Source organism: Ceratotherium simum, chromosome 32 (genome assembly GCF_057802395.1).
Source record: "Ceratotherium simum simum isolate JZ-2026a chromosome 32, ASM5780239v1, whole genome shotgun sequence".
Taxonomy (NCBI): Eukaryota; Metazoa; Chordata; class Mammalia; order Perissodactyla; family Rhinocerotidae; genus Ceratotherium; species Ceratotherium simum.
In genome coordinates, this window is record NC_141931.1 from 14565797 (window position 1) to 15073424 (window position 507628).

The following is a 507628-nucleotide window of genomic DNA, read 5'->3' on the forward strand; positions in this document are numbered from 1 at the left end:
CACATTATTTAAATATTTTCTTACTTTTACAGAAACAAATTTCATAGTCTGGCCAAAACCCTGCTGGTAATTTCAACCCAGTAGGAAAGTATGTTGTTTTTATTTGTTCTAGAGGGGGCTGGCAGGAAGCCTGATGGGGAAGAGCACACATGTCATATGACCACTCTTTCTTTCTTAACTTGTTCTCTTCTTTGACTTCCGTGACACCACGCTGGCCTGGTGTTCCTCCTGCCTTTTTGAACACTCTACTTCTGTCTACGGTGCCAGCTGCTCCACTACCTGCATTGGAGTTTCTCAAGCATTAGTGTTGAGTCTTCTTCTCTTCTTACTCTACACTCTCTTTGGGGGTACTAGTATCTATTTTCATAGCTCCCAGCTTTATCCCCCAAGCACAGAGCTCCCTTTGGGATCCAGAGTCATAACCAAATGCCTATTAGAAAAATTAACTTGTCTGTCTCAATCTCACTATGCTGAATTGAACTTTCATCTTCAAACCTGCTCCTTCTTCATCCTTACCCATCTGTGGTAGATTAAATATACCTCCAATTTATTTGACACTGCTCCCATCAAGAAGTGGTGCCTATGTGTCCTCCTCTTGAATCTGGGCAACCTTGATCTGAGTGGTGTTGTAAAGTTTCTGAGTCCAGACTTTAAGATGCTGACAGTTCTCATAATCTACCTCTTAGAGTACTTGCAATATATCTGGAACAGAATTTGTTACCTGGAAGTGGAATGTTGCCATAATCAAATACCAAAACATGTAGTATCAGCTTTGGGACCAGGTGGCAGGTGGAAGCTGGAAGTGTCTCAGGAGGCAATTGGTGAGGACTTGAAGGACAGTGAGGAAAATGCTGGAGAAAAGATGACCTGTATTATGTAATGGTGAAAAATATAGCAAAACTGTCACCTGCAGAATGTGGAAAATAGAGCATGTATCTAATTTCACGGTCTGACCAAAATCCTGCTGGTAATTTTAACCCAGTAGGAAAGTATGCTGTTTTTATTTGTTATTTGTGGATCTGGATAAGGAGATTTCCAGGTAGAATGTCAAAAAGGCCAACCAGTTTCAAAAGTATCATCCACATATGATAAAATATGAGAAGAGAGAAATGAGCTTAAAAAAATCCTGTTAAATTCCAACCTGAGTTTAGAGGAACTATAAAGGAGCCAGGACTTTCTGAATTCAAAAATAAACTGTTTCTCGTCCCCATTTTCATCCAGGAAAAAATTCTCACAGTAAGAGACGGCTTTAGGGCAAAGACTAAATCCAGGTCTCTACCTGGAAAACATGGTCTCAGGGCAAATGTCTCAAGAGTGTGGCTTTAAGATCCTTTGTTAAGACTTCAGAAGGATTTAAGGGTGTGCCTAGTAGAACTTCTGAGAATCAAATGACCTGTGCTTAAGAGTTATAGACACTTTAGGTTAAATAACAGGGATTTTAGATATTAAGTGTGATGTTCCACAGCAGCCTCACCAACCACCCAAGGCACTGAAGGGTCTTGGAAGGAAAGGTGGGTGTGACTTTTGTGTAATGGAATTGATTATAAATTGATAAGAAACCCACAATTTTTTTAAAGAAATGTATCAGCTAGGTATTTCGACTCCTTTCAACCTTCCATAGGAAGGAAGCAGACTGAGAAATGTACTCAACTGCACTATGGGCTATTTCTTATGGAAGAGGAAGGAGGACTCAGAATGTAGAACTAATTGCCTAGAGAACAGAGCCAATAGCTCTGCAAGGTGATTCCTAAGAAGTAGGAGTTGCCCTAATTCAGAAATTGGCAATGTGTGCTGGCATGAACTGTAAACCTGCAAAGGACTAGTGACTGCTATGTGACTGTGTTCTGCCTCTTTGGGATGGGACTATTGCAGTTATCCCATGCCTATCCCACTGTTGTATGTTTGTCTTGTAGGGTCACATGTCTTTAGACTGAGAGGAACCACACCCAACTAGCCTCATCCACATCTGAACCTGATTCCAATGATGAAGAGATCCTGGACTTTGAGTTGACACCATAATGAGATTAGACTTTTGGGGGCCTTGGGAAGAGATGAGTGTGTTTTTCACACGGGAGGAGTGTAAATCATTTGTAGCCAGAGGATAGATTTGATGGATAAATGATATCCACAAATTCTTTGACTATCTTCCCATTGCATCTGAGTAGGCTTGAAGAATAGAATATGGCAGAAGTAATCTTTGGCCAAGTTCTAGGCCCAGATTTTAAGAGACTGAAGCTTCCACTTCCTGTTCCTTGGAATACTAAGTTTTGCAACCTAGCTGCCATTTTGTAAGGAAGCCCAGGCCACATGGAGAGGCCTACGTGTAAAGAAACTGAGGTCCTTGGCCAACAAACCTGGCTTGCTCTGGCTAACAGCCAGACCAACTTGCCACCCATGTAAGGGAGCCATCTTGAAGGTAGATTGAGCTGAGCCAGCTGATGCACATGGGGCAGAAATGAGCCATCTCTTTTAAGCCTTCAAGCCCAAATTGCAAATTTGTGAGCAAAATGAATGACTGTTGTTGTCTTAAGCCACTAAATGTGGGGGTGATTTGCAATGGAGCAACAGATTACCAAAACAACATCACAATAATTGGCACCACAGTCAATCCTGTTACTCAAGACTGTAGATGTTTCCTTTGAGTCCCTAACAGGCACTTCCTCCAGGGTCTGCATGACTGTGGACAATAAACCAGAAAATTTAAAGGCTATATTTTATAATAGAAGGAGTCAGATTCAACCATGTAGTAGACATGTAACTTTGAGCAAATATTTAACATCGCTAAACTTTAGTTTCCTCATCTATAAAATGGAATAAATAATATTGCACCAGAAGCAATGCAGTAGACACTAAATGAGGTAATGTGTTAAAATGTTTAATATACTGACTGGAATATAGAGTCCTAATCAATTCATATCCAGGAGCTTAGTAAGAAAGATGCCAGCCCAAGCCCAGGAGGAGGAGATCAATCTGCTATAAAAAGCAGCTGCTCCCCACATCTGCAAACTTCATCCTTGTCTGAGTCGCAAGTCATCTTCCAGAACCCAGTGCTCTTGTGTCCCATGCTAGGCTCAGCTCACACACCCTCTTGTCTCCAGCACACCACTGGTTTTCCTGGTCTGCCCTTGGCCTTCGCACTCCTGCCTTTCCATTGCTTTCCATTGCTTGGTTAACTGTCTGATGTTTGGCCTGTCTCCTGAGCTGCACTCACTAGAAGACCAAGTGCATATAGCCCAATCCTTCCAGAACCTGCCCAACTCCCTGCACTTGACTCTGATGTGTTTAGTGCTGGATCAAAGTCACGTGACTCTCAAAATGGAGATGTGTTTGTGGATTTTCCAAAGAGATGGAAGATTTCTCTTTATGATAAGTATCTTGGCTACTTGGAATAGCTCATCAGAATTCGAGATATCTCAGTGATAGTATTCTAACTTCACAATATCTTCTAACAACTTTAAGTGCCAGCTGAATCCAGGAAATCAAAAATTAATTTAATAAAGTGAAGGAAGTTTCTTCTTACCAAAATGAAGACATCTGTGAGTTATTTCATTAATAGGCCATGGTGATATACATAAATGGATCAAGATAACCTATGGGGGAATAAAAACAACCTTGTTTGAGCCCCTATGTTCCTCTTCCAACCTCCCCATTTCTCTGCTCCCCTTTTCAGTGAAACTCTGGGACAGAATTGTCTATACACACTCTATCTACTGCCTCTCTTCTCACCCTTTTATGAACCCCCTCCAACAGGCTCACACGTCATAATTTTATCAAAAATCCTCTTGTCAAGGTCTCCAATGACCTCTCTGTTGCCAAATCCAAGGGCTAATTCCTGGTCTTCATCTTCTTTATCTTTCACTCCCTCCTTTCTTGAAAACACCTGCTTCACTTGGCATTCTCATGGCCATTCTCTCTTGACTCTCCACTAACTTCACTGGCCACTAGCCAACAGCTTCCTTTCCTGGTGTCAGAGTTCCCCAGAGCTCTGTCCTGCTCCTCTTCATTTCTCTCTTTGTAATCCCTCTCTGGGTGATCTCATCCTGTCTCATGTCTTTAAGTGACATCCACAGGCTGATAATTCCCAACTTTTTATCTCCAGCCCCAAACTCTTTCCTGAACTCCAGAATGATTTATCTTACTGCCTACTTGACACCTCGACCTGGATGTCTAATGGATGTCAGAGAACTGAAAAGACGTTCAACATCACTAATCAGTAGGGAAATGCAAATCAAAACTACAATGAGATATCACCTCTCGCCCGTTAGAATGGCTATAATTAACAAGACAAGAAATAACAAGTGTTGGAGAGGACGTGGAGAGAAGGGAACTCGCATACACTGCTGGTGGGTGTGCAAACTGGTGCAGCCACTATGGAAAACAGTATGGGATTTCTCAAAAAATTAAAAATAGAACTACCATGTGATCCAGCTATTGCACTACTGTGTATTTATCCAAAGAACATGAAATGAACAATTCAAAAAGATATATGCACACCTATGTTCATCACAGCATTATTCACAAAAACCAAGATGTGGAAGCAACCCAAGCGCCCATCAACGGATGATTGGATAAAGAAGATGTGGTATATACATACAATGGACTACTACTCAGCCATAAAAAAGACAAAATCGTGCCATTTGCGACAACATGGATGGACCTTGAGTGTATTACACTAAGCGAAATAAGCCAGAGAAAGACAAATACCATATGATTTCACTCATATGTGGAAGATAAAAAACACATGGATAAGGAGAACAGATTAGTGGTTATCAGAGGGGAAGGGGGTGGGGAGAGGGTGAAAGGGGTAAAGGGGCACATATGTACAGTGATGGATAAAAACTAGACTATTGGTGGTGAACATGATGCAGTCTATACAGAAACTGAAATATAATAAGGTACGCCTGAAATTACACAATGTTATAAGCCAATATGACCTCAATAAAATAATTTAAAAAAGAAAGCTTAGCATGTCTAAAATCAAACTCCCGAATTTCCCCTACTCCATCTTTCAAAACTAGTTTTGTTAATATTCCCCTTCTCAGTAAATGGCTGCTTCATTATGTCAGCTGCTCAAGTCAGCAATCTTGGAGGAATCTTTGATGGCCTTTTTTTCCTCTCTCATCTCACCTCCAATCCATCAGCTAATTCTATTGGATTTTCTTCAAAATAAATCTGGAATCTGACCACGTCTCAGCTCTGGTGTATCATCACTGTCTAAGCCACCAATAGCTCTTGCCTGGTTTAATGCAAATAGCTTCCAAACTGATCTGTCTGCTTCTGTCCTTGTCTTACCATAGTCTTATGTCCTTCCATGGTAGCCCTCAGCTTCCTCTCTGATTTCATTTGCTTCTACTTTTTCCTTCACTCTCACCACTCCACTTACACTGACCTCTTTGCTGTTCCTCAGTGAAACCAAGCATATTTTTGCCTCAGGGCCTTTGCACTTACTTTTCTGTTTTCCTGGAATGTTCCTTTTTCAGATTATTAACATGCCTCCTTCCCTCAGTTTACTCAGGTTTCTGCTTAAATATCATCATGTCAATAAGACCTTCACTCACCATGCAAAATAAAATAGCAAGCCTTCTGCTCTGAACTCTCAAAGTCCCTTTTCCTGTATTATTTTACTCAATAACACTATTACCTGCCATAATATTTATTTATTTTTCACCTATTCATTGTTTAGAATGGAAACTCCATGAGAACAAGGACTTGGGCTTTATTCCATGTTGTATCCCCACTTCCAAGAACAGTATCTGGCTTATGGTAGTTGTTTAATAGATCAAAATGAATGAAGAAATGAATGAATGAAGACAGACTCGGGAAAGAGTTGGGAGATTCATTTGGTCGAGAGTTGTCAGGAGCCATTCTGAGATAGTTGATGTAGGAAGAGGAGAGAGTGTTTGTTTTAAGAGAGCATCCTAGGAGATTAACCCTAAAATAGAACGTGTTATAGGAAATTGTATGCGAAACAAAAAACCCTACAACAAATAAGTAATATTGACCCATCTTTCTCTTCCTGATTTGAAATGGGGAGGAAAGTAGATGGGGAGGAGGATGCTAGCTGTTCACATCCTGAGGAACGACAGCGGACAGCAAGGGAGGGTGCAGCAGTCTTGGCCATTTATCATCTTCAGTCACCATCATCAACAACAAATCACTTCCTGCCACCCTTTGTGTCTGACCGGGAAATGGAAAACTTACAAGATATGGCCTCTGACCTTAAGGAACTCCTTATCTAATGGTGGAACCACGGTTTAATGATAACAATGTTTCAGAAACATTACTTTAACCATTTATCCTCTTGCTGATTTGGTATCCCGGTGCCCTGGGCAATAACTTAATAAATTGCTGCACTAGTACTCAGTGCTCTCTGTAATTTTTCTTAGAGCAGTTCGCTTACTTGGATGGCTTTAAAAATTTAATAGTGATCTTTGCTTTGAGCCCCATCTTCATTTTTAGTGGTGTTACCACAGGTGGCATTTTAGGGTTACCAGCTTCATAATTGGATTAACAGTTCCTTCACTGGATTAAGAGTTTTATAACTGGATTCTTGATTCCTTAAATCAAGGAGACTCCCTTGTTTCCATAATGACCTAATATGCAACCTATGTGCCAGCCAGATTCTTCTTCTTCGTCTTTTTTATTTTTCTTTTTTACTATTCCTTAGAATCAAATTAATCCTTATTTTCATTGCTATGCTTTCCTCCTTCCTTTTTCTCTCAGGCTATTCTATGCTGACCCATCCTTAAGCTGCTTTGTGTTGACAAAGCCTCTGAGACCCTTTCAGATCAACATAGAATTTTCTTTCTCACAGCACATTTTGATATTGCAGTCACTTTCACACAGTGTAACACTGACTTGTCCCCTGTTTCATGGGACTTAACTTTTGTAAGGTCCTTGAGGGTGGCACCAAATCTTATGCATCTTTCTATGACCTACAGAGCTGGGTACACTGACGAGAACACATTAGATGCTGAATAACTTTGTTCAATAAAGTATGACCAAAACAGGGTGGCCAGACATGCAAACCTTTATACCTGGCAACACTGAAGAATAAATTGGAAATGAAATAGTTTCTTTAAATCTTAGTGATTCCATTTTAGGACTTGAATGCCAGTAGTGGGCATGTGTGCAAAACAGAACGTGTGCTTCATTTTGAATGGTAGGTGGTATCAATAGAAAATATTTTCAAGAATAAAGAGTGGGACTGACAAGAGCAAGAAGATGTGAGCAGAATCTGGGCAGTAATGACTGCACTTCACAGGCAGTTAAAGTTAATTCAGCCTTTATCCTCCTCGGGGCCCAGAGCAGCACTGGGAGCACACCTCAGGCTGCATTAAGTGCTTCCCAGATCAATCGGTATTCGGGCCATGTAGCTTTCCTTGTTAATCTCCTGGGCCACCAACTGCACCCTAGACAACGAGCCTGTCATCCCTGAGGAGATTTAGGAGCAGAACCCAAAGACAACATAAATGACAACCATCAGATATTTGTGCACGAAGCCCCATTTCTCCACTTGTCTTTGGAAATCTGGTTCCCATGTAGCTTGTCTAGCATGACAGTTAAACCTCAGCCTTGCAATCTCTATAGCTTTCAAGGATGGTTATAGTTTTGTCACAGACTTGAGTCATTGAAGAAAAAAAAAAGACTTAGAAGAGACAACCCTGAAAAACAAAATACTCCAGGATGACATTAATTCAATTAGCAACTTTTTGAAAATGCCTGGAAATGAACGGAATATGGCCAGCAGAACAAAAAAAGAGAGAGTGCTACTCAGTTGCTGATCTAAGTGATGACGCTTTCCCACCCATCATGTTGGCAAGAGCAGTAAGTACTAGTATTTTTAAGTATCCTTGAAGTGAATATATCTTAAGGAAAAGAATTGAAAACACATTATCTTCAGAGGATGTAAATGGGCTTGAGTGGTTTCTGCTCAAATCATCTGCAAGTTAACGACTTGCCTCAGGGACACACGTACACACACACACACACACACCTATATTACTTCATGTCCCTCAGGCACCAAGATCAGACACACATTAGGTTACCTCAGATGACAAGGATTTAATGAAGGCTACAAAAGTTTAAAAAGGGAACAAGATATCAAAAATTAAACTTAGTTTAACTTAAGATCCCTCTGTACAAAAACAAGCTCCCTCAAAGACCAAGGTTAGAAGTCGTTGACTCCTATTTATCCTTAACCGTCATTTCTAATCACACATTCCCATCAAATTTCCTCATATTGTAATGATTTCTTAAGCAATTTCCCCGGCCCCAGTCTTTCTACATTCTGATCTATCATGTGTGAATCTTCTAGATTAATATTTCTAAAGTACTACCTTGATTATTATTGCAAAAAATTTCTGAGTGCCTATTATGTGTGGTCCTTAAACTTGACACTGAAGAGACAATAAGAGTGGGACATACATTCTGTATTTAAGGAGCTCCCTGTGTAGTGGGTAAGAGAAATGTGCCAACAGTAATTATGATAAAGTACTATAAATAGGGGCAATGATAGGTACTATGAAATGTTTGAATCTATGCCAAAAGACTTAAGCATATTATTTTATTTAAACTTTTCAATAAGCCTATGCAGCATATATTATTACTAGACTAAAAACATTATTTTAATAGTAAATATATTATTACACAGACTAGAAAACTAAGTCTCAAAGGGCTTTCGTAACAGCAAGTATGTGGCAAAACTCGAATGTGACCCTGAGTCACTTTGCAGCTATAATTATGATGCTTTCCAGCTTCTCTGTCACAAAGTGCTCCTCTGCCTTCATGGAAGGCTCCTGAGATAATAACCATTAGAAGGCTAAGGATGAGAGCCAGGATTCCAGGCTCCTCCTTCAGATCACATGCCCCTGGGATATTGTTTCTGTCACTGATTTTGGCATTCTGGAGCATTTCCCAGATATTACTTAGCTTTGGTGGTGCAGGCACCATTTTCTGTCCTCGGAGCCCCTGCATCTGTGCCCATGAATTGATGAGGACAGGAAATCTTTCAAGCTAATGCACTAGCACTTGAGCATCTATCTTTGTAAACCCGGATTTGAAGCCACTCCATTTAAATTAATTGTGGAGTTGCTAAGAAAGTAGATCTTAAAAGTTCTCATCACAAGAAAAATAAAATTGTTACTATGTGAGTTGACGGATGTTAACTAAACTTATTGCAGTAATCATGTCACAACACATGCAGATATCAAATCATTATATTGTACACATTAAACTAATACAATGTTATATGTCAATTAGATCACAATAAAACCGGAAACAAAAAGTATAAGAGAATAGCACCAAAAACAGGTCTGCTGTGGAAAATCACGACACACAGAATGTTTTGGAGGAGGAACCGCAAAGATTATGAAGGTTACATTTTACAATCAAAGAAAATGTACCAAAGAGAAGTTGCATGACTTGCCCAAGACAACAAAGCTAATAAATGACGGAACCACAATTTGAACTCATTGTATCTGGCAAATCTGGTACTAGTTGGAAATAAAGCTAGAATTGGCCAAAAAAGAAAAAAAATTATGGCATTCAGGACAGAATTTAAAAGAAAGAGGACTTGACTTTTATTTCTATTTACATGACATACACCAGAAATGTGAAAACTTCAAAATCCTACAATTCATGCATTAAAGAAAGAACCTTTAGCACTTGGAAGGGAAGGAAAGAATTTTACAACCACCAGATTGGCAAAGTTTAAAAATCTGTAATACCAAGGGAGAATCAGATTGTGAGGGACTGGGAATTCTTAGACGGTACCGGAAAGAATGTCAACATTATTAAACCACTGTCAAGAGCAAATTAGAAAGACAGTAAAACTGAAGGTGCTGGTGGCCCTGGGACCCAGGCATTCCATTTTTGGAATATGCCACAGAGAAGCCCTCATCCATGGCACAATGGATATTTGTAATAGAGAAAAATTAGAAATAAGCTAGATCACCAAAGATAGGAATATGGATACATATATTGTTATCTATCATATAAAGAAATACTGTATCGAAGGTAAATGAATGAATTAAATCTACACACATCAGTTTAGATAAATCTCAAAAACTTAATATTTAGCCAGATCAAAGCATGTTGAAATATTATATCATTTATATGAAAAAAATTCCATATCTTGTTACTGGTTACCTGCATACGTATTAAAAGTGTAAAAATATTTACTGCAATGATAAATACAAATCCAGGAGAGCAGTTACCTCTAGGGAGGGAAGGTGGAGAATGGGATTATAGTGGGATATGCAGAGAGCTTTAAAATACTTCTTAATATTTTATTGCTTAAAATAATCTGAGATAAATACGATAAAATATCAAGAATTTATAAAAGTGTCTTATGTAAGAGCCTTTGTTAAATTATCCTCTATATTACTTGCCTGTGTGTCTGAAATATTTAAAAAAAATTTTTTTTAAATTACAAAAGAAATCGACTGTGATCTTATTTTGTAACTACGAATTACAAATATCTGGATACTGAGTTACTAGAAAATATAATTTGGAAATATTATGAAAATTAGATAGTTTATCTGATTTTCTTTTTAAATTAGTGAAAAACCTTAGTGCAAACCATTTAGCTCTCATATTTGAGCTCTTCTCTGATCAACGTGAGGTGATCACTTATAAAAGCTTTAGGGAAAAAAATCTGAATTAAACAATTTAAAGCTTTTAAACTAATCCGGATTACTGGGTGACAAGGTAAATTATGCTTTATTAATCTTAACAGTATCCTACCCCATCCAATCCTACTTAAGATGCAGAAATTATTTTTCTTTGAATAATTCAACAGCTTCTTTTGATGAGTATTTTTTATATAGAAGATAAGGATACCATGATCCTTTCTAAAAAAATACATGAGCAGGAAAATGAAAAATGTTAATTGTTGTGTGCGTCCCCACACAACTCCCACATCCCGAGTGAAATCCAAGAGATTTAGATAGTTTTCTCCTCACTGAAGTGAGAAAAGCTGGTCACCATTTCCTATATAATATTAGCAATTTAAAAAATCCTACATAGATAGCAAATAACAGTTCTCCCCAAAATCTTTACTTTACCCTCCTAGTTATTATTTTTGATATTTTCATTATCCCTATGACTTGAACCAATGGACAGCAAATATATTATGCTATATATGATAGCTACAAATTATAGCCAGCATTTTTTCAAACAACATTCAACAATCAATCTGATGTGTGTGTGTTCTTTTCCTCCAGCAATATCTCTACAGGAAACATCACATATCTCCTTCAGGGTCTATAATAGCCTTCCCACTATTTCTTATTGGCTAAGATATGCAAATAAATTACTCTTACATCTTTCTAGAATTAAATGTTATTTTTATTATTTTTATTATTGCATTTGTCTGAAGATCTCATTAGAACACATCTACATAAAGCCCAATCAGGTAGGATTGTAATCTTTGTTCTTCCTGATTGGCTACAAAGACAACTACAGCCAACATTTATTGAGTATCTACAATGTTGTATTATCACATTATATATCTCTTATAACAAAAACTCTTTAAGGGATTTATTATTCCAATTTACCAAATGAACACACTGGGGGTTAGAAAGGTTAAACTTCCATTTCCAGCACTGATGGATAGCTAAACTACTTGGAAAGCTTTTAAAAGACACCAATTCCTGACATGGAGATTTGCAAGCAGGAGAATTTTTTAGGCAATGCATCTGGGAACAACCCCATCAGAAGATGGGGGAAGCAGGATCGGATGAGGGGAGAGCAAGAACTGTGACTCCATCGCAAAAGGGGTCTCTGCCGATCCCAAAGAGTCCTCCAATTGGAAGACTCTTCAAAGTTACTCCCAGTGGAGGCATGGGGCAGGAGCTTTGTCCTCTTACATGGGCCCGTCTTTGGAAGCAGGCTGCTCTGGGGAAGGCAGTCTCCTCCTGATGCACTCCCTCTCCTGAGTCCCTCTGGTAGAGGGACTCAGCTGTGAGCTGCCAGCAGCCAACACTCACAGCAGCTGGGGGAGTGTGTGCCTGGGTTCTGAAGGTGCAATCTGGGTGGCACCCCATACTGTGGTATTTCTTTTCACTTCCGTGGGTGATTGCAAAATAGTTGAACCTCTATATCCTGGCTTGCCTATCAGGCATTGCTATCGACCAGGGACCAGAGAACAGTGCCTACTTGTGCATTCATGGGTAAGAGAACTGGAGTGAAATACTGACCCCACAGCAGAATGACCTTACCTTTCTGTAGTACATCACAGTTTCCAAAAAACTGTTTCATTTTCATTATTTCATACGAGATCAAAACAACCCTCTGATGGGCTCCAGTTTTATTGGAGAGGACATTGAGACTTAAAGACTATAAGTGCCCAATTCACACATGTAGAAGGTTTTGGGCCTGATTCCTCAGCCCATTCTCAGTTCATCGGGACCCAGTTGCCTTGTGTGTTTCATTCTTGTGTCCAAAATGCCAGGATGTTAATAAAACCTCAACTTCCCTTCATCTCTAATTTGTGACAAACTTTTAAAACTTCTCTGCAAAGTACAAGCCCAGCACATCTAATGGCTTTAAATGTCGAAGAAAACAGAGATGGTGCATCACTGCATAAACGTCTGCTTTATAAGTCACCATTAATAAGGGAGCCTATTAAATTATGCATTTTAGCACAAAATAAACCGATTAGTCTTGACAACCACTACATCTTACTTACCCACATGCTGTATTGGAAACAGATGAAATGTCATAGATATGAATGAACATATCTAAAGCAAGTTTTTATGCTCAGCATCTCAAGATAAAGTGTAATAGGCCACTTTAAAGCAATGCAATATGTCAATGGGGAAAAATTGGAAAAAAAAACTCTGACCATTTGCATTTTCTTCTACCCATGCACATTTTTCTTAAAATCTGAAGAGTATGCATTGAGTTGGCACTGGGAATGTTCAGGAAATGATGTGGTTGTTGTTGGGAGAACCACAAAAAGCATGATGTTTAAGAGATTTTGTAGATAGACACAGTGCCTATTGGGCCTTCATTCTGTAAAGACAAAAAAATAACTGTATCTGAATTCTTTATAACACTGTGGCTATTTCTTTACTTTAGTAGCAGGAACACTAGTCAAGCAATAATTTTCTAGGGAAATACTGAAATGCAGCTCTGTTTTCTGAGTTAGGTCACCAGGTGTGGCTACTCTATGGCAGTGTTTTTACTTGGCAGAAGTCAAGAAAGATAGATTAATTCTAGCAGTTCTGTGCTCTACAATGAAAAGTCCTTGCTTTGGAAATTTGGCGGGGGGAGATTCAGATATAAAATGTATGGTCTTTTATTGGAAGAGGCCACTTGATTCTGCGAGAAAGGCCATGATGGGTGAGACTAGTCTGTGAGGCGGGGCCACGGGAGGTACTCTGGATCAGGACACAGGTCCTTACACAGGGAACGTAGTCTGGAGGGTTTCCAGCTGCCAACATCTGCAGCCCTGATTTCACCTGGAGGCTAAAAAGAGGGGTTTTCGGTCTTGACTAGGGCTGGGAGGAAGGGACTATTGTGAACCAAAGGTTCACAAGGGAGAGCTGAGGGCTCATGGACACCCCATTGACCTTTTCAGAAACAATAGACCAGGAACCCCCACTGTAAGAGCCAGCAAGCTCATTGGCTGTATCTGCTTCCCAGTAAAAATTAGAAAGAAAATCTTAAAACTAGAGCCCAGAGGAAGGAAGGGAGGATGTGCGGAGACTCGGTCTACTCAGTAGGCTACAGAGCAGGAATGGAAAGTATGATGAGGAAAGAAAAGCAGTGTATATGAAAGAAAAGGTGCTTCTCTGCAGAAGCACAGGATGAATAGAGGCTGAGTCCTTGTCGATTACTCATAGAAGAAAGGAAGGCTGAGTATTAGTTTGGGTCTGAGAAGAGCTCCTGGCACTGAGCAGTAGAAAATCCCATGTGCGGATCAATAACATCCAAACCTCTCTCCACCTTGTCTGCCTCCCTCCTCTTTCCCTCCCACCTCCAGGTTTGTCTCCCACGTGTCTGCTAGACCTGTTCCCCTGTATGACTCACCAAGATCTCCATCTCAGTAAACATTAGACAGACCATCCCCTCCTGCCTTAAATAGTTCTGATAATGGCGTCGCCATTTTCCTTTCTCTTCCCTCATTCACCATTCTCACTGGCGCCTCTTCATTTCCTTTCACTTGGGTTATTGAAACAACCTGTGCTAGTACTTTTTCACTGCACCCTTCTATATAATTTCCCTCCTCATAAAACTTTGAGTGACTCTCTATTGTCAATGTAACAATTCATACATGCTTGGATGGTGACCTCAAATCCTTACCAGCCGGGTCTTTATTGACACAGACTGTTCCAGCCAAGCTAGACCATACCCCTTCCTTAAAGGACAGCCCATCTAGTCTTGCTCAGTGCCTTTTCTTGTATTGTTTCCTCTTTTCTGGAAAATCATTCCATCTCTGCCTGTCCAAATGGAACCTTTCTCCAAAGCATCTCAAATATTTCATTCGCTAGAGAATCTCTCCTGAACCCCTTCCTTTTAACCCCCATGGAACTTTAAAAAGCTAAACTGACAGTTTATTAGTAGCCAAATCACAACCCCTACTTCATAGTTACGAGTATGTGCAGATCCGTAGTGAAGGCCGTTGCTTTTCCAAGACTGTGGTACTGAGGAAGCTGAATTGGAAATCATGATGCTGTTTGCGCAGGCAGGTGTGTGGTGCTGATGGCTATTTCTCCCAGGCTGGAGTGAGGCCTAATTAAACATCGCTCCCTTGCAAAAAAGAATTTTTCTTATGACCAGATGTCTTTTTCTCCCAACAGTGTCTTTCTGCTCTACACAGAAGCACAAATCTAGTCCAAAGAACTGCAAGGGGCAAAAATTATACTTTGACTGTCACTTCTCCATTTTACACCAACTTTTCTTTCTCCTCCAGTTTCTTAACAAAAGCACTTTGAAGTGAAAATAAATGGAAACAGATAAAGAGTCCTGATGTGGGGAGGTGAGATGGGGAGTGTGTACTCATAGTATTTTAGTTTAAATACTATTTAAACTAAATAGTTTCAGCTATTTATTTAAATAGGCTCAGCTATTTAAAACAAGCAAATACACAACACTAAGTTATAATGTTAATAGAATCAGTTATTTCTCTCTTTTCCATTTACAGTGGCTATATTACCTTAATAAAAAGCACATAAAAACCTTAATAAAGAGTTCCCAAACTAGATCTTCGCTTTAGGTGCTGCGGTCCAGCAGCGTTTAGCAAGCTGCAAAGAGCATGAATTCCGCAAAGAGCATGAATAAACGTTTCTGAAGGTATTTCCCTCCGGTGTTGTGACAGGTGGCCTGGCATCTTGATGAGATCATTGGCTAGGCCCACTCTAGAAATAGAACCTATGGCTAATAGTTGTAATTAGCAGTGAATCCGCGTGAAGAAACATATTGTATGCAAGACTTTATAAGAGTAGGCTTTGCTCTAGTATTTGGAAGGTTTATGCATTTTTTGGTGATTTATTGAGTATTCATATGGCTGAGTGTTCTCCTATTCAGATGCATAAAAATAGCAGGAATACCTGGCAATATTTGATAAAAGAATTACCATAGGAACCTTCGATCTTAATGTCTACAACAGAATAGCAGTAATATTTCCACCAAGGGCAGAGGGAGACATTAGAAGTACCCTGTTGTCGCTTACACTACTGACCTAAACACTAAAGCAGCATTTTTTGAACATGAGCATTTGTCAGAATAACCTGGGGAACTCTTTTAAAACGAATACTCTTACACCACATTCCCAGTGAGCTTAATGTCGCTGATCTGTGGGGGACCATTCATTAGCATCCCAGGTTATTCTGGGGCAAGTGGCATTCAGACTTCTCTTGGAGCAAACAGCTCTCAAGAGCTATGTGAAGCAGTGGTATCAATTGTAATTTTTCAAGAAAATAATCAATTACTCCATAAAATAATTACACATACAATAACAGCACAATTAACCCAAAGTCAGGTGGTAAGGAGAGAAATACTATTTATCTAGAACATTTTATTATCTGGTAGTGATATTAAACATGAATATATTCTGAATGCACCTTGTAAAGAACTGTACAACTGAATGTTATTTTTATAAATAAATTGGCTTTTGCTATTTACTGGAAACTTGTAATATAAAGAATTGGATTATTTTCAAGGGTGTTGGTATGAAGGAAGAATTTCATATTGTGAAATCCTATAAAATATTCAAATTTCATATTATGTATTTTAAGAAATGCAACTTTCCACGAGTTTTGTTGATACAAAATTTTATATCTTTTTGTTTTTCAAAAAGAAGATGAAAAGGACAAACATGTTTTGGGTGACTTTTACTGGCTAAGCTTTCATAGTTTACTGAATTCTTAGTGAAACAATATGAGATGATTATTAATTAACGTTTCATTTTTTATACCCCACTTTCTTTCAAATACTATTTAAAGCAAGATAAAAGTGAATACACTTAGATAGAAGAGATAGATCAATGTGAATTCTCTCAAATATTCTAACTTCGGAGATGAGATAAAATGAAGTTCAGAAATATTTAGATATTTATTTAGTTCATACAATATAAAGTGGCAAAAACTGAACACATGCTGAGGCTGGCTCTATAATCCATGCTCCTCCCCTGTTTTATGCAGGACTAGAACTAGTTTTGTAAGGGGAAAATATTTTGTGTGTACGTGGGTTTCTGTTAGTAATGTTTCAAATAACAGGACTATAAAATAAACAGAAGAGATTATGGGTGAGCCTTAGTCTTCATCACATTTCTGTGCGTTTCACTTACAAAAATATTAGCATTTAGATTTTCGGTTGATATTTTCCTGCTTTTTCTCAGCTTAAAGGTGATTTTTTTTCTGGAACATATGATTGAGAGCAACGCACGAATGAAAAATAGTTTTTTTTCCATTTTAACCACAGTTTTTGGCTACTTTTGTGTTTGGGTAACTGGAAGGGCCAACTTTAAGAGCTGACATGTTCCATGTGTTCAGTTTAACTTAGGAAGAGACTGTTGCATGTGCACAATGGAAATGCTAAATACCATGGTTGACAAACAATTGAAAAAAAATGATCTTTGAATGTGAACAACACGCAATGTTGTGTTGCAGAATCATTGACTTGTATGTAGCTGTGGTTTCTCTCTGACATTTCTTTGTAGAATTGGATGCTTCCTTGCAGGATAATTAAATTTCCCTTATTTGGCTTCTCCTTGATTATGTTTACAGTTTTATTAAAAATATATTAAATTACTTTCAATAGTTGATTTGTGATTTTAAACATTCAGCCAAGGAGAATTGTTATTCTCCTCTTGCCTTCGTAATTACTGTGTTCTTCTCTATTCAAGTATCCCACTTCATACTAAGTTTTTTAAAACTATAAAATGCCTTTTGTGAAAAGAATGAAGTGTTAATTACATACTAAAAAATTGAAAACAATCTAAATATCCATATGTAGGAGAAAGGTTTAATCATCACCCGATGAAATACTAAGAAAAACTTAAGTGATGTGTTAAGCTTACTTACTGTTATAGAAAAAAAGATACAATATATTATTAAATGAAAATTCCGGGAAACAAAATTATCTCAGTTTTATTCTGAAATATAGCAAGTGTATTCTGTACAGAAAGCAATATATTAAACATATTGAATGATTCTATCAGATCTAAACTTAACATTCTATTTTTGTAAGATTTTTAAACACAAAAACAAGATTTCAAATATTATTGAGGCTCTCAGTACAGTGTTCTTGAATTCATGCTCTTCTCTCAATACTCAGAGTTAATCATTAATAAGAACTCTGTGTTGGGGCTGGCCCTGTGGCTTAGCAGTGAAGTGCTCTCGCTCTGCTGCTGGCGGCCTGGGTTCAGATCCCGGGCGTGCACTGACGCAATGGTTGTCGAGCCATGCTGAGGCGGCGTCCCCCATACAGCCACTAACAGGATGTGCAACTACAACATACAACTATCTACTGGGGCTTTGGGGAGAAAAAGGGAAAAAAAAACGAGGAAGACTGGCAGTCGATGTTAACTCGGGTCCGGTCTTCCTCAGCAAAAAGAGGAAGATTGGCATGGATGTTAGCTCAGGGCTGATCCTCCTCACAAAAAAAAATAATAATAATAAAATAAATAAAATTTAAAAATAAAAGAACTCTGTGTTTATTATTCTCATCCATGGTTTCATAATTACAACACATTTTATATATGTAATCATTGCATAGTAATTTGGTGCAGCATTTTAAACTTTATGTAAATTTGATAAATGTGTATATTCTGCAACTTGATTTTACCCCCACCTAACTTTATATATTTTAGATTTACCCATGCCAATACTTATATATTTGATTTATTCAAAATAAAAAATGTGATTAATACAAGTATGATGAATTAAGCTGCTATACACATTTGCATACAGATCTTTTGTGGGTGCATGTTTTTATTTCTCTTGAGTAAATACCTGGGAACATGACTGGTGGGTTGTATAATAAGTGTATGTTAAACTTATAAGAAGCTGTCAAACTTTTTTCAAAGTGATTGTGCCATTTTGCATTCCCACCAGCAAGGCATGGGAGTTACGTTTGTTCTTCATCATGCCAACTCTTAGAATTGCCTATTTTTTTTTTTTTAAGTTTTAGCCATTGAAAAAGTGCAGCGATATATCATTATGTTTTTAATCTGTATTTCCCTAATAACTAATGATATTAAGCATCTTTTCACATGCTTATTTCCCATTTGTATATCTTTTTCACTTAAGTATCTGTTCAAATTTACTTATTTTTTAATTGAGTTGTCTTCTTATTAAATTATAAATAGTTCTTGATTTATTCTGGATACAAGTTCTCTATAAGATACATGATTTGCAAATACTTTAGTTTTTTTCAATTATTAATGAGTGCTGAATTTTATTAAATGCTTTCTCTTTATCTTTTGAGATCATCCGATGACTTTCTCCTTAATCTGTTACTATGGCAGATTATATAAACATATTTCCTAGATTTTGAACTATCCTTAAATTTCTAGCATAAATGTTAATTAGTCATGGTATTTTTAATATTTTGTTGAATTTATTCACTAATATGTTCTCTCAAATTTTTGCAACTCTATTCATAGATGATACTAACCTATGAGTATGTTTTTTTCTTGTCCTCATGCATTCTTTATATCAATGTTATTCTAGCCAGATATATGAGTTGGTTAATTTCTCTTCATAGTAATTTTCTGAAATAGATTGTATAAGAGTAGCTACCTACCTCTCACACAAACACGTCATGTCATACGTCAATTCTCTTTATTATTATTATTATTATTACTACTATTTTAGTCCTGCAGGCATATCTCTGAGTGCTAATTCTTCTTTTGCGAGTCTGGATTGGGTGCACCCTTAGCCTTCTGCATGCCTTTTCTTCAGCATTGTCATGGGAATTCTTTTCCTTCTTTTCTGCTCTCTCTCTCTCCCCCATTCTTTACTTCCTCATTTCGGCGAACATATCTTCCAAAAACCCAAAAAAGGTCCACAGGGAATACATTTTTTTGAGAACTGGCATGCCTGAAAATATCTAGTCTATACTTGCACTTGATTTATTATTTGACAGGAGATAGAATTCTGGGTTGTAAATCATTTCCTATTCATTTTGATGGTAATTTTCCATTCTCTTCTACCCTCTAGGGTAATTGTTGAGAAACTTGATGCCATTCTGATCCCTTTGGAATGTGACCCATCCTTGACCCTCTCCCCCCCCTTCTTATTCTTGCAAATCCCTGAAATGTCACAGTGATGATTTTAATATATCTGTCAACTTGTTAGACAAAACATGGTATCTCATTATTCATTGAAATCTTGGGTAAATTTCAACTGAGAGGGCAGGAGTCACCTTCTGGATTCTTTTCTACATACCGAGGCAAGAAAACCTGCAAACACTAATGTTCTTACTAAGTGGAGACATCCACCAGATGCAGGACACTAGTTAAATTAGACCCATTTGTCAAATAGATTGAATTCTGTTCACATTTACTCCATTTATCAAATGAGACGACTCCTCTCACTTAGGTGTTATTTTGCTCCCCACTTTCATTACTTCATGCCATAGAGAAACGTAGATGGTTTGGGGTGAAGGCCAGGAAAAGAAACTGTTTAGCGCAGATTCCTATTGTATTACACCAAAATATAAAACTTATTTAAGCCAAATAATGGAATGGAAAATTAGAAACTATTGCTGGCAAAATTGATATAACTCTAAAGAAATATATATTAGTTTTGAGTTTTCTCATAAATTAAAAACACGTTCTTCAAGTAAACTTAAAAATTATATTGAAGTGAAATTCATGATAGTGTACATGATTTGGTTCAGCAATTCATCTTAAATGGGATAAAGATGTCAAAATGTGAAAAAAATTGGTCCAATAAAGACGTTAAGCAGAGATCATTACAAATCCAATTACCCAAACAAGCTAGAGAAGCAAACTACAGAATTATCAACCCAGAAATACCAATGCTTTTTCCCCCACCCACACCTCACATCCACCCTCCCCGCTTCTCACCCTGGGCCGTGTGCTCAGGATGGCTGGGCTGTTTGGACTTAGCCTTCCTTGCTCTCCAGGTTATGGTTGGTTATGTCTAAGAAGAAGCACCGGCAGGAGATCAGATGGCAGGACATGAGAGAAGGGGTGACTTCTTTACTCCTCACCTCCTTGTCCCTCTACTGCTCGCTCCCAGCCTGGATGTGGTGACATTCCTCTACACACAGCTCCCAGCTCCTCTTACACAGCTGCCATTACCCCGGCTCCAGTCACATTGTTCCTTTCCCTTGCTCCTTCGGCCAGCGGGGGTGTTAATGGCTTCCTGCCCTTGTTAGACCTCAGTGCAGCACCATTCATTTTGCACTTTTGTAGTCCCCTGTTAGATTCTACTCACTTAAAGTCCTTTGAGTATGCTCAACTCTTCCTCCTGGGATGCTAACTGCTACAGCCTACTCTCTCGCCTCCTCTCCCATCACGTTGTACCCGTTATTCTACCTAAAGATACCTCAAAGCTCCCAAGCTTTAAGATGCTATTTCTTCTCATTTCTCTTTAGATCCATCTTATATTTGTCGTTTAAAACTCCCCTCCCCTTTCCTGGAGACTCGTCTGACTCTTGAATGTGACTTAGAAGTCTAGAGGTGTCTGTACATTTTTTCACGCTGTTAATACCTTTTAGAATTGTTTAGAAAACTTTTAATTTACTGTTATAGCCCTCTCCGCCCCCTCCCCGCATGGGACTGAAGTCATCTTCAGAGCAGATGACATGTCTGGGTCTTCCTTGATTCTCCAGCATTTAGAAAGAGTCTATTGGCTCAGACCAATTAATGGAGAGAGACTATAAGCACTGAAGCTGTTTGGGAGATTATTGCAGTAGGTTGAACACAGAACAAAAAAAAGATCTTGGTGAACACAAATCAAGAGAGCGAGGGGCTAGCCTGGTGGCATAACGGTTAAGTTCATGAGCACTGCAGGAGCAGCCCAGGATTCACAGGTTTGGATCCCAGGCGAGGACTTACACCCTATTTATTAAGCCATGCTGTAGCAGGTGTGCCACATATAAAGTAGAAGAAGATGGGCACGGATGTTAGCCCAGGGCCAATTTTCCTCAGCAAAAAGAGGAAGATTGGCAACAGATGTGAGCTCAGGGCCACTCTTCCTCACCAAAAAATAAAAATAAAAATAAAAAATAAGAAGAGGGAGAAGGCAAGAATCATAAGAGGTTGACAAGAATAATATGTGAATTTGGGTGCCACTGCCAGTTAGGATGTGCAGAGAGGAAAATGGCTTAGGAGGAAGTGGAAGTTAAAGACATCTTCCAGGGATGCAGGTACAGGGGTGGGGGGTGGGGGGGACTGAAGCCTGAGAGAGAGAGTGAGCTTGAATACAAAGTTGGGCATATTTTTCTTTTAGGGGTTGAAGCCAATACACTGGCTGAGATTTCCGAGGGAAATAATCTGGTTGTGTGAGAGCAAGGGATGTTGGGAAGGAGCCAATGAAGCAGAATGAGTGGAGGAAAGAGAGCCGAGTGGAAAGAGAGCACCGTGGCTCAGCGCCATGAGAAATGGATGGACGGGTCTCCTGCAAGAGGAGTTTCTGGACAAAAGCATCAAGTCAGGGTAAAGAAAAAGCCAGCAGGGCTAGTGTTATGAACTCACTGGGTATCTTGGAGGCAGAAATCAGACTCTGTGGTTTGAGGAAGGAACGAGGGAGGATATGGCAGGGAAAGGACATGCAGAGGAATTCTGAAGGATGATCACGTGAGCAGGAAGTAACCTTTAGAAATGGGTAGGAAAGAAGATGAGGAAAGTCTACCTAGATTTCTTTGAAATTGTTTCCCAAAGCATGCAGGAAATGTCATTTTCAATCTCTGTGCTCTGCCTTACAGTATTTGTCCTTACCCTCCTTTGGTGGACACATCATGAGATGATCGTTGGCAGCAGCATATGCGTTCCAGAGCACATATGTGTGTGACATTTTATTATTTTCATCATTAGCTCCAGCATATTTAAACTTTGCCTTATCGCGTTGTCTTCACCATTCTGCAGATGGCACTCTTAAGGTTTTGGTGCATCCATTTTTTGAGCTCTGATCTCTTCAGTGGGTGACCTGTCTACTCCCTTCAGGTATTTTTGCATCCCTGTGCAGTTCGTAGTTACCTCTTTTGTGTGTGTGTGTGTGTGTGTGTGAGGAAGATTAGTCCTGAGCTAACACCTGTTGCCAATCCTCTTTTTGCTGAGGAAGATTGGCCCTGGGCTAACATCCGTGCCCAACTTCTTCTACTTTATATGTGGAACGCCTGCCACAGCATGGCTTCATGAGCAGTGTGTAGGTCTGTGCCAGGGATCCAAACCGGTGAACCCTGGGCCACCAAAGTGGAGCGTGTGAACTGAACTGCTACGCCACCCACCGGCCGTCCCCGGACTTAAGTTTTTACAGAAGAAGTTTTAGCAAAACATCTAAGGCAAGTCTTAGCATTCACTGGTCCATTCAAATTTTAAGGTTTGACCATTACTTTTTTCCTCTTAGAAAACAGAAAACACCCACCAAGGAAAACATTACTAACCAGAAGAGAAACAGTCCTATTTTCTAGATTCAAAAAAGAGAGAGGGAAATGCTTATGTCTCCTAAGAAAGCTTTTTGCCAATTTAGGAACACTAGGATTTGATCACAATAGTCATAAGCTCCCAAGATTACTTTACAGGACTGAACAATCATCTCTTAATTCCCTTCAGGAAAAGTTAGAAAAAATGGATATAGATACCCATGTGGTGCTTCCTCAGAAAACAAAGTGAAGAGCAAGTTGATGAGACACAGGATAAAATAAACCCTGTGACTAGACACACGAGACAGACACAGCCCCAAAGGCCGAAAATGGGGTGCGAGTGTTATTTTGCTTAGAGAGAGGAAAGAAAACGGGATTCTAAAATACTAAAAAAAAAAAAAAAAAAAAAAAAAAAAAAAAGGTAGGAGATCATAATAACTGAATTTGAAGAGTTTGACACCTTGCAAATGGTGTGTAGAAAGAACAGAGCCAGCAGGGAATATAAGAAAAGATTTGGAGGTGTGTGGGTTTTTTCTTTTTTCTCATCTTCACATTTAAAGACCCATTCTTAGTTGGGAGCGCAGAATCATTGGTCTTCTTGCTGGGGAGATAACAATCTATATTGCACCTCGGGGTGTGCCATCCAAAGGTCACAAACCACAGAAATTCTGTTATCATAGTCCCTGACTTGGTGATAGAGATGAAGTGAAGAGCACAACATGTATTGTTAACAGAGTGAGTAGACTCCTAAATCTTGGTAGACATCATATTATATTTTTGAGATCAGAGATGCAAGTTTTAAAGTAAGATATTTTGATATTTGGATGTAGGTATATAAGTGATTATGGCTACTTTCTATTCTTCAAAATCTTAAGAGGGGTGGAAAAGCTTGAAGTGGTAGATTCTCCATAGAGTTTGCAAAACAGGAAGTTGGATTTTTACTCACTAGCAATGCTGGAACTAACGGAGAATGAGAAAGCAAACTGGAGTATTGTGAAAAAGGATTTTCCAACATATCTTTATTTGATTTCTTCTTTACTTCTAAAAAACATTTCCACTTGGCATTCTGTACTCTAGTTTTCTGATTCTGAATATTTGTGTTTTGCATGCATTCACTCCTAAACAGCGAACAGATTTGACTCATAGAATAGGAAAGATTTTTCTGCCGGAATTTATACTATATTTCTTCTCAGAGGCTGGATCTCTGAGACATCATCTCCTCTTTAAGAGAAAAAATCATACTCCTTGCTGCTAGGAAGTTTATAACTGTTTAACATTAAGCAGGGTTCATTGAAATGAGAATATAAGCTCGCTGATTAAATAAATTCACCAGGACTTTCAGAAATGATGGAAATTAATACTGGGCCAGATTTGTCCACCAGAAAATACACACATTGATATATAATGCCATTTTCTTTCCACATAAAACTTAACCACAAGACTTTGGCGGAAGCCTCTAATGTAAACCTTTACAACTAAGGCAGCATCTGAGATAAAGTGTGGATTTGCTGTTGGTGGTGGGAGTGCACAGAGATGATCTGCAGAGTCAACGTGTCCAGTGTCTTCCTTGAATTACACATCTCTGGGAGGCTATGAAAAAGGAGCTCAACTATTCCATGTGCCTATCAGGATGGTAGATTGTGCCCCTTCATTTCATTTCAGGAAATGTGGCTCAGGTATTCTTGATACCAACCAACTGTGGTAGAGATTGTTGTTTTTGTTGCTGGTATCCATTTCTACCCCCGTTTTCCTTTGGGGAACCATCCTACCATCAATCTCAGTCCGTGTGATTTGGGAATTATTGATATCAGCCTTAGCTACAGAGATGTACATGTGACTCATGCCTGGCTAATCAGAATACTCCATTCTCCCAGCCACGGTGATTAGTTCAGGGATGGGCAAGGGTCCCCAGCAGAACCAACATGATGCAATCTTTGGACAATTGCAGAGCCTGTTGAGTGAAAGATGTATCTTTTTCTATGTGCCTCGTACGTGTGGGAATGCAAGCCTAGAGCTATTGGTAGCCACTTTGTCATCATGAGGGGCAACTGACTGAGCATGGCGTCAACACATGGGAATCCAGTAGCCTAATAAGTTCTCATGAAGAACTGGAACAATTTTCAGAATAAAGTAGTAATGCTAGTATGCTTCCACAGATCTACTAATCTGGTTCTTGGGTTTTCATTGTCTCTGCGTCTGCTGCCACTATTGAGAGCTTACTCTCTTTTCCCATGCCTTGTGGCTTCTGCTTACTCCTGGACTTAATTACTGCTTTCTCTCTGTGTCTTGGCTTCTGTGCTACTCTACTGTCTAGGTCCTGTTATGTGTTTATTATATTCAACATAATCAAGTAAGAAGGTCTCATTGCGTAGTGATTCACTATCCAGTACAAAGTGCACCTGCTAGGCAAATATAAACTTTTAATATTATTTAATGTAATATATACATATATAGGTACTGTAGGGGAGGGAAAACTTCTACTCTCTGAGGTTCTGTGGCTGGGCCTGAGAATTAAACTAACATAAGATAAATTAACAGGAGAAAAGCACGTAAGTTTTATTTAATATTTTTATATGCACACAGGAGTCTTCATAAGGAAAATGAAGACCCAAAGAAGATGTTTAGGCCAAAAGCTTATATATCTTTTTAAACAAACAAGAATAAATTGTGGGGATGTGACAAGACAAAGGGGCTTGGGCTAGGGGCAATAAATTGTGGGACAGTGACTAGGAAATATATGAGGGAAACTAATGGAAGATAAGGATTATTTTAGTTATTTTTTTTGTACAGATCCTTTTTGGTGTCAACTCCCAGTTTCCAGTGACAACAATATTCTCTTCCGGGTGCAGGGAGGGCACATTTCCCATGGGAAATCTCATGACCTGCTGTTAGGTAGAAAGAGGGAGGGCAGAGAGAGCTCTTGCTGCGTCTACGGTTTCTCAAGTGCCTTCCACTCAAAATAATCGATATGCCAAAGTGACAATATTTTGAGATGGCATATTCTGAACCCCTTCAATACTTTTCTAGAAACTGTTTATTTTCGGTAATACTTTTTTATGACACATACTTTTTATAATATATACTTTTAAAATTATTTATTGAGCACCTACTATGTGCTAGGCATTGTTCTATGCACGTTAAACCATATTCACTCATTTTATTCTTGTAAAAACCCACCAGGTAAGAACTATTATTATCTTCATTTTATGGATGAGAAAACTGTAAAATTTTAATAATTCGCCTGAGGTCACATAGCTAGTAGGCAGAGGAGCAGTGTTCGGATCTCTAGACTGCGCACTATTAGCCTTTTCTCTATAATGATCCTGGCTTACTCGGCCACATCCTGTCATAGGCTGCTGGCTTCCTTCATGCTCCAACTGTGTACAAGGCTTCCTTTGCATCAGGGCCAAACTCCAGGCAGATCCCCTCTGCCCAGTGTGGCATGGTGGCCAACAGGTAGGAAAGGACTTCTGTCCTCTTGGGGTTCTTCCCCGGCATTTATGAGAAAAATATGTAACCAAGTAATTTGTTTTCTCTTTCAACAGGAATCCTTGGTTAAACAATTACTTCCTCACATAGGACTGGGGGCACATGGCAAGCTGCTTCCGTTCCCCTTTCCCCACCCCCAGGGCAGCCAGCCTACTCATATACCTCTTTCCATTTTTATCAAGTCCATTTTCTTCATAGTACTTATCACAGTGCTTACTTATGTCTATTTACCTCTGTGCTTCTCTCTCTAATGTTTATCTCCTCCACTTCCATAAGCGCAGGAAATGTAATCTATTTCATCACTGCTGGATCATCAGCAAGTTTTCGTAGTGAAAGCTGGGGCCAACTTGCTTTAACTATACTCAGTTAGTTATCTGTTTGCTAAAGTAGTTAAGTAATGCATTGCTAAAGCCCACCCTATAGATAACATCTCTGATGCTTGGGTCACCATGGTAATGGGTACCGTGCTTTAGTTTTTCAGGAACTGAGAGTCGACCCCTTGTCCAGTTCAGGCCTGTTGAGACCACCAACTCATCAACTGGGCCTGCATGGATGACTGATAAGTGACCCTTTGACATCAAGGAGCTGAAAACTCCACCTGCAGATCATAGTAATGCCACCATTTTGTGATCATGCGTCCTATGAAGAGCCATGAAGCTTGACAACACTTGTGAAGATCATCAATTACCTCGCTTCCCCCTACCTCCAATCATCTATTCCCATTTCAGACCACCCAGCCCCCTTATCCCACAAATATTCCTAATCTCCATTTTTCGAGGAGGCAGATTTGAGATTGGCTCTCTCACCACCTTACTTGGCTGCTTTGTGATTAAAATACTTTCTCTTTTCAAATTCGTTGTCTCAGTGATTGGCATAACTGTGTGGCAGGTAAAATGAATCTGGTTCGGCAACAGTAGGCCATTCATAAATATTTTTCACATGAATAAATGAGCAAAGAAATGAATGACTGAATCCCTTACCTGGATTTCTCCTTTAGGGAAGGGAAAGTCTAAAATAGGGGTGAAAGGGGCAATGCTCAAGAACCAAAACAAGTGATTTAGGAAGACAAAGAAAAGGACCATTTAGAGTGATGCATAAGCCATGGCAGCCAAAGTAAGCTGCCATTAACCATTATCTTGGTTAATATTGCATGAGATAGATGCTCTATAGACAAGGTGACCATATGTCCCAGCTTGCTTGGGACAGTCCTGGTTTGCCCCTGTTGACTGGACATCCTGTCTGGTTTAGCATTTGTCTGGGTTAACATGATTAAATCTAAGAGACTATCATTGATGACCTATCTCCCTTTCTCTGACTCCTTCCAGACGTGGGTCACTTACTCCTCCCTTTCAAGGATAACACGCCTGTTGCTTGCTGATAACACTAGGTGTGCTCAGCCTCAGTCCCCGGTCCCCTGACTCTCAGTCTCAGGTGATCATGGGAGAAGCACTCCACGTTGCCACCCCTGATGACCACTTGGTGTGACAGCCGAATGTGCCATAGACTCTGCCATTTGCTTCAACATGTACAAAGTTGCAGCTGCAATTGGGGGAATCAGAGGGAAAGAGGGAAAATTATAGGTGAGGTGGGTGTGAAATATCTGTGAGAAATAGTGCCTCTTTTCATGCTCAAAAGTATAAACTGAGTGGACATTTTATCTAGAAACCCCATTCTTTTCTATTTTTAAGCTCATTTTCCCCTTATATTTTTTGTAAACATTTGTGATACTGAATTTTTTGTCTATAAATGGCCTGTCAAACATCTGGATTCTAGGACTCCCTCGTAGATATTGAGCTTCTAGTAGGCCTGAGGTGGGACCCAGGGATCTGCCTTTTTAGCAAGATTACTCTGGGATTCTGACACAAGTGGTCTACAGAACACCCTTGGAGAAAAGCATGTGTTTCCACAGAGGACAGTACATTTCCCATGGCTAGGTGTGGAGGTAGCAAGAATCCTGGGCCTGAGTGAGGATTGAGGGAGGGGAAAGGAAGGAGCCAGAACCAGCTGTTCAGACTCCTGCTAATTCCTGCCTTGGGTTTGCAGGACCTCTGAGCAGGAAACTGACGCCATGCATCTGATCTGTGGCATATCTTATCACCAAGTGTCTCTAAATATCAACGACGTGCCCAATAGCAAGCACATCCAGTGACATTTCTTCCTGATGTTAGGCCACGACTGTTTGAGGCCCTGATGTCTAGTCTGCTTCTACCCATGTTCCTGACCGTTGGTGGACAACGGTGCTTTCTTCAAGCTGGTGTAGATCTCGCTAAACGTTTAATAGTAGAAGAGTGTTGTGTATGTATGACTTGTGTGTGTGGTGTCTACATGTAGGCACGTATGTGTTGGAAGTTGAAGAGAATAATATTGCCAAGGAAACCCAAGAATAATACTGATAAAGATTCTTTGCTTGACTAAACATTAGTCAGGCTCTAGAACCTTCTCCTATGTCCATCTGTGCACTTTCTTGTAAATTTTAGCAAGAACCCTGCTAATTCAGTTTAGTAAGAGTCTTCCATCTTCTATTTCTCATCAGCCTTGGTATCTAATTGAGTTCATCATCCTCCACCATCCCCCAGGCCTGTCTTCAGCAAAGATCCTGTAAGCTGAGATTAACCAGGATATCCCCTAACCCTCATATCTCCTCTCAATAATTCTCCATCCACTGCCCCCCACCCTGCTCCTTAGCTGTAAATCCCTACTTGCCTGGGCTATATTCGGAGTTGAGTCTGGTTCTAAACTGAGGTCTCTTTTCTCCTATTGCAATAGTCCTGAATAAAATCTTCCTTCATTGCTTTAACTTCTGTCCAGTTCTGTTTTCTCTCGGACAATACTGATATTTACACCAAGATAATATGAACAAGATGCAAATGCTTAATCTCAACAGGTGGGAAACAAAAAACTTGATCATGTATTTAAATACGCAAATATGTATTACAGATTTTCATTTAACAGGTACATTTTTCTCTGAGATCTGAGAACATCCTGTTTTTTTAAAAAATCAATCCATCTGCTGTACTTGCCACGCACAAAAGAAAATGTTCCTAGTTGGATTGATTTTCACTAGTTTAAAGGCATTGTGCTGAATTGGTTTTCAACAATAACAGCTACAAAAGTCTACTTTGTTCCTTTCCCAAAAGGCCTGTTGAGAATAGTCCTTGCACGTTGTGGTGCCTAGATGGTGCAAGAGTGAAGCAGGCCACACAGTCCTGGAGCTGGGTGTCACATCTCTCCACGTGCTCGGGCACGTGCCGTCAGCATGGTGGGCCACACGGAAACAAGACAGGCACACACCGCCAATGTTTGAGAACTCTGCAACATATTTCTGCATTAGTAGCTTCTGCAAAGCTAACCGACCAGTGGTATTTGTTAAATGTCAGTGTTTGAAAAGAACAACAAAGACAGATGTCAGTGAAATTCACAAAGTTCTGGAAGCAGTAGTGAGATGCAGCGGAAAGAGCTGTTTACTGGATCAGAGAACATTGAGATTCGGGTCCTCTCTCTGCCATTTCCTGGGTGTGTGAAAATGTCAGATCTGGGAGGGGAAAACATGAAGAGTAAAATTATGTATTCTGCTTAATTGTCTAATGTTTCAGAGTTATTTCTATAATTGAGGATGACAATAGCTATTGTATAGCGTTGTCCCAGAGGGACAAGTTAACCCCCATGATGGACCGTGTACAAAAGCAACTAATCCTAGCACAAAACTTTGGGTATGGGGGTCCCTGAGTCCCCTAGGTGGAAGGGGGTGGAGTGAGGGGAGACGAAATTTGCGCGTTGAACATGCCTAAGAACCTCCTGGGTGTGGATCTTGGGGTCTGAATTCTTGGGTGTGTATTCCTGGCTCGACTGGTTTCAAGCTGGGTAACCTTAGGCAAGAAATTGAGAAACTTTGACTCTAAATCTCAGTATCTATAAAATGGGGTGAATCATAATATTTACTTCTCAAGATTGTTGTTAGGGTTTAGAAATAGCATCTAAACAAGCTAGGCGAGCGTCTGGTATACATTAGTACTCAGCACATACTAAATGTTATTATCATGATTCCTCTCCGGGAGACAGAAGAAGAAATCAACAATATTTTATGCACTTCATTAACTACGAACTCTTCGTTTGGCATATTCTGGAATTTTCTCTTGAATTCTGAGACTTTTAGAATTATGATCTAAATGCACGCTGGTGACTCTTTGTAAACCTTCTCTTTTTAGTCCTTTGTTACGAGTGGGTTCAATGAACTTCTCTCTACAGCATATTTTCTGAAGAACATTTTGAAATGTAGTTTTCCAAGGGAAAGTTATTATGGGAGAAACAAAGAAGAGTGGGGTGGAGTTAGGCGAGGCAGGGGTTCCCATGGTAAAAGAAAGTTTTGGAAACTCTAGATTAATTAACTAAATTAATTAATTAAACATTTTTAACATTAAAATTTATAATTTAAATTAATTAAATTTTTTTTTCTAAAGAATCTTTCAGAGATCTTAGTTATTTAATAAATATTTATTTAGCCCTTCTTATGTGTCATGCACTGTTCTAAGTGCTTTATAAATATTAACATACTAATCCTTTGAGGTAGAAATAGCCTCATTTTAGCAATAAGAAAACAGAGAGGTTAAGTACACGGCCCCGGGTCTCACAGCTAAGAATGGGAAAGCTGATACTCCAGTCTCTGGACTCTGCTTTGAACCCCTTGCACATGCTAATAGGCAGTTTGAAACTCCAAGAGGGAGCCTGGTCGTCTGACTCTGTAATTCCCTATAGTTTTTTGACCGCAGAACCCACTTTTTTTGCAGAACACCTATGAGACTAGTTACGTCCATAATTCACGAATCCATTGACCTCAATAAGGGAAGGACATTTACATTTATTGAACAGCTGCTATATGCCAGGTATAGTGCTGGGGTTTCCTCCTCACAGTGATAGGTAGTCAGTACACTAGCAAAGCTTTCACCTAAATATGATGGACTGTCTCTGGATTTGATTAATAAAGCCTACATGATATGCTATAGACAGGTAGCTCATCCTAGCTGCTGGATCTTCCGGTCTCCCAGACACGACTATTTATGCTATCAGCGAGAAGGAAATAAACTAGGTGTTGGAATCGTAAACAACAATCTCAAATTAGATCACAAATCATTTCCTGAAGAGCCAAGCTCACCACTGAGCTGAAGGTATTTGCATTAATATACAGCCCAGGGTTCCGACCTTCTCCGGAGATAATTCATCTTCCTGCTCTGGCCCTGCTCAATCACCTCAGGCCTTTTTCCTCCGAAACCCTCCCACGACTTGACAAAGCAATGCTGATTGTTCTAGAAGCCACCTCCGTCTTTGTAAAGGGACTTTGTCATCTGTTAGTTGGGAATTTTAATCCGAGGCATAAAACAGGGTAAAGGCAAAAGACAGACATAAACATACCATAGTTACCAAATTCTTTAGAAAGTTAAAGAAAAAGGCACATATAGTTTAAATTTAATGGAATATTCTTTTATAGCCACCTTGGCAGCTGTAAAATATGAAGGCATCTCTGAACTGCAGTGTTTGCTTGATTTAAGATAACTTAGGCTGAACATAGAGGCAGAAAAACGGAAAATTGATCAGGACCTCTAGCCTTTCTTATTCCTCCAAACCTAAATGACAACAAAGCCATCATCATTCTCTAAGCAAGTAAGTTATTTTTATAACTAATTTGTGTTTTATATCTTCCAATTCATTCAAATGTGGTTGCTAAGGCTGATGAACAAATATGTCTCCAACTATTCCTAAATACATGGGCTAAATACATGTTTTGCTATGTATCATTTGTCTCCCTCTTCAAAACTAAAAATAACTCAGAGAGAATTTTGTTTGTACTGTTTTTATATAAAAGGAAGGAGGGTGTACTTATTTTAAATGTGATTGGATTGAACTATAATTTTTATCCAACACAAGCTGGTGCTATCATATTGGTTTTTAAGGTATCCCTAAGAGACTGGGAAAAAACAAACAAACAGATCAAGAATAGCAACAACGAGCCCTGAGGATTTAAAAACAAAACAAAACAGAAAGCTACAGTGTCCTAGAATGTTCACTTTCCTGGAAAATTTTTCCCTTTAAGAAATAGTTTGCAATGCTAACATGTCAAGAATGAGTAGAGGCAAATTTTCCATAAAGCTGTATAACTCCAGAAAAATGTTTTTATAAGGAAAAAATTAGTTGTACAAAACCATAAGGCTTTGATATTTGATACCAAACTTGGTGATCACACACATTTGGTTAAAGGAGGCTCATTCCTTCCTTTCTTTAGAAATACAAGGCCATGAACCAAGTAACTTTTTTCTGCCTATACCTTATTAGAAGAGAGGTGAACATCTGACCAAGCGATAATGTATGTATATTTTATGAATTTATCTATGTTTTTTCTTCTCACTCTATGGCCTCTTTGCTTTCCCTCCATTCACCAAGGGTTCTGCTCTATACTCATTGCCTCGTGTCAGGGAGGTGGAGAGCAGAAAATGAAAGTTAAGAAGGAAAATACTTCCCTCTCCAACTTGTTTCTTGCAGAAATCTACGTACTTAGGGATATTTAGATGATTTTCACAGTGAGGTAAAAAGGACAGAATTGCTGATTGCAGATAACCCAAGAATCTTGGCCAGAAATACTGGGAAAGCTCTTCAGCAATCTAGAAAGAAATTTCCCTTGGCCCGGTAATGGATAAAAATGGGAGATTCAGAACTTGCCAGAGTCAGGAAGACCGGGGTAAATGGCTGCGTGTTACATCCATGAAAAAGCCGACCATCCCCGAGCATACCAGTGTGGGGACCACCAACAGCCTGGCGAAATCTAACTAGACTCAAGTAGGTCAAGGGAAAAGACCATCATGAGGGACACTGGGGAGTGTCCAGGGCTATGAGGTCGTGGTCCACAGAACTGTCCCCTCACCTGACCCTAGCCTTCCCTTGAGCAGTCCTACCCATGGCCTCTGCCCAGAGGGCATGCCAGATGTCCTTCCTGTCAGAGCCAGTGATGACATCTCAACACCAGACAGCAGCTTGCTCAGTGACAGTCAAGCAATACATTCATTCATTCATCCATTTTAATTAATTCATCAAATATGTATTGAACAGTCTTGTAGGCACTGGGCAGAGAGAAAAATGAGTCCCTCCCCTCATGGCTCTTACATTCCCTTGAGGAGACCAACAATAAACAAATAAATAATATAAAACACATCAGAGAGCCTAAGTGCTATGAAGAAAAATAAAGGTTGGGGGATTAGAGAGAGAAGGGAGAGAGTTCTAAACGTGGGCTAGTCAGGGAAGGCAGCTGTGAGGAGAGGACATTGGAGCAGAGACTTGACTGCAGGGAGAGATTGTGCCAGCAGGGAAGCCTGGGGGAGGAGGAAGAGCGTTCCTGGCAGACGGGACAGCAAGTGCTGTGTAAACACCCTGAGCCTGAGCATGGTGGCCTGTGGGAGGAACGGTGAGAAGGCCAGGGCGCTGGGGGAAGAGGGCTGGCATGTGGCTAGACTGTGAAGAGAAGCCACTGGAGGGAGGAGAACATAGAGATGACATTTAATAGGCCACTGGACTGTGAATCTCGAGGACAAGAATGTCATAGGCAGTGTTCACAACATGCTTAAGTGACCAGGCAAGAGGCATGGAGTTAATCTTGAGTCCCTCCGAGCTCAGGCTGAGGCCTGCTGAGCTGAGCATGCTGCTTGAAGGCTCTCAGTGTACACTCTGTGCCTGTGTGTTTCAAAGTGAGATATTTTAAAGGTTAACTCTACGGTACAGATTATTGGGAAGACTATGTGGTAAAGTGTCCAAAAAAACTTCTGCTACTGATATTTTTAAAGTCTTTAAATTGGGAGACCCCAAAATTTAGAATTAAGGACTTCTAGTCTGATTTTTCACCTTGGAATAAATATTCCAGCCCTGTGGACACGGTTACTTCTTTCTTTATTGACTTCCTCTGTTGCTTGAATCACATAGTGGAATCAATAATCTCCTTCTGTTTCAAGGCCATTGAGCAATGGTTAATTTCTGACACACAAAATGTGGTATCCGTGTGTGCACACCTAATGTTGAGAGTCACTGACAGAATTCTTGGGGTATCAGGTGCTCACTTCCTTTCTGGTGTCTAGATTAGAGTGTAATCCCATTAAACGCTGGTTTAGAACATTGTACTCTTCCTTCATAGCTCTTATCAGTGCTGATAGCGCTTATCATACTTTTGTTCATGTATTTATGTGTATGATGATTTACACACATAAATAATTTGTTTAATAGCTGCCCCCTGCATCTAGCCTATAGGCTCGTCTAGTGCAGGGCTGGTTCTGTTTTGGTTATCATTTTATCCCTAGCATGTAGCTCAGTAATAGGCATATAGTATGTACTCAGTAAATTGATGACCATCTGTTATTAATGATTGGATGTATAAGTGCATTATGGGGAGGAAGTGATGGGAATTTAAAAACAGAGGGGAGAAGCCACAATGGCTCCCACATTATCCTTTTCAGTATGGTGATGTCATTGCTGACACAGAAATATCTCCTTCATCCAGTCTGATGCTGGTTAAAGAGCAGAGTGTGGGGACCCACAGGGAAGTGTCACTGCATCTACTTAAGTGACATCATTTTATAAGGCAAAAATACTTGTCTTGTCAAACAATCTAAACAAATTAGCAGCAGTGTTGTCCAGAGAAGTGAAATGGCCCTATGAGCTTACGGCTAGAAAAGGGTTCATATTTAGTTTAGCTGTGGAGGTGGGTCCAGGTCAGTGTACCCAGGAACTCTGATGACAAATACTCTTGAAATCATATCTGATTAATGGCAAATGTGGGAAGTAGGCCAATTCTCAGATTTGAGACTTTTAAAGTTAAATTTAGGACTCGCACATCAAAGTGAATTTCCTCTGCTCTAGTTCAAAGTAGGTATGTGTCCAGGTTTCTGATTGTGCTTTATAAATAAATAATTCTGTGAGGAGTGAAAATTTGTACCAACATCTACTCCCACCAGCAGTGAATCAATGTGTCCATTTTCTCACATCATCCCCTAAACTGGGCATCATTATTTAGTTATTATTACTATTAGTATTATTATTTACCAAATTGATAGGCATGACCCCTGCGAGGTTTCTGTTTGTGTGTTTCATGTGGAGGGTGTGCATTCTCTCATATACCTTGTTCTTTTGGACATTGTTGTAGTCAGCTTTACCGTCCCCTGCCTGCCCTCGTTGCTGTCATCCTCTGATCAACTGACAAAGCTCCCACCGCCAAACCACCACTGCCCACACACTGAAGACTTTGAGTCTCCCTTCCTCCTCAACACTACTCTGGCCTGGTGATTTCAGGCCCGGGTGACCCAGTCAATGCCCTAGTCTCTCTGTTCTTGACTTTCCGACCTTCAGTGACCCACTCATCCACCTACTCCCCCCCGCCCCACTTTGTTTTTTTTGCTGAGGAAGATTGGCCATGAGCTAACATCTGTGCTCATCTTCCTCCACTTTATATGGGACACCGCCACAGTATGGTTCTACAAGCAGTGCGTCGGTGCACGCCTGGGATTCGAACTGGCGAACCCCGGGCCGCCACAGTGGAGTGCGCGCGCTTAACCACTTGTGCCACTGGGCCGGCCCCCCTACTTCACCCCCTTGCACGACTCTACCCTGGATCCTATTGTGACCTGGCACTCGTTCACCTCGGAAAGTTAAATTCATACATTCTCCACACTATCCTTCTAGCTCTTCATCCAGTTACTCTCTTTGCATTTGTTCTTGATCTTGGGGAATATTCAGCTCCTTGCTACTCTTCTGCTTTCTTGTTATCAGTCGCCTCCTGTCTTAACTTTTACTTTTTTTCATTTTAGTTCAGCTTACATGGTTCATCACTTCAGTCAGTCTTGACTCCCTTTTCCTCTGTTCCACCCACCTGGAAAAAAAAACCCAACTCTGGAACAATTCACTTCCTACCTCCTCAGTGTCAGTATCTTGGCTCCTCATTTCTGGGGAGAAAAGCGCACAGCCGTGAATAGTGGTGCCTCTCTACCACGTGGAATCCAGTGTCAACTGAACTTCCAATGATGCCTGATAGTCCTTCCATGATTCCCTACTCTACATTCTCTCCTGTTTCCACCACAGCTATGTCAAACCTGCCCTCAATCCCCCAACTGAACCACTTCCCCTCTTAGTCTTAACATATGCTTCCACTCTCAACTTTTCCAAGGATGTAGAAGCCATCCAACGGGAAGCCCATGAGGCTCCTGCCACCAAACCAATAAACATCTCTATATTTGTCCATATTTTCTTTAATGCCTTCTCTATCACATTTCCTTCTGCCGTCTCAGGCTCAATGATCTCATCTTTCCTGAGGTTTCAAACTTTCACTGTTTCCTCACTCCATATTAATCAGTATTTAAATATGCTTATACTACCCTCATCCAAAAAAATAAATAAAAAAGAAACAATAAAAATCCTTTCCTAGACTCCACATCTTCCTCCAGATACTGTGCTATTTTGCACTTCCCTGAAATCACCAAACTGTTTACCATCGGGTCTGCACTTGCTCATTGCATTTCCTCATTTCCGGCTCACTGTTCAATCCACTAAAAACTGACTTCTGCCTTTGGCAAAACCATTAAGGCTGTTACTAAATCCAAAGGTTACTTCCTAATCTTCGTTTTTCTCAACGCATCAGCAGTTTACACTCTCCACATTTGTTTTCTGCCTTGCTCATGACTTTTTCTCAGTTCCCTTTGTGCACTCTCTTCCTCTATCCAATCTTAATAATTGATGTTCATAAAAGTTTTGCCCTGAATCCTCTTTTCTTCTCTCTCAATGGGCTTATCCACTGCAAGATTCTATTATTGTTTATTTATAACTAATTACTGCTTAATCAGTGTCACCAATACAAGTCTTTACCTTGAACTTCAGATCTTGTAACAGATTGCAAAAATGTCCACTGTTCTTTGCTTCTCCTCATATCCTTATTTTTTGCAATGAGACTTCGTTGTTCCTTCCATCAAGTAGTAGAATCTATTTTTCCTTCCCTTGAACCTGGGCTGGCTTTATGATTTGCTTTGTTGCACAGAATGTGGCAGAGGTGATGGTGTGTAATTTTCAAGCCAGATTAAAGATGGCTTGTGGACCTAAAGTTTATCTCTTGGAAGACTGTCACTGCCATGAGAACAAGCCTTGGCTAGTGAGCTGGAAGTTGAGAGAGCCTGTGGAACAGCTTACTAGGTAGCTGACCTCAGACATGCAAACAAACCAAGCCTAGTCCAGACCAGAGAAACCACCCAGCTGAGCCCAGACTAAACTGTTGACCTGCAGAATCATTAGCAAAACAAATAATTGTTTTAAACTGTGAAGTTTTGGGGTGGTTTGTTATGCAACAACAGCTAACTGCTGCAGGTCTATCAGTATTTATAAAAATAGCTAGTATTTACTGGGCACATTCTCTGTGCCTGTTTGTCTTAGTCTGTTTGGGCTGCTATAACAAAATACCACAAACTGGATGGCTTATAAACAACAGAAATTTGTTTCTCACGGTTGTGGAGGCTGGCAAGTCCAAGATCATGACACTGGCAGGTTGGGTGTCTGGTGAGGACCCATTTTCTGGTTCACAGATTGTGCCATCTAGCTGTATCCTCACATGGCAGAAGGGGTGAGGGAGCTCTCTGGGGCCTCTTTTGTAACAGCACTAATCCCATTCCTGAGGGCTCCACCCTCGTGACCTAACCACCTCCCATGGGCCCGCCCGCTAATACCATCACCTTGGGGGTTAGGATTTCAACATACGAATTTTGGATGGACACAACTATTCAGTCCATAGCACTGTTCTAAGTACTTTAAATCTATTTTAGATTTAATCCTTACACCAATATTATGAGCTAAGCACTACTATCATCAGCCGTCATTTTCTAAATGAGGAAACTGAGGCACAAAGATATTAAGCATCTTGCCCAAAGTCATGCAGCCAGTAGGACTTGGACCCAGACGGTCCGTGCTCCTGACCCTAAGTTACCTGCTGTGTACCTGTACTGTGCTACCTGCTGTATACTAGTGTCACAGGCACTCAGATAAAATGGGACTTTGCTGATATTTCCCCATATAAAAGCTTTCAGTAGTTCCCTGATTGTCAGGCTAAAAAGAGTCTAATCATCTTGAACCATCTTACATCACCCAGTTGTTTTAGCCCTGTTTTGCATGGCTCCACTCCAGCCACACTGAACTACTTGTTATCTCCTGCCTACTCTGTGGCCTTCATGATGCCGCTTTGTTTTCTATTCTGTGGTTCTCTGCTTGGGAGGCTTTCTCCGTCTGATAACCCTCAGGACACAGTCAATGCTATTTTGTCTATGAAGTTATCCCTCCTCATCTCCGCTTCAAACATTGCTCCATCGTTCTTGTTCCACACTTCTTCATTTATGGCCCTTATCATAGTTGTATTTCATAGATGTGTGCTATGCTTGTTTTCTCCTCTAGAAGGTAAGCTTACCTGGAAAAGGAGCTGTGACTTAGGGTTTTATTTGTTCTTCCCAAGTGTCTCCTCCAACCATACCAGGAACCAGCAGAGTGCCTGGCACGTCCTAGATGTGCCATCGCTTGCATTAATGAATACATTAGAATGTCAAGGAACCAATTTTCATCACAAAGGAATGAAGCTCTCAAAGAATCTGTTTCAAAAAATATAGGTTACAGAGTAAGGGATGGAAAGTTTGTATTAGTAAATTAACCCTGGTCTTCTTCAAAATAAATTTTCCAAAAATGTTTAACTCCTTCACCCTTTTACTTTATAACTAATCACCTTAGCTGCCAAAGGAGTAAGAAAGTATCTGGTAGTTCCAGGTATTTCTAAAGTCATCCTTATCTTTATAGATGAATAGTTACAATTATGAAATGACGAGAGAACGAATTCTATATAAATGAGGGAACCAGTGCTTACTTCTTTATTTTGTTGTCATTCTTAGAATCTTCCTTTGGGAAAAACTCACAAACTAAAAGTTTATATTCCATAGTAGGTAGCTGAAGCTTCTCAAATGAGGGTAGAAACTTGTAGGACAGATAATCAGTATGCACGCACACTCACACACCATCTGCAGTTTCCAAATCAGTTAATATCTTCAAATAAAATACGGTCAAGTCAATTGACTTTTTGAGCCTCTGCTTTCTCATAATGCCTACTTTATAGAATTAGAAACAATGTATATAAATTATTAGCACAGGGCCTTGCACATAGTAGGTATTCAGTGATTGGTCATTATTAGTTTTGTTATTACTATGAGAAAGGACATTATGTTTTCCTCAATTAATACAGTATCGTGAGGGCTTTCTCATGTCACTACATATACTTTTGAATCATCATTTTCCTGGGCTACAATATCCACTTTGTATTGAGCTCATAATGTTTTGAATAATTTTCCTTGTTCAAAATGCAATTTTTCTCCAGTTGTTCACTAACATAAATAACCCTTCAGGGAACATCTGTGTAAATAAAACTTTGTCTAAGGTTCTGTTTCTTTCTTTAGGGTGCATTCCTAGAAGACGAAATGCTGACTGTAAGTGTATAGACTTTGTATAGAAATTTCCTTTCTAGAATGTTAAATTGCTTTCCAGAACATTCAATCCAGTCATTTTCCCAATTGTGGTGTAAATTGGTGCAATCACTTCACTGTACTCTTGACAAGTGAAGGGTCTGTTTTCAAACTACTTCCTAATCTAATAGTCAAAATAGTATCCTATTGTCAATTTAATATGCATATTTGTTTGCCAGCAATTTCGAGCATTTCTATATCCTTGAAACACTTTGTTCACTGAGCTCCCTAGATAATCCACTCCTTTTCCTTCTGCTCTGCTGTTTGTTTCTTCTCAATCTCCTTTGCTGTTTGTTCTTCCTCAGCTCCTCGACTTCTTCATGTTGGAAGGTCCCAAGAGTCAGTCATTAAGTCACATTTTTTTCTTAATCTACATTCACGTCTTGGATGATCTCATTGGTCCCATGGCCTTAAATACCATGTTTATGTCAAACGCTCCCAAATTTTTATCTCCAGGCCAGGCATCTCTCTTGAACTTCAGACTCACGAATCCATTTTCTGTTTGACATCTTCAGTTAGATGTTTTAGAAAAATAAAATAAAAGACATTTCAAACACAAGATGTTCTCTACTGAGCTGTAACGTTTCCTTACAAACTCATTCATTTCTCAGTCTTGCTCATCTTTGGTAATGGCCATTCCGTTCTTCCTGACTCAGGCCCCAAACCGTGGACTTCTCTTTCTCTCACATCCCATATCTAACCCATTAGCAAGCTCTATTGGCTCTTCCTTCAAATATAGCCATGATCTGACCAATTCTCCAAATCTTCATTCTTTCCTTGTAATACACCTTTTTCTTTCTTTTTTTTTTTATCCTGTCTTGACCAGTTTTGAGGCCCTGGCTAGAGGCTGGTCTGTTTCCTTTCTCAAGGAGAGGATTAAGTCCACACCTCAACCACTTCCCTTACTGGGATCTCACACTCAGTGTCCACTATACATTTGCCCTCATTGCCCCAGGGCCAGGTACCAGACAATTAGGAATAGCCCCAATGCTCCAGAGCCAGCAAAATTATTCAAATCAGCCAATGCACGGGGACTCCATGGAAACCTAACCCCACCCTGCGTGGCATACTTAAACTTCCTCCTCCAGCTCCAGCTTGCTGTTAACTTGTTCCCTGTTGCAACCCTCTGTGTAACCCTGCCTGGTGGCTGTAATTAACAGAGTTCACCTTTCATTGTAACATCACTGTGTTATGTCCCACCATCACAAAACCTTCAAATCTTATAGAACATCCATTCCAGGCTCAGCGATGTTACCTCTCACCTGGATGGTTGCATCTGCCTCCTGACTGCTCTCTGTGCTTCCACCCCTGTCCCACCCAGAAGCCAGAGTAATCCTTTCCAGTTGGAAGTCATCTTGTCACTTGATTGCTCAGGGCTCTTCATTGGTTTTCATCTCACTCGGGATCACACTTGGCCTTGTTTTCTCTCTGACCTCCACCTGTGACTCTCCCTCTAATCACGCTTCACCAGCCACTCTGACATTCTTGCTGTTTCTTGAACATGCCAGGAATGTTCCCTCCGTGTGGCCTTTGTACTTGCCGTTCCCTTTGAAATAATCTCAGGTCATGACTCAACAGTCACCTTTTCTGATGACCTCTTTAAAATTAGAAATCCACTTCTCTAACATTCCTGATCTCTCTTCTCTGTTTTATTTTTCTACTTAGCATTTGTTTTCTAACTTGTTATATATAGGTATTCGTTAGATAACCCTTATATTGTCTGTCTTGCCCCATTAGAATATAAACACCTGAGGACAAGGGATTTCTGTTGTTTTCTTCCACATTTTATCTGAAAGGCAGCCCAGAGTAATGTATCTAGTCTCTGCCTCTTACCTGCTGGGTGTCTGTGGATCAGTTGCTCAATCACTAAGTTCTTCCACTTCCTCTTCTGTCACATGGTATCTTAGTCCGTTCAGACTGCTATAACAAAATACCATAGACTGGATGGCCTATAAACAACAAACATTTATTTCTCACAGTCTGGAGGCTGGGAACTCCATGATTAAGGCGCCAGCAGATTCACTGTCTGGTGAGAGCCCCTTCTTGGTTCATAGATGGCCATCTTCTCACTGTGTCCACCTATGGCAGAAGGGGCAAGGGAGCTCTCTGGGGTGTCTTTTTTAAGGGCACAAATCCCATTCATGAGAGCTCCACCCTCATGACCTAATCATCTCCCAAAGGCCCAATCTACAAATACCATCACACTGGGAATTAGGTTTCAATCTATGAATTTTAGAGCGACACAAATATTCAATCTATGGCACATGAGGATAGTTAAGAGCATCTGCCTAAGCAGGATAATAAGAGAATCCAATATTTTAATTAATATCTATAATGTGCTTAGATCAGTGCCTGGCACAATAAAAACAGTATGTAAGCAACCGTGATGTAAATATATCGCTAAATTTCCAGCACACAAAATAGTACTTGGCCCTTGGGGCTCAGCAAACATTCATTGAATGAATCTTCAAGATTAAATACATAGCAAATGAAAATCCAGCCCTTGAGTTAGAGGGTCTGCTGATGACTGTGTTTTGTTTGCTACACCCACATGAGCCTACTGTCACATTACAAAGAGACATCTGCTTTGTGTTGCTTCCTGAGCAGTGCGAGTCTTTGTGCAGGTGCATCCGTATTGTTGCAAGCAGGAGGCACGTGTCACAGAGTGGGGAGGGGAAGATTGGTAAAAGCCTCTGACTCTCCAGGGCTGGGGAACACTAAAAGAAATATGTATTTGGTCTTTGTCCCTGGTTCCTGAGAGAGCTCCTAAATCCTTTGGAATTTCTTGAGTGATAAGAGTGATAGGAGTGTCTTTTATTCTAATGAAGAGACTCTTGGTGGGCCCCTAGATAGCTTCAGGATGGGGACTGTCACCAGAAAGACCAAGGCATGATTAGAGGATTGGAACTTTCAACCTTACTCCCGATCTCCAAGGGGAGGAGAGACGCTGATTGCCAATGGCCGATGATTTGATCAATCATTCCTCTGTAATGGAATCTCCTTTAAAACTCTTAAATGATGGGGTTCAGGGAGCTTCCAGGTTGGTGAACACATCAAGGTGCTGGGAAGGTGGCACATCCTGAGAGGGCACGGAAGCTCCACGCCCCTCCCCCATACCTTGCCCAATGCATCTCTTCCATTGACTGCTCCTGAGTTGCATCCTTCATAATAAACTGGTAATTGTAATTAGACTGTTTCTCTGAGTTCTGTGAGCATTCTAGCAAATTATCAAACCCAAGGAAGGTTTCATAGGAACCGCTGATTTATAGTCAGTTGGTCAGAAGGATGGGTGGTCCAAGACTTGTGATTGGTATGTGAAGTGGGAGCAGTCTTGTAGGACTGAGCCCTTAACCTGTGGGGTCTGTGCAAACTCCAAGTAGTTAGTGTCAAAATTGAATTGAATAGTAGGACATTCAGTTGGTGTCCAGATAGTTGAAGAATTGGTTGGTGTGGGGAAAAAGCCCACACATTTGGTGTCAGAAGTGTTCAGTGGATAGAAACAGTTCAGAGGCTGGAATCTGTGACTTAGGCTATCAGAATAAAGCATGTTTGCACAAACCTAAAACATTTTACAGCTTATGAATTATATTTCAAACTACTTTGAGATATGTTGGAAATATTTTCCTCATTTTGCAAACCAGACATATAAAAATAGTTTTTAAATAACACTTGCCTGACTTTTCTGTAAAACCATAAAAAATGAATAAAGTAAAAAAAAAGCAGATATGTCTTTTTCTATAAAAAAATTCTGTAACCAAATATTCTTAATATAGCCTTGTGTTTTGGTATTTTTTATTTTTCATCACTTAGGTTTAAAGTTTCTTCATTTTCACTCTGATAAATCTCTTAGAACAAGGAAAGGCTAAGACCGACATAGACAGTGGAGAGAAATGAGATTTATAGGGAGAATGAGTAAGAAGAATATAAGGGGAGTAGCTTTTCTCCCAAGCAATTGCTAGTTTGAACTGCTTATTTCCCAAACTGTTCTTCCAGTTAATTGTTCCTCTCTACTTTTTTTGCCTTAAATTTATCTTCTTAAGGACTAAGACAGCATTTTTGCTCCCAAAATCAACGCATCTTTCATAGGCAACAATAATGATAGCATAACTAACTTTTATCGAGTATTATGGTATAACACAAGGCTAAATATTTCAGGTCATCTATTTGTCACATCAATTCTAAGAAGTAGGTACTAGTTTTTTTTTTTTTTTCACTGAGGCAGATATGCCTTGAGCTAACATCTGTGCCAATCTTCCTCTATTTTGTATGGGGATCGCAGCCACAGCATGGCTGACGAGTGGTGTAGGTCCATGCCTGGGATCTGAACCCACAAACCAGGGCCACCAAAGAGGAGTGTGCCTGACCCAACCAATATGCCATGAGGCTGGCCCCAGAAGTAGGCACTATTTTAATCTTCATTTTGAGGATGAAGAATCCGGGCTTTGAGAGGTCAGCTGTGCAATGTCACAGAGCTTATCCCCTTAATTGCTACATGGGTAGGTGTCAGATGGCCTGAAGTCTCATATTATTGGCAGAGAGAGAGACCTTGTCTCAGGAAACGGACATATGTAAACTTGAGAGTAGATGCTCCTCAGGAAGCTTTTGATATGGGGATCCTGGTTTGACGTTTATCAGAAGAGCAAGAAGCAACCACGGTTGGACCTTCCTTCCTGTGTTGGTGGTAACTGGATGTCTTCATGTCTCTGAGCCGTGACTGCCGGGTCAGTTATCAGTTGTGGTTTTATGTCAAGGAAATCAAACTGACTGCAATAAATGAACTCTCACCCCAGCGCCTCAATAAAGCTTCATATCAGAGCATAAAGTAAAAGCATAGAAAATCCATGTGGTTCCCCTCCCCCTCCACGCACACTTCCCTCTGCCACAGTTGATTGTCTTCTGTGCGACTGGGGTGTCTCCTATGGTATGGAAGCCTCATTTTCATTTTTCTCTCTAATGGCACTGCTCCTTTCTTATTTTCGCTACTACTATTTAACCCATTGAGACCTAGTCTTGTTCAAATAACACATTTCCTCAAAAAAATGACATCTAATTAAATTCCAAACGACACCATTTTACAAAAGGGATACTTCGTTTTTTGCAAGTCACTGTTTCTGTTTCTTGTGCTGTGCTCTTGCTTGTTCAGTACCTCACTTCAGATTTAAAACATTCTAGACAGAAATAAGATGCAAGCTTCCGTGGCATTTAGAATAATTTATGCATCTCATCCTCTTAGGCTCGCAGCCAAACTGTGGTGGGAGAAATTTGCTTCACATTCTATCAAGGCTTGCGCCACGATGAATCTTTTCAGAAGGAAATCTAAATTGCAATGGTAGAAAGAAATCTGGGAAGAAAAATAGCCCAGTGTTACTCTGCAACCCCAAAACATTTGTAAAGTTCACCGTCAAAACTGTCAGGAGAATATCTGGTAGAAGTTCAAAGGCTCTAAGTAAAGTTTGCTGCAAGTGCTAAGAGTAATGCTCATTAAAAAGGGGTCAGGCGCCAGCCGGCGGCATAGTGGTTAAGTTTGCCGGCTCTGCTTCAAGGGCCCAGGGTTTGCGGGTTCGGATCCCAGGCACGGACCTACGCACTGCTTATCAAGCCATGCTGTGGCTGGCGTCCCACATACAAAGTAGAGGAAAATAGGCATGGATGTTAGCCCAGGGCCAATCTTCCTCAGCAAAAAGAGGAGGATTAGCAACAGATGTTAGCTCAGGGCTAATCTTCCTCACACAAAAAAAGGGAGGGTCAATTAACATTTATCAAAAGATGTGGGCATCTGTGAAGTGTATTTTCTCTGGGAGGCCAAGTACATTTCTCTATGTTTTCAAAGTGATAGCAACTCAGAGGACATAATAAGCCCATCACTAGGTGGAGATTGGGGTTCCTACATGGCCTAGTGTTGCCAACATCATGGGACTCTCATTGGTCTTTGCTCTTTGACACATTTTTGAAACTTCCAAAAACTATAATTGCCCTACATTTGGATCAGAGAAACATATGTGTTGATGACATTTCTTAACATGCCCAGTGCCTGGATCAGGAAAATCAGCATCAGCTAAGGCAGTAGTTTCCTGTCAGTAATTCTATCTTTTCTCTATTTCTGCACGCTCGTCTGCCCTGCCTATATGCACGCTACACTCCAGGTCATGGGGTGCAGGTACGAAGTCTGGCCACCTGTAAATGGGAGGCATCAAGGAGGGTTACTAAACTGTTGGTTTCTGTTCTACCAGCTCCTTACACCTCCAAGGCACAAGCCACACTCCCGTGTAATGAGAACGCACTGGAACTGCAAGGCCGTGATATTTAAAAGCAGAGTTGGGTTCATGGGAGCCAACTGGCCGCATGACTGACATCTTCACAGTTTCCCTGATGACTAAATCAGGTGTTGATCTGCTTCCTTGGAGAGCTCTGAAATACTTCAATATCCTCTCGAGTTATCCAGAGGCAGTTTGCATTGAAATCTTCTCACTGTGGACTGCTTCAGACCTCGGAGGCTTTGCCTGTAGTTTCTGGCAATCTTGACCTTCCTCCCCACCGGATCTGAGATCTAGTTCTGCCCTTTACTGACACTTGACTGTGCCCACGGTGAAGGCTTCATCATGCCTCTGGTCCCCAGCTGAACGTGAAACCATCTGATCTTTCGGATTCCTTTCTTTAACTCAGATTTGCTGAGCTTGTAATAACCATATACTCTGAGCACTTACGAATTCATTAATTCTGAGGACAACCCAACGGGTTAAGTATTAACATCAAACAAACAAACAAAAAATCATTGGATCATTTACTTCAGGGACAACACCTTAAATTCAAAGCTCAAATAATTTAGTTAATAATTAAGTCTATAATGACCCGAAGGAAAGTCGTGATCTGTGTCATTTTCCTGTTTTATCCTCTTCATGGAGGAGGCTTAACCTCTACCTCAGGCAGTCTTGATTGTCTGGGTTACCCTGGGATTTTTAGAAGATAAGAAAGAGAGTTCTTGCTGTATATAAAGATGTGTAAACCTGGGCAGGTCCAGCTGATTTCACATGAAAATCTGTCAAATTGTGTTGTGCTGTGACTCTGGGGAGAAGGGAATGTATAATTTGCCGGAAGGGGTGGTTGCAGGAGAGTGGGGCATTTCATACATGCTGATGGGCTTGGGTTTTATTAGTGGAGGACTGAATATGTGGAGGCTAAGATCTGAGAACTAAGAAGGAGTAGAAGTCACGGAGCAGTAGGCAGACTTGAGCAGCTGTCTCCAGAGTGGTTTCCCAGCTTTCTCCCCTGCAATTCATCCATTACTTTGCCTACTGAGTGATCTTTCTAAAGTAGTTTGGATTATATGGTCCCTCTGCTTCAAAACTTTCCAGTGCATCTACCACTTTGAAGATACCTTCTGGAGTCCTATGGATGTCCTCAAGGGCTTTAACTCTCTGGCCTCAGCCTACTCTCCAGCCATCCTCTACTTGCTCCCTCTGCCCCAGCCAGTGCACTTGCTCACAGCCACCCTGTGCCTGGAATGTTGTCCTCTAGTGAAGGCCGACTCACCTGTCAAGACCGAGTTCCAGAATCGCTCACTCTATGAAAGCTCTCCTGACCACTTCCATACAGAATTAACGCTTCCCTCCTCTGTGACTTCACAGTACCATGTAAATATTTCTATCCTGGGACCTATCATCCTCAATCTGCCACATTGTTTAAATGTTTGTCTCCCCCACTATACTGTAGGCTAATGGAAAGCAAGGACCTAGTCCTTTTTGGTTTTGTAGCCCTGGAGTCACGCACACTGCATAGCGCAGGTTAGACGTTTACTAAATGTTTGTCAAAATAAACTGAGGGGGAAAAATTCCCAACTGCATGTCAGAAGGCTCTGATTTTGAAAAGAGTAGTTTGGAATAGGGGACCTGTGAGGAGGAGATCTGGTCTCCAGATTTATAAGAGGTATATTTACATCTAGTTTAAAAGTTGTATAATTGTCATAAGTATTTTCTTTCTTTAACATTTCCATTGCATTATTTAAAGACATGGCACACACTAAATGGTTTTTAAAAGCGCTGGCCTTAGTGTCTTTCTCTTGTTAGGGAAAGTTGCAAGATTTGCATTAATAATTTTTCCCTGTTGGCATCTTAAAGACAATTCACACCATTTAAAATTGCAGTTCTGAACTTACTCCACGATATCAAAGTTTAATAAGTACAGTCCAAAAGATCTATCCACAGGTAAGATTTTAAAAAGCGTTATTAAGCTGCACATGCTACTGACTGGAATTCCTGGCACCTTCGGGCACTTGCTTCTGGGCCCTGGGTTCAGGCCTGTGTGTTGTTAAAGGATAGTCCAAGAGTGGTGGATGAGGGAACGGGGAGAGAATATTTGGAATTCAAAACATCTCACTTCAGACACGCTACATAAATCAGCTGAGGCACACATCCCACAGCCCCTGAGAAATAGCTACAATTATTTCCAGTTTGGGAAAAGTGATGGAATAATAGAGAACCTTCAGTAACTCATTTGGAAAGTCATTGGAGTTCATAAACCAAGACTAGTGACAGAGGCAAGAGCTGAACTGAACACCTTGGCTTATTTCTGGACTAGGATTTAAACTGGCAGCTAAAGTCTCACCTGTCTGATCTGGAAGGACTCTGCATTGGGCTCTGTGGGTTGTCGGCAGGGACCACATCTTCAGCCACTTACACACTATGACATTCTAGGTCTTTCATTTTCTACAGTTCACTCTAGTTGGCATCAGTCCCCACAGCAGGGCAGGTTTAGAAGCAAAAGGATTTTCTATCCTGTCATTAGCCTATGGCTCTGAACACTGCACACAGATTTTCTTTCACAACAGCTAAAACATTTTGAAAACTAACGGTGAAAAGGAAACAAAAATATGTTGAAAGACAAGGGTAAAAGTATTTAAGAAATTAAAACAAAATGATCATTTATTGTTTTTAATATGTAGTCAAATATGACAGCAGTATTACACAAATTGCTCCCTTCTCCCCTTTGTAAAATCCCAAATTTGTTGACTCCAACTGAAAGTGAAAAAACATGATTTAATTCCAAAAAGAACAATCAACAGAGAGAACACAGGCAACATTTGGTCACCACCAGCTTCCAGACCTTTCAAGATAAATTGTGTCACCAGAGCAGTCGATACACTGGCTTTCTTACAAAATTATTACTAGGAAAAAAAAAAGATTTCCCACATACTGTAAGGAGAACCAGAAGAATTGCAGAAAAACTTGGTTTAAGAAGGTGTGTGAAGAAAACTTTAATGAATTATTGCAATCATCATGATTCCCAGGTAAAAGATAGATGGCAAATTAATGGACTGTAAGGAAATACATTCAAACTTAGATAATTAATCTTACAGTGAAAATAATCAAGAAGCTTACAGAAGTACGTAGCATCTGAATGACTGAATTTCAACAGCGGATTTCAGTAAAGGTCACGCCTCTTCTGCTATCAGACACCGTTAGTGCAAATTCACATACAATCATTTTTACATTTGCAGGTTCAGGTACGTCAAGCATGAGGTCATCGTGAAGTATGTGTATGTTATTCTAACACGAAAGAACGCAGCCTCGGAATGTCTCATTGACATGGCAGAGGAAAAAGGAATGATGCCCGGAGGACTGGAGTAAATTCAAAACAATCTGTTTACCAAGCCCAGTGTTAAATGAAGTTTTGGAAAACCTCTGCGAAATTAACCTTCACCTGAAAGACCTGTCCTTGATGTGACGTGCAGGGCTTGGGAAAACTGAGAAAAGAACTGGCAATGTGCTGTGCTCACCCACAGTCTTTCCTTTTGCTTGGGGGTGACTGGGTTTAGAGGGTCAGACTCTCCCCAGTGTTCTCGTTCAGCAGCACCACAGTGAGCTTTGTGATTCGGACAAAGGGTACAATTATACCAACTTCGAAATGCATTCACAAATATTCTGTGTGCTGGTGCAACTGGTATAAAACACAGACAGCCCCCTGGGTGCCCAACTTCTCTTTTCACACTTGAACATTTCAAATGACTACAAGCAGAATTACCAGAAACAGTAGTAAATTCCTGGCATTGGAAGTTCCCATGATCCCAGCTGGCATGCAAAAAAGGCTGTTTCTTTTTTTCTCCTGAAAATAATGTACTTCCCAGGCACTGTCCAAATGCCGCAAATGCGGCAAATGAGAGATTTGTTTTGACCAACCCATGAAGAGACCTTCACCTTCTCAGCTAGGGCCCCAAGATCTACTTATAATATACACAGAATGTCTGTGTCTAACCAGATTTAATTCATGTCCCTAAAATGATTTTAACATTTCTTAGCAAGGAAAGCTCTGATTTCACTTAATGGTATTTTCAGAGTAGCCTGGTGGAGGACACTTAATTTGAGTTTTTATTTCCCTGCTAAAAATATGGCAATCTGAGTATATTTTTGTTCAAACCACCTTTAAAATGGTTGCTTAGACTTGACTGCAACGTCTAGACAATAGTACTTGAACTCGAGTCCCGAGATGGTCAAACTTCACAGAGATCCAGCTGTGGGTCTACAGTCGAAAAAGCCCTCTCTTATCCTTTGGTCAGGAAAATTATTTTCATTTTTATTGTATTTTATTGCCTGTATGTGATTGGCTGTCTCATGGTCTCTGGTATAAGGGAACCAGAGAAAGTGCCTTGTAAGTCAGAGGGAGATAAATGGAAAGTCTCTTTTTGGGTCATTACTTGACCATAGGTAACTCAATTCCCTAGAGCAAGGGTCTTGATGATTTTGGGATTGGTGCCATAGGAGAGGTACAGGGGGATGATGGCTGAGTTTTAGATTAATTGGGGACATCCTTGACTTTCTCTATGTCACTTATTTCCTAGCACCACTTGCAGGATCTGTGCCCCAGTGTCTGAATGTCTGAATGACCTACATTCCCGCTGATCCTCACTGAATATTTATTTGCACACTGCTCTGAAGAAGTTGAAAACTCTGCTTGAGAGCGTATTTTGATCTTTATTTTTTCCATGAATCATCCCCATCCACTCACTATGTTTATACCCCTTCCCACATAGCAAACTTCTAAAATTAGTTTCATGCTAGGTATCTATTCAATAGGCACAAAAGATTTACAGCTGCATGATCAGTAAGTGATAATGTCAGTCATGAATGTATACTTTTTGTAACGCTAGGGAAAAGAGCGACTGTTTTTAAAAATAAACACTCTAGTGGGAATGAGAGAAATCACTGAGCTTTTTCAATTGAAATCAAAATGAATATATCACTGTCTGCCAAGTTAAATTTTTTTGCTTTATTCCATTAGGAGAGGATTTTTCTTTTTTTTACTCATTCTCAAATGTTAATCAATGTTAGAAATTAGAAAAAGATGAGTACCAGCGTATGATTTGCATTAATTTTTTTCCAGCCTTTTATTCTGGATTTAAAGTAATAGAATCTTTCAGTGTCAACTGTGATCTGGAAATTCATTTACAACAAGTTTTGAGCATTTTATTTCTCTAGACATAATTTGGTCATTCATAATAAATGTATTATTGAGAAGCCAATGATGATGCATTCTATAAACTTTTATGGAGAATTGATTCAAGAAATTATATGATCTTACTGGAATGATTATCATCTTACTTCTTTGCAATAACCATTGTGAGAGCAGTGGGCACTGGATGGTTTAAAAGTTATGTCAGGCAATAATTAGGCAGATATGTTACAATTTAAGTTGAAATTAGAAGATCTACTTAATCAAAATATTAAGTAACATCATACCGTCTGATATGACAGTGGAAGAGTAGAAGATTATATATACACTTGAGGGTCTCCTAGGTTGGAGTGTTCTGAGTTCCATCATTGTCTTATGAGAGCTCAGAGTGTGCTTGTCAATATTCCATAGCCTTAGACTTCACAATCAAGGTTTTCAACTGTGTATCCATAGTAGCCACTTGTAGTAAATAATTACAAATGCTTTCAAATCTGGGTTGGTCTTCTAGGAAAAGGAATAAAGGGAGGCTTGATATATTCAGTTGGGGGGTTGTTGTCATTTCTACAAATATTCTTTTTTTTTTTTTAAGATTTTATTTATTTATTTTTTCCCCCCAAAGCCCCAGTAGATAGTTGTGTGTCATAGCTGCACATCCTTCTAGTTGCTGTATGTGGGACTCGGGCTCAGCACGGCCGGAGAAGCAGTGCCTCAGTGCGCGCCCGGGATCCGAACCCGGGCCGCCAGCAGCTGAGCACGCACTTAACCGCCAAGCCATGGGGCCATCCCTCTACAAATATTCTTAAGGGCTTGTCTTTGTATAATTTCACCAAGTTTTCCAATTGGTGCAGAATAGACACAAGTACAAACTGATCGGATTCAGTGTTAATCATAGGAAATCACCGACCCTACAGAAAACTGACATAAGGCACATCAAATTAGTAGGAACTTCGGCTTGACAGACTTAAATATTCCAACTCTGAAATTTCCAATTTTCAATTACTTGGGACAGTCAAATTTTTTTTCCCCAAAGAGTGATAATAAAAAATCAGTATCAGAAATCGCAAGTTCATTCAGATATGCTTAAAATTAGAAGTACCAATCTCAACTTCTCTGCACATTTTGAAGGTAAAGATGAAGGAATAAGATTTGCAGATGTATGAAATGACCAAAAGAAAACTCCTCAAAGCAAAGTCTGAGATACTGAAGCTGGGTGACCCCAAGTCCCCATCCTGAAGTGAAAACCACTGCAGTGGCTATGACAGCAGCAAAGCATAATTACCGAGCAGCCTTATCTCTGGCTATGAAAAAGTCAAGTCCCAAGTTTCCAGAGATAACCAATCTTCCGATCTTCCCTCAATAAATTTGTAAAACCAAGAGATGGAGAAATAGATAAGGATGATGTTGGGTGGTGGTGGAACTAGTGACTTTCACAGTCTCTTCTCATTCAAAGAGTTTGATTCCAAGTCTTATTGTAAATAGAAATGTGTCTATAATGAAGATTAAGTGACAAGAGAAAAAAAAACGTGTTTTTTTTTCTCCTGATACATTTTGCTCACTAGCTAATCCAGTAGTTTTCCCAATCCCACCCCAGGGGACATTTGGCAATGTCTGAAGACATCTTTCGTTGTCACAACTGGGGAATGTGTGTATGTGAGTTACTGGCATATACTCAATAGAAGCCTGGAAGTTGCCAAACATTCTACAACGCATGGGACCACTCCCTCCACCCCAACAAAGAATTATGGGGCCCAAAATGTTAATAGTGCCGAGGCTGAGAAAACTAGAGACAGTCTAATAAATGACAAACAACCACACACACGTAAAGTGCAAATGTCCCTTTGATATACTAGGACTTCTGGAATACTTTATGATTTTGTTAATTCAAAAAGCCACAACAGAAATATTGGTGCAAGAAAGTGAACTATTACATCTGGTCAGAAAGAATTCAAGTGACCTGGAAAGTCCTCCTGGGTCTGCGACAACTTTGGATGAGTAACTTTTCTTCTCATAAATAAAATTAACAGATCATTTGAAACAGAGCAAACAGCACAGACGTATCATATTTCAGAAACATTCTTCAGGCAGATACTTGATATTTTCCTGTCTACGTAGAAAAGAAAATCGGAATTGGAAATTTGAATAGAGTAATATCGATCCTACCTCCTTGCAAAGTTGTGTTTGAGGATTTCACCATATTACAGTTATCAGTGGACATGCCTGATCTCTCACTATTTGTAATTATCACTATAAACCACCAGAACTCACACAGGAACTTGTTCCAGTAGGTGCTTAACAAATATCTAAGTGAACTGAGTGGCTGAATGAACTAACAAACAAAGGGATGCCTCAAAGTGCTCTGTAAAATGTAAAGTGCTCACAAACACGACGTAATATGAGTATATAATAGATGACGCCACAGACCTCATAATATTTGCTCAAAAAATCTTTTTTAGGGCAAAAATGTTCACATAGTTTAAAAAGCAAATAAAAGTTGTGATTATATATGTTGTAAGAAAATATGCTATGAAGATTATTGGTTTTCAGGTACATTTGGGAAGAAATGAAACAAAAGGAGAACAACTTTAAATGGCATTGCTAATTTAGATGGCCACGGGGGAAGGGACGTGCAAAACCAAAGAAAAACTCTGGAATAGCTAGAACTTGAAATCACTGGTTGTTATAAAAATGGCACCATTCTTACGACAGCAAAATGATAGAGGAAGCGTGGTCCAATGTTCTATATTATAGGACAGAGCAGATAGTCAACGCAGCAAATAAAGTTTGCCTTTAGATGGAGTGTGGCTTCTAAGCTGCCTGGTTGGCCTTTAGTGCTGATGAAGGGGTCTAGGCCAGGAGAACCGGAACAAAAATAACGAGTCAGGAGTTTTAAGTACAAGACCTAGTTCTGATACTGGGAAAATTACCGTCTCTCTCTGGGCCTCAGTTTTCTGATCTGTGAAATGAGAAGGTTGGATTAGATGCCTCCCATGATTCTGGCGCGTGGATGCTGATGTTCGTGGGGCGTGGTGGGGTGCAGCAGGAAAGAAAAAGCATGAGCAATCTTTTGGAATTAGTAGGGCAAGTCATAATAAAACATCTGAAAAATGCCTGAAGAAATACAAAGCAAAATAACATTTCACAGGAGGGAGAACCCTCATATCCCATAAGCACAGGATCTATTTTTAAGAATTCAAATATTAATTTCTTATCATGGAATAGAAATGTCTTGAACCAAGGCATGGATTCTAACAAAATTTTTTCCCAAATGGACAGTAGACACCAGGGGCGTTACCAAATTTATAGTCCTTCAGAATGAGGAAACAAGAATTTTTTGCCAAAAACTAATAAATTATACTAACCTGAGAATATATATTATCTGCATATTAGCATAATTGAAATTAATTTCTTTTTCTATAGTCTGCATTTACAAATTTTTACATTTAAAATTGTTTCACATATTTATAGTTTAATGTGACAGCCCCTTATATTCATGTTACCGGGGATAAAATAAATATTTGAAATTATTTGTGCTTGAGGTATTTCCTTCTAAAGAGAAGACTGCTGGTCAGCACCTGGGCTTCCCTTTGCTGTGAAGAGTAAACTGGGAAATTAGAAGACACCAGAGAGGCTAAATGACTCCACCGGAAAGAACTGAGCCAGCTGAAGCATGCACACAGGGCACGCTGGAGTGGGAGAGGAGAGACAGCTCAGAGAGATGTCGTATAGAGGAAATATTAAGAGAAAATATTAAGATGGAAAAAAGGAACTTAATCAATTTTCTATGTATTTTGAATGTATTCTCCTCTGACATTGTCTCAAGAAATGTATCGATTTGATTGTCTTTGAATGCTTTCTGGATTGATGGACTTTTCTCCCTCTGAATGCAAATTTATGCTGGTACTGGACCAACAGATGTGCTTTATATGGGTTACATGGACATAAAGTTTTAAAAGTCTGTCCATCTGTACATTTAGTCAGTCTCCATAATAATAATCTTGCAAGGAAGACAGGACAAAAATATTTTTATTTCCCCAAATTGCAAATTGAGACTCCTGGAGGTTAAAGTGATTTTCCCAAAATAAAATAGTGAAGCCTCAATGCTGGGTCAGCTGGTATTCTTTCATTACTCCATGCTGCCTCTCTGAGATCAAAAATGCTTAGAATATGCCCAAGAACTAGCAAATCTTCTCTTTTTCCTCCTCCTCCTTTTTCTTCAAGGAGAAGGAATTAGAAGGAAAGACTGCTTCTACAGGACTGTGTAACGGAATTTTCTGTGATGATGGGAATGTTGTGTGTTGTCCAATCTGGTAGCCATATGCCACATGTGGCTATTGAGCACTTGAAATGTGGCTAGTGTCACTGAAGAACTGGATTTTTATTTAATTTTAATTAACTAAATTCAAATAACCACATTTGGTTAGTGGATATAATATTGGACAGCATAGTTCTAGAAGCTTCATGTGAGAGATTAGCAAATGCCCTAGGTATCTCCAACTAAAATAATAATTGGGGGTAAATTGTATGTTATCATTTATCTTTAGTTTTCTATTTGTTAGTATATCTTGAAGTCCAAACCCTTCATAAAAAAACCCAACATTTTGGTCAGTGCTATCTGATTGGCTTAAGATATTTTTCTTGACTTTTAATACCTTTATCTAATCACTGAATATTATTTTTACAAATAATTAAGGTGAAATAACTAACTTCCTCTGTAGCACCACCTACCTGATTTCTCCAGAAGTTTGTATGTGTTCCTTTGCTGTTCTTAATTTTTAAAATTTTTGTTATTCTGTCTCTACTATGTTATAGTATATTAATTAACATACAGATGCTTCCTTTCTAATACACACCACATGTAAAATCCAAAGCATCAGCGTCCATTCGGAATTTCCAGAAACTGTGTGTTTGCTCTTCCTTTGTAGTAAATGGGCACCAAAAACAAACCAGAAGTATAAAATAGAATGAAAGTTTCTTTAAAAAAGGGATTCAGCCACCCTTTCCCCTTACCACTAAAAGACTCATATACAACAGAAACTTCTCACCACTTTTAACTCCTAGTTCTGTGAGGAGGTTTTCCCACACGCCAGCAGCAGTTTTACTTCCCAAAAGTTTTCCCTCTTCCTTGGTGCTTTCGTTCACTGAAGAATTCAGAGAGTTTTATGTTTTTCTACAGAGTTGTCAATATTTTTGAATCAAAAATGGAAAACGGAAGGGTATAAAGATAACATTACTACTTCAAAGAATTGTGTAAGGAGTTGGATATATATGCAGGATTTATACAACTGTCAAGCAACTGCTATTGGAAGCCACACCTGCCACAAAAGCTAGTGAAAGAAGCGTCATCTTATCCTAAAAGGAATCGTCTGTGTGCTCCTTATGTCTTTGTAGAATACCAGTTGCACCAGTTACATTGGCAAGTCATTTGCTTATTGCTATCTGATCAAACCTACTCCATGAGAAATAAGTTGGCATATTTCATATAAACTGAAGGTAACTACAGCAGAGAGATTGTCATCACATTCTTCAATCACCTTGCTTGTCAATTTTTTTTGCAATTATTAACTAAGTAGGTTAAATTGCCACCCTCATCGGGTACTAAAAAATGTAAAGCAAAATACATATGATGGAAAATGGCACTAGTTTACATCAGACAATTGTGACGATAAATATGATACTCGGTTAGTGGACTGATGTCATTCAATGTAGACACCGTGTACAGATGCTAAGCTGTTAGTAAAGTGCTGCGTAAGAGACGTCTCTGCTTCTTTATACCCGAATCTGCAAATGTTGGACACTGTATCCTACAAGAACCAACAGCTTCTTGGCACAGGATGTAAGTTTCATGGGTCAAGTTGTTGATGAAATTGTACTCACAGTACCCACATTTAAACTTTGGGAGCTCAGTATATAAATTAACCACTTTCCTCTTCAAGGGATGCTTTTCTTTTTTTCATTCAGGGGGAAATTTGGAAATTTGGATTGTGATTATAGGGCAAATGACAGATCCATCTAAGGAGTTTTTGCATCTGCTTCATTTAGCCAGGGAGGGAAGGGGTTGATAGGAATGAAACAGTGGCTCAAATTGGCAGGAAAATGATCGGCACTGCAATTAATTGAACCACTTTTGCTAAGTGACATAAAAATATTCTAATATTAAGGATTATTTTACAACTCTATGGAAGTATGCAGTAATGCATCTTGCATTCTTGTCTTGATGACAAAATGCACTCTTAGAGTCACAAGAGCCTGCCTTGTGTTAGTTATAAACAAAAATATATTTATATATATATTTATGTAACTACTATGTGCTTTAAAGAAAATTACTGTATGATTCAGCAGGGTTCTTTCAATCTTTTTCTCGCCAGAGATATGCTGACTTGAATGGCTTCTTAGGAATCGACAATAAAATGGGCGTATAGTACTGAAATGGCAAAAAGTAACAAAAAAAACAAAAACCCTATGTTTAGAATCCCTTAACATTTTTGCTTCAAAAACCATCAAGGAACTCTTTGTATTGTTTCCTTTTGTTTCCTTCAGCCAAGAGCAACTGTGGCTTCATAGGACTTCACAGTTGGGAAATGGAGGCAACTCTTCGTAAAACAAATCAGATGTTTTGTTCTTAGGCAGGAGAACGGAAAACCTCATCTGCCACTGCCTCTTTCCTAATCTTTAGCTAAAAGTTTGGAAATTCTGTCACAGCTCAGAGAAAGGGCATTGATTAATAAGGAAGAGGGAGGCATAGTCTGTGAGCCTCCTGTACAGATAAAAGATTCACCCTATAAAGTAATGAACTCGTTGGAACAGGTGGAGCTGGACCAGAAAAACAAAATCCTTTTGCCGCACATCTGGTGAAAAGATAGAAAATCGCTTATTCTGTGTTTGCTTTTGCTCCTGCATGAGCTATTTTTCTCAGCCATCTTGAAACATTCATCATTGCTCTTTTGAGTGAAAGCGTTCAGGCTTTGGAACACAGTTATCTTTGAGACATCAGAGAAGCAAATTTGAACCAAAGTGTAGATCCCTCGTGAACTAAAGCTTTCTTATTTTTTTTCTCGATCCCTTCGCAACCCTGCACCTAAACCAATAGCATTGTAATCTTGTCACACTTCTGATAAGTCCACAGGAGATGTTCTGAGTGAACTAGCGATGTCATTCCACTGGGGAATTCTATGTTCAGTGGTCAATGATATCTTGTATAAGTTTTAGTTTTTCTTATACCCTTCCTGGGCTGGGCTTGTCCAGAAATCTTGTCTCCTTCAGGCTACAGCAGCTTAGGGCTCCTTTGCGTGCGTGTGTGTGTGTGTGTGTGTGTTTGTTTGTCTTAAAGGTATAGGCAAAATTTTAGTCTTAACACCTGTAAGCCAGCACTGGTGCTGTTCTGTCCTAGAAATTTTAGCACTGCTCTGATACAATAAAACCTTCTTTCTCTCCCACTGGTTCAACTTCAGCATAGGCAGGATGGCCAGAACCTCTTCGAAACTTCATCGCAGGCCATCTGCTTGGGCGTCTCTAAAAGAGAAAATGAAAAAATAATGATCACCAGGGTGATGATCACATAACAAGAAAAATATATTTGCCAAATATTTTAGATTAACTTCTGAATTAAATTTAGTAACACATGAAATTATCTCATTACTGCCATGGTTGAAATTATATACCCACAAAGTCCAGTGTTTCCATCTCCATTATGGTACGATCAGCACCTCTCAGGTGACAGTCCATACCTGTCCCATAAGATTGAGAGCTTCTTAAAGGCAAGGTTTATGACTTATGCATATTTATGTCTAAAAGATTCTATAAGTGCCCAAATATAACTAGGCAAAAATGAGCCTATATCTTCTTTTTTTTTTTTTTGTGAGGAAGATCGGCCCTGAGCTAACATCTGCTAATCATCCTCTTTTTGCTGAGGAAGACTGGCCCTGGGCTAACATCCATGCCCATCTTTCTCCACTTTATATGGGACGCCGCCACAGCATGGCTTGACAAGCAGTGCGTTGGTGCGTGCCTGGGATCCGAACCGGTGAACCCTGGGCCGCCGCAGCGAAGCGCGCCCACCTAACCACTTGCGCCACCAGGCTGGCCCCAAAGTCTTCTTAATATATAGCCACTGATACTTTCTCTTCTCTAGAAGTCAATAATGATATCACTTCATTATATTTATTAATTCACTCAAAAACATAAGCCCATAAAATTATGCACAGTTCTTAGAAGTGTATTTCAAATTAGGTGCTAGACTTCCTAGTAAATAAACTAAAAGAAAAATCACTTAATATCTTAAGAAATTATTTCTTAAATCTAAGATTTCCCATATGTGACTTTTCGGGCTTAAAAATTAACAGATGTCATGCTCTGAAAACTGAATACAACATCACAGGGCGTGGACAGTCTTGAGCTTATGAACTCAATAAATGCACACGTAGACACATTTTTTTTTGCACACGTCCTAAAATACAGGTTATTTGTATTCACAAAAGGAGCACATTTCTCCCCAGCACTCCGTCCATCAAACAAACCTGTGATTTACAAATAGAAGTGCTGAAATGAATAATTAAGTTACAGTAGCAGAAGACAGTAAAATGCATTTCATGGCCAGCCACAATGATACTAGAAACTATTACTCCAGTTATCAGACTGCCTGCAATTTTGGAGTAAATAAGACAAGAAATATTAAAGGAAGTTTATTTCTATCCAAAGAATTTTATTGAGAAAAATGTTAAATATCAGTGTAGATATACCAGCTCTTGGCAGCTTTCTAGATCTGCCAATTACATTTCCCTATCAATGATTAATGGCTGTAGAAGAGTTTTCACAACAGATAGGAATGAGTATTAGCTCTACTTTCTGGAAAAATACCAATCAAGGTAATTGCATTCTGCCTATTAATAATATCATGTGCTGTCTATATAACATTATGTGGTCAGAATGCTTTATATTTATTAGCTGATTAAGTCCCATGAGGTAAGTGTAATGGAACCATCCTTATTTTCCAAAAGAAGAAGTTAAAACTAAGAGAGGGCTAAATAGCAAAATAGTGTGCCTTTGTTGGAAGTAAAAATCATCATCAATGAAATATAGTAAGCATCTCTAGGGAGATGGACACTGTAACTCATGGTCACTCCTGTTTGTGGGAAAACGCCAATATGCCACTGTGCTCGTTATTTATAACCTCCACTCTGGTTTCAGTGATTTCACACCTGGGCTTCTGAAGCCACAACTGCCCTAGTCCTTCTCTGAGTCAAGAAGAACCACTAAGTCTTTGCTCCGAATCTCCACCTTTCCAAGGCCCACGTGGCCTATGGGTCTGGCTGGCAAGTATAGCCCTGGGAACTGGCACTAATTTACAACTCAGCATGTAAAGGTATTGTGCTATAAAGTGACTCTTCACTAAAAAGTAATGCAGATCATGAGAATGTTGATGATGATGCTTGTGAAAGTTATATTTTATTAAGCTCTTAATTGTATTTCATACTTTGTACTAAGTGATTTACGTACATGATCTCATTTAATACACACAACTCAATCATTTACATTTTGCACAGACACTTAAAGCTACAAACTGGCAGAGCCAAGATTTAAAATGAGGTCTATCTACCTCCAAAGTTAACTCTCCCTAATATAGAAATTAGTTCTTAAAAATCAATGGTTTGTGTATAACTCATCCGAAATTTGTGAACATGGTTTTATTTTTATTTCAGTCTTAAAAATGTAACATTACCAGCAAATTCAGTATTCTGTTAAGAAAGCAGAAATACTAAGTTAATAATTCTCTTAGGTGAAAAGATTGCAGGATTATTGATAATGTTTATCATGTACTTTGCAAGCTTATCACAGAGGTTCTCAAAATCGAGAGTACATAAATGTTGGACAGTGAAGCTTCCTCTGTTAACACAATACTAACTTATTTTCTGAATTACACAGCCTTAAAGAAAATTTCTCTTGATATTTTTACTACTCGTTGTAGGAAAAAAATATAGAAGCACCCCAACAACATTTAAAATTACTAGAGATCTCATCACTCACACATAATTTGGTTCAATTATCAGTGTACATCACTTACATGCATTTCTAGGAGCATTAAATCATTGCACATACTGTTTTATGAACTCCTTTTGTTCCACTTAAGTACACACTGAAAAAAATTCGTGAACTATCCCTCTACAAAGTTATTTTAAATGTCTGTAGAGTATACTACTTATAACTAAATCATGACTTATATAGTCAATTTGTTTTTGAGGTTTTTTCCAATGTTTTTGACAATATAAATAGTGTCATGATGAGTATCTTTCCTGCTAACCTGATGGGAATATCTCTGATTAGTTCCTTTTATAAATTCTCAGAAGTGGAATTACTGGGTCAAAAAGAATGCACAAATTATTCACTAAACACCTAAAATGTCTAGAACAGTGGTAGATGCTGTGTTGAAGGACATATGACCAAAGAAAGGTATACAACATGGTTTCTGGTTCATACGGGAGATAAAAACCACTTCAGAAGAAAGGGATTTTCAGTGTAGGTTGGAAAGGTGAGGAAAATACATCGACGTAAGATTTGATATAGGTTTCAAATAAACATTCTAAACATGAACAAAATAGAATAGGTATAATCCAACTATAAAATTATTCAAGAAAACTATTTTGTTTGTGCAAAACAAAAAAATTTATACTTACTCCTATAGTTTTTGACTAGGTTAAAAGAAAAAACATTTTCCATAATAATACCTGAAAATTTATAATGAAATCTAACAAATACCATGTAACTGGGGTTTTAAAAATTTCATCCAATTTTACATTCTTTTATAATTCGTTGATGTCTCAATCTTACCCCTAAAAATGTTGAACAAAGAGTAATAACTTTATCAATATTCTGCTTTCTTTCTAGAATACTTTCTCATATCGTGAATCAATTATGTGATCTTAAATACATCACCTGGTTTCTCTGGGCCTTTGTTTCCTCATTTGTAAAATGATAGCTAAGGGTTTGTCCTCTAAAATTGTAGAATCTTTGTACTTGCTTGCCTGAAACAACTGACGCTGACATTGGGGAAAAAATAATGATTTAAAAAACTCCTCCGTATTGTGGTTCTTCTGATCATTGTCCCTCCTGACTTTCTCCACTAACTTTTAGGATTCCTAAGTTTAAGGGAAATCTATACAAATTAGTCCTAACTGAAATTGCTTTTCTATGCAGTTGCTCAAAGATTTCCTTATAAATGAAAATAATAAGGCAGTTCTATGACTGTAACAGAATAATTGAATACTTAGTTCTCATAGGAAAATCTTTAATGTTGGTGCTCTAATATGAGGCATCTATCCAGAGGACAAAGGGGCCTAGAAACCTGGTCATCATGTCTGGCTCTGCCATGAAGTGTGATGGGTCACAGCCCAGTATTTACACTTCTTCCTCGAGGCTCAGATATTTTCAAATCTGTGTTGGTTTTAGAATGACTAATTCAAATTGTTACAGAAACTGATAGGGGCCACAGGGTCACTTGCTAACAGAGCAGAATGGATGCTGAAAATTGAAAAATTCAAACCAGACAGTAGTGTTAATCCACTGCAGAGATTCAGGCAGAGATGCCTTAAAATATTACTGAGCGTGATGCGTGGGTGATCTTTAATTTCATTTCTGGGAATTATTTATGTGATTAATCACATTCAGAAGTAAACGTTCACACGGATATGTCGGCACTGGGGGCGCCTTGCAAGCAGGTATTCTCCCTAATTACTCCTTCGGTACTATTAATTGAACAGTCATCCAGATCTGTCTCAATGGTCTGTGGCAAGATAATTAGCTGAAATATCCACAAACAAACCTGCAGGGCACCCTCAGTTAGCAGTGTACACACACTGCAGCTGGAGACCTCTCTTCAAGCTCAGAGAGCAGAGCAGATAGTGCTTTTTGCGGATTAAATGAACCCTTGAAGGAAGGTACGAGGCATGAGTACGAGAGAAAAGGGGCTGATTTTGAAACTCAAGGCCTAGCTAGAAGACACCGGTGGTGCTTGATGGCACTTGACAAGCAGTTGTTCCGAAATTTCTGGTGTTTGGTGCTGCTTTCTTCAGTGCACAGTGGGGAAGTGGAAAGAGTCTGGGATCACGAGGCTTGGACAGCATCGCGGTCCCGTCACTTCCCAGCACAGGACTCAGGCAAAGTCACATGTTTTCTTTGTTACTCACTTTCCCCCTTTGGGAAATGAAATGAACTGGATTATTGTTTTTCAAGCTTCTTTTCTTTTCTTTTCTAATTAAAAAAAATTTTAAGCCACAAACACTTTGTTCCAATGAGATGTTACCTGGAAGCTGGAACAGGATCACAAAGAGTAGGTTTTCCTTCATTGTGATGGAGGGACCCATGTGTACCCACTCTGAGCCCTGAGGGAGCCTATGGATCCTATATCTTCTCAGCGCATGTGTTTGGCAACTATAGAACTAAATCTGCGTTTCTCAAACTTGACTGTGCATACAAATCACACAGGATCTCGTTAAGATACAGAGTCTGATTCAGTAGGTCGGGGAGGCCTGGGACTCTGCATTTCTAACAAGGGCCTGGGTGATGTTGAGGCTGCTGGTCCACACAACACACTTTGAATAGCGAAGGTGATGATTCTCTAAGGTCTCTTCAAACAGGAGCATTCTTTAAAAGTGAGAGGAAGAAAAAACACTCAACTTTGACCTTCCTTGTGTCTCCAGCAGACCTTTGTGGGAACTTAACACATGTCCAGCAGAGTCAACCTTTCCAAATTTAGCTTTGATAAAGGTTGACTGTTCAGTGGAATAGAGTTTTTCTCTTTTTCATACTTCTAAATACAAATTATTCTCTATTCTCCTTATTTTGTGTTGAATTTTTTTTTAATTTTATATTTATTTATTTTTTCCCCCAAAGCCCCAGTGGATAGTTGTATGTCATAGCTGTACATCCTTCTAGTTGCTGTATGTGGGACATGGCCTCAGCATGGCCGGAGAAGCGGTGCGTCGATGTGCGCCCGGGATCCGAACCTGGGCCACCAGCAGCGGAGCGCGCGCACTTAACCGCTAAGCCACGGGGCCGGCCCTGTGTTGAATATTATTTCAGTCTTAACAGTTATAAGTCTGGGTTGCCAGATTTAGCAAATAAAATACACAGGTCACTAGTTAAACTTGAATTTCAGGTAAATGACAAATAATTTTTTAAAACTCTACTTCATGGGCCATACTTATACTAAAAAATTACTCATTTTTTATTTGAAATTCAAATTTACCTGAGTGTCCTATATTTTATTTGGCAACCCTACCTATAGGGGAACACTACGGCTTTGGGCCCTGGCCAGACAAACTTGCAATCTAATTACAGTAAACTACTCCTGTTTGTGGCTGTGCCTCTTTGCTTCATGAATTGTAGGGCACTTTTTACTTAAAAAGAGTAACTCAAATTGATTTGTCTGTCTTCTGGGCTGGCCAAGAAATTCAGGCAATAACTCTTGTATGAAGCAAAGCCTGGGTGTTCTTTCACGCATTCTCTGCTCATCCGATTTTGGTTGTTCTTCCTCCTGTGTTAGTTGTCCCACTCTCCTGCAGTTGCCTCTTCTCCAATCTATACTTACTACTTGCCATTGGTATGTTACCTTCCTTCTAGAACTGTCGTATGGGCGATCCCCAAGAGTTAGTTAATATAACATAGTTGGTATGCGTCCAAGATGAAAATTGTCCCAAAGCATGTAGAGAACAGCTATGTACTGAGATTAACAAAACCATCATATTATTCATATGATTTTCTGAAAACTAAAGTATTCTTAAAATAAAACTGAAGTGATTCTCCACTGGCTGCTAAATGAGTACAAACTCTTTAATATGGGAAGAAATATCTTTTACATTTCATTTCAATACATTTCAAACACTTAATGTCCATTATTTTCTTTCACAGCCCAGTGGTTCTCAGACTGACTAGAAATAAAATCACCTGAGGAGATTTAAAAAAAAAGTACTGATGTTGAGGCCTCCCTCAGTCCACTGACCAGAATCTCTGGCTGGGGTCCAGGTGAGTGTATTTTTTAAAAGTTTTTCAGGTCAGTCAGATGTCCAGTGAGGGCCGAGAACCACTGCCAAACCATACTTCTCTCAGTTCTATCTCCATCCCATAGCTTCCCACTCTGTTAGCTTTTGCCTGTCATATTCCCCTAACCTGGGAGGCCACTTACTTCATCGTATTGACTTATACAAATACTATCCATTTCACATTATTTCTAAGAAAGCTTTCCAGATTCCCACCTATAGATTAGAAGTCACTTTTCACTTTCCTGTGCTGTCTCAGACATTTCTTTATATTTATCTATATTTCTCGGTGCATTTTATTTATTTATTTATTTTCTTTTTGTGAGGAAGATCCGCCCTAAGCTAACATCCATGCCAATCCTCCTCTTTTTTGCTGAGGAAGACCAGCCCTGAGGTAACATCCATTGCCAATCCTCCTCCTTTTTTCCCTTTTTGTCCCCAAAGCCCCAGTAGATAGTTGTATGTCATAGTTGCACATCCTGCTAGTTGCTGTATGTGGGACGCCACCTCAGCATGGCTGGACAAGCGGTGTGTCAGTGCGCGCCAGCAGCGGAGCACGTGCACTTAACCGCTAAGCCACAGGGCTGGCCCCATCTCGGTGCATTTTAGCACACAGCGTGGTTGCTTATGTGGTTGCATACATATAGTGTACGTATATGTCCCACTCTATGTATTTGTCCTTGGGGTCAAGTGGCATATCCTGTTCAACTCTGAAACAGCCACAGCAGTGGTGTACCGAAGATATCTGACATCTGGAGTAGATCCTTTTTGTAACATCTGCCTCCTCTATAAGACAACATTATTTTTAGTAATAATCATGAAAGGAAATGAATAATGATAACGGCCAGAAAAGAAATGCAGACAGTGAAAATCTTCCTGCTTTAAACTTCATAGATGTAACCATGCCAGTAAGAAACATTGCAAATAAAAAATAAATATTCCTGTACAAAAAGGGAAAATAGAATGAATTAATGTAATTTTGAAAAAAGGGGAAAAAAACACATGAAGGAATATTGCCAAATAAGTGAACACCACAAGGTTCAGAGAATGATTTGCACTTGGCAATAACAGAATTAAAGTAATTCAAGTTCTGTTTCTTTGTCTTTACAACCACAATGCTACCATTCTTTGTTTTGAATGTACTGTTTTAACATAGATATATGTAGTATTATCTGGTGACCCGCTGAGCCTGCACAAGTGCAAAGCACTCCAGACTCTTATGAACTTAGTCTCTAAAAGAATGCACGCAGCTGAGTCTGCTGTCAGGGGCCAAGCGTGTAACTGGGAGCTCTTTGAATTAACCTCCAGGTAGAAGGCAATGTTTACAAAAGGATAAGTAATAAAACTGTGCAAAGTTGATGTTTACATATATATTACGTTAGTAAAACTCAACAGAAACTGAATCCACTCTTTAGAATTTAGATCAGCAAAAGTTTTTAACACAATTTAGAATTTCTGGTACATAGTGATAATGAAAAGTTAAACTTAATCTAGTCAGTGTTATTATACTTTTACCATTTTCTACAAACAACATGTGCCCTTATTACCTGCACCTGGGCAGACTGCTCCCAATGCCCTGCCCTTGGTCCCCCACTGATCTACCATGTCTAGCAAAGTGCTATGCACAAGGAAACTCAAAGGGTTTGTGTTGACCTCATAGATCTTATTCTATAGTGTACGCCCCACAAGGGGCACAGCATACAGATTCTTGAGTGACAAGCTGTCTTCTTGTCTTTCTTTTTTCCTCTTTTGACTTCAGCCCATTATTGGCTACTTTGTTTCCCACAATGAGAATGATTGGAGATACTAACTATCAATGCATTCGTGTGGGGATAACTGCATTCAGTCAGCCGATAAAGTTACTATTTAAGAACCTATATGTAAAACACAGTACTGAACTTAAGGCGTTTATAGTGTGTTTAGGGAAAATAAGATATTTGCATGCAGACACCTGATCAGGAGCTAACCAATAATACAAGCTAAAAACGCACAGACAAGAGATGTGATTGCTCAGTATAAAATCAAGTATCCACTAACAGTTTTTGACAATAAATGCCATGAGTTTCGAGGAAAGAGACTTCCATTTGGGTGTGAGTCATGAGAGATGATTTCATAGACAGACTGAATATAAAGACAAAGGACAGAATGAAACTCCCCATCATTCCTCCTCACAGGAGTTATTCCAGGTCTTTAGAAAACATCAGCCACTGGTTTTGTGTGCTTTATTGTTTTCCCTCCTCTACTTTATCCCCTCCAGCAACTTGAATGACTTCAACATGCTCTTCTTCAAGATTCTTGCTGGATCATTTTGAAGATATGTACTTCCATCTGTTCTATATTGCTCATTCTACCTCATCTCAAAACAGCCATCTCCATGGCCTGGCCACGTGATGGCACTGCACAGCCTCTAAATCCTTTAGATTCTGGAGCATTGCCTCTCATTAATCTCTACAGTTCATCTAGGCTTCACTTAACTTCCAGCCAGTCTGAATTCCATGGTGGGCCACTTCAATCAACTTACTCTCTGTTTCCTTGTCTATCTGACAATAAATCCCGGATAAGTTTTCCCATCCTCATCATCAATCCTCATCTTCTATATTTCCTATTCCAGACCCTAAGCAGTCCCAATCACTGCAGAAACAGTCACATATTCAGGTTAACCCAGCACCAAAGAATCACTCTTTCAGTTGGGAAGTCAGTGATGCATTCACTTCACTGCATATAACTTCTTGTCCAATCCTTAGGATACACCCAAATTCATCCAGTCCCATGCTGCCTTCCCTCAATCTTGAATTTCATCACCCATTCTTACTGAGAAGATTAAGCCATTAAGATGCTAATCCTTTCCCCTCTCTCTTCATTGATGCCTTTATATCTACTCATCCTTTCTTCTTATCTGAAATAAAAAGATATTCTTCTTCTGTTGCGTAGTCAATTGCTTCTCCTACTCAATCCTGTCTCTGCTATGAAGTTACTTCATTCCTCCCTCCTTCCCAAGCACCTTAAAACACTCCTTTCATTCTTTACCTTATGCCTGCACTCAACATAAAAAAAAACCCTTTATTTGACTTTTCTTTGTATCTTCAGTAGTAAATCTCTCTTGAACATCTGACGGAATCTGTTGCCTTCACATTACAAAACCATTTTTTACCCCCTTCAATCCGGTGCCTGCTCCCTCCCTTGGACCTGCATTCCCCCAGGTTACAAATGATCTCACTGTCAAGTTAGGACCTTTTTTCTCTTATTCTGGGACGTCTCTAGAGCACTTTACACTGCTGCCTATCCTTCACCCTTGACCATCTCCCTCTTGCTGGCTTCCTATGATGGCATATTCTCTTGCATCTTTGTTTTTTTCCATCTTAAACTTGTCTCTGTTCCTGGTTTATAAACACTAAATGTTAACATGTTCTAAGGTTTAGTCACAAGTGCTCTAATCTCTCTCTTCCCCATAGTGTTCTTTATTCTCTCGGGTTTCAATCTCCACTATTGTAACTTCCATTATTTTCTAACCCGACTGCTTTCCCATAATCCACTCCCTTTCTTCAGTTGCTTTTTTTGGAGAGGTCCAATTGAGATTCGACCATCAGCTCAAACCCCTTGCAGGACACTTGGTTCTGTCCAAAATGCCTGTAAGACATTTGGTCCACATCAAAAGGTCCTTGATATTTGGTCCTGTCCAAAACGACCATCAGACATTTGGTCCATAAGACATTTGGTCTACACCAAAATGTCCTTGACATTTGGTCTTGCCCAAAACATCCATCAGACATTTGGTCCCTAAGACATCTGGTCTACACCACAAGGTCCTTGACATTTGGTCCTATCCAAAACATCCATCAGACATTTGGTTTACACCAAAAGATCCTTGATATCTGGTCATATTTGGTCTTATCCAAAATGTCTGTGGAGACATTGGGTCCATGCCAAAATGTCTTTGATATTTAGTCCTGTCCAAAACTATTTGGCATGGATGAAATGTGTTCATGGACATTTTGGAAGGACCAAATGTCAAGGATCTTTTAGCGTGGACCAAATGTCTTATGAACCAAATGTCTTATGGATATTTTGGACAAGACCAAATATAGAGGACCTTTTGATGTGGACCAAATGTTTTAAGGCTGTTTTGAACAGGACCAAATGTCCACTAACTGCTCAAACAAAACCTACTTAAAATCCATACCCTCACTTTTCTTCTTAAACTAACTTTGCTTTCTGATGTGGTTAATTCTGTCACTATGAAAATTGATTTCCAAGTTGCTCAGACTTTGTACTTCGGAGTTATCTTTGCTTCTTTCTTCTTCATTCACATATGCAATGCAAAGAATCAGGACACCCTCCCCACTTTTACCACTAATTAGCTGTAGGAGTTTTGGAAATTGTTTAATTTCTTGGAATCTCAGTTATCTGTAAAACAGTGATAAAATAATGCCTACATTTACGGACCTCAACGGGCAGCAGTAAGAATCAAAGATAATTAATTGAAAGCACTTTTAGACACAAAGCTTTAAGCAAACAAAAACAGCTAAATTCTATCTTCTGCCTTCATGTGGCTCGTGAACTAGCCCCATTCCATTCTTTCTATCAATATCCTAATTCAGCTCTCAGCTATCACGTCACACGTGGACTACTGATACAGCCTTCTAACTCTCCTCTGAGGGTTCTTTCACTCTTCTTCCAGCTTTCTCCAGCCTCCTTCCCCACCACCACTGTCAACTTCTACTTTTTTATTACATCATTGATTCTCACTGCCTATAGAATTAAGCCCAGATTTCATAGTTAGTTCTTCAAAGCCCATCACATTTAACCTCATCTACATTAAAGCCATTCCCAGTATTTGTCCATAGATATCAATATATAGTTGAATAAGTTGATTCATCTTGCCTTTCTTGATTTAATGCTTTTGTAAAATTATAATATACCTCTTTTCCATGTAAAATGTCATCTCCTCTTCCTCTTTGCTTAGGCACAGCATAGCACTCTTTCAAGATTCTGCTCAAACACTACCTCTCTCATGAAATTCCCCAATTAATCTCTCTCTCTTTCCTAAGAATTTTACAGTACCTGACTACACCATTTATTCAGCATTGATAATATCTTTGATGCTCATTTTATTATTATTGAATTCATACGTGGCTATTTGGCCTTTAAAGTTTTTATGTTCTATATCTCCACATATATAACAAGCTGGCAAATATGATTATACAGAGAGTGACCATATGACATTGTGCCAATGAGGACACTTTTGAGAGTGAATGAGAGAACTATTAACCCTTATATCAGACAACAGACACAAACTGGGACAGTCCTAGGCAAACTGGGACGGATGTTTACCCTAGTTATACCCCTCTGTGATATTAAGAGCATCTACCAGATTGCACCACACAAATAGGAGCTTTAGTTTTGATTGATTGATTTTCCATGATACAAGCTGAGAAGATTCTAGTCCTCTTTAGCATTAGCCTTAGTTCATAATATTATGATGATACTGCTCGATTTTTTTGAACTACATTGCCACAACTGGTTGTTTTCTACTAAAATAGAGTAATAATTTGCTATTAGACAGGCAATTTACTCTGAGGAAAAGTAATTTGCAGTGAGGGTGAAAACAGGCCAGATCACTGTTGCACAGCGACTTGGTTAAAAGACAAGATAATGCTGGTCTTGTAATAAATGTTCTAATAAAAGTCAAATGTGAGTTAGTGCTGCTCTGTACAACAGTAAGACTGGCTGTGTTCCTCAAGAGGTTGTTCTCAAAAAGTTACTTGTACCTGAAGCATCAATGTGTTTCTAAGTGGGGTCAAAGAAAAGTTGGCAAGTTAAGCTCTAATTAGCCGTGACCTTCAGAATGGTAAATAGTGAGCTATTTTCTGCCCTGAAGGGGTTGTGTGCTTGAATCCACATTTAATCACAAGACTAGGAAACAACCCAATAGAATGATTTATGCCACCAAATCCAAGAGTGGACACTTTTCATTCAATGATTTAAAATAATGCTTATCAATCAGACCAGGGCAAAAATAGACCTGTAATATTCGACTAGTATTTCATGATATATTAATTTTTGCATGTTTAAATTAAAAGTTTTAGAAAGAATTTAAAAGGCAGATAGCAAACTTTTTACCTATTTAAGGCACTACATTGAGAAAGGGATTTCCATAATGGTGCATCTTTTTTAAATTCGAGAAACTTGATCTGTTTCTTTTGGAATTTTGGATACATACTATCTCTTGTCAAATCAACTCAGAAATTGAAATAAAAAAATAATTATGATCCTAAGAAGGGGAACAATATAGCATTAGTATAGCAGGAAAATAAAAGTTAAAGAGTATGTGCTATAGAAAATCAATTGTAGAGGTATTACAGATGCATTTATAATTATGTTTTCATACAGTGTTATAATTGACTACATCAGTGTTTAATCTGTCTTACTTAGGGCCTCTAGTGATGTTCATTAATGTCCTTTACAAAGATCCATGCAATTTCCACAAAAGCTTAGCTCAGAGTGCCAGACATTCATCCTGTGATAAAGAAGTTCTGATAACCATTCTAATGATATTATGTGATCCAGGTTATAGTCCTGAAAATAACTCCAATGTTTACAAGATTTTACAAATGAAAAAAGAAATAAAAAAGCAAGATATCCGAGATAGACCAATTAGAACCTATAATAACGACTTTTTATTGCACAATCGATGGTATTATATCCAGGGCTGGATAACATGGTTTGTGAATTAGTTAGATCACTTCTTTTTCCCTTCCTCTTATCATTTGGATAATTCACCAACATCGGCTTAAGAAAAGAGGGTAGGGATGGGGGATAAATGAACCCCTGCAATAAATATAAGAAGGTAGGGATGGAAAATAAATGAATACCTCCAATAAATCTTGGTGTTTATACAATGCTTGGCTGAAATTAATGAATATTTTTAAAATCAGTACTTTTAACACTATGCAGATGCAGGCTGCTTGGGAGTCAGCATATTTGGTTTCAGTTCCTGGTTGGGTTACATAGAGGGGTTGAGAAATTGATCAAAAGCCACAAAGTTAGTAAGTTAAAAACTAGAATTTACACAAGGTCTGCACTCTTTGCATTGCACTCTTTCTGCTGCATTTTACTGGTTCCTGGCTCTGTTACTGTCAAATACTAAGGTCTTAAGCAAATCACTTCCTATCTCTTGTTATCCACGTTTGCATGTATAAAATGAGAAAGTGGACAAACACTGGTTCTTTACCTAGTATGAGCCTATAACCTCCAGTCAGCCTTAATAACTGATAAATATATACCAATAATTTTTTTAAAGGGCAATATTTTTTTTATCAATGCCATTATTTTAATTTTATGCATTTAAAACGTACTGTGAATGACTCAACTATAATAGTCCAACAAAATTTACATTAAAAATGTCTCAATGCATCAAATCTTATAACATAAATGTTGCAATTTAAAGAGTTGCTTATATTTTCAAGCATGCCAATGTTTTTTCAGGAAAATGGGGTTTTATTTCTCTTTAGGTGAGACAGACGATGCAAAAAGTTGTGAACCACTGTATTAGATTTTTTCCTTAAGTTTCCTGCTACCTTCACCTTTCTATCTTTCCTGATTCTGTTTACTGAAGTTCCACTTGGATTATTTTAGATGAGACTATTTATTCAGCAATATTTACTAAGCATTGTGTGTGTCCTTGGGGATAAAAACAATGAATGAGACAGATGTGCTGTCCCCTGGAGCTCCCACATTGTTATTAAAGTTCACCAAGAAGTCACAACGAGGAAAGTCTTTCTGATTTTGTTTTAAAGTCAGTCCCTTGAAAGAACTGATCAGTCGAATCCACCTATTAACCAGAGTTAATGGAAAAGAATTTCAAATCTCATAGTCTGTGGCTACTTATTTGTCCCACTGAAATATCATACATCATTTCATCTTAAAAATAGATAGACACTGGGGCTGGCCTGGTGGCATAGTGGTTAAGTTTACATGCTCCACTTTGGTGGTCTGGGGTTCACAGGTTTGGATCCTGGGCGTGGACCTACACACCACTCATCAAGCCATACTGTGGTGGCATCCTACATACAAATATAGAGGAAGATTGGCACAGATGTTAACTCAGGACCAATCTTCCTCACCAAAAAAAAAAAAAAAGGACACTAAATTTTCAATTATCCTAAATATATTCTGCTAAATAGATTTTAGAGTTGGTAAATAAAAATTTAAAACCCAAAATACGATTGTTTAGTTTTTTAAAAATATTTTTTATTTTGCCTTCTCCTTCTTGTACTCCTATAATTTTTTATAAACAATATTTTTCTTGTATAACTTTCTGTCATTACAAGTTGTTTTTTCCCCCAACAATCTCATTACTTTTACATTTGGATTAGTCACTATAAATATATTTATAACCTCAGCTTTCCTTTGATTTGGCTTTGCTCAACATCCTCAGTGTTTCTCAGTCCATCTGGTTCCTTTTCTTTATACCTCTCTTTCTAAACAAATTCTAATGCAATTATATTGTTTGCCAAAACACTCCCAGTCCAATGATTTTTCCCTCATTTTTCATTATTCTAATGGGTTTCTTATGTGGCTTTATATCCACTAGATGATAACTATTTTCTCTATTAAGAAGCCTTCTTTGTAAATTTTCTCAATAGATTATTAAGTTGACATGTATTTCTTGCTCACATTATAGTCCAAGACAAGTGTTCTTACAGGCAGGCAACTTCCTTCCACGCCTGGAACAGGCTTCCTCCATTTTGATCTCTCCACTCCCTCAGGACTGTGTGCATCCAGCAGGTGGAACAGGGGGGGAAGGTGTGTAAAAGGCACATCCAATTCTTAAATGTTGTGGCTTAAAAGTGGCACCTATCACTTTCTATTGGTGATTAGCAGTCATATGGGCACATTCAGATGCAAGAGAGCATGAGAAAGGTAATCTTAAGTTGTGCAATTCTTTACCAGTCACAAGCCTCTACTCTGGAATTGGGAACACGAATTACAGTGAATAGTCAGCTGTCTGTTCTACAATACTCATCTCTCTCTCTCTCTCTTTTTGTTTTTAGTGAGGAAGACTGGCCCGGGGCTAACATCTGTGTCCATCTTCCTCTATTTTTTTTTTTAAAGGACTTTATTTATTTATTTATTTATTGAGGATGATTGGCCCTGCACTAACGTCTGTTGCCAATCGTTCTCTTTTTCTTTTTTTTTCCTCTCCAGAGCCCCAGTACATAGTTGTGTATCATAGTTGTAGAGTTGTAACTCTTCTATGTGGGACCCTACCTGAGCATGGCTTGATGAGCAGTGAGTAGGTCCATGCCCAGGATCTGAACTGGCGAATAGCTAACCTCAGGCCACTGAAGCAGAATGCGAGAACTTAACCGCTATGCCACCGGGCCGGCCCTCATCTGTCTCTTTATTACTTGGAGGTCAATGAGAGATAATGTTATATTTCCTTAAGTGGAGATTCGTGGAGGAAAGCTAAATAGTTGCAACACTCCTCTTAGCTCTTCCTGAAGCTTGGGGATCTACACTCTGTAAGTCAGGGAAGCAAGTTTGCACCTGGCTGGGATGTGACTAAACTGCATCACTTCTCAGCACATGGGAGTTTCACCTTGAATGAAGTCTGCTATAGCTATGAGAATGAGTGAGAAGAAAAAAAGCACTTTGTCCATCAGCAGTAATTATAATATAAAGATACTAAATGATTGCAGATTAGAATAAAATAGGAACGGAGAAAATGCCAACTTAAATTTCTGAAAAAATTTTGAAATGTGAATATTTAAAAATTCCCTAAGGCTGCTTGGCAGAGTGTTAAGAGGGAAGGCAACAGAACAGCAGAAGTGATTTTGAGTGGCCAGAGCTTACAAGTCAAAAGCCAAAAGCTCTTGGAATCGTCTAAGTCTTAGGAGAAAGGAAGAAAAAGATGGAGATAGGAAGAAAAACACGAAAGAGTTTATTTCTAAGTGGAAAATGCCACCTATGCTTTGCTTCTCCTACCTATTTAAAGAAAGCATACATATTTAACTGTCGACTTCTCCTCCTGGTAAAATATAAGAAATTCATTTGCGTAGAGGACTATGGGAGAAAGCAAAAAATAGGACTTTGTATCTCTGGCTCTATGTTACTTTCTTCTGTTTCAAGTAACCCTTTATTGGGACAGCTTTGTTTAAGGCACTTTACATCAGTTGTTACTTTCCTGATAAAATCTTTTGTTTTCATGCTGACTTTTTACTAAAAACACCTGGAGCCTTGTTTGCCCTGCAGTGATATGAACATGAAATCTAAGGCATTGCCCAATATACCAACTTCCTTAAACAAGGAAAAGTTGGTGGGTCGTGTCCTACCCCCCACCCCCCCACCCCAGATTATTACTGCACACATAATGATATTCTCTGGAGAAAAGAACTGTATAGTCTTCCTTGTTGTGGGGGTGTGTTTTACTTTTTCACTTTGGGTTTCTCAAAAAATAAGACGTCTTCAAAAACTGTAGCATGCACAATCATACCTTCTAGTTTACTTTGCTGTTTTTGTATCTTTCTGAAACATATACAAGTTTGGGGGGCACCAGAATATCCTAGACTTACAGGGACAGAACGAACCTTAAACTCATTCTAGCTCAAGCACTTATATAATGCTTAAATACGCTCCAAGAAGTTCTTGCTAGGAGGACTTCTTGAATGCTTAAGTAACTCTGGTGATGAAGAGCTCATCACTAGAGCCTCGGAGTACCATCTCTGAGTACCTCTGATTATTAGAAAGTCTTTATATTGAGCCCATATTCGTATCTTTATAGCTTCTCCCCAGAGATCCGCATGTCTATCCCTGAGATCCATCCAGAACTTCATTCATAAGATAGCCCATTAACACTTGTGGGGAGCTATCCTGCTCCTTCTTCTATACTTTCTCTGCTAGAGCTTCTTCCCTTCATCCATTCTCAGCATGAGTCAGAAGTCTTTCATATTCTTAATCACTCTCCTCTAAACACATTTTAGGTTGATCATGTTCCTCTACAAGTACAAGGTGCAGAATGAACCATACTGCTTTTGGTGAGATGCCTTCCTGCTCCTTATGAAACATATGATACATTTTTAAATTGACAGCCGCATACTACAAATCATAAATTTTGAGATTATTTTTCACTAAAATTCGATGTTCTTTACCAATCCTCACCATACATCAAATTTTCTTCATACTAAACTTGTACATATTCAAACTTCAAGTCCAATTACAAGCTACTGATACAAATATTTCATCATACAAATACAAATATGTCAAGGTCAACAGCAAGAGAAATTTGAAAAACTAGGAAAAAAATGATATGTTACACAAATTCAGATATAAAACAAAAAAAATTGTGATATAAAATTAAGAAAAGATTAGTCCTTACTAGGACCCTAGAACTTTACGTTGCACTGAGATTTTGCATAATTAACACAAATTTATTTTCTTTTTAGAGATGAAAAACTTTTCTCCTTTTAACAAAACAAGTATCATTTCTCCCTCAAAGTCTTTGCCAAGGATAACATTTGGCACAGTCAGTGTTCACAAAAAAATCTTTTTTGAACAGATGAATGGATTTTTCATTAAAATATAAATATTGTAGTTAGCTGAAAGTAGAGAAGGTAGAAATAGAACTAATAATTCTGACTCTATATTCCTTTACTATGTGATGTAAGAAAAATTGTTTTAATTTTGAATTACAAATGATTTTGTTTATATTAAGAAAGTTTTTATAGAGGCATCACTTCAAAAAAATAGAGCAAAATAATCTTAATCTATTTGCAAATTAAAAGTACCTTTGGCTAATCACTTCAAATAGAATTACAAAGAGCATGATTACTTTTACCATTTAAAATACATTTTTTTACATTTCTATTCCCTAGATTCTAAATTTTTTTAACCTCCTAAATTCAAACTTAAAATTTTAATATTCTTACAATCACAAATCATTGTAGCATTATTTATAAACCAAAGCATGTCATAATAATCAACTTATTTAGTTTAGCTGTTTGTATTTCTGCCGGAAAAAAATTACACTGTGTGTTATTATGGGAAAAATAATCTTAAAATTGAAAACATTCATTACTATTGTGAAGTAATAATTATTGCTAAAATTAAAGTTTCTATTCTTTGTCTCCAGAACTAAAAAAACTCGTGTTTATTTTAACAAAGAACAGTTACTAAAGTCACAAGGAAGAAATTACTCAATAGTTGGTACTGTAAGAGGAATATTCTTCTTTTAAAGAGCTAACAGAAGGAACGGATCAGAATACCTAAAACATCTATCACGTACTTAAAATGACAGTTCAAGTTTACAGATGCCCAAGTGAATTGGAGCTCTGCAGGTTTTTATTTATTTATTCATTTGATTCTTTCATCCATTAAAAGCTTCCCTGTACATATTTTATATATAAAATATATATTATATACATATATAAGTATATATACATATCTAATTTATTTCATGGCCTTATGCACTATTAAAAATAATAAGTTAGGGAATGGTAATTAAGAAGGAATTAGGGCACTCAGTGAAGTATTAAATATTTTATTCAATATTTTTAATAATTCTTCCCAATGAAGGCAAGAAAATATTTCATTAAATTAGAAACACTATTTTAGTTTTAGGAACTTAAATTAAAATGTTACCCAGAAGAGTAAATTAAAGATGACATGTATAAAAGAAATTTTATTTTGGTGATTACATATATAAGGGAATTGCCATGAACTTGAACTGATGTCTCAAATACATTCAGTGATGCACATGAATAAAATTCCAGCATCTTAGAACAGAAAGTGAGAAAAAAAACCACAGACCTACAAACAGTGTCTTTTTTTGTTTAAAAGCAAACCAGCTTCATCTATTTTTCCCTACATTTTGCTATATTTCTGGAAAGCTTCCATCTCATAAAACAGCTTCTTTAACGAGGGTATCAGACCATTTCAGTTAGGGTTCCCCTAATCTTTCCTTCCTTGTAGCAGTTCATCAAAAGTGAATGCCATCTTTTGCCTCCTCTAAGAAATAAAAATAAAAAATATTTTGTTTCTATAAATCAAATTTTTTCCTTGCATTTTCTTTAAGACTGAAATAAGACTAAGAAATGCCTTAAGGGCAAAACTCAGTTATGAAAAACACGTGACTTCAAGATAAAAAATGCTTCGTGGGTCTATGAAACGATTTCTCTATTTACTATACAGGTTAGTCAACGGATCGTGTCTTCCTGACTCCCAAGTGCTATTCATTTAGCAGCTGCAAAGCAAGATGCCAAACTTTTAGTAAAACACTTTTCTCTCCCAGCAGCAGCCTTTCAATCCCTGCCTGGCTCCTTTCCTCTGGCTTCTCTCCTGGCAGCACTATTGATTGCCAGGAAAAGTTGAGGGCCACAGCTGCCTGTCTTTCTTTAATCATATTCCCCATGGGTCCTTGTTATCCACAAATATTTCTTGGGATGGGGAGCCCCTTGAGTGGCAAACCACTCAAAAGACTGTCGTGGTGCTGCTGCCATAGCACACGACCTACAGGGCCAGGATGAGGAGTCCTGAGTTCAAATCTCCACTCTGAAAAGAGGTGTCACGTGACCCAAGCAAACTGTTTCACCATCCTGGGTTTCTATTTCTACACTGGACTTAACTCCAACAAAGGTACGGAAAGGACACTTCACACATAGGTTCCGGGAACAGAGCGCTCTCCTGGTTTGGATTTATCTGGATTTTTATCTAGAGCTATGCAATTGGGGTGCCAGGGATACACAAAGTACCAGAAGAAATAAGAATCATCTTTTGGAATGTTAACTTTGGTTGAAGGTTGGGTGGAATCATTTTTTACATCAAACAAATGCGTCTATATTATAGAACACAGTCACGCACTGCTTGATGACCGAGATACATTCTGAGAAATGCATCCTTACGTGATTTTGTCATTGTGCAAACATCATAGAGTGTACTTACAGAAACCTAGATGGTATGGCTTATCACACACCTAAGCTATACGGTACTAATCTTATGGGACCCCTGTTGTATATGCAGTCTCTCATTGACTAAAATGTCGTCATGCGGTGCATGACTGTATAATACAAAATTCATACAAGTTTTTAAGATAAAACGTAAAACCCCAAGGAAATGTATTTGAGGTAGATACTTGGGAAATTCATATACTTTATTCTGGATAAATGATAGAATCCCTGGGTCGCACACTTGCTGAGGTCTCCTTTTGCTTGGACATCCTATGATTTTTTTTTTCTTGTGAGGAAGATTAGCCCTGAGCTAACATCTGTTGCCAATCCTCCTCTTTTTGCTGAGAAGACTGGCCCTGGGCTAACATCCATGCCCATCCTCCTCTACTTTATATAGGGGACGCCTGCCACAGCATGGCTTGATAAGCGGTGCGTAGGTCCGCGCCCAGGATCCAAACCTGCAAACCCCGGGCCACTGAAGCAGAGTGTGCAAACTCAACCACTACGTCACTGGGCTGGCCCCCAAGACATCCTATGATCTTGATGATAGAAAATATTGGGCATTGCCACTAAAGGTAGATATTTTTCTCCCCTGGACATAATAAGAATTTTAAAGCATGATATGACCAATGACCGGTATTTAGACATTTATGTCCAGGTTTTCTTATAAAAACCATTGTATAACACCTAAGTCAAATTGTATGCACAATTTAAGAATGGTGAGACTGTTTGTTCTTCGGGAAAGTTAACTATTTTGGAGAGCAGTCTTATTTATTTATTTTAATTTTCTTTACATTATATATCCACAGCTCTATAAAAAGTCTTAAATGACAAAATGATGATGGTGATTTTTTTTATCATCATCATCATCATCATCCTCCTCCTCATCATCATCTCACTTACTACCAAATTGCAAGTTCAGGCACAAAGATCATCACAAACTCTTAAATTCTTGGTTATTTGACTAATAATATCTTACTGCTCAAAAAAGGTAACATTTTCCTCAAGCATTTTATAGAGACTGCCTCTTTTGCAAAATGAAATGTTCAATTTGAAATTCATGCCTGACTTAAAACATGTTTATCATCTGTCTCCACCCCCTAGAATGTAAGCTCCATGAGGGCAAAGATTGTCTCTTGTCTACCTTATTTACTTCTGTATCTTGGGTACCTGGCACATCACTGGAGCTCAACAAATTTGAATAAATGAGTGAATGAATGGTCAACATATCAGACAGCTTTGTCAGCCATCTCCCTCTCAAGCTTCTAAACGCCTCCTCCTCCCTCTGCTGAAAATCACTTGGTTTTCTACTTGCAAAAAATATGGAGAGAAATAGATTTTCTTTCTAATCCCCTCTTCTCTGCAAGATTTTCTCTATAAACCAGTATCATTCAATAGAAATAGTGCAAGCCATAGTCATAATTTTAGAAGTATCTAGTAGCCACATTAAAAAAAATTTTAATAATACATTTTATTTAACCCAATATACTTAAGATATTTTCATTTCAATATGTAATTAATATAAAATTTATTAATGAGCTATTGTACAATCTTCTTTTGTACTCAAATTTCAAAAGCTGGTGTGTATTTGACATGTACCTCACTCCAGACTAGCCATGTTTCAAGTGCTCAAAAGCCACCCAGGGCTAGTGGCTACCATGTTGATAGCACAGCTCTCTACCCTGTCTTTTCTCCAATCCTCAGGGTAAGAATTATAACCTATTTAAGGGTTATACTTAAAATTCTATTGCCATTGCACTATCTTAATGTCCTCCTCAAACATGAGGTATTGTGCCTACAGTTTTTGCCATCTTCTCTATCGTCTTTAAATGAGCACTTTATACCGATTTTTTTCTGAGAATGTTTTCAATAAAACTTTACAGCATCAGCAGTAGAATGAGGTATTCTTAGTTTTTACTTTTTTATTATTAAAAAAAACCCTAATATTTTACTCATGGAATCTATTTTCCAAGGTATTGATCATTTTTATCATTAGGATCATATTTATCCATTTATCTTCATTTTTATTAATATAGAATAATCAAATCTGCACATAAATGTCTAAATACCAGCTGTTGTTTAAAATACTAAGAAGAATCAAGGGCAGTGTTCAACATGAACTTCTTTATTAAGATTGCTAGTCTAAATTATTTTATTTGTAGTTCACATAGAATCCTTTTACGGGAATGTGTTTTTCATATGACTACCACTTCATAATATTATTTTCTTGACCCTCAATTAGATTACATTTTATGTATCTTACTTGAGAAACTTAAATAGTGATATGTGATAGTATTCAATACCGCAAACATTTACCTCTGTAACCCGCATTCATGAAACAACGAAATTTATTATAAGTCACAAAATCTATGCCTAGAAATGTTCAACAAATATTAAATTTAATGTAGAACCTAAGGCATATTTAATTCTTCCAAAGAGATAATAGTTTTACCAAAATCTATTAAAAATTAAAGAACATGTGCTTATTTGAATAATTATTCTCTGCTATTTGGTTTCAAGATAATGAACCTAATTTTTAAAAAGATTTTAAAACATGTTAGTCATGTTTGTATAATATGATGGATTTGGGATAAAATCAGGAATCTTTTTGAAAATTACTGAGAAAAGCTAGACGGGTAAACACAAAATGAAAGCCATCTAGTAAAAAGTCAAAGAAAATGCTTGGTATAAGATCTGAAGAGGATGATGGAGGAATACAGAAGACAAGTTCATGAAAATAGACTATTCTGCCCAATTGCGTAAAGACTGAATGCCTTAGGAGAATGGAACTCTTGTACCTGATCCTGTATATGAAGACACAGGGTGTAAACAGTCAATTCAATTATTGTTTAATTACACAATGTATGGAGTGATTTGCTTTATCATCAAGGCCTCCAGAATCTTATCTACTTTTTTCTTGATTTTAGTCATTTTATTGCCTTACTCCATATAAGGACGTATTTCTAGATTTTAATTCCCATTTTACCCTATTTTCTTCCCGCAAACAAGAAGTTTAAAAGCTAACATCTATGGAAATACTTTGTATGAGAAAGAGTGCTTGTGTCCACAAAATGTATAATAACTGGTGTATATTTTCTGCAAGAACAAAACACACAGATAATAACCAGTCTCATTATCTTCACTCAAAACGAGCAATAGCAACAACAGCTACATAAATTGGTGTATGTCTTTGGGCAATGATTTTGGCAGTATTTCTTAAGAGCCTTTAAATTGCTTCTTTCTTTCCTTTGATTCTACTTTTGAGAATCTATTGTAAGGACATAATGTACATCCTTTGATATACATCTTCCTATATGTCTACATACAGTGCATAAAGAAAACCTCTTTACACAAAGAGAGGCAGCATGGCCTAGTGGTTAAGGCTATGGCCTCTGGAGGGCCTGGGCTCAAATTCTGACTCCACCACTGACTAAATGCATGATGTTGAGCAAGTAACTTATATTCTGTGCCTCACCTTCCTCATCTATGACATGGAGATAATCTCAGTACCTCATAGGGTCTTCATGAGGATTAAATGAGGCAATAAGCGTAAATCATTTCCTCTAATGAATATAATAAATGTTTGGTGTAACCCTTATTATGTCCATAATGGCATTAATTAAAATAGCAAAAAATGGGAAGAACCCCAATGCTCCACAGTACAAGATTGGTTCATGAACTCTGGTCTATCCACTCGAGGACAAAGTCATTAAATTTCATCACAATGTACACAGTGTCTAGCACAAGAACTAATTCCTACAAGTGTTTAATGCAGTCTGGATTTCATTGTGAAATACACATTGGGTCATATTTTAACATCACGGATATTGGGATGTGTTTTATGGTCAAGGGCATGTCACAGTGTAATGGGTAGTGTGTGATGCATCTTACATTTGATGCAGTCTGTGGCAGGCAGAATAATCCCTCCCAAAGATGTCTATGTCCTAATCACCAAAACCTGTCAACACCACCTTATATGGCAAAACAGATTTGGAGATGTGGTTAAATTAAGGACCTTGAGATGGGGATATTATCCTGGATTATCCATGTGGGCCCAAAGTAATCACAAGAGGCCTTACAAGGAGGAGGCAGGGGGTTCAGAATTAGTGGTAGAAGATGTGATAACAGAGCAGATGTTGGGATGATGAGAAGGCACCAGGAGCCAAGAAATGCAAGTAGCCTCTAGCAGCTGAAAATGGCAAGGAAATGTTTCTCCCCTGAAGCCTCCAGACGGAACCAGCTCTGCTGACACCCTGACTTTAGCCCAGTGAGACTAATTTTGGACTTCTGACCTCCAAAGCTATAAGATAATAAGTGTGTGTTGTTTTAAGCTCCTAGGTTTATAATAATTTGTTACAGCAGCAATAGGAAACTAACACACAGTCAAATTGGGTGGAATAAGGTTCTTTTTTACTTCTAGGCAATGTTAGACCCTCAGTGATTTCTGAATACCACTTGACAGCATAAGAGGCAATCGATATAAAGCTACTGAATGAATGTTCAATAGAATAATATATAGCCATCAAAATGATGTTTACAAAGAGTTCGTAATAAAATAGAAAAATGTTACTTGATTAAAAAAATCAATTTGCATTTCAGTGAAATCACTACTATACTAAATGGGCAAATATCAAATTACGCATATGAAAATTCCAGAAGAAAATAAACTCCAGAAGAAAAAAATAGTAATAGTGATTGTTTCTGCACTATATGTTTCTGCATGTTGGGACTATAAATGACTTTGCTTTTTCTTCCTTTTACATTTCTACAAATTTTCTATAATGAACAGGCAGTGCTTTCATAATGGAAAAAAGCACATCGATTTCATTTTTTAATTTTTCATTAAAAAATAATATGGAACATAAAAAGCAATTTATACAGTACTGATAAACTCAATCTTTTTATGCACCAATCACACTAATTTAATTAGTAATTCACAACTTTCACATTCATAGAGCTGGCATGTCACTAACTGTGCAGTCATTTTGGATCTGTGTTTTGAATTTGCAAACATGAGTCAGCTTTAATAATAGTAAAGTTATGATTATCATCTTCAAAAATCATCCACCAAGCAGCCATTGGGAGCTGCATGAGGACAGCATGGTGTCAGAGAGGTAGTGATTGAAGCAGAAACTGATAACTGACTCAATGGGAAGGAAAAAGGCAGAGGAAAAAAGCTGAGGAAACTGCAGAATGATTCTGCTTCACTTGCGTGTGGAAAGACGAGAGAGTTCTTGCTAGAATATGGCTCTTTGACCTTGGAGAAGTCATTCCACCACTCTGAGCCTCAGTCTCTTCCTTTATGTTATGAGGGTATAAACACATGTGTGTATATACACAAACACCCACCTCCACATTCCCCCCAACACACACAACACACACATACACACACATGCACATATAGACTCTGATTATAAAACAATGAGACCGATTCAAAGAGGCAAATGTCAAAAGAAAAACCTTTCATTATTCTAGTCTCACTCTGTATTCCTACAGGGGTTGCTGTGAACTGGTGTGAACTAGCTTCTTTGCACTGTGCGATCTGCCACTAATACCATCACCATTAGATATTTCACAGTCTCTTCTTGTTCACAATGTCAGAAAATAAACCATAGAGCGTATTAAAAGGTTTAAACACATGAGGGGTTTCAGCAGCGGCCTGTTGCCTGGTGAGCTGCTGAAGCTTTACAGCTTGTCACTTGTTAGCTCTTTGAGGAATGCATTCATGACCTCGGGAAAGTTGTCTACTTTCTTCCATGAAAATCAAGCACATTATCAAAGCTCAACAGCAGCTTGCCAACTAAATGCAGTGCCTTGGAATTTCTCAGTTATTATGATTTTAAATGAGGATGTCATTTCTGAAATACGTCATATGTGAAATTTTAGTGGAAGTCTGAAATGTCCTAGGATATTTATTATCTTTTTTAAAGAAAATATTGATAGAATATCTCTTATTTGAAAGAAGCTTAACTTATTTAATCCAAATCTTAAGGAACTTATAAGTCTGCAGGTGGAATAAATCACGTACATATTTAACTCTAATGCAAAACAGAAAAGAAAATGCCAGAGAAAGGTATGGATGTATTACTATGGATAGAATTTCAGTGGAGAAAGAAAGATTATGACCAGCTGTTCAAACAGAGAGATGGTCCAGGGAAGCTTACGGGGTACACGGCATCAAAGGATCCTAAATTTAAGAATGGAGGTGGAAGTGGAGGGCTTTCTTGGTGGAGGAAACAGAATGAGCAATGTCTTGGTGGCATGGAGAATTTGGGGTGTGTATGGAGAAGAGTAAAGAGTGAAATTTGATGGTAGTGCCAACTCCAGGTTAGGGAGCAATGAGATAAAGCTTGAAATCATAGACAAGATCCAGATTGCCAAGGACTTGAATGAAGACCCAAGGAGACTACTTTATTCTACAGACTGTAGAGAGCCAGGACTGTGAGCAATTACTTAATTGATTTGCATTCACCTCTTTCTATTACAAGGGACAGAGGTGATTTTAACTTTGTAGTTTAAATGGCATTATAATTTCTCACTCAACAAGTGAAAAAATTCTAAGCAATCTTTCCATACATCACCCAATCAATGAATTGGAAAAGATTTAAACTTCACACTTGAAACTTTGAGGGGGAATATTTCTTTTATTGCTCTAGTATTTTTCTGGTGTTGGAAGAGCAGTGGCCCCATTCAGATGTTGGAGTGAAAGCTGCACATACAGGAGGCCCAGGAAACCCAATCATCTGGGGGATAGAATGTGACTTGGTCACATCGAGTTTATCCTGTGGCCCACAGATTCCCAGTTTCAGGCTTTCTGGACACGAGAGCTTGGCTATGGCCCTTTATACACAGCCCCTGGCCCTCCACCTGATTGCTCCTGGGCACTGGCACTTAAATCCACATTCTGTACATGAAAACATAACACCAATGCAGCACGGTGCTCTCTGTGTGTTTCCATGAGTGCGTGTGTGTGTGCATTTATATATAAACATTATATAAATATACACACATTACACAAAATGGTGATGGCACACACCACTACCTTATTGTTGTAATTTGTAGTGAAAGCTATATCTTTCCTAAATAGTTTGTGAGCATTTTGAGAGCAAGCCCACCATATTGTATCATGTATCCAGCCAATATTCAATTAGTATTTATTGATTAATTGATTTAAGCTAAGTCCTTTAGCTTCCAGTACATACTGCATTTCCTTCTAGGATCAGGAGAACAGCTGGTCAACATACTTAGTATAATAGGACAAAAAAGTATGGTTTCTACCTTCCTGTAGGTGTATAAAAGGAAACATAGCTTATTTCCTTAAAAGCTCCTGAGATAAGGTAACTAAACTTACCATATGAAAACAATCTATCAATACGTGTGGGCATGTGTGCGTGTGTGTGCGTGCGTCAACTCAGCCAGCTCGCAACTGCAAAATAGAGAAATCATGTGCTAAATATTAAACACAGGCGGTGTTAGCAAATGGATACAGTTCATCAGAGAGCATGGTTTTTATGTGTTACACTTGACACTTACCTCAATAAAGAAGATGCTGGCTGCTGATGTTGGATGGTGATACATATAGACTGTCACAAGAATGGCTGCTGCTATAATGAGGACCAGGATGAGAATTCCAACAATGAGACCAGCATGAAGGGTTCCCCCTTTCTTCTCGGCTGCACTGTCATCTGTAGAAGCTGAAAGAACAGCACAGCTGTCAGGACATACATGTGTGCACACTTAAGTTTGCATTTTCATTAGATGGGATATTTATATTTTTAATAAAGTACTGTTGGATCTTCTTTACGTCCTGTGCAACTTTTCTTTTCCATAGCACCAATTTTAGAAGTTAGGTGCTCTTGATTTGGGCAATAAAAAATCCATACTATTAATGATTAAAAATACATTTATAATTGTGTTTTAATTTATAGTTCAATAAACAAAATTAAGAGCCTTTATTTTAAAAGTACTGTGGAAAATCTAAAACTCTAATTAACTATATAATAAATTTAACTGTGATTTTTCTCATTAAACCACTGGCACTGTTACCTAAGGAAAAATTGATTACTTTTTGAAAGCTCCTCTCTCACTTTCTTTTGGAAATTTTAAATTGAAGAGTATCAGACATCTTTTGGTGGGCTACACAGGCATTTTAGAAAGTCTGTGCAGGAGTTCAAAGAATAATTTTCAAAATCTGTTTTAAACTGAAATGCTCTTTAAAAGTTTAACAGATGGATGCTAAATGACCCTCAAATAGTTTTATCACTGTCTAAAGGGAACACACATCATATGAAAATATTCCAGTATGCCACAGACCAATATCATTTTCTCTAACTTTTACTGAGATGTTTTCCATTGTAATACCCATTTTCATTGATGTAGGAAATGGAGGAATTAAATTACTAAAGTAATACCTATTTCAACCCAAAGTCAATCAACCAAATAAAACTAATCTCTAAAATCTTCTCTTGTTCTAAAATTCTGTAATCTTTGATGACTACTTGGGCATTTAGAGGAGATCTTAAATTACGTGCAGCAGGTAACTGTATCTTAGTGCATAATACGATTAGTATTTTTGAATCATTAGAAAATTCTTTAACTCATAGCAATTCTAGAACAGTGATTCCTAATCCTTTCATTACCAATTTACGTCTTTGTTATTTTCACACTTTGCCTCTATGATTTAAACATTTTTTTGTCTATTAAACCTCATTTAATAAGTACTGATTTATTTCTTCTATTTTAAATTTTCGTTATAAAAAACAAACATTACTGCCTATCAGAATGTGTGGTCAATACTAATAACAGAATTCCAGATAAAGCAAAGAAACATGACCTCCTAATTCTTCCCACCCACCCTTTAAATGTTGTTGCTATTGTTTGTTTACTCTTTATTTGAGACCCATAGCTGGTATTCAGTAATCCTGCTCCAAATCTAGTAAAGCACAAAATCCTAAAGCTTTCCCTTACATAAGAGAAATTCATTAGTGAAAGACTATAAAATTTAAAAACAGTAATTCATTATATAAAAAATCATTTACAGAGAGGATTCCGGGACGATGGCAGAGAAGGAAGTATCAGGAATCTGTCTCCCCACCTAGACAACAATTGCACTGGCAGAATCTTTCTAATGTAACTGGTTTGGAACTCTGGAGTTTATTGAAGGCTTGCTACTTCCAGGAGAAGCCTTGGTCTGTAAATTGTGGATAATTTCAGCTCTTAACACAGTAGCTACCCATCCTACACCCCTCAGTCCTATGTCAGGCAGCTATGCACATGTTTCTGAAGCAGTTTGCAGGAGCCATGGTAGGCAAAAAGCACCGGGTTCTCCAAATATTGGGGATCTATGTTCCGATCACTGATTGGTGCTTCTCATCACAGAGCTGCAGAGAAAGAGGCAGGCAGCCATTGCTGTTTCACCTCCCCTTATTTTTGCAAGCCCCTCTCCCTTTGGCTCAAGTGACTGCCAAGGGATTTAAAGGTCCAGAACTCTTCTTATCCCTCCCTTCTTCATTTTTCTCTTTTTCGCCTTTTAGGAGCCAAATATCAAAGAGTAGGATATTCAAAAATGACAGCATATAGGAGGAAAATTAGAAAGTGACAGCGCATGCCCAGGGAAAGGCTCAGAAAAGACTTAAGAAGACCTTAAATTTAAAGTTCAGGCTGAACCTCAGTACAGAGACAGCCTGCAACAATCAAAAACACAAAAACAATAAGCAAAAACAGTAAGCCCTGGCATAGCAGAAGATTCTGATTTCTAGAGTTACTACGTTATCAGATTCAAATGTCCACTTTTGAAGAAAAATTCAGAAGGCAGAATGGTATGGACCATTCAAAGGAAAAAAAAAAAAACAACAGAAACTACCCCTGAAAAAGACCTGACAGCATATATCCCAGACAAAGACTTTAAAACAGCTCTCTTAAAGATGCTTAAAGAACTAAAGGAAGATGTGGAGAAAGTCAAGAAAACAATGTGTGACAAAATGAAAATATAAATAAAGAGATACAAAACCTAAAAAGAAACAAGAAAGAAATTCTGGAGAACGAAGTCAAGATGGCGGCGTAGGCAGACTCGGAACTCACCTCCTCCTGTGGACACAGCCAATTTACAACTACTCGTGGAAAAATTACCCCTGAGACAGAACTGAAAACTGGATGAGAGGAACTCCTGCAACAACGGACAATCCTAACTGAGGTGGAAGAGGCAGAGACTCCCTTCTGGAGAGGAAAAAGGCCGCCTTCACAAGCCGCCAGCTTCACGGCCGCCGGGAGCAGCGCACAGGTACGCAGCCTCCCTGGAGGCGCGGGGCCCTGAGCCGGGGAGCGCCCCCGCTGTGGGCATTTTGTGGACCCAGCACAATCGAGACCAGCGGCATAATATCTGTCTTTGTCTGCTACTAAAACATTGGGGAGTACCCCCAGAAAACCCGGTTCACAAAGAAACTAAAACCGGCTCTTAAAGGGCCCCTGCGCAAACTCACCCGTTTCAGGAAGCACCCTAAAATCACCAGAAAGAAAGGTGCACAGTGCTGTGGTGAAAAGAGACTCACCTAATAGGCCCTGAGTGCATCTCGGTGAGGGGTGAGACCTCTCCAGGGACTGGGACATTGGCGGCGGCCATTGTTGTGGCCTGGTGTGGGCGTGTTGACACAGACTCCATTGGAGTTCTCCCTGAGGCCTGCTAGCCCAGGGTCTGCCCCACCCGCTAGAGCACCGATTTAATTCAGCTCAGCCAGGGCAGGCAGCCCACCCTAGAGACTGGCCCCACCCAACAACAAGCCCTCAGGCAACGTGTGGGCCTGCATAGATTGGTGACTGGATTCTCTGCAGCCTGCCAACTGAGCCGACTTCAGTGGGGCAGGGCAAGCACAAGGAGCGGGTGGAGAGTGTGGGGCAGTGGTGGAGTGTGTGGGGCTCCCGCCGTGGAGAGACTGGGTCCGCTTCGGGAGGTCGGGGCGCGCACACGGGGCAGGACTGTGTTGACTGTGTGTGTGGACCTGTGGGTGGCAGGGCTTGTCAGCTGCAGAAGACTTGTGCTTCTCAAAGACCCACGTAGGGGGTTTGCCCTACCTTCCAAAGCCTGAAGCAATTGGAAGCTCCCGTGCCTGAGGCCAGCCCCACCCAGCTGCAATTCTCAGAGAGCTGACAAGAGACCTAAAGGCTGGAGGCTTATAGCAATTGTAAGGTCCTGAACCTAACAACCTGCCTCGCTGGGGGCCTACTCACTTAAAAGAAATACTGCAACACAAATGTGGTATTAGAATTTGCAGCCAAATGTGCTGGGGCTCCCCACACCTGATAAAGAGACTGAAGGGCCCACAACAACTACAAGCAGCTGAGCATTACAACAGCTGGCCAGGGGCATAACGGGGCCAACCTGGGCGCCTACAGGGAGAGCAAATAGGCTACAAGAGAAGGACACATGTAGCCCACATAGGGGTCACCCCTGGAACACTGAGAACTGAGGGAAGCACACGGCAGGCCTCCTAAGCCATCACTTACATAAGGTCACCTATCCAATAGCAGGAGATGTAGCTGACCTACCTAATACACAGACACAAGCACAGGGAAAGAGGCAAAATGAGGAGGCAAAGGAATACATTCCAAGTAAGGGAACAGGACAAAACCCCAGAAAAGGAACTAAGTGAAACAGAAATGAGCAACCTACCCAACAGAGATTTCAAACTAAGAGTGTTAAGGATGCTCACTGATCTGGGGAGAAGAATAGATGAACTCAGTGAGAATGTCAACAAAGAAATGGAAGATATAAAAAAGAACCATCAGAAATCAAGAATACAATACTGGAAATGAAAAATTCACTAGAGGGACTCAAAAGCAGAGTAGAGGATACAGAAGAACGGATCTGTGAGCTGGACGAAAGACTAGAAGAAATTACCTAAGCTGAACAGGTAAAAGAGAAAAGAATTAAAAAGAGTGAGGACAGTCTAAGGGACCTCTGGGACAACATCAAGCACACTAACATCCGTGTTATAGGTGTCCCGGAAGGAGAAGAGCGAGACAAAGGGGCAGAGAATCTATTTCAAGAAATAATAGATGAAAACTTCTCTAACCTAAGGAAGGAAACAGACATCCAGGTACAGGAAGCACAGAGAGCCCCAAACAAGATAAACCCAAAGAGGCCCACACCAAGACACATCATAATCAAAATGTCCAGAATTAAAGATAAAGAGAGAATCCTAAAAGCCGCAAGAGAAAGTCAAGTTACATACAAAGGAAACCCCATAAGGCTATCAGCTGACTTCTCAGCAGAAACCTTACAGGCTAGAAGAGAATGGCATGATATATTTAAAGTGCTAAAAGGGAAAAACTTACAGCCAAGAATACTCTACCCAGCAAGGTTACCATTCAAAATGGAAGGGGAGATAAAAAATTTCCCAGACAAGCAAAAATTAAAGGAGTTTGTCACCAAGAAACCAGTGCTACAAGAAATGTTAAAGGGACTGATTAAGGGGAAAAGAGAAGACCACAAATAGGAAAAATTATCTATTTCCATGATAAGAGGGTGATGGATACAAATGCACAAAAAAGAGGTTAGATATGATATCAAAAACATAAAAGGAGGGAGGAGGGGAGTTAAAGAGTAGAGCTTTCAGACAGAGGTCAAACTAAAGAGACCATCAATTCTGTATAGAAGAAGAAAGGAACAGAGAAGGACTACTAAAACACTGAGAAAAACAGAAGTTAAAAATGGCAGTAAGTACATACTTATCAATAGCTACTTTAAATGTCAATGGACTAAATGCTCCAATTAAAAGGCATAGTGTGGGTGATTGGATAAAAAAAAACAAGACCCATATATATGCTGCATACAAGAGACACATTTCAGACCTAAAGACACTCACAAACTGAAAGTGAAGGGACGGAAAAAGATACTCCATGCAAATGGCAATGAAAAGAAAGCTGGGGTAGCAGTACTCATATCAGACAAAATAGACTTTCAACCAAAAACTGTGAAAAGAGACAAAGAAGGTCATTACATAATGATCAAGGGAACAATCCAACAACAGGATATAACACTTGTAAATATCTACGCACCCAATGTAGGTGCACCTAATTATATAAAGCAATTATTAACAGACATAAAAACAGAAATAGACAGTAACACAATAATAGTAGGGGACTTTAACACTCCACTTACACCAACGGATAGATCATCCAAACAGAAGATCAATAAAGAAACATTGGCCTTAAATGATACACTAGAACAGATGGACCTAGTAGATATATACAGAGCATTCCATCCAAAAACTGAAGAATACACGTTCTTTTCAAATGCATGTGGAACATTCTCCAGGACTGATCACATATTAGGCCACAAAACAAGTCTCCATAAGCTTAAGAAGATTGAAATAATACCAAGCATCTTTTCTGACCACAAGGGTATGAAACTAGAAATCAACTATAGGAAGAACATCTGAAAAGCCACAAATACATGGAGAGTAAACAAAATGCTACTGAACAACGACTGGGTCAATGAAGAAATCAAAGAAGAAATAAAAAAATACCTGAAGACAAATGAAAATGAAAATACGACATGCCAGAATTTATGGGACACAGCAAAAGCAGTTCTAAGAGGGAAGTTTATAGCAATACAGGCCTATCTCAACAAACAAGAAAAATCTCAAATAAACAGTCTAACAATGCACCTAAAGGAACTGGAAAAAGAAGAACAAACCAAGCCCAAAATCAGTAGAAGAAGGGAAATAATAAAAATCAGAGCAGAAATAAATGAAATAGAGACCAAAAAGACAATAGAAAAAATTAATAAAACCAAGAACTGGTTCTTTGAAAAGATCAACAAAATTGGCAAACCTTTAGCTAGACTCACCAAGAAAAAAAGAGAGAAGGCACAAATAAGTAAAATCAGAAATGAAAGAGGAGAAATTACAACAGACACCTCAGAAATACAAAATATTATAAGAGAATACTATGAAAAGCTATATGCCAACCAATTCGACAATCTGGAAGAAATGGATAAATTCTTAGAATCATACAACCTTCCAAAACTGGATCAAGAAGAAGTAGACAATTTGAATAGACCAATCACCAGTAAGGAGATCGAAACGGTAATCACAAACCTCCCCAAAAATAAAAGTCCAGGACCAGACGGCTTCCCTGGTGAATTCTACCAAACATTCAAAGAAGACTTAATACCTATTCTTCTCAAACTCTTCCAAAAAACTGAGGAGGCGGGGAAGCTCCCTAACTCATTCTATGAAGCCGACATTACCCTGATACCAAAACCAGACAAGGACAACAGAAAAAAAAGAAAATTACAGGTCAATATTACTGATGAACAGCGATGCGAAAATCCTCAACAAAATACTAGCAAATCGCATACAACAATACGTTAAAAAGATTATACACCATGATCAAGTGGGATTTATTCCAGGTATGCAGGGATGGTTTAACATTCGCAAATCAATCAACATGATACACCACATTAATAAAATGAGGAATAAAAATCACATGATCATCTCAATAGATGCAGAGAAGGCATTTGACAAGATACAGCATCCATTTATGATAAAAACTCTGAATAAAATGGGTATAGAAGGAAAGTACCTCAACATAATAAAGACCATATATGAGAAACCCACAGCTAATATCATCCTCAATGGTGAAAAACTGAAAGCTATCCCTCTAAGAACAGGAACCAGACAAGGATGCCCACTGTCACCACTCCTATTTAACATAGTATTGGAAGTCCTAGCCAGAGCAATCAGGCAAGAGAAAGAAATAAAAGGGATCCAAATTGGAAAGGAAGAAGTGAAACTGTCACTATGACAACATGATTTTATATATAGAAAACCCTAAAGAATCCACCAAAAAACTTTTAGAAGTAATAAACCAATACAGTAAAGTTGCAGGATACAAAATCAACATACAAAAATCAGTTGCATTTCTATACACTAACAACGAAGTAGCAGAATGAGAAATTAAGAATACCATCCCATTTACAATTGCAACAAAAAGAATGAAATACCTAGGAATAAACTTAACCAAAGAGGTGAAAGATCTGTACATTGAAAACTATAAAACATCGCTGACAGAAATTGAAGACACAAAGAAATGGAAAGATATTCCGTGCTCTTGGATTGGAGGAATTAACATAGTTAAGATGTCCATACTTCCTAAAGCAATCTATAGATTCAATGCAATCCCTATCAAAGTTCCAACAACATTCTTCATAGAAATAGAAAATAGAATCCTAAAATTTATATGGAACAACAAAACACCCTGAATTGCTAAAAGAATCCTGAGAAAAAAGAACAAAGCTAGAGGTATCACACTCCCTGATTTCAGGTTATACTACAAAGCTATAGTAACCAAAACAGCATGGTACTGGCACAAAAACAGACACACAGATCAATGGAATAGAATCGAAAGCCCAGCAATAAACCCACACATCTATGGACAGCTAATCTTTGACAAAGGTGGCAAGAGATTGGATTGGTGGTTACCAGAGGGGAAGAAGGGAGGGAAGAGGGGGAAAGAGATGATTGGGGACATGTGTGTGGTGATGGATTGTAATCAGTATTTGGGTGGTGAACATGAAAACATGATGTAATCCATGGAGAAATAGAAGTATAGTGATGTACACCTGAAATTTATACAATGTTATAAGCCAATGTTACCACAATAAACAAAAAATTAACAAAAAAAAAAGACATACATTAGCAGAACAGATGAAAACACATGATCTAACTATATGCTGTCTACAAGACACTCACTTCTGATCCAAAGACACAAATAGAGTGAAAGTGAAAGTATGGAAAAAGATGTTCCTTGTAAATAGTAACTAAAAGAGAGCAGGGGCAGCTATACCAATATCAGACAAAATAGACATTCAACCGAAAAAGCTTACAAGAGACAAAAAAAAAAGGATATTATATATTAATAAGAGATTCAAGACAATAAGAAGATATAAAAATTATAAACATTTATGTACCTAATGACAAAATATCAAAATACATGCAGCAAAAACTGACAGAATTGAAGGGAGAAATAGTTTTATAATAATAGTTAGAGATTTTAATATCCCACTTTCAATATTGCATAGAACAACCAGAAAGATGATAAATAAGGAAACAGAAAACTTAACACAATAAGCCAAATATATCTAACAGACATATGAAACACTCTACTGAACAACAATAGCATACACGTTCTTTTCAAGTGCACACAGAAGGTTTTCTATGATAGACCATATGTTAGGCCACAAATCAAGTCTTTATGGATTTAAAAAAATAAATATCATTAAAAGTATCTTCTCCAACCACAATGAGATGAGTTAGAAATCAATAATAGAAAACTGGAAATTCACAAATTTATGAAAATTAACACACTTTTAAACAACCAATGGATCAAAGAAGAAATCAAAAGGAAAATTGTAAAATACTTAGAGATGAATGAAAACAAAAACACAACATACCAAACTTATGGAATGCAGCAAAAGCAGTGTTAAGAGGAAATTTATAGCCGTAAATACTTACATTGAAAAAACAATAATGATCTCAATCAACAACCTTACTTTACAACTTAAGGAACTAGAAAAATAAGAACAAACTAAACCCAAAGTTAGCAGAAGGAAGAAAATAAAAACTGTTAGAGCAGAGATAAACAAAATAGGGAAGAAAAAAACAATAGAGAAAATTAATGAAACCACAAATTGCTTCTTTGAAAAGATCAAAAAAATTGACAAACTTTTAGCTAGATGAGCTAAGAAACAAAGAGAAAAGACTCCAATTGCTAAAATCAGAAATGAAAATGGGACATTACTATCAATTCTATAAAAACAAAAAGGATTGTAAGAGAGTACTATGAACAATTGTATGCCAACAAATTAAATAATCTAGATGAAATGGACGAATTCCTAGAAACACAAAACTTATGAAGAGTAAAGAAGAAATAGAAAATCAGAATACACATAACCAGTAACCAAAAATTTCCTGACAAAGAAAAGCCCTGGAACTGATGGCTTCACGGGTAAATTCTTCCAAACATTTAAAGAAGAATTAATACCAATCCTTCTCAAACTTTTCCAAAAAATCGAGAAGGGACCACTTCCTAAGTTCTATGAGACTTGCATTATCCCATCCCAAAGCCAGACAAAGTTACTAAAAGAAAAGAAAACTACAAATCATTATCCCTTATGAAAACTGATGCAAAAATCTTCAACAAAATACAAGCAAACTGAAATCTGCTGATATTAAAAGTATTATATACCATGTCCAAGTGGGATTTATTCCTGGAATGTAAGGATATTTCAACACATGAAAATCAATCAATGTAATATACTACATTAACAGAATGAAGGGAGAAAACCACATGATCATCTCAATTGACATAGAAAACAAATTTGACAAAATTCAACACCTTTTCATGATAAAAAGAAAAAAAAACTCAAGAAACAAGGAAAATAAGGAAACTACCTCAACAAAATAAAAACCAAATATGAAGAACCCACAGTGAACGTCATATTCAATGGTGAAAGACTGAAAGCTTTTCCTTTAAGATTAGGAACAAAGATGCCCACTGTTGTCACTTCTATTCTACATAGTACTGGAAGTTCTAGCTATAGCAATGAAGCAAGAAAAATGAATAAAAGGCATCCAAATTAGAAAAGAAGAAGTAAATTGATCTTGGTTTGCAGATGATATGATCTTATTTGTAGAAAACCCTAAAGATTCTACACACACAAAAAAACTGTTAGAACTAATAAATGAATTCAGCACAATAGCAGGATATAAAGTCAACACACAAAAACCAATTGCATTTCTATACAGTAATATTGAGCAATCTGAAAAGGAAATTACAAAAACATTTTTGTTTACAATAGCATCGAAAAGAATAAAATACTTAGGAATTAACTTAACCAAGAAGGTGAAAAACTTACACAATGAAAACTATAAAAGATGTGAAAGAAATTAAAGAAGACATCCATAAATGGAAACACATCTCATGTTCATGAACTGGAAGACTTAGTATTGTTAAGATATCCACACTACCCAAAGTGATCCACAGATTCAACGTAATCCCTATAAAAATCCCAATGATGTTTTTTGCAGAAATAGAAATACCCACCTCAAAATTCATATGGAATATCAAGGGACTCCAAATAGCCAAAACAGTCTTGGAAAAGAAAAACAAAGCCGAGGAACTCATACTTCCTTATTTTAAAACTTACTGCAAAGCTGTAGTAATCAAAAGAGCGTGTACTGGCATAAAGACAGACTTATAGAACAATGGAATAGAATAGAGAGCCCAGAAATAAACCCTCACTTATACGGTCAAATGATTTTTGACAAGGATGCCAAGATGACTCATTGGTGAAAGGATAGTCTTTTCAATAAATGATGCTGGGAAAACTGGATATCCAGATGCAAAAGAATAAAGTTGGACTCTTACCTAATACCATAAACAAAAATTAACTCAAAATGGATCAAAGACATAAACGTAAGACCTAAAACGATAAAACTCTTAGAAGAAAACATAGGGCAAAAGCTTCACAACAGTAGATTTGGCAATGATTTCTTGGATATGACACCAAAGGCACAGGCAGGAAAAGAAAAACAGACATATTAAACTTCATGAAAATTAAAATATTTTGTGCATCGAAACACAATATCACCAGGGTAAAAAGGTAACCCACAGAACGGGAGAAAATATTTGCAAATCATATATCTGATAAGGGATTAATATCCAGAACACATAGAGAACACCTAAAACTCAATAACCAAAAGAAAATCTGATTCAAAAATCAGGGCAAAGGACTTGAATAGACATTTCTCCAAAGACATACAAATATCCAATAAGCACATGAAATGATATTCAACATCACTGATCAATAGGGAAATACAAATCAAAACCACAATGAGATACCTCCTCAAAGCCATTAGGATGGCTACTATCAAAAAAATAGAAAATAACTAGAGTTGGCAAGGATGTGGAGAAATTGGAACCCTTGTGCAGTGTTGTTGGTAACATAAAATGGTATGGCTGCTATGGAAAACAGCATGGTGTTCCTCAAAAAATTAAAAATAAAATTATCATATGATCCAGCAATTCCACTTCTGGACATATTCTTTAAATAACTGAAAGCAGGGTCTTGAAGAGATACTTGTACACCCATGGTCATAGCAGCATTATTCACAATAGCTAAAACGTGGAAGCAACCCAATGCCCATCAACAGATGAATCGATAAGCAAAATGTATAAACATACAATTGAATATTATTTAGCCTTAAAAAGATAGGAAATTCTGACATATGTTACAACGTGGATGAAACTTGAACACATTGTGCCAAGTGAAATAAGCCTGTTACAATAAGAGAAATACTGTATGATTCCACTTATGTGAGACACTTTGAGTAGTCAAAATCATAGAGACAGAAAGTAGAATGGTGGCTGCTAGGGACTGGGTGGAGGAGGGAATGAGGAATTATTGTTTAGTGGGTGTAGAGTTGCAGTTTTGCAAGATGAAAGGAGCTATGGAGATGGATGGTGGCGATGGTTGCACAACATTAAGAATGTATATAATACTGCTGAACTGTACACTTAAAAACGGTTAAGATGGTAAATTTTATGTTTATTTCACCACAATAAAAAAAATTCATTTACAATGTGCCAGGCATATTTCTACTGCTTTACAAGTATCGAATCAATGACCATAAGACGTAGGCATTATTATTATTCTCACTTTATAGATATAGGGAATACTATAGGGAAGTTATAGGCACATACCAAGACATAGGGAAACTAAGAAATGGGCTAAGACTGTAAAACTATTAAGATGGAACTGGGGCTCAAACAAGCAGTTTGGCCTCAGAGTCTGCACTCTGAATCTGTGATCAATACCCTCTCAATTAACACTGAGTACTGCTATTTCCTCTTATTTCATGTTGTGAGTTTCTCTGGCAAGGAATTCTGAAAAGAATCCGGTAATTTCAAATAAAGGGAAATTAACTTAAATACGGTTAAAGAATTAACATTGTGCCTCTAGACGGGCAGAGGCTGTATCTGTCTTGTCACTTCTCTGGGACTAGGGCTTAGGTTAGTGTCTGCCATCATATGTACTTAAATCCATATTTGGTGGAAAAGATGGAGGGAGAGAGAGGAAGGAGGAAAAAAGAAAAATTAAAGCTGTTGAAAATGTGTTGCAGATATTGGAATGACCACTTCTCCAATAAAAGTCAAATGAGGTTATAATAAATTACTTAATCTCTCTGGTCATGGGTTACTTTATCTCTCCAATGTGGTCAATAGCAGTAACTACCCCAGAAGAGTGCTGTGAGAATTAAACATTGAACACATATTAAGTGCTTAAGAGAGTATCCAGCACATAATAAGCACTTAATTAATATAGCTATTATATTATTACATTTTTTATATGAGGTAGATTGAGGCAAATTATATTGTCATATTCATGACACCATATAAACTCTGTTTTTGCCCTTGACATTTGTTACTTTTAAAAATTTGGCTTCATTCTTAAGTATGCTTGTATTATTGTGTTTTGTGCACTTGGCTTTTTTTCTTATTTTTAAAAGAGTATGACACATCACTTTCATAGGAAAATGGGACTAATTTTAAACGTTGCTTTGGAGAAAATGTGGCAAAAATATGTACTTGAGACAAGTAGGGAAGTCTTGAATGTTTCTTCAAATCCCATGTGTAATTCCATCCATCCATCCATCCATTCACCCATCCATCATTTCCTCCCTTCCTCCCTCCCTCCCTTTCTCCCTCTATCCTTTCCTCCATCTATCCAAGCAAAAGCAACCAGTTCTACTTCTGGGATTAGTAGTTTTTTATAAGCAGGATGCCAAGGTTCAGCCTCACTTTTTGTGTCTGTGCCATAGGGAAGGGAAGGACAAGGCTGTGAGTTGGCCTCAGCTGCCACTTTCCAAGTGGACCAGAGAACCAAAACCTGTTGAGGAGGCAGCAGGCAAAAGACAGCCCTTCCCAGGAAGGAAGAAGAGAGCCAAGGACTTGTTTTATTCAATAAGAGCCCTTGGAAATAAAATTATCTTTGACTTGTAGGTCATAAGTTGTCAATCTTGACAACATAAAATCATAACATGATTTACACCCTGAAACCTCACTCACTCCCTTTATTTAGGCATACATGTTTATTTCCACAATATTACTTACATATTTCAACAATGATTTAGTTATATTATGTCCTTTTTAAAACTTTCCTTTCCAGTGCTGTTGTAGACGTTAAGACACCATTTCATGTTTAACAAAATTTGTACCGTCTAGTTTGTTACTAGCCAAATAAACACTTTATAACATTCTTGGATGATGATGATTTTAATAAAATAAACAACATTCATGGATTCTCAAAATATTACTAACCAGTAGGTTAAATAAATAAATATTTAGAGGTCTATGACTGCACGTATGACTTTATGATGTGTTGTAATTAGACACTATTTAAGGAGAAATATAGCAAATTCAATTCCAAAATATTACAGAGGTATCCTTGTGTCCCAAGCCGGTGCTATTTCCAAATGCTTTGGAATGATCATCTGAATGGAGTGGCCAAAACGACACACATATTTCTGGAGAACATATTTTTTAATTTTCATATTATTTAAGCAAGTTCTCTGCATCTCTATCCTAGCTGCTTTCTCTTATTTTGTATTATGACGGATATTAAAGATTGCTGAATCTGGAGGCAAAGGGATCACTCCATTGATGTGCTTCAATTTTCAATTCTTTCTCTATTTGGTTTCCAGTTTAATATCACTGCTCAATTAAATGATACACAATTACAGCTACCTGCAAACTGAATTCAGGAGATCTTCTGTGTTGAAAATGATGAGCACGTCAAATGCAAAATTGAAATTTAAAAAGTTGTAAGCAAGCGCTAGTAATTTCCGTAATTGAAATTTAGTTCATTCACCTCAAGGGCAGGTTGCTCAAATAAATTGATTTCAATCCTTCAGAAAAGGCAATAAACAAAGATGTCAACTTTGGAAATAATCATTCGTTCCTGTGGCTTGACTGATTGTTCTCGGAAATTGGCATGTAGAAGTGGGTCAAAGAAAATTCTGAACGTGTTTCAGGTACAAGCTTCTTAAGCTCATCAGAGTCTATTAGGAGTTGGGGAAATATTCAAAAAGGAGGAATCTAGTCTGAAGGCCCAAACTCTTATTCTATTCTTAAGAATACCTTATACTTTTTCATTCATGTCCCTAAACAAACAAAAGCCAAACAACTATCCTTCTCACACACATACAGTATCACACACAGGACAACTAAAATCTTTAGCTTTTTAAGCTTTACATTATGTATTCAAATAAGAGTAATTAATGATAAAGGACAATAAGGCATCATAAAACAGAGCATCAAAGCCAAAAAAGGAAGCATATAGATATATTTGAAAAGCCTACCAAATCAAGGCCTTTTTTGTACTCTGTTGAAGACAGTTTTCAAAACATAAATGAAGCACAGAAAATCAATAGTATCAAAGATAATATACTCTCATCTGATCCACTGAGTGACCTATGAGCTCCTAGCTTTTAGTACTTTATAAAATACAGATCAATATTTAGACACAGTGAGGACTGCGAGAATTGTCAAACCTATTGAACTAACAGGCTATTTTGGGGTAAGTTTTAGCTACCATGATAGCAAAGACAAGAGATTTTCAAAAGGCGTTAAGTGCATATTAGAAAATATTCAAGATCTCATGTAAATGTGTTCAATTTGCTGCATTCCAAAAAAAGTTTACAACATTGATAAGAGGAAGGATGAAAGAAAGTAGAAAGAACATAGAAGGAAAGAAGGAAGCAAATTTGATAAATTGTTCTTCAAAGTGTAGCATGTAATTTGAAACCTCTACGTCTCCTTGCTCTTCCTATGACTGATATTTTTTCAGAATTTACAGGCATGTAGTATTGATATTCTGTATTTAGTGGTACGATTCTTCAATATCTTAAAAAGATTTTAATACACTGCTTAAATGATCTGTACCCACTATTAAATCTTGCCAATAAACTCCAAGAATGAAGTAAAATTAAAATAGAAATACTCCTTGTCTGAAATTTTATTCACTTTAGAACTAACTCTTCTCTTGGCTTTAAAATGAAACACTACAGCCCATAAATTCCACAGCGTCTTAATGTCCTTTGGGGGACCCAGAGACCCACAGGTTGGACCAAGTCTTGCAACAAATTTGTCAAAATTCATAAATCTTATTTAAAAGTTGTCAAAATATTCTTTTTAAAGCTTCAGAATCAAGTTAAAGTATGAATGCTTAAAATGTTAATGTTCCACTTTTGGATTAAAAACACACAAACACATGACTTTCCCTGTGGAATACTATCTAACCCATTTATAAGCTAAAGCATGTAACGGAAGAAAATCAAGTGATAAAATTTTTAACCGAACTGACTTTCCTTTGGAAGTTTCCCTTGTAACTGATCTCATTTTGTAGCTCATATAGTTTTCCTCTTAGCTCTTGTAACTTCCTACAGTCGTGATCATAACCTTGACTTCATTCAGAGTTTCTCCTGGTGCTTTATGTATTTTCTTATTTTTCACAATTCTCTTAGTTCTTTCCTTTTCTTAATCATGGTGCTACTATTTTGGATGCTTACCCATCTGTCAATATGATTCAGGTATTAGGAAACCTTGAAACTATTATGCATGCTATGCCCAATCCATAATTTGGATCACTGTGACAATACATTCATAATTCATATTGTGACCTCTCCATAGGAGGGATTTGGGTAAGTACTGTGAAAAGATATTAAAATGGGTGCACAAAACACAGCTGAGTGCATTATGTATGGTGAGAACAATATCTGGCAGGGGCAGCTGGCTCAGCCTCTCTTTTGTAGCCTGTTAGCCTACCACAGGGCAGCTGTGAAATTTCATTCAGGGAAACATATAAAACATTCTGGGCTAAAAGAGCTTAGGGTATGACAATCCTTTTCTAACAATAATCCATTACCTTTTATCTTAGAAAAATGAAGCTAAATAAAATTTCCATGAAATCATATTAAAAGAAATGCTTGATTCCATCAAAATGAGGGATTTGGGATAGCAGTCACCACCCAGCCTGCTGCTAGCCTCATTATGGGACTGCTGCTTTTGTGCGTGCGTATGTGTGTGCATCTAAAAGAGAGGATTTGCAGTATTTATAGCTACCATAAGACCAAAAATAAATCTTTGGAATAATCCATTATCATTTTGCATTTCTTATGTGTATGCACTGCTTTTTAAAAATAATCTACCGGAGGGGCGGAGTCAAGATGGCGGCGTAGGCAGACTCTGAACTCACCTCCTCCCGTGGACACAGCCAATTTACAACTACTCGTGGAAAAATTACCCCTGAGACAGAACTGAAAACTGGATAAGAGGAACTCCTGCAACAACGGACAATCCTAACTGGGGTAGAAGAGGCAGAGACTCCCTTCTGGAGAGGAAAAACGCCGCCGTCACAAGCCGCCAGCTTCACGGCCGCCGGGAGCAGCGCACAGGTACGCAGCCTCCCTGGAGGCGCGGGGCCCTGAGCCGGGGAGCGCCCCCGCTGTGGGCATTTTGTGGACCCAGCACAATTGAGACCAGCGGCATAATATCTGACTTTGCCTGCTACTAAAGCATTGGGGAGCACCCCCAGAAAACCCGGTTCACAAAGAAACTAAAACTGGCTGTTAAAGGGCCCGCGCATAAACTCACCCGTTCCAGAAAGCATTCTAAAATCACCAGAAAGAAAGGTGCACAGTGCTTCGGTGACAAGAGACTCACCTAATAGGCCCTGAGTGCATCTCGGTGAGGGGTGAGACCTCTCCAGGGACTGGGACATTGGCGGCGGCCATTGTTGTGGCCTGGTGTGAGCGTGCTGACACAGACGCGATTGGAGTTCTCCCTGAGACCTGCTAGCCCAGGGTCTGCTCCACCCGCTAGAGCACCGATTTAATCCAGCTCAGCCAGGGCAGGCAGCCCACCCTAGAGACTAGCCCCACCCAACAACAAGCCCTCAGGCAACGTGTGGGCCTGCATAGATTGGTGACTGGATTCTCTGCAGCCTGGCAACTGAGCTGACTTGAGCGGGGCAGGGTGTGCACAAGGAGCGGGTGGAGAGTGGGGGGCGGTGGCAGAGTGTGTGGGGCTCCCGCCGTGGAGAGACTGGGTCCACTTGGGGAGGTCGGGGCGCTCACACGGGGCAGGACTGTGTTGACTGTGTGTGTGGACCTGTGGGCAGCAGGGCTTCTCAGCCACAGAAGACTTGTACTTCTCAAAGACCCACATAGGAGGTTTGCTCCACCTTCCAAAACCTGAAACAATTGGGTGCTCCTGTGCCTGAGGGCAGCCCCACCCAGCTGCAATCCTCAGAGAGCTGACAAGAGACCTAATAGGCTAGAGGCTTACAGCAATTGTAAGGCCCTGAGCCTAACAACCTGCCACGGTGGGGGCCTACTCACTTAAAAGAAATACTGCAACACAAATGTGGTATTAGAACTTGCAGCCAACTGTGCTGGGGCTCCCCACAGCTGATAAAGAGACTGAAGGGCCCACAACAACTACAAGCAGCTGAGCATTACAACAGCTGGCCAGGAGCATAACTCAACCTCCCTGGGCGCCTACAGGGAGGGCAAACAGGCCACAGCAGAAGGATACACGTAGCCCACATAGGGGTCACCCCTGGAACATTGAGAACTGAGGGAAGCACACTGGAAGCCTCCTAAGCCATCACTTACATAAGGTCACCTATCCAAGAGCAGGAGACGTAGCTGACCTACCTAATACGTAGACACAAGCACAGGGAAAGAGGCAAAATGAAGAGGCAAAAGAATACATTCCAAGTAAGGGAACAGGACAAAACCCCAGAAAAGGAACTTAGTGAAACAGAAATGAGCAACCTACCCGACAGAGAGTTCAAACTAAGAGTGTTAAGGATGCTCACTGATCTGGGGAGAAGAATAGATGGACTCAGTGAGAATGTCAACAAAGAAATGGAAGATATAAAAAGAACCAATCAGAAATGAAGAATACAATACTGGAAATGAAAAACTCATTAGAGGGACTCAAAAGCAGAGTAGAGGATACAGAAGAACGGATCTGTGAGCTGGAAGAAAGACTAGAAGAAATTACCCAAGGTGAACAGGTAAAAGAGAAAAGAATTAAAAAGAGTGAGGACAGTCTAAGGGACCTCTGGGACAACATCAAGCGCACTAACATCCGTGTTATAGGTGTCCCGGAAGGAGAAGAGCGAGACAAGGGGGCAGAGAATCTATTTCAAGAAATAATAGATGAAAACTTCCCTAACCTAAGGAAGGAAACAGACATCCAGGTACAGGAGGCACAGAGAGCCCCAAACAAGATAAACCCAAAGAGGCCCACACCAAGACACATCATAATCAAAATGTCCAGAATTAAAGATAAAGAGAGAATCCTAAAAGCCGCAAGAGAATGTCAAGTTACATACAAAGGAAACCCCATAAGGCTATCAGCTGACTTCTCGGCAGAAACCTTACAGGCTAGAAGAGAATGGCATGATATATTTAAAGTGCTAAAAGGAAAAAACTTACAGCCAAGAATACTCTACCCAGCAAGGTTATCGTTCAAAATGGAAGGAGAGATCAAAATTTTCCCAGATAAGCAAAAACTAAAGGAGTTTGTCACCAAGAAACCAGTGTTACAAGAAATGTTAAAGGGACTGATTTAAGGGGAAAAGAGAAGACCACAAATAGGAAAAATTATCTATTTCCACGATTAGAACGTAATGGATACAAATGCACAAAAAAGAGGTTGGATATGATATCAAAAACATAAAAGGAGGGAGGAGGGTAGTTAAAGAGTACAGCTTTCAGACAGAGGTCAAACTAAAGTGACCATCAATTCTGTATAGAAGAAGTAAGGAACAGAGAAGGACTACTAAAACACTGAGGAAAAAAAAAAAAAAAGTTAAAAAATGGCAGTAAGTACATACTTATCAATAGCTACTTTAAACGTCAATGGACTAAATGCTCCAATTAAAAGGCATAGGGTGGCTGACTGGATAAAAAAACAAGACCCATATATATGCTGCATACAAGAGACACACTTCAGACCTAAAGACACTCACAAACTGAAAGTGAAGGGATGGAAAAAGATACTCCACGCAAATGGCAATGAAAAGAAAGCTGGGGTAGCAGTACTCATATCAGACAAAATAGACTTTAAAACAAAAACTGTAAAACGAGACAAAGAAGGGCATTACATAATGATCAAGGGAACAATCCAACAAGAGGATATAACACTTGTAAATATCTACGCACTCCAATGTAGGTGCACCTAAATATATAAAGCAATTATTAACAGACATAAAAACAGAAATAGACAGTAACACAATAATAGTAGGGGACTTTAACACTCCACTTACACCAACGGATAGATCATCCAAACAGAAGATCAATAAGGAAACATTGGCCTTAAACGACACACTAGAACAGATGGACCTAGTAGATATATACAGAGCATTCCATCCAAAAACCGAAGAATACACGTTCTTTTCAAATGCACATGGAACGTTCTCCAGGATTGATCACATATTAGGCCACAAAACAAGTCTCCATAAATTTAAGAAGATTGAAATAATACCAAGCATCTTTTTCTGACCCCAAAGGTATAAACCTAAAAATAAACTATAGGAAGAAAATCAGAAAAACCCCAAATACATGGAGATTAAACAAAATGCTACTGAACAACGACTGGGTTAATGAAGAAATCAAAGAAGAAATCAAAAATACCTGGAGACAAATGAAAATGAAAATACGACATGCCAGAATTTATGGGATACAGCAAAAGCGGTTCTAAGAGGGAAGTTTACAGCAATACAGGCCTATCTCAACAAACAAGAAAAATCTCAAATAAACAATCTAACAATGCACCTAAAGGAACTGGAAAAAGAAGAACAAACAAAGCCCAAAATCAGTAGAAGAAGGGAAATAATAAAAATCAGAGCAGAAATAAATGAAATAGAGACCAAAAAACAATAGAAAAAATTAATAAAACCAAGAGCTGGTTCTTTGAAAAGATCAACAAAATAGACAAACCTTTAGCTAGACTCACCAAGAAAAAAGAGAGAAGGCGCAAATAAGTAAAATCAGAAATGAAAGAGGAGAGGTTACAACAGACACCTCAGAAATACAAAAGATTATAAGAGAATACTATGAAAAACTATATGCCAACCAATTCGACAATCTGGAAGAAATGGATAAATTCTTAGAATCATACAACCTTCCAAAACTGGATCAAGAAGAAGTAGAGAATTTGAATAGACCAATCACCAGTAAGGAGATCGAAACAGTAATCAAAAACCTCCCCAAAAATAAAAGTCCGGGACCAGACGGCTTCCCTGGTGAATTCTACCAAACATTCAAAGAAGACTTAATACCTATCCTTCTCAAACTCTTCCAAAAAATTGAGGAGGGGGGGAAGCTCCTAACTCATTCTCTGAAGCTGACATTACCCTGATACCAAAACCAGACAAGGACAACACAAAAAAAGAAAATTACAGGCCAATATCACTGATGAACATCGATGCGAAAATCCTCAACAAAATACTAGCAAATCGCATACAACAATACGTTAAAAAGATTATACACCATGATCAAGTGGGATTTATTCCAGGTGTGCAGGGATGGTTTAACATTCGCAAATCAATCAACGTAATACACCACATTAATAAAATGAAGAACAAAAATCACATGATCATCTCAATAGATGCAGAGAAAGCATTTGACAAGATACAGCATCCATTTATGATAAAAACTCTGAATAAAATGGGTATAGAAGGAAAGTACCTCAACATAATAAAGACCATATATGAGAAACCCACAGCTAATATCATCCTCAATGGTGAAAAACTGAAAGCTATCCCTCTAAGAACAGGAACCAGACAAGGATGCCCACTGTCACCACTCCTATTTAACATAGTACTGGAAGTCCTAGCCAGAGCAATCAGGCAAGAGAAAGAAATAAAAGGGATCCAAATTGGAAAGGAAGAAGTGAAACTGTCACTATTTGCAGATGACATGATTTTATATATAGAAAACCCTAAAGAATCCACCAGAAAACTTTTAGAAGTAATAAACGAATATGGTAAAGTTGCAGGATACAAAATCAACATACAAAAATCAGTTGCATTTCTGTACACTAACAACGAAGTAGCAGAAAGAGAAATTAAGAATACCATCCCATTTACAATTGCAACAAAAAGAATAAAATACCTAGGAATAAACTTAACCAAAGAGGTGAAAGATCTGTACACGAAAACTATAAAACATTTCTGAAAGAAATTGAAGAAGACACAAAGAAATGGAAAGATATTCCGTGCTCTTGGATTGGAAGAATTAACATAGTTAAGATGTCCATACTTCCTAAAGCCATCTATAGATTCAATGCAATCCCTATCAAAGTTCCAACAACATTTTTCACAGAAATAGAACAAAGAATCCTAAAATTTATATGGAACAACAAAAGACCCCGAATAGCTAAAGGAATCCTGAGAAAAAAGAACAAAGCTGGAGGTATCACACTCCCTGATTTCAAAACATACTACAAAGCTATAGTAACCAAAACAGCATGGTACTGGCACAAAAACAGACACACAGATCAATGGAATAGAATCGAAAGCCCAGAAATAAACCCACACATCTATGGACAGCTAATCTTTGACAAAGGAGCCAAGAACATACAATGGGGAAAAGAAAGTCTCTTCAACAAATGGTGTTGGGAAAACTGGATAGCCATATGCAAAAAAATGAAAGTAGACTCTTACCTTACACCATACACAAAAATTAACTCCAAATGGATTAAAGACTTGAATGTAAGACCTGAAACTGTGAAAGTTCTAGAAGAAAACATAGGCAGTACACTCTTCGACATCAGTCTTAGCAACATCTTTTCAAACACCACATCTGACCGGGCAAGAGAAACAATAGAAAAAATAAACAAATGGGACTACATCAAACTAAAAAGCTTCTGCACAGCAAAGGAAACCATCAACAAAACGAAAAGACAACCTAACAATTGGGAGAAGATATTTGCAAACCATACATCTGATAAGGGATTAATCTCCAAAATATATAAAGAACTCATGCATCTCAACAACAAAAAAACTAACAACCCAATTAAAAAATGGGCAAAAGACCTGAACAGACATTTCTCCAAAGAAGATATACAGATGGCCAACAGACACATGAAAAGATGTTCAAAATCACTAACTATCAGGGAAATGCAAATCAAAACTACAATGAGATATCACCTCACGCCCGTCAGAATGGCTATAATTAACAAGACAGGAAACAACATGTGTTGGAGAGGATGTGGAGAGAAGGGAACTCTCATACACTGCTGGTGGGAGTGCAAACTGGTGCAGCCACTATGGAAAACAGTATGGAGATTCCTCAAAAAATCAACAATAGAACTACCATATGATCCAGCTATTCCACTGTTGGGTATTTATCCAAAGAACTTGAAAACACCAATTTGCAAAGGTACATGCACCCCTGTGTTCATTGCAGCCTTATTCACGATAGCCAAGACTTGGAAGCAACCTAAGTGCCCATCAAGGGACGAATGGATAAAAAAGCTGTGGTATATATACACAATGGAATACTACTCAGCCATAAGAAACGATGAAATCCAGCCATTTGTGACAACATGGATGGACATTGAGGGCATGATGCAAAGTGAAATAAGTCAGAGGGAGAAGGTCAAATACCGTATGATTTCCTTCATTAAGTAGTAGATAATAACAACAATAAACAAACACATAGGGACAGAGATTGGATTGGTGGTTACCAGAGGGGAAGGGGGGAGGGAGGAGGGTGAAAGGGATAATTGGGTACATGTGTGTGGTGATGGGTTGTAATTAGTATTTTGGTGGTGAACATGATGTAATCTATGCAGAAATAGAAGTACAATGATGTACACCTGAAATTTTTACAATGTTATAAACCAATGTTACTGCAATAAACAAAAAATTAAAAAAAAAAAAAATAAAAAAAAAATAATAAAAATAATCTACCTATGCCCATAATAGTTTTAACAAGCAAGATTTTTATAAGACCAGACTTTTAAACTTTTTCTCACATCAGCTTTCTGTACCAAGTTGTCTTGTTTCTCCATTTAAAGATTATTTTTGAAAAATAATATATCTCTACTTCTACAAAATAATCCACAGAAAAGAAACCTTAGTACCTAAATTCCCCAGCTAAACATTAAACTAAAAGGTTTCATGGAAAAGGTTTCTCTATTACTTCCATGCCAAGCCCTTGCAATGGTTAAGAAATTAAGGTTTTAAATTACAGAAAAAGTTTAAAGAGTTTTCCTAATGAGACTATTCACAGTGACTACGGAATACCAAAAAAATGTTGATAAAGTACTTTCAAGATCTGGGGGTACAGAACGGAGTGACTCTTCAAGCCATTTAATCCCATCAATTCCAGAATGAAGTCACTTACGTGAAAACAGGCCATTTATATATAAACTTCTGATTATCACAATGAATTTTTACTTCCCTATCAAATCCCTCAGGTTTTCTGAACATGGAGGAAGAATCCTCTTCAGCCTGCTCCTATCCACGTGGAAAGACAGATGTGTGTCCAAACCACTTAGCTAATATGGAACCTTAGTACCTCCATTCCTCTTAATCATGGCTGCAGCACCATATCAGTATGAGGCCTTTCTGAAATTATGCACGGAAATGGGATCTATTCTTTCCCTGAAGCTTAAGTGCGTGCTGGATGAAAGCAAGGACATTTAGTGAATAGTTTTCCCGGTAGAAAGCCCAAGAACAATCTCACATGCACCTATGTACCCACCCCTAGGAAAGCAGGCCACCGAGGTCCTTATGGATTTAACTGTCTGTCCCCAGACCCCAGCAATAGCTGGGATATGGGATATGCGAAATAGAACCTGCAGCCACTCTTTGCAAAATAACAGCCCAGCTGCTGAGGTTCAGTAAGCCATCTAAACAAAACCAACCTTTCAGTGATTATCCATAAGCAGCTTCTTTTGAAAACTGCTGAATATTAAGCCAATCTCCAGTTCTTTGGCACCTAAGTTTATGCTCAAAATTAATGAAAACCTTTGGGCTTCCTAGGAAAGCATAGATTAATTTAGCTGCTGGAGATATCAATTTGGCCTGCGTGTGTGTGCCTCAGGATTGAAATCTTAGTCTTTGATGCTCCTAACAACCACACAATCCTTTTGTTATTGTTGTGGTTTGATGTGTACAATCCCCCAGGAGGGTAGGGCTACACGTATGTGCTATGAATCTCAAGGAGACAGAATCAGAAACTGGAAAAAAAAATTGGATAGAGCCTGGAATTTCATTTTAACTGGAGTCACCAGAACTAATAAAATGTGCACGTATATCAAGAGGGGAAAGAAAAAATTGAAATCACTGAGAACCAGTTTTGCAGGGTATTTATATTTCACTGCTCAGCATCAATACTGGCAAAACATGGCTCAGATAATGCCCCTAAAAGAGATGGAATCAGCTGGCCTGCTTGGGAAGAAAGCTACCATAAAACTGTGTTTACCACACACATCTGCCCTGTAGGTCCTGGAATATCAAGTTTCCTGAAATATAAAGTTACATACTTTGAATGTGGGATAGAACATGGCTAGTCTAGGAGGTGAGAACTAGTCTCAGCTTAACCTGACAGCAGAAAAAATGGCAGACAAATGGCTACATAGTCGACGATGTGACATCTGGACCAATCCTCCCTGCAGGAGAGGACGGCTTTGGGGAGCACAGCACAGGCTCTGACGCCAGAGCATTTAGTGGTCTAGCCCAGCTACATCCTTCACAAACAATGTGACCCCAGACAAAATCATTGTTCTTCTGATGCTTCCTGTGTAAAATGGGATTATAATAGTACTTTGTTCATATGGTGCCATGAGGATTAAATGAGATAAGCATGCAAAGCCCTCAGAAGAGTGCCTGGCATATAGTGACAGCCCAATAATTGCTAGATAATTTTATCATCATTGGCAACTAAATGGGAAAGTTCTAAGAATAATTTGAAGGAAAACATGAATCAAATAATCAGAAGAATTAAATTTTATGCCTACTAATTAGAGAAGCTGGTTTACTAAGGGTAAGTCTTTTCCCTTTCTTTAGTTGAGAATTTCAAGAAGATTGGAAGAATTTATTTATGAGACTTTAAAAAAAATTATATCTAGGTTATGAGAAGCACGTCAAAATTTCTCTTCTTTCTTTTTTTTTACTGAGGTAAAATTTGCATCCTTGAAAGGCACAGATCCCAAGTGTACGATCCAATAAATTTTGATAATTGTATATAACGACGTAACCATCAGCGAAATCAAGATACAGAACATTTCCATGCCCCCAGAAAGTTCCCTTTTCGCCCTTCCAGTCAATCCTTACCACTCCCCACCCCGCCCCACCACGGGCAACCACTGTGCTGATTTCTATTATTCCAGATTAGTTTCACCTATACTGAATTTTACATAAATTGAATCATACCATACATACTTGGCAGTGCCTGGCTTCTCTTGCCTAACATAATGTTTTTAAAAGGTATTTGTGTCATTGCATGTATCAGTAGTTAGTTCTTTTTTCCTGCTAAATAGTAGCCCAATGTATGTATATACTCAATTTTTTTACTCATCTATTGTTGAACATCTGCATTGTTTTCAGTTATTGGCAATTATGAACACTGCTGCCACGAATATTTTTGTACAACATTTTTGTGGATATGTTTTCTCTTGAATAAATACATAGAAGTGGAATTTCTGGCTCAAAAGGAAGATAGATGTTTAACTTTATAAAACTGCCAAACAGTTTTCCAAAGTGGTTGTACTATACCACTCTCTGATCAGCGATGCAGAGGAGTTCCAGTGCACCACGTCCTCAACAGCATTCGTGTTATGTCTTTTTAGTTCTAGTCATTAGGATGGGTATGAAATGGTATCTCATTGAGGTTGGTTGTTTGTCTTTTGTTTGTCTTTTTATCACTAATTTGCAGGAGTTCTTGATACTTTCTGGATACTAGTCCTTCGTAACATATTTATATTATAAATATTTTCTCCTATATATGACCTGCCTTTTCATTTTCTTAACAGAGCTTTTGATGAACAAAAGTTTTCAATTTTGATTAAGTCTAATTTACCAAATTTCTGATCAGTCTTCTTAGGGGCTATTAAATTTATTAAATTTTTCCAAGAACTAATTTTTGACTGTGTTAATATTCTCTATTGTTTATCTATTTTCTATTTTATTTTTTCTACTCTTATTTTCTTCTTTCTAAGTATTTTTGGCTTATTTTACTCATTTTCTTAAACTTCTTAAATTGAAGTCATGGCTCATTAATTTTAAACCTTCTTTCTTTCTCATATCAGCATTTAGAACTATAAATTTCCTCCTTAGTACTTTTTAGCAGCATCCCACAAATTTTGGTATGTTGTATCCATTATCATTCAGTTGAAATATTTTCTAATTTTCCTCATGATTTCATCTTAGATCCCTACATTATTTAGAAGTGGATTTACTTTTCACAAATTTGGGGATTTTCTAGATATATTGTTACTGATCCTCATTTGATTCTTTTGCAGTCAGAGAACATAGTCTAAAAGACTTAAATCTTTTGAGATTTAGGACTTTTTTATGGTTCAACATAAGGTCTATCTTGGTGACCATTTCATATTTACTTGGAAAAAATCTATATACTATAGTTGGGAACAGGGGTCTATAAACATCAACCAGATCAAGGTGGTTGATAGTGTAGTTTAAATCTAAATCCTTCCTATTTTTTTGTCTAAGTTTTAAAAATTGTAATGTCTTCCTGATGAACTGACCCTCTTATCGTTTTGATATTTTCCTCTTTACCTCTGTTAATACTCTTTGTCTTTAGGTCCACTTAGTCTGATATTTATATAGCCACTCCAGCTTTCCTACGATTGTGTTTGCAGGGTGTATATTTTTCTATCATTTTACCTTAAATCATTTTATATCAGTATGTCTTCATGTTTCACGTACCTCTCTTATACACATACTTACTTGGATCTTGCTTTTTAAAAAGACAGTCTGATAATCTATGCTTTTAATTGGAGTGTTTATTCTTTTTACATTTAATATAATTATTGGTATGGCTGGATTTGGTCTGCTGTTTTGCTATTTGTTTTCTTTGTGTCCATCCATTATGTGGTCCATTTTTCTTCCTCTCTTGTCTTCTTTAGGATAAGCAAATATTTCTTAGAATTCTAATTAATTAAATTTAGCTCTACATTTTCTGCATTTTTTTCTTTAGCAGTTGCTGAGCATAATGTTAACACATGCTAAAATCACTTATGGTTGAAATTTTATCCAACAAGCTGTTAATTCATTGCTGTAACTGAAATAATAACATTTGGTCACAGTAGCTTACAGTACTGTTATGAATTAATGTTAAATAATTAACTTATTACCTTACTACCCAAGATACATTTTAAATCTTGCCTGGTATTGTTTGAGCACTGCAGAAGAAAACTAAAGCAAAAATTAGTCTTACTGGAACAGTAAGCCATTGAAAACCTACCTATTGAAAAAGATTAAACTAAAGTTACCATCTAATGGATTAAACTACTCTCTTTAAAGCTTTACGCCTTTTTAGAAATAGCATAGCTTTTCTCTCCAACAAAATTTCCTCTCTTTCTTTTTTTTTTTTGTTTAAACTGGATCACCATATTACATGAGCAATAAGCATTGGTGATTCAAGCACATGTGAAAAAATTTAGCAGGCTCCAAATACACTTTGGCATGCGTGCCCTTTATACAGTAATAGGAGGCTCTCTTTTCCATTCCCCTTGGAAATATTTTACAGGTTCTCTCAACAACTAGACACCATACTCTGACCTCTCCCACTCATTCTTACCATATTACTTTGTCTCCTACTATACTGAGAAAGAGGCAAGCTCAGAGGAAACTCCCTCAACTTCTGCCCCCACTTGGGTCCTCTCGTCCATGCTGACTGACCCACCCGTGCTTGCGGATACATCACTTCACTCTCAGTCACCTTCTCACTCCTTTTCTTCTTTATGTCTTCTTTCTCCCCAACACCTATAACACGTAAATATGCTCCTAAAATAAAACAACGTTGTCAACAACAGAAATCTCTACTTCTCTTTTCACTAAGCCTCTTGAAAAAGTAGCCTGTCCTTGTTAACTTCAATTTTCTTATTGCCCATAGACTTCTCAAATTCTGTCTGAGGATTGTTCAACTGTAGAACTGTCCAGTCAAGGTCAACAAATCTCAACGTATTACTGGATCTAATGGTCACTTTTCTGGTTTTTTTTTTTTTTTTACGTGACTGATCTGCGGCATTGACATTGTTTACTACTTCCTCCTTGATATTTCCTTTTTCTTTGGTTTCTGTGATACCAAACACGTCTGGTTTTCTTGCTGGCTCTTTGACTCTCTTTTCAGTTTTCTTCACAAAACCTCAAAAGTTGTGTTCCCCTTTTAGTCCTCTGCTTTTCATTTTTATACTATCCTTTGTAATCTCATTCACCTTCATAACTTCAACTATTATTTACATACTGATGATGCCTAAATTTAGATCTTTTGATTATATTACTTAAGTGAATTTCAGAGTTGCATAGAAAAACGTCTACTCGACATCTTCATTTGGATGTCCCACAGACGCTTAAAAGTTGATATGCTCAAAATAAATCCATTGTCTTCCCCAAAAACCTGTTCCTCTTCCTGCATCCACTATTAAACAGCACCATCATCTACCCAGATGACAAAATCCAGTCATCTCAGTCACTTTCCTATCACATAAGTCACACATCAAATCAGATATTAGTTATGTAACTTCTACTTCATTAAATACATTTCTCATGTCCATTCTCTCTTCTTTATTTCCACTGTCAACCACTACTTTAGTTTAGCTCCTCCCCATTTCTTCTATGGATTACTAGCACAGTTTCTTAACTAGTTTTCCTGGTCTCAGTCTCACTCTCTCTCCATCTGTTCCCCATAATTCCTTAAGAATGATCTACTAAATAATTAAAACTTTTTATGGCACTCCCTGTCTAAATGATGTCCGTGGCTCCCAGTGTCTTCAGGATAAAGTTTAAACTCCCTTGCCTGGCATAAAAGGCTAACTGAAGCCCCTACTTATCTTTCAACCTCACCGTCCATCACTACCTGTGTATGCCTCTACCTCAGCTAAATAAACTGTAGCAACTCTTTAGAGTTACTCAATGGATCTTGATGTTTCATGCTATCGAACCTCTGTTTTTGCTGATTCCTCTGGCAAAATGTCATTCTTCTGTCTCTTTTCTCTACAAATCCCACCTATACTTCAAAACTTGTATAAAGCATCATCTCTTCTGGGACACTTTCCCATAAGTCCAGTTTATTTAGATGCCATTTCTCTGTTCTCATAGTTTTTCCTGAGTCTATCTTTGCACTTTTCACTCATAGTTAATTATTGATTTACTTCTCTATCTCGTCCCACTAGGCCTCTTGCTTTTTCAAAGGCACAGCCTTTGTTTACCTTTGTATCTCCATCACCTACCAATGGGCTTGGCACATAGTAGTTTAAGAAATATTTCTTGAATAAATCAAATAAATCAACATTAAAGTTAATCTAATTTTTTATAATAATAACTTCACACATTTTACAGCCCCAGGAAGGGTTACAAGAAATACTGGGTAATACAAAAATTGCTCCTGGGGCCCCTCATAAATCTCAAGTTCCAAAATCCAATGGTATGTGGAAGTTCCTTTTCTCCAACAGGAGGTTCCCAAGCCCAGGTTTCTGACAAGAAAAGTGAAGATAGAAAATTTTGTAGGAGACGAGCACAGAAAGGAAGGTAGGTACAGATCAGGGAGAAGGATGCAGTAAAACATTTTGCTGATGGCAAATGGCAAATGTGTTTAGAGCTCCTTCTTGGAAGCCATGTGTGTATTTCCTGAGAGGTTCTGCTTTATCATTTTATCTGTGTTCTATCAGCAGCATAAATTCCATGACTCTTATCTACAAATCAACATAAAAGGGAAAAAGTATATTCCAACGTGATCTTTCTTTTTCTTTTCCTATGCTGGATAATAATTTTTTAAATGATTAGGTTGAACAATGAAATTTCAGTTTTTGTAGATCAAAAAGGGTAAAAAAAAAAATCAGCGATTTCATAGGTTCAACAAAATATGTAACTGTCTTTACTAAAATAAATAAATTTGCAACAGCTAAAATGGACTAATTTTCATACACTATATTAAAATGAGTTATGAGATATAACACATATAATGCTTTCGGGGCCCCCGCCTCTGCTGAGTAAGACACAATCTCTACATGTAGACAGAGGTAATTTCTTGTTGCCACCAGTTAAAATGCTGTTTTAGGAGAGTCATGAGGTATACGTGAGGACCAATAGGCAAATTCAGAGTAAGATGTGTCATTCTGATTTTGGGGACTCTGGCAGAAAGAAAGCAAGAATTCACCAACTCTTTTATACTCAAAGTGTAGTCTCTGAGCTGGTGGTGCCTGCATTATTTGAGAGCTTGTCTGAAATGCACTGCAAAGGTGAGGGCTCCACCCTAGAACTACTACAGCAGAAAATACATTTTAACAAGACTCTCTCTTCCCCCGTTGATTCTGACGCTCCTTAATATTTATGAAACATTACATCAGACCACTCATCTCAACTTGACTTTACATGGGAATCATCTGGGGATTTAAAAAATATTGGTGCCTGGGTCCCAGCTCAGAGGTTCTAACTTAATTGGTATGAACAATCTGAGCATTGGGGTTTTTTGAACTAGAATAATAAAATTAGATGAGAATAACCAGATGATTCCGATGTATAGAAAAGGTTGAAAACCACCACTCTAGACAAAATTTAGGAGAGAAATTCTTAATCCCAGGGAATATTCAAAATAACATTTTGAAGTATAAGAAATTTTCACTATTACAGCGCACATATACTTAGAGTTAGTGCTATCATGAAAAGTAGCCGAAGCAATTGATAAATCCAAATGCCAAGATACCTTCCAGTTTTAGAAACAGAAAGTGATAGATATTCAATAGCCTGTCAAGAGGAAATAACAGTTTCCCTTAGCTTACAAGACTGTGATCTATGCGAAAGAAGTAGTTGAAAAAAATAGCCAGGGAAGGTAGCTACAAAAAAGGGAAGGATATGTTACTTTGATGATTTATGTATTAAAGACAAAACATAATTCGACTGAATGATAAATGAGACTAGACACTTGATCTGTCACTACACTAGGTAATAAAAATATAACCTTAGAAGTATTCCAGTGAAAAAGTCAGAATAATGTTCTAATATTTTATCTTTGGATGAAAAGTCTTATGTTCAGAAATAGAAAACTAAACACAACAGAATCAGAATTTAGACCAGCCATTCTGTAGTAGTTCAAAGTATTTCTGTATTAGCTCTTTGAAATCAATCATTTGCAGATTTGTACCTCAGAATCAACTTAATTATGCTCTGCAAACTGCTTAATATAGCTATTTCAGCATCTTTTTGGTGGAGACACCACCTTCTGACTCAAGAACACAGCCTTTCAGAGTCCCGGTTTTGTAAAATTCATAGCAATAAGAAGAAATTAAAACAGTACCATCTGCATAATACATCAATGCTGTCTGGAGTGCTGACACTTTAAATATTAGTAGCAATTAAGCACTTATATTCAGATATTTTTTTAAAAAGAAACAACTTCATCAAAGGGAAGAACTTTCTGAAGAACCAAGAGAGAATACAGTTTTTGGTACTCTGATAAATTTCAATCAACACATTTTAAATAATCAAATCACATCACAGGATTTTGGAGCTTGAAATAATTTTAACATCAGCAGTGTGGCAGAATGGCACAATTTAATTTGCTAAATTGAGTTGAATCTGGTTGAAGACCTTATTTCTCAATGAAAAGACCTTGCCGTTGATTCAACTTGCAAACTTCTTTTCAGCTCTGGATATAATTTTATGCAGTTTGCTTCTTGAAGACATTTACATTTCTCCTTAGGTGGTGAGTACCATTTGGAAGCAACCTAATTAAACGCCAAAGAAGAAATTTAATAGTCGTACCTGCTAAAAATATATAGCTAGGTCATTCCTTAAAAATATAACTCTTCTAATAAGCTTTTGCCGGGATTTCAAAATCCAAAGAAGATGTGGCCTTAAGTGCATATAACCATTATCCACAGAAATATATATATATTTAAAGAACACATGCTAGCTACTCCTTAATGGTGAATTAAACCTGAATTTCTAGAGAAATCAAGAAGGCTGAAAGACATTTAAATTAAATGTTGAACAAAAACACGGAGTAGCCCTGTAGTTGGGAGACTACACGCCAGTGATTCAGACACTCAATCACACTGGAGAATCAATGCATTGTGATTTTCATACAAAGCGGAAAATGGAAACTAATGTGTAATTACATGGGAAAAGGAAATTTCATTTTCAAACACTAAAAGGTATAATCAGTTGTTATAGAAAAGGAAAAAGAATATAATAGGTGTAAGTAAAATATCTTGTAGTGGCATTTCCCAAGCGAAGTTTGGTCGTAAGAGACCTGTATGGTATGGGAGCAACAATATTGTGAGGGTGGCAAGGACTGGGAATCTGCATCAAGGCTAAATAGATTCACATCCCAGCTAGTAACCTAACCTTTCTGTACCTTAGCTTCCTCATTTATAAAACAGAAATAATAATAGGACCAACTCACAGGAGAGTTGTGTGAATAAAGTGAGTCAAAATATGTAGAGTATATAGAACGACGCCTGGAAAATAGTAAACACTCAATAAATGTTTCTTTTTCCTTTTCTTCTTCTCCAACTCCTGCTCCTCCTCCTCCTCCCCTTACCCGTCCTTTTCTGGTTTTCACATAAATAAGGGACAGGTATGCTATTTGTTTAGACTTACATATTACCCTAAACTTAATACTATAAACATGCAACCAGTAATATTTCAGTTGGAGATAAAATGCTATCTTTATATTGGCTTCTCTGAGTTTTGGTAGTCAGTCAATTACAATGGTTAATCAATGCTGTATCTTACTAAGGGGCCTGCACTCATTAGATGGCATTCTCTTTGTTTAGATTTTTTCATGTTCTTTTCTCCAAATTATTTAGAGAGCGTAGAATTTCCACTCAACCCTGAAGGCTAATAAAACTTCTCCAAACAACTAGCCGGCTGGAAACTTCCAGAAGCTCTCCCTAGCTAGACCTAATCTAAATATAGCAGCAAACTCAAGGTACAATCGAAGATTCATCAAGAGTGATTTAGCAGACTGTAACTCAGTTTGGCTCCTGTGAACGAGAAGCCCCGTTGTGTGCCTTTGGTGTCCAGCTGCTCAGAGGTATTTTATGCTCGCATATCAAAGATGAAGGAAAATCTCCTGGAAAGTGAATGTATAATCATGTCAGCTGTGGATTTCACTAAGAAAATCAAGTACTTCAACCCAAAGAAATGTTCCAGAAAGACTCAGAGCCACAGTAATCCAATATCTAAAGGACATGATGTATGTAAAGGCAGAGCTGGTTTCTAGCTATATATTGACTACTTTGAAAAATGTCACCCTCTTTTCCAGAAAAGGACAGATCTTTAAATTAAAATGCTTTTAAGAACAGCCAATCAAATCAAGAAACAAAATGTGTGGCATTTCTTTGTAACAATACATAGCAATTTATAAAAATTTATTAGCTTGCATTTTAAAAAAAATTTATTCTCAGTAAATGTGAGAAAACATTTAAATTAGGCATCCTTTTTCATTATTACCTCAATTTTGCAAAAGTGTTAAGCTGGAGGGGGAGAAGGAGGGCAATTCTGGATTCTATTTTCAACATGCTTAATTAACTAATGAAGTTAGATTTAAATAGGATATCCTTGTTGCATCTCCATATTTCACAAAACAAAAAGCAATGATAGCATGCAATCTTAATGAAGGTACTATAAAACGTAATGTGTGATTTCCCCTAAGTACTGTTTTGAAGTAACATTTATCTTAATACCAGTATTATCTTAATACCAGTCTGTTCTAACCGCACTTGAATGTTTTTAGGAAAAGCACTTTATAAACAACCCTAGACATGAAAAGAGTTCTAGATTATAGATATATTTGAAGTCTTATTGTGATATTTTGGAATTCTGATGGGTACTTGCTGCATATCAATGACCTAAATATTGTCTGAAACTCCAGCAGTCAACTTTTCTAGTACAAGAAAAAAGAAAAAAAGAAGTCTCCCACTTAAATCTTGGAATTTACTTAACTTGATTTCTCAGCATCATAAGGTAGTTCTAAGGCATTGCGTTAAGAAGATCTTCAAAGTTTTGTGATTCCTTGCTGCATTAAACAAAACTAAGGATTTTTCTTGGGATGATTGGTAATATTTGATAAAAGTATTTCCCAAAGTGTACTCCACAAAACATTAAGTTCATGAAATGCTACTTGTAAAAAGATTGTATGACCAAATAGTGGAGAAATGCCAGATACTAAATCTTCATTACCATCTCGAAGTTTCTTTAGAATACATGCTCTCTGAAAGCAGGGACTTTGTCTAAGCCTTGTTCACCAGCATAGCCTCAAACGTGCAACAATGCCTTGCAATTAGCAGGGATTCAGCAGGAAGAAATGAAGGAATGAACAAATGAACATTAAAAGCTTTGAACAGCTATCCAGCAAAGAAACTTCTTTCACCCAGAATATTTCATACCAATTTGATCACAGGAATCTTTTGTTTTTTCTGTTAGCATTGTAGAATATTTTAGGCATATTGTTTTTTAAAAGAAAAGACAGCATAGATAATAATATTACAAACACACATGTAACCACTACTAATAGTAAGAATTAAATGTAACAGACACAACAGAAGTTTCTTGGGGACCCTTCCTCCATTTCATTCATCTCATACTACAAACCCTCCCTCAAAATGAGGTAACCCAACATTAGGACTTATGTTTGCTGACTAAGATTCTGCTCTGAGAAATTCTGAACTAAGGGATTACTGAAGTCCCTTCAAGTGCTAAGATTTTAATTTATTTCTAGCTAGCATATATGTTGCAACTTGTCATCTATAAAACTATCCACTTATTGGATTAATACAATAACGAGTAAGAAATGAATGAAATAAAACACAACGTTACAGAAATAAGACGATGGACAATTGATGTAAAATGATATCTATGAAGAGGTTAGGCAGCTTCTTTTTCAAATGGACTGATGTAAAATTTAAAGATACATATCTATACATAGATATTAATATGTATATATATATATCTATATCTATATATAAAGTGACATAAGAAAACATAGAAGTATTTACTTGACCTGGACCGAGTAATTTAGGAACTGTTTTCTACAATTACGGAGAAAAACATCCCTAACAATATATATAATGAGTTATGACTTACAAAATTATCTGGGACTGCAAAAGCAAACTTGTGTCTAGATCAATATCCGAGTGTGCCCAAATTTACCTAATAGATGCTGCTAAGAAGAGGAGACCCCCTTCCTGAGCTGAATAAATAATTACTAATAAAAAACGTCTCTTTTATCAAGATCCAGCAATCTATGATAGAGAAACACATATGAGTTAGTATAGTTTAATAGGAAAATAAATATTTTAAAAAATTTAGTCAATATCTTTCACAGCCTAGTTTTGCTATAACCCTTCTTCCAAAAATTTTCAAATATCATTATAGATATTTCTAAATTGTCTTAGAAAAACTTTAAGTATGATGCTAACTAAATGTTTTTTGCATGTTTAACTTTTGTCCCTTGCTTCATATGAAAGATAAAAAGGCCTAGTAAAGTATATTTCCATGTTGCTCTATTTCTTAATTTTAATTATGAAGGATGTTGAATAGTCAACTTATTGAAAAAGTAGTTGAACTGAACAACACTGTGCTGTGTAGATAATCTCATATGCAATTAAACCAAGGACTAGATCAACAAAGAATAACAAGATGTGTGGATAAACTGTCACTTTATAATTAGCCATTGGTGTCATGTAGTTTTATAAGCAAATATAAAGATTAGAATTCGATTCCACTATTGAAACAATTTCATTTTTCAAGCCACTTCATTGAATTCTCCCCATGCTACATACCAAAAGGGAGTGAAAAATAACTTCACTGTATATTTAGAGGCCCACAAGTCCTTTCTCATAGTTAAATAAATAAAATAGATTAGTAACTAAAAATATTTATAAAAGAATAGTATCAATTCTTACCTCCATTATCTTTTAGATGTAATGCTATCTTGGTATCATCTGGAAGAGAAATTCAAAGTTATTATAATAGAAAAAAATTTAAAGGTGCATAAATCTCATGACCAGCAATTGTCTACTAATGACTTAACGGTAACATGAATAGATTTGAGATTTTACTAATTTCTAGTGCAATGGGATCAAGACCTAGCCTTACACAATGTAGTACTAAAATTTCTTACTGAGGTTGTAAGATCAAAACTTTAGTAAAGTATTATGTCAATATTTGTAAAGATTTGTAAAATATGTAATATGTAAAATATTAGTAAAGATTTGTCAATATTTAAAAATTTAATTTCAAAAGTTATATGCTTATTCATTGCTAACAAATATGACCAAAATCAGATATGAAAAGATCTTGTCCTTAATGAACAAAATGTAGGACACATTTTTTTCATTTCAGTGTTATATTTCATTTTAAAGAGTAGAGTTCAAATTGCAGAAATATCTTAGGCTATATAACAATCCAAAATAATATGGATTTTTTTTTTTTTTTGAGGAAGATTTTCCCTGAGCTAACATCTGTTGCCAATCTTCCTCTTTTTTTGCTTGAGGAAGATTTTCCCTGAGCTAACATCTGTGCCAGTCTTCCTCTATTTCGTATGTAGGTTGCTGTTACAGCATGGCTGCCAACAAGTGGTGTAGGTCCATGCCCAGGAACTGAACCCAGGCTACCGAAGTGGAGCATGCCAAACCTAACCATTAGGCCATGGGGCCAGCCCCTATAACATTGGTTTTAAAAGCAATAAAATGTATTTAGCAGCTGTCTTCCACCTAATTTTATCACTTTATTCCAGTTAACTTTTAATATCCAATTAAATTTCAATTAAAAGAAAAATTTGAAGTTTAATTTACTTCTTATTCAAATGAAAGCAAGGTTTATGACAATAAAAAAGACCATTTTTTTCCCCTTAGAGCTTACACTTGGCCAACTAGTCTCACGTTTCTCCCTAGAGAATAAAAAATTCGGTATTATTCGGAATAGAGGATTAACAAATTTTAGTCATATACTTCCTTCCCCTAATGAGTTGCACCCATGCATTAATGTTCTCTAATATTTTTGCCTTCCCTAGCAGAGGAAATCTTTTTCAAGAACAATTTCTCTGACATGGACATCTAGACATATGTATGTCTACAGGTTATAGCCCAACATGTTTTATTGATTGTATTCAGGCAAATAGTTAAATTGTTTATGAGTAGAATTATCTATTGTTCAGAATCCAAAATCAATGGACATTTAATATGCATTGTGCCTTTCTATCCTGTGACTAAAATGTTGAGTTCAGTTACTACAAAGTCTAGCAATATGAAGGGAAGTCTATATTTCTTTTCTAGGGAGGACAAGGGCCAGGATCACTATTAAAATGTCTTAAAAAAAGGCACAGTACATTAAAAGAATCCTAGCACATATTTTTATTCCATAATAATTTTGCCTTTTCCTCTTTAGAAATGCAATTTGCCAAAGAATAACTTTCCCTCCAGAGAGCTACTCTAACATGTCAACTCAGTGACTTTCCCCTCCTTCAGGAAAAAAGCAAGAATATCTCCAGGGCACCTTCTGTGGGTAGGCTGGTGGGCAGCTGAGATGTCGCTGCTCTTCTGGTGGTCGTTAAGACCCTGAATTGTGTCGTTGTTGTTCGTATGGTTGTGGTTGTTTGAGAAGAACTTTCCACTGGCTCCGTGTTCTCACACATTTTCTCCTTTGACTGATGAGAGAAACAAAAGGGAAAATAATTTGAGTGATCACCCATATACTTTTTAAAATTACATCGAAGAAGCTGTAATTTTAAAGCTGTAAAACACAAAAGAGCTTAAAAAGATGTAAACCCCAAATCAAGATGAGGAATAAATTATTTTTGTACAGGAATATATTTATAGATTTTACTAATTTACGAAGTATATAAAATAGACCAGAGGAGAAAAATTGGATGTAATAAAGCATTTCCATCTTTAGATATTTGGATGTCATCACTTTCTGCTGTTAGCCTTTCATATTTCTATCATGCTTATATCTTGCCCTAAATTTTCTATCAATATATTTATAAAAGACATGATGTCAAAAGGGAGAAGTTCATGCTACAGGAAAAACATGTGCATAAAGATAAGGTTTAAAGCATGTAAAGAAAGAATGCATTCCCTTCATATCAAGTTGATAATGCTAAATTCTAAAAATTTGCTAACTGTTTCATACTACTTTATTGTTTCAAAAATAATCTACCAGAGGTTGAAGGGATATCTAAAATTTTGTTTTTCTTTATGAAATATTCAAAACCACCCAAGCAGAGGATTGAACAGCACTCATGAAATCACGTAGCCTGTCTTCTCCCTCGCAGAGCTATACTGAGGACACCAGGAAAAGGTGCATGTCATTTTTTTTTTATTTATAGGCCACAAATGTAAATCCTATGACCTTCACCAGTAACAATCTCCAACATCCAAACTCTTCTGGTTTCGAAGCTTCTCTCCGCCTCTTCCTGCTTCAGTGGGCTCTATCCCTCTGGTAGGCCTTGAATAGACGGTACTAATCCCATTTTTAAAAATTGATATTAAATAAATACCTTCCTTAACCTTCTCTTGTCATTAGTGAAGTATAATGTGCCTCATTACTGGTTCAGGAAGAGTTCCTGAGACAGCTTCCTTTTTACTAATTGGATATGATACAGGTTTCTTCTCCACTTCAAGTCCCAGCATCCTAGGGGTCCATTCCATTCCCCAAACTTCAGTTCCTGCATCTTCCCAGCCCCAGTGATCTCACGATCTCCTCCTTGATTCCACTTGAGTTATCATACCCACAGCCTGGACCTTATCTGCAGTTGGAAATGCTTTAGTTCTGAAATCATAAACTCATTATCCTGTTTTCTGTCTTTCCATGAACCTGTTCACTCAAATTCTTTTTATCCTTTGACTACGTAGGAAGCCCAAGCACAATGATTTCTTCCTTTAGTCTCCTTTTTTCATCACTTCAATCTCTCTTTTCAATACCCTCAAGCATCTTGCCTTGTTTTGGTATTTTTCCACAGCACCTTTTCAGAAAATCTCCAATACTGAATGTAGTAAAAATATCTGCCTTTTCCCTGCCCGCAACAAAGCCAGGCACGACTGGAGAACAATCACACAGCCCCGACCTGGAGCTTTACAAACTTGCCCCTGCATCCTCAGCGGGGGGCCTTCCATACTGCCTGGCAAGACTGCCTTGCTTTGCTAAGCTCTCAGATTATCTTCAGTATCAATTTCAAATCCTCTCCACTCTACTTAAAACTACAATCCCGTAGAGACTCTCAATTTTACCCCATGGGCTCACCTTTAATTTCCTTGTAAAAGAGTCATCAGCAAGAATTCTTTGAATTTCTTTACAAATCAGCATTCTTGCTTGAATCTGTACTGACCCATCCTACTTTCCTTCTGTCATAATGGGTAGGGTCCATGATTTATAGCTATTCTCTCAGTCTCTACTCTGGCCCAACTCAGCCCACCTTCTCAGGTATTGTGAACTTGCTCATTTGATCCTATCCTTTCTCTTCAATGTTTTCAATCTCTAATTTTCCACTTCCTTGTTGCCATCAGCAAGTAAACATACTCAAGCATGTCCAATCTTACTTTAAAAACTCAGTCATCTGTCTTCTCCACAACGCATCCTGACATTATCCTACTCCCCTTCCCTTCAGTCATACCCCCAGAGAGGGTGGTCTGCCTTGGTCTTCTCAGACTCCCACATCCTCACTTATGGCAATCTTGTTTTTACCCAATCCAACTTTTTGAAATTTCTCATATCAGTGTTTCTAAATATCTCCTTATTTACTAATCTTCCATGGTAAGCTCTTAGTATCTCATCAGCATTTGGCACAGTTGTCCACTTTCTAATCTTGGGTTCTGTGACACACTCTCATCAATTTTCTGATACCTCTCTAACAACTCCTTCTTTATTTCCTTGTATATCTGGCTATCCTTTAAGTGCTGGTAGGCCTTATGGATCTTTCTTGACCCATCTTTTTGCTGTATGTGTTCTCATTAGCAGTTTCCACCACACTTATGATTTCAATTACCATTGTTATGTTGATTATTCATAAATCTGTATCTCCAGTCTTCATTTCTTTCTTGAATTTTAGGCCCATATATTCATCTATTTGAATTTTTCGTATGGATATCACAGACATCTCAAATTCAATAAGTCTAAAATGAAACTTGCCACATATTATTCTCCTCCCATGTTTCTATTCTCAAAAAATAGTAGCATCAAACACTCTAACGTTTAAGGGGAAAATCCTGGACTTGTTTTGCTTATGGTAGTAAAGGCACACTGAAGACTGTAAATGGTCCTCCTGCTACAATCCAAGTAGATTCTGGATCTAACACAAATTTGAAAGCATTACTAGGATTTTCAGGATGTAAAGAAAATCTCCAAAGGTGCCTTTCTTTTGTCTCCTCTACAAAACAAAACAAAGCAAAAGCTGTGTGCTATGAAGAGAGTAGGAGCAGTACACATTAAGCCAAGTAAAAAAATCAGAGTTTGTTCTAAGGGGAAAAATGTCAAAAATCAATATTGTTCTGAGGAGATCAAGCCTTGTGCCAGCAGTAGATGGAGGAGATGAATCTAAACTTCCACTCCCCATATTAAGGCAGGGTTTTGGGGGATACCATATCAAACGCTCTTGGGTGGAAAGCATCACCTATTAAGGTCCTAGGGATTCCCACGGAATAAGATCAGAGAAATACGCACTTCTAATTAAAGGGTACAGAAAGAAACACAGAAAGAAAGAGCACTCTGACGAAGTCAGCAAAGACAATGAACAACATATTTAGACTACCAGAAACTTCAGATATTGGGATCACCCAATATGGGATATACAGAAATTATGTATGAAATATTTAAAGACATGAAAAGTAAAATTTAAAAATGAACTAGTAGCATAGACTATAGAAACGACTTGGCAGATTAAATTTAATTTAATCAATTAACAGATTTAATTAATTTAATTTAATTTTAATTTTGTGTCAAATTTAAATTTTAGACATGAAAAACATATTTGTTGAAATTACTACCTCGATGGATAGGTTAAATAGCAGATTAAACAAGATGAAGGAAGAATTAACAAACTGGCAAATAGATTTAAAGAAATACCCCAGGATGTAGCACAAAGAAAAAGAAGATAGATAATACAAAAGAGAGGTTAAAAGACACAAAGAAGTGATGAGAAGGTCAAACCTATCTGCAAACGGCTCAGAAGGTGAAAATAAAGAGAATGGAGAAAGTTTGATTGAATAGTACATTTATCAAACTTGACACCAAATCAATTAGAAAACACACTTTCTTCTTGAGCACATGCAGATCATTTGTGCAAACTGTTCATGTACCATTCCATAAAAAAGTTTCAACCAGTTTTAAAGAATCAGTATCATATAGAATATGCTCTCTGACAACAATTCAATTATGTTAGAAGTCAATAACAAAAAGATAAATTTTAAGAAGTTCCATAATTTGGAAATGCAAAATAATTCACAATTCAATCTAATTCCAATAAAAATATTAACAAGATTGATTGATTGATTACAGATCTGATTTAGTCGAGTCTAAAATTTATATGAAGAATAAAAGCACCCAAATAGTCAAAACACTTTTCAAGAAGAAAAAGTAAGGAAACTTCTCCTATAGATAGCAAGATTTCTTCTAAACTATACTAATTAAGCCAGTGTGACATTGGTTAAGCTATTGACAAACTGAACATTAGAAGAGGAGAGCCCAGAAACCAACTCCCTGTCTATATGGAAACTACATAAGAGAGAGCCGACATTGCAGGAAATTGCCAAAAGGAAGGATTATTCAATAAACGGCGAAATTATCCATAAGGAGGAAAACTCCCCCAAACTGGATTACTATCTTTTATCACACATAGAAACCAACTGCAAATGGGATACAGACCTTAATATGAAAGACAAAGCTTTAAAACATTTAGAAGAGGACAATCTAGAAGTAATCGATAAATTGCTAGAAACATAACCTTCTAAGACTGAATCATGAAGAAATACAAAATCTGAATATATCCATTACTAGTAAGGAGATTGAATCAGTAGTTAAAAACTTCCCAACAAACAAAAATCCAGAACCAGACAACTTCACTGGTGAATTCTACCAAACATTCAAAGAATTAATGCCAATCCTTCTCAAACTCTTCCAAAAAATAGAACAGGAGGAAACATCCAAACTCATTTCACGAGGCCAGCATTAACTTGATATCAAAACCAGACAAGAACACCACAAAAAAGAAAATTATAGTCTAATATCCCTGATGAACATAGATGCAAAAATCCTCAACAAAATATTGCAAATCAAATTTCACAATACTTGAAAAGGATCACACACCATGGGATTTTTTTCCAGGGATGCAAAGATGGTTCAACATTCGCAAATCAATCAATGTGATACACCACATTACAGAATGAAAGATAAAAATCATATGATCATCTCAATAGATGACGAAAAAGCATTTGACAAAATTCAACATCCGTTTATGATAAAAACTCTCAACAAAGTAAATATAGAAGGAAAGATATTCTGTGCTCATGGTTGGAAGAATTAGTTGATTAGTTTAAGGTGTATGACATAATGATTCCATATTTGTATATATTGCAAAATGATCACCAAAAAAAGTCTAGTTAACATCCATCACTACACACAGTTACAAAAATTTTTTTTCTTGTAATGAGAACTTTTAGGATCTACTCTCTTAGCAACTTTCAAGTATGCAATACAGTATTATTAACTATAGTCTCCATGCTGTACATATCCTCTGACATTTATTTTATAACTGAAAGTTTGTACCTTTTTATTATCTTCACTCATTTTGCCCCCTGACCCCTGCCTCTGGCAACCAACAATCTGTTCTCTGAATCTATGAACTCATTTTTTTTGGTGTTTTTTTTTTTAGATTTCCACATGTGAGATCACACAGTATTTTTCTATCTCTGTCTGACTTATTTCACTTAGCATAATGCCCTCAAGGTCCACCCATGTTGTCACAAATGGAAAGACTTCCTTCTTTTTTATGGCTGAATAATATTCTATTGTATATATGGACCACATTTTCTGTATCCACTCATCCATCTATGGACACGTAGGTTGTTTCCATACCATAGCTGTTGTGAATAATGCTGCAATGAACATGGGAGTGCATATATCTTTTTCAGTTAGTGTTTTCATTTTCTTTGGATAAATACCCAGAAGTGGAATTGCTGGATCATATGGTGGTTCTATTTTTAATTTTTTGAGGAATCTCCATATTTCTCTTGCCTAAACTCCTTCAATTTGTCACATTTAGGGCCCTGTTTACCTCACCAATCTCATCTCTCACCACTCCTCTTCTTAGCCTCAGTCGCCCTTCCAGCATCATCTTAAATATCACCTCCTCAAGCAAACCTTCCCTTATCCTACTTAACAAGACCACATACTTGTAGTTACTGTCTTTGTCCCTGTCATTCTCTAAGTGCAGTCCTTTGTTCAGTGGTCTATCTATCCTGCTGGACACACTTCTTACACTTTTACATGATCAGTGCTTAGAACAGTACATGGAAAATGCTCATATTAGGAATGCACTTATTGAATGAATTCATCTCACAGGATCAGAAAGAAAATTTAACTCTAGTTTTAGGCACAGAAAATGGACCAGAATTGGTGACCTTGTTTACTTACCTGTAAAAGAAGGATAAAATTGCTCACCATAAGGCTAGAAATGTTGATAATTTAATTACAGAAGAAAGAGGAAACATTGAACATTAAAGAATGTACTAGACTCTGAGCGCCTTGGGAACAAGGGGTGATTTTTTTTTATCTTTGTAATTTTAGCACTGAGCACAGGCCACAGAACATGGTAAATTCTCCACCAATATATTTAGGAGGGCTTAAAATATGATGGATTCTTCTCTGTCTCCTAGGGTTCATGGTAGGCACACACTGAAGCAAGAAAATTAAATGTCTGAAGTACACCCTTGATCTTTACATACATATAGATATTCAATTTCATCATTTTTTTTACTGAGGTAACTGTGATTACATGAAAAAAACATCAACCTGAAAACACAACTATGGCTTCATCACTATATTTTCTTTCTAAATTATGTTGTTAAGGAAGTGAAATGAAATAGATGGATTAGTATATATCACTGTAATTCCCCAAATGAATGTCAAAAAGTTGATTAAAGCTGCATTGGCAATACTGTACTTAAAGTTCAAGAATATTCTCAAAGATGTATTTCTCAAGAAATTTATGAGATATCATAAATAAAAACTTAATTTAAAAAAAAGGCTCTAGCAACCATTGATCTCCTAATAGTTTTCAAAACAGCACTTTGGCATGATTTGCTTTACTGAATGAGATAACTTGCATAATTGTGCATGGCTTTTATTCAAAATTCATACCCTAAAACTTAACAAAGGGAGAAGAAACAAATACTTTTCTTTGTGAACCTAATAGGATATCTTTATGTGACCTCGAAATGACAGTGTAAATGCAACTCACTAGAAAATTTGAAACAGGTTAAAATTGCTTCTGCAATTGTATACACTCGGGTGAATCACTTTATTGCATCATTGTCTCTATAACGTTTGCCTGGGAGTTACTGTTTCCGTGTTAAACCATTTTTAACTTCTTATATCACGCCGGTTTGCAGTAATCAATCTTTTCCTCCATACCATTGGTTTTGTTCTTTGAGCGAAAAAGATGAACAATGGCTTCTAGATCTTAGAAAAGCAGCAAGTGTTTAAGAGAATTGCCCTTTGCTCATAGAAATTCAAATCCTAGTTCTACTACTATTCACTAGTCACATACCTAACTCCGGATACCCTCACTGCACCCCCCTCCCCACCATCTCCCCTCTCCCTTCCCTCTTCTCTTGATAATATGGAGGCAACAACAGCTCCCACCTCATAGGATGGGTATGAGAACAAACTGAGATAGTATTTGTAGAGTTAAACCCAATGTCTGGCACATTTTAAGGGCTCAGTAACTGATGGCTATTCTTGCTAAATTAAATACCATTTTCATTAAGTTGTAGCAACTATATATGACAGCTTGGTCCCAGGAATCTTGTCATAAAATCACATACATACCTCTTCAGGGCATCCACTGTCCACCCAGTCCTGCCGATGGCGATCAAATCCACTGGAACATCTTCAGAGAAGACCACATTGCAGTTCAGAAAAGAAAGTATGGGGTGGAGAGTGGAGGGGCAGAAATTAAAAGAAAAAGATCAGTAAGTAGTTAATTCTCGTATTTTCAGTTTAGCACAACACAAACTTTCCTCTGTAGAACTGTTCATTGGAGCAGCAGTGAAGCATTGACTGTGTTCTGAGTAACGACCCACTCCTTAGGTACTCATGCTATTAGAATCACACCTGGCAACAAATCAGTCCACTGAGGCCCACTACCCTGTGCAGAACACCTGAATCCTCATGCAAAGGTAAGTCCAATCGCTATTCTATGAAGTTGGTTTCCTTTCTCCTCATCAAAACAAATGGATACAAACAAATTTTCTGCAGGTATCATTTTTCAGGATTTTAGATCTTTTTATTTGTTTTTCTTATTATTCTTTTTTTAATTGAAGACCCGTAGTTGCACTTTACTTTATTGTGCAGTAAAGTGTTAACTCAGCAGGTTTGGGGTGTTCGAACCCTCACATTCCAAAGAAAGAACTGGCCCTTGTCCGGTTCCTGGGAGATGACCTCTAAGACGTTGGAATATCCTGCCTGATAAGGGTGTCTTTCTATATCTTTGGTCTTGGGCTATGCAAGATAGTTTACGCTAACAGTATGATTTATGGTGAATGTCTGTTTTTATTCACCTGGAGCCCTGGGCCATGCTGTATCAGTTTGACCTCTTGCAGGGGCTGGAGTCTAGAGATAAGGTCAGTCACGGGGCATTTCATACCTACATGACCGACCCTCAATAAAAACCCTGGACAGCAAGGCTTGGGTGAGCTTTCTCGGTTGGCAACACTTGGCTTGTGTTTTCACAAATTGTTGCTGGGGGACTTAAGTTCTGTGTGTACAACTCCGCAGGGAAAACACAACTGGAAGCTCGTGTCTGGTCTCTCCTGGACTCTGCCCTATGTGCCTTTCACCTTTGCTGATTTTAATCTGTATTCTTTTGCTGTAATAAATGCCAACCTTGATTATGACAGCTTTTCTGAGTTCTGTGAGTTCTTCTAGCGAATCAGTGAACCTGAGTGTGTTCTTGCACAACCTACCAACACTATGATTAGGTCATATCTAAAAGGTTTAATTCAGCAAGCCCTGGGTTAGCAAGATTTTGTTCACTCCCACTCTCTTCCTTGACTGGAATAATTTTCTGCCCTCTCTATCTATTAAGCTACAGTCCACTCATTTTTCAAGATCCCAGAATTACTACGCAGAAGAGCCCATTCTGACAAAGCTTTGTGGTTGCTGTGATCACATCTTACTTTACTATTTAATTTTTTTTATACATATAAACTTTCATGTGCTTATGTCTTATTTACCAAACTTGATTGTGAACATTTTGACGTTAGGGCCAGTGTCACATATGATCATACCTAGTATATCTGACACATAATTTCTTTTTCATATTCGAAATTTAAAATATTTTTGATAGTCTATTAAAATTAAGGATTTACATTGCCCCTGAATTTTAATATTTAGGTATATATTTATATATAATATATATGAATCCATATCAATAAATATTAACACAGATATTTACACATTTTTCAAAATAAACGAAAGTCACACAACTTCTGTCTTATATTTTCATATAGTGCTACTTTGCAACTTTTCTTCACTTAGTCCACATGATGACTTTTTCTAAGAATGCTTGCCAGAGATTATGTACCATGGCATGAATGAACATAATTTAATTCAAGTGGAATGTGAAAACAACTCTACTGTCAACAAAAAAGACCATATCTATCATTCTGCCTGGACATGATCCATTACAGCTCAGCTATTTTATGCCTCCAATCTATGTTGAATAAGCTTAAGTGTGGAATAAACATCAGTGTGTGATCTTGTATCTAAGTTTGAGAATCCCCAGTTGGTCAAGGACATCTCTGGTTACCCAAAGAGATTCCAATGTTTGGAGTCTGTTTAATTCCACATGAATTAGGTGGTTGTTCCCTCTTTTCCTTTTTTCTTTTCAAGGTTGTTTAAATACTGAAAAATATACTGGCATTCTTTTTTGTAATGGGGATATATCGATTTTCTACGGAAAATATATTTTGGTAGCCACCTAACCACAAGTAAATAAATGGAACAAACAATTTTTAAAATGCAGTTTGTCTTTACTTACTCAATTCCAGATGTATTTAAAGCCAGTGGGAAACAATAACTTTTACCATATATTATAATAATATAGTACCATATCTTAAATTTATGGGTCAACTGAAATTTATCCTAAGTAATTAGTCCTTTAAATTGTTAAATTAATCCCAAGGAAAAGTACGGAACACTGCATTTTGCTTGATTTATTAAGTAATCCCCCAGTTATATTGTGTGAAATTAGGTTTTACTGAAAATATGTGATTCAATTAGATATTTCGTTCATTTATTCACAATTCATTTTCTATTAATTGATCTGCAGTTTACTAATTGTTGGGGTGGGAAGGATTGAAAGTGGCAAAATACAAATAAGATTTGGTTTGAAAAGCTCATGCATTTTTGTAACTTACAGTGCCTTAAAAAATCAACACAACTGGATGCTGCCTTTTTAGTATTTTTGTATAACCTAGTAATCTAAATAGTATCTAAAGCAATTATAAACAAAAGTGTGTGTGTGTGTTATAAATCATTAACAAAAAACACCTTTATATTATTTCTGAATTCTAAATAAACTAAATATCACCTTTTTTTTTTTTTTTTTGTGAGGAAGTTTAGCCCTGAGCTAACATCTGATGCCAATCCTCCTCTTTTTTTTTGGCTGAGGAAGATTGGCCCTGGGCTAACATCTGTGCCCATCTTCCTCTACTTTATATGGGACACCGCCATAGCACGGCTTGACAAGCAGTACATTGGTGCACGCCCAGGATCCGAACCTGTGAACCCCAGCTGGCAAAGAGGAGCATGCGCACTTAACCGCTGCACCACTGGGCTGGCCCAGGCCCCCAAATATCACTCTTGAGAACACCTTCCTCTTTGCACTGAGCTCCTGTGTTGTTTTTTCTAAAACACAATGACGTTAACCATGTAATACTCCAGCATATTGATTTCCAGACATTTTTAACAATGCTTGCAAACAGGCTTTCCACTGGAATCACCTAGTATTCCTGTTGAAATGCAAATTCCTGAGTCTAGGTGAATAAGATTCTCTGCCAATTTGAGTCCAGCACTTTTCATTGTAAACAAGCACCCCGGGTGATTCTTACCACACTGAAATCTCAAAACTACTAACTTCCTGTGTGATATATCAACATGGCAGGCCCCTTCCCATTCCTCCCACACATCGTCTAAACCTGTTCTCATGCCTGTTGGTGCCCCTCCTTGAAAGTGCTGTGCTGTTTCATGTCTCTGCCTTTGAACATGCTATTACTTATGTCTGGAATACCTTCCTTGTCTCTAATTAGCAAACTCAATTCAACTCAAGGCTTAATCTCCTCCAAGAAGCATCTCCTCCTCCTCCCACCCAGAAGAGGTAGCAACCCTTTCTCAGTGCCCCCCAATATTAAGTGCTAGAGTCTATTATTATACCACAATTGGTTGCTTTTGAGCTTATTCTACTCACAAGACTTTGGGGAGAGCATGGTTCAAAGGGAGGTCCTCAAGTCAAACCGCTTGAGTTAGAATTTTGGCTTGGGCACAAAAACAGATAAGTGACCTTAGGCAAGTTATTTTTTCTATCTAAGTTTGTTTCCTCATCTGTAAAATGTAGTAAGGGAGGTTATATAATAATTAAAAGTAGAGTGTTTGGTACATAGTCAACAGTTAGCAAATATCAGCTGTTTTTAAAACCTAAGTAATGTCTTTGTAGTATGCATGTAGCAAGGTTTACAATTGTTGAAAATGAATAAGTGAGATTTTCATTTTATTGACAATATTTTGGAAAATGTTTAGGAATTAATTCTGTGTACCATATTAATGTGAAATGTGTTTTATACCTAAAGTCCTTTATCATCATCTTTGGGAATTAGCATTATAGAATCTTATGAGAGAAAATCCAAGTTGTTCTCAAACATGACCCAAATCTTAATTCAATATTTATAAACAGACAGAGATTATGTGGTTTTGTAAATATTCCTCAAAAGTTGATTTCGATAAAGTCTGAGCTCCTAACCGCAGTAGGTTTCTAATGTTTTTATTTTCAAGTTATTCCATTCTTCTCACTATTACCTAATTCCAAAACAAATTGATGGAGAGTTATACTTCAAATTAATTGTACTATTCTCCACTCAATTTCAATGGGATGTTGATTTCAAAGCCCCCAGGAACCATGTTAAGTGAACCTCATTAAATAAAGCAGCCTAGAAAACAAACAATATTCTCCTAGCTTGCAGCATCTATTCAATTAAGAGATTAAAGTGTAGATCTCATCAAATCTCTATCTTATCTCAGTTTTGTAGAAAGGGTTTCAGAAATACGACTTATTTTGAAAGCGTAGTATATTCAGGTGAAGGAAATAGAGTAAATGTTAAAATATATACATAAGCAGTACATAATGATTAACAATGAAACGCATGTCTTACTGCACAACTGAACACGTGTCATTTTATCAGTGAGATGAAACATCTACAAGAGAGAACTTAGAAAGAAACTTCACAGAATCTTAAGACCTAGTTAGGAATTTTCTAGATCAGTTTCTAGATCAAGAGTCAGCAAGTGTTTTCTGTAAAGGATCAGATAGTAAATATTTTAGGCTTTGCAGGCTAGACAGTTTCTCTCCTAACTACCACCTCTGCCATTGTAGCTCAAAAGCAGCCACAGACAAATGCATAAAGAAATGGCTGTGGCTGTGTTCCAATAAAACTTTATTTACAAAAACAGGAAGTGGGTCAAATTTGGCCCACTTGCTGTAGTTTGCTGACTTCTGTTCTAGATTATTATCTGAAAATTAAGATCTGTAAAATTCTGAAGACTTTAGGATAAATACCTTATCAAGGTGTCTAATGATTTAAATGGTTCTTATAGCCTTAGGTATATTTATCAGAGTGGGCTATATTAATGGAAAAATCAATTGTACATTTAGTAAATTTTCTTGCCATAGTCTGCAAAAGTGTGAAAAATGATCCTCCAGCAACAAAGAAATGGAAAGATGATTTAAAAAGAAGCAGAAGTATTTTAGATGAGAAACAAGTATAATGATAAACAGCTGTGATTATAACTAATAACATATTTTATCACAAGATAGATTGGTAATATGTAGTATGGAGCTGTAAGATATGGAAAAATAATTTTGTTTTGAAATACTGAAAAATTTTAATTGGAAAGGTAGGTCATAAAATTTACATGTTGATTATAACCATCATTATTGTCAATAAAAAAATTAGTAAAAAATCATATCTCATTTCCCATATGGGGCATGCTTGCTGTTCCTAATAGGCTTCAGGCATAAAATGGATGATTTCGCGTCTAAAAACATTTCTCCTAAAATCAAGAAACTTGAGCTTAAAGTTTTTCAGAATTTTCATGCTTGAACCATTCATTACATAGGGCTCTGAGAATGATGGGTGAATCTAAGTACACAGTAACCTATTACAGAGACAATACTGTAGGATTAATTATGAAATTTTACATCATTATAATACGCAAGGCTATGGAGTATGTTTTCTTTTAGTAAAAGCTGTTGATGTTAGTTGAACCACAGAATCATAATCCAATGCCAACAAGAATAGTTATGTGCAAAATTCAGGAACATTGCTTTGGAGATGAATGTCAGATGGAAAACTGGGGTCAAGTCATCTGATATCTGATATTCAGAACCTTATCATTTACACATGTGGCATCTTGCAGAGTGGCAGGTTTTATAAAATAAAGGCTTAATCTTTCTTTAGATTTCTAGATTCTAGAGTAGCACTAATATATGCTTAAAAGCATAACAGCATCAGGGACTTTTATCCTTCCAATTCTTTCATCTCATTAAAAATAATTCACATCTTATTCCTCTTTCCTCCTAAATTATTGGTATAAAAGATATTTCTATTACTTTTTGGTTTTGATTCCCCCTATCTTTCACTAAAAAATATTTCCAAAAAGGAAAACAATTTTTGTAATTGGCTTTTCATGTTGGAGCTCTTTCTTCCTATGAGTGTCATCTCCTGATGACTAGTCTGTTTTCAGTTTTGGGGTATGTACAGTAGGAAAGATTTGATGCTGGGACTGAAACTACAACATTTAGGCTTATCTGGAAATAAGCTAATCTTTTCAGAAATCATTCTGATTAAAAGCCACTGCTGATGTTGGCAAAATATCCTCATTTGTGCATTGTCAATGCTTTAAGGGAATGAGGGACATATAAAAGTAGACCGAAATATTCATTGAAATTGTAATGCATAAAAACAAAAAGTCAATTATACAGTGGACTATCCAGGAAACCCATATTAGGGCAGAGTACTTAGTAATATCCCAGAACTTTCAGCATGTTTTGATCAGGGAGATGCCAACTCTACCCAGATTATGAGATACTTGAGTACTTAATTTTATATGTGTATATAAAAAATTCCTTAAAATACTACTTAGAAGGGGTAAGAGAATGAAGGATTCATCTTTATGGAAATCATTAAAAGCTATTTTACTCAAAAGACTTGGACTGACTTGCTTATAATACTAATCTCACAGTAAAATTCAATTTTTATCTTTGCTCCCCATCTAACTTTTAAGTGCTGCTAGTGCATATTAAATTATGCTGGCTAAGGGAATTTTAAATGATGCAAGTTTGGCTTCATGAAAGTCAAACTTGTATTGACTTAAATAATCCTTCATTACACAGCATTATATATTCTATACTTTCACAAGTGTAAGCCCTTTGGACATTAGCTTATTAATGTTTTTTTAAACCAGCAATGGCTGAAATAGTTAAATCTGAATTCCTCAATGACTTCCAACTTTGTGCTGTTTCACCTGTATGAAGTGGATGTGAATGCATTAGCAATGTAAACTATGCAATTTCAGAAATCTTCAATTCTATCAAAAAACAGATTACTCCAACATAGTCTTTCAAACTTTTTGAAATAAACCATAGTAAGAAATACAGTTAATATCAAGTGTTTAGACATTTATATATCTGGATATGTGTGTGTGTATGTGTATAATAAAACTAAATATTTGTTGTGATGTTCCTTTTTTCTTTTTTGTTTTTCGAAACATCCACATAAAGCCTAGAGATATTTTGTATTCCATTCTACTTCATTTACAAAGTGCTGGATGCAACCTACTGGGTAATTGATAGCATGACTCTCCTGAATTGCAACCCTCAATTTGAATAATACGACCCCAATACACAGTTTAAAATTTTAATCATATTTATGCTTTAAATAGTATTGTCTGGTTTATAAAATAATCATTTTAATAGAAAATTACAGAAAAGTATAAAAACAGAAATTAAAGAAGGTGTTATCCCAATGCTAGGATATTGTTAGTTGTAAGTTCCCACCCAGTCTTTATTTAATGCATATTTATACCTATGTATTAATCAAACTGGAATCATAACGTGATAACTTGCTTTTCCACAGTTAATATTATGGTCTGGCCATTTTTCCATGTCCATACATATCCCTCAAGAGTTAATTTTTAATGACAGCAGATACTCTATTATATGGCTTTATAAAAAATTTATCCAACCTATATATGAGAATACCCATGCATTTTAACCCTTATAAAAATACACACTATCTGGAACCAGCCTGGTAGCACAGTGGTTAAGTTTGCACACTCTGCTTCGGCAGCCCAGGGTTCGCATGTTCGGATCCTGGGCACAGACTTACACACTGCTCATGAAGCCATGCTGTGGCAGGCGTCCCACATATAAAGTAGAGGAAGATGGGCATGGATGTTGGCCCAGGGCCAATCTTCCTCAGCAAAAAGAGGAGGATTGGCAACAGATGTTAGCTCAGGACTCATCTTCCTCACCAAAAAAAAAATATACACTACCATCCTTTTTGAAATTGGATGGATTAAAAATGATGTATCATGTTTTAATTAGCATTTCTATTCTATTCTATTTCTATTACAGGTGAGGTTAAACTTTTAAAATGCTTATTGACTATTGGTATTTCCACATATTTGAATCGTATACTCATTTATTTTCCCAATTTTATTCGATTGAGCTATTCTTTTTTATAGGCTTTTTATGAATTAAGAGTACTACATCTCTGTTAAATATATAATTTGTCTGTAACTTCAATTCTAATATGAGTTTTTTTTTGCCATATGGTGGTTTGTATTTTTCGATTGTGAAGTTTTTCAACCTTGTCTTTCAAGATTTCTTTCTTTGCTTTTTTGCTCAAAAAGGCCTCTACTACTTGGGCATTAAGTATTTGCAACACTCCCTTCTAGTTAGCTCATTATTTCATTCCTCACCTTCAATTCTCTAATCTAGTCTAAATTTATTTTAGTATATGATGTGAAGTAAGAACCAAATCTAAACAAACAAATATTACTCCAATAGATGGTTAAGAGTCCTAGGATCATTTGTCCAATAATAGATCTTCATCCATCCTTTGGGATTGCATGTTTCATCACACAATAAACTCATAGGCTAAGGTCTATGTTTGAAATGGTAAATTTTCCCATTGATTTCTTTGTTCCTTCTTGTACAATTTCTATAATGATTTCATTACTATAGTTTTATATCATGATTTAATACCTAGTAGTTGAAGTTTTCCATCATTGATCTTATTTTTAAATGTTTCTTGAGTAGTCTCACTCTTTTATTCTTCTCTGTAATTTTTATAATAAAGACATTCTGATGTTCCAAATAATAATGCTATTGCAAACTTGATAGAATTGATGTGGAAATAATTGTCATCTTAATATATTCTAGCTTTCCATCCATTAAAATGTTTATTCAGGTGTTCTTTCAAGTGCCTCATCAAATTTTCATTGTTTTCCTTATATGGAGCCTACATATTATTAAGTTTGTTAGTAACTATTTTATCTACTTTTCTATTGTTAAGGAGCTTAATCATTGCATTTTCTAAATGGTTATTTCTGACATGGAAAGCTATTGATTTCTGTGTAGTTATTTTGTAACTGGTTCCTTTATTTACAAATAATAACTTTCCTTCTCCTTTCCAATAGTCATGTCTCTTATTTATGTTTCTTTTCTCTGTGTATTAACCAGAATTACAGAATTCTGTTACATTATGGTAGTAAGCACATCCTTGCCTCTTCCTTATGTTAATGGGAATGTTTCTGGGGCTTCAATGTTCAGCATATTTTTTTCGTTGTTGTGAAATAATGTTTATTATTGTGTTAATATGTATCATTCTATCTCATTCTGCTAACATTTTACTTAGGAAAAAATGTTGGATTTTATCTAATATTTTTTCCATCTACCAAGATAACCAAATGATCTTCATTATTAGTGCCATTAATTGCATTAAAAGATTTCTTTAAACTAAACCATGATTGTATTCATGAAATAAATTTATTATTTGGCCATTTTTTAATTATTTTAACTCTGTTGGATTTGATTCTTAACTATTAGAGTTTTAAAATTCTACACTCATAAATAATACAAGATATCTATGAATAATCTACAGCTAACACCATATATAACGATGAAAGAGTGAATGCTTTCCTCCTAAGATCAGAAACAAGACAAAACGGCTACTTTCCCCACTTCTAATCAACATTGTCCCATACAGCTTGAAAAGGAAGGAGAAGTTAGAACCCAAGAAAGTGAAGCTTTAGGAGAACAATCAAATCATTAATTGCTTCCTGCCTTGTGTCCTTCTTGTATGAGTGCAAAGTAAAACGGGAAGTCAAGTTATAGTTTAATTAAGTGGCAAAAACAAGGCAGCCATAGCAGATTATAGAAGAATTATTGAACAGCTGAAACTCATAACAACCTTCATTAGAGATACAAAGTAATATTTGTTATGATGTTGAAAAGTTGAAAAGCTAATGATTTCACTACTACATTGACAAAGTCAGCTATAACCCAAAGGACATCTTAGGGTTAAATGTCCAGAGTAAATGGGTCAACTTTTTGAGTAGAGTGGAGATTGGAGGCTACTAAAGAGACAAGAGTTGCAGGTGTTCCTCTTTTTAAAACACCAGGATTAGTATATGTTACCAAATGAAGCCAGACACCTATTGTCATTGAGCAATCTGTCAGTACAGACAGTTTAAGAAATGATCAGCTCTAGGATTTCCAGAGGAGGGCAGCCATTGGGGCTTAGATGAGACTGAAACACAAACGACAACAAAGACTTAAGATTTTCATTGATACCCTCCCTTTGCTTTCCACAAACACGTTTTCAAATCATTTCCCTCTAACTTCCAACTGACTTAGTTTGCTTGCCTTCTGTTTTATTGAAGTCCCTTTTACCGTCCCATCTGACTCATATCTTCAAAGAGACTTAACCCAAGCTGCACTCCCAGCGAGGTGTCCCGGTGATCGGTGATTATTCTTCTCCCAAGTGCAACCTCCCATCAAGGTTATAGCCCCCAGCTTAAGGACAGGACATTTATTATCTCATGAAATTTATGCAGTTAGAGATGAATACAAAGTCTTCTGTTTACCAAAGGCTATTAACATTTAAAATCAAACTTCTTATCCCAACATTATGAAGAAAATATTTTTTCACTGATTGGTCTTAAATATGGCTTTGGTAACTAGCCAGAGTTAGGCTGAAAACATGTTTTAACAATTTATTAAGAATTTATTGCTCCTTATTTATGAAAGATTTTCAGCTCCTTTAGAAACATCGTAACTCTTCAAAGAAGATAAATGATAACCTGAGGCTGAGGTATGGTAACTGAAGGAAGACTATGATTGCAATGAAATAGATAGTTTTATTTTGTTTCTTCGAATTGTATACACAAAAATAAAATGTTGCATATTTTTTATTTTAGAAAGGGAAGATTATATTTATTGGTGATTATTTCTAAGAGTGAAATTAATCATTTTTGTAGCTTTTAGAATATATGTTTATAAAGTGAGTAATCCATTTAAAAAATAATGCTATTTTTCCACCTAACTAAATGTGCGCCTTTTGGAGTCCTTTATCTAGGCAGCATATTAGCACATCCTGAAGGATTTGGGAGCACAGTTCATTGCATCACAGTAGAAAAGAGAACTCCACCTTGCCACACTTGACTCCCTCTCCAAATTCAGGCACTAAGAGCAATGGAGTCTCTAGCCCTGAATTAATAATTAATAACTTGATTAATAATTTTCACCATGATACTAGGGCACTGCCAGGAAAAACAACAAAACAAAACATTGTCTCATTTAATATGGGTATAATGGGAAAAAGAAAGGGAAGGAAGTGGAGGTTACTGATAGTGTTTGAGCATGTAATAGTTGACATGTGTTCAATAACTGTCAATTATGTAATTCTTACCCCAATCTGCAATATTCCTCACAGTTATTCCCTTTTGACCATTGCAAAAATCTGAGGTTGTATTAAGTTAGTAGAAAGAGCATGAGCTTTAGAATTGCATACATAAAACTGGGTTCAGGCTTTGACTCTGCCATTGATTATGACCCACAGCAGGCTATTATCAGAGATTATTGGGTGGGATCTATGGCAAGTCACTATTGGAAATTCAGTTTCCGTAAAATGGAGGATTGTAAAATCTACCTTTGCTGGGTTTTGGTGAGGATTAAATGAGATAATATAGATGAAGCATTCTTTTGGTGTTGACATAATAGATACTCAATAAATGTAAGTTATTTTATACTTTTTTACCCTCCGTAGCACCTAACACAGGTCAAAAAGTGCTTATTAAAACAAAACATTTTAACCTGATCTGTAACTAAAAATCTATATAATATCCTCCAAGTCCTGACCCAGCTTCCTTAGCCACAAAAGTTAGGGTTATAAAACCAAGAGGAGAAATCTTCTCTTTTTGATGAATGGATTCTTCAGAATCTAAAAATTCCTTGCCAAGCATTCAACTTTGCTATCTTGGTAGAACAGAAATGAGAGTTGAGTCTTCAGGGAAAGAAAAAAAAAAAGAAAAAGATTCCCCCTCATGGCTGTGAGCCATTGAAGCAAACACTCAATCACAAATAAACCTACCGGACGTTTCAGGATTCCAATTTCTGACAACCTTTCTGAAAATTTCTTGACTTCAAACCAAATGTTATACCTAAATATAGCACTTTCAAATGTGTAAAATTATACAGAAGGAGCAGTGACTTTTACTTTGTTGTTGGCTCAGAAAAAGGAACATAAAGTCTTCGGGGTTTAGGTGTGCTGTGCCTCTGAAATTCTATCCTTTTGCCAATAAATTTTTATTCCATGGTGCTCAGATTAATGGCTCCTGGTCTTTCAAAGTTGTCTGTCTTCCTCAGGAACATCAATAATGCATGAATCAACTCACCTCTGTTCTGCCAAGATAGCAAAGTTGGACTCTGGCGAGGAACAAGAAATCCCTTTGATGAAACAATTGTCTCATCAAAGAAAGGTCTTTATCCTAATTAATTTTTTACTATAAAAAGTTTCAGAATTTTACTTGGAATGTTGAGATTTACAGAGACGGATGAAGATGGTATTTCTACTTTCTCAGAGAACCATAGCATGAACTATTCTTACTCCTGTTTTGAACCATAAACATTTAGGAAAGGACTATAAAGGAATACAAGACGCCATTACATTTGTTCCCATCTCTTCAGGAAGAGTAATTGATAAAACATCCCAAACAAATGAATGTCTCTCTCTCTTTCTCCCCTCTCTATTTCTCTCTCCCTCTCACATTGCGTAAGAGACAAAGTGCTTCTAATCACAGTGGATTTGAGTCTTTGCAAATGATCTGCAGAAAGAATGGGTGGATTAGGAAGGTTAGCATTTTTAACTACGAAAACCTGCATTAATCACAGATTTTCAAGGTCTGTCCAGAGTTCAGGGTTTAGTTTTGCAAAGGCCCTCCACAACTGCTATAGTGGGTGAGGAGGAGATGGGAGAGTCTGGCTCTGAACTCTCCACCATAGACTGTACCTAAGGAGATCTAATTTTATCTGTTTTGTATCTGCAGTTTCACTTTTCAAAAATGTTTCTCCTGCTTAGGAAGAAAAAGCTTGAAAACCATTTCGTTAAATCACTTGTAAACCTCACTCCATTAATTTATCTAGGCTTGTTATCATTATATTTTACAATGTAATTAAATCTTTCAGACAAGTACTATGAGCTCATTTAAAATACGATAATATAACTTTGACATGGCACTCTAAGAGGAGAAGCAACTTTTTCTCTCTGATGTCCTTAGAAAATGCAATTTCACGCATTATAATGCCAGATAATAGTACCTGAGTGAATCTTATAATAACCAGCAGAACACTGTCTCTTAAAAGATATTTGTTTAATGATTTTTTGATAATGTACTTCTATATCCTTCAAGAGATATCTTATTTGTGAGATAAATTTTCTAAAATCCAGGTTAAATTAGAATATCTTTTTATACATATGTGGTGGTCGATATTTGCTTACATTAATCAATCAAACTTGAAAATAGTCATTGTTCCATTTCATCAATCTATTGTGATCAAAGAACACTATGTTTCTTCATTCATCTCTTCAGCTCCTGGTAAACACAGCTTCATCTTCTAAATTTTCAAGAGTGATTATTCCAAGTAGAAGCAAATTGATTTTGGTGGAAATACGTCCAAGACTTCTAGAGCTTGCTAAAATGTTATACAAGATGACTTCCTTATTATTTAAAAAATGCACATTTGAGAATTTCAAAAATGCATATTTGAATATGTATATATAACTATATACATATATATTTCAGTTCAATTTGCCTCTGAAGTCTAAGTTGTAATATCAATGCTTATAAAAATAATGTATAATTTTAGTAGTGGCTTTTAACATACATAAAGCTTTGTTTTCTTTTTTTTTTTTCAAGCAATATACTATTTAATTTCTTTCTTTCCCTTCTGAAGGCTAGGTAGGTGAAGAATTACAAACAAGCAAATGTATAAAGGATAAACAATCATATTACTGTATTAATTTAGAAAATATAAAACTAGGCCTGCAGGCAATGACATCAGGAGAGAATATAATCCAGTCATATGTCGCTTAATGACGGTACATTTTTGTTATTCTCTCTACATTACGAATCTGTGAGCTCACCTGAAAGGATCTGTTTTTAAGATTGCATCAGGCGCAGGTCCTTATGGAGAGTATCAACAATGTATTAGTAAATTCATTCCACTTTAAGAAATGATTCCAGCCGTAAACACCGTTCTGCTTCCTTATTTCCTTGCTTTATTCTACATCAGATTTGTCAGGCATATAAAATATCAAATTACTAAATGCTAATTCTATTAGAGTTTTATGCAGCTCATGTGTACAAATGTTCTATGTCTTATTAAAGGCAGCAAAAAAAAAGAAGGGTTTTAAGAATTTGGGTGTGAAGCAATTTTCTGCTTCATAAAATATAGTCAGTGTCACCTTATGTTAACAGAAGCATTCTTGGATATGCAGTTTTTCCTTCAGATTTGCTTTAATGAAATTGACTTAGTATTTCAGAGCACACCCCTTTAACCCAGAGAGAAAAATATTTATAGCGAAAGCTATGTAAGCATATGTAGAACGGATATCTAGACCTGAATCTTCATGTTATTCTCTCCTTCAGCTCACAAGACCCATCAGTTCAACACCCTCAAAACTTTTCTCATTCATTTTCAAACACTATTATATTAGTTTGACCTGGTCTTTCATTTACTGTCTGTTTTCCTGGGTGACACTCAGAATTGTCTCATTTATCCCAGTGTCACTGTTCACTTCATTAAACCCCTCATAAACAAATAGTCAATGTCTTCTTCCAGAATAATTTATTGCGAATACATCTTTTACTTTTTTTCATTAATCAACATATTTGTTATACATCCTCCATTTATCTGGCAAACTTTTTCGGTAAAGGATCAGACAGTATATACTTCGGGCTTATGGGCCATGTGGTGTCTGTCACAGGAATTCCATTATGGGGAATAAGCGAACTAACCTAGAAACTCTAGCTCTGTCATAGGTTCTGAATACAGAAATGCAGTTAAAACTTAGACAGTAGCAGGGATTCCCAGGATAGTGTTAGGTAGTGTGACCACAAAAATGATGGGACAAACCACTACACTTTGAGAGAGAAACGAATGGGATACCTAAAGCAGGATCGGGCATGTGGCATTGAAGGGAGGGATCTGATTCTCACACTTCACACTCATTTCGATTTACAAATTCTGTGCTCAACTTCAGTAAGTCTTTTTAGTCAAGTTCTCTTGAATATTTATCTCCTACCATGCATGTATTCTTGTTCACTTTGTTATTTTAGACAATCTAGGTTTATGCTTGCATACTAAAATTTAAGCATCTGAAGTATTTTATGCTCATTCCTCTGAAATATGGCATCAAGGATTATTCTCTCTTTTCATAGACTGAGTGCACAGGTCTGAGAGCGACACAGAGGTCCCTTTATGCTCCATGTTCTGATATATGAGTAGAAACCTTGACACAGAAAAAAGCAATGCAGGACTAACTCTCCTATACGAAATAAGAAATTCTTCATATACCATTTTTTAAATTAATTAATTAATTTATTTATTTTTGTGAGAAAGATCAGCGCTGTGCTCACATCTGCCAATCCTCCTCTTTTTTTTTTTTTTTTTTTGCTGAGGAAGACTCGCCCTGGGCTAATATCCACGCCCATCTTCCTCCACTTTATATGGGACGCTGCCACAGCACGGCTTGCCAAGCAGTGCGTCGGTGCATGCCCGGGATCCGAACCAGCGAACCCTGGGCCACCGCAGCGGAGCGCGTGTGCTTAACTGCTTGCACCACCGGGCTGGCTCCATTCATGTACCATTTTTGCTGCATGCTGTTTTAATAGATTATTCACAAATCTTTTTTTTTCCATGAGAGCTCTACCTACGTGCTATTTTTATTACTTTTTCCAATTCATGGTTTTAATTCTTTTCATGAGAACTCTATCTTGCCAATCATGTACTTTGCAGGAATAGGACCCGAATTATTGTTAAAGGAAACTTTATATGTATCTTTTACAACAAACCATTCAAATAAGTTTTGAATGTAGGTTAGTGTAAATAAGCTAGTGAAATCTTTTATTGGGCAAGGGAGGGGCCTCCTCCCCTTTTCTGAGGGACATCTATTGCTTTGAATTCCTTGTCCAGCATATACTCACACTTGGTAAAGCTACCTGTGCTAAGATTAGGTATAGAAGCCTAATTGAGAAATTTCAACCTTAGCATTTATTTTTTCACTTTCCTCTCCAACCACCATCCTTCAAAATATTTTTATTTTAAATCCTCACTCCAGTTACTAGTTTCGTGACCTTGGCTAAGCTTCTCAACCTTCTTAAGTCTCATTTACTTAATCTATGAAAGAGGGATTCTAACACTTACCTCTCAATGGATTGCAAGGATTGAATGAGATAATAGAATTAAAAGACTTTAGTGGAAGTGAAGGCTTTCCTGTGACACCTGGCACATAGTAAATAGAGGATAAAAGGTAGCTACTATAATTATTTTAAGTATTTCCATATGTAAGATATTCTTACACTTAAAACAGCCCCCCTGTCCTTTCTTTCACAGCTCATGCAATTTAGCAGCAGCAGCAAGAATCTGGGCAAGGATCAAATAAATCTGTGTGTTAGAAGAGTGCAGAGGAGGGATGGATTAATTCTGATCAGGGCATAGGTCAATACAGAGGTCTTCTCTGGTGGTCGAAAGACATTATTTTAAGAATATAAAATCGATGTATTTTTAGGAGAGCCTATCATTAGAAATCATTGCAGCCAAAGTCATGTTTCATAGAGAGAATAGTTCCCCCTTGACTATGAATTGTCATTGAAGGGAAAATTCTAGGGCTGAGGTAAAAAAGGAAAAAGTGTCTCTATAGGAAGGAGAAAAAAAATGAGTCTCACTAATCCAGAACCAGCCAATCCATTTCAATCATACTCCAAAAAAGGAAAATTTGAATGCTGATCTTTGTTCAACCAATAAATTTTATTTTTATCCTGAAGTACCTTTTGCTTTGTCTTCTCTAATAACATATACCAGCTTGGTCAGATTGCCCTGAAGTTATATAAAGAGATACATCTTCAGAATAGTACTACCTAGATGTTCTTAGAACTAAAGAAATAACAAGATGGTTACGTGCGTTGCTGAATTACCGATTTCCTTCACTTCTCCACAAATGACAGAATTCCTATCATAAAATTTCCCTCAAAACTCTGGGCAGGGTAAGATTGTACCTCTGACTCAGAACTTGACAGAAAATAAACTCTCTGGTATTTAGAGAATTTCATAAAAATCGTAAGTAGCATGTTCATATTAAGAAATATGAAATAGTCATATTTCAACTTGTCTTGGAGATAGGTTTTAGCAGAAAGCAAAAAATCAGAAATTATCCCAATGACATTTTTATCATTTTCTTATATAGGGATTGAAAGAACTGTCTTGAGTATGAACATATTGTATTTTGAATGTCTTTCTATATTTTGACATTAGATTTCCAGCAAATCAAATAATTAAAGCATAAACTACTTTTATTAAATGTTCTCTTTTATCATAATGTCAGTCTTTTCAATATAAAACTATTAATCTAAGGTTTTCCCAATACTCATGCCAAATTTTTTCTTTTACAGAGGCCAACCATGAACTTTGTTTTTTGCTTTTAAGTTTTTATTTCACTGCCCTTTAGGGATCATATTTTTTTCCATAATAATTTAGCACCTACTGTTTTTAAATTGAACAAATTCAATTTCATTCTTGGACAATTAACTTTTAATTATTTCAAGGGGAACTCATTATTGTATTAGTGCAAGCAAGCGAAGGGAATAAAATATTTAATGTATCACTAAAATGCTCCATTTTTAGATACTCGTTGCATGTTTGCTAGACTGCATTTGTTGAAGTTTAGTTTTCTAGATTATAACCATATAAAATGCAGATACCACAGCTGGTTAACACAGAAGCAAAACTTAAAAATCACTTGAGTAATCTTGAAAAAGCAGCTATAAACAGATGTGATGCTAAATAATTCCACAGATTTCATCTCTAGTTTGCCAAATGGTGCTCACGTGGAATGTAAACACAGCGTTCACTGACTGGAAATTCAAAGACCACTCAAACAAATGCCTTGATATTTTAGGTGGGACTTGGCGGTCAGGAGACTGGGCTCCAGCACCTGCTGCCTAGAGTTTGGAAAAAAGAAAGTTGGTTTCTATTCTGAATTCATAACTATCCTTAGCGACTGGCAGATGCTAGCGACCAAAAGAAGATAGAGACCAAAACGCAAAATAGATGATAGATGGATAGATAGATAAATAGATGATAGATTGACAGAGACAAAAATATACAGTTCAACATTATCTGTTTTTGAAAAAAGAAAATTACATGCATTTTATATCCAAAAGGCTAGTAAATCCAATGCCATATTTCTAGAGGAAAGAAATGTAGACTATACATTCAGTATTGATTAAATTTCTACTCCTGAAAGATTCTTTAACGTTAGAATTTTCTGAAAGAGTATCCAAATTTTCCCAATATACTTTAACATATATATTTTCTTCCTTTCTTTTAAAAATATTTATTTGCTTGTTTATTAATTAGTTCAGTGTGGGCAACGTGCATGTGGTAAAAATTCAAACTCTACTAAAGGGAATATGATGAAATGGTAATGTTCTCTGTTTATGCCAAATTCCAATTCACTGCAGTTTCCCTAAAGGTGAACCCTGTTCTAGTATCTTACGTAACTTTAAAAAAATATTCTCTATATCAGAGTATACATCAAAATGCTTTCAGGCAATGGGTAAAGTAACATCATACCTCATTATACTGTTATACTTAATTCACACAAAAAGAATTAGTACATTTTGGTTAAAGCTAGGCTTGGAATGTTCAAAAGGAATAAAAAAATATACTTTAATTTTGTATTCTTAAAAGACTATTTTGTTTATGATATATTTCAGGACAAGGTAATTAATAGAAATGCTAAGATTATTTAAATTTGAAAGGATTATAAAGGGTCTTGCACTAAAAATGTTCAAAATACAATCCACCTCTTACAAGCATTACACATCAGAAATAATTGTCTTGGCTGTATAGTATTTCTAGAAGCTCCTTAGTTCCTTTAGAACAATGAATTTCTACTTTTGTAGCAGTAATTTAATAAAAATTCAGAAATCAAAGATATTCTAATGATTTTAAGTGGCTAACAACTTTCTAAAATCTTCTGACTTATTTATTAAATACATAAAAACTTCTTGCTTTCTTTTATCAGGACCTATTTCATTAAGTCCTAAGAGATTTTAAACAAACATCTTTATCTTCAGAACTTTTTTTCTATAATATTTCTCGATTTCAAATTAAGAATAAGTCTTTCCACACAACTTTGTCATAACCACGACAGGCTTATGGTACCCTTGGCCCATATGTGCAAGGTGGGCATTTCCACTGTGCTCTTCTCAGATCACAGGCTCCCCTTATGAGGTTTATTAAAAACTTAAATCCTTGGGCTCCACTATGGACCTACTGAATATGAATCCCTTGGTGAGCTACGGAGAAATCTGCATTTTAACAAGCTCCTGTGGCAATTCTTAACTGTACTAACGTTTGAGAACCACTGAACTTGGGGCTACTCAGATTTAAAGAATCAAATATATCTAGATGACATATGTATTTCACATTTCAAGATATAAGGTCAAAGAGCTTTATTGATTTGCCCGGGATTGGTAAGTTAATTGTTGGCTGTGCCAGTAGGTATTCAGACACCCAGTCTAATCCACCTCAGACAGCAAACCATGGCGTCCCCTCTAGTATCAGTTTTGGGAATTTTGATTCCTTTTTAAAAACTGAGGAATGCTTCCTCAGTTCTGGGCTCCTCCTGAACTTCGGCTGGCTAATACTCCCTGACACTGAAAGCCCAATAAACTTAATAAGAATACACTGAAGAGAAAGGATCTCATTTAGTCTAGACTTGGCCTAGTGTGGTCACCAATTTCAGACTCATGGGCAATTTATCCGTTGTTGCTGAGTGTATATAGTTAAAGCTTAATGTTTCTCTGATGCTTTCAATCAGAAATGCCAGCAATTCTCTTCTTCCTGTCTATCATGGCTAGGCAGTGTGACAACACTGCATTTCAATTAGTTTTTCTTCAATTAAAATAATTTTGTTGGATCTGATATTTCAGCAAGGACATACTGTCTACCAAAGACACAAAAATCGATTTTGTTAGAGTTATAAATACCTTCATATTCTGCATTTAAACCTGACATTCAATTTATATACTGAAAATGGTAATATTTTCGCCTATCAAAATCCTACTAATCAGTAATTCTAATAAGCAGATATCTGGAGGTGGTTGCAACTTGAAAGAAAGTCAGCATACTGGAACATAGATCAATAAAAGTTTATTTAAAATTCTTACAGCTTAGTGAGTTCTAAATATCCACCTGAATTTAGACGCATTTCTAAAGCGGAACTTTACCTTACCCCAATCCATTGAAATAAGCCTGAGGCTATAATTAATTCTGGATCAGGGCTCCTGGATTTCATAAATGGCTTCTATTCCATTATTAGGTCTGGACTTTACGTCTTATCACCAAAGCCAATGGGTTTCCTTATGTGAAAGGATCATGTAAATGTGTAATCTACAAGTGGCCTCAAATATGAACTTAGACCATAATGTCAAAAGGGTTATAGGCTGTGGGTTTGCCCAGGATATAAAGGTACATTTAAACAAGAGCAATTATACTAACTCTAACAACTGATTTATCTTAATTTTACAAATTTCAGACTTGGCCATGTATTCTAAGAGTATATGGCTTGTCATTCAAAAATTGTGGGTTTCAGATCCTCTCCTTTCTTTTTTTTATTATTATTTTGATGAGGTCATATTGACTTATAACATTGTGTAATTTTCAGGAGTACATTATTACATATCAGTTTCTGTATAGACTGCATTGTGTTCACCACCAATAGTCTTGTTATCCGTTACCATACATATGTGCCCCTTTACTCCTTTTGGATCCTCTCCTTTCAATCTTGAAATCTTGGACTAAATTAAGCCTTACAGTTAAACCAGACGACAGAATGCTTTATATGGCCCTCTAAGGATCACAGTGGAGTTGCACCTTACTTGAGGGCTACCTACTGAGGTGAGTAAGTAGGCAAAAATCATACTGTGTCAAAATATGCTTGGAATTCCCTTAGCACAGCCCCCTCAGGAGCCTGAAACTCTGTCTTTTAATAAAATCAGTTCTTCCTCCAATGTCAGAATGGACTGTGAGGTTTTTGGCTGACCCTAGATGAAGCTCTTGCTTGTTTTTAGGACCACGTGGTATGAAAATTACCCACTGTTTCTTTAGACACTAGAGTCACACTCAATGCTGCAAACGTGCCTGTGTTAAGAGGTCCATAGGAACAAGACTAAAGCAGAAGGGTATATTCAAGTTTCCTTGGTGCTCTCATTGAGAAGCACAAGACTACTTATTTGGGAAAGGTTGGATTGGCTGCACCATTTAAATTTGTTCTTTCTCTCTCTCTCCCCTCCTCAACTTAAGTAGTTTCATTTCTGTAAGCTAAATGAACATATGATAATATAAATACCTTCTATTTTCAAAAATTAGCTGTGTCTATATAAAAAGAGTTTTTTATCCTTAATTAAATTTAGGTTGATAATACATGTCAAATCATTAATGAATTATTAGCCAGTATTTCTGACTTTATACATTTAAAAATTTTTTTTGAAACATATTACATGTGATAATTTCTTTCTATTTCTCTTTTTGTTACTACAAAGAAATCCAATTCATTTAGTTGAAAATAACAGCCAGTGACCCAGCATGCTCAGGGAAATGAAATAGAAATAACAGGTTGAAAAAAATATAGAGCAGTCGTTCAGAAACATCTCTCCCTCATCTCATCTCGTATTTCTCCTTAAGTAAATATGTTATATTACTATTCTACATATACAAGTCTTTACCATTAGTAGGTATTTGCCTATTCTATTTATTCTTTTGATGGGTGGAATCATGGAATGTATTTATTCCCACATTTTTACCAGTACCAGTCTTACGACTTTGATTGGAGCTAGGTAAATACAAAGTGGAAAATTCTTTAAAAGTGAGGCACCACGAGACTAACTTCCCAGTGTTCAACATGCTTAATTATAAATGTTGACATTTTATACCTGGTGTCAGATTAGTTCTTTCTATAACCATTTGGTTGACACTGAAAAAGCCAATGGATGGTAACGGCCAAAGGGAACAATTAGAATTCTCAGGAAAGTGGAGATTTCTGGCCTCAATTATCTGCGTAATTCAGTCTAACCGTATTATGTTGGATTCCCATATTAAGCCAGGCCCTGTGCTGAGTGCTGTGGAAGACACTAAAATGAGTAAAACTGGGTTTTTACCCTTTAAAGAATTTATATTCTCCTAATTCTCTTTTGTTGATTCCTCCTTTTGTCTTCAACCTCATGTGGCAAAAATTCAAATCATACAAAAGAGTACATAATGAAAAGTAATACTCATTTTCATACCTGTCCCTGCTCACTATAGTTTCCTCAGAGACAAATATTGTTATCAGTCTCTTATGTATCTTTTCAGAGATATTCTCTGTCTATACAAACGTACATGTATACAAATATACTTTAAAATAATTTTATGCAATGGAAAATTAGCATCATCCTCATTATGCCATGCCATAGGCTAGTTCCCGGAATCTCTTCTATTTTCAATTTACACTCTCTCCATATCTGATCTCATTGAATCCCATGAATTTAAAACATTATCTATATGATAACGACTCTCTAATCTGAACCTCTAGCCAAAACCTCTTCCTGGAATTTCTGGCATCTTTATCGCCACCTACTCAACATTTCTACTTGAAGTCTGATAGGATTCTCAACTGAATTTGTCCCTAACTAAACTCTTTCTTTCTCCCTACTCTAGTCTCTATTTCCTCCGCCATCTTACTTAGCTCAAAAAATGAGTGCCATCATCTACCAAATTGCTCAAACAAAAACCTAGGAAGTGTCTTTGATTCATATCTTTCCCTCTTCCTTAACTTCTAATCCATTAGTAAGTAAGGTGTCTCTTTCCAAAATATACTTCACATTCATTCATCTCTCTCCATCACCATAATTATCATCCTCGTCCAAGCTACTGTCATCCCTCTTTAGGCTATATTGCACATACTTTCTACTATTCTCTTCCTTTTCATTCTTGCCCCCCTTAAACAAACAAACAAACAAACAAACAAAAGCACACAAAAAACAACTATTCTCTTTGAAGCAGCCAGAGTTGCATTTTTTAAATATAATGAAATCACATCACTCCTCTGCTTAAGTTCTTCTAAAATCTAAAGGTTTCCTGTCACCCTGAGAATAAAACCCTTGCTGGCTCACAAAGCCCCCTGTGTCTTGGTACTTTGCTACCTTTCTGACCTCCTCTGATACCATTCGCCCTTCATGGTCAACCCTCAATGCTCCCAACTCATTGCACTTCTTTCTTTTACTCATCAGATCAAGCTTGAGCCCCCTGTAGGGCCAGTGCACTTGCCAGTCCCTTTGAAACACTCTTTGCCTTCACCTTGGTGTAGCTGGTTCCCTGCCATTCAGATCTAACTTTAATTGTGACTTCCTCCAAGAAGACTTTCCTGGCCACCCAGTCCAGAGCAACTACTAGTTCTCTCAAACTTAACAGATCACTCATCATCAACTGACTATTTTGTTTACTTATTAATTAATTTATTTTCCAGCTTAATAAGCTAAACTCTAAGCTCCAGGAGAGTTTTGGCTTTGATTAATATTTGATTATTGTTCTAACTATCTCAGTGTTTAGACTAGTGCTTGCTGTTTAGACTAGAGTAGAAAGCATTCAATAAATTTTTAAGTAAATGAATGAATGAAAGAATGTTTTAAGAGCCAAAATATATTTTCAGTTAAAAAAAAAGTCTGCTTGATGATGGCTGATGAAACCAAGGTTTCTTCAAAAAGGCAAGATTGCTTAGCATGATACCAACAAGTAAACTCCTGTTATTCCTACCAATTTTGCTATATTTTCCCTTACATTGCATTGTTTCTACTTCCTGCATTTCTATTTGCTTAAAGTCTATCTCCCCATACTAAAAATGTAAGCTCTATGAGGGAAGTGATTTTTTTCTTGTTTGTTCATCACTGAATCCACAATCTAGGATAGTAACTTGAACACAGAGACACTCAAAAATTTTTATTGAATGAGTGAAGGAAAAGGTATAGTTGAAAGTGGTTGATTCAGATCCTCTCAATTTTCAGTGAAGAAACAAAAGCACTCTTACCTGCAAGCAATGGACCACCTATTCTAAGTAAACACTTTTGATCATGGGTCTTATTATACGTTCCTATGACTCAAATTCCTTTAGACCTTGGGTAAGCCATTACAAACACTCTGCCTTAGTTTTTTCTCCCTAAAAAATGAGAATTAAAGAAAGTAAACAAACCAATCAAAGTTTTCTCATCTTCTTAGAGCAAGCCCAACTTGAGAGTTTAATAATCACAACCAATTGATTATCATTCCCAGGCATAAATGAGCACAAAAGAGCAAGTAAGAAGAATGGAAGAAAAAAAATCTGAGAGGCAATTTTTGTGCTCCTTAGAATACGACTTTTCTTATTTTTATTGAATTTGTTAATAAAAGCTCTGAAGTCTGGGGAAATGCTTCTGGGCAGCAAAAGCAAAGTTTTGAAGCTCACAGGTCTTAGGAGAAATTAATAAAATGCAGTGGGGAAATTAAATCGAACAAAAGTGCAACGAGCCATAGTTAAACCAATTAATTAAGCAGGTTTTGATATGTATATAACAGGGTTGCTGAAGAATTAAAAATAAATTCAAGACTTTAAACCAATGTTTGGCATTCAACAAAACACCAAACAGTAACATGCAGAAAACGTGTAGATTTTTAGTAGTGTTCCTTGATGAATTCCTTCCTCATTCATATGCATCACTACCTTCTTTTTTCCATTAAACTTAAAAAACACTATGTTTTCAATAATACACAAAAGTCTTAGGCTTTGCCTGATTCTCTTCTGTATTCTTTTTTTTATGTCAATTTCAAAACCATATCACTTTCTCGCAACAACAATTATAAAAATATTTATTTTTCAGTGGTATATTTACTATTTCTCAAGCAGCAATGAAAATTAACTTGCTTAGTGCACCTGCAACCTGGCAGGTGTGGGGCAGAACAGGTGAGGCATCAAGACTACAGGCTGGGGAGTCACACAGATCAAGGTTCAATTCACAACTTATCATTTAAGAGCTACGAGACCCTGCACAAATAACTTAATTTCTGTAAGCCTCAACTTCCTCCACTGTAAAAATGTTGTGCGAGTTAAAAACATTTGAAAATTCCTTGGCACAATGTCTGGCAGAGAAATATCTCAATAAAATGGAAGTATTAATGGTAGAAAGCAGTTTCCAACTTGTGGGTGTCTTTTGATTGCCCATATTGCTTGTTTGGAACTTTAAACATGTATTTCCACCAATTTTTTTTTTTTTGAAAAACCATAATAAAATGGTTGGAAGAAGGTAGGTTTCTAGACTAGTGTCCCAAGTCTTAATTTACCATAACGTTATTTCAGTCGAGAATTGTCTAATAGTATTCTGGCGAGGATGGTTAACTCGTCCTTGTTTTCCCTCAACTGAAAGTCCCTCATTCGGGAAAACCCTTTGGTCCCAGACAAGTGTAACCATGATTCTTTCATTTGGAACCTAAGCATCATTCATTCATTCATTCATCCATTTTTCTGCTGCACCAGGTACATTCTTAGGTGTTGAAGATATGAGGACAAATCATCCTTAATAACCCCAGAGCCAGCAAAGGAGACAGACCAAATGAACAAGGGTCCACAAACCCTACGCTAAATGCTAATGATGGAGGTTTGCCCAAGATGCCAGGGAAACACAGGAGTTGTGTAGCTCATACAGACTTGTGGTGTAGGGAGACTTCTCAGAGGAGGTGACCACTGAACTGGAACTTGAATTAGCTATGCAGCCCAAACCAGTGCCTTCTACTGAATTCTCCTGGGCATGTTTCACGTCTCAGCTCAGTATGACTTAAATATACATATTAAAATCCCATCTACTTCGGTTGTTATCTAAACAGACTTTGAATAACTTCTGATATGCATGTCATTTTTATGGAATGTCAGCAAAATATGAATATAACTAACCACAAACCCTTGATTTTATAGTAGGTCTTTCCACTCTGGAGATACAGCTAAGTTAAAATCTACTGTTAAGAATGCTAATCGCCTGCTTGCTTTGTCATTATTTGAAATTCATTGCACAAAGGAAATTATTGGGACAACATGTTAAATTGAAAAGAAAACAGAGGCTATAACAAATACTATTGTTCTATCCACAGTAATGTAGTGGTTGCCCCAAAGTTAGCAATTTAGACACGTTTCCTAAAGCTTGTTATCAAAGAATTGCCATTCTGTTCTTTATACTTCAATAACTTTTAAAGCCTTCCTGAACATGTCTCTATCACCATATGCTGCAGCAAGATGATAAGACACAGTCTACTTATACAACAGAAAGCTCCAGTGCACTTTTACTGACTAATAGCCTGAAGACTTGGTTCTCCACTTGGAGGAAGAAGCCAATTTTTTATAGATTCTAAAGGTGAGAGGGGACATATTCCCAGACAGACTGTCAGCTTCGTGGGGGGGTAGGGACCACATCTGTACTATTCACTGCTGCTTTCCCAGCACTTGGGACATAATTGATGTACAAAACGGTTGAGTAAATAACAAAACACATTTAAAAGTCTTCACTCTAGGGCCGGCTCCGTGGCTTGGCGGTTAAGTGCGCGCGCTCTGATGCTGGCGGCCCGGGTTCGGATCCCGGGCGCGCCCCAAGGCACCACTTCTCCGTCCAGCGCGAGGCCGAGTCCCACGTACAGCAACTAGAAGGATGTGAACCTATGACATACAACTATCTGCTGGGGCTTTGGGGGGAAAAAAATGAATAAATAAAATCTTTAAAAGTCTTCACTCTAAATTTCCAACAAATGGTCATTCAGTCTCCGAAAAATTCTAGGAACTGAAAAACCCTCTTCGACGTTCATAAAAATCAGTAAACCTCTTTGACAACAGCAAGTGATACAGCTTAAGTTTCAAAGTCCATTAGTGACAACACACGCCAAACCCACACGTTCTATTTATGTAGAGGCCAGTTAGTGTCACTTTATTCCTTCGTCTCAGACTACATCGATAATCTTGACTAGTAAGAACATACATGTGATTGTGCATAAACCATCCTTGTTATAGTAAAGATATCTCATACCATGCCTTCTGAAGAATATGGACCAAAAGCATCAATTTATAGACTCATCATTCACTATCATTATCTATCTTAAGCCTTATAGAGTTTATAAATGTATGTCAGATAATAGCCTTATTGACTATGATGGTTCTTGGTAATTTTGAGCAATCAGACAAAGGAAAATACTAGAATTCCCACTTCTGAGCATTTTTTGCCTTTTGGTCCCGGTATTTTTTTACACACATACATTTGTCAATGTATATCTAATTGACACACCTGACACATTTAAAATTCAATGGAAGAGTAGAAACAATAAATCTTTCTAAATTTTAAGTTTTTCGTATCAGTTTTTACCTTTGAAGTTTACTACACCAACTGCAGTTGAAGCCAATCTGAGAGGATACACAGGAGCCACAATCATTAAACTGGAGACATGCTAGGAAACAGGAGAGAATAGAGTCATCAAGACTAACTGATAGCACGGAGAAAAAGAAAACAACATGACTCAGCCAAATAAAAAATCACCCACTCATCCTCATAGACGAGCAGGGTGAAGATACCCACGCGTGCCAAGCACAATATTATAATTATTGGTAAACAGCCTTGCAAATCATTTTTTCCACCTGGCTATGTTCACACAGTAACTTACTAGGTAATGGGGTCATTTCCACAGCTGAAATGTTGGTAATTTTTGACATTTGTAGCTCTACTCGGTGGTATTCATAAATTGTTCTTCTTCGAACATCTGTAAAAAAAAAAAACAACTTTCAACATTTCTTCCCCTAGAAAACACAGCGTTTTAATAAAGAATGTAGAATTTTATACTTTGCACCTGATGCAGTTTTAAAGTAAAGATTTAAATCTCTTCACAGAGATTGATTATTTAAAAAACCTGGAAATCATGTGCTCATGGACCAAAAAGTCTTTTTGTCAATGAAGTTGAAAATGTTGATTTAGGGTCTCAGATACCCCCCTCAGCTAGCAGGGCTCCAACCCACGGTCACCCAGAGGATACCTAAGACGTTTTCTTGATAGATTTATATATTTTGAAAAATTTTGACATATAAAATCAAGAAAGTAAGATGACACCCATTTCTCTGAAACTTAAGCTAAAGTGAGTCCTTTAGGGATGGGTAGCAATTAAAAATTTCTCACAGCCTAAATAAAGTTAGTTTTTGCAAGAATAAGAGTCTGATTGCTTTAGAGGTTTAGAATAAATTTCTCTAATAAAAGTAAAAACAAAACTTAAATTATTAAAAACAAATCAGTATTTTTTAATTAAATATATAGTATCATATCTAAGCAAGGTTAGTAATTAGCACTTAGACTGCATGCAGGAATTTATAATAACTCCTCAGCAAATCCAGCAGTGTTCCTGAGGAATAGGCTAGATGGAGAATTTGATTAGAACTTGAATAATTGAAAATCAGATAAATATAAGCAAATTTATTTTATAACAAAACAAGATGTTGATGAAATATATTTAAAATCCCTTTTAAAAAAAGACCTGAGCCTTATAAATGAGCTTGCCTGAGTTTGGTAAACGTCAAGGGAGGAGTAATGTTATTAGTATTTTATTTAGGTGTTGGAATGCTTGTAATGACAGGAGTGCATTTCCTGAATACTATCATATCCATCAGGAATCACTTGGGAAGCTATAAGTTATTTTAAAAATATCATAGTATCCAGTCTTGGGAAATCACATGTCATAGTGGTTAATCACGCACACTCTTGAACAGTTGGTCTAGCTCAAATCCCAGTGTAGCTACTCAGTATCTGTGTGACCTTGGGCCTTGGTTAGCCTCAGGTTCCCCATCTATAAAATAGAGATAATAGTACCTACATCACTGAGTTGTTTTGAGAATTAAAATAAGACAATAAGTAAAAATTGCTCAGAACAATCCCTTTCACATTGCAAGCGCTGAATAAATGTCAGATTTGATTTTTGTCTAGCTTCAGTATGGCAACCATAGATAATACTGGTTATACGCTGCATATAATGATCTAATTTCTATAGATCTAAACTCATTGAAATCACTGTAAGGCTCTGAAATCAGGCTTCTAGGAATTTGTTTCCCATCTTAGAGAAAGTTAAATTTTGACTCAAGTCAATAGAGCCAACGATGATCTCCTCTAGGACATAAAACAGGAGAGTGGTGCCCAGAAGGCAGTGAGCTGGCTTTCAGTAAAAGTGCTCAGGACTGAAGATCCCTACACATCCAGGAGAGAAGTCAAACATCTACTTAGAACCTACACATATCTTTACTTTTCTCCACTCATATCCTTTCACCCGTTTCTGATTATTCACCATGAAATCCTACTCTAGAGATAGAAGGGGGAGGGAGTGGCCCAAAATGAACTCTTTGGGGGCTAGGAGTGGTTCCAGAGTCATTCACTGAATACGGTCATGTGCCACATAAAGATGTTTCAGTCAATGACAGACCGCATATAAGATGGTGGTCCCATAAGATTAGTACCACATACCCTAGGTGTGTAGTAGGCTGTACAATCTAGATTTGTGTAAGTACACTCTACGATGTTCGCACAATGATGAAATCGCCTAACGATGAATTTCCCGGAACGTATCCCCGTTGTTAAGCAACACATGACTATTTATCTTCAGGTTTATCAGATTGGAAAACACTTTAAAATCCTAACCCAATTAATTTCTTTTTGGTGTAAGTGAAAGATGCATATATACTTTTCAAGTGTAAAATTTATCAAACATTAGAGAAAATGCTGATTTCATGTTTCTTAAGGCACACGAATCGTCGTCTTTTTTTTTTAAACTTAAAGCATATAAAAAGATTACTCAACTTCTGCCTTTGCCTAAAAGTAGAATGCATTCTTATATACTGCTTTCCCATGTATTTTGCTAAACAAATTAGTTCCCAGAAATAAATAAATAATATGGCTCTGCCATGAGATCACTGGGATGGCGGTTTTTTGAGTCTTCTTCATACTAAAGTTCCCACGGTATCTATCATATTAGTAGGTGCTTAAAATACTAGTTTTTTTCATTTCATGTTGTACTTTGAAAAGCTCAAACCACTCACATAATGACCGTGAAGCCCCCGGGAGTTAATTATTGATGATGCATTTGGGGTAAAGGGAAGGAGTGACCTTTTTTGCTATGCTGTTCTATCATCTGCTCAAACACTTCCGACTGTTGGGAGATGATTTTAACAAAATCAAAATTAATGAGAATGACTTTTGTTTGATGACCTGCCAATTAATGACAGCTTCCAAGTGGTCATTTCTGTTGTATTTCAGAGATACTCCTGTCACAAACAAGGAATTAGGAATGCTTTTACTGGCAGCTCTTGCCAATACTAGAAGCTTTCATTTGATTCCAGAAATGTATTTAGCTCATGTGTCTTCTTTAGAAAGTCAGCCAAAATAATGTTTTACCAAACATTCAGTCTTAGTAGTGGTGATACACCTTCAACTGTTTTATTACAACTTTACAAAACCAAGATCAACCATAATACACATTAGGGGTTTTTAAAAATTAGAAAAAAAAAAAGTGAAATATCTGAGCAGACTCACACAGAGAGAATAAAGTTCAGTAATCAAAATCTTAAGGTGATGATTCAAAGCGTAACTATTGAATTGCATTTTTCAGAAATCCTGAGCAATATCAGCAGGAGGGACAGAGTGATCATATGGAAACACCAGGAATCCTTTCCAATCAACATCCACTCCAGCTGAAGTCAACAGTTATAATGAGTACCCCGTGGCATGATTAACCATAATCTAGTTTATTTGCCTCTCTTGAAAGCTAACACTCACATAGAGAATGTATGAGTAATTTCCCAAATTGGCTGATTCTTACATTTATATAAATACCTTAATATTTTGTCTGAATAGTCAAGTAAATGATTTGCTAACATTTCCCTATTTATGTGTTGCAAATGCTTAATCACTGGCCCCAAATGATTCTTTCTTACTTTCTTTTCTAGTGCTAGTTGAGCTCACCATATAGCATCATTTATCAAGTACTCTTTAATGTAAATAGCATGTATGGCACAACTACAAGTTCGTTCCCAGCATGAAGACTCAGGAAAAAAAGAGACTCTTGAGAGAAAAAGTTCACTATCACAGCAGTTATAAGCATCCCACACAAAAATGCAATGCATTTGCAGAATTAGCTAGTCGCAGTTGTTAAACAAAGCATCTACAAATAGAATATGCTTTAGCCTCAAATATTTTTTTTATTCCTTCTGTAGTTCTATTTCTATTAAATAATAATGTAATTCAGCATTGGATAAGGCAACACAAGATTTAGGTGTCCATGAAGCGCCATTCTGAACCTCTTAGGTTTTCCTCTCATCATTCCTTCACTGCTTGCGAAGTTCAGGACACAGCTAAATCCTAAATGGCCAGACTTTATAAGTTACCTGAACAGGCAGAAAGGAAGTCAGAAACTTGATCTAAAAACACTCTTCACCTTTCTCCTCCTTCCACATTTATTTTACTAATGGCTTAAACCAGCTGCGTTCTTGACATCCGTCAGTAATTACTCTGCCCAAGAAGAGAACAAGAACCAGTGTCGAGACAGTAAATGGTCAACATAGTGTCACAGTGGGCTGATGTGCTATGTGGACTGCAGAGCTGACCAACATCATGATTCCCATTGGTCCAGGGACTGTTCCTCTGAACATGGCACGTGCTCCTGAGACCCATGGGGAGATTTTGTAATGTACATTTGCAATGCCATTACATCTTTTTTTTTTTCCTGAGAGAAAAGGAGATTGGTATTTTATTAAATGAAATTGGGCGAAATGCTGTAAGATTTCTTTATTTTAAAATCAAGTTTCTGAAAAGAAGTTTTTAGTGCTAAATCACTCAGATGTTTGGCACTGATGTGAGGGAAAAAACTATATTTTCAAGATATTAAACTTCCTATGGCAAAATTCAATTGGAAAATTTAACGTGGGCATGTTTATAAATGTAGGCAACCAGTATTAGTTAAAAAGAGAAATATTCTCTGTGTAGTAGGAAAGTGTAAGTTAAAATAGAAATATTCATTATGTAATTGGGAAAAAGTAAGAAATAATTAAGGCAAAGGAAGCTATAAATTTTAAGGCAAATATGAAGGAAAAAAGTAGAAAATCTAATCTCTGAGGTCATAATTTAAAACAAAAAAAAGCAGATAGAACTTGATAGAAAAATTCAGTTCAGATTATTTTTGAGAACTCTTTTTGCTATTTTCCTCTGCCTTCCACAGTAAGGCAAACACAGAGTGGAGTTTTGCAAAGATGAGCTTTTGATTCACTATTTTGAAAAAAATAAAAGTACATTAAGTTGGGTTTCTCTTCTTTGGACCAATAAATCCCAGGCTAATAGGTACCCAATAATTATGCTGAATAAATGAATGTTTAAATGTCTTGAATTTTTAATGATATATTAAAGTCCTTTCTGTGAATTTTGGGATTTTATATTAGAAATAAAAGAATCCCAACGTTATTAAATAAATTGAGAGACATGCCTCTAAATTGGTAAAAATTTATTTTACCTGAGATTGTTGTATAGATAAAAAGTCAATGAGTGAATGAATGAAAGAATAAATAAATAGAAAAAAAAAGAAACAATTTAACCACAAGTCCTTGAAGAATTCTTTTTTGTTCATAAAAATTCTAAAAAAAAAAAATTACAAATATGTTAAAATTAACTAATCATCGATTTCTAATATGCAGAATATTCTTAGATTTTTGCTGCTTTTTAAAAATCAAATCAGAGTCAATCAAATAGAGTAGGTCATAAATGTATGTATTAAAATAATAAAATTTCATTTTGTATAATGGTTTTATCATGGAAGAGTTTTATGAGAGGATATTTTATGGGAAAAATGTCATGATTTCTATTTCTTTTTCCTTTTGTTGAGCCTTGAGTGAGCTAGTACATACTTGAGAATCTAAGCACTTAATGAAGCTGTGTTGTAAAGTGAAGCAATTTTGTCTTCTGTAAAATGAATAATTTTGAAGTGTTTTCCATTTTGAGGAGAGAGAAGGTAAAATGACACAATTTACTGAAGGATTTGTAGATCAATCTGTCCTTAAATGAATGAAAAGACTCTGATAAATTTGAAAATAACAAGTGAGGCTCAGTACTTCTGAAAGAGCTTTAATTGGGTTACATAAAAGAGTATGAAAGAAAAAATATCTTCAAGTTTTTCCAAGATTATTTATTTCTTCCATAGTTTGATAACACGTCTTTTATTATAGTTTCTAAGTAATTATAATGGATGTGTCCTATTACCAAATCAAAATTACAAATTGTTTTCTATGGGGAAAATCAGTTATAATGGAATGCTTATATTTGAAGATTTATCATTTCAACCCACCTAAAATTCTAAGGCCTTTTAAAAGGCAAAGAAGAAGTAAAAAGTATGTTTATGTAAATATCATACTTGAAATTTAATATTTTATTTAAATATGTGTATATAGTCTATTGTTGCCCTGTCCAATATGGTAGCCACTAGTCACATGTAGCTCGTTAAATTAAAATTAATTAATTAAATCTGATTAAAAATTCAATTCCCCATTCTCACATTTCAAGTGCATAGCAGCCACTTGTAGCTACTGAGACTATACTGGTTAGTTCAGATTTAGAACATTCACCCATGCAGAAAGTTCTACTGGACAGTACTGGTCTATGCTATTATTTTTTGAGAATTAAAGCTTAAGACACTTTGCACAGTAAAAAGCAAATCTCTGTGTTTGTTAAGATTTTTTTTTTTAGTCTGTTAACATAATTTTGGTGACGTTTTTGAAAAATTGCTGCCTTATCTGTAAGCTTATAAAGAGATCATATATGGCCAACTACACACAGTGTTCCTCAAAGAGTTCCGGAACCTCCAAGTATTTTAAAAACATATTTGTTCTCCAAATTAGTTGTCAGTTTTACTTTTGAAAATGCTAATGTTTCTTATTGAGCTGTAAATAATAATAACCAACAAAGTAAGGGCACATTGTAGCATGAACAATGTCAATAAATTTAAAACAGCAGATGCTGATCAGAAAGGAACTGATGTTAAGAAAGAAGCAGATGATGGGAGGGAACTCAAGATGGCGGCGTAGGCAGACTCTGAACTCACCTCCTCCCGCAGACACAGCCAATTTACAACTACTCGTGGAAAAATTACCCCTGAGACAGAACTGAAAACTGGATAAGAGGAACTCCTGCAACAAAGGACAATCCTAATCGAGGTAGAAGAGGCAGAAACTCCCTTCTGGAGAGGAAAAACGCCATCTTCACAAGCTGCCAGCTTCATGGCTGCCCCGGAGCAGCTCACAGGTATGCAGCCTCCATGGAGCCGCGGGGCCCTGAGCTGGGGAGCGCCCCCGCTGTGGGCATTTTGTGGACCCAGCATAATAGAGAGGAGTGGCATAATATCTGACTTTGCCTGCTACTAAAACATTGGGGAGTACCCCCAGAGAAGCTGGCTCACAAAGAAATTAAAACCAGCTCTTAAAGGGCCCACACGCAAACTCACCTGTTTCAGAAAGCAACCTAAAATCACCAGAAAGAAAGGTGCACAGTGCTTTGGTGAAAAGAGACTCACCTGATAGGCTCTGAGTGCATCTTGGTGAGAGGTGAGACCTCTCCAGGGACTGGGACATTGGCGGCAGCCATTGTTGTGGCCTGGTGTGGGCGTGCTGATACAGACACCATTGGAGTTCTCCCTGGGGCCTACTAGCCCAGGTCTGCCCCACCCACTAGAGCACCAATTTAATCCAGCTCAGCCAGGGCAAGCAGCCCACCCTAGGGACTGGCCCCACCCAACAACAAGCCCTCAGGCAACTTGTGGGCCCGCATAGATTGGTGACTGGATTCTCTGCAGCCTGGTAGCTAAGCCCACTTCAGTAGGGCAGGGTGTGCACAAGGAGCAGGTGGAGAGTGTAGGGTGGTGGTGGAGTGTGTGGGGCTCCCGCTGTGGAGAGAATGGGTCCACTTCAGGAGGTCGGGGCGTGCACACGGGGCAGGACTGTGTTGACTATGTGTGTGGACCTGTGGGTGGCAGGGCTTGTCAGCTGCAGAAGACTTGTGCTTCTCAAAGACCCACATAGGGGGTTTGTCCCACCTTCCAAAGCCTGAAACAGTTGGGTGCTCCCATGCCTGAGGCCAGCCCCACCCAGCTGCAATCCTCAGAGAGCTGACAAGAGACCTAAAGGCTGGAGGCTTGTAGCAATTGTAAGCCCCTGAGCCTAACAACCTGCCATGCTGGGGGCCTACTCACTTAAAAGAAATACTGCAACACAAATGTGGTATTAGAACTTGCAGCCAACTGTGCTGGGGCTCCCCACACCTGATAAAGAGACTGAAGGGCCTACAACAACTACAAGCAGCTGAGCATTACAACAGCTGGCCAGGAGCATAACTCAGCCTCCCTGGGCACCTACAGGGAAAGCAAACACGCCACAGCAGAAGGACACATGTAGCCCACATAGGGGTCACTCCTGGAACATTGAGAACTGAGGGAAGCACACTGCAGGCCTCCTAGGGCATCACTTATATAAGGTCACCTATCCAAGAGCAGGAGACGTAGCTGATCTACCTAATACACAGACACATGCACAGGGAAAGAGGCAAAATGAGAAGGCAAAGGAACACATTCCAAGTAAAGTAACAGGACAAAACCCCAGAAAAGGAACTAAGTGAAACAGAAATGAGCAACCTACCTGACAGAGAGTTCAAACAAAGAGTGTTAAGGATGCTCACTGATCTGGGGAGAAGAATAGATGAACTCAGTGAGAATGTCAACAAAGAAATGGAAGATATAAAAAAGAACCAATCAGAAATGAAGAATACAATACTGAAAATGAAAAATTCACTAAAGGGACTCAAAAGCAGAGTAGAGGATACAGAAGAATGGATTTGTGAGCTGGATGAAAGACTAGAAGAAATTACCCAAGCTGAACAGGTAAAAGAGAAAAGAATTAAAAAGAATGAGGACAGTCTAAGGAACCTCTGGGACAACATCAAATGCACTAACGTCTGTGTTATAGGTGTCCCAGAAGGAGAAGAGTGAGACAAAGGGGCAGAGAATCTATTTGATGAAATAATAGATGAAAACGTCCCTGACCTAAGGAAGGAAACAGACATCCAGGTACAGGAATCACAGAGAGCCCCAAACAAGATAAACCCAAAGAGGCCCACACCAAGACACATCATAATCAAAATGTCCAGAATTAAAGATAAAGAGAAAATCCTAAAAGCCACAAGAGAAAGACAAGTTACATACAAAGGAAACCCCATAAGGCTATCAGCTGACTTCTCAGCAGAAACCTTACAGGCTAGATGAGATAAAGACTTGAATGTAACACCTGAAACTATGAAAGTTGTAGAAGAAAACATAGGCAGTATGCTCTTCGACATCGGTCTTAGCAACATATTTTCAAGCACCATGTCTGACCGGGCAAGAGAAACAATAGAAAAAATAAACAAATGGGATTACATCAAACTAAAAAGCTTCTGCACAGCAAAGGAAACCATCAACAAAACGAAAAGACAACCTAACAATTGGGAGAAGATATTTGCAAACCATATATCTGATAAGGGCTTAATCTCCAAAATATATAAAGAACTCATGCATCTTACCAACAAAAAAACTAACAACCCAATTAAAAAATGGGCAGAGGATCTGAACAGACATTTGTCCAAAGAAGATATACAGATGGCCAACAGGCACATGAAAAGATGTTCGACATCATTAACTATCAGGGAAATGCAAATCAAAATTACAATGAGATATCACCTCATGCCCGTCAGAATGGCTATAATTAACAGGACAGGAAACAACATGTGTTGGAGAGGATGTGGAGAGAAGGGAACTCTCATACACTGCTGGTGGGAGTGCAAACTGTTGCAGCCACTATGGAAAACAGTATGGAGATTCCTCAAAAAATTAAGGATAGAACTACCATATGATCCAGCTATTCCACTGCTGGGTATTTATCCAAAGAACTTGAAAACACCAATGCGTAAAGATACATGCACCCCTGTGTTCATTGCAGTGTTATTCACAATAGCCAAGACTTGGAATCAACCTAAGTGCCCATCAAGGGATGAATGGATAAAGAAGATGTGGTATGTATACACAATGGAATACTACTCAGCCATAAGAAACGATGAAATCCAGCCATTTGTGACAACATGGATGGACATTGAGGGTATTATGCAAAGTGAAATACGTCAGAGGGAGAAGGTCAAATACTGTATGATTTCCTTCATTAAGTAGCAGATAATAACAACAACAAACAAACACATAGAGACAGAGATTTCATTGGTGGTTACCAGAGGGGAAAGGGGGAGGGAGGAGGGCGAAAGGGATAATTTGGGTGGTGACCATGATGTAATCTATGCAGAAATAGAAGTATAATGATGTACACCTGAAATTTATACAATGTTATGAACCAATGTTACTGCAATAAACAAAAAATTTAAAAAAAAAAGAGAACCAGATGATGTACTGCTGGCGAGAAGACTAAAGCAGAGTATTCTAAGGGAATCAGAAATAGTCATTAGTATAACTTGTGGTAGAACCATTTCAAGGTAGGTCAGTGGCTTTCCAGATTAATGTCTAGTGCAAGAATTCTGCACGTATGTGTTAAAATAACTTTCACATTACTAAAATGACGTAGCCTTAAGTTTCCAAATAAAAACCACAGAGGAGGCATGAGTGGACTTTTCTGGGCTTCTTGCTGGATATGATATGTTCATTAAGCTCAGAGGGTAGAGAAAAGTTGAACCAAGATGGGACAGGTCAGCATCCTACAGATTAAGACTGAAATTCAAAACGTTAAATTGGAGGAGAGAGAAACAAACAAGTATGAATGGTCCTAGTGAGAACCGTGCATTTCCAGGAAGTCCTGTGCACACTGTGTAAAAGGATTTGGAGGGACATAAGCCAAGGCTGAGAAAGAATGACTTAACAGTCATTTAACAAGAAATTATGGAAATTACACACGACCTATGAATATACGACAATGTTAAATCTTTCTGGTAATCAAAAGACAATTAGAGCAAAAATGAAATATCATGTTCTGCTTATCAAATTTGCAAAGTTTAAAAAATGAAAATAGCGTCTGAGAGCATTCGGGGAAATGGGAATATCTAATATCTAATATTACGCTGGTGGGGGAGTAAACTGGTCCAAACTTTATAGAAAGTAATTTGTCAAAGTATAAAAACCCATTAACATTCAACGACTACATACTCATTTTTAAGAATCAGACATGTGTAAAATGTAAAACCAAGGATGTTCAGCACCATTTTACTGATAATTAATATGAAAAGCAACCTAAACAAGAAACCAGTGCTGAGCCAGGTTATATAAATTATGAAACAAAGGAATTTTTTGTGGCCATTAATGACTACATTTTAGACAGATATTTAGCAGTGTAGAAAAAATGTGTTGTATATAGTGTGAGAAAAACAGGTGGCGAAAATATTTATAGCATAATGCCAATTTTCTTAATGTGTGTGTTTGTGTGTATATACTATAAACAAAAGATTGGATGAAAGGTACATGGAAACATTTATTGTTATCTCACCATAGTAGATTTACAGGCAATTTAAATTTTCTTTGCATTTTCTGCTACTTGAAAAATTCCTCGGAATTAATATGCACTATGCTTATAATCACAAGCATGTTTTTACACTAATTTCTGTAATGAATACCAAAGCCATTGTATGTAGACCTGTTTTTCACATCTGTAGCTGTGGAGTGAATCAGCTGGTCTTTGGTTTCTTCTGTTTCTAAAGTTCTACAAAATATTTTATGAAAAACAGAAACTGATGCAGAGACATACATACACCAGACACAAGAAGACGTTAAAAAACAACGTCATAATCAGAAAGAAAGTTTCAGAGAGAGGGTGTCGAGGTGTTTTTTACTGAAAATCCCCTGTGGCCTCACTCTCATTAGCACTTGGCCTGGGTGTGGACATCTTAGCATCACTGTCTTTTCAAGGGGAGAAATCGTCATATAAATAAATTAAACTTGCCTTACAGCTTTTCCAAGGCTTTACCAAACCTTCACCAAATCTGATAAAAATGGTATAGCCACTGTGCTCCCACAGAGAAAAATTATTCTCAAGCTTGTAGCTCGCATTCCCATGTTGCCACGGCTAGATTAAGCCAAGGATCTAGGTTCTATAACCCATGCAATCAAAACGAATAAAAGAATAGAAAATTGATCTTATGAGAACAGGGTCCCATGTATTGTACCTTGGAAGAAAGAGGAGTGAAACCACCTGTTACTTAGGATAATGATCAGTTTTTCCCTAAATTCACTCAGGAGAAGAAAAAGGGGTGACAGAGATGAATGATTTAAATTCCGTAAGGATGACTCCTAATAATGAGGGTTGTTAAATAAGGGAACATAATTTTGAAAAGGACTTAAATGTTTATCTAAATTCTGATTGCACAAATAACATACAGATCTCTAGGAATCATTTTACTTCTCAGAAAAAGATAATACTTGTTTAACTTGTACCACGCTAATCTCGTGTTAGCCTAATCTCTGACGTGAATAAGTACGGTTTTTTTTTCTTTTAACTGAGAATACAATGATACAGAAGCTCATATAACAAGACACTTACATTTTATAAATGTGGGAACAGATTTTTAAGGAGATTTAACTTTTAGCATCCACAAAAAAATTTTTAAGTAGAACACATCAATGCCAATTTTCTTGCTGAAATGTAGTCTCCTCTAACAGCAAGAACGAGTGGTTAGAAATTCAGAACTTCCACTGCTTTTTGGCTAATTTTCTCAGGATGGGACAGTGAGGTCAACAGGAAATGCGAGAGTCATTCCAGCACGCAGTTTGCCTGAGAGAAGCTTTTCCCTGAACCCGAAGCTTGAATAATTATTTTAGATGAATGCTGAGTTCTGAACTTTAAACATAATCTGTCTCCAAAATTCATATGAATTTTGCAACTTATTCAGTGAAATTTATATTCAGGAAGGATATTTTTCCTCCTAAACATAACGATTATCTTATTACAATATAACAAGGGATGGAAAATTGCACTTTGGGACTCTGAAGTCTAAGTACAATTTTTCTATGTCAAAGTTCTGAAACAATACTTGAATGTTAACACAGCTTTGAAAAAATTTTTTCTTTTGTACTTTGGTGGGTCTTTTTCTCTAAACAATAATATGTCAGAACAATGTGGACCAGGATACTTTCCGAGGAAGCTGCAAATAAAATTCTGGGATGAAAAGAACCCACAAATAAACTAGTATTTCATTTTACTTGTGCAATAATTGAGTCAAGTCAAGCTTGATTTAACACCTCTGAAAGAAAGAATGAGAGAACACTCCTTCTCAAACAGGAGTCAACTTTGGCTCTCCCAAGACCTAGCCTCTCATTTAAGAGTTCTGACAGGCTGTCTTTACCTTGCCTATACATACTAATATATCCTTGTCTTGTTCACAGCATAATTTCATTTCTGGAAAATCTGCCTTGATTTAACTGTTCCCTTGAATACTACCTCCCACAACCTCTCCGCTAACAAAGAGAAACCACTGTGGAGGATTCACGTTCTTCACCAAACAGAACTACCACACTGAATGTCATTCTAAACCATAGTTGTAAGATAACCTCTATAATGTTCCCAGCCAATCCTTTGCTCTGAAAAGTCTAAATAATTTCCACTCCATTTACTTTCTATATATGAGAGATGACATAATTAAACAGAATTAGCTCAAGTCAAGACCAAAAAGCATATGCATGTGATAAATTGTCTACCAGTATAATGAAATAAAAGAACTTTGAATAAAAGGGAAAGAAATGATCTCATGTTGAGGTGTATTTTACTGTCACTTTTTGTACGTCTAGGACATAAACACCTTCAGTACTAACACACCCAATCATCCCTGAGGACTATTCTGGAAGTAGAGGAGGTTTAAAACACAGAAGCTTTCAAACAATGGCAATATTTACATGATCAGAACTACCACTAATATCAGTTACATTTTGAATTTCTAATATGATGAAGAGCTGCCCAAAGGAACACATATGTTTTTATTCTACAGATGTAAACTAGACTAGACAGGCAAGAATGATTTAAGCGAAGAAAATACACATCTTCTCTGGGAGGTATAGTTCCACCAAATATTTTTTACCTTAATTTATACTTTTTCTTTCATCTTCTTTTAGACTCTTAGTTTTATACAAACATGTTGAACATAAAATGGCACAAAGCTTCTCTTCAGCCAAATAAGCTGTCACTTTTTAATGTTCTTCTTCTATAATAAAAGAAATATATCTGGACAACCAAGTTAACTATCCCCAAGAATATAAAATTACACACTCTTGGCTTGGCAATTTAATTTCACTTTACCTAAAATATTAATTAAAGATTATCAGAGAGATTGCCAATGCCAATAAGAGTTATAAACCAAACAATATAATTATCAAGCAGCAATTAGCTAAGTGATTCTATTGCTCAAAGAATTACATCTGCCTGAGTTCAATCTCCTTTGAGTTTACCCCACAGCAGGCTCAGATTTTGCGATTACCCTTCTTCTACATACTGGGAATTTGTTGGATCCTGTGGACAACGACAAATGCATCAGACAGCCCCACTTTCACTGGGTGATTGGTCGAACTTATCTGTGTGACCAAGACTGGAATCTGGAAGAGAAAAAGCAGATTGCTACGTGTTAGGTTTGAATTTCATTCAGGGGGGGTGGCGAGGAGTGTGATAATCTTGTTGAATGGGTAAAATCAGGGGATGGAGATGAAGGATCAGAGAGAGAGAGCAGGAAATATTAGAGAAGACATGCAATACCTAATCGTAACATCTGTTTAGTGCTATTTGATGGGTTACAGCGACAAGAGAGTTCCTGGTCCTACAGACAGCCACTGGATGATGAAAGCAATAGATTCTCAGAGAATCTAACTGATGCTGGATGCTGAAAACTTATCACACACACTTAAGGCACACCATGAATGCATTTAGTGCTGGATACCATTTCAGGAATAGAGATTCTTCTTGCATTATTTGTTTTCTGAAACGACTTTATTTTATATTTATTTTCATAGTTTTTAAAAATCCTTGTTTACAAGTCATCTTATAAAACCTAAAGAAAGACAAGTGCACTGCTAAATATACATTTATCAAGGGAATTGTTGATTAATACATAGTTAATTTGGTAATTGGTAATGGATGTCGAACTTCACCATTCTGGTTGAAACCCACATGGAAAACTTATAAATTACTATGGGTCATCTCAAGGTCACATTTCCTAAATTTGAACCTCAATGGAACCAAAATCTGAATATGGCAGACATTTCTAATATTTATAGTTTAAAAAAATTAGGATACATTGAGAATATATGAAACATGATACAATAGTTACAAATGAGACAAACTCTTGGAGTCAATTTTTCTAGATTTAGAAAAGAGTCATTGGAGATAGGATTACTATCTTTAATCTCAGTTTTATAGAAATAAAAATGGGAATCAAACCATCCTCAATAAATAAAGGGACAAGAAACAAAAAGGGAATGATAAATGCACCAACAAATCTTTAGGTAGAATAAGCAGACTGTGGACCATGTGTGGATAATTCATTAAAGAACATATTAGATCAGACATTTGTTATATAAACCATAATGAACAAGAGATCAATAAGAATAAAGGAGAATAACCTGGAGAGAAGATAAAATAAGGGCTGTACTGCTTATTTTTGCCCATGACATCATGAAATTATAAAAGGGCTTTTTGTTGAAATTGGCCAATTAAGAGGAAATTTTAATGTTTCTAAAATTTGTGGAATTATCTCAAAACAAGTAAATGGAAGATGGTATTTGTCTTCTATGTACCAAATCAGTTCTCTCTTAAACAATGTTAAGGTATTGCCAATTTGATATCAGTATGTCCAGTTTGTAACCAGCATTAAGCAGTATTCTGATATTTGGACAACAGAAACAAACAAAACTAAACCAAGATTTCTGTCCCTAAAAGTTCATTTACTAAATGAAACTCTGACATACTTTATTTAGTGATTACTAAGCCATATTCAGTATCAACATATGTAATCCCTTTTCTTAGTGGGCATTATACCACTATCCAGTTTTATACTCCATGTTGAGGAGTGCTAATATCAATGTAATTTATTTTTAAGACAGACTTACAGTTAAAGAAGAAAAGACAAAAGGACAGAAAAAGCATAGATAAAATTTCCAATTCAAGTTATATTTTGTATATCCTAACAAGAAAAGTCATAATTTTTAAAGAACACTATTAATAGACACCATCTTGTGAGTAAGTACGAAAGCTTTGCTCCTTGCATTTGTCACTTGCTTTCATTTTCCAACATCTATGATTGCAGTTGTCCTCTACAAGGTGTGAAATATTTTACCAGATAATTCTGTGGTAATTGATTGTATTTCTTCTTTTCCCACACTAAAGCAGAACTTGAGTTTATATTGCCATCAAGTAGAAAATCCTACTATATTGTTATAAATAAGAGCTTGTTTTCCAGCTCACAGGTCTTGGTTCTTGCAGACCTCCTAGAATAGTAGCTTTCCCTTCTCTCCAGATTATCCATTCCACCTCTTCTATCTTTCTTCCTTATTTCTTCTCTTACCTAGCCATCTTTCATTTTGATTTTGTTTTCTCCATCTCTTTCCTTCCTTTTCCTTCCCTTGTATTTTTTCTCTAAGTGGAAGCCTCTCCTCCTGTGCTTTTCATCTGTGGCAGATTGATTGCACTAAGGGCCTCAATCAATGGCCTGCTTGTATCCATACACTTTGCCTTTTCACTCTGCGGTCCTCTCCCACTCTGACTCTGGCTCAGTAATAAGGCAAAAGAAGACACTAGCAAACTTGAAGCAAAAGAGAGGCTTGAGAAAGTGCTTGTAATTTCCACCTTCTTTCTTGGACCCCTGTCACTGCCATAAGAATGAACCTGCTGGTCTGCTGAGGATACATGAAAGACATGTGGAGGAATGTTTTCTTCCCAGCAGAGGTCATCCTTGACCAGCTAGTCCCTAGCCAATCCACCAGCTAACAGCTGATACTGAGTGAGCCCAGTAGAGATCAGCAGAGTCCAACCCAGATTAGTAGAACCATCAAGCTGATCCATAGATATCCTATGAGAAATAAGAAATGGAGTTGTTCTAAGCAACTATATTTTGGGGTGATTTGTTACACAGCAATACTAACTAATACATTCTCTATTAAAGATCTAATAGCCAACACAAACTTCTCTGGGTGTTCCTACATAAAATGAAGTAGTATTCTTCCACCTAGATTTCTGGAATCAGATAAATCTCTCTTCACTTCTAGGTACAATTAAACTTGAAAGATTGGAATGTTTCAGTACAAAAATTTCATTTTCTGCATCTTGTTTTCATTTTTCTATATCTCTTTATTTTCTAGTTTATTCTTTTTCCTCTGGATTCCAAAAACGAAGAGCAACGTGTGTAAGTTACCTAGATCCAGATTCATTTAATCTAAGGAAAATCCATCCACAATCAAAATGGGTAGCCTAACAATGTAGAGAGTTTTCTGTCACTGAAAATAATCTCATCATAAATTGGTCGACCCTCTAGGAAGAATAGTTGTAGATGACCTGTAAGTACCCTTTCAAGCCTCAAATTCAATGATTTCATTATATTGAATAACCTTGACTTTTCCAAGCTTTAACAAGCAAATTGTTAACAACAATTCAAACAAAAATTATAAGGATGAAATGCTTTACCTATGTAAAGACAGAGCAGAGGTAAGCAGAAATCATCATTTGCTTCTAAGGGTAGCATATATTTTTTTTAATATATGCTGCCATTTTTTTAGATTTACTTATTCATGGGATAGTGACTTTGAGGACTGTGTGTGACAAACCACTACTACCATAAATATCTCTATGATGAGTTCTTAATATACTGTGGGATTATAAAGCAGAAAATAAATTTCTGAGAATAATGTCTACTACATGTAAGTTATTTTCCCAAAAGGTATATACACTCTCCATGCTATTTGATAAGATAGGAATAATTCATTCACTCATTTATCAGATACTAACTGAACATTTTCTCTGTATTATTGTAGACACTGGAACTACAGAAGAGAACAAAACACCTTGCTCTCAGAGAGCTTGCATTCCAGAGGCCGGAGAGTGACATTCTAACAAGTAAACATAAAAAATACAGTATGTTAGGAGGTGGTAAGTGCTATGAAGGAAATTAAAACATGGTAAAGAGCTAGAAAGGGATGGGGACCTCTTTAAGAGAAGGAGTCACAGAAGGTTTCTATGACAAGGTGACTTTTCCATAGGAAGAGAGCCTGCCATGTGGATATTTGGGGAACAGCTCTGAGTAGAGGGACTAGTATATGCAAAGGCCTTGACTGAATTGTTTCTGGTGTCTTTTAGGAATTAAAAGGTTATCACTGGAGCAGGAGTAAATAAGAGTGTCGAAATGGGAAGTGGTAGGGACAGATCATAGGAGCATGAATTCCCTGCAAGCCATGGCAATGACTTTGGATTTTATTCCAAGCCATATGGAAAGGTTTAGAGGGTTTGGAACAGAGAGAGGACATTCCCTGACATGTGAAAAAGATCACACAGGCTGCTGTGTGATCAAGACTGTAGGGTACAAAGGGGAGACAAGACAAACTACTTAGAAGAATAGCAGAGTCATCCAGACAGGAGATGGGTGGCTTGGACTACACTACAGTGGTAAGTGTAGGAGGCAGAAGTGACAGGAAGATGGATTCTGGATGAATTGTGAAGGTACTGCTATCAAGACACACCATGGATTTCAGGAGAGCAAGAGAAAGAGGAGAGGCATTGATGCTACCAAGGATTTTGGTCTTAGTAGCAGGAAAAATGGAGTCGAATTTTTCATCAGGGCTGCCATATTGTACACCTTCAGTTCCTTCCCCTTGCAGACTATAAGAATGCTGTCCTCTGGGTGAGTAGAGAACCTGTGCAGCCCTAAAGAGGGCTTCTGAAATTTCCAGAGATGGAGAAAACTAGGAGAGGAAGAGTTGGAAAAGGATGATAAGTTTATGGCAATATCACTGGCCTCAAATTCTTTTCTTTAAAATTTCATAGAGTTCATGAATAACCACATAGGTTTTCTAAAACTGTGGCATTTTATCCTGATTAAATATTAAAATGAAAATGTACAAGAAGTTTTTGATTCCCTACATTTTCTTAGAAGCCACCCAGCCTTTTATGAAGTGATTACATATCAGGTTTTGAAAAAAACACTTTCACTAATTGAATTAACTGCTTAATATTGCAAAAGATTAATGAGGAAAAGACAAACAATTCCAGGCTTTCTCATAGATGTCTTTCAGATACATGTCTGCCTTTTTCCACCTGATATTGGTCATATCTTTTTTACTCTGCCTTCTTGGACTGTAATCTTTTTACTTCAAAACCTCAAAGATGTGGGGTTGTTCTGTGAAATGATCCTTCACCCACTCACCGCAGCCAAGTAATGGGGCTGTGTAAGCTCTCTGTGTGCAAGTCAGACCGGTCTGCAGGTTTCCATGTCAATATAAAATTAGAGACCATTAAGACGAATCAGGAGTACTGTTAAAAGCCACATTTAAAATGAACTATTTCTCATTAATATCAACACAGCAACTGCATGAGTGTGTGTATAAATAAACTATCTAGAGTTACAGCTGATAGTGAGTAAAATTAGCTCAAGAAAGTGTCTATCATATTGTCACAGTCACCTGTTCTACAGAAGACTCTGTATGTATAAGGATGTGAAGTACCCACGTTGGAGAAGTCATGGCCAAGGATGACATCCAAGTACAAAAGCTCTAAACTTTGCTTATGGGAAGCTATTTTGTATCTTTTCTACAAATTTATATTCAGTCTCTCAAAATGTCTCCTAAGTTAGTTCCTGGGGGTGTCAGGAAGTCGATTTGAAATAGTACAAACTCTAAACTACAGCAGGTTTTTTAAAAAAGAAATGTAGCTTCATTATTTTCAAGTGCCTATAATAGTTGTCTTTTTATGATTAAAGCAAAGCTAAATTTTCTCTCGGCCTCTGTGTGATTTGTATTGAATCATAAATTTCCGAGAATGAGTTTTACAGTTATAATCATTTCACAGGATAGATATAGGAAAAGAGCATTAACACTGGTTAAAATATGCTTCCATTTGAGCTTACACAAGCATTTACAAATTCTTTTTTTTTTAGGTATTTTATTTTTTATTCCATTTTAAAAGACACAGATAGTGAAGCAAATGAAGTATAGATACAGAAAAGAGTTGCAATAGCTAAGCAAAACTAAGGCAGGAGATTATATTAGGAGTAAGCAAAGGTAGGCCTTCGGAGGAAAATTTGAAGACAATTGCACGCTGTGGTATCATTCTCCAGGACATAAGGGGCCAACACAATGCCTAAAATGTAAACCTTTACATCTGTCTCTAAAATAGTTAGGGAGATAACAGCATGTTGCTTGAGTCAGAGGTAATGGAATTTTACTTTCCTCTCTGTTCTGCCCTGCAAATCTCACCAAAACATTCATTTGTTTCCATCATGGACACAGTGATCTATCTAATAGGCAGCACGGCATCTCAGCAAGGGCTTGATTGTATAGTATGTGTTCCAAAGTATGAATTACACGCCTATCAGAATGTAACTGGAAAAGAATTACTCCTAACTCATTTTTTTTCACTTGTTAATCAGTAATATGGTGTCTAGTAGCTTTATATACATATACATATGTGTGTGTATGTATATGAATAAATATAGAAGTATATACATATATAATTATTTTTAAACTCAAAACTTACTATTTTACCCATTCTCACCTGCATTCAACCCTTAACTTCCTACCTCGTCTTCCTTAAATTTCTGATCTGGCTTCTGCATTAATCAGTAGGGCATCCAATTTTAAAAAGTCATGCTCTCTTTTATTAGCATCAAAACAACACATAAAGTCCAGAGTATTAGTGCTTAGTTGTCTGAAAACTACATTTGAATAGAAAGGTTTTCGGTCAAAGTTGACAATGTAAAAATCCACTTGCTTTCCTGGATATTGTTAAAATTTTGCACAATTATTTCAATCTCTTTTTAGCTTACAGTTACTGAACTCTTTTCATGTGCCAGGTATTAAGCAATGGACTTGATGGCGTGAAAGCAAAGGAGAGCCATAAGCTAAAGATACTTTCTTAACATCCCTCCTGCTCCCATCTTCACAATCACACCCTATCTAAAATCTGGAAGGCGACAAATAATAGCATAACATTGATAAGTACAGACAGCCCCTATATTGAAAGAGAAGTTTCAAACTTAATCTCTACATAAGCTAGTGCTGGCCTGGGGTAAGAAAGAAGAAATTGGTGAGGAAGAAATTGGAGGGAGCAATTCTGGAAACAATCTGGAAACAAATTACTGGAAACAATCCTGAGTAAAGTTTCCAGCCAACTGTTGCTATGTGGAAATGCAGGACAAGTGTTTTCAAGCCTTCTGATTTCTCAGAAGATGCAAATCTATATTTTTATTTGAAATCTTCTGATATTTAAATGTTGGCAACATACCCATTTTATAAACACATACACACACACACACACACACACACATAAATCAACGTGACCTCTGACTTAAAGATTGCCCACTACTGAATTGACCCCTAGAGTTGGAGCTTCATATAAAAGAAGACAGTGAGGCAGGTGCCTGCCTGAAGAAGCCTGAGAAACTTGGCTCAAGAGAGTCAAAACTGTGGTGGAGACTTTATCTGGGACGATAGCTGGATAAGGGAACTTGCCTGAATATGGCCTGGGAATAAAACACTAAGGGAAAAGAAATGGGATAGGACACACAGTACTCTGGGTTTGGGGAGACATGTGGAATGTCTGAGGCCTTTCACCTCAGGGACAAAGGAACTCTTTGGTCTTGGAACATCAGAGCAGGGAACATCAGAGAAGAGATACAGCCAGAGCACCTGGTGAGATAACCCTCTCAATGACACCTCGGGATAAAAGGGAAGTGGGGCTCAGAAGGAGAAGGGCACCCAGAAAGATCACAGGCATGCCCCAAGGACAACATAACCAGCCAGAGGCAGGGCCAGCATTAGAACAAGTTTTCTACTTCTAAAGTGATTTGTTCTAGGTTATTGATCCTTCCACCTGGCTGCTTTATTTATTTATTTATTTATTTCTACTCACAGCGTTTGTTATTGGAACATTATAAAGGGAGAACCATTCAATTTCTCATTCTCTTACACTATGGAAAGTAAAAAGAAATGAAAACACCAGGAGTTTTTAGAGCTGAGATAACTAAAGAATAAAATACATCCACAAATGCAAATGAATTAAATCCTAAATAAAGCCATGTAGATATCATTTTATACTTTATGTATTTAAAATACAGGGGAGGGCTGGCCCCGTGGTGTAGCAGTTGAGTGCGTGCACTCTGCTGCTGGCGGCCCGGGTTCGGATCCCAGGCGCGCACCGATGCACCACTTGTCAGGCCATGCTGTGGCGGCGTCCCACATAAAGTATAGGAAGATCAGCACAGATGTTAGCTCAGGGCCAGTCTTCCTCAGCAAAAAGAGGAGAATTGGCATGGATGTTAGCTCAGAGCTGATCTTCCTCACAAAATAAAATAAAATAAAATAAAATAAAAAATAAAATACAGGGGAGTGCTAGGATATAAAATCGTCTGTGTCTACATTTTCTTTAGCATTATTTCCTGAGAATTTATAATCAGCATTTTATGTCTTCTGGGTTTTATCAACCTTGTATTATAAATTTATTAAATAAATTTTATTTAAATAAAAAATATATAAATATATATATATTTCTGCTCCCACAACTATGAAGTTTCTTGGATTAATAGATATTATTATTAACACATGTCAAACATTCTCATACATACAGCAATAGCCATCAAGGCAAATTACTTCATATCTAAATGGCAATCGTTGCACTGTTCAGTTCTTTCTGGCTTTCTCTTACTCTCTTGAATTCTTTTTCTCCATAAATTCTACAAGCTCAGCAAGTGTTCATCTTTTAATACTTTCAGGATGATTACCACGAATGAAGGGTCATTACAGTTTAAATAAGAGAAATAGTCTTCAAAGAAATTCAAAAAATGCATTAAGAGCGCCATTTAAACCTACAACCAATTGGCAATGGTGATTTATTAACTATGCATTCTTCCACGGTAAGAGTAAATGTTACACTAAGGAACATTAGGTTTAAATACTTAAACGGTAGAATAGATTAAAAAGTGATTTTACTTAATAAAGTTCCTCTATAGTGACCTCCTCTGAAATTTGCTGCTGAAAGAGATAGTAAGGTACTCAACCAAGAAAATGGATAGAATGGGCTGACTCTCAGGTGGGGTATGCATCCTCTGTGGTTTCCCCCGTCACCATGAAAGATGAGTACATGACTTATTTTCAATTGCATTGTGCAAAACTGATGGCCATCCTGTCCCTATCATTAGCTGGTGAAAAAATATAACCAAATTTCCAATAGACACAATAAGAATCACATCATTCCCTAGTTTGTATCTAAAGTAACAAGAAATTCAAACTATAATCGGAGAAGAAAGATGAAAAAACTCAGAGGAAATACAACTTCTAAAATATGATGGTATACTAGGATAGACAGCATCAAGAACTGTAAGAAATCTGACTTCAAATCTCTAATATTTTTAGAATGAAATAATTTTTGTGAATAGGTAGTTTCCTGGTTACATTATCAATACACCAAAAATTTCAGGTCTCTATCTATTATAATCAATCATCACTATTCAATGGCAACAAAATAATATAAAGAATCTGGGTTCCATGGTCAGAGCTAGTTATTAACAGAATAGAAAATGGGAATTTGATTTTCCAAATTCCATTTATCTAAGAAATGATGCATATTTTTATTATTTTTTAATCTATGTACAACTTTTCATTTTTTAAAAAATTTAATTAAATAAGATAAATGCTGCAGAAAAACAAACCATTCTTAACTGTGCTCTTGGGTGGCTGAGTTACAGTATAATAATGACTAACCAGGAAAGATTGTCAATGATTTTGAAGTGAGTGAAGCAGTTCAGTCACTTCTTGAAAAGAAAGTTTATAGGGAGGCAGTATGGTACAGTGGCTAGGCCTATAGGCTCTGGAATCATATTCCCTTGGATGAACCCTTGTTTCATAATCCTGGGAAAGTTACTTAACCTCTCTGGGTGTTTCAGGTTCCTTCTCTCCAAATGATAAAAGTAACTACCTCTTGGTTTTTGTGAAAATTATATGAGATACATTTTAAGCACTTAGGCCAGTGCCTGGCATATATGAAGAGCTCAATAAATGCCAGATTTTATCAAATTTGGAGGTTGTTATTAAAAGCTAATGAGACTTCTGGTTATGGCAGACAGACTTGTATAAGACCATTTCTATTACTGAGATCAAGCAGGAAGGATGAATAAAATATGGAAAGCATCTGTTGAAGGCATCAGGTGGCTATCAAAGAATGAGGACTTGAAAAGCCAAGATTCCAGAGAAAGGAAATCTCAGAAGTGAGCCCAACATCATTTTCCCATCAAGGCATCTGACAATTTGTAAACAAGGTTTAGAGACTAAAAAGCTGAATAGAACTTTAAGCAGTCTCACAGAGTTCAGGAAAACACTGGAGTTCAGGGCCACTAAGGCCAAAGGTCCGTAGTAAATACACAAGTCTTAAGTGGAGATCCCTGAAGGACTACACTCTAAGACTGAGGGCTAACCAGAAATACACAGCCTTTACAAAGACTGATGCTCAACTTTGAATGAGTGTGGCCCTGCACAGAATTAAAGTAATTTGTCCCATCTTAACTGCCAAAAAAAAAAAAAAAAAAAAGCAAACCCTCCCTGGAAGAAGAAAACATCAACCACAACTTCAAAGTTTCTCTTTAGTATTTTGTAAACAATACCCCACACTTGATAAAAAATTATCTAGCATGAAAGGACACAGGACCCATGAGTGAAAACCTAGAGAAAAAAACAAACAGATGATAGAAATAGACCCATAGGAAATCTAGATATTGGAGTTATCAGTCATAAACTTTAAAAAAAGTTATTAATATATTCAAGGATATAGATGACAAGAAGGTTTCAAAATGTAATTAAATGCAAAAGAAACAAATGGTACCCCAAAATTGAAAAATGCGTTAAAGCGAACAGTTGATAATTTGAGATGAAATTTTTGAAAAGATGATTTTTTGTCTGTGTGCACTTTGGCTTCATCCTAAGTAAACTATATCTTTGAAGGTAACTAAAATAAACAGCTGTGTAATAATAAGGGCCTAGAACTGAAAACAGAATTTCAAATTTTTGGTTGAATAATACAGAGCTATAACCTCAAGAGAGATAACTTAATTATTTAAAGGAATCTGTGCCTCCACTATTTCTCTCACCAGTATGGTCAGGAGAACACTGGGACTTTGGTGAAGGACCATTAATGCTATGAACAAATCTGTATTCACTCTTATTTTAAACAGTAGTAAAGTATCTCCCTATCTCAATCCCATTACCAGCAGTATTGTTATGAGAAGTGCAAATGTATTTTATAGTTTATTGATCATTCTTTATCTAGTTTGCATTGGAGAAATGACTATATATGGAATATGACAGAATTGGAGGTCATTTGAGTGGTTAGAATTGGCAATTGGTACATTAAGAGTTACTAAGAGAAACATAATTAACTACTGGAATAAATCATTTGAGGGTAATAAAAATGAAATTTGTGTCAATAGATTTATTCAGTGCACTACTAATTTTACTCTACAACTTAATCAAGTCCTTTACTGGTAATATCTGCATAAATCAGAATTTTTCTTCTCACTTAAAATAAAATAAAACAAAGCTGGCATTAGTCAGAAGCAACTTATTACAGAAAGAATTGCATTTACCTCCCTATCTATAATTTTGCTTCTGTAAATTTAATCTGGACAGGAACACAAAATTATACTCCTTACATTCTTACTTTCTTATGATTTTGTTAGCTCTACAATTTCACTAGAAATACTTCTGACTTTGTGGGATTGTAATGGTGTAATATATTGGAGTCAGATAAAAAGATTACTAAATACCAAACATTAACAAATGTTTATTGAAAAAACAAAAAAGAAATAGATTTGTGAATTGTTATACATAATCTCCTTGGGAAAGAAAAAAATGTTGAGGTATCTTGGGATTACCAAATTAAAGTTTTTAGTCCTGGATTTGTCCTTAACTAGCTCTGTGACCTCAAGCATGTAATTTAACCTTTCTGACTCAGTTTCCTTACCTATAAAATAAAGATAATTGTGTATGATCTAATTCCATAATTAAACCACACACATTTATTAAACACTTTCTATGTGGGAATGCTTTTGTGAAAGGCTAAGAATATTAAAATATAAGATATTGTGGAAGAATTTAAAAGTATAACGTACGTGAAAGCATTTTGTCAGGGATAATACATTATGCAAACAACCATTGTATGCTATCATGATCATAAATATTTTTCTAGAAGTGCCAGGAGCATCTAGCTCTCACCCCAAATGCAAGGGGACCTCTATTGTGGCAAATTTTGCAAATAGAAATTTGCCTCAGCAAAATAAAATGCATGACAAGTATCAGAAAAAAAATAAAAGTAGAATAGAAAATAAAAAAAATTTGCTTTCTAACCAGGACAGAGAAGGACTGTAAGGCAAATAATAAAGTAATGACTTTTTTAGAACTCTGAGTTCAGAAAGACTGATGTTCAACAGGACAATAGTCTGGGGATATCAAGAAAGTGTTAAAATTGCCTATCAGCTTAATATTCCTCATGACAAAGCAGGAAAAACATAACGGAAGTTTTTTTTTTTTTTGATTAAAACAAAAAAAAGAAAAAAACATTTAAAAAATACCAAATCCACTACACAAAGAGAGAACAGGAAAAATAAACTGTTACTCTGCAATGTGAGATACCCATTGAGAACAGTGTAAATGAAAATGACAGTTTTGATAACAAAGACCAGAGAGAGAGACCACAGTAAGAACACAAACCTCTGTTTTGACAAAGCCTACAGTTAGTGAGATTTAAGACTCTAGACTCCCTGACCCTGCATCTTTCCAGAAACTTTACCACTGTTGATTAAAACCCTTGAAAACTAACATTCCATAACGTCACTCTGCAGTCCCAGCAATACACTAGATATAATGAATACTGGAAATGAGTGAGTCACTCTGAGCAACATTCTCTCAGCTTTCACGAGTGTTCTCTAAGAATATGGTGGGCAATGGTATCAAAACATAGCTCTGGATAAACAAGCACCAGGAAGAACAGATCCTATATTCTATTCTATTTATATTATTGCCCCAAGTAAGTGATTAATTCTACAGAAGAATTCTTCAAAAGAGTGGGAACATTTCACATGGTTATGAGATTTCCAAAAGTTAGCCTATGTAATCAAAGTATAACTATCCCTCAAATAATAACAATAAACACACAGAGACAGAGATTGGATTGGTGGTTACCAGAGGGGAAGGGGGGAAGGGGGAGGGCGAAAGGGATAATTCGGCACATGTGTGTGGTGATGGGTTGTAATTAGTATTTGGGTGGTGAACATGATGTAATCTATCCAGAAATAGAAGTATAATGATGTACACCTGAAATTTATACAATGTTATAAACCAATGTTACTGCAATAAATAAAAAATTAAATAAATAAATAAATAAAATAATAAAACTATTTCCGTTTAAAAAAAAAAAAAAGATAGATTTCAGGAGACTTTACCAAAGTGAATCCTTTTAAAATTGTCCACATCCTTTAACCAGCTGAAGATTCATTTCCAAAGGGAAAAATAACCCTTCAATTGAAAATAAAATATTGAGTCTGCATTATTATAAATACCCATTAATCCTTGGGTTAATAATGCCCATTATCAATTCAAATTCTCAGAATTTCTCTCATGCCTGTGACTGCCTAAAACATCACATCTGCTGTTCCTGGAACTTGATTCTTCTATTCTTTGTTTTCTTCCCCAAAAGTTTATGTTGTCTAATAGACCTTAATTACATTGTCAATAGACTCTTCAACCAAACATGCTATTATTCTAATTTAGACATTCTGTAAATTTAAGGCTACAACTTAGTGAATTTCCATTCCTTTATGTCAATTTGGTGAAATGAAACAAACCATAAGTTTAAATTCCCTTATTCTTTCTGTCCCTTAGATCTCTGATTAATCTTTCCTATCAGGTTACAATAAACATTGGCCAAAGGGATTGCAGACTTAGCTGTCCTGGAACACTTTCAGTACTGGGTCACTGAGCCACACAAGTTTTCATGTCTACTAATTCTTCTAGAATTAGAACCAAAAAATGTCACAGAAATCGACAAGGCAAAAACAAACAAAAAAATATAAACAATCAGATTTAGATGAAAAGAAATTCTTCCAAATTGGAAATATTTTTTTTTCTTAGAGATATTTCATTATAATACCACTAGAATATAATTAATCAATAATTTTATGAAATTCATGGATTTTAATGCCAATGATATCAGAATACAGAACAAAACCTAAAGATTTCACAATCAGTGCTACTCAGTAGATTTAAAAAAATGTATTTTTTTATGAAGCAAAAGAAACCAACAGGTGAGAAAATGATTTGAGGTTCATGGCTGTAAAATGTCCCTTTCTTGACACTTGGAGGGAAAGCGAGATAGAGGTCAAGGTCAAGGGGGAAGGAAGTCATCAGTACATTACTTACTTCTTTGTATCCGAAGATGATGCGTCCATCTATGAGGAGGGTTGCCTGGAATGTGAAGCTTCCCAGGTTGTAATTATCCTGGAGATGTACATGGTCCCACTGGACAACAAGTGCTGTGCCTATAAACACCATTGGAACAGAAAAATTGCAGTGAGAAAAATATATCAATCAAGTTCCGTGGGAGTCTTCACAAAAGCATGGATCTAGCCTTCAAATGTAGTAGTTGTGCTATTTGAATTTTACATGGTTAATTGGAATTCTGTTATTGAAATAGCAATTGGGATATTTTTAAAGATTTGAGTATTCTCTAAATATTAGTAAAATCTAACTTCATACTGAGGTTAATATTGAGCTCAGTATGGGGGAATTTTGCCTTAGGAAGTCCATTAATGTTAATGGTGACTGTCTGCTTAAATTTCCATGAGCCACTTTCAAAATGCAGCCCAAGTGGACTGAATGAACTTCAAAAACATTTGACAAATGCAGAGAGAGAAAGGAACACATCCAGCAAAGCTATAATCACTTATAAAAGATCTAAAAATAACTCTTCCATACACAAAATTATACTCTTCCAAGCTGAAGAAATTCCTTTAACATTAATGGGAATTTTCTTCTTTGATTCACAATGCCTGCTTTTCTGTCTTTGTTGTATTGCTTCAAGGAAGCTGTAAGGCAGCTTAAAGGGCCCCAGGCTAAAATTTCTGAAGCTCCCTTGAAGTACACTGAGATGAATCCTCAGTGCTATATATCATATTCTGATGAGTCAATCTGCCAGTGTTTACTATAAAACTATTAACATGAAATATACATTGAAACACAGTTTAATAGCCACCAATGAGAATTCATATTTTTGTTTTAACTGACATTGTTTATTCTCTATTTTTTTTCAGAAAGAAAACAAATGAGTAGCTTTTGCTTAGCTTAAAAATCTTGTTGCGGGCCGGCCCCGTGGCTTGGTGGTTAAGTGAGCGCGCTCCACTGCTGGCGACCCGGGTTCGGATCCCGGGCGCGCACCGACACGCTGCTTCTCCAGCCATGCTGAGGCCGCGTCCCACATACAGCAACTAGAAGGATGTGCAGCTATGACACACAACTATCTACTGGGGCTTTGGGGGGAAAAATAAATAAATAAAATCTTTAAAAAAAAAAAAAAAATCTTGTTGCCAGAAAATGTTGTACAGAAAATGAAACTTACAGAACCAAAAGAGCAAAGCTCATCTCCCAGGTCGGTAAATATCTGATTACAAAAGAAAAAAACCAAGATTGCATGATGGAGAGCTTCTGGGTTGATGAAGACTTGGAGGTGCTGGGAGAGTAGTGTGCCCAGAGAGGGCGTGGAAAGTCCACACCCCTTCCCACATATCTTGTCTTATGCATTTCTTCCATTTGACTGTTCTTGAACTAACTCTTGTACCAGATGATTGATGTAGAACAGAACATGTCTTTACTCTGTCTTTGAGTAAAACTTAATGCTGAGAGCTTTTGACTAAGATGGGGCATAGGAGGCTCCTGAATTTGCTTCCTCCCATGGACACACCTAATGTACGGCTACACCCAAAGAAATTTCCTTTGAGATAAATCCATAAACTAGCTGAGTGACTGCTATACATCAGGTGACTGAGAAAATACCCACAATGAAACTGCATGCATCTAGGTGCTGACTCTGATCCTCTCTGGAGCCAAAAAGAGCCAGTGGGTACTTCTCCCACCTTCTTCCTTTGGCTCACTCCAGTAAAAAACCCAGGTTACCAGCATCTCTTTGGAGGGAGCTTGCACACATGTCTGGCATCCAGCTTTTATGGTTGCCACCTGAGGGATAGGCCCCCAGATCACCTAGCTCTGATAGACAATGGGATTTGCATTCACAAGTCCCACAGGACTGTAGTAGACAAAGAAGCAATTGTTAACAGGCATGCCCATGTGCATTTGCCATGGCTGTCTCCACAAGGCTCAGCAGAGAGGGAGGAGACACAAATGCCCATCTCCCAGTCTTTCCCTGGAAGGGGTGTGACTGCATACTTTATGAGCCACTGCATGAGGGTCCACCAGAGGAAATCAACCAGTCACAAAGGAAGAGAGGAAGAAAGAAACAAAGAAACTACCAAACAGCCAGAAAACAACTACCAAAATGGCAATAGTAAGTCCATATCTATCAGTAGTCACTTTAAATGTAGATCGACTAATTTTTCCAATCCAAAGACAAAGAGTGGCTGAAGAGATGGAAAAAAAAAAAAATTCAACTATATGCTACCTATGAGAGACTCATTTCAGTTTTAATGACACACATAGTGAAAGTGAAGGTATGGAAAAAGATATTCCATGCAAATGGAAACCAACAGACAGCAGGGGTAGGTATACTTATATCAGACAAAATAGACTTTAAGCCAAAATCTGTAACTTTTGGCAAAGAAGGCCATTATATAACAATAAAAGGGTCGATTCATCAAGAGCATATAACAATTGTAAATATTTATACACTCACATCAGAGTAACTAAACATATAAAGCAAATATTAACAGATCTGAAGGCAGAAATGGACAGCAATACAATAATAGCAGGGAACTTCATATCCCACTTTCAGTAATGGATAGATCATCCAGAGAGAAAATTAGTTAGGAAACATTGGACTTAAACTACTTGTAAGACCAGATGGACCTAACAGAAACATACAGAACATTTCATCCCAAAGTGGCAGAATACACATTTTACTCAACTGCACATGGAACATTCTCCAGAATAGATCATATGTTAGGCCACAATGCAAGTCTTATCAAATTTAAGAAGAAATCATATCAAACATCTTTTCTGAACAAAATGGTATGAAACTAGAAATTAATAGCAGAAGGAAACAGGAAAATTGACAAATATGTGGAGATTGAAAAATATCCTACTGAACAACCAATGGGTCAAAGAAGAAATCAAAAGTAAAATCTAAAAATATCTTGAGACAAATGAAAATGGAGACAGAACAAAACAAAACTTATGGGATGCAGCAAAAACAGTTCTAAGAGGGAAGTTTACAGGGATAAATGTCTACATTAAGAAAAAAGAAAGATCTCAAAAAAAAAAAATCTAACTTTATATCTCAAGGAATTAGAAAAAGAAGAAAAAACCAAGCCCAAAGTCAGTAGAAGAAAGGAAATAACAAAGATCAGAGTGGAAAGAAATAAAACAGAGACTAAAAAGACCATAGAAAAAGTCAATGAAACTAAAAGCTAGTTTTTTTTAAAGATAAAAATATTGACAAAACTTTAGCTAGACTAACTAAGAAAGAAAGAGAAAAGACTCAAATAAATAAAATCAGAAATGAAAGAGGAAACACTACAACTGATAGCACAGAAATACTAAGGATAAGAAACTACTATGAACAATTATATGCCAACAAATTGGACAACCTAGAAGAAATGGGTAAATTCCTAGAAACCTACCACCAATTAACAATGAATTATGAACAAATGGAAAATCTGAACAGACCAGTTACCTTAAGGAAATTGAATCAGTAATTAGAAACCTCTTGAAAAAGAAAAGTCCAGGACCAAATGGCTTCACTAGGGAATTCTACCAAACATTGAAAGAAGAATTAATACCAGTCCTTATCAAACTCTTTCAAAAAACAGAAGAGAGAACACTTCCAAACTCATTTTACAAGGCCAGCATGACCCTGATACCAAAGCCAGATTAAGACTCCACAAGAAAAAAAAACTTAACAGACTAATATTACTGATCAACATAGATGCAAAAATCCTCAACAAAATATTAACAAACCAAATTTAACAGTACATTAAAAGGATCATGCACCACGATCAAGGTAGATTTATTCCTGGGATGCAAGGTTGGTTGAATATACACAAATCAATCAATGTGATACACCACATTAATAAAACGAAGGATGAAAATCATACAATTATCTAAATAGATGCAAAAAAAGCACTTGACAAAATTCAACACATTTTCGTGATAAAAACTCTAATAAACAATTCAGTATAGATAGAATGTAGCTCAACATAATAAAGTCCATATATGAAAGCCCAGAACTAACATCATACTTAAGGGTGAAAAGCAAAAAGCTTTACTTCTAAGATCAGGAAAAAGACAAGGATGCTCACTCTCACTGTTTGTATTCGACATAGTACTGGAAGTCCTAGCCAAAGCAATTAGGCAAGACAAAGAAATAAAAGGTATCCAATTATCCCTTTCATCCTCCTCCCTCCCCCCTTCCCCTCTGGTAACCACCAATCCAATTAGTATTTTGGTGGTGAACATGATGTAATCTATGCAGAAATAGAAGTACAATGATGTACACCTGAAATTTTTACAATGTTATAAACCAATGTTACTGCAATAAACAAAAAATTAAAAAAAAAAAAAAAGAAATAAAAGGTATCCATATTGGAAAAGAAGTAAAATTATCTCTGTTTGCAGATGACATGATATTATATAGAGAGAACCCTAAAGACACCACAAAAAGCTGTTAGAACTAATAAAAAATTTAGTAAAGTTGCAAGATACAAAATCAATATACAAAAATCAGTTGTTTTTCTATCTTTTCTGTCTTTCTAGACTAGCAACAAACTATTTGGAAGAGAAATTAAGAAAACAATCCCATTTACAATAGTATCAAAAACAATAGAGGTACAATGATGTACACCTGAAATTTTTACAATGTTATAAACCAATGTTACTGCAATAAACAAAAAATTAAAAAAAAAAAAACAAAAACAATAAAATACTTAGGAATAAATTTAAACAAAGAGTTGAAAGATTGGTATTCTGAAAATTAGAAAATATTGATGATAGAAATTGAGGGAGACACAAATAATGGAAAGATATTCCATGTTCATAGACTGGAAGAATTAATATTGTTAAAATGTCATACGGCCCAAGGCAATCTACAGATTCAATGCAACAGCTATAAAAATTCCAATGGCATTTTTCACAGAAATAAAAAAAAGCAATGCTGAAATTTGTATGGAACCACAAAAGACCCCAAATGACCAAGAAATCTTGAGAAAGAAGAACAAAGCTGGAAGCATCATACTTTCTGATTTTGAAGTATATTGCAAAGCTAAAATAATCAAAACAGTATGGATTTGGCATAAAAACAGATACATTGATCAATGGAATGGAATAGAGAGTCCAGAAACAATCCCATTCATATATGGTCAATTAATTTTCAATAAAGAAGCCAAGAATATACAATGCGGAAAGGATAGTTTCTTCAACAAATCATGGTGGAAAACTGGATAGCCACATGCAAGAGAATGAAACTGGACCTCTATGTCACACCATAAAAATCAGACATAAAATCACCACATAAAAATCAAATTAAAATGGACTAAAGCTTGAACGTAGGACCTGCTATAAGACCTTGGTAATGATTTATTGAATTTGACATCAAAAGCAAAGGCAACAAATGCAAAAATAAATGAGTGAGACTACATCAAACCAAAAAAATTCTGCACAGCAAAGGAAACCATCAACAAAATGAAAAGGCAGTTTACGGAATGGAAGAAAATATTTGCAAACCACATATCCAATAAGACGTTAATATACAAAATATACAAGGAATAGTTCCCATACAACCCAATAGCAAAAAACTAAATAACCCAATTAAAAAATGGGCAAAGGACCTAAATAGTCATTTTTCCAAAGACATAGAAATGACCAACAGGTACATGAAAAGTTGCTCAACAACACTAATCATCCAGGAAATGCAGATCAAAAGCACAATGAGATATCATCTCACACCTGTTAGGATGTCTATTACCAAAAAGACAAGAGATAGCAAATCCTGGTGAGGATGTGAAGAAAAGGGAATACTTGCAGGCTGCTGGTGGAAATGTAAACTGGCGCAGCCACTATGGAAAATAGTGTGGAGGTTCCTCAAGAGATTAAAAATACAACTACCATATGATCCAGCAATTCCATTTCTGGGTATGTATCTGAAGGACACGAAAACACTATCTCAAAGAGATACGTGCACTCTCATGTTCATTGCAGCATTATTCACAATAGCTCAAGTATAGAAACAACTTAAACGTTTGTTTACAGATGAATGGATAAACAAGATGTGGTGTATATACACAATGGCATATTATTCAGCCTTAAAAAAGAATAAAACCCTGCCTTTGTGACAACAAGGATGAATCCAGAAGGCATTATGCTAAGTGAAATAAACCAGGCAGAGAAAAAGAACAACTGCATGGTATCACTTATATGGGGACTCTAAAAACAAAGCAAAAACAGTCGAATTCATAGAAACAAATTTTAAAATGATGGTTGCCAGGGGCTGGGGGTGGGGAAAATAGGGAGAGGCTGGTAAAAAGGTACAGACTTTCATTTATACAATGAATACGGTCTGAGGATATAATGTATAACATGATGACTAATTTCTAATACTGTATTGTGTAATTGAAATTTGCTGAGAGTAAAAAAGCGTTCTCATCAAAAAAAGGAAGAAAATACATGAGGTGATCGATGCGTTAATTAACTCAATAGTGGGAATCTTTTTGCAATGTATACATATATCAAATTATCATGTTGTATACTTTAAATATAGAAGTGCGTTTATTTTTTAAGATAAAATTAGAAGTAAAAACACTTGTTTTTGAATTTTACTTTGGTGCTTTTAATCATAGGAAACACCCAACATATACTCCTGCTATAAGGGAAAACCCAAGTCTCCTCCTTTCATGCCCATCTTTGTTTCTATACTACCATTTTTTTAAGATTGGATAAGGCAAGAGGATAATAATAGTGAAAAATTTCCCATAATTATAGAAGTAACGGGGTTTTCTGATCATGAAATACTTCTTAGCAACAGCTTCTTTTTCCTTCACACGTGTCCAAAACTCTCAAGCTCTAGTCTCCTCCTTATTTGCTAATTTCTATTAGACACTTTGGTAGTGCAGAGAAAACATCGATGTAGAGGGAGGAAGACCTAGACTTGTGTCCTGTCTCTAACTTTCTGCTTGGCCTTGGACACTGTTAACCTGCATGAACCTGTTTCTTCTACAACATGGGAGGAATAATTCTTGCCTTCTAGAGATTTCTGTGTGAAATACAAGAAAATATGTACTCAAATTCTTTGTGCAAAAGAGAAGTCTACATAAATTGAGTAATTAAATGTTTTTCATGCAAATTCTGATGAAGATATTCTTAATATATTGTTAGTAGCAGGCTTTTAAATATAACACTGTTTTGTAAATAAGTTTTATATTCTGTAGGAGTATAGATCCCCCAATATTTTTCATTTAAATGGTTCTATATAGTACTAACTGAAAAATTAAAAATGGCTGAAATCTAAAACTTTATGGTATGCAGGTTAGCTGAAGTGGCTTTTAGAGATAAAATCTACCTCTCTAAGCAGCCCCTTACTCATATATTTCTCTCTAGGTAGTGTCTAATACAGGGAGCAATTAGGTAAATAGACCAGGAAGGCACTTTTCCTGGACAACTATAACGTAGGAGAACACACTGCCAAGAGGAAACCTTGAGCTGAGTTCTCTAAAGAAAATCTCTAAAGAGCTGAGTTCGTGAGGTCCATCTGCTGGCTCATGACTGACAATCCCACATTGTTTCTTTCACGATGGGCACAAAATCTAATGGCAATGTTCCTCCTGTCAGAGCTGAAGTTGTTATTTAAGCTCATATATCAGACCACATGAGTCGTTCCACCATGCTATGCACTTATTGGAATTGAGCAGTTGGAACTGAACATCCCTAGGGTGTTTATTTAACCATAATCAAATGATCTGATCACTAATGGATGCCAATTTTTCATCTCCAAAATAAAAACAGGCAAGTAGGATGAGCTAGTGCCATTTCAGGTCACTATTAACTCCAAATTTTCTGATTCTATGCCAAATCAGGCTTCTGGTCATTAGTAAGCATTACACTTTATAATTTGCTATTTATGAGCCATCAAATGATTTTTCTAGTAAAAGGTTTATTTTTATAACTTTTCTAGTTTTTGTGCATTAATATTCTATGACTCACTTAGACTTCGGTAATCATCTAGACTATCTGTAACATTTGCAAGCATAATTTTATTTTTAAAATCTAGTGCTTTAAGACTTACAGAAATATTATCTTAAAAGAAATTTTCTAAACTGCTGTTGTCTCCTTTAGAGAAGTTTTGCTTTCCTAAAGTGTTGAGTTTTTTATCCTTAAACATTTCTTTCAGTGATCCTAACCAAAGTTGGAAACATTTCAGTAAGTTGCTATCATATAAAACGACCTTGTGAAGAGCCTTATAATATTCAAAAGTGCTTCATTCATTTAATAAAAGACAAGCAATTACTCAGCTTTCATTATCATATGGTAAGAACTCAATATTCCCATTGTTCATTACACAGAAGATATTTCAATAAAGTAAAATACATTAATTCTTGAGTATTAATACTTTCATACTTCTCAGAATTAAAAACTCATCTTACATATTTTTTTTTGATTTATTCATTCACTGAATAATTATGGAGGGCCTACTATGTATTGAGCTCCTGTGCCAGGTATTGAAGATAAAATTATTTCTTATCGTCACAGTCCTTATTTGCAAAGAATTTAGCGTCCAGTTGGAGTGGCATACACTCATTTTTAAAAATCATTCAAATGAAAGTAAAATTTAAAAATTAAGAGCTACCTGGGAATACAGTGTATGACAGAGTATATGGAGGGAGAGACTTATTTAATATGATTTATGATTCTGATGCTAATAATATAAAAACTTGGTATCAGAATCCTGTGCTCATGAGTGGATGGCCCCAACATCACCCAGTAAGTGACAGAACTTGGAAAATAATCAACTTTCATCAAATCATTTCCTATTTACTGAGGTGATTTTGTCTGGGAGGTCATGGCACAAGCTTCAGATAAGTTTCCGGCTGTAGTTCTGCCTCAAGTACACTTACAATCAACTTGCACACCTTTGGGCTTTAGCACCTCGTTAATTTTTTTAAAAGAGGAAGGATAGAGTATAATAATTCTTAAAATAATAGAGGGAAGTAATTATTATTGCTAACGTTCAGAGTTGCTTAATATTGGAACACACTTTGGTATTCTTCAATTGTTTGAAATACATTTCTCAGAGTCTATATGAAAACATGTTTCGTTTCCTTCTTCCTTTGCTATTTTGACCTGTAAAATGGCTTCATCATACTGTTCAGAAAATTGTTTTTAGCAAAATGATCACATTTCCCCAAAGCTACTGCCACCATTAAGTCTATACTACCCACTAGTAAATTTCTTCCTTGATCATTATGACAAAAGTAGAAATAACTTTACTCATGCCAAATGCTTCCATTATTTTATAAGATGAAACTGTCATTTGAGAAAATAAATATTATTTTTGTATTAGAAAGAGTACAGAAATTTCTTTCTTTAATTAAGTTTTCCAAAGCAAACTCTTCTTTTCCTATAATTCGTGTCTCTACCAGTGTTACAGGCTTCAATAAGAGATAGACATGAAAATTCAATTGGCAACTTCAAGACCCTAAATTTCTTACTTAGATTTTAATAGAATTTAAAGGCATATTCTAAGTTTTCTCTATTTTAATGTCCTCCAAAGAAATTGTAGAGGTAGATTTTTGTCAGTATATACTTGATAAACCTTAACAGGCTCTATTTCATATTTTTATTTATTTATTTTTTGTGCGGAAGATCAGCCCTGCGCTAACATCCATGCTAATCCTCCTCTTTTTGCTGAGGAAGACTGGCTCTGAGCTAACATCTATTGCCAATCCTCCGCCTTTTATTTCCCCAAAGCCCCAGTAGATAGCTGTATGTCATAGTTGCACATCCTTCTAGTTGCTGTATGTGGGACGCGGCCTCAGCATGGCCGGAGAAGCGATGTGTAGGTGCGCACCCGGGATCCGAACTCCGGCCACCAGTAGCGGAGCGCGCGCACTTAACCGCTAAGCCACGGGGCCGGCCCTATTTCATATTTTAAAGTCAGGAAAACTTAATTTTCTTGTGTATCTTAACTACCCATTATCCTATACTTTTAAAAGTTGTGTTCTTATGGTACATGTAGTTCATAAGTTTCGGAAATTTAATATCAATATATTATGCCACTTGCTTCTATTTGAAGATCAGAATAAAAAATTATCCTTATTTAGTTTGTTTAATAGGAAGGACTTATTGCAAATAGTATCAAATAAATGTGTTTGCTTTGTTCAGGTGTTGTTTGTAACAACTCATTTATTATAGTACCTAATAGATGTTAATAAACACTTGTGGAACAAATGAATGAATGAGTGAATAAATGAGTGACATCTGACCATATACTTTACTCCACATATCAACAAAGTATAACATTTGTCATCTCAGAGCATTTGCATCAAGCAGTTTACAAGTCCAGTCTACCAAAAAAAATACCCCAGGTTACAAAAATATTAGTATGAATCTGTTGTTAGGTGTTAAAAAGTATACATTCAGTGGAAAATAGGCTAACGAATACATACCATTATCAAAATATCTGACCGTTGAATTTCTGGATACACTGGGATCAAAATTTGCCATTAGAGGTGCTATGTACTGTGTGGCTGTTAGCATTCGATGTACAACTTCTCCAGTGTATATGAAACCTACAATTAGAAAAATAGGAAATATGTTAAGAAAAAGCCCAGGTAAAGTTTTAATTAAAATACCTTCAACTCAACTGCAGTCATATTTTGAAAATAAAATATGATAGTAACTGAAAAAAAAGGGAACATAATATCTTAATGTCTGATCAACAATGGTATGGTAACAAAATCTCGTGTGATTTGGTAACTGGTAAACCAGAAATCTATAACATGTATCATTTTGATTGTGGGAAAAGTGACTATTATCTGGAAGAGATTATTAGGCTGAAAAGGCTAATATAGTACTATAAGTAATTCAAACATTTAATTTGCCATTATTAATCCCTTGTTATTTCAACACTAGCAAAACCTGCAAGTCCTTTTTACAAGTGAATGCATTTTCTTGATGTTTAATCGCGTTTTCATAAGCTGCAATCTCAGTTTAGGATGGTTTAGAAACCACACCTGCCTATCTTTAATACTAAAATGCAGAAAATGTTTTGGGTCTTTTTTTCAAGAGTTGAAAGGAGTCTAAACACCCATGGAAAAACTTGCACATTTCTCAGATTGCTCAAATCTTTATAATCCTAGCACCCTACCAAGAGGATAATGATTATATGTTTGCAGATAAGATGGTAAAACACTGATAATGCACAGAGGCCTCTCTATTTAGAGAGTTGTCAGTGCCAGCCTATTCTAGCAGTTGGACAAGCGGGAATTTACTACAGAGAACTTTGTCTTGAATTAACTTTCAATAGCTCCTGTGTAACAACCCTACCCACTTTCAATTATTCACACTGGGTTTATTTACTTTGTGGATTATCCATGATAAATTGTTAATCCTATACTGGCTTCTTGCCTCCAAGGTCTTTAGCTGCCTGAAAGGAGAGTCAGCTCAGGGAATGCTAACTGATTTTAATGTTAGTCTAAGAAACGCACAATTAAGAAGGCATATGAAAATGAGGCCACGCTCGTGCGCGCACATACACAATATTACAAAATAAAATCCAAATCAAATTATTTACGACAATGCAATTGTAACGTTTAGCCAATCATAAGTTAACTAGATATCTGAGGCTATTATAGATCATTTTTCTTCTTTTTTTTTTTTTTTATGTGAGGAAGATCAGACCTGAGCTAACATCCGACGCCAACCCCCTCTTTTTTTGCTGAGGAAGATGGGCCCAGGGCTGACGTCCGTGCCCGTCTTCCTCTACTTTTTATGGGACGCCGCCACAGCATGGCTTGACAAGCGGTGCGACGGTGCGCGCACCGTCCAAACCTGTGAACCCCGACAGGCAGAAGCGGAGTGCGCACACTTAACCACTATGCCACGGGGCTGCCCCTAGATCATTTTTCTATTTTTATAAGAATTAATAAAATAAAACAAGCAAGATTTGAAAAAGAAAATTGTGTAGAATTTAAATCTCTCCAAGTGTTCAAAGTTTTGTTGTTTCACTTCATGTCTGAATAGAGCTCTCATTGGCGTATTGTGCTCTTCATTGTTTCAAATTCTCAACTGTAATTTCTAGGTAAATTATTGGAGAATTAAATCTGTAGTTATTTACTTTGAAATTAACTTCCGTCTTTCTAGCCATGTCTTCTTTCCTTTGACTTCCTTTTCATTTTTCATCAAAGGCATAATAGAATTCTAGCTAGTCACCTTAAAAATGTATTTTTAACTAGTAGAATCTTTAGCAGGTATTTTAATCATCAATTACTTCTTGTTTCTCATTTGCTGAGCAATATCTTTCAAAATAAATGCCCTATGTCTTGAGCAGAACTTTGTACATTTGCAATTCCACATAGCTCAAGTGTACTAAAAAATATTATGATAGAGTGACGGTCATTGCTTTTATGTGATTTCCCTGTAGATTTTCAGAGTCACATTCTTAATGTTCGAAGCCCAAGATCACGTTGTAAAATTATAAAGATGAAGAGTAATTATTTTTCGGGGTCTATGGTTTATTTTTTTCTCCTATCCTCGCCAGCATGCCTTTATAATTTCAGCATTAAAACGGATACAAAAATTCTACAAATGTGATCTTTTAAGGAAAAGATTGAATTATATTCAAAATGTTCTTTAAGGGGACAGTAGCTTTGTGTAGTTATTTCTCTAATTCTATTTTCTCTATGTACTAATAGAAGACACTGCTTATTTGAAGAATAAAGAGGGCAGTAATTCAAGGCAGTAAGAGAATTTAAAAATCAATACAAAATTCATTCTCTAAAACAACTCTATAAGAAAAGCTGCAGCAAATCCTAGAAAAACAGAGTAACAAAATGTACAATCATAAACGATTTCAGATACTTAATTCTTACTGTTAGCATTTATTTATTTATTTATTTATTTATTTATTGTGAGGAGGATTGTTCCTGAGCTAACACCCGTGCCAATCTTCCTCCACTTTGTTTATGGGACACCATCACAGCATGGTTTGATCAGGGGTGTGCAGGACCATGCCCAGGATCTGAAACCAAGAACTCGGGGCTGCCGATGTGGAGTGCGTGAACTTAACCACTATGCCACTGGGCTGGCCCCATATTGTTAGTATCTAAAATAAATAATATATATATATATATTAGTCCTTGAATGTTCCTACATAGATTTGGCAAAAAAATAAATAAATAAATAAAGTTATTCTCTACTCTGTATACCAGTTTTCAGATCATGGGGATCATTAAAATGGCTGCTTCCTTTTATCAGGAAAAAGTTTTCCAGAATTACAATTTCTCAGATTTTGACGGTGAAACTTCAAATTGTTCCCAAAGAAGTAAATAAAAATTTGGAAGAATTTGCTAATATGTAAAAGCTGTAATTACAATTCTTGATTCTTCTATTTTTGTAACATTAAAATAAATTACAGTTACTGTTACTATGAGCACTACAGTTGCTGCAACTACCATTAACAAGAAACAGCTACTAACACGTCTGCCACTACTATTAACCTACCACCACTATTACTACCACCACCACCACCAATGTGAAAAACGATCCAAGGATGCAAAGATCCCACTACTCTGCAAAATGAGTTGAATTTTGCTAATTCAGAGAAGACTTGTTTCCCTTAGCCATATTGAAAGCAGAGTCCTATCAATATCTCAGGTTAGTTCTTAGTAACCAAGAAGTAAGTTGTGGACTGTAGCAATGGGCTCTACTTAGTTCTCCTTACATTCCTAGATTTTAAAAATATCATTTCAGCAGTGGTTAATAACTGAGTGGAGAGAAACCTTGCAGGCCTGCTGAGACCAGGGACGTGTAATTAGGTGTTGAATTGCAACCAGCTATGCAAATTAGAGTCTTTTATGCAACAAAACTTCTGCAAATTGCACAGGCACTCATAGCTACCAATATCCCACTTAGACATTTCCTTTTTTTCTTTAGCTGTCTTGAGCACGTCCAGTTGTAAAGGAAAAAATATTTCATTTTTCTGGTCTCTCACATTTTGAGGTAATTTAAGCAATATATTTCTATTGTTTTTTTCAGACTTGTTTGTAGTCATTTGAAGGGCTAATCAAAAAATGTCCCCTTTGCAGGCTGGCTCTGGTGGCCTAGTGGTTAAGTTCAGTGTATTTCGTTTTGGAGGCCTGGGTTCGGTTCCCGGGTGTGGACCTACACTGCTTGTCTGTCAGTGGCCATGGTGTGGTGGCGGCTCACATACAAAAAGAGGATGATTGGCAGCAGATGTTGGCTCAGAGAGAATCTTCCTCAGCAAAAATAAAATAAAATAAAATGTCCTCTTTGATCATTACATGCTTCTAGTTTAAATAGCACTTACCTGTCTAGTCATATCTGTAGAAAAGTGTTTTTTATCGAGATAATTTAGTACTCAGAAAGAGACCTCCATTTAAAATATCCAAGTAACGGAATCAAATACGTTTTGCTTTTTCAATTTCAAATAATAGCTAACACACTGCACTTCTCATCTACCTTAACCCAGGGTTAAGTTCTGAGCTCAGCTGTAATCAACGGCTTTGTTCTTGTACCTGGAAGGATCTCCTTGGGCTGCTTTCTGTAGGCGGTCTCCGGTCACTTGAAAAATCTAGTGTTAAATCTGTAAACCTCATCAAGTCATTTAGAGATTCTATCATTGTAAGTTTTGGCATGAATAAACCCCACTGAGTCATTATATATTTATTAACCACAAGTATGTATTTACCAACCACAAACACTACTGTGATAATTACTGAAATTAACCAATATCTATACAGGCCTTTACCAATCACATTCTTTTCAAGTATTCTCTTCATTGTATCATTACAATAACTTTGAAAAGAATGATGGTATTATTTTTATTATTTCCATTTATTAAATGAAGGATATAATAAGGCTGGGTAAACTGCCCAAAGCCATATGGCTAGAATCAGTGTTCTGATTCCAAATTTTATGTCTTCACAATACATTTTAGAATTCATTATGTGCACAGAACAAAATACTCTCTCTCAGAGGATTTCATACTTAAGGCGTTTGAGGAAGAAAAGAACTGTTTTCTCTGTGAAAATTCCAACATCTATACCTTAGAGCAAAGTTGTAGTCATCTCAAATCCTGTACTTTTATTGTATTGCTTTAGCTTCTGTTGTTTTAATTAGTAAATTCTCTAAATAAGTTTAAATTAGATTCCTCTATTGCAGCCCACCAAATGAGACTTAAATTGGTAGAGAATTTATTTAATGGTAGAATTAAATTATTTCCTAGCCGTGTGACTAAGTTACTTCACCTTGCTGCACCTCAGTTCCCTAATCTGTTAAATGGGGCAGTAATGGTATCAATATCATTGGGTTGTTGTAGTGGTTGAATAAATTGATACATGAAGAGGACTTCAAAATAGTGTTTAAAATAAAATTTGCGGAAAACAACCAATTGATTAAATTCCCTCTATTTTTTATTTCTGAAGTTTTTTTCTGTCTAATGTATACAAATTGATTAGACATACACCAGAATGTTTATACGACTTCAAAATTGTGTTTCAGACTCAAGTGGTAAGACAGGTGTTTCTTTGCATTATTCCAGTTTGTGTTGTAACACCACTGACCCTAACTACAAGACAGTAGATACTAAAAAGTCTTAATGTCCAAAGTTCTACATTTGATATATCTTTCCTTACATTCTGATGGAATAAGCGCCCTGTAAAAATATTAATCTCCTATTGGTTGCAAATGGTTGTTTCATTTAATTGGAAGTGTCATAGTAATAAAGAAAGCACGAAGAGGCTATAATTGCCTGTGAAACATTCTGTGAAACTTTAATGTGTAAAGGGCTACATAAAATATTCTACTTCATCATCTTTCGCTTGATATTTGTGACCCCGGAGGTAAGGTTGGAGCGCATGGGTATGCCTATAGGGCCTTGAGTATTTATAGTTCAATGCTATCTTTAGAATACAAATGACAATGGTGTATGCCACCGCTGTCACCTTTATGTTGTGTGTACTATGATCCCTACACACAAATCAAATCTGAAATTTATGGTCTTTTATCCATGAGGATTTAGAGAACAGATTCCTCATACTGACCCCTCATTAACCTTATATACCATCCGTTCCGTTTCTATTCACGAAGACCTGAGTTATTTAACTGGGAGTTGGTGGTGGTTAGTATTTTGTCGGTTGCTCAATGTTTGTGGTGGACAACTTGCTTGAAACAAAGAAATGAAGTCTGAGCATGATTCAACTTACATTTTGCACAAATGCCGTTTTCTGAATCATAATACACTCTAACATGCTAAAAACCACCCCTTTTCAGACAAATACTTGTTTGTAATTCAGTCAGCCTTTAAAACAAAACCATATGTGACAGCAATTGCTAACTTGAAAATTAAAAGTTGTGGTAAGTTATCTTGTACTATAGCTGTCTGCCAGCTGCAACTGTACGATGACAGGTTGCATGTAACAAGCTTCCTCTGGACAAAATTGTTGCTAGTAGACCTCACAGTTCACTGTGTGGATATTGGTTTGTACATGTGTCCTAGATGGTTCAAGAGAGAAAAAAAAGAAGCATTTCTCAAGTTCATGTGAGCTTACTAACCACTGGCTCCTGGAAAGCAACCTATAATATTGTCAATCACCAAATATTTTCTATTTACAATTCCAACCAGCTGTCAAGGTAAAACGTATCAGCTATACTCTATATAGTAAAAGTTTTAAAATATATATGTTAAAATTTATCACATCTCATAGATTCCTTTATTCCATTGGCTTAAAGCACCTCTGGGGACTACAAATGACAACAAAGCCATCCTTTGGGGAAGACAGCAACAGGTGATGACTTGGTTAGTGGCTGCAAATTATGTTCACGAAATTACCAATACAAAAATTTATGTTGACTATATAAAGAGCCTCTCTCCAACTTTAGAAAAAAGAGCAAGAGCCAGAATTGCATAGTTGAGGAGAGGAAGAGAGACAAAGACCTGTAACTTGTTTCACTTTCATTTTGAACTAATATCAGAACTGCAACCTACCGTTCTTGCCTTCTCCGTCTTGTTTCTCAAATAAATCAATGTAAGTTGTTCTTAACTCATGTTAATTCCTAGTGGTGACTGTCAACAGCACCCCTTTCTCTCTCCTCAAATGCTTCTGATTATCTAGTATTCCAGAGATGGGTCCATTCACACCACAGTTAATGGCGCCCCCTGGAGTTGTGTCGTGCACGAACTAAATCGCTTTTCATGGAGGCACAGAATTGCTCTCGTTTGCTTGAATTTCAAGTTCTTCCCTCTATTCAGACCAATCCAGGTATTATTTCAAAAGCCTTACTCCTACATGGGGAAGCAAGGGAGGGTTGCTTTGAATTATTTATGTTCCCATGAGGATTCAGGGATCTTCTTGTTAAATGTTGGACTCATATGTGGCAGCCAAATTACAGCTAGGAGTTAGTCCCCAGTACCTCAGGTCCACTTGGTTTTTGGGTATGCTGACCCAGGTTTGCAAAGCGTCTATATTGAATCCCACCTAGTGTCTTGGACCCTGCTCTCTGTGGGCAGTCTTTGTAGAGGACAACTACTTGGCTTCCTGACCTATGAATATCAGCTTCCCTTGGAATTTCTGCCCATTTACTGGGACCTAAATAATCCCTTTGGGAAACTCCTAGGACAGCTCTAAGTTATCAGCTGGGCCTCCATCCAGGCTCTGTCCTGCTCTAGAGATGGGGCTCATGCCTTGTTCTGGCTTTCACTCCATCCCCAGGGGCCCCCAGCTACCATGAGGAACAATGATAACTATGCCTTCCTTTTCTAAGGACTTAAAAACAGTTAGTGAGAGGCCAGCCCCGTGACTTAGCAGTTAAGTGCGGTGCTCCGCTACTGGTGGCCCCGGTTCGCATCCCGGGCGCGCACCGTTGCACTGCTTGTCCAGCCATGCTGAGGCGGCGTCCCACATACAGCAACTAGAAGGACGTGCAACTATGACATACAACTAACTACTGGGGCTTTGGGGAAAAAAGAGAAAAAAAGGAGGAGGATTGGCAATAGATGTTAGCTCAGGGCTGGTCTTCCTCAGCAAAAAGAGGAGGATTGGCATGGATGTTAGCTCAGGGCTGATCTTCCTCACACACACACACACACACACACACAAACTGTTAGTGAAATCCACTTTTAAAATGTCCAGAAACAGCCCTGGAAGGAAGATGACCAAATGTAAAGAAAGGCCACCTTCAGATAGGGGCCTTTTTTCCTACATCATCAGACTTTACTGTACTTACTGAATAACCTGTAGTACTGCATGTCTTACTTTAAAAATCAGGTAAATTTAAAGTAAAAATATCACGTAGAAGGCGAATACCTCGTTTGGATTCTTACCCAGAATTGTAGCCTATCCAGCCTCTAGTTTACAAAACAAATTTTATTCTTCGTTTTTGAAATTATGACTATACTTTCCCACCTCCATTCCTCCAGAAATGTTTTTGTTTTCCCTCATTGTTTAGACATTCCTAGGAGAGACAGGATTCTCATCCCTGAGTTTTACCAGAATCCATCTAAGTTGGTTCATGAAATGTCTGGAATGTACTGACAATCTCTTCATTGTCCCTTCCTTTTCAGTGCAAGACAAGTACCATTCATCTAGACAGGAAAGAAGCTAAGAGAGTAGAAGAGCTTTGCTTTCTCAGAGACAGCCCTCTGCATTGCACCACCAGTCCCAAATCAAGGCCTGTTCCTTACTTTTTTCTCTAGCATGACTAAAATATCCCAATTGTTGCCTCAGACGGTTTGGATTTTAATGCCTTAGCATTTAGCTTATAGATCCAATCTGGTGTCATATATATACTGTTTCAGATAGATGGATAGATAGATAATATGTACACTGTATGTAAGTGTAGTGTGTGTACATATGTATACACACACATATATAAGACACGTTATAGATATATATATATAGATATATACATATACACATATGCATTTCTCTCCATGAGGAGTCAAAGTGCAGTGGAAAGGCCTCTGAGTTCTTCATCCTTTACAAGGTGTGTGATCTCACATCATCACTTACTCTCACTGAGTCGCAATTTCTTCTGTAAAATCAGGCTAAAATTAACTCCTTTACACAACATTGTTGTGTGCATTAATCAGTGAAAAAAGACGATACCAATGTGGCTGCAGTTCCACATTCAGCACATATATATGGAGCATCTGTGTTGCTCTGACATCCTTTTAAATTCGAGCTCTGGAGAGGCTCCCTCTGCAGCTGCATTGATTCCTCTCCTCCTCTGCTCTCGATCTTTGCGGTCCTGCGGTCGGGCTCAAATTCCTCTGATATTTCCAACCTCCGTGAGACATGTGCCCTTTTACAATCTTAGAATTGTGACAGTAACATTTTCTCGGATGTTTTAGTAGCTTGGTCCCTTAAGGTGACACGTGGTCAGTGAGAGGGACAAAATAACCATAACAAAAGAGCATTGATCCAATTGTATATTCATGTTACACTGTGCACTTTGTACTTTCAATATGCCCTACAATTTTAATACTCAAAACATTAGATGCTGAAAGAAAAACTCACTCTATCTGAGAAAAGAAAGGAATTTATATATTTGGTTTTGTTTTTATAAACATATGTGTGTATACATATATACATATATGTATATATACACATACACACATGTATACACATACATATTATATATACATATATTGTACATACACACATGTGTGTATACATACGTGTATATATATATAGAGAGAGAGAGAGAGCATCTTAGAGTACATAGATTTTGTCAATCAATATAAAATGCATATTAAGTATCTTAAAGTCTGAATCACAATAAAATCCGATCAGCTTACTTCCTCTGAAAGCATTTTAGACATGGTTTCACCCATTTTGCTGGCCCAATGCACAGACTCATCAATATCTTGGTTAATGCCACTTAGATTGAGCTTTTCAAAAATGCATTTATTTTCACAGATGTAACATATTCTTACATAAAATTTATCAACTCCATCTTAGCAAACACCGTAATCACTGAGAGTAGTGAGAGACTCAAAGAAGCTCTAAGACCTTCTTTCCACATGCAAGCCTTATATTTCTCTCTCAACTCTCTCCCTCACACTAAAAGAAAAAATAAGCAACAATCAAAAAATCAAGTTTATTCAGGCTCATCTCTTCCTCGTGTTGACTCAGCAGAGGGTTTATTAGAATATTCTTCCCGTACAGGTACTATATAGAATTACTTGTATTCATTTGGGATATGGTCATTGAGGCCAAAAAGAGTAGAATTTGCTTACAATTACCATCTATCCCACAAATTAGATCCCAATTCAAATGTTAGAGATTCTGCTTCCTATAATCCTACCTTGAAAAAATTTGACTGGATATATTTATTTTGATCAAACTACTGACAAAGCATTTTCCTTTGACCTTGAGAGTCTTTGCAAGTACTATTTAGATTCTAAAATTCTTAAATACATATTCAAACATTCATACACATTCAAATATGGATATTTTGTGATGTTCAACCAATTTCTATCTGTTTATATATGTGACTGTGTATTTTAATGATTTTAACAGTAAATCTTAAAAGTATAAACTTCATAATACATGCATAGAATATGTGCTTATGCATATATGAATAAGTAATGAGCACTCTTGTATCAGTTTATCTACCATCCAGACTGGAAAATATACAATAAAGCACAAATACAATCTTGAAAATGCACTGTGTTTCCCTCCTGAGAGCTAACCACTATCATGAATTTTTTTCCTTCCTTTTCTTTATAGTTTTTACACTATGTTTTCATTGCTAAAGATGATTAGCTTTGCATATGTTTAGACTTTAAAAGAATTGAATTGTATTGTAAGTATTCTCTTGAAAGTTTTTATTTTTGTTTAAATCTACATTCCTGGAAGAATCATCCCTGTTGTGTATGTGGCCATGTTCCATTCATTTTTCACTGTTGTATCACATTCCACTATATGAATATATATATACTATGATTAGTTTACCCATTAGACTCTTGAGGACATTCATGAGTCTCATTTTTTTGCTATTACAAATGGTGCTACCATTAAAAAATTCTACATATGCCCTGTACTGTTATATGCTTATATGTACAAGATTTTCTAATGTATAAACCTAGAAGCTGTATGGCTAAATCATAGGACATGCATATGTGCAACTTCACTAGATAATGAATTGTTTTTCTAAGTAGTGACACCAATTGACACATCTACCATTACTATACACATATTCGTATTGCTTCATACCCCCATCAAAATTTGATATTGTCACACTTTTAATTTTTTCCAATCTGGTAGTTGTGAAACTACATTGCATTGTGGCACTTATTACATTACTCAATTAAAATTACTCAATTACAGGGGCTGGCCTGGTGGTGTAGTGGTTAAGTTTATGCACTCCGCTTCGGCGGCCCGGGGTTCGCAGGTTCAGATCCTGGGCGGCGACCTACACACTGCTCATCAAGCCATACTGTGGCAGTATCCCACATTCGAAATAGAGGAAGATTGGCACAGATGTTACCTCAGGGCCGATCTTCCTCAGCAAAAAAATAAATTAATTAAAAATTAAATAAAATAAAATTACTCACATTGAAACTCATATGAACTCCATATTTCAAATACATATGAAATTCAATATTTTTTTCAGAAGCTCATTTGCCATTGAAGTTTCCTTTTCTGTGAAGTGCCTGAAAAATTATTTTCCTTTTTCTTATTGATTTCTAGGACTTGTTTTTTTAGCTTTTCAAAAAAAATAAATTGTCGATACTACATATGGTTTGTCCTTTTTGTGCATTCTTAAAATGCTTCCTTACTCTGAAGTTATAACGATATTCTTCCCTACTCTGATATTATACATATATTCTTCTATATTGTTCTCCAAATATTTTATAAATTTACCTATCACATTTTTTTCTTCCACCTATTATTTTTGAAGGGTATAAAATATGGGTCAATTGGTGCTTTTTTTCTATAGGGATAGCCCACTATCATTTTTTAGAAATTTGATCCTATCCTCACTGACCTGCAATATCAATTTAATCATAAGTCTAATTTTCATAAATCTATGTGACTCCTCCTGGAGTCTCTATTCTGAGTCAGTATGTTTATTCCTCTGCAGAACCACGATGTTTTATTACTACATGTTCGTACCTGGTATATCAAGAACCCATCAACCATTAACTATCTGTCTTTTCCTTTAAGAATGGATGACTATCCCTGGTCCTTTGTTCTTCTATATTTACTTTGGGATTAGTTTGTCAAGATATACATACACACACGTGTACAAAAATAAAATAATCATGTTAGATTTTGACTAAAATTGCATTGAATTATAAGTCAGGTTGGGAGGAATTCATTCCTTTTGATTTTGAGTCTCCTCACCCATGAACATAGTATATATCTTTATTTATTTAGGAATTCTTAGATATGTTTCACTATTTTTTAAATTAATTTTCTCAAAAATGTCCTGAACACCATTTTTAGATTTACTCCAATTTACTTAGCTTTTTTGAAGCTATTATTACTGAAAACTTTATTTTCCAGTAGTTTGTGATGGCATTCAGAAACACAGTTGACTTTGTATGTTGATTTTATATTCAGCAATCTTGTTCAACTTCCAAACTAATTCTAATAATTTGTCTGTACATTTTTGGGGGTTCTTGTATGTTGACAATCACATCATTTGAAAATGAGAATATTTGTTCTTTCCAATCATTATATCTTTTATTTCTTTTTCACTGGTTAGATATTGTTTATGGTTCTAATGCAGAACAATAAACTCTTATTTTAAAACAGATATCTACTAAATGATAAACTGAAATCTGTTGAACATGAAGGAAATACAATTCAGAATCTAAGTAAAACAATCATCACAAAGGTATTTTATAAGACTGAAAAAATATTTTGTAAAACATTTAGGTAGAATGTCACTGCTAAGGAATAATAATTTCGTTTACTTCTTTCTATTTCTTCTTACTTCTAGGAAATTCATACACACCTTAGAGAGAAATAGGTAACTTTCTCTCAAGCCATCAATCTGTAGATATCTGAAGACTTTACTTCTCTTGCTACTTCATTAGAGACGTTATTTTTCCATTTCCTTTGCAACATTTTTACTTCAATTAAACCTTCACATCTTATTATCCAACCAAAGTAAAGCAGTAGGAAATGTTATTCGCAAAAGTGGCTCATTTACTTCTCAACTGACTGTGCCTTTGACCAGAACAATACTTACTGGGAACAGGAGGAAAGGGCTATGGAGCAAATGAAAGTCAAGCAATAGAACCACAACGCTGGGACCAACCCAGAGAGTGAATGAGTAATGCTCACCCCTCTTAGGTTAACTGGTACAACCAGTCGACAGTGCACTTCCAAGGGCAGCTGCAACATTGCACTGCCTCCCAGGGAAAATAAGAGATCCTTAGATTTTTTTTTTAACACCTTTACATTTATATGTGCCAAAAAGGCTCGGGGGCAAAGCTATCATCTTCTTTGGTGGAAAAGAGGCACTTCTCCAAGGGGCCTGCAGGAAGGCGTGGAAGCTATACTGTAATTGATAACCTGATTTTCTAACACATTAGCTTTTGTGGAAGAAACAGAGCAGCAAGAGCCAGTATCTCAAAGGTACTTTTGTGTAACTTGTTCAGACTAATCAGAACTGAAGAGACGATTCTTTTTTATTTCACTTTGTGTCTGCTAAGGCAGAGAATGAAAAGGTTCACCATGCTGGAAGGAATTCTTTCCCTGGACATTCATCTGTAGTCCCCGTTCAACGCGAGAGTGGAGCAGTCAAGGTGGCTGCAGGTAGAATTTGGCCTCGATGACATAACCCGGCCATAACAGTGCCCCTCGTATAAGTGCCCGGAGCTCCATGAAACCAGGGCAAGCCTATGCTCAATCAGACACCAGCGCTGAAGTAATGCCCCTTTAAATCTTTCTAAATAAAAATGAAGAATGTCTTAACTTTTCCACAAATTTGGGATACAGGAGGCATGGGGAGACATAGATAAAATTTATTAGTGTTCATTATTCAGGCTTCGACGTTTCCTTTTTCATACATTGCCACTGTCAGAAATCCTACTCATGTACTTAACGGCCATTAGCTCCCTCTTTCCTATTTACACCTTCTCTCAAGAAAAATTTAACGGGTTATTATGTACCACGGTATGAGTGGGATATAATCTTTCTGGAGTTATCTCCTCCAAGTTTTCCGATTAATGTTATTGAGGACGATGACCCTCTTTAAGCTAAAGAAATAGTTCGCTGTGGTTGTTACCAACAATGGGCTGAATTCACCCAGTGAGCATCTACTCACTGCTGATCTTGGGTAGAGAGACAGCACAGGTACTCCACTAAGCCCGGACCATCCTGCAAACCGTGGAGGGTGAAATCATGTGAACGTGGGTCACCACAGCCCCTCAGGTGGCCTATATCTTCTGTAGGCTCTGCAACGCTGAAGGTTTTTGAAGACTTGACACTCAACACAATCACACTGCAAGTGTGGGTTATGGGTGTTGGAGTGACATGCTGGCCCCTCTGGCTTACATATGGCCAAGTGGCTACTGCCCAATGACTTTACAATAAATTATACAAAATCCAATTTCATTAGATCTAGCCATTCCAGAGACACTTACATTTGAGGAGAAAGTGTTAAAAAAAATTGCATTGTGGATTTGTTTCATCTCCTTATTAAATAAGGTTTTAAGGATAGGTGGGTCAATTTATTAATCTTCACATATGCTGCTTGTCTTAGCATAGTGTCCGGTATATAAGTAATAAATTGGGTTTCAGGAATGAGAATTGTTGCGTTTCCAAATGCCACAGCTTGACGTATAAAACCCTTCCTGGTCTGGTCAGCCTGGCTCTTCAACTTGATCTCCCACCTCTCCCCCACATGTACCCTGTGCTTCAGCTACTCACAGCTCTCCACAGGTGCTGCGGGTTTTATGTATTTTCACACACTGCTTTTTCTGCCTGAAATACGCTTTCCCCATTCCGTGCCCTGAAAAATCCTATTCATCTTTCAAGCTTCAATTTAAACGTCTCCTCTTCTGTGAAGGCTTCTTTTATCCTCTCCAAACCCAGAAGATCTGATTACACCCTTCGGTGTTCCATCTCTGTACTCATTCACACTACTATTATAGGTCTGATCACGCTGAGTTACAATTGTTTATTTTCACATCCATACCCTGGCCGGTTCCCCTCTCTTATCACCTGTTACAGACCCTCGAGGACGGGCACCATAACTTTTTCATGTTTGTGTCTCAACACAGTATCTGATAGTCATTCACGTACTCATCCATTTATTGAAAGCTTAGTATGTTTGAGGGATCCAAGCAATTATGGAGGGCTTAGTACATTTGAGGGATTGCAACAGCCATCGAGGTGAGAGTGGGGAGAAGGACATTCTCCGGACTTCACGGAGAATGGTGTGTGAGGAGGCTGGAGGGCCACAGTCAGAGGTCAGACAGTGGGAGGCCTCGCTGGCCACAGCAAAGGTTCGGGGATTTTTTTTCAAAGGCAATGGGAACACACTGAATGACTGAAGCAGAGACTTAACACGACCAGATTTGCTTCATTGGAACAGCATTCTGGTAAACATCACATTCAGGAGAGTGTTTATTTCCAGAGAAGGAAAGTGGAGAATACACAGAGAAGAGTACATAGCAAAATCCAACTCTGTCTGTTTTTTTCCCCCTTCAGTCTGAATATTGGGTACACAAGGGTTTTCTATATTATCTCTATATATTTTTTGTACAGCTGCAATACTTCAAAAACACTTTTAAAGTTTATTCAGGCAGAGGATGGGCAACGAGTAAGGAAGACTCATACTTGAAATAAGGTGAACAATTCACTGTCTAGTTCAATAATGATGGAAAAATGGAATAGGCTTAAACTGGGACGTGGACAGAAGTAGACACATCAGAGCATTTTTCAGAAGTAGAATCAATGTCCAGATGGTTTATGAGATGCAGGGTGAGACTGCTGAGGAAGGAGTCAAATGGAAGATGAGGGTGCCATTTACTAAGATGAGGATCTCGTGCAGCAAAAGCTACATCTAGGCTTCTAGGCTAGTTTCAGAATAAAAGTGTGCCAGCAATCTAATTCGACTTCTGCCACTCATGCCGCCTCAGGTATCACAACAAAGGGGGTCGTACGGTGGTTTTCCAGCTCTGAAGTTTCTCTGTTGAGTCAGTCATCTTTGCATTAAGCCCTTGTGCACTGAGGCAGGAACCTTGCGGATCTGGCATAATCGGATTACTTCGGTGGATAACCACCTTTTCAAGGCCTACAAACAGGAAGAATTACCTGCTAATTTACCATGAAACTGGATTTGTATCTCTGCCCCAGATAAGGTGAGCATGCACGGATACGCATAGATAAATCACTCTTCAAGGAACTAAAAATATCACCTCAAGGGTCACTTATTCCATTTTGACTTGTCATTCTCTGTGATCTATAGAAAACCTTAAGTAGAGCCTAGCATAAATGACAAATGCATTTATTTTCCTGCTGACAATGTATTTGTCTGCAATATTAGTATTTCACAAGTACTATATGAAGAGATATAGCAAATACATTCCATGATAAAGATTTTCTTTCCAACTTTGATGCAGACTTTTGTTTGGAATAAACTAAGGCAGCATAAATAGTGACATAATGTTAAATAAGTCCAAAGCAATAAAATCAGCATATTTAAAAATCTATAACACAGAACTGTATAAATGTTATAAATATAGTCTGACAGAAGTCTTGTTCAGAGGGTTCCCAACCTAATACAGATGAACAAACACGAGAGCCTAAAAAAGTAAAAAAGTCACTAGAGATCCCCACTGGATATTCTCCCACTGAAGCAGGGGTAATGCAGAGAAAAACATGGAGTCGAAGGACAGGGGAAGATTTCTTTTTCAGGAAGAGAGTAACAAAGAGTAGTAATAAAGCACACAATGAGGAGAAGGAGCCATTTGAAATCCAAAGTGAGGCTAGGGGTAGAGTGAATACTGAGAGGGAATTAGTAGCTTTTTTAAGTTTATATCTTCATATTGTTCAGTAACTGAAAGACTCAGTGAGATACTGTCAAATAAAATTCAAGTGATAATGAAAATGTTGCAAAGGAGTGTTAGAAAATCTTTGAAGTTGAACATTAGGATCTGCGAACTTTCTGGATAGCAAGCGCTTCTCAGAACATTTGTCCTCTGGGAAAATTAATTTTCCTATGAGAAAGGGTAACCGTGAGATTGGCAGTCTTGGATCTCATGCAAAGTTTGCAAAAAATATTTGGTCATTCTTTCCTTTTTTAAAAACGAATTGTGATAAGAACACTTAACATGAGGTCTACCCTCTTAACAAATTTTAAGTGCACAACACAGTATTTGTTGTAGGTATTATGTTGTACAGCAGATCTCCAAAACTTATTCATCTTGCATAACTGAAACTTTGTACCCATTGAACAGCAACTCCACATCTCTCCCTCCCTCTGGACCCTGGCCACCCCCATTCTACTGTTTGCTTCTATGAGTTTGACTATAAAGTCCTCAGGGTTCATCTTTGTTGTTGCATATGCAGGATTTCCTTCCTTTTTATGGCTAATATTCCATTGTATGTATATACCATATTTTCTTTACCCACTCATCTGTTGGTGGACACTGAGGTTGTTTTCACATCTTGGCTATTGTGAATATGCTGCAATGAACATGATGGTTTAAATATCTCTTCGAGGTTCTAATTTCAGTTCTTTTGGACAAATACCCAGAAGTAGGATGGCTGGATCATATTTTTAATTATTTTAGGAACTTCCTTCCTGTTTTCCATAGCAGCTGCACCATTTTACATTCCCATGCACAGTGCACAAGAGTTCTAATTTCTCTACATTCTAGCCAACACTTATCTTTTATTTTTTTATAAAAGCCATCCTAACAGGTGACATCTCATCATGGTTTTGATTCGCATTTCCCTGATGATTAGTGCTGTTGAGCATCTTTTCATGTACCTTTGGCCATTTGTATATCTTCTTCGGAGAAATGTCTATTGAAGCCCTGTGCCCATCTTTTTTTAATCAAGTCATTTGTTATTTCACTATTGAGTTGTAGGAATTTCTTATATATTTTGGATATTAACCCCTTACCAGATATATGGTTTGCAAATATTTTCTCTCATTCCGTAGGTTTTCTTTTCAATCTATTGATTGTGTCCTTGGCTGTGCAGAAGCTTTTTAGATTGATGTAGTTCCACTTGTCTATTTTTGCTTTTGTTATACGTTTTTTTGGTGTCATACCCAAGAAATCATTACCAAGCACAATGTCATGAATCTTTTTCCCCTATGTTTTCTTCTAGGGGTTTGACAGTTTCAGTTCTTACATTCAAGTTTTTAATCTATTTTTAGTTGATTTTTATGTATGGCACAAAATAAAGCTCTGATTTCATTCTTTTGCACATGGATATCCATATTCCCAACACCATTTGTGGAAGAGACTATCATTGCTCATTATGTATTCTTGGCATCTTTGAACATTAGTTGACCATATAGGAGTGGATTTATTTCTGGGTTCTCTAGTCTATTCCTTTGGTCTACAGTCTATCTTTCTGCCAGTACCATACTGTTTTAATTACTATAGCTTTGTAATATATTTTGAAGCCAGGAAGTGTGATACCTCTGTCTTTGTTTTTCTTTCTCAAGATTGTTTTGACTATTCAAGGTCCTTTGTGGTTCCCAAAGGACCTTGTTTTTTCTATTTCTGTAAAAAATGCAATTCCAGTTTTGATAGAGATTTCATTGAATTTGTAGATCGCTTTGGGTAGTATGGACATTTTAATAATATTAAGTCTTCAAATCCATGAGTGTGGAATGTCTTTCCATTTATTTGAGTCTTCTTCAATTTCTTTCATCTATGTTGTGGTTTTCTGTGTAGAAGTCTTTCACCTCCCTGGTTAAATTTATTCCTAAGTATTTTTTATTTTTGATGCTATTGTACATGGGATTGTTTTCCTAATTTCCTTTTCAGATAGTTTGTTGTTAGTGTATAGAAACACAATTGGTTTTGTATGCTGATTTTGTATTTTACAACTTGTGAATTATTTATTAGTTGTAACAGTTTTTTTTGTGGCATTCTTAAGCTATTCTACATATAAGATCATATCATCTGCAAACAAATCATTTTACTTTCCCATTTGGATGCTTTTTATTTCTTTTTCTTGCCTAATTGCTCTCACTAGGAAATGTGGTGTATCACATTAACTGATTTTTATATGTTGAACCATCTTTTCATACCAGGGATAAATGCCACTTAGAAATGGTTTATGATCCTTTCAGTGTGTTGTTGAATTCAGTTTGCTAGTACTTTGTTGACAATTTTTGCATCTGTGTTTATCATGAGTAGCCTGCATTTTCTTTTCTTGTAGTATCCTTATTGGACTTTGGTATCAGGGTAATTCTGGCCTCATAAAATGAGTTTGGAAGTATTCTCTCCCCTTCAGTTTTTTGGAAGAGATTAAGAAGGACTATAATTAATTATTCTTTAAATCTTTGGTAGAATTCACCAGTGACGCAATCTGTTCTTGGGCTTTCCTTTGTTGGGGTTTTTTTGGTTACTGATTCAATTTTCTTACAAATTATAGATATATTCACATTTTCTATTTCTTCATGATTCAGTTCTGATAGGTTTTATGTTTCTAGGAATTTACACCTTTCTTCTAGATTTTCCATTTTGTCAGCATATAATTGTTCACACTAGTCTCTTGTGATCCTTTTTATTTCTGTGACATCAGTGGCAATGTCTCCTCTTTCATTTCTGATTTTATTCATTTGAGTCATTTTTCCTTCTTATTTAGTCTAGCTAAGGGTTTGTCATTTTTGCCAATCTTTTCAAAAACCAATTCTTGGTTTTGTTGATTTTTCTATTGTTTTTCTGGCCTTATTTCATTTATTTCTGCTCTAATCTTTATTATTTCCTTCCTTCTGCTAACTTGGAGCTTAGTTTGCTCTTTTTCTAGCTCCTTGAGATGTAAAGTTAGGTTGTTTATTTCATATCTTTCTTCTTTTTAATGTAGGTATTTGTTGCTATAAACTTCTCTCATAGTACTGCTTTTGCTAAATCTTGTATGTTTTGGTATATTGTGTTACAATTTTCATTTGTCTCAATATATTGTCTAATGTCCTTCTGATTTCTTCTTGATGATCAGAGGTATGTTGTTTAATTTCCACATATTTGTGAATTTTCCAATTTTTCTTCTGCTATTAATTCCTAGTTTCATACCATTGTGGTCAGAAAAGATGCTTGATATAATTTCAATCTTCTTAAATTTGTTAAGACTTGTTTTGTGGACTAACATATGATCTATCCTGGAGAACGTCCCATGTGCACTTGAGAAGAATGTGTATTGTGCTGTTTTTGGATGGAATATTCTGTATACGTATGTTAAGTTCATTTCATCTATATTGTTATTCAAGCCCACTGCTTCCTTATCGATTTTCTGTCTCAATGTTTTATTCATTATTGAAAATGGAATACTGAAGTCTCCTGCTATTACCGTATTCCTGTCTGTTTCTCCCTTCAGTTTGTCTTTGTTTGTTTTACATATTTAGGTGCTCTGATGTTGGGTGAATATATATGTATAATTGTTATATTTTCCTGATGAATTGACTCTTTTATCATTCTATAATATTCTCTGTCTCTTTTGACAGTTTTTCACTTAAAGTCTATTTTGTCTGAAATAAGTATAGTCACCTTTGTTCTCTTTTGGTGAGCATTTGTAGGGACTATCTTTTTCCATCCCTTCACTTTGAGCCTATGTGTGTCCTTAAATCGAAAGTGAGTTTCTTTTTCTTTTTTTTTTTTTTGAGGAAGATTGGCCGTGAGCTAACATCTGTTGCCAATCTTTCTCTTTTTCTTTTTTCTCCCCAAAGCCCCGGTACATAGTTGTATACCCTAGTTGTGGGTCCTTCTAGTTCTTCTCTGTGGGACACTACCTCATCATGACTTGATGAGTGGTGAGTAGATCCGTGTCCAGGATCCGACCCAGTGAACCCCAGGGCCACCAAAGTGGAATGCTCAAACTTAACTGCTATGCCACCGGGCCAGCGCCTAAAGTGAGTTTCTTAATGACAACAGATAGATGGATCTTATTTTTTTATCCATTCATCATTAAGTCATTTCATTAGGGAGTTTAATCCATTTACATTTGAAGTAGTTATTGATAGGGAAGGACCTACTACTGTCATTTGTTGTTTTCTGTCTGTCTTGTAGGTCTTTTGTCCCTCTTTTCCTCTCTTAGTATCTTCCTTTGAATTTCACTGATGTCTTGTAGTGATATGCTTTGATTCCTTTCTCTTTTTCTTTTATGTATCTTCTACACATATTTTCTTTGTGGTTACCATGGGCTTACATAAAACATCTTGTAGTTTTAACAGTCTATTTTAATCTGGTAACACCAACATTTGGTCTTTCTTAACTAGTTGTAAAATGAAGTAAACATGTCTTTCCTGCAATGATTATGGTATGATTCTTTACAATATTTATTAACAAAATAAACATTTCACTTTGTCATTTTTGGTTTGGCTTTTGAACTAATCCAAACCCAATTTTCATTTACAAATGTATATATTTTACTTGGAGAACACCTATGGTCCGAGTGAAATATATTTTCTCTGAATCCCAAGACAACTGTTTTTAAAAATCTAACACTGAATTTAAAAATGTAGTTATCTTTCAAATTATAAAACATCATAACATTAGTAGCTGGTAAAAGAAATAATTCAGTTTTTTAAGTAATAGAGTAATGAATTTATTTTAAAAAGGCGTGAGGAATTTGCCATCAATGTTAAAATAAATAAGCTTATGTGAAAGTACCAGAAAATGATAGAAGGCATTTTATTATTTATTCCATTGCGAGGAACTTAGGTTCATAAGTCTGTCCCCCACACTAAACTGCATGTTCCTCTACAACAGGGAATGCATTTGTTATTGTAAACTCCTCTGCCTACTGCTCTGTGTAGCACACAACAGGTTCTCTATAAATGTTGGCTAATTTCTATTGTGTAACTAAGCAGGAGAGTGAGTAATGAAAATACATTTCAGTTTAGTGTGGTAGAATTATACTACCTGATAAGGGAGTGACAGCAGACAAGGAGCTGGGTGAGGAGCCAGAGGTGATTGGAATAATCCAGGTGTGAGGTGAAATGGAACCTAACTGTTGGCAGTGAGAATGAAAAGGAAGGAATGGGTCAAACAGAGTTTATGGGGGAAAAAGGGCAAAGTTGATCAAAAAGGAAAAAAAGGAGACAATTTTAAAATGTAGATCCTGCCAAAGGGAAGAAAAATGGAAAGACTGGTGAAAAAGGGAGCAAGCTTTAGGAGGGGAAATGATGATTACTCAATCCTGAAGTTCTCAGAGGGCAGCCACCTGCAGGAGCAGTGTGGAGACAAGACAAGAGGCTGGGTTTCACAGTGGTCGGTGTGCAGAGGCAGGCCAGAAGACAGGGATGCTGAAGCCAGCCTTCATGATGGATGTGAGTGAGCAGGAGAATGGAAGGAGCCAGAGGAGGCCAGAGAAGGAGGGAATAAACCAGGAAAGATGGTGTCGCAGAAATCCAAAGACTTAATGATTTCAAAAGAGGAGGGGTCTACAGTATAAATGCTTCCACTGAGGTAAATGAGTAGAAAGAAAATTTCTGAATGGGCCATTCCCTATTATTGCTTATGATAAAGATCACAGGAGAAAGAACTAATTTTTGGTGAAAGGTGATAATGAAACATGTCTAAGTGGCGTGGTCTGTTATTTACCGGCCTCCTTGACCCAGCACTAATTTATCTCTCCAGTCTTCTCTCCAGGGTAGGCAAGGGCAAGTCTTCTACTCTTCATGGTTTTTTAGCTCCTTTCTACATGCTCTCATCTGCATTTCCCCTTCCTGGAGAGCTCTCCTCCTACATAAGCACAGCTTCTCCTGTCAAAATCACACATTCTTCTCCAGCTTTTATCTTAAACACTTCTACCTGAGCAATCTCCATCCCTGCCAGGAAGATGTCTTGTATTCCTTTGAACTCTGATGTCCTTTTTCAACCTTCTCATGGCGCTGAGAATATTTTGGTGCATATAGATTTATGTTTTTTGTTTCCTTTGCTAGACATATTAATCTCCCTTCAAAAAGAGGAAGGATCAGACTCAGCGTTTACTACATCTCTATGAATGCTTGGAAAAGAAGACTGTACTCTACATAGTTCATTCATTCCTCCACTTATCTATATGAGGGCTGACTCAGGCCAGATGTTGTTTTCGAGGCTGGACACAGCAGTGAAAAGATGGAGAGGGTCCTGTCCTCTGAGAGCGTACTTTCCATGTGTTGGAATTACACTGACTATTTAAGGGTCTTTCCAATTCTAAAGATTTATTACTCTAGGGATCATTTCCTAATTATAGTAGTATTTTAAAAATGCATTTAAATATTCTCCACTGAGATGATCTTATAATTATTTTCCATCTGAAAGAAGATATCAGAAAGAATATTTTCAAAAAGGAAATTACTGAATACAAGCATCATTAAAAAGAAAAAGCTATAGACAAGGAGATATTTTCTCAGACAAAATAATCAAACTGATTTAATTATTTAGAGCCAAGTTTACAAACACTGAGGCAGAGCGTCCTAGAAGAAGAAACACTCAAGTATAATGAGTTTTTAATTTTTTCAGTGTATCACTGGAAATATAATTTAATATATCAATCTAGAGAGAAGCTGCTTTTTCACTCAAGGAGTAACAATATCTAATATGCTCCAGTTGCTAATGTGTATGGAAACATTTAAAATAACTACGTGCAATCATTCCCATTGAAGGCAGCAATGTGTTACTTCATAAAAATAATGCATTATAAAAAATGATGACATATTATCTTACGGAGACAATGCCCAAAACTCAATAACTATTGCTAAATACATCCTGGAAACAAGAGGATGAAAACACATCATAATATTAAGGTTAACCGGTATAAGCAGAAATTTGGGAAAATGTGATATTCTATTTCACAAAGTCAAAGAAATGTAAATATGGTAACCTCCCGGAGTTAGGCGTTAGCATTTCAAATCATAATGGATGGGATTCTTTCTCATTTTTTTTTTTTTTTTTTACCAAGAACGTACTGTCCTACAAGTAGGAATGGTTTAAGTTTTTCTTTTTTCTCCTTCAGAAAAATGATCAAGACATTTGTTGGTCTCAGTTCTGATCTGAGTTTTTCATCTCTTTTTTTACAAACATTTTTTGTTTGTGTTTTTATAAACAAACATAAGAAATCTTCAGTCCATATATAACTTTCTCTTGATTGCATTACTGACTCTTTAAAAACCCTCAGGGTTTATTTTTTTAATCCACCTGTGATCTGAACTTTGCCTCTATCACAAACTTGACATCCATTGAATAATCCAAAAAAAATATATATATAGGTTCTGGAGATCTATTGCACAGCATAGGGCCTTATAGTTAGAAATACTGTATATTTAAAATTTTGTTAGCAGAGTAGATCTTATGTTAAGTACTCTTACCACAAAAGAAAACTCAATATAAAATTAAGTAAATATAAATAAATAAGGCAGGAGGAAACTTTAGGAGGCAATGGATTTATTTATAGCCTTGATTGTGGTGATGGTTTTACAGGTGAATATTTATCTCCAAACTCATCAAATTGTATACATTAAATATCTACAGCTTTTTGTATGTCAATAATACAATAAAGTGATTTATAAATAATAAAATAAAATAAGAAATAAAAAAAATTTAGGATAAGTCATATACTTGGAAGGTTCTAAAGGCAAAAATATTAGAAGACCAGAGATGAATGGTAATTTGGAAAGATATCAAATAACATAACCTCTATTAGAAAAAGGCGATGATGAGATTTCCTCCAATTTTAATATTGATAATAGCCTATAACCACTCTCTTCACATACTGATGAACTGGTATGAGTCTTTTTCTGGCATTATATGATTTTACCTGACCTACCATGCACAAATTTTGTTCTTATTTGCTACTAACATCCTTCCCCTCTTCCTCACATAATATCTACTCAACATCTACTGTGCACAGGGCATTGGAGAGAGACATAGGACTGCTATTATATGTGTTCTGTGCCTTGATTTTTATTCCTCATGCTTTATTAGTTCAGTTTAGGACAACATTTACTAAAAATTGTAGGGTGCCTTAGAGTTTTAATCTAATTTAAATTTCCAAGAGGGAAATTTGGTATGTGGTAATCCCTAAATTTACTTGAGCAGGGATCTTATATTTTTCAAGTTGCTGACTGTCTCTAAGACCTACAGAGACAATGTGAGAAACACCATGGCAGAGTGAAAGCACAGGGGAGAAGGATCCAAGAATAGTCGCTGCTAATGCTGCCCTGCTGTACTGACCAACTTTCCATTCAGTGGTTATTGGTAACAAGACATCATCTGTCCATTTTGAGAAAGATCCATCAGAGCATCTTGTTTAACAATCAGCTTTTGTCCTAAAGAGATTTGGCTATTCCCTGAATTATGCCTTCCTCTTTGATTATGACACAAGATTCCAAATTAAATTCTTTGAGCAAATAGATGAAGCAAATGGAAGATGAAGTTTTTCTTCAGTGAATTTCTAAGGATGTAGTGAAGTTTTATTTCAAGTATTTCAAAGTCTGAGGAAGATACACCAGCAGATAATAGGAATCTAAGAAGTCTGATAGGGAGAAATGCAAAGTATATAACTTGTATCTGGAACCATTTATAAAATCAGTACAAAGGTTAATCTAAAAGAATTATTAAAGATAACTTCCTTAGGAGTACTCTTCTAGATTAATTTGTTGAATTTTCTTCTTTTGTTCATATTCCCTTGCGAAATTGTTTCTTTTAGATAAATATATACATCCTTACTTCTAAGACATAAATATCTTGAAATAATTTTCATTCTGAGGATACAAATCCAAACAGTAAAAGCCAAAATACTCAAAACTGAATAAACTCTAATGTGCAAAATATCCTAAACTGAATAAACCCTTTTCTGCATTGGTGTCTATTCATTAGGAAGACTGCTGAAAGTCACCTTTGCATGATAACTCTCCCGGGGCCGTTTCAGAACCTTAACTGTGACAGTGAAGGAAGGCCACCGCAAACCACTATTCTTAGGACAATGTCTCATAAAGGTAGATTTAATCTTATAATGCATGAAAACGAAAAACAAAACAGAAGTTTCGATGTCACTTTTTAGATGCTTATTTCTGCCTTTATATTTTTGCCCAAGCTATTCCCTTCCCCAATTTTCCTTCAATCTATACATCTTCCCTTCAGAAATGTCAAAATTAATCCCTTCTAGAAGATCATCTTTCATTATTCAACCGTTGAGAAATATTTATGGAGATGCTAGGTATATAACGGGGAACAACACAGACATGGTTTCTAACCAGGTAAATCTTTTTATTGGGGAAAAAAGATATTTAAACAAATAATCAGAAACATTAATATATACTAAGGAATAGTGATAAATTCTATGCTATGAAGGAAATATACAATATGTAGTATATAGTGTACAGAATATAGTATAGTATATAGCATACAGTACATATAGCATACAGGTAAATCTTTTTATTGGGGAAAAAAGATATTTAAACAAATAATCAGAAACATTAATATATACTAAGGAATAGTGATAAATTCTATGCTATGAAGGAAATATACAATATGTAGTATATAGTGTACAGAATATAGTATAGTATATAGCATACAGTACATATATAGTATATAATGTATAGTGTATGTAGCATATAGTAAATAGCATATTGCATATAGAACATAGCATATAGTCTATAGTATTTAGCACAGGGAAGCTAGATGAGTGCCCTGAAAGGCCAGGAGTTGAAGGATGTTTATGAATTAAGGATGAGTTGATAGGGAGAGTTCCAGACAGAGGAAACAGGTTATGAACAGCCCTGAGATGCTAAGGAGCATAGTTCCTTTGAGAAATGAAAGGAGATCAACATTGCTGGGGCATAGCAAATATGAAAGGGATGGGTAACTCCAAATAAAGCTTCCAAGTTGTCTCTCCACCTCCATATACCACAACCTACTCCTTCTCCCATGCACAATCCACCTCCACGTTGCCAGCATGGGGCTTGGTGAAGGTGGGCAGAGAGGAACAATTTGTCTCTAAGGACCATCTTGAAGGACATCAAAGTGCAAATTCCAGCACTGTGGCCATAGGTAGGGAGGCCCTTGTAATGCCAATGTGTCGGGCAGAGTTATCTTTCAAACATCAATCCAGTTATGAGGGACTCCACTGCACTACTAGGCTCCCTTCAAGGCCTCCCATGGCTCTTATGATAAAGTCCAAAACCCTAACAATGGTTCAGCTCCTGACATAGGTCATTCGTGCTGTCATCTAATAAGGTCTCACTCTGACTTCTGCCTCACACTGGAAGAAAATCAACAAGGTTCATGGCAGCAATTACCCTGCCTACTCGAATACCTTCTCTTTTCTTCTAATTCAACCTATGGGTCATATGATCAATGTGGCCAAATATCAAGCTTGTGTGTAAAAGGAGTCTTTAACTGACAAATGAGATTTGCAAAAAATAAAACTGAAGGAAGTTCCTGCTACCACAGAGGTGAATCAGGTCAACAAAGCCCCCAGTTATCCAATTTCTGAACAAAACTTTATGACTCCTTAAAGGCAGAAATTATGCTTTACTTATGTCTGAGTCCCTCATGTTGAGTATAGTGTCTGACACAAAATAAGCACTAAGTAAATGTTTGTGGAATTAATGAATATTTTAAACTATTCAAGGCCAATACTGTATTTTAAGTACTGATATTTTTCAAGGGTTGAGTTTATCGATTGTGTAATTTAATATCCTAATGTTGAAATGAGCGAATCAATCTGTGGAGATTAAGTCAATGATGCTGTGGGTCACATTACTAAAGAGCAGGTTGAGGATTTGAACCAAATCTGTCTCTGAATGCCATGATCTCACAGGGCACCAGGATCTTCCTCAGAAGGTTCTTAATGATAATTAGTGAGATCCCAGCAACGGTAATAGCCGAGCAAACTGAACAGATAAAGGATGAGCTGTCGGGAGATCTGGTTGTTCGACTTTACCAGTGACTATAGACAGCCATGTTCCTCAGTTCCCTGACTTGCTCAAGGGTGCCAGAAAGAGAAGGGGGGTGAGGTGGGGAGACTGCAGTCACGTCTGTATTCATGGCAATCCATTTCGTGAATTATCACAGATTGGCTTTCCTGCCACTCAGTATCATTCTAGGTCCCCTCACACCTCCCCGCTGGTTGCTTGGGGAACTCAGGAACCGAATTGCACAAAGCATTCTCAAGCTAAATAAGAGCAAATATTTGATTTTTAATATTTAATTTTAATATTTAATTTTAATTTTTAATTGCTTCCTGCCATTAATGTGGATAATCATGTTTATCATATTCGTTGAGGTTGACAATGTTAAGACTACTTGCGAATCATTTTACCTGAGATGCAGAAAAAATTTTCCTATGGAAATGACATTATACATTATGGTTATGTCTGCAGGCCAATCCAGAAACAGGGTATTGATTTCTGTGGCACAAATATTTGTTGCGTGTGTAACATTTCTGGAACAGAATGATGTGCAATAGTACAGAAACAAATATTATTTCCCCATATCCTAATCCAAGGCTGGTGGCAGCTGAAGTGGAACATAAGGATCATCTTATTCCCAAAGGTCAGGCAGTTGGAGTCATAATGGTGCCACCCAGAGCCCGGAATCAACTGGACCTGGAGGCTCATGACAGTGAGAAGGTTGGCAACATGGCAGAAAGAGAGGCGACTGCTGAAAATGCACTCTTCTCCTTCCTTTCTCCATGTTTTTATTGTTGCCTGTGTGACCCTGATTTATTTACCTCCACGAGCCTCAGTTTCCTCCTATGCTTGCTGGAGATAGAATAACTACATTTCTGGTTCACAGCAAGGATTGGAGATCATACACCTAAAGCTCCTGATACATTGACTGGCACCTAGTAGGCATTCTGTGAATGGAGTCTATCACCACTGTTACCACCGCTTCCACTACTACGATAATTACTGTTACTCTCACCGTCACTATTATTTTCACTATTCTCTAGTTGAATAAACCGCCTGACTCTAGAGGATACAGCTTTAATTTTTTTCCCACCACAGCCTTCAAACACTCTATTGGATCTCTTTTCTTACCCTTGATGGCATCTCAGGAACATGCAATATCATTTCAGGTATTAATGAGTACTGTCATTTTTTGGGTATCTGAGTGCAGAATTAAGAAATGGAGATTTCTACCTTGCCTGGTTTAAAGCCAGTTTAAAGCTAATCCCACTCCTATGGGCTTAGACGGGACCTAGGACTGAAGGTCCTGGACTGGTGGGGGTCTCTCCTTTTATTCCCACCCCCTTTCTGGCTCCTTAGCTCCTTTATTATCAGCAGAAGGAAAAGAATTTTTAGAAGAAGGAGATTGAGGGCTTTAAAAATTAGCCAGTGTTCCTTAGATCTCTCTCTTACATGTTACACAAGCATGAGGTCATAGAAGATGCAAAATCCATGAGGTGAATTTATGGATTCTTCAGACACTGCCACCCCCTCCTCTGGGGCTCTCTACCACTGTCATTATGACTTGAGTGACCCACTCCCAGGTCAATGCCCTCCTGCCACTTACCCACCTCCCCATGTCCAGCTCTCAGTGGTAAGCCCCCAGATTGTTTTCTGCTGGATTCACCTTGTTCCAGCGAGTGAGAGTGTTGATGAGCTAACTCAAGCCGAGATACCTTTCTCGGCATCTATTGAACAATGGGAACAATGTACGTTGTTCCCCATATTACCTCTGCCCTTTGTCCTTGCTCCCGGTGCAAGATGCTTTACAGCCCTCCCCCTCAGACTTCTCTATGGGGAAGAAGGAGAAACATCACATGGGTTTTTACTGTCATCAATTCCCTCTGAAGACCCTTCTCTCTAATGAAGCATCGTCTTTCTTATACAAGGTCTTCCATTGTTTGGTCTCCTCTGGAGTTGTCTCAACTCTCTCTTCATCTAGAACAACTTATCACCCATTGTCTTCAGCACTGAGAATTGATTTTTGACACAGAAGAATAAGTCCTATGTCTTTCCTATTACCCATGCATTTCTAGAACACACTAGGAGTACTGTGGGGGAGGAGGTGAGGAAGGAGAGTGAGAATAGGAGAGTGGCAGAGTTCTCTCTCACCTCCTCCTTGTTCACCCTCGTCATGTTCTGCTCTGCAAGTATAGAGCTCATAGCCTCAACAGAAACCGAGATGCCTTTGGAAGAAGGGGGTTGAAGGGCTGTGTTTGATTAAGGACAGGTTGGGAATTACATGAGCTGCAAGGAGAAAGCAGGCTGTGCCACAGTAAAAGAGAAGGCGAGACACAACCCACGTGTCAACAAAGAAGATTGATACCTAAGACATTTGTGTACACTGATGCATTAAAACCAAGAAATACCTACATGGGACCTAGTTGCTGGCAGTAAAGAGTTGGTAATTTCATTAGGAAAACAATATTCTCATACAGAAGGCAGTTAAAATAACATAATATATATGACAGGATACCATCACACACTGGAGATTAAGTCTTAGGGGAATTTTCATAAGAAGCTAGAGTTGGTCCAGGAAAAATTCCTGTGGAAAATAGGAACCAAGGCAAGATATAAAGGATAGGAAGCCTGTTGGGCATTTTATATTATTTTTTTAACAGCCTTTTAAAGTGACTAAAGTAGTTCAATGTAAACACTTTGAAAACAAAAATTATAAACAGGAAAATAAAAATCAAATTTGATTCTACTACCCAGAGATAACTGCTGCTGTTAACGTTTTCAATTTTCTTACATTCTTTCTCCTTCAGCAATCCTATTACATTTCCCTAGATAATCCATTCTCTGAATATAAAAGTGACTATTGTATGGTTTGTCCTCTCCTCAAATCTCCCACACACTCTTAGACCTCCCCACTCTCAGCTGACGACTTGACTTTTTATTTCACTGTGAAAGCAGAAGCAATCAGGAAGAACTTGTTCCCATCTAAGGCCAGCTCCTCCCACTGGGGACAAGACCCCACACCCTTCTACCCTGAAGGACTCTGCTCCTTCAATTATATCTTGTAAAAGATATGTCTTCCCAGTTTTCCCAGATGGGAAAATGCGCGCACACACACACACACACACACACCCCTCCTCTGCCTCCACATTACACAGAATAAAACAAAAACTTCCTTTGGCTCCACACCTCTTCCAGCTATGATCCTATTTCTCTGCACCCCTGTGCAAAATTCTTTTAAAGCTTTGTTAAAAATGCTGTGTCCTGTCTCCACATTCCATTTCTTCTCCAACTCTTTCCTAAACCCACACCTATCAGGTTTCTGTTCCCAGGGCTCCTTCAAAGCTGTTCTTATCAAGGTTAGCAGTGACACCCACACTGCCTATCAACATTCAGCAGGCCCACATTAAGATCTTTGAGGGTCCTTTCTTTCATAAAAAATATTTAAAATTATATTTTATGACTGCATTGTTATAAAAATAAATGTAATCCAGGTTGGAATCATTATTATATATTCATTGTTATTACATTTATTTTTTCCTTCTGATTTAAAAAGAAATGAAATTTAAACATTTCATGGGCCCCTACAAGTAGCGTGGGTCCTAGGCATTGTGCATCCTGTACTCAATGGCTAGGCCAGCCCTGATGCTAAGTTTTCAATCCTCATCTTACTCAGACTCTCAGAAGCATTCCACATGCTTGATTATCCTCTTCTCGAAACCTGTTTTCAAATGGCTTCGATGACACTACACCCTTGGTTTTCTTCCCACCTCGTTGGTTGCTGTTTCTCAGTCTCTTTCAAAGCATGTTCCTTCTTTCTCGCCTTGTAGTTATTTGTGCACACCAGGGCTGAGTCAGGGGCCCCTTCTCTGTCTACTTACACTCAACTCCTAGGGACTCTCAACCTGTCCCGTGGCTTTAAAAACTGATCACTCCTAAATTTATATCTCCAACCTTCACTTTTCCTCTGAACTTTGGACTCACAAATCTTCTTATTTGATCTCTCCATTTGAATGTTTCATAGGAATCTCAAATTTAAAATGCTTACAATGGAATCCCCCCAATCCTGTTCTTCCCCGGTGTTAAACACAACAGGTAACACTGCCATTCACTCAGTTGCACAAGCCAAAATCCTTAAAATCACCCTTGACTTTTCTCTTTTTCTCATGCCCCTTACCCAATTCATCAGCAAATACTCTCAGCGATGCCTTCAAAATATATCCAGAAACCTTCCATCGATGGCAATGGAACAGGACAGATGTATAGCTTATTTAATACAAATAAAAGTGATTAGATTTATGGATTAAAGAATAGTAGGAGTAAATAATGACTCTATCTTGGGATAAGGGCTGTGCTACAAAGAGAAATAGGAAAGTTGAGGAGAGCGTTCAGTCACTCTCAGAGAGGTGATGATAATTATCCAAATGTACCACATTTTAGGAAACATTGAGTTATCCCAATCAAAATAATAAATAGATGTAGGATGATGCTTAAATAACAATATGGAATGTAGACTGTGGATTTGGGTATATGGAGGACCGAAAACTTCTGAAATATAAAAATAAAAGATGAGAAGCTCCGTCACATCTTGGGGCATGGTTATGTACATGGAATATGGCAGAAAGAACAGTCACTAAATAAGACAGAGAAAGATATCTTAGAAAGGTTGGTAAATAGCCAAGATATTGTTATTTAATAGACTCCAAGGGAAGAGAATGTTTCACGAGGAGGAGATTATCAGCAGAGCCTAATGCTATGAAAAGGTCAAGGAGAATGAAGGTCGGTCAATGGCTATAGATTTGTAAAGGCATTGGACACCACTTTAGCAGTTCAATTTTGGTAATGATAGGCCTAGAAAGCAGAGTAAGAACATTAAGGACTTTTCAGCGAAGGCATCAATCAAAGACATTATTTAGTAGAACAAAAGGAGCAATAGCATAGTAACAAAAGAAGGAAATTGAGTGAAACAAAAATTTTCACAATTTGCAAGAGACAAAGCATATGAAAGCTGCAGAGAAGGGAAGTGGGAAGCGCCAAGATTCTGAGAAAGAAAGGGTTGATCTTGAGACTGAATTCCTCAAGAGTCTAAATCTAAAGAATAAAATGATCGACGACGGTTGGCAGGAGTTTGTTTTATTTAGGCTTATAATTCATTTCTTCCTTTCTTGACTCAGAATTAACACAAACTTTCTGAGAGTGCCTTCATTGAAGTGAAATGAGAGCTACTCACACACTTTGGAAGAGCATGGAAGAATAGATCAACACTATCCCATCCTCTCAAACCTTTAAACATGCTTTATTATCCCCACATACCGTTTTTAGAAGTCACTGTGCTCCCAAACCAGATGCCACTAATACTCTATCTATTTCACAATTTTTCCTTGTGACATTTTCATCATTCTGCAGAGAAAATTTTTAAGGAATAGATGAATCGCAGCTGCTGGCCAATGAATGCCCTAACATCTTAATGATAAATTCAAATTGAATTACTAAAGTAGCAAATGAGGACAACATGCAAGATAGTATGGTGATTGCCATGTAATTGCCAAGACAACTCACAACCCGTTGTTTAGATTTTCTTTTCTTTTAGCTCATGTGGATATAATTTGGGCTGCTAATACTTAGCATGTAATTTTTATCTCAATTTAGATAAGTGCCCAGTGAAAACCGTTCTGGTGAGGAATATCTTTGAGATCAACAGATTGAATCACAAATCAAAATGCAAAATAAACAAATTATTGGCGAAGTTATGTGACTAATCAAAAGACTCCCCTCTGCTTCCTTTCTGTCACCTGTGTTGCTAAGCTGTTCTAAATTACTCTGCAGGCCAAGGAAATTTCACCTTAAATTACGTACTAGGAAGAGGAGGGAAAAGTAAGAGGAATGACATATTCTAAGCAACTGAGTTACAGTCAATTCTGAATTAAATTGTCTTCTGAGCTACACAAAATGTCTGCACTTAGCTGATAACCAGACAATGTTTATTGCTTTTCCACACTTTAGCTTCGAGGAAGACGTTGTTTATATCACATCACCTCCATGTTATGGATTTTCTGTTATATTACTACGGAAACCTACTATTTCCTTTCACTATCACACCTCTTCCCATATCTATATGGAACTACAGATGGAAACACAAATGGAATGCCACATTTATAAAAACCTCGTTACAAACTCCTACATGCAGACTAAGCACTTGGCAACTTGGTCTCAGTGAGCAAGAACGGTATCAGATTTTCTCTATATGAATCACTGGTTTAACTGGAAACCCTTCAACACTTTTCCTCACTGCTACTTATGGTTTTCCGCAATTGGGAATATTTCTCTGGATAGTCAGCGTTTGCTGGAATGAGATTCCTTTACTCACAGCGCCTTTATTGTGTTCTTATTCCTAGTGACAAGAAAGAGACAAACGTTTGTTTTCTTCAAGCTACTAGCTCAGATTTCTCCTAACAATTTTGTGACAAAGAATAAGTTGTTAGACTCATATTTTCAATTAATTCACTTTCTGAATAGGACATAGGAGGAATGTTTTATTTTGCTTCTGCATCAATATTACATATAGATTTGATATTTTAAGTTTAATTATATCACAACTATGCTGTGTCACCTTTTACATAAGAGCTATTTTGATTAAAAGAAATATTATACCTGAGAATGTATAACTAAAACAAAATAGTAACAAATAGTAAACAAATGTAAACAACAGTAAACAAAACAGTAAACAAATGATAATATTCCTATCAAACAAAATTAAGAGAATCTTATTAGCAACGTAATCACTTCCTAACTAGATTTTATCCTCCCAGAACTTTCCTATCCGATCTCTTCAAGTGAGAGACCGAATACTGTGAAAACAACAACAAAATTTTCTTCTGGCTCAGAGGCTCTCACTAAACAACTTAGCACTCCATTTCTTTGTTTTGCTATTCATGGACTGTCATTTTACCTTTTATTGTTAAACAAAGAAACACTAAACGATAACAATTTTTAAATAAATTTTCAGTAAAGATTATTTATTTATAGTTTATCAAAGTGATGGAGATCCATGCAGATATTAGTTTTGAAATTAATATTTAATAACATGAGAAAATGGTCATAACATAATTAAAGCAAAAGGAGCAGTTTTTGAAACAGTATGTACTGCAAGATCCCTTTGCAAGGCCAGAAGCATATACCGCAAAATGTTAAGAGTGATAATTTCTGGGTGATGGTATTAATAGTAATTTTCTTCTTTTTAGTGCTTTTTAGTGTTTTCCAGAGATTTTAGAATGTATCAGTTAGGAATGTTTTTGGCTGCAGTAACTGAAAATCTGACCAACAGTGGCTTAATCAAATATTGCTTTATTTTATTTATTTATTTTTTTACATTTTCACCTATCAAGAAGTCTGGAATGGGCACTTGTAGGCATTGTTTCAGCTGCTTAATAAGGACCTTCTTTCAATCTTCCCATCATCGCTTTGCCACTTCTTTCCCTTTATAGGCTTTTTTGCCTCGTGATCACAAATCGTTGCCTCAGTGACAAGGAGTCACGTCTGATTTCAAGGTGGAAAATGGGGCCAGAGGTAGTGTTAGTCATGCTCTTCCATTTTGTGTCTTTACTGAAGCCCCTTTCTAAAGACTAACTCCCAAACTGATTTTTTTCTTACGTCTCCTTTGCCAAGACTGGATTGCAGGGCCATCCTTGGCTGCATGGCATGTAGAGACGGACTGCCATAATTGGTTTAGATCCAACATAAGTCATTGTCTGCATCTTATGGGAACAATGCCATCTTGAACAAAACCAGGATTCTGTTAGCAGGGAAGAAAGTGGGAATGTGTGTGTTGAATAGTGTCTTAGGCTGAAAAATGCTCTTGCCTCAAAGATATCCTGGTTCTAATTTCTGGAACATTTGAATGTTATCTTCTATATTGAATGTTACCATATATGCATATATTGTTTATATGGCAAAAGAGTCTTTGCAGATCCTGTGGTGTTAAGGATCTTGAGGTGGGGAGATCATCCTGAATTATCTGCGTGGGCTCTAAATACAATCACATGTACCCTTATCAGGAGGAGGTACTGGGAGATTAGACACACACACACACACACACACACACACACACAAGCAAATGATGTGAAGATAAAGCTGAGAGAGATTTGAAGACACTGGCCTCAAAGGCTGGAGTAATGTGGTCACAAGCCAAGGAATTCCAACTGGACTAGGCAAAGAACACATTCTCCTCCACAGCCTACAGAGGGAGCGTGGCCCTGCCAACACTGATTTCAGCGGAGTGATACTGATTTCCAACTTCTGGCCTCCAGACTGTGAGGGAATAAATTTCTGTTGTTTGAAGCCACCCAGTTTGTGGTAATTTGTTACAGCAGCCCCAGAAAACTAATATAGATAGGAAACTGACATTTTACATCTGCCACATAGACTATATATATATAGATTAAGTAATAGAATATTACCTTTAAAGTAATATATTTATTACTTATAGAAGAATATTATTTTAAAATGAAATAATTTGTAAAGAATTAACTCTTCCCATATTTCCATTTCAAGGAAAGAATATATTTTCAGCAAGGTACTGCCTCAAATTTGAACAAATCTTTACAGGCTCCATAGGCATCTACGACCAGTTTTCACCGACTTCTGTAGAAATTGCCTGGGCATTTTCAAAAGTGGATTTGGCTACACAGGATAAATTACTGATACTCTGCTGGCTTTAGATTCAGCATTTTTTTCCTATTCAGTTACAACCTTAAGTTTGGAAAAAGAAATCTATGAGTAAAAACAAATAGATTCATGCTAAACCCAAAAGGTGTAATTGGGACAAGTTTTTAAGGAATAAATTAAGGAAATGGGAAAAAAGCACTGCTTTCAATTTTCCTATAGAAACAGGTTAAAATAGTAATAGTATCTTTAATCTGCCGTGGAAAATAAGTGAGGGATGACAGAATATTGGTATTCACTTCAAAGCCAGTTATTAAATTTTTCCTTTTTTCCCTCCAGAACTCAACATGACACGGGCTATTTTCAGACTATGATCTCTCTTTCTTCAAAGTCAGTGCTGGCTGTGAAGACCACCTGCTTCCCATAATTACCTTAAGCACACTCTCAGGGTCTCCTGATTCAAATGACCTACTTCTTGGAGAAATAAGACATCTCTTAACTTTGGCTGTGTGTAATATGCTCTCAACTCTAAATTACTTATTCACGGGAGACAAATGCTCCTGGATTAATTCAAAGCACTGATCTCTCTCAGTGGGCCCATCAGAATGCTACTCCCAAGGCCCAACAAGAAAGCAATCTGCAGATCACCAGATAGGGATGACTAGATAGGTCTGAAAAGCAGCCAAATGGAAAACTTGCAAAAGTGTTCTAAAATAAATCTAAGAAGGGAATTAATTTTGCTTTTTTTCATGTATGAAACAGATATTCAGATCCTATCTTTTGGAGAGCACGTTGTTTGCCCAATACTTGCGATGATTTTATATTTATCAATTAATGCTATTTTCCTAACTCTCTTCCCCAACACATACACCTATAAATTTTCATGAACATTCAAGTTTCGAGATTAAAAAAAAAAAAATCTCAGTAATTAAATATACAAAACAATCACTTAGCCTCATAGACTAATAATTCTTGTAGAATATAAGTTTGGAGTCCTCAGGGCATTAAGATTTGTCCTGCTTGACTCTTTTCTACATTTGGCTCTCCCTTTGTCTTGAAACTATCTCCTCCTTTAAAATCTGGGTACCGCTCCTCCTTCTCCTTCCTCTGACCCCTGACTCTTAGTTTTCTTCATTTGCTCTCTTCTTCTGCCAACTATTTAAATACTGGTGATGGTCTGCCTTTTTCCTCTCTTTTTATCTCTTTCTCTCCCTTCTTGTCCCCTCCTCCTTCTTCCCCCTACATCCTCTCCCTTCCCTCCTCTCCCCTCTCCTCACTCTCCTGGACCCCGCTCCCTTCCCCTCCCCTCTCTTCTCTTCCCATCTTCCCCTCTCTTCCTCTGTCTTTTCTTTTTATCTCAGTTTTTCCCTATAACATTATTTCCTTCCAAGGTGAGATTGTTATCTCTAAGGTAATAATTTCACAATTGATTTCTTTAGCCCTGATCAAAAAAAAAAAAAAAAAAGGAGGGGAGGGATGCAAAAATCATTTAATCAAACTGAAATGTACACGAAGGGATTTGTTACCTTCAAGTAACATCTTAATTAGGACAAGAAACAGAGTGGAAAAAGCTTTGAAATGTCACACAGTGCCCTCCTTTTATTCCAGCTAAGATGTTTCCTAAACCAGCATTTCCAAGTATTCCAGAGAATATTGGTTCTGCAAGCTGGTTCTTGAAAAAGAGAGTACATTGGGCAAATTAATTTGGGGAAACCTATATACCATATCTCCCTTGTGAATTTCAATGGACAATAGCACCATAAAGATTGAAAAATCTTAAAGGAGATCAATTTATTTGCATATAACCCATGTTATACAAACTTATTTGACTATGCAACCTTTTTAAAGTCAACTAATCTTTGTGAACATCCCTTTGCCAACTGCAAGAGCCTCTTAACTATTCTCTGCTTTAAGCATCACCCTGCTCCAAACCACTCTACACTTCCACCAGAATTATCCACCTAAAACATGAATCATATTTCAGAACTCCTCTACCTAAAACAATCCAGCGGCACTAGATTGTGTGCCAAATAATGTCCATACGTCTAAGTAGTACACAGAGAGATTTTTAGTAATTCTGTCTTTAACCTACTTTTTACTCACATCTTTCCCACTGCCTCCTCTTCACCCCACTCACCCCCAGTGCATCTAATACTCGAGTAATCACAAAATTACTTGACCCACTTATGCCTGATCCTTCCCCTTCCTATTCCTGGTACGCTCTTGCACCGTTTTTGGATAGCCCATAGATCTGCAACTTTAGCAAAGATTTGCTTGATCACTTTCCCCTTTATGCAAGTGAGTTATTTGTTCCCAACTTTGTGTTTCCATATCACTTTGTATATACCTCCAGAAACATATGAATCCTACTGAACCCATTGCACCTAGTAATTTTTGAGCTTCTACATCTATGGTGTTCAATATGGCAGGATGAGCCACAACATGACCTTTGAGCAAATGAAGTGTGGCCAGTTCGTATTGAGATATGCTTTATGTACAAAATACACATTGGATTTTGAAGACTGAGGAAAAAAATAAAAGAAATGTATATTACTGATAACTTCAAATATTAATCATACGTTGAAATGCTAATATTTGGAAAAATTTGGTTAAATAAAGTATGTTCTTAAATTAATTTTGCCTCTTTATTGCACTTCTTATATGACTACTAGGAAATTTCAAATTACATATATGCTCAGATCTGTGAACAACACTGTTCTACTGAATAGCATTGTTCTAGAGGTCTGGCACCCTCTCTTATCGTAGCACCTGGCTGTTACTTATAATCGACCCTTAGCAAATGTTTCTTGAATAAATGTGATTCATTAGCAAGGTAAAAACAAAGTTAAAGAAAGGTCTTGAAATTCCAAAGTTGTAGACTTTTCTTGTGCATAATATATGTGAATATTCCATAAACGTTGTACATGTTGCACATTGAATACAATACAGCTTTGATATAACCATCATTACTTAGCTATTTTTTGAAAGCAGTGGAAAATAATTCCCCTACAAAACATATCTTAAAAGGTAAAGGTTCACCATCTGTTATATTAGTTGAAAAAGCATACTTTTAAAAAATATTGTATCATGAACATGGTATCCCATTTGTACAGTTTCTAATATTAAGGATTTTTTCCTAGAATATCCAATCAAATGTCTAATGAATAAAACTTCAGACATGGAATCCCAAGGCAATAGGTAACAACACTGGTTTCTTAGATGGAGAGAAAAGAGAAGAGAAGGAAAAGCTCAAGACCATGTTAACCTCTATAAATAACATCACAGCCTCCACAACTTCCTATGGAATCCATGCTAGTGGACTTGGATGAGGGCAGATAAAAAATGTCAGTTGTAAGGCTACCCAAGCCCTCTATCACTTCTAGTTATAGAATTTCTTACAGGAATCATGCTGAGGGCACAATCTTTGACAGAAATGCAGTAGAGACTCTGGTCTAAGACTGCACAGAAAATCAAACCCATGTAAGTTTTTGTCTTAGCTGAACCTCTCTGTGTAACCTTGGGCAGATTGCTTACTGTCTGTGTCTTAGGATATGCCAGAGTTAAAGAAATAACTATAAGAATTTCTGTATATAGTAATCAGAACAATCTAATGCTGAGGATGACCTCGGATATTTTGAATCATATCAAAATTGTTTTCATCAATGCACATAATATTATATTCCTTTTCTTCGGCTAAAAATCCAAATGGTTACTTAATTGACAGATGAAGATTTCATTTACAGAAGATTTAATAGACAGAAAAATATTTTGTAAATTATTTGCTCTGTTCCTAGTTTTTCTCTATGTATTTTAAACTTCTGTGAAAGCCATTTATCTCGTTTCCAATTAACATGGAAAGAAAGGAAAGTAAGCCACTATTGCACCTGAATTTAAAAGTGAAGTTTTTTGTTTGTTTTTAGCTATCTTCCCTTACGTGTCTTAAAGATGTTGTTTTATAATAACTAATTATGAGATAAATGTTTTTTAAAAACTTAATACTGGTTATTTCCCAAAGAGAACAATAAATATTCCTGCACTTGGGAGATCATATGTGGGTAGCCAAAGATTTTACCATCACGACTATGAGCATCAGTGGATGAGGTGAGGGAACCAAAGCTCATATACAGCTTAGCAAGGGTGATGAATCCTCAATGAAAGTCAAATTTGCCTAGGCAAATTTGTTAGAAATAAGATACATATTCAAAAGATCAGTATAGACTCACATCCTACAACTTATTGATATCCTCATACTCATACATAAATTATAGTCTAATATAAAAAAGAGGGAGGAAAGAGAAAACTAGAATAAATATGGCAATTTTCTAGAAGCATTAAGTTGTTCTATAGAGGGCAGCTGGAGCCAATGAACTACCTGTTTTAATCCTTATATTTATTTGTTTCAGTAATGTAGATCCCAAGTTTATACATTATAACAATAGAAGAAATTATCACATGGACATTGTATTAGTTTCCTAAAGCTGCTGTAACAAATTTCCACAAACTTGGTGGCTTAAAACAACAGAAATCCATTCTTTCACAGCCCTAGAGGCCAAAAGTCTGAAATCAGTATCGCTGGGCCTATTAAGGTGCCGGCATGGACGTGCTCCTTCTGGAGGCTCTAGAGGAGAATTTTCTCCTTGCCTCCTCCAGCTTCTGGTGGATCCAACTTTCCTTGACTGGTGACCATGTCACTCCAATCTCTGCCTCTGTGGTCACATTGCTGGCCTCTTCTGCCTGTGAAATCTCCCTCTACCTTTCTCTTATAAGACACTTGTGATTGCATAATCCAGGATAACCTCCCCATTAAGATCCTTAACTTAACCACATCTGCAAAGTCTTTTTCCTTGTAAATTAACATTTGCAGGTTCCAAGGAATTAGAAATTGGTATTTGGGTTGTCATCAATCAGTCTACAGACATTAAAGAGGTTTCTTCACAAAAGCTGAGACACTTACCTCCCAACCTCCTTGTCAGCAATCAACCTCTGTGAGATTGTATCCAAAACTGATTTCTAGAATTTGAATACCTTATAAACATTTTTAATATCTTTTACAATTTCTAATGCTTTTTAGTCATGGCTATTCAAAATACTTACTGAGCCTTTCATATGTGTCACGCACTGTTAATACTACAGAATTTATAAAAAATATTTATTCAAGTAAATTGGAATCTTTGTTTTAAAATAGGCAACAGAATAAAATTCATAACATTAATTGACCTGCCAGTACTATAGATTATGAATGGACTTTTGGATAAAGCTTAAAGTAAACATGTTTTAACTTTTTTTTTTTTTAATCACAGGATCAGTTTGAGCCTGAATTTTAAAGTTAAAAGCACTGCCCCCTCAATTACATGTATTGCATTCCCTAGGTATATTATGGAACTACATACAATCTGAAAAGACATCTATTCACAGAAAAGCATCTGTTATCCATGTGTTAAATTCTCTAGGATACAACAGACATTAAAAGGAAATTTTGCTTAGTCAATATTTGTCTAAGATTGTGGTTGGAGCTAGGAAATTCATTCATGTGTTCATCCAGCAAATATTTATTGACTGCCTTTACTATGACAGGTACTGGCCTAGGTGTTGAGCTGACAGCCCTCCAGAGGCTTGGAGGTGAGCGGAGGAGACAGAAGCCACGGGATTGCTATACAGAGCAATAGACAAACTACAACAAAGATTTGAGGGAAGGTACTGGAAGGCATAATGGACGAACACCCGACTCAGTCTTGGGAGCCAGGATGTCCTCTATGAAGAAGTGCGCCAAGCTGAGACCCAAAGGACCAGCCAGGTAATGCAGGTGAGGAATCTGAGAAGGAGGAGCACATAAAAAGGCCTGAGAAAAGGGAATCATGTTTTTGGAAACTGGAGGTATTTAAGAATGGTTGAGACTCATGCAGGAGGCTGTTCAGATGAGAGATAAAGTTGGAAAAATGAACAGCCACCATTACATAGGATTCCTGCGGAAGCAGAAAGGATATGTACGCTCCACTTTAAAATGATTATTTTGTCATATGGAGAAAAGTTTAGAGGGGCAAGATTAGAAGATACAATAATTTAGGAGACTACAAGATTTATCCAGGACGGAGGGTAAAGATGAAGACACAAAGACAGAAAGTATGTAGAAAAGTTATTGTAATAGAGAAAGATCAAAAAGTACAATTGTTCAAGACTTGGTAATTATTAGGTGTGATGCAAGTTGGTGAGAAGAAGGAAGTCAAGAGTGAGAGCCAAGATTTCAGGTCTGAACAAAGTAGTGTGTGGGATTCAGTACACAGAGGCAGGGAACACAGCAGGAGGGGTACACAGGTGGTAAGGAGTGGGAAGTGGGGTGATGAATTCAGTATGCCTTTGAGGTTCGTGTGGGGCCTCAACACAGAGTTGCTCAAAATGTTTGGGATGTACACGTCTGAATCTCCAGAAAGTTCTGGACTAGATATATCTGCATATTGATGTTTTAAATCACGGAGGAGCTGGCAATGATCAAGTTCACAAGGACACATTCATCCTGTGTGCAACTCAGGTAGCAAAATGATTTATTACCTATTACCTCAGGATACCATGTCTAAAGTTTTTATTCATTAGACATTTGATTGGATATTGTAGGAAAAAGTCCTTAATATTAGAAATTGAACAAATGAGATACCATACTCATGATACTCTTAATATTGTTTAAAAGTATACCTTTTCAACTCTATTAACATGTGGTGAACCTTTACCTTTTAGGATATATTTTGTGGGGGAATTATTTTCTGGGGCTTTCAGTAAAACAGTTAAGTAGTAGTAGTTTACACCAAAGCCATTTTCTTTTCAACGTGCAACATGTATACAATGTTTATGGAATATTCACATATATTATGCACAAAAAAAATTTACAACTTCAGAATTTCAAGATCTTTCTCTAACCTTGTTTTTATCTTGCTAATGACTCCCTCTATATAAGGTATTAATTGTAGCTTAAATGTTACATTTACATAGCACAAAATAAGAGAGGGTGAACCAGCAAGAAGGATGTACATAAATAGCAAAGCAAGATTAAATATACGCACTTTATTGTCTCCAGGGCACGGAAGTAGAAGAACCACACAATCCATCTCCCTTCATATTTTCCCTCCCATCTAATTCATTCATCCTGCTCATCAGCAGGGGCCACTTCCTGCTTAGATTTTATGGCTTCCTAACCCTCTGTTGTCATTTCAGATTTGGTTAGTGAACCTAAGAATGATGTCAGTTTTGTATTTTCCTTTATTTTCTGTGGAAAATAGTTCCTGTGACATGATTTTGGTGGGAATCATGCTTGAACTTTAAAAAGTTACCAGTATCCCAGAAGACACATGGGCATTTTTTCCTATTTACTATTTAAATCTCCTGTCATGTTCCAAAAAAGTGGCATAGGATTGGGATATGAACCACCATTTACATCTGTGGGCACTGTGCACCCAGCACTTAGGTCGGCTGGCTTACCCAGTGGTGAAGGCTCAGCTTCATTTGTGGTGAGCCAACATCCCTGACACCCAGCTGTGCCCAAGGCAACGCTACCACACAAGCCCCATGGTTTACCAGGGTGTGCAAGTCAAGAGAACTGCGAGATTTTCCTTCTTATTTACGCAACTGCAAAAAGGTCTTGGGGGAAAAAAACACAACAGATATAGAACCCAATGCCCATTTTCATCTTTACCAAGTCAAAATGGAGCCCATGTGAAAATAAACGGGAGACTATCACTCAATGCATCAGAGTGCTATTTATCTTGTGTTTCTTATATCGGTTAACTGTTACTCTCTTGTGGGCTCTCTATCACTCTCAATTAACTACCACGTGTAAGAGTTCTGTCAGTGAAACATCACCTCTCTCAATCCCCTCCTTTCCAGTCTTCTGTCTTGGCCCAGTTTTGGTCCCATTGCTTTTTAACCAGACAATGGAAATGATGACCAAGATCCAGCCTTCCATCCTTTTGCAATGTAAACAAAGAAACAACCACAGTAATTTCTTCCACCTTACTGGTTATTAAGTTCAAACTTCTCCTAATACCAAGGACTCTTACACAATGTCTCTAACCTATCTCCTTGACCTTATTTCTTAGGAAATATCTCCATGCATCTCATGTACCAGTCACTGGACCACGTGCCACTCTCAGCATGTGCTGTAAACTGCTGCCCTGTACTTCTGCTTCCTCTGCACACAATTCCCTTCTCCAACTTCTTGGCCTACCAAACTCCTACTCTGGCTTCAAGATTCAAATCAAATGCTACTTCCTCCGTAAATCCTTTCATGCAGGCATACATTAATTGCATAGGTTGGAATTAATTTTTTTTTAAATCTGAGCATCCAAAGCCTTTGGTAATATCTCTACAGTGTATGACATGTATATATGTGTCTGTATCTGCATGTGTGTCTGTGTGTGCATGTAAATTTCACAGCAGATCTCTGAATTGAACTAATTTAACATTTCCTATATTGACTTTTTGTGAGTGGTTCCGAAGGTCTATGACATATATTAGTTATGGTTTTGCCATGGCCCTGATTGAATCACCCACTGTGGGGAGGACATGCTGGAATGAGTCTCAAAACTAGCTGTGAGCCCAGTGTGTGCCCCAGCGTCCCAGCAGCTATGTGCCCTAGACAAGGTCAAATACAATTTGGGGAATATTATACACTGTATTAATATTCCTAAGTTGTGGAAGAGATATCCCTTAGCAAATATAAAAAGTAGCTGCCTTTTATTGAGGGTTTAGCATTTGCCAGGACTGCTCTATGCCCTTTATATATATTATAATATTTAATTCTCACAACAATTTGTATGGTAGGTGCTACTGACATACCCAATGATTTACAGGTAAGAAAACTAAGAAAAAGAAGGCATAAAACTTAATTGCAGAGGCCGGGTTTGAACTGAGGCCATATTACGCTATAGGTTGCATCTTTAACCAACACATTCTGCTGTCTACCAGGTGGTAAACATGAATGGTCTACTAGAGGTATCCCATAGTACATCTCTACCTCTCTCGGGGACAGAGATCATGCCTTTTGGTTTGTTGCGTCAATAGTGCCCCGTAATGTTCCTTATAAATAGTAGACTCTAGTACTAACAAAATGTTCACTAACATGTTGAAACTTGACACTTTTCAACCCAGAAAAATATCTCATTCGCTCATAATTCTGTTTTCTCTTTAAATGCAGGGCTACAAATTCTCATTTGCCTTGGGATTTTTCACTAAAAATTAATTTAATACATATTGGAAACATTTAGCTCCTTCATTGCAGCTATGTAAAGTAAGTATTGGCACAGAAAGTGCAGCATTAGGAGAATTCCTTAATCTATACTTTGGGACCACTTGTCAGAAACAGAGCTAAAGTAGATTTGAGACACCTCCAGGCCGGATAGGTCCCCAGTGCTATAAGGTATTCAAATTTTCACTCTTTGACCCGTTGCTGTTTAGATAATTTTGATTTTACGAAAAAAAAAAGGAATAATGATTTACAGAGCCTATACTATGGGAATTTATATATTCCATTTCTTTCATTCTGTACAGGCTAAAATGTACTTCATTAGCATTCGAGTTAAAGCACAGGGAGGGTGGCGTGACCAAAAGCCGTAGCCAACATATCCTTGATTAAAACACTGGGAAGGTTCAAGGAAATGTCAGAAGTAGGAGGGAAATCATTAATAAAGAGATTCTAATGAAATAAACACAGGATATGGAAACCACAACCCACTAAACAGAAATGCTGCTTCTAAGTGTAGCATACTTAGTTTTCTTTTAAAACCAACTGCAAATATATTGCCCCTGGTTTTAAATTATCTACTTCATTAGGTTAAGAAATTACTTTTTCATTGCTACCAAGTGGCTCTTCATCAGGAAGAGTGTGTCCAACTGCCAAAATCTCAAGGTCTAAATACTTAAACTACATTGGAAGAAGAAAAATCAGTTAAGTTTAGAAGGTCCCAGGGGCTGTACGATCATTGAGGGTTTTACATGTGTAGCTCAACAAGCAAATATCTCTCTGGACAACATCAATACATATTGGCTTGAAGCTACTCTCTACGTAAGGCAAATGGAATGAAAATGATGGATTGTGCTTTACTACGTGGAAATGGATAACTTGGCAATTTTTTAAAATTATTCAGCAAGCCAAACACTTCCATGCTAAATGTTTAGTGTTAATAAATTACCTTAAATATTCTCTGAGCTACGGGAAGATTCTCAAGATCTTCAAGCTGAACAGCACACATGAAGATCTCCTCTTCGAGCCAAAGCACAACGGTTGGGAGTGGAATATACAAACCTAATATGTGGTTCTCAGATAAAATGCTGGGGTCTGTGCTGGCCTGTGTGGGCCAAGAGGAAGCAAGTTTGACTCCCAGGAAAGGATGGACCATGTGCATTGGAACAAAGAACCCAAAATAGATTGATAGTCATAAAATCAAGACTACCAAGATAATGTTTTTGACATTTTTGTTCTGAATTCTGCCTTTCCCAAATTGGGGATTCATGGAAGCTCCTTCTTAGTTATAAATTTATTCTTTATCCTTTAAAATTTGGAAGAAGCAGGGTTTTTTTTTTTTTTTTTTGGTGAGGAAGATAGGCCCTGAGCTAACATCTGTTGCCAATCTTCCTCTTTTTGCTAAGGAAGTTTGGCTCTGAGCTAACATCTGTGCCCATCTTCCTCTATTTTGTATGTGGGATGCCACCACAGCATGGCTCGATAAGTGGTGTGTCAGTCTGCTCCAGGGATTTGAACCTGCGAACCCCAGGACGCCAAAGCAGAGCACAAGAACTTAACCAGTACGCGACCGGGCTGGACCCAAGAAACGTTTTTTTAATACATCCTTTTGGCTTACATTTAGGATACAAAAGGCTCTCATATAGAAGACATCAATCTTAGAAAAGACATTCCTTTTCATTTAAGCCAAATGTAAGTGGCACCACAGTTATTCAGACTGGCGTTTACATCACTTCTCTGAAGTTAACTGCTCTGGTGTGCTGCAGGCTTGATTTTTCAAGGAGCTAGCACAAATGTTGTTCACTTGGAGAAGGGGTTATTTGAATGAGGTGGTTGTGACAGATACTGTCTCCCTGAATCACTGAAGGGAAAAAATAAAAAGTCTTCTCTCTTATCTCCCTTTTGAGATCTTATCCACGTGATATATGACTATAAGGATAATTTGAAGAGGCCACCCAACATCTTGCATTTGGACCAAGCAGAGAGGAGACTGTCAACCTTTGCTTTGCATTGGAAAAATGCTGATAAGAATATGCAGAACTCCCTTATTTCCTAAAGAAAACAATGTAACAAAAAAGAACAGGGTAGGAGGGGATAAACCAGATAATAGTTTAGAACGCAGATTTGGGCAAAAGTTAATGAACAACATCATGCATGAACTATTTTTAAATACTGCCAGACCACAAAAAATTGAAAACAACAAGTACACGTCCCCAGTGAAAAACTCTGGAAGACAGACACAAAGTAGAGGTGACATTGAGCCTTGTAAGAACAATCCTGTGCTCGATAGTCTAAATCTTGACTTGTCGAGCAAACTTACAAGAAAGTAATTAGATCCGCTATCTAGGGATGAGTAGTGACTTTTTTTGCTTTTATGGTTTGTAGGCAGCTGCAGTTGAATTTATGCCTAAAACCTCTAATTGCTTTCTCTATGGTGTAAGCAGAAAGATTTTTATAAGTTCGTTTTTACTACAGATTCTCTGCTGACCAGATGTTACATAAAGGCTCTGTGTTTCTTAAAATGTGTTTTGTCCCCTTAGCAAACATAATAAACATAAGAATTACCTGGAGAATTTGTGAAAATCAGATTCCTGGGTCCTGCTGCCAGAAAGTCTAATTGAGTAGGGAGTGGTGGTGCCTAGGGGTGACTGGGGATGGGGCTCTCAGTCTCCACTCTCCTCATCAGCTTTCCCATGTCTCCCCAAATAAAATAGTAGTACTTGAAAGTACAAATCTTATAGGCATTTTGAAATATGAAATGTTGGAAAATGTTGCTACTTTTATTAAAATGAAACAGAATCTGTGCAAAAACAGTGTGCATGCGATGCAAACACAGCTTAAAGACCATTTACTAGGTTCCTCCCTTGCCTTTAGCTTCTAACCAGGTCACTGGGCCCTTGCCCCTTCTACAGAGAAATTCTAGATCCATCACTGTAAGCAGGTCTGGTGCAAACCCAGATACCACATTTTTAAGAAGCACTCCAGGTAATTCAGAAGTAGCCTGTTATTCATGCTAACATTTTATCAGTTCAGTGGCAGCCACCTGCTAAGCCTGAAGTGTTGAAAAACATAGTTGCTGTTTAGTCTACGAAAATAAGTTTTCTTAAACAGAATTGAATAGAGTTTCCCTCCACCAACCCCCAATATGTGAGAGCCTGGCACTAATGGTGCCAAGCCGCAGGAGAAATCCTATAGGAGCAACCACTGTACAAACAACTCATTGCCTCTAGAGGAAAAAGAAATGCATGCTTTTCTCCTTGACCTGAGAGGTGTGCCATCTATATGTGCATAGAAAAGGCAAGTAATTTATAAATTCTGTATGTCTATAGAATGGACAAGTTATTTATTGCACAAGGAATACAGTGAAATAAAAATGCGACTTGGACAATGTTAAAAAGACACAGATTTCTCAAAGAGATATTTGTACAGAAACAGAGCTAATGCAATTCCTTACCTCTACCACTGTCTTCCTGAACACCTTCAGTAGCTGGTCCTGAAGCTTTCCTTCTACACATTCTTGACCAAGTACTAGATTGAGGTATTTGTGGGCTGTTCCATCAAGCCAATCTTTCCTTCTGTCCAACAGTATATCTACTGAAGGCAGCCAACAGCTGTCGCTTGCCCTATATAACTGCCCTTTTTGAGGAACCCTGTGGTCTGGAATTTCTATCCCCTCTGGCTTGCACTAGTGCCTGCCCCTATGCCTTCCTGAGAAGCAGCTGTCTACCCACCTTCCACAGAATGTCTCAGTTATTGAGAATGACGCTCTGCTTTGGCCTCATGAGAGTATCACTGTCCCTTGTCATTCTGCCACCCTACTGTAGCCAGCCCTGAAAACCAGCCAGGCTTCTGCTTCTCAGAGGCTGGCCCCTGCTCGTTACAGCTTGGCTAAAAGACAGGGTACTCAGAATCGGGACATTGCCAAGAACTTAAGTATCACCTTGGTCCAGAAAATCTCTGTTTCTGGAGTTTGACTTCTGCCCAGTTTAAAGCCCAAAGTCACTAGCCCTTTGGATATCTGTAGTAGTCAGCTCAGGTTGCCATAACAGAATACCTAGAGGTGGCTGAAACAACAGAAATTCATTTTCTTACAGTTCTGGAGGCTGGAAAGTCCAAGATCAATGTTCTGGCAGGGTTTGGTTTCTGTTGAAAGCTCCCTTCCTGGCTTGCGGACGGCTGTCTTCCCCCTAAGTTCTTACCTGGCCTTTCCTCTGAGCGTGTGCTCAGGGAGACAGCGAGGTTTGTGGTGTCTCTTCCTCCAAAGAGACGGGGCCCTCCCCTGCGACCTCATTTAACTGTAATTACTTCCTTAGAAGTGCCATCTCCACATACACACACACTGGGGTCAGGGCTTCAACATGTGAATCTGGGGGGACACATTCAGTCCACAACAACATCCTAATTTAAAAATGTCTAGCACCACAGCAAGAGGCGCTCCACCAGTTCTAACTTCACTCATTTCTAATTCACTCCCCCTTCCTCATCAGTCCCCTCTCGAAGCCCTGGTACTTCTTGTTGCCAAATCTGCAAGACTTATGGTAACAGGCACAAACGACTTAACATTTTCCTACTTCTCTTTAGAAAATACCCAGGAATTTGTTTTCAGTTTCTAATTATTATGTTGTTAACTAACTAAATAGCTGCTAATAACAAAAATGTATTGATTAATTATATGGGGATATCTTCTAATTCTTTTTTTTTTTTTTTTTTGGTGAGGAAGATTAGCCCTGAGCTAACATCTGTCGCCAATCCTCCTCTTTTTGCTGAGGAAGATTGGCCCTGGGTTAACATCCATGCCCACCTTCCTCCATTTTATATGGGATGCCGCCACAGCATGGCCTGACAAGCAGTGCATCAGTGTGTGCCTGGGAGCCGAAGTCCGGGCCACTGCAGCGGAGCGCGCACTTAACCACGACGCCACAGGGCCGGCTCCAATCGTCTATTCTTACTATAACTGTTACATTTAAACCAAGAATCGCCCATATCCTTTTTCTGCCCTTCTTTCACTGCCATATTCAGCAATTTGATATTAATTCAGGTTTATCCTCAGGAACCTTAGATATATTAAACTAGAGTTTTAGTTTCTAGGTTTTAGGATGGCATAGATAAATCCTTCAGTGAGCAATGTAAACATATACTCTTAATAAAAATGGCAATTTCATGAACAATTTTCACTACCTCAAACTCCAAGATATAAGAAATTTTGAAATAAAAATAATTATGAAAAAAGCTTTATATCTTATACTCTTCAAAATTTTATTTTGTTTGATAAATATGTATTATAAGATTATATTAAATAAAAACAAATACATGCACTTGGAGGAATTTATCCCCTATCAATTCTTACCAATAAGAATTTTAAATATTATTGGTGTTTGAAAGGGTAATACACGCACATGGTAATAATTTGAAATTCACAAATGATTGTGAAATTTACATCTCCTTCTTATTCTTGATCTCCAGTGATCCACCAATTCTCTTTAAGGGTAACCACTGTTAATAGCTTCCTGTATATTTTTCCGGAGATTTTTCTATCCACTTGAAAGCAAATATATATTTTTCTCCCAAATGATTTCAGAGGCAGTTTATGCGTCTATAAACACATCTGTCTGCAAACATATACATGCATACATACACATATATGTATGTAACATTGTTCTGCACCTTGCTTTTTTCACTAAGCACACATAGAGCCATCTCATTCTGTTTAAAGGTTACATGGTATTCCATCCTGTGGGTGCACAATAATTTATTTCACCTGTCCGCAACCTGAACATCCTTATTGATGGATATATATATTAGTTCATACATGTGTGAGTACAACTAGAGGATACATTTTTAAAGTAGAAATGCCAGTGTCACTTGTACATTTTATATTTTATTTAATTTATTTTTTTGGTGAGGAAGATTGGCCCTGAGCTAACAACTGTTGCCAATCTTCCTCTTTCTGCTTGAGGAAGATTGTCCCTGAGCTAACATCCATGCCAGTCTTCCTCTATTTTGTATGTGCAATGCCACCACAGCATGGCTTGGTGAGCGGTGTGTAGGTCTGCACCTGGGATCCAAACCCAGGAACCTGGGGCCGCTGAAGTCGAGTGTGTGAACTTAACCACTACACCACTGGGCCAGCCCCTATTTTATGTTTTAATAAACAATAAATAACATCAGCAATGCTTGAGAGTACCTTTTCTCCACACCTTAAAAAAATTATTGATTTACAAAACTTATTTTTTAAAAATCTTTTCAAATCACGAGTGGAAATAATATTTCATTGTAGTTTTAATTTGTATTTCTCTAAATAGGAGTGAGATTACATATTGTTCCATATGTTTAACAGTCAGTTGTATTTTCTTTTTTTTCAAATAAACTTTTTAAAATTTTAGAATAGGTTTAGATTTAGAGAAAACTTGCAAAATAGTACAGAGTCTTTCCATATACCCCACACCTGGTTTCCCATACTATTAACACCTTGCAGTAGTATGGTATCTTTGTCAAAACTAATAAAACAACATTCAGACATAATTATTATCTAAATTATCAAGTAAATTTGTATAGATTTCGCTAGTTTTTACATAATGTCCTTTTTGTGTTCAGGATATCACACTACATTTAGCTGTCATGTTTCCTTAGGCTCCTCTTGGCTGTGACAGTCTCTCAGATTTTGCTTGTTTTTTGATGACCTTGAGAGTGTTGAGGAGTACTGGTTGCACATTTTGTAGTAAGATGTGGTTTTCTCTGGGTTCTTTTAAGATGTTCTCTGTATCTTTGTTTTTTTGTAGTTTGAAGTGATATGCATAGGTGTGGTTTTGTTGTTGTTGTTATTTTCCTAATTGGTGTTCTCTGAGCTTCCCAGTTTGGTGTCTGTCATTAATTTTGGAAAGTTCTCAGCCATTATTGTTTTAGATATTTCTTATGCTCTGTTCCCTTTCTCTTCTTCTCTAATATTCCAATTATGTGTATGTGACATCTTATATTATTGTCCCATAGTTCTTGGGTGTTCTATTTTTTTTCCATTCTTTTTTCTCTTTGCTTTTCAACTTTAGAAGTTTCTCAGTCTTTAGTGGGCCTGTGTCTTTGGACTGTAGCCTTCACAAGAGTTTCTCTAGTGGAATAGTTTTTCCTCTGCCTCCTACTGCTCTCCCTGGCTGTAGCATTCCCAGTCTATTTCCTGAAAACTCTGACTCTGGTTGACCGTGTATTTTTATTCTCCCCTTATGTGAGGCAGGAAGGTTTGAGGGGCTCTAGTGGGAAAAAATAAGCTTCACCCAGGTGGGATAAAGCCTAGAAAAATCCTTCCCCTTAAGAATAGGTCTTTGCTTAGGAGAAGGCTCTGGGTGTGTGTCACAATGACTACTCTTCCCTTCTCCCAGCACAGCCATGAGAAGACCTTTTTCAGATCTTCACTGTGAGAAACTGACGGGATTCCTAGAAGTCAAGCCTATAAAATTTAAAGGTCCCCCTAAGACTGGAGACTCCAGAAGTATTTTACTCTTAGGTTAATCCATACTCAAACTCTGTCTTCCTTGAAATTTAAATTGCCATTTAAATGTTATTAATTTGTGGTTTCAGTGGCTTCTGATCCAGGTAATCAGATCACCACCGGGTCTCTTTGGATGCACTGTCTCTAGATTTTGGGGATAGCGATCTGCCCTGTAATCTCAGCTCTCTGATGGGTCCAATAAGAGTTGCTGATTTTCAGTTTGTCCAGCTTTTTCTTGCTGTTATATTGGGAGTGACAACTTCCAAGATCTTTATAATGGGGAGCTGAAATCAGAAATTCATGAAAGTCCTTTTTAATAAACTGCTTTTGTCATTTTCTCATTGTTTAGCTGCCACGTTTGTCTTTTTCTTACACTAGCTCCTTACATATTGAGGAAAAGAGCACTTTGTCACATGTATTGCAAATATTTTCCAGGTTTTTATTTCCTTTTTCTTAATTGATGATGTTTAAATGCCAAGAATTTTTAATATACGCAATCTTATCAATATTTTCTTTTATGGTTTTGTATCATTCTTAGAAAAATGTTCCCCATTGCAGGATTACAAAGTAATTCTAGTTTTCTTATAGTGTATTTTATAGTTTCCTTCTGTATTTATGATAAAAGAAATCAGGTTAATCTAAATAATATGTCTCAAGTCCTATGGAAAACAAGAGAATTTAGCAAATAAGTAGCATTGTATATCAGGGGGAGAAATATAAAACTTAATAAATAGCGTTAAAATAAACTGATAGCCATCTCTATTGAAAAGAAGTCAAAGTCCTGTTCACTTTTCATAATAATAAATATGGGAGGATTGAAATACAAACAACAATTTTCAACTTAACATTTGGAAACCAGGGAATAGAAAAATGACCACTCATAATGCCACCATTCCAAAACAATCAGCATTGGTCTTTCCTTCCATTCTATTACCTGTGTATTTTAAAATAATTACCATCATAATGTAATTATAATCTTGTATCTTGACTATCATAAGCATTCTTTCCATGTTAATATGTGATCTTATAACACTTTTTATTTATACAATATTCTATAAATCTTATTTTTTAAACTGTAGAGAAGTTAGGAGTACTCAATAATTTCCAAATTATATAACCAGTTCTATTCAATTTTATCTAATGTAAAAAAAATAGCTTTAAAAATTTCTCCAAGATAATCTTTAATCGTTGAGAACTTGAAAGGCAAAAAGAGAGAGAACAATAAATTCTGCTTACAAGTGTGCACCCGTGTAAGTTTGGGGAAACAGTTGTGTTTTGAAGGCATTTTGGAGGAAACTGATAAGTTACCTAAAGAAATTACCACTTGAAAAAAGAAGAACCAGGAGAAAAAAAAATTATTAAAACTGAGCTCAATGACTAAAATTTCATAAATAGTAAATTCCTAAATGGTAAATCTTATGCTATGTATATATTTACCACAATTTTAAAAAATTTGAAAAGGAGTTTTCAGTCTTTATCACTTATACAGTATTTTTTCTTTTTTTTTTGCAAAATCAAATTGTGCCAAATTCTCTTACTTTTCTACTTCTGCAGCAATCTAAAAGTGCTGTGGATTTTCTCTACAAGCTATTAACTGAAAGATGCTTGTTTTTAAAGTAGCTGTGGAAATTAATGATAAACCCAATTAAAAGGTATTTTTTCCCCATCTTCTTTGCCTTCAGCAGAAACCTCTCATTTGAACAATAACTCCAGCAGATTAAATAAAAACCTCTCTGTAGTCCTCAGGCTAGTCAGATCAACGAGGTAATCTAAATCCACCATAACTCCATTAGAAATAGGCAACAAAATATTTAGACCTATTATTTTTTAATACTATGCCTCAGCTCTAGAGTTGTATCAGTTGAAGTAAGAACACAATTTTGAGCTATTTTCGTATTATACCTACTTGTTTTCTGTGATGTATTAAAAAAAATAGGTAAAGAATCTGAAAATAAAGATTAGCATTGAAATAACAAGTACTCATAAAGAAATCTGTCTCCTAATTCAAAGGCAAAACATCACACACAAATTTAACTAAACAAATATTTAACTTTGCATTTGGGGTTGGGTGTCCCATACATTTTCAAGTTGGATTATTAGCAATTAAGTGAATCTCAAGTCTATGAAAGGCAACCTGGATGTCACTGGGGGAATGTCCATCCCTCATTCCCATCATTTACCCATAACTAACTTGACACCTTGATGATTTGTCCTTAAAATTCTTGTTGTACAAAAGGTAGAATAAGAAGCATAATGATATGTATGTGCTGCTGATTATAATAATGCCTGTTAGTTATGACCTAAGATATCACAATTAGAGAAACATTTCAAGATTTTTCTGCCATGCATTACAAAATTGCTAAATTGTGTAAGACTTTCCGACAGTCAGAGAATCACAGAATCTCAGCACTGGGAGGCCTTTAGAGGAGGTTCTGCACTGCAGTTAGAGATGACAGATATACCCATGCTGATAAAATGGACATCCCGTGTCATCTACATGCTGTTATACCTCCCAGTCATGAATGGATGAGCCAGCCTTTAAAAGGAGCAGTTAGAGATGATGATAAGCCAGTCTCTAAACGCCCCCTGAGCTGTGGATAATGACATCAAAGAAAACAACAGACAAACTACTTTAACAAGCAAGCACAGCTTTACAGAGAAAGTATTTTGAAAAAGAATAAAAGAGAAAATTTACATACAAAAAGTATAATAATAATAATAATAATATCTGCTATTTATGTAGCATTTTCTATAAAATAGGTATTATTAACATATACTAGTTAATTTAATCTTGACAAAAATCTCTGTGAGCTAGGCACTTTTATTGTGCTATTTCACAGATTGGGAAACTGAGGCAAGAGAGATTAAGTAACATGCTGAAGATCAGACAGCTATGACTGGCTTGATTTACGAACTCACACATTCTGATCCAACAGTCTATTTTAACCTAGATGCTAGACTGCTTCTCCAAAAAAAATGAATTTCAATTGTTGGCTCCAGTAGGAATTGAGCGAGCTCTTTTGAACTCATTCCTGAAATGGCCAGGATCTAATGTCAGCTCTGTACTGCTTAGTATTTTTTTCGTTTCTTTTCCAGGATTGGACCATGTTAGAGCATCTGTAGTACATTGTTACTCTATTAATTAAACAGAGTCACTTAGACTCCCTTTGTTTCCAACTGGATGATGTATTTGAGCATCTGTGTAATATTGTTATTTATCTGAATTATTGATGTAGTCACTAGGAAAGAACGCAAGTAAAATGCTTGTTGCCAATGTTTCAAATAAAGCCTCGATCCACAGGCGGATAAATGGTGCTTTCCGGAGGCAAATGTGCCCAAGTGAATGTCCAAGCACTAGGGCTGGGTAGACTCCTCTGTGTGTGTTATGACAACGGAATGGGATGAGCCTGGAGAACCTGCTTTTTACCCAGACACTCATCCTGGTTGATCAACCTTCCTCCATCCCTGTCCCCAGTCACGACTTATCTACCACGTACCAAGAGTCCTCTTTTTTTGCTTTTCTATAATTGTTCTCCTTCGTTCTACCCATGTTTCTGCCTCTGGTATTTTTCTTGCTTATTCGTATTGACTCAAGTCTAGCTCCTAGGTGGCTCCTTTCTGGGTCGCCTATTGCTCTAATCTCCAACTACACTTCACCCCCAGCCCCAAGAAGCCAGTGCTAATGGAATATGACATGTCAATACATAGGTACAAAAGGGCTTGTGAATATGCAATTCATAAAGCCACCAGGAAAAGAAATGTAGTAATGTGGGTGAATCTATGCTGGACACTAGACAGTCTGGGGAAGAGTCAATTATCAAGGAGGGCTGCTAAGACAAACTCTCAGGTTTTCAGAGGTATATCACAGAGAATCATTTAGATACAGCAAAGCAGACATCACATAATTTATCTTTCTGTCCGGGAATCCTTGAGACCTGAGTTTGTTACTTTAAATTAGTGAGCCAAATTGGAATGGATTTATTTTTGTCCAGCATCTATCCCTTCAATACCTTCCCTTCATGCATCAGATCTCCAGATACCATAATCTCTGCTCTATGTTAATAATAATAATAAAGACAAAATAACTCCATTTACTTTTCCCCTAGATTCAGAAAGTTAATGGATGCATCGAGTTCTTTTATATGAGGTTATATACTTGAAAGATGATTGGGCTGGTATTTATAAATCAATCATGATGAGTAATAACTAACTCTTTTCCACTCTTAAAAAGCCTTTTATAACTGTTATTAATCAAGTACCTCTAAAAAGCATGAAATATTATTTGGGACTACAATTAAAATATTACTATTTGAAAGTGAGGACAAATAAGGAGCTGAAAGATTTGGTAATATACTTCCTGAAAAATCAGTCAAAATAATACGCACTACTTTTTTTTTTTAACGTCTCTTATTGGGGATTTAAAGAGGAAAAAAAACAAATGATTATTGATGATATATAGGAAATTAGTCTAAATTTGAATTTAATATATACCAGTGTAAAGAGTAACAGCTCTTTTTTCTTGGGAAGGGAACGGGTGGACTCGGAGGCAGGAGAAGAAGGGAGATTTACATTTTAATTTTGCTTGTTTGACTATTTTTAATGTCATGTATTAATTTTTGAGATATTAAACATTAATTACTTAATGGATATTTTAGATTTTATTACTTACCATGTGGCAAACGAAATAAAATAGATCTAAAATTCAACACTTTAAACTTATACAGTGCTGTATGTCAATTATATCAATAAAACTGGAAAAAGAAAAAAGAGATGTGTATGAAGTAGGTTTCCCAATAAAACTGTTCTCATACCCTGAAAAAAAAAATCTAAACAGTTTTCTTATTAAATCTCTAACTAGAAACTCATGTAGAAAGGAAGGGAAGGCAAATCCTTTATATGATCAAGGTAAACAACACATGTTCATCATTATCTTTTTAATTCATGTCATCTTCGAGTCCTAATCTTATGTACAACTGCCTGCAAATCCACACATTATTTTAATCATGAATCAGCATCTGTCTACATACTTAAATTTTGGGGCCAGAATTATCTGGATAACCTCAACTCTTCTCTTCTCCATTATATGAAGCAGCACTTATCCCACCTCCTTCTCTTTTCATAGTTATGTGTACCCATGACAGACTCATGAAAAAATATCACTACTAGTGATGGCTGCATAAATTAAAAATCAAACCTTCAAACTTAAATCTACTTTTTGAAATGTTAAAAAAAAATCACCTTGGCAGCCTAATAATAAAAAAGAATCAACTAAAGTATTCATATATAGAGAAAATAAATGCCAGTGTGATACTCAAACAACACAACTTAGTGGTGCCATTAGTGGAAATATTTTTATGAAATGCACAGAGGACTAGTTTTTTAATGCCTGAAATATTTGTATTCTGAAGTATTTTTTAAATAGAAAGATAAATGAATGCTTTCAGATTCTGCTACCAGTGAACCAGAAAATATGATGGTATTTCCAATTCATTTTGTGCATGATTTGTATGGATGATTGAAGCTTTTGAAAATTAAAATGCTTAATAAGTGAAGATTCATTTTTGTAGTTTATAAATAAATGACTAGATATTTAGTTTTGATTTACATTTTTAACTAGAAACTCAAGTTTATTCATAATGAAACATATATACAAATACACACACACAAGGATGGGTCACAGGAAATTATGTATGTACCTGCATTTTTAAACTACTTTCTGTTTTGAAATGGTGTTGATTCTAGCAGTAACGCAAGACATTATCTTTAAGTTCATTTCAGTCCTAAATATTTGTGTGTCTGTGAAGAGAGAGGGAGAGAGAGAGGGATTTTAAAGATGCATGGGAAACAGGAAAAGTGAGGTAGGAATGAAGGGGATTGTGGTTTAAAATATCCACTTTAACATTTCACTTTGTTTTGCCAAATCCTGTGTAGAAATAAGTTCAAGAGGAATTGGTAGACATAGTCAAAGAGAATTGACAGTTAACAGAATATCTCTATTCATTTCAGTTTCATAGAAACCTATGTGTTCCTACTTAAAATCCCAGTCCCTGATCTATTTGGAATGGCCTGTAGTCAACTTTATTTAACCTGACTTGTGGTTTCTACTTTTCTTCCAAGCCTTTCACGGTTAATAACTTTCTAAAGATTTGTAAGGTGATGAGCATTTGTCAAGTAGGTCCATCTGCTTATAATACCTAGTTAATCACAGAAATCATCAACAGTCTGTGGTTCAGAAGTCCTCTTTTAAGCCATTCTTAGCTTTATTCACTGCATCCAATGGATCCTTTTGGCTGGAAGCCTTTGCAACCGCAATGATTAAACAACTCAAATATTGTGTCTTGCACTGGTTCCTTCTCTCCTTCTCGACTGCACCCGTCCTAGTTCAGGCACTATAATTCATGCAGAAGCAATGAAAAACCTGCCGCTAATTGCCTTCTTTGCCTTCACCCCCTCACCTTACCCTGCCCTCCACTGCCAGATCAGGCTGGATCTATCCTTTACTCAGAGAAACCCAGTGCTTGCTGGACATCACCCAAATGTCTAACGTTCAAAGTATTTCACATTGCTTTTCCCACCTCCCCTTCACTAGACTCTAACTCTCTACTCAAGATAAACAGATTTACTTGACAACCCTCCAAATATGCTCAATGTGGGCTCAGCTCTGTCCCTTAGCTCAGCATTCTGTTGTCTGGAATGTCCCCTCTCTCTTCACCTCTTTTCAACCTGCCTCTTTGCCTACTAAAATTTCACCTTCTTTTTAGGCTAACGTCAAATGTTAGCTCTTTGACAAACCTGTTCTTGATTGGCCCAAGAAGAATGACCTCCTCTTGGAGCAACCTTCTGCTCCTCTAGCACTTACAGTCAGCCTTCTCTTATTGCTTAGTCATAGACTCCTTCCTCTTCTTAGATTCTAAGCTCCTGAACAGGAACCATAGCTTCTTCTTCTCTGTATACACCAAAGTATCATGTACTGTGCCTTGCACATAGTAGGGGCTCAATCAATATTGATTGAATACATAAACAATGAAGGTGCAAATAAACTATTTATTTAGTTGAAAAATTTTACAGGAGATTCTGGTTTCATTTTGAAGAAACTCAGGTGAATGTTTAAATTATCTTGGCTGTGACTCTCTAAACAGTGTATGGATTTATATATGCAAGTTCCATACTAGCATATTTTAAGTAGAGAAAAAAAAAGTTTCTTTACACTTGTGTTTTCTTCAAAGAAGACAGAGATCATTCAAGACACCAGATTTTTCACTTATTTTGAGGATCTTTTCAAAGGAAAATGGTACTTTAAAGCAGTAAAGATGATATAGCCACCTGTTTGGGTTTTTTCCTACCAACTCAACTAAAGGAAATCTTACTTCATATTAGCTGAATCATTAACATGGCTTTTAAAGATAAAACAATTTGAGAAACTGAAAATGCAAAGCTGCCCATATTTCTACCATAAATGTGATTAACAATTCACTTTTTAAAATTCAGTGAAACACTGGTAACAAAAATGTCAGAAAACACACCTAATGTCCATATTATAAGATAACCGTGTTTATATCATACTTTAATGATGTGAGTGGACATGACGTAATTCATGGCATATAGAGGCAATCCTTCAATTTTACCTTTCTCTTTTTCATTCAATTCTTCAACACATTAATTAAATGCCTTGCACTATACTAGCACAGAAATACATGGTGAGCTCAAAAAGACAGTCCTTGTGTGAATTTTGCTTATAGATAGTTCTTTTTTTTACACAAAATTTAATAGTTTCAGAACTGAAGCCATTGGTTTTCCCTGAAACCAGCTCATCTGCTTGAGTTTGTAATTTCAGCTAATAGCATCATTTCTCTCCCTTGGTTTGAAGCCACAGAATTACCAAGGACCTCACCATTTGTCACACAAACTACTGCAATATTCATCCAATTATATATACTAACTCCTGTCTTTTTATACTTTAGGGTATTACACAAATGTGTAGATTCAGCTTCTTAAAGTTTATTGCTTACCTAACTAAAGACTAATGACTCAAATTGACTCTTGAGGCAGTATATTAAATTGTCCCAATCTACTCTTCTCATCTTAATACGCCATATTTTCTTGTAAACCTACCCCCAGCTTCACTCAAACTCAATTATTTACTATCCTAAATATATGCCACCATTTCCTCTTCTGTATATTTACTCAAGATATTCTTTCCTGTGACCTACTCTTCCTTCCCTATACAACCATAGAAATTGTGATACCCTTCAAAAACATACCTTAAACACTAATTTCTCTATAAAGTCTTAAAAGATTCTCACAGATGTTTGAGCCTTATCCTCCCTGGAAACTCCTAGTTCATCAATGGTATTTTCTAAAGAACTTCCTACATTCTGCTTCACCTCATCTAGTAGTCCACTAGGCTGTACATTCCTAAGGCAGAGGTAGCTTCATTTACCATTGCTCAGGGTAGGTGCTCAAAAAATTTTAATTTGTTTCTTGATATCTCTGATGAAAAATCTTTTTCTGAATCCTACATATCTTATAAATCTCACATTAAAATATGGCAAGAGTGATCAACATGGTTTCCATACCATTCAGAAGACCAAAAACAAGACCCAGTGAAGGAAAGCGACTCTGGTCTATGGTGCTTTGGGCTTTGGGCACGGCTGCTCTGCAGCCTATTCATAACATTTATGGATTTCTTTTAACGTGCTTCTTTACTTACTCTTCTATTTTTAGTTCTTCTGTCATTCTTCTACTTTCTCTACTCCTCCAGGTTAAGCCTACAGGGGTATTGTCTGGCATTTTTCTTCTCTCTGCCAATAGCACTCAAGAATTAAAATATTTCTGACTTCTGGGATATACTATAAAAATAATTGCCTTTTAGAGTATTGCTAACTTCTAAACTAACCTCCAAAGTTTGTGGAGAAAAATAAAAGTAAAAGAATTCAAACTGAATTTCAACGTTTATTTTTAAAAATTTCAAATGAGTTTCCAATCAACATAGGTGGCATTAAAGGAACAAACAAATCATTAAAGCTAATATACATATGATTGCGTATGTGTGTGTATATGTGTTTGTACCTATCAACTATATACATTAAAAATACTTCAACAGTTTGCTCAAGCACATCTTCTTTCTAGCTTTATTCCCATTCATGCAGTCTTACCATACTACCAAAAAGGAATTAAAACTTAAAAGGGAAGCAGAGGTGAATCTAAACTAAAAATTATTATAACCACACTTTTTTCTGCAGAAAGTTTTTCCAATAACTATATTTTTTCCTAGGTTTTATTTATACCCATGACTTCACGATAGAATACAATGGTTTTCCCAACAAATGTCCCTCTTGAAATATGGAGTAAATTAAAACTAATAACTGTAGTGAAACTGTAGCTTATTTAGGGTGAACGGGTAGAAAACCACTTACCCCCAGTTGCCACAGTGATTTCACGTAGGTAATGGCCATAAAATGGAAAATCGAAGGACAGATTCACTCTCTGCAAGGAACCACAACCAGAAAAGAAAATCAATAATGTGCATAACAGCAAATGTAAAATGAAGAGCCCTCCACTTAAAAAAAAATGATGCTTCTACTTTGCACCACTATTATTGTAATTGACTTTTAAAACCTGATCCTAGATGGTAATAAAGGATATTTTTTCTGGTAATTAAATGTTTGAAGTATGTGAAAAGAGTAAAGTTGGGCTTTTATGGTCTCTTGGTCTGTTCTTTGCTTCCAAAGGGAATTTGGAAGTTTCAACTCTGAATCAGGATATTTTCTCTAACATCACCATTATCTCTTAGTCATCTACAGCAAATCAGTTCTGTCATCATGATGGCAATTTATTTGTGGGTTCTTTTTAGTTTGATTAGCCTTCTCCAAAACAGTAGAGCATGTTACCTGTCAAGTTTCACTGAATAAAAAAATCAAAAGATTTTATTCTACACAATTATATATTCAATTTGTCTTCTGTAAATCCTGTATTGAAACGCGGTTTCATGGAACAAGATATCTTGCACCTACAGATCTAGACTTACAGATATTTTTATTTTTTAGTTGCAATGAGCTCTCCAGATTCAAAATATTATGTCCACTTTTAAAAGCACAGAGTCGAGGGCTGGCCCAGGGGCATAGCACGTTCCACTTCGGCAGCCCAGGGTTCTCTGGTTTGGATCCTGGGCACGGACATACACACTGCTCATCAAGCCATGCTGAGGCAGCGTCCCATACAGAAGGGCTACAACTCTACAACTATGATACAGAACTATGTACTGGGGCTTTGGGGAGAAAAAAGAAAAAGAAGAAGATTGGCAACAGATGTTAGCACAGGGCCAATTTTCCTCAAAAACAATTGCAATCTCCTGAATTGCTTAAAAAAGAAAAAAAAAGCACAGAGTCAAAGAAAAAAAATGCTGGTTCCTTTGTATAGAGGAAAATTGGAGACTTAGGAAGAAAGTTCATAAATTTGGTCTCTCTTTTTTCTAAAAAGAGTCCTGAAGCTTTGGGTTTATATATAAATAAGTAAATACATACACACATAGATATATTTAGTTACTTACTAGTATATATTACATAGTATTATATATACTATCAATATAAAATAGTAAAATAACAAAAACAAAACACAATTCAACAAAGCAAAACAAGGAAACAAAAAAACTCTAGATTTTTTTGTATGTTTGAAATGACATGAACCATTTATATTATTATTAGTCAAGAAAGAAGAAAAACAGTGAGTTATAACAAAGATGATCAACTGAAATAAAAGGATCCAGAGGGAAACTAATTAACTGGTTTGCAGCCCAACAGCACGTACAGACTACCTATAGTAAAAGGCTATTCTGTTAAAATTCAATGAATTTGTATTACATATCTCCCAATACAAATTAAAAAAATAGAGAAGTATATTTAGATTGAATATAGCTCTTTCCAATTTTGCAAGCGATTGCTTTCTTATATCCATCGGAGATTTCTAATGACTTATTTGGCATGAAATTAATCTTTCAAAATTTACAGTGACTTTCAATTAGGTTTTCTTTCCTTTTTAATGAAAGCTGCTTCTTCAGAAAGGGTTTATCATCATTTTTATTTCATGCTGACTAATGAGAAAAACAGAACCCATTTTCACTGCACTAACTGAAATGAGTGGCTACTAATAACCCTAAAATAAAAGCTTCAATGGCACAATCATATATTTCAAGGACGCCAGAAATAATTTTATAAAGGCACTTCCTGTAGTATATCGTTCCCCATCATTCTAATTCATTTCCACGCTCATGAGAAAATTGGTAAGATTTACAGCCCTTTGGCATTCTCACTTCCAGAATAGGAGTTGGGTTTAAACATGTATCACTAACAAACTCTAACAATTACTACCAAAGATGAACCAGAGGAATATGACATCGGTTTCTCAGCCACCACAAATATTTAAATATTTTTAGAATAAGATTGAGATACACAAATACATAAATTAAAGACTTTTTTTGAGAAGTAAAGTTCTCAAAGAAAACTTGCTAATATATCATCTTGAACAGCAACATCAACATTTGAAATGCTTCCCTGTTTAAATGACCAGTTTACCTTAGTTATCACCATGACCTGCTTCACACTGATAAGGAGTAGCAGCACCAATTTAGAAAGTGCTATCTTCTCAACAGCTGTAAAATCCACCCATTTCTCTCCAGGTACTACTGACACCCTTCCCCAAGTGTAGGTCACTATTATCTCAGTAACTTCCTCATAGGCGTCTTGGCTCTATTTCCACTAGAATTCATTCTCCATAATACCTAGCGTATCACTCTCCCACTTCAAATCATTCAATCCAGAATCTGATTGTCCCTGGAATAACGCCAAAATGGTGAAAATGAGTTCTAAGGCCCACCACTATCTGGCCCCTGCTACCTCACAATTTTCCCTTCACATTCTCTGCTCCAGCCAGTCTTCTAGAACATATTTTAGATCCTTGAATCTGCTAGCCTTAACCCTTGGCTTTGATACTTCTACATGATATCTCTTCTGACTGTAATAGTCTCTCAACCTTGGTCGGTCATGCCTTCCACATTCTTTAAGTCTCGGCTTAGTTTGTTTGGTACCCCAAACACCAATGCTGACAGAAGGACTTAGGAGCAGTTAGTCTGTTTGGAAGGTGATCTTAGGAAGCATTTGCTAAAGGAAGTGGGAACAGTAGACAAAGAAAAGAGAAAAATCAGTAAGAGGGCATTATTGGGTGTGTCACCACCATAGCCAGGTCACCTCTTGGACGTTCCTCCAGAAACAGTACGGAAAACATGCCTCAGAATCATTTCATTGGAAGTCAGGAGGTTAGGACATTTGTCCATCAACTCCTATCTCCTGTTGATCAAAGGATGCTCCTGGGGTCAGTTAACTCCCCCTCTCCCCTGGATTACCCTTGTTTGCACCCTCAGGCAGAAAGAAGAGACACAGCACCTGAGCTGGGAGTTGCTAGCATGTTAGAAACTGTCTCCCACAGGTTCAAGTGAACTCAGGGAGGCAGAAGCGATATGGGGCAAAGCATCAATAGGGACAGCTACATGTCATATCCTCAGAGTCCTTCCTTGACTTCTTAGCTCAAGTTATGTCTCTCTAGTGTATCTTACCTAGCATTCGCTATACATTCATGTGCCACATAAAGACATTTTGGTCAATGACGGACCACATATACAACAGTGCTTAGTACATATAGCCTAGGTGTGTAGTAGGCTATACCACCTAGGTTTGTGTAAGGACACTCTACTATGTTTGCACAACGATGAAATCACCTAATGATGCATTTCTCAGAACTCATCCCTGTCATTAAGTGACGCATGACTGTATATACAAACACACATAAAACAACTGCATGTGGTTCATATTACAACTGCTTCAAAGTGAGACTAACTCAGCAGCAGAGTGGTTGAGAATGGCCCAAGTGGGAAACTAGAATTTGAACCCAGGTTTGATAGACAACAAAGTCGATGCTCTTAATTACTGAGATATTAAAAACAAAGTGAAGTCACATTTAACGGCAAATTTTTGCAAATTATTATCCCTTCTTAAAACACATATACATACATATGCACACACACACAAAGCCAAAAATTACTAAAACATAAACAAAAACGATTAAGCACTAGGATTTCATGAAGTGCTTTGAAGCTAAGTGATTATATATTCAATATAACTACCCCTGGGTAATTGGATCATTATTTTGTCTCCGTATGGTATAGAAAAAAGGTATTGGAGGGAGCTGAAGGAAAGTTTCATTTGTTCATTCATCCATCCAGGCTACAAGCATTTATTCAAGACCTTATATATGCCAGGCACTAAATCAGGGGCTGAGGATAAAACAGTGAATAAAATTCACCCTGTTCCTTTCTTCAAGGAGTCCACAGGCGGTGAGGAAGAGCATCACAGAAGGACAAACAATAGGACCAGGCAGGGGCAGAATAAGGACCCACAGAGGACACCTAACTCAGAGGAGATGGCGCTGAAACTGACTCTATAAAAGAACTACCAGAGGTTAGCCAGATGACACCTGAGGGCATGGGAGTGGAAGGGATGGGTGAAATATATCTAGAAAATAAAATTGGAAGGACATAAAAGTTGGGAGTGAGGGAGGGCAGTCTAGAATAAAGGATAGGTTTCCAGCTGGGTGACTGGTAGACCACAGTGCCACCAATTGAGATGACAATTACAGGAAGAAGAGCTATTTTGGTTAGGTGTGAGAAGACTTGCTGTGTCACTAATTAAGTATGCATCCCTTAATTACACAATAAAAAATTTTTTTAAAAAACCCGGATTGTATATGTAATGAAGGACTCTTCTGCAACCAGAAAGGCTAACAGAACCCTGGACGTTGTCACAAAAAGCCATTGTAAACAAAAAGAAACATAGTATTGAAACTGGTGTAATTACTAGACCTTGAACAGTATCCTATCTCGGATCTCATCCCTTAAGAAATACCTAATGCAAAAGGAAAAAAGGTTCAGGAAAATTGTCATGTGAAGACACAACGAATTAATTAAGAGTCTGGGCAAAATACAAAATAAAGCTCAGAAGTGAAATTCTAAAGATCATGAGTGGTATAAATAAAATTAACTGAATTTGCTACTTCTTTACACTCTGAAAAGGAGTTAACTATTTGAAAGGAGGGGTATGGTAATTTTGAGACAAGCAAAGGAAGAATCACTTCTTCATACGGTGGAGGATAAATTTATGAAACATTCTTTGAAGAGTTTGTAGAAGTATATAAATAGATCCCAAGGGGTTTGGTACAGTTACGGCAGGTATAGTTATATATATATATATATGTAAATATATGACTGTGGCCTTTAAAACCACATCATGCCTTCCCACAACCTGCCCCAAGAAATCACTGTTGGGAACAGACTCAATTAGGATCATACTCCTAGATTTCTAAGTGCGTCCATACCACTTATTGCCTCTTTTGCATATTTTTCTTAGGCCTGTTGCTGTTTTCTGACTAATTATTATGATCTTTGTTAATTCTTTTTTAATAATACAGGAATTATAATCCTAACTACACACGATTTCAGTGTAACTTGTTTGCCTATTTCTCAGCGGCATTAAAAGATAAATTAATTAGTCAATGGCTGTAAAACCTGAAGATGCAAACCTCTTAACAAGAGTTAAGAATCCGGAGTGGGCACATTTATAATCCTCAGAACCATTTTTAAAAACGTCATTAATAAAAACTGTTTCTTGTTTTAAGACAGCTTCTTATTTATAGTAAAAAGCTACAAGTTTCTGGTTGCCCCAAGTCTTTATTTCATCTTTAGAAGGCATAATCCTGCTGAAAGCAGCTTGTGTGAAGAAAATTGATAGGAACTAAACTTTTAGTAATTGCTGCTGTCACGAATTAATGACAGCAAAGGATCTAAAGAATATAGGGAGCATCCATTTATTCAAGAATGAACTCATAGATTAATCATTAATTTCTACACACATATTTTAACATTCTATTTTTAATTATCCAAATAATTTTATGTTTAAGGGGCACATATTTGTCTCTTGAAACTGTCAAATAGGTGGGATATTTATTATTATTATTATTGGTAAGGTGAGATTTTTGTTATTTTTTCCAAAAACAATTTCAAAAAGTAGATTAAATAAGTCTTAAGTCACATCATTTTCAGTTTATTTATTTATGCCAAGTATTAACTTTGAGAGGAACTACAAAATTTAAATATATATATATTTTGTTTTATTTACATAGATACCTCCAGTGATACTGGTTTCTATCTCGAATACCTGAAGAAATAATCTTATTTCCATTAAGATTTATATCTCTAATAAATAAAAATTGAATAATCATTCTTATTAGGTAACTGTTTTATAGATAACTCTGAATAAATTTAATTTCTTAATTGGGATGTGATACATTCTTTCAGAATGCACATAACAATTGACTAACCTTCTTAAAACTGAATAAGGTCCAAATAAAACTCATTCACCTATAAATGCTTAGAACAGATTATTGCAGTATTACTCATTTACGAACCATAAGACACATTTTACAATCTTTTAATGGAACTAGATGAAGCATTATTGTAAAATTTTCAACATTTATTTCCTAATTTTTGAACGATCTAGCATGTTTTTGGAGTTAGAGAGACTTGAAATTATATCCCAGCCTTGGTACTTAGTAGCTGCGTGATTTCATAAATCATTTAGCATCTTTACGCCACAGTTTACTCATCTGTAAAGTCGAAACACTTCTTTAAAGGGTTATTATAAGGATCAAATGACCAAATAACACCTGGACCCTCACAGGCACTGAGTCAATGATGGTTAATATTATATGATATACATGAAGGTGTCTAGAATAGCGATAGTTCCTTACAACTAGTTTCCTAAACAAAAATAGTTCCCTATTTGATTCCTAATAAATAGCTGGAAATAATTTGATATATGTTTTCTCTAATATCAATGCAGGCGAATTGCTTTTCCAATAGAATCATATCATAATTAGATATTATGTTTCTGAGCAATGTTATGATGCCCTCATTTTTGTTACATTGAAATAATCATAACTACTGTATTTACTGGTGTTGAGAGAACGGAATTAACATGTAATATATCACACATTATGCTAAGTATTTTGCCTATATTTAGCAAGTATGAATGCTAAAATTAGAAGGTGAAAGTACAATGAGAAATCGGGTATTTGTACAGTTGCAAAGTATCTTGCAAAAAAGTGCTTGATAATTACAAAAGGAAAAATAGTAACTTTACAGTGCAGAAACAAAATGTGGCAGACATCACCTTACACAGGTGATCAAAGCTAACGTCACGAGTAACAAGACATACTGACATCATGTACCTCCTGATATGATGCACAGTGAAGGACAAAATACTGCTCTTGTGGTATTCTTGCCAAAAACTGAGACCTGTATTTAATCATGAAGAAACTGGACAAACCCAAAATCAGGGACAGTGTACAAAATAACTGGTCAATACTCTTCAAAAGTGTCAAGTTCATGAAACAAAACAAAAGACTGAGGAAATATCATAGATTGGAGGAGACTAGGAGATTGGACAAATAAATGCAATGTGGGTTCTAGGTTGGATTCCGGATAAGAAAAAAGGATGGTATGGAGACAATTAACAAAATGTCAATAAGTCCTACAGATTAGTTAAGAGTATAGTGCCAATGTTAATTTCTTGGTATTGATAATTGTACCATGAGTATGTAAGGTGTCCACGTTTGGAAAAACTAGGTGAAAACTATATGAGAGCTCTTTCAATAATTCTTGCAAGTTTTTTTTAATAAGCTTGAAATTAATTCAAAAAAACCTTACAAAAAAAGGACAAGTAATAAGTTCAAACCGCTAGAAGTAAAGGAGCCAGGATTTCAATCCACATATATTTGACTCTAAAACTCAGAGTCTTGAACACTACATCATGCTATCTCTCTTCTTTTGTACTAGGTGATTCTTTTCCTACCTGTTACCAGACCTTCCATAACTGTGTTTTCTACCTGGAACCCTTAATATTGTCAGTCATTCATGTTTTTGTTCATAGTAGACATGACTTTTTTTTAAATGTAGTAATAACGAAACATAGCTAGAAAGCTCCCAGAAGCATGAAGCCAAAGCCACAAAAGAGAAAATCAGAAAACATACAGAGCAGTCTTCTCAGATGAAATGCAGGGAATCCCAGGGACTGGACCAACAGCATCATGCTGGGCGGAGCTGCAGTGAGCTATGCACCACTGAGGCCCGATGGTAACACAGCAGGTCCCTCCTCACCAGATGATGGGCACAGCCTGAGTTCTTTTTTTTTTTTGCACACTCGGGAGTTCAGATGCTTCCATTTCTTACCCTCCAATGATAGACCAGGAGCCTATTCTCTACACTTACAGAACATTTATTTTCTTTTCTGTAATTCTAAATGGTAATTGGCTTCCACTGGCTTATTCACCTATTTAATTGAAATCAATTCACTTGTAAAAGTAATATAAACTGAAAGATAGTAAAGGGATATAAAATTGAGTATATGCACATATATGTATGTAGATACAAATATAGATAGAAAATTTAAATTGACAGGTTTCCACAATGAGTAACTATTAAAGAGAGAAAATGGACTTAGGAGAGGCACATACATGTGGAGAACTGCAATGCAAACTTCTTTTGATTTACCCTAAAGTAAGATCCTGCTTCTAGGCCAGAAATGAGCTGAGTGTATTCTAGAAATAAAATAGCTGCAGTAGGCAGGATAATTCATAACGCTTTTTCCATGTAGGATTTTTTTATAAGATGGAATTTTATCCAACTCTCACACCTTGGGAGGAGTGGACAGGACATGGGTCATTAATCTAGCGACTGAAAACACTGGAAACCTAATTACAAGATCAAAATGTTCATGGAACGGGGCTAATCAATATGCAAATAGACAGACAAGGAACTGGCTACTCCTTTCAGAAATAAAGCCCATCAATTGAATTGATTTCCTGAGTTAGAAATTCTAACTGCTTCAGCACTTTTTTTTCATAACAGAACGGAGAACTTAATTAACCCTGCATATTGAAATACACTCTGCCTGGGACTAGTTGTAAATTAGAAAACAAAATGTAAACATTTTTGAGTAACCTGATTCTCGCTAACATGAACTTGAGGTTAAGCGAACTATTACCATATCGTTTGACCTCTCATATTGCGTGGTTCCCAGCAAACACGTGGTTTACAGTGGCTTGCCCATACTTGCATATTTGGAGAATTATCCAAATTGGTTATGTGAATATTTACCATTCAGGCAGAGTGCAGACACTCAGGATGTTATAAAGAAGTCCTTAGAGGTAGGTGGGGGGGGGGGGGTGAGAACCAGAAGAAGCCACTTCTGGATTTTTCACACTGCTCTAGAGGCGATGCAGTGGATTCTGCCAGGCTTCTCAAACCAGAGTGTGCCCAGGAGTCACTTCGGTTTCTTGTTAAAACACAAATTCTGATTCAGTAGCTCTAGGGGTAAAGGGGCTGCAATTCTGCATTTCTAACAAGCCTCCCAGTGCTGCTGATACTGCTCTGGGGACCCCACTGTGAGTGGCAAGGCTTTATGTCATATAAACAGTCTTTGCAACTCTAAAATATTGCTGTAAGGAAACTTTGGCAAGCATGAAATGGGTTAAAAGGATAAATTGACTTGATTCTGGATAACATCATCTCACTTCGCTTGGTGGAACGTACAGGGCCTGAAATTTTCCTTTCAAGGAATTGAAGCGTAGAGGTACGTGCTGGCCAAGTACCTTTAAAGCAATGATTTGCAAAACCTCTTTGCAGCCCCAGTCCACCTGAGGCAATGACACTCTTGTTACTTCCTTCACCAGTGATCCTCAAACAGGGTAGGGCAGGAAAGTATTCCTATGAGTTTATCCTTTGTAGTTAGAAAAGGCCCTCCTCTGACTCAGTTGATTACAATCTGTCCTCCCTTCTGTCTTGTTGATGGAAAAGGACTGTTTTAAAGTTAAATGTGTCCGTGATGATTGTTAGTATCAATATAACAGACATCTATAACACCGTGGCACCACTGTTCTAAGCACGGTACAAATGTTAAATCATTTAATTCTAATGATAACCTTAGAAAGTAGATACTGTTATCATTCCCATTTTACAGATGTGGAAAGTGATTAACAGTAACTAATGTGCTGAAAGTCACCCAGCTAGTAGTTGGCATAGTGGGGACTCAGCTCTAGGCAGCCTGTTTCTAAGCTCCTACGTTTAAACACTGTATCAAGCTTCCCCTCAACTGACGTGTTAAGATTTGGAATTAATGCAGGCAAAATTCATCAGAAGACTGACTACATAATTCAAAACTTGATGACAGGTTGAAACAGAAACTTAGGCCAAGTTCAGTTTTAATTCTTCATCCTCCTCTGCTAACTTCTCTTTTTTTTAACGGTTTATTTGGAAATAATTTCAAATTAAAGAAAAGTTACAAAAATAACACAAAGAGCCCCCTATATCGTTTATGCAGATTCACCAATTTTGAACATTTTGCCATATTTGCCAACTTTTGGATTTTTCAAAAGCTAAGTAAATTGCTGCTTCCCAACAAAGCTTCCAAGACCTGCTCCTTTATGACCCTCTACCCACATCTACAGTTTACCCTGCAAGGGATCAGGACCCAGGTGCCTAACCTTGGCCTATTTATCAGAAGTGAAACTTACTCGGCATTTCTTATCAGATAGCTGCTGCATGATAAGAAATTCCTGGCAATTTATCATTAATTGAGAGTGGCTAAAGGTGTTTCACTTCTAGTCCCTTTGGGATTTTAACAGGGCACCTTCAGGAAAGAAAGAAAGAGACACCCACTTTCTGGGGCTGGAACTCCAGGCACAGCAGAAGTTCTTATGAGAAGCCAATTTACAACAAGTCACGTGAGGCCTTGACTATTTTGTCTAGGGTAATCACCCACCATTTAAGCGACAGGCTATAATTTGGTAAGAAAAAAAAACAGACAAAAATAAAGATATTGAAAACAAGTATAAAAAATATTTTTAAAAGATACTAAAATACTAACTTGTCCCAAAACTCTCAAGCCCAAAATGTCTTAAGTCTTTTATCACCTATAATATAAGATTTTTCACAACAATTAAGCCCACTTGCTTTTAGTAGTATTTACTCTTAAAGAACATTATATTCCATTTCTATTTTGCTAACTTTTCTGTGTTACAAAACATTTTCCTTGCAAAAAAGTCATGTGAAAGCTTTATCATTTAATAACTTCAGGATGAGAATATGTTTTGCACTCATGTTGTCTAAAATTAACCCTTGTTAAATCTTCATGGACTCATGAAGAGAGCTCAGAAAAGATGACCAAAAATAGGTCGGACAAGAGGATCTAGGATGAAAGACAGAAGTAAATGGACTTATTCATTCCACCTGAGACACGGCTGTGGGTCCCTTTTTAGCAGCATTTATGATTATAAAAGATTAATGTGAAACCTTCTAAGAGAGTTTCACAGAAACCTTAAGTGTTCACCTACCTCACTTGTGACTTTGAAAAGCTAAGATATTTATCTATCTAGAATTATTTTACAGCCATCACTGGTAACAGAGAATGTATAAGATTACCTCCTATGACTGTAATTTTACATAAAGAATGATGCCCATCCTCCACTAAAGACACAATATGGAGAAATAAGATTAAATGGAACTGAAATATGATGAACTCAAGTATGATTTTTCTTTTCAAAGTAGCTATGTTCTTGCTTTGGAAAACTAAGGTTTGTTACATGCATAAAAATTGAACACTGTGCACTTCAAAAGGCCTCTATCTTCAAGAATTTCCAAGGTCCTTTCCCTGTCTAAAATATTAGATGGGCCTAAGGAATGTTTATTCTATGTCATTAATGCCATCAGTGAAAGAGGGACTAGATCTTTCCACGTATTAATTGCCTTTGAGGCAGGAGGACCAGCTCATTCGCCTGGCAGACAGAGGGACTCAGTCACTCTGATCTCATGTTAGTTTTGTGGAATGGGACAAAGGCAGTCCTTGCTTTTCCACAAAAGGCCCTCAAATAACACTTTCTTCAGGAAAGAGAGAATTATTGCCAAAATTGATAAGTGACAAATATAATAATAATGGTAAAATGAATGAATTAAACAAAAATTAAGCTAGCGAGACATAGGCAGACACAACTCATCCAGTCTGTTATTCATCTAGAGGAAAATCCTATCAACAAAGGTGAGCAAAACCAGGTTTGATGAACTGTGTATGTCTTACTTGAAATGAGGCAACTCAAAAGACGGAATGCAGCAAGTTTATTCAACCAGCCAAAAATAAAAATAAATAAAAGCAACTTATTGTTAGACACTGTGAACAGAACTCAGGCAAAAATGTGTGGTCTAGATAATAGCCCAACAGAGATAGCAAATAAAATTGAGTTCATTTAGAAAAGCTGTTGAGTTAACCATTTAGAAAAATAAGTACTTATCAACAGATTTTCTGATGCACAGAACAAATGAAATTGTGCAGTATGTGAAAACAACTGGCTAAAGTCATCATGGGCATCCAAATTTAGCTCTCCCAACATCAATATTAGGCAAATGTAAGACCCACGGAAATCCTAGTTGAAATGATGTTATTTTCCTGGGAAAAAAAAATACCTCCAGAAAACTCAATTTTTGTTTAATGAAAGTTTCTGTACATATTCAAGTAGTCTGAGCATCCCCACCAAGAACAATCTAGTTTTTAAAATTTAGAACAATGCACCACATCAAAAACCATATAAGTTTCATCAAAAACCTCACTTGCATTATGATGGAGAGATAGAGAAGAGCACTTCATTTCATTTTGCTGGTGTTTCTTATCTAAAGAATCAATCTTCCTACCAACATATAGAAAAATACATTTTTTTTAAGCCAGAGTGTATTTATGTCTGGCAAAGAGCACATTGGCAATTTCTTGGCAAAAAATTATACAGAGATATAATATAGATATAAATATATAGATACATATCTATCTACCTATAGAGAGAGACTGAGAGAGTACTTAGGAATTAACTTATTTGAGGTTACTATTTTTTTGTTGTAAAGAATTAGGACTTTCAAATAACAATGTCTTACAATCTCATTGTTATTTGATGTTTTCAGTGTCCTTTCATATCTATTTCATTTTTATTCTTGAAATTGCACTGGAGGGTAGTCAAGGCAGGCATTTTTTCCCCTTTCTTCTAGGTTATAAAATTGAGGTACAGAGAGGCCAGACTCAAGGAAATGAGTTTTGGAGCCAAGGTCTTGTAACTTCTATAGCCCAGGGCTCCTTCCACCAAGACGGTGGTACTTCTCTGGAAGTTGTGAATCAGAATTTCATAAACCATGATTTCAAAAGGCAAAATAATTCTAATTGTCTGGCTGTTGAATCAAACTTTGTGCCCAGAGATAAAATAAATAATATGGATATAAAAGTATAGAAGTAAATCTTGAAATTGTGGAATTTGAAAGTCCACACAGAGGAAAAGAAATAAGTCAGGACTGGTTCCTAGGTTTCTAGTCAGAAATTTCTAGATCTGCAACTTGACAACTGTGCAACTTTGAATAAAAGACAAAAAACTCAAATAAGTACCAGTATTTGAATATAAAGTGCCTAGCACATTGCTTGCCATATGGTAGGGACTTACAGAAATTTTTCACTTTCCTTAACCTAGGAAAACATGCTCCTTCCTTAATTTCTCCAATTGTAAAACTAGGTTTTAACATCTGCTTTTTTTGCAATAACAATTTAAGAAGTGTTATTTAAACCAAAAAGGACAATGGGAGAGATTTAAACAAAAGACAATGGGGAGATTTGAAGGAACATGCAATCAAATTGCAGTACTCATATATGCAATATAAATACTAATGAGTATGCTTTACATTATAAAAGGAAAGAAAGATCAGTGTGTTTTGGCATGTGAAACATGTGAATTAAATGATTTCTAAGTTTTATTCTGCTTTGAAACTATATGATATTATCGTGGATGGGACAAAAGGGAAAACTCTTACTCTACTTCCACATTCCTCCTCTTTCTAGAATATTAATCTAAGATTCCAAACTACTGTTTGAATCACATTTATAAATGATGGTGGTGGAAGGGAAAATATTTCTTTAAAAAATTATGTTTCCAGGTCAGACACTCCCATTATGTTCCTCTGACCCATTCTGAGGAAGCTGGGAAGGGGGAAGGAAGCTGCATCTTCAATAATCCAACTTTCTAGCTATCTCAATCCATCTCCTGTTTACCCAGGGCTGGATTAGTTAGCCAACTGCCCCGGAGTCTGCCTCAGCTAGATTTTTCTTTTCTTTTTTTTGCTCTAATTTGTTGACAGAATGCATGCCCTTGGGCATGCAAATTACACCAACTGGTGAAAAGATTTGAGAAACACTCCTCTTCCCCTTAGCATTTAAATTTAAATCCTGTTTCGAGCCAAATTACCAGAGATCTTTGCATCAAGGATTATGATAATTATGACATCAGCAAACCTAATTAATAACGGTGATTGGTGTTTCTCATTTCCCATTTTCCCTTGTGCCAAAGCCTTTCAGCAACATCACAGGGGAGAGCAGCTGTGGCTTGGACCCCGTGTTGTGTGTGTGTATGTGGAGACAGGTGGAGGGAAGAGGGTGTATGTGTCATTATTGAGCCCCTGGCTCAACGTTACAATTTTGTCATCATCTTTAAAACCCAATTCTACTCCCAGGAAGGTGTAATAGAAATGGAGCAAAGAAAATCAGGCAGGATTGGAAAGGTGGGGAGGTCAACTGAGGAAATATTAAAACATGGATCACTCTCCACAATGTGGAAATCTTAGACTAATATTTAACAATCACAATTATGAAAGAATGTTTGTAGAAAATTTTTTAAAAATATTCTGGTAAGTAAATTTTTAAGTTCCACGATATAAAACTTATTTAAAGGAAGGAGTCCAAGTGGCAAATTTTTCCAAAAGAAAAAGGAAAATAAGTAATATTATCAATTCTGTTGTTGTAAATGGAAGTGTGTACCTGGATACGTGTGTTTGTGTATGTGTGTGTTCTGTTATTTGTGATAGGGAAAGTAGGTATAGATCCAATTTCTAACTCTAAGAAATGTTTGATAATGGCTTAAATGCTCATGAAAAACCAAGAAACCAAGCTATGACAATGACAGAGTAGCTAAAACAAAGGTTTCTCCCAATGATATATATTTAAAAATCAATGCATGGAGCACCAGATAAGTTGCAAGCTGAAGCTCACATCTTTCCATTTGTGTTTAGGCCAAACTTTGGTGCTGAAAGCCACAAACAATGTCACTCTCACACTAACAATGAGAAACAATGGATCATTCACATCATCATAATTTTTCTTGAGACTATCAGAGAACTGAGGTCACAAGGCAACCAAGCAAACCCTATTCCAAAGAGAAGCAAATCTTCAAGGAAAGACAGGTCACATGAACTGCCTCATCCTTGGGAGGGCACAGGAGAAAATGTGTAAGAAAAGGTCAGCTAACATTTTAACTGATGGCCAAGGGATATCACCCATAGTGGCACACCAGAATTGGGCCACTTGAGGGAACCTCCATGTGGCTACGCCAACATTCAAACTGTTACAAAGTACATTTTACACTACTAGGCACTGTAATATAGTGAGAAGACTGTCAGATGCAATCAATTCCTGATAGAGATGGTCCTAATCTAATCATTCTCATTTTTTCTTCTTTTGAAGATCTGTTCTAAACCAGACAGTGAATCGTTTCTGAATCTGTCATCTTGCCTGGCGATGCTTGAATATGGAAAAGAAAAAGGGTGATGGAATTCAGCAAGGCGAGGTGGCTACTTTGTGTGCTTCTCAGTCTCAGAAAACAGGAACTCTACACTGAAAATTCAATGAATCACCTTGATGAATTATAATTAACTTCCATTTTAACTGTTAGAAGCTGATCTCCTGAAATAGGAAAGTCTACATACAGACAATGAAGGCTGCTGGCCAAAAATTTTGGTATTTTACATTTATCAAATCAGTGCCTCTTTAAATCCCTCCATCATTGACTCTATTTGTTCTATCTTTATATCAATAATGGCAATAACACTTCAAAGGTTAAAGTTTTGTTTTCATGCTGAACTGAACAAGATATGGCTCCAAGATCACTGATATTATCCATGACAGCAAAACTAAATAACTTTTAAAATGTTAAATCAGGCATGTATCAGAAAACGATTATCAAAAACTTCTGAGAACCAAGTGTGATCAATTTTGCACACACATTTTGAGTGTGGGCTTGACTGTAGGTTAACATCCCAGTTTCACCACTTAATAGCTGGAGCTTCTTAGGTGTGTTACTTGACTTTTCCAAGACACAGTTCTCTCATCTGCAATACCTGGATGGTAATAATATTTAAATCACAGGATTGTTGTGAAGGCTGAAAATCTCATCTATGTAAGCACTCAGCCTGACTGGTAGAATAGGAAATCAATGATCATGTAAGGTGAGTGAAATCTGTATTACTATCTCCTGGCATCTCCACTACACAGATGTGAAGACTGTGCATCAGAACAGTTAAATTATTTGTTTAAAGAACCACAGCTGGTAAATGATGAACTCAGGCTTAAAATGTGTTTGGAGACTTCTAGATTTAAATCTTTTTCTTTATATCAAACTTCTTCACTTAGATCCATAATTTGGTTGACGTGTTATCTCAATCATAAATAATAATATTTTTGGTTAAATTTTTTTTCAGACAAGAGTAATAAACCCATGTAAAATGGAAGATACCAAATTAATGTAACTTTTAAAAAAATCTCTAAATTCATGTATTACAAGAAAATTGAAGATCATCCAAGATCGATCTCAACTTTGAATGTGCAACTCATCATCTTACTAGGGAAATTAATGGTCAATTTATTTAATTAAATTAATAGTTAAATTAATGGTGGCTTCTCAAAGTAATTCTTTTCATTTTCTATAATTTCTTACCTGCAATTATTAATCTAAATTGCAATTGCAGAACTAAATATACTTGAAAAGTGATCACAGCAAACAATGTTCATACACCAATTAGAGCAAAAAGTTTTTACAGCAGCAAAAAAGAAGCTCAAAATGTCAAAGCACTTACTGCAGCTTGCCGATGAGTATTGGACAATATTCCATGAATCTTCACTTTGTCCTTTTCCATTTGGTCTATGTTCACCCACAAATCCCGGCTGGCAGAATCAGATGGACCATATATCCGAGATATATAGTAATTGTGGTCTGTGTCCTCCTGTAATAATAAAGAATATTGCACATCAAGAACAGAGACAGCATGGATGGACCTTGAGGGCATTATGCTAAGTGAAATAAGTCAGACAGAGAAAGACAAATACTGTATATCCTCACTTAATATGTGGATTCTAAGAAAGCTGAACTCGTAGAAACAGGAGTACAATTGTGGTTACCAGGGCCTGAGGCGTGGGAAAATGGAAAGATGTTGGCCAAAGAGTACAAACTTCTAATTATAAAATGAATAAGTTTTAGGGATCTAAGGTACAACATGGTAATATGGTTAATAATACTGATTATATACTTGAAAGTTGCAAAGAGAGTAGATCTTAAATGTTCTCATCACAAAAAAGAAATGGTAATTATGCGTTGTGATGGAGGTGTTAGCTAATAATATGGTGGTAATCATTTTGCAATGTATAAACGTATCAAATCAACACACTGTACACCTTAAAATTACACAATGTTATGTCAATTAAATCTCAATAAAGCTAGAAAAAAAAAGAAGCATTTAAATGACTACATACCCAACTTACATAATTTACAGAGCTATAGACAGAGTTCCATTAAAAAGGAAAAAAAAAAGTCAGTTTTCAAAAGAAAAGAAAAGAACAGAAACGTTGCCCCTAAAATTCTTAAAAAAACAAACAAAAAGCCATACTATAAAGTTAGAAATGTTAACACTGTTCTAAATAGCCAAATAGGTTAAATAACCTTTAAGGGAAGTGAATTAGATTTAAAAAAATATCAAATTAATAAGCCTCTTTAGAAGAAATTGTTACATAAACAAAACAGAGGAAAACTTACACTCTGTGTACAATCATCTTTCTTACCACAATAATGCCAGGGATCTCTCTAATTGCTGTTGAAACAAAAGTGTCACTTTTGGAACTATTTACTGAAAAACTGAACTATAATTACTATTGAGTGACAACAAATTCAAACTTCTCTTCTTTAAAACTAGGGTTATATTAGAGCCTGCTTTCAGTTAATAGTCTTACAAATGGAGATTATACATTTTTTCCCTATAATTTGGGTTATTAAATTCTACTTTCATTTGAATTCTCATTATCATCACCATGGTGCCTGTCACAAAATCTTTATTTTTCATGTTTCTCACACAGTGTAGAGATTTAGATGTTTTAAAAGGCAATTTTGCTGAGGAACACCCAGAAAAATCATATGATTCTTGATCTTATGATCCTGACATATAATTCAGATTGCAATAAAATTTTTTTACCATAAAATGTAATTGTGCTTATCAATTTCAGGAACCTGCTAGATAGAATATATTTGAAAACATTCAGGTATGTGTAAGAATAATGTTTAGTGAACAGAGGGTCTATGATTTGAATAATCAAGTTTAGGATGTGAATTTTGTCTAATGCATTTATTATTTAAGTGCTAATTAAATAAAATACAATTAGTCTTAAAATCCAATCAAAACAGGAATCCCATGTACCTTTTCACAAATCATCAGGCTAGATATATATAAAACTGACTACATAAAGGAAAGGAATATTCTAAGTAGTATTCTAAATAGATTTTGCCTCATGACTAAAAGAAAGAATATGACCTTAAATGTAAATCTTGAGAAGAGTGATTAAATGTTAACAGTAAGATTTTTTAAAAATAGTGATAATAAAGATCCTAAGTAAACCTCTAATTAAACTCTAGAAATCACATACAAATTATGTATACACCCATGATGAAAGATAAGAAAGTTCTGCAGAAAAAGAAGAAAAAAAAGAGATACAAAGAGAGAAGCAAGAATAAGATTCCATGCAGCCCGAGAGAGATTTGATATCCTGGTGGTTTTCCAGCACTCCTTTCTAGAACATTAGGACACTGATTGCCTGGGTTCTAGGTGTAACAAGCATTGTGGTTGTGTCTCCAACATGTATTCAACTCCTCTCAGTTGTCTGGTGCTTCACCACTGGAAGCTTCTGAGGTGGGTACTCTCCTTCACATTGGGCACAAGCCATTCTGCACAGGTCATTCCACTGTCCACAATGGCTGGTGGGTATCAAGAGCATATAACCTAAGAAAGACCAGTGAGACATCTAGAAGTTTAGGTAGGGAGAAGATAATTTCCCTTATTCTGACTGCTGAGATGTGTAGGTGTGAGACTTGAAACTACTGCCACCATCTTGCTACCATGAGGAAACCCTGCATGAGCATAAAGTAAACATAGATAAGGATAGAACCATGGTCACTGCAAAGAAAAAGCCAGATCCCTGATCAAATACATCTAAGTGTGACCTACTCCTGGGCTTGCTGACTTAGATGAACCATTAAATCTCTTTTATTGCTAAAACACCTTGAGTTGGGTTAATGTCAACCAAAAGAATTCTAGCTGACAAACAAATTTCCCTAACTTGCGACCAAAGGAGACTTAAGCAACATTGAATAGGGCAACCTTGTCTACAGATTTATAGATCTGGATAAAAAACATCTCCCAGTCAGTTCGGTTATTCTAGCTAATCACACAGCAGAAATGGAAACTTGTAGCTAACCTGTCAGAAATCGTCAAGTCTGAATAACGAATGATAATGGTTCATTTAATTTTTCAATGAATGGGGTATAAAAGGGTGGTTTTGAAGGAAATACTCAATGAGTTTACATAAAAAATTTAATTTTTTCTCCCTCTTGCTAGTATTATCATAAAGAGTTCAGCAATAGTAAGGTCAGAGATGTAATCTTTAGTTGAATTATGTAACAGATTCTAGGATGCTGCCAAAGTCCCACACAATTACCAAATAGATATTTTCTTTAAAATTAGACTTATAGAGTTCAGTATAATTGTTGCAATCAACATATCTAACATGACTTAGTATTTCCCTTAACCTCTAAATCTCTGTAATTAATAAAAAAAATAGCTTTAAAGTTAACATAAAGAATAAGAATATCATTGTGCTTAAATAACAGATTATCTGTAAAAATATATGATTTTGTCTGATTACAATCGCTTATCTGGCTTTGTGAAAATACACCTTCAATTTTACTTAAAACAGAGCTGCTCAAAACAATATCATATCTTTGAAAATATTGAAAAGCCAAAGACTTGGGCTTGGTGTTTGACTTCCTTAGCTCAAGTTTTCCAAGTTGTCACGGCAACTTTTAATCAAAGAGGAAGTCGATTTATTGTTTACCTTGGAATTTAGAGACACAATTTGTTAAACTCCAGGGAGAGGTGTTTGGCTCAGTTATTTAGGAAAGTCATAAAATAGATGTCTTAAAAATGTGACATTTTAGCACTACTAAATTATTCAAATCACATCTTGTCCTTTATAGAAGTAATGGTACTTAAAGAATTGTTAAAAGACACTTCAAGCACAAAGATTTTCCTTTTCTGCTTGAAAGCAAACTATTTCTGACACCATAGAAAATAAAACAAAACACTGCTGTGATACACCTAGTCGCCAATTCATTTAGGAAACCAACTGTTACTGAAAGTGGATGACACAGTAGGTAACTATAAATCCTATAAATCCATGCTTCTCAAACATGCCTAGAAATGTGCAGCTGTAAACAAACAGAGGACAGACAACAAAAATACAGAGAAAGTCATCATAACTGTAGCCTAACCATTCTGCAACAATCAATTTACACAATTCCTAACCCAAATGTTGTCTTCTCTTCTATCATGGCTGTTAAGTTGATTTTATGATGGATAATTTTTATGGGTGCCTCACATTGCCTTACGAAGTAATAGCATTTGAACTCTAAATTCATTTCATTGAGAACTAAAAAAAAAAAAAAATCAAGAATATATTGTGTGAACATCACTGTGCTATTCATTTGAATTATATGGACACATAAACATAATCAAAGTTCTTAGGTAAAGTTATTTAACACTGAACCAATTGGTTACCTCTCAAAGACAGTTCATAATAAATAAAAGAATATTATAATTTGAATCGTTCAAATTACTATAATTGGTTCAAATATATACAAATGGTTCAAATATTATAACTGAAGGGTTCTTTCCAGGTGTTAATATATAAATATATTTCATTCTTATATAAATGATTTCACAAGGACTACATAGTACATTTAAAGGTAAAGTTATTTTAAAATATTACTTGTGTATATTAAACTCCTCAAAAACAAAGAGTTAAAAAGTAGTTCTCATGATATAAAAAAATCATGTTGATAGAAGAAACCAAAGGATATGGTAAAATAACAGTAGGAGAAAAGGAGTGAGCTGGTAGCACTCAGAAAAATATTACAGAAATGAACTCATTAGTAGTAACAATAGCAGAATAAATATGACTAAATTACTAGTCAGGACACAGAAACGTACATAAGATGAAATGGAAAAGAAGAATGAAATAAATATCTAAGATAGATAATCATATAAATTATATAAAAAAGGAGATCATACATCTATGTGGTTGGCATAGAAAAGTTTTCTAAAAATATATTAGAAGAACAATTTTTCTGAGATGAAGAAAGACTTGACTCTATATACCATGTCCCAAGAAAATTTGCAATAGAATTTTGAATGCTAAGAAATTTCTGGTGATATTTCTCATAGATTAAAAAAAAAGAAGCAGAAGTCTTATACGTATCTAGAAAGACAAATCAAGTTATTTATAAGGAGGGAAAAAACCTTACTTAGTCTGATACTTCTCCACAATATCCAGTGGAAACAATGTCTACACAATCTGAGAGAAGGAAATTGTGATTCAAGTAATTTTTGCCCAACCAAGTTGTAATTTAAGTATAAAGGCAACAAACATATTTCTAATATATACAAATACAGAGGAAATATACCATAAATGAGACTTTCTTAGAAATGTAATACTGGGGCCGGCCCGTGGCTTAGCAGTTAAGTGTGCGTGCTCCGCTACTGGCGGCCCAGGTTCGGATCCCGGATCCCAGGCGTGCACCGACGCACCACTTCTCCAGCCATGCTGAGGCCACATCCCACATACAGCAACTAGAAGGATGTGCAACTATGACATACAACTATCTACTGGGGCTTTGGGGGAAAAAAAAAAAGGAGGAAGATTGGCAATAGATGTTAGCTCAGAGACGGTCTTCCTCAGCAAAAAGAGGAGGATTAGCACGGATGTTAGCTCAGGGCTGATCTTCCTCACACACACACAAAAAGAAATGTAATACCTAATTATACAACTAATCAACCAAGGAGTGAATCAAACATGGTCACAGGAATGGAGAAGCTGTAGTAAACATTCTGATGGTGAGCACAGACTCCATGGAAGTTAATGTTAAGACAAACAGAACAAGTTAGTTATTATAGTTATAAATCAGAATGTAAATGATATCAACAATGAAAATATAAAAATAATAGTCTAAGTCAATTATCATGTTTCCTATCAGGTAATAGATATATAAATCTGAAGTATAGAAATATAGTTTTAAAAAATAATAAACCCAAATTTTTAATTTTAGAAGGACCTTTTGAGGCAAAAGTCTGAAACTAATACCCTACAGATGACATACATGCTGTCAAAGGCCAGCAGATACAAAGTTTAATTCATTATTTTCCTCAAATATAGTACTTATGGTGCAATCCCAATTTTATAAAATTACATCTATCTAAATATAAATGTATATCTCTATCTGCTCTCCTATCTATCTCCATATACTTTCTTATTATATATATATATATACAGAGAGAGAGATATGTGTAAAAGATATTTACCATATACTGATTGGTTATTTCTAGATGCAATGGGATTTGGAGAGTTTTTTTCCCCCTTAATCTGTATTATTTGATTTTTGTGTGTGTGAGGAAGATCAGCCCTGAGCTAACACCCATGCCAATCCTCCTCTTTTTTGCTGAGGAAGATTGGCCCTGGGCTAACATCCATGCCCATCTTCCTCTACTTTATATGGGAGCTGCCACAGCGTGGCTTGACAAGCCATGCGTCGGTGTGCAGCCGGATCCGAACCTGCGAAACCCCGGGCCGCCGCAGTGGAGTGCGCGCACTTAACCACTATGCCACCGGGCCGGCCCCTGTATTATTTGATTTTTTAAAAATAATCATTATACATAACCACTTTCTTTTCTTTTTCTTCACATAAAGCACTAAAAAATATGTGAAGATGCTTAAAAGTATCAATTGTTGATTCTTGGAGTCAAACTACCAACAACTATCAAAAGACACAAGGCCACAAGGTTATATACAGTTAATACAAAATTTCTATAATAGGTACTTTGAAAAGTGTTTGGAGAAGACTCTTTTAGCATACTGTAAATCAGACACTCATACTCAACGTAGAGCTTCAAGGTCAATAACTTAAAACTGCTCAATGAAATATATAAATTTCCATTAAACCTTTTCTTTAAAATACTAGCTTTGCTAACCTAATTGATGTAGAATGCAATCTTTTCCTCTACTTACTGTGAATGAAACCAGCCTTAATAGAAATGAAAATATTCATTTCTACTAAATTTTGAGCCAGAGATTACTTAGAATTTGAATCTTTATAAAATGATTTTATGTTGTTAGCATTTTACAGAAGCATCACCAAATCATCCCTCTTCTTTGTTCACTCATATATGCAGAAATTTTTTGTTTCATGTGTATAAGGTACAATATATCTTCAGTGAGAAACATTTTGATAGAATGTAGGAGGACATGCTGAAGAATTATTCTATAGCACTGCAAGATCTTGGCTGTCTATAATTCTACAAAAAGCTTTTTATGTTGTCGCTCATGTTTTCCTTTTAGTTATTATCCTAGTATAATCTGCTGGCTTATTTCTAGGACATATTTTCAAGGATCTCAAAGAGGCAGTAGGCTGGAGACATAGCTACATTCCGACAAAGTTGTGGGTAGAGAAAGGAAGGCGGAAAAGGGCTGAGGGGAAGGGAAATGTAGTGTGGTTTAAGACATTAAATGTGCACGCAGTGACCTGATCTCTAGTTCTCAGGGGCTTGGTCACTAATAAATTCTGTCACTTCAGTGAAGTCAGTTATGCATTCAGTTCACTTCAGTGGACTGAAAGTGTGAACTTCCCTGTGCACATAATTCCTCTTTCCCAGAGGTAAAATGATACAGAGGAAGGCAGGAGACCTAGACCTGCAGAAGCTGTGAGCAGCATGAGTGGCGGTTCCCAGCTGTGCTGGGAGCACTGAGAACATCATGAGACAGGGAGTAGACCACAGGAAAATCCCACCTTTCCCAACTACATTAGAAGAAGGGTGACCTAAAGGGAAGTGGTGTGGGCAGATACTTAGGTCATATGAGTGTCTCTATTAATAAAAAGCGAAGACAGTACTGAGCTGTCTTTCACTGGGTTAGCCCAATGTATTTAAACACAATTGAATATAACAGAATATAAAGGATTATTAAATTAGCCTGACTCAATTTCAGCACCATAGGAACAGCACATATTACCTTCAAATAGCCTTCAGTATACATCGGCAAATACTATAGCAATACCCTCTCCAGATACTAAGAACAATTACATGGAATACAATTCAATTTACCAATATAGCATCAGAAGAATGAAAATCAATTCCCCTATCTCCTGTTTATTATATCAGATTATTGCACCAGTTCTCATTATGCACATCTTTTACATATTGTTTTTGGATACTTACACATACTTTCTCCATTTTTCTAAGGATTTTTACCTATTTGATCTATTTGCAGCGTAGTCTATCACTCTAGCAATATCTTGTCTATGACTCCTGGTAGGCATGACTTATTTTATCAATTCTTCACAAGAGTTTAGTCAAGTGACCCACAAGAATGTAAGATTAGATGTGTATGTGTGTGTGTGTGAATCTATTGTGAGGTCAGATTATTGTGCAACACATAAAATATGGGATTCTAGCAATATATCCATTATAAAACAGTTGCCGTTTTCCCAGTAACAATCTCTCTCACAGATGAGATCCTCTCTTATGCTATGCCGAGAGAGGTAAACTGTACAGCCAAGGAAACACAACTCACTTATTTATGATCTTTCAAAATAACAAAATCAAGACTCTACAATTCAATTAAGTGATTATCTAGATCTCCAGGCATTTTGGAATGTGTTGGTTTGTGCTTATGTTGATTCATTTATTAAATGAAACAGCATTTTCCAGCTGGATATAGTATATATACCTTTATCTGCCACTGGTAGAAACCTTTAACCTTTGTAAGAATGAGGCCAGGAGAATATTCCCAGGCTTAGAGTGTGACAAAGAACAGGCCAGAAAGAGAGTTTGGGGCAGTTTTGAGTGAACTGTTAACATCTCAGTTTATCTTCTCTCCACATAAGCAATTGATCCCCAATCAAAGAGTGGCCACTAAAGAGGTGCACTGGTAACTTACAAGGGATCTTCAAAGGCTCCAAAAACCTAGCAAAAAATGTGATTGAAAAAAGTTTTAAAATATATGTGAGATTTCTATTAAAACACAAAAATTAGCATTAAAATAATGTAACTGGAAGAAGATTTGGGTTAAGTACAGTTTCTGCCTCTAAATAGCCACTGTAAGTTCTGGACTCTACTCTGCATAAGAAGGAGTTGAATTAAGTGTCTCTTAAAGTGCCTTTCAGCTAAGGTTCTGAGATCCTAAAGCCACAGGGCAAACAGGAAGCAATTGCTGGGTGTGGGTCAGAAGACTCTTTGCCTTATTTAAGTGATATTCACCAGAAGAAATAAGAGTATGCAGTTTGAAGAACCAGTTTGGGTAGCTAGTTATAGCACCTATATAGGATAGCACCATTTCAATAGGTACTTAATCTTCCTTGTTGATAAATTGTAGATTGGCCCCAAGATTGGAGGCAAATTCACAGACTTGTTGCAGGGTGTGTAAGAATCCCTGGGGACACTATGTGTCATCCGTGCAAACTGAATAAATCACAGGTCTTCCATATATGTGCACTATTTTTCAAACGCACAATACATTGTGATGTGTGATCATTTTACAATGTCACTAAATTTCTCTAGAATTCTTCGTATGATGTATTTTTCTAATCGATTGGAAAGAAACAGCAACGATGGTGTAGAAGTCCTCAAAATGTTCTGATAATCAAAAAAGACCATCATAATTTAAAAAGATAGAAATATCTGTTCTAGATTTAGCAACCATAACGTGGCCAGAACTCAAGTACTATTCACATATTGCCTTGTTCTGCTCAGGCAGCCATAACGAAATACTGTAGACACCGTGGCTTAAACCACAAAAATTTATTTTTCACAGTTCTAGAGGCTAGGAAGCCCGAGATCAAGGTTCTGGTCGATTTGGTTTTTGGTGAGAGCTCTCTTCCTGGCTGGTAGATGGCTGCCTTCTCGCTGTGTCCTTATGTGGAGGAGAAAATTCTCTAGTGTCTCTCCCTCCTCTTACAAGGACACAAATCCCATTGAATTAGGGCCCCACCCTTATGACCTCATTTAACCGTAATTACTTCCTAAAGGCCCTATCTCCAAATACAATTACATGGGGGGTTAGGGCTTCAACATGTGAACTTGGAGAGGACATAATTCAGTCCATAAGCGCATAAGCTTTGGATAGTTTCTTTATTAAGTTTGGATTTGAAAAAAAGCCCTAGATTTTATTACCTTTGAAAATTCATGTCATTCTCTATACTAATCAAAATTGCCATTCAAGCTTTCTAATATAGGAGGGCTTTTTGAAAATCCACACAGTTCTGTCCTGGCCTATTTCTTAGAAAAAAATTGAGAAATGACTACTATTTATAATTTCAAAAGAATTATGGAAAAATTTACTCAGGAGCAACTTCTAAAAATTATAACTCAGTTGAAACTTTTCAGATAACCAACATTTGTGGAAAAGTTGGATGGTTTCCTCTTACCAACTGGTAACCACTCAGCCAATATTCTCATTTCTAACGTAACTGTTACTATCCCAAAACTATTCTGGTCCAGTTTTTCAAGTGACATCTATTAATATATATTTCATTCGTGAGATTTTTTTTTCATATTGTTACTCCTTTCGTGTCAAAGAATGCAACTTTTCTTCAGTCTTTTTTCTTTTTTTCTAACTTCTCATGTCTTCAAAATTTTAGCCCCCTAGAGTCAGACAGTGATTAATAAGCATTAGATCAGCTATGAATGGAATTCTGCCAGAGAAGTTTTGACATCACTTGTCATACTTAGAATCAGAATCTAATAGTAATTTACCTTTCTGGACATCATTTTGCAAATAAAGTTAATTTTCTGAGCCTCTATTTTCAAGACTATGAAATGGAAGTTAGAATAAAAATAGTCATGTCACAGCATTGGGGTTTAGTCCTCTTGAGATAAATATATAAAAATATGTTGGAAACTATAAAGTGCTATTAGACACTATTTTTGTTTTGTTGACACAAGTATCCCAGATAGCAAAAAAAAAAAGCCTTCAGACTTTCTACATTTTTATGCTATAAACATTTACTGAAGCATGAATTCTCCTCAAATGTCAGAGACCATCTTGCAGTCCATAATTAACTGAGCAATGTTCTGTAGCCTCTAATATTGGAGAACAATTTTCACAAATAAGTGACATACTGGAAAAAAAAAACCCTCCTTTTTACTGAATTTTATATAACTGCCTTGCCTCTAAGCATACTACTTTTATCAAAATATGTCTCCAACAGAACAAGCATAGAAAGAATAGCAATCAAGGAAGTTAATTTCACCAATAATAGCATGTATGTATCATATTATGCTAATAAAGAGAATCACCAAGATATTTAGCCTAATAAATTTTATGAGAATACTACTTCTTGTAATAGTAAATCTAGAATCCAATTCTATTAGTCATCTAACTACAGAGATTGACAACTACCTCTAAAATGAAATTTGCACACATATATATATATGTTCCAGTGACATATATATATATGTCATTGGAATTTTGGAATTGCATTTAAAAACCTAACATTAGGGAGGACAGGTAAAAAGATCTTATTTTGGGTAATTATTTTCAAACTTAGAAATAGTGAAATAAATTACAGATAATTCTTGATATCAAGTGTCTCTGTTTTTTTTTTTTAAAAATACCTCGCCATCAAAATTTTACCACTTTCACAATAAAACCTTTTCTTTAAACAATATAATAATATGGCTCATATTATTTTAGTTTTTCTCACTTCCAAAGTTTATAGCATTGGTTTTAACAGAAAATTAATATGTGGGAAAAAGAACAGGAATTAGGAGAAAACATAGCTTGAAAACAAATTGATTTTTAAAAAAAATACAAATATATGTATATTTGACCTGTGACAAACATATTTTACAAAATTGTAAAACCCAATAAAACATGAAAGGGGGCTAGGTTACTTAGTAAACTAGAAATAAATGGATATATCCTCATACTTGGATTGCCAAAAAGAAGAAAAAAACAGTCATGTTCTTTCTGTGTTTCAGCTGCTCCTTATGAAGGGGTATTTTGAGCAAACTTCAAGTATCTAAGATTGTCATACGTTCTCTCCATATTGAATTCATTTGCTCTATTCTTGCCATCTTTCATTGGATTTTTGGTGGTTGGTCTTTGCTTTGGATCCTTTACTTTAAAACTAAGTAAATAGTTAATCACATATTTATGAGAACTGGTTAATTAGTGTAGCTAACACTTATGAGTGTGTATGACATTGAAAGTTCTCAGCTTGGCACATAATACACATTATGTATGTAATCCTTACAACAACTCGATGAATTATAAAGAAACTAAAGCTCAGAAACACGGAGTAGGTTGCCTGGCATCACATAAATCCCAGAGATATAGAAACAGTTCTGTAAAACTCCAATGTCTACATTCTTTCCAATTCCAGAATACCCTTTAGATATTAAATGTTTTAGGATTTCAAAAAAAAAATTACATTTGGTCAAAATGTCTCTGTGAGACGATTTATCGGGCCTTCTGTAAGAGCTCTCTCACTGGCATCTCTGCTTCTCCTCTTGGTTCCCTTCATTCTATTCTCTAGAGAGTAGAGTAATCCTTTTAAAAGTGATCTTTTTAAAGCAGAAATCTGGTCCCATGACTTTCCTGCTCTAATGAGGCTTCCCATCACACTTAGAATAAAATCCAAAGTTCTTATTAACCCTGTGATTGACACAGCCATCCCTTTAAGTTCATCCTCCCATCACACACTCTGCACCAACCCTACTGGCTCTCTTGATGTCCCATGAATATGCCAATGTGCCCCAACATCATACCGTGCACCTGCTGTTTTATGCATCTGGAATAATCTTTCCCTACTCTGTCATGCTTTATTTCTTAGTCTGCTTTAATTTCCTTTTTAACATTTTTTATCGTCAGAGTTTTTTTTCCAATTATCACCGCCCCCATTTCAAATCTCTTTCCCTCTCTCTCTATTGGGTTCACTGCTCTGTTCTAGGGATTAGACATTGTCTGGTACATGATAGGCATTCAATACAAATTTGTTGATGTTAGAGCTTCTTTATATTTTTCAAGGCTAGTTTCTTTGGCTTTATTATTTCCCAGAAAAGATGTCACAGTGGTGGATTCTCCTTAACAGCAAGGAAGCAGTAGAAGATCACACACAAGCCAATTCAATTTATTTATAAATACATTTTATTCACTACTCAGTTTATCATTCTTGAAATTTCCAAGCTCTATTACAAAAAAACTCCCAAGCTTCTCTATCAGTAGCCTATTGCTGGGTAACAAAGAACCTCAAAACTTAGTGGTTTGAAACAACCATCCATTTGTTCAGGATTCTGTTGAAGTGGCCTGGGCTCAGGTGGGCGTTACTTCTGTTGCACACGGTGTCCGCTGGTTCGCTGTTGGTTTGCGGCCAGTTCCCATGTTGGCTGGGGGCTGGCTGGTTCCGCATGGCTTTGGTCACATGTTTAGGGTCTTTATCTCTATGTCCCATCTCATTCCCAATGAATCGAGATTAGGCTAATTCACAAGGTGATAGAATCTAAGAGAGTAAGAGCGGAAGCTGCAGGCCTCTGGAGGCATTGCTTAGAAGTTGCACAACATCACTTCTGTCCCATTCATTTGATCAGAACAAGTCACAAGGTATGGCCTGGATTCAAGGGGTGGGAAGACAGATCCTACCTCTTTATGGGAGGAACTGTAGGAATTTTTGGCCATTTTTAACCCTCATCCAAAAAGAGCTGTTTTGCTAAGTGTAAACACAGAGCTACTTTGCCCCCAGGAGATACAGTACCATTTCCACTTCACTGAGAGACCATTTGACAATACCCTTGGGTAGCTTCAATTAAAAAAAAAAAAAAAAAATCCATAAAAGTGCTTTCATTTGACACAGAGGTACTTTGAACAATGTAAATCTTCCTACTGCTTTCCAAATAAGAATTTAAAAGCCCATTTCAAATGATAAATTCTTCTAGGATTACATCTCAAAAGAAGGTAAATCTTGTTGCCAACTCGCTTAACTTTAGGTACCTGATGTAGAGGTCAAACAAGGGCAGAGCAAAGGGAGAGAGGTTGCATAGTTTCATGAGTCATAAAAAATAAAGAAGCAAAAAGAAAAGGACAGTCTTTTGAGTAGTTTTGTTTTAAAACTACCCATGATACATTCAAACAACTATTTTCATGATATGGTTTTGCTGACTTTGCAGAAAGATTCCCTTTCAGATCTATAAAGCTGGCAGTTATATCTTGCAATAAAATTACAAGATAGCTAGAAGAGATTTTATTTCAGTGCAGTCTGAGAAGCATGTTTCCTTTTTTCACTTCTTACAAAACCACACAGGGGAAAATCAGTGTTATTAGCTTCTTGCTTTTCTAAAAACTAGCTGGAAAGACCCCAAGAAAAATACATGGATGTCAAATATTCATGAGAACATAGTCTAATGTAGGAAGATGCTATAAAGTGGCCTATTTATTTATAAGCATTTCTTTTAGTTGTCACTCATTCAAGCTAACAAGTATTTATGATGCACTGATTATGTCTGTGGGAGGCCTTGAGCTCGGTGCTGTGAAGGGCAAAAGATGTTTATGTTATAGTCCTTGCTCTCTAGAAACCTGCAACAGAGTGAGATAATGCAGGGACTCAAATCTCTCTCTTTCAAACCGGTACAAGGTAAGGGTGGTATTAACAACAGAGGCAGTTCTATAAGCCATCTAAGAAGGAAAAAATCTCATTCAGCTTTAGTGATTAAAAAAAAAGAGTTCATAGGAATCATGGTATTTAATCTAGGCCTTGAAAAATGATTTGGAACTTGAGTGAGCCATTCCAGTCAGACGCACTGGTCGGAGCACAGGGGAACAAGCAGAAAGAAACTGGGAAGATTATAGAAACTAACAGACCAACAGGCACATATAGGGGAGTAATGTGAAGTGAGTACAGTTAGATATGTAGAATTCATATTGAACAAACCCTTGAATGTCAATCTAGAAAAATCTGAACCTGATTCAATAACAAACGAGAGCCTTGGAAGTAACGGATTAAGTGTGGACTTTGCAGGAACAATCTAGAAAATAGGATGGACTGGAGAAGGGAGAGATTAGAATCAGACATTGGTTTGGAAGCCACTGCAACAGTCAAGAATAAAATCAGCTTCAACTAGGTTGCTAAGATGAAGAATAAAAGGGAAAGAGGCTGGGGTGAGAAAGACGGAAGAATCCAAAAGACTTGCCAGTATTTAAGAGGGAAAAGAGCACTCAGAAATGACCCAGAAGCATTTTGTCAGGATAACTGGGACAACCTAGATAGTTCAGAGGAACTGATGCCAGTTAACATTTTAAAGCAGAACTTGGCATATCTACATGTCATTTTAAATGCTAAAAAACAAATATAGGAAAATAAATATCATTGGTTTCCAAGTACAGTGCACACCAATGGTCACAGAACAAGGTCTTAGGAGTAACCAGATATAATTGAGAAGGCCTCTCATATTCAAATAACACCTGCATTTCTATCTACCTCTCACTGAGTACTTGAATAAATGGTCCAAGTACGACGATGCCATGAGCTAATGGATGCCTTTGAACTATAGCAGTGGTTCCCAAACTTGTCCTCACATTAGAATCACCTGGACATCTTTTAAAAATTCCAAAGCTTGGACCATACTCCAGCCCAATTAAATCAGAATCTAGACTGGGGTGCAGAGTGTGATCCTAATGTGCAGACAAGTCTGGGAACCACTGAACAAGAGCAAATATCAGCAATTAGCCGAAACTTCCAATTTGCAACTGAACACGTTCTATTTCTACATGATCACGCCAAAATCAAGATTTTTAGAAATATACAAAAATTCCACTTCTCCTTAGAGAGATTATCAAAATTTAAGAATTTCACTTCTTTAAATACTGAGATTACTACTTTCCAAACCCCATACAGCGAGGTTTATATTCCAGAGAACCGTAGGAATAATAAATTGTCCTTCATCTATTTGTGAAATGGCAACCTTATAGTTCTAGCCGTGCTGAAATCAATTTCAGTAAAGAAGACTGGGCCCAGATTTCTCTTCCTTAATGAATATCAGATCTGGAGAGTTTCTGAAATGTTTTCTGAATGTTTCATAGACTGCATCTGTACACGTCCCAAATAGTATAAATTTGGAATCCTCATATCCCGACTTCTGCTGCATTAATTTCATGTAAAATTTTATGTGTTTTTCCCCCCACATATACTAGCTTTGAAACAAGTGTCAAGATAAAGCCACTTCAAAAGTGCAATGGATATGCTGCATCATTTTGAGGTATCAACACAATTTTAAAGATCATTAGTCAGTCTGCAGGCATAATCATCAGGTTTTGCATAAACATGCAGTGCAAAGAATTAAAGAGTGGTAAATTGAATGTGACTATACCAAATACAATACTAATTATAAGTAGCACTTCGTAGAAAGAGGTTAGATTTAGCTTTGGGAAGTTTAACTTTGTGCATTTTTAATCATTATCCTTGATCCACAAAAAAACACAAATTGAACTATTTTCCTGAAATGGTACGATTTCACTTCTTTCTTTCTTTCTTTTCAGAAGATGAGTCATGTCCCTGAATTCACAAGTTCACTCTTGTTTTTGGCATTTGTAGCCCGGGGCGGACGCTCACAGGGGAGCATCAGCCGTCTTCTGTTTCCAGGTGTTTGCGGTCCAAGTATCAACCAGCTGCCTTTTTAGAGTAAATATCTTTCCCTTTGATATTAGGACATTAAAAACACTTATTCAAGAGAATTTCATTTGAAAAAGTATATAGTAAACAAAAAGACCCAGTTCTTGCATCTAGGCTGTGTACAGTCTAGTGGGAGACATAGCCATCAAGCGATGGTATTGATAACATACCCGAAGGCCATTTGATTTACTTGTATTTCTCAAATGAAAAAGAAAACAGGACAAGGGACTCTTAACCGAATGTTCTTGCATTAGAATTATGTGTATAGGCAGAGAACTTCCATTGGCTCATGGATTTCCTCTGCCTGGGTTTGGGTATCTAAGTAATTCTCTTCACTAATCTACAATGTGAATAAAAGTGGCTTAGAATAGTCACCAGTTAATAAAATGAATTCAGCGAATTTGTAGACATAATTCAGAACATTGTTTAATGGTGAAAACATTAAAAACAACCTGGGGAAAAAGATGAAGAAAGCTTATGTCAATGTTATCTTTCGGTTGTGCTCTGGAAAGAACATTATTACCCCAGAGAGCAAGGATGGAGACAATGGAGAAAAGGATGAGGAAAAAATGTCGTATGTTCACTCAGAGAGTGAAGAATGTAATAACTGGTCTTTGGAATCAGATGAGTGAGAACAGGCATGGACGAACAGCACGTTAGCGTTCTGTTAAAACTGGTGAAAATTCAAAAGTTCAGTCCAGATCTTTGCACGAGGCTATTTTGACTTGACGATTTATAAGTAATCAGTCCAATATGTAGGACATAGTTTCTCAAACCCAACACAGATTTGGTCCCTTGATGTGGCAGAGATTTTATGTAACTCATGACAGCCTAGAGGTTTTTATTGTAAAAGTAATGCCAACAATGGTTTGCACATCATATAGAGGAATAACAGGCATAATTTTTAAAGCCAAGGAGGCAAAACAAACAGATTTCCTTGAAAACTAAAAGCGACCATTTCCCTCAAAATATCTTATTAAGCAATAAAATCATTCACAGGTTAATCTTTTAAATAAAAGAACTTTGGAAAGTGGCAACCTAAAAATAACTTGCTTGCATACTGATCAAGGCATTTATAAAGTAGAGAAATATTTTAGATCCACAGTAAAGAATTCATAACATAGAGGTTCCCAAAGAGTAAAATGTGAAACAAATAAGGATAATTTGGTGATTTTTAAACATAGATACATTTTGTTATTCACCTATCATTTATTCTAGTATCATGTTCTATTTATCTTAAATGTTTTCTTTCTGAAATGATAGGGATTGTAGATAATATATATTTTTAAATGCCATTACTTTTCAAAGAAAACATTGTCTTTTTTTCTTTGGTGAGGAAGACTAGCCCTGAGCAAACCTCTGTTGCCAATCTTCCTTTTTTGCTGAGGAAGATTGGCCCTGGGCTAACACTTGTGTCCATCTTCCTCTACTTTATATGTGGGACACTTGCCACAGCATGGCTTGATAAGCGGTTGGTAGGTCCGTGCCCAGGATCTGAACCTGTAGACCCCGGGCCGCCAAAGTGGAACGTACGCCACCAGGCTGGACCCAACACTGTCTTTATTTTATTTTATTTTGGTTTTATGATGATACCCAAACTCCAGAGGTCACTGCCACAGATTTTTTTCCTTCCCCTTCAGACATACATTACAACAACTTTAAAGAATCAAAAGTGTTGGTCATAAAATTGCTGAGCTGAAGTCTAGAGAATTTCTCACACTCTGACAAAGTATCTTTTATTCACAAGGACTCTAGGAAAGTTGCAAGGTTTCCATCTTCAAAGTCAAAAATCTTCTTCCCTCTGAAAATGATAATAATGAGCCTAGCAAATGAGTACTTACATGTACTTCACATTTCTTCTTAGGCCAGAGCTCTCAAGAACTCCTAAGGTCATTCTGGTTGCCTGTAAGTGGCGGACGAGCTATTGTGCAGGCATTGAGAGCCACAGTGAACTCTTCAAAGCTGGGGTGGTGTGGTGGAGTTTGTTCACTTGTTTCTAATCTTCTAAGGCTTATTCCAGAAAGCAGCCTCTGAGGGTCCTCTGGGGACCGAGCTGTCCATAGTAAAAATAATGCCCATGGAGTACATTAAGCCCCCCAAATGGAAACTCCCTTACATGGCTTCAAAGAGCTCTGGGCTTGGACTTCAGCCTCACGCTCCAGTTTCTTCTGTGCCACTCTCTCCCCACTCACCTTGGCAGTTCCTGGAATACATCTACCTCCTCCCTGCTCACCAACTTCTCAAAATGCTGCTTTCTCTACCTGGAACACTCCATCATCCCTAGGATGCTCCACCATTAATGTCTCAACATAAATTTCACCTCTTTGGAGATGGCTTCTCCAACTATTTTATCTTGGAAGGCCCTCTGAGCTAATAACCCTTATCTCTGTACCCACTTTGTTCCTTCCTATTTATGATTCTAGACTTATTTAATTACTTTATTTCTAACCACCCCTACTAGATTGAGAACTCCAAAAAAGCATGGTTTGTATCTGCTTTATTTACTAAAAAAATACTAGCAACTAGCACTGATTAAACATTTGCTGAATGAATAAATGAATAAATGGATGGATGAAACCTAGGAACCTTATTGTTTTTTCTTGTAAGAAAATATATTCTGAATTCCTTAATGTCAGTTAATAAATAAATTCACAGAGTATAAATAAATGTATACTATTTACCCAATACTAAGTTGAGAGACAGTTGCTAGTCTACTACTTGGTACATAACAGTTCCATGATGAATTCTTGCTGAGTACAGTTGTGAGTTCAGCATTTTAATAATAAATCAGATTAAAAAATATTACTAGAGGATAAAGATCTAAATGGTTGAGGTCTGCAGGTCAAGTCACGTGAGAAACGAAGGAGGAAAAGACCGCAGATTAACAGAGAAGAACTGACCTTCCAGTGCACAGAGGTCAGAATGAGGATTCGTGGGTGAATGTTCTAGGGATGAAATATTTGACTAAGGATGAGAAAACACTCTAACAAATTAAGAGGTCAAAAACAGAATTTTCTGTCTTAAGACAGGGTGCAATTCCCACTAGAAGAATTTGAGCAAAGGCTGATGGGGATGTTATGGATAAGATTCCTGTATTTGGATAAGAAATGCATTTGATAATAACTCAGATTATTTGAGGTATCTTTAACTACATTTAAACTATATTTAGTTTATCCATACTTAAAAATACTTTCTAAAGTAACTGGTGAATAAACAAACAGTTTGCTATTTAGACAGAAAATAACCTGAGATCAGTCTGAATTCTCCCATAAAAAGTTCTAGATTATTTTTTCATCTTCTCCGTCATCTTTCTTTTTCATGTTCTATCTGGCTTGCACTCATTTATTTGGGTCAGAGCTCTTAGGACACTATTTACGTTATGTGATGTCTCATTCTAAATAGGGTTATCTCGGGTGCAGGAAGAAAATCATTGTTAACTGATGTTTAATTTTCTTACCAGGCATTAATGTTTATTGAATGATATATGCAATTATAAGTCGTTCTGTTCATACATGCAAAATGTGGTAGATATATGAAGGATTTAGCCATACAATTCAGCTTTCAAAACACTATAGCCTAAAACTTTCAGACTATTAAGGAAATATTGTTTAGAAATAACAGATCACAAACAGAGAGATACATACCAAAATGAAGTTAAGGAATCTCTCCAGCACCACAAACAAGGAATCCATATGAACGAAGAAAGAGAAAGTGCACAGTCTGGTAAGCTAAAGTAGCTACTGTTCTTCAAGAGAGGAACTATAATGAGTTCACTGGGAAATGTGCCATGAGGAAATGGGTGGAAAGAAGATACAATATGAGACTTGTATTGTCAAGATCCATCCAGCCAGTCACATGATTGAAGAGGCATAGGACACTTCTTAATAAAAGAGTAATCTATGCTTGTGGCTAAATTCAGATTGGAAGGTTAGGTGTCCAAGGGTTGGAGACTTCATAAGGACCCCTTTCAGAAAATGTTATGCAATATGATGTCTCTCTACACATACTAGGTATCATAGTCCACACAGGCTGCCATAACAAAATACCATAGACTGAGTGGCTTAAACAACAGATATTTCTTTTTTTTTTTAATTTTTATTTATTTATTTTCCCCCAAAGCCCCAGTAGATAGTTGTATGTCATAGTTGCACAGCCTTCTAGTTGCTGTATGTGGGACGCGGCCTCAGCATGGCCGGAGAAGCGGTGCATCGGTGCGTGCCCGGGATCCGAACCTGGGCCGCCAGCAGCGGAGTGCGCGCACTTAACCGCTAAGCCACGGAGCCGGCCCCAGATATTTATCTTCTCACAGTTCTGGAGGCTGGAAGTCTGAGTCAGGGCTCCAGCATGGTCAGGTTCTGGTGAGAACCCTCTTCCTGGCTTGCAAATAGCCGACTTCTCACTGTGTCCTCACATGACCTTTCCTTGGTGTGAGCACGTGGAGAGAGAGCTCCAATCCTATCAGATTGGGACTCTACCCCTATGACCTCATTTAACCTTAATTATCTCCAAAAAGCTCTATCTCCAGATATAGTCAGATGTTCCAGTATATGAATTTGGGGGGAAGAAGGGGCATAGTTCAGTCCACAGTACCAGGTATCAGTTACCAGGAATCAAGAGAAGGAACTGTAGGTGGTGTGCATGAGAAAGGGCTGTCTGGGAGCAGGAGCCAGACACTGAATGTGGGTGCTGATCCTGGCTCTGCCAACAACTTGTCAATCTAAACTGAACCCACTTACTTCATCATACCTCTAAAGCAAGTGTTTTCTGTAAGGTACCACTTATACATGTACAAACTGCTATAAAACTGAAAAGAAATGCAAAATCTCACACAAGAAGTTTATTCCCAAAACAGTCAGTTATTTTGTTGAGTTTCATTCCTTTTTTCCTCCAAATCTATGTGCAAATTAGAAATGTTTATGGCTATTTTATATATACTCAATACTATTGAATACATGGCGATCATATGATCATACAGTTTAATCCATTTGTTATTTGTTTTTTCAGCAAGCTGGTTATAGACACAGACCAGACCACACTTCTGTCTTATTAAAAGTTGAACCTTTTGCCAATGTTTCAAATCACTTTGACTTTCTAAATTTGTCTTGCTGGTAAGTCTGAGATGTTTCAGTCTTCCCAGAAAAAAAAAAAAAAAGATTACTTGAGAAAATATCATTGTTAAAGTTACAATATTTATATGTAATTAATAACATATGTGAAAGTTTTTCTCATTATGTCTAAATACTTTTGAAAACTTGGGAACATTGAATCAATCATAGCCAAGCAGTAGATGTCTCATGACTACAATTTCATACACTGTAATATTTCAGAGGAACAAAAAATAATCTTGTAAACTTCCTTCAGAATAACCAGTGGAGGTCAGATCTCTAACACCATCTTCAATTTCTTGTTTTCAATAATTTATTTTCAATGGAAACAATAGGAAGTAGTCTACCTGGGCTGTACTTACATAAAATAAGTATAGATGAAAAGTAGGCCAGAAGAAGTCTGCAATGTATATCCAAGAATCATATTATACTTGATGAATTCAGCACAACACGTAGTATGCTGCCTATGGGGTAAACATGAAGGCCACAGTGAGGTGCCTCCCAGAACTTGGAAATAAGATGCCCTCTGGCCAATGAACTAATAAGTTACTATCAATTAAGAATGTGATTAGTCATCCATTTGGTATACACCAGCAATAACATCTGGTGGTCCACTGGATAGATGGGCCTGTGGATATATTTTATTTTACCATCAGTGTGCTGGTCCACATGTGATCGAGAAAAAAAAAAAATGAATGAATAGCCAACATTTAAGTGTTTGGATTGTTCCTGAGAAACTAGAATATCTGGCATCCTGTGCCCACATTCGCACATGGCCCCACATAGTAGCAGCTAACTCATTAGGCTGGGACTTCTTGTTCTGGTCTGCCACAGTCCCCATGATCCATCATTTTCCTACATCCAGGAAGAAATTCCCTTGCAATAAATCATGCCACACGTGCTGCTGTCTTTTTCTTTTTAAACACCTCAACTATTACCAGCATGACCTCAAGGACACTTGATTTTGACAAAGAAATGTAAATCCAGTGATTGTCTCTAAATAGGGGACTGAAGAGTTTGAGAATACTCAGAACTCTAACCAAGGCAATTTTAGTGAAACCTCAGGAAAACAAATTTGGAATGTGCTAGTAATTCAGGAAGTGGAAACCTAATCTACTATATGGAATTCTGTTTGGAGGAAGTCTATGTGAAGAGAAAGGGAGTAATCAATTCAAAACAGTGAACACAGCCATTTTTAAAAATGGAGTTCTATTACTTCATGTTAGAAGCAGGCAGATACACAATCCATCAAGAAAATGGAAAGAGAAATTCCAGATTGATCACCTCACAGGGAAACTTGAACTTGGAAATAAGTCTCTCCTGATACCCTACCGGAGGTTAAGACATGGATTACTCTATTAAAGGAAGCCTGGGGCCATGATGATTGATCAAGGAGGAAGTGGGTACACAACCCTGCAAGAGTCCAGTGTTTTCATGAGCCTTATCCTCTTTTTTTCTACCTAGATGCCCAATGGCTCCTGCCTATCTTAGAAGCACTATGATGCCTGCTGCCACCTGAGAAAGCCCAATTAGCACTCTGGCAGGTAGTTTAAGATTCACAGCAGTGGCTTCAGGTTTTCTGTCATCACTGGCATGAAGGGAAATCAGTAAGGTGCTGCTCTGTTCTCTGTCTCTGTCTCTCTTTTTCTCTAGGCATGTGTGCCTTGCAGCATTTCAATTTGTAGTTGCCTGAGAGGGGAAGAGGAGAGAAAGGCAGCAAAGTGGATCAAAACAGCCACAGTAGAAGCAAAATGACCAAAGAGCAGAAGTTGCAGCAAGCTTGCTAAAGCCAAAGGATATTTTTCTTGCAAGTACAACCTTGCCTTTGCAAACTGCTGGTAGCTTCACTTTGCTCTTGTATCCAGCATGATACAAGGAGTGATGCTATTAATATCAGCGCTGATGCTGCTTCTGATTATTTTGTATGCAGACAGACTCAAATATGTAATTCTTCAAAATACAGCTCGGTGGGGTGGAGGGAGAAAATTTGTGCATATAGCATGAGCTCCAGTCAGCACAAGTAGATGGAGGACTCCAGGGGAAACAAGCATGTTTTCCAGAAAGGCACTGGGGATGTATCATTGTTCCTGTGCCCTAGGGAAAGGGCTTCTACACCATGGCCATGAGATAAACACTTCTCTGTGCCTCTGTAATCACCTTACTTTCTCTCATCCTTTACCTCTTCTTTCACAGAAGAAAATGGTACTCAGATAATTTGAGTGCAAAAGGAAATTTACCACTGCACAAAGAATCCCAGTGGACAAACTATAATCACATACCCCACTTCACTACTCATTTTAATTTGGAAATGGCCAACAAAAATATCAGGCTTTTGTTGGTAATCTGATTCTAGTTCTTGTCACATTCTATTTTACTTATGGTCCAAACCATAATTGAGTCCTGGTTTTCATGGTCAAAAAGGAAGGGAAGTCTCTCTATCCTTTCTGGGTTTTATGTCTAAACCTCTTAAATACTGCTCTCCCTGCATCCAATAACATTTGCTTCAAATCAATGAATGCCTTATAAACATCTACAAAGTACCCGGCATTGTTTCGCTCCTCACAGAGGCTGTAATCTGAGTTAAGAGTTCCCTAGATCTGGTATTTTGAAATAGTCCAGTCATTTCACGGCTATGTGGTTTGGAGTGATACCCATAGAGTTTCATTTGTCAAACCCTGCTTTAAACAGAGAGGCACTTTCTCTCACTCTAGAAGAGAATCTCCTTCATATTTCTCCCATGGCTTTGCAGTAATGGAGACATGAAAGAATGGTTTCAGACGACACTAGTATGTGAACTGCTAGTCAGGAGAAATACTTGGTTGAGAAGGCAAATTTACCACTAAGGAAGAAGAGGGACCACAATGATTGAGGCAGACCCAGGTGAATAATAATGCACACAGGGGTTTGTGTGCGTGAGCTGGAAGGGGTGAAATGAAGGAGAGAGAACTGGAGAACCTCATTTGAACTGTCCCAGCGCCTTGAGTCTACCATTTTACCTCCTTTCCAGTTTTGCTAATTTCTGTTCCCCATTATTTAAAAAAATCCATTATGCTTTAATTCCTTTCACTGTCTCCTCCTTATCGTCCAGAGCCACAATCTAAAGAGCATATTTAAAGCTTAAGGCATTCACTGAAGCAAAAGGGAGTTTTGGCCAGTCCTCCACGTAGCTGTTTAATTTGTATTGTTGTCCCCACGAGAAAAACATGCTGGTTGTGTTGTTAGGGAAATAAGACATCTAATTCAAGTGTAAACTAAGCGTAAGATAGAAAGGGCCACCCAAGGCACCATTTATTTTCCCCCACAGAGGTAATTTTTATTTACAATTATTAGGAATGATGTACACACAAAGCATGCACACACAAACATACATAGATACACACACAGACATACACCTACAAATTACCAAAATTTCTATTTATAGTCTTTGAAAAGAAATCTCTAGTATATAGGAACCTTGTCTACACGAAAAGATTTTTAAAACCACTACCTACAATGCCAAGTTCTTCGGTTTTAATTTTGCAACTGCAGCCCAAAGGAAGACAATGACACATTGGTATGGTGGCTGTTGAGCAGAGAGAAGCTCACTGGTAGAAAGCATTGCTAGAATAAAAAGGAGCGAAGTGAGAAAATTAATGTTTGTCCCAGATTCTGCTTCTGTGCTGTGAACTCACTCGTTGCTTTGTTTCAGGGTCTGTTTCAAAGTTGGAAATCATTTCCTCTTCCTAGATCCTTTATTACCAACATTTGAAAAGTCAACAGAATATCAGGGAGAACAGTCCCACAGTCATTTACCAGTTACTGTAATTTGCATTCACAAGCAATCACCAACTAAAAGAAAAAATAGCTCCCTTTGAAGATGTTTAAACATTTTTCTTAAGATACAAATGTGAAGTTTTTTTCCTTTGTACTTCTATGCAAATAACTTTGATTATATGCAGAATATACCAATTTTCTTTTTAATAACAAGATAAGAAATACACCTTTACAAAGCAAAATTTTAAAAAAATCCTTGAAGTGGCAGCTATGGCTGTTTAGCAATGAAACTACCTGAACAAAGCATGTCAAATACATTCGAAATCTGCTCAGACCGTAGCGAATCCATTCAATGAGGCAAAATAACATTTTGACCATCATGGCAAAAGTGATTTGATTTCCAGTTAAGCTCTTTGTGGACCAGTAAGTCTTCTGCCATAAACAGAGTCATGTCGGATGGGCTGTTGGCAAAAGGGAAGAAGGGGGGCTTTTGAATGTACTGATTATTTTATTTCCTTAGGTTTATGGATGGAAAACATTACTCTCCACAGAGTTTTTGAGAAACAATAATATACAAAGATTTGTCAAAAAGTTTGTTTACCTTTAGAATATAATTTTACTATCGCCAATTAGTAATGTGAAAAAAATTTCAGTGAATACTTATTATTTTGGTCTGTCTCATTTCTATATTTATTCATAAAGTTGTTTTCTTACTCTTTGAATTGCTTTTTTTTCATTTGAATATGACACTCTTCTATTATGGTAAAGATTAACCCCATTCACTTGTAAAAATAATAAAGCGATATCTGATTACTCCATAGAAAGAGAAAGATCACAAGTCATTCTTTGCTCAACTGGTATTTAAGAAAGAGAAAATGATTGTTTATGCCTGGCTTTCAAGATAACAGATCATTTCTACAATACTATTTACAATGGACAGATTAAATGAACTATTTTAAGTTCTTTGGGAAGGTTTGTTAGTGTTCCTTGTAAATATTTTCAGATCTTTTATTCCAAATTAGTTTTAAATGACAGAACAGGTAAAGATTTGTGTTCACATATGAACACTGAGCAAAGCACTATAACCTAAGAAAATTGGAGAATATTACAATGTAAAATTTTCTTAGAAAAAACCAATCTGAGAATCACAAATCATTGAATTCATCTTTGAAAACTACAAAATTTTCCAGACTAGAATTATGAAACTCTAAAAGGTTAGGCAGCATTACTTTTAATTAGAAAATCCTATCATTAGATGAAATATTTTTAGTTTTGGAAGTACCTAAAAAACTTCCTTAATATAAGGTACTGTGACTAAGTGAAAATTTTAAACTAAACAGATAGAAATTCACTTTGCAAGTTTCCTTCCAAATTCCTTCTGCCACAAGTAGGATCAGCACTGTGAATACATTATAATATAGACAGATGATTGATAGAGAAATTGTCTAAAAGGTGAATGTTAGTGTTTTCCGTAGTTTTGCTCTTTAAGCTAGAGGTTGAGTAATTATATGAAGTTTACAAAAGAGCTAGAAATTACTTGTAAAAGAGAAATAGTTTCAGCAGCGTTTAATCCATTCATTCAATTCAGAGCCATGGATTCCAAACGATTATTTCAAGTTAATAGCTCGGGCTTGAAAGATCATCTAGAAAACAGCTCAAAACAACTGTTCCCAAGGGTTGCAAAGGGTCAGTTCTTCTCTGGTTTCTGGACAGATTTGGACATCTATGCACTGCTAGGGCATGAACAGAAAGGTTTTCTTTCAGGGGTACATAAAAAGAAAATTAAAGCTGTCTCTTTTCATTCTGAATGTTACCACCCTTTCTTAAAAGGACCTTCGGATATTTCATGCCTTCCTTAGTAGAGTAGACAGTGGCACATTAGCAACTTTCTTTATGACAAATGCAAAGCAATGAATGTGAATATACGTGTACTTGCTTTGTTATAAAGAGACCCTTATCTACCTTAAAGCTGCTTCAGAAATGCAAAGAGAAGTACAAGTCTTCTGAACACTTAGCAAAGTATATTATACATTATTGCTTAAAAATAGAAATACAATTTTTCATACCTTAAGTTTAAATAATCAGAAAATTTTAAATGTCTCCTATTTTTGTAATGGCCCACTTATGTGTAGACTTATGTGTAGGGTTTCCATCTAAGTCACACTATTTGGCAGATACATGAGATATCTTCGACAAACATCTATGGAAACTTTTCGGTGCTACATAAAATTACAGAACATCATTGTTTATCAGAGGCCTATATTCTTTGTTTTTTCAATGAATTGGTGCTAAATTGTAGAGTGCTCATTAACTTGTTAGATGAAATGAATGGCAAAGACTTGGTGTGATTTGGTATTGGTATTGGTACCAGTGTTTCTAAAAACTAAGTTCATATCATAGGGTCTGGCAGATTCATTAGATTATAAATCTTCACGGAAATAAGTAGTGGCTCCAATACTCTCCCAGAAGCAGTAATACAAATCATGCTATTGGCATTCCTGTGCCAACTCGGACCTATTTAGTCTTTGAGCTGCAATCACTTTATTATTCTGTTTTTGATTCTGAAAAAAAATCACAGTCAAAACTAGTTCTTAAGGCATAATCCGTTAGTATAGAATGGGAGTGTCTAGTGAAGGACCCCAGAATCTCTCTCTTTTTTGCCCAGAAACCAGATAGCTGAGGAGATAGGTTGTGATCCCTGCAAGGAGATGGGCTGAGCCTGAATTCAACATTCCATGGGACCTGGTAACCCCAACTCAGGTGCTGGGAGATGATGCTTTCTAGTACTTCATAAACTGCTGGCAGCTAAGCCTGGACTGCTTGGTGCTTGACCCTCAAATTCTTATTTGTCCTGTGCAATCTCCCCTCGTGCTTGCCCAATAAAGAGGGAAAGCAACAGGACATATCCCTCCCGGGAGCACTGTCTCACTGTGGGACACCTCTCCCCTGGCTGCAGAATGGGCGACTCGAGCATCTGCTGGCTTTTCTGCTCCTGAGTTCCAGCCTGTACTTCGTGGCTACTGGCTCCTTCACCCTGAGCACTTTGCTTAACATATAAAGACTGAACACATTCTGGACTTCCAAAACAATTAATCTGCTTTCTCAGCATGATTTTTAAAAATCAATTAGCTAAAGAACTAGACCTATAACATTGAGCTGTACTATAATTTTTGATATTGAAAATAACAATTTGTATAAAAGTGTATTTTAAATGTCCTGTTGGAAGTTAGTCTGGGCAAAGAAGAAAATAAGATTGCAAGATGATAGAATAGAAATTCAAGTGGTTAAGAGTTACCTGGTGTTCCCTATCTTAGAAGTTCCCTATCACCACCACTAGTTAATGCAAAGAGAAGCAGAGGCTGTAACAAGGTCCTCATCAACAGCTAGGAGACTGAGGTAGGAAAAACTCAGTGCAATATTCTTAGAATTTATCTCAGAGTCCTGGTGGGGGGGAAGTTAAATATAATATTTCTTGTTGTACATGGAGAATGCAAGAATTTTATTCACTCTGAAACATTCTTGTTCCACAAATAAATTACATGACTAACACACTTAATAATTTTACAACCTGTATGCATCACTCTGAAGACTATTTCCATGCCATTACTGTAAGTAAACTCAATCAGCTAACAGTGATGCACCATAGAGCGAATTCAGTTATTCTGTACAGAACTCTTTGAAGGACAGTTATGGATCTTTTTCCATTTTTGTTTCAATAAAGAACTGACATGTCAAGCTAAGAATAATCTATAATTGAGCATGATATATGACACTCTATTTTAATCCTCATCTATTTAGAGGATGAGCAATAATTATAGATAAGTTCTGCCTGATTTACAATTTTCAGTGCATTTTCTTCTTTGAAAACTAGAAATCCTCATCAATATTCTAAAAGAAAGTGAATGGGATCAAATCAGAAGTTTAAAACTATGTGCTCTCTGACAATCTTTGACAAAACAGAAGAAATTGAGACAGATTTGTTGTCAGCGAACATACTACCTTTGGTGATACAGAGTTGAAGAAATGAGGCCAATTCCCAACCCACATGAGATGGGTGCTTTCAAGGTTGTAGCAGGCCTCTATCTTGGGGAAGGCAATGATAAGGATTTGCAATGAACCCTCAGAGTCAAGCAAGAACCCGAAGTTTGGGCAAATCTTTGGTCATAGCAGTTAATGTAAGTTAACAATTAGAAATCTAAATATTCCTGAAATTCATATGCTTATCCATAGCCTTTCCCCTAACCACTATCTCATGGCACTCCACAACAATTCTCACCTAAATTTAATTCATCTTTCCATTCCTAGATTTGGGCTGTCTGTTCCAATCCCCACTCAGTACCCTATAGCAATATTTTAGGAGCATCAATACCATCTTGCCTTTGCCTCTTTAAAATGTTCCAGTGGCTTCTACATACCTTCCTGATAAATCCCAAACACTTTAGAACTGAATGTTTATATCCCTCCAAATTCATATGTTGAAATCCTAAAGGCCAACGTGATGGTATCAGGAAGTAGGGCCTCTGGGAAGTGATTAGGTCATGAGGGTGGAGGCCCCATAAAAGGGATTAGTGCTCTTATGAAAGAGACCCCAGAGAGCTTTCTAGCCCCTTCAGTACATGAGGACACAGCAGAAGGATAGCTGTCTATGAACAGGAAGTGTGCTCTCATCAGACACCAAATCTGACAGCTCCTTGATCTTGGACTTCCCAGCCTGGAGAACTGTGAGAAATAAACGTTTGTTGTTTAAGCCACCCAGTCTATGGTATTTTTGTTATAGCAGCCCGAACAGTCTAAGACCCATAGTATAAAAGGAAGTTTAAAGTCTTGCCCCTGCTTATCTGTGCGAAACTGTCTAGAAATACCTTGATGCTTGGCTATCTTCTAACTCTCTCCATGACTTGGTTTAGTGACACCTTGTCACTACATTAATCCTGGCTCTCTACGGAATAAGGGCTCCCTCTGGCTACTGATTAACCTACACAGTATTATTCCTCCTTTTCAATCGCATGTCCTCACAATGCTTTCTTTCTCTTCTTTTGTGGAAACCAATCTGACACCTACATGCATTTGGAAAACTTCAATTCACTCTTGAGTCAAATAAGTGTGTTTCTTCAGGATTAATCTTAGTATTCTCTTTGCACAGCTTTTGGATTCAGCAACGACATACGGATGCTTCTGCAAGTTTAAGATCCCCTAAAGTGGAAATGCTTCATTAAAAAAATCTACACCAGCTTTTCACATTTATAATAAATATAGTAACAGAGCTGTTCATTATCAGGTGGTACTTTTATTTCTTTTGAAAAATGTCACAAATCTGCATTATCACATTCTTCTCATATATAAATAGTCTGTCCTATGACTTCACTGAGCAGAATAGCAGCCTGAGGAAAGAATTACCACAGCAATATTCTGAAAATTTTCATTACTCTATTTCTGTGAAATGGGATGATGCGTCTTATTACTACCCTATATTTGTATTCATTATTGTTATTGTCAGATCTCTGAAATGGAGAAAGCTTATTTAGGCTTGAGACACATAAGCAGTACAATTTTCATTATCTAAGAATATTCTGATGTAGTCCCCATACTGAAAACATACCATGGACACTCTGCCCACATGGAACGTTATGGAATTTGCCTTTTTCTTTGTAAAATAATCAACAAAGCAACCACACTCTTTTTAGATTAAGCATTTGTCAGTGACTTCTTTCCTTTCAAATAGATTACCTAGTAATGGACTGCAATAAAATATTAGAACACACACAACAACCTTATTGCAGCAATTAGCTATTGCTAACTTTTTAAAGAAACATATTGTACAATTTGTAGAAATAAGATGCAGACACAATTGCCAATGTATGCCACAGCAGAAGATCAAACAGAGTTTTTACATATGCATTTAGGAGAAAAACGGTTGATCTCTAGTTTTTAGCTGCATTTATTACACACATTTGCTAACAATTCTCGATTGCACCTTCCTCAGATAAGAGCTTTAATGTGAACCTAGATGATGCAACAATTGCTGGATATCACCTGCAATTTATAATTTGGTACCAGAATGAGAAATCCACAAGACATGCTGTTGGAGGACAACTAAATTTAATTTAAGATGTTTCACAACATTTATATCCTCAAAACCAATAGCCAAATCTTCTTTGTGGTCTAACTCCTTGCAATTCAAAGTGTGGCTTGTGGTCTTGCCACATCTGCATCACCTGAGAGGCACAGATCAAGCTCACAGTTTCTGGATCAGTTTGGATCATGAAGCTACACCTACATGACCCACAAGTCCTGTTTTTAAATCTTCCCTTCTTCAAGTCATCCAGATACTTTTGAATCAAGGCAAAAAAAATCACACTTGATAATCCTTTTCAGAAACACTTTCATTGTCCCAAGAGAGGGAATATGATGTTCCCAAAACCGCATGTGAATAAGTGGTAAAAACCACGTATTTGGTTCAGTGTTTTAGAAAGGAATTTGAAACCGATTTCTGTAAAGTGAAGAACTGCGAGGTACCGATATCATCCACAGGACTAGGCTGGTAAAATGGAGCTTTGTGAAAATCAGTAATTCTCATGAAACACTGCTCAGCCCCTCTCCATTCTATAAGGCACCACTAATGCTGCTAGAACACTCTGTGCCAGGAAATGGGAGGGCAGCCAGCAGTGAGGTGAAGATACACACGCTGCTCGTCCATGTGTGTGTCCCCGGGGCCCAGGATTCACTGAAGGCTGCTCACACAAGGCTGAATCAAGAACGGACTTCAACCTCACCTGAAAGTCCTGGAAGCCCTTATATTCCCCAAACAGTTACAAAAAGTAGCATACTAATGACTGTTTTATGACACCTCAATTTAAATACCTACTAATCAGAAGAAAGCACTTTTCTTCTTGCTTGGCTAAGTGGTTACGTGTCCACAGGAATAAAGCAAATACAAGAAGAAAGGTCTCATATAAATCAACATTCAGATCAACAGTGGCATTTGCTAACTGTTACGTCCCTGCTTATTCAACAGGAAATACAACTGGTTTCGAAACATCTTTATATCTTAATGCGAAGAATACTTAAAAAGAAAAGGACAACAACAAAAAACTTCTATTGCAAGAATTCTTTAACTGGGATACTAAGCTTTACAATCCCTCCATTATCTGTTCTTGTGCAGAGCCAGAAAAAATACTGCCACCAGTTTAGAAGAGTAACAGTCTTTGTTTCATAATGAATTTGTGCCAAAATAGTAAATATGCTATTGCCTTTTGTTTTTGGCTTTGTTTAGTGAAAGTGGGACATAAAGTCTAGACGATGGCAGAAGTGAAGAGAACATGCACAGGAATGCCATTCTGGGTAGTTTTAGTCTCAGTGGGATACAAATTATTTTAATAGCTACTACAGCCAGGGCTCTCGGGCAAAATAATTCCGATTCCTGACACCGACTTTGGAAGCATCTAAAGGAAAAAGCACACATAGTCTTTCATGATCATTGCTTGTATTAAGCATTATAAATCAAAATGCTTATTCCTAAAAGATAAGAAAGATCTTGTCACAATGCCCAGCACAGAGTAGTCACTCTATATCCATTTGGTTCCTTTCTTTCTTATTCCCGTTTAACTCAATCAGACAAAAGTATTTTCCCCAAAAGAGATGCAACAGTGTGCAAAATTACTATTTCAAGGGCCAGGATAAATAAACTTTGCAGAGAAGTTTCAGATGTGGGCTTTTGTTTCCCAAACTGGTGGTGGTGCCAAGAAGCGACTTATGGGAACTTAGATCCCCAATAATCTCCATCAATCCCCAGAACCCTATCAAAATAAATAAACTTTCAAAAAAAAAAAAAAGCAGTCTGCTTGTTATGCAAATCTAGCTTCAAGACAAGACCCCTTCCAGCCAAACTGAAACCGAAATTTACTCTCACTTCGATGTTCAGGTGCTGCCACTGTCCAAAATCATTACATAATCAAAATGCCATTGACCTGTCCTTATGTTAGAGGAAGCAAAGTCAAGTAGAAACGACAAACCTTGGGAGCTGGGCAGGCCTGGCTTTGAATACCAGCCTGTTTACTCATTAATGGGAGATCTTAGGAAAAAACACTAACCCTATATCTGAAATTGCCCTTATGTAAAAGTCACTGAGATTATTCAGTAAACCCAGGGATGCAAACCTCACTAGGCTGATGGAAGAACTAAGCAAGATGATATCCATACAGTACCTGGTAGATCTCAGCACCCAGTGAGTACCCAGCAAATAGCTCCCTGACCCATCCTTCCTCCCTCTTTTTACTGATTAAAAACCACCGACATTATGTGGTCTCCCTCTGTCAAGGTAGAGAAGAAAGCAATTGGCTGAATAACAAAATCACAGCTATCATAATGACTGGGACTGTATTTTAAGGAGTGTCCATACATCCCTGGATCCCTGAGCAATAGAATTTTCTATTTTACAAGTGATCAGGAAAATTCAGCATCCTGCATCTAGATCACACAGTTCTAGGAATCTGTGTTCTCCCCTTTTAATCTCAGCAGGGTACTAGTTCTGGGCAGAGAGTAAACACCTCTGCTTCTGTTCCGATCTCCTTTCTTTATGCTGTACCCTAGCTAAAGAGCTGCTCAGGGAAAAATTACGTTGCCTACTCCGAGTTGCTATAACAACATTGTTGCCAAAATAGCAGGCACTCTGCAGGAGTCAGAATAGCCTCTTATAGATATTATGTGACTTCTGCTCCTGGCACATCCCCTGCTGCCTGTTCAGGGGCCTGGCTGGGGCAGCTGGGGACCGCCAGAGTCACTAACTAGCTAAGGAGATGTGGAGGGGTTTTGAAAATTGCTGAGCTTCTCACATACACAGAATCCCAATGGCCTATGCCTCAGATCTTCTGAAGATTCCTCTCACTGTGATGGAACAAAATGATGCCTTGATACTCTTTGTGAACTATATAGTATCTGTTTCATGCAGTTGAGCTCTTTTTCCAAATAATGACTATTTCAGGGCAGTACAAAGAATGCTGCCTGCTTCTAAAAAATTATAAGCCTGTCGCCTGGGAAAAAGTAGAAACTACAACTTCAGATTGAAAGAGAATATACAAATGGAGAACTGCCAAGCCATAGATGACAACAGAACTGCAACACCAACCTCTACAGTAACCAGTCCAGGAAGCCAAAACACAATATCAGTACTAATCAGCCCGGAATGGAAGCACTTGGTTAATAACTGACCGTTTCCCTATTTTTTGTTCCTGCATTCAACTTAGGACCAATCGTAGAAAGCCAAACATGCCCCCTAAACCAATCATGTGAGATGCTCTGCTTCTAATTAGCCCACCTCCAGCTTCTCCATGCTAACAACCTCCCCTCAGAGCTTACCTGAGCCTTCTCTTTTTGTAACAGAAAACCTTCCCCCCTCCCCTGCCTGCATTTGAGGCTCTGCCAAAGGCAAGTGATGGTGGCTGACTCCCTTGCCAAAGCAAACTGAATAAATTGCCTGTTTATTATCATTCAGGTGGTTTTCACTTATTTCCATAAGCTTTACCTGTTATTTTCTATTATACCTAGTGTACTAACAAGATCATGTTCTATGATTTGTAATGCTAAGGACAATGGAAACTTAAGCAATGTAAAACCACCCTTGAGGCCTCTGGGAGACCCTAAAATCTGCCTGAACTGTGCCCTCAGCAAACTTCCATACTCACCAAACCAATCTCCAACCATCCTTCTCCTTCTACTTCATGGCTCCAACCATAACAAACAATTACTAACAGTGAAAGAGTGACCAACCATCCCACTTTGCCCAGAACTGCCCCACTTTTATCACTGAAAATCCCACACCCCAGGAAACCCCTCAGTCTCGGGCAAACTGAGACAGTTGGTCACCCCACGAGACTCCACAGCATGCCATGCCATTCTAAGACGCAGCCATGGCAGATGCAATTCGCTCTGCCAGGAATCTTCTCTCTTACCACCGACAGGTTATCAAGGGGGTGAACTCCTCTCAATCTGCCAAGTCACTGCCTAAATGGCCGCTCCTCAGCCAAGCCTCTCTGACAAACCCCCCCCAAACCCAAGCAGGATTGATCACTCCCTCCTCCACGCCACGCTACAGCCTGTATAGTTTTTTGTACATATCACACAGCATAGAGATGATTTGTTATGGCGTTTAGACCCCCTTGCACAATGAATTCCTTGCAGGCAGATGCTGTATTGTATTCGTCTTTGTGTCCCCTCACTGTCATCACCACACCAAGCCCATGTTTGTCTGTTTCCTGAGTACATGAATTTGTGATTCAATGGCTTAGCTATTATTTATTTAATAGAATTATAATTATTTTTTATTGAATTACTGAATCATTAACAAATTAATTATGTGTTAATGAATGATTAATATAATGAATTAAATTGATCCTTACAAAAAAGTCCAAAAGCTCTGGCTTGAGCTGGAGGGATAGCTTATATATATGTGGAAGTTGGGTGCCTTACAAGAAATATATTCATTACTCCATTTCTATTACCCAGATTATTTAGCTACCTCAATCTGGGTGGCGTTGTCCTGCCCATCGTCCAGTAGCAGGTCCGTGAAGCCTCTGGGCTCTGGGGAGTCTTGGTCCAGGCTTGCTCGGTTCGAGTCTACTGCCTTGAGAGAATCCAAGTTCCTTTTCCACCGATGGCTGAATGCGTGTGAGTCCACATCCACCTCCTCTTCTGTTTGCCGGAAGGCCTGCGCAACTTGATACTGCCAATCTGTTTGAAAAACAAATAAAATAATGAGTTCCACTTGTTATGAATCACACACATGTCCCCTACTAGAGCAAAAAATGAATTCTGCGAGTCATGAAAATAGGAAACTCACTCATAACAGTGAAATCTGTTTAATTGTAATATTTTGAGTTGGTATGAACATCTCTGCGTAGAATGCAATTTTAGGACACACCGTAAGTCATGACAATGGTTAATGTGCAGATCCAGCAGAGTCCCTAAAACAGATGTGCAGCCCTGAAGCAATGCATTTTTATTCTCTTCCCTCCCCGCCCACCATGCACACACTTCATAAACATTCCCTCGTCGTCTGAGGAAACAAGCTACAATCCAAACAAAGGAATGAAACCAAGTGATTTCCAGCACATTTGAAAATAGACGTCAGACATTATTAACTTGTGAGGTTATATTCGTTTCATTTGAGTTATGCTGGGCAGCAAAGAGACAACGATGTATTTGAACGGGTTAAATACCATACGGAATGATCTTCACGTAAATATGCTAACCTACCTTGTAGCTCACAAGTCAGACTTGCTCCATTGCCTAACTCATTTAATAAACAACACCCTCAGGAGGCATCACACACGCTCGTGTTCATTTGTGCTGTTCTCACCTTGGAATCTTGTCAGCGTGGTAAAGGATGACAGTGATGGGCACTTAGAGAAATGGATAGGAAGGAAGGAGATCAAATCACAAAGGTATTTTAAAGCCATCTGCAGGGACTGGCCTTGCTGACCCAGCTCATCCTGCTACTACGGGAGGGAAAATTAGATTCCATCATTACTCCTAGACTTTCATTTCAGTAGGGCAGCAGGGGAAGTACCACAAGCATGGGAAATTCAGTTTCTGACCAAGAAGAACAGCCCTCTTCTATGCAACTATTACCCAAAGATAAGAATTGACAGCCTTTCTAACTGGCAGGATATGGGTTCATAAAGGGCTGAGAGAACAGTGATTTAATTACAGCTGTGATGTTCCCCTCAATACCAGAAGATTCCAAGAAACCAAAATGTCTTTAATGTAGCTTATAATATCAGTGAAGTAGCTACTTAGCACTCTAATAACTTAGTTAAGGCTACCGCTCCTAGTCACATGCAAATGGTCTAAAATGTCTCCCCTTCAACTCAGAAAGGTGCTAAAAATTCTTCTAGATGGAGAGGATAGTCTTCAGTTTCACCAGGAACTTAAAAAATCTCCCACTTCTAATGCCTTAGTGGATACAGCTCAGAGAGAAACACACCATAGTGTTAGCAATCTAAACCTTTCCATGAGTTCGGAGAACATTAGAGCTTAAAAGAACCACGGAGACAGAAATGGCCAAGAACTCCACAGAGAGGAACCCAAGAGCCAGAGAAATGTAGCACTGTGCCAATTCATAGAATTGTTGTAAGGCTGAAAAAAACTCATACACATACATACAAAATGGGTTAATCATTGTCCCCAGCCACGCTCCACATATTACATGTTCAATAAGTTTGCCTAATGAGTATTGTTGTCATCACTGCATAAAATATCTCTTTTTTTTAACACTGTGTTCCTACTGGCCATTGAACAGTGCTCAATAAGTGTTTGTTGACTGACTGAATCAATGGATGAATGAATCAATTGTTGACAGTCTTTTTGGAGCAAGAATGATAAGACTAGGCAGCATTAAGTAACGGAAGACATACTGTACAAGGATTCAGGAGACCTGGGCTAAAATTCTTTCTGACAGGTTTGCTGGACGTGGGATATACATAATTTACAAAAGTCTCTGTGCTTTAGTTACCCTATATTTTAAATGGGAATGAAAATAGCTTACCTGCAAAAGCAGACAGCTTTTCCTGAGGATGTGCCAGACTCTAAGACCTATGATTCTAGGCAAAGCTACACAAAGCAATTTTATTTGCTTTATTTATATATCCCGCCTCATTACCAAAAATATATGAGGCAGCTTACCACAAAAATAAGCAATAAAGTTTTATAACAACCAGATAAGCCCTCCTAGCACAAAACTTAGGTCAACTTGAGAGAGGTGCATTTGCCTTGTACTAGGGGACGTGGCTATCTGACCACAAATAATCATGTAGGAACAATTGAAAATCTACTCAGGATCCTTCTTAGAATGTCAATCTAGATAAGAAATGTAGCAAATATAATGCAGTTAATAGATTAAACAGTCCTAAATATAAAAACTTTTTTAAAAAGTCACACAAAGGGAACGGCTCCAACCAGAGATTTTTCAGTCCTCTATAATGTAAATCAGAAAAAATAGATCTAAAACTTCAAAGAATTAGTCTTTATTGAAATCTTCTAAACAGAATTTCAAAGCAACTCTTGGTTTCTTTAAAATGGATGTTATTGATTGATATTAATTGCCTGATATTAATTTTATCATTTTCTTAGATATTTATAACACAAGACAAAATACGGTACTTTCTATGATCCCCTAGGCCAGTAAGGTCACACTAGCCCCTGTGGTCCTGGCACAGGCAGGGAGCAGACAAAATAACCAACATTCAGGAACTATCTGCATAGGAAGTCTGTTTCTCAACTTCCTGGAGGACTTTTTCTCATCTTCTCTCTGCCTTCTTACTCAAGAGAACAAATGAAAAGGAGCTTCCAAATGTAAGGACAATAAAGTCCTTACTCCCCACTGTTAAGGTAATTAAATGAGGAGGCCATTAGACTGAGATCGTGGCTCTAATACCTTAGCAGCCTGCTAAGCAAACCAAAACCTTAGCCTGGAAGTGCCTCAAGGTTAGGAAATCAAAACCTGAGGACAACCAATCACAAAGAGCCAACAAGCCTTTTCCAAATAAGGCAAACGCATAAGTTATAGCCAATCAAATAGTTTCCTTGCTTTGCTTCCACCTTTCTCCACAAAAGTCTCTCCCCTGACTCCTGTCTGGTGGAGCACAAGCACTTCCGGTTTGGTGCCTCCTGATTCTAATAGATTTTTGCTCAGATAAACTCTTAAAATTTTTAATATGCCTCCCTTTATCTTTTAACACCACTTTAGTTGAAATTTTGGTAGTTTGCTTAACGTGTCAAACTTTCATTTTTGTAGTGAACATTCAAACTCATCCTTGAACAGGATTATTGGAGAAAGTAAATTTAACATACAGGTAGGCCTCCTGCACAAAACAAGCCAAAATGCATACTATAGCCCTTTCAAGGGTAAGTCCCCAGATAGCAGTGGGGTTTTGGTGGTTTTTGTTTTTTTAAAAAAATTTTTAGCAGTGTTTCGCTTTACTGTCACATTAACGGCTATTACAGCTGTTGATTGGTTTGCCTCCATCATGGACATGCTTGTCCTTCCTAGAATTTGCTCCCTTAAACTTTGTAAACCAATCACTCCATCATTTGCTAGCTCTAATTGTGTTTACATAGAGTAAACAGGATCTAAGGAAGAACCCGCGGGTCCTTCTACTGAGGACTTGAGTGAGCTTTAGGCCCTCGCCACCGTGAATTTCCTTTTGGTTGCCTTTTAAACCTAATTCTTTTTCTCTGGTTATGTTATGAATAAATAAGACTACCCAACCATGCAAAGAGGAAACATTCTTCTATGCTCATAATTCAGATGTACATGGTTCATCAAGACTGAAGTATGAAATTGGCTTAGATTTTGATCCCATTTCAGAATGATTTTTAGAGAAGATAAAACAAGTCAAAAAACAAACAAACAAACAAAAAACGGATATTTTACAGAAATAAAGCTTGCGAGAAACTGGCAAAACCACAGCCTGGTTATCTACATTGTAAATCATTCCTATGCATTTTATGAGCTTTCTAATGCGTAAAAATATTTTAAATTATTCTTTAAATCACCACCAAAATGAATCATTCAGAGGCAAGATGAAGGGATATATGTGATATAATTTTCCCTTTTGAGCTGTAGTGAAAACGAAAGCAACAGGAGGGAGCTTTGTTGAGTCTGGTTGAACAGATTGTTTGCTTTCTGTCCGCTGTATGTTAATTAAACCACTGATGGAAAACCTTCAAAGATCATTTTCTGCAACATATTTTGCTATAGTTGTTAATCACATAGCTCATGGAAACATTAAATATATCTAATGACTCCCATTTGGATATAAGGAGAGAAAGCGTAATGACATATTTCTGTATATATAATATATACATTGATCTTACATTCTTGAGATATTTTGTTCAATTAAAATAGCACATAAATTATGATTGAAGAAGGTACTTCATTACATTTCAAATAAAACATCATTATGAAATTCAATAATGTCTAGTTAATCTCAGAGTAAAACAAGAAACTCATGCATATCCTCATATTACTCTTTGCAAACCTTGCAAGACTCTTTTGTGCCATCATATACCATAAAATAAAATAATTTAAGATAAAAACAAAAGGGAAGAGAGAGAGCTGTGCTGGGCTGCACATGTTTATATTTGTGTCTTATCCTAATGATTTTCTTTCAATACCTGGCATTTAACTAATAGTTATATGTTGAAAACATCTTTAGGGCCGGCCCTGAGGCTTAGTGGTTAAGGGCGCGCGCTCCGCTACTGGCGGCCTGGGTTCAGATCCTAGGCGCTCACCGACGCACCGCTTGTCCAGCTATGCTGAGGCCACGTCCCACATACAGCAACTAGAAGGGTGTGCAACTATGACATACAACTATCTACTGGGGCTTTGGGGAAAAAAAAAAAGGAGGAGGATTGGCAATAGATGTTAGCTCAGAGCTGGTCTTCCTCAGCATAAAAAAAGAGGAGGCTTAGCATGAATGTTAGCTCAGGGCTGATCTTCCTCACAAAAAAAAAAAAGAAAACATCTTTAACTCCATTTCTTGAGTCTTGCAAACAAATCATACACACAATATATGTTGAACCACTAAGAGGTAACTAAATAAATTGATGTGCATCTTGTGTAATTAGGACCCATCACAACAAGCTCTTTGATCTGCACTTGACAAGCGACCCAAATCACCCCTGTGAATCCTCTGCAGAAACATTAAGATTGTTCACCACAAACAGATTTACTGGCTAGATTCATCTGGGAATAGACGAAATTATTTGGCTAACGTAGACTGCCATACGGCTTTGCATCTCAATTTATTGCAGAAGTGAAGAGGAAATTCTAAATAAATAGTTATATCCTTGGTTATGTCCAATAGTGAACTGACTACACAGTGGACTTGGAGGTTTTGACAGCAATACAGAGTAAGATAGCTAAGGAAGAGAAAGCATATAGAATGTTTTGTTGAGAGATATTAAAGGGTTTGAATGGGACATAGATATCATATTCTTTTTAAGCTACCCACGTGATAATTTGTGCCCCCTTGGTTGAGGATCACTGCTCCATACTCTAGTCCCACCACAGGTGTCTTAGGTCGCATCATCATCTCTTGCCTCCTAACTGGTTTTACTGTCTTCAAAGTCTTCCTTCTCCAATCTTTCCTCCATCTGCTACCAGAGATACGTTTCAGATTTATTCACTTCCCTCTTGTGATTAAATCCTCTAATGGCTCCTTACCACACACAAAAGTAGAAAACTCTTCATGCTCTTCTTCAAACCACTCTCCCCTGTCTCTGCCTCCTCCATCATGCCCTGTGCTCCCACCATGCAGAACTTCTCAATAATCTCTTTACTGGCAGTAAATATACGAAGTTACCTTTACGAAGCCCTTCCTAACCCCAGACTTTGGAAAACCTCACAACTCCTTGAAGATTGAGCTCAAATGTTGTCTTGTTAAACGAAGCCTCCCTTGACTCCCCCAGGCAGAGCTAATTGAGTTTTCTTCTATAATCCAATAACTCTCTTACCTGACTCTTTAAATACTCTTCTGCCCATCCCCACTTGAATGTGAGATTGTGCACAAAAAACTTAACATAGCAGGTCTGAGACTGCCGTCCTTAGAAAATACTGTTTGCAAGATTGGCCCTTGGCTGGTGTCTGGCAACTTAGATTTATGGAGGGTTCCCGCCATTCCCTAACTGGTAAGAATGGCTCACCGTGGCTGAACTCTTTCGACAAACAATATGGTTTATGCTGAACACCTGCCTTCCTTCTGGGAGTCTGGAATTTAGGTACATGCTAGACAGAAGATGGTTATGTGAACAGCTCCTAATGAAACCCATGAACACTGAGTTTCTAATGCACTTCCCTGGTTGACAATATTTCACATGTGTTGTCACAGCTTGTTGCTGGAGGAATTAAACACATCCTGTGTGCTCCCGCTGGAGAGGGCTCTTGGAAACTTGCCCTGGTTTCCCCAGACATTGCCCCAAGTGCCTTTTCCCTCTGCAGATTTTGCTTTGTATTCTTTTGCTGTAATAAGTCACAGCCATGAGTACAACTATATGCTCAGCCTTGTGAGTCCTCCTATCCTATCACCAAACCTGGAGTGGCCTTGGAGACTCTTGACACAGAGATGGTTCAGAACAGGGACTCTATCTTATTTATATTTTTTGTCCTATCAGTATAAGCATGGATACTGACATATAAGAATATCCAAAGTATCGTTTTGAATAACAAATGATGAGTAAATGAATGATTGACCAGGTTGCTGCTCATCTGAGACAGTGTCTTAAAAGATTGTGTGTGCAATCTCTTTTCTAAATTCTTAAGATTTTAACCATTTTTCTGAGTAGTTGGATAAAAGAGAAGAAGAAGGAGAAAACTATGGGAAAGCAAATCTATAACAGCTTCTATTTATCTGATATGAGTTTGACACAAAAATAGCTCACAGGCCAGTTGGGTGATGTTTAGCAACACTTATGGTTACAGTTCACCATTTCAATTTTTTTCCGTTAATGAACTCAGTAAGAAATACAACACATGTCTTTGAAGAATGTGGACACGGCCTAGTGAGATTGAAAAGCTAAAAAGTAGATGAAACAAGGATGATTTTAACTTAAAAGTGGAAAATAAGTGGAGAATTACTCTAGAAGTATGAGGCATAAGAGTTCAGTCTCTGAGGCAACACAGCTTTAGAACCATAAAGGCCTAGGGCCAAGATGTAAGTGCCCTGTACACTCCCTTATTCTCTGCCCTCAGCCTTCTCTGACTCCTGAGTCATTGTAGGGTTCTTGGTCACTGTAGGGTATTTTTCTGGTGAAGAACATCAGGCAGTTAAAAATATATATACAGAAAATGAAACAGAATGGAAAATTTAATCAAACATTCAATCCAAAATATGCACAGAATCAATTCACACTTAAAATTTAATAGTCTTCTAATTAACTATTAAATTAAGTAATTGGCAGACATTTTAATTTTATACGTAAAAATAGTAAATTATCCTGTGGAAAACATGTTCAGCCTTATGAGAAATCATTAATAAAATTTAAATTTAATACTAAAGTATTAAAAATAAATAGAAAGAATAAAATAAAACTGTGTTAATGTTATAAAACGGGGGTTTTATGCATTGCTTCTAATAGTGGGTTACTAATAATAATATGAACAATAATAAGTAACCTTCACATAAGGTTAGTTACATGGTCAGCACTGTTCTAAACACTTGCATACATTAGTGTATTTGGCATGTACTATTATTACCCCATTTTACATATGAGGAAATGGATGCATATGAGAGGGTGAGTGATAGACTGCCAAAGTAACCAGAGCTGGATCCAGAGGCTGGGTCTTAATTACTATCTAATCTGCCTTTGATTAATCTTTCAGGGGGTGAATTTAGTAGTATGTCACAAAGCATAGTGATATGACACAAAGAAACAATCTAAAGGAAAAAAATAATAAATTAGACAAAATGTGCTATTTGAAACAACAAAAATATGTGAACAATGCAGCATATGAAAGCAAATAAGGAACACAATATCCCATCAAGTTGACTCTGCTAATGTGAGGAAATGACACAACGTTAATGTGAAAACAGGGCAGAAAGTAATAACACATTAGTATTGATTACAGTTTTTATTATATCTTGAAAGGCTGGGAAGTACTTTAAAATAAATAATCTTCTTGTTAATTAAGGATTTTCTATTAACTGTCTAGTAGAAATTTAGAAGAAAAATTGGATTCGTTCAAGTAGATTTCGGCATTTGTTTTACTGTGAAAATAACCTCCCATTTTATTAAAAAAGAGACGACTGTCAAAGAACTCAGGCCATCCAATGATTTTTCAGATAAATCTGTCAGATTTGAGGAATAAGCTCATTTCCACATGAATCCTAAACTACAAATAATCTATAAACAGAGAAAATGGCATTTAATTAAATCTGAGAATCTATCTTTTAATAAGGTCCTTGTGATTTGCTGTAGAAAACATCGCATAACAAACCCAGAAACCACATGGAATTTTTAGTTATGTGACCTCATGCTATCTATAAAACGAGAGGAAGCAGCTTTATAGCCTTTATGGTCCCTCCCAGCTATAAAAGTCTATCATTCTACTGGCTAGCTAAGTATCTTCTTAACATATTGTAGGCTATTTGGGATCATATATTAAATATTCTACATTTTTTTTCAGGTTTACTATTTAATTTGTGAAAATTCATGTGTTGTGAGAGGTTAGAGTCTCCATAGCACAATAAAAAACTACAACGACTTGGTAAAATACCTTAACACTTCTATTCATCATTAGCCATTCTAAACTACCGTTGTTTCCTGCATGAGGAATGGCTGATTTTAAAATACAGGCTCTGCACTAAAGGCTAAGTCCCAATGCATGAAAAATGTGACTCTGCCAGGGAGGGGAGATGCAAAATTCTGTAAACAAGGACCAGTCACGGCCAATAGCCCCTCTAAGGGAAACGTGAGCCTTCTGAGCCAGAACAGGCCAGATGGAATCAACTGTTATAATGGTGGCCAGTGTAAAAGATGATGTCCAAATGCCACGGGTGCAAATCACTGAAGGCCTTCTATTAAATTTTGGCTGCCAGCTGTCTGATAGACTCAATCTCATTGCACATTGTCATCAGACCATATTCAGTTTGCGAGGTCAGAATCCATAATGGCCCAATGCTGAGCCCAGGCTCACTTAGCCAATGCCCACAGATGACAGCCAAAGCTCATATTTCTATCAGATTATGAAAATTTTATCTGATTTAAATCAGGTAAATCATACCATTATCAAAATAGCCCCGAATTTCTATAAGCTAAATGCCCTCTAGAGATTTGTGTGGACTTGGACAGGTGGGCAATAACACCTGCAATTTCCTCATCACAAAATTATTTCTATTGTTTATTTTTTAAAAAGTTGTGTTCCTAAGGTTATAACTGTAACCTCGGGCAAGGCACTCAACCGCTCTGAGCCCACATTTCTTTATTAAAAGATGATTTAGTAAGTGAAAGACATACCATATTCTTAAAATCAAAGCCAGCAGTATGTTTTGTGAAATTTGACTGATTCTAAAGTTCGACCTGAACAAATTAACAAATTAACAGATTAACTGCACATCTCTCCCCTTCCCCCCCGGAAAAGATGAGCAATGTCCTCCACATAATCCAACAACTAAGGGAGAAACACCTGGTTTGACAAGCCCTCTAGATCTGGGCTCAGCCCTGTGGCCTGGTCTGTGCCCATTATGGCTGACCAGATATGATTAGTTGTTAAACTTTGAGTATGATTCCTGGATAAAGGTAAAAAAATACCACTACAAAATCTATATCAATGGGTTTCCTGCCGTGTGCTAGGATTAAAAACACAGGGTAAACAAAATATTGTCTTAAGATGCTCAAGTTGGTGATTCAGTCATTACACAAAACACACGAATACAATAGAAAGCCATTAAAGAATGTTTAGAATAAAAATAAAATGGTCCACTTTGAGTTTTATATACATTTAAAAGGCCAGCAGGAAAAACATCAATAGCATTTATCATGATTAATACTATGTATATTCAATTTTCTGAGCCACAAAATGGCAATCACCTATGGTTTATCTTAACATACAAATATATATACCAATAAATTTACAAAAAGATTAGTCCTATATTTTCAAAAATAGCATATGTCATACGTAGATAATTCACAGCAAAGAAAATATAAACACTAATAAATATACAAAAATGTTTAACATTATAAAAAGTCAAAGAAATGCAATAAAATAATTTTTTTCCCTCTACATTCAGAGATTTATTGTAAAATTGTACTTGTCAGTATTTGATAGGGTGATTTTTTGAAACAAGTATTATGTTCTCTAATATTGGTGGTGGGATCCTAATTTTAATCAAAATTTCATATGGGCAATTTTTCAATCCGTAGTAAAAGTCTTCAAAGATTTGATACTGTGGAAATATTCTTAGATGTTCAAAAAGATTTATGAATAAGTATAGAAAACTGCATATAGTATGATTTGAATTGGGTAAAAAGAAAAAATATATACGGGCAAGCCCCGACAACCTAGTGGTTAAGTTTGGTGCACTCTGCTTCAGCAGCCCAAGTTCAGTTCTGGGGCGCAGAACTACACCACTTGTCTGCCAGTGGCCATGCTGTGGCGGCAGCTCACATACAAAAAAAGGAAGATTGGCAGCAGATGTTAGCTTTGGATGAATCTTCATCAGAAAAAAAAGAAGAAGAAGAAAAAACATACAAATATGCACAAACACAAAAGAAAATAAAAGACAGAAAGAAATACATTATAGTATTACCAGTACTTTTCTCTGCGTCATGCAAGATAGCAGCAGCTAGTTTCTGTTTTGTTCTTTTGGCATATCTTTATTTTATACATTTTCTACACTGTGTTACCTCTATAGTGAGGGAAAAAAGCCCTAAGTCTTTATTTTTGAAAGTCAAGTTAAAATATTCTGACTTGGTGAATCCGTTCATCACCACCATCATATAATTCGCCTAGGTGGAGTTATTTTAATATGACCTCATAGAACTTTACTCAAACCTATTACTGTGTTCTTCTCAATATTTGTAATTATTGATTAAATGTCACTCTTCCACGAACTACTGTGAGCTTATCCAGGGAAGGTGTCATTTAATCATCTTAACGCTCTTTTTTGTTATTATAATAAATGCCCACTAAAACTGCCCAGGCTGTTCAGTCTGTCTGTTTCCCTGAGCGATCTCATGACATAGTTGGGGTGATGACCTGATTTTCCATCATGGCAGCTCTTCCTTAAGACAATCTTACCTCTCTGCTTAAAATTCTTAGTCTTGAATACTTAGATATGTGAGGTTATATCTTGAGAAAATTAGAAGCAGCTCTGCCAATTTCTGTGCAATTTCCTATAGCTTTCTCACCTCTTTTTCTATATATGACTTTCATCAAATAAAAGATCAGTGTTACAATACTATAACTTCAAAGTCCTTCAAAATGTTCAGATAGATTAATACAGCAAGAGAAAGTAACTTTTCCCAAGTTATTCTACTTCTCACCATCTGATTCATATATTTAATGAAATATATCTCCACACAACATTTGAACCACAAAGCAAAGGTCAAAACTACTTAAGCTTTGATATCTCCAAATAACTTTACAAAAAAGGTTCTATGAAAAAAAATCACAGGAAGGATTTATGCTTCTGAATATCAAAGGCATTCTGAAGCAAAGATTCATAAATAATATGTTAGTTACAGCAGAAAGCATATAATTCTTTTTTTTTTTTTTTTTGGTGAGGAAGATCAGCCCTGTGCTAACATGTGCCAATCCTCCTCTTTTTCGCTGAGGAAGATGGGCCCTGAGCTAACGTCCGTGCCCATTTTCCTCTACTTTATATGGGATGCCACCATAGCATGGCTTGACAAGCAGTGCATTGGTGCGCGCCTGGGATCCGAACCTGTGAACCCTGGGCTGCTGAAGCGGAGTGCACGCACTTAACGGCTTGTGCCACTGGGCTGGCCCTGAGACAGCATATAATTCTTTAAAAGAAACTGACGCTTTGTTAATTATACTTAAATACGGATTACTTTATACACAAAGACGTATTTGCTTCATTAAGTACTTTTTGAGTGTTCACTAGCCGATAACTTGCATAATTCATCCACTTACTCAGTTCCTCTTAAGATTAACTCAAGCTAGTACTAGAGGTGAAATGTCTTGACATAGAAAAAAATATTTCTCAATGCAAACCTATGTTTTAGAGTTACAAAAAACAAATCATATTCTAAATAGCCTCTCTCACAAGAATGGGAAACTTCAAGCCAAAAATTGAGAAAATGATGAGATATAGAAAGTTGAACATCAGTGTAAATTTAATTAAGAAATTTTTGTCTTTCACAAACTGTATCATAGTTTTAATACTATATTTTTTCCAGTGAATTTAATAAGATTTTTTCACTTTTTTTGGAAAAGAGAAATACTTAAATTTGAATATCAGCTACCATTCATTCAAATAGCAGTTTTAGAATAAAGTTCCCAAGAAATTCGAAAGTGTCATAAGTGTTTGAATTTTGTCATCACTTTCCTAAATAACATTCCGTAATTAAATTGCATGGTTGCATATATTTATGCTGATTACACAATTTAACTAACATTGTAAATAAACCACAATCAACAAAATTACATTAAAAAAAGAAATCAAGGCAGTAAAAACTGTACTAAAATTACATTTCAAAATCTGTGATATTCCTAAAATACACAAACTACCAGTTAAGGATTAAGCCACCAAAATGAGATGGAAATCCAAAGTAACCTCCAACCACTTAGATTAGTAGGACTCTGAAACTTTTAGAATCCAATTGTCTCACTCTCCCTTTATTTTTGAATTGCCTTTTTGTAAATGTTTTTTTACTCATACAAACAAATTCCAGATAAACTAGAAAAGTCTTTCCTTTGAGTACTTAGTGCTATATATCTATCAAAAACCTCCCTTTTATGGATGTGCCTACTTTAGTACATGACCAAGAAAAATATCTGAATTTCATAAAATAATTAAAAACCTATGATTTTCATTACTGGGCAACTACTGCTTGCCAAGGTATTGCCAAAAATTATATTTTATATATTCACTAATGCTCAGGACAATACTAAGAAATGAATTCTTTCCTTTATTTACAAAAAAGCAATATCTGAGGAACATGGATTTAAGAAAACTTGCTCCAGTTCAAAAAATCCATAAATGATGGAATTTGCACAGTTTCCCTATAGCATCTCCCCATTTTACCCCCCTAAAATCATTATTCATATAAAAGAGTAAATAACCCGAGGGCTTTAAAAATATTATTAAGTTAAAATACTATTTTTCTTCTAATATGAAAAATTTGAATACAAAGTCATTAAAAAGAAAATACTTTTATTTTCAGAGAAAACTGAAAATACTTATTATTCTGTCCCAGATACAGAGACAGAGTTATAACCTTAGTGAATATCCTTCCTGGATATTTCTCTGCATGTCTGCACATGCCTGCCTACAAAAATGTATGTGTGTGTGTATGCCTATATGTATACAACTTATTTCAGCACTACATAATAAATATCTTTCCATGTTATTGACTATATACTATATTTAATGAATAATAGTGCTTACCATAAACTATCTAACTAACGCTCAGTTGTTGAATTTTTTAGTTGATACTAGAGGCTGAATGTTTGGGAGCAGCCTCAATTCCTTTTCAAGAACAATTTCTAAAAGGTGGATCTGTACTTTGTTGCACTCAGACTGTATCAGTTTATACACTCACCAGCAGGACATGAAGATGGGTATCCCGTGTTTTCATCAATCACCTAATGGTGACTTTCAAAAATTTTTTTTGTCTATTTGTTGGTTGAAAAATAGAATCTCAACATTTTAATTAACATTTTTGATCGCTAATGAGTCAATACTTTTTACATTATTCCTATTTTGTGTTTCTTTTTTAGATTATCCTATTCAAATCCTTTCTGTGGGAAAGGAAACTTTTTTTTAATTTAAAGAACTGTTTGGCTTAGTAAAACAATTTATGAACAATTTTCAGGAAACCATTTATTATATAAATCTGTTGGAAACAATCTTATTGAAATTGAGAAAATTTTCCCTAATATATTAGAGTATTATGTTGTTCAGTACCTTTTGCACAGTTCTGACTTAAGGAAAGATGGAAGGATTATGTTTGTAGATAAAACTCAACCAACATGGTTTTCTACATTTTTATTTTCAGCATATATCATTGGGAAACATACTCCACGAAAGTATGGAAAAATGCCTTTGCCCCTTCACAAGATCCCTGTTAAAACCATCCCTGATGGTCTCTCCTTCTGCTGTGAAGAAACATCCACCTCTGATTGTGCCACTTATACCATAATAGCCTTTTGGATCTTCTGGAGATATTGCATTATCTACAGAGAGAAGTATACCCATTTATCAGTCGCTGACTTTTGGATTATTGTTTAACAGGCAAAGTCCTTATTAAAGTACAAATCAAAAATTTCCTTTGATCTATATTATCATCTATATTAGCCTATGGGATAAAATAATAGGATACCACCTTTTGTATGGTGAGTTTCAAAACAAACTCGACAAACTTTTTTTTTTTTTTTAATTCTACCCTCTGTTAAGCATCTCAGGCATTTGGTGGTGGTGTTGTTTAGTCATCTCACAGTAAACTACAGTGAACTAGTTTTACATTGCCAGAAGTCTAAATATGGCATTAATAAGTTAAACTAATTTGAAAATTTTCCAATATAAACATTTTAGTCCTTAGCAAAAGGGCTAAAAATATTGGCTTAGAAAATAACAGTACTGAAAGCAATATAACATTTGACTTTAGAACTGACAGTGAGAATAGTGACATATTTTGTCCTTGCCAAATTATACAATTTGGAGATGATATCATAAACTAAATATTTCCTTTTCAATATCTATGTGGTATGGGTTAAAGTATGCTAGACCTAAAATCCACTGTGAAGTAAATATTCCTTTTTGATACTTCAGACATAACTCCAAATATTACCTTCAGTCAATTCTCAAGTAGGTGACAGTAGTGTGAGGATTATTTGATTTTGAGAGGAAAGTTTAGATATGATTTCTATAAGTTACTCACAAATAGTTAAGAAAAAAAAGTATGGGTGATAGCACAAATGATAAAGCAAACTGAATAAAATGTTAACATTTCAAGTCTGGTTAAAAGATATGAAAGAGTTATTTGTATTATCCTTACATCTTTTCTTAAATTCAACTTGCTAATAAAAAGAAATCCCCCACTCAAACAGATACTTGCACACCAACATGCATAGCAATATTCTTCACATTACCCAAAGGGCAGAAACAATCCAAGTGTCTATTAACAGATGAATGGATAAACAAAATGAGGTATATAAATAATAGAATATTATTCAGCCATAAAAAGGAATGTAAACCTGATATATACTACAATATAATGAACTTTGAAGACATTATGCTAAGTGAAATAAGCCAGATACAAAAGGACACATACCGTATAATTCCACTGATATGAGGTATCTAGAGTAATCAAATTCATAGAGACAGAACGTAGAGTAGAGGTTACCAGAGAGTAGAAGGAGAGAATAATGAGGAATTACTGTTAATGAGCACAGAGTTTCAATTTGGGATGATGAAAATGTTCTGGTGATAGAAAGTAGTGATGGTTGCAAAACATTGTGAATGTACTTAATACCACTGAAGTGTATAATTAAGGACAATTAAAATGGTAAATTTTAACTTGTGTTTATTTTACCACATAAAAAAGTGACCCTCAAAATAGGCCCATTGCTTAGACTTGCTTCTTTTTCTGTATTCTTATATAATTATATTTGCCCCTCAAAAGACTATATTTTATATATCTTTATACTTTAACTCCACAGAATGGGATCTGGTACATAGTAAACATTTATTTAATATTTGATGAATGAATGAGTAGAATTCATGAAAAAATAGTAGGAAGGTATTGATTAATCCAGGGGAGGGTCCAAATTCTTATAAATTATTGGAATGTCCTCATCTTTCCTGGAAGCTATACCTATAGGTATATATATAGGTATTTTCCAATTCTGTATTTCCCGGTATCAGACTTTCAGAGGCTTTCAAAAACATTGAGTCTCCAAAATTCCAACAAATGGAGAGGAGGCTGATGTGACAGACAACCCCAACAATAATAGATTTATAAATGGAGAATCTGGCTCCAAACCAAGGACAAAAGCACTAAACTTATTCAACATTAATAAAGGCCGCAAGGAGAAAAAGTGTGATTATTTGGTTCTAGGAGTCTAAATTTTAAACAAGATAGAGGAAGGAAGACAAAATAGGATATAAAATGGAAGTTACAATTCTGAACTCCTCCCCCTATTTTCTGTTAATAGAAAAATTAAAATAAATAAAAATAAAAAACAAGATCAAAACTCAGAGCATAAACCTAGATAAAGAAGGACGGCAAGTGTACCTTCATATTTAAATTTCAATCAGTTGAAATCCAAATATGTATTCATGACACCCCAGACACCAAAATGAAGAAAGCAAGGTACTAAGGGAATTAAGTTGTCGGTAAGAATATGTTATGGGGAGGTGGGATATACATTACATTGAAAAACCAGATAAGCCTTTTGACAAACTAGGAAAAGGAAAAGAGAAAGCAAAGAGGTTTTAATTATGGGTATTTAGAAGAATGGTGGCAAAATGTGTAAAAATAATTTTGGGAATTCGTTCAAGTGGAGAGACCCTTGGGAGACAAGCAGCTGAGTGACAATGTGGTTATTCTATGAAGGTGTGACCTGCTGTGGTTTGCCCCGTGTCCAAGTCTGAGGCCATCTTTCTACGGTCTCTTGCCAAATGGTATTAACCTTAGTTGTCCTTTCATTCCATATTGAAACTTGGATAATGACTTTACTCCATTTATACTTCAATTAATATAAACTTAAGAAGGCAGTATTTGAAAAGAGAAAATTGAGAAATTCAATGAACAATATATATACACACTTTTCACCCCCAACCACTTCCCACTTCAAAAATCGGTGATCATTAGCCATGAGTACTTCCCACCTTCATGCCCAGAAATCACTATTTGACTTCCACTCTAAGTCCCACTCAAATGTAACACTCCTGCGTCTCTTCTAGAATAAATTGACACATATTAACATGTTTTTATTCTACACAGATAATTTTGTTTCACATTTCCCCAGAGGAAAAGTAAAATGCTCTGAGACAAACGTTCAAGTAGGTTGCTTATAAAGAATGGCATGTGAATAAAGAGAAAATGGCACATAGCTTGTTCTCGAGTTAACTTTACGTAACATCTCACATCTCACAACACACTGCTCCAGAGTGAAGTGTTTTAACCTGTCTTTTGTTACGAATTAGTTAGCTGGGGAAGAGACAGGCAGTCTGAGATCATTTATTTTTAAAGCCATCAATATCCTTCAATGCTATTTAGAAAGACGAGAAAATGCTTTCTTCCTTTTGTACTTATTTAAATACTTCATAAAGTTTAATTAAAATCAAGTCGAAAATATTCTGTGTGTTTGTATAAACCTTGAATTTGTTAACCTGTTATTGGATTTTCAAAAATACCTCTTTAGAAAACTGGTTTAATTTTCTATTTATATGTAAATTTCCTTTTCTAAGCTTAGATTCAGGTCTGCTCTGAGAATGCTAATCTTAACTCAACTTTCCCGTATTTAAAATCATTTCGGATACAATTAGAAAGACCTCGCACCAGTCCATAATACATTTACCAATATCAGACATTGAAAACATTTCAAAGCACTCTGCAAAATGGCTATCTAGGTTCCTGTTTAAGAAAAAAAAAAAAGTGCTTTCTCCTCAACTCGTAAATTCATTCATTCATTCATTCATTCATGCATAAGTCAGATCATGTTACTTGCCAGCTTCAAAGTTTCTCAAGCCTTCCCAGTGGTATGTGGAAGCAGCAGCTGAAACAGAGGCACAGGCAAGAATGAGCATTCTACTGGAGAACTGGAAGGAAGTTCACAAAATCCTGGAGTGGAGAGAGCCTGCATGGCTGCGACAAGGCTGAGGAAGTAAGTAGGAAAAAGAGTAGGTCCTTGCAGAGTGTAAGAAAGTTGGATTTCACTCTGAGAGAGTCGGAAAGCCATTAGAAAGGTTTAACCAGGAAAGGGCATGATCTGACACATGTTTTCAAAAGATCATCTCCACTAGTCTCTTCAGAATGGTTTGTGGGAGTATAAGATAGGTTTTCATTACCTTAGGCTCAGCTGATAACAGTAAAAAAGTGAATGCTTTTATTCTGAAGATGTTCAGCTATCACATAGACACACTAACATGTTCACTCAATAAGAGGTTGACCAATTCCCCTAAGTTGTTAGTTAGCATAAGGAGGGGCCCGTGAGAAGAAAAATAAATAATTCGGTTGACAGATAACTAACAATTTAAATGTCTAGCATCACTAATTCTCAATTTCATGTATTTAATAAGACACATGAAACATTTGACTGTGAATTTTCTACATGTAACATCACCAGCAGCTTCTCTAAGTGAGAATAGGAAAATGACCAATCTCCACTATAATCCACTACAACAATCTCCACTCTAGTAGAATATCCATTTAAATTCCACGCATCGAGGTGTGGCGAGGAGGAGCAAAAGAATGTTATTTGTTCCATCCCCATCTTTCTTCATTTAATATTCCAATAGTTAGAGAGGAAAGCAATTTTAGCTTAAATTAAAATCAAAGAAAAGAGAAGAAAAGGAAATATCTCAAACTTTTAGGATGCCTTTTGGTTCATAACCAGAGACTGTGTCCCAAGTCCACATTTCTACCAGAAGTCTAACCGAAGATCACTTTCAATGAACTTATGGCCCTAATAACTTAGGAATGCAAACAGTAATGAAGTTGTTTTCCTGGACGGATATTAAACCTTCACAGTTCTAGCAAATGCTCAATAAATCTTTGCGGAACAAATGAGTAAACAACATAATCTCAGAAAAGAGTAAGAGGCAGATGTACAATTTCCTTTTACAAGAGTAAATACGAAAGAGTAAATGAAGGGTAGCTTTTATAAAACGAAAAGGCCTACAAGTTGCACTTTAATAAAATGTCTGCATTTTTCCTAAAATTAACAGCAAAAACCCACTTAAACTAGCTTCTCAAACTTTAGAATGCATCAGAATCACACAGTGTTCCTGAAGATTCTTCAAACCCTCTCCCTTCACAAAGACCCCAGGGGATTCTGAGGCAGGTGGATCAGAGGACTATACATGAAGAAACACTGCTGTCAATAAAATCCTGAAGAATTATATTTCTTCTGTGTCTCTGGACTTAAAGGTCATATATTTATAATTTGGGGGTACCTTCCAAAGCTATGCATGGAATATGAAGGAAAATATAATGTAGTCTGTGGATATCCATTCTGATTTTATTATGAAATGGAAAAGACTTGTTCAAATATTTAGAACCTTATCTTAACTCTTTATCTGCATACACCACTTTGAAAAGTGCTTTCTAAACTGTTATCTACTTTCTTTTTCACAATAGTCTTTGAGTTATGTAAGGCAGTATCATTGCTCCAATTTTATAAGCGAAGAAATTCAACTGCACATGGGTAAAGTGACTTGTTCGAGGTCTCCTCACCAGTCATTGTCTGGCTGATACCTGAGCCTGGGTCTTCAGAAATCAGGTTCAGTTTCTCCTCCCATACTAAAGCTAACTGGGTTGTTCAGGGTCGTTATCTTTTTCATTGCCATCCCAATATTCATTTCTGTAACTACAACCCCCACCTCAACACCAGACCTTTTATTGCGGCATCCGACAACCAGCAATGGGAGCCTTGGGATAGAGTACACAATGGAAATTAGGAATGATGGGGACCTGAATTCCTTTTGGAAGTTGAATTATACCCACACAGGAGATGCACATGTGAATATCAAAGTGGTCTCTTCTGTTCCTTCTTGCCTGACCCTTTGACAATCCATAGGACTATGTCGTCTTACGGCAAATTGCTGGACCCCACCAAAGGGACAATTTGTACTGATTTATTACCCTGTAGTTGAGGACTGCCTTTTACATTGTAAATATTGGGATTAATTGTTGGAGCGATGGACAAATAAGGTACTTGGGAAAACCTAGGACTCTGTTGCTCAAACAGGCACAGGATTCACCCATGGGGAGCTGGAGGGACTTATTAAAATGCAGATCTTGACTCAGTATGTCCAAGATGGGGCCTGAGGTTCTGTTGCTGCTCCATGGACCATACTTTGAGCAATGAGGCTCCAGGGGAGCTAGGTTAAACCTGGGACTCCAGAAAATAATCAGAATGAAAGGAGAACCTGTAAAGGGGTGGGAGGCAAAAAGAAAGAAAGATGCATAAATATTCTAATCTCATTGGGTGCTAGTTGTCCTGGGGGTGGCCTAAAATGATTGAGTGAGGGTAGCTATTACACCAGAAGGACTTAAGGTCTTGGCCCCCTCTGCAGCATATTGTTCAAATCCAGGGGCCAATTCTTCCACCCGGCTTTGACCTCCAAAAGAGTCAAGTAGTCATTTGTCCTCAAAAAACATACCAAACATCAATAAAGAACATTAGGAAGCTACACATATCAACGTAGGCACACTTAGGGAATTGAAGAAAACTGTTTCTTCTCTCTCTTTTTGTTTTTCGCAAGAAAAATTGTATGTCTTCTTTCCCAGTTTTGCAAGATTAATTTAGAAAAAAGAATGGTATTCAGCAATTACCCACTGCAGGCCTGATTGTTCTCAAATCTACTACTGATATCAAGTGGTTCTCTGTTTGAAGAGTAAAGATTTAGAATTTTCCCATTATTGATTAAATGGGGGTTACCTTAAGAGATACACTGCTTAGAAGAGGATTTATATCATTAAATGGGATATAAATAATTTTAGATTTTAAAAAAGTATACTAAAGCACATACAAATGGAATAAAAAAGCATGTGCTGATATAAACATTTTATAATAACATATTTAAATTTTAGCAGACTCACTGTTCATAGAGATAAATCGACTTTGCAGATATGCTGTTCTTTGTTCAACAATACTGACAATAATATTACTGATAATATTGTATAATGATTCCATGTCTCCTTGGTAATACGAATGGCATAAGTGTAGAAAGAAGGTTACATAGTTTATTTTCTTACAATCTTCTGTTTTGCACCCACTACACTAACAAAGAAGCCTGTGATTTTTATGGCAGGGTTTTTTTAATGGAAAAACCTGCCTACTAGATGAATAGGCATCTCAAACAACAGTAACAACAACAACAAAAACCAAAAAGTCCTTCAGTAGGTGAATGGATACAAAAATTGTGGTGCATCTAGACAATGGAATATTAGTCAGCAGTAAAAGAAATGAGCTAACAAGCCCAGAATAGACATGGAGAAGTTTTAAATGCATATTAGTGTGTGAAAGAAGCCAATCTGAAAAAGGCTACATACTGTATGATTCTAACTATTTGACGTTCTGGAAAAGGCAAAACTATGGAGATAACAAAAGGATCAGTGGTTGACAGGGGTTAGAGGATGGTAAGGGATGAATAGGGGGAGCACAGGAGATTTTTAGGGCAGTGAAACTACTCTGTTTGATACTATAATTATGGATACATGTCATTATATATTTATCCAAAGCCATAGAATATACAACACCAAGAGTGAACCCTAATGCCAACTATGGAGTTTGGATGATAATGATGTGTCAATATAGGTTCATGGATTGTAACAAATGCACCACTCTTGTGGGGGAAGTTGATTGTGGGGTAGGCTGTGCATGCATGCCAGCAGGGGGTATTTGGGAAATCTCTGTACCCTCTGCTCAATTTTGCTGTGATCCTAAAAATGTTCTAAAAAATAAAGTCTATTAAAAAAATGTCTTACTGTTGTCGATAAAAATAATTCAGCTAGTGACCATGATTTCCATGTTTAAATGATTTAAGAAGTGGATTATCAATCCTGTATAAAAACGTACAGATTAAGTTTGCTCTCCTAACATGGGATTGAAGAAATAAAATCAGACAGGTGTTACTATTGCTTGTATTAATGGATTGTGTTGCAAAAAGCAGCCTGTCTCATAGCTGAAACAAGCCCAGGAATCTACAACATTCAAGAAGAAAAGTGATTGTGAAGGTGATAATTGAGCCTGGATACTGCAATATTAGACTTGTAAATGACTAGAAGAATGGAAGGAGGGTTCTGAATGTATCTATCACAAATCAGCCACAAATAACCATTCAGAGACTCCAGGATTACAGACAGCCATGTGAAGTGTTGTCATTTCTTCCTCAAGGAAAAAGATTCTGAAATCCTACCTTAGATGACTCCCTGATTTAAAGAAGATTTTACGAAAATTGAGTTTTAGAAAAATGAATGCATTTACTCCATTGGGGAAAAGAAAAGTCCTTGTCATTTGTACCAAGAAGTCAAATTGCAGCACACTTTGCAGAGGCAAGAGTCGAGAATACCAGGTATTTTGGACTAATGATCACAGCACTGAGATTTCTGTTTTGCTCTTTATCAAAGGGCTGCAGGTGCTTTCACATGCATTATCTCACCCACGTGACCCAGCTCAAAGAGAGAGAGAGGGTCAGGGGTTTACAGATGGTTAAATATCACAGGGGCCGCCCCGTGGCTTAGCGGTTAAGTGCTCGCGCTCCGCTACTGGCGGCCCGGGTTCGGATCCTGGGCGTGAACCAACGCACTGCTTCTCCACCCATGCTGAGGCGGCATCCCACATACAGCAGCTAGAAGGATGTGCAACTGTGACATACAACTATCTACTGGGGCTTTGGGGGAAAAAAAGGGGGAGGATTGGCAATAGCTGTTAGCTCAGGGCTGGTCTTCCTCACACACACACACAAAATATCACAGGAAGACTTTACAAGGAATCAAGGCCTGGATTTCATCTCCAGAAAGGCCTGAAGAGCAACTTTGCTCTCATTCTGCAGTGAGTCCTTACGATCAATGTCATGCTAATTTGAAGCAATCCATTACTTTTTGATTACATGATTTCAAATTTTTGTGTTTAGATGGATAGATACCAGGTACAATGAGTTGGCTGTAAACTATCAAAGACCTATGCTGAATTAGCCGCCATTGAGAGATAAAACTAACACCTACCACTTGACTTTTGGTTATTTTGTGAAACCCCACCTTGACCTATTAAGTTGTGCAAAGACGCTTCCAGGCTCTGGGTAAGCATACCAAAAGAAGAGAGCCCCAGATCTCTCCTTCTGATGGAACTCTCCACTACATCAGGTTTAGAATAATTTCACCTATTAAATCATCTCCTACTGAATGAGGTTCAAGTTTCAATTCCACCTCAAATTACATAAATTAACAAAAGGAAAAAGCATGTAACACAGACTAAGGTACCAAGACTTTTATCTCTTCCCTCTGGGCCTTCTCATCCGTAAAAATCTATGCCAACTACATCATCTTTAAGGCAAACACTAAGTTGTTCAAAATACGTTGCCTCTTCAATAAACTAAAAAAGTCTAAAATTAAATTTAAAACACAAAAACAAACATGTAGCATTATTGAAAATCTTTGAAGGTCAATCACATTATATTTCAGGAATGGAGTCAAACACAGCTGAGAATCAAGGACTGCACGGTTTTCTTTCTCACACTTCATATAACGTTCATTGCCACCAAAACCATTTATTGATCATCGTCCCTATTAAATTCAAGAACATAAAACTAATTTAGTATTTTCCTTGAAAACTTGATAATTTAAGCCTTAATAAATTAATCAAAACCAACTCAAAATGATAAATGTAACAAATTTTATAAAACCAGATGTTATGGACTGAATGTTAGTGTCCCTCCAAAATTCATATGTTGAAGCCCTAACCCCCAATGTGGCTATATTTGGAGAAGGAGCCTCTAAGGAAGTAATTTAGGTTAAATGAGGTCATAAGGGTCGGCCCTGATCTGATAAGGTTAATGTCCTTTTAAGAAGACAGATCAGAGGAAAGACCAGGTGAGCTTACAGCAAGAAGGTAGCAGTCTGCAAGCCAGGAAGAGTGCTCTCACCAGAAACTGAATATTCCAGCACCTTGCTCATGGTTTTCTAGCCTTCAGAACTGTGAGAAAATAAATTTCTGTTAAGCCAGTCTGTGGTATTTTGCTATAGCAGCCTGAGCAGACTAAGATACTAGACTTATCAGCAAATGTAACTGATCCTTTATTGTGTGTTTAGCTTTTAGTTAGTTCTGTGAGGGACCCACAAGAGTATAAGGCTCCTTCTCAAGTATAACTTTTTAAAATATGTCAATACCTACAACTTTCAACTAGATATATGCACTACAAAGATCCATTCATTTAAGCATAAAACAGATATAAAAGAAAACACAATCATTTTGTTATTAAAAATGCAAAGACATGCCATCAAATTGACATTCCGTTTCATCTCTTGTATGTCTTGTATGTCCACAGTTTAGCAAAATATAATTGAAATAACAAGCCGGAAGCACTACAAAAAATCATCAAAGAGAATTTGAATAACACTTAAGACACTTTGATATTACTTCAAATACACCCAGCGTATATGACACTTACTAAGAAAAGGAAACATTTTTTTTTAAGAGAGATTTTCAATGATAAAGATTCGATTGAAAATTGAACCAACTGCCAACCTCCTAGATCAATCTAGACTTTCTGGGCTTAGCCATTGCTCCACTGTGAATGAATATGCCAGGGGCAAGTTTATTTCAAGAGATGTAAGAGGCAGTTCACATTGTCTCATGTTTAGAAACTTAACTAACCCCTGGTTGTAAGGCAAATTGAGTAAGTGGTACCTTCAGAGCATCTAAAGCAGAGAGGAAAATAAAACCCCAGAGCAACTCAGAGGATAATTTGAAGATCTTGCTTAAATGTATTGATGAACGGAAGAAGTATAGTTTATCCAAGTTGGCTCGGATTATTTTGGAACCTATTTATTGAGTATGTGCTAAGTATTGAACTAGACTCAGGAGACACAAAATTGGCATTGTACAGAGGTATCATGAAATTGGTTTTACTACCCACCTTACTCATTTCAATGGGAGCATTTCTTAAAGTGTTAAGTAAAAAAAAAAAAAAAGTCCCATAGCAAATGAAGTTCAGGAAGGTTGCTTAAACCAACTTAAATGTACTTTAAGGCTGAAGGACCACTCATATTCATTACCACGTTAAAGTGTACCGAGAATCTCCAACCTGGAGGACTGACAACCTGGAGTGCTTTTGTCAAGAGGCATTTCATGTGGCTTCTGTTCCATCGGGCATACATACATTCATAATTACACACAGATATACGAGAAAATGCTTGTAAGTAATGATAGTCAATATTACCATGCTCTTGTTCAGTCATTTCCATAGACTTAAGAAACACTAATTATGAGAACTTATCTTGTAATCAATACTTTGCAGAATGCTCAAAAACCTGATATTGTGATAATTCACCTGCCTCCCAAGCCTCCAATTTACAACAGTATTCACCAAATAGCAGGTCCAATTGTAACCAAAATTTTTCAAGTGCTAAGTTCTATGTGGAATTATGATTAATTGATAACACTTTATTTAAAATCTTGTTCAAATGCCAACTAATTAATGAGGGGTGAAACTAGAATATAACACACATGCTGTTGCTGTGGTTCTGAAACTCTGACATCCTTAAGGAACACTGAATTCTGCTGGTGCTAATTTACTTGGACCTCAGAACGAGGTTGCAATTAAACTTGCACACTAAAATTTCCTTCTATAGATATGAAGATTCTTTCTTTCAAAAAAATATAGAGAGAGGAAGATTTTTATCATAAACCCTTTCTAACAAGCATTTTTTGTTGCTCATCTGAAGCACCTGTAAATGAAAGAGCTCGGATTTTTTAAACAGTAGGGTAAAGACAAATTATAAAAAGCAAGTAAATGACCAAACAAATAAAAAGATATATTTAGTCTATAAAAGTAATAGAGAAATTGAGACACAAAATTTGAGAGTCAGAGGAACTTTAAAGATGAATTAGTCTACTTCTGGTTAAAGATGGTGAATTGCATCTACATATTTGCTGCTCTTTAAAACCCACTAAAATCAGAGTGTAGGGATCTTTAAAAATCAAAAGGCATAAAACAAATAAAATGGAAGAGAAAGGAAGAACTACAAAATTTTAGCTGTCAGAAAAATGGAAGGCTAATTTGCTCAGAAATTGGGTCTACCAGCTACATCAGGAAGTGGGGATAGAAGTGGGCAGAAAATTGAGGAGGATTAATAAGAAGCTAGACCACCAGATGATCTACTCACTTTAGCAAAAAGCTAGAGGCTTATCTGGGAAGGGTAAAACAGAGGGGACACCAGATAGCATGGACTGAATGTTTGTGTTCCCCCTGCCACCAAGATTCATGTGTTGAAGCCCTAATCCCCACAGTGTTGGTATTTGGAGGTAGGGCCTTTGGGATTAGGGTTAAATTAGGTCATGTGGTTGGGCCCTAATAAACAAGATTAATGCTCTTACAAAAAGAGAAAGAGACATGAGATCTCTCTCTGCCATGGGAGAATACAGCAAGAAGGTGGCTATCTGCAAACCAGGAAGAGAGATCTCATCAGACACTGAATCTGTTGGCACCTTGATCTTGGACTTCGCACCCTCCGGAACTGTGAGAAAGAAACGTTTGCTGTTTAAGTCACCCAGTCTGTGGCATTTCGTTATGGCAGCCTGAACTGACTAAGACAGCAGGCAATGGTGAAAGCAGAGACACTGTCCTGTAATCAGGAGATTACTTAAAAGGTTATCATCTGAATGTGGAAACAGCTGCCCTCTGCCCCACCCACCCCTGGCCTCCTAGAATGCTGATGTCCAGGCTTAGGTACTCCAACTAGATGAAGGGAAGATTGTTCTCCAGGAGATTTTGATAAAGAGTAGATTCTGAATAGTAGCTTTGGAGTGGGGGCCAGAGGTTTTACATCTTACAAGCTTCCAGCTGATTGGGATGCTGTTGGTCATGGCCTACATTTTAGTAGGAAGTTCTAGAATCTGACCAACATAAAAGATTGATAGAGACTGATATTGGGGATTTCTCAACACAAGGCCCAAGCGGATCAATGCAGAGTATTGATAAAGCTAACACCAGTTAGCTTTATAGCACTTGACTCTACAATATAAGCTAACAGCCAAGGACTTTGAGACATCTGAGGAATGTCTCTAACACAAAAGAGTGAGATCAAACAGATTAAGGCAATTTGAAGGGGAAAGATATTCTGCAATGAGATGGACACTATAATTAATATCCTCAGAAAGATCAGAGACTACCTTTCATCCATGAAATAAGAATAGGAGTTTATTTAAAAAAAAAACAAAACAGGGAAAAAGAGCTTAGAAACTAAAACTTCAATATTAGGAATAAAAGGAGGCTTAGAAGAGAACATTGAGGGAAGAAAATGAGCAAAATAAAAAACAGATGGGCAGAAGCAAAATGGAAAAAAGAGAGAGAGAGAAAAAATATTATTCTACAAGGCCCCAAATCTCAATAATGGCAACTCCAGAAAGAAAAAACAGAGAAAATGGAGAAGAGAAAAACTTTAATCAGCCAAGGAAATTTCCCAGAATTGATGAGCTTCCAGACTGATAGAATCCATTGGGTGCCCTGCAATGGAAGTGAATATACCCACATCTAGATATGTTATCAGGAAAATTTTGAACACTGTAGATATGACAACCAAAAACAGTTGAAAGAGAAAAACAGATCACAGATAAAAAGGTGAAAATAACTTAGGACTTCTCAACAATATCACAGAAAACTACAAGACAAAAAGAACAATGCCTTTAAAATTGTAAGGGAAAATGTATTCCAACTTAAGAACTCTTAAGATATGCAAAGTCTCAAAAATCTACCTCCCAAGCATTCTTTTTCAGGAAACTACTGGAGGATATGCTGGACCAAAATCAGACAGTAAATCAAGGCAAAGTAAAACAAAGAATTTAGAAAACAAGAGATCCAACTCAAAATAGAGATGAGGGAATCGTAATATATGACATAGCTCTGGAAAGTGCTTTCATTGTCCTAATAATGTTAATATTGGGAGCTGGAGGGATGGTGTGTGTAGGGGGCTGGAGTTAATTTAAAGAGCTAAAATCTCATCTTCTATTGTGTTTTAAGAGATAATTATTAAAACTAAAAAACCAGAGCTAACACTATAAGCATATTATTTAGATATGTGTAGATAAATATCAAGAGAAACAGTTAAAAAGAAGAGTGAAAACAGCTGCCTCTGGAAAGTGGGAAATGACAAGGCTGTGAAAGTAGGCTGATGATAGTTTTGCAACTCTTGAAACCATGTGTCCACACTACTTTTTATGAAAATAAAAAGAATAACAATGAATTAGTCTAACATACTCATTTTAATCGTGAAGAACCTAAGAGGCTCAGAATTATGAACTTTTTCCCAGGTCCCTCAACAGCTGCCTCAAAGAATCAGGACGAGAGCATTTCATTGTTTCATTATTTCAACTGGCACAATTATGTTATTAAACACAATCACACTCATAAACATTTAGATAATTGTTCACTCATTCATTTAACAAAAATCTATTGAGTGCCAACTAGGTTCTCCAGGGTATAATAATGAGCAAAACCAGACCCAGTCCCTGTCTCATGGAGTTTACAAGTTGCTAAGAGACGTTAATATGACATTTACAGCTACCTAGAAGATCATAAGATTTGGAAATTAAGTCCTCTAATTGTATACTCATCTGTTTCTTTCCTACATTCCTTGTGAAAGTTTTTCTCCCCACATACAGGCTAACTCTCGACTTCACTTACTGACACTGTAAATAACAAGAAAATTTATTTTTCCTTTCTTCCTCAGTGCTAAGAAGAGTCCAGCTGCCATAAGTATGTGAAGTATGGCCTTTAAGTGACTTCATGTTTCCATGTTAATGTTGCTTGGTTGCCAACATTTCAGCCCACAGACTGGCTGACAGCCCTCCCAGAGCCACAGAAACCACCAGCTGGTTGGGGAACTAACAATTTACATCTCGCAGTGCAATGAAGATCCAGTAATAAGTTGATTTTGTTGAGGATTGTGGAACTAAATGAGAAATTGGCCACTTACCTATTTCCTGATGGAAATGTGGCATAAGAAATTATACTTAAAGGGACAGTTCCATAATCTGGACATTTTGAACTATTCCCTAACCTTTCAAAAATAACTTCACTACTGATGCCGTCTATCAATCTTGCTTTCCTCCTTTTTAGGCTCTCAAAAATTAAAATGTGGGCCGGCTCCATGGCTTAGCGGTTAAGTGTGCGCGCTCTGATGCTGGCGGCCCGGGTTCGGATCCCGGGAGCGCCCCGAGGCACCACTTCTCCGTCCAACGTGAGGCCGAGTCCCACGTACAGCAACTAGAAGGATGTGAACCTATGACATACAACTATCTACTGGGGCTTTGGGGGGAAAAAACTGAATAAATAAAATCTTTAAAAAAAAAAAAAAAATTAAAATGTTTTTAAAATATTATATAAAAAGATTAAATATTTTAATATTTAAAATATTATACAGAAAAAGTCATATGTCTTACTTTCTACAAGCTAATCAATGTAACCATAATGATTCTTTAGTTTCACCTATATGACTCCCTTGAAAAATGAAATGTCTAATTTTAGTTATTTATTCTTTATTCCAAATGAAGACTTCTTGAGTCTGTTTTTGGCAGTTTTTTATACTCTTTCATTCATTCTCTTACTGACTATTCTGCATGTCAGACAGAGGCAGAATGGCGCTCTCCCAGGGAACTCAGCCCCATAATGATAGGTATTCAAGCAAAGAGTGCTTATTAATGGTTGTTCTTCGGGTTTTCTGGCTGATGGGCCACCATTCTCTAGCCACTTCCTCTGAGACTGGTAATTCATCATCCGAGGGAAAATTCCATTATTATAACTTCATTCTGTAACAACAGAGAAACATTCTGCTGTTTCTCTAAAGGTAAACCTGAAACTATGCCCTTTGACTCCAAAGGATCCACCAAAGCAATTTTGCACATATTTCCACTTACTAATTTTAGGTTCTGAGTAGAAATTAGAAATTTCTAATTAGAAATCAAATGCCAAAAAATCCTTGAGCAATATCCTTCTTTGTCTACTAAATCCCTTTACATTAAGGTAATTATTGCATTGGCAATGTAATAATAATGGCCTCAGTTCCCTCTAGAGAGAAGGATCATGTGTGTTCTCAAATCCTGAAGGATGTTAGACAAGGGAAATATCTGCATCAACTGCAAATGACAAAATTTCCACAAAATGTAGACATTAGCCATAGGCAGAGCTTATTAAGAATAAAATAGATAAAATTCAAAATTAATGACTCTAAGTTTGACCTAAATTTTTACTTATAAATTGATAAGACTTCCTGCATTGCCCTCATCATAGAAAAGTTAATGAAATCTTACACATTTTTCCTTTAGCAAAAATACTAGGGGCCGGCCTGGTGGCATAGCAGTTAAGTTCGCGTGGTCCACTTTGGCGGCCCGGGGTTCGCTGGTTCGGATCCTGGGAGCAGACCTACTCACCCACTCATCAAGCCATGGTGAGGCAGCATCCCACCAAGAAGAGCTACAACTCTACAACTATGACACACAACTATGTACTGGGGCTTTGGGGAAAGAAGGAAAAAGGAGGAAGATTGGCAACAGATGTTAGCACAGGGCCAATCTTCCTCAACAACAACAACAAAAAGAAATCTCTTCCTTATTAGAAAAAAAATACTAACTTCTCTCACAGTTTCAAAATTTTTCTTAATTCTGACTATCCATTCCAGGTAGGTAGAGTGTAGGGATGTTTTAAATGCATTTGTTTCATCAGTGCGAAAAAAGCATCTAGAGGACATTAATTAGCTCAGGTTGCTCCAACTGATCAATTAAGTTCTGCTTCCTTTTTATTTCAAATTTAGCGCCATAGTTCAAGCTTCTATTACGTCTTTTCTATATCCTAATAGCTTCACTGTGCCCCTGTATTCATTCTCTTCTCATTCCAGACTCCCTTGCTCACTGTTGCCAGATATATCTTGATAGAATCAGAGGACCTGTTAAAAAATTTCCACTGGCTCTAAATTGTCCACAAGATAAAGGCTGGAGCTATTGGTCTGATACTCAAGGCCATTCCAAATCATGTCCCAACTCACCCTGCAAGCCTTATAGCTAAAATAAACTGCTTCCACGCTCCCTGAGTGATCCTTGGACCTTCTGACCTCTAAGTCTAGCTCATGTCAATCCCTGTTCTTGGAATGTCTCCTTCCATTTGCACTGTTCTTCAAGCCCCAGATCATGATGCCCCGCTTGATTACACCTTCACCAGACCTTCCTCCACTTTGTCACAGCTATTAACATATGCTGACTTACATCACAGGTAATCCCCTGTTTTCTCCCTATGATCCCAGCATCAGACACATAGCTGCATTAAAAAGAGTTTAATAAATGTTTGCTGAGAGATGAATAAATGAAAAAAACACTAAGCAGAAGTCTCGGACAACACACAGTTACCCTATAAACCATTAAATGTAGAAAAGTCCAAATGTATTTCTTCTGCCCAGGGTCTGTTCATTTTCCTTCATCCTAGAATTCTGAGCACACCCATCTCTACTTTCACATTCAGCCCGTTTGCAGGTTGCCAGCTCACTAGGGTACGCAGCTTGCCTCTCGTCTCAGAGAATACAGCCCCCTCATCTCAGCCCTTTTATTTATTCCATATCTCTGATTTAGGGCATAGCAACCTTGATTGTCCAAGTTGAAATGTTAACTAACTTATAGTAGTTTTCCACTTATTTATGATAACAAGGATCTGAGATTGTGTGATAGACCCAAATATCCAGGTAATTGTAAAACTTGGTTTTATCCATTGATTTTCACCTCTTAAAGCAACTTGTTCATCATGTAATGATTAGTATATTAAAATATTGGATAATTCACTCCTCTCATTCTCTAATAGCTTCTTGAAAAATAGAAATAATTAAAAGGTAAGCAGCGCGATGCAAAAAGGAACGATGAATCTGCATAATTTAACAACTTTAAAATCTAAAAAATAATCACAAATTGGCTACACTATAAATTAACAATCTATTTTTTAAAAATCATATGTAAACTCAAAAATCTTACTAAGACAGAGAGAAAGGAGAAGTGCAGAGCTTGAAGATACTGAAAACAGCTGCATGGTTTAATCCTGTCATATCCAAGGGATTTTATACTTCTGCCAACTTCTGACAAATCCTTCTGTGATGTTGGAATGAAGCTCAGAGCAAGACTTTCATGGTAGAGCATGTTTAGTCTAGATTCTTTGGGACTCCTTCAGGATGACTCAGGGGCACCAGTGGGATACCAGGCTGGTGCTCTATTACTTTTTCACTGCGCTAGTTCTTGGAGGTGCCAGCATGTTGCATCCTATTCCCAGAAGTCCTTCCTGAACTGTGATGGCATCCCTGGGAGCAACAACAATACCAGAGAATTTGAGAATCTCATAGTCAAGATGGTCTAAAGTATGTCATTATGTTTGCACAATGTCACCAATGGAAAAATGCCATAACTGTCTTCTAAAGAAAAAGAATAAGCCAAGGTAACATCTTCATTAGATGTAGAGGATGTTACTACATGTGCTTCACAGGAACTGCTATGAAATCTGGATTATGTGAGGTCATCCAACAGAACTTTCATTATAAACAGAAGGCTTAAGTTCACATTGCAGTTACACACAACACAAAGGCATTCACTGTCTATTTCTTGGTTCTATTTTCCTCACATGAACTCTCTTGGAAATGTCAATGTAATCTGCCAAGCGGCTTACTGTTTCTAAATTTTAACAAGAACCAGGTTTCTGATTAGGTAGATAGTCGATGCATAAAAGGTATGAGGACCATCATGAGCAGAAAGTCATTCCCAAGGGCTTGACCAAAGTCAATAATGCAAAATGCTTTCTTCATTTTAGGTAACAGATCAACGCCTACTAAGAAACAATACAACAGGTGAAGATAAAATTTCTCCTGGGGTGCGGAAGAGTATGGGGGACAGAGGGAGGCTAATGTACAACTATAGGAATAAGATTTGAATTCTACCAACTCTATCTACTACTTCTTCATTTAGATTAACAATCTAGCCACTTTATGTAGCAGACTTCTGCCTTAATAGTTTGCCATACTACTGTGGAGAAAACAGAAAAAGTCTAGGTAAATAGACCTGTGGATCATAGGCAGTACGTTGTCCCTTGACTTCACATAGTATTTACTTTTCAAAAACAGAGTATTTAAAATCATGCTGCTGTTTTCCCTTATATTTATTTGTAACCTGTTTTGAGGCCAGTCTCAATTGTTATAAGTACAGTAACTTACTGTTTCAACAAAGCAAATTCTTTTCTGACAAATTATCCAGAAGAAAATTATCTTACCACATTAACTGGAATATTGGCTGATGGTATACAGGAATCTACAGAAATGTTCCCATGACATGCTTAAAGGACTCCAAGATATTCATTTCTCTCCAAACTAAATAGTCTGGCCTTTCCACTAAATTCTCACTCTCCACCACATTTTCCAAAGAAGCTTTGAAGTACAAAACCCAAGGCTTGGAAAGTACCAATTTTAGACAATGTTAGAGATTTAAGTTTTTATCCGTCCCTTACCTAAAATTCACCTCTGAATAAACTTTAATTCACTTCCATACCCATTGGGGAGGGGCAAGAGGGCAGTGGAATATAATGTCAGAAAGGCAAGCAACATACTTCAAAAATGAGCATTTTCAGTGCAAACTGTGGTTTGGTTTTTGTGGGATTTAATTTCCACTGAACAGAAACCAAGTGCAGATGTATTTGATTTCTCCTTAAGGGTTGGTTATGGATGAATGGAAGAACCAGAGAAAATGTCATAGAGAAATGCTGGAGTGGTGTAGACAGATAAGTGCTTCTTGCCTTCCATCATGTGTTTATGATCCTTTTGTGTTACAGAAATAAAACATCTGGTATATTGCAACTTAGGCTAACAAAGTAGAAGAGAACCAAACAATTGTCAAAGGTGATCAGTTACATGTATATAGAACATTACAATTCTAATTAAGTAAAGCTGTGAGGTCCTTCAGCTATGCAAAATGTCATCAGCAATGAAGCTAATTTGTGTCTGACCACGGCCTTTACAGTAACTGATGACTTACAGATGCCAACTGCCCCAGGGAACTTTTGCCACCTGTTTTCAATTTTTGGACTGGCAGCCTCATCCTGACAAAGCCTACTGGTCTAACACTGGGTTGTGCCATCTGTTGCAATGATGTTGGTACTTAATCAATAGTTTTTACAGGATACCATCTACATTACCGAAAGACATTTTATTTTAGCTTTTCTCCTATCTTCTGCCACTATTTATAATATATGAAAATAAAATGCCCCGAATGAACTGTATCTTCAAACGTTCCAGTCCTACACAGCTGTTGAACAAGTCCTAGGTGACTCTCTCCCTCAAACCAAACATAGAATTTTAGAAACAAAGAAGATGTGAGGTCATCTACTTAATCTCTCATGTAATACAGGAATTCCTTTGACCATAAACCTGAATGATTGACTTCATCTTCCATTTCAACAAGCTTACTATCTCACAAAGCAGTCCATTTCTACTTTAAATAGCTGGAAATCTTACAAAACACCTTCCTTACACTGAGTGAAGACCTGTTTACTTGTAACTTCAACTTGCTGATTGTTCTTCTGCCCACTGGAGTGACGTAAATGAAGTCCAAAACATCAACTATACGATAGCCTTTCAAATATCTGAAATAGCCATCTTTCTCCTCAAGTCTGTTCTTTTCTAGACTAAATACTCCAAATTCTTTCAGCTAATTCACATTATATCTGTTACCTTTTCTTCATCATTTTAGTTGTTATAAATCGAATCTGTTCCATCGACACCCGTGTGAAATCTTTCTCTGAAAATGAACACAATACCCAATAATTGTCTTAACTGGGATGCAGTCTTTGATTTTTCTGGAAACTAAATTCTCAAAATAGCCTAATAGGACATTCACTTTTGATTCATTATGCTCCATTTTTTACTCTTGTGGGTTTTTTTTTTTTCCCCTTTAAAACAAAAAAGAATGCAAGGTCTTCCTTCTCTTTAAGTTGTACCATCTAACTGCTTAAAATTAGTTCAAGATGCCAGGTACACATGAGTGACATTTGAGTGCACTGAAAATAATTGCAGGTAACACCTCCCTCGTGTGTGGCATCTTGAACTAATTTTAAGCAGTTAGGTATGCTTCTAACATATTTTTCACATATTTTATTTCTTCTTAATATGTTTATTATTGTCATTATAGTTTTTTCCTCCTAACATGCTTATTCTACCTTTTCTAGTTTGAGCACAGTATTTCTTAACAGTAAGGAATGAAGCAGGAAATCAATTAAGTGGTTTTCCTGGATCTAAGCCCAAATAATTAAGTAATATAGTGTTTTGAGCCCATTTTGTTCATTTACTTATTTACTTGCCTTTTCAAACTCATATTTTTCTGAGTTCATCCAGATATAACTCAGTTAATATCCTTCCTTTTCACTTGTCTTTGATACTATGGCCAGCCTTCCATCTTCTGGACATGGCTTTTCAAAATTTAGCCCAATATGGGAATCATGATGAACTCATATTGGTTCGCTAAGTTGCTGACTAATTTTTGCTCAACAACCCCATTCGTGATTTTGTTACCTCAACAAAATTTAGGAAGAAGCAGTTAATAGAAAAAGGCGATGTTCTTACATTGTATTAAACCATGTATGTAAAAAACCAGTTTTTGCTTTTTAGAGGTAAGGAATGTGTTGGTGTCATTACAGTCACATTTTACACAAGGTTGGCTGCTCCAACGCCATACAAAATCTGCACCATAAAACCAGTCTCGCCATGAGGTTGCCATCTGTTAGCACTGATGAAGACAGGCTGCGATTTATGTCCAGACAGGCCATTCAGAGCTCCAGAATACAGCTGTGGATACAGCTACCCCCGCACCAGCTGCCACAGTCACGTTGCTAGGTCCTCAGAGCCATCTCACCTATATTTACCCTGGCTTCCACATTCCAGGCCAGCCTACGTGAGGGAAGCACAGAAGATGTTGGAAAAAATGTTGATACCGATTGTTCCCTTCTCTGGGAGGCCTGGTCACTCATTATGGGCCTCAGCACAGCGGGGAAAATCTAAGGCCCAGTGTGACTGGACTTGAGTGCTGAAGGCTTGCTTTTTGCTCAGTCATATTAAAAAATACAAAGGGAATGGAAGGGGAGGAGAAGTTGACCAGTAATAAAATGCAAAACTAGTGTTCGCTTCGGCAGCACACATACTGAAACTGGATCAATACAGAGAAGATTAGCATGACACTTGTGCAAAGATGACATGCAAATTCATGAAGCATTTCATTAAGAAAAAAGCAAAACTGTACGCTAAATTCGTGAGACAATAGAATGTAATAAAACAAGTTCACATTTCTCCTATTTGCATGCAAATGTCATACATAAACATAAAACGGAACAAACCTGATGTTTTCTTCTGTTCTTCTAATCAAACAGGTAAAAATACGTGTGCTGAATAATTACTAACATTTCACTTGCTGATTTACAGTGGCACCATTTAAAAATGTAACCCACTTATGATATTTATCTATTTCAAGATCAATGTCATATACCTTTATAGACCTATTTATATCTATCAACATGTGTATAGAGAGACAGCTATATAACTTAGCTCTGGTTTAATGTGTGTGTTGTTTTTTAGTACCTGCAATTCTATAGTTATATATTTCTCTGACTTGTAATCACACACGTGATTATAATAGTCCATCCTAGTTTTCCCTAATTCAGGAAAATTGTCGAACATTTACTTGTCCCATTTAACTGATATCTAAAAGAAGCATCTTCTAGAATTGAGAATGGGATCTTATTAGCAAGAAGAGCATTATAAATCCACTTGAGGACTACTGGGACACAATTAAGTAGGAACTTCATTCTAAAACTAGGCCACACAAGCCCAGTGTTAATAACAGCTGTTCTGAGGCATGCTGAAGAATCTGAAGTTAATCATCCCGAATTCTGAGATTCACACATTTAGATGCTTTCATTTAATCAAGTAACAAAAAACAACCCAAAAAACATGTTTTGCAGAGTAATCTACTGTGCTTTCGAGGATCTGTGGAGTCGAAGCACACACTGTGATAGACTTCCTCACTGCCTCTGCGTCGGCTAAGCCAGGAGATCTGCTAGTACCATAGACATGGCTTTATTCTTGCAGATGCAGATGTCATGTTCTCTTGGCCACGTGATACACAGGACATGTGGGAATTGCTTGTACTAAAGAATCCCAGGTGATGTGCTAAGGAAGTAAGGTGATAAAGAGGTAAGTTCATTATGCCCGACTACTCGAGACCAAAGACACATATCTACATTTTCAATGAAAGTACAAAAAACAGATGCCATTAGTCCATACTACTTTTACAGAATTGTGTGGGAGACTTGATGACTGTGGTAGAATTGCTTCTCAAAAGAGCTTGTAGTCTATCTCAAAACTCTGCTGCGCTAATCACAGCCAAGTCAGGTCATTTTAATGCAGAGTGGTAGAGAAATTTTTAGGAAGTTAAAGAATCTAATGGATCATCTAGTTTAATAGCATCCTCAAGCAAAAGGATGCTCGTTGTTTCTGAATAAATGCAAATTATTTAATGTTGCTCTGAAGTGCACTATTGCAGAAAAGTGGCCAAATTTCCAAATTTTTCATTATACAATATTCAAAATCTCACATATTAAATCTTGTCTCTGAACTGGAGAGCTGCATGCAGGGGGTTTGTTGTAGTATGCTCTCAGAAGCGAGGCTTGTTAAGGAGTGAGGGGAGCAGGATGGAGCAGAGGGAAAAATTCAATTGTAATGCAGTTACAATAGAGGCCTAGGTTGATTGCAGGGGGAGCTCTGGAGCTAGGATGGCCCTTCAGAGTTGTCCTCCATGGATGCACAGAACCCACTACAAGTGCCTATTGTTAACCAAGCGCTATGCTAAGGTTTGGAGATAATGAAAAAAAATGTTGCTGGCCCTCAAGGAGCTTAGGGTCAGAGAGACATGCCAACAAATAATCACACAATGCAGGGTGACAAGTGCTGTCATAATTGTGTGTGGCACTGTGCGAGAGGAAGTGCCTAGCACACAATGCACAGCTCAGAGCCATTACCACAAAGATATTACTGGATGTTGTGCGTTTATTTTCCCTTCAGTGATGAGTTTTAACTGCTTTCAGTGTGTTGCACCTTTTGAGTTTCTGAGTTATTTCTACAGTGATGAAAGATGGAGAGGTATTTAATATATTCTGTGGAAATGGGAAGCTAGTGGTTTGGAACAGGTCCAGCCCTGAAACTTCTTTTTGCTCACATAAAAGACTGATATTGAAAACCTGAGGATCTTCTTCCTTCTTATTGCTATGCTCACTCACCTGAAAACAAACAAACAAACAATAAAGCTGTAAGCCTCTCGTGGTGACCTGAAGCCAGCTCCCAGGAACCAACTGTGTGCATCTCTTGCCAGCTCCATTTTTGGTGATGTCTAGTTGGTGGCTTACAATTGGTCATGATGGGAGTATTTGCATCAAAGAAACTGGCAAATGCTACAAATCAGGGCTATTTTCTTTCCTCAGGGAGCTGGTTGCTAAATGTTTACAGGCATACCATTGCTTTTAACTGATGATATTACTTTGGCAGTCAAGTTTTACTAGTTGCCGAATTCTCCGTATTTCACTCAGTAACGAGTTAACAATTCGTGCACTTATACATTTCTAGCTTTAGAACCACTGTATGTAGAAGATGAAAAACTACTGCTACCTTTCCAAAGAACCAGAGATCAAATGCGTTTTCTGACTTCAGACATGACTTAAAACCTAAAGAAACAGAAGCTGGGCTCTAATCAGAGAAAATCTTAAGGGCTCTTCAAACATTTCCCATCACGTCCCCTGAAACCTGTATCCTTGGTTCAAGTACATCAAATGATGAGAGTAATAGTAATGAAAAGTGAAAAGTGTGGTAACGGCTCTGAGCTTGAGCGGTGCAACGGGGTGTGTTACTTCTGATATCAGGGCAAAAGCTAAGGAATTCCTTCCCTCTAAAGTTTATTTCTGAAATATTATAAACCTGCCGTGTAATGTGAGTTACCAACACAGAGTATAGAAGAATCAGGACAGAGAAGTCTCCCAGAGGAAGGACAGGGGAAGGCTCCAAACCATAATCTATTATACAATCAGGAGAGAGAAAAATTTAAAAACATTTCACAGGTAAAGGTGGCTACAGACAGCTCAGTGAAAATGACCAGAAAAAGTCAAAATTGGTCCCCTAAAATATGAATAAATCATATAACCAAATGACTTATTAATAGTACATCAGCATCAAGTATAAATTAGATGCTCTGCTTCTCAAAGTTTGAATCTGTACTTCTTAACCTATAGCTTGCACTCTGGTTCACCAAAAAATATTTTTGAATGTCTTATCAAAAACTGCCCAATTTGGTTAGTTTTTTGAATGTAAGATATATTATTAAAAAAAGAATTAAAAATTTAGAAGTGTTTTGTTTTCATTTCACAGTGACATTTGGCACACACACAAAAACACACTTTTCCAAGTATACTGGAACAGCAACTTTTCTGCAATAGCATTTATTCAGTGACTTATGTGAACTGTTAAGCGTCACACTTGTCACCATTCACATTTAAGCAGTTTTTGATCTTTATTTAGAGCATTTAAGGGTCTTGAAGTGTGGTCCCAGACTAGGAGCATCACCTGGACACCTATTAGAAACACAAATTCTTGGGACTCACTTTAGATCTTCGGAATCAGACTTCAGTTGATCACACTGTATTATATAATCAAAATTTGCTAAGAGAGTAGAAGTTAAATGTGCTCATCAAAAAAAAAAAGAGAGAGAAATATGTGAGGTGATGGATGTTTTAATTAACTCAGTGTGAAGAATCCTTTCACAATGTATATATAAGCAAATCATCACATTGTAAACTTGAAATATCTTACAATTTTATTTGTTAATTATACCTCAATAAAGCTGGAAAAATAAATAAATTGAAAAAAAAAAAAAAAAGAAACTAGGGGTGGAGTCCAGAGTTCTACGGTTTAAAAAGCCCTGTAAGTGATTCTGATAAAATTCAAGAACCACTGGTTAAGATGTTAAAGATAAACTGGGGTAAATTCTAATTTACACAGAGATGGACTGTCACACCGCACATGTGAGGGTGCAGATTATGTCTATCCTGGTGTGATTATATCATTTGTATCTTCCACAGTGTCTGGCTCACAGTCAGGGTCAGTAAATATTTCCTGAATGAGCAGCCTTCCTTTTCTGTCTTTATCAGTTAAAAAAACAGTGCTAACCAAGCACATCAAAAATCCTCAGGCTTCGTTGCCTTGAATGAAATTCAGTTTGGGGTCCTGCCTCAAAATTCATTTTGATCACACTTTATCACATGACAATTGAAGATGGAAGCCTATTTCAAACAAATGATCAGAATCTATTCCTCGTCACTGTAGACTCTCCAGAAAACATGGTCAGGCGTGAAAACACCCACGTGCTGTAAATCCAATACGATGTCGATGTCCCCTGCGATGCCCATCCCTTTATTTCTTGAAACAAGTATTTCCAATACAAAAATGTTTACTAAATCTCAGCTTTATGGCAGGAAGAATCCCTGATTTATTTCTTTCCACATCTAGACATACAAATAGATATCTAGTCACAAAAAGGTACCTCATTTCCACAAGAAAAAGGACAATGCAATCAGTATCAATTGCTTTGATAAAAGGTATAGGAGAGGTGATCATTAGAGCGAATTCTCTGTTCAAGTGTACAGCCATCGCCACAATGGAAAACGGATCCTTTAAACCTGCAGGCAACTGCTTCTTAGCAAGTGCATGACACAAAAGACAATAAATCGTCATTTTGAGGGGCTTTGTAGCATAGTAAAGACATCAGTGCAAAGCAATCCAGCTTCGATTCAGAAACCAGGACAGACGCTGATCAGGCCAATCAAATCGACTCCTTTCAGTGATCACTGAAATGCTTCCCAGAGCAAATATTCCTCCAAGTCCTCTCTCTGTTTAATGTGCCATCCAAACATCTCTATGCATCGACCCTGTGCACCAATGCCATTTGACTCATTTAGATGACACCTATATTAAGAGTTGGCTTTCATATCTTCCGTAACTTGATGAAAGTTAATCTGGCTCAACTCATGAATTCCAGAACTGATCACGTCATGTGACAAGGATTCTCACTGATCCTCCTTTTGTGCTTCTGGTCTTAGTGCAATTTTTGTCACTTCTAGTGTATAAGATTTTGCTAATATTTCTTCTCTCACAAGGTTTCTTTAATGTTGCACATGCATCACAAACTTAACAGAAGGCTAAGAACAAGAAGTTTTGTTTTTTTTTTTTAAGCTCTTTTCTTTTTTTTGTGAGGAAGATCAGCCCTGAGCTAACATCTGTGCTAATCTTCCTCTTTTTGCTGAGGAAGACCGGCTCTGAGCTAACGTCTATTGCCAATCCTCCTCCTTTTTTTTCCCCAAAGCCCCAGTAGATAGTTGTATGTGATAGTTGCACATCCTTCTAGTTGCTGTATGTGGGACGCGGCCTCAGCATGGGCGGAGAAGCGGTGCATCGGTGAGCGCCCGGGATCTGAACCCCGGGCCTCCAGTAGCGGAGCGGGCGCTCTTAACCGCTAAGCCACGGGGCCGGCCCCAAGAAGTTACACATGTTGAAATGTGCTTAGAGCTCCATAACAGTCCCACTGTGTCCTAACATTGAACAACAATGCATCACTATCCTATTTGTTTAGAATGCTATGATCCTTGTTGATACATTCAGTGAGAATCAATGGTTTGTATTTAGATCTTGAAAATGAGTTTTGCACAGTATATGCTGCTGCTATTGAGATATATATCCACCTCAATGACTCCAACAAAGTAATTATTCCATTTGAGTTTCTTCACCAGTGTGCAAGAAAACGCAGAGATACTATTCAGAAACACTGCAGAACTTTGCTGCAAAAACAAACAGGGAACATCCTGCTAACAACAGCTAAAGTGAATTCGAACACAATGCCATGCTGTACAGTCATAACCAGCACCTTCCAGAACTGCCTGGCAATACAGAAGTGCAATTTAAGATGAGATATCACAGCTCAGAGCAAGTAACTTACTGCTTCTCTGCTTTCTAAGTCACTCAAATAACTGGCACATGTAAGCCTTCATCGATTTGATATATTGTTTAGTCTCTAGGGTCAGTGATCTAGGTACATTGATGATTTGTATGCCGACTGATTATGCAAAATGGCAGTTGAAGAGTATTAAGTTGTTCAAGGCCTGGCTGTCAAAGTTTAATATGAAATTTTTACTGTAAAGTGGTAGGAAAAAAACGTGTATTCTGGCACCACAATTCCCTGGTCAAGTGGCATAAGGGAAATTTCTTTGCTTGAAAAAATATCTTAAGTGTTTGAGTAGATGGTATGAGTACAAATTCTTAGGAGTTGGATACCATTCAACTTCAGAGAATTTGAAGAGAAGTGTTCTACCTTCAAGGAGAAGAGAAGGATAAAAAAGACTATAGGAGGAACAGGAGAGGACCTACCAACATCATGAGGCTCCACCCTCACAAATACTAAGGAGTTGGAGTGCCCAAAAGACCCTGCAACAACAGAGATAACCTCTGTTCCATTTTGCCAGTTTTTGTTGCTGCTGTATAAATCCCTTCTCCAAACTCTCTTCCATAACAAGTAGTAGTAAAATCATTATGTTTTGTGTAAGCGATCTTTGGGGAGACTCAAAGATGGTGCTGATCTTCATATCTATGCCACATAGCACAGCACAGAGAAAACATGCAGAAAGTAGAACCCTAAAAGCTGGAGACACAGAAAATGTCCTAGAAATTTTCAGAAATCCTGGAAATAGCTCTATATTTCTATAAGTCGTAGAATTGGGGGTAAAGGTGTTGAATGAACTCTTCCTAGATCTTCAAGATATGTAGACCCCTAAGGTTCTATTTGCTTTACTGGATATTTTACCTTCTAAAGAAATTTGGCACCTCTCAGGAGAGGATTTTACAAGAGTTACATAGGTCCCAGGTTTAGAATGACTAATTTAAATAAATGCTTTTGTGATTCACTCTACACTGTGGTATATTTCAGATATGAATATTTCTAAATTTAATTTAAGTAGGTACCAAGGATACAAGCTTTTTCAAGATTTATATATTAAGATATAAACTCGCAACTCACAGTGACCATAAATTTAATGAAAACCTAGACAAGGTCGTTGTTTGAAAGGAACCAAAGAAACTCATGGCTATAAAGATATCTGGCTATAAAGATATCACTCAAATGGTAGTTGTTTTCCTTTCAGTGATCATTTTTTAGTAGCTTTTTCACAAAAGGTAAAGTTGGATAAGACTTTCATTCAATTATTTCTAGTAACAAGGTCTTTGATTTCATTTTCCTTTTTTATTAGCAATGTTTCTCAGAAACTCCAAGATCATCATTCCTTTGTTATCCCTTTATTATTCCTTCCTTAAAAAAATCACTCACTAATTTTGTAAGATAAAAAGTGCTCACTGGATGGATAGTTGAATAATTTTTATCGAAGAGATGATGATCCTCAGTAAATTCCTCAACATCTCAAAATTAATTTCTTCATTTGTAAAATGAGCTTTCAATGGAATGACAGCTAAGGTCCAAATTTAGGTTCATTCCTTCCCTCTTTTCAGGTATCAGGAGAATAACTACTTTGCTTTCTATTTCCACTTCCATCAGAAGCCTGTCTGTAACAGGTTACAAAAACTCGTTCAGTAGTCTGCACAGCAGCTGCTCAGGACTCAAAATTTCCTCTGCTGACCACAAGATGATATGCCTTGACAATTTGGCAAACTGTTCCACTCACTTCCCTGGGAACAAGGTCTAGGCCAGTTTGGAAGCTTAATTTGAAAAACAACAAAAACTCACATGATGCTTCTGTAGTCTAGAGTTAAACACAATTTTTTGAGATGATCTAGTCTCTCTTTACACCTAATTTAAAAAAAAGAAAAAAACTCCCCTCCCCAGACTAATTCTGAACAACAACAACAAAAAGGCAGCCGTGGAACAAACTTGAAGTATTAGGCTATATCACTGCCTTGGAGAAGATGTACTAAACCCTAAATGCCCTGGCAAATAATATTTTATATACAATTCCAATTAAATTCAGAAAGAGAGGAGATCTGGTTACAGAGATACTTGGCTTTATCAGACACTTTACTGAATAGCCAAAGAAGATATGGCAGGTTCCCAGTTCTGGTTTATGCGTTTAAACGTCAAAGGACAAGATAGCTAATAGGTTACGATGACTCATTTTAGGTCTGTAAGTTTTATTACTTATTGAACCAAGCACATAGTGAGTGATCCAGAACTTTATCTTGGTTGAGGGAGAGGTCAAATATTCAGTCTCCACAATAGCATGGGCTAAGTATGAGCAAAGCCATGAAATCAGTCATTAGTGTCTGTGTTAGATAGTAATTGCGTTAACAGGAGACTTATCACTGCAAAATCAAGCTTGATTACACCCTGAGATGATAAATAAATAGATGATCAACTTCATCTGCTCTTCTCTTTACAAAATAGCCGTGATATACATAGAAACAATAATTTTCATTTAAGAACATGTGTTAATCCAAGAAGATATTAGATCTAACGAAAAACAAGTTAGACCTCTAGGTAAGAACTGAGCTTACAAGAATATGTGGATCTAAGTCAGACAAGCTTATTGTGATCACCAGGAGATCACAAGCAGAAAAGAATGTGTATGTTTGCTAGCCTCTCTGTTATCACCTAATATACGGAACAGGTACCAAGATTGCATATAACTCAAACTCCAAAAAATAAATCATATTGTCTCAATAATTTTCATTGCAAAAATTAGGTTTGTATTGCTAGGGAACATAAACACAGAACATAAATTGTTCCAATTTTTCTGAAGACAGTGTGGCAACATGTATTAGTATTTGCATGCTTTTGTTTCACCAAGGCAATATGTAGAATTTTTACTAAAGAGCCAATCAGATCAGTGCACAAAGATGAGTGCACAAGTTAACTTCATCTCGGTGTCATTTACAGCAAAACTGGGAAACAATCTACATAGCCATCATTAAGGGCCTGGTTATATATATGATGATGCAATAATTTCATACAACACTATGCTGTCACAAAAGTGATAATTCCATGTGTTGACATGGAATAAAGATATTTCCAGCATATTATCGAATCAAAACTTACACAATTGATGCAATTTTTTGTAAAACTATATACATATAATCTAAATGTATGTAGGAATAAAAAGCTGTCTGGAAATTCGTGTATGAAAAAATACTGCCTCTGAGTATCAAATACACAAGCCTTTTTATTTGTATGTATTAAGCCTTCTATATTTCACATGTTCTTACAACGAGCATTTACCATGTCTATAGTCAACAAAAAAACCATAAGGAGATCAATATCCCTCTTCAAATGTGACACACATCAGTAGTGTACTCTAGCTGCTCTAAAACTAATTTCCACACAGCCCTAGTTCAAAGACTAGAATTAGAGATAAAACTAGGTGGGTGCTAGTTTGCTTACAAATTCCTTAAGCCCCAATTTTCAAATAAAGCATATATTTTTCATGATTTGTAAAATCTACAAATTGTTGAATTTCATAAATTGGGTGTCCCTACAAGAAAAGAGAGACATTAGTGCTGACATTTTACAAATTACACAAGAGTCCAAAGAGTAGGTATCTAAGATTGCTCTTTAATTAAAGAGGATTTTTCCCAATAGCACCTCTTAATTACTAATCTTTCTTGTTTTCACTATCTGTACTATAAAATAGGGGTAATCATGTAACCTTATGACAAAAATATGAGTACTAATAAAATCATGTCACTCTAGATATCCTCAAAATGTGCTACATGAGATAGAATCTTGCCATTACTATGAAGCGTCACCACTTGTAGCATACACACCCTTTAAGAGCTGCTTTCATTAGATATCCTATTTTAACTCTTTTCACCATATTTATGACTGTAGAGTCCCTGGACTTTGAGTACTTTTTGAATGTACACTTTCTCATGGTGTTTACTGTGAGTTATACTATTAAAATATTTTCAGAATAAAATTCTGGGTTTGAAAGACAAACCAGGAGACCTATGTACTCCATTTATCTGCTGAACAAGTGCAATGGATAGAAGTGAAGATGTAATCTTTTACCCTTTCACAACAATGTGATGTGGTCTCGTTAGAGAGGGGACATTTCCACAGCAGAAAAGAGTTCCTTACTGATGAGAGAAGACAGAAAAGTCAAGAAGAAAACTGCTGAGAGATACTTAAATAATATATTTAAACTAGGAAGGCTTAATGGCGTATAACATGGGAAACTAGAAGGAGCTTTGCAGAATATATTTTTGTTTTTATTTGTTTTGTTTCTGAGAATTTATGGAGGATATATCAAGTCCTTTAAGAGAGAAGGGACCTAGGAACTGCTGATTACCTAATTTAACTTAATCATCTGAAAACACAGTTTAACAAACTATCAATCAATTTTAAGCGCAATGCAAGCAATGAATCCTATTAGGAATAGCCAGAAAGTCATCTTTCTGCATTTGGGACAACGCATCCCACCCAGCAAGACTTTCCCAATTCCCTTCATCAGAATCCACTGTTTCCCCACTGCACTCAGTCCTCTGTCATATACTCATGTTATATTGTACCTAGTTTTTATGCCATTTCTCAAAGGAGTCACACACTGCAGCCGGCTGGAAGCATTAGAATTACAGATACATTTTGTTTGTTCAGGACAGTTTTTAATGATATGAGTTTCAATGCTCTGTGTGGGGCACACATTGTTTGTTTTAACTCTCCATTGTCTTATTCTAGGACACCACACACAATCCACTAACTCTTTGGAAACTGAAGGTCCTTGAACTAACCATACACTTGAATGCAGGAACTCTGTCTTACTCATATTTGTATTTTCACTATTTAGCACAGTAACTGACTCACACTAGAAATTTAATTAATTTTGTGAATGGATAAACAAATAAGAAATGGTAAATAGATTGTAAAAATATAGTGGGTGCTGTAGATTCAGAAAACAATGATGTTCCCTCTGCCTGGAATGCTCATTCTCTGAATAGCCACAGGTCAAGATTCTGCACTTTCCTTCAGATTAAGCTTAAACGCCAAGCTTTCAATAAGGCTAGGCCCAAGCACTTTATATAATACTGCCAACTGGCCTCTCCCCCACTGTGGCCCTCTCCAGGCCCCATGCCCTGTTATCCTTTGTTTTCCAAAGCACATATTTCTTTCTTTATTTACAATTTATAAATACACTTATTTGTTGTATTCGTTATTTGTTGCCGGTGTCCCCAAATCTCCAGCAGCTACACTAGGAATGTAAACTCTAAGAAGGCAGGAATTTTTGTCTCTCATATTCCAGACACCAAGAACAAAGCCTGGCAGGCAATGGATGCTCAATAAATATTTGTTGTGTTCATTACTGGAGGTGCAAATAAAACATGTTGTTGGTAGCAGAGTTTCTTCCTTTGACTTGAATCTTTTCCTGGAGTTACTCACTCTAAGGTTGCACAGAGGAAAGATGAGAGAAGTGTATCATTGTCTTTCCCCAATCCAAAGAAAATCACATCTAGACACACGATAGTTAAATAGTTGAATACCAAATAGTAAAAGCAAAGCTTCAAAGTAACCAGAAAAAACAAAGGATGCATTACTCGCATGGAAACAATGATAAGAATGATATCTGATGTCATCAGAAAAAATAAAAATCAGAAGATAATGAAGCAACATCTTTGATGAAAAGGGGGAAAAATCAACCAAAATGCTCAATCAGAATACCATATATAAAGCAAAAGATTTTTTAAAAAATGAAGGCCAAATGAAGACATTTTCAGATAAATGAAAGCTGAGAGAAATTGATACAAGCAGATCTGCAAAATGACACCAGATAGAGATTCAGATCTATAGGAAGGAAAGCAGAGTAAGAAGAACGAATGAAATGATAAAAATGTGGGTCAATATTTTAAAAACCTATTTTTTTCTCTTTGCTTAATTTCTTTAAAAGACAGTTTATACTTAAAGTAAAATAATAATAATAGTGTATTATGGATTTTACAACATACTAAGAAATAAAATATGACTACAATAACACAAAGAATGGAAGGGGAGGTAAATGGAAATATGTTACTGTAAGTTATTTATACATAAAGTGATATAATTTTCATTCAAATAATTCTACATAGGCGTTGATACATTATGAGTGTATTGTATCTATTTTGTACACAATTTTTGCATACACAATTTTGTACACAATAATTTGTACACAATTATGAGTATATTGTAATCTATAGATCACTAAAAGAATAAATAAAAAGGAATAGCTAAAAAGCCAACAGAGCATAAAAAGTAGAATATTAAAAAACACTCAGTTAATACAAAAGAAGGCAAAATGGGAGATCTATGGGAACGTCAAGCAGATGGGACAAACAGAAAACTAGCAAGAAGGTAGACTTAAGCCAACCATATCAATAATTACATTAAATTTAAATGTATTAGGCTTCCAAATTAAAAGGCAGATCATCAGATGGGGCTAAAAAAGCTCGAGTCCATTACCTGATGTCCACAGGAGACATACTTTATATGGAAAGACAGAGATAGTTGAAAAGTAAAAGGATGACTAAAGATAAACTCGGCAAATACTAATTTGTGCAGCTGTTTCATTGTCAGACAAAATTGATTTCAGGACTAGGAGTATAATCAGGAATAAAAAGGAACACTGCTTAATAATAATATGGCTAAGTCATCAAGAAGACATAATAATCCTAAATATATATGCCCCAAATAAATAAGCTAAAAAATATATGAAGTAAAAAATGACAGAACTAGAAAGAGGAAAAAACATCTAGAATAATACGTGGAGATTTTAACATTCCTCTTTCGGTATTTTTAAGAACTAGACACAATCGATGTTATTGAAGATTTTAATAACTTTACTAAACCAAGTTAATTTAATGGACATTTAAAGAACCCTACGATTAGCAGCTGCATAATATATATCCTTTTCAAGTACACATGAGCTATTCAACAAGATATACTATCTGCTGGCTATAATACAAATCTTAAAATTTTCAGAAATTAAATCAAACAGTATATATTCTTTGACCACAACGGAATTAATTTGGAAATCAAATATCCTATGGGGAATTTGAATTGTTTTTAATTGCATGATGATGAAAAGAGAATACCAAAATACATGTGATGCACTTAACAGAGTCTTTAGAGGGAAATGTGTTGCTTTAAAATATTTATTTGGAAAAAAAAGTTGAAAATCAGTGATGCAAGTTTCCATCTTAGGAAGCTAGGAAAAAAGAAACAAATTAAAATTAAAAAGTAAAAAGAAGAGGATAAAAGAACTCTGACCCAGGAAAACCTTTCTATTTCAAGAGTTATATTTGAGAACTTGCCAATTTGCAGTTATAAGCTTTGTAAAATAGTCAAATGGATCTTTCTAGAGTTCAGATAACATTTAGGGCTATTCAAAAATGTGAATGGAAATAGTATAATAAATAAACATATCCCATTAGAAAATAATTGCAGTCTTTTTCTACTTTCTAAATATATCAAAAAAGAGTAAAGTACTGAGACTCTACATATATTTGAGTGACAAAGATTCAGCCTGCCCATAAATGCTAAGCTTTTAAATGAAGGACTATCAAGATAGAGTGAGGAGTAGTGTGGTTATTAAACAGGGATGTCTAATCGCCAAATAGATTCATTAAAATGAGAAAGGAGAGTTTATTCTAGGCTTTTTCCATCAGTGTACATCACAAACTCATGTGACTATATCCTTTGAAAGAATAAAAAATAAATCTAATATTTGTGAGAGTAAAGCCATTGAAAAGGGACCTTAAAATGTAAATAAATGTTCCATTAGCAAAATCTTTCAATCACATGCTTAATGCATACCAATAAAAAGTTGGTAAAAAGAACATTTTCGACATTTTCTAATGAGGTTACTCTATTTTAAAAAATCTCTTGCACTGGGAAAAAAAAAATGAAAACAAGATATGGACGTAAGGCAAGCCTTGAGTCACAGACATTACAGAATTAAGGTAGTTCTAGGACTAAACCAATCAAAAGTTTTAGGTAATTCGAATATGTAGGACATGCATATAAAGACTCTTAATTGACAGAGAATGTGCTACATGAGGGGGATACATAAGTGTGTTAGACAGAAACAGTCTGTGCCTCATTGACCTTTTATTCTATCTATCTTTTTGTCTTTCTGTATCTATTTACCTATACTGTAAATCTAGGTAATACACTAACTAAAGTCTATCATCTAACAGCAATTAGTAAATTCTCAAGTCAGTGGGTTTGTTTGACAGCTGATGTCTCCATTGAGCAGCATTAACACTGAGATTCCAGAACAGAAATATAGAAATGAAATAATAGAAATAAAATGAGTGATGTATGCAACTGTAAATTTTCTAAAAGGTACATTTCAAGGAAAAGAAATGAGGTAAATTAATTTTAATAATATATCTTATTAGACCCAATACATCCAAAATGTTATCATTTTAACATGTAATCAACATAAAAATGATTAATGAGATATTTTGCATTTTTTTAGAAACATTCTTCAATTGCTTAGATGGCAGCTGTCATTCATTCACTTGTCCTTCCAAGCAATAAATACTTATTTTCATGTAAAAGGGATTTTTTTTTTTTTTTGGTGATGTGGAGATTACAGAAACAACACATTTATAGTTTCAAGGAATTTACAGCCTAGTAGAGATGACATATCCAACAATTATTCTAATTGAAAATTGTAAAAATATGAAAAAAAATTAAATGAATGCTATGGCAGTTCAAACGAGGTGAGATTATTTCCAGTGGGGCCAGAGAAAACAGTTGGGGACAATTTTGTTTTTTCTCTTTTCTGAGGAAGATTCACCCTGAGCTAACATCCATTGCCAATCTTCCTCTTTTTGCTTGAGGAAGATTCACCCTGAGCTAACATCTGTGGCAATCTCCCTCTATTTTGTATGTGGGTCACCACCACAGCGTGGCCGCCAACTAGTGGTGTAGGTCCACAGCTGGAACTGAATCTAAGCCACCAAAGCGGAGCACACCATACTTAACCCCTAGGCCACGGGCCAGCCCCACAATTGTTTAAAAAGAAAAAGGGAAATGATTTTATGAATATGCACCCACTGTGTACCAGGCATTGTGTACGTGTTTTATATATTTTATCTCATTTAGTCCCCCAAAATAATCATGTAAGTGCTGTATTACCTTTTACAAATGAAGAAACTAAGGCTAAATAAATTAATGTTTCACCCAACCTGAAGGCAGCCCTTAGACCGGCGTCAGACAGAAATCCCGTTTTCTCTCCCTAACCTGGATAGCAGTGGTGGGAGAAGCAAAGTGTGTACTGTAAAATGAATAGGAACTATGAATTTCCTGGTGATGGGGTGGGCGCTATTTTTCAGGGTCTGTAGCTCAAATGTAGTTTGATATGAAATCAAGGAGGGGCAGAATGAGAAGCAATTATACAGAAGATTAGTGCAGAGAAGGCCCACCCAGAGCCCCATCTGGGTGTAAGCTGGCAACGGAGAGTTAGAGATTTTTGAGCACTAACATAATCACATGTTCGCTTTAGGAAAAGCATCCTGAAGGAGGTGTATAGCACAGGGACGGGCGAGCAGGAGAGCCGGTTAAGCCATCTCTTACATGACCTATCCCTTCAGGAGACCAAAATAAGTAGACCTGAGAATCTTCTGACTGCTTAAATTGTGACAGAAACATATTTTTCAAACTTATATCTAATTTAATCCAAACTGTTTGAAACAACTTCATAATGTCTATTTGTTCTCTATGAGGGCAATCTGTATTAAACGGCATGTTTAAATTAGAGAAATCAGGAAATCAAACAGAATCCTCAGGTCATAGTTTTCCAGTAATTTCAAACTAATTTATTTAAATTAAATTTAAAATAAATCCATGTAAAGAAAGTTATACTTTGAAAGTTGAATTAAAGTTCATACTATGTTTTTGTTCTCTCTAATGAAGTCCTGTACAGACAATACAGAATACACACAGATCATCAAAAATCAAATGTCAGATATAAATAATAAATTATTTCATCCTACAAAATGCAAATCGTATGAAACAATTGAATATATATAGTATGCTAGATGATGCTCCTGAGTTTTCCCCTCAAATAGTATTTACAATTACTTTAGCTGCCTATTGCTAAAGATTGGCTTAAAGAAAAATTTCGTTCAAAATGTTAGTAAGAATAATAAAGGATAAATATGTACCAAATTTTGTCCTCAGGAAATAGTGTTAAATGGGCTGATACAGAAAATCGGTCAATATGCAAGGCTCGGTATACTTTTTATTAACTACCTTCAAAGAAATTGGTTTAAAAGATAAGCCCATATATTTTGTTTCGCTGAGTCAATTGTGCTTTTTGTACAGTATTATTCTCATAATCTCTGCCTGTTGCAGTGTCTACCTATCCTGTCCATTTTTCACCAGATTCAGCTATAATTTACTAAGCTCCTAAAGACTCAAGTCAAGCTTTTAACATGATTTAAATGCACGCTTCCTTCACCCTTGCCAGGCTTCCTAAAGTTACCAGTTGCCACTTTCTTTTCTGGACTCTTTGAAATTAGAAGACGATCACCTAGCTTTGGAAAAACATAATTTCATCAACAAGACAGCACATTTGCTGTCATATTTAAAAGAAAGAAAATAGGCTGCTTTATTTTCATTCTATACTCAGCATGATTTATAATAAAAAATTTTTAATCATTCCTAGAGATCATTTGGACCATGATGATTGTAAACTCATTTAAGAAAAATAATTTTAGCATTCAAGAAAGATACAAGATTGACAGCTCTGAAATTGAAATTTGAAATATCTTTCTCCTTCTAATCTTTCCATTTTAAACCAAATCCAGAAGAATTCATTTTAATGCTGACACTTTTAGACCTGCTATAAGTTTGAACTTTTATTCCAATTGTAAACAAGATTAGTATTTTTTGATAGACCTGTTCTTCTGTTTCATTGTTCAAACCAAAAAATAGAAGTTATCCTTGATTTCTCCTGCTGCCTCATCCTCCATTTTTCTACACACCCTTCCCCCTTAACAATCCAAGGTGCATGCACTTTCACACTCACACACTCACAAGTACACACTTCGAATATTTCTGCAACTTCTATTGATTCTACCCTCAATATATATCTCAAACGCTTCCATATCTCTCCCTCTCCACTCCACAGCCTTTGTCCAAATCACCACCACCCCTGGCCTGAGCTTCCACAATAATCTCAATGGTCACTCTCTTCTCATTGTTTTCTTGCTAAAATTCATTTTCTACACAGTGGTCTAAACATTTACAAATGTCAATCTGTTCTTGTCTCCCTTCCACTCACCCTTGACACTTTTTGGTGGCTTCCCATTGGCCTCCAAGGTCCTGAACAAGCTGGTCCCCGACCCTCTGGCATCAACTAAGACCACTCTCATCCTCCTTCTATAAGCTGCAGTGATGTTTCTGTTCCGGGCGCAGAAGTCTCCTCCTGCCTTAGACTGATGCAGTTGCTTCAGGTCTGAGATCTTCTCCGGGCTCTAGCTGGATCATTCATGTTGATCTTTCGTTTCCTTCAGCCCACTCCCATCAAGTCAGCTAAACTGTTTACAATTCACCCCTGTGTCTCAGTCTTGTTCCCCTCGTGGAAAATCTGAAGCAAGCGACAACCAGCCCCTTCCTCTACAGAATTTACTTACAGCTCAATATATTTTCAAGCTAGCTGCTTTTCTAATAAGTCACACCCAAGCAGGTCCTTTCAATGCAACCAATCATAACAGAAAGTCATATATTCAACATTTCCCTTCATATTCTCTGAACCAAACATGGAGGCAATGCTCTGATTAAGTCTGGAATCCTCTGGGGTTTTGACTGCTAAATGGAATTTACTGCATTTCAACTCCTATTAGTTTCACACAGCCAAAAATTGTTTAATTTTAGCTAAACAATTTTTGGTTTGGTTTTGAGATCCTATGGGAGAATCCATACTGTATTTATTCAATTAAAGTTATATGAATTTAGGCAATTGATTATCATTACTTATGTGAGGATCATAAGAAATTAGTGTCACTTCCTGGAAAATTAGCAGCCTGTCAGCTGGCGGAAAGGCTGACTTAATAAATAACTCACTTTATGGTCCAAACAACAGCTGCTGTTAAGTACTCAAGCAGGCCAAGAGAGATCTGGACACTCAAGTTTTTAGATATGTCCATTTGTGACTCAGAAACTCTTCTATTTGAATCAGAATCTGATATTAAACAGAATGTCAAACAAATTAGGCTACAATCCCTCACAGAGATTTGACTATGAGGCAGGGGTTACTTAAAGCCAACAGAGAAACCTAGAATATGATTGTTGTCAAACTCAGAAAAGAAATATTTTTTTTTAAATATCAAACTATCATATATTATTGAATAGAATTTAAAATCATGTATTAAATGTATTAAAATCATGTATTAATGTATTAAAAACATGTATTTGAAAATAAGATGTAATAAAAAAGATATGTTTTTCAAAGAAAACTCTATTAGTCAGAACTTGTATTATACTCAGATTTCTTAAGTGTATCATCAGCCCAACTTCCTCAGTTGTGGCATTCGATCTCCTCTTTCATTAGCAGCATTTCAGTGGACACAAAACCTCAGGAAATAAAATTTCAGAGGTATTTTCAGTACTGACTCCAAAGTTCTCTGAATTGGATAAACCATTAAGAAATTGTTTTTATTTCTTTCTCACTTCAGATTAACAATAGTAGAGAGTAGAAGGAACATAAATTACCACTCATCTCTCATGCTAACTAAAATTAGCCAAAATTGGTAACTCCTAAATGTGCAGAAAACAAATATTAAATAAATATTAAGTTGTGGCCTCTGAAGCACTGGGTGCCGGGTAAAGTTGAATCCTTACCTACAGTAGCCTGCGTCAGCAAATTCAGCAGACTAATACCCTAAATCCAAACTACAAGAGGGGATCATTGTAAGTTGCATAAGTTTCTGAGAAATCATGAGAGTGCTTGTTTTAAAGGGCAGTGATGTGCGGGTAAAGATTCTTATTCTGCTGTAAAGTTTGGAGGTCTTGTTAAAAAATCATTCATTGAACAAATATTTATGGAGCATTTAATATTTTTCAAAGGAACTGGTTACAGAGTTATGTGTTTCGTTCTTAATGAATCCTGTGAATGTGCATCCAAGTCATCGAATTAGTCTATAATCCAAAACCCTGAAGCAAGCCAAGGTTGTTTAGCCAAAACTAAAGTGAGGTTCAAGCTCATATATTCCGTATATTTCACATATGTTCAGTATGCATTAACGTATATTCAGTATTGAAGCAATCCTTTGATAGTGTGGATATAATAAAATCTTTTAAAACCCACTAGTGTGTGGCATTCCAATAGAGACTATACTGTGTATATGCCACAGCAACACTGTCTTATGTTCGCCTGGTGTTTTCAATTACTTTAAAAAGTATTTATTTGTTAACTTTGGGAGAGATTCCGTTAGGTTTTCCAGATTCATAGTGGAAATGTCAGAATTGTGTTACACCCCATTTTCCAGTTTGGGGATCTCTAAATAAGTGAAGATCGAATACACAGAATTGCATTCCATAAATTCAGATCAAGGTTGTTCACAGAGAGGCATAGGGTCATAGAAATATCTGGGCATAAAAGGTTACGCTCAAGATATCACTAATATCCAGACAAAAGGCTTTAGGAATCTGCCTTTTGCCTTCTAACACATTTTTAGTACAACTCTGTTTTTTTCTTATCTTTGAGCTGAAATTCGAAAATATGGTGGTAAATCTCCTAACTAACTGGTTTCTCTGCTTTACCCTTTGTCTCTCATTAATCTATTCTCAATACACTACCAAAATGATCCGTGCAAACAAAAACAAAAACAGTCATTTATCTCACTCCTCTGTTCAAAATCCTCCAAAGGCTCCAGGCTCACTCAGTGAAAGCCTTACTATACAAGTCATGGCTCTGGGGCCCAGACCGACATCAGCCTCCCCATTGATATCACGGCTGCTGTGACCCTCATTCGCTCTGCTCCAGCCACACTAGCTTCCTGCAGTTCCTTGAACAGGCTGGGCCCATTCACTGCAGGAGCTTTTGTACTTGCCATTTCCTCTTTCTGGAATGAATTTCCCCACCCAATCTGAGATTTTTCCTGTCTTTGAAAGTCATTTTCCCTAGCCACCTTATCTAAAATTTCCACCCTCTACCCAAGGGCATATTTCTCTTCCCTGCTTTCCTTGTTCCTGACCTCACCCTTAGGACATACCACTCTCTAACATATTATTTATTTTCTTATTTGTCTTGTTTATGATCTGTCTCTTATTTGTCTAATTTATTACTTTACAAGGTAAACTGCATGAAGGCAAGAATTTTTGCCTCTTTTGATCACTGTTCTTCCCTAGTGCCTGGCGTATAGGAGGTGTTCAACAAATATTTGTTAGAAAGGAAGGAGGGAGGGAGGGAAGGCAGTAAGGAAAGAAGGAAGGGAGGGAGGTTCCAGCAAGGAAAGGAGGGAGGGAGAGAGAAAATGCCACTTTAAAGAGAGTTTCTCCTTCAATAATTCACTTTGGTCCCCAAAAGTTAGGCTATAATAATGTCTCTGCCTATTGAACATGGTTAAAATTATCAATGCATCTTCTACGACTCAGTTAATGTTCTTTAAATAATATTATTAGGTTTCTGCCAACAGGATACACGCACACATACACACACATATATGCTAACTACCCGTTCACTTAACAAGTGTTACATAATTGCAGAAAGTAAAATGTATCTATTATCAAGTTTCTATTTAGGAATCCAATGTATAGGTAGACCCACTTACAGAAAAGTCTCCAATATCAAATTGAATTGTCATTTTCTATTAGATAGTCACACAGATAATCAGTATATATTAAGAAATTAATATTCTCTTTACATCCTAATGTAAGCACCATTCCTGTTATTTTATCCCCCTAGTAGGACTCTGAAATGTTAATCTCATTTACCACATTTCAATTGAGGTGAAAGGTGCATCTCTGATTTACCCCCTACTGTTCCTATTAATTGTTTTAGTTTTTCTCTGCATCTAACCTCATGTACTCCCAGAAGATATTCAGATACCTCTGCTCTGACAAGCACTGGAAAAATGATCACATCAGAAGAGCTGTTAATTCTTTCATTCCTGCATATCAGAATTTTTTCCCCCTTGATTATTAAGGTCAAATTTTCAACTAGCCTTCAAACACCCAAAGAATTAATATTTGACATGTAGAATGCTCCTGCACAAATTCAAATTCTTCAATAATGAATATAGGAGTGTATATTCTACACATTACGAACAGCTTTATAATGTAAATATATAATATATGTATATTGTAATTTATTAAATAATAATGCAATGCTTTATTCTTTTAAAGATACAAAAGGTATAGGCAGTAGAATTTATGAAATAATAATAACCATCATTCTTTAAGGTAAATTCTTTTATAATTAACATCTTTATATAAGAAAAGAGAAGCTTGGAGAAGTTAAGCATGGCTCACAGCCACAAAGTTCTAAGTGACAAAGCTGGAATCCACATTCAGGTCCGTCTTTCTCTGGAACTCAAAGCATTAATTTAACTACCTCACAATGACCCAGAATTTTTCTGATCCCAACCAGTTTTCCATTGAAACTTTCAAGCATAATTTATAGAGAAAACTACCAGCCATAAATGGGGAAGTGGAGCTAACGACAGTTGGTCACAAAGTTTGAAGTAGAACAGAATATCAAAATTATTCTCAATTGAGGGCAATGCAGTCCTTCTACTACTCCTGAGACAGCGAAAATCATGCAGGAATGTCATCCTCTACTTGCTTGCTTTTAAGACCCTTGTTTATTTTCTCCATTTTCTCTTCATTGGAACTTGAGAAATGGCATCAGTAGACGGCTGGGGCGATAAGAAAGAGAAGACATCTCTGGTTAAGTTTTACCCTTACTCTAGGCCCTGATAATAATGTGCTGAGTATTTGAACCCTTCACTATGTAACACATGCAAAGGATAGCTTTGGGTGTTAATTTTATGAAGAAATGTATTACAAATTGCCAGTTGGGAACTTAAAATTCATTTCACAGGAAGTCTTTGAATAAACTTATTTAACCATTTCCTCCTTTAACATTTTTAAGTGCTAGTTACTGGGGACAGGATCTCATTTAGTTATCAAAATGGGTAATATAGCCTTCAACATAAAGTACCTTATTGGACCCTTAATTTCACAAGTCTCGTGTCAATAGTTAAGTCCAATGATTCCACAAAGATTTAGGGACGTCTAGAAGAAGCAATTGCACTTTTCTAGACCCTGAGAAATCTAAGCAAATATATGCACAAGTATGAGCAAAACTTATTCATCCTTTCAAGGTGTTTTTAATAATAATAGTGATAATAAAGTAAATATAACTAACTGTAGCAAAAGTTATAACTTGATATAAAGCAAAACACTAGAGTTGCACCAAAAAAAGAGATGAAAATTACCCTGAGAGAACTGCAGAAAGTTTTGGGGGAAGAGGCAACATTAGTGCAGGATTTAATAGGATAGGTAAAATTTTTCCAAGAAGAATTATGGGCATAACATTAGTAAAGCATGGTAGCACCAAATCGCTAGATGTTTTTGGAGAAAGCAGATATCTAGTTATCTGAAGCATCAGTGGCTAGGGGAAGAAAGCCAAGTCATAGAAAACTTCAAGAAACTTGCCCAGGATACAGAGCTAGTGTCAGGGTCAGGAGTCAAGCCTGGTAACCTGGGCTGAGTCTGTTTTCATAACTACTGCACTACACAACATTGCATTAGTTTCCTTTTGCTGCTGTAACAAATTATCACAAATTTAGCAGCTAAAACAACACAAATTTATTATCATACAGTTTTGGAGGTCAGAAGTTCAAAATGCATCTCACTGGGCTAAAATCAAGGTTTCCGCAGGGCAGCATTCCTTTTGGAGGCTCTAGGGGATAATTCCTGTCTTTGCCCTTTCCAGCTTCTAGAGGTCACTTGCATTCCTTGGCTGGTGACCCTCTTCTTCATCTTCAAAGCCAGCAGTCTAGCTAGCGTCTTCAAAACTCTCTTGACTCTCTCTCTCCTGCCTCCCTCTTTCACTTAGCAGGACCCTTGAGATTGCACTGAGCACATCCCATTAATCCCTGATAATCTTGCCATCAAGGCTGTTGATTAGCAGACTTAATTCCTTCTACAAACTTACTTCTCCCTAACCATGCGACATAACACAGGGAACCGAATGTGGACATCTTGGGGTGGGGGTGGGACGGCATTATTCTGCCTACCACAAAGAGGACAGAAAATTGGCTGGAGAAAAGGGATAGAGTGGAAGCTGAAACTGGAGAGGAAGGTTATGGAGAGCACTGAACACTAATGAAATTCAATTTTTCAATGTAAGCAAGGAGAAGTCCCTCCCCCCATTATTAGACCTGCATTTTAGAAGATTACTCACTCAGGCAGTGGTGTATAGAATTAATTGAAGGGAGAGATGATTAGAGGCAAGGATCTAGTTAGGAATCAGCAGATTCAGCTGAGCTGCCTTGAGAAAATTCTCTAATATGCCACGGCCAATTCATGATGATGTTGACAGTCTTTTCAAAATTGGAAGCATTCTGCCTGATCCATTCTTATCCTTAATCAACGGGTGGAGTGGATTTTAGTGGCACACAGTATTAGGTCCAATTTGAGTGATTGTTCTCTTACATGGTCTTGTCCAAAATTATAACAAGGGATTTGGAAGCTGGTGTGAAAATACATTTCCGGCCCTCTGGAAACCTTTTTCATTTCAACAGGGTACAGTATAATATAAATCTTTCATATCTGATTGGAGTGAATTGGAGGCTTTGTCACATTGACTGAAAGTAGTTTGTTGGGGTTAGATACGGGCTTTTCTCACTCCACAAGACTAAGTTAATTCACTGATATCAAGAGGCAATTGAATTTACTCTAAGCATATGAGTGTACTTCTGAAGCACAGGCAAGATGACAAGGAAACACTGTGGGGTCCTTTGCAGGTCAGATGAACCTGAAGACAATTCAGGTCACATAACAAACTGCTCATAGCCAAGGATTTCGCTAGTATCACAAGGCAAAAGCCATCCTCCAGTTCCATCAGGGCTGCACAGGGAAGAATAAAAGACCAAGGCCAAGAGAACTGAATCCAGGCCAGCAAGGCCTTGGCAAGGCTAATGGTCGGTGATTGCTGCCAACATGGCATCCACTTCCAAGCAAATTGAAGGTTTTACAGAATGGGGATAATGCCTAATCACCAGTGTGACTGCATGACTTCAGTCTGCTACAAGCACAGCAAGATTTTTTAAATAGTTTCATCAGATTCTCTTGTTAGCCACACGGGACACTGACAGAAAGACAGGCTCCTCAATAATGAGCCTCACCGTACAGTTAGTTGGTCAGCAGAGGAAGCCCTAAAAAGGCAAACAAGACCACCAGTATTCATGTATCTGAATAGCAATATTAATATAAAGTTCACTACAACATGCAACAATCTGAATATAATTATCTTTTTTTAATGAAAAGTTACCAACCACAGAAGTTAACAAGAAATACATATTTCAAATATATAATAGTTGGCATATCCACATGAATTAATATGTATTCTGAAGTTTTTCATGTCAGAAGTTGGAGGAAAAAACAGATTTTTAATCTAGATCTTATTTCCACCTCTTTAAAATACATAAGCTAGGTGCCAGCCCAGTGGCGCAAGCGGTTAAGTGCGTGCGCTCTGCTGTGGTGGCCCGGAGTTCACCGGTTTGGATCCCGGTGCGCACAGACGTGCCGCTTGTCAAGCCATGCTGTGGCGGCGTCCCATATAAAGTAGAGGAAGAGGGGCACGGATGTTAACCCAGGGCCAGTCTTCCCCAGCAAAAAGAGGAGGATTGGCAGATGTTAGCTCAGGGCCGATCGTCCTCACACACACACAAAAAATACATAAGCCAATGGGATGTGATGGCTCCTCAGTGGAATTATGCCATCATTCCTTTATTTCTCTAGAGAATATTTATTACTACCAGGTTACAAGAAAGTCCCTCTAAAGAAATTCTAACTGGAAAAAAAAAAAGAAATTCTACTATTGTTGGAAAGCATGTCAAACTGGTTTCAGGTTTATGACAACGTTATAGATATTTACCTTATAATTATAACCTAAAATCCTTCAAATCAATATCAAATTTACTACGTAGCTATGTTTGCATAACAGCTACCAGAAAGTTGAAAACAGCTCACAAGTTTTTAGAGGAAAGTTGTAAGAGTTAATATCCAGCCATTTTAATGGTACAAAGGCGGCATTCTATCATATATGGCAAATGATCATTCCAATGAACAAAGCACAGCAAAAGTCTATCTCCTCCAGAAAGAAACACAAATCAGCTTTATTACTACCTGCTCTTCCAAGTAAACAAGTCACTGAAATAACTCGTTTTCTTAGGATGGGTTGGTTGGATTTAATAGCTCTAAAAGGACAAGATAATACTTTTCCTACTATAAGAATTTCTTCAGATGGCTAGTACTGTACAAGGGAGAGAGTAAATATTCAGCAAAGAATAGGAAGAAAGCCCAGTGACACAGAGAGCTTTGTTTGGTCCAATATTTTACAAAGCACAGCGATTTTGTGCTTTAATAGATCTTGACCAGTAAACTAAAGCTTTGCCAATAGTGTATGGCAACGCTTACGCACTCAACTACTCTATGGAATAGATCTTGGATAATGGCTCCTCCATTAAAGAACTCTCCCCTGGCAGAGGGGAGAAGTGAGCTCTCTGTCCTCTCGTTCCTGAGAGAAAGATGGGAAATACAGAGAACTCCTTAGCATGAGAAGCTTAGAATATTTGTCTAAGACCTAAAGCAGATTGTACAGAACATTAGAGAAATGCTTAAATTCAGCCGTCATTAGTGTAAAGATACATGCTCACACTGAAAAAGACCCTATTGTTACAAAACACCTATAAGCAAGAAAAATGGCCTATTAAGTAAGAAAGCAGCAGAGCAGGGCCAAGTCTGGATTATTTAGAGGTTAAATATATAATTGTGGAGTGACTGGTGACTGTGTACTTTGGCTGCAGTTTCTTCCTTTTTCTGAAAGTTTTCAAGCTATACCCTGATTTTTAGCCATTCTATTGTCAAATAGTAGAATTTGGATGGAAAGAAAGCCAAACTCAAAATCATTATAGCATCTGTAAGTAATAGCATGAAAAAGAGGCTTTTTTAATGCAGAGAGATTATAATTAATGGCTAAAATACTGATTTTTAATTAATTGGAGATGTAATTGTTCATCATATGTGTCTCCTTATTACTACAAATAAGAACTGGTTGCTTGACTTTTCCCCTGTAAATATTTAAATTAATACTTAGTCAACTGAGGGTGAAACTATGTACTATACATTGAAATGACCCTGAAAAAGAAGAAGATTAGACTTTTTTTCTATAGTATTTTTAGAGAACCCAATTAGGTTAATGAGAAATAATTTGAGTCATATAAAACCGTATCTAAAAACTACAGAATTTGCCTATCTCAAGGGAAATTTATGGAATCATTTAATGCAACCTCCATAAGATAGTACTCAGAATTATTAGGGGAAATAACTACAAAATACCAAATAGGAGAATATCCTGCTTTTTAAGGCACAGCGGAAGATGTTGTCCAATGCTACTCAGCAGACCACATGATAGTCAACAGCTTTTACCATCTGGACAATCTTTTCTTCTCAACGGCATTTCTTTTCAACAGCATTTGTGATATTTCAGTTTAAGTCCATTTATTCCTTCTCTGGCCTTTGGAAAAGACAGAAAATGGCTGGAAAATTAACACCATCTTTACAAAATAGGAATTGTGGATAGTTATTAAATCTTCCCCTGAGTTCAGGATAAATAACACCAGGGCCTTCTTTTTGTGCCCAGCTCTGCAATCACTCTGGAAACTACTCTAAAACTAAAGTTCTTATTTTTCTAAATTTCAAAGGCTGCAGTCACAATACAAAAAAGGCTTGATTAGAGAATCGGTGTACCTCATCTTATAAAAGACAAAAATATATATTCCGTTGAAATGAAATAAGAAGATCTATGTGGAACACAATGCATTACACGTAATGGAAACTCAATAAATATTAGTGGAATCTAAAAGTATGGAGTGGAGCAGGGGGGAGAAAGATAAAAGAGAATCTAAGGAAGATGGATCCTGGGTTGCCATGTGTGTTTCTGTGAGTGAAATATAAAGCTCTTTGTAATTTTCAAAGTCACAAAAGGCATTCTTCTTTCTTTATAAAGATGTTTAAAAGGATAAACATGGGTTAGGTATCATTTAGTTTCAAGTAAGACTCTTTATTTGTGCTGGCTTAAGAGAAGACTTTTTAAAAAAGGAATTTCTAATAAAGATTCAGTAGTGCGTTACAATGTAACCCAGGTTCTCTGGAATGAGTAGAACCCAGAATTGGGAAGCCTCCAGGAAAATGCTCTGCCCATCATTTTCTTGCTGTCCACACAGCAGCTTCCTCTGCTCCAAGAGCTACACAATGCCACCAATGGCTCCTGCACTCACTGGGCCAGTCCAATAAAATGATATAACTCTTTGTCACAATTCCCAGTTCTGGGAGGAGTGGCTCTGTTTGGCCCACCTCTGTTCAGGGGCCCCCTCATGGTCTGTGCAGTCGTGAGGGCAGGCCCAGCCTGTACAAACTGGCCCACCGGTGCCCACTGCTGCGATTCAGAGGCAGACACTGGGGTTGACCATCACAACACAGAGGAGCAGCCTGATAAGAACACCTTATCTCTACAGAGTGAAAATGCAGAGCAAGACATGTGTAGGGCTGCCTTTATAAACCCTGTTACTTTGAAACTTACATTCTCTGCAAAGTGTCTTTGAAAGTCCTCATATCTAGGGATCAAGAGCACTTATTCTTGAAATAAAATAAAGCAGGGGCATGGGGAATTCTACTAGAGATCAAGAGCCCTGTTCTACTACTGCATAGCTTTGTAAATTTGATCAAATCCTGTTTGATTTCTGCTTTTATTAGTTTATATACTTATAAAATTAAAGAATTGATCTCTTCTTACTCTGAAATTCTATAGGTCTACAAGTAATGATTCTAGCACTCCATTTCATAGATGCTGGCTCTTGAATCTACAAGATAATTTTTTTTTTTTTTTTTTTGGTGAGGAAGATTGGCCCTGAGCTAACACCCACTGCCAGTCGTCCTCTTTTTGCTGAGGGAGACTAGCCCTGAGCTAACATCTGTGCCCATCTTCCTCTATTTTGTATATGGGATGCCACCACAGCATGGCTTGATGAGTTGTGCATCGGTCCATGCCTGGGATCTGAACCCGTGAACCCTGGACCACCAAAGTGGAGTGCACAAACTTAACCACTACACCACTAGGCTGGCCCTACAAGATAATTTTTTAAGTGTTAAACACACTCAGCATCCCAGACATATCTCAGGTTAGAAACGTTCAACATTCACAATTTGAGAATTTCAAGAACTATTAACAACTACTCTTTCACAGAATTCCTTCCTATAAAGTATTTAATTCTACTGCCTCTCTGTCTCATAAATTCTTGTTAAATCTCAAAAGTACCAAAGTGTCTCAAATTCTTTTACTAAGCTTTAAGAGTAATAGGTGGTTGGCATGTATATTTTATTTCTTATGATTCAAGAAGGCAATCATGATTTATTTTTTTCCATGTTTCAAACAAAAAACTCAAGGTACTTCATAAATCTTGGTTATAGATATTATTATCCTATCTCTGCAGATGATGAAACACACTAAAGTTAATCACAGAATGAAAAAAAGCCAGTTAATCCTGAGAACCAATTTAATTTCTCAACTCTTAAGAGGACAATGACTGGGGAGAGAGACAGAGGATGGAGGAGGAGACCCAACCAACAGAGGCACTCTTGTTCTTTCCTTCTTCCGTACATGTTTAAATACTAGTAAGACCTAAAAGAAAATTCAACTTTATAGGCTGGAGAAAATTAATGACCTATAAAAATGCAATTATTTTCAGAAAGCTATTTTAGAAATTGTTGAGCATTCAAAAAACACTGGGTTTTTTTTTTTTTCACAATTAAATAAGCTTTTATAAGTAAGAAATGTATTTGTACCTACCCAATTAAAGAATACAAAGAGAGAATTACCTGTCTTAGAAAATTCGAATAGGAAAAACATACTTATTCCATTACTATCCAACTAATTGAGGCTAAAATTCAGATTTATTTTAAAGGGATAAATCAAGGAAATTATTTCTTTAATTCTATATATCATTTTGAATATTAGTGTGTATTTAAAACTCATGACCTTGTAGTATTTTTTATTAGAATATATATTTCCAAATTCTAGGCATCTTAGTACAAATCATCTTATAATGTTCAAAGTTCCTCACTTTATTTTAAATGAAGTAATCCTCCCAGATGCACTATTAGTATGATGTTAAATCATGCTGTTTTCCAACCTTCCATTTCTAGGATAGGAATGAGTTTAATGATAAAAACCTCTGCTCTGGGGATTCTTTTACATGACTGTATTAAATCACCTAAATTCTTTTCAATTACTGAAAATTATTAAAATTTGAATTTATTAAAGCAACCAACTTGACTACATATGTATAAATATACATATTATATAAAATGTCAAAAACACCAATATAATTCTCTCCCTGCCTTGACACTCCAAGTCCAAATGAGCATCTTAGAGATTTTAGAAGTTATAGTTGAAAAACTAGAATCCTATTCTTATAGCTCAAAAACATCCACATTTTCTGCCATTCATGCCAAATTTGTCACAATTTGCCCAACAGGATGTTTTAGTAGAACCCTATAAATATTAAGTCTTTTTCAGCTACTGTATTGCTTTCTCTATCCCACACATCATCATGTGACATTTTTCCAAAGGAAAAAAAAAGAGAGGAGAAAATTTCAGCCACTTTATACCTAACTTTTCATGAGCTTTTGTGGTTATAAAATCCCACATGTAAGTAAGAAATGGAAGTTTTAAAATGTCGCTACATAAATCTTGGAGCTGCAATACATTTTTTTGTCATTTTGGAAGAACTGTGTCCCCAAATGCTAATTTGATGAAATTTAACTATCTTTGAGAAAACTCTGACCTGGGGTTGCCTTTTATTGACAGATATAACTCCCTGGAATTCTATCTTTTAAAATAATATTTTCTCTAGATGGCTTTTCATTTCTGGAGAGAGGTTATCTATCCCTCTAACCCTAACCTGTATCCCAGGTCATTGCCAATGTCACTTTACACTGTTATAATCCTACTGCATCTCAGTGGAGAAATGGGTGTTTCATCTCACTAATTTATAAAGTTCCCAACACAGATATCCCAGAGGGGACATTCCAATGTGTTATTGGTTAAATGGTATTACTCAACAAATTTGCGTAATACCAAATTTGGTATTTATCGTGTATTTTTTTTTTATCGTGTATTTATTTTTAGTTCATTTGAACCTTCTCAGCCACTAGAGCATGAAATCTTGAAATCATTTTTGATTCCATTCTTTGATTCCAAGAGTATTTCTCCTTCGCCACTCATATACAACTGGCTCTGAAGTTCAGAAAAGTCTATCTCAGTTATGTTTTTCATATTCCTTCTCTCCTTGTTTCTCATTTGTGATGGTTAATTATATGTGTCAACTTGATTGGGCTAACAGACACCCAGATAGCAAGTAAAACATTATTTCTGGGTGTGTCTGTGAGGGTGTTTCTGGAAGAGATTAGCATTTGAATCACTACACTGAGTAAAGAAGATCCACCTTCACTGATGTGGGTGAGCATCATCCAATCCATTGAGGGTCCACATAGAACAAAAAGGTAGAAGAAGGGCAAATACTCTCTCTCTCTTCTTGAGCTGTACATCCATCTTCTCTAGCCCTTGGACAACGGAGCTCCTGGTTCTTGGGCCTTCAGACTTGGACTGAATTACACCACTGGCTTTCCCGGTTCTCTAGCTTACAGAGGGCAGGTCATGGGACTTCTGGGCCTCTACAACCATGTGAGCCAATTCCTATAATAAATTTCTTCTTATATATGTGTGTATGTGTATATACACTAATACACTGTTCTCACTGCCACTGCCCTGGTTAGAAACATCATTACATCCTATTAGGACTATTGCAACAGACTTCTCACAGGATGTCTGGATTCTGTTTCTTCCTGCTCCAATTTATTCTGCACACAACTGCCAGTTTAAGCTTCCCATGACCCAAATCTGTTACAACACTCCCCTGGATAATCAACCTTCAGCTACTTCTGATTGTGTACGCAGCAGAGGCTCATCTCTGATGGTTTATTTCAAAGCCATCCACAACTTGGTCTCACTATCTTTCCAACTTTATCATCCTGTAGTACCGGGTAACTGAACCTCTTGCTTGTGAGAGATCCGACTCCTGCTCTAGGAGTCATTTAATTCTTTTGCCTGAGTTAGAGCCTCAAGCTTCCCCACTGTGCTGCTGGCATATGGCAATATAAGATAAGTAGCATCTGATGTACATAGTGTATTGCAATGTTGTAAGTATGGGGATGGGATTTGCAATTCAGGAAGGCTAGCGATGCCACCATGCAAATACGGATTTTGAGTTTTTATAACCACGAGAAATCAAATGTAAGAGACATCCAGGGCTGAAGAAAAATGTGTTAGCTACCACTTACGCTGTGCCTAAAGCCACAATTACAATTGGTATCCCACAAAGCCAACACCATACCACATAAGTGGGTTAAAAGTTCTCCCAAAGGTGTTCTGGAGATGGAACGGCTACCCAAGGACTGGTCATTGCCTCTCTCTCATATGTCAATTTGACCAGGAGCCCTTCCTCATCCAGAAAGAAATTTTATTTAGATGACCCTGCCCAGAGATGGCAGGTCCTCCTACGGGATTGTGGCAATAAAACCACGTTATTATCTTCTTTGTGTTTCCCTGTTTTTCTGACTTACATTCCAGCAATCTATTGGTATCCCAGCAGAGTTTTGGTGGGACAATATTAGCGATATTAGGATGAAAAATGCAGCCTCTGTCCTCATGGAACTCACAACTTGATAGGAGAGACAGATACATAAACAACGGATTATAATGTAATGTGTGTTATAACAAACATTAAGCTCAAGTAACTGTGGGGACATAGACAATTCATTCTGCAGTGGGTGAGGCTGCAGCAGGGATTAGAAAAGTGTGGAAAGTGAGGAGGTATCATGTAAACTGGCCCTTACAGATTAAGTAGAGTGACCCAGGCAGAAGCATGAGCATGACTAAAGGCTCTGGCATATTCTAATGTAGGGCAGAGCAGGCAGTAGGTCTGCAAACGACAATGAAGATGTGGGATTAGGACCATACATGACTTGCTAAAGGGGATGATGTTTAATTTCTGGGCATTGGGAGCCATTAACTTGCCCCACAAGCAGATAAATGTCACACTTTGGAAAAGATAATCCTGATGAGAGTTGTGGAGGATGAACTGAAGGTGCAGAGGACAGGACGATGTTAGGCCCATTCTGGGTATGAAAAGTTGCGAGTCAGGTATAAGTCTCAATGTAATTGGAGAGCAGGGAGCAAATGCTGGAGACATTTTCTAAGTCATTAAGAACATCAAAGATCTAAAATTAAAAGGTAAAAAGTGCTAATAAGAGCTCCCAATATCTGGTAATATCTGGAATATTCTACAATATGATCATTGTATTGGAATGGAATACTTATGTAACAGCCACCCTGCTAAGCACATTATATACATTATGTCTGGATGTTTACATGTCACCATTATAGATGAAGAAACAGAGGCTAGAAGACATCAGGTGAATTACTCTGAGACCCAGTTCTGTCACATTCCAAAGCAAATGGGGGGGGAGGAGCATGATTTGTAGCACTCGCCAATTTCCATGGTGCAAATACTCCACCAAGAATAATTTCCAGCTACCAACAAGAAGTCACTGAAGGCAGAGTTGGGGAGAGATGTGCACAATCAGTCCTCAGGAGCCGGTATGAGCCAGCCCCAGTTGCATTACTTGATGGATCACACAAACATATTGTCAGGCATTAGATAAAGCAGAAGTTAGCAAATTGCAGCCACGGGCCAAATCCAGCCAGCATCTGTTTTGTAAATAAAGCTTTATTGGAACACAGCCATGCACATACGGTTGTGTATTGTCTGTGGCTACTTTCGCACTGCGATGGCAGAGTTGAATAGTTGCAACAGAGACTCTAAAGCCTAAAGTATTTACTGTCTGGCCTTTACAGAAAATATTTGCAAACCTCTGATACAAAGTGCAAAACAGGCAAAACCCATCTATGCTTCTAGAAGTCAGGGTAGTGGAGCCCCTAAGAGAGGTGAGATGGGGAAGGGTGACCAGAGAAGAACATATGGGAATTCTGGGGTACCAGGAATGTCCTGTTTCTTTATCAGGATCCTGGTTACCCAGTGAAAATATATCATGCTTACAATTAGGATTTGTGCATTTTTCTATATGCAAATTATACTTCAATACATAAACATTTTGTGAAAAAAAAGATCAAGACATGCTGAGGGCAAATTTAAAAATTCTGTTTATCGGTAATTTAAACTTTTTCTTTTCTTTTCTTTTCTTTTTTGTGAGGAAGATCAGCCCTGAGCTAACATCTGCCAATCTTCCTCTTTTTGCTGAGGGAGACTGGCCCTGGGCTAACATCCGTGCCCATCTTCCTCCACTTTATATGGGACGCCGCCACAGCATGGCTTGACAAGTGGTGCGTCGGTCTGCGCCCGGGATCTGAACCGCCCAACCCCGGGCCGCGGCAGGGGAGCACGCGCACCTAACCACCTGCGTCACCAGGCCGGCCCCTAAACTTTTTCTTTTTTTATATCACAATAGAACTAAGACATATTCATCTGTTTGATTTACAACAAATGTGGATGAATTCTATAGATATGTATCAGTAATAGCAGTAGAAGGATCTACCTATTGGGTGTGATGCTTGCCAAAACTTTCCTTCTGATGATTTGTACTAGTCTTTTCCCACCTTTACCGTCCTGCTAGTTTTCATGGTTCTAACTCCACTGTTCTAAATGTGCTTTCAGAATACTAATTCCTTCGAATGTCATTTATGACCAAGCTGTTTACGGGCTCACTGCACATCTTTGGGGAGGTGGCTCTTCACCCCTGTGATTATCATGAACAGGACTCAAAAAAATGAGAGGCAGGTCAGTCATACCAGTTTTAACCTTCTGTTAGGTGACTGGGCTGAGACAGAGATGCTTGGCTGCTGCTAACCAACACTGGCAACTGCCCAGATGCGTGCACTTCAGCCAAAGACGAGGCAGCCATCGCCAAGGCTGGGCTCCCAGGTGTGATTCCTGACCACGTGCCCCTCCTGCGACCAACTCTCAGAGCCTACATTTCTCTCTGGGAATAAACGAGAGGAGCTGGAGCGCACGTTGCATTGGGCTCCTCCCTGTGCCAGGCTCCAGCCTGGCAACTCTCCACACTGGAAAGGATGTTCCTCCAGCTCCAGGCCTACACCACCTGTCAGCTGTCAGGACAGTGTGCAGCTCTGGCTCTAGCAGCTGGCCAGCCTGTTACCAAATGGCAAGGCACAGGAGCACCGGGATGCTGGTGAAGTGTGTGAGTAGGCCATCAGTCTTGTCAAAGGGCATTAGGCTCCCACTGTCAGCGTTACCACCCATGAGCAGGTCCAGACCACACAGCGCATGGAGAAGATGAGAAGAGGCTAAAAGCCCTCACATACGAACAGTCAACGATTTGTTGAGCAGAATCATGAATTTTTTATTTTTCTACTAAATCTTCAATGAGAGTATATTTCCTCTTTCTGGAAAAGCGGCAGCCCTAGGGCATTAGTGAGGCCAGCACTGATGCTGAAATACTTTGGCTCTAAGAGTCAACGGACCTCCTCAGATACATGAGAGATATTTTCTTCAGATTTTTTAAAATAAAGAAGCTATTGAAAGGGCCTGTTTCACTTTAGAGAGTGAATCACAAAAGGAGCAGAGTATCATTTAGGTCTGGATGAAGACCTCAAAATCATAGCTGGTTAGATGGCTCTTATATAAACTCTGGGAGCCCCTGAAGAACCAGTCTAGAATGCAAACTAGTTCTTTACTGCTTTGGGTAGAAAATCCTGCTAAACCAGTACACTGCATTTTTCGTTTGTACCAACTGTACTCCAACATGGAAAGAGAAGCAGAAATTGTGCTGATCATCTTTCTTTTGCCACCAAAACACCTCAGCAAATTGTAAGTGAATCTGATTGGGGGATTGAAGCAGAGTCAGGTCATGACTCTGACTAAGGTACATCTTTGTTTTCCATCAAGGTGACCAACGCCATTATCATAACAAGAAATCTCACACTGTGAGCACTTACTCTGGGCTGGAAACTATACTATCAACCATAGGCATATCAACCATATGCAGAAGGTACCAAGTCCCTTTTGCTGAAGTGGAACTTGGCCTTGACAGGGGTTAAGTCATTTGGCTAAGATCCTACAAATATCAAATGGCCAACCCAGACCAAGCTAACTACAGAGCATGCTCGTGACCATTCTTGTTTGGTTTACACTGATTTGCTCCCTCTAATCTGCTGTCAAAATACTATCTAGCCCCACTTTGTCAAAGGGAAGTGATATATATGGCAGCACGGGTGTCCTACATAAAAGGAACAAATGTGAAATGTAATGGAACGTGCCAAACCCCTCTCAGGCCTCTCCAAATTTCTTTCTACTTGATCCAAAGTCATGGACTTGATTCTGCATATCTCAAATGTGATAGATTACCTAAGTGGAGCACAATGAGCTCAGAAGAATATTTGGTTTGGAAAGGCAGGTATTCAAACATGCTCAGATAGAATGTCTTTTATTCTCATAACGTTCTGACTTTGGGCTTTGCAACTAAAAATGAAGGTAATCTATCAAAAGATTATAATTTAGTTAAAAGTCATTTCATGTGGAAAGCTATCATTTGCTCTCTTTCAATTGACAGCACATGTGGTTGGTGTCTCACTGTGCAGAATAAAACATAATCCTAAAGCAGAAAATCAAAAATAAAAGGAAATCATAAAAGGTCATATAGTGTGCCAAACAAATAAAAAACAAAGAAGGAAGTTGAAAACAAGTCTTTCAAAGTGCATGTTTATTTTAATATTTGTTGAAAGAGATTTAGAACCTCGTCAGAGGAGCCACTCTGATAACTACAGTTGGCTGATCGCATGGTCTTTGTATGGAAAGGAAGGCTAGAAGGTAAGATAAGTTCAAGATCAGGAAAAATGCATATGTACCAAGAGAAAAGAAAATGGAGGGAGTGGGAAGAAGGACACAGCAGAGAGAAAATAGGTGAAAAAAATAGACCTTTTGGAAAAATCTAGAAGAGAAGTAAAGCAGTAGTAAGAATAACACCAGCAATTGAGCTGGTACCTGTTACTCTGTCAAATTTTTTATCAAAATAGCAAAAACTATGTTGCCATGATGCAATGAAGCAGTGAGGGATGTGGACCGGAGACCCACTAGGACTGATGTGTTATTTGAACAGCGTCTGATGCGCAGTATCAAAAATCTGTTTGCACGGCTACGCAAGGTCATCAGGCAGGAAGGTTTTTTTTAGATTTCGTTATTTCATTTAAATACACACATGTAGGAAAATTTCCCAAACTATAAGGTATTTCCTGTTTTGAAATTAAACACATTAAGTATATTTCCTGAATTTGTTATCTTGAAGCTCCAGTATTTTTATTTATGTGAGTGTGTGGGCTTTTATCAAGATTCATTCACAGAAATGGGGAACTTGCAGGAAAGCCTGAAAGGGCCCTGCATGCGAGAAAAGAGACTCAGGAATTATAGACAATCTGTCTTTTCCTCCTGCTACACAGTGTGACCCTCCTGTGAGGCGGGCGGCACAAAATTGATAAGCAAACTGGTGAAGTTCAATTTGGACTTCTGCAGAGGGTAACAGCCTGAAAATATAGCTTACCCCACTTTAAATCTGTCAAATATATACCAGGCCAAACTTAGGGGTGCTGATAGTTACTGACATCATAAAGAAATTCTTCCCCTTTCAAAAAACATTTGCTGTAGGGCTGCTTTAAGGAGCGAGCCCACTGGAGCATTTAAAATACATTTTAAAATGATTTACAAGCATCTTTTAAATTACATATTAACTGTGAATTGTCAAACAATGTGCACCTGTAAAACAGCTGTTTGGCTGAATCGTAAGGACAGTCATTAAAACCAGCTTGGCTCATAGCCTGGGCCCTAGGCAATTCCAGGGCACAGATTCGGAGATGAGAGTGGAAAGGAAGAACGCAGTGGTGGACGCTGAAGGAGAGGAATGTGCCAAGCTGGCTCATCCTCAAGGCTTCTGAAGAGCCCAGATTCAGCTCACAGAGGGAGTGGGATCACTGAGACCCCTTTTCCTTCACTGCATCTGCACTCTTAGTCAATGCAGACAAGGTCATCTTAACCAACCAGACAAGCTTTCGTTCCCACAGGAGTTTTCCACACTTGGAAAAGACAACATTGCTGCTACATAATCCCATCATTCAGCAAACACATGGACCATCTCTTCTTTGTCTTTCTAAACCACCTCTGTTTTTGCTTGTTGAGCAATCTTCCCAAATGTAGCTGATATGTTTTACAAAGTCGGTGTATAACTCTGCTTATCATGGCGCAACTATTTTTTTCCAGATTTAGTGTGGATTTGGAACTGGTCCAGTGTGCTTGAAATAAAAAAAAGAAATCTCAGTACAAATATCAGCTTCATTGCATTTCATTGATAAGAGTCAACATATCCTTTAAGTCCGCAAATATTCCTCTTGACAACCACGAATTACACTAAGATCACAGAGCTAAAGACCTTATTAGTGTTTTGCAAAGAGCTCAAGTGGAAAAAAAAATCCTAGCTGTTTTTTTTAAAAAAGAAAGGTTCTGTCCTTCTGTAAATCAGTAAATGTTTACTCCTGAAGTTCTGTTTCCAACTGAAACATATCATCCCCATTTTGAAAACTGATTTCAGTCAGCTTTCTAATGAACTAATCTCCCAAAATGGAATTTTAGAATTTGGGCATAAAAAGAGTATAATACCTCATATTTAAAAGGCATTAAAGGAATTGGGGGAACTTAAAATTCACTGAAAAACAAAGTAAAAAGAAAAAAATGTGCTAGGAAATGATTTCTCCAGGATACTGGTGAAATTTTCCTTCTGGATTCTGTAAGTAGACCAGCCACCCAAGGAAACTTCGTGCCATAGTGATCTCAGAAGAACAGTTGCTAAAACAGTTCTAGCTGTAAAGTGATTTTCAGCAAATTAATATGAATAGCCCAGAGAATGAAATGAGTCTGGGGGACACTAACACAAAATTACAATGGAAATTATTCTCTCTTCCCTTTTCTCAGGATGTGTAATCCACTGGGAGTTTCTGGTATCAGTAGTTATATTTCAAGCGCCTGGATGGAAAAGCAGATTTCTCTTTTTTTTTTTTTTTTTTCTTCCTGACCCATAGCTTTGCACTAACCATTGCTTACACTCTGATTATGCCCAAGAGAAGAAAAGCTGATCTCCATTCCATATTTGTGTACAAATAGTTTCCAAGTCAGAAGGAAATAGATTTAGGGGAACTTCAGAACACGGTTTTTAAAAGACTACTGCTAAAAAAATTTGTCAGTCAGTTGTTAAAAGGTGAGAATGAATTTCCACAAAGAAATATAGATTCCTTAGACAGTCTACTTAACCTCTCACGTTGCTGAAACAGAACCTAATTGTTCCATGTATAGAAGGCATTTCTAGAAACACTTCAGGCTTAGGCTAACTTTCCAAGATAGAAATCTGCGAGTTGGGTATAAATCAAGGGCTCTAGCACCCACTCAGTTTTCTGGTAGAAACTGTTACCCTCTAGAGAGTGGGTCCTTGATAAAAGGATAAAAAGTCTTTATCTCCCCTCTGACCACCAAAGATGGTTCTCTCTAGGATAGAAGAGAGGACAAGGGTCCTTTCTACAATAAACCCCACCCAACCCAGACTGCTCTCCTCTCTCCCAATCTCAGCAAGGTCAGCTGAATCAAGTCTCACCCAAGGGTGCCCTGGAGCTCTGACACACTTCACCACAGGGAGGTCTCCCAAGGGCCCCCAGACTGCTAATGGGACGTGAGTGCTCTTTATTTATCTGTTTCTCTAAGTATTGTAATAAACATACATTGCATTATAAAAAGCTTTTCTTTAAAAGACTTAATTACATTATGGTACTTATTCATACTCTGATACCTAAAGCTAAAAGCATATAAAATGGTATACAGTGCCCATCATAAGCTTGTCCCTATTTCCTCCCCTAGACTTCAAGTCCTTCACTACCTACCATGACCCCAAACTCATTATTCTAGGAAGATATTACACATTTTCATGATTCCCTCCTATCGTAAGTTTGTCTCTTTACCTGAATTGCCCTTTATTCTTCCTTCATCAGAAAAATGTTATCTCATTCTTCAAAAGCCAAGTCAAATATCAGCTTCCTCTGGGAAGCCTTCTGGGCTCTTCCAAGTATCGTCACCCCACCCCGCTCCCACTGTGCTCCCAGGGCGTGTGGTTCATAACCACTCATGCATTACTGCAATTTGGTGCCTTGTCTATTAGTATAGAAAGGTAAACTTTTCTTTGATCTTTTTTATTCTCAGAATTCTAGAGAGCTCCTGGAATATGTTAAGCACTCAAAACAAATCAAATGACTACCAAAGGAATGAATGAATGAGAGTGAGTGAATTTTTTCTGGAACATCTGCTTTACAATAAATTGGAGAGTAGCTGGATAAGGGCAGAGAGAGGAAAGGCTGATGTACCTGAGGCAGTAGAAATGAGCAGTAGAAATGAGGATGAGGAAAGAGGTGCAAAGAGTTGGGAGAACAATCGTTATCCAAACTGCAAGAAACTCTTTCGGTCAGGAGCTACCTGTAAACTTCTCAAGTCTGTCTTAACTGATGACGCAGCGATCACAACGTCAGGGGCTCTCATTGGTGTTGATGGGTATTCAAATAATCATCCTGTCTCATTGATATGCCACATGACACGTCTCATTTCAACAATGCTGAACAACTCCGCACACCATATGCTTTCTCATGGCACGTGAAGTTCTCTCACAAGGTCACATTTCTCAAACAGTGTTGGGAATGGGGAAGGACATACTTTAAGCAAGACTAACATTCAGATTCCACTGTCACCACTAATGTCTGCCCCACAATATGACAACAGGAAAACATGGAAAGAAATTCTGCATTTGTCCATTTTCCCCATCTTCAGATTCTCAAGAAAGCGATTCAATCAGCCCTTGCCTGTAATTGCCTAGTACATTTCCCAGCCAAGATGAACCCAGAGCAGCAGGCATGTAGATTTCCGCCTGCCAATGTCTCTCTTAAGCAGACAATCCCTTCTCCTCTGCTCCTTCGGTGGTTCTCTGACAATAGAATACTGCAGACAATTAAATCCTGTGTGTGGGCTGTGGACTTTTTTCAAAATAAATATACAATTCAATAAGCAATTATATCCATTAATTATTGTTTCATTTGCTGCCACCTACTCGGTACAGAACTGTAACTTGCACAAAACTAAGCTGGAATGGGGACACTGTCCATTCAAATGGGGGTGTAATCTCACCTGGATCCTTGGCTAAGCGTGAACAAAAATTATTATTTTTCTTGCTTTTGTGCTACCATGGGATTGGCCTAGAGTCACAGAGTCATAATCTGTGGAGAGCATTGTGTAACTGGTAATTTTGCTCCTCTAAATTCACTTCTGGTATAAACCTGCCAGGCAGAATTGTATTTTGTGTCACCTCCTTTACTCTCCAAAATTTCCGCATTTGTCCTATACAGAAAAACAAGGGAAAATACCAACTTTACTTCCCTGATGTTGCGGATCACTTGTTATGCCTAATGAACCCATGTGGGCGCGTTAAATGTCAGTACGTGGGAGCGCTCTAATCTCAGTGGATAGGTGGAATGAGCGTACTGTTTAGCTGATAAACTCTCGCCCACAACAGTCACTGGAAAACTCCACAGGCTGCACACTTTCTTGTTGCACTGTGTGGAAAGCAGCAGGCAACCCCAACTCAGTGAATGTTATTCCTCACCTAAGTACCATCCTGCAGAGGCTGATGGAAGCCTATTTTGGAATGGGCAATCCCGAACAGAGAAGTCCACTCATCAGTCTGTGACTTCAACTACCCTGCTCATTGCAGTCTCTCACTCTAGGTGTGGATAAGTCCGTGCAAAGTGCACGTTCATTAAGTAAAATATAATTTTGCATAAAATTCCATGATTAAGTACTCAAATATTGTCCTTATTTCCAAAGATGCTGATGCAAATGCTTAAAAACAACAACAACAACAACAACAGACCAAAGCCACTACAGGCCCTTCTGTCACTGAATACATTGAAATGAATAATCACTCACAGCAACTTCCTTACTATTTTTCAATTCTGTCATTATGTCTATCAGACTGTCCACACGAGGCCCACTCCGAACAGAATTGTTTGTGTGCTGCGATGAACCACCAGCTTATAAATTCACTGGTGGGCAGAGGCGAGTTCAGCACTCCATGCCTTCAGCTTCCTCATGGCTCCAGCTGGGCAGAAATAAGTTTGACAGACTTTCCTGCAGGACCTGAGTGACCTTCTCTGGCGCTTTGATGTTAAATACAGCTCACTTGTGTCACTGCTGGAAGTTAAGTGAGTTAACTGTGCTGTCTGGAGAAGGCCCACACATTTATATTCTGTACAGTAGCAGTTTGCAGACCTTTAACTTCGCCCTGATTTTGAATCCATTGTCTGTCAATCTCCCCAAAAGCATGGAGAGGTAATAGATAAGAAATACAACTTCATTGTCATACGGAACAAGCCATTATGGTATCTCTATGGATGGTAATACAATGGGCACTAGGAAACCACATCTGCCATCTGGGAAGTGCAGTCCATTTTACTAGCCCTAATTCTTCACGTATTGTCAGGGAACCCACAGGCACCAATATCTGTGCTATAAATGGAGAAATTGAACCATTGGGCGGTTGAATGTCTTTACCAAAATCTGGTCCTTGATAGAGAAAAAGAAATGTGGACACGAGTTTTCTGTCATGTTTTCAGGTCTCTTCCAAATGATTTACACAGGCTGCCTGAAGGTTCAATATAGGTCTGGGAATTAAAAGCCATTTTTCAAAAAAGTTCTAGTCAGAACTACACTAATCACTTTGCTATTCTGAGACATCATTTTCCATTTCTGTTTCAATGTTTTCACCTATAAATAGATGAGGACATTATTGGCCAATATTATGTAATCTTGCTAAGGAATCAGGGCCCCCCACTTATCAGGAAATGTCAACATAGTTGCTAGCCTGTATATGAAATTTGATGGAAATGGATAAATTATGCATCGAAAACAAACAATGGGGGGGTCAGTTGAAGATTATCCATTCTATTTTACACAAAAATAGAGCAGCGTTCACATCTCAGTTTTTGCTAGGAAAAAAATTTCAATCAATCATTTCAAGTGGAAGCAAAGATAAGTTCTGTTTAGTTCTTTACCCTCTGACACATCTTCTATGGACTGTCATAAATTTTTTAAAAGTTATCTTTACTTGCTTCAGTGTAACACTTGGGTAAAACATTTTTTCTGGCGACATCAAATGAAAATTATTCAGTTTAATAAATATGGACAATAATGCCAAGCCCTCAGAATAACAGTATATTAACACAAAGAAAGATTGTATTAATCCTTTAATTGAATTTTGCTCTTATAGAACTCTTCTATAAACTCTTCTCTTCTATTGTGTTGAATATAAATGTATTTATGTTTTGCTAAAATAATTTGGATAGACATTGTCCCCAATTAGGCGAGACTTTCCGACAGTATAGCTAAGAGAAATTTCAACTGTTGTGTGATATTTGGGATTGTCAGTGAAATAAATCTCTGCACAAATTCATGAAATCTCATTCTTTCAAAATAAAGCTAGTATGAAATAAGATATTTTTTGCTTAATGCTGGCAACTTGCAAGTTCCTGGTCCAAAGAAATAAAGCACCAAACAGCTTATAAAAATGACTAAACGATTTCTCAAATATAGTACTCTGGGTCAAATAGCATTTGGACGAGTTAAGAATAAACAACCAAAACATGTATGTACATATATTGATCAGATTTCCTCTGAAATCCCTAAAGTCTCAAAATTAAGAAGTTAAGAGACCTTTGTATGAGAGAGGCTCAAAGAGTTTGAACATCAGTTATTTTTTCAGCTCTCAAAAATGTTTGGTACCATGTCTGTTAATAAGGAAATAGTTCGATGAGTCAGTGTCTGAGCTTTCCGTGCCTTGAAGCCAGTCCAAAATGGGAATTTCTGGCATTTAGACCAACTTCATAAGCTTTAAAAACATGTTTTAGCATCACTGAGCTATATTTTGCCATCAAATCACTAAGCTAAGTCTCTCGAAGTGTCAATTATTTATTCCCTCTTTGTAAGTCCAATTCCACACAATGAAGCCATAAAGCAGATGCAGTAGGACCTATTCAAAGTGAATACTCTTAAGTCAACCTGAATACTGACTAGTAGAGGGAAGCCTCACCGCCAGCAACAGCTCTTTCCTCTTCATCCCCAGGACCAGGGCTTGAAAAAACATGAAGTCAACTGTTACCACTGAGTGTGTCTAATTACCTTTCCACTCCAACACACACACATAACCCTACCTTCAAGGAACAGCCCCATAAAGGGCAAGTTATGATAAGATTTTAACCACACTGGCAAACTGCCCCTCAATTCACAGTGGGTAGGCAGAGGCACCAGTCTAGCCCCAGGGCCTCTGCTAGCCTGGAGAGCATCTTCATGTAAATTAGAATCAGGTGTCCTCTGGGTGGGGCACTCAGATGCAGTTGTTCTGACTGGCCCGAGGACTGGGCTTGGTGTGGGCTTGGCATTCGGAACACAGGCTGTGTTTCAGGCCCTCGCCTCCCTTGGCCAGTGCCTCTGTGCAGAGCATAGACCACAGGACTGTTATACAGCAGTCCTGTCTAGCCCCATTGACCCCACTAAGCTAGCGTCACCAACCTAAAGAAGAGAGGAAAATAATAAGTACAATGGAGACTTCAGTGGGAAAAATGGAGCTAAAATTAACACGCCATGCTTTCTGTCTGGTTACATATGATGCATGGCCTAAATCAATTCACATCTCAGAATATATGCTCTAGGAAAGCAAGAAACATGTCTTCTTGGAATACTTTCCAAATCCCTAGGTCAGTGTCATAGCTATCCAGAACGAGGAAGGTTCTCAGGTTTTAGTTACGAGGCGAAGGGTCAACAGAGACGAAACTGCCCTCTGAAACATCTACAGAATTGTAGATACTCTAAACTTGGCCCATTGTCCCTCATTGTGTAGCATGAACCTATTTTCTCAATTTTAGCTCATAAAAATTAAGATGATTTTGTAAAAGGCTATATCCCAAATTATGCTTTTTAAATTATGAAACCAAAATGTTTTGTTTTTTAAAAATCATACGAATTGAAGTTAATCTAGTAAAATGCTCACTTAAACAAGAATAAAAATGAGTAGAATATAGCCAGTCATTTTAAGCCATTAAGCCTCATAACGCTGGGTACCAGAAGAGACCTCAGAGGTCAGGAGACAAAACTCGAATGCCTCTAGGGACTTAACAAGTACCATTAATGAGTGTAGCATGCCATGAGTAATGACACCAAGATGCAGACATGATGACAAACCAGCACCAATGCTGGGCCTCAGTGCTGGGCATCAGCAAGCAGGGGAGGGAACAGGAGATACCCGTCCTATCTGATACGGACTGAATGTTTGTGTCCCCCAAAATTCGTATGTTGAAATCCCAATCCCAATGTGAATTCGCAAGTGGGCCTTTGAGAGGTAACTGAGTCTTGAGGGTGGAGCCCTCATAAATAAGATTAGTGCCCTTACGAGAAGAGGCCAGAGAGCTAGCTGGCTTTCTTTCCATCACAGCGAGATGGCCATCTGTGAACCAGGGAGCGGGCCCTGCCCAGACACCGAATCTGCCAGCACCTTGATCTTGGATTCTCCAGCCTCCAGACTGGTGAGAAATGAACGTTGTTTAAGCCACCAGTTTACGGTATTTTTGTCATACAGTCCGAACAGACAAAGACAGCATCCAAAAGTGGTCAAGTGGTAGCAGCTATCAGCTCCAGTCACTTAGTGCCATGTGGGAATGTCGTTTCTATAAAATTATTTGTGTGTGTGTTTGGGAGGTGGGCAAAAGTGGCAATTTATTTTCTCCTTTTAATCCTAAAAACTGGTCCTAAATCAGCTTTCTGGAACTATGCAATACAATACATCTCTGACTTTTAAAACACAGCCTTTCAGGGGCCAGCCCTGTGGCTTAGTGGTTGAGTACACACACTCCACTATTGGTGGCCCGGGTTTGGATCCCAGGCGCGCACCGACGCACCGCTTCTCCAGCCATGCTGAGGCCGCGTCCCACATACAGCAACTAGAAGGATGTGCAGCTATGACATACAACTATCTACTGGGGCTTTGGGGGAAAAAGGAGGAGGATTGGCAATAGATGTTAGCTCATAGCCAGTCTTCCTCAGCAAAAAGAGGAGGATTAGCATGAATGTTAGCTCAGAGCTGATCTTCCTCACAAAAAAACAAACAAACAAAAAAACATAGCCTTTCAAATACTGGAAGGTAGTTAGCATGTCTTTGCCTAATCTTTTCTTCTGCAGACTAAACATTGCTACTTTTTACAATCTCCTCACCTCCCCGGCATCGTCATGGACCTCACCACCCTAGTCGCCCATCTGCAGTTTGTTAATGTCGGTATTAAAATGTAGTGTCTAGAATGGAATACAAGATGGAGTTTGAACAACAATAACCAAAGTGCAAGTTTTAGCAATAAAAAGTAGAAGAGAAAGGTAAAATAAACCAGGTCTTATGGGCCAAAATCACCACTAACATTGCAGATATATTTCTAAAAGAAAATGTGTAAAACCAACCATCTCCATAAGAAACAACCAGTTACAATATACCTTGCTCCTTTTTTCTGAATTCTTTTGCTTCTCGTTTTTTAATTGGGTAGATTAAGTATCAGCTCAATTTGTTAATTGCTTTCTTTAAAACAATTAACTATTAATTATAGTCACCGTTATTAGCCTTCTCCAATTCTTCCAAGCTGCAGATGTTTTTACAGCAGGCTTCCAATGAGATTGACAGTTTAGAATATTCTCTGCCAGCAAACTGCATTCCTCTTAGCAAGTGCCTACATGCAAGATAATGTCTTTTTTTAAATAAGGTTTTTGTGCAAATGAAAATGAGCAGGACACTGTAAATTCACAGGCAATAGCAATTAAAGCTGAAATGTCTATAAGATGGATTTTTATTTTCACTTTTTGGATAAGATTCCTACATATGGCATTGATTAAAAAGCCGTTTTCAAATAACACATTATTAGGAATAATCTGAAGCCAGTTACAGAGAGCAACTGTTCTGTGTACATTTCTCCATAATTTATAGCCACGATGCAATACAGTAAATACCCTATATTTGCAAATGTACTAAGTTTAAGTTTACATGATTGACACTGCACTTCACACAGTGTGTACCAGCACATCCAATGTGTTCAATAACTGTCTGGATTGTTTCCTGTCAGAAATACTCAAAGGGCTCGCAGATACAGTAATGCACATTTATACTTGAATAAATGATGCTTATATGTCCCCCAAGTCCACTGGCACCCCATACATGATGTAATAACTTCCTAACGATTTAGAAATGCTTAGCAGTCTGTCCCTGCCACTGAAAGGGAAGTCATCCTTATATATGCCCTTTAAGGAAGCTGTATTTGCTGTTTGGGGTAAGAAAAGCTTATAATGATCAATTTACTCTGTGCTTAAAATATCCTCCAGGAGTGTCAATATTAGAATATGGAAAATCAATGCCTGTCTTAATTTATCAATTTTCTTTACTATGCTCTTTCCCGCAAATCTCAACTCTCCCAACCTCCACTCAGGCCAAGGCAAGCCTCTATTTTTTGTTGTTTTTAAATGTGTAATATTTCAAAATTTTCTTTAATTAAAAAATAACATCAATTTGCAGTTACATCAATTTCCTCAGCTTGTGTTTAATATACTTGATGTTAGAAAATATTAGTCTACCTACAGTCCTCCAGGCCCATCTATGTTTCTCCTCATTTTTGCAGCCTTCTTTTCACAGATTTTCTTACTACAGAGAATGAGGGACCTTGAACTCTACCTACCCATGTTCTGCTCGTCACTTAGGCTTATTGGAAGCTCCACCTCCTTTGCAAAGCTATTTTTCACCTACTGCAACCCAGGTTAATTACATTCTATTCCAAGAGACCAGGGTGGGACTTCCTGGCTGTGCAACGAACCAGCTCTTTTGATGTCTTATAGGCTAATCTCTTCGCTTGTAAAATGAAGGACTAGATGAAAGTGGCATTGCCTAGGGTAGGATATTTAACCCCAGGATTTGACGGCTTAACATTTCTGGCAAGAAGAGAGTGCCTGTATAGCTACCATACACAAATTAACCAATAGCTGAAATGGAGTGTGAGAGTCTAGACTGAAATCCAAAAGGGCTGACTCTAGCAATGGGGCACCTGCAGAGAAAGGAGGAAAATATTTCACTAGTTCATTTAAATCCAAAGAGAAATATGGGGTGCTCAACTTCGCATCATTCACCAGGAGAGGGTGTGCTGTGAACTTCACAAATAGGGTTCACTGCTTTACTCTGAGGGAAAAACTGATCAGGAATGTGTGCTGCCTTGTCATCTAGTTCTCCAGTTCATGAGCTGTTGAGAGGAAGTTGAAGCAGAATATAGGCATTTAATTTATTTTATTGTAATGCATTCAGATGAGTAGGTTTTAAATACCCCTTAAAAAGTTTACTCAGCTGTTGACACAGATCAGGGATTTGGGAGAATTACAGGTCTCTAAGAGACCCAAATTGTCTGAATCCCTTTCTTACTGACGTGAGAAAACACAAACAGCCTGAACTTAAAAGGCCAGTTATTGAAATTCAGATTGAACTTGTGCATTTAACAAACAGAAACTGCATTCGCTTCTCATCGCTAAAAGGATGGGGGCTTAACTGAATCAGACGTTTTAAAGAACTGCAAAACCATTTGGGAAGATTTATGCCCCAAATTCAAAAGAGATTCATGGAATTTGATGAGTATGAAGCATGATTTAAGTTTCTGTAATATTTTTGATGATCAACCTCAAGGTGGGTCTGAAATATCATGTAAATACGCTTTAGTTTATAAGAAGGCCTGGAAGAGCTCAGAGCGAACTGCAGCCCAGCAGGAACATAAAATACCCTTAATTTTGTCAAGCAGTATGTGAACCCCAGTTCCACGCTGCTTCTGTGGCCAGATTCAGAGCAATGCTCAGGTCAGCTGGCTCCGTGACAACGCTCTTTCTCACATGGCACTGCTGGAACCGAAGCCCTGTGCTATTCAGTAACACAAAGCAGGAGTCAGAATTAAGTCAAGCCCAGACTGAACAAACTCCACAATTTTTTGAGAAGAGCTGAGACACTTTAAATACCAGCCTTCTAACTTAAATGATGAAAATCAGTCAACAGCCACTCCTGCAAGTGAGCCTTTTATAAAGAAGAAAGAAAGGTCTTCAGACTCTTTTGGCAATACTTTTATTATTGCTAAGTATTCCGGTTTTTGAAAGACTGGAAGGCTATATTTGACCACTGTTGCTAGCAAAATTTCTTGTGTTCTGCAAACACATGGAATTTTGCTCCTCAGCTTCACTGCTGGAAAATCAGAAATATAGACCAAGCGATTGTTTAAAAAAATAATAATTATGACTATAGCTCCCATTTTTGAGCATCAAATGTATGCCAGGTACTTCACATATTTATTTCTAACCCACTGATCTTGGTGGGAAAGTTTGAGTTCATTGCAGCTCTACCACTGTGTAGCTCTATGAGATTTGTCTCTGAGCCTCAATTTCCAAGTCTGTTAAATGGAAACAACAATAATAGTCACTTCATAGAGCACTGTAAGGTTTAAAATAATAAAGAGCTTAGCATCGTGCCTATAAAAATTGTTAGCTGTCACTGTTGTAATATTTACTTGAGTATTTTTCCAACTTCAATTTCTCATCCATCCATAAATACTTTGCAAAGAAAAGAAAGGAAAAAGGTCCTCCACATAATATCCCCCTCAACACTTTATCTGCTTCGATACAGCTCACACTCTTACCCACAGAGCATTTACAAGTCTGATGCACTTTGTACTTTTCAATATATGTAAAGAAGACAAGTAAAACAACTAACAAAATATCAATAATTTCATTAAGTGTAAGTGTTCTAAATACGCCAATTAAACGACAGAGATTGGCAGAGTGGATAAAAAAATGACCCAACCAAATGGTTGTCCACAAGAAACTCATTTCTGATACAATGATATAGGTAGGATGTACCATGAAAATACCAATCAAAAGAAAGGTGTAATATCACATAAAGTAGCCTTTAGACCAAAGAAAATTACCAGAGACAGAAAGGAACGTTATATAATGATAAAAGAAGTGTCAATGCACCAAGAAGACATAAAAGAGTGTGTGGTTTCAAGTCATAAAGACATGAGGATAGACTTTGACTATTGCACTTAATACTGGTGACTTTGGGGGCCTGGCCTGGAGACGTAGCAGTTAAGTTCACATGCTCCATTTCAGTGGCCTGGGGTTTGCAGGTTTGGATCTCAGGCGCGGACTTACACATTGCTTATCAAGCCTTCCTCCTTCCTTCCTTTCTTCCTTCCTTCCTATTTTTCTTTCAACTTTCTGTGTGTATTTTGTATCGTCCTTTTTGGTGGAGAGTGGAAGATCTTATCTTTTCCTTTTGAGCATAATCTTCATCACTGTCTGTGTGTGTGTGTGTGTGTGTGTGTGTGTGTTTTAATCATTGTAACTCATGTGATTTGGGTAGAATTAAAATAAAAAGCTTTAGTTAAAATTAACTTTTCTGTTTTCAGACTAAATGGTCTAAACTAAAATTTAATATTCCAAAAGACACTAGAAAAATTTTTAAAAGAAGGAAAAGAAAAAAATTAACATACTCCCAAAGGTACGCTATGCCTGCAGTTAACAGATGACAGCACAGCATCCCAAATAGTAGGTACTATTATTTTCATCCATCATAACTGATCAAAAGAATAGAGTGAAGCAAAGGGATTTACAAATCTACACTAATTAAATTTAAACTTCATTTTAGGAAATAGTTACCAAATGAGTTACTAAATGATAATTGAAAATAAATGAATCAAAACATAAAATTTCAAATAACCTAATATTAAGTTTGAAGTTGTAAATTTATTAATAGGAAAAAACTGACATTCATAAGTTTTTTATGGGAATTCAATTCACCGTGTGTCGCTGTATTCAAAAACATTCAGATACTTGGCAAACTTATGAGACTTCAGATATCAGAACTTTATATTAATGATCGTGCTCTCCCAGGTCAAAGCTTAAGAAAACAGTCTTTAGCTTCATTATAATTATTATTATTTTTTTAAGTTTTGCGACTTTCTTCCCTTTTTTTTTTGTGAGGAAGATTGACCCTGAACTAACATCTGTTGCCAATCTTCCTCCTTTGTTCCCTTTTTCTCCCCAAAGCCCCAGTAGATAGCTGTATGTCATAGTTGTATATCCTTCTAGTTGCTCTATGCGGGATGCTGCCTCAGCATGGCTTGATGAAGAGTGAGTAGGTCCGCATCCAAGATCCGAACAGCTGAATCCTTGGCCGCCAAAGCAGAGTGCGTGAACTTAACCTCTACGCCACCGTGATGGCCCTCTTTAGCTGCATTTTAGATAATCAAACTGCCTTAGGGAACAGTCCTAGATGAACATAGCTCCATTTTCTGGTTTTCTGTACTATATAGTTAAAAGAGCTAGTAACTTAGAAAATGTAATTAGAGCATCAAATGTTTATCAGAAGGAAAACCCATTGTCTAGCTAAAGAAAGAGCTAACTAGTTCACAAATCTATTTTTCATATTTAACTGCTATCACATCTCTATTTTTATATTCTTAGACTTTATCTACCACTAACTTCTAAAAAAGTTTGTGGAAGTTTTCAAAATTAATCATGTTAAAAATGATTGTTCTAATAATAAGAATATAGACCTTTAAGCGGAGCAAAGAAAACAGATGTTACCAACAGCCGTTATCAACAGATGTTACTAATATCATTACTCTCATTGGCCACGCCCAGTGAATTTGACTCTGAAAAAGTGTTATATCAAAGTCATATGTATCATAAGGTGATTAAAGCAATGATTAGCTCTTTGCTCACATACATCAGAGATGTATTATAAATAATTTTTATATTCTCCTCCCAAAGTCCCATTCTCTTCACGTTATAGCAAAATTCCAGTTGTGATAAGGTTAGACAATTTACCAGAATTTTCAAAAGGGGATAATCCAAACTGATTTCTGCCATTTGATTAACCTGATTTTAAAATGATCTTGTAAAAGTCTACACTTATGGACAAAGAATAAAACAAATTTTTGTTTGTTTATTTTTAATTCTCGACTGGTTTATGGAAGGACAGGCAAAACTAAGACAAAGCATTCTGCACGTCAGCTCTACTGGCTCTGTACACTCAGACTGATATCCTTGTAGAATGCCAAACAAGGGAAATGCTTCAGGGCCATTCATCCAAAGTCCGGAGATGCTGTGATTGAAAGTAACATGTGGAATCAGTTTGAGAAAACATAAACTAAGTCGGGGGAAAATGACACAAGTAATAAACTAAGATAGAGTGGAGACTATTTAAAAAAAGGAAATAGCTTCGGGGAAATATTTTGAGATGCAACAGACAAAAATTTCAAAGCCAGAGAAATAGAATTTGCTTACATAGAACATACATTCTGGAATATTATGTATCTATCTATTCACAATCTATATTTGCATGAAATTACTTTAAATACTGATATGTAAACTAAAATATATTGTAATATATCTCATTGATAAAACACTTTTGTTCTTTAATGAACTAAAAATAGAAAAGATTGCATTTCTTGGTGTATCAGGAAACGCTCTCAACTAGAGACAAGAGAACTGGGTTCTACCCGGCTCCACCACCTACTGCCCTGGCTTCAAGGGGAGCTTCATTTTGCTTCTCTGGGTCTCCAAGTTTCTAACTATCAGGTGAAACTAGATGACTTCAGGGCAGGCCCGTGGCTTAGCTGTTAAGTGCGCGCACTCCGATACTGGCGGCCCGGGTTTGGATCCCAGGCGCACACTGACGCACCGCTTCTCCGGCCATGCTGAGGCCGTGTCCCACGTACAGTAGCTAGAAGGATGTGCAACTATGACATACAACTATCTACTGGGGCTTTGGTGGGGGGCGGGAAAGGAGGAGGATTGGCAATAGATGTTAGCTCAGAGCCGGTCTTCCTCAGCAAAAAGAGGAAGATTAGCATGGATGTTAGCTCAGGGCTGATCTTTCTCAAAAAAAAAAAAAAAGAAACTAGATGACTTCAATATTCCCCCAGGCTCTAACTGTCTCTGAATCCATAAGTGTAACACCTCCCAGTGCTTTGGATGTTTAACAAAGGCTTTACTGAGGCTGATATAGTTTGTCACTGTCATAAGCAAAGTGACTCAAATATAGGGTAAGATGTGGGAAATTTTGTAGGGCAAAACAATAATCTTAGAGATTTTGAATGACAAAGTTAAAAAGGTCATATTTGAGTGATTGGATAAAGAAGATGTGGTATATATACACCACGGAATACTACTTGGCTGTAAAAAAGATGAAATCTTGCCATTTGTGACAACATGGATACACCTCAAGAGTATTATGTTAAGAGAAATAAGTCAGATGGAGAAAGCCAAACTCTGTATGATTTCACTCACATGTGGAAGATAAAACAACAACAACAACAACAAACAAACACGTAGTTACAGAGAACAGATTGGTGGTCACCAGAAGGGAAGGGGGTGGGGGAGGTAAAGGGGTAAAGGGGCACATGGTATAGTGACGGATGGCAACTAGACTTTTGGCGGTGAACACAATGTAGGCTATACCGAAGTCAAAATATAATGATGTACACCTGAAATTTATATAACGTTATAAACGAAAAGTACCTCAATAAAAGTAGAACAAAGTAAAATAAAATTATGCCAGAGCAAATTAAAAAATGTTTAGAGTTAAAAGAGGCATCGAGTATTTAAAGTTAAATTGAATGGTATGTATTGAGAATGTATATCTTAAAATGCGTAGAGGTGAAATATGTGTAGAAGAGTAAGCTTTAAATCTTTATTTCATTCAGCAGATACAATTTCAATTTTTACTACTATCTCAGAATGGTCAAAAAGCTTACTGATATCCTTTCATGTTTTTGGTTTTGTTTTTAAGCAAGATAGATAATCTGTGCTGGATTAAGTTCCCGAAACACTGGATATTAACACCAGGCCATACCTGCAGCCCATTTCCTGGAGAGAAGGCCATACCCCAGAAGAGGGCCAAGTTTTTGAGGGAAGATGAGGAGCGAAGTAGGATGTATGTGGTTCTTAGATGATTGGCACCGGGTGAGGTTAGAAACTGGAATGTGCTGTCTACTGCCTTTGATTGCAGCTCCTCAACTCTCCTGCACCTCTCCCAACAACAAGCCCTCCTTTCAAAGAAAAACAAGTGGCAATTTAAAAAGTGATCACTCTTGGGGCCAGAGCCGTGGCCTAGTGTTTAAGTTCAGCAAGCTCCACTTCGGCGGCCAGGGTTCAGTTCCCAGGCACAGATCTACACCACTCATCAGTGGCCATGCTGTGGGGGCGACCCACATATAAAGTAGAGGAAGATTGGCACAGATGTTAGCTCAGGGTGAATCTTCCTCAGCAAAAAAATAAAAAGTGATCACTCTCAAAGTTTCAGGTGACAGAAAGGGAAAGGGTGGTTATCAGTGCTCTGCTGGGAAAACCTGGTCCTTTTTTATTTAACAAGGCGTCAGATCCATAATCTCACATAGGCTCTCTGTGACTAATTTTCGTCTTCTGGATAGTGGGTATAATAATAGTATCTACTCCACTGCATTGTTGTGAAGATTAAATGAGATAACCCATTTAAAGGGCTTAGAAAAATGCAGGACACAGATAGTAGCAGTCATATAAATGTTGGTTTTGTTGTTCTCCTTCTTATCATAATCATCATCATCATCATCACTCCCTGTAATTAATTTCCAAAGATGAAAGAAGTTTACAAGTACAAATCCATCAAATCTGCAGGCAAATATACACATAAATGTACAATTTACAAATTCTTTCATGCCGTTGTCCCTAAGGTTCTCCACTGTCAAAGATGTTGCCATTCCACAACAGCGACTGCAAAGATTGTAACATCACTCTTTACCACTCTGGCCCTGTGAGTGGGTGGGGCTGATTAATGTAGACATAAACACTGACTTTTTATGTTCTTCACTAAATATTTCCTTAAGAAGGTGGGATTAGAATTCCAGTGTCCTAACTACAAATGGCACCATAATATGACGACCTAACGAGTCCTCCAGAAATACACTGAACACAGACATTTTATAGCTTCCAGTGTTTGAGTTTTAGGGACCCTTAGAACAGTGTGCGGCTTATTGTAAATCTTATAGAAGGATTTGTCATCAACACCTTCATTTTTGTAATGATCCACCCCTGACTGTTATCTCTAGCCATTAGAGAGCAAGCTTCCCAAAGTAGGATCATGGTTTATTCTTCTTGATATCTCTAGTACGTCGAATTCTGCTTGATCCCAGAAGTGTTTCGTGAATGAGTAACTGAATACATAAATGAATGAAAGAATGAATGAATAATCAAATAATTAATAGGGGGTAAATCAGAGCAAATAAATTTGTTAGTCATATTCTATTCTGCTGTGGCCATCTGGTCTTTCTTCTAATCTCTTGCCAAGCCGTTGTCAAGTTTGATTTGTGACTTTGGTAAAATATATGCTGGTTTCTACAAGCTTTATTAATCTCTTTCTTCTGGTTAACTTGCATTTGGATACTACAATGCTGAGGAAAACTGGGTTACCGAGCAGGAACTCATCCTCTACAAATTCATGAGAGGTTGCCATACACATCAGAATGCCAATATTTTCATTACACACCCCATAGGAAACAGTTGTAAAGATTGCTTTGCTAGTGTATTCTTTCCTTGAAAGGAACTTTATATGATAGTAAAATTATAATCGAAAAGTTGCTTAGTGGGGGCCGGCTGGGTGACGTAGCAATTAAGTGTGCGTGCTCCGCTGCGGCAGCCTGGGGTGCGCAGATTTGGATCCCGGGCGCACACAGATGCGCCACCTGTGAAGCCAGGCTGTGGCAGCGTCCCATACAAAGTAGAGGAAGATGGGCACGGATGTTAGCCCAGGGCTGATCTTCCTCACACAAAAAAAAAAAAGTTGCTTAGTGATCAAAACTAAAAAAAAATTAGATGATCTTTATATAACAATGCTCAGCAAAGAAGGGCAGGAATAGAGCTTTCAGTGCCCTCTTTTTAGAACACCCCTTCCCTAGAAATGAGGAAAGCCCTATGGACAATATCCTGACTCAGTCTTAAAGACTGCTGTGAGGAATAAATGAGATAATAGATGTAAGATATATTGCCAGATAACTGGTAGTTACTCTATATCAATATTCTTCAGGGGCCGGCCGTGGCTTAGCAGTTAAGAGCGGGCGCTCCGCTGCTGGCGGCCCGTGTTCGGATCCTGGGCGGGCACCGATGCACTGCTTCTCCGGCCATGCTGAGGTCGCGTCCCACATACAGCAACTAGAGGGATGTACAGCTATGACATCTACCTACTGGGGCTTTGGGGGGAAAATAAAGAAATAAATAAAATCTTTAAAAAAAGAAAATTCTTCAAATTGGGTTATGTGTACACCTGAGGGAACACGAATGCTTGCCATCTTGATCCTAAACTTCCATATTTATTATATCTTATAACTGATCCCCTTTACTCATCAGAATCTCGCTTTGGTACATTTCTTAGGAGTGTTAAACTTCCTAAGCACCAAGCAAAGGACATTTCCAAATACCTGTGTTAGAAGAGCTTCTTTAGTCAGAGCCCCTAACACCTCTTTTAGAGACGTATTTTCAACAGTATTTTGCTCTTTATGTTTAATAACTGTTTATTATAATATAGAATATACTTATGACATTTTGATCAATTAGGCAACTCTAACACTTACAATGATAATTCAATCCAGAGAAATAATTCAACATATTGAGGATTATGGTCACAGAAAACTTTTGAAAATGTTGTATTTCAAATTTATATACATATTTTTACTGAAAAAATGATAATAAGTTAATCAGTAGAAGATATTCAAGCATAAAAAACATTACGTTGGGAAATATTTTGTGGGGGAATTACAACTGAAATGTGAATTTAAGGGATAAAAACAAGCATGTAAAAATTCTGACTTTTATGATCTTGTTCTTTTTTTTAATGAATAATGGTGAATTACAGATTGTTATGGTTTTCTTCTTTCCACAGTAGATTCATTTTAAAGAGTGATATCACATTTTTACAGCCAGAAATTACTTCTTTTGCAACAGCAGCAATTGAAACTTATGATGACATATCTTAGATGTCAACTTTAAAATGACAGAGGATATAAGTAGGTTTCCAAATTCTTTTAAGGGATACACAAGAAAAAGCTTTGAAGAGCACTGGGGTAAATTGATCATCTATTTTCTATTGAAACATTTTCCATTAAAAATGTCAATGTCTCTGCCTAAGCCACACTTCGGGAAAGCTAATATAGTTAGGTGTGCTATTTGTAGTCTAGCGATTGTTTTAACATTCCATGATCTCATTAATTATATTTACATGTTATTGCTTGGGTATGGTTATTTTGTTGCTTTGTTCTGTTTTGCAAATCACTGACATCATCCATTTTCAGGTTGCCTTTTCACAATTTTATTCCCAGAACACTATCTCTCTGAATGTTCCTGTGTTATCCTGTTGACTGTCCAGTTTATTGTGGAGATGGGGAGATGGTGAGGGCATCATAAAACAAGGATGGAACTGTCTTGAAGAAAACAATGCCATGGTCAAAGATGGCTTCTGGTAATAGGACACACATGAATAAAACTTCAACTTTTTTTTTTTTAAGTATTCATTGGAACTAGAAACAGCGATAGACTTAAAGGAAATGATTATATAAAGTTACTACTACCATTTAAGACCAGAACTTCAGGCTCCCAGCTCCCATGAAAATAAAATTCTAATTCTTGAAAAATCAAAGGAAAATTTAATAAACACATTTCCATGGAAAAATGGTTAATCTGCTACAATAAACCTTTTCTAGTGGTTATGTTGTTATCTCTTTGAAGTTGACCAACTTCAATTATTGATGAATTGGATGCATGCTTCCTTACAGGAGAAAAAAAAGAAAGAAAATATAAAAACCCTCTAACAGGTGACAGGCTACCACGTATGACTGTACATTTTGTGCACTGCCAAATATACGTGGCCAAGAAGCTCAAGTGAGGGGCTGAAATCCAACTCCTGCACTTCCCATCAACCTATGATCTCCAGGGCTGCAATGTCCCAGAGGGAGTATGTTTTTCTTATTCCTACAAAGGTATGCATAGGCTAATAGCAGCCTGTTTCTCTCTGGCTCTGACTTCTCACATTTCATCTAATCTTCGGAAAATCATGTTGGCTCTATCTTCAAAACAGACCCATAATCCGATCAATTTTCACAACCTTCACTGGCACCAGTTGGGCCCAAGCCACCATATCTCACGCCTGGATTGTTGCAACAGCCTCTCAACTAAGCCCCCTGCAGCCACCTTTCCCCCACTGTAGTTTATTCTCTGCATAGTAGCCAAAATGATCCTACTAAAATGTAAGCCAGATCATGTCACTCTGTTCAAAAATACTCTAGTGGTCCCATCTGACCCAAAGTAAATGCCAAAGTCCTTACAACGCCCACCAGTCCTTACAGTGGCCTATGTGAGCTCCCCGTTCACCCCAGATCTCTGACCTCATCTCTGACTTTTCTTCACTACTTCTGCTCCAGCCACACAGGTCTCTTATTGCTCCCTTAAAACACCAGGCATGACAACAAATGGATCATTGATGAAATTAAAGGAGAAATCAAAAACTATCTGGAAACAAACCAAAATGAAAATATGCCATACCAAATCATAGGGGATGCAGCAAAAGCGGCCCTGAGAGGGAAACTCATAGCGATACACGCCCACCTTAACAAACAAGAAAAAGCCCAAATAAGCAACCTTAAATTACATCTAACAGAACTAGAAAAAGAAGAACAAACAAAGCCCAAAGTCAGCAGAAGTAAATGAAATTGAAACCAAAATAACAGTAGAAAGGATTAATGAAACAAAGAGTTGATTCTTTGAGAAGATAAACAAAAGTGACAAACCCTTAGCCAGACTTACTAAGAAAAAAAGAGAAAAGGCTCAAGTAAATAAAATTAGAAATGAAAGAGGAGAAATTACAACAGATACCACAGAAATACAAAGGATTATAAGAGAATACTATGAGAAATTATATGCCAACAAGTTGGACAATCTAGAAGAAATGGATAAATTCTTAGACTCATACAACCTCCCAAAACTGAACCAAGAAGAAATGGAGAATCTGAATAGACCAATCACAAGTAAAGAGATTGAAATAGTAATCAAAAACCTCCCAAAAAATAAAAGTCCAGGACCAGATGGCTTCTCCGGTGAATTTTACCAAACATTCAAAGAAGATTTAATACCCATCCTTCTCAAACTATTCCAAAAAATAGAGGAAGATGGAACACTTCCTAACTCATTCTATGAGGTCAACATCACCCTGATACCAAAGCCAGACAAAGACAATACAAAGAAGGAAAATTACAGGCCTATATCGCTGACGAACATAGATGCAAAAATCCTCAACAAAATATTGGCAAACCGAATACAGCAATACGTTAAAAAGATCATACACCATGATCAAGTGGGATTTATACCAGGGATGCAGGGATGGTTCAACATCTGCAAATCAATCAACGTGATACGCCATATTAATAAAACGAGATATAAAAACCACATGGTCATCTCAATAGATGCAGAGAAGGCATTTCACAAGATACAACATCCATTTATGATAAAAACTCTCAACAAAATGGGTATAGAAGGAAAGTACCTCAACATAATAAAGGCTATTTATGACAAATCCACAGCCAACATCATACTCAGCAGGGAAAAACTGAAAGCCATTCCTCTGAGAACAGGAACGAGGCAGGGCTGCCCACTCTCACTACTCGTATTCAACATAGTACTGGAGGTTTTGGCCAGAGCAATTAGGCAAGAAAAAGGAATAAAAGGAATCCAAATAGGCAACGAAGAAGTGAAACTCTCACTGTTTGCAGATGACATGATTTTATATATAGAAAACCCTAAAGAATCCGTTGGAAAACTATTAGAAATATTCAACATTTACAGCAAAGTTGCAGTGTGCAAAATCAATCTACAAAAATCAGTTGCATTTCTGTATGCTAATAAGGAACTAACAGAAAGAGAGCTCAAAAAGATAATACCATTTACAATTGCATCAAAAAGAATAAAATACCTAGCAATAAATCTTACCAAGGAGGTGAAAGACCTATACAATGAAAACTACAAGACATTATTGAAAGAAATCTATGATGACATAAAGAAATGGAAAGACATCCCATGCACATGGATTGGAAGAGTAAACATAGTTAAAATGTCTATATTACCTAAAGCAATCTACAGATTCAATGCAATCCCAATCAGAATCCCAACGACATTCTTCGCAGAAATAGAAAAAGAATACTAAAATTCATATGGGGCAACAAAAGACCCCGAATAGCTAAAGCAATCCTAAGAAAAAAGAACAAAGCTGGAGGCATCACAATCCCTGACTTCAAAACATACTACAAAGCAATAGTAATCAAAACAGCCTGGTACTGGTACAAAAACAGACACACAAATCAATGGAACAGAACTGAAAGCCCGGAAATAAAACCACATATACGGACAGCTAATTTTCGACAAAGGAGCTAAGAGCATACAATGGAGAAAGGAAAGTCTCTTCAATAAATGATGCCGGGAAAACTGGACAGCCACATGCAAAAGAATGAAAGTGGACCATGTGCTATCGCCATTCACAAAAATTAACTCAAAATGGATCAAAGACCTGAAGGTGAGACCTGAAACTATAAAACTCATAGAAGAAAATATAGGCAACACACTATTTGACATTGGTCATAAAGGAATCTTTTCAGAGGACATGCCTACCCAGACTAGGGAAACTAAAGAAAAAATAAGCAAGTGGGACTTTACCAGATTAAAGAGCTTCTACAAGACAAATGAAACCAGAATCAAGATGAACAGACAACCCACCAGCTGGGAGAAAATATTTGCAAAACATACATCTGACAAGGGGTTGATCTCCATAATATATAAAGAACTCACACAACTGAACAACAAAAAAACAAACAACCCGATCAAAAAATGGGCAGAGGAAATGAACAGACACTTCTCCAAAGAAGATATACAGATGGCCAATAGGCACATGAAAAGATGTTCAACATCACTAATCATCAGGGAAATGCAAATCAAAACAACACTAAGATATCACCTCATGCCCATTAGAATGGCTATAATCACCAAGACAAAAAACAAAAAATGTTGGAGAGGATGTGGAGAAACAGGAACTCTCATACACAGCTGGTGGGAATGCAAACTGGTGCAGCCTCTATGGAAGACGGTATGGAGATTCCTCAAAGAATTAAAATTAGAAATACCCTATGATCCAGCTGTCCTACTACTGGGAATCTATCCAACGAACCTGAAATCAACAATCCAAAGAGGCTTATGCACCCCTATGTTCATTGCAGCATTATTCACTATAGCCAAGAAGTGGAAGCAACCTAAGTGTCCCTCGACTGATGATTGGATCAAGAAGATGTGGTATATATATATACCATGGAATACTACTCAGCCATAAAAAAAGACAAAATCGTCCCATTTGCAACAACATGGATGGGCCTGGAGGGTATTATGTTAAGTGAAATAAGCCAGAAAGAGAAAGACAAACACTGTATGATCTCACTCATATGTGGAATATAAACCAACACGTGGACAGAGAAAACTGTACTGTGGTTACCAGGGGCAATGGGGGTGGGAGTGGGCACAAGGGGTGAAGGGAGACATATATACGGTGATGGACAAACAAAAATGTACAACCCAAAATTTCACAATGTTATAAACTATTAAAACATCAATAAAAAATAAATAAAAATAAAAAGACAAAAAACACCAGGCATGCCCCTGCCTCAAGACATTCGCATTTACTGTTCTATCTGCCTGGATCCAGTCTAGACATCTACATGGCTCATTCTCTAGTCTCCTTTGAGTCTTGGCCCAAATGTCACTTTATGTGGGAAACCGTCTCCGACTACCCTATTTAAAAGAGCAGCAACACACACATACACTCTGTATTAAGCATGTCTTTTTATTTTCTGTATTTTTGATGCTTTGATATCTGAAGCCTTGCTGACACTGGAGGGATTGACCTTCCCAGGGTTAGCCCATTCCTAGAGACAGTAAACCACCAGCTTGTGAGCATTCCTTTCATATGCAAACTAACCAATCCAGGGCTCACACCTCTACCATCTCCTCTATCTGGTTCCCACACTCAGGGCCACTAACCACCTGCCTTAATCACCCCAGGACCACATACCAACCAACCAGGGACAGCTCCTAGGCCCTATAGCCTGCTGAAAGTATTCAAACCAGCCAATCCTACCATATTAGGTTTGTGAGTATTTATTCTCATATAATATGTTCAGTCAAAAAATCCTGTGCTAATTTTGTAGAGATGATGCTTTAATTAGGCAGCAGTTGGTACCTTAAAGGCCAGAATGTTTAACTACCAGAACATCACCAGCTCTAGCAGCAGATGGAGGGCAAGCAGGTTGTTTGATCTATATAAACTGTCTGGTTGGAAAGGAAATTGGACATTATGCTAACTTATTCTTATTCCTTAAGTATTTAATGTATCAATGAAGTGTGCAAATGTTCCACAAGCGTAGTGCAAAATTATGAGAAATAACTTTAAGAGCAAACTTCAGAGAAAGAACTGGCGTGAGAGGTCTCAGAGGAGACTGGGGTGATTCTCTGGGATGAAAAGGAAAAGCTAATAGCAAGAGAAGGAGAGCAGGAGACAGCAAGGGAAAAAGTTCTCTTTCTCCTTGCAGAGCCTGAGTGAATTCTGCACGGGTCATCTTTTGAGTTTTCTTTCTGTCTTGTGGTCCAGATAAGGTGCTAAGAAAAGAGGGTAAACCTCCTGAGGGCAAGAACTTTGTATACAGAACCTAGAACCTAGCACAGTGGCTATACCATTGTAGGTGCTAAGAACATATTTGTTTATCTTAATCATTCATGCATTAATTTAACATCTATTTAATGAATACCTGCTATGTGCAAGAAACTGTTCTAGGTCAAGTGTAGCTGAGGGCAAATACTCTGGAGGTTGATAATTGCACTGATTTGACTGTGGACCAGTTCTCAGCCTGGACTGATAAGGAAATTTCCTTATCCTTTGCTGCCCCAGGCAACAGTCAGGAACTTAGAGGCAAAGAGAAGGGATCTCAGTTTACAAGCTATATGTACTACTTGCTAAGTTAAAGTCAGTTTTTCTTGTTTGTTAATTTTCTATCAGTTGTGCTTGCCAGACTAAACTAAAGTTGGTTTTGGTTGTTGCTGTTAATTAAAGTTAATTTTTGTTGTTGCTGCTAGTTTTCTACCAGTTGTGTTTGCAAGACATATATAAGTTAAGATTAAGACCTGTTTTAATATTTCCAGATATGATACAGTAGTAAAATTCCTAAGTGAGCAAGAAAAGAAGTTACATATGCATAACGAGAACTGTGGTTAATAATTTTTATATCTAAACTTCTTGATGTCAAGTTGGAACTGTCTTCCCTGTTCTTTGTACTTATTGAGTGAATGATTCAAGGCTAAATTTCAAGTCATCTGTCTATACAAAAATAATTTATCTTCATTTATGAAAAAAATCATAAATAGAACTTCAGAATATGTAGTAGTCAAGATAAAAGAATTTATTTGATGAGTTGACGTTATGGGCGGGGAGGGTATTCTTCAGTTTCATTGATTACAGAAGAAGAGATACCAGGTAGATGATAGCAGAATTTTCAATTTTGCAAAAACAAAACTCTCAGGTAGTCCTACTTGAAAAACATATTATTATATTATATATTATTTAATAACAAATTATATATTGCATATATATTAAAATTATCATATATAATATACATACTCAAATTAGGGCGACTCAACAGCTATTTCTAGCTCTGCTACTAACTAGCTGTGTGACCTTGGCCAAATCATTTAATTTCTCAAGGCATCAATTTTTTCACCTATAAAACTGATGATGGGCTAGATGACCTCTAAAAAATCCCACTATACATATATTTTTTAGTGTTAAAAAAATTTACATATAATAAGAAGCATATATTTATATTTTCTGTTCCCTAAAATATTTTCCAAAGTCTCTTTTAATAATACTAAAGAAGAGAGTCATGGAAGAGAAATGACAAAAAGAAATAACAGAGTCATATCAGTCTGGAATACAGAGGATCTCTAAACAAGACAAGTCTTGTACTCATTCATGGAAAGAGATCTACCACTGTCCTTCTAAAGACAACCATGACTCCCCAGGCTCATGACATCCCCCAGTTGTTAAGAAAAGTAATCAAATTAAGAGGATCTACAAGGAGATATGGACAAACGAATGCCCCACCCATCGGCCCACTTTGCCCTCTAAGGAACATATGAATTGTAGAAACTGGAAAGTGGTTAATTCAAATGAATCTCTGATTCACAGGACTATCACACATAGGAGAATTTTACACTATGTTATGGAAAAGTTTGGAGAACAAATTAACTTCTCAGGATTGTGCTATAAAATGGAAAGTACCAGTCCTTTGCTGTTGTCAGGGATTCCTGGGAAGTTGGACACTTCAGGGACACCTCAGAAATTTCTTTTCTCATTAAGACATACCTTTCTCTTCCTCCAGAAGATTTCTCATAGTCCTAGCTCCTGCTGTACCTCCAACCCGTGGAGCTATACCCAGGCTAGTTTCTCTTTCTAGAGATTGGAATTTGACTCCCTCTGGAATCTCAGGACCAGGGTGCTTCTCTGACTTTATCCCACTTTCAGGAATGGAACCCTACCAGGTCCAACCCCTAGGCACTGGGGTGGGTTAAAAAGAGTTGAGCTATTAGCACGGTTGACCCCAACCGATCAAGTCATTTACTAAATCCTATTCGTGAATATTCAAGTTTCTTCTTCAAAGTTCACTTTTGAGGCTTCAAGAAAGAAAACACTTCTGGGAAGGGCTGTGTAACTAGTTGATCAGACCCGAACTGTCATCTGCTCTTCTGACATGCTGATGAGAAAGTGAAAATACCTTGGGGGATTATTTCACTAACTACAAATTTTCACTCACAGTGGGTTTTGTGTCTAAGATTATTTTCAACTGTATATTGTATACACTTCTAAAGCATTGCCCTTTATTTCAGAAGGATTGCTTCTTTGAAAGGAAGCCATTATTATGTTGGACATAGACACATCTTTTTGCACAGAACTTCCACTTGATTTAAAACACAGCTTACAGTCATCAAGGGGAGTTTATGGTCATTCTTGAATAAAGAAACACTTCCCTCAATTTATTTATATTAGACGGCATTCTACAGGTATTTAGGACTTTGAGGATGAGTACTATAAAAATGCATGTATTGGCATTCACTACAGATCACTTTATTATAAGCCATCAACCATTTCAACTGATGAAATGACTGGATATGGTACTTTGTTTTTACTCCAAATGCCATTTAATGCTTCCTACGACAAACATCAAAGATGTTAGATATTTCTTATGTATATTCAGCCTTGGAAGTATGCAGTGGGACTTAAGATTCAGCATAACAATATGTTTTTATATGGATACATATGCAATTTTCAATCACAAGCCCGCTGGACTCCTAGGAAAATGTGTCCTCATCATAGCTGCACTCATTGTAGGTTTTGCATCAGATCAATGCCCCACACCTAGGAGTCCCCTGATAGCCTGCATAAGCTGATTAGGAAAATACGATTATGTATGTCAGCTCCTTGAAACAGGATTATTACCTTTCATTGATAAAGGTTGGAGCCAAGCCCTGAAGATCTAAGATAAAATAAACCTAGGTGTCTAAATATCCATAGAATTGACCTTCCTAGGATGAACCTACTCCTTGTGATGACAATGGCGAAGGGCATTTCAACGAAGCCAAGAGTAAGGAATAAAGTCTCCTCTTGCTGTCTGGCTTGGGTCTTAGCTTATTCTGTACACCAAGGGTTTTATTTAGAGATAAACAAATCCATATTGAGACTTACTGCTGTGTAAGCACACCAGAGAACATCAAAACTTATTGCTGCATGAAGTGACCATCAAATGTGGAAGCAGTTTGGGGGACAGAGTGGAAAGAATTTCAAAGTGCAAGAAGCCTAGCTTTATTTATAGTTAACTATCTTTCCTTTAAATCAAATTCTTACCATGGGATTGAGCTTTTAGGGCCAAAGATGAAGTAATGGGAGTAGCCTGCATTACAAAATCATAGCAATCAACATTCCTGAACACGACTAACTATGTACGTAACATCCAGCAATTTTGATTGGAGTCATATTTGTAAGTTTACGTCTGAAATTTTCACGGGTAGAATTATTTCAACAAGCACCTTTTGCATGCGATGTCATGAGCAAGCCTTTTCTTTATCTGCACTGGGATGGCAGTGTACATAGTGGGGGTAAGAGAAGAACTCAGAAGCCAGATTGCCCAGGTTTGAATCCCGGCTCAACTTCTTACTGACTGAGTGGCTTTGGACAAGTTAAGCATGTAACCTCACCATACTCCAGATCCTCACCTGTAACTCAGAAACAATAGTAACACATACCTCTTTGCATGGTTGTGAATTAACTAAGAGTCTTTAGACAATAGCTGACACATAGTAAAAGATATATTTAAGTAATAGCTTTCATTGTTATTTAATAAATATTTATCAAGTACTTACTAAGTACTAGGTGCATGTGACTATTATATAGTAAATATTGTGAAAATTAATAAAGAGAAACCTCATTTAAAATGGAGACAGAAGGCCAGAATGGGGAGCTCCTATTCAGTACCACTCCAGGTCACTTACAGGAAGAATTGTCAATTACAGACCCCAAGAAGAAGAATTGTCAACAGGAAAGAATCGTCAATTACAGACCTCAACAGGAAAGATGTACATTGCATGTCCTGGAAGAAATCGACTACCCCAGCAACAAAGTCAATGAGAACCTGTCATCACCCTGAATTCTTGCTTTCCTCCAATGGACTTTTATTCAAAATAACCCTTCCCAATTTCCCCCTTTTTCTCTATAAAATAATGTTCCTCTCCTTTTCTTGGTGGACTTGCTTATGGCCTTTGCTGTAGCTTGCTTGTCCCAAATTGCAATTTCTCTGCTGTTCCGGAATAAACCCATTTTTCTGGTAAAATAATGGCTGTTTTATTTTTTAGGTTAACATTATTAATGTAACTTGAAATTTCTTTGTACTGTAAGTATTAACATTCTATATTTCTAAAATTCCTTGATCTCTTTAACAGAAAGAAATGTCTCTTTGTATGAGTCCTCTTTTTCCCTCATAAATAAGCAAATTCATTAAAAGAGTGCAATCTAACACGAGAATGAAGCTATGCTACTTTTTTCAATAAGGATCTCTTAACTTATTCTGTGAAAATGAAAATCCAATTTTTAAATCAAAGAAGCAATTTCACATGTAATATCATTCAGCGTTTACTTTGTTCAGACCTTGAAGGTAAAACCAATTCTTTGCATTATTAGACTTGAGTTTTACTTCAAAAATAAGTTATAACAGCTAAATGGAATTAGTCTAGATGCAAAAGAGAGGCTTCGTTAATCATGCCTGGCTTCAAAATCACCGCAGAGGTGACTAACCTCCCAAAGGCAGTGGCTCTAAAATTAGGCCTAATGTCTATGTAGGGAAGATGCAGGGAGCTTTTAAGCAGGAGGCAGACGTGGGGACCCCGTGGCTTTCATATTACAATGCCTGTAGTAGGCACTTGCAGAAAAGGGAGCACAGCTCAGAAAATAATATTTCCCACGTTACACTCTGTGGCTATGCCATTCAAAAGCCTATAAGGCAATTTAACAGATGTGAATGGTAATTACGGGAGACTGTGGAAGGAAAAGAGGAGAAAAGAGAAAGAAGGAAAGAGAAGTGCAGGGGGAAGGAGGTAAAAAGCCAGATGTGAATATACTTTAAGTCAGGATGAGAAAAATTGAAAGCCGAGAAATAAAGTGCTTTTATCCACATACACTGGCACACAAATGACTATAATATTGCATTTTTGTATTACTACAAAGAGAACAGAAATACTAACTACCTAATACTTTTTAAAAGGAGAATAGGGCATATTGTGCTACATCCTAAATCCTTTAGCTGGGTAGTTACATTTTCTGGTGGCTGGAAGACAGAGAAAGATTTAAGAGAGAAACAATTGAGGATGTGTAGAGATGGCATAAGAAGGAGAATGCACAGCAGAATGGTGAGAAAGAAAGAGGGACAAAGGTTGGACTACATAGCAGCAAAAGAAAAAATAGTGGGAAAGTCAGAAAGAAGGGAATCCCAAAGTAAAGCAGAAAAGAGGGGGAAAAATGAGTTGCCTGGAGCAGAATATTTCCAGGTGGCTATCTGTATTTTACACTTCCATAAGCAGGGCATACGTATGTTGGAGATTATCAGCATAAATGAGAGAAATATTTATATTAGTTAGACACACATACACATACATCTAACTATATTTTACAAGTACAAGAATGCAAAACTGTATTAAATAAATGTGTGTTATATGCTAATACATGATTGAGTTTACAAAGTGGGGCTTAGCAATCCTTGATTGAAAACAGTCCTCCATCATGACTACAAAGTTGAGAGGAATTAGAGGAAGACCAGAGCTACCCCCAAATTTGGAATAATAGACTCCCTGCCCATAGAGTGGGCATTAATAATTAAAGGAGGAATGAATGAATGAACTAATGAATGAATGACAGAGGTCTCTGAAATGTGGAGATGGTATGGCCACTGGCTCTGTTAGGAACCCATCTCTACCACTTACTCTACCTGGGACTACTCTAAGCCTCAATTGCTTCATCTGTAAAATCTAGGCTAATATAAAAACCTACAACTCATAGTATTTTTGTGAGAATTCAATGAGAAAATGGAGATAAAGACTTAGGCCAGTGCCTACACATAGTCAGCACTGATTTGAATTATATGGATTACCTGCTGACACCATTCAGAGCGCCGGGTACAAGATCTGTGTTGGTCTATGATTTTCCTACCTGTGGATGTCTAAAATTAAGTCTGAGAAATGTACTAGGTCTTGAAATCCCAAAACTGTGACATCGCAAATTTAGTGACATTAATATATATTTGTAGTTGGTGCCTCAGCAAGACATTTTGGGAAGGCCGCAGATAGAGAAAGGAAAAGAAAGCAACCAAGAAAAGTAACTCATTTCCCTTAATAACCCTGGCATAGTTGTGGTCACTTAATAAATTCCCTTTTCAAGTGTGCCTGAGTCATTAAATGAGGATACATTTCGAGGGCACTGGGACACCATTTAATTGCAGGCTCTAGCAAGTTATTAAATGAGACCCTAGTGATTTGAAAACAATTAATGAGTCATTTAATGAATCATGCATCGGTATATTTGGAGGAGCCCAAGTGGCATGAATGAGTTAATGCGTGGCTCTAAGTGCATGATTAATAGCAGGATTGTCATGGGCATTAAGAGAAATAAAAATAACTGGCAATGGAAAGAATCAACAGAGCTTGTCATTATGTAAATTTAAAGAATATCCTAATAAAAGGGGGCATGTACTCCTTCCCAAAAAATATCAAATGGTCCTTAAGCCTTTTATAAAAGTCTTTAAGTCATAAACTAAAAGAAAGATGAATACTAGCCCTCAACTATCTTTCCAATAAAGCAATGAGTCAAAATTTGGGCTCTATTATATTATCATAAAAATGTTTCCCAGAGGTAGATGGTATTTTTTTCTACTAACTTCTGCAGACTGTAAGATCAAACCATGGGATAAACTGGAAAAAACAAGATTTATATCAGATTGCTGCGAAGTATGTAATTAACATTCATAAGAGCTGAAATTCCTTTGGAGATAGACCCCAAAGAATGCTGGTTGGCACTGTCAAAACTATGACTCTTGTTCTACATACTCAGGTAATACAGCATCTTGCCTAATTTCCAGCAGGGTTCCGTCTTTAATGGCAGTTTTAGTAATTGAGCTTTCCATTGATTTTATTAGCCTTGCCCTACCCCTCCCCATCTCCCCCAGGTGTGGCCAATCCTACCCCAAACCCCATCATCTGACACATTTCTCAGATACCTGTCACTGGATCTGTGCAAGTATGATTTGCTCCAACATCGTCTGTACTGCTGTTCCACATCTGCCTAATATAATGTGTCCCTCACTTTGTACTGAACTTCCCCGATGGAGACGGTTCATGGCTGCCCTCCTGCCATGCTCTAGTTACAATATTGTCACCGGCCTGCTCTTCTCCCAGTCTCCCCAGGCTACCTCTCTCTCCCTTACATACCAATCTAATAATAGGTCTAACTCACCCCAGTCCACTGCACCCTGCTAGAGGTAACCCACTCCTGCTCATTTTTCCAATCATTATTTTGAAGGCTGCCCAACAGTTTGCTGGAGATCGATAACCAGAAGAAAAAGGACTGAGCCTGAAAAATAAAATCTGTTATTCATTCCAAATCCCAGATACAGGTGAATTATTTCCCAATAATTTCAATATTCCCAGAATTCTCAGGGAATAAAATTCATGTCCCTTTTGGTCAATTCAGTTCAATAAGAATTTACTAAATAATACTTTCTTATCATTCTTCTGGCAAAGCTGGTAACTTGGTCTGCTAGTTTATCTTAAAAATTTAAAGTTAAATAAAGGTATGAAAAGAAAGCTTCTCCAATGGTGAATGCTTAATTATAGCAAAGCCATTAACGTTTTCTCACAGGTGGACACCAAAGCATCTTCTACTGGCAGAAGCAGAGTGATGCGTATGTTCCTCCACGAGACAGCACCGCACAGTGCAATTAAATAATTACATATGACAGAATGTGGGCTGTGCAGAAGTAAATCAGAATCTTGTTTTTTTCCTTCTTTTGGCTGGCTCAGCGCTCATGTCATCTTTAAATGACTTACAACCTGTCCATGTAATTATAAAAAGCTATCCATCCTATTTCAAGCAGTAAGCTTTTTTCACTTTTACTTTTGCATCAAATGACCTGAATAAGTTTTAACACTTTGACATCCATGTCAGAGGCAAATCCTGACTCTGATATCACTGCTATTTTTGAGTGGTCTGTATTACTTCATTCTCTGCTGACTAACAGGGAACACATTTATATTTTACATGTATAGCATATACCTATGAGCACACACATGCATACACACACACACACACACACACACACACACATTTTTTATTTAGCCTCCTCACTCTTGAGCCAAACTTTCACTCACATAAATTATTTTCCAAGTTTCAATCACTAGCTTCTCTGATGAGAAGAGTTTCACCGAATGCCAATGATCCGGACTATAATGAACATGTTATCTGTAACTACCAAACAGACATGGTTAAAAGATTTTAAAAATATACACCTAATATCAAAACTAGTACTTTTCTAAGTAACGTGTTCCAGGAACCCATAGGTGTTCCTGAGACCCTTTCAGGGGGCCATGAGGTCAAAATTATTTTCATAATAACACTGAGACATTACTTGTCTTTTTTACCTTCATTCTCTCACAAGTGTTCAGTGGAATTTTCCAGAGGTTATATGATGTGTGATAGTATAAGAGACTGACTGCAGAAGCAGATACATAAATCTAGTAGTCTTCTATTAAGCTGAATATTAAAGAGATTTGCAAAAACAGAAATATATACAGTATTGTCACTCTTTTCACTAAGTTTTTGTTTTCGGAAATATACTTTTTTTTACATAAAATGTTTTTCTGTAAACATGTAGTGAGTTTACTATTGTTATTTTTTAAAAAATTATTAGGCAAATATTTGTTAATTCTCACTTTTAATTTCCAATGTAGTACATTTTGAGAGATATGAGTCACAATAAACAAATTATTAGGGCCCTCAATAATTTTTAAAAGTTTCAAGGGATCCTGAGACTAACATTTGAGCATCATTGATCTAAAGAAAGATGAGCTTCTGCAGCACTAACATGTTTGAGGTGGGGGAAGCTGGATGACTGAGAGGCATACAGAATTTAAGCCAAATGATTGAACTGAATTTTAATTTTCACTATCCTCTCTTGATACCTTTGATTGTTTTCAAGTCTGAAAATTAAAAAAAAAGGAAAGGAGCCAGCCCTGGTTGCATAGTGGTTAAGTTCGACGTGCTCAGCTTCAGCGGCCCAGGTTTAGTTCCCAGGCGTTAGCAGCCATGCTGTGCTGGTGGCCCACATACTAAAAAATAGAGGAAGATTGGCATAGATGTTAGCTTAGGGTGAATCTTCCTCAGGAAAAAAAAAATTAAATAAAAAAAGAAAGAAAGATATTGCAAGAAAAGAGAAGCCAAAATATTGATCCTGGAGAGCACTATTTAAACTATTTCAATATTCCAGAAAAAAATAGGAGACGTAAGTGAGTTCTCAGCATTCTTTTATTCCGGCTTGCTGTGACTGACCAGTGCTTTGAGGTAAACCATTATACGCTCATGTAAAATGTAGAGTAAGTTACCCAGAAGTAAAAGAGGGAGAATATGATAATTTTCAGCTTTGAGTGTCAGGCTATGGATTTTAAATCTGAACATAAACGTCTATATATTGAAAAGAAGAGGGTCAGGTTCTAACGACACCTATCATACTCAACCAGGCTTTCTCACAGCCTACTACACCTTCCATTCTTTTCATCATTCCTTATAAGCCATGCATTCTTAACTTTCTATTACTTTTTCTCTTAATAAATTTTAGTTCCCCTGCAGTGTGAGATGAACAAAGAAACCAAGACTCAAGCACAGGCAATCAATATAAAATGGGGCTCTCATCTTATTTGTTCTTAATTTTGTGCTTCTTTTAACACTGGTCAAGGCGTAATCTTGGCTGGCCTTGTCAGGGTGTTGACTAATATTGAACTTACATTAAACAAATCTTTTTGACATATGCCACTGTTTATTCACATCTTATCCATTCATTTTCAGTTGTTCCTTTCAATTCAAGCACAGAATTTCATATTTGTCCCTATAAACCTTTCACACTATTATATTTGATTCATTGATTTAGCTCTAACACGCTGCTTCGTGACATCTATTTATGGAAACAGGACAGCAGCGTTGAAAGAGAACTGTCTGACTTGGGAGTCAGACAGAACTGGGTTTAAGTCCTGGATCTGCTAGTTGACTATCCGATTTCTCCAAAGCCTGACTGACCTCTTCCTCCATCTTTCCATTATTAGCCTAAAAGTTTTGTTGACCTGATATTGACTTTCTGGGCTTCTTGTTTTCCTTGCAATTTCCCTGACCCCTTAGTCTTCATTGCTATCTTCAGGTTAACATTCCTACTGTAGAATAATGAATAGATATTTATTGTGTGAAGTTGTAGCAGAAATAAATGTAAATAAAATTTTTAAGATCTTGTGAGGAAAAACAAACAACTCTGAGTTTGTATTATCCCAAACCTTATTATAAACATTCAGATTGTTTCAGTATGAGCCAGAGTTCCATAATTCAGGAATCCATCAAGAGAAAGGTACACTAGTCACTTAACTAGGCACTTAGTAGGCACTCAATATTAACTTAAATTGAAACGTCAAATTTTAATACGTAAATTTGAGCTGGAACCAGCAGTCAAAACCTTTCCAAAAGAGATATCTAACAGCATAAGATGATTACATGAAGAAGCAACTGGAACATTAAGTTTGGCATTCTTTCAGTCCAACCAGAAGGATAACACTGAGAATTTATAGAATGTAAATATTGAAATATGAGCTCATTACAATAATATGATATATAAAATATAAGAAACGTAATGACACAATAACTTAAAATTGCTAATAAATTACAATGCCTTCTACAACATGAAACTGGAAAAGTTATCTGAACTTATTGGCAGTTTCAATAATTGAAAAATTTATAGATAATTTTATTTAGCACTGTAATCAACTATTGAACTTTAACCTTTTTCATTAAATCAATAATGTAATAGATTTTTAACATTTTTGTTGTCACATCTGCCTTTTCAAGCAATTCAGAGCTGCCTTGTAAGACTTTATATGTGGGAAAACAAGTTGTCAAAAAGTAGAAAAATTCTGTTATCTGGCACCATATAGTTGACATCAATCAGCAAATTTAGTAGGTACTTCACTAAACTGTAAAGTTGCCTCACAGTTACTAATTCAGTCAAACTATTTTTGTAATTAGTTTCAGCCTTAATAGTTAAAAGACTCACAATGTAAAGGAGACATTGGGAGAGAAAGTGACAGACTCCATTCTTAAGTTGACATCTTATACATGAAGTTCAGAGGCAGGAGAAATGGGAGGTATCTAGGATACTGGAAAAAACACACAATTCATTTGAAGACTTAGGCAGGCTCAAGGCTCATTTAAGCACAACTTCATTTTAAATTACTCTTGTGTAAATATAATGTTCTGGATCTCATAAGATCGTTGTGAGAATTAAAATGAGATAATTGATAGGAAAATGTTTTGAAAACTCCTAAGAACTATAAATATTATAGTTATTATTATATATCCATATAATAAATATATTATATTATTATAGAAGTTATTTTTAAAAGCATTTTTGCTGATTCTATAGGATTTTAAACAGCTCTTGAAGAAGCAGAAATTGAGAAAAAAGAACATCCCAGAGGTAACAACAGCATGAAATAAGGTAGAAGCATCAAAGTACAAATTTAGTATGAGCCAACTGGAGCATGGTCTAGAAAAAGAATAATGAGAGTTGAGGTAGAAGAAGCTGAAAGAAGATAGACAGCTTTCAGCCCATGAAAGACCTGGATGCTTTATTTTGTAGAGAATTCCAAAATACTCCCTCTGCCTAACACATTGTATGAGACATGACTAACATTAATAACATGTTTTTTCTTTTCTTTTTTTTTTTTGGTGAGGAAGATTGACCCCAAGCTAATATCTGTTGCCAATCTTCCTCTTTTTGCTTGAGGAAGATTGTCCCTGAGCTAACATCTGTGCCAGTCTTCCTCTATTTTGTATGTGGGACACGGCCACAGCATGGCTCGATGAGTGGTGTGTAGGTCCACGCCTGGGATCCGAACCCATGAACCTGGGGCCACCAAAGAAGAGCATGCAAACTTAGCCACTATGCCACCGGGCCCCAACAATATGTTTTTAAGAATAAATATAATAAAGAATACTTTTCTCACAGATTCCAAATAGAAAAGAATTTTCAAAAAAATCACTATTCAAGTTGGCCATGCAACATAGAATATGAAAAAATTATTCATTAACCTTCTTCAAAAAGTGGTCACCCAAGCTTTAAATTATCACATTGTGTTTTCAATGTTTTGAAACCATGCCTACACATTTTACCCTTAAGCTATGGTCTAAACTGTTATCTCATATTGTGGTTTCTTTATGCAGAATGGTTTTGCTATTCCAGAATAACTTCAGTCCACATGAGTCAAAGCAACATAAAATTTGGTTCAAAACTCCCCATAAGAAGACTTTTACTTTTCAATAGCACAACAACAGAAGGGGGAAAAAAGCCCCTAGATTAGGGGCTTCTAAATATTCAGAATGGTAAGAGTACCAAATAACTCATTGACCATGAAAATCAGAGCGAGGTCAGCCACAATCTTGCGTTATCTACTTGCGACCTGAATCACCCACAGTAAGTTCCAAATTGGTGTTTCACCTTTACTCCCTTCACACTTCACCCTATTCTATAAAACACAGCTAAATTCATCCTTCTAAAATGCACTTTTACTGCATGTTCCTAATCATGTGCCTTCAATGGATACCCACTGCCTACTGAGGTAAGAACAACCTCCTCAGCCTGAAATGCAAGGCCTTCCACAACATGGCAATGGAGTGGCTCATCTCCCCAGAGCCCTGCTATGTCTACACTATGTTCCAGTCATTCTGAACTAATTGCTGTTTGTCAAATACACCTCATAATTTCCCAGAACCATAAATACCTTTAATAACATTCTCCTTCCCCTCAAAACAGGCATCAACTCCATGTTTATTGTACTTAACAGAATTAGCACTTGTTTTACACTTCTACTGATCCCATGTACCATTTCTTCCTGGGAGGCAGATGTCCTTCCAGGGTGACCCTTCACATGTATCTCAACCATGAAGACACTGTAATTTCTCCAACCATATGTGCTGGCGTTGCATTTCGAGAGCACACTCTGGCTCCTAAAGCAGTTGCTTGCTTCCTCTGTGTCGTATTCTATTTGTCTTATCCTTTATCCTCCTCCTTGCCTGCATCTACAGACCAATGCGACTGCTCTGCCCTAAATATCTTTTGGAAGGTAGATATGGTATATGTAATTCAATACACCCATAATTTGGTTATATTCTCTTTAAAGGAAAAGACCATGCTTTTCTCACAATTGAGTGAGTGTCCCTTAGTGCTTGTAAATAACATGGTATCTAAACTACCTTCATTGCAGCAGCAGTTTTTTGAATACATAACAGACTTACCATACACAATACTAAAACAGATGAGTGGAAAAAGAAAGTTTCAAACAATAATATGTTTCATATAAAAATCGCTAAACATCTATATTTGTTAGAATGCAAGTTCCTGGCAAAGTGTCTAGCACATAATGGGCATTTAAAATTTAATAAATAAATAACAGAATAATTTGAGATATATATTCACACAGAGAGATATAAAACTCACAAATTGCCTGAATTTATATAAAGTGGCATCTAAATATTCTAGATGGATAAGAAATTACCAACTGATCCGCAAACCTTAGCTGAGCACATTCTCTGAGCCCAGCATTATGATACCCACCTAGCATTTTATAGGTCATCAATGCTAACGTGAGCCCAAATATTTCAGGTGTAATCAGGCTTATACTTTGCAATTTATTCTTAACAGTATTCTGCAAAGTTGTAATTCTCAGAGTTCTAATTAGCTGTCCTCTCATTGCTTTAATCCACTAAATGAAAGGATCTTATTTTTTTTCATTACAAGTGCCTAAGAAATTTGAATCCCCAGATTCTCCAATGATTCACTGACTAATACTATGGCAGAGATAAGAATAGCTCACTCACTTTAAAGAGCAGTCAGCAGGTGTAGGGCAGTGGCATCAATAAAAACTAAGGGAATTTAGGATTAGACAGTAAGATAAAAAAGAAACATCCTCGGCATTTGCAGGAGGGAAGCCCTCTGCTCCAGCTTCCCCGTGCTCTGACTCAAGTTTGCTGTCAGTTCTGAGAGAAAATCAAAATGCCTAATGAGAGCCATTTCAAAATAGTATGACACCCAGAAAAAAGCCAGAGTTCATATTATACATCCTCTCTAATATGTGGGACATGGCAGGGTAATCTGAAGCTGAAAAATATTAGCAGAAAAAAACCACAAAATAATTTGCTTTGGCACTGAAAACAAATTGAGATGTGAAAACCATGCAGTGCAATTAATAAATCAGAAACACTTTAAACCATTTTAGCTTTAGTTAACTATTGAGGGTAAGGATTTCTCATTGACAAATTAAATTTTACAAATGCCAATGAGCACATTATATAGTAAAGAAGTTTGCCTACAATTGAGGACTATAGTCATCCAAAGATTTTCTTTGGGAATTCTGTCATTCTCAGAAAAAGTATTCTACTTAAACTTGACTCAAGCCAGCATTTATTGATGCAATGCACAATTCTCAAAGTTTTTTGGATGTTTATGCCCTTGCAAAGACAATATACTTTTTTAAATCTAAGAGGTGGGAAAGAGCATATATAAAGTTAAGTATTCTGTGTATTTTTAAAAATTCTTTAACTTAAGATGTGAATAAAATTCAAGAACGTTTTAAAGTGGGGAAATAACATAATTCCAGTCTTCTGTTTTGTTGTTGTTGTTGTTGTTGTTGTTGTTGAGGGAGATTAGCCCTGAGCTAACATCTGTTGCCAATCCTCCTCTTTTTGCTGAGGAAGACTGGCCCTGGGCTAACATCCATGTCCATCTTCCTCTACTTTACACGTAGGACGCCTCCACAGCATGGCTTGATAAGTGGTGCGTAGGTCTGCACCTGGGATCCAAACCTGCAAACCCCGAGCCACCGAAGCGGAACACGTGAACTTAACCACTATGCCACTGGGCTGGCCCCCCAGTCTTCTGTTTTGATTTGAGATATGGCCATAAATTTAAAAATTTCAAGAGTTTGATGAAAAGTGTATGCGACGTTCATATGATATTTTCCAAATATTTATGTCTACATATCTTACAGTCAATGTTTTGTAAAAAAGCTCAAAATTTATAACTTAAAAAGCAGTGATTCTAACTTATTTTTAACTATTTGACAAATTTTTTCTTGCTTGGCTCCACACTAAATGTCTTCACTACCTATAATCTCCAATGCACCTTCCCAAAAAGGCAAGGTTGATTTAGGTAGTAGTATCTGGTAGAGCAATGCTACCCAAAGCTGCTTTAAGCTCCCCCAACCCTAAGATATCTGCTAGCATTATGTTAAGTAGGACACATTCTTTCATTGATGCTAACCCATGATGAAGACCAAAGAGGAAGGAAAACATATCAACACTTTATAGAATGTATTTTAACCATTGTAACAGAGGCAGGCAGCAGTCAAGGATGAATGAGTGGTTTCACTCCATGAGGTCATCCAGTGACCCAGCTCCCTTTCACTTTGCTTGCTTCATTGCAAACATCATTTCTATAATTGGCAAAAAACTAGTCACATGGCCATACCTAGATGCTGGAGTGGGTGAGAAAAAATCATCACTAGCTAGGTCGCCATGTGGCCAACTAAAAACTGTATCACTCTGGAAGAAATAGAGAATGAATTTCTTGGGCAAAGAGCAACCTATAGAATTGGATTTAAATACAATGTAATACAAATAATGGTGACCCAGGAAAGCTTGGTCAAATCCCAGTTCTGTTACTGACTATATGGATGCATTGGAGAAGTCATTTAACCTCTCTCTCTCTGCCTTATTTTAGTCATCTGTAAATTAAAGAGTTTTAATCAGAATATCACTAATGTCATTTTATCTCCACAGAATTCAATGATAAATTTATATTTAGTGGGACTCAACTTTTGAGGTTATCTTCCCATTCTTGACTGAATCTGCTTTTTAAATAGGATCACCTGTTTTCTAGGTTTCTTTCAATTTGAGCAACCTATGGCTAATATTAATTTAATTATCAAAAGATAGATATGTTTTTGTATGAGTTTTTTTAAAGTTCCTGTAATGTAATATCACTGATGAAAAATCTGAGTTTAACAACTGTAACCTAGCCAAAAGATAATATTTAACTTGACAACAGTGAACAGCTGTCAGAGGCAGAAATGCTTCTATCTGCCAAGATATAATGTCATAATCAAGAATCTGAGAAAGACAGTGAAATTAAATCTGATCTATGTGGTTGCTATAACTAGACACACTCAGGAGTGATTCTGTCATATTCAGATTTAGTGATGCTTTGCTTCCTCTTAAAAAATTGATTTTTAAAAATCTTTTCCTTTTATAGAGAAAAACATACCTACAGCACAATGTTGGTTGAGAAACCAGACATTATAGTTCTGTATATACATTTCACTATAGTCAAGCTAGGGCCGCTATCTAGTTTCTACAAAGATTTTCAAATCTTCTTTTTTTTTTTTTTTGAGGAAGATCAGCCCTGAGCTAACATCCATGCCAATCCTCCTCTTTTTGCTGAGGAAGACTGGCCCTGGGCTAACATCCGTGCCCATTTTCCTCCACTTTATATGGGACGCTGCCACAGCATGGCCTGACAAGTGGTGCGTCGGTGCGCGCCCGGGATCCGAACCCAGGTTGCCAGCAGCGGAGCGCGCACACTTAACCACTAAGCCACGGGGCCAGCCCCAGATTTTCAAATCTTAGTGCAAAACTTTTTCTTACTGGTTTCAAAATAATTTTCTAAAGTTAGCAAACTTCATTTTGTCATGAATGGAAAAGATCTCTCGCTCTGCAGTCCTAATCCCTCCCTCCTAACCTATGCTTTCTCCTTTTCCACTCTCCCAGAACCATAGTGCAAATCAGACTTGAAAATAAGAAATAGGGAAGGATAAACTATGGACCAGTGTTTGGACTTATAATCCCCACCATTGATTATCTTCTAATTTTGTGGAGTTCATCTGAAGAAAATGCTCCAGGCAAATGCTGCTAAGATTTTTATTTTCAAGGCAAAAGGTTACAAAGAATTTCAGGAATCAATGTGCATTGAGTGCTTTTGCACATATCAAGAAAATCAACATGCTGAGCTTTTCTCTCCTAACTAAAATGGCCCATATTTTATATGACATTGAACTGGAGAGATGACAGAATCTCTCACCTCTCTGATTCTCAGACAAACCCGAATTTCATTTTATTTTGAAAGAAAGTTATACAGTTAAAGGAAATAAATTTTGCTGTTCATTTCTTAGAAAAGTTGAACTAATTGCATTAACTTGTATTTCTATCTCCACTGTAAAACACAAATTCACAGCAAGAACTCTAAATCCTATTTGCACTCAGCTGAGCATTCTGGGAAGAAACCCGAGTATTGATTAGCTTGTGCATGCACGTATGCACGCACACACGCCCCACATAGGACATTTATTTCTATCGCACTTATTCTTCATTTCCTTGACAAATTTTGGACATTTTTCTACCCCTATGACTATTAATTTCCAATGTTGCTAGTTGGCTTAGACTTAACTTAGTTATTTAAATATACTGCTTAAAAATATTTCTAAAAACTAACATTATCCCCTTTTATCTTTTTAGTCGCTTCGATTATCCTTTCTGAATAAAAAGATCATTATTCTTTTATCTTTATGTTGTTAAATACAACTTCCAGGTATTTACTTCTCATGACACAATGAGTAGAGCTTAGAAAGAGTCACTGACTACACTCAGCATTTCTTTTCTATTTATAAATTTTTTACCACTGCCACATTTTCTAAAGTTAATTGAAAAACTAAAATGGCATACAATTCTGCCTTTTGCATCACTTTCCATATGGAATCACAAAGAGGCATAACAAGGCTGAACATATAATACGGAGCACCTGGGGACTGATTTGGCTTTATGATTTAATTTTTGGACCTTCAGTCTGAATATTTCGTTAGAATAATATGATTGGTTCAAAGGGTGACGCTGCTAGAAGGTGTCAGGGAAGTCATTTAGATTAATCATCTACCCCCTGGGGAGGTTTCCTCCACAACATTTCTGACAGTTGCTCTCCCAGATTATATGCTCTCCCAGATTAAATTCCTTCTCCTGGCTCAAGAACCTCCAGGAGCAGGTGCCAATGAACACTCCCAGCCTAACCTCTGACAAATCCCCTAACTTTCATCACACTACAGCCAGTCTTCCCCAAGGACTCTGCTTTCCTAGTCCTGTAGTCCCTTTACCCAGAATGCTTTCTGCCTCCAGCTCTGCCTGCTAACATCACATCCAACCCTTCATGCCCAATTCAAACGGTATTTCTTCCAAGGAGCCTTGTCTCGTCTTTCCCCAGCTCCCCAAAAGTGAACTCCCTTTTCTGCATCTGACTCGCTGAGCCCTTAGCAACGTGCCCCGGTTCTCTAGCACTTAGCACACTGCACCCTGCATCCTGAGTGTTTGTGTGTTTCGCTTATTCCTTTCTTAGATGTACAGTGCTCTGAGGGCAGGTAGTCTACGCCCACAATTTCTACGTGTTACAAAGTCTTTTATATGGAACATTTTCAAGAGTCCTGACTGTCTGAGGTTGAGGAAATAAGTAGGGCAGGAAAGAGGCAGTGAGTGATTGATGTGTCCTTGCTGAATGCAGTAAGAGTCCTTATATTTCTGAAAAGTTGAGTCGCTTCCCTCGGTACTAAAAAGTAAGAAGAGATTTGATGGTTTAAAATTTCACTTGTTCCCTATCTGCCTAGTACGAATTATTTGTAAATAGAAGAAAAGCCTTTATCTTAAATGCTCCCCAGGCTTTCTACTTCTTGCCATTGTCCTGCACTATGCAGCACTCCTTCTTCAAACCCACTCCACCTTTTACCCCTTTCACTGGCAGGAGTAAGCAGAGTTCATCAACTGCCATCCTAAGTGTGCTGAATTCTGCTAGCCAGCTATTTATTGGGTTGAGCTGATCATCAGTAAGAAAAGTTTTATACACTTGTCCTAGCACTTGCTGCAATGGCGCTCTCCTTCTCTGCCTTTTCCCTGGCAACCCACAGGCAGGTCTGAAATTTTAATAATGGAAACCTGGTTCCATGATTAAGGAAAAGCCTGATAGCTCTTTTCTGACGTGTCCTCACAGGAACTGCAAATTGGTTCCAAGAATTGACTCTCAAACCTTCTCTGCCTCCAGACCATTTTAGGCAGTACCAAATACTGCATGGCCCCACACACCCACATAATCCCACTTTGCAGCGGAAATAGGCCTTTGTGATACCTAAGAATTGAAATGGAATTTCTTATAATGTTTAATGAAGGAGTAAATTTTATACTGTTTATATTATAAAAATTGATTTTTTTATAAATGTTTTTGGTCAATTCCAGAACCACTGCAAGTGTACCATTGGTCATACTTTGAAAAACACTGGATTATAGACGGGATTCTCCCCTAGTGAGAAGCGGCGTTAGAGCCACATCACCCCCAAGTCTAGGAAGATCTTCTACAAAACAAAAAACAAACACACACACTACTCTGCCAGGTGTGCAGTGCAACAAGCACAGAATGAGCAACACTCCACATAAGAGTCTTTGATTGTTCCCGACACTTCTCTAGGCTCGCTCGCTCCTAAATCACTGTAGCGAAGAACTCTGGGAACTCCTTGGACAAATATTAGCACTGAATTATGGTGCACTTTGGCACACATGATAAAAAACACTGCATGAACACCCTTGTTTTGAATCAGTACCCACCCTTTTGCCGTATTAGAGGGTTTTCTGTCAAAACAATTCTTTGGTGTCGTGTAAACAGCCAAAATGTTCTGTGAGTAGTTTGTGCAATCTTTTGAATCATGTGGAAAAGGGGAGTTAACAAAACAGTCCCAGACTCTTTCCTGTATACTGGTGACCTTCAAGTAGACCCACAGAAACTTTAAGTGCATTTCTCGGGGTGCAACAAAATGAAGTACTCTACATTTGGGTTGACTTAGCCCAGAGAAAATCTATGTCCCATGGCCACAGACCCTCATCGCTGCAGAGCACTCTGGAGGGGGATCACAAATATTTACCCAATCCCAGCCACCCCTACCTTGTTTCTAACTCTCTTCCCAACATCCCCTCACTCCACCCTGGTTCCCAACACAACAGCTGCCAACCCCCTCCCTCTGGAGCATTCCAAGGCTCCAAACCACATTTGTCTAGGTGTGGCTGAGACGCCTTTCTCCTTAGTTGAGCTAAGCCAATGTCGAAACTTTTCAGAGAACTTTATTAGGCATTTAAGGGCAAACCTACAAAAACACAGAATTAAGTACAGAATGTTCTTATGACAAAAGAACTGAAGACTGACACCAACGCTGCTGGGCTGATTCTCCTTATGAGGCCACAGATTCCCGGGCCTGATTTTCATTCCTGCCGGGTTTAGATGTTCCCCTGGCCTGTTACAGCCTCTAGTAGGGCTGTCACCACTGTTGGGGTTAGGGATATTTTTGTGGCCTCCCAAACCTGCTTTCGGTGCTCCCTTGCCATCTGGGCGCTCGTCATTACAGGACTGAACTTCACCTCAAGGATGAAGCTGCACTGGCCGTATTCCCCAATTTTTCCCCTACTTGATCTGAGTTGTCTTCACAGATGCTTTCATTCATTTTCTGGACTATTTATGGGTAATGATCCCAGAAATTCATTTTCAAACTTATTGGATTTTCTGAGGAAATACAACTCACCAGTTCCTTCTGAAGGAAAATAACCCACCCATTGTTCTAGATGAGCATTTTAGCTTAGTTATCCCTGAGAAGGTGTCGGTCATTCATTCAACAAACATTTAGTAAATGCCTAGTAGATGCCAAGCATACATCCAGGCCCTGGAGATATAGGGGTGAATAAAACACACAGAAATTCCTGCCCTCATAGGCCTTACACTAAAGGAAGTTGACATATTATAGTATAATATGACAATACTATATATTGTGACATATAGTAAACAATACATATATCAGTTATATGGTATCCTAGAGGGCAAGTGCCGTGCGGCAAAAACAGAGCAGGAAATGGGTATTGGAAGTGTAGCTTACACAGTTAAATGGGAAATGTAAAGATAGTCCTCACTGATAAGATTATATTTGAACAAGGACTTTTAGTTCAAAGAATCTAAGAAAGGGTAACTTGTAACTAAAAAAACTTGTCACTCTGGTAAATTTGATTTGCCACAATGCTATGATCTGTCTTCTACTTTTTGATTACCTTTTATTTGTCCTGTAATTATTGGAGGGTTTCAAGCTATGATATGTCCCCATGTCAACATAACGTGGTTAAAAGAATGACAATGTCTTCATGAATCCCTTTCCGTTATATGTGAACTATTTTCCTCATAAGGTCTTACTTCTTTAGAAAGAAAAATGATGCTGTCATTACCCCTGGCTTTGCTGTCCTTCCTTTCTTTAGGATACTAAAAATTATGATGTTCCAGCTTCCAAGAGGATCTCCACTTGCCTTCTATCCTACTTCTAATCCCTCACTGTCAGAAAGCATTAAATCAGTTCCTAATGGTGGTTAGCAGCCAGGCTGCCTGGGTTCAAATCCCAGCTCTCAGCTTGGGACATTCAAATTAAATCTCAGTTTGTTCATCTATACAAGGGGACAATAACAAAACTTACCTCACAGGGTTGCTGCATATATTACATGAGATGATGCATCAAAAGCATTTAACACAGAATCTAGTAGCAGGGAATAAATGATCTATGACAGATTTTCCCTCTTTATCTGAGCCTAACATCAAACCAGTTTGGCAGTCTAACATCACAGTAATAATAGAAGTAGGAGGAGAAGGAAGGAAGTGTCTGAAGCATTTTACGTACAAATATTTCAGTTAATTTTATCACCTTCAATCACATTTAGAGATAAGTAGCGGATGCCATGTTTTCCACTTTCAATTTTGCTGAAATAATCTAGAAGTTTCAACCTTTTCTTAATGAAGTGCATTTCTCCTCCTTCCTGTCTCTCTTTTCTTATTTTAGTCATATTCTACAGCATCTCATTAATTTAAATAATGTCATAATAGTCATTTGGAATAAGACTCCAGGTTTGTTTCTTCTTGCCTCATTTATGCAAAAAGTTGTCAAGCAAACCTTACTCTCTCGTAGTGAGCCTGTTGGTTTTTCTCTCACCATTCCTCTGGCGGTAATGTCCCACTAGGAAATTACCTTTACTCTAAAATCAGGCATATTTAAGTTACCTTTGATCTCTTGGTGTTTTGAGAGAGGTCCAAAACCACTAAGGGTGCTTTTACAAAACTTAACATCAAATGGAACGTTCATGATGGATTATTAAATGTTTTGATGACCACTGCATTATTGCATATTCCTCCACAATGAATTTTAAAATATATTTTCACTTGTTTTCTGAACAATTATATAGATATGTTTCTAGCATAATCAGGATGTTCAGAAATATAATACATTGCTATTACATTAAATAAAATAAAAAACATTATAGATAATCAAATACAAATAATTAAACACTACTCAATATAATATTAATGAAACTAATTAATTAAACATTTAAACTTAACATTAAACATTAAAAAGTATATAATAACTAACCATATTGTCTTTACTCTCATTTAATCTTCTCGAGAATTCCATGATATGGTAACTAATATTTTACACAAATAAGAAGAAGGTAGGTTTAGAGAAATTAAACTAACTTGTTTACAGTTACTAAAGGTAGAAAGGGGCATAATCAAATCTTGAACTCTGGGTTCTCTGACTCAAACACTTATGTGAAACTATTCTAGTCTATTTGTAATGATTTGTAGGATAGGGCAGAAGGTGCTAGCATATATTTAATTAAAAATTATCAGAGGGTTGGCCCCATGGAGTAGTGACTGGGTTTGATGCACTCCGCTTTGGCGGCCCCAGGTTCCCGGGTTCGGATCCCGGGTACGGACCTACACCACTTGTTAGCCAGGCTGTGGCGGCATCCCATATACAAAATAGATGAAGACTGGCACAGATGTTAGCTCAGGGCTAATCTTCCTCAAGCAAAAAAAAGAGGAAGATTGGCAACAGTTGTTAGCCCAGGGTGAATCTTCCTAAACAACAACAACAAAAATTATCAGAGGGTATAATCAAACATCGACAGGAAAAAAAAATCAGAAGAAACAAAAATATCTTACATATTTTAAGATTTGCAGTTTCTCATTAAAATTTTTTAATTAACCACAAATATGCTTCATCCTGGTGGTTCCTATACAACCGCTATGTTTTGAAATAATATTTGAAGAAGAATAAAGTATCAAGGTAACAAAGCATAGGCTAATAAAATAAAAGAAAAGCACTATAAAAATTATTTCAAGAATAACAAAAGTGTTTCATTAAGTAAAAGGGATGCTTTTTCATAAATCAACAGAATATGTATTAGCAGTAGCCTTCACCTACTAATTGGCAATTACTTAACTAAATATGGAAAAAATAATAATGGTCGTATATTTTCTTTTAATAGTGTAGCTTTAAACTCTCTTTTGAAGCAAACTTTATAGTCAGAAAATGCAGAGACTACATTAAATTCGGATCAGGCACAGCGTCTATAAGACACTGGTTTTATTTTTGAGAAGCGTCAATAGTTTGTGAAAAGTTGTAAGGAAATCCTCGGTACCATCCCTCTCCATTATTTCTATGCACATGAAGATAATTTGAATAAAATTTTCAAATTTACATATAAAACCATAATTACACTTGAAAAGGATGATTATCTTCCTACCCAGTTTCACACAGGAAATTCCACCTCATTCCCTCTTATTTTAATCACCTAAAGAGCCCAGGAAACTACACAGCTCAGGAAGATGATTTTTACAATGTGTTCATTCCAATGATTTCCTTTTTCACTGGCAATGAAGTATAAATGAGGATGAAGGTGCGAATTGGTGTTGCTGGCAGGAGAATGTACGCATCCTTGGCATGGCTGAAATAACAGTAACCAGCAGGGCAGTAACAGTTGCTGTATGCCTGTTAGGAAATCGAGGGAGGGCTTAAGGGCATCAGAGTGTGGGTGTTCATCATGTGTCCAGCAGCTGAAAGTGAAAACTGTGTATTTCCTGAGAGACAGCTTAAAGAAATGTGTTAAGCAACCGTGAAAGCCTTCTTTATGCTTACTACTGCCATAATGGTTTGCTCTTTCTAAATGTTCCATTTTTTTAAGTCTCAATTTTTTACAGAGCTTACTGAGGTGACCAAGGCTGAAACAGAAAGTAACAATCTTCAATTAGAACTTCCACAGGACTATTCAGGTACTTGGAGGTATTTTAGAGGTCTTTTTCCTCCCATTTTGTATTTTGGGATGATAAATGGCAGGGAAGTAGCAAAGTAAATGATAATGATGTTAGAAAGCCTTAAAAACACAAAACCAAAGGGGATATCTTTTGGTCCATTCATTCCAATAATGAGAAGGCAGGACTTTCAGAGCATATAAAAGCTTTTTCTAAATTTGCAAAGTGAAGCACAGCTCATTTCTACCTCTGCGAAGTAGAAAAATACATTTCACAAGAATAAAGAAGAGCTGAATTTTTCCGTCAGACTTCTGATTCTTATGCTCAAAGAGAAAGCAAAAGATTTTAAGCCAAAGGGTAACCAAGTTCCCTACAGCGCAGTGTGCCCGGGAGAGGACTCTTTGCACTGTGCAGGTTTACCTTGATCACAGGTGAAGAGCCCTGAGACTTCCAGAGATGTCCCAGCTTTCAGAGAATCCATGGCCTTACACAACTGGATCTATTTTCCTTCCCCTTTTTATCCTCTTTGCGTCTATGTGAAACACGTATTGAAAGATGATCTAAAAACTACTACTTTGCTGGTAAAATAGCTAAAGAAGAACTAGTCCTACCTCTCTATTCCCTCTTATAATCTCCTCCAGCTACACTGAACTGTGGTCTCTTTCCATATTCCATCATTCTGTGTCTTCTGGGCATTGATTAAGCTGACACTTGCTGCCAGAAATGCCTCTCCTCCTGGCTTCCCCAATTCTCACTTACCCTTTGGAACTCAGGAGTGGTGTCACCTCCTCCAGGAAGCCCCTCTTGACTCAACCTTCAAACCTATTTGAGGTATCTCTTATATGTAACTACAGCCCAATGTGAATTCGTTCCTGAGCGCTTTTCCTGCTCTCCTGAGAAGATCTGTTTACCTGTCTGTCCAATTCACTTATCTGTGCTCTCTTTGAAGTATCTGCATCTTATTCATCATTGCATATCCATTGTCTAGCACTACACATATAACAATTGATCAATGAATAATTGTTGCATGTATAATTAAATGAATTAGCTAATTCTCATGGAGAGTCCATTTTCCCCATTTTTCTAAAAATCAACATCTCATCAGCACGTTCACTGTAGTGTTTAGCATTAGCAGAAAGGCAATATTATTTTGATAAAAAGCTCTCCTTAAAATTGTTCTATTTTTTGATTTTCAAATTATACTTTAGATATTTTCATAAAGAATATGAGGCTTAAGATAAAATGGGACTTAGCATACATATTATAAGGATGTTGAAGCAAAAATATAACTTTCCCTTTCGGGAAAAATGCTATTAGCCTGGCCTACTGACTCTACTCATAAAATAATTTTCTCCTACATATAGTGTAAGGCAGAGCATATGAGGATATCTCTTCTCGAGCAACAGCCACATCACTAGTCAAGATGATGTTAAACACAAGGCCATATGATGGAATTTACAATTATGAATTAAATTAAAAACAATATCACATCAAATCAATCAATCAAATATATAATACATCCATAATAGTAAAATCTTACGGTAAATTATAGCAACTGAAATATATGTGGTGATATTTAACTCAAATGTTCTTAAAGAAGATACATTTAAATCAGTAGACAAAATCAAATAAAATAAGGATACTAAGAAGACTTTGCAAGTGCTATTTTCAGATTTTCACCTAAGACCGTGCATCGGATAAGGTGCCTATTTTAGCCCAAGAAACAAAAATATGATTAATCAGCATGAAACCACTTTTTCTCATATTCAAATTTAAAAAATCTGCCCAGATTTTTCACAAATGGCATTTTGCTTCAATTCATCCCTTTGGGTCCCTTTCCTGAGAAAATAATGTGTTGTATTACTCATGGATAATTAGTTTGAATTGGTCAGGGATCCAACATATTTTCATGAATTATCATACTTAAATCACATATTTAACAAGCTCAGTATTCTTTCCCTCTGATACTAAAAAATATTTTGAAAAGTATATTTGGTCTACAGCTTCCATAAAAATCAGTTTTTGCATCCTCTTTCATCCAACATAGGGCCTATTACCTTGAACGAAAATAAAAAATGGTTATTAATTTTTAATACAAAACCTATAGAAATCCCGGGACTCATCCTTTGCAGAGAAAATTAATAACAACAGGTAAACAAATGATATTGAATTAAACCAAAGGATATATTTCTTGCTCCCTTCAGGTACTGAATCATTAACTCACTCATACTTGGAAGAAAAGAACAGAAACAAAAATTCCATTCTTGGAGCTACCTGTTCAAAATAGTTTATAAACAAGAAATTGTTGCATGACACACGTGCCTTCCCTGGAGCTGTTTTAGGTGGGGCATCTGTATCCCAGGATGGCCTGCCTGCTATGCTGCTCCTCACAACATTAAACATAATTTCTAATCAGCCCAGCTGTCACTTCATAAGTGGCAAATGCAAAATGTTACATGCAGTGTACCAGCCCTGTAAACACTTCTATAATGTAATGTCAGCTAGCAGCTGCTTCTGAACAATTCCCAGAACTGAATATTGTTTTGAACTGGGATCTGCACAGATGTCTTTGTCAATACAACTTTTGCACGAATATCTACCCAAGATCCAAGAGTCATCTAAACAAAACCTGGAGAGAAAAAAGGGTCTCAAACATAATGGCGAAACATTCACATCCTCAGCATCTCACATGCCATGAAAAATGAAATACCACATGAAGACTCAAATACAAGCAAGGTGGGTTAATTTTTAGATATTAAAGGTCAAAATCATCCCCTCTTATCCTCTAAAAACAGAAGCGGAAGAGAAGGTTCCCATTTGTTACTTTGCTCATGTCACTTAAAAAGAAAACTAGAGGAGGGTTAATGTAAAACAGGCCCCAATTCAGTGGATTGATTATAGGAAGCTCTTCACAACCTATTTCTGCTATTCCTCAAAGCAGATTTAAATAGAGTTGGAACTCCATACAGCTCACATCTCTCACTTCTAGATTTAGAAGGAATAAGAGATCAGAGCCCCAGGGACTAATGGCAATTAAAAGAAAACGGATGCAAACCTACAATAAGTCTAAGAAGCTTGGCTAACTTTTGGCAGGATGCAAATAGATCCTACGCCGTTTGCTTCCATTTTCCCTGATTGGGAGGTTCAATGTTAAAAAGAAAAGAAAAATGAGTTGCTGTAGGGTAAGTGTTGTGTAGTGTAGGTATTATAAATGCCTTTAATAGCAACACAGAAAGCAAGTAAACTTTCTCATTCATGACTAATGAGCCGATTCAAATTCTTAAACTTGAAAAAGATGCAAATAAAGAAAAAAGAGTCCTCTTTGTTCCTCATGCCCATGATTCTATTGCTATCTTTATGGCAACTCTAGTTAACTACTGAATTTCCAATGCCTGGAAAACAGTAAACATTTAATAAATAATATGACTCAACAAATATTGGCGGCATAAAATCTTTGCTTCTAGACTGAATGAGATTACTTATGTAATCTCGTATTTTACACAATAGCACTACATCTGAGTTGGACACTATAAATACTATATATTACTACATTATATAATTATATCTAAATAAAAATATAAATATTTATTTATACATATTATATATTTATATATGTAATTACTATATATTAAATACTACATAAATACCATATAAATACTAGTTAAAAGAATATCTCACAGGCTTTGTAGAGAAGACAAATAATTAAAGCTATTTAATTAAAAGTAGTTGAATTATAATACTTTAGTTTAAATTTTCTTAGGTCAGGCTACGCTATGTATGAATTATTATAATCATTATTAACATACATTAAGTTCTACAAACTAATGTATATTTATTTAGAAGATCTTTAATATCAGCTCCCACATTTAGAGTTGAGTATCTTTAAATATCATCATTTAAAATATCTCCTATATTTAGAATTGAAGAAAATGGGCTAGCATTCCCCTAAGAGTTTTAAATAAATACCGCTTACTAATCAATGTAAGCAACCCACAAATAAAACCTTCTCTGTGTGAAAGACCAGACTCTAGAGGTAGCTTCTGGGTAAGTAAGGAAGAGGCTCTGCCATCAAGCTCATGTTCAATGGTGATATTAGCATGAAGCCAATTACCTCAGAATTCAGAAGAGTTATAAAAGATGTGCTCCAACTCTAACCGAGGTGGAGCTGGGGGTCAGGAGAGCTGCAGGAAGGGTAAAAAACAGTGGACATTTGAACTGAGGCTTAAAAGATGAGTAAGAAATTAGAAAGCAGAAAAGAAGGGCAGAAAGGCACCACAGACAAAAAGAACAGGGAACGTATATGAGAGATGATAGTGAATTAACCAACCGCAGGTAATTTAGGGGAAGCTGACACTGAAGTGGCATGAAATGAGGCTGAAAAGGTTACTTGAACGCTGTGCTAATGAAGGGTGCAGACAATCTCATAGTGACTAGGGAGACATTAAAGTCTTAAGGAAGGAGGTGGCAAAGTGAGATTTCACTTTTGGAAGGATCAACCAGGCAGGAAGAGGAAAGAAGCAAGAAATCATCGACTGAAAGAAGCAGAGCTGTGGAGAGGCTACTGCAGAAAATAAACAATCCAGGAAAGAAATGCAAAGGTCCTACACTTAGGGAGTGTCTTGGGGGCCAGAAAGAACAGGACAAATTTAAGATATATTGAGAAGGAAAAATTATCAGACTTGGACAATCATGTGGTTGCAGGAGTAGAGTGAAGGAGATTAGACAAAAGTGACTCTCAGATTTATTGTGGCGTTAAGGAGTGTGTGCATATTGATGCCTTTGACCAATACTAAAAGGAAATGAGTTTAGTTTCAAGCACATTAATTTCTCAGTTGAGTCATATAGATGAAGGGATTTAGTAAACAGTGTGTTCGACAAATACGTATTGAGCATCTGGTTTGCCCCAGACACTGTGTTAGGCACTGAGCACAGTAGGTATTAATGGTGAACAGAACAAGCATGCTTCCTACCCTCAGGGAAGTTTGTTTCTCACAATGAAAAGAGAGATCTTGACTAGAGAGAAAGGTGTCCTCAGGAAACGGTAAAGCATCACTTTTTTTGTGTGTGTGTAAGGAAGATTAGCCTTGAGCTAACATCTGTTGCCAATCTTCCTCTTTTTGCTGAGGAAGATTGGCCCTGAGCTAACATCTGTGCCCACCTTCCTGTGTTTTGTATATGGGACGCTGCCACATAGGGCTTGATGAGCTGTGCGTAGGTCTCCGCCTGGGATTCACACCTGCAAACTATGGGCCATAGAAGCGGAGCACGTGAACTTAACCACTACACACCTGGGACAGCCCTAAAACATCACTTTTGATCAGTTCTCCATTGGTTTATTTCCCAAACATAGGCAATTCCCAAACTATTTTCAAAAAGAGCCAGAACACCATACAGTTAGATACTCTTTTCATCTCTAGTTCAGTGCCCATTCATTCATTTTTTTCACTCATTCCACAACATTTATTTATTAAATGTCTTTTCTGTGCCAGGCACTGTGTCCAACACCATGCCAGGTGTTCTTCGTGCTAGAGAATCTTGGTGCCATGGCAAGCACACTGCACCGGTGACCAGACTTGGTCTGCTCCTGACTCACTTTGCCAAGTTTCTAAATGTCACAGGACTTCCTTCACAGGTAAACAAGCCTAAGTGTTTAGATCAATGACTGCAAACTGCACTGCAAAGCCCAAGCTCTGAGCAGAGGCCAGACCATCTTGGGGGAAAGAGAGAGAACAGGGAAGTGCTGAGTTGGTAGGGGGACCATCCCCAACTTTTATCTACATGACACATTTCACCTCAGAGTAAGAGTTCCTTTTTCAAAAGGGTTTCTGAATCTAAAATAAGTTTAAAATCCATTTAGTTGGAAGATTTTTAAGATTTCTCAAAATTCTAAAGTGCTTTGCTCTGTATTTTTCCCATAGAAAGACTTTGGCCCATAGGTCAACCCGCTACAACTTATTGGATCCATAATATGTCTGAAATATAACACAAACGGTACAGTCTGAAATATGAGTCTTGGGAATGAGAAAAATTTTAGCAGTGAAAGGAAGACAAAGATGTAAAGCATTTTATGAGAACTCCTAGGAACACCTGCAGTTTCTCTTTGGCATCCTTCAGAATGCCCTTTACCCTTCTCTCTTCCCTCCTAATGGCTTCTATTGCCATTGGGATTCCTTTTGTTCCCTCCTCCCCCAGTGGACCACTCTACAACCCAAAATGTACCCTACCACCAAAAATACTCACTTTCCTTCTTTCCAAATTCTCCCCTGTACCCACCACTCTCAGTTTAAACTCATGTTTCTTAGATGCATCTAATTCCAATTAGATGTTGAGAAGAGGGAAATCTAAATTAAGTCATTCCCATTAACCTGAGAGCCCCTGATCTTACCAAAGATATTTATATTCTTACAAAGTAATGGTTGCTAATTCAAATGGATGTCTAATTTGGTGTAACGTAACTGCAGTCTTAAAGTAAAAAAGACAGTGATTTCAAGAATTCTCTCCTTCATTTAGTCAACAAGTGTCTATTGAGAATCTACTTTGTGCTTAACACTGCATCAAGCACTGGGCATCTCACTTGGAAGGGGAGCACATGATCCACCCTCAGGAGCCTACAGTTAAGTGGGAGACGGCAGATGATTTGCATGTCACAGGCTCCCGGCAGATGAAGCACCATGGGCAGAGAGAGTGGCAAAGGAAGATAATTTGGAGGACCAGAGCCACTTGGGAGCTTTCTGCTTGACAATTTGCACTCAGAAATCCCAGCTCTAAGCTGTTCTTGCTATACTATCTTCTGTCCTTACTCTGTATCTGCATCTATTCCTCTAAGAGGCCAGATGGTTGGTTGATTGCCTTGTCTGCGTGTTACTCCCAAGGCAACAGTAATAAAGGCAAACAGAGGTGCAGTAATTTTTAATTTCAAGGCTATGTTTAAATAAGTCAAAGAACAAGTAAATCCAATGAAGAAACGCCCCCCAACAGCTGAGTATGACCCCCCCCCCGCAACAAATATATTTTAAAAACACAAACTCTAAATTCTGGGGGGGAAAAAGGCTATTTTAAATATTCTAATAATGAATTCATTGGCCACGGATTCACTGATTCATTACAAATTGGGGGAATGCGACTTCTGTACATCTATTCCTGTGGGTACTGTTTGGCCTACATAATAATACTTTAGAACTTCAGCTTGCCCCCGCTGAAGGGAATGGAGAACAGGCATGTACTTAAAGAACAACAACTCTAATGTCTTTGTTGGTTTCTTGTGGGAAGGCTGAGTCCTGATGCAACATGTTTCTTCAAAGTCTTTAGCTAAGGATAAAAACTTTCCAAATTAGAAAAATAATGGTGTGAAAATGAACACTTCAGACAACTAGAGAAGATAATTCTCTATTAAACACTAAAGAAAAGGAGAACTGTACCATTTCCAGATACCTTCTAAAGTGTTGAGAAGAATATTTAAGTAAATGAATGATTCTTAGTCAAAAAAAGTACACAAACACAAGTAATTAATTCCTATCCTAAGTTCTAATTAGGAGCATGAATTATCTATCTCTTAAATTGTGTGCAGTTTACAATTGTAATATTAATATGGGCTTTAAGAAGTGGGTAGGTTATAGATCTAAAGGAGAGAGAGAAAGATTTAGTTCTAGTTAATTTTTTTTTCTCCTGTCATTGAAATACAAGAATTGTATAATTTATTTTTTTTGTGAGGAGGATCAGCCCTGAGCTAACATCCATGCCAATCCTTCCATTTTGCTGAGGAAGACTGGCCCTGACCTAACATCCGTGCCCATCTTCCTCCACTTTATGTGGGATGCCACCACAGCATGGCCTGACAAGCAGTGCGTCAGTGCGTGCCCAGGATCTGAACCCAGGCCACCAGCAGCGGAGCACGCGCACTTAACCGCTACGCCACGGGGCCAGCCCCAAGAATTGTATAATTTTAATCACACTGTGGAAAACAGAAATAACAAATAAAATGACTTCCTAGTCTACTAAGAATCTGCCTGGCTCTGTATCTTGCTAGTTGTAGGAGTTTGAGCAAGTAACTTAATTTTTGGATGCTTTAGTACCCTTAATTGTAAATTAAGTAATTTATAGCTTATTGTGAGAGTTCAATGAACTAACCCATGTAGCACATGCCCTAATGACTGGCAAATAGTAAATGCTTAATAAATTACGACTATTATTGTTTGACTGTTGTAAAAACAGTGTTAGCCACAGCAGGAATTATTTGCACAGTCCTAGTTATTTTGTCTATTTTCTGTGATGATTTTCAAAGAGGAGAGGATTTCAGCAATTATTGCTCTCTTTATCCTCATCACCACGGAGTAATATGTCTTGGAGGATGCAATTAAACAAGACATTTAAGAATAATAGTGAGATATGAGGTAAGGGAAAAGAAAAAAATTTTTCAAAACGCTCAAAATTTCAGTACAAGTTGTTTTGATTTCCCCTTTTCATTTGTGCCTAGAAACAGTTTATTATTGGTATGAGGAAAGCAGATGAAGTGTATGAAATGCCAGAGTTAAGCTGTCAGGGCCAGAAGCAGTGAGGATGTAAAGAGATGAAATGAGCATTAAAACTCAGCACAAAGCTCTAGTGCTCACTGAACTTGCAGTGATTGACTAACAGTTCTCAAATTCCACATGAACTTTTTGGACAAAGTTGTAAATGACCAACTCTGCTTCCAAGTTCATCACAGATCATGAAATTGGCAGATAATGATGCTTGACAAACCACATTTAACAATAAAGAGATCTAGACACACTGTGTGTGTATGAAGCTTCAATTATCAGTTGTCTTTAATGAAAAATATATATACATATTTTTAGTATAATGTTCTCATGCTAAAGTCTAAAGAACCAAAAGTAAGTTCTCATTTAAAAGAGTTGAAAAAAGACAGGTTTCTACTGAAGAAAAAAATCAACAAAAGTATGTGAAACACTTGTGAAAAATAAAGAGTTCACAAAAAGAAGACTGTGCTACTAGTAGTAAACGGACAAAATTTCTTCTAATAATAAAACATGATATGCCCAATTTTTAAATAGCAGACAATATTAATAGTAGCTAACATTTTTGAGTACTTGGCTTGTTATAGCCACTAAACTAAGCCCATTATATTAACTCATCTAATACTGTGGGTTTTAGAAAAGAGGAAACTATGGCTTAGAAAGTTCATGTAAATTTCCTAAAGTTACACAGCTGTAAGAGGCAGAACCAGGACTCAGATCCAGGCCTGGTTGATTCCATAAGTATAAATGTCTAGGGAGAAAAAAGTAGAGAAGAACATCCATTTCCAGAATTTCAAAGGCCAACAGTTGATAATAATCTGAAATCACACCAGACTTTAATGGGCTTGGTGAGTCTGTTATATTAATTAACTTAGACAAAAAGGAAAAAAATGGTATTTGAGTTTTAATTACTTGTGTACTTGTATATTCCTCTCACAAATATTGTCATTTCTACTACTACAGATAGAAAATTATATTCAACAAACATTTACTATATGAACCAGGCACAGTCCTAGGCTTGTTGGATACATCCATAAATTAAACAAAGACCACCGCCCTTATGTAGTTTACATTTTAGCTCCATTATAATTGAATCCATTCATAGCGGTAACAAGTATGATTTTTAAAACTGGGAGATTTCTTCAAGTTGTGATATATAAAAATATTTTAAATGAATGCTAGATTGATTCTAACTAAGGCCCCAAGGCCTCAATTTATGCATCATGGGTAGTATTCCAATTGTACGTATGTTTGTAACATAACACATTTTCTTCTCCAGTGGAAAACTGTTATAAACGGTGGTTAGGCTCACAGATGTATGTTTATGCCATAAACTATCAGAACTATGGAGACAAAGATTCTAGTCTGAATTCTTAGTCTTGAACACAGTGGTAATAAAAATGCACAACAGAGGAGGAGGGAGTAAAGATCAATGTTAACTTCTCTTCACTGTGCAGAGCTGGCTAAGGATTCGTTTTTAAATAGGTGAAATTTGTCCTGGCACCCTCCAGCATACCCCCTGGAGCTCCTGGGCCCCTCTTCCCTGGGTACATATTGTACCCAAAGGCACTGGAGTTTTAGAAAGCCAGACGAGGCTAGAATTCTCAACCAGTGTCCAAGGGACAGGAATCAAGATTTTTACTTCAACTGCCTAACAAAATATTAAATTAACCCTATAATCAAAAACTAGGTCCTTTGTCTACATCAACATTTCTCAAGCAAGACATTTTGGGCTGGAAAATTCTTTGTTGTGGAGAGTGGTCCTGTTTATCCTAGGATGTTTAGCAGCATCCCTGGCCTCTACCCACTCGATGCCAGTAGCACCCCCCAAGTTATGACAACTCAAAATGTCTCTAGACATTGTCATAGGTCCCCTGGGAGGCACAATCGCCCTAGGTTGATAGCCACTGATTTATATTAAAAACAACATATCTAAGCCTTTTGGCCACTGTATTTCAGGCTAGTTTGACTGTTGTGGAAAGACAAATGGGTATTTTCTTTTAAGATGCTATCATTTTAGTCAATTACGTAGAGATTGTACTGAACACAGTTTATGTGATGTCCCACTTGCCTCCCAGGCCTCAGCCACTTGCCCTGATTCAGGCCAGAGCAGTCCTCAGCGATTCCTGTGAGTCCAACTGTACAAAGCACCCAGCTGTTGCTTCAGTGGCCTTGTTTCCCATGGTCACAGAGAGACTCAGCCTCCCCAGGGGTCTAGGGCCTGGCTCCCACATGGATTCCACTGCACCCAGCGTGGCAGGAGTCACGACATCCCCAGGGCACAGGTCTGACCCAACCAGACCAAGGAGATGCTGGCGTCTGCGGGAGGCTTCCCAGAGAGGCAAAGTGCAGAGAAGTCAAAGCCCTTTGGGGTAATTTTTGACCAAAGAGAGACAAAAGATGGGAGAAGCCTGAAAATAAATTGTTCCAGAGAAAAATCTGTTCCAGGGTGCAATTTCATACAAACTCTCAAGAGACAACTTGCGGGACCAAGCATCCAGCTACGTTTTCTTGTGAAACTGCAGCCAGTTCAATAACACCATTTATTGGCCTTCCTGCCTTCATTCCTCACTTCCCCTTTGCCCTCACTCTTGCCCTCCACAGATTGCACATCCCCTAGAAAAGCAATAACAAAAAATTGCCTCAAGCTCACTATTCTACAGACCCTGAGCTAAGGCAGAAACTAAAAAGGAAAAGGGAAAAGAGAAGAGGAATAAGAAGGAGAAACAGAAGGAGAGTGAAGTTGTTACAGGGAAGTAGTAAAATCTAATTACACAAAGTCCACACTCTTTGCATTTCCTGTTAAATAAGCAATAGAGGTAGAACCATTATTGCTTCTAATGAATTGTGACACAACCTAAGACCAGAAGCAAGGCACTACTTGCTCTAAGTTCTACAGGTTCACATAACAGATAGCTCTGCAATGGATTCCTTGTCCATTCCTTTCGCCTCTAAAACTGTAGTCTTTATTTTCTGTATTTTCTCTATCTGTAACTTTTATCTGAGCACATCTCAGAGTAGCTAAATGAATGGCTTTCCTGAACTGTGTCCAAGATTCAAATTAGTCTGATTAGTTCACATCTGTAAAATTGATAAAAAGTGTCTTTACTCTCAGCCTGGTGATGATTACATTGCTCATTTTATTGTGCCAGCCTAAGAATACGATTGAGGTAGAAACTATCGCAACAATACAAAGAGATCAAAAAGTATTTGTAACAGTCAGATTCTTTTGCTTAATAACTGACTCTGGGTAATTTTCTTGCCACAGAAGGGCCTTTGCCGTATGTACTATTCTACAGACTAAACAAAATAACAAACTTCCTCATAAAAATACAGATTTTCATTGCCTGGAGGGTCCAAAATCCAAATATTGTCCATTTTACTGAATATGTGTTTTGATGTCTTGATTATCCATCACCTGCGTATTATATTTTCTATAGACAAAAAACTTTTGATGGACTGTGAAATATAACAGTATCACCACAGACGAAAAACTTTTGTTTCTAGAATGCATTTGTACTTCTCCTTTTTCAATGATTTATCCGCTTTTTCACTGAATTTACACAAGTCCTTCTCAAAGTTTAACGTGCGAAGGAACCACATGAGAATCTTTTTACAAAGCAGATTCTAGCTCAGTAGGTCTGGGGAGATCTCGCATTTCTAAAAAGTTCCCAAGTGGAGCTGATGCTGATAGTTCGTGGACCATACTTTGAGTAACAAGACTCTGGATACCTTTCTATAGCCTGATTCAATACTTTCCCTTTCACCTGAATTTAAATATTAGGACATTTTTTCACTAAATTCACAGCCATTGAATTGTTCCCATTGTCACCATCTGCTATTTCACCCATGTCTGACTAATTTGGCTTCTTCAGGAATAAGGGAACAGAGCAGAATGAAAACATGGGATATTCCAGCTCTTTCTCTTGGTCATACACTCCATCAAAGACTGCTTCTCACAGTCATAAGTGGTCACTGAGGAAAGGGACAATTGGGGCGCCAAGACACGTTAGGAGGGGTGGGTGGCAGGAAGTGGAACCTTTGTCAACAAGTACCAGTTGTAAGTGTGACCACTCCTAAATAAAACTAAAAAGTCCAAGAACTAGAAACGCTTTAATTCAGGTCAATTGAGCAATTACGTGTTGAGCTATTATTGCGGGATAGGCCCTCAGCTGTGATGTTACAGTATCCTTATGGATGATGAAAAGGAAGCAAGAGAAAACCAGTCCTTTGTCTGGGATAGGACCACCTCTGGCAAAAATAATGGCCTCCCACTGATCTCCCAAAACATAGCACTGTGAAAATACTATCATTTATAACCCTTATCGGTGTGATAAAATATTTTGTTTATATGTCTATCTTTGTCCATTTATTGTGAAATCCTTTATTTTTAAATACTTTCAAAAGCAAGAAATAGGTCTTATTAGTCTTTGACACTTCTAGGGTTATATATCTGAATGCTTGGCATATTGTGAGCACTCAATGAATGTTTGTTAAACCTAATTGAATGATATTGAGGGTCTGCTATCCCTGAAAACAAGGTTCCCCTCCTCCAGATCCAACAGCAAAGGACTGTGAGCTTCAAGGCAGAATCCACTTTTCATTTAGCTCTAGGGTCTAGCCTTGTCATTCGAGAATTCTGAGAAAGCCATGATTTGCTTTCTTATCAGCTACTTGAAAATGCATTAAAATTCATGTCTTTCCTAAAGTGCAGTGTACAAGATATTTTATTTAAAAAGCACATTTTGGTGGCTCTTATAAAAAATTTAACAGATAGTAACTCAAAGGCAGATTATTTGCTTTAGAATCTCTCAGTATGGGGTAAGCAGTGGTCGTGCAGGAAGTGATTAGACAGGTCTCTCATGATAAAACATTCAGGAGATATTAATCTTTTAAGCAAATTTGCTTTGTATTTTGCCTTTTAATTATAATACCCCATAAAAGAGTAGAGATTCAAATGTTTTAGGACACAGAATATATAAACAACTCAGCTGACTTCTCACTGAAAATTTTTAAAGTAGGGAGACTTTTACTAAAGGAAAAATTGATGTTATGTACTCAAGATTACCGTGGGGAAAATACATATTCAATCTTTCCTTATTCAAAGGGCATGTGTGTGTCTAAAAAAATCTGTCAGCTGGGCAGATGCAGTTTTCTTCTAGGTAAGATAAGGGATGTTTCTAATTTAACTACACAGTGCAAGAAAATTGACAAGGAAAGCGATGATTGTCAGTGAAGTTAGGCAGTGGGATTAGGGTTAAGCATATTCCTCCTCCTCTCTTTAGAGGCTGCAAAATTATACTGATGAAAGTTGCTGAGGTGGGGTGGCAATTACTGACAACTACCTTAGGTCTATCATATTACTCTAAAATAATTTAGGGAGTAAGTGAATGTAACTTAGAGAACTACGTCTGATACTCCTAAAGATTGCCCTATCTGGACTTTCCCCAATGCCCATACCACAGGCAAATGAGACCTCCCTTTAGGAAGAAATTTGGAAAACTTCTATTACAATTTATTTTCTCCTGTACTTTCTCCTACTATTAAGTGCATGTATCACTTTATATTTCTTTAACTTCACAATAACCTTTGCAACCCATTGGAATAGGATAACACATATAACATATAATATATTGTATCAGACTTCATTTTGTAGAATTAGGTTTTCGTTTAAAAACTTGACAATTCTGTGTGTGTGAAAGAGAGAAGAGAGAATAGTTGTTCATATACATGTAAGGTAATATAATATATAATATTATAATTTATATATTATATTTATATTATAAAATATAAATATTTAATAAATATTTAATATAAATATATAAAATATTATATTTATATTATAATATAATATTATAATCTATATCAATAAGTTCACCACATGGGAAAGAAAAATGCCTTTGGATTATTTTATTGTGTTTTTATTTTGTTTATTTCCCTTCTCTATGATAAATATGTTTCTTGTGTAATAAAAAATGCTACTTTTCATTTAAAATACTATACATATGCATGTGGGGCTTGAAAAACTATTTGTTAATTCCACAAATCACTATATTTAAATAAAGGCATGGGTATCTAAGGATCAGAAAGGAATGAAAAATTTCATAAATATATGTGACAAGAGGTATTAATAGGGCATTAGTAGGGATTCCTTCTTCATATGATAAAAATCTTAATTCCCACTTAAAGTTTAAAACTTTTGTACCATTGCTTAAGATTATAGCAATGAAGTGAAATTGTGTTTTCTGAAAGCTTCTTTTCATGGGATGAAGAGCGAGTTCATTAAAAAATCTGCCGTCCTCTCATTCAAAACCCTTTGAGGCAAACAGAATCATTTCAATAAATTCAAGTGCAGCTAAAAAGAACAGCCTCTGGGTGCAATAATAAAAGGAAGGACTACAGCAATCCTAGTGGGTACTTCATGGAAACATTGGAAACACTTCTTAGTCTGCATTGAAGATGTTCGGAAATTCAAGTTAAAACAACAACAGTTGTCTCTACTTTCGGTACTTTTACTAAGCACTTTTAATTTATTTTAGCAATTTCCCTCTAATGTTTCAGGTGCGCTCCTCCTTCATCCAACCTAAAATTTTATCCAAGGACTATGAAGAGATTTTATAAACATTCTTGCTATTCAACATGCCTTGTGGATGACTTTCATGTACAGAACGCTGCTGGGAAGCCGAGGGAAGTCACCCATTAAAGATATAGTTCCTCTCTTGGAAGAATTTGCAATTCATTTGGGGGGATTTTATATAGGAGGCATGTAAACAGTGCAAAACTACCAATCTGAAGGAACAGAAGACAACAACAAAAACTGAGGGCAACTGCCTACAGAAATCATCCATTCTATAAGGAAAACCAGGGAATGCTTCCAGGAGTAGGTACGTCTTGAGTCTGATTTTAATAGCAGCCACAGAACTGGATTTAGGAAGAAAGAAAGCAATATTTTCTAGGTGGAGGGGCATGCATAGAGGAAGTTATCAGAGACTGATCAATTTCCAACTTATGAAAATGGGATCCCACTGGGTCTGGGACTATTTTATTGTAACTCAAGTATCCAACTGCCTTGCATTCAACAAATATATCAGATGCACAGTTCTGTGGTTAGGTGCACAGATTTAGGAGTTAAACAGTCTGGTTCCCAGCCCCTGCTATTTACTTATTATGTAAGCTTGGGAAAGTTTACCACTATAAGCATCCGTTACCCCATCTTTAAAATGAAGCTAATTAGGGGCGGCCCCGTGGCTTAGCGGTTAAGTGCGCATGCTCCGCTGCTGGTGGCCCGGGTTTGGATCCCAGGCGCACACCGACGCACCGCTTCTCCGGCCATGCTGAGGCTGTGTCTCACATACAGCAACTAGAAGGATATGCAGCTATGACATACAACTATCTACTGGGGCTTTGGGGGAAAAAAATAATAAAATTAAAAATATAAAATAAAATAAAATGAAAAGTTTAAAAAATAAATAAAATGAAACTAATTATAGAATCTATGTTATACAGTTGTTCCAAGAACATGATAATATATGGAAAGTACTTGGCACAGTCTATGATACAATTTAAAGTGCAATGTATGTTAGCCATGCTAAACGTTGGGCTGAAATAAAGTGAGTTTGGGACATTAGGAAATGAGAGCAGGGGGCGTGAAATGAAAGATCAGTTTAGGTGGTGATTCTCAAACTTCAGTGTGTATCAGAATCCCCTGGAGCGCTCATTACATCACAGTTTGCTGGGCCCCACCCCAGAGGTTCTGACTCCATAGATGTAGATATGGGGTGGAGCTGAGACTGGGCACTTTAACAAGTTCCTGGCTGATGCTGATGCTCCTCACTTTGAGACCCATTGAGGTAAGACTTGCATTCTAGGCAGGCACTTTCCACCAGAGAAAATGACTTACATCAGTGATTCTCCAAATGGGTTCTACAAACCTGCACGGAGACCAAACTGGGTCTTCTTCTGAATTTCCAGGATTTGTGCTCTATACATTTACAATGGTACTCAGAATATTTTTTTGCCACACATGAAAATCTACTATTTGAAATAATCTGGACTTCTCTACCCTCAGGCCTAGAAAGCATGCACATTCAAGTATTTGGTGCTAAAAACCATAAAATACTTTGTTATTTTCAGTAAGGGTTTGAACTAGAATGGAACAAAATGATAAATTCTTTTTGTGGGGAGGCTTGTCACACTTCTCAAGTGGACACCTGACACCAAGTCAATTATGTGCCTGGCGGGCTTGGCCTCTGAGACTTTTCCCTCCACTTCCCTCTTCCCCACATGGTGTATCTTGACATTGGCTCTCTGAAGACTTACTGATTTCAGACCCTCCAAAAAAGTTTGGGGAGGTATAGGAAGTCTGCCATTCAGGTCTTATTATGGACCCAACCAAAAACCTCAATTATATTTTCGTGGACAAAAATTGTTTACAGTAAGGTTTATTCCAATAAAGAGAACTATTATATATGCAGAAAAAAATGAATAGAATGTATCATATCACTAACAGTGTCCTTTCAAAAGCCAGAAGACTCAAGAAGAAGCTGATTTACACCCATCATCAGTAAGACTTAACTTTCTTTTTGCCTTCTCTCTACATTCAATCACTTCATAAAGCCCTCATTTCCACTTTCCTTTCTCATCTTCCATGGTAAAAATATCGAGTCATAAGAAAATTAAAAAAGATAATTAATGCTCTTTTCCTTTCATTTTCTCCTCTTCCTCTAAAAATATTTTTCATGCCATTACCCAGATCCAAATTACTCACCTTTGGCACAAGCATCAGGTTTATATTTACTCATTAGCGTGGTTGCCATGACTACACTGGAGGTACCAAGTAACAAGTGAGAGGTCTGACTCATAAAATCTAATGCAGATTTGTAAATTTTTGGCATGGTCAGGATATTTTGGAAATAAGAGAATTGACGAAGGAATTAAATAAATAGCCTCCGTAGATGGAGCCCTATTGATTTGGTCACCCTTGACATGGTGTTACTTACTGAGAAGAACTGTTTACTGCAGGGCTTTGCTCCAAGACTGACACCCAGGAAAAGAGTTCCCACAGTTTCCAACAAACACCTGTTCTTCTCTTGGCATGGGCTTAAAATTACACTTTACCTCCTGCTTACAATAAATTGCCCCTACTCTACACAGCTCAGTTTAACATTTCATCTGACAAGAAGTCACCATAATTGCCTCTCCAAAGGTATAGCAAAAAATAAATCCTACATATTTATTACAATTTGTCAGCACACCTGTGAGAGCTTTGTGCTATGGCAGACCTAGTGAGAAATTCGGAACTGGTGCAGAGAAATGGAGACAGAGAAAGCAAAGAACAGAGAAGTTAAGTGACTTGTCTCACAGGTTGAGAGTGGAACCATGTTCTCATGGTTCTCGCCATAACATCCACATCTAGGACCAATCATCTAGCTAAGAAAGAACTTGCATTATGTCCCAGCAAGTATCTATCACACATGAGAGATGAATAACCAAAATAAACCAAAGTGAGACATTTTCTGGCACAGAATCTGAAAATATTGAAAGTAAACAAAACTGGGCTTATATTCCTAGTTACAATGTCCAGAACTCTGTGAATTTGGGATATAATAAATGACCTTGTATATGACATCAAAACAGCATTAGAAAATCCTGCATTCCAATAGCCTTTGGGAAGTAAAATCCTCGTCTATTTGTGAGTGTTGCTAGTTAGTGGTTAGTCATTTGACTGAGTTAGTCAAAGCCAGTCAAAAGCTATGATTCTAACCAGCTAGTTAGACTAGCTAGACTTCAGCTAGTACCCATGAAAATACAGTTTAATTCAGCTTTTTTGTTAGTAATTTTGACTGGAGTTCTCTATCCACAGGGGTAGAAAACATTGGTTCAAAAACAAATTTGCAAAATAAGATATGATGTTAGTCCAGTTTCACCACGAAGAATCAGATTTATTCCTAAACAAATCATGTTTGTGCTCTCCACAGTCATGTCAAAAGACTCTAGAAGAGAGAAACTGAGGCAGTGATGTTGGGACCACTGTCTTCTATGTATAAAAATTTATTGTCTTCTTGCCTTACCCGTTCTTTAATTACGTTTTTCCCCAAGTGTCCCACTTCTTCTGTTTTCTAACTTTTATGTTTCTCTCCCTGATATTCTTCTTCCCTAGAAAATATCTTAATAAGAAGTTCCCAGGGGTTCCCATGGCTGGAGTTCTTATGGAGACATGCTAAACACAACAGCAGTCGACTCTTTGGAAGGCCGGAAGAAATTTTGCAAATACAAAACATGAGAATAAAGTATTGAATAATTATCAAATTAATATGTTGGCTCTAAATTGTGAAACACAAAAAACATAAAACATAAAAAATCATTATTAGAAGGCATTTGTTAACCTTTAAAATGCAGCAAAGAAAACCATGTTTACCACATGAACATGTTATTTTCAAACAATATTCATAAATAAGTTAGTTGTGCTAAAGATAATTTAAAACAACATTGGTGGGAAATCAAAACCCTCAAACCATAGCAGAAATGATACACAATAACATAGCTATTAGGAGTCTGATAATTTTTATAGAAAAAAGTGATATAAGTAAAAACCACTACTAAGAAGAAGCATATATAATACTGAATAAAAATATTTTGTAATCGCAAGCTACTGGGGGAAATTCTCTCTGCTAATAAACACTCAATATACTTATACCTCAGCTGTGTGCTGCTTTTTAAAAATTCCTTCTATGAGATTTATTTATGTTATATCAGATAATATAAACATGATACAAGAGGGTGAAAAGACTATGCAGCAAGAAGAAAGGGCACTATCTACGGTCTATATGGTGAATAATGCACAACTGTGAGGAAGATATTCACTAACCTATATATGAGGAAAAGCCTATCCACAAATTTTGATCTATGGCCTTCTTTTAAATTTGCAACATATTTAGCCACCTTCAAAGTCACCTTGCCCAACCACAAGAAGAGATTCTTCTTATAAATTGGGCTTTGCAGATAATCTCTAGGCTTAGGATTTCAGTTCATCTGAGCTGAAGCCAGCATGAATGTTATTTATTAACGATGTCTGTTATGCTGTGATGTATGCACGTGGAAAAATAAGGCGGTTAAATGGTCAGAGTTCAAGCGGGCAGAGCAGGGAGAAATCAGGAGAGAGCAAGGAATTCGGGGCTGCAATTGTCAGGAAACTGTTCATGAAGGGGCAGAGGTCGGAAGTGGATAAGTTTAGCTGAACCGTAAAAAATAATCTCAGCGTTTAAACCTGTCACTATACACCTGTGATTATTTTAGAAGCTTCAAACTAAAACATCATAAGATGCCCTTAAATCATATCTCCTTTCAGCGAAAAGACATAGCTAACACTTAGAGAGTACCAAGTTTTCAAAATGACTTTGGAGTCCTACCCCAAATCGGAAACCTCAAAGTAAATATAGTTGTCAGGAGATGTCTGTAAATATTATCATTTATCATTCTTGCAAATTTTCAACTTCCCATGCCAAGTGGTCTCCATTGTGGGGCATGGTGACTATCCATTGGGGTGCCTTGTTCCTTTTCATTTCTGTTTTGTTTCTCTTTTATAATGTATACACTACTACAGTAGTACAAGCAAATAAGATATAAATAAGCAATGTGGAACATAAATCATTTGCATTTATTGAGAGTTTACTATGTGTCAGGCACTCTGCTAATCACTTTATATGAATGAACTCATTTAATCCTCAAAGTCACCCTATGAGGTAGGGGTTATTATTATTCTCATTTTATAAATGAGGAAAGTAAGGCACAGAAGTCTAACTGTCTGAGGTCACATTAATAAGGGGTTGACCCAGAATAGATGGAAGAAAGATGACAGAGAGCTAGAGATTTAAAATAACAAAACAAAATGGAAAGAAATACACCAAATTCTAATAATGGTCATTTCTGACCATTGGTCAATGATCAAGATTCTTCATCTGTATACTGCTTTGTCTTTTCTAAAATGTCTATAATTAACAGGAATTACTTTTATAACTTGAAAAAAATAAAGAAAAGCACAAAATATTAAAATTAAAACACTGTAATTTACTGGGAAATGGTAGAAAACCAAAAGAGACACTGAGTAACAAGGTAGAAACTTAACATTAATTGTTATTGTAATTGAAAAATAAAGAATGAGCATAGACTTCTTTTCTGTCATAATGCTCTCATTTCAGAGTATGACCATGGTCAAATAAATACAAACAAATCTCAGAGAAAAGCCTCCGTCTGTGAAAGTGAGCTTTGAAAAGTAATTAAATTACTTTGAAAAAGGTGTAAGATTTACAGAAGGATTCGAAAGCTGATGCTGTTACATGGTACATCTAACCAAAAATGTTTAAATGCACATTTTCTTTTAAATTGTGATGAGTAAGGGAAACAGATCACTGTCTATTCTATACAGCTGAGGAAAATTATTTGCTTCATAAGGATTCTAGGCAGGTTTCTAGAATTAAATTGGTGGCAGTAATCATGTTGTTATTAGTGTAATTGCTTTCTGACATCTGTTTCCCTGTCATAATCAGTTCTTTGATAATAGCAACGACATGAATAGTATATATCTAATCAGTAATGTTCAATGCTTCACTAAAATAAAAATTAAATTTTATACCAATTATATATACTCCTCAGCTAATTCTCTTCAACCATGTAATGTTATATATATGATATATTGTACAGTAATAAGGATAGGCCAGTTTTTACCCTCCTCTCATACTAATTTATTTTCAATAATTTTTATGATGTCATATAAATGCGAAGGTCCTTTATGAAACAGCAAGGAATAAAATGTACACATTGTTGCTCAGGGCAAAATGAAGTGTAATTTAATAAATTTTGTTTCTATTTACATTCTTACTAACAAAGCTAACTATTCAGGTACTCTGTCTTGAAACTGTGAACTTGCTAAATTATAACGCTAGATTTAACTCAATAACCATATAACGGAAAGGGCATTCTAGGTCTGATCCTGCCACTACAGCTAGCGTCGTAATCTCTGAAAGCCATATAAACTTCCTGGTTTTGTTTTCAATTATTCCTCTATATCAAGAATCATTTTTTAAAAAATCTCTACTACCTAACCTACTCAAACTCTATGAAATTTTAGATTTTTTGGCTATTTTTAAGGAGTATACCAGTTCAACCTTTGTTATCATAAGATGCTAATACATATTTAACCTTAACTTGTGACAGGAAAGTATGTCCAAAGTCTACATTCGGAGGAACTCACTAATACTTGAATATCTGCAATATCTATCATTAGTGAGCACTTTCTATGCCCTGACTGGCTTCTAAGGATTTTCCATATTTTGTATTTTAATCCTCATAAATATCTTGCGAGGTGAGCGTTATCATTGCAATTTTACAGATGACCAAAGAATTGAAAGTGAAGCAACTTTACCGAGATCACAGAAGCAGTAATTCATGGGACTGGGAATCAAATCCAGGCCAGATCTTTCAGGCCCCCGTGAGCCGAGTCTAGACCTTTCTACTGTGTCTCTAAGCTGAAGGGAGCAGAGCAGTGATCTGAAGCATTGGTTATGAGGAGGTGTAGTTTAAACTTACAACATCAAGAGTCATCAGAATTGTGATTATGATCTCCATAATCCAGTTTGCATTTCTCACCACTTTTCTAATCAACCAACAGATTATAGAAATCAACAATTATATCATATTTATTTACCCTCAGATCTCAATTATAAAATGACCATGAAAATAAATTCCACTTAAGTATAATTCAAATGCAGCTGTCTGAAGGGCTACAATCACCCTCGAATTCCAAAGCAGAACTGCAACAATGATAACAAAAGTGTCGAGTCACCAGTGTTAAACGCAACATATATAAAGCTGAATGATGTAGTTAATAGTTAAAACAGCTCCTAGAGTAATTGAAACTTTTTATATTTTCTAGAGCCATCTGCTTTTTGCTATCCATGCTGGATGTGAAGAGTCACTGAAGGAAACTACTAAATTTACAAAGTAAAAACTGCACATAAAAAAATACTTTTTTACCAATTGATTTTTAATGAATACTAATACAAAGACAATCTGTAACCTTAACAAATCATAATCTCAATTGGTGTTATAAGTAAACCTCTTTATTGGAAAAGTCTCCTTTGGAACAAAAAATATTCATGCTCCTGATCAGAGATTTTTAAAGTAAATGGTACAAGCTATTGGTTTTATAATACTAATACAGTATAAATTAGATAAAGTTCACCTAACTGTGTATGAAATCAAAAAAATTAGATTTTCTTGACTATGATCAAGAACACACATTTATACAAATAATTGGAAAAGCTTAGATTAGAAAGAAAGTTCACTACATAATTGTCTGTGACATAGCAGAAAAAGGATGAAATTTGAATTTTGGAGTCATAGGTCCATTACCTGCTCTTACTATCTGTATCATTTTAGAGAAATCTCTTGATCTCCTAGAGCTTCTAGTCCCTTATTGACAAAAGTCAATGTTCATAGCAGGATTATTCATAGACATATGTGGAATATACATAAAATGGAATATTATTCAGCCTTGAAAAGGAAGGAAATTGTGGCATACGCTACAACATGAATAAACCTTGAGGACATTATGCTAGGTGAAATAAGCCAGTCACAAAGAGACAAAGACAAATGCTGTATGATTCCACTTATATGAGGTACTTAGAGAGTAGTCAAAATTATAGAGATAGAAAGTAGAATGGTGGTTGCCAGGGGCTGGGGGAATGGGAAATGGGGCGTTACTGTTTAATGGGTATAAAGTTTCAGTTTAACAAGATGAAAAGAGTTATGGAGATGGATGGTGGTGATGGCTGCACACTACAAATGTATTTAACACCACTGAGCTATATACACTTAAAAATGGTTAAGGTGGTAAATTTTATGTTACGTGTTTTTTACTACAATAAAAAATTGGGGGAAAACATCAATGGATCAGCATGAAGATTAAATAAGATATTATGTGGTAAACGTTTTGTAGAGTTAAAGTGCCACGTAAGTGCACAGTGGCCCCTTAGTTTTGCCTACCCATCACCTCTTCTCCTTCTAGAAATGGAGCTGCCCCTAATCCCAGCCTAGCTCCAACTACACACTTGCAAGAAGAGAAATCACTCCTGTAACAAATAGTGGTTGAGAAACTATCTTGTCTTTTTTACTGGGACTTAAATATACTGGATTACAAATTTCGAATGTATTTATTACTACATGCTGGAAAACACTATGGAGTTGAAGTTAACAAATAATATGTAAATGATCAAAAACGTGTGGTGTATTAATTTTTTTAAAAGCATTACATAACCTATTCTAGACATGGAAGTGAGTAATTAGAGCTTGGAAGTTTTACTAAGAAAAAGTTAAATAAATTCACTGAATTATAACTATTTTTTTCTTCTTGTTCCACCAAAAAGCAAGTGATAGAAAAACTAAATGGTTTTATGCTAGCGACTTTTTACTAACATCTTGTCAGGTTAAACATTAAGCATTTTAAGTGAACAGGAAATAAACTAAACGAAAACAAAAAGGAGAGACCTGAGTTTCTGATTTACAGGAAGGCACATGACAAAGCAATTTACATAGACAATGATAAATGACCTAACAAGTTCAGTTGCAAGCTAACGGATCACTGTAGATGGATGCACATTTATATTTTACATTAGTATTTCTGCAAGTCTTATGCAACAAAATTTATTAATTTTGCATTTTGTTATTTTGGTCTTTGCAATGCATTACAAAGTTAAAATAGGACACAATTTAAGACAACACAAACTAAGTAACTACCTTATGGTACATCCATAAATATTGTTAAATTATCAGAACCTGACCCAAGTCATGCTATTTTTCATCTTTTGCTTTCTTCCCCACTCATTCATTTCCCCTGTACCTAATCCCCACCTCCAAACATACACACACACACATACACACACACACACACACACACACACACAAAATGAGGGCTTGGAGCAATGTTCCAATTACTAAAAGAAACAAACTTATAATCTATCCTGAAAGATACTCTACAGATAAGAAGGGCTTATTGGTTTTAACTTTTGTCCTTGTTTTTAATTTCAAACTTGTGTTAAGGCTGATATTTTAATTTTTTTTTTAACCTCAAACTGATCAGGAATGTCTTGCTGGGTAGCATGTTACAGATGGAAACAATCAGTTCTTTTAAACTCCTCTAACAATTTTATAAAACAACTGTTGATAAAAACTCTAACACCTTGAAGGCAATATTGGGAGAAAACAATTACCTCTTTTATAAGAGTTTACCATTTCTTAGTGAGAAGAGAATTCCTAAGTTTTTATGAAGCAATATTTTAACCCTTACTTCCTTAATTTCTTAAATACAAATAAAGGTTAGAAAGTTCACAGTTCACAAGTATTTGTTGAGCACCTACTAAGTGCTGGGCACTGTTTTAATCACTATAAAAAAGTCATCTTCAAAACAGCCATAAAAATTAATTGCAGTGAGGAAAACAACCCTCTTTCCTTAGTTTATTATTTTAATTCCTGGTCTCTCTATTGGTAAAAGAACAATGAAGCCCTTACTCCCCTTGCCTTCATGGTGTGATGTTGGCTTAAAATAAAAAATGTCTGAAACTAAACAAATTATTTTAAATGCTCTTTTCTCTAATGTAGCTATTATTTCTTCAACATGTTACAACCATTTTGTAGCCCAAACTTACCTCATAAAATAAATGAAAGTTATTCATTTTTCCTGGTGCTACTACTTAAGATGAAATTCTCTTTCCAACAAACTTTATTCAAGAGATTTCATGGATTTAACAACTTCAGGTTACAAAAATGTGATATCATCTAAGCCTTAGTTAAATTTTTATTAGATGTCACAGTAACATTCTTACATGTGATATAATAAAGGGTTCCTCGAGTCAAGTTGCATTTTGAGAGAACTGTGAGCATCTTCCCAGAGACAACAATTCTAATGTAGTTTATTGTATTGACAGCATAGTTATATTCTGTACCTGTCTATCTACCTCCTGGTGGCTTCCCCCACGCCTATGGGCAGGCTCAAATCTCCTACTCCAGCAAAAACCCTCTCTTGCCCCTGTGCTCCCCTCTGGCTACTTCGTCTCCATTGTTTCTGTCCCAGTCATACTTTTTCAAAGATTATAGTTTCATCCAGGTCACTACCTCCTCCTCTCACCTTCATCACTTAACCCTACCAAAATCTGTCAGCAGCTAGCCTCATTCCTCCACCCAAACCATTCTTACAGAATTCCCAGATGACTCCTCCTTGGTAGTTCTAATGATCTGCTTTTCCTCCTACCTATCCGCCTCCCTCTGCAGGTTGTTCCTCCTCATTCTCCCTCTTGGGATCCTTCTTGCACTCATGGTCCCAGACCACCTCTCTAAGACTCTAACCTTGACTCTCTGCTTGTCCCTATCTATTCATGCTTCTTGGCTGGTTTCCACCACCACTTATGCATTGATGATTCAATGTCTTGATCTCATCCAAGACCCCCACCTGGTAGAGTTGATCTCTCCACTGGCATGCCCCATAAGCATTTCAATACTCAACAAGTCTAAAGCTGAACTCATTTTTCTATTCCCTAAAGCACTTGGGAACTTGGGAGTTATCTTAGATCTTCTCCCCTTATTGGAAGCATGCATCACTTTTCATCCTTATTAATCTGGTAGTTCCTAAATCTGCTCTGTCTCCAGGTCTGCCCCTTCCTATCTGCTCTCCATACCAATACTAAAGAGATCTTTCTAAGAGACTCTGTGAGTTTGTCATTCAGCTGACAAAAATCTGTCCCTGGTCAGCTTTCAGATTCAGGAGAGTCCAACAGCTATCTATGGTAGATGAGACCTTTCTTAGCCTTGAGACTATCCTTCCCCCACAAACAACACAGTTTCCCAAAGAGCACATGGTTTCCTGCCTCCAGGCTGTTCTCCACCCTCCTAATGCTCACTCACACTTCAAAGTGAGACTGAAACACACTCCACTAGGAAGCCTTCCCTGACCCTCTAGTCTAAATCCTCTGTCTCCATAGCTCGCTCTTTCTCACTCTCTCTCTCTCTTTCACACACACACACACACACACACACACACACACACACTCCCCACATTATCTTAGAATTATATGCTTACTTTCTTATTTTCAATATTGCACTGTAACCTCAACCTGGTAACGTCTATATTTTTAAATCTCTTTACAGCACAACGCTTAGCACATAGAATACAACTAGCAAATGTTTGTAAAATGAATAAATAATTCTTCTGAGAATTAAACCTCACCATCAACACCAACTTAATGGCCTATTAATTTCAATTTAATTCAGTCATCTCTGTCATTTTGAAACAATGATATAGCAAGCCAGTTTCTTCTAGTTTGTAAGCTAATCCAATTATATATATACTTCTGATAATATTAGCAAACAATGTATATCAGCAGACCTGTATTAAAATGGTACCCTAGGCACTACACACTATACACAGACAGAGACAGACTGTATATTGGTCTGATCCTCAGAGCCCACTCACCTCTCTCTTTAGCAGTTCTCTCCCAGCACCCTATTGGTATTCCTATTCCTCTGCCTCTGTAACACCTACATCTTCACACACACACACACACACACACACACACACACACATAGACATACACATGCCCGCACATGCTCTTGGTGACTTCTTGCTGTTCTTGGTCTAACCAGGGACCCCACCTTTCCTGGTCTGTTTGAGCCTGGACACTCTCTCTCTTTACCACACCTGTTCTACACAGGTTTCAAAGAGAAAGGACATGGGCAACCATTGCTCGTCCTTTTGATATTGACTTTTTTTAAGATATTTGACCTAAACACAAACAGTGACTCTGTAAGGTTAACAACCACTGACACATTAGTGTAGGAGACATTAGTGTAGAAACAGGAGCTGGTCCACTGCTCTCAAATAACATTGTGAGTGTGTCCACCTCTACTGCCCATATATGCATGGCTGGCCTTGAGTAAAACAACAAAGGCCTTCATATAGTTCTGGAAAAAATGCTAAATATAAAATGCTCAGGAAGTTCTGATTTTTAAAGATTTGTATTCATTTTTGATTTTGACATTTTTTATTTTCCATTCATTAGTGAAAGCTTATAACAGCTATCTTGCTCTGACAGATATATTGCTTATCTCTTCAGATAAATTCACTAAGACATAGGTAGCATTTTGCTCTTTTCATATAAATAGAGCATCATCATCCAAAAAAGTTAACTCATCAACCAAGGGAGTTATGTAATCTCATAAGGCAGTTTATCCCTAGAAGCAAGTATATTAACAAGGTCAAAGTATTCTTTTCTGGCTTCAAAGCAGATGACACAGCAGAATTTTCTTTCTTGTCCTCTGCCCCAGCTGAGAAAAGAAAACTGTTTCTGGGAGCTTCATCTCATTTTCCACAACATGAGTTTGCTCAAAGTAAGTTCTTTGAGTGTTCATTTAATGCATGTTTTGTTAGAACAACGTTCTTCAAATCCTAATCTTGCCCTAGGCTATTGTTGCATTAGGGGGTGGATTCTGAAAAGGAGCAATGCTTCGCATTCCACGACCTAGTCATGCACGTCGAAGCCTGTTGGAGGTGCAGTCTGTGGGCCATTTAATGGTCACGTGGCCGTCAAAAGCACTAACTGGCCTTAATTCTTCCTAAACCTGCAACGGTACCAGAGCACACGATTATTACTAAACCAAAGATGATAGACTTTTATCTCTGGCATTTTGAAACATGGATGTCTCAATTATTAATATTTGAAAATTGTTAATAAAAACCTCCTCAGGTTGCTCACCACTCCGAGGAGAACTCCTTGCCTTGGTCTGTCCAACTTTCTTACTCTTGTTTATATTCTTCCCTTAACTTCCTGCTACCACACTTCCTTATATATCTATGGCATCTCTACCAAATCTTCAGAACAGAAATTTTTTACCACGCTTATTATTATTGGGCAGATAAGTAATTTTATTCCTATATTACAGATGAAGAAATGGAGGTTCAAGGTGTTAACATTTTTGTACAAGGTCACCGGGCTAGTAAATGGCAGAGCCAAGGTTTGGACCCAGGACTGTCTGGCATCAGAAGCATCCTTTAACAACCATAAGGCAATTGAATGCTGTCTCCTCAACCCTGGCAGGCCCTCCCCGTCTTTGCTGCTCCCCTAAGCATGGGTTTGTCCCTGCATTATATTCATGCTTGTTATAGTTCTTCCACTGGACTCATGCTATGTCCACGCTTCTATTCCCCTCTAGATCACAATCCTTAAATACAGAAACCATGTCTTATTTTTATCTCAAACAGCAAATTATGAAATCAAATTGACTTAATAGAAACATCTTCCAACTGAAATTATCCCATTGGCAGAAAAGCTGAACTAACATGAAAATTAGGCGAAGTGAACTTTATAAACTGATTTCACATTACATCATGAAAATGTCATATATTTTAAGCACACATCACACATAAATGTGTAACATATGGCAGTCCCCAACATACGTATAAAGAACATGAGACAGAATGGCTAGGTTTCCAATTAACTTACATGAGCCTGTTCTAGTTTCAGTAAAAGTATCGACTTATTCCTCCATCCGTTTTAAAAAATTGATTACTTATTGAATAAATGAGTGGGTGGAGGAATGAGTTAATGCCTTTATTAGAAGTAAAATAGACCTTTGTGGGCCTTTTATTCAATAAGTATGTCAACAATGCTTAAAGTGAGAACAGACTGTGCTAGGTGCTAGGTCTGAAATGTAGTTTTACTATTTTTGTTTTATTTTTAAATTCTTAATGGTCTGGAAAATCCTAATGAAAAGTATTAAATAAATAAAATTAATAAACATTGGCTATGGATCAGCTATTGTCTGCTTAATTTTTTTTTTTTCCATCTTACTTCTGGGTACAGACTAATGGACTGACAAAAGCTATGATGTGTCATCCATTAAAGAGTTAAAGTTCTATCATTTGTACTGCCTGGAAAGTTTATCTATACTCACAGGAAAAATAAAATGATAATAGGAACTGCAGGGCAAATGAAAGGAAGATACAAAGCTAAACATGAAGAAAGATTAGAAAAATAAGACTCATGAAAAGAATTTAATGTGTAAAATGAGAAGGGGACAAAAAATCACTTAAGAAAACCAACAGGGAAGAAACTATTACAGTCACAACTTTTGACTCATCTGATGAATGTCACCCGATGCCTGGGATTTGAATTATTTTAATGGTCACTGAGGTGACACTCTACCAAATAAACTTATGCAGAAACTCATTTAACAAATATTTATTGAGTGCCTTCTGTATACCAAGCACTGTGAAATGTGCCAAGGAAACAAAAAAAAGGAAAGTAAAACAAACTTGGTTCCTAGTCCTCACAGAACTTACAATTTAGTGGGGGAAATAGTTCTCAATTAAATAATTATACAAATAGCAATATAACTGAAAACTTGGATGTAGTCTCAAGACTCTTTTTAGTGGCAAGTAACAGATCTCAACTCAAAACTGGAATTTTCTGGTTTATACTATTGGGAAGGCTAAGACTGCCTATAGACGGCTTTAGACTCACATCTTCCCAATGCAGCAATCCCTAGGAGTACTAAAATAAAAGCAGACTCTCTCTCTTCTAGAATATGTATGTAACATTTAGGAGGGCTAATTGGCCTGAGGTCAAGATGAAGGGATATTATGAGCAGCCACCTTTGGGACACATGCTGAACTTTCTGGGTTAGGAGGACACTATGATAAAAGGCCCAGGAGAACAACATGGAGGCAGAGAGAGGATGTTCCCAAATGATGGTAGGGTGCTGTTTCCAGAAGAGTGGACATGCCTAAAGGATGAGAACGTGCTATTACCAGAAGGGGGTAAGAGATACTGAGCAGATAAAAATATCAGATGTTCACACCATAAAATTAGTATGGAATATAGGAAGAACTTTGGAGAATGTTTCTAGAAAGACAAGGGTGGGAAGAATGTGTTCAGATACTAACAAATACAAGTTGCTGAGTACATGAGGAAGGGTGCTGATCAAAACTGATGTACGTTTCAGCAAGTGGATCACATTGCAGACCCTGAAAAGAGTTAACTCACATCACCAAGCGCAGTATGAAGACTCTTTTAGACTCTTTTGTTGAAAAAAATTTTTAAAGGCTGCCCAATGATTTGTATCCGGAAATCTTTTAAATATCTAATCTCAGGGACTATTTTCCAGTTGGCATCTTTAGCTTTGAGATACCTGGAAAGCTGATTATTCAAATTTCATGGTTCTATCTCTAATTGCTATTTCATTCATTGTTTATCCATATATCCTTTTTAACTACAGAATTCTCTCCAGAGAAGCAAATTAACCAATTTTAATATTTTATCAGACAATTCAAGTTTCTACATTATAAATAACTAAAGTATCCCTTTCTCTGTTCTTCCTAGATTTGTAAATGATGTGATCATGCGTAAACCGCCATTTGTAAATGAATTCTCAATTCTTCACAAATGCATATGACAAATTCCCTTAACCTGAAGTCATTCAATCTCTTGTTTGTCAATACAATTTCATCATTGGTATTTAAATCCAAGACATCATGCTCAAGAAATTACAATTTAGAAATTTTGCCTAAATAAATATGTAGAAATAATGTATAAACAAAACTCTTTTCCTGAGTGATAAATCTGAACAAATATAGTACCCTCACACAAGTAGAGCACCAACAAGATTCCTTCAGTCAACAAATTTTCAAAGAACGCTTCCTATGCTTGGAGCTAGTGATGCAATGGTGACCAGTCACATATGGCCTCTAACCTTGGGCCGCTGACAGTCAAGTGCAGGCACACTACTGATGATAAGTGATATGATGAGGATGTGTCGGGTGCACTTTGGTGAGGGGCTCATCCTCAGACTTGGAGCTGGCAGAGAAACACTAAGAAATGACCCAATATGCCGAAAATCAAGTTGAAGCTGAGACCTGAAGGACAAATAGACAAAAAGAGGAAGAAAGCCTTCTCCAAGGAGAGGAAATGGCATGTGTTGTCTCAGAGGGGAGAGAGCGTGTGGGAAACTAGGGAGAGGAGGAGGGAGGCAGTGATGAATTTGAACCTGGAGAGGTAAACTGGGACCAGATTATTGAAGGCCTTGAACTTCAGCACAAGAGCAATAGGAAGGCAGAAAAGCATTTTCAACAGAGGAGTGACACAGCCAGATTTACATTTTAGAAAGATCTTTCAGGCTGTGGAATGAAGAATAGATTCCAGCAAGACAATTTTGGAGGCAAGTTGGGAAGCTATTGAAGTAAACTAGAAAGAATGGTGGCAGGCCAGAGCCAGGGCAAGAGAATTGGGGATGGAGAAGAGCATTCTACAGTCAAACGTCAGTGTCTGGATGTAGGAAAATCAGCTTCTCATTGTCTGTGCCTATTTTACAAACCTCTCTTCTAAAAACAGCTTGACAGAACTGAGATTGCGCAAATCTGGCTTCCTGCAGAAAGCTGTTTTGCAATGTCCAGACAATGAGACTATCATCTGAAGAATGACTTTGAATCATGCTTGTTTTTAAAAAGATCTGAAATGAACAACAGATGTTAAAAAGATAATGAAGGCTAAATAATAAAGAAATAAAACAAGCTGCCTGATTTGTCCATTTACTCCTGATTTAAAAATGTCCAGATCAGTATGCACGAGTTCAGAGCAATGGCCAGTTGTAAACTGTGCTGAAGTGGAGGGGAAGTTTGGATTTTCAAATACAGCAAATTATAAACTTCTGATTTATAAATATCTGTAGTCTAAATAAAATCATAAATCTATCATCTTTAAATGGTAGCAATTTGTAAAGTATACTCTCTTTCAACGTAAATCTCTCATGGGATTGATGTTAATTAGCTAAAGAGTAAACATTAAGGAGAATCCTAAATCCAGGGGATTTTACCATTCTCAACAGAGCTGTTTTTTAAGCATCAAATTTAAAGTTTTGCTTGGAACTACTATGCCGATCCAGAGATAACTTACTAAAAGGGGCACTGTAAAAATGTCATCATTTCCATGTATTATTTGCCTGGCACTCATCTCTCATTTGCCGTAGTTCCTAAGAAGTTAGGAATTAACATTCTTTCCCTTAGTTGAGTCGTTCCTTTTAATTAACCTATGGTTTCCCCTGTATTTCCTAAGAAAAAATTAGATGTATGGTTAGTTTCATGATGTGATCAAGAAAACAGCACTAAGCCTCAATCTAAGGACATTGTTTCAACTAAAAAGGTCACTGCCAAATAGCCACTATTAACAATGTGTTGTGAAGCGCTGTTGAACTTGTTCTGGCTTTCAGATGTTGTGGAAAAGAAATTACATTGTCTGCAAGTTATTTAGAAATTGACATCTTTACCAAATGACCCTGAGATTTAATGAGACTTCAATGAAAAGTCCAACAGAGTTTTTAGTGAAACGTGAAAAGTTCACTCTAAAAAAGATATAGAAAAGCAAAGAGCCTTCTAGAATAGCCAGGACACTTCCGAAGATCAAGAACAAGGAGGACAGGTTTGCCCCACCAGATGTAAAGACTCATTATAAAGCTAAAGTAATTAAGACTGCGTGACATCTGTACAGGAATAATTATAATTATCCCTTTATCTTTGAAGATAATTACCCCTTTATCTCTGAAGTACTTTATCTTGGAAGATCTAGCAAGGCTTATTCCAGGAATTATCTTTTATAGTAGAACATTCACAAGCCCAACAACCCATGAATTCTACCTCCAAATAGAAGCTAACTCCTACATATGAACATGAAAAACATACGCAAGGATACACATAGCACCAGTGTTCAAAACAGCACTGATTATTCGTTGATGGAAGATTGGCTAAATCAATTGTGGGAAAATAATTGGAAGACTGGATAAATCAATTACGGGATAAATCAATTTTGGGAAAATTAGGACCAACACAAGCACATGTAATACATGTGTACAAAACAGCAAGTGATGTGAATTATCACACAATTCAGCCTCAACCAAAATTGTTTCACAACATATTTATCAGTAGTTTGCAAGTCTTGCCATATTAACAAATGTTACCACAATATTCTGAGACAGGTAATATATTTACAGATACTTCATGTCAAATGAAAAGTTTTCATAAATTTTATTCAAGTTGAATAAAAGAAATAAACATTTAAAAAACTATGTAAAACTTTAAAATCCAAGTTATAAATCAAAACAGATACAAATAAACATTATGCAAGATACATAATATCCCATGATGTTAAATCAGCTATGAAAATAAAATATCAAGCAATTATCTTCGTAATACAGCAAGAATGTTTCAAACTAAAATGTGAAATGGCATTTTTTTAACATACAAGGCAACTTTATTTTCACAGGGTATCCAGAGTTTTCAGATACGTGTTAAAGTATTCTTTAAACTTTTGTTGTGTGGGGGAGAAAAAAACCTCAAATGACTCTCTCTATTCTGACTTCAAACAAGAACCAAAGAATAAAAATACAAGAACACAGTGAAATGTGTTTGAGTTCAATTTTTGTTACCTGGAATATAGCAAATTGTAAAGAATCACAATTAAAATTTAAAAAATAGATCCAAAATGTCATGTAAATTAATAATTAGTGACATAAAATTAATACCAAGTTGATTGTTTACTAAAATGGCTAAATTACAAAAATATCTTCAAAGGTATTCTTAGCATCTATATAAATACTAAATAGAATTAAAATAGCTAATACCAGATGATATAATTCTTGACAGAATTAGCACATGGAGTACATGTTAGCTAATTTTAGACGCAAAACTATTGAGTAACAAAATAATTAAGAAGTTGATTTTTTTTAAATCAAAAGTTCAGGACAGAATTCCTTTAAATAGGAAGAACCCATATGCACTGAGAATATGATTCAGTATACCAAAAATCATTTCACCTGCACTTTTCCATGAATATTTTGCAATGCAGATTACCTTGATGTAATTTGCGGACAGACCTTTCACAATGTATTGAAGGAAATGGATAGCAAAAGGAGAAGGAGAAGGGACAGCCAAAAGAAGTCGGATACACCATTGGATTTGCTTCCAGCTATACCTGCAGTAGGTCAGTAAGCTCTTTTGACCATACAAATGAACAAATATACCAATTAAATAATTAGGGTCATTGGGTCAATGACAGCTACTGCCTAAGTTTGTTTCTTGGAAAGAATTAAGCACATATGTATAACAGACTCAGCACGAGCTATACCCCAAATGTACCTACAAGACTACTTTACATCTTGACAATCATTATTATTTGTGAATTTCATATTCTAAAATGATAAATTCTGCCTATCTTTGTTCCCTTTTAGGGTTTAGGGAAATAAATATCTTATTACATGTTCTGATTATGGTTTCAGAGAGAAAAAGTTGGGAGTGACTACTTACAAACAGATACACATAAACACAGAAGAATATTACTACTATCCAAAAAACATCATTGCATGTTGAATGTTCCATATTCCACCTGGACCAAAGAATACATTATTCCTAATCTACATAAACCAGGTGCACTCACCAAGCACCAAGCTTAAAGAGAATATATCAGCTTTTTTTAGACTTCTCCTAACACTGAACACTCCAAGGAATATGTAGAAAATTGACTTATAAATATTCTGATTCTTACACAGTTTATCCACAGGGCAAATTCTTCATATTTTCTCTGTATTCTCAAAGCCTCAGTGAGCTAAGCATCTTACCTATAGGTAAGGTAAGGTAAGGTACAGGATGAGACCTTGAGAAATATGGATTGTAGGGAAAATTTTTAATTGATGAGTGAAAAATAAGAGGTGGGATGAGAGAGAAACTATGTAATAAGATTCCAGAAAAGTAAAATGGAAGTCATTCCGCATCCTTGCCTTTGTGACACTCTGTTGACAAAACCACAGGCCACTCTCTGCTGTAACACCTGAAGCAGAAATAGTGAGGACAGACAATTTTAATTTGGAGGGGAAAAGAGAGCTACTAGGGCTTAGATCTGTTTGGATGGCCTCTGGAGGAAGGGAGTAAAAGTCTGGATTTCAAGGAAGGTCACACAATTTCTGATCTCATGTTCAGATCTGTTAAACCTCATGTTTAACAGGCTATACTAATTCCAAACAGGCCCCTGACAAGACCTCTAATTCTATTTAATCAAATCTTTACCATCATTCCATATCGAACCACTTTTAAATTAAAGAGGTCAAAATAAAAACAAACCAAAGAACAAATATGAAACGGGCTCAAAGTCTGGATACAACACAATGTGGAATATTTTACAGTCTATTCTTTCCTCAGACATTATTCTGTTAATTTGGCCAGGCAATACATGACAAATACATAGCAGTAGAAACTGTCTTAATAGAAGCATCACGCTTTGTCATTCTGCAGTAACTTCCTCAGTTGAACAGAATCACTGTCTGGGAGAGAGAGAGGGAAGACATCCTGTGTGAACCTCAGTGAAGAAGAAAGACTTCTCAGAGTGGAGTACTGTAAAGAGATAATTAAAGCTTTGAGGAAATGTGCTCAGAATAAAGGCAAAGGATTAGAATTAGATTAAAAGAAAGTTGAAAAGCAACATAGTAATATATAACCCTGTGTATTATGGTGATTACTTTTTATTTACATAATTCTCATCTCTAAAACAAATACAAGACAAGATTTTAAGTGAGAAAAGCTGGACAGAGATAAATGAAAGTAGGAAAGATAAGATGAGGACCCAGGTAAGCTAATACACAAAATATAGGCCAGAGGTTCATATCCTTGTTGGAGGTGGGCCACAAATTGTGCTCTGAGCTTTCAAGAAACCAAATTTTAAAAGGTAATGCATCTGGTCACTATTTGTACTCTCCGGAAGATACAAAACAAACCAGTTCAGAAGAAGAACAACTGTGGCTGTTATTAAGACACAAGATTTCTCTCTCTCTCTCTCTCTCTCTCTCGGCTACTCAGGGAGCAGACACTGTGCGATGCATTGCACAATACCCCCAACCATCCCCCATAACAGCCACCATAACAAGTTTTATGAGACCACATTTTTAAAGCCTCCTTCAGTGTAGGTTAATGGCATGAGGCCTAAGCACTGTTCAGTTCAAAAGTAATTTCACAAAGAACTAAAATTATTTAATAGTGTCCATCTCCACTGAAAACAAAACACCACCATTATATATATGTTTGCATATATACACACACATTTTAATACATATATGTATATATATACACACATACATTTTCATATATATATACACACATACATTTTCACATATATATATATATATACATACACATACATACACACTGTAATTTAAGGTATTAGATTAAGAACATGAGGGAAAATTCAGTCAGAATCCAGAGGTATTGAAGAATGGTGGAATGAACTTTTTGAAAGTTCTATCTATTAATAGAAGGTTTAAGGTAAATATCATCCAGCAGAAGCATTATGACAGCTTGGCAGACCTTCGATCCTATTCTCTCCTTTTAAACTATTATTCTGTGAAGCCTGTCTGTATATTCATTTCCATCTTACTGATGGAAAAACTCATAAATAAAGTAAGAAGTATAAAAAAGTCTCCCAAGGTGACATTCAAGTCAACAGTCCAGCTTGAACTATAATTCCATTCAGTTCAGTCAGTTCAACAAGGATTTATTGCAGGCCTATGTGGGAGATGCTGCAGGGGATTCAGAAATGAATGACAATAGAGTCTGATCTCAAGAACACGCGATGTGGTCTAAGAGAACATATGAAAGAGATACAGAAATGCGAAGGGAAAAAAATCCTACAATATCAAGTGGAGTCAAACTAGTGCCTTAAAAAAGGCATAGAGTTTTCTGAGAGTTCTAAGACATCATATCCTTTTGTGAAGGGTGTCACTTGAGATAAGCCTGTAAGAAAAAGTAGAAGATGGATGGCTGGAGATGGATTAGGGAAGGAAGAGCAGGGGGAATGGCAAAGAAGTAGTGACACGTGGTACATACTCAGGGAACAGCAAAAAGCCTCATTTGGTTGTTAGAGTGTTAAAAAAACACGCAGAGGAGAGAAAGATAGGAAAATAGGTTTCGGCCTTATGGTAATGGTCTTGAAGGCCATGATGAAGAGACTGTATTTAAGGTGGTAAGGAAATGGCTCAAGACTTTATTTTAGATCTCGCGATCCCCGTTGTTGATCACTTCATTCATCCTTATAAACATACCATTTCTACAATAGGAGATGTCTTTTAGGAAGCAAAAAACTGAGACAAAACTAATTGAAAAGAATCCATATTATCTACATCTCTATATGAAAGTATCTGATGCTTGCAGAGAAGAAACTTGTCTGGAGTAAATTTAGTATCTTCTATTAGGAAGTTTTACCAAAGCACATTCTCCAAGATAAGAACCTGTTTCAAAAGATCAAACTTACAAAAGCACAGACTGTCCTAATTATAATAATTCCAAATCTCTATGCAGACATCCATGAACTGAAAACCTTATTTCTGACATAAATGTTCTAGATCATATCTATGCCTCAGTCCAGACTTACCCAACCTCAGGCTTCAATTTGTATCTATTCTCTAAAGGAAAAAGACTCTCACATTTCATATTTAAAAAAATCTTTGTATGCAGTCATGAGTCATTGGCTGATAAAAATTAACCTGTCATTTGTCCAATAATCCCACCCATGTCCATTTTATAGAGAATATTCACTTGAATTAACTCACTGTTATTTTTTTGTTGTTTGTTTTTGTTTTTTTTGCGTGTGAGGAAGATCAGCCCTGAGCTAACATCTATTGCCAACCCTCCTCCTTTTTCTCCCTTTTTCTCCCCAAAGCCCCAGTAGATAGTTGTATGTCATAGTTGCACATCCTTCTAGTTGCTGTAGGGATCCTGCCTCAGCATGGCCAGACAAGCGGTGCGTCTGTGCGCGCCCGGGATCCGACCCCGGGCCCCCAGTAGTGGAGCGCACGCACCTAACCGCTAAGCCACGGGCCGGCCCCTAACCCACTGTTATAATCTTTTGCACTAGGTATATATGTAAACAGTTAGAAAATGTATACTAGTGACAGTACATCTCAACAGAGAGACTCTCATAACAAACTCAACAAATCAGTAATATTTCAAACTAAGTGTTTTTGTTACTGTTTGATTTTTTAAAAAATTTCTGTCTTCCTTTCCATAGAGAAAGATTTTCTCTCTTTTTTTTTTGTTTCCAGTTTTATTGAGAAATAACTGACATACATCACTGTGTAAGTTTAAGGTGTACAGCATGATGGTTGATTTACATATATTGTGAAATGATTACCACAATAGGTTCAGCTAACATCCATCTTCTCATATAGATACAGTAAAAAGAAAAGAAAGAAGAAAAGAATAAAGGAAAAAAAATTTTCTCCTTGTGATGAGAACAAACTAAGTTTTCTAACTCCAACGACAGCGGAAGAGAAAAATATCCAACTAGAGAAACAACTAAAACAAATGTAAATGATCTGCTAAAAATAAACTACTTGTCTCTAGGACACAGTAATATTAGACAGTTCAAAACGTGAAAATTCCCTGGGGTCCTAAGCCATTTTTGTTCTCTATATAGTGGTAATAAACTTTCTTGTTGCATTGTCACATTTAAGAGTAACAATTAGGCCAAAATCTAACTACATATTTTTAGGCCTTTTTTTCCTCTTTTTTTTTTTTTTTTTTTTGGTGAGGAAGATCAGCCCTGAGCTAACATCGATGCTAATCCTCCTCTTTTTGCTGAGGAAGACCGGCTCTGAGCTAACATCTATTGCCAATCCTCCTCCTTTTTTTCCCCAAAGCCCCAGTAGATAGTTGTATGTCATAGTTGCACATCCTTCTAGTTGCTGTATGTGGGACGCGGCCTCAGCATGGCTGGAGAATCGGTGCCTCTGGCCGCGCCCAGCATCCGAACCCGGGCCGCCAGTATCGGAATGCTCGCACTTAACTGCTAAGCCAAGGGGCCAGCCCTTCTCATTTAAATTTCAGAATTCTTCAAGACATTAATACCTCTTTCTCCTGTGACATTGTTACTAAAATATATTTCAATCAGTTTGGGATATAAGCATGAATGTATAACAATACAGAGATGTTATGAGATTTATAAAATTTAGAATTACTCTAAGCTTATTTTTCTCCAAATATTGGTGTTGAGATATACCATTTAGTATAGGCAAATACTTTTCACATATGTGTAGAGTACACTCAACCCTAAAAATAAATTCATTTTATGATAAAAAACTTTAAATCATAAGAGATATTTTAAAGCTATATTCTTGGGAATTTCCCAATAATTTGTTAATAATCTCCAACAATTATGCAAAAGAAGGTGTTTGCTTTTTTCCACTGTACTTATTACACCACAAGAATGTATTCAAAGTATAAGTCTTTACATGTAGGAGGTGCTGTATAAATGTTGGATGAACGAATATTTAATTAATTCCAATGAAAATGGAAAATATAATAAACTCTCATTATTGTAAATTGCCACTTATTTACAAATGATAAGTTGAAATGTCAAAAAATATTGCACATAGAAAAACAATATATTGAGGATCACTAATCTGGCAAATTTGGGAATGGGTATAGAGGAAATGAGCAGTTTCTCTGCCCTCTGGTGGCAATAAAATCAACTGCAGCATTTCTAAAGTAATGCATAATAAAATGTCCCTGTTATGAAATCAGATTTTCCCTCTGTGCCAAAATGTCTGCAATAAAAATTGTGACTGCTACATGCCAAATTTCAAGACTGTTGGATATTTTTTTATTTCCCATATTGAACTTCTAACTAGACTATTTTACAAAGGAAACTATATTTTTTCTTCCAGTTCATTGCTACATTTATATATTCGATAAACTAACCATTTACTTCCAAGATTATTTCATAAAACTATTTGTAGACTGATATTCAGGAAAGAAGCTACTTCAGTTTGTAATAAATCTCCAAAAAATTCCCCAAGACATTTAAAACTATTCTTTTTTTACTCAATCCCATAAATATATGGGTTTCTGGAGTAGTTTTCCACCAGAAATATTGGATTGGCTTATAATACCCGTACATTTATGTTGAACAATTTAGGTATTTCATATTCCCCAAAGCAAAGGCTTTTAACTATCTGGCCAGTTTTAGAGTGGAATGAATTTAATCCTCAATTTGAGAACTTAGAACAGTAAATTTATTATATATTCAGTATAGTCTTTTCTCAGTAACATATTATTAATAAAAAAGTTCAGAATAAACAAACATTTGTTGACTTATTTTTTACTGTAAATGCCTTGTTTACTTCCAGTGCCAAGAAGTTTTCAAATAAACAACTTGGGATGCATTTTGGCATACACACCTCTCTAACCTCCTTTGGGATGAAGTACATTGCTTTCTTTAAGCATTTATTTATTATTCCACGAATATGCTCATGAAAATTACTGCTGCGCCTTTTAAAATAAATGTTTTGCCTCCCGGACGTGTAAAAGTCTTATTTTTTTTTAACCAATGAAATGTATCAGAGAAATAAACAGATTGTGTGATCTACTGATATAAATAATACCTACTCCAGAACAACCTAAGTCCATTTATGCAGAACAATTATACGTGACAAAGACAAACCAACATCCAGGAAATTTGCGTTTTATTCACAGCTTTAAAAGTGTTGTCATCGTGTTGCCCCTGACACCCAAAACACACATCCCTCCAATCATAAAGTGGAGCACAGAGTCCGACCCTGCGCCTTCTCTATAAGAATTTACACCAGGGGCAGACACAGCGTTGTGGCTGTCTTCTAGGTCTCAGCTTGGCAAAATTTCATGCAAGGACTCCTTCAAGACTCCCCTCACCTGGAAGCCCCAGGTGCCCTCCCTAGCCTTCCATCTGCGACATTCCGGTTTGACAGCTGCGGATGCTTGTATACTTTCTGAGGAATCACTTACCATCCCCTCCCCCCATGAAAAAAAACAAAACGAAACCTTGATTATCCTAACCAGAAAGTTTTTGTTTCCTTTTTCTTTTCCCTCCAAATGTTTTTTGCTCATTTCACCTCCTCTTGAAGTCTACCCGAGGTCACAAATTTCTGCCAAGGTCTCTCTCTCTCTCTGCTTGTTTCTTCACTTGGTTCCTGAGCGGCAGAAATAGGGAGCAGGCACCCGATTCCCAGTGAGCAGGATCCCGGGAGGCAGCTGGATCTCTGGCTCAGCAGCGCCTCGCCCGGAGGAACCAGCCGGCCTCGAGCCGAGGGCGGCATCCTGGGCTCCGCGCTTGCCCCGGGGGCGCGGCTCCTGGCTGGACACGCACCTGGCTGGAGCAACCGCCAGAGCGAGAGGCGCTGCCCTTGGGAAGATGCGGAGGCCCGAGCTCCGCGCGGGGCAATGTCCCCGCACTCGGTGAAACCCCCAGCACGTTCAGGCCTGTCTGCGAAGCCGGCCGGCGAAGGACAATAGGGCCAGGAGTTGGTCTCCAGCGGCGCGCCCGCTCCACCTCCGCCACCTCCTCCTCTCCTCTGCGCCCAGCCGCACCTACCCTGCCGCACTTCCAGCGCCCGCTCAGCCCCAGATAGCGAGAGGGAGCAAGGTGGAGATCGCCTGGGAGAGGAAGGTGTGGCCACAGGGAATTTCCTCCAGCTCAGGGGAGCCCTGCAATCCCCCGCTGCCATCGCGTCCCCCACCCACGGCCCCCTTCACGCACTCGCTTAGCTTATTCCGGCAGCAGGGAAGGAGGAGGAGCCGGAGAGGAGACAGCCCAGGGATGTCAGCTCCTGGGCGAGGTATCCACAGAAGGAGGTTGGCTCTTACACAGAGCCCTCTCTGGGCGACTTGGGGGAAACAGTACCATGCCCTGCCGCCCAGGTGAAGCAAGCCTGAAATCCTCAAGAAAACCCCCAGTCCCCACCATCCTTCTCTAGCCAAACCTCTTCTCCCCATTTGGAAAGCCCAAGTTTACCCAAAAAGCAATTGCAATAACTTTCTCAAGGGCAGACAGATGAGGTGGGGATGGGTTGAGAATGGGGGTGCCAGAAAGGTCTTCAGCTGCGCACAAAATCAACAAGCGAAAGTGCATCTTACCATTGATTTTGTTTCCAGGCTCTCCTTCAGCGAACTGAAACTGGTCCAATAAAAAGTGGCAAAGTAACACAACTCCTGCAGCGGCCAGGTCGGCCCTCGGGAACCTCGCCATGCCGCCGCCGCGACCTCCCTCCCCCTCCCCGCCAGTCCTTCCCTGGCGCCCTGTGTTCCGGGGCTCCGGGTGGGAATGGGGACAACGGGGCCAAACGCTGCGGACCGGTCTCGGCTGGACCAGGAGGCCTTTGTAAATTTCGCTGGGATTTCACACCCGGGAGCCAGAAAGAGCAAGACTGGAGTACAAGGGGGAGCGCAGTCTTTTCCGGACCTCCGGGTCTCTCTTCTCAACTTGCCACAACACTTGCAGCCCTCACCCCGGACACAGAACAACAACTGCGGGGAGGACAGGCCACTTGCAGCCGAGGCTCGCAAACTCTCGGTTCCGCACAGGCAGCGCCACCCGGGTGCCCGCAGACGGTGACTTCCGAGCTCCCGTGATGCGCTCCACTGGGTTCAAAACAGATCTAATTCCACAGTCAGCGCGGTTGCCTCCTCCAAATCCCAGAGGGCTGTCGGCTAGGAAGGAACTTTCCCCAGCCTTGGGATGGCCCTCGCGGGAGGTTTGGGTTTGCGAGAAGGGGGTTACTGTGGGCTGGCGAAACCCCTCCGACAAGTTTTTCTTCTTTTCTTCGCCCGACGCAGGGCGCGCGTCCTTTCTCGCAGCCGGAGGGATGAGCAGCCCCGAAGAGCTGAGCCTGGGGAAGGCTCGGGCTGCAGCAGTCTGAGGTCCGAGGCCAGGAAAAATATGTTTAAAAAAAAAGAAAAAAATAGGAAGAGGAAGAAGAAAGAAATGGGGAAGAAAAAGTCAGGCTGAAACCTATTGGGAGAGGGTTCCTCCTGGCTCAGGAGGAGGTGGCCCCAAGCCCCGCCAAGCCCCGGAGTTTGGTGGCGGAGGAGGCGCCGCCGCCGCCGCCGCGCTCCCCCGCGCTCCTGCTCCACACTTTGGGGAGGGAAGGCAGCTCGCAATTTGCCAGATCTGCCGCTGCACCCTCCTCCCTCCTCCCTCCTCCCTCCCCCTCGCTCCTCCAGGCTTCTCCCACCTTCCTCCCCGAAACTGGCAGCTAGCACCGACCTGTCCAATGGCTGCACTTTCCTCGGGGCTGGCAGAGGAGTCGCCGAGAGATTAAACCAGGAGAGCAAAGCGAGGGGGAGAGAGAGGGCAACTCCAGCCCGGCCCGCCCCGGGCAGCCGGCGGCCGGGAGAGGCGGCGAGAAAGACGAGCGAGGAGGGAAGCGCCGGGCGGCACCTCTGCACCGCCGGGGCGCCATCCCCGCACCCACGTGGCCCCCAGGCCGCCTTCGCGCCCGACTGCGGGGGATCGCGGCTTGGCCCCGGCCCGGCCCCGGCGGGCGCCCGCCGCCGGCGGGGTCTTCCTAGGCGCTAAAGGGTTAATTACAGTTCGCCATTCCCGGGAGGGCGTGTGTGGCGGTGGTTGGGGTGTGAAGAAAGCAAAGCAGAGCCAGTTCGGTTACTGACCCCGCCAAGCCCCTTCGGACCCCAGACCCGCGAGGCGGGTGGAGGAAGCTAGCGCGCGGCAGCCTGGTCCCGCCGCCGCTGCTGGCTTTGTAAAGTGTCAGCGGGAGCGAAAGCGAGAGTTTAAAGAAACAGGAGGCCCATTGAATTGCCCACGGGGGCTTTAATAGACAGTGGCTTGCTAGTTTGTTTTTGTTTTCTCAGCTCGCGGATGTGCATCAGCTTTAACCCTTTCCAGCCGTCTCATTAGTTTACATCTTATTTTGCACAGTTAACCTCATTTTAAAGGGATAAATGCAAAGAAAGGAAGCAAAGCATATTGGTTAAAAGTACAGATTCTAGAACCAGACTACCTGGGCTGGAATTCCACCTCCCCACTAAATAGCTGTATGACTTGGAGCAATTTACTTAATCTCCTAGTGCTTCAGTTCCCCATCCATCAAATGGGGAGAACGGTAGTAACTCCCTTATAAGGTCGTTGTATTGGATTAAATGAGTTAATAGTGTATACTTAAGAATTGAGAACAGTTCCTGGCGCAAAGTACATGACTTTATGTTTCTTAAGAGAGAGGGAAAGGAGAGTCCTAAATCAATGGAGAATTTGCTTCAGTCTTCTAAATTCAAAAGATCCTCCTAGTCTATTCTTGTGCACTCTGGGCCATGTTCTGAAGAGTTTATGGATGCCATCAATAAGCACCTTAATTTTGTCAGAAAAATTTTAAAAAACCACTGGAAGTAAATCCAGAGAATCAAACTACTCTGCTAATTTCACGCGGAAAGAATGGCTCTCTCATGGTTACTTAGCTGGTGAGAAAAAGGGAAACAGGAAGTGTAACGTTCTCCCTAACCCAATACTCAATTTGCTATTTATTTCAGGAATATATATATGAATAAACATGTCATGCATTCACACTTTATTTTGCCAAGATCCTTCCTCTCTCCTGAGCTTCCTCCTCACCATACTTAGGAAATCTGATTCTTTTATTTCTGCTCAACCAAGAGTTTTTAAGTACTGTGTAACATTACATCCAAATTTGACTGCCTAGGATACTTATCTGTTTAACATTAAGTTGGAAAACTGAATCTTCTGATCAAAATTTGTTGTTTAATTGATGTTGATTTTTTCAAGATTTTTAAAGATTTTTATTTATTTATCTTCCCCTCAAAGCCCCAGTAGATAGTTGTATGTCATAGCTGCACATCCTTCTAGTTGCTGTATGTGGGACGTGGCCTCAGCATGGCCAGAGAAGTGGTGCCTCGGTGCGCGCCCAGGATCTGAACCCTGGCCGCCAGTAGTGCACGCACTTAACCACTAAGCCATAGGCCGGCCCTGATGTTGATTTTGTGTCTGCATCCCTAGTGAGGTCACTACTTCACGAATCCCTGTGGAAAGCTTCCTAAAACGTTCTGTACTACTCCAGTTCCCAAAATATGCAAAATTATGGGGAACCCAGCAGGAGCCATCTCAAGAAAGCCTCTCTTCTTTCAGTCTGGGATATTCCCCTCTACTTTCATCACAGTAGGAAAAGGGGTGTTTCCTCTTTTTCTGAGAAGAAGCAAGTCCCCACCTCTCCCTAGTATCATTTTCTTTCCCTTTTTATTTTATCATTACATGTGCAAATTAGCAGTGTTTAGTTCTCTTGTTTGTCGTCAGCAATGCTTTGCCCTCCTAATTGAAGCTATATACCTTAAGTGGAAATTTGATGCCAAAAATTGAAAGGAAACCAAGCAGTAATTCAGAGTGAGTCTGGAAAGGCTTTTATGTTTTGTCTATCTCACTGGTACTGTTTGTTTCATTTTACTCAATCCTATACTGAAGAGCCACCCACATAGAAACTACTTAGGTATGGGAGAAGGTGCAGGTAAGCAAAAATCAATCATGCACGATGATTTAGCATCCAGAACTAAGCAAGAACATCACTGTAATAAACTTAGGCTTTGATGCTTTGCCTTAAATGCCAACCAATAATTATTTGTGAAGAAAAAAACATTATTTAAAGTTTACATTATAGCAAGCAACAAATAAATAAATATGTTATTTTCAGTATGTCCAGAGTAAAATGGAAAGAGTTGATTACTCATATAATGCTAGCTAATTAAAAGTAGTGTACTTTGTGGCCTAAATGATTTGAGTTTGCCATATACATTTCACCACAGTAGAATTATCTATTGCAATTTCATGGAGACAAATTAAGATGTCTTTGTGGAAAAAGTTTCATCTTCCATCTGACTTGAGAGAAGAGTTATAACAAGTGAGCTTTGTTTCTATGTACTATAGATATGAGAACTGAATTGCTGGGTTTTTTCACCCACTAGCTTAATGCTAGCTAACCTCTTAAGGAACAAATGAATCAGGAATCGCAAAGGAGTAACACTTGAGTTCTTTGTCCACGACCAAGATCTGGAATTCATAGAAGGCTCTCCTTTAAGATCTTAAGATCACATATCAGGATCATTCTCAACAACATAGAGTTTTGGGCAGACATTAGCACCTGAGCTAATGTCTGTACAGAATGCAAACCTGTTTGCAACCCCTTATCTACACCAACCCTCAGAGAGATTTTTACACGTTGCAAGTGCAATACTATCTGTATAAAGGTAATTGCAATTACTCATCTAATCCCACCTCCAACTCTAACATTGCTGTGTTTCCAAGGACCTGTCCTACATTGAAACTTGTCTAACAGGATACTCAAAAAACATGATGCTTACTTGGAAAAGACTGAGATGCAATACAGGCTGTGGAGTACTTAGCATTTACTGTAATCTATTTTTTTATTATTATCTCAGGAAATAGTTTTTGTCCATTTTAAAAAGAGTTGTTAATACTTTCTACAATTGCTGTCAGATAAAGGGAAACTGCCATTAGTAGATGGCTTTTATTCAGTCCTAAACTAATATTATGACCTTTTCCTTTTGCTCTATGGCATTTCCTCTCCCACCTCATTTGATAGGGCTAATTTTTTGACCTCTGATACGAAATTACAAAACTCATTTGTTTATCTTGGTTGACTTCTGCTCTTACCATCAACCAAGATTTCATTATGCTGTTGATGGATATTTCAGATGTTTGCTCTTTTGCAGTTTTAAGTAAAAATTTTATGAACAGAGTGTTCAGAATCAAATAAGCATTTTTTGGAAAAAAAAATTCACCTAACAGCTAACATCATTCTTTTTTTACAGGAACATTTAACATGCAAGAATACTTGATCCCTTTTAGCCTCATTTCAATACTACACTTACTATTTAACAATTAACAATATAATTATATTTGGCTCATTCAAGTTAATATATTGCATTAAAGTTTCAGTCACGTTTATACTGTCTTCTTCCTGAATCTTAATAAGCTCAAGTTTTCTTGACCAGTAAATAGCAAAGTACAAAAATGTGCAACTCGAAGTAGTAGAAATTATTACAATGGAATTATTAAAAATAATTATTAAAAAGGGTAGGAGCATTAACTTACATTTCCTTTTAAGTAGCAACAATGTGTAGTAGAAACATAGACCTTATTCCTCAATTGTACTCATCAACGATAAGTTAAATTCCTGTGTTTTGCAAAAAAGGAAAATGGGCAAGTGCTCAGCAAGCACTTAGTGAATTAATAAATGAAATGAACACGATAAAGAATGTGCTGCACAATGCCTAATAATGGAGCTCATGGAAAAGTTCTGAAAATGTGGTGGACATCATTGTCAGCCTTATATCCCATCCAGATTTTTCTGAACTGATAAAAATGTCTGAACCGTAGGAAATATGTCTCCCAAGTGTCAGCCCCAGCAGAAGTTGTGCTTCTGCAGAGGCCCTGGCGGAGGCTATTACTCCTGGCACAGATCACAGGACTGCTTGTGTTGGCTGCTGGAGCGCTCTGCACCACATGGCACCACCGCTGGTAATAGTCAGCCCTGATGGTTTGTACTGCACTTCCTTTCCTCACCTTGTGTTCATCTGCTTTTCCTTTCCTCTGAATTTCCTCTTTTTATTTTCATCTTTACTACGTGAAGTTTTTATTGCTATATAATTCCCATAATTTAAAATACACACTTTTAAAGTGTACAGTTCAGTGGTTTTTAGTATACTCACAAGATTGTGAAATCAAAACTAATTCCAGAACATTTACGTCACCCAAAAAGAAACTCATACCCATTAACAGTCAATCCCTATTCCCCTTTCCCCCCAGCCTCCGACAACCACTAATCTACTTTCTGTGTCTGTGGATTTTCCTATTCTGGACATTTCATATAAATGGATTCTGCAATATGTGGCCTTTTGCATCTAACTTCTTGCACCTAGTGTAATGTTTTCAAGGTTCATCCATGCTGTAGCATGTATCAATACTTTATTCCTTTTTATTGCCAAATAACATTCCATTGACTGGATCTACTACATTTTTCATAACCATCTGTTGATGGACATTTGAGTTGTTCCCACTTTTTAACTTTTATGAATAACAATGCTATGAACATTCATGTACATTTGTGTGGACATATGGATGATATGGTGACTCTATGTCTAACTTTGTGAGGAAATGCCAAACTGTTTTCCACAGTGGCTGCACCTTCTTATATTCTCAACAATGTGTAACAGTCCCAATTTCTCCTCACTCTCCCAGACACTTGTTATTTTCCATTAAAAAAAAATTATAGCCATCCTAGTTGGCCTGAAGTGGTATCTCATTGTGGTTTTGATTTACATTTACCTAATGACTATTAATATTGAGCATCTTTTCACGTGTTAATTGGGCATTTATATATCTTCTTTAGAGAAATGTCTACCCAAACCCTTTGCCCCTCCTTTTAATTGGGTTGTTTGTTTATTCGTTGTTGAGTTGTACATGTTCTTTGTATATTCTGGATACTGGGCTCTTATGAGATATATGAATTGCAAACATTTTCTCTCATTCTGTATATTGTCTTTTCATTTTCTTGATAGTGTCCTTGGATGCACAGTTTTTTTTTATTTTGATGAAGTCCATTTTAAGTATGTTTCATTGGTTGTTTCTGCTTTCAGCGTCATATATCAGAGACCCATGTCTAATCCAAGGTCACAAAGATTTACACCTCTGTTTTCTTCCAAGTTTTATAATTTTAGCTCTTACATTAAGGTCTCTTATCCATTTTGTTTAAATATTTATATACAGTGTGAGAAAGGGGACCAAAATTATTCTTTTGAGTGTGGATAAATAATTGTCTTAGCCATTTGTTGACAAGATTATTGTTTTCTCAGTGAATGAACTTGGCATCATCATTGAAAGTTAATTGGCCATAGATCTATGGGGTTTGTACCTGAACTTTCAATTCTATCCCATTGACCTATATTTCTATCCTAGCGCCAGTACCAGACAGTTTTGGTTACTGTGCAAAAATAATAGCTGGAATTTTGATAGGGATTATGTTTAATCTGTAGATTAATTTGGAGACTATTGCCATCTTGACAATATTAAATCTTGCAATCCACTCACATGGGATGTCTTTCCATTTATTTAGATCTTTAATTTCTTTCAAAATTGTTTTGTAGTTTCAATGTACTAGCCTTGCCCTTCTCTTGCTATATTTATTCCTAAGTCTTTTATTCTTTTTGATGCTATTGTGGGAGATCAAAATTAGCCACTCTGAAATATATCTCTTTACCTTGATTATTTTCTCTGAAGGACATTTGACCTCCCCCAAACTGCCTAGAGAATTTAACATAGAAGACCTGTTCCAGGAAGGAGCCACTACCATATGATGGCTATAATATCATGTAAAATAGATGTTACAATAAGAAAGGCATCACCAAGCCCATCTTACCAAAATTCTGTCTCTCCCCAGAAACATTCTCTGGTGGCCCTGTAAAAGGTTGTCAGACAAACATTTACAGTTATAAGGGAAATGTATCCCCTCTCTGTACTGGGAAGAGGGGGGATGACCTCATCTCTAGAAACTTATCAGTGTGGAAGGTGAGGACTTAAATCTGCATAATAACCTTACTCTTGTTTAACCTTACTCTGGTAATCTTCCATAACTGACTCTCCACACCCCCAACATCCTCCTTTGTCTTTAGCTGAAGATAGTATTTAAGATGAGAACCTCTGCCATTTTGTTGAGAAACTCAGTTTCCCTGGTTTCTCCCATGTATACATGTTATTAAACTTGGTATTATTTTCTCCTGCTAACCTGTATTTTAATTATTTGGCTAGCCATAGGAACCTTAAGGGAAAGAGTGGCAGGGAATGCTCTCTCTTCCCCAACACTATTATAAAGGGAATTGTTTTCTTAATTTCATTTCTGGATTGTTCATGGCTGGTCTATTAGCTTGCTAGGGCTGCCAAAAAAAAAAAATTGCCACAGGCTGGGTGGCTTAAAGAACATAAATTTATTTTCTCACAGTTCTAGAGGCTAGAAGTCCAAGATCAAGGTTTCAGCAGGTTTGGTTTTTGCAGAGGCCTCTCTCCTTGGCTCGCAGCTAGCTGCCTTCTCTTTGTGTCCTCACATTGTCTTTGCTCCATGCAAAAGTATCCTTCCTCTCTCTCTTTGTGCCCAAATTTCCTCTTCTTATAGGACACCAGTCAGATTGGATTAGGGCCCATCCTTAAGGTTCATTTTAACATATGAGATAGGTCCTTAAAAAAGGACACATTCTGAGATACTTCATTTGTTACCTAATTTTTTGGCATACAATTGTTCATAATATTCTTTCTTTTTTAAATTTTTTGTTTATTGCAGTAACATTGGTTTATAACACTGTATAAATTTCAGGTGTACATCATTATACTTCTATTTCTGCATAGATTACATCATGTTCACCACCCAAATACTAATTACAACCCATCACCACACACATGTGCCGAATTATCCCTTTCATCCTCCTCTCTCCCCCCTTCCCCTCTGGTAACCACCAATCCAATCTCTGTCTCTATGGGTTTGTTTGTTGTTGTTATTATCTACTACTTAATGAGGGAGATCATATGGTATTTGACCTTCTCCCTCTGACTTATTTCACTTTGCATAATACTCTCAATGTCCATCCATATAGTCACAAATGGCTGGATTTCATCCTTGCTTATGGCTAAGTAGTATTCCATTGTGTATATATACCACATCTTCTTTATCCATTTGTCCCTTTTTGGGCACTTAGGTTGCTTCCAAGTCTTGGCTATTGTGAATAACGCTGCAATGAACACAGGGGTGCATGTATCTTTACGCATTGGTGTTTTCAAGTTCTTTGGATAAATACCCAGCAGTGGAATAGCTGGATCATATGGTAGTTCTATCCTTGATTTTTTTGAGGAATCTCCATACTGTTTTCCATAGTGGCTAAACCAGTTTGCACTCCCACCAGCAGTGTGTGAGAGTTCCCTTCTCTCCACATCCTCTCCAACACATGTTGTTTCCTGTCTTGTTAATTATAGCCATTCTGATGGGCGTGAGGTGATATCTCATTGTAGTTTTGATTTGCATTTCCCTGATAGTTAATGATGTTGAACATCTTTTCATGTGCCTGTTGGCCATCTGTATATCTTCTTTGGAGAAATGTCTGTTCAGGTCTTTTGCCCATTTTTTAATTGGGTTGTTAGTTTTTTTTTTGTTGAGATGCATGAGTCTGACTGGGCAAGAGAAACAATAGCAAAAATAAACAAATGGGACTACATCAAACTAAAAAGCTTCTGCACAGCAAAGGAAACCATCAACAAAAGGAAAAGACAACCTAACAATTCAGAGAAGATATTTGCAAACCATACATCTGATAAGGGCTTAATCTCCAAAATACATAATATTCTCTTATAATCATTTTTATTTCTTTAAGTTTGGTTGTAATGTCCAGTTTTTCATTCCTGGTATTAGTAACTTGAGTCTTTTCTCTTTTATTATTGATCAGTTGAGCTAAAGGTTTGTCAATTTTGATCATTCAAAAAACCAACTTTTGGTTTTGCTGATGTTCACTATTTTTTTCTATTTTCTATTTTATTTATTTCCCTCTAATCTTTATTATTTCCTTCATCTTGCTTCCTTTGGCTTTAGATTGCTTTCTTCTCCTAATTTGTAATGATAGAAAGTTACATTATTGATTTTGGTATTTCTTTTTTCCAGCTTTATTGAGACATAATTGACATATTGTGAAAGTTTAAGGTATACAGTGTGGTGATTTGATACAAGTATATATTGAGAAATGTTTACCACAATAAGATTAATTAACACATCCTTCACCTCACATAACTACCATTATGTTGTTTTTGGTATGGTGAGAATATTTAACATCTACTTAATTAGCAATTTTCAGTATACAGTATTGTTAGCTATAGTCAGCATGCTGTATATTCATGATCCTCAGAACTTATTCCTCTTATAATTAGAAGTTTGCAGCCATTGAGCAATAAATTCATCGTTTCCCCTAACCCTCATGGCCAGGCAACAACCAATCTACTCTCTGTTTCCCTAAGTCTGGCTTTTTAAAATTCCATATATAAGTAGGATCATACACTATTTGTCTTTGTCTGACTTATTTCACTTAGCATAATGCCTTCAAGCTTCATCCATATTGTTGCAAATGACCAGATTTCCTTCTTTTTAAGACTGAATAATATTCCATTGTGTATATATACCACATTTTCTTTAGTCATCTGTCCATCGATGGACATTTAGGTTGTTTGCGTTATCTTGGCTATTGTGAATAATGCTGCAATGAACATGGGGGTTCACTTCCTTGGTTAAATGTATTCCTAAGTATTTTATTGTTTTTGATGCTATTATAAATGGACTGTTTTCTTTATCTCTTTTTCAGACAGTTCATTGTTAGTGTACAGAAATGCAACAGATTTTGTATGTTGATTTTGTATCCTGAAACTTTACTGAATTCATTTATTAGTTCTAACAGTTTTGGGTGGAGTATTTAGGATTTTCTATATGCAAGATCATGTCATCTGCAAACAATTTTGCTTCTTCCTTCACGATTTGGATGCCATTTATTTCTTTTTCTTGCCTAATTTCTCTCAGGCCTTCCAATACTATGTTGAATAGAGGTTATGAAGGTGGACACGACTGTCTTGTTCCTGATCTTAAAGGGAAAGCTTTTGATCTTTCATTGTTGACTCTAATGTTAGCTATGGGCTTGTTGCATATGACCTTTATTATGTTGAGGTATGTTCCTTCTATATCCACCTTTTTTTTTTTTTGTGAGGAAGATTATCCCTGAGCTAACATCTGTTGCCAATCCTGCTCCTTTTGCTGAGGAAGATTGGCCCTGGGCTAACATCCGTGCCCATCTTCCTCTACTTTATATGGGATGCCACCACAGCATGGCTTGATAAGCGGTGCTTGGGTCCACACCCAGGATCCGAACCTGCAAACCCAGGGCTGCAGAAGTGGAGCAAGTGAACTTAACCACTATGCCACAGGGCTGGCCACCTTCTATATCCATTTTGTTGAGAGTTTTTATCATGAAAGGATGTTGAATTTTGTCAAGTGCTTTTTCTGTATCTATTGAGATGATCAAATAATTTTTATCTCTCATTCTATTAATGTGGTGTATCACATTTATTAACGTGCATATAGTAACCATCCTAGGGATAAATCCTTCTTGATCATGGCTTATGATCTTTTTAATGTTCTGTTGAATTCTGTTTATTAATTCCATAAAATCTGTACTCTTTGTCATATGTGGCCACTTAAGTTTCTATTGGTTAGCCTAGTGGTTGCTAATAATCGGACAGAGATTTCTTTAAATGATTGCAACCAAAAATTCTCTGTCTTTGCTGAGGAGCTCTGTGTGCATGTTGTATGCCTTCAAAACTTAGCCAGGCAGTTTATAACTCCTCCTTAAGTCTTCACTTCCTGCTTGTGCATGGCCTTATGGTCAGCCAAAGGTGGACCATTATAGCCTTCTAAGGTCTTTTCTCAGCAGGCACACAGCTCTCCACATGCATGTGGCCTTCTAGATTCCCGGGAATATGTTGGAGTTTTTCAAAGCTATATTAACATATCATTCTCCAGTTTTTCCTTTTAAGATTTTTGGTTAGTCTATTGATTGCCCCAACAGTTATCAATCTCCCCAGACAGCTGCAATGATAAAACATTTGCTTGTAATTGTTTTCGACAAATGCCCCCTCACCCACCTTCCATCTCACCATAAGGGAGAAGGCTTTTAGTACTGGGACTGTTCCAAGTCAGTCTTGTAAGTGGGTCTTCCAGGGACCCTCAGAGAGGTAAGATAATGAGAGTTCTTTGGAAATGAGGCTTTGAAAGATATCCACCTCTGTTTGCTCATTCCAGTGGTTGCCATGCTGCACCAGAAATGCAGGCTGTTATTTTTCACAGCTACCACAGAGCAGGATAGCAGTGGATAAAACTTGAGTATGATAAAATGCCAAAAAAACTCAATGTTCTTGTTGAGATTCAGCCATTTTTCTTGAATAAACACTCCCTGGGTTGCTGCAAGCCTTTGGTTAATTTCCAGAATTCTGAAAAGGTCCTTCTGATAATTTTATCAGTTGCTATAATGGAGAAACAAATTTTTGGAGGTCCTTACTCCACTATTTTTGCTGACATCTACCCCTGCACTTTTTTAAACAGTCTGAAAACTTTTGGGATTAAGGAAGGTCATAAATAAATAAATCTGAAAGAATTAGTTTCAAGTATCACAGGCAGAATAATATTATGTAAAGTTTAAAACACCTGATTTAACTTTAAAGTAAGTTAATTCTTTCAAAATGTGGGAGAAAAGAATAGCATTGCATTTGTATATTCTTTTTATTTAAAGAAGTTTGTTAGGAGATTTACAAAATACACTGGCTCCCTCTTACCTTTCATACACTTTGCTTTTAAAAATTTAATATATGTCGTAGCACAAAATGTTCATATCTTTAACTTATTAACCTCATGGAGCCTGCTCCCACACAATGCAGCTTTGCCATCTACTGCTCAACACTCTCTTGCATAATTTTCAGTTAGTTATTCATTTTTAATCTTTAAAACAGAAATATGCTATATACATGAATATTGACTTCTGTGTTATTAGAAATGTCAGCATATAATTCAACTAAATTTATGAATTTTCTTTTCTCACTTGACTTCTGAAGGTACCTTTGTAAACAAATAAAAATCTGTTATCAGTCCAATTTCAACAAGTAATCAGATAAAGAACACAATATATTATTCTGAATATTTCTTAATAGAGATAAAGATTTCCTTATATGCCAATGTTTATTAAAATGATTCATTGACATGATCAATTTTATTAGATAATAGCCATTTTAAGGCTAATTGACATTGACCTAAGCCCATTCTTTTGTGCTTCTCCACACCCTTTTCTAGTCGGATTTAATCATGTCCCTGAAGTGGCTCTAAGATCCCAAATGGACTCAAGATGTTTCAAGTTCTCTAACCTCTTTTTTTTTAATTGTGGTAAAATATAATTTTCCATTTTAACCATTTTTAAGTGACAAAGCAGTGGCATTAAGTGGATTCACATTGTTGTGCAGCCAACACTACAATCCATTTCCAGAACATTTTCGTCGTCCCAAAGTGGAACTCTGTATCCATTAAACAATAATCTCCCCAATCCTCCTTCCTCACAGCCCCTAGAGATCACTATTATACTTTCTGTCTTTATGAATTTGACTATTCTATATACCTCACATAAGTGGAATCATACAATATTTGTCCCTTTGCATCCAGCTCATTTCATTTAGCATTATGTCTTCAAGATTCATCCATTTTGTAGCATTCATCAGAATTTCACTCCTTTTTAAAGCTGCATAATAATATTATTACTAATATTATAATATTCTATTATATGTATATACTACATTTTGTTTATCCATTCATCACTGACAGATATTTGAGACTCTTTCAACAAGAACAATGACATATAAGTCCATATGCATAATCAAGAACTCAGTTGGAAAAAGAAAATCATGTCAGCAAGTGAAAAAAATCACACTAACTATAAATCCCTTAGGATACATGTGTGCATTATGATGTCAAATCTACATGGCTAGTATGTAGGTAAAACTGAATTTTTCATCTATTTACCTGGATACAGACATAATACTGATTGCTAGCTGAAATTTCAATTTTACCTAATTTTTTGTTTCATGTTAATGTACTCTGTGTAAAAATCTCTAATTACTCTCAACATTAAGATTCATAAAACGTAACACACACCACAAGTCTTAAGAACCACTCAATAATATATCCTGTACGGCGCTGATTTTGCAATAAGCGTGTTTTGTTTTGTATCTTGTTAGTCTGATTTTATCCTTTATTCTAACCTAGGCTTCCACTGTCACTTGTATCAGAATTTCACTGGCAATCTAGTTTCCCCCTGAAGCTCTGCTTTGCTTCCTTAAATACTACTACTACATTTTTCTTACTGGAGATTGTATTTCCATTTCTAGTTTCTCTTTTCTTTTATTCTCCAATAAGAAAATACCATGGAGTTGATTTACTATAAACATGATATTACTGCTCAGAGGAAAAATTAATATCAACACAATTACAAGGCGTTATTTAAATTTGAGAAATGGTAATAGGTTATCACAACTACAGCAGCCCTTATTAAGGAATGAAGGCCAAACCTCACATGGGACATGGATGATTAAAATCAACATATGCAAGAGGCAGGATTGCTCATGCAATGTGATGCAAAAGCTTGAGAAGTCAAAGGGCGTGGTGAAAACTCTCAGCTGTACAGTCAACTGAAACTTGATGGCTCCAGCAAGTTTCTACACACCCACATAAACAGGCTAATGTCAACCACAGTCACTCGGGGATTCTTAACTATGCCCCTTTTTTGGTCGGAAAGAAAAGATAAACCCAAAATTTTGTAAGAGATCATATTCACTTCACATGTAATCCTCAGCAGATCTGAACCAATATTTCTAAAGTTAAAGACAATGTTTTTGTTACTTCTTGTTCTGCTAAATAAATATTAGATAAATTCTATTTACTAGAAGAGGAATAGTAGACAAATATATAGGAAATTAGTTCAGAATAATCTAATGGGCAATCTCATTTAATGGAAAAGAAGTTTAAAACAGCTTTCAAATAAAGTTGATGGAGATGGTATGGTCAAGTTGGATATAAGACTTCTTTCACAATGTTTTAAAACCAGGTAGATGTAGCCAGGCTGTTTCAAGAGAGGAAGATGCAAAATGATAGTTAGAAGGCATTCTGTTCTAAAGGTCCACATCTGTTGTTTTTAATTTTTAACCTAGAAAAAATATTCCTAGAGCATATATATTGTGATATATGTTATGACGTACGTTAATACTATAGTAAGTTGCCAGGACAGTCTAAAATACCTTTTTAGTTCATACTACTACCGAAATTGTATTCATTTCGAAAGAAAAGATGGTCAAAAGAAAAACATACAATCATTAGTATTATATATTGAATGCACACCTAAAAAATACCCTATTAATTAACCAGAAACAGGAAAGGATGAAGGATATTTCGGAGAGCTACCTGGGATAATAGTACAGTGATCTAATAAATAATATTATACTATAAACCATGAGAGCAACAAAAGTAACCTTCAAGTAATATATTATTATCCATTTTGAGCTTTCCTACAGATTCCTGTTGATTTGTCAGGGAAAAGCATTTTCAATGTATAGAATTTTGTTGCCATTGTGTTTTTGTGGTAGAACATCAGTAGTATTTAATTGTGGCTGATTCATTGAAATATGCAGTTAGTTATTGAAATTCCGCAAAAAATGAGAGAACATTTAAACTCAGGTATTCTATGACCTACTTAAAATGACAGAGAAATCGTAGTATAATTTGTGTTTTAATAGGGAAATGAAAGCTTTAGAATTTCTTACAGCATCAAAAATTTTTTTAATGAATGCTAATGTGCTATTGTTAATGAATGTCTTTTGCACATAACCGGAAAAGTCTATTAATTTTTTTTTAATATTTAAAGGATTCCATTTATTATTAAAGAATCCAATAACCTAGTTTTTTTCCAGCTCTACAGAATTTGATCTGACATATTTCACTACCTGTGTGTGTTCTCTCTGATTTAATTCTAGTTGTTCTGATTAAATCATCCATCATTTTTAGGAAGATTTTTCTCCTTATTGGTTTTTTGGTACTGCCTCACCAGTTTTAGCTATTTGCTACTTTCTCTTCCTGATATGTCACTTTGAAAATACTTCAGTGACTTTCTTACATTAGATTTTCTGATAGCATTTTAGTTTCAGTTCATTTTTCTATTTCTTATCCTTCATGCTTTTTAAATCTTTTCCTCAGGTGTTGAAATTTCTATATCTATTTGGGACCTTCAATAAAATAAGCAGCTCCCCCAAATAAGAAATGTTACCCCTATATTGTCATTATGTAGTTCGTAAATATTCCATAACCCCTAAATCCTCTGACACCTAGGGTAAGAACTTTCTGATGTACTGGATTTAGATAATTATATTAGCTACTTAAGTTTTCTTGTTTTATGGACTAAGAAATGTTTTATATTAACCCCAAAAAGACCATTTAACCTTTTTGTTTTGTGCAGCATGAAAAGTAAAGAGATATACTTTACAGGGATCGAGGATTAATTTTTGAATTTACCTGACGAAGGTCAACAAAGATCAAAGTCCTTGCAAGAAATGTTTGCATTATAGCACAGAGGACACACATGATAGTTACCTGGGCAGTATCTGAATATGGAAGTAGAGAATGTGTGGAGGAAGAAGGAGCAAAGGAACTCCATGTTTGAGTGGAGGGAAGATAAAAATCAAGAGGTTGCATTTAAAGACTCAGAAAATCTTTGAGAAGCTGTGAGGATGGAGCACTGTCTAGATAGAGATGTATATTAGCAAATGATGACCATGGGTAACTGCCATGCGAAACAGTATAGAGTTCCTGGAGACAGCATCAAAGAATGATTCCAGATAGAGGACAGAGACATATACAGAGAAAACATCATCAAAGGACAGTCATGGAGTTACGACCACCTGATGATCTCTTTCTCCCCTACAAGTGATACTCCAGAGTCCTAGCATCATCAACTAACTTATGACTTCTGGAGTCAATCTTGTAAACTGTAAAACCGGGTCCAAGAATAATAATGGCAACTCGAATCAATACCTGAATTTTCATTCTAAACATGATAGTATTTATATAAATGTGATTCCCAACATGATGAGATTATTATTATTTCTTGCAGGGCTGGGGAATATTTGGGGAAAGGAAGCTGTGTAGACAGAAAAAAAATTAATGTTATAATTTTATATTTGGGAAGCAAAGAAAATCTACATTACAAAATACAAACTACAAAAAATAACATCTTCTCAGCTAATGGGAATACGAAAAAACTATAATCCTTAATGGGGGCTGAGGTGCAGCTGGCAGACACTGGCAGGGGTCATATCAGAATCTTCATGAAAACGGAGTAAGGTTTTTATGTTTATCAAAGGAGGACATGAAATAAAGCAGAAAATAATGCCAGTGTTGTATAATGACCAACCCAGCGTTATCACTCAAGTGTGTGCACCAGTCAATATTTGAGTAGCTTTGAATGGTCTATGATGAAAGCAGGAATTGGGCTAATTTAGTGATATTTAAAAATCCATAATTATTGCCATCATTATGGGCAGTTCCACAAATTATCAATCATCAGTTTAAAAATAAGCCTCACAAAATATACCATAGATACACATCGAGCATTATATTGAAGTGTACTTTAAAGAAGATAGATAGAACAAACCTTAAAAAAATGTGACATTAGCCCCTACGGCAGGGTTGCTTTAAGATCACTCCTCGAACTATCTCCATCAGTATCGCCAAGTATGCTTCTTTTGTATGCATATTTCTGATCCACACCCCTGCTCGGTCATTTGATTCAATGAGTATGAGCTGGGGTGGAACGTGGGAAACTAATTTTTTTAACAAGCTCCTCAGGTGATTAAATGATGCAAGTCATCCTAACACCACACTTGGAGAACACTGTCCTAGAGTAAAGCCATGACAATAAAGATCCTTTTCATCATACATGTGTGTATACATGCATTTTTTTACTATCTTTCAATTGTTCATGGTAAATGACAGTGAGCTTACAGGAAAAGAAAATGTATCTTTATAACATAATAATACATGATATTTTAAAAAAAAGAAACCTCTAGCATCTAAATTTTGGAAGCCAGTTTTATTAGTCAGATTAGAAAGTGAGAAGCATAAATTAAAAATTAAACATAAAGCACATTCCTCTAAGATTAAATCTATTTACATAATGAGGTGGTGTAATTAAGAATTTAGAAAGTAATAGCCAAGTTGAGGACAAGCCCATCGCATTAAACAGCTCCTCCTTGGTTATGAGTTTATATTATCAGTCAGATATTAATCCTTTTGATTCCAAAATAATAGTTTCACTTTCAGGGATTTTTAGAGATATTTGTAGAAACTTCTCTCCCTCCTTGTTTCATTGATCAGAATAAGTAAAAAATATCTATATGAGGCATCCCATTATTCATATGTTCATATTTAAAGAGGAATATAATTTCTATCTAGGAAAAAGACTAGCCATTTAATTACAGATACAATGTCTCATTGTGTGTGTGTGTGTGTAATATATAGACAGATATCCATTATTTAATTACTAGTAATTTTTACTCTTCAAAAAATTCTTATCAGTGACATACATAAACCACAATATTCATAGCTTTATCTGAGAAGAAAATACATACTAGTTTTCTTGTGAAATGTAATAAGATAAATATTTTGTGTTTTGCACAAATAGTAGTTTTTAGCCTTATTTTAGGCTTTTGCTTATTTAAGGTTTTTTTAGCAATTAATTCAAAATATGTACCATTTCAATGGTAGTAAGTCATAGCTTGTGGTTCTTACATAAATTATATTATCTAAAAAGTTAACTGTTAGACTATTTAGATTGACTAGGGTAAAAGAATTGTTCTTCCAAATGAATCAAAATGATTATTTCAATAAAGACTGATAATGTCACATATACAGTTGGGAGTGTAAAAGCTATTATAAAATTACAGACCTTGAGAAAAATCTTATATTTGAGACATTTTTATTTGGTGAGTCCATTAAGTCAAACTTCTAGTTTTGCGATATCCTACAATAGGAATGAATCTTCATCTTCATAATTAAGTTGTGTTCTGCTTAAGTAGAGGGTTAGCCCAAATTATGACCAAGCTTGACAAAGGGACCTATTCTCAAACTAGATTGTAAAGTAGCCACTGTGACACCCTAATAAAACAGTAGAGTTACAGTACAAGAAACAATATCCTTTTCTTCCCACTTCAGCACACAGGCCAATCTGACTAATTTGGGAACTGTGACAAAATTAGTAACGGCTTGTAAGTGCATAATTTGAAGATTTCATGTGTTTAACTTATATTTTAATTCTTTGGATGTGAGATAAAATAACAGAGAAAATCAAATGCACCTCTAGAAAGAAAATAGCTACAATTCGTTCATTATTCATTTCAGCCTTTTTCTTTCTTCTTCTTCTTTCTCTTAATGCTTATATTTGTCTTTCTCTTTCTATGAAGATTCATATTTTTGAGTCTAAAAGTGTTATTGTCATAAGCAAGCTAGAATTTATAACCTTGGTTATATTTCTTCAAGTTCTTTCTTTTAAGATCAAAAGAAAACCCCGGTGTTTGCTTTGTCAACGTGCATACTAAAACTGGAAAAGCACAGAGAAGATTAACACAGCCCATGCGCAAGGACGGTTCACACGTTTTGTGAATCATTGCCTATTTGTCAGTCTTTGTCTTGGAAGAGTTGGGGGTGAGGAAGCAGGATGCAAAGGACATTAAAGGATACTTAATGTCTACCACCTATATTTTATTTATATTTTTATATAAAACACTAGTCTTAATAAAAGTTAATCTTGGTGTGTAAATACAGTTTGTTCTATGATTCCCTCTACTTTCTTTGTATTTTAAAATATAAAAAACAGTCATTCCATTTCCAAAACCTTAAATAATCAGAACTACATGCCGGGATTTATTCATAAGGATATTCATTTCAGCATTATTCATAATAGGGAAAAACTGGAAACAATCTAATATTTGAACAATACAGGAATGGTTAAGTAAATTATCATATTTTCACATTTCTAATCATAAAGTCATACGATTATTATGCATTTATGTGGAAATCTCATCTTCTGTATTAGTTTTCTATTGCTGCTGTAAGTAAGAAATTACCACAATCTTAGTGGCTTAAAACAACACAAATTTATTACCTTACAATTCTGGAGGTCAGAAATCCAAAATGGGTCTTGCTGGGAAAAATCAAGATGTCAGTAGGGTTGTGTTCCTTCTGGGGAGAGTCCTTTTCCTTGCTGTCTTTAGCTTTTGGAGGCTACTGCGTTTGTTGGCTCTTGGTCCTTTCCTCGCATCACTCCGACCTTTCACTTCCATCCTCACATCTCCTACCACTGACTCTGACTCTCCAGCTTCCCTCTCATAAAGACCCTTGTGATTACGGTGCCCACCAGAATAATGCAGGACAATCTCTCTAGCTCCAGATGCTTAAAATAATCACATCTGCAAAGTCCCTTTTATCATGTAAAGTAACATGTTCACTGGGGTTCTGAGGATGAGGATGTGGACATCTTCGGGGAGCCATTATTCAGCCTACCACATTTTATAAGCAAATAAGGGCACACGAATATTTCAAGTGCTTAGAACCATGCCTGACACAAAACACCCTCAGTTGTGATTTGTAAAATGAACCAGTGGGTAAGTGAACTTTTTACTGCTCTCACAGCCTGATCTAAGCCACTATCACCTCTTGCCCAGATAATTCCAATAGTCTTGTCCCCATCTATTCTCAGCACAAAAGCCAGAGTGATCTGTTTAAAACATAAACCAGACTGTGTTTCTCCTCTGTTTAAAATCCTACACCATCTTTTCTCCCATTTTTCACTCAGAGTAAGGCTTAAACTCTTTGAATGGCCTCCATAGCCCTACACTATGTGCTCCCCCTAATATGACCTGTTTAAACAAACCTCCTACACTTCTCCTCTGCCCCAGCTACACTGGCCCTTTACTGTTCCTCCAAAACACTAATCTTGTTCCCACCTCAGGACCTTTTCACTTGTGGTTTCCTCTGCCTGGAATACTCTTGTCCCAGATATTCATATGGCTCATGCCCCCATTTCTGCAAGTCTTTGCTCACATATCACTTCATTGAGGCCAACCTGGCCACTCTATTTAAAATCTCCATTTAAAACCCCATAATTTCTACACTTGCAATCCTTCTTACCCAGCTTTGGTATTTTTCCATAGCACATCACCTTTTACTATTCAAAATGCTTTACTTATTGTGCTTATATTTTCTCATCCCCTACTGAAATATAAATTCCAAAGGACGTGTTTTGTTCAATGATATATTTTCATTTTCTTGAATAGTTCCTGACACATAGGAAGCACTCAATAAATAGCTGTTGAATGAGTGAATAATAAGATCCTGTTTTGTATCAGGTTCTGTCATAGATAGAGGTCACATTCTGCAAATTTGACAGTTTCTCCTTTATTGGAGCTTGCTTTCAAGTTCTCCAGTCTACCAAAATCCACTCCCCTCAAGTCCCCAGGTTGACTGAGATAGAAGAAAGCACTCGATGAGAAGCAGTAAGACTAGAAATCATTAATTAGCCTTGCTTTCCTTACACACCATCCCCACCCTGACCACTCCTATACTTTTGTTCCAATTACAGGGTATTGTTTCACTGTTGTTTAGGAGATTAATTCAAATGGATGTAGTTATTAGTTGAGGGTGCTGTGAAAAACAAATAAAAAGCAACATGGCAATGTGTCTAAGGGTCATAGAATAAACCAGTGGGAAATTAGGATGTCACCTTAAACACTATGCCATTTTACACGCACATATATATAAGATATATGCATATATTTGGATAGAATTGACTACAAAGCAAATGAGCCTTTTTCAAAAATTATTTTCTTATTGATTATCATTTTAAAACTGCATAAGTATAAAGCTCTGTCTGAAATGCATACTTCAGTATGTTACATGAAGTTCTCACACAGTTATCAGGTGACTTCAGCCAGGGATTTTACCATTTGTTTTGCTGGACACGACACAGATAGCTGTCTTTAGAAATTAAGCAAAGGAGAGAAATCAGTTATTCATTAAGTCAAGGTTTTAATCATGCTGATTTATACTTTGCCATTTCCTTTTTATATATCAAACACTCTTAAATTTTAGAAGAAATACGCTGAAGCTGCATCATTCTGAACTTTGTTTTAATCAGAGAGTGCAAGGCCAGAACACACCAAATGGTGGACATGTAGTTTTCAACTTTCTGATCTCGGCCACCAGGCTTCCCACAGATGAGATTCACAAGAGGGGAGAAGTTAATGTATTATTCCACTTGAGTTTAGCTTTTTTCTATTACAAAGAGTATTTTATTGAAATTTCCAGCTGTAAGTATTAAAGAACACTATATTTTAAAGATTCATTAAAAAGCAAAACTTAAAGAAATTCACCTACACAGGTCTCATAACCAGCCGCGTCCTCTTGGTGGTTTAAACACTAGCAGAGACTTGCCCTTCCATTTTGTGAGAAAATACACGCAAGTCCCAATTCCTCCTTAAATACGAATCAAACATTTGAAAATAATGCAATCTTCCAACAGTCATCCATCATTTTTTGCTCTGTGACAATCTATCAATCATTTTTCTTCATTATTTGGAGGACTTTTTAAAAATAAGATTTAGGAAACCTTCTATATTTTTGAAGTGTTGCTAAATTCTGGCTCATTCTATCATCAACTACAATTTCAGTATTTTCACATGTAGATAATTTCTGGTGATATTCCCAAGCCAATAACATGAATGTTATTAAAGCACAATTAAATACTCATCAGATAAATTAAAATTTACTTTTTTACTTAGCAACATTTTATAGTTTCATGGAAATTGTGTCTTGCTTGAAGCCAGAAATGTTAAACTCCACATATTTTTTTTTATCCCAAATCATTGATACTGCTAAATAACTGGTAGTGATTATTTATTTGTTTGTTTGTTTGTTTCTTATGTTTCTAGTTTCAATCAAAAGACCTGAGACCTAAGTGTAACTTATTAGCTATGTGTTCTGGAGCAAGCCACCTAGTACTTCTGAGCATCGCTTTTCTCATCTGTGTAATGCAGATAATAATTCCTGCCCTACATCACAGGGAGGTTGTGAAAATGAAATAATACGGAGGTGCGTTGTAAACTGTGAAGCAACTAGAGATACGATATTATTTTCTAATGGAGATATTAAGTACTTAGATAAGCATTCTCAGCTTAAGCGTAATTAAAATGTTCTCCCCCTCTTTCTTTTTCATACTACCTTTCCTTGGAAAATAGGGGGCTATGAGACACAGAAAGACAAATATTGCATGATTCCACTTATATGAAGTATCTAAAATAGTCAAATTCACAAAATCAAAGACTGGAATGGTGGTTACCAGGGGCTAGGGGAAGGAGGAAATGGGGAGTTATGAACCAGCAGGCACAAAGTTTCAGTTAAGTAAGATGAAGAAGCTCTAGAGATCTGCTGTACAACGTTGTACCTACAGTCAACGATAACATATTGTACACTTAAAATTTGTTAAGAAGATAGATCTCATGTTGTGTTCTTATCACAATAAAAATTTTTAAAAACCCTTTTATGTGATTGTATGAATCCATTGATATAGGATAGGCAAACCTGTAGACACAAAAAGTAGATTAGAGTTACCAGAGGTTGGGGAGAGGGGAGAATGGGAAGCTAATTAATGTAGAGTTTCTGTCTGGGGTGATGAAAATGTTCTGGAAATAGATAGTGGTGATGGTTGCACAACATTGTGAATGTAAGTAATGCCAATGAATTGTACATCTAAAAATGGTTAAAATGGTAAATTTTATGTCACATATATTTTACCTCAATTTAAAAAAAAGAAAATAGGGGTCCATGAAATTCCTTTTTCTCTCTGTAGATCAATAATTAGATCTTATAAAAATTCATGAAGCATGCACGCATTCAATCAACAAATGTTTATTTAGAGTCAGTTTTGAGCTGGCCTTATCTTAAGAATCCCTTAAATGGCTATTGTTTTCTTGTGTGGGGAATACAGCTGCTATAAGTTAGAATATATTCAAATCCTTCTAACCCTTGTGTAAAATCCAGAACTTCTTAGTTTGATGTTGCCTCTATACTTAATGATTTTTGGGAATGGAGATCTGCGCCCCCACCTATTTCTTGCCTCACTCTTGACTTTACTGTGATCTTCACAATGGAGAAAACCCAGCTAACTCTACTACAAAGCTCATGTTCACTACATAGGAAACAGAATATGTTTATATCTCCTTTTTGCAATAACTCTCCCAAGATCTATGTTCCACCTGGTTATCTCGTTGACATCTCAACACTGACACAACTCACACTTAACTCGTCATTTCCCTTTCCCACCCCTAAGGTCCTCCTTCTGACTTTACTATTTCTATCAATGCCAATACCATTCCCCAAGGTCTCCTAATTTGAGAAGTTTTTATATCTGTGACCTCATATTTTTTATTTCCTCTTCTTTCTATTCTATCACTAACATTGTTCCCCACTTCACAAATTTCATATTTCAGGCACTTAAAATCTTGGGCCTGGATTGTTTATAATTATTAGTAAATTACTTTTCTGCCTATGATTCTTCTTCTCCACTCTGTTGGCAGAATAATTTCTTGGAGATCTTATGCTTTCCCTTCTCAGAAACCTTCACTAGAGTTCAGACTCCTTAGACTATCATTCAAAGCTATCCTCAGTATTGTCCATCATTCTAGCCTCTTCTTTCAGTAGACCTGAAACTCGATGACTTGTTCTTCATGCCAAAACCAGTCTTTTTTCTGTTTTCATTTGTTTCTTCATGCCATTAACTTTACCCAAAATGTACAGTCAACCTCTTACTGCAGCTTCACTTCTTATCCTATCCATTATTGAAGACCTAACCTCTCACCTTTATGAGAGAAACCCTAGTGCAGAATGTGATCTTTTCTCTATATGCCCATTGCTTTTTAAAAAGCAATGGCCATGTGTGCATGGCCATGATTTGCTTTTCAGAGCCCATATTTTTTCTGTTTAATAATGTTGGTACTAAGCTAAGGGCGTTCTCAAATTATCTTTATATCTTACAGTGTAGAATCAAGACTACAAATGAAAAGCATCACGTGGGAGAATGAAAAGAAAGAGTGGAGAGAAGAGTTTTGGGATCTTGGAAAAAGAAGTCACTATCCAGGACAGAGGAAGAAATAATAATTTTGGGAGGAGAAAAGGAAATATATTAAAGAAAGCAATAAGTGTATTAAAGAAACGAAATGATTCACATTCTCCCTTTGGCTGCTCATCTTTGTTAGTTTTATTGGCTGCTTTGTGTCCTCCCTGCATTTAAAGGCCTTTACAGGGCTAAACAAGTGAAAGGAGGAGACATTCAGTACTGATTGTTGCTTCATTTTCAGATATAAATTCTTTGAATTACACTCTTTCTAGGGAGTTTTCTTGTTTCACTAAGTAAGGATATGAGAGTGGTCATGATTCAGTACCATTTTGGTATCTCTGTGTTACAGGAAAATCTATAAATATCTCGTTAATTGTCTTATTTTTAAGAAAGATATCTGCTTTAACAATTAACTTATTCATTGTCTTAATTATTTTAGTATTTGTCACTGATTGCCAAGACTCCATTGTTGAACATTTAGGAATTAACACTTCCTTAAGGATCAGATAAAAACATGGAAAGGTAGTCAATTTTGCTTCTGATTTTTAAGGTATTTTGAAGGAAGAACCTTTAATTTCATTAAATTATATTTATGTTTTAAACATAACAGTAATTTACTCCAAGGTAACAGAAAAAATAAGCAGTATAATTAGCATGATGACAATAATAACATTGAATGTCTACTATAAACCAGATGCTTCATATACACATATATCTAATCTTCACAATAATATCGAGTGATCAGTTTTTTTTTTTTTTGATGAGGAAGATTGGCCCTGAGCTAACATCAATTGCCAATCTTCCTCTTTTTGCTGAGGAAGATTAGCACTGAGCTAACATCTGTGCCCATCTTCCCCTATTTTGTATGTGGGACACCGCCACAGCATGGCTTGATGAGTGGAGCATAGGCCTGTGCCTGGGATCTGAACCCGTGAATTCCGGGCCACCGAAGTGGAGTGCGTGAACTTAACACTACGCCATCGCGCCAGCCCCTCAAGTGATCAGTATTTTAATACACATTTTATAAATGAGGAAACTGACTTTCTAAGTGGAGTAACTAGCTCAGGGTTATGTAGCTGATCAATGAGAGAGCCAAGTTTTTAATCCAGTAGAAGCACACATACTCATTTTCCACTATGCCATGCTATGCTAGTCCAGCATTTCCAAGGTTAATGAATCTCTTCAAACTCTCTGGAGCATTCTAAAAAAATGAGAGAAGCAGCATATAGGTTCCAAAACCTCTGAATATTTAAAATATATAGTAGAGGTCAACCCCCTTTGGCTTCTCTAGCTCTATCCTGAGGTGTGCAATGCCTGTGGGTACCTTTAGGTGTCACTAGCAGGCCTAATGTGTAAGCAGAGAAAATGCACAGGGGAACAATAAAGGTGACAGAAGAAGAAAAACAAAAGAAAGGGAGAAATAAAGGGGAGGGATGCTTTTGGTGAGGAGTGAGAATACCACCACCACTGGCTACCAGATGCCACCATCTGTGGGTCTGTACTTTCATACTTAATGCATTTCTGAAAACATATGTGAAAGTCTCACATACAGCCATCAAATATAGGAAGACTTTCTCTTCCCAGAGTGCTTAAAAAAGAAAAAAGCTATCTCTTTTTTGTTAGATCTAATCTTCAATGATAAAATTCCAACATTCCATATGTGTTCTTAAATTTGGTTTCTTGTTTTGACAATCAAATGCATAGTAGACTTGCTTAAATCTAATGAGAATTTGGTTATGATATGATTTTTTAAAACTTTAAAAACTTTCTACTGTTATCTAAAATGTATTAGGTTTATGAGAGTCATAATTTTTGTCAGCTAAGTCAGCATGTTTTGTTTTCCAGTTTTCATATTTTTCATAAAGTGATAAGGACTAAATGCAGTAAGATATTAAAATAATTACAGAAACTGGTACACATATATGGCGATGCTACTGAAATCAAACTATAGCCTGGGAGAGGTCCTTTTTGCAACAGCTTGAAATGTTTGTCAGCTGATTATGAAGGTCTGAATTAAGAGTCCTGAAGGTTGTTTAGGGATACCGATGCATAATTTGTGAAAATAAAACTTCTAGGGAAGATGAACACATTATAAAAACCAGAAACCATCTATAATCACCTACCTTTTGTCTCCTTGGCTAAATCTCTCTGAGGCCATCTAGTGTTCCTTTAATTATAATTCATCAAGGAAAGGGCTGCTTTTTCAAACCTGAAGGCATCAAAAGTTCATTCATTCATTCATTTTTTCTGTTCTACATTCATTAATGTTTTTTCCTAAAGTAACAACAGAGTAAATGCCCTCTTTTAGGCACAGTGGAAGAACATGTGAATGAATCAGGCAGTCTTCCCTCAAGGGACTGCAAACTCTCAACTCCATGAGAATGCTAAGACTTGGTTGTTCACTGCTTGTTCTTACCTTGTTCACTGCTGAATCCCAGTAAACAGAACAATGGCTGGTACTTTATCAGTACACATTCAAGAAATACTTGTTTAATGGATGAATATATCTAAAAATGGGAAAGCATGCTCAAAGATACAAGAAGGAAGGAAGGAAGGAAGGAAGGAAAGGGAGGGAGGGAGAGAGGGAGGAGGGAGCAAAGGAAAGAGTGAAGGAAGAAAGGAACGTAAGAAGGAAGGAAACAAACTAAAGAATTTATAGCCGGGGGAACCTTAGCAGTTACGTAGTCTATGAAAAACTAGCCAGGGTATCCCATTTAATAAGTGATATATTTGAGAATAATATTTTCATTTATAATTCCCATACAGTATTTTTTCAACATTATAGCAAAACAAACAAATATGTATTAAATACTTAGGATGCACCCAGCCAGGACTAGGCTTTATAAAGGATATACGGAAAATAAGACATTAAATATCTTTTAATCTTTCACAATGCTCTATTTGCACAATAAATGGTATCTATTATTATACTATTATTAAGTAGTTTATATCTAGAATCCTGAGGATGCCTTATATTAATAAAACTCTAGCTACAAACACCTCTCAAGAAGTAACTAGGAAAATAAAAGATAAAAGAATCATCAAAGTGAATTTAAAATAGCACGGTAACATTCCTAAATTTTGCAACGCTTAATATGATATTAGTCTTGGTTCTTATCAATAAACAGCTTACTGGATGTCTTTCAATGTTATGAGGCATTTATTCTTTAAGAGAAACTAAGGCTGGTAAATGTTTCCCTTTCTAATTCACTTATACCTTATCTCCAAATATCTTTGGTGGCCTTAAAGTTTTTCTGCTTTAATTTCTTAATGGTGCCTTTCCCTGAGGCTGTTATCCTGTAAAAAGGCAGATTAATCAGCATATATCAAGCATGTTGCTCATTTTCTCTAAAGTAAGCTAAGTAGCAACTCTAAGATAGGCCAAGCGCTGGAAA

The 507628-nt window shown here is 37.0% G+C and overlaps 1 protein-coding gene, 2 non-coding genes and 1 pseudogene across 3 annotated transcripts; 2 read left to right on the plus strand and 2 right to left on the minus strand.

Moving 5' to 3' along the window:
• Positions 1-49003: 49003 nt before the first annotated feature.
• On the minus strand, positions 49004-479864 carry PLXDC2 (plexin domain containing 2). The gene is made up of 14 exons (XM_004425310.3): positions 479505-479864; positions 314018-314229; positions 278475-278621; positions 261808-261877; positions 199412-199534; positions 188952-189070; positions 174791-174890; positions 160890-160985; positions 160595-160676; positions 132896-132956; positions 125351-125501; positions 123760-123798; positions 87058-87218; positions 49004-59063 (listed from the first exon to the last, which is right to left on the minus strand). The coding sequence occupies exons 1-14, from the start codon at positions 479614-479616 to the stop codon at positions 58947-58949; spliced, it is 1590 nt and encodes a 529-aa protein (XP_004425367.1). The 5' UTR covers positions 479617-479864; the 3' UTR covers positions 49004-58946.
• LOC147912970 (U6 spliceosomal RNA) lies at positions 350312-350418 on the plus strand. Its single transcript, XR_015549389.1, has one exon. It is a non-coding gene; the product is annotated as a U6 spliceosomal RNA (small nuclear RNA).
• Positions 479865-479871: 7 nt separating the features above from the next.
• Positions 479872-481104, minus strand: LOC147912971 (uncharacterized; annotated as a pseudogene).
• A 17528-nt stretch (positions 481105-498632) lies between these two features.
• On the plus strand, positions 498633-498740 carry LOC147912972 (U6 spliceosomal RNA). The gene has a single exon (XR_015549391.1). It is a non-coding gene; the product is annotated as a U6 spliceosomal RNA (small nuclear RNA).
• The last annotated feature ends 8888 nt before the right edge of the window (positions 498741-507628 follow it).

Coding starts and splice junctions, on each gene's coding strand:
- PLXDC2 (XM_004425310.3), bottom strand. CDS start 479,616: ATGGCGAGGTTCCCGAGGGCCGACCTGGCCGCTGCAGGAGTTGTGTTA. Junction 199,535..261,807: donor AATCACTGTGGCAACTGGGG/GTAAGTGGTTTT, acceptor TTCTAATTGTAG/GTTTCATATACACTGGAGAA. Junction 132,957..160,594: donor TGGTGTAGTAAACTTCAAAG/GTAAAAACTGAT, acceptor TCTTCTCTGAAG/ATGTTCCAGTGGATTTGATC.